The sequence below is a fragment of the Anastrepha obliqua genome, chromosome 5 (assembly GCF_027943255.1).
Source record: "Anastrepha obliqua isolate idAnaObli1 chromosome 5, idAnaObli1_1.0, whole genome shotgun sequence".
Taxonomy (NCBI): domain Eukaryota; kingdom Metazoa; phylum Arthropoda; class Insecta; order Diptera; family Tephritidae; genus Anastrepha; species Anastrepha obliqua.
This window is the reverse complement of record NC_072896.1, coordinates 119,408,799-119,985,514: the sequence shown is the minus strand read 5'-3', so window position 1 is coordinate 119,985,514 and position 576,716 is coordinate 119,408,799. Positions and strand designations below refer to the sequence as shown.

The 576,716-nt window shown below is 35.6% G+C and overlaps 4 protein-coding genes and 1 long non-coding RNA gene across 6 annotated transcripts; 1 reads left to right on the top strand and 4 right to left on the bottom strand.

The window, feature by feature from the left end:
- Positions 1 to 38,535: 38,535 nt before the first annotated feature.
- Positions 38,536 to 41,519, top strand: LOC129248952 (piggyBac transposable element-derived protein 4-like). Its single transcript, XM_054888560.1, has 2 exons — positions 38,536 to 39,414; positions 41,514 to 41,519. The coding sequence occupies exons 1-2, from the start codon at positions 38,536 to 38,538 to the stop codon at positions 41,517 to 41,519; spliced, it is 885 nt and encodes a 294-aa protein (XP_054744535.1).
- A 3,048-nt stretch (positions 41,520 to 44,567) lies between these two features.
- LOC129247981 (uncharacterized) lies at positions 44,568 to 170,280 on the bottom strand. Its single transcript, XR_008582589.1, has 4 exons — positions 169,839 to 170,280; positions 167,460 to 167,978; positions 112,313 to 112,349; positions 44,568 to 44,958 (listed from the first exon to the last, which is right to left on the bottom strand). It is a non-coding gene; the product is annotated as an uncharacterized LOC129247981 (long non-coding RNA).
- Positions 170,281 to 172,505: 2,225 nt separating this feature from the next.
- LOC129247813 (microsomal triacylglycerol transfer protein) lies at positions 172,506 to 176,981 on the bottom strand. The gene is made up of 7 exons (XM_054887129.1): positions 176,727 to 176,981; positions 175,380 to 175,913; positions 175,019 to 175,314; positions 173,852 to 174,946; positions 173,170 to 173,537; positions 172,931 to 173,098; positions 172,506 to 172,865 (listed from the first exon to the last, which is right to left on the bottom strand). Exons 1-7 carry the CDS (start codon positions 176,791 to 176,793, stop codon positions 172,724 to 172,726), a joined length of 2,670 nt encoding a protein of 889 aa, XP_054743104.1. The 5' UTR covers positions 176,794 to 176,981; the 3' UTR covers positions 172,506 to 172,723.
- Positions 176,982 to 295,257: 118,276 nt separating this feature from the next.
- On the bottom strand, positions 295,258 to 464,953 carry LOC129247153 (uncharacterized). The gene is made up of 5 exons (XM_054886113.1): positions 463,597 to 464,953; positions 391,491 to 391,517; positions 303,061 to 305,199; positions 302,109 to 302,925; positions 295,258 to 295,372 (listed from the first exon to the last, which is right to left on the bottom strand). The coding sequence occupies exons 4-5, from the start codon at positions 302,749 to 302,751 to the stop codon at positions 295,272 to 295,274; spliced, it is 744 nt and encodes a 247-aa protein (XP_054742088.1). The 5' UTR covers positions 302,752 to 302,925; positions 303,061 to 305,199; positions 391,491 to 391,517; positions 463,597 to 464,953; the 3' UTR covers positions 295,258 to 295,271.
- A 5,254-nt stretch (positions 464,954 to 470,207) lies between these two features.
- Positions 470,208 to 544,280, bottom strand: LOC129248034 (estradiol 17-beta-dehydrogenase 11). Of its 2 annotated transcripts, XM_054887443.1 has the most exons (9): positions 543,701 to 544,280; positions 543,312 to 543,606; positions 486,961 to 487,114; positions 485,131 to 485,255; positions 474,656 to 474,766; positions 474,394 to 474,519; positions 471,364 to 471,485; positions 471,172 to 471,288; positions 470,208 to 471,063 (listed from the first exon to the last, which is right to left on the bottom strand). In XM_054887443.1, the coding sequence occupies exons 2-9, from the start codon at positions 543,513 to 543,515 to the stop codon at positions 470,778 to 470,780; spliced, it is 1,245 nt and encodes a 414-aa protein (XP_054743418.1). In that variant the 5' UTR covers positions 543,516 to 543,606; positions 543,701 to 544,280; the 3' UTR covers positions 470,208 to 470,777. The 2 variants fall into 2 exon arrangements, with proteins under 2 accessions (XP_054743418.1, XP_054743417.1); XM_054887442.1 differs by having other exon boundaries at positions 543,312 to 544,280.
- Between the last annotated feature and the right edge of the window lie 32,436 nt (positions 544,281 to 576,716).

Here is a 576,716-nt window from a genome sequence, read left to right as displayed (position 1 = left end):
ACTGGGTCTGGATGAGGTACTGTGATGATTAGAGGGCACAAAGTGCAAACTTTATTTCATTTCTAGTTTAATATTTTCACTGATCGTTGGCAGTATCGCATATGAAACCGTACTGCTTAAACTAAAGTTTTTGTAAAGTCTAAATAAGGTTGCATCTGTAGCTGATAACCCAGCTGCGAATTAAATTGTTCCGAGTGCAACACTTTTACCAGAAGTGAGCCGACAACTTAAACATGGTTAGATTGCTAAACGTCATGTGGCTCACTTCTGGGTTAGTGGTTTAGTTTCTTAGTGGGCATGACTTCACAGTGATTTGTAGTCAATTACAAACGCAGCCTGAAAAATATTCTCAGGCTAGACTGGATTCAATGGAATACAGAAATGCATAGTACTTGAGTTCATCACAACAGGGATGTGAGTCCATCACTACCTGGAATCATACCACTAAGGCTATTAAATTTCAAAAGAAGTTCAGAATCGAGGAAACTGTGGTAAACAGATGGCTCGAAGACTCCTGAAGGCATTGGCGCTATTCTGTACCTATGGCAAGTTTTCCCTCATCTTCAAGCTGAATTACATATATGCCACCAGTCTAAAGGCACAGATCAACTTAGGTAGAATGAAACCTCGGGAATGAGCGAATTACCACAGTCAGGCGGCACTTCTTTGAGTTTAAGTCCGCATTAGTCCTTGAGTGCATTAAAAAATTTAATTTACTAGAAATGCACAATTGCAACCGGTTCATATGCATTCCAAGAGAGAGGGCTATTTATACCTGGAACGAAGTAGTGGACACATTGACTAGAGAGGCTAAAGCCTCGTTATAAATGCGACCAGATCCCTTCCTTGGCATAGGATAGGACATCAGACAAAGAGGAAACTAGAAGCGAAGAACTAAGGCTACGAGACATAAGCTGTCACCAAACTACAGTGCTACACAAGGCGAAATCCATACTGGGGACGAATAATCAAATGAGGTTCAAGCAACATAGCCCTCACTAAGAACAAACTGTGAATGCTCGGCACTCGCACAGGTCACTGCAGATTGTGTAGCTTTGCAGGATATGGTCCACTGATTCCCGTAGTTTCTATGATCAATCCACGGAAACTCCAATACAGCATGATGCAATATGCAATATTAGATATCTCGGTCGGATGCGGCCGAAAAAAAGGTGCATATGCTCAGCCCAACCCAATTCCAATGGATTATTGAGGGGTGTGGGGGTTGTGTGAGGTACTGCGATGATTAGAGGGCACGAAAGAACAAGGGGTCGAAGTGCAAACTTCATTGTTAGTACTTCTAAAAATTCTCGTATCCTGAAAGTATTGATCGAAGACCAACCCATAGGTGGGAAAAACCTTTAGCAGACGGAGAGCTCCTATTGCCGCGTTAGACGTGAATTATGCTATGGATATTCTGGCAGCTTAAACTTCTACGTATCTAGAATTTCAGGTTAAACTGGCGCAAAATTAATCACCCTATCGGAAAATTTATAATTTTTTTATGTAAAGTAGACAGCTGCAGTATACAACCAAACAAGCAATGGAGCGCTTAAAGGTCAGAATAAAGATTTTCATTACTCAAAATCATTTTTGTTTTTATTTAGCAAAAAATTTATTCAAAAACAAAATGAGATGAAATCTTTTGCGCCACCCGTTTAATGAAGAAAGAATTGTGGCCATTTTTCAATTAGCACAAAAACATTACGCCAAAAAATTCAAAATTTTTTTATTTATTTATTTTTTTTTTTTTTTTTTTTTCAAAAGTACATTGTTGTAATTTGTAACAGTTTTTTTACAAATTATAAAACAAATGTGCTCCTGTTTTAAAAGTTACAACAAAAACAATTCCCTGAAAAATTAAAAAAAAATTGAAAACAGTTAAAAAAAATTAAAACAATTAAAAAAAAATTTGTTTAATCAAAAAACAATTTTTAAAGTGTAACAAAAAAAATTATTATTTTTTGTTTTTTCTAAAAGTACATTACAACAAAAACAAGTCTTCAAAAAATTAGAAAAAATGTGGACCTGTTTCAAAAGTTACAACGAAAACCCTGAAAAATTAAAAAAAAAATTTAAAACAGTTAAAGAAAAATTAAAAACAAAAATTTTAGAAAATTAAAAAACAATTTTTAAAGTGTAACAAAAAAAATTATTATTATCTATTATTTTTTGTTTTTTCAAAAAGTACATTACAACAAAAACAAGTCTTCAAAAAATTAGAAAACGAATGTGGTCCTGTTTCATAAGCTACAACACAAACCATTCCCTGAAAAATTAAAAAAAAAAAATGAAACCAGTTAGAAAAAAAATTAAAAACAATTTTTAAAGTTTAAGAAGAAAAATGTTTTTTTTTTTTTAATTCAAAATGCAGATTTTTTGCTACAAAAAAATATAAAAATGTAAAACAATACCTAAAATGTTCAAAGTTGAATGAATTTCAAAGTTATGAAAATTTGTTTCAAAAATTTATGCAAAAGCAAAATAAGTTGATTGATTAGTCATCCGTTTAATGGTGAAAGGAGTGACCACGACTGTGGCAATTTTTCAAAAATTGTAACAAAACCAATTCGCAAAAAATTATAAAAATTTGTTTTTTTTTTTTTTCAAAAAGTACATTACAACGAAAACAATACCTTAAAAAATTAGAAGAAAAAAATTTTAACAAAAAACAACCTAATTTTTCCCGAACAATTTTTTTTTTCATCAAAAAGTTTATTTATGCTACAAAAAACAAAAAATACAAAATGTAAGAATGTAAAAAAGAAAAACTTTACCAAATGCTCAACTTGAATAAATCTCAGAATTATCAACATTTTTTCTCAAAATGTTTTCATTTCCCTTCTTATTATACTCAAATGTACAAATAAACCAATTTTTAGAAAAATAGATGGCAATGCCCAAAACCACTTGAATCACTTGACATGGAATCGCTCATACGTATATTTAAATTAAACTAAATTAGCCTCGAAAATAGAAAAAAAAATCTCAAAAATCTCTCTCTGTGATACAAAACACAGAAATAAATCCTTTGCATGCCATCAAATATACCAAATTCTAACCCATTTTGAACAACTGGCGCATTTCGCCTTAATTGCGGAAACAACGCAGCTGCATTTACAACAAAAGCTCAATAACACACACACACGGCGCGCTTGGTACTCGTATAATTTCTTTTCGCACATTGGCTGCCATTTCTCGATTTCGATTGCATGCGCGAGTATGCATGTGTGTATGTGGTAGATACACCTGGGAACTTTGGGAACTTTTATGCAGCACAGAATAAAAGGAAATAGAAAGAAAAGCGTAAATATTTGCTTAAGCGAATTAATGCGAACACTCTTGTTGCAAGCAAATTATTGGACCCATCAAAATTGAGAAGCGTAAAAACCGATTGCCGGTCGGGCGAAGGTTTGAGCTGCAAGCACACATACACACACACACACTTGCACGGATATGTATGTTTCTGCATGTGTGCAAATGCCTATTTAAATACGTGCATATATATGTATGTATGTATGTATGTGTATGTATGTATGCGTGTATTGCATAGGCAACCCATTTTCCTAGTAAGTCAATAACCTTTTTTACTCTGCATGTTTACGCTCTGAAAAGTGAGAAAAAAGAAACGGATTTCTATTGTGCTCGGTGGGCGAAAAAATGTGCATTTGTGTGTGTGGGAATGTGCAGAAGACGCATGCAGAGGAAAAGTTGCGCCACAGCGGCGACGGTCGGCGGCCGATTGCCAACTAATGTTTTCATTTATATATGTACTTAAGTGTGTGAGTGTCTGCATATTTGTATGTATGTATACAGTGTATATAATGAACATTTATTTAATGATAAAGCAGAGAAGTAGAAGCAAAAATAAATCTTCGGTAAAACGGGTAAGACAAAGATGAAATAAAAAAGGTATTAAAAACAAAAAAAAAAATCAAAAATATTTTAACACAAGTCAATAAATAATGTGAAGAAAGAAAAATGTAAACAAGCAAATTATATAAAAATATACTAAAATAAATAATTACACTGTGTGGTTAATCAAAAGTGGCGAAAGAGTGGAGAAAAAGACACGTTTAAGGGGTTATACGAGGTCAGGCTGATAAGTATTTTAAATGACAAAGAAAAGAATTCGTTTTGGAAAATTGGATGAATAACCTAATCATTTGGTAAAATTTTATTTTGTAACGCAGCACAAAACAATTACTTCAAATATGCTTCAATTTTTTTAATGCCACGCGAAAAATATTTTTCTTCTTCATCTTCATCTTCATTTTGCTCAAAATCTCTTACACCAAACCATTTTTCAGGCTTAGAAACATAGTAGGTGAAGCAAATAGGCAGATCTGCACATTTTCTGCTAGATATCTTTGGTCAGCTCGCATTTTAATTCCACTAACAAAAATAAAGTCAAAAGATGTTAAAGCGGACACTCACCGTTAGTAGGCTTTTCTTGTCCGTTCAAGAGAGGTATCCATTCAAAAGAGAGTAACTTTTTCCGATGCATAAAATTTAGTATAGAAAAAAAAATGTACGCTCAAATGCGAATTGTTCGGCTAATAGATGCAGCCGTTCGGAGAAGGTAGGTGGCGCAAAATTAATCATCCCTTTTGTTTTTTTTTTTGTGAATAACTTTTTTACTAAATAAAAAATTAAATAAATAGAACAAATTTTGAGTGATTAAAAAATGTTTTTGAGCTTTTCGCACTCCATTGCCTCTTTGTTTCTAAATCGTGGAATGAAAAAAATGTATCAATGTATTTAAAGTACAGACAATTTATTGTAGATTAATAGTTTTGTAAATAAATATCTATCTAATTTTCTCGGCACACGAGTTTTATAGTCATGATCATTTAAATGACATAAAATGATTGAAAATAGTTTTGTAAGATTTTTGTGAAAAATAAATGAATCTAATTTAATCTACAGCAGCTGTCCTGTTCACAAGTGTCAAATATGATTTGTTTGGAAAAATTACAAACCTTTCGATAGGGTTTTTATTTTTGCGCCACCTTGTATATACACAGCTGTCTGGTGAAATCTACAACTTTTAATTATCTCTTTAACGGCTATACTTAAATATTATTATAATTTTGTAATTATAAGTCCCGAAAAATGTGATTTCAATATTTCGAAAATTTTTTAATTTTTTTTAGTACTTTCTTTAGGTCTAAATTCTGATTTATAATGCTTTTATTAGAATTCTCAAAGCGGAAAGTTCGAAAATCTCAAAATTCTAACCTCAGAACACAGAACTCAGCTCAAATGACTTTAAACCTTAAGTATTGAAAATATTGCAAAAAAAAAAAAATAAAAATAGATGTGCGATTTGCAGTAGCACTCTTTCTTTCAAAATCAAATAAAACATCCAAAGAGAATTCGCATGTCTCCCTTCCCCATGTCTCTGTGTGTAAATCGGGGTTTACACGCTATTAACCTGCTCTGCATATTTCCCCTCAAACCAACTCATCTATCCAACACCCCTATCCCTTTCTCATTGGCTCTGATCAGCTGAAGCAACAAATTTGCTCTCTCTATCAATAGATGATCTCGTCGGCAACATTTGACAAACTCACACCACTCTTTCTACCCAAAGAGCAAACTTTCAATATCGATCTCCTTTTAATGCCGCACAGTGTTATTGAACAATACCTTGTTGTTTATAATAAATACGCACAAATTCACATACCTACATTTGTATACACGTATGAATGTGTTTTCATATATTTTATACATATTTAATGTGTTTAAATTACCTCACGGCTGCATGCCAAGCGCGAGCAGTGGGTAAACAAAGTGAAGAAAGCTTTTTAATTAAAATGAATTCAAGCAGAAAAATGTTCGTAAAAACTACTTCGCAGACTCATGCGAATATTAAAACATAACAACAAAAACAAAAGCTCAAGTACGCGCGCATGATATGGTGCCTGGTGTTATTGTCATCGCCATACTTAACGCGAGAAATGTGTTTACCAAATATATTAGAATTCATTAATACATTTAACAGTAACAAAAGCAGCAATCAATGAAAACGTACAAAAAGCTTAATTTTTTTCGCAAAACAACCCTTTTTAAAATAAACAATACTCAAAAAAGCAGCAGCACAAAGCAATACGTGTGTGTGTGTGTAGATATGTATGAATAATGGAAGATGAATAAACGGTATGAGCCAGCTCGCTTGAGTGGAAATCGAAAATAACCACTGACGTCGGCATCGGTGGCGATTACGAATACAGGCGACTAGGAATTGAAATGTGTTAATAAAAAATAAATAATGGCTCACTCAGAAAAGGCCACAGCATCCAACAAACAATCAGAGCGAGTGACGTGAGTTGTTGCAGCGCAAAGTATGTTGCTAACATTGTCAACATGTTTCGGACGTGTATATACAAATGTTTATAGGCAATGATTAGCAACAACTCAGCAAAGCCAAAGCTACAGCTTTTGTGGCATACTTTTAGGCAGCTAATGCTTGTTTTTCACTATCTGTTAGAAGGTGATTTACATTTTGGGACTTTTAGTTAAGAAACAAAAAAGTAAAGTACAATAAAAGTAAAAAAAAAGGAAAAATAAAGTAAAATAAAAGAAAAAATAAAGTAAAATAAAAGTGCAAAAAGACAGTAAAATAAAAGATAAAAAACTAAACATAAAGTAAAATAAAGGAAAAAAAATAAAAATAAAGTAAAATAGAAGTAGAAAAAAAATTATGTAAAATAAACGTAAAAAAATAAAAAAAAGTAAAATAGAAGCAAAAAAAAAAAATATGTAAAATAAAACTTAAAAAAATAAAAATAAAGTAAAATATAAGTAAAAACAAGTAAAAGAAATAAAAATAAAGTAAAATAGAAGTAAAAAATAAAAAAAAGTAAAATAGAAGTAAAAATCAAAATTAAATTAAATTAAAATGAAAAAGGTACATTGAATCGAATTAATTAAGCTAAATTAAATTAATGTCAACTAAATTAGATAAATAATACAAAATAAAATGAACCAAAATAAAATAAAACATAATTAAATATAGCAAAATAACATCAACTAAATAAAAAAATAAGATAAGCTCAAAAGAAATTTGAGGCCTTACGTTCCACCTAGGAACCACGGAAAAATATAACGGGTGGTTAAATTTCAAGGGCCGATGTTGAATGTTAGCCACACCTAAACGTCAAGTTTTTTTTTTGCATTTCATTTCACATTTTTCAATTTCAGACTAACTCAATTTGAACCATGGAAAGATGCACAACCGAGCAATGCGTTAAAGTTATTTAGGCTTATTATGAAAACGGGCGTTCAAATCAAAATGCATATCGCGCACTTCGTGAAGAAAATCATCTTCAGTGATGAGGCACATTTTCACCTCAGTGGATTCGTCAATAAGCAGAATTGCCGCATTTGGGCGAATAATAATCCAAAAGTGATTGCCGAAAAACCATGGCCGGCGGCATCATTGGGCCGTATTTTTTCCAAAATGAGGCCGGTCAGGCAGTTACTGTGAATAGTGTTCGCTATCGTGAGATGATAACGAACTTTTATGGCCCGAATAGAAAGATATGGATGTGGACGATATGTGGTTTCAACAGAAAATTCGTTACTCCATACTTACAGCTTTCGACGTCAACTCAAGCCCCTCAAGTTCCAAACTGCGTATAAAAAAGGCACTCCATCTCTGAAGACTATTTGTAACTGGTAACAAAGATTTCAGACTGAACAGTTTTCTGTGTAAAACGAAGGAAGAAGGACCTCCAAAATCGTCGAACAAAGAGATAAATGTGGCCCTGGTGAAGCGAAGGCGGAGACCTACGAATGGCACAGGAAATAAGATGGAGTGAATTGGGCTTAAATGCTATGAGAGTACCGCGAATATTGCATTGATTCGCAGTACACAAAGAAATCTGCTCGATGGGTTACGCGAACTTTAAATGAAAGTCAAAAAGAAGCAAGAGGAAATTTTGCTAAATAATTTTGAGAAAACTCGAAAACGAAGAGTCCAGCACATTTAATATGATCGCAACATGAGATGAAGTTTGGTTTTTTTAAGTATGGCCCGGAAATCAAACAGCAGTCCCATCGTATGGAGCCCGAAGCGAGCAAATCCACCTACTTGAATTGTTTATCGGTGTGCGGAAAATCGAAGAAATCAAAAATGTGGATTCTTACTAGATTTTTAGAACAAACCTAATGTTATTACAAAAGAATTATTTATAATAAAAAAAATTATTTTAAATAGCATATCGTTAAGGCGCAGTCACACTTATCGTACCGGTAATCAGCAATTGTTTGAGAATGACTTCACTTGTACTATCGCGACAGGCTGTCATAAATATGCTGCGACACCCAAAAACGAGAGAAAAAAACATATTGACATAACAAACATGCGACGAACTGTAAAACAAGAAAATATTAAAATCCACCGCCCCGCCGCAGGGCGTGAACAAGAACAAGTTGCTCAGCTCAACCCCCCGGATTTGTTAAACTTGGCCGTGCGCTACAGTTTGATTTTCTTTTGTTCTTTCGAATTCTGTGATAGGAAAAACAGGTCACACAGCGCCATGAGAATGACAGTTCAGTTAAAAATAAAGCAGATAAATGTAAACCGTGAATGTTGGGTGGAGGAAAGAGCTTGCGAACATTGAGCATAAAATATGACAAACACAAAAACAAGATTAAACAGATAAAATGTCAAAATGCTGATAGATGGCTTAGATTACTAAAATATAGGCACAGCTAAAAATAAAGTGTAAAAAATTATGAGACTTGCGACATTGAAGAAAGTTTTGAAATAAGTTTAGTGAAGATAGTGGAAAGAAAGAGAGCTAATAAACTCTTACAAATTGTGAATTATGTTAGAAGCCGCTATATAGCACACGAATGATGTATACATATATTGTATGTTATTATATACAAGGTGGCGCAAAATTAATCACCCTATCGGAAGATTTATATTATAAGATTTTGCATTAGACTCAACAGCTGCAGTATACAAACAGACACGCAACGGAGCGGGCAATGGTCAAAATAAATACTGCCATCAATCAAATTATTATTTTTAATTTTTTTTTTTAATTTTTTGTAGTTTTAAAATTTTTTTTATATTTGTTTTTATTTAAAAAAAGCCGCTATATAGTACACGAATTCAATTTTTTAATTTTTATTTTTAATTTTTATTTTTTTTTTAATTTAATATTTTTTTTAATTTAATTTTTTTTTTTTTAATTTTATTTTTTTTTTTTAATTTTATATTTTTTTAAAATTTTTTTTTTCAATTTCAAGGTAAAGGCTACCACAACTAGAGAGGAAATTTAGTCAAAATACGATGAAACGATTAAAAGAATAAAAAATAGACTATCTATCGTTTCACTTTTATGCATTAGTGAAGGCTCAGCGTTTCTCGTATATCTCATAGACAAAAAATTCGGTGGAGCCGATGCTGAAAAGCTGGGTCCATTGGGAGTAGAATATCTCACCAAGGTCTTCAACCTGTCTATGGCCACTCTCATTATTCCTGAGAAGTGGAAATTAGGGAGAGTGGTTCCACTACTGAAGCCTGGAAAACCCGCCAACCAAGGGAAGTCTTATCGTCCGATAACTCTCCTTTCCCCAGTTGTGAAGACTTTGAGGCCTTTCTACTCCCACTCGAAACACCTTTACGAAACACCTGACCCCAGCCTCACACCAGCATGGTTTCCGAAAAGTGCATAGCACCACCACGGCACTCACCGTCACCCAGGTAAACCGCGGACTCAACCAAAGTCGCCCCTGCGAGAGGACTGTCCTAGTAGCGTTGGATCTAAAAAAAGCTTTCGATACAGTCAGCCACGCCACGCTACTAGATGAGATTTTACAGTGGACACTCCCGCCAGGGCTGAAGAGGTGGACCGCGAACTACCTGAGTGGTCGTTATTCGTCGGTGATATTTCGATACCAAAGATGTAAACAGAGGAAAATAAAGCAAGGAGTACCGCAGGTTGGTGTCCTTTCACCCTTGCTTTTCAATTTCTATATTTCGAAACTCCCCCCGCCACCAGAAGGAGTCTCCCTGATCCCATACGCCGACGACTGCACGGTAATGGCGTCGGACAATGACATTGATGGCCTATGCACCAAGGTACACGACTACCTCGCCAGCCTTTCTCGCTTCTTCACTGCGAGGAATTTACAACTCTCCACCACTAAATCCACGGCGACCCTGGATTTCACCACCTGGACAAAGGAGGTCAAGCTACAACTCGAGGAGAAAGTCGACGATACACAAATTCCGACGGTTAACAAAACCAAAAATATTGGAAATTACCTTTGACAGCTTGCTCTAATTCTCAGCGCATACAACCGCTATTGCAACTAAAGTACAGAATCGCAACAAAGTTCTCAAGTCGCTTGCCGGCAGCACTTGGGGCAAAGACAAGGAAATGTTGCTGTCGACTTTTAAAGCAATAGGCCAACCGGTTCTAAACTATGCTGCGCCTGTCTGGTCGCCTGGAACCAGTGATTCGCAGTGGGCGAAGCTTCAGACCTGCCAAAACACTGCATTAAGGACCGCGACATGATGTCTTCTGATGTCACCGATACAACACCTACACAATGAGGTGCCTGTTAAGAAGGATAACAAATTGCTCAGTAAGCAGTTTCTGCTAGCGTGTTACCGCAGGCCTCACCCATGCAGACACCTGCTTGAGCCTGACAAACACCTTCCAGGCACATCAGGAGGCATTTCCTCAACTACGCGGACGAGATCCTATACAAAACAGACAGACAGCTACTAGATGGGACAGTGTACAGACAGGCCATAAACGACATTCATCGGGAGACTCTCACCACCTTCTTAAGCTCCCGACCCCCGAATGCCGTTATCGGAGTCAAACCACCACCAATTGCAGACGAAGAGCTCCAACTTCGCCGAGAGTCCCGCGTAACCTTGGCACAATTACGTTCTGGATACTGTAGCAGGCTAAACTTCTACTTATCCAGAATCAACCCCGACATACTAAACATATGTCCAGCATGTGAAGGCACCCCGCACGACACTAAACACCTTTCCACATGCCCCATTAAACCCACTCATCCAACACCCCTCTCCCTCTGGACCCAACCCGTCGAAACAGCTAGTTTCCTGGGCCTGCCGTTAGATGAGCTAGACGAAGACGACCGGTGATTACGCCACACTGACAGGCCAAAGGTACTGCTACAAAAACAACAACATCGGTGGAGCCAAGTTGCGCCATTCTGTCAAAAACCCTTTGGCGAATTAAGATAGCACAAAACGCCATTGGGTCTCACATATAACTTTAAACAGACACTGACCGACAATATATCAGGAATAGCGTAATCTTGACAGCGAATAGCCCAACCAATTTGTTAAATGGAATTTTTCCAGAGATTAGCTGGGAAACTATGCGCATAAATGTTTGTATCTAATCGCATGTTAGTGTAAGTATGTAAATGCATTCAATTGGCTGGGCATATGGCAGTCAGCAGCAGAAACTATAGCAGCCCAAGATACACTTGAGTTGTTTTTGAAAAAAGAGAAATTAAAAGAAATAAGAATTATAAAAAAAAATACTAAACAAAAAGAAATAAGAATTATAAAAAAATTCATTTAAATAGAAGATTATACAATTTAATAGCGCTCTTCAACTTTGAGCAAGTTTTTCCTTTCATTCCATTTTCCTGTTTGTTTCACAAAGCCAATGTGCTGCTTATCGCAGCAGCAACATGTTGTTATTGTGCGAAAGACATTAAAAAATCCAAAAAAGCAAACACTACAATAAAAGTATAAATAGAAATTAATGTATGTATACCATAAAAAAGATTTGTAAAAAATCAGCAATCTCTACTTGAGGCAATAGCAAATAACGCGAAAAAACAAACAAAACCAGCATTGCCACCAGCGGCAGAAATTATTGTTACGTTCGAGCGCATTTTAACGCGAGTGCGCGAATAGTAAGAAAAAAATTCCAATCACTTGTAAATGCAAGTAAAAAATTATTGTATATTGTAAATGCAACTACAAGCACCATTTAATGCACTGGCAGAGCAATTAATGCACAACTAATGACTGGTTATCGTGCAGTTGGTGCTGGTGTTTGAAAGTTGGCAATTCGAACGGTACATGTAAGTCAATAACAGATGTTTATAGTTACACACGTATCTACATACGAGTACATACATATTTAGTCTTCGGGGACTATCGGTGATGCGCTTTTGTGGGAGTGCATATTACCAGCTGCGCGCTTATGGACATTTAGCAAGTATTCCCGAAAAAATAGAAACATTTAAACAACCCAACAGTATTTACTCTAACAGGTAAGGGGTTACCATAAAATCTATAAAGTGCCAAAATTTTTGATCTAAAGTAGCAATTGTATGTAGAACTTTTAAAAGAGTTAGCTAAGCGGTACCTCACGATCGTTGGCTGGGTCTCTTCACACAGAGCTATTCCAAGATTTCGTATTGCGGTTTAGCTGGCAAGGGAGAGCACTGATCTTAAATCAATCAACTCAAACAAGCTTTCGATCAGGCCGGTCTACATCGCGCTCGCCAACAGTAGATGGGCCATGGAACCCTCTTGTGAAGTAACTAAATAGGACTGGCCTAGAAAAATGAACACAGAACTACGCCCTAGGCATATGTTCTATGCCAGTGGTCGATCGCGAGCTACCGGTAGCTCGCAAAGGCAATTCTGGTAGCTCGCGCTGCTCACGTTGCAAAAAATCCAAAAATCTGAAAATCATACCAGTATTAGCAAATTTCAGAAACTTTCATAATAAATAGATAAACAGCGGCAACACTGCGGTAAGCGATTTCGCGCCGACAAACTCGACGCGAAGTCGCGTCTCCGTTCTAGGATCGGCACGATTAGCGTGTTTGAGAATTTTTTGGCTTTATATATACGCAATGCACGTCGACATTGCGCTCAGTTTAATACTGAACGGCATTATCAACGTTCTGCGTGCAGCGGTTGGGTTAGAGTTCGAAACATTATGGCAAGCAGTAGTAAGAAGGCGAAGACATACCATTTCCATTCGGAATGGGAAGAACAATACTTCTTCACAGAAGTTAAAGGCAAAAGTATTTGTTTGTTATGTAATACATCTGTGTCAGTTCCTAAAAAAGAAATATTGAGAGGCATCATAAAACTGTACATTCGATTTTTGAGAAGGCATCTATGCAACTTTCTGCTGATACAGTGATGAGGCGAGTAGAAGTAATGAGCAATGATATTTTTTTACAGTTAAGAAGTGACTTAGATAACTGTATTTATTTTTCACTACAACTGGATGAATCAACAGATGTAGTTGACACCTCACAGATGGCCATATTTGTCAGGATGGCTTTTAGTGATTTTACAATTAAAGAAGATCTTTTGAAGTTTATTCCACTCAAAGGACATACTACTGGGCTAGAGCTGTTTTCTCATTTAAAATATCTCATCTCTTCTGAGAAAATTCCAATATCAAAAATGGTAGGCCTGACAACTGACGGTGCTCCAGCTATGGTGGGTTGTGATAAGGGGCTCGTGGCGCTATGTCATAAAGATGAAAGTTTTCCACAATTTCTTAGTTACCACTGTATTATACATCAGCAAGCATTATGTGGAAATTTTCTAAACTTGAACAACGTTAAGAAACTGGTGGTGAAAATTGTGAACAAGATTAGAGCTCAAGCGTTACAAAGAAGATTATTTAAAACCTTGGTTGATGAAATTGACTGTCAATACGGAGAGCTACTTCTTCACCCTGAAGTGCGATGGTTAAGGGGGGGGGTAAGGGATAAACGCTAAAAAAAAAACACTTTTTTCATGAATTTATTGTAGCGAAACGGTTCAAGTCAGTTTATTAAAAGTTGTTGCATATTATAAAGTAACACTTCAAGAATATTTGATAAAATTTTCATGTAAAAATATTGCAAAATGAGCGAATGAGAGCACATTTACGTAGACGTCTTTTCAAAAATACATTTTGCAGTAGTCAGCATATCTCAGCGTAGGATCATCTGAAATCAAAAAAATCGAATAATTTAGTTAAAGTATGAGTTAAACTTCCCCCCAACGTTTATTTTGACGATTTATTTTCATTTTCAGCCATTTGGTAGTCGTTTGAAGTAAAAAGTGATTTTTGACGAAAAAATGCCGCCATTTTGTAGGTGTAAAACCACCTTAATATAAAAAAAAATGGCGAAAAAAAACGTTGGGGGGAGGTTTTTTATATGTAAAATATGTGTGCAAAATTTCAAAAGGATCGGTTGAGTACTTTTCAAATGCCAATGACTACGCACTTAAAAAAAAAAGGTTCGAGAAAACCGCGTTTAAAGTTTGTAACGGACTACGCGCGCAACTGCTGCGTCTCGGCAGATGTTTGAGGCGGCTCGGCTTTATGCTCTATAACTTAAAAAGTTTTGCTCGGATTGACTTAAAATTTTAACACGGTATTTTTGAAATGTTTTACTACAATAACATGCAAGAAAAAAAATCGATTTTTATCCCTTCGAAATGGAACTGATTGCTTTTCAAAGTGACTTGACTTTAAAATCTTTAGGTTCAAATACAAAATGTATATGGACTTTAGTAAGTAAAGATAAGTATTCAGTTTTATGTCGTGTTGCGTTGAAAGTGAAAGCGTTATTCAGTTCAACTTATTTGTGTGAATCTTCTTTTTCCAATATGAAATTTATTAAAAATAAATACCGCAATCGGCTTACAGATATACATTTGGATAACTGTATTCGAATGACTGTATCAAATTATACTGCAAATATTAAAAAAAATATCGATGAGTCAGAATGTCAACCTTCTCATTAAATATGCTCTTTTTATCTGCCCATATTTTATTTATATAATAATGTACTATTACTGTTTTGTTGTTTTTTTAAGTCGCTTGTGATTTGCCATTAGGACTGCAAAAAATTTTGTTACGATTGATAGGTGTGAACATGGATGTTGTTATGCATAAGTATAAGCACTATAAGTCATAAGTTTATTATATATAGAACGTATATTAGTAAAATAAATACATGTATTGTATGTCGAATATAACTGTGTATTATTTAATTTACGTTGGCTTGTGCAAGTAGCTCGCTGTTTATTTCAAAATCTTGAAAGTAGCTCAACACATTGAAAAGGTTGGCGACCACTGTTCTATGCTATACATTTTCATTGACCTAGAGTTGAAAAATCTGTACGTCTTCTTAATACGAGTACTTGCATACTTGAAGTGTCTTCCAATCGGATGTATTCGCAATGGGGAAAGCCTGTAGGCTACTAATCGCAGACTTCTCTTTTAAGGGCAACATCGCTATTCTTTAGGGTACCCAAATTGCAATCCAGACTCGGCCACAACAACCACTAAACTACATAGTGGAACTAAGCAGGAATAGCCTTACCACTTTGAGCGAAAACCAATCTAGGTCCCGGGACAACGGAACATCGAAGGAAACAAATGAACAGACGAACTGGCAAAAGGGGAATCTGTCATGGGTAACATTTTTGCAGAATCAGTATTCACACCACTAGGTGTAATCTAGAAAGCAATCTCCTGAAATTACCTACAAATCGCGGATTGTAGATGGAGGGAGCATACAACATGCAAAGTCAGCAGAAAGTTATGACCCACCTACAACCACAAACAAACGTCAGTATGGATAAATATGAGACGAAGAGATGTCTGTAGACTCACGGCACTGCTAACTGGCTTCTGGCACATGGGTGAGGAAACAGCCAAAATGGGTATCCCTCACAACTTATACTGTCCTAGTTGTAATCAACCAAAGAAAATGGAAACTATCATCCACTTCATCTGTGAATGCCGTGCACTAAGGAATGCGGAGTTGTTAACCCTTGGCAAACCGCTTTTTGAGAACCTCGAGGAACTGTAAGAAGAGCTATTATAGACCTATAGGAAAGACCCGTATAACTTGGTAGCGGGGTTGTGGCAACAAAATGGTGCGGAACCGCTAATTGGATGATTTGGTGAATCGATACTCAAACTAACCAACATGCTAGACCTACGAACAGGCCGCACACTGCCTAATAGCAACACACGCGAAGCGTATCAAATGACTTCTGTTATAGCTGCAGGAACGAAAACGAGATGGAGAGCTTTGAGCATCTCTGCCATTGTCCTGCTCTTGTCAGAACACGACATGTCTTTGAATGTCTGGCTGGATCTGTAACTATCGACAATACTTCATCGTTTATCAGAAAGACGAAGAGGCTAGAGGGGGAGACTTCAGCCTAATCTGAACATTTTAGAAATTAAACAGATATCTAATGTCATTCTCGCAATGATCTTAAACCTTTGAAGCTCTTTTTCTTAGTTTTCAATCTACACCTAAATTTACAATACTTTTAAATTCCTAATTTTTCGGGTATACACATTTCAATGTTTGCAACTGTATTGCTCTTATGCAAATTTATGGCGCATCTATTTAATTGTTTTTTTTTTTTTTTGCTATATTTGGGCATCATATTTGCCTAGCGTTAACAAGCAGCTGGGAATATTCGTAACCGGGTGTAATAAATGCACTTTATTGGCACTAAATGAGATATGTATTATATGTGATTTTTTCCTATGCATTTCTTTGGTGCTACTGTTTGTATAGCTTATGGGATATAAAAGAGAAGTAAAAGTTTATTTTTGAATTGAATTTTTGGCTCTTCTATGCGACATGGGAAATTTTACAATTTAATGTGGAATTAATTTGATTATATGTCCATTTTTATGACACGTAACTGAAAGTGAAATAGATGCATGCTGGCTACATAAAATGGATGAATGGAAAAGTTCATACGTAGCGATGCAGCACTGCTGAAGTGCTTCTTTTAAAATTGGTCATATTTTTTTTAAATTCAGTTGTCCACTGCATTTATAGTAAATTAAACAAAAAAATGTCGGTGGAAATTCCGTTTAGCTTAGCACAAACTCGTACAATCTTTCTCTTTCGTATTATATTCATGTATGTGTATCTGAGATGCAGCATTCAAAATTTAAATGTACTCTTTGAAGATCACAATCTCTGATTACATTATGAACTTATGGACTAAGGTTTTTTTTTTTTTGGAGTTTTCAATTACCTGCATATGAAAGTCCATTGTATCTGTTCGCAGTTGGTCTTGGTCCTTATTTTCAACTGTTCCCAGTCAGTATTTTAACCGTTCTAAGATATTTTTTAATCTCTTCCCAGTTGTATTTTGCACTTTTGAATTATGTTTAACCTACATTCATCATTCACATAATTATGTCTATTTTTCAACTATACCCAGTCAGTATTTTGACTGTTCTCAGATATATTTTAATCTGTTCCCAGTTAGTTTTAGCACTTTTTATAGATGTTTACGCTATATTCAGCACTTAAATCGTTCTGGGATTTTTTTAAACTGTTCACAGCCACTATTTTTACTGTTTTCAAATATTTTTCATAGGTTCGCAGTTGGTGGAAACACTTTTTATAAACGTTTACCCTAAATTCATCATTTAAAAAATTGAGTTTATGTTTCAACTATTCCAAGTCAGTTTTTTTGCTGCTCTCTGATGTTTTTTAGCTATTCCCAACAAATTCGGCACTTTTCATAAATGTTCGCTTTATACTCATTACTTAAATAAATTAAATAAAGTAATTTTTCAGTGAGTAGTTTAACTGTTCTCAGATATTTTTTAATCTGTTCCCAGTTGATTTTGGCACATTTTATAAATATTTATCCTACATTCATTACTTAAATAGTTGTAGTTATTTTCAACTGTTCCCAGTCAATATGCTAACTATTTACTTTCAGATATTTCTTAATCGGCACCTTAAGATATTTTTTAGCTATTCCCAATAAATTTGTTACTTTTTATAAATTTTACCTTACATTCATGACTTAAATCGTTTTAGTGATTTTTTAGCTGTGCCCAGGTATTTTTTGAACTGTTCCCAGTTGGTTTTCGCAGTTTTTATAAATCTTTATGCTACATTAGTCAGTTAAATAATTATATTTATTTTTTAACTATTCCTAGTCAGTATCTTAACTGTTCTCAGATATATTTAATTAATTCCCAATAACGTAGGCACTTTTTATGAACGTGTGCCATACATCCCCCACTTAAAAATTGATAGGATTTTTTAACTATTTCCAGTCAGCATTTTTACTGTTCTCACATATTTTGTAGCTATGCTCAATAAATTTGACTCTTTTCATATGTGTATACACTACATTCATCACCTTAATAGCTCTAGGATTATTTTAAACTGTTCCCGGTCAGTATGTTTACTGTCTCTTTAACATGTTTCCAGCTGGTTCTGACACCTTTTACAAATGTTTACCCTACATTCGTCGTTTATATAGTTTTAGCTATTTTCTAACTGTTCCCAGCCAGTATGTCAACTGTTCTCTGATAATTTTTAATCTTTTCCCAGTTAGTTTTGACACGGTTCTATTTATTTTCCCACTGCTCTCAGTTTCAAGGCTGTTATTATTTTATATTTTCTGTTCCTAACAGTTTTTGAACCCAAGACTATCGCATGGTATCCTATGCACTTCCCATTTTTTCATTTGATGGCTGCCTGTTATAAGATATATTTTTACTCGTTTAACAAATTTTGGCTTTTTAGTACAAGAATTTATATGTAAAATCTCTGAAGGCGAGACGAATTTTAACTCATACTGTTCACTGTTCTACATTAGAAGAGATTCTGGTTTAGCAAAAATGTGACTCTTGCCAGTAACGCAAGCACTACAAGATTGCTCTGTAAACGGTTCTTCAAGGAAGCAAATATAGAGTTTCTTTTAAAAATTTTGGTTCAACATTTGAAACAGCCTTCTGCAAATTCGTAATTCCTTTTTCAAGAAGCAATAAAGCAGTAAAATTAAAGAACAACAAACTAACATAGAACTCGAGTGGGAACAGATAACAAAAATAATTAAGGTCACCCGCCAAGGCTGCAAGAACTATTTTTAAAATTACTGTAATTCAGCACTGCAGAGTGGAATAAGTCAAAAGCGATTTTTTTGAAGTTTACAGTAAATTTTATGTAACAAACAAGTTTCCCCAAATCGTTAAATGATAAAGTTGTTTACACAATCGTACTTACAAGTGCACATCTGTAAATAATTAATTTACGGCCCAGACCCTTCCAAATAAAAACAAAAAAATAAAATGTTTTAAATAAATAACCCGTAATCAATTACGATTAAATACACGCACGGCGAGTAAAAAACAACCAACAAAAAAGCAAAAACAAAAACAAATAAACCAAACAAAATCCAAATAATGGCTCTAAGGTGCTGAGAAAAGAGCAGCCGCAACTTGAAGGCAATAAACTGAAAATTCAATAAATTTATATAAATATTTTCGATTATCTCCGGTACTAACTGAGGGACTCCTATAAAGCGTTGTATACAGTTATTTACAGTGACGAGCAACAATCAACTAACTGTAAGGAATTAAAGTCGCGGGGAAATAGTGGAATATTCTGAAACAGGTTCTACTAAAATATTTCAAACTTTTTTGTGCACATTTAGGGTCGCTAAGGCTGATAATATACATCTGTGTTCACAATAATAGCAGTGCGACGTAGTTTATTGCAAAGTTTTAAATAATTATTTATTTTTTATATTTTTTTTTGCAAAAATATAGTTTATACTGCAATAAAAATGAAGAAAAAAAATTAAATTATTTGTAGTAGATATAAAGGGTGGTTGAATTTCAAGGGCCGATGTTGAATGTTAGCCACACCTAAACGTCAAGTTTTTTTTTTTGCATTTGATTTCACATTTTTCAATTTCAGACTAACTCAATTTGAACCATGGAAAGATGCACAACCGAGCAATGCGTTAAAGTTATTTAGGCTTATTATGAAAACGGGCGTTCAAATCAAAATGCATATCGCGCACTTCGTGAAGAAAATCATCTTCAGTGATGAGGCACATTTTCACCTCAGTGGATTCGTCAATAAGCAGAATTGCCGCATTTGGGCGAATAATAATCCAAAAGTGATTGCCGAAAAACCATGGCCGGCGGCATCATTGGGCCGTATTTTTTCCAAAATGAGGCCGGTCAGGCAGTTACTGTGAATAGTGTTCGCTATCGTGAGATGATAACGAACTTTTTATGGCCCGAATTGGAAGATATGGATGTGGACGATATGTGGTTTCAACAGGACGCTGCGACTTGTCACAAACCTAACGAAACAATGGCTCTTTTGCGTGAAAAATTTAATGGCCGAATAATCTCACGTCGCGGCGGTGTCAATTGGCCGCCAAGATCATGTGATTTGACACCGTTAGACTTCTTTCTTTGGGATCATTTGAAAGAAAAGGTGTACGTCGATAAGCCAGCATTAATTCAAGAGCTAAAGGATGAGACAATTCGGCACATTAACGGCATAGAACCTCAATTATGCCTCACCGTCATCGAAAATTTGGACCATCGGATGGAGGTGTGCCGCCGAGGCCGAGGCGGCCATTTGACCGATATTTTGTTCCATGCGTAATTGAGCCATACCAATATTATCATAATAAAGAGAAATGACAATAATTTCCTAAAAAAATTGTATTTTATTCAAAATCAACCCCGGCCCTTGAAACTTAACCACCCTTTATAAAAACAAATTTCGACAAAATTTTAATTTTAACTTCGATTTTTTAGAACAATACTGGCTATGCAGTTTTGTAGTCCCATCAATTATGGTAAAACATTTCGTCAGTTTAAAGTTAAATTCGCGTTGATTTTTGATTTTTTTTGTTGGCGGTATTGTATTTATTAGGTTTTTCTTCCATACAAAAAAATTGAAGCATAAATTTAGTATGGAAGAAGAAGAAGCGTGGCTGAGCGAAAAACTTTTTTCAAAACTCAACAGTATTTTGTAGTCAATCTAAATTTGCACTTTGCTAGACTAAAATTAATTTTGCTATAAAACCGCATACGCAGAAAAGAAATCTAGAAATTCTGGTAAAAAGTTGAAAGTTTTGATGAAATTTCGGAAAATGTTTAAAAATTGGAAAATTCGCGTTATATGATTTTTGTTGTAGTATCAACTATTTTTTTATTTATTATTATTTTTTTATTTTTTTTTTTTCATTCATTTATTTACTTATTTATATAAAACTTATGGTGTGTTTCTAATTTGTGAGTATGAGAAGAAATCGTAGACGTAGGAATTAATGGTAGTTAGGGTAAATAAATAGTATAAAATGGCTGACTGAAAGCCATCACATAGACCTATTGATCCTTAGTGTTACCAGATGGAGCTAGACCCTTACGTTTCTTTGTAGTAGACATCTTGTAATACGTCTGCGTCTTTTGCGAATCTAAGTAAACTTTGGAGCTCTATCCCCGAGAGGTTTTCTAACTTCGCATATTTTAAAGCTCCTAAGCATTTCAATCTGGTTCTAGCTAATGCAGGACAGGAACATAGAAGGTGTTCTAGCGTTTCCCTCTCTTCTAGTTCATTGCAAAATCTGCAGCTATCGTTGTTTGTAATTCCTATCCTGTATGCGTGCGCCGCTTGCAAATTGTGGCCTGTCAGCATGCCTACGATAGTCCTGCTTTCTTTTCTAGACAGAGCTAATCCGAATCGGACGTATTTATCTGCATTCTGTGTGCACATGATTTTCGCGGTTCTGCAAGTGACTAGATTATTTCACCTCCTGTCTGTCCGTATTTTCGTGTCCGCAGCGATGTCTTTGTATACCGTATTTAAAGGTTTCAGTATGTCGTTTTCTTGTTCGAATTGTCTGTAAACAGCACTTTTGGCAATCTCATCTACAATTTCGTTTCCTGCAATGCCCTTATGTCCGGGTACCCAATAGATATGCAACGCTCTGTCTGCGGCTAACCTGTATATGGCTTCCCTGCTTCTTAGAACATTTTTAGATGATTTGATTTTAATACAATAACTTTTTTGAAAAACATTCGATTGACAAAATATAACACACTTTATACAAGGCGGCACAAAATCATCCAATTTTGATTTTAAATAATTTTTTTACAAAATAAAAAAAAATGGTTTTGAGTGAAGGAAATCTCTATATTGACCCTAATACGCTCCATTGCTTGCCAGTTTGTATGCTGCAGCTGTCTAGTTGGCAGACATTAATAGAAATGTTCCATGCTTCAATATTGCCTTCCGTCACTGTACCTATGCACTCAAAGCGATTTGCTTTGGATAAATATTTTTCATATTTATTAGAAAAAGTGTGGAAAATTTCCAATAAAATCGCTAGCGCTACTCGCGTATGTACATATTTATTTATACTTGTATGTATGCACGAGTATATTTAACTATTTACGAGTAGAATATTCAGTTGCGGCAAAAGCACGTGCGCTCTCACTGGGGATATTCACTTAACTTACTTCAGAGGGCAACCGCATAGCGCAACATCTGCTGATCGCAGCGCATTTTATTTATTATGAAGGAGTGTATTTTTCGCTTCTATTATGAATAATAAATATGATGTGAAATTGCCTAGTACTAATAAGCATTTTTTTTGTTTTTTTTTTTTAAGAAATTAAAATTTTCTTAAAAATGCGATAAATGAACGCGCATAACTCACGGGAGTCGCTACGCTTTAGGAAAATTAAAATGTGCAGTTTACTGGCGCCTTTCAATGCACTCCTGATTAAAGCGCAAAAAACACAAATAAGAATATAAAAATTACAAAGAAATAATTGGTTCATACAAAAACCGGCGATCGTGCAGATAAATGCGGTCTATTTTGCATATGCAAGAAATATCTGGAAGAATTTGAAAACCCGCTGGGTGCAGGCACAGTTTTGCATATGTACACATTTTTTTTCTCTTTTTAGTTTGCTTTAATTTGTTTTTTTTTTTTTTTTGCTTTATCTGCAATTGAGATAATCGCAAAATTGCAAATATTTTTAAATGGATATCTACTGTGAAGAATTTAATAAAGCAAAATAAAGAAAAAATTACAAAAATTTATTAAATATAAAAGTGTGTGTATGTCTGCATGCATAAAAAGTAGAAAAAAATTAAATGTCAAAATACCAGAATAATTTAAATGAGCGCAAGAAAATCGACGTCTTTTTGGCAGTATGACAAAAATGTTCAACTTCGTGTGATATTAAGTTTTTTTTTAATTTATATCATTTAATGTAATAATTAATGTGAGTAATTCTTTTCCATGAGCATTTACAAGTATGTATGTATATTGTTTTAATAAATTCTTAACGTGAATTGTCGCTTGGGTGGGTTTTACGTTGTCGTAACATCAATTTGCTTTTGGTGGCTTGCCAAAGGTTACTCATTTCAAGATTTGTTTATCTCGATTTTAATTTCATGTTTTATATTCTTTTTTTTGATTCATGAAAATTCCTGTGCAGCAGTGAATGGGCGAATGACAAGCACTCATCTTGCTCGTGTGAAAACCGCATCGATTCACTGGAAATTCCTTTCTTAGTGAAAACAAATGTGAAAGAAATTGACAATTTTTAAGGCCACTTGCGAAAGAATTTTTTGTATACAAACAGTGGCGGTCGAAATAATAGAAGTGTGATGTGTTGCAAAGTTTTCAATACTTATTTGTATTAAAAAAAAAATATATGGGACATTCTTTCTCAACGGGAGACCCCTATCTGTCCAAAAATGTTTTTGACCTAGAGAGTTCTAATAGGGCTTAAAATTTAGCTTTTTTTATCTACTTTTCAATACAGAGTGGCCAAAAACGAAATTCAAGATGGCTCATTTAATAGGGCTAAAAATGTAATCAAAATTCATTAAATTCATTCTAATAACCTATACCAAAAAAATTCATTTCAACGGAAAGAGTTGTACGAGGTCTCAAAATTTAGCTAATAAAGTTTACTTTAAAATACAAAATGAAAAATTTTAAAATCCAAGATGGCGGCCACAACATGGCGGCTAATTTTTTAAAACTACTCAAATCCACTTAAACCCCTGAGTAACGAGTTTCATGCGAATTCATGAGTTTTTTCAAAAATCCGTCTGCCATATTGGATCCGCCATTTTGAAATTTGGAAACCTAACACTAGATTTGTAATCAGCGACCCAAAAAACCCCCGAGTAATATTATACATTTTAAGTGGATTTGAGTAGTTTTAAAAAATTAGCCGCCATGTTGTGGCCGCCATTTTGGATTTTAAAATTTTTCACTTTGTATTTTAAAGTAAACTTTATTAGCTAAATTTTGAGACCTCGTACAACTCTTTCCGTTGAAATGAATTTTTTTGGTATAGGTTATTAGAATGAATTTAATGAATTTTGATTACATTTTTAGCCATATTAAATGAGCCATCTTGAATTTCGTTTTTGGCCACTCTGTATTGAAAAGTAGATAAAAAGAGCTAAATTTTAAGCCCTATTAGAACTCTCTAGGTCAAAAACATTTTTGGACAGATAGGGGTCTCCCGTTGAGAAAGAATGCCCCATATATATATACATGGGGCATTCTTTCTGAACGTGAGACCCCCTGCCCCCAGAATAGATTTTGACGAAAAGAGGTCTATGAGGGCTTAAAATGTAGGTAATTATGTTTACTTTCGAAAGCAAAGTGGCACTTCTTGAAATTCAAAATGGCGGATCCAATATGGCGAATTCAATATGGCGCAATTTTGCAGTTCGTGCATCAGATTTATGCTATGAACTGATGATAAAAAATGTGATGAATAATCAGTGACCAATAAAAATAAATAATTAACTTGGAAATATGTAAAATTAAATCCAATGCAACAATTTTACTTAAAAATAAATAAAGAAAACACGAAATAGCATAAATCTGATGCACGAACTGCAAAATTGGGCCATATTGAATCCGCCATATTGGATCCGCCATTTTGAATTTCAAGAAGTGCCACTTTGTTTTCGAAAGTAAACATAATTACCTACATTTTAAGCCCTCATAGACCTCTTTTCGTCAAAATCTATTCTGGGGGCAGGGGGTCCCACGTTCAGAAAGAATGCCCCACATATATGTATGATATATACAATTGTATAATTAATTAATTTTTTTTTAATTATATTTTGTTTTTATTATGTTATTTTAAATAAAAAAAAATATTTTTCTTTTTATTCAAATACTCCAAAAATATATTTTTTTATTTTATTACATTTTTTTATATAATTTTTTTGTATTTTTTTATATTTTTTTATGTCTTTTAAATATATTTTTTTTATTAATACTTTTTTTATTTCTTTTTAATATTGTTTTTGTTTCATTAATATACTTTTATTTTTTTAATTTTTTTAATTCTGTTTTGTTCGCAAAACCATAGTTTATGCTAAGCAGAACCACATAACTCAAAGTTTCAAATTATTAGGTGCGTCGGTAAGCGACGGTATACGAGATCTACCAGATAGATGGAAAAAAGTAGTAGCCAGCGTAGGGGCAATACTTTCAATGATTCACTTGCAAACATTTTTTCAGAATAAAGTTGTATTTTCGTAAAAAAAAACCACGAGAACTTAGTTGCGCACCTAATAAAAAAAAAAAAACAATTTTAAATTAAAAAAATTTTAAAAATTTGAAATATTGTAAAAAAATTAAATGAAAAAAATTCTATGTATAGGTACAGTTTTATGCCCCCTTGAATTTAATTTTTTAATTTTATTTTTTTTTATTACATAACAAAGTATTTTGTTTTAAATAAAAAAAATTTTATTTTCAATTAACAAATTTATTTATTTTGCCTTTTTTTGTTTAATTTTTTTGTTCTTATTACTTTTTTCTTTTATTTTTATTGTTTCTTTCTCCTTTTCTATAGTTTTTTTTTTTTATATTTTTTTCTCCTTATTATTTTTTTCGCAAAAATATAGTTTATACCAAGCAGCACCATATAATTCAATGTTTCAAGTTATATAAAAGAAATATAAAAATTGAAAAAATTTTAAAAATTAAAAAATTTGAAAACTTAAAAAATTTAAAATTCAATTATTACAAATACTCAAAAAAATGTAAACTGTTTAGTAAGAATTTCATGAAAAATTCTATGTGTGCATTTTTATATGCCATTGAAATTTTTTACAATATTGTGCCACTTTAAAGAGGCTCAAAATTCGCGTTGATTTTTGTAAATTTGTTCCCCTAAAGATGTTGCGCATTTTTTCTATATAACGAATGCTCAAAATTTTTTTCTCTTGGAGAGTCCTGGACGAAATTCGTAACCCCATTGTGACCGTTGATGAATCCTGAATTAGTCAGTATGAACAGGGTCCAAGCAAGAGTTGATGTAGCGGATTAAACGGGTAGAAAGGCCACCGGCATGAAATGGCGAACACACATTTATTAGCTGATCACTAACCTAAAGGGAGTACAAAGCACGGCTACTACACTACTAGGGATCAGGAAGGAGGCGGTAATACTCTGCAAGAAGAGAGGCGGAGTAACTGTTTCTAGACGACAAAGCGTGCCCGTTTAGCCCGCTCGGGGTGCTTTTTGAAGCTATAGGACTCACAGTAATTTACCACCCAGCTTACCGTTGAGACTTGGCTAAGTCGGTTTCCTTTTCTTTGTTTTTTTTTTTTCTCAAACAGTGAGATGAAGGCCGTCGTAGAAAACCAGTCTGAAGATAAATCTAAGGAATAATTTTTATATGGCATTAAAGGACACTCATCAAAGTTTTCAGATTAAAATAACAACAATAAAATATTTGTAATACTTCCAAGGTGTGCAGCATCGAAGGCCACGTACATTTTCAGATTGTGAATTATAGCACGAAAATTGCGAAACGGTAGCAGTTACTTGTTATCCTTTTAGTGAAAATTTGAGATATTGCAATAAGAGTGACCTCGTACTTTTCACTGTTACAGTTAGGACCTTTTGCATTTTTTGCTATTCTACACCACCTATTTATTTAATAAATTTATATAAAAAGTTTGTTTCAATTGACGGACTTACATTTAAAAATTAAAAAAGTTAAATACCATAGACGCCGACCTTATCAGCCACACCTCGTATGTGCATTTTAGGGCGATTCTCGCAATATTGCAAAACCCTTGCACTTTACGCGGTCCGAAGTCTTGCATTCCTTGCAATTGGAATTATGTATGTACAACAATATAAAAGCTAGAAAATATTTGCAAGTGCCGCAAAGTATGCAATAGTGAAATCTATGTACATTCTCTCTACGTATGAGTTGTTTGTTGTTATTCTTTTATTGTGCAATGTGAGTGTTCCGGTACTATTTCATAATTTAGTGCAAGATTTTTGCAATTTGTGCTCAGTAAGCAAATCTCCACTAGTTGACTAATTTTTCGTGATGTAAAAATGCAACGAGAGCGAAGCTGAGACGAATTGAAGGAAAATAGAGAAGGGCAACACTTTGACCTTGCAGAAAGAGAAATTAAGTTTAGTGCAAAATATGGATTCCTCATTTTTTCTGAGCGAAAACATTTGACAGTTGTCTAAAACGCAGCTGGTTCTAAGTTACTCATTGCTGAATTGTTGGAAGAATATTGAAGGGACTCTTAGCTGATAGCTTAATTGCATTAAATTTCTGTATTTTTAATGAGGTTTACAATGGCTAAAAATAAAAATTAAAGTAAACAAAAGTAGAAGTTTTGGGGCATGTAGTAGAAACTCAAAAGCTATCGCCATCGCCAAGAAAAATAGCGGTTGTAACAAAATAGGTACAAAATACCAAAAATTTGAAACAGTTACAGGGTTTTTTGTGCTTTGCTGGATTTTTTCGAAAATTTGTTAGAAATGAGGGAAACAGGGAAACCGAATCGTTTAATATACTAAAAAAATTGTTAAGCGAAAAACCAGTACAGAGCACTTTTAATAAAAAATTTTAAACTGAGGTTCCTACTGACGCCCCCATCGACGATTATGGAGCTGTGTCTGAAGATGAGCATTTGCATCCTATGTACTACCGAGGCTGAAAGAAGCTATACGAGCTATGAATTGTAAGTTTTGGCGATTATAAAGGCTCTAAACAAAGTTTCGCGTTTAAGGTGGTATAAGCAATTCAAACACCTGGGTAAACATATTTTACCAGAGGAGGATAAAAAATGTCAATAAAAGAAAAAATTATTGAGGAAGTTGGGCTAAGAATCATACTCTGAAAGCGCGAAGAGGATACAATAGATCTTTCTGGCCGCAGTGCTAAATAATAAGTAATAACAATAATTCGTCTGAATCAGTATATTTTGAGACATTTCTGGAAACAGTCTTCATTATGTGGACCTTTCTTGCCATTTTTCGGTGCTTTATTTGTTATGTAGTAAATAATTTACGTTCAATTGCATTCATCGTACAATTCGCACCACTAATAGATAGAGAGCAAATGCAAGGTGGCGCAGAATTAATCATCCAATTTCGGTTTTGAATATTTTTTTTTTTTTTTTTTCTAAATAAAAAGTGTCTAATATGATTGACGTACAACGCCGTTTTCAAAAATTATAAATCTTCCGATGGGATGATTAATTTTGCGCCACCTTGTACATATCTACATATATATGTACATATCTCAAATTTAAACTTAATTTGTATTGACAGCCTAATAAAAGAACTAACACACTATGCTAATTAACCACTTTTTTATATCAAAACAGCCTACCTCCTCATCAACGGCACCTCACGTAGGCCTTAACACCCTCGCATTTTGGCCATTTTGCATGTTTGACGTAAATGCCGGCACATCACACCGATAAACGAAATGCCTTAATGCATAAAAATTATACTGCGGCATTTAGCCAAGCAATTACTACTTACGAATACTGAGCCAATTTTACAAGCGCCGAAAAATTCAGCTACTGCACCCAATTCGACGAAATGGGCTAGCCAGCCGCGGAGCACCGAAAAGGGCAGCAAATTTTATTGTTTATTTATATTATTTATTATCAATAGATTCATAAAAACAAGCTAAATATAAAATTCGAGTGGTAATAAAATTAACAAAATACTACCTAAAAAAATAGAACCCATGACAGGCAAAAAACATATGAACAAATTGGAGGTCACAAAATTCGAAGTGCAAAATTAAGCAGCAAAAAATGGTGTAATAAAATACAAATAAATAGTGTAATAAAAAATATCAAAAACAATTTATTTTACTACTAAACTGATACTGAAAATCAAATTAAGCGATTATATTTGTTGTTGATTTATGGGAAGAAGTGTAAACGACACAGTTATCATGAGCCAGTCGCCATAGCGCGGGTAGCGGAAAATCGCCAATCAAAAAATAGTTGAAGTTATTCTGTGCACTCACCGGCGTATTTCCATGGCAACACTGAAATGTAAATAGTTCAGCTAAATTGTAAAATTGTAATTCCAAATCCTCTACTTGTTAGGTGGCAACTCTCGCACTCTAAGCTACTAAGCTATCGGTAAGTAGCAACTTGAAATTTAGTCACATCAGTAAGTACGTACGTATCAGCTAAGTGCAGGCAAAAATATTTATCACAACCGCATTTTAAATGCCAAACAGCGTAAGTATTTAAGTAAATGTGAGATTAGAACTGTCAGCGTACTTTAGTTATGTATATTAGGGTTGTGGTTCAAGAAAATTGGAGCGACTGTAACATAGGTATCTCTACTCCGCTTTTTTTTTAACTTTTTTTTTCTTTACAATTTATTTTCCTTTAAATTTCTTATTATTATTTTTTAATTTCTTATTATTTAATTTCTTTATTTTTATTTATTTTAATTTTTTAATTTATCTTATATTTTCTTACTCTTGTTTTTATTTTTTCTTTTGCATATTTTTTTTTTAATTTCTTATTATTATTTTTTAATTTATTAATATATATTTTTTTTTTTATTCTTGTCTTTATTTTACTTTTTTCATTTCTTTCTGTTGCCTAGTTTTTTAACTTCTTATTATTATTTTTTAATTTCTTATTATTATTTTTTAAATTCTTATTATTTACTTTCTTTATTATTGTTTTTGTTTTTAATTTCTTTATTTTTTTCTTTTGCACATTTTTTTAAATTTCTTATTATTTTTTAACTTCTTATTATTATTTTTTAAATTCTTATTATTTTATTTCTTTATTATTGTTTTTTTAATTTCTTTTTTTTTTATTGTATTTATTTTTATTTTTTTTTTTTTTATTCTTGGTTGGTTGCTTGGTTTAAGTTTGACCCCGCATCGGAGTGCAACATAGACCGCAAGTTGGGTCCGTTGTGTTGCCTTAGAGCTCATTATATTGTATGATTTCCCCACCTAACCGAGATTTTTATTATAGATTTTGGTCCAAAATATTAATTCGTTTCGAGAATTTAATGAGAGATTCGATTTTCTGGTCCGAGAGTACTGAAAGATTGTCAATTGTTGGAGAGCCTAGAAGAGCGAGTCGACTTCTGGCTAGACCGGACAGCTGCACAGCAAATGTCTGCTCGATACTTCCTCATCTTCGTCCTCGCAGTATCTGCACAGGTCGTTTTGAGGAACCCCGAGCCGACGTGCGTGAGTGCCCAAAAGGCAGTGGCCGGTGATAAGAGATGTTATATGCCTTAGTTCGTGTTTCGAAAGACTTATAAGGGTTTTTGTCTGTTTCAGATTGTAGGATGGCCAGATTTGTCTGGTCGTAACGCAAGTAGTTTCCACTCGCCACCTCCGATCAGCAATGCTGTGAAATTCTCGATCAATGATCATTTTACATGTTGAGAGCGGAATGTGGATTGTGGGTAAGTTACTAACATTTGATTGCGCAGCTCCAGCTTTTCCTTGGTTTATTTTGCATTTTTTAATTTTTGGTTTAGTTGTTATCTTATTTTTTAATTTCTTACTTTTATTTTCTCCTTTTTTATTTTACAATTTCTCATTTTTTTTCATTTTTTTTTTATTTTATTTTATTTTGTTTGACATTTTATTTTACACTTCATCATTACTTTTTCATTTTATTTTTTTATATTACTATTATTTATTTTTATTATGTTTTTATTACTAAACAAGTTTTGTTGGTTAATACACAAATTTTTAGTTTTAAGGTAATTCTTTTAAATTGAATTAAATTCCATCGATTAAAATTAAACTCAAATAATGTTCAAACGTCCACTTTCCGCTAAATGTCCTTAGTGAAGTATATCTCGCACTGGATCAAACTAAAAGATGGCACAAAATTAATCACCCCATCGGAAGATTTCTCCATCCACCTTGCACATATACGGCCATTTAATGAAGAAATTAATGGTACAAAGCCATAGATTTTGTTACCAAAATATTTTATAATTTCTTATGACCCCACCTGACATCAGCTGTAAGATTAAATCTACTTATAGTTTCTATAAAATCTCTTTTTCGCAGAAGCGAACTCAGACCCCCTTTCAACTTCGAAGGCATGTCTGTTAGAACCCTTTAATCTCCGGATGGGGTTCAACAAATTTAACCGAACTTTTGCTGATAGGCAAATAAGTTATTCTGAAGCTATTACTCTCCGGGTAACGCTGGCGTCGAAATATAACTCAATATCATATAAGAGATCCAATTCAGCCGGATTTGAGATCGCCGAAAATCTAATACGCCTATGCAAAATGACGTTCTGGAAGACCTCTCCGAGCCATTTAATACCAAACGAAGTTTGACGCAGGGAGACTCGCTGTCTTGTGCCTTTTTTTAACCTAATGCTGGAAAAGATTGTTCGAGCCACAGAGCTAAATCGCTCAGGCACAATTTTTTATCAGAGCATACAATTGCTGGCATATGTGCTGTTAGCTCTGCCTTTTCTAAGCAGGGTAAAGACACAAAGTGAAAGGGTTTAATTTTTCGATTTTTTTTTTTATTTATAGAAGCCATGCAACACAGCGTTCAAACTTCGATAGAATGAAGAATTAGGAAAGCGTATGCAAGTCGTCATCAGGCCTGAATGCATCATTCCATGCATTCAAAGTTTCAAAGCAGATTGTCTATCATATCATCAGAAATCAAAAAGAATTAGCGATAATTATCCGCTTGATTGCAAATATTCTTATGCAGCAGCCATTGGCGATGGCAGAGGCGGCTGAAAAACGATTAAAAACCTGAATCACGCCAGTACTTGTAGCGCTACTAGTAAGAAAAAAAACAAAAAAATAGTTGAATAAATGTGACCACCTAATATAAACAAATATGAAATTTTCTCTGTCTTACCAATTTGGAATCGAGCCAATTTAAATTACAAAATGTAAATAAATACCAAAAATAACTTTAAAAGTTTTACCACCAAATTTCCAAAAATTAAATATTGGTTTATCTCAAATACATGTTTATGTATGTATGTATGTAGCTTTACACATATTTGCATATATTGAGCATACGAGTGTTATGTACATATATTCCATAAAAGTCTGTATGTAAGCAGTACACACTGGCAGTCACTTCATCATGTGATAGCAATGGAATGGAGAAAAAGTTATGCATAAAACTGGAAAATGAGAAAAACATATCCATATATACAGATACATATGTACATACATGCGTGTAGACATAAATTCATGATAAACAAACACACACAGCCGAAAGTGCGAGTTTTTGTTTTCTAGAGCAGCTTTTTCAGCAGGCGCCAACCTTGTATTTTCCCATTTTAATTTCGATTTTCTTTCCGTCCTAATTATCAACACAAATAAATATTTACATACAAAACGTCAATGCTTAGGATTGGCATGTACATATACAGGGTGGGCCAACTGAACTCGTAAGGCCCGACAGAATAAATTTCGAACAACTGGATGGCAATAAAGGTAAAGCAGAGAAAGCTCAGTTAGTTATGCACTCATCTTCTACAGCGTCTTTGCAGTTCGAGTTACGCTTTGACAGCTGTCAAATACGGTATGGAATACAACAGCGAAATGGCGATTCGTACGATTCCATTCTGTAATATGAGTGAGGCTTAAGCCAATTGTCGAAAATATTGATAAAGTCATGGAAATCCTCGATTCATGCACTCAGTTCATTGCGCAAGAATTAAAAATTAATCGAAAAACTATTTGAGATCATTCATATATACATATGTATATATAATTGGCGCGTACACCTTTTTTGGGTGTTTGGCCGAGTTCCTCCTCCTATTTGTGGTGTGCGTCTTGATGTTGTTCCATAAATGGAGGGACCTACAGTTTCAAACCGACATCATTTGCGCATGGATAATGATAACCGTTAAACTGTTTAATTTTATTTTGAAAAACTTTTTCTGCCTTATTTATTTTCCAGCGAAGACGAGCAAACTCGACATAAACAGAATAAAATGTTTTTGCCTGTAAAAGTAGGCAATTGTAACTAAAAATCAAAAGTTCCGTGTGTGTTTTTTACAAGGCGAATTAATTAAAAGTAATGACACTAGACCAACAACAATGTTTTGCACGTTTGATTGTCAAAGCAAAGTATTGGCAAAATAGAAAACAAAGAATGAATTCGCCTTGTTTCATTTTGGGCTGACAGGCACATGGAAACGACGAAAGAAATAGTACAAATCATGTGATTTACCCATGCAACCTTTAATAGATTCGCCTTGGCTTTTTAGAAAATACATATTTTTCTTCATCGCACAATCAACCGAGAACTACTTTTTTTTAATCGTTTTGTAACGGCTGTTGTTGTTGAAGTGGTTGAGTATTTCCCCCGAAATAATCTTAATTAGTGACCAGCACCGCTTTAATACCACCGTCCTCGTATAATGATGTTTTTATTTTTTTGTTCTAAGACAGATCCATTTAGTGAGGTCCAAGTATAGCAGCAAATTCTTTAGCGGAGTCGTGCCCTAGCTAGCCCTGGACATTCACATAAGTAGTGGAACAGACTTTCCTTCGCTTCTTCCGCTTGACAGCTTCTGCAGATAGGACTGAAGGGTAGGTTGAGTCTAGCTGCAAGAACCCCTACTTTCCAGTGGCCTGTAAGGGTTGCAGTGATGCGTGAGATATTTGGCCGAGAGCATACTAACAGATCATTTGTCCTTTGGATTTTGTATGACGGACATGTGTTTTTTGTTGTAATACATGTAGTTAGTTGCTTCCATCTTCTTTCGGCTAAAGCATGATAGTGTGAAGCGATGGATGCCTTTATTGTGTTCAATGGGGTGGGGACTGCCACCGCCTCTGTTAAGTCTAGTGTCGAACCTTTTCTTGCTAGTTCATCCGCTATCTCATTACCCTGTATGTTCCTGTGACCGGGAACCCATATCAGAGTGATTTCAAGCCAATGACTAAGCATTTCCAGCTCTTTTCTACACTGTAAGACTAGTTTGGATGAAATGGAGTTGGAGTCTAAGGCCTTTATAGCTGCTTGACTGTCTGAGAAGATAGCGACTCTTGCACCAACTTCCGTGTAGAGTTGTAGTGATTTACATGCTTCTCTGATCGCCAACACTTCAGCCTGGAACACGCTGGCATGGTCAGGGTAGCTCCCTAGAATTTGTTATTTCAGCTTAATGCAACTTATTGCTTAGTAAAATAAATGAAGCGGCCCCCTAAGAAATATTCTAAAATGTACATTTTTTAAAAGATCTTAATTTGCTCTTTTTCAGACGAAAAAATTACAGTTTAATCGCTGAAGTGCACAACTTTGTTAATTTTACCGTCAAAAGAAAGCGTAAAAATTTATAAATTTAAATATAAAAAACTTTTTTTGTTCGAATTTAAACAAAAAAGTTTAAAAAAATTTGGTAAATTTAAATTAAAAAAATGTTTAGCTTAAAAAGAATTGTTTTAAAATAAAATAAATAGTCAAGTTAAAAAAATTTATAAATTTTATCTCATCTAATTTTTTACGCATTTTGACTGCCATAGATGACATTTTGAAAACGGACCCTATTATTAACATCATCGTGGACATAAATCAAACTTTTTTTTTAAACTAATAAATAAAAAATAGAACTAAACTTAGACAACTTTTTGCATCACCAAATATTTATCGGATTTAACAAAAAATTGACCTCCGTCGAAATAAAGTGAAAAAAACTAGAAAAACTAATAAATAAAAAAATTTAACTATATTAAATTTTGAAAACTTTTGGCATCACCAAATATTTATGGCATTTTGAAAAACAAAAACAATGTGGACCACCCTATTTACTTAAATTCCATCCTTGCATAACCTATTCGCAGTTTCTGACTCGCAAAAGCAGTAAAACGGACTGCCTGGAGTCTCTGACCAACCTCAACACTACAGATATAAAATATATACATACATATATGTAAAGACATATGTACACACATACATATGTACATACATACGTAATTTAATTAAATGCCCAAGGAGAGCAGAAATATTAGAGTGAAGGCTATAGGCTAAACGAAGAAAGACATGATGAGATTACAAGTAGGCAAAACAAATTGTTTCTTAATTTTCTTTTATTTTTTCCAAGCTAATAAAAAACCTTTCGCATCAAGCAAATATGGCAGCCTTCATGAAATTTATCAAAACCATATGCCACTACAACCACTTTGGCTGCCATTTTGGATTTTGTATCATAAAAATTTTACTTTACTTTCAAGATCATGCGATAATACCAGAAAGGAGTCAAGAGTGCGAGGCGTATGTATGTAGTTTCGCATTATTTTTTATAAATGTATGTACAAGGTGGCGTCAAATTAGTCATATAATTTTGATTTTGAATAACTTTTATACTAATGAAAAAGTGATTTTGTGAGATGGAAAGTTTTATTTTGACCTTTGCGCGCTCCCCTGCTTGTCTGTTTGTATACTGCAGCTGTCGAGAGTATTGGCAAAAACTAACGGGTGACTTTTTAGCTACTATATTTTTAAACAGTTGGTTTAAACAGCTGACGCACGTTTCGTGTTTTGTTTCACTGTCAAACATCTTCAGTTTGGTCCATTATTTATCCATGAATCGTCTTACAAACGAAAAACGCTTGCAAATCATTGAATTTTATTATAAAAATGCGTGTTCTGTTAAGAAAGTTTAAAGTCGAAAAATTGTGTTCAGCGACGAATCTAATTTTTGGATCAATGGGTACGTAGGGTACGCAAATAAGCAGAATTGTCGATTTTGGAGTGAAGATCAGCCAGAAGAATTGCAAGAGCTACCAATGTATCCAGAGAAGGTCACAATTTGGTGCGGTTTATGGGCTGGAGGTATCATTGGACCGTACTTCTTCAAAGATGCTGCGAATCGTAACGTAACTGTGAATGGTGAGCGCTACCGTGAAATGATATCCAACTTTTTTTTTGCCCAAAATGCAAGAGCTTCACTTGCATGACATGTTGTTCCAGCAAGACGGTGCCACATGCCACACAGCACGCGTAAAAATGAACTTGTTGAGAGGCGAGTTCGTTGAACATTTTATTTCACGTTCGTAACCTGTCAATTGGTCACCCAGATCGTGCGATATAACGCCTTTAGATTATTTTTTGTGGAGCTATGTTAAAGCTCATGTCTATTCAGACAAGCCTTAATTGAAGCAGACAACATTGGAAGACAACATTAAAGCATTTATATGTGAGATACCAGCCGATACATTGGAGAGAGTATGCCAAAATTGGACTAAGCGGATGGACCACTTGAAGCGCAGTCGCGGTCAACATTTGCATGAAATAATCTTCAAACATTAAATTATATGGACTGTACTATCGATTTAAATAAACATCTCATGCATTTTTCTGAATCTTACGTGTGTTTTTTTGAAAAACTTTCCTATAGCTCTTAAAAAAATCACCCTTTAGTTGCAGTGTCAACAAACAGCGTTATGTATTTTATATACATTAACAAAAAACACTTATATTAGCAAAAAAAAATATTTAATAATTTGTGTTTTTAATTTGTATTTATTTTTTATTTTATTTTTATTATTTTTTTAAATTAATTTAATTTTTTTTTGTTAATAACTTTTTTATAGCTTATTTTTATGAACATTTTTTTCTAATTGCTTTTTCTTTACATTGATTTATTTCTTTTATTCATTTTTTTTTTTTATTTTAATTTTATTTGTTTGTTTCTATAATAAAGGAGTGTTAAAATTTTATGATTTTCAAATATTTTATAGAAATACAATTATTAGAATAATATGAATATAAACTGGACAATGATTTAAAATTGTTTTCAGCAAAAATATATAGGCTTACAATACACACAATCGCATGTGCTGAAACCATGTTCCCTGCAGGGAAGAGCCAAACTAGTATGGAAACATTCTAGTTCAGATACTGGTATTTATTAGAAGAATTCATACTAACTAGTTCCTCATTTACTATGTAGAATAATACGAGCAGTAAACTGATCAATTTGTCTGCAAAGTTGTTAATTTTTTTTTTTTTAGATAAAAAAGATTGAGACTCGTCTATGAACGCACCACTGCATCGCGATGAATAGATAATTATGTATAATACATATAAGTAGGTACTGATTAAAAATTTTTCTTTTTTAAAGCCTATATCCTAGTATATTAAATAAAGGCAACACTCAATTAATATTTGTATAAAATTTATTCACTTTCAATGTAGCCTCGCATCTCAAGTCAGTGAACGTTACAGGAACGGATTTATAATATTGTTGCACTAGTTCAGAGTAGGAGAGAAAAACTTGTTTCATACCATTCGCGTATGAATATTTTCCAGACCATTACAATTTATTTAATATTGACTAGTTTTGCCACAACTAAACTTTTCTTGGCAAGCACCAAAATGATTTTTTTTCTACAATATTCTAAAATATTCGCAGCAGCCTGACACATAAAAGACCAAAGTGACGCCTGGCGTAGTCAATAGTGAATAATTGCTAGCCGGTAACTTTTTTATGTCACCTTTGAATTGCTCAAGATGGACAAGTTTACACGACAGATGTGTTAACCCTTAGGAGCATGGTGGGAAGCCAGGTTCCCACCTTCTTTTTTCTCAACTTTTCTCTACAGATTTGATATTTATGAGAATGGGACCGGGAAAATTTATTTATATGATAATCCATATATCAAAGAATGTAACTGAAACTAATATAAGAAAATTGTTTTGCGTGAATTTATAAACAATTACAGATAAACAAATTGAAAAAATCGTCTATTTTCAGGAAAAAATTCATTTTTCAACAAAGTACATAATGTATAAAGATGGGACATGATACTATAAGGTTTTTGGGGTTGCTGATTACGAATCTGAGGTCAGATTTGAGAAATTCAATATGGCGGATACAAAATGGCGGACATATTTTTTGAAAAATTGTTGGATACTCACCAAGTTTGATATTAGGGAGTTTTTGGGGTCGCTGATTACGAATTTTGGGTCAGATTTGAAAAATTCAAAATGGCGGATACAAAATGGCGGACATATTTTTTGAAAACTTATTGGATACTCACCAAATTTGATATTAGGGGGTTTTTGGGGTCGCTGATTACGAATTTTGGGTCAGATTTGAAAAATTCAATATGGCGGATACAAAATGGCGGACATATTTTTTGAAAACTTGTTGGAGACTCACCAAGTTTGATATTAGGGAGTTTTTGGGGTCGCTGATTACGAATTTTGGGTCAGATACTGTTCATTGCGTGACGCGGTCGCTTTTAGGTGCTCTGCATTGTTATTACGTTCAAATTTTCTCTCCGTGAACATATTGCTATCATTTACACATTTCACACACATTTTTGATACACCACCAGTTGTTCACAAAACCAAATAGTTTTTGGATATACCTCTGCTTGCTACCAGTGTGTAGAGAGTGAAAATGGAAATCGAACCAGCAGATATTCCAAGTGACAATGAATCAGTTGATGGACTGTGCAGTTCCGACGATGAACGCGAGGACGCAGATATCATCAATGTCAAAAAAAGAGCGGAAAATTTTGATTTTGCTGACGATGGAGTCGAGGCGGATGATTTGCCCGATGTTCCTGATGAAATCTCACAAGTGAATGAAAAATGGGAAGAAAAGAGAAGATTGAGAGATGATCTTCAATTCACAAAAGATTTTGGGCCCAATATTGCGGACACAGTTACATCACCAATTGATGTATTCTTTTGTTTATTTCCTGAGTCTCTAATTGATATATTGGTTGAACAGACAAACCTTTATCGAGTGCAAAGAGAGAGTCAACAGAGAGAAGTAAGCAAAATTGAACTTCTCACATTTTTGGGAATAAACATTTTGATGGGAATCAAAAAGCCCACATCATATCGAGATTGTTGGTCAATGAACCCTCAACTACATGATTCTTATGTGAGTAAGTTGATGACAGTGAATCGTTTTGGTTTTTTCCTTAGTCATTTACATTTGAATGATAATACCAAGGAGCCTAAAAGAGGAAGTCCCGGATATGATAAGTTGTACAAAATAAGACCTATGGTAACAATATTGAATGAAACATTCAAGAGTTGTTATAAACCAAAACAAAATCAATCCGTGGACGAATCAATGATCAAATTCAAAGGAAGAAGCAGCATGAAACAGTACATGCCAGCCAAGCCTGTGAAACGTGGGTACAAATGTTGGGTTCGTGCCGATGAATCAAGTTTTGTCTGTGAATTTCAGGTGTACACTGGTAAAACAGAAAGTACAGAAAAACTTTTGGGTCCACGAGTTGTAAAAGATCTTACACGCGAACTTGTAGGTGGGAATCATCATGTATATTTTGATAATTTCTTCACTTCTGTTTGTCTCATGATATCTTTGAAAAAAGAAAATATATTTGCCTGTGGAACTATACGAAAAAATCGTTCAAGGCTACCAAAAAGTCAGATTCCAGACAAAATTGTGAAAAGGGGTGATAGTGAGTTCAGAACATCTAATACCGGCATCAGATGGATAAAATGGATGGACAATAAGCCTGTCCATTTCCTATCAAACTTTCATGATCCTCTGGATTCTTCGACTGTTACTCGCAGACAAAAAGATGGATCTCTGAAAGAAATAAAGTGTCCCTCAATGTGTTCGGATTATAATAAACACATGGGTTACGTGGATAACTCAAATCGTTTAGTTTCCACATATAAGATCGATAGAAAATCCAAGAGATGGTGGCTACGATTATTCTGGCACTTCTTAGATGTATCTGTGACTAACGCTTTCATCATGTATAGGGAGAAAAATCTCTTACCTTGCATGACATTGAAACAGTTTAGGTTGATTATCGTTGAGAAATTATATTAGTTTCACAAAATCTACCTGTTTCAAGAGGACGAAAACGAAAAGCAGAAATAGTAGGCCCCCATAAGCCTCAAGTTCCTCTGCCTTACTGCGATCCCGAAGGGAAGCCCAAACGATGTGCTTTATGCAGTACAAAAGCAGATGAGAGAAGAACTTTATGGAGTTGCACTATTTGCAAGGTAAGTCTTTGTTTGCAACCAAAACGAAATTGTTTCGCAGATTACCACAAGTGAACTTTTTCTTTGTGTGCAATCAAATATTTTCAATCATAGAAAAGACAATTACTATTATAAAAATGGTGGAACAAAAAATAAAAAATACAAAAAAAAAAATTACAAAAATACAAAAAAAAATTTTAAATTGCAAAAAAAACTTGAAAAAAAAAATGGAACTAGAAGCTCGCCACGTCCTCGTCGTTAGTTCTGGGTAAAGCTAAGAGCGAGTGAAATTACTTTCTTGCAAAACCATTTCTTATTTTCTGTTCCACCATATTGGACTTTCAAAAACTGGCTTGAGGTTTGCAATCAGCGATCGGAAAAACTTCAAAATACCAAGTTTCGTGGGTATCTTAATTTTTCGAGAAATGTGTCTGACATTTTGGATCCGTCTTTTCGAATTTTTCGAATATGACTTCAGATTCGTAGTCAATTACCCTAAAAACCCACAAACATCAAGTTTCGAAAGTATTCAACAATTTTTCAATAAATGTGTCCGCCATTATGTATCCACAATTTTGAATTTTCAAAGTTTTACCTCATATTCATAATCAGCGACCTCAAAAACCCCTAAATATCAAGTTTCGTGAGTATCCAACATTTTTAAAAAAAATATGTCCGCCATTTTGTATCCGCCATTTTGAATTTTTCAAATCTGACCCAAAATTCGTAATCAGCGACCCCAAAAACTCCCTAATATCAAACTTGATGAGTATCCAACAAGTTTTCAAAAAATATGTCCGCCATTTTGTATCCGCCATATTGAATTTCTCAAATCTGACTCAAGGTTCGTAATCAGCGACCCCAAAAACCCCCTAATGTCAAATTTGGTAAGTTTCCAAAAAATTTTTCAAAAAATAGGTCCGCCATTTTGTATCCGCCATATTGAATTTCTCAAATCTGACCTCAGATTCGTAATCAGCGGCCCCTGAAACCCTTAAAATTACATGCAATCATAAAAGCGGTTGGTAAGTAAAATGTGTGCTTCAAAGGGTTAAAATTATTGAAACTAATTATAAAAATTAGCGATCTTTGAGAACAACATATCGCAATATTCGTTATTTTGGTACAAATAATCTTCCGAGTGAGTCGACCATTCAAAGGTTGGTAAAAAATTTAAGGAAACTGGTTCTGTAGGGGATAGAAAAAGGACTGGTAGACCAAACACTCGTCGCTGTAGCGCAAAGTGTTCCTGAACAACTCTCAACATCGATATCTCGACGTTCTCAACAATTTCAGGAATCGATTGCTTTACGGATTTTACCTGTAAATCTGGTGCTCATGGTGGACATTTAAATGATGTAATTTTTCACATATTGTTAATTGTTATCATTGTTATTTTAGACATAAATATAATTGTTAAGATTCATATTTTGAAAAAAAAAGCTTAAATTAAAAAATAATGAGGCAATTTTTAAATGTTTTATTTTAGCCCTTAACAACCGAGAAAATTAGATGAAATTCTAAAACGTTTATAAGGCTGAAAACTTAAACTAAACATTTAAACTGATTTATTTAGATATGAATTCAATATATTTACTTGATTTATAATTTTATATGATCAACAAACCAGGGATGTACAAAGTTGTTATATTTGTTCAAGAAAACTACAGTAGAAGTTTTGTCACTCTCTTTCCATTTCGGAAATAATGAAATAAGGGATTCTCACTAAACAAGTTCGACACTACAGTCTATACAGATGGCAGTAAAATGGATTGTGGTGTTGGAGCTGGTATATATTCTCATAGACTTAAAATTGAAAGATCTATGCGTCTCCCTAATGCTTGCAGTGTCTTTCAGGCGGAAGTACTGGCAATTAGGGAAGCTTGTAGGCTACTATTCGCAGATCCCTCTTTTAAGAGCAATATCGCTATTCTTTCGGATAGCTAAGCTACAATCCAGGTACTGGACGCGGCTATAACAACCTCTAAAGTGGTGGAACAAAGCAGGAACAGCCTTACCACCTTGAGCGAAAACCATAGAGTTACCTTAATCTGGGTCCCGGGACATCGGAGCATCGAAGGTAATGTAAAAGCGGATGAACTGGCAGATTGTAGATGGAGAGACCAGACGAAATGCATAATTAGCAGAACGTTATGGCCCGCTTACATCATTAAGTAATCGTCAACATTGATAAACATGAAACGATGGGACATAGACTAACGGCAGTCATAACTGGCTTTTGGTTTGTGGGAGAACAAGCAGCCAAAATGGGTGTCCCTCACAACACATATTGTCACAGTTGTAAACAACCGGTGAAAAAGGAAACAATCTTCCATTTTTTCTGTGAATGCCCTGCCCTATGGAAGGACAGAATGTTAACCCTGGGTAAACCGCTGTTCGAGAGTCTGGAACAGCTGTCTGGCTTAGATGTCAACAACCTGATAAGGTTCCTGAACCGCACAGACTGGATATAGTCATGCTGTAAATAACTGGTAAAGAAGTTGGTAACGAGGATGTGGCAACAAAATGGTGCGGAAGCGCTAGTTGGACTCTGGAAGAATCACCCCTTAAACCAACCAACCAACCCCTTATTGGGGCATTTCGTTTTCTATCGCATAAGTACTATGTCCCGCTCGTTAAGGATTAAAACAACATCTAGGCGGGTCTTTTGAAAGACCTCTTCTCTTATTCATTTGAAATTTAACTAGCATTAATTTTATTTAGGTTCCTAAAGCGAATACCATAAATTTTTAATTTTTACTAGCTGTACCCGGCGCGCGTTGTTACAGATTTCGATGCGCAGCGAATCGTTTCCTCTAATAAAAAAAATAATAATAATAAAAATACAGACATGGTCATACTAATTTTTATGAGAATCGGTTGAACGGGGGAGAAGTTGCTACTGTGCAGCGCCACCTGGTGGCGAGTGGCAGCAATGAGCAGGTCTGTAGAACCTTCTCCGCGGAAAAATACATATATATACCAATTTTTACAATAATCGGTCCAGTAGTTTTTGAGTTCATCGATGACATACAGACAAACATTCATTTTTATATATAAGAAGAAGAAGAAGATTTAATTTTCTTTTTAAGAAGAAGAAGATTTATTTTTTTTCTTTGTTTCAGTTTTTTAGGATTTACTTATATGGTTTTTAAGTTCGCACCAATTTTTAAATGTTTAACCCACTTCTGTACCTGAGAGAAGTTTCATTTAATTTTAAGAAATAAACCTTCTGTATACTCTTTTAATATGAAATGTATATTAATATTTTAAGCCGTTGGAATAGAATGTATGCTTCATTATATATTTGAATTTTTCTATATTAGTTATTTTAGAAATATTTTGGGCTGGAATGAGCTGGTAGCTGACCAAACAACTGGCATTTCGTAGAACGAAGGACGTAAGGCGTCCCCTCGTTAAAAATACCATTTGCTAACGTGAAAAAAATTATAGAACGCGAACTGGTTAAGCTGAAAAGTGAGCTGGTAGTATTTTTTCCTGCAGGGTTGTAGTGCGACCAGTCGCTACACAACACACACACACATCAACAAAATTTTATGGACTGAATGCAATTTAATATTTATTTATTTATTAGTTGCGGCTTGTGTTTATTTTGATAGCAATTTAGATTGCCATTTTTCATAGTTAATCGACAGAAAGAAATTCAAATTTTTAAATGGAATAAAATCATATATTTTTGAATGGCAAAATGTTAGTTTACAAATATGGAATGCGGCAATGCGGCAAAAACGCTTGAGGCAGTTTTATTTTTAGCCTGAAAGGAATTTTGTAAACCATTTATTTCCTTTACTATTTGTAGTTGTTGTTGTTATTGCTGTTGGACACAGCACTCAATCAAATTAGAGAATATTCTCAATGGTTGCACAAAAACCAAACGTGGAAATATATACATTTACATGTACATAGGTATAAGTGTATGTATGTATGTATGTATCCGCATGCATTCATCAAAAAATCGTAATAAATAGATTTAGAAAATTTTATTTTGGCTAAGTGTAAAATTTCGATTTTTGAAATACTTATGAAATATTTGTATGTAGTAATAGAAAACTTGCCTTCACGCAAACCAAATTTCAGTATTTTTGGTAATTTGTTCGCAATTTTTTTCTGCAAATCACGCCGCTTGCGAATGACGCAGCCAAAATAAATAAATATCTGCACTTAGTTATTGTAGAAGCAGGGTAGATAGAATAGTCTCAAAGCACTTACCAGTTGACGGCTTTTGATTGTAGAAATCTAAGCTTTTTATTTCTGCGGTGTCGACGTGCGGTGCGAAGCCCTCATACAAATCGCTCTCCTCCTCGATGCCGCTCAATTTATCAGCCTGGGCTGCCGATGTGTCACGATTGTAAGGCATTTTCTTTTTTTTTTTTCTTAATACTTTTACTTCGAAAGAGTGGAGGAAGTTTTATGCTCTTCTTTTCCAAATCCTTCTTTGCTCTATGATTTGCCTCAAATACCTTTTCTCGCTGTCTCTCCTTTCTTCTTTGGTGTACGCTTTCCTACTGCACTCGCTGGTCTTTGTGACTGTTTTCTTTTTTATTTCTTTATATATAATATATATTTTTTTTTTTGAAATTTTCGATTTGACTAGAAATATGTTACGTAAAAGATGTTCCTTTTTAATACTTAATTACTTGCGTTTTTTTTTTCACAATTTCCAAATTGCTTATCGAAATGTTTATTCGTTACTTTAAATGCTTATGGAGATAGAAATACTCCACGGCGACGTGTAGAAAAATGCAACATTATGATATTTTCAAATTTATGTTAAGTCCTCAAAAAGCATAATCGAGTGATGCCACGGGAGATAAGTGGTGAGAACCTGAAAATTTAGAAAAAAAATTGTTTTCATTATTTTTGTGTTACAACCAAAATATCAATATAATAATAAAATAATTAGGTTAATATAGATTATCGCCCCCAGTTTAGGCTGGCGGTTCCAAGCACGGATAAAGAAAAAGAGTTTGAGGCAACGGGGAAACCTCATCCTTAGTAAAATCATATCCAGTGTCTGAAGGTATAGTCAGGCCACGCTGCTCTCAGGGGAACATAAAAACTGAGAGCTGGCCCTCCAAGTTGGGGGTTGTACTTAGGGCTGCTAACCTTATCACTAAAAAAAAAACAAACACATATCATCACAAAGGCCTCGGATACACGAAACACTAAGAAGACGCGCTCGGATACGAGAAGCACATGGGCTATACGCATCAGATTTAACAGCGAGCTAGAAGAGTCCCTACTAAGAACTTTCCCCCCAAGGGGAAAACGTGTGCAGTGTGCCAAATCGCAGCGCATCCGATGAATGAATGCCTCGCAAAGTTGTAGAGGCGCGCATGCTAGGTGAGAAGCGAATAGAATGACCGGGGAATGCGTTCCCACGAAAGTTACCGTTACCGGAATGACTCGGATTTATATCCGGCCAAGGACTGTCACTCCAGCAGCATTTCTCATTTCTGTATGGGAAATGTTTATGCTGCTACAATAACAACAACCGCGGAAGCGATGGCTAGACGACGTTGAGGACGATCTAAGAAACTTAGGAGTGACCAACTACCGTAGTCTGGCTATGGACGGAGATGCATGGAGAAGAATTGTAGAGAAAGCTAAGGCTCACAATGAGGTGTGAAGCTATGAATGATGATGAATTAGATTAGATTAGATGGGCGACTGTTAGAAGGAGATAGTTTACTAATTAAGTGACTATAGAATCCCGAGAAAGGTATCCAAGTCCTGCACATTTTTAAAAACTCGCGTTCTTTTAGCGAACCCAATCAGACACTTCAGCCAGATTGCGCTTAAACTGACTATTCTCGGTTCGAAGATGTTCTATCCCTCATTTTTACACTTGAATACTATAGAAACTTTTATGTGTGGCTTCGTACTAAGCGTCAATATGACCCATAATCCAGTACATCCAGTATTACTCCTCGAACTATTGCGACAATTTACTACATCCAATCAGTTCCTTCGGCAAGCTTCAGCCTAAACTAAATATGTATATCCTCGAAGAAGTTCTCAACCTATAATTTGAAATGGACTTTTCGCCATATATGGTTTCTGTTTCTTCCTTGTTTTTACAATCACTGAAGAAATAATTAGTCGGTGCTTAGAAATAAGTGACTATATGGCCAGTAGCACAGTACTCTCAGTTCTGTTCCTACATATTCCTAAATAATCACAAACTTTTAGCGAATGCAATTAGCTCCATCAGCGAGATTGTATCTAGCCTGACTGGGCTTCCAGAAATCTGAAAAGCATTTTTCGGCTTTCGGCGCGCGCGGTACTCTCACACAGGAAATTCTGAATGGATTAAGTCTCTTTCTCATTCCTAGAGCTCCTATAGAAATAGCTATGCGTGGCTTGCAGCGTATTAGCAGAATGCCTAACAGTTCAGCATCCTCGTGATATTTACGGTATTCTCATCAAAATTTCAGTCTTTACTGAGGATTTTCAGATAAATTTCGGGTACGTAGTTTTTTTAGTGAACTCTATCTTGCTCTATATACTTTGAAGAAGATTTCTTCTTCTTCTTAGTATCATAGTCCTTAGTGAACCATTGCTTCATTGACAACCTTTCGCCACTCGTCTCTATCTAAGGCTTCTTGTTTCCACCGACGCACGTTCAGCTTTGCAAGGTCATCTTCAACGTCTTTGAACCGTCTCTTTCTGGGGCGTCCTTCTGCCTCTTACAGGGCGTAATTCAACTGCCTTTCGAGTTGTTGTCTCCTTAGGCATTCTAAACACGTGCCCAGCCGTCTTATCCACTGAGATTTTATGAATCTTATCACAGTTTCGTGTAGTGCTAAAGGTTTCAGCTCATGATTATATTTTTTTCGATAAGTTCCGTCTTGCTGTCTGATTGGTCCATAAATTTTTCGTAACATTTTCCTTTCGAAGACCATTCGCTGATTAATGTGATGGTTTTTAGCGTCCATAGTTCAAAACCATTGCCTCTAACGGCCCCAAGCTGTGTTGAAATCTCTTCTCGTTACTGAACCTTTTTTGTTATATTATATTTCGCAGTAATCCACAACTTTATTTTATTTTTTTATTTAATTTTTGTTTTTAATTTTTTTTTTTTTTTTTATTTCTTTTTTAATTCTTAAAAATTTTTTTTTATATATTTTTTGTTTTTTATCTTTTATCCACAACGTTATTTTTTATATTTTTTTTTTATTTTTGTTTTTAATTTTTTTTAATACTTTTTATTTATTTTTTAATATTTTTTTGTTTATATTCCTCTTATTCTTTTACAATAACTCTCACAATTGCTCCTCGTTTACCCACTTATTGCCAGTCTGTCTATTTTCGTCCTAATCGCCAATTATCCGCATTTTGCCTATACAATTTTTCTTTTTATCAGTTTCGCCGAAATATTTATATTTATTGCTGGATTTGTTCCAAAATTATCATTGCACTTTGATTCGTAAATGCAAACTCAGGTTGTGTGCAAATATGAATGCGGATATGTGCGTTTTTTTGTACGCGTGACGTATGCCGAGCGTCATATTTCCGCTGCGTACACACAAGCATCTCCAATAATCAAATGCAAAATTAGCGCATAGTAGCAAGTCACTTGCGACTCGATGAAATTGCTTGAAACTGTGAATATTTGTTTTATTTTGTGTGAAAATTTAATTTTGTGTGCATATTTTGTTTATACGATTTTTTAATATTTTTATTTTTGGTTCCAAACGAATTCAATTAAAAATGTTTCGTTGTTGCCCTTTCGTTCCTTTTGTGTGATTTTGTCACTATTTCCACCCTCCTTCCCCATTTTCGCTTTACCAAATTTCCCACTTGTTTATTTTGCTTCCTTACCTTCTTTACCTCTGAATTACGCTTTCTCTCTTTTTCCAAAAATAAATTTTATTTATTTGGGTTTCTGGAAAACTGCGCATAAAAGTTTCTATTGTTTGTTGTTTTAGTTTATAGCAGAATTTCCTTTTATCTAAATTGGCAGTTTATTTGTTGTTGCAGTTTGAAAAGAGATTGTTTAGATAAAATCGCGAATGAACGCTGCTGAAGTGGGCTGCTGAAATAGGGCGGCAAAAATTGCCCAAAAGGCGAAGAGAGGAAATTTAGTGATTTATTTTGGTTTGTTTAAATTGTTCAAATTAAAAGGCAAAAGTTGTGTCTTTCGCTTCTCACAATGGCTGTAGTCCGTATGTATGGCGAATAAGCCTGGATGTTTACTATTGACTCCTTGCTCCTGGCTAGATATCTACTATTAAATCTTATAATCTGGCTAACAAGCCTTAATTTCTTCATGGCCTTGCCGGATAAGGCTAAAGAAATCCAATAAGTAGAGACGAACCAATTATGGACGCACGTCTGGAGACTTTGGGTGAACACCAAAGGGACTGCTAAACTGAATTAAATTTGGTTTGAATGCTGCTCGGGACTATCCCCAGTATTTGGTCTGTTTAGAAAAAATCTCAGAAAATACTCGCTGAAATAAAAATTCAACTCGGTGTGTGTTCCAAGGTTGTTGTGCCCAAAGTTAGATAACAAAAGAGCGTCTAATGTCTTAAGATTGAGCAAAGCTGAATACAAACGGGGCAAATAGAAGGGGTGAGTGAGAGGGTAAAACACAGCATAGTTTAAATCATGATGAAAATAATTTAGAAGCTGTGACCGAGATGAGACCGTTAATCGGCTCTTAGTGAATGGGAAAGAATCAACTGATTGGTTGACGTCACTCGGGCCATGACAACGGTTTGTTTGTGAAAAAACTGAGTTGTGTTGGTGAAATACGAAAAAAATCAACACAGTATCCATTAATATTGCTTCGTTGCCGTCTGAACAACGACTCATTGCACGAGTGTGTGAATACGTGTAAATTGAGCGGCCAGAATTCGGTTGCCGGTAAACTTTTCCCTTTTTCTATACCTTCACAATTTCAACATTCTTTATATTGTAACGATTATTTTCTATGCGCAACGATTACCCTCCTTCTACCAACAGTTCAAGTTCTAAAGCAGTTCAAGTAGAGGAAAAAGTCATCAGCAGAATACAAATTTAAAAATATTCTGTCATCATTCATTTATTGAAAGAGGATAGTATCACTTTCTTAACGGTAAAGAGCGAATCCAATATGTCCAAGGTGCCGGAATGAGAGTTGAAATATTGTATAAGGGTCGAACTGTGAAATGCCTTCATACACAATGGAGAACATTAAAATTAACAATAAGTTATTTTATTATAAAAAAAAAAAATAATAATAATAATTAGTAATGCCAAGAAATTTGTCCAAAAAGTAGAGTCTCGTGGACGAAAACCTATTATGTCGTCGCCATTACTCGTCAAGCGCTTAGTTAAACAGACCAAGAAGGAGCCATTCAAGCCAGCAGTGGAGCTTAAAAAGGACCTAAATATTGATGCTTCTGTTGAAATCATTCGCACTCGACTGAGAGAAAGGAACTTGAATGCTTGTAGTCCGAGAAAAGTTTCGCTTTTGACCATTAAACACGCAGCTAAACGCATGAAATTTGCTAAGTAACACTCCAATTGGCCAGTGAAAAAGTAAAGAAACATAGTTTTGACAGATGAGAGCAAAATCGTATTGTATGGAGGAACTGGTTCTCGTAGTTACGTTAGGAGGAAACCAAATGAAGAATATAGACCGATGTACACGAAAAACCCATTAAACACGGGGGTTTCAGCATTATGATATGGGCGTGCTTTTCCTATTATGGAGTAGGTCCGATTCATTGGATTAGGAGGATCATGGGCCAGCACGTCTACGTCGACATCCTGCAAAATGTAATGTTACCATAGGAAGAGGATGAAATGCCATTAAAATGGGTCTTCCAGCAGGACAATACCCCAGGATCACGAGCAAAATGGCTAAAAAATGGTTTGGGGACAACGCAATCAACGTCATGGAATGGCCCCTGATAACTTATTAAGTGAATATATTTTTAAATATGCAAGACAAATGGGGTGTCTTCTTACCTAAAATATGTTGATAGCTGAATTAATTAAGTAAAATTATTTTATGTTCAAAAAATTGAGTTCTTTTCAAACTTTTTAAATTTTGAATTTCGAAACACCCTATGGTGCTATTATTTCCACCGCAGCTGTATGTACATATATGAAAAAATGTCGTTTCATCATGACGAAACTTAAACAGTTAAAGGCTTAATGAATATGCACGTCATTTAAAAGCACAGCATTCCAAATTAGGTTTACTACAACTAAGAAAAAAAACAAAAAAAAAATTTAAAAATATAAATTAAGCAAAAATTAAAAAATAAATAAAAAATACAAAAAATATGTTAATTAAATTAGAAACAAAACAAAACAAAAAAAAAAAAAACACTTCAAACTATGTAACCCTACGGGTATTTAAATATAAGTCCAAATATTAGGTGAAGTAAAAATGTTTTTCGCCAGATGTCTGGGGTAAGCCACTTCTCATGAAGTACTATTATATAAGGTTGTCAAAAAAGTCTTGCGGTATTTTTATTGAATTTTCAATTGTTCATAAAATTGGTTATAATAATGCGATTTAAGTCAAATATGCACCGTTTTGTTCGATGGCGAGTTTCCAACGAGATGCCAACTTCATAATGCCACTCTTATAGAAGCTCGCTTCCCTATTGTCAAAAAACTTGGAGAGCCAATTTTCACAGGACTCTCTTGTGGACAACTTCCGACTACCAAGCTCGTTCGCCATGGACAGAAATAGGTGGTAATCACTTCGTGCGAGATCCGGACTATACGGTGGATGCAAAAGAACCTCCCATCCGAGCTCCCGGATCTTCTGGCGCGTCACCAAAGATGTGTGTGGCCTGGCGTTGTCCTGATGGAAGACAATTCGGCCTCTGTTGATCAAAGATGGCCTCTTCTGCATGAGTGCTGCATTCAAGCGGTCTAGTTGTTGGCAGTACAGGTCCGAATTGAGCGTTTGGCCATAGGGGAGCAGCTCATAGTGGATGATTCCCTGCCAATCCCACCAAACACACAGAAGAACCTTCCTGGCCGTCAATCCAGAATTGGCCACCGTCTGGGCAGCTTCACCGCTTTTCGACCACGACCGTTTACGCTTCACGTTGTCGTAAGTGACCCACTTTTCATCGCCAGTCACCATCCGCTTCAAAAACGGGTCGATTTTGTTGCGATTCAGCAGCGATTCGCATGCATCCATACGGGCAAAAATGTTTTTTTGCGTCAAGTCGTGTGGCACCCATACATCGAGCTTCTTTTTGAATCCAAACTTCTTCAAATGGTTTATAACGGTTTGATGACTCATGCCCAGCTCTTGGCCGATGCTACGGCTGCTACTATGCCGGTCTCTTTCGATCAATTCAGCGATTTTATCGCAATTTCCGACGACAGGCCTTCCTGACCGTGGCGCATCTTCGATCACCTCTGCACCAGAACGAAAACGTTGAAACCATCGTTGTGCGGTGGAAATGGAAACTGTATCGGGTCCATAAACTGCACAAATTTTATTGGCAGCAAGAGATGCATTTTTGCCTTTATCGTAGTAGTAGTGTTTGCGACGCTATAACTCACGAACGACTAAAAGCAAACAGCAATTAATCAAACACGTGTTAGCACGTGAAAAGAGCTTTCCAAAATGCTCTAGCGTGAACCGATGCGACGAATACAACCAGAACTACGCGCTTGCAAAGACAAGACTTCTTTGCCAACCTTATATATAAAACCATCGCTTCCTGAAAGGTGACAAGGCAACCAAAGTTCTTTCATAGCTGTGTGTGTGGTTTACTGTAGCCAGTTTTGTGTTACAGACTTCCAAAATGGAGACAAACAAAGAGAAAAGTCGATACATTCTTCAATACTGCTAAGCTCTAGATGAATAGTCGAAGCAGACGGTCAAGCGTTGCCCAAGTGTTTGCTGTTTCTGAATCCAATACAGTATCGAATGCAACAACAAAGTGTTGACCCCCACGATTCTATTTTAGTAATATGCACATCGATGCTGCGACACGCTCTAGCAGGGCCATAGTAGAGCATTTTGATAAAATCATGGAAAATGTCGAGCCGGACCAACTAATGAGCGTTTATGCGATTATTCAGAAAATAAAGGTTAGTCGATGACTCAGATAATAAAGAGTATTTTGCACAATTTACATAAGAATAATTAAATTTATTGTTTTTTGGCAGCGAAATCTGTGAGGAGGTTGGTGGCTGTTGGAGTATTCACCTACAGAACCTTCGGTCACAGCTCAATAGGAAAGTGGAGCTCAAGTTGCACAGACTACATGACTCCGTACTTTAGTTGGGAGAGAAGGTTTCGCACTACAATTGAAGAGGAGGGATGGCACACAGGCATGAAGCCTGGCCATAAAACTTTTCACATCTATACAGACGGCTCTAAAACTTCAGACGGAGTGGGAGCGGGTATTTACTGCTCACAACTAAGGGTAAGGCAGCTGCCAGATTGCAGCAGTATTTTCCAAGAAGTTTTTACTCTGCTGTGGGGAAAGCCGCGGAGCTAGCCTACACTGGAACTAGAAAGAACTCAACAATTAATATATATGTGGACAGTCAAGCATAAATAAAAGGAATAAGCTCATATTGTATTAAGTCCAAAACTGTTCGACGGAGCAGGGAGGTCATAGAAAGGCTAGCCGCAAACAGTAAGCTGCATATCTACTGGGTACCTTGTCAGAAAGGCATTCTGGGGAACGAAATAGTAGATCAGATAGCAAAAAGTGCTGTTAGACTACCTTTTGAACAAGAGAACGACATACCAAAACCGCTAAATAAAATATACAATGAAATGGACACCTACATGAAAAGGCGAGTGGAAGTTAGGTGAACTAATCTGTATAGCAAAAGTCATGTGAAGAACTAACGACAAAAGACTGACTCAATTCGTAATTACGCTCTCGCGAAAGGACTGTAGAACTATCATAGGTATGCTGAAAGGTCATAATCTACTGGCTGCACATGCATACAAGATAGGGATTTCTAACACGGACAAATGCAGGAAATGAAGAGAGGACGTTGAGGAAACTTTAGAACACCTTCTGTGCGGTTGTCCGGCATTATCAAAAACGCATTTAAAGTGCCTGGGAGCCTCATTGTTTGACGGTCGTCTGGAGAACGTCTCAAAAGCGGATCTCCCAGCGCTGCGTAGATTCGCCAAAATCGCTGTCATCCTACATGATGTCTACTTTAGGTATTCATAGATGTCGGTCTCCATCGGTATCGCTAGGGACCAAAAGGTCTATGCGTGGCTTGTTGCCAACCAGGCTAACCTAACCTATTGTTTAGCTTTTAGCTTTTTTAGCACTTTATGAATAAAAAAGTTATATGCAGTAAACTGCAATACAAATAAAAAAAAAAATAAGTAAAACCATACAAAATGCGCACATCCACAACTATTATTATTGTTCACACTCGCCAACAACCCCAACAACAACTGATTGCATCTCACACACTCAACACATCACTTTTTATCTGATTCATTAACGTGTTCCGCTGCTTTTGCGGCTAAAACAAAGCACGTGCATGTTTTACCGGTTTCCGTCACGGTTATGCCACTTTTTTGTATAGCATTGTAGTAAAACACACAAAAAAACATACAACAAAAAAAAACTACAACAAAAAATACTACAAAATAACCACAATAAAAAATAGTATTCTCCTCTCGTACGCTCTCTCAGCTCATCCACTCAGCACTCTTAAGCTGCCTTACAGCTCCATTCGAACTAGCGCACATCAGTGTGTGTGTGTGTGTGTATATGTGTAGGTCTGCTCTGAATTTCATTCCCGCTGCTCAAAAGTTTACATGTTCTGCATGCATTATTAATTGCCGTTGATAAACACTTATTTACACTTTTTTCATTCATTAATTTTGCGGCTAATCTTTTAGCTACACACACTCACACACACACAAGTATCTATGTATGTACACGTATGAACCTTTTTAATTTTATTTTGCACGACCGTTTGCTATCTCACGCTGCTCTTCCACATGCATCTTCTTTGTTACTTTTCTTTTCGTTTGTTTTAGTATTTTTTCCTTTGGGTGATTTTTTATTCACTTTCTTCTTTTTGTTTTTGTTTTTCAAAGATTTAATTTATACGTCATCATAGAATTTCAAGTTTTCAAAGGTCAGCGTTTATTAATTTATGATGATAAATGAGCGATGAAATGAGGCGTTTGGGGTTGTCGACTGACGTTGCGTTGCGCGTGGCATATCCGCTGATAGTCCGTAGACTGTGAATTCGATCTCCGCTTTGTGGAGCTGATAGATTTGGTTTGATTTTCATCAATGGTTTTTAATTGCCTTCGCCCGTTGGCATGACCGGTTTGAAAAATAAGTTCGTCCTTAGTCTGTAAAGCGTCTAGACGCCCTGCATTTCAGAAGTGAAGACTGAAGTGTTTGTTTTTTCTTCTTAAATTACGCTTTTGCTGCTTAATTGATTTCATTCGACTTCACAAATGTGGGTATTTCGCAGGGTATAATCCCTGCTGTATGTATGTATGTATGTACTCGCTCGTATGTATAAATAATTATGTGAATTCAAATCAGGAAAATTGTTGCTTGATAAAATATTGATAGCAATAAATTTCTTATTTCATGAGACACAGACACAAATACTGTTGGGTTGGATTATCTGAAGTCAATTACTGCAGTAAATTAATGTTTTGCAATTTATTGCGTGATTCATCAATTCAATTGCTACCGGGGGATTTCGTAGCTAGTTTTATGTTAAAGAAAAATTTAATTTTTGCTTCGGGCCCATTCAAAAAACCCCAAAAACAATCAAGTGAATAGTTAAATATTTATTGCAATGCTAGTTTTAAGGTAAGACGGGGGAAAATGTAGAAGAGAAAAAATTTTAACTCCTGTTTTGAAATCAAACACTCACAAAAAGCTTTAAAAACAATGTTTAATTGAATGTTAAATTTTCATTAAGGGGGAACGCCACTGTGAAACTTCAAAAAAAAAAACGATTTTTTTTTTGCATAAATTGTTAGTATAACAACTCAAGAAAATGTGGTAAACATTTTAAAGCGAAATTCACTTTAATTCCGATTCTATCTGCACTTAAGTGAGCGCCGGTCGGTTCGGGCCAGTAGCGCTTACAAACGCGTTTTTCTCGAAACGACTTTTTTTTGATACGGTGGTGGCAACGATTTTTCGAAGACTAATGAATTTCAAATTTTCGATTTGAAATTTCTTTTTTTTGCAAAATTTTTGTTATCGATGGGTTATTGTTGTACGTGGCCGATTTTCAAAATTTTGAAAATAACTATTTTTTTGGGCCTGTTGAAAATCAAAAAAATGGTGAAAAACACATATCGAAATTCAAATCACCACCATTTTGTCAAAAAACAAACGGCTACGTAAACGATAGCCACTATTGTGTAGATCATTAAAATTTTTGGTTTTTTGATTTCAGCTGATTATTCATTGCTGTATCGCTGCCACCAGATGACGTCATTTTTTTTAACTCGTCATTACGTTAATTTTATCATAAATTTGTCAATTTTCAATATTTTTTAATAAAAATTTACATTAACATAGTTTAATACATCTATATATATAAAAATGAATTGCTGTTCGTTAGTCTCGCTAAAACTCGAGAACGGCTGAACGGATTTATCTTATCTTGGTCTTGAATTATTCGTGGAGGTCTAGGGAAGGTTTAAAAGGTGAGAAAAATTCGAATAAAGATATAGGTCAAAACGTGGACCCGGGTAACCTTCGGACGTGTATGTACAATATGGGTATCAAATGGAAGCTGTTGGTGAATGCTTTAGTTCAGAGTATTTTTCATGCCGCTCCGGGACTAGGGTCTCGAGGTAGAGACCAAAACGTGGACCCTAGAATGTGTTTGTACAATATGGATATCAAATTGAAGCTGTTGGTGAATGCTTGAGTACAGAGTATTTTTCATGCCGCTCCGTGACTGGGGTCTCGAGTTATAGGTCAAAACGTGGACCCGGGTAACCTTTGGTTGTGTATGTACAATATAGGTATCAAATGAAAGCTGTTGATAAGTGCTTTAATACGGGGTAATTTTCATACCTATTGATGACTAGGGTCACGAAATATATGCCAAAACGTGGACCCGTCGTGTCTTTGCACCGAATAAAACCAAACTTACGCACATTGTTAAGTAAGTATTGAAAATGGGTTTCGTAAAGTTTGGTTGTAATTCGGAGCACTGGCAACGGGTACAGCGTTCTTTTGATCCAGCCATAATGTCGCTTACTTTTTTAACGCTTGGGGCGGAACTGAACTGTCAAATTGACAGTGTGAGTTACAATGTGTCAATATTTCTTTCTGATTTGGATGCCATAAGGAAAAAACGTAAGTGCAACATGTAAAAATTGTTTGTGAATTTTTTTGGAGTGGATTTTGGAACAGTGAATAACTTCTTACGAAATTTGAGAATTTAATGTGAAATCCGAATGTTCAAATGAAATTATGTGTGAATGAAATTTTTTTCGTTTCTTTTTTTTGAAAAATATAAATGGATAATGGTTAAAAAAGCTCCAATGCTTAATAAAACATATAAATTGAAACGAAAAATTCATGGATGATCAGGAAAAAAGACGATTGTTTCTTAGTTATTCATATGCGTTGATTTGAATTTTCAATTTATATTTTATATATTGTATATTTTATATTTACTCAAAAACAAAAAGAAAAACAAAAAATATTGTTTATGCCAAAGTGCTTGAATAAAGAATAAAGAAATAAATAATATGAAAACCATATATTTTCTGTTCTAAACCATATCTATTCTATTTTAGTATGCCCTGCGAAGGGGGCCGGGTTTGCTAGTATATAATAAATTGCCTTTTGTCCGATCCTCGAATAATCATTCCTACTTCCAAAAAAAAAAAATCCCAAAACTCGACTATTTTTTTACCCCCCTCAGTGGCGTTCCCCCCTAAATTGGTCTTACATATATTAGCGAGCATAACTGAGAGCATGACTGAGTGTCTTTTATTTTAATATTTAGAAAGTTTTTTTGTTATGTATTGTAGAAAAATTGAAAAAAATTTCATCAAAATTTTAAGCTTTTTAATATGAATTTTTAGAAAAATATAAGTAAGCAGCTTTTTAGCCCATTGAATTTTGGTATAATAAATTGCAAATTTTAAGTTTTAAGCTAAAATGTTTTTTTATTTATTTAAAATTTTTTGTTATTTTTTTTTTTGTTTTTTAAGTGAACGTTTTAAGTGGCTAAACATTCGATGGGATTTTTAATTGATTAATTTTATTATTTTGTTTAATTTTTTGTAAATTAGTTTTTTTCATTTTTTTATTCTTTGTTAGCTTTTATTTTTTTATATTAGGAGGTTGAATTAGTTTTAAAGGTGACACACAGATGGCGCTATTTATCACTTTATCGCGTTGGCAATACTGAATATATATTCATGACAAAGCCTCATCTCTAGGCTTTGTTTATCAGTATCTGTCATTTCGCTGAAGTATAAACAACGCAGTGTTTTCGTGCTCCGAGTATGTCAACTTTCGTGCCGTCGAAACGCAATTTGCGGGAAGCTTTGCTTTTCTGCTTCAATTTGAAAAAAAAATACAGCCCAATCCCGTGAATTGCTGCAGGAGGCCTACCCAGACCATACTCCGTCGATTTCAACATGTGAGTACTGGTTTCGACGATTCAAAAGTGGTGATTTTCACACCGAAGACAAGGAGCGTCTTGGCCAGCACAAAAAGTTCGAGGACGCGGAATTGGGGGAATTGGTAAACGAGGACTCGTGCCAAACCCAAGAAGAGCTTTCTGAATCATTGGGCGTTGATAAATCAACCGTTTGCAAGCGTCTAAAAGCGATGGGAATGATCCAAAAGCAAGAACATTGGGTCCCGTACGAGTTGAAGCTGCGCGACGTCGAACGGCGATTTTTTACGTGCGAATTGCTGATCGAGCGACAAAATCGGAAGGGTTTTTTGCATCGGGTGGTGACTGGCGACGAAAAATGGATCCACTACGATAACCCAAAACGCAAAAAATCATGGGGTTTGCCCGGCCACGCATCAACGTCGACGGCCAAGCAGAATATTCACGGCAAGAAAATCATGCTCTGCATTTGGTGTCATTTTGGATCAGGTCGGCGTCGTATATTTTGAGCTGCTCCAACCGGGCGAAACAATCACGGGGGATCGTTACCGACTGCAATTGATGCGTTTAAGCCGGGCATTGAAAGAAAAACGGCCGGAAACGGTAAAAAGGCACGACAAGGTTATTTTGCAACATGACAACGCTCGGCCGCATGTTGCTCAACCTGTCAAAAAATATATTGGAACGCTTGACTGGGAAGTGTTACCCCACCCGCCGTATAGTCCAGACATAGCTCCCTCCGATTATCATTTGTTCCGGCATATGAGTCTCGATTTGGCGGACCAGCGGTTCTCCTCGTACGAGGCTACCAAAATATGGGTTGAGTCATGGATAGCCAAGCAGCGGCCAGAATTTTGGAGAAACGGCATCGGGAAATTGCCCGAAAGATGGGCGAAAGTTGTAGCTAGCGATGGCCAATACTTCGAATAAAATATTTTGTACCGTTTTTTCACAATAAAGCCCCAAATCTTCGAAAAAAACCTTTAAAACTAATTCAACTTTGCCTTTTTCCATATTATATATAATATATATTTTTTTTAAACTCTTTATTTTTTTATAAAAATACAGTTCATACTACAACAAGAACCATATAACTCAAAGTTTTAAATTTGTACGAAATTTAAAAAAATTAAAAATCTTTCATTCAATTAAATTTTATGTTTAGAATGTTCAGCAAAAAAACAAAAACAGGGTATGCAGTGTTGTAGCTTGTTTAATTTTGGTATAATATTGTTGGTATAGTTTGGAAGGTTGAAAGTAGCTCAAAATTCGCGTCGATTTAAAAAATTTATTTTTTTGTTGATGGTTTCATCCATATAACGAATGCGGGAAATTGATATTATTCGGAAGAAAATACCTTACGGCTACCCTGAATTTCTGTGCATGCCACTGCCTGGAAATATGCAGATCGCGAGGGATATCGCGAAAGAGCAGAGCAGCAATATGTTCAAGCTTGTAAAACAGTGCGTCACAAGTAGGAAATGAAGCCTCTTGCCAGAACTTCAGAGAAGTGTTGCAAAGTAAACCTAACCTGCCTTTATATTTTCCTACTTTGAAGTGAAATTGTGGGGTGCTTTAGTCCAATCATAATTTGCATAGGATTCGTTGCTGTTCTATTTGAAGAACTGAGTTGACAATCCATCTGATCTTCGGACTTAATTTTTTTGAACAGCAGACTAGATTTTTTTATGCTTCCTGTATGTTGGGCAATGATAAGAGGTTGTTGTTGTTGTTGTTGAGGTGGTTGAACATTACTTAGCTGAGAATGCTCCTAATTAGTGACCAGCACCGTTTTAATACCACTATCTCGTGAAATGATGAGATGTTTTTTTTTTTTTTTTTTTTTTTTTTTTTTTCAAGTCAGATCCATTTAGTGAGGTCCAAGTATAGGAGCAAATCCTTTATCTCGATGACTGAGATCTCCTTAATTTGCTGTAGGAAAGGCTTACCGAAGGATCGGAGTCGTGCCCTGGCTAGTCCCGGACATTCACATAAATAGTGGAACAGACTTTCCTTCGCCCCTTCCGCTTGACAGCTTCTACAGATAGGATTGAAGGGTAGATTGAGTCTGGCTGCATGATCCCCTACTTTCCAGTGTCCTGTAAGGGTTGCAGTGATACGTGAAATTTTTGGCCGAGAACATCCTAACAGGTCATTCGTCCTTTGGATTTTATATGACGGCCATGTGTTTTTTGTTGTGATACATGTAGGTATTTGCTTCCATCTTCTTTCGGCTAAAGCATGATAGTGTGAAGCAATAGATAAGAGGAGTTTGTATCTATTATTTTGGTTCAGTTGCTTTTAATATTAAAAAGAGGTAAAAAGTAATCCCATTTTGTTTTAGTTTCAGATATTCTGATCGACAAGTAAAAGATCAACGTTTCTAATTTGTCAAGCTCTTTAAACCTTCAGCAAGTGGTTCAATAGCATAATACAATTTAGATTCTCAAGATTTTTGACCGTTTTTTTATTTACACACAAGCTTTGCCTTCTTTCTTATTTCACGGTCACGCAGCTATCGTTGTTAGTTCAGTCTGATGTTCCGCTCCAGTCACAGTTTCGTTGTAAGAAACTGGTAAGACGGCGCCGACGAACCCCGTGAAGATCAGCCCAAGTCAGTTGTAGTACTAGAAAATATCGATGCTATGGGCGAAATCGTCATGTCATATACCACGAGACTGAGACATCCTTAGCCATTAGTATGACGGGCATCAATAAGATTTAGCATGATGACTTTGTGGTAAAAAATGTGTGTTCGCGTTAGATCGCACACAATTTTAAAAACACACTGGAAACACGACTGGACAAAGTAAATCGAAAATTGGTTCAAATGAATGCAACAGTGTTTTGATAATCGTGGAGAATATTTTGGCAAACAATAAAAACTGTTTTCAGATCAGAAACATAAATAGCAACCCTCGTATAGTATAGGCACGAATATGCTCCAAATTATTATTTCTAAAGGTGAACTGCCATTCGGAGCACCTTAGGATATTTTTCCCCACTACAAAACGTCTTTAATGCCAGCTGGTGGATACCAGATAATGTGAACGCTCATCGAACCACTCGGTGCAGATGCTCGAATGTGGACGTAAGAACTGGAACTAAAAATGATGAATTAGCACTGATCTCAGCTTTTTCAAACACTTTCTCGCTTCTAGAATAAGTAAATGGCATAATAAAAAATCTTAATACTTCAAAAAAATATGAGCTGATAACATTTTCGATTTTTCCACACTTTATAAAATTTACTCTTAAATTATGCCATGCAAAACTAATTGCAAATACAAATACTTACATATGTACATGTATGTATTTCTGTTCACAATTCTGTTTGTCATCCAGCCAGCAATGTATTGTAGTTCGTAGTAAAACTTGGGTAATTAACACTCTTCATTTGCATAAAAGGGAGAACTGAGGTCAGTTTGTTTCGGCAAGGTTGCATTTACGCAAGTAGCAAATAACCAAACAATACCATTTCGATTTATACGTAAGTACATACATACATACATGTGCAAGTGCGTATGTTTGTATATTCATAGAGTAAATAAATTTTTGCATACATCTGAAAATATAAACATTTACCTCGAAACGCGAAAATTTTGCAGAATTGCATTTTATTAAATTACACAATTTTATGAATTATGTACATTTAAGTATGCATGTATGTGCGTATGTATATGTGTATGTGCATGTGGAAGTACAGCTACCGTCAACTAATTAGCAATGGGAACTAGGTTTACAGGCATTTTTGTTAGCCGAGGTCGAGTTTTATAAATGAAGAGAAGCATTTAGGGGGATTCCCATTAATTATGACATCAAAAATATAATAAAATAATTGGAAACAACTGTGAAATTTGGTTGGCGAGGTAATGAGCAAATCGCAGTGGATATTATTTAATATCGATTACCGTTAGTTTCAGCGAAATTCTATTATACACTTAAACAAAATAATAAAATCGCGCTATGATGAACAGTTTTGACTACTTTTCTGCTGTTTTTTTTATTTTTTATAAATTTTTTATAAAAATCTAGCTAAAACACATAACATATAAATCAAAGTTTTCAACTTTGTGCAAGATTTATAAAAATTCAAAAACTTTCAAATTCAACTAAAAATTTCTAACTTTTTAATCAGAATTTTTTAAAACTATTTGAATACGCAGTTTTATAGCCAATTAAATTTTAGCATAACAAAGTGGAAGTAAAGTTTAAAATTCTATTTGCTCTTTGATAATTTTTTTCTCCATACAACGAATGCACAAAAAAAAAATTTATATTACGAGAAATTTCTTCTTCTGATTCTTTAATTTGAAAGAAATGTAAACAAATACTTTAAACAAAAGAAAAAATTTAATTTCTCATATCAAAATATTAACACAGAAAGAATATGAAAAAAAAATTCGCTCTTAAAATTATTAAAAAAAAAAAATTTTTACAAAAAAAAAATCTAAGCAAAAAATGTAAAATTCTCATAAAAATTTTAACTCACGAAGAATAAAAACAAAAACTGTTTTGCTTAATATATTAAATAAAAAAATTAATATTATATAAATATAAATCAGCTTGTTTCATTTGAAATAATATGATTAAGTAATTTTTAATAAAGAAATTGTCAAATCTGTATTTTATTTTATTTACTCATCTCTGCGCATCGATATTCTTCAAAGGCACTTCTAAGCGCTTGAGAAAAGTTTAAAATTGCCAACTTGCCTTTTTTCGTATGCAAATTTTATTCTTACATTAAATCACAAATATTTCATAAAAAAGGGCGGGTAGCGCAGTCCACATAACTGAAGTGAAACTTTCAAGGCAGACAAAGAAAGAGGGAGAAACCCGAGAGAGAATGGAAAAGAGAGTGAGAGAGAGAGAGAGAGAGAGAGAATATATATCTAAATAAATTCACAACATTCGCAGAGAATACAAATAGACAAAATTTACAAAAAACGGGGAAGGGTCGACCGGTGTAGGTAAACACCGGACACAAACCGTAGCAACAACGCGCACTACTCCGAGCGTTTATCACCCGCACAAACGCAGCGATTCCAGGACCGCAGCAACGACACAAATTACCGCAAGGCAATACCAATAAATCCGACGCCGGAATGGATAGCACTTTATAGTACGCACAAGCACTAGCCAGAAAACGGAAATAAGCGCCAAAAACGAGGCACCAAAAAAACAAACGCCAAAAAAAATTGGGACCAAAAAACGCCCCAAACAGTAGGCACCAAGGAAATATAAAGACAAAAAGTAGGCACCAAAAATATATTTCCTACAAGTATGTACCAACAAACAAGCGCCAAAAAGTAGGCAGTGTTATTTCTCACTAGAAATTAGCAACCACAAGGAAAAATTCAGAAAAAATAACATAAAGTTTATCTAAGATATATATAAGGTATAGCTCTCTCTCTCCTTTTCCTCTACGTTACATCTTTTTTTCTCTCTCGCGGCACGAAAATGCCCAAAACGTTGCATGGCCTTGAAATGTTACTTTCCATTCTCGCTCGTCCATCGACGCCTAAGAAGTTTCACTTAAAAAAAGATACTTTAAATAAAAAAATTTAGACAAAACATATGTAAACAAAAACAAATTTTTTAATTTAAATTATATGCAACTAAAATATGTTTCGCAAACTGAATTAATTTTAATTATCAACCACCAATGCATACGAGTTGCTCATCAAAAGAACTGATTAATATTAGCAGTGAGAATTTTAGAGTTACAAAACATGTTCATACATCAGCGTTACTAATTAGTTGAGCAGAGCTGTAGGTATAGGTATGTGCATACCCTGCAGGGAAAATGTGAGCTTCACTCTGCTCCGGATTCAGTACCATTTCGCTAATCATCAAAATATGGCCGAGTTGAAGCCGAAAAGATCGATCAAAGCTTGGTTTTGTATCACACCTCTGATTCTGATGCAGCTAGTAAGTTTTTCGAGTGGTGATAAAGAGATGATGTGATGTTTTGAATTAGATATTTATAAGTTTTGTTACCTTTAAATAAAATTTGGAACCTAAAGTAAAATATAAAAAATTGATCATTTTATTCCTGTATAGAATATAAGGCCTTCAAAGTGAAACTATGAAGAATAAAGATACTAAAATAAAATGGCTTTGCTTTTCGACTGATTGACGCTTGGGTTAGTTTAGTTTAGGTGGTTATCCTCAATGATAAGAGCACTCTCTCCACTGCAGTAGAAAAAGGATAGAAAATAGTTTAACTTTTGGAATAATCGAAACTTACGTGAGGTTACATTCATCGAATCTTAAATTTCGTAATCTTACGCTAATACTCTACTCTATCAGCTACTGGAACGACAGCATCAGTTCGACCGTTTAAAAAAATGCCTTGTCGAGTTTATCAAACGACTTTTCTGAAAAACCTGTGTTACTTTTCAATTCATTTAAAGTGCATACTACGATATAGCGCCCAAATATGCGCTATAATTGCCCACAGGTGGCGCTGTTGGTCAATAAAGCGTTCCAGTTTACCAAACAGATCCGCTCATCAAACTGGGACCTACTAATGCAACAATCAACTAATTACTACAAAATGTTTATAATAATCGATTTCAATCATATTTAATATTTTAATAATTTTTTTGTAATTAAGGCGTGGAAAATCAATTCAAATTAAATTAATAAAAATAAATTTCAGAAAAAATAAAAAAAAGGGTATCACAAAGTGATATTTTTGCATGGGAACACTCTCCTAGAGTCGTTTTCATGAAAGATTTGTTAAAATGATTAAACATTTAAAATACTCAATTTCTTATTGGAGGCAAACATTTTAATATTTCGAATTTAATTTTTAGTATCCATTAAAAACTTTTTCTAATTAAAAGTAGCTGATATGAAAAATAATAGCATCTCTGTCTAGCCAACCAGTTCGGATTTCCCGGCAGGGTAGGTGTGCATTGTTTCTGTAAGCATTCTTTCTTGTTTGCGGTAACCTTGGTTGATTGTCATGTGATGTAAATGAGAAAAAATATTATGAAATTAAGGCATTATTTCTTGGAAACGTATGTCGAGAACGAAAATTAATTATTTAGTAGCATTGCAGGGAAGTTGCTGAATAATTACTCATGTTTTCCAACAAGAACAACTTCTTCCCTTACTTTAGTGCAACTTAAGCGATTTTTTTTTAGTCCATGCTAAAAAAGTCATAGGAAATCAATTGAAGTTCGAATTAGCTACCAACTGCAGCAGTAGTTCCGGTTGAAATTCCAGAAACTATCAACAGCTTTTTAAAAATCTTTTAAGCGAGTGCCACCTGTCGTAGAAACAAATGATTCATGGCATGAGTAAGAGGCAAAATTTATGTTTTCTTCTTTTCTAAAATATGTGCAATAAATTTTCACTTACTGCAAAACACCTAAAATTTATGGGGTTTATTGCCCCAACAACAGCTATTTCGCGCTAATTGAGTTTCGAGTATGAGCAAATTTATTGTCACACAAATCTAATCTAACAAAAAGTAGTAAGAGCGAAAAATTACCGAGAAAAAAACTTAAAAACAAAAATTAGACTTATCAAAAATTTTGGAGAGTGCATAAGATTTGCAGATATCTGAAGTAGATCTTTGAAAGGAATAGGAAGATGAAGCAAAAAGAAAAAAAATTAAGTAATTTTGATAAAAAGTTTTCAATAAATAAAACTTACTTAAACACGATGGGTGGCAACTCTTCCACTAATCAGATTCATTGTCTACACTTTTAAATGTGTTGCTGTTAAGACTGTTTCCAAGTGATTTTCAATTTTACCAAACTGGGAATTTGTTTTTTGGAGACCAATCACGTGAAGGCTTATCAAATTTTTTGTTCAAAATAATGGAGATGATGAATGAAGTTTATATTTGAGAAAAACCACCTATTGGCAAGAAGAATTTTAAGGGCAGAGATGTAATAGATTCCGCGGTATTGCGAAGTTATCTGCTGTATCCAAAGATTGATAAGATCAATTTCAAATTTTCGTCAAAAACAGGCACGAGTTGGTTTTGCCTAATATTTTTTTATATTTATAAATAATAAGTACAACAAAACATCAATCACTGGAACGCAGTTCAGAATGTATGAAACCACTTGATAATGTATGACAGGAAATGTTATGACACCTATTTAATTCAACAAAGTAGAAATTGTAAAAGCTGGAATACTTGAAAGACAGTAGCGACTGCATGTCGTCAATGCACTTCTGATACGAGTATACACCACTTCAAACTGCCAAAAGAAAACGTAGTTTTTTTGTGCTCTTAACGATCCGTGTAGGATCATGACATCCATATCTAATTGGTTTTTCCAATGGTAAAAGAGTTCGGAGTGGTTCCACAGTTTTGAAGCGGAGACAACTGTTTAAGCGAGTTAGAGTGTGTGTGCTCACTATTTCACTCACTCAGCTCACCGTTTTGAAATTCTCTACAGGCTTTTGAAATAATTTATTGAAATAGCATCAGTTTAGAAATTTATTCAACAAAACACAAAGAGCTCACCTTAAGGCTGGGCAAATTTAATAAACGTGGTGGCATTATTGACGGTCTAATGTTCGCCACACCTTCCGAATACGTTTCACCATGCGATTGATCCATGATTCAATAATAAAAGGTTTGCTCAGTTCGAAGCTTTCTCATTTCCTCTTGACAAATCGGCTCCCTTTGCAAGACACTGGGTTGCTAACTCTAGAAACGTTTAGAAAATTTGTAGGAACAACATTTCGTTTTCAAAAGAGTCTATAAGCACTTGCTCGCCATGTGAATAACCAAAATGATATGGAAAACATACTGACATACAGCTTAAATCAGGATATCATAGACCATATTTTTGTGGCAATCAACGTGAGAGATGAACGTTTTGACAATTTTAATCCGACGCCTTTCAAATACAGGTTGGGGGAGTACTTACTCATGGCAGATGGTTTTTTAGGAGGAGTTTCTTCATGGCAGAAATACACTCGGAGATGTGTCATTGGTTGTCGAGGAGCCTCCGCTATTACAAACAACATTTTCTATCATTTGGTGGACCCAGGGTAGTTTGTCAAATAGTTAAGAATGTAAGAATAATCGCGACTTGGGGGTCAAAACTCCAAACTTATGTGGGCATAGCATAGCAAAGAAAGGCGCGAGTATGTTCAGAGCTTGTTGCTAGTCAACTAAATTTATGATGAGTTCGCTTCTCCAATGAGAGCCTTTCATTAGGGCCGTAGTACTTAGGTATTATAAGACCGTCATATTGGCAAAACTTCCCATCTTGCGTGTTGTGTTTTTTGCATTAAATTTTTTTAGGGGGAGGGTACGATTAGTCGATCAAAAAACGGTATGTTTTTAGGAGTTTTCTTGTTTAGCATATTCAATCAATACTGCAATATTTTAAAACTATTTTCCAACATTTGCATTGCAAATTTATAAAAGTTGAAGGTGTGACAAAAAGTTGTTCTGCGATGTACACCATAACTCTTAACAGAATCAAATAACTCGAAATGCACTGTACAACTGTTCAAAATAATCAGATGGCGCAAGGCCAGCACTATATAGTGGATGTGGCAAAACACCACAACCAAGCGCCAATAATTTTTGCCGAGTGGCCAAAGATGTGTATGGCCTTGCATTGTCATGATGGAATACAACACTTTTTCGATTTGTCAATTCGGGCCGCTTTTCTTCAACTGCATTGTTTAATTTCGTTAGTTGTTCATTGTAGACATCAGAATTGATCGTTGGTTGGGTGGTAAGAGTTCAAAGTAGACAATTCCTTTGTAATCCCACCAAACTGATAACAAAACCTTCTTTTGATGAATATCAGCTTTTGATGTTGTTGAAGTTGGTTCACCTGGCCTGTTCCACGATCTTTTCCGCTTGATATTGTTGTAAACAACCCATTTTTGATGGCCAGTTATCATTCGTTTTAAAAATGGATCATTTTCATTACGTTTCTTTGTGAGAAACCCATGTATCGAGGTTTTGAACAAAGCCAAGTTGTTTTAAGTGATTTTCAAGACATGTAAGTGATGCATGAGGCTTCTCTGCAATCTCACGTGCTGTACTGTGACGATCCGAATCGATTATTGCTTTGCTTAGGGCGTCATCAACGACGACCAGGGCGTTTTTAATCTTTGAGTTAAAAATCACCAAACGAAATTTGGCAAACGCAAACCAATTTTGACACTGCCGTTCTTTAAGGCTGCGGTTTTCCCTTTGCGGGAATAAAAAACTATCAATTACCGCAATTACTTAGTTGCAAACCTAATAGATTACTGCTATACGAATTTTCAGTGCGAAACTTCCAGAAAAGATGAGCGAATGCAACAGTTGGAAAGAAAAAACCCCTGGAAAGACTTCTAAAAATTCTAGTTAAAAAGTTGAAAGATTTGATGAAGTTAAAAAACAAAACAACTTAACTCTTTACATAGTTTCAAACTTTGTTATAAAGGGTGGTTCAATTTCAAGGTCCGATGTTGAATGTGAGCCACATTTTCACCTCAGTGAATTCGTCAATAAGCAGAATTGCCGCATTTGGGCGAATGATAATCCAAGGGTGATTGCCGAAAAACCAATGCACCCACAAAGAGTGACTGTTTGGTGCGGTTTATGGGCTGGCGGAATCATTGGGCCGTATTTTTTTCAAAATGAGGCCGGTCAGGGAGTTACTGTGAATAGTGTTCGCTTTCGTGAGATGATAACGAACTTTTTATGGCCCGAATTGGAAGATATGGATGTGGACGATATGTGGTTTCAACAGGACGGTGCCACTTGTCACACAGCTAACGAAACAATGGCTCTTTTGCGCAAAAAATTTGATGGCCGAATAATCTCACGTTGCGGCGATGTCAATTGGCCGCCAATATCATGTGATTTGACACCGTTGGACTTCTTTCTTTGGGGTTATTTGAAAGAAAAGGTGTACGTCGATAAGCCAGCATTAATTCAAGAGCTAAAGGATGAGATAATTCGGCACATTAACGGCATAGAACCTCAATTATGCCTCAGCGTCATCGACAATTTGGACCTTCAGATGGAGGTGTGCCACCGAGGGCGCGGCGGCCATTTGGTCGATATTTTGTTCCATACGTAATTGAGCCATACCAATATTATCATAATAAAGAGAAATGACAATAATTTCCTAAAAAAAATTATATTTTATTCAAAATCAACACCGGCCCTTGAAACTTAACCACCCTTTACAATATACAATGAAATGGACACCTACATGAAAAGGCGAGTGGAAGCTAGGTGGACTAATCTGACCACATGCAAAACAGCAAAAGTCATGTGTAGAACTAAGGACAAAAAACTGACTCAATTTGTACTTGCGCTCTCGCGAAAGGACTGCAGAACTATCATAGGTATGCTAGAAGGTCATAATCTATTGGCTGCACATGCGTACAAGATATTGATTGCTAACACGGACAAATGCAGGAAATGCAGAAAGGATGTTGAGGAAACTTTAGAGCACCTTCTGTGCGTTTGTCCGGCATTATTAAAAACGAGTTTAAAATGCCTGGGAACCGGATTGTTTGAGGGTCTGGAGGACGTCTGAAAAGCGGAGCTCCCAGCGCTGCTTAGATTCACCAAAATCGCTGACACCCTACATGATGTCTACTTTCCGTATTCATAGAGGTCGGACTCCATTTGGTATCGCATCTAGGCGTGGCTTATGTATTGCCAACCAGGCTAACCTAACCTAACCTATGTTTTATAGCCTATAGAGCGTGTAATTAGTGGTTACAAACACCATTTAACTCTTAACCTTAAGATCTACTTTAAGACTGTAATTTATGCGCATAATTTGCTGAATATGTTAAATTGCCCCACATAAATTCAAATTTTTTTTCTTCCACCTTACGATTGAAATGCGAATTAGCACGTCAGTTTTCATAAAGCAACAAAGTAATAAAGCAACAAATTTTTGATTAATAAGTTTTGAATATCCAACTGTCTCACTGCCTTACAGACCCACTAAGCAAACAAACAATTTTTTTATTTTTTATTCTTTTTTTGTTAGAAAACGGGGAACATGTACGCCCTCGCACTCATTTGTTAAATGATTTTGATAAGCGTTGAGAACAGCCGTGCTAATGCCATTCGTATTTTTTAATGCCACACTTAGTAGTTACTACTTTCAACGAGCTTCAATTGACGTGAATTAGAAAATTACACTCAATTCTAAGTGGTGATGGTAGGTAGCTGCATTTCAATGCAGACTGCATTAGAAAATTGAAATGTATGAATATGTGCATGTGTGTGTGTGTGCAAATAAAAATATTTATACCAGAGCAGTCTAACATAAATTTGCGCTAGTGCTCGAAAGAATGCCACAAATCCTAATGCGAGCTGCTGAGACGTAGTTGACGGTACCTGCCTCCACAAGCGTACATATGTGTGTATGTATGTATGTATAAATGTGCATGCTTAGCGCATTTTTTTCGACATCGAAACCACCGGCTGTATATGAGCATGTGCAAGTACGTGCTTACCTGCAGCCTTGGCTCTAACTGTGATTGTTTAGTCAGCTGAAATCCATTTTTTGATCACATGATTAGCTGTCAAGTGAAGTTGAGCTGCACTGCATTTGTTTCGCATGCAAGATCAAGCCGAAAGCAGGTATAACATACGAGTCTATGCCATTAGACATTTAGCGCAGTTTTTCAATGCATTGGCAACGCTTATTTGTAATTAATTTCTTGTTGGTTTGTTTTTTGTATTTATTTTACTTTTCTATTTGCCTTTGTTAACCACGCCGCAAACTAGCAACTCCCGCCCGTTTGCTTTTTGGGTCTTTACGTCATCGTATCATATTTGCTATTAGCTTTTATGACACACGCATAGGTAGACACGTAAATGTATGTATGTACAAATTTTGTATACCCAGCGCACACAACGTTCGTTTTGTGAGTGTATGAGCTAGGTTCAGCAAAATGTGAATAATTTTGGAAAATTTATATGCACTGAGTACTAAAGTAAAGATCGGTTGACAATTAAGCCACCGTTCATCAGAAAGTAGTAATTGCAAGAAAAAAAGAAGCTAATGAGAATATGCTTAAGCGTTTAAGGCTAATCAAAGACATGCATTTTTTTCCTTGTCCACTCCTATCGGGAGTATAAGGCCTTGACAAGACTTGTCTTGCGTTGGTTTCGTTAATCTATTTGATTTCTGGCGGGGCAGCTGTCGTTGCTTAGGAGCAACGCTCTCTTACTGCTTGGAGCGCCATCTGTGTTTCACATTTTTCTGGCACAAGGATCACACAGATGGTTAAGGACTTTGCTAAATTGGGTGTGTCTGCGCTATTACCCAGTTGTCCGCTTCCTCTTGCTGACGCCACTGATGCAAAGTGTAACTATTTGTTTTTGCTTGTTTTAGCAGTCACAATGCAAATAATGCGCTGACTATTGTGCGGGAGTAAGAATGTAAAGGATACGTTTTTGGGGTTGAGGAACGACATTTTTGTTTTTTAGAAACAGGCAAAGTAGGTAAATTTGGAAAAGCGCGAGAACCGTGCTTTACGTATTATTCGAGCCCACAACCTCTGGGATGGCAGGCTAGTGCACTTACGCTAAACTACCGAGGCCAAGACATGAAAAAATTAGTTACTTTAATATTTCTCTTGAAAGTAACTTTGTTTATTTTATGAAGCCACGAGGGTCGCCTATTGTATTTTGCGCCTTGTAACACTACGTGTGTGATGAGCTGTAATCCGATACCTTTATCGAAAAATTTGTTATTTTTTAACATGAACTTATTTATGTATAATACATTAGCGTGGCAGTTATTTGACCTGTTTTTTTATATACAATATTTTTTCGCGGGCTACCCTCCTGTTTGGTTCCATTCTATATAAAAATGACCTCTGTGAAATTCGGTGCCAATCGGATAGGGGAAAGGTGTGCCCCCGAGCCTTTCAATATGCAAAATTTACCCCAAAATGACAAAAAAATTTAATTTCATTAAAAGTGTGTTTTTTATTTTACATGAGTATATATACAGCGTAAATAAGTAGTAAAAGAATTTAATTGGTAAAGCATATTAAATTATACATATATAAATTGAAGAAGGAACTTCTTATCCATACAGTATTTAGCATATATATGTAGTTCCATATGACGCTTACTTCATTGCAATTTAGTTTAATAACAACATATAAAAAAACTAAAAAAAAGAAATAACTCATTGAAGAAAATAAAATAAAAATGAATTAAAAATCTTTATTTTTGGCTATAGTTTGTTTATTGCTGTCTGGGAACTTCTGTCGATAGTCACTTACAACTTGGAGCACGTACTGCATTTGTCGCTCGTTTTTTGTATATAACTTATTAAAATCCTCTACTAGTTTAACACCTCTCTCCGCCGTATTATTTGTTACTTTAAGTTTGTTAACTACTTTTAAAGCTTGGACGAAATCTTCATGTTTGTGCCACCGGGCAGGATCTGTGCATAGGAATTCGTCATTTATGTTAAATCTTGCAAAGAATCGTTTTGTTTTGTTGGAGACAAATTGTTCAAGTCCTTGGTTTAATAATTCAGAAACTTGGCTTGTTTCCACGGTTATCCTTTTAATACTTTTTTCACATTCAGCATCAGTTTCACGATTCAACGCTTTTACCATTTTAATTTTTGATTCTGCCGTCACATTTGGGTCAAAGAAGGCCAAGGCGATGGATTCAGGTGATAAATACCACAAATGATTTTTGATTTTTTGTAAAGCCACTCGAGAGATGTCTTCGTCAACTGTCCGGTATTTATAAATTTTGGAAAGAACACTGAAATCCAAAAATGGTGCTTTGGCTGCAGAAGGTGCACAAAACCACGCTTCGATATATATACATATGTACTGATAAGGAAAATGCAAATATCACAAATTGCATTTTCCTCACGCGGTGATAATTTAAATTCATCGCGAAACATGAATATCTTAAAGCAATAAATAGCCTTAGCCATCCACCTTGCAGGATGGATAGCTCCTGGAGCACGGAAGGATACTCCACGAGATGGTATTTCGCCAAGAAAAATAGCAGCCAATTGTAAAAATTCTCGATAATCCTCTCTCAGTTGTTGTTCTTGCAACGTGCTTCGTATAAAATGAAGAACTCGGGAAACATCGACCGGAGACAAATGTTTTCTGATTTTCTTATTCGCGATTCCGGTTTTAAAATTATTTACATTTATTTTAGGCTAAGAAGTTTGGAACTTTTTTAAGATTGGTACGGTTGGGCTGGTAGTTTTATCCATCTTCTCCTCGAAAACGGCTTTTAAAATGATTTCGTATATGTGATGGCGGCAAGGGAAATATAACAAAACACACGCACCATTAAAAGCGCCCGTATTGGAGGCAATAGTGTCAAAAACCAATCCTTTTACGTAGTCCTGAAGGCCCCATTCCGCAAGGGTTTCGCAATCAGCTGTTGCCTGTTCTTTTCCACTCCCTGATTGCAATGCAGGTACACCAAGAAGTTGATCAGCACCGCAATTTGAAAGAATAACAGGAAGTCGGTCGCAGCGGCAGGCAATTCCTTATCCTTAAAGATATTTTTGATTTCGGTAGCTTTCTTTTCGCTGAGTTTCTCACGAGAATTGTTAATAGACCACTAAAAGTCTCCACATCTTGACCAAGGGCTTCAAGTGTATCTATAAGAATATGAACTGCATTCCTGTCACTGATCTTGCACTTATCCAAAGCAGCAGCAAGCTTAGGAGTTATTATTATTTGTCGTCCTCTTTTTTGTTTTGCTGGTACAGACAAACGTTTTGAGCATTGCGGAATTGCCTCTGAAGCACGCGCTTCTAAATCTTCTCCGCTGCTTGAACTCGACCTAATCAGTATATCAGATTGAGCTAGAAATAGTATTAACAATATAAGTACGATTTAGTTCGATATACATAAATATTCATGTTAAATAGGTAGCTAGAGAAGATGAAGATAAATACTTACTCAATTGAAGAACTTCATTGTTGCTTCGTTCTTTTCTCTTCTCCTCTCGTAATTTTCGCTCAGAAACTCGAGTCTCTTTCGCACTTAGCTGGTAATCAATTCCATACATAAGCCCCGGGCGTCCTTTCATCCGCTGATTGTTTAAAAACTGCTTATCTTCTTCAATGGATATGATATTCAATGCATTGGCGTGTGCAATATCGAAGAGATCCTCGAGTTTTTCAACGAGATCTTTTCTTATGATCCATTGACGTTCTTGCAGCATGCTTTTGAAGTTTCCGCCACTGTTGATAGAGACCTTCTAACTTTGGTATACAGTTCTTTAGTTGTTGCGTCGGAATTCGGGCTTTCTCCCAATATATCATCACTTCCCGCACAGCTAGTGAAGCACTGCCTCGTATTGTTAACTTACACACCCGTAAATTAAAAAAAAAACTTGTAACGTTTGTTTTACAGATGGAATTTTGTTTCCAAAATATCACATTTGAATAATACCCGAGCAGATAAACTTTTTCTCGTAATAGAGGTCGCGACATTGTACTACCGAATGTCTTCACTTCAAATGTTGTACGCAACTAATGATTTTTTTAAAAAACATTAATACAAAACTTTTTTTGCCATAAAAATTTGAATTACCGTTGTTATTTCAGAAACGAAATGCTCGCCCACTTTATTTGATACTAGTACTAGTTTTTGATATTAATATTATCCAAGACACGATGTGTACGTTAGTCAAAACGCGAACCCAATTTTGTATGCGGGGAAATCTGTTTGAAGAAATCTATTTTCATTTCGAATTTCAAAATGTTATCAGTTGATAAGTTATCTCACATATTTTAACTTCCGTTTTGTTTTTGTAATTCAGAAATTGAAGAAAAATGGAAAATTTTTGACAGAGTTTTCAAAAAGCAGGGGTCGAACGACTTGGTAGATTCTGCATTGAATATACTTTTTTTAAGCGTAATAATTTGAATTATCATTGTAATGTGAAAAACTAAGTGCTCGGCTACTTTACTTACTACTACGAATTTTCGGGTTTTTTGAAACTTTGAAGGCCCGGGGGCACACTTTCCACTTACCAGATTTACTTCAAACTTTTTTTCCACCATTTTTATATATAAAGGAACCAATCTGAGGGGTAGCACCAATAAAAAAATAATCTTGCAAAATAATTGCCACCCTAATGTACATACAATGTTTTCACTTACAAGAACAAATATAATCTTTTTAAGAGAGTTAAAAAATTCATCTCTCCGGAAAGTTGGAAATATGTAACTCGCGAAAATTTGTGTAGGATGATTTATAATGATTTGCAATTCACGTCGAAAATCGAGGCAGGGGTGCATTGATTAACTTACTTCGACTTTTGGCATTGAGACAGCACACTTAGCCACTCTGAAACGCTGGTACAACAATGAGTTCCAAGGTGGCCGTCGATCGCCACAGGATGAATTACATTTTCTTCGTAGATATATTTGTATTTATATAGGGTGATCAATCATGAGGTGCTTTTTTCAATAGTTAAAAAAAAACAAAAATGTAAATTATGTTCAAAACCTTTATTTATCATTTGAAAGGACATCCTTTGACATTTACTTTTTGAATATGACTTCATTCAAATGTTGGCCGCAACTACGCTTAAGGTGGTCCATTCTGAAGGTCACTCGTTCGAGCATTTCGACTGGTATGTCGTGAATAACACGCGTAATGTTGGCTTCCAGAGCTTCAATCGTAGCTGGTTTATCAGCCGTTGTTTTCTCTGGGTGTAAAGGTAGCTCTTGAACCTGTTCTGGTTGCTCTTCATCCCAAATACGGCAATTTTGCTTATTGACGTAACCATTGAGCCAGAAATGCGCCTCATCGCTGAACAAAATTTTGCTCGAAAACAGCGGATCTTCTTCAAACGCTGATTTTCATAATACAGTTGAACAATTTGTAGACGTTGTTGCGGTGTGAGTCTTTCCATGATGAAATGCCAAACGCTGTTCAACAAATCCACGATGACAGTTTGCCACAACTCGCGCGCGATCTGTAAAAAAAACGCAAATGAAAAAAACTCCTCTTAATTGATCACCCAATACTAACCTAACAATTCATATCCCAACGATTTCTTCTCATATACTTACACGAAGTTGCAGAACTATAAAAACACCACTGTTGTTTTTTTTTTAGTTTTTTTGTTTTTTGTTTTGTGTAAAAAATATAGTTAATACTACAAAGCAAGGCATCATATAACGCAGAGTATCAAACTATGTACACAATTTTTAAAAATTTCATCAAAGATTTCAACTTTTCTGGCATACAAAGTACATGCTCCAATTTCTTTATGTGGCCACGTTCACAAAAAAAAATTGCCAACACGCAAGGGTATTTTGTAGTAACTTGAAAGTTGCATTTTTTGTAATAGAATTCAATGGGCTTTAAAACAGCATTTCCAAAAAGTCCTACTGAGATGGCGAATCTAAAGTGACAACTCCGCTTTGCGCCTTCCACTCGCTACACGCTCGACTCCGATGTTTCGGATCGTTGGCCTCTTGAAGGATCCAGCTTTCATTTTTCTTGATATACCGTTGCTTAGTAGATGGTAACAAAGACTTTTGATATATTTTATTCATTTTTTCGGCATTTAAATTCTCGGTAAATAAGAACAAACCACCGAAACCTTTGTTTGAGAAGCATCCCCAAATATGAACCTTGACGGAGTGTTTAACAGTCCGTTAAAGCATCCTACTGGTGGAGGTTCTCCAGGCGTGTTTGATGCTTGGAAATGCCCAGAAGGAGAATTCATCAGAAAAAATTACGTTGCTCCAATCGCGGTCCAAGTTTTCCTTCGCCCATTCCACTCGTTTTTCAACGTGATTTGCACTGAACCTTTTTTTTTCAAAACTACTGCGATATTTCAGTTTATTGGCAAGCAAGAGCCTGCGAATCGTTGGTTAGATACATATGTCAACACCTTTTGCTTTCAATTTCACAGCAGCTCCACGTAAAGTCAAAGTTGGATCTTTCGAGAACAATGCGAGAATCTTTTTTTCGTCTTTTTTGAGACTTTGCTTGCACTTCCGCGATCAGGAAAATCATCAACGTTACCGACCTTTTTATAGCGATTTATCCACTTGCTAACGAACTGCTTCGACTTTCCCATATATTTCCCAGCAGCAGTTTGCGTTAATTTGGGTACTTTTTCATGCAACCATAGAAAAATTGCCTCAAAGCGAGAGGCGTAAACAGCACTCATTTCGAAAAACCACTCAATTGAAGACTAAATTTGACAGACAGCTGACTTTTTACAAAAAGCATGGAGGACTGAGGTGCCATCTATGTCATAGAAAAAGAAATAGGGCGCTCTGATTTTTTATCTACGTGTAACAGTGACCACGCTCTTATGTAACAGACTGTATAGCCATATTTGGTGGGCATCTTCTAGTTAATAGGGAATTGGGGTGACCAGCATAACTTTGTACAGCCCACCGAAAATCAATCTTACTTAATTTAATAGCAAATCTAGAACTTTATTAGGTTTTCTCATTTTTATTTTATTATTATTATTATTATTATTATTATTATATATATATATATATTTTTTTTGAAATTATGGTTTTCTTATACATATATATTTTTTTAATGCGATAAAGTACCTACTAGTTTTTTTAATACTCAATAAACAAGCTGTATAATTTTCATTAATTTTATTTTTTTTATTTACTTATTGTTTTTTTTTTTTGTCATTTGTTATATTTTTATTTTTTTTTTTTATTTTTTTTTTTAATTTTGTTTGGGTGTAAATACAATGACGGTTTCTACCTGTATACGCTTACGGCTGAATTTTCAAGCAGAAAAACTATAATTTACTGTTTAAAAAAATGTAGGTCTTCGACAAAAACAAAGGTCTTACGATCAAGTACGAAGTTTTTAATACTCAATAAATAAACCGTATTAACTTCATTCAATCAATCGCATCACAGCGCTCACCAACTTCGAAAATGGAGTTTGGAAAATATTTTTAAAAATTATTGAATATATGTTTTAGAACTATTAGGTACGACTCAGTCTCCGATTTCACTATAACGTGCAGTGGGTTTAAAAACTTCGTTCAACTTGAATTTAAGATACATACGAATTTTTACAGCTCCGATTTTGGCTTTTTAAGACAGTCACTTTGCATAAATGTGCTAAGTAATTTTGTACAGATTTTTTTCCATTCACGCATTGTCAAATTAAGTGTGGTAATTTGCAGCAACTTTGCCTAAGCATTCTACAATAAATCTCTTTAAATATGAATCGAAATTTGTGAATATTTTTTACCGACATGAAATTGTGTTAATCAACTTTGCAACAGTTAAAGTCAAAAGTTGTTTCGGTCGAAACACCCAAAAAGAGTTTATGGTCTAGACGAAATTTTTATTGACGCAATGTTTAAAGTGTTCGTATAAAAGAGATTTTATTATATCTTATAAAGCTATATTCACTATTTGATATTTAGTTTGCTTTGCATATAGTTGATTTAACTGTTTAGACGAGCTTGCGAATTTAAAAGCTTTCTGTTTAATCTAAAAATTATAAGATTTATTAAGTTCGCTGATTTGATAACTTTAAATTATGACTATTTTTATTGTAATGGCGTATACTGATTAATGTGAAAAGCTGTACTGGAGGCGCTTAATAGCAATAGATTAGGCACACATTTTTATGAATATTGTTTTTTGTTTTTGAATTTTTTTTTAAGTACTAAAAAATTCTCCTTCAAGTGCAAATCTGCAAAGTAAAACTCGAGTACCGCTAATAAAAAAATATATTAACAAAAATTTTACTACAACGAAGAAACCACTTTTCAGAAAAAACAACACACAACTCCTTTGGGAATTTGAGAAAATGTTTAATGATTCAAATTAAGTTACAAAATGAAATAAGCGTAGGCTTAAATGTAATTCGATTACTTGGCGACATTTGAGTGGCAATGCGCTGACTTGCTGACATATCCAATATGTAGTTGTCATGTCGTAAAATGATTTAGTAAGAAAAGAAAAAATACTAAAAAGGAGAACACGAATGAAAAATATGGACATTAAAGAAATATGACAATCCAAAAACAAAGAAATGAGATAAAATTTTAAGACAAAATAAAACATTTTTTGTTTTAATTTTTTTTATTATATAAAAAGCAAGGCCGGTTCAACAATTAAATTATTGCTTTAATTTTACATCAACTTGTCGACGAAAATTGGCAGCTAACTCAAGAAGTCTTGGCTGCGCCTTGTCGACTTCCAATGGTTCCCCAAAATAAGTTCTAATTCAAGTCGAAATATCGACAAACAAACCTTATATTTGGAGGTCACTAAAACAGCTTTAATGAATTATTTTTAGAAATAAGATTTTTTTAACCAAAAAAAAGTTTTTTTAAGTGTAAACAGCTTTAATAAATTATTATTTGAAATAAAAGATTTTGTTTAACAAAACAAAATTTGTTTTAGTAAAAGTAAAAAAGGTTAATAAAAGTAAAGCAAGTTAAAAAAAAATGTAAACAAAAAATTATGAAATAAGTTTTTTTTTGTTTTTTGTTTTTTTTTTTTGCAAGCATACAAATTTTTTTTATATGAGAGTTTATAAAAAAACTTAATAAAGGAATTTTTTTTAATAAACGATTTTTTTGTAAACAATATAAAGTTTTCATATAAATAAAAGATCTTTTTAAACAAGGAATTTGTTTTAAATAAAAGAGTTCGACATTGTTCTATAACCGGGTACCCACCTTATATAAAATGCGTTATTATTTGCGTTTTTATTGTTAATATATGTATAATTGAAGGATCTGTAGCTGTTTGAACAAGTACAGTATTTTTCAGATATTTTTTCTTTGCATTTTCCCAGGTCTATTCTTATAACGTACCGGCTTTTCAGGTAGTCGCACGCTCCCCTACAAATGGTAGGCAGATGTGCGAATACTCTAGCCCTATGACGTCATAAGGTAACTGGGTTCTAATGTGACCGCGTCTTTGGCGTCTATTTCATTAAGTATTCGCTGAGTAGTTGAGAAGTGAAGACGATTTCAGTGTGATTCAAAACAAAAATCTAATTGAGAAGAAAATGGCAGAACTATCTAAGCAAGAATTCGCAAGGTAAACTTATATAAAATTAGTATTTCGGTATAAATTTACGACCTTGATGAAAGTAAAGAAAATGATCTGTTATGTATTGCATTATTAGGTTTGACTGCTGTAGAGAGGTCAGCGTATTTGGCCGCGTTACTGGGAGATGAGTCAAGCCCTGTGAGTTCCACATCAGATAGTGAGGATGAAGAGTGGTTTCCGTTAGCGAGAGAACAGTCACAACGTCAGACTGAAATTTCTGACAGTGAAGAGATACCAGGTGACCGTGATAGCGAAGTCGAGCAAGAGGAAGATGACGACGAGCCTACTGAAGTGGACACATCACATGAATCTGAGCCTGATTTTCTTGTGGCCAAGGACGCTACAATATGGAATCAAACACCAATTTCCATTCAACGTCAAACTGCAGCTCGAAATATAATTCGCCAGAGATGCAGTGCTCATCGAAGCACGGAGACATTGTCAATCTTGGCCACTTTCATATTGATTGTCACGAATGAAATGGTTGATATCATTATACGACACACACTAACAGGAAAGCAAACATGGAGTACCAGAAGTATTATATAATGAAGCAAAAGAAAACAGTAAGTGTGGAAAGATTTGACGCCTACAGAGAAATGCAATTGAAAGTGTCATTGGACAACCTCTGGCACCTCCGACTGTTGCATCGGCCAGTCAACATCAACCACCAGCACTCGATAATTCCGGACGAAAAATTGTTGTAGGGTCGTGCTAAATATGTTATAAAGGTGAATTTAGAAAAAGGAGGAAAACACGAAAATCATGCTCAGAATGTAATAAGCCTGTTTGTGACGAGCATTCAAAGTCTATTTGTAAATGTCTTGAATGTTTTAATGTTCAATAAATATTTTTCAGAAATTTTTTTTATCAATATTAATGATTTGTATGTAGTAGTTCTAGTCTTTCTCCAATCTTACACTTTCAATATTGATTTTATTACAATTACAGCTCGAACAATCCACTGGAATCAAGTGGGTACCCGGGTACCCTGGTTATTGAACAAGCGCATTAATTAGTTTGACCCCCAGGAATCAAATGCTATTTTCATAAAAAAAATTTAAAAGCATAGATCGATATAGAATTGACCAAATAACGAGGATCCGGGCGGAAAAAAATGTTTATCAAGCAGTGTTTGAATTGTACTATCTCTAAGATGGAAAAGGGTTATTGACATAAGGATTAATAAAAGAATTTATCTAATAAAATATCTAATAAAACATTTTTTAATAAAATATTTTTTTAATAAACCATTTTCTGTTTAACAAAACTTTTTTTTAATAAAAAAAAAAATAAATAATGGTTGGTTGGTTGGTTTAAGGGTGACCCCGCATCGGAGTGCCACATAGACCGCAAGTTGGGTCCGTTGTGTTGCCCTAGAGCTCATTATATTTTATGATTTCCCCACCTATACTACTATAGATTTTGATCCAAGATATTAATTCGTTTCGAGAATTTAATGAGAGATTCGATTTTCAGGTCCGAGAGTACTGAAAGATTGTCAATTGTTGGAGAGCCTAGAAGAGCGAGTCGACTTCTGGCTAGGCCGGGACAACTGCACAGCAAATGTCTGCTCGATACTTCCTCATCTTCGCCCTCGCAGTATCTGCACAGATCGTTTTGAGGAACCCCGAGCCGACGTGCGTGAGTGCCCAAAAGGCAGTGGCCGGTGATAAGAGATGTTATATGCCTTAGTTCATGTTTCGAAAGACTTATAAGGGTTTTTGTCTGTTTCAGATTGTAGGATGGCCAGATTTGTCTGGTCGCAACGCAAGTAGTTTCCACTCGCCACCTCCGATCATAATAATACATTTTGTTTTATAAAAAATAAAAATATTTTTTTTTTATTAAACATTTTTTTTGTTTTTTCAATAAAACAGTTTTTTTAATAAAACAATTTTTTTAATACAATTTTTTTTTATTTATTCCACAAAAAGTTGAATACAGAGTAAACAAATAAAAGGTTTGTTTTTAATAAAACAATTTATTTTAAAAATATTTTATTAAAAAAAACTTATTTTTAATAAAAGATTTTTTATTCACAATTTTTTTTTATAAAACAATTATTATTTTATAAAAGTTTTTTTTAATAAAACTATTTTTTAATGAACGAAATTTCTTTAAGTAACATAAAAACTAGCTTCATTCAAAAAAACAAAGTGGAGTACAGATTACCATAATAAAATATTTTTTTAATAAAGCAATTGTTTTTAACAAAATTTGGTTTTTAAACAAAATTGATTTAAGCACATTTTTTTCACATAAAGAATTTTTTGTTTTATAATTTTTTTTTTAATAAAGCAGTTTTTGGAATTAAACTGATATCCAGTGACATTTTTTTTAATATACAAAATTTTTTTAATATAACAAAAAAATGTTAATATAACAAACATTTTTTTAAATAACATAAAATAACTAAATAAATAATAATAAAAATAAAAAATAATATAAAACTAGCTTCATTCCAAAATAAGATGAATACGGCGATTAGTTGAGATATTGAAAGAAAACTTACTATGCCGCCTCTCAGTTAATGTGACGGAACAAACTGCTGCTCAGTTCAGAAAATTCTTTATTTTTTATTTTTTGCTTACAAAAAGCTCTTTTCTTTCTATTCTCTTTTCTACAGCTTTCCATTTTATATTAGCCTAACCTCACTTTTATTTTGTGTTTACAAAGCTGTCTATTTTCATGCTCTCTTCTTATTTCTCGCACACAAATAGTGCACAATCACTCACATTACGACCAGGCTTATCTAATTTTTAAATTTCAAGATATTAAGGTGCAGACAGACACTGACAAGGATTGATTGGTTTTTAAAATTTTTTGATTTCTAAAATTTTCTTAACAATCCAACTTGTTAATGTTACATTGGAAAATATTTTTCTGCTTTTGAAAAGTCAACCAAAACAAGGGGTATTCACCTACTCGTCCAATCTGTATATCCCCAACACAATCTCAGTTTTTTCGTAAACAACTTTACGTACGATTACTGATCAGCTAATTATTTCAAATTCACCGAGAGCCATAGAGGCCAGGTCTAAAAATCTTTTCACCTCACAGAAGCCGGCGTGCTAAAAGTTTGCTTATTTTGGCGTAACAGGAATGCTGAATGATTCTGCAAGTGGGTTCATTACGGCATCTTTCATTCGCTCTTCCTATGTTTTCCTCTTCCATTTCCTATGTTCTCGCTAGGAAGTGTAGCGCCGAGTCTGGCCAGTTCATCGCATCTACAATTCCTGTTATCATATTTTTCTTCTTATTTCTTAGAAAAACAAAAAAAAATACGCACTTAAGGATTTGAAACCAGTCTGAGGACATGAAAATTAGATGGTTAAGAATATTTTTTATTTCTTTTTTCTTTTGACAAAACAATGACCACAGGAACCAATGTTATATTTGGGCGAAACGATTCAGCGATCTAGTTAAAAGAGATGCGGCATTGACTGCTTTTAGAGAGGTTTCATCGCAGCCTGGCTGTTGTGAAAATATAGATATCAATGATATCGGCAAAAAAGTTGTATACAACATAAATATTTTTTTTATGTTATGGCACTCTTGCAATAAATGACACGATATGCATACAATCTTGAGAGGAAGGCCCCTTCATATCGGCACTCACTTATTTTCTCGCTAAAGTACGAGGTGTTGCTCCTGACTTACCACTGGCATTTTGCATTAATTTTTTTATAATTTATTTATTTTTAATTTATTTATAATTTATTAATATTAATATTTTAATTAATATTCCCGATTCTTCAGTTTCACAGACTTGCTGAAAGCATTGTCTTTGCCACCTCTGACAGCCACTTTAAAGATAGCGAAAAAATAGAAATAAATTGCGTTTGACTAACATAATAATTTGCTTACTCAGCTGATCTGAAGGCATTACATTTGAAGAGAAAACACAAAAGAAGAAAACAAAAAACTCGATAATAAAAAGCACGAAAGAAAAAATAATCAATACAAAAAAACAAAAAATAGAACTTAAAAAATAAAGAGTAAAAAATATTTCATGTATTAACAAATAGCACTGAAAAAGTAGTGTCGTTGTATATGTGCAAAGAAACAACAATTGTTTACTTTTGCATCAAGTGTCACACTAATTCAATGTCGCGCACTGGCCAAACAAAACAGGCTGACTGGCGATCGATTCGGTACAATGTGCGCAAAGGGAAATTAAAGTCAACAAAATTCCACCTTAACAGAGCTGGTTTTTTGCTCATTCATGAGTAAGCTAATTTCTCGTATTTTTCGACTTCAGCGGACTACGGTAAACCGATAGATCTTTTGTGTACAATGTAAAGTACCTGAATGAACAAAATTATTTTATTACAAACAAAGAGTTGTAATTGTAGGTGTTAGACAGATAAAAATTCCATTCATTATTAAAAGTATTATTAATGAAGAAAATGTGAGCTTCAAATAAACTTATCGGTGACCTCATGTGCCTGTCGAGCATAATATTTATTATGAGGCCCATGGGAATATTAAGCAATAAATAAATATTTTTTAAGCCTTGCGAGGTTGGCAAAAATGTTCACTCAATAAGCCTTTCGACTCCACTGTTTCATTTCGCGACTTCATTTGCATGCGTTCTTATTTTGTGTTTTTGTTCTACAGGCGAATTAATTAAGTAATATTAAAATTAATATGTGCATATGTAACATTTTCATTAAGACCTCAAAAGTATGGAAGGCATGAAAAAAAAAATGAATAACAAAAATCAAGTCGAAAATAGTGAAGGCGGCGACGGCGCTCCAAAAGCCATACACAAATTAATATTAACATATTAATTAGATTATAGCGCGTATGGATATTTTGATTATTTTAGGAGCAACATAAAATATGAGAGCAAATTAATTTATAAAATAAATTTTTTTTTTCAAATACTTTTTTTCGGTTAAAAATATTGCAGGTACTGAAAGATCTGAGGGAAAGTAAAGAAATTTTTGCTTCAACTAACTGCATGTGGGGCAATATGTATTAATTATATGTAACCACTCGCAAACCAGATGGCTTCGTTTTTTTTAACATTTCGTTTGGGGATTAAAAGATGTAGAAAAATTATTTTTTTTTTTGTTTTATATTTGGAAAGGAAAATTTTTATTTCATTTCACAACAGTAACGAATTCATTTCGATTACAAAAATGAATTGTAATTTAGTTGATCTTTTCTAAGTAAAAAATGAAAGTGAATCCAAAGTAAATACTGAATCGAAGCGTTATACGTGTCCGCAAATCATCCGTTTCATTGAAGTGCTCTTTGGTAAACCACATTTTTTGTTCTTTGGTCTGACGTTAACTCAAACAAAGCGGATGGTTTCCGAACTCGTGAACCCGCAACGTATAGCTGCCCATGTGAAAAACCATGATTTTTTCTGATTGGCATTCGTTCCAATGCTGTTTTGAACATATTAACCACAGCGTTATTAGCGTGAAAAAATGCTTGCAACTGTTCAATAATTCGTCTCTTTAACTGTTGTGTTCCCTGTATATTGCACCGCACATTCAGCTGATCCACCATCGACGAAATGAAATATATTTGCAGAAATTGATGCGGTTCATCTGGTGCTGGTGCCATTGAACCATGCAAATGGTATATTTGTCCTTGTATCTGTGATGGCAAAAAATTAAGATAGAATAATTTATTTATTTATTTTTGAAGAATACGGTGTGACTTCTGATATGACGCGATCATGTGTGGTTGTTATGTGTTGCAATTGATTGTGTTGGTGTGATTGATTGGTTGTGTGTGTTGTTTCTCTTAACTTTCAAGCCGCCTTGAAGCCGCCTTCTCGAATGATATTAGCTCCAAAGGAAGTCTTGCGAAAGCAGTTATTGTATTCAAGGATGCGTTGAAGAAAATGGTTGGAATCGGGATCAGTCCCATCGAACAATGCTTTCAGTGGTTGTGGTGGTGTGAGTAATGGATCCAGTTGCGCAACACAATCCAGCCGTTTCTCCTTTGAACTTTAACGCATTGCAATATCGGCATACAGTCGTCATTGGTCCAATACCTAAATTGTCATCATCATTGTAGTTCGCAGTGGGATAATATTGGAATGCCAAGCGATTGTATGATGCCAATGATCTTCGTGTGCTGACGCGTTGTCTCAATCGGGAATTTTCTTTCATTATATTTTGTATTTCTTCGCTTAAGTTCTGTGAATACACTTGTTGCTGGCTTGCATGGCTTGTACGGCGGCCGATGTTCGCACGTCGTCCTCTCGGCATTTTGGACTATAGACAGACTGGTGAACTTAACCTCAAACGCACGATCCACATAATTCAACTTACCACCTTAAGGACAAATGCCTGCTGTTGAAGTTGAATAAGAATTTGCACAATACGCGTGATTAATTTGATGGTTTCCAATTGAACTCTTAAGAAATGAAAAACTTTAACCTCAATTTCACAATTTCACAGTGAACACAATAACGGTTTTAAGTTAGCGTTTGAAAGAACTTGCGCATAATAAATGTCACATGAAATTAACTGAGCAGAGTACATGCTATAAGCCTCACGGAGCCCGAGACCTTTGCAACGAATGCAAAACCGTGGAGCGTCAGGAAGGAAACCCCGTCTTATTACAAAAAAAAGTAAAAACAAAATTAAAAAACAAACAAAATTAAAAAAAAATAAGAAAAAAAATCAAAAAAACTTAAAAAAACTGTTATTATAATCACCTCTGTGTATTTCAATAAAAAACAACAAATGTTTATAAGTAAATGCGCAGATGCGAAATGCCGCAAAATTAATCACCCCATCGGAGGATGTATACATTTACAAATAACGTGGACGTCAATCATTAAAAGTGAAGCAATGGAGCGCGTACAGGTGTCACATAAAGATTTTCATTACTCAAATAATTTTTTTTATTAATAAAAAAGTTATTCAAAAACAAAATTGAATGATTAATTTTGCGACATCTACTTATAACTATTTTTTGTGTAATATACAGTAGCAGTCACAATAATAGTGCAGCGACTATTTTTAAAGTTTTCACTAGTTATTTATTTTTAATTTATTTTTGTTAATGCTTTTGTTTTTAAGTTTATTTTTAATTTTTTAAATTCTAAAACACTTTTAAAGTTTTTTTTTTGTTTTCAATGTTTTTTCAATGTTTTTGTTTTTTAATTTTTTTCTGTTTTGTTTTAATTTTTTATGATTTTTTTTAATATTTACTTTTTTCCAACTTTTCTAATGTTTTTTTTTATTGTTTTAATTTTTTTTCTAATGTTTTTTTATTTCACTATGCTAATTTTTATAATTTTTATTGTATTATTATTTTTTTGTTTTTTATTTTTTTTTTAATTTTTGATGTTTTTTTCTATTATTCTTTATTTTTTCTATTTATTTTCATTTTTCTTTTTTTCAATTTTTTTTATTTTTTTCTATTTTTTTATTTTTTTCTATTTTTTTATTTTTTTTCTATTTTTTTTATTTTTATTTTGGTTGGTTGGTTGGTTGGTTGGTTGGTTGGTTTAAGGGTGACCCCGCATCGGAGTACCACATAGACCGCAAGTTGGGTCCGTTGTGTTGCCCTAGAGCTCATTATGTTATATGATTTCCCCACCTAACCGAGATTTTTATTGTAGATTTTGGTCAAAGATATTAATTCGTTTCGAGAATTTGATGAGAGATTCGATTTTCAGGCTCGAGAGTACTGAAAGATTGTCAATTGTTGGAGAGCCTAGAAGAGCGAGTCGACTTCTAGCTAGGCTGGGACAACTGCACAGCAAATGCCTGCTCGATACTTCCTCATCTTCGTCCTCGCAGTATCTGCACAGGTCGTTTTGAGGAACCCCGAGCCGACGAGCGTGAGTGCCCAAAAGGCAGTGGCCGGTGATAAGAGATATTATATGCCTTAGTTCGTGTTTCGAAAGACTTATAAGGGTTTTTGTCTGTTTCAGATTGTAGGATGGCCAGATTTGTCTGGTCGTAACGCAAGTAGTTTCCACTCGCCACCTCCGATCAGCAATGCTGTGAAATTCTCGATCTATGAGCATTTTACATGTTGAGAGCGGAATGTGGATTGTGGGTAAGTTACTAATATTTGATTGCGCAGCTCCAGCTCTTGCGAGCTCATCAGCTTTGCAGTTACCTTCGAATCCACTGTGACCCGGTATCCAGATAATTTGGACAGAATTCTGAACACTTATCTCGTTAAGAGATAAGAGACAGGATCGAACCACATCTGAGTGGGTATAAGAGGAGCTGAGTGCTCGAACGGCCGCTTGACTGTCGGTGAAAAAGCGGATATCCTCTAGTGATATTCTGATATCCTCTAGTGATATTTTTATTTTAATGTTTGTTTTTTTTTATTTCTATTTTTTTAATATTTTTGTGTAATTTTCAATATTTTTTTAATGTTTTTTTTTTTGGTTTAAATTTGTTTTAATGTTTTTTTTTAATTCAATTTTGAATTTTTAATTTTTTTTGATATTAAACATTGTTTAATGTTTTTTATAATAATTAAAAATGTGTTTTAATGCTTTTGTTGTTTAGTTGCTAATTTTTTTTTTAATTTTTAATGTTTTTTCTATTTTTTTTTATTTTTCTTCCTATGTTTTTTTATTTTTCTTCCAATGTTTTTTTATTTTTATTTTAATGTTTGTTTTTTTTAATTTTTATTTTTTTAATGTTTCTGTGTAATGTTCAATATTTTTTAATGTTTTGTTTTTAATTTAAATTTGTTTTAATGTTTTCTTAATTAAAAATGTGTTTTAATGTTTTTGTTGTTTAATTGCTAATTTTTTTATTTTATTTTTTTTTTAATTTTTAAAGTTTTTTCTATTTTTTTTTTATTTTTCTTCCCATGTTTTTTTATTTTCTTCCAATGTTTTTTTATTTTTATTTGAATGTTTGGGTTTTTCTGAATGCTGGTTTTTTTGAGTTTAAATTGGTGTTAATGTTTTTTTAATTAAAAATGTGTTTTAATGTTTTTGTTGTTTAATTGCTAATTTTTTTGTAATGAAAGAAAAAACATTATGCTTTTATTTGTTGTTTTTTTTTTATAAAAATATAGGTTATACTACAAGAAAAACTATATAACTGAGCTAGGCAATTTTTTAAGGCACTCCTTAATGTGAATCTCAAAGACAGAGTCGTTACGCAAACCTGCAAAGCAGACCTCAAATAATCATAACTTCTCTAATTATTTAGATATTTTTATTGAAACATCTCAAGAGATTTACACAAAAATTACTTAAAGATTACAAAAAAAAAAATTTTTTTTTTTTTTAAATTAAATAGAGCTCTTCGAACTTAACTAGCCACTACACATCAAATAAACACCTCTTTTACCCAAATCCATTCCCTACCATATTTCACATTTTTTGCAGGCGCTGAACAGCACAATAGTGGCATTATTTAATTTACATATTTCATTTCACTTAAAATAAGCGACCTCTTGACATCCAACCGATTCTTCATGACAAATTCATTAATCTTTCACAATTTGTCTGTTGATAATTCACTAGCACAGGCTATCTCGACTATGATACGGAAATACACTTCATTTTACTTACTCCAATTAACATTTACCCCTTAGGGATCTTTATTTCAAACACGCAATACTCATACACGCCATACATAAAATGCTCAAACACTGATACTTACATACCACTCAGTTCATTTTCCGCACTTCCATTCAATCCACTCTGCCTCTTTCACACCCCACTAACATAATCCCATTTGTTTTTGTTGTTAGGCAGGATTTCGTATGCATTATTTGTAGGTATTATATAACTGTATGTTGCTGACACAAACTAAACCCACTTCTCACACCATCCCCAGCACACAATACCAGACAACCGTGTAAATATGTACATATGTATCTATGAATGTATACTCAACTCGTCACAATTTAAGCCAAGTTAAGGCAGCAAAGTTACGATGGCACAAGTAGCTTATGATACATACATAAAATTGGTATAGACTCGTATTTGCCGACGCAACACATCGCAGCGCTCAGCACATCTAGTCCTTTTCATTTTGTTTCACTCATGCACATGCACAATTCTCTATACGGCGACCTCATTTCATTGTGAATTCATTTTGGCCATTCATGAACATTTCTGCTTGGGCTTTACGTACTTTCCCACAAACTCTTGGGTAAATATAAAGCGAACTACATACGAACTATGGGTAAATACGCAATCGCATTTATGCACATTGATGTATGCACACATGTGTGCGTACGTATTGAATGAATGTATTTGAACTCGTTTTCCCCAATGTGGTTATGTTTGTTTTAATGGTGGGCTTTGTTGTTGACTCATTGCGAACGTCAAACGAACAACGTCAACGACTGCAAACAATATCCTTCGCCTCTTTCTTGAGCGTTCCACAAAGCCATTGTCCTGCTGAATAATGAATTCACACACACGCTTCGTATAGGGGTCGTGGCAGAGTAGGGAGGAGTTGGGCCCTATTGCGTGGTAGCTGTAAAATCGACGCACTCATTTGAAATTTGATACCCTTCAAAGAGAAATGGCAGATGGTTTTTATGAGGCGCTTTTCCATAGCACAAATACATGGGGAAGTTTGCCATCATTGACTGTCGAGATGTGACCGCTATAAGGAAAAAAACTATTTTTCAAGCAATTAATGCTTCATATACGTAGTGGAAATCGAACACTGGACTGAACGACACTATTACTTTAATCATTTACATACTTTGTCTTTTATTACTTTCACCCCGCATTTTTTTATTTTATTTTTTACACTGACGTCAATTTTCAGAATTACCACATTTCAGAGTTAGGGAATTATCGAATTTAGTATAAAATGATGTGAAATAGTGCCAGGTCAAAGGGTGAAGGACGAAATACGGGTTGTTTTTTTTTTTTGTTACTTTTTGTGAATTTTTAATATGCCTTTAAACGTTATAGGACACACAATTAAGCTGCTGCTACGTGACACTAATTTTAATTTTGCTACGGCGGCAGAGAATGAGTTTAAAAATTAGAATTCGTTATTAACTCAATGGCTGAGAAGGAGAAAGAAACGAAAGTGTGGATTATGGGGATTGAAAATTGAGAATAAGGTGAAAAACAGAACAAAGGAGTGGAGGGTTGTGAATGGCGAAAGCGGTGGAAAAGCGAATTCAGCGAAAGTGAAATTGGGTTAAGTGGTTGGCTGATGGGTGGTTGGGCTTGCTGAAGGCCGACGACACTTATGGAATACCGATGCTCTCGCTGTATGCTCAATGCTGTGGAATGAGCACAAATGAGTATTTTTGTGAAGATGTATGTACTATCTGATAAAAAAACTTACAACGACTGTAACTCAAATTCTATGATTATTTCTTGGCAATGTTTGCGATATTTGAAATGTCTTCTGTTTTTTGTTGATTTATTATAAAATTATAGTTCAACGTCTACACAAAAAAAAAACAAATATATAATATAATGTAATGGATTTTTTTTTTTATTTGACTAATAATTTTTTCTCTTTGCTTTTTAACTACTTCTTTTATATAATGGAAAATTGCGGTGTTATTTGTATTTTTTTGTTATTATTTCATTATTTTATTAATTTTTTATTAATATTTTTTTTAATTAGTGTTTTTATTTTTTCTTATTTCTTCTATTATATATGCATATATATATATTGTTTTTTATACAAATTTCTTTGCAACTGTAGGATTTGTAACTTTTATCAAAGCCTTCTACTGATACACTGACGAATGCAGCCTATATCACAAGAAAACGAGACGAGAGGTATGTTTTTCGGCGGGTCCCTCGGAAATGAAAAAGTTAAATATGCGGTTTTGACGGTGCCAAAATTCAAAAAAACAAATATTACAAAATAATGGGAACAAAATAAAAAATAATAAAAATATATAACAGTAATAATAATAAAATAATAATAATAAATATTAAAATAATAATAATAAATACTAAAACGTTAAAAACAAAATAATAAAAAATAAAAATAATAAAAGAAAACAACAAAGATACTTTGATAAAAAATAATAAAAAATTACAATAAAAAAAGATAACAAAAAAATAACAATAAAAAAATAAGAAAAAATTTTAAATTGCAACTAAATAAATAATAAATATTTAAAAAATAAAAATAAAAACAAAAATAGTATTGTAATAAAAAAATAAAATAAAATCTATATATAATATATAAAATTCAAATTATGTATGTATCTATAGATCGACTTGCGTCCTAAACGCATAAACCGATCGTAACCAAATTTGAAACACGAACTGGATACCTTACCGGGATGGACATGGGCTAAAAAATATTTTGATATATATAGGGGGCGTGGCACCTCCCATACAAATGGAACTTTTAACAGTCCGTATTTCTGGAAGTATTTACGTTAGACTACTGAAATATGGTAAGGGGTTATATGACATTAATCCTTACCACATCCAGAATAACTGCGTATAACGAAAAAGGGGGCGTGGCACCTCCCATACAACTGGAATTTTTTATAGTCCATATCTCTGGAAGTATTTAGGCTAGACCAATGAAATTTGGGAAGGGGTTATATGAGAAAACTGAGAAAAACGAAAAAGGGGGCGTGGCACCTCCCATATAAATGCAATTTTTCATTGTCCATATCTCCGGAAGTATTTTGGCTAGACAACTGAAATTTGGTAAGAGATTATATAAGGTTAATACCTAACACCTGCATGAAAACTGGTGATAGCTAGAAATGGGGCCTGACACCTCCTACACAAATGGGAGTTTTCATACTGCATATCACTGGACGCATTTGTGGTAGAATACCAAAAATTGGTAAAAAGTTTAATGAAGTTAGTATTTAGTACACCTAGAAAAAATATGAGCTTAGAGAAATATGGGGGTTAGACCATTTGATATAGAAACGAATTTATATTATCAACGATAGAGGTATTGCTGAATTGAATGCATTCTCTTATTGATAAAGCTTTATCGGTAAGTAAACAGTCCAGCAATCTAAGCGAAATATCAGGTTTTTGTCAACTTATGCTATCAGTCGATGCTTTGATAGAAAGGGTATTTCCAAATATGTCAGCCAATCACACAAACTATAGATGGCTTCGAGAAAGGCCCATTTTGGCACCTAAGAATGACGATATAAATGTCATTAATTCCAAAATTCAAGAAATACTACCAGGAACTCTCACAACTTATCATTCCATTGACACAGTCGTCGAAGAATCCCAGGCTGTTCATTATCCCGTTGAGTTTCTTAACTCCTTGGACCCATCAGGAATTTCTCCTCATCGACTGATGCTTAAAAAGGGGGCCATGATAATTATGCTGCGTAATTTGGATCCTCCACGTTTATGCAATGGCACAAGGCTAATCATCACGAAACTTTTACAGAATGTTATAGAAGCTATGGTTTTATCAGGAAATTTTGAAAACCACAAAGTTTTCGAACCAAGAATTCCAATAATACCGACGGATACACCTTTCAATTTTAAACGCCTGCAATATCCTATTAGACTGGCTTTTGCAATGTCCATAAATAAAGCTCAGGGACAATCATTAGCTGTAGCAGGAGTCAATCTAACCAACTCATGTTTTACCCATGGCCAATTATATGTAGCCTGCTCCAGAGTTGGCGCACCGAAAAACCTTTTCATTTATACTCAAAATAATATAACAGAAAATGTCGTACATCCGATCGTTTTAAATAATACCTAAACTGACTTAAAAAAGTTAAAGTTGTTTTATTTACATTGCATACTTTTTGATAGAAATGTGGGGTGAAACCCACGGGTATAAGCTACTATCAAATAAAACAAAAAATAATAATAATAAAAAAATGAGAAACCAAAATAACTAAAAATAAAATAAGATAATTTTTTTTTTTCTTTTTTTGCGGATGGGGGTTTAAAATGCCTAATGCAGCGTCAGAGCTGTCGTGGCTAAAAAAGATAAAAAAATAATAAAATTTGATGATATAAAATAAAATAAATAAAATATTATAAGATAATATACTAAAATAATATACAATGAATAAATAATATTGAAAAAATAAAATATGGAGTAAAATTAAATTATAAAAAAAAAACAAAATGTTAATAAAATATTATAAAATATAGTAAAATAATATAAAAAATAATTAAAAAAAATAAATAAAAAAAAATAAAATAAAATAGAAGAGTATAATAAAAAATTGTAAAACAAAACAACAAAAATGAAAAAAAAAGAATTATTTAGGGGTTATACTGACTTTTAGACAAATAAAAGTTGGTAAAAACATTTAGCTTAACCTCTAACTACAGTGAAACCTCGTTATAATCAAATTTGATAAACTAAAAACTCAATATAACAAAATTTTCTGTAAAACAAAAGCGCTTCATAGATATAACGAGGAAGTTTTGAGCATGAAAAAAAATATTATTACATTGAGGGGGGCCGGCCTTTTATCAGTCGGCTTCAAAAAAAATTTTGTTTTTTTTTTACTGCAATCGATAGATATAATATATTATAGGAGAATATGCCCTCAAAATAAATAGCGGAATTCAAAGTGACTTCGGAGTTACAGGCAGGGTACCGTCCCTCGTGTGAGTATGTGTACTGTCTACCTTCTGAAAACTTTGAAACACGTTTTCTCAAAACCATGTTTTTGAAAATGGCGTGTAAGATTAAAAAAAACGACGAAAGTTATCTATATAAAGATAATTAAAATTAACTAACTAATTAGAGAGATTTTGATCGAGATTTCACTGTATATATGTACTATATGCACTTGACTATGAATATTTCACCTGAAACATTTCATACAGACTTCCAATCAAATTTTGTGTATCCATTGAATAATTTTTTCCTCGAAATGCTTTGATTCCGTCAAGGGACAACGGGCTCTTAGATTAGTATAAAGATAAAAGCAGACTTGTTATGAATAAAAATGGCAAATATATTTATTTTCTGTGCGTAGTTCTCTTAAATTCACTCATTGATGAATGCACGCAGTTGGCCACCCTCTGTTTACATACACGTCAATTGCCATATCTAATTACATGGATACAAACAAATGTAAGTACAGAGTGAATTTTATCTATCAACCACAACCGCTTTCTGCATTAAATGGCCTAAAGACAACGTACTTTTAATATAATTGATTGATCACATTTTTGCGTTAAAGCGTTTTTAGCCCACTTACTACGCCCTTATTTGGCTGAATACATCTGTAAATATGTATTAAAATATAGCCCACTTAGCCGGCAGCTACGGGCAATGAGACTGTTTAGATATGCACGATGCAGCGCCATCAACAACGGTTGGCGTTGAGAGAGTGGCCGGAAGTAACACAGGAAAGGCTGCCAGCCAGCGAAAGCCTTTGCTGCCACTCGTACTCAGGTTGGGAGGCAGGCGCAGATTAGCCTGGTTTATGTGACTAGCGGGGCAGTTTCTGCACTAATTTCTTTTACTTTTTTTACTTTTGTATTCCGCCCACAACATTAAATGTTTTATCATGTTTATACTACATTACACTTTCATGTATATGCTTACATATATATATGTATATGTATATATATGTGTATATATGTAAGTATGTGTGCATAGTTATTTAGCTGTTAGCCGTTCGTCATATGTTGCAGCCAAAGTAACCTATTAACAATGGCTGCTGACGGCATGGCTATTGGCTTAATGAATAAACGCGCGCTTACGCATACTTATATAGATATGTGTATGTGTGTGTGTTGTTGTGGTAGTGACATTAATAAATTAAAAGTGACACTTGATTACGTAGTAGTTTAATTTGATTGCCATCCTGTTGCACGAGTCAACACTGCCATGCACGCGCACATATTTTCTGTTTTTTTTTTTTTTTTTTTTTTTTTTTTGCAAACACATACACACATACGCGTATAACTCTGTCAACTACTTTGCAAAATTTAATAAAAGTGTCATTATTAACACCTGGTTGATATCGGTTGCTGCTTAATAGCCCCACATCTATCAATAAACGCCACATAGTGGATGTCCACTCCCACAGCGACTCTTATTCTCGCCATTAAATGTGTTGAAAATTCAATTTATCTTTTGTTCATTTTAATTAACTGCGAGTTCGACCGCGTTGGAATTTTTCGGAACAATGGAAGGCATGAGAAGAGAAAATACGTATAATAAAATTAAAAATAAAATGCAGTTTAATTAAATAAAAAGAAGTAATACAAAATAAAAATAATACACAATAAATATATTATAAAATAAAAACAAAATATTATAAAATATAAAATAAAATAAAAAAATATAAAATGACAAAACATATTTTAAAATAAAGCAAATTTTATAGAAGAAAATAAAATATATAAAAAAAAATACTAAAATAAAATAAAATAATATAAAATTAACAAAACAAAATTATAAAATAAAATAGTATAAAAAAATAAAATATATAAAATATTATAAAATTAACAAAATTACATTAAAATAAAAAATACTTTCATAAAATACAAAAAATACTTTAAAATAAAGCAAATTTTATAGAATAAAATAAAATATATAAAAATATATATTTTTTAAACAATGCAATAAAAAAAATAAAAAAGTAAATAAAATAAAATAGAAAATATGCAATGGAATAAAAATAATACAAATGTTATATATTAATAAATATATAGTCGTGTTTTTTATTTATATGAAGAAAATGCGCAACATCGTCAGGGGGAAAAAGTATCGAAATTTAACGGCAATTTTTAATCATTTCAAAATTCCTTTTCATTATACTAAAATTTAATCGGCTATAAAACTGCTGGCCGCCTTAGCCGAACCCAATCGCGGGTACGTGACTGCCATTCGTGCGTAGGTTCGAATCTCTGTGTACAAACATGAAATAACCTACCCCCACCCGGTAGGGGATAAGAATACACCGGCGGTAAGGCATGTCTGTCGCGAGAGGTGGCTAAAATCCGGCAGGAGAGAAAATGGACCGGCTCAAAAGGCCTCCTATACCCTGACTACCTCCAGCGGGCAGGGATGTAAACCTAATCAAGATTGAGACCAGTAAGATCCTGATTATGGTATAATGGAAAAATTATTCGGATTGAACAGTCTAAGGACTGGTGAAAGTAAATAGTAAACTATCACTTCAGTACAGGAGGGTGACACCTTACCGAAATGGCTTATAGGTTAACACTACAATCGCCTCCGTCTCGTTAAAACCCTGGCAGGTCTAAATATATACATTCGACGCATGATGAAAAGAATAATTTGATGGCGCCTATCGTGGTACCGTTACTTTGCTCTCCGCAAATTTGACTTTGAATGACGTGGTATTTGCATAAGTATGGTCAGATTACCATTTTCGTAACTTGATTTAACTTTTGTTTTTGTTATTTAGTATCGGAGTTTTAGTTCTTTCTTCATGACATTTTTCTAGCCTGTTCGAATGAAAATATAATGTTTATAATTTTGTTAAATACTCATTTTTTACAAATTAGTTCAATAATTCTTAGCTTTACTTTTTTTAACATCTGGTCGCATTGCCCGCGATTGCGGTTGTTGTTGGTGTTCTTCTGCTTTAAGCAGTCAAATCTCTCTCTAGCCGCTGCAGTGTTGCCTACCTTTGGATATAAACACGCAGCCAAATGCCCATTTAAAGAACTTTGTATGCATGACAAAATGTCATGTTAAAAAGAGTTGAGAGCAGAACATTTAATATTCTTGAATAACCTTAAAAACAGCAAAAAATTAAATTTTCACTTTCAAAATATCAAATTTTATAAGAACCAACAAATTTTCGTTAACACTAAAATCTTCTCAGAGTTACGTTTTTTAACCTTCTTTTGTTTTAAATACAGTTTTTTTCTTAACTTACAGCTTTAAATTAGAAATAAGAAACAAACACCAAACTTAAAAATTTTCGCATTTCGATATAAAGGGGTTTTCAATTGGCGCGGGTCGATTTTGGTGCCCTGTGGCAGCCATTTTGTTTTGATGACATCTGTCAAATCTTTTGTTTATTATTCACTTGTTTATGCCAAATCATCATGGCAAGTTACATGAATGCATAGCGCGTTCACATGATAAAACTTTATTATCAAAATGAGTGTTCATTAACGGAAACGTTGCGCGCATTGCGCCCATTTTTCGGTAGACGTGGTGGCCCTTCCAATTTCTTATGGCCCATATTGAACCATATGGACCTAGACGACATGTGGTTCCAGCAGCAAAGGCCATTTTATTCCATTTCAACATCTACCCACCCTTATTGAAAAACCCGTTATAAAAAAGCACTAAATTTATTGTGAAGAGCAAATGGTTGGCACCACTGCACAACTCGGCCAATGCGACGTCGCGCACTCTCTGATGGGCGCAATCTTGTTTCTATCAGTCTTGCGTTCGATGTTACGACACCATTAAGTTAGTCGTACAGGTTCAGTTGAGACAACTCCTAGTGTCTGATTCTAGCTCTCGCGTCCTAGCGCCCATAAGGACTCGTGTCAACCCACGCGTGGCCTCCCTGCACGTGCATAAATAACCACGGGGATTACTTTTAAGACAACTGTACATTGTGCGGAGAAAGCCAAAGGTAATTGTGAACAAACTACAGTTAAGATATAAAGCCAATCGAACCAGATTTGTGCAGTTTTCAGTCTAGCCTACTTGAAAAATGTGGGTGTAAACGTTTCGGCGGCCGCCGTAGCCGAATGGGTTGGTGCGTGACTACCATTCGCACTTCACAGAGAGAACGTCGGTTCGAATCTCGGTGAAACACCAAAATTAAGAAAAACATTTTTCTAATAGCGGTCGCCCCTCGGCCTACAAAGACTGCCAGCAAAGCAATGACCACCAAAACTTCATTTAAGATGTTTCGGATTGTCCGATTTGGGTCAAATATGCATCGTTTTGTTGCATAATTTATTGCCATTTTAAAGGTACCTTCATAATGCCTCTCTCATAGAAGTCTTGGTCCTTGTTGGCGAAAAACTCTAGTAATCAATTTTTACAATCTTCTCCTGAAGCCAATTTCTTATCACTCAGGAAGTTTTGCAATGAGAGAAAAAGGTGGTAATCGCTTCGTGTCAGGTCCATACTATTTGGAGGATGCATTTAAACTGCCGAACCAAGCTCCCGGAGTTTTTGGCGAGTCACTACAGACGTGTATGGCCTTGAATTGTCGTGATGGAACACAACACCTCCTCTCGTTGACCACCTCTGGCCGTTTTTGGTCAATCGCTAGCTTCAAATGGTCCAATTGCTGAGATTAGAAATCATAGAAAAATAATTCCTTCAAGTCCCACCAAATACACAGTAGAACCTGCCTAGCCGTTAGCCCTGATTTGGCCACTGTTGGAGCTGCTTCATCACGCTTTGACCACGATCATTTTTGCCCAATATTGTCGTATGTGACCTATTTCTCATCACCAGTCACCACCCGTTCAAGGAACTATTCGAATTCATTCCGTTTGGCCAAAGCTTCGCAGTTGAAAATTCGTTTCATCAGGTTTTTTAGTGTTAATTGGTGAGGCACCCGAGCTTCTTTTTTAATCCAGTGTAAATGGTTTAAAACTGTTTTATGGTCGATCATAAGCTCCTGAGCGATAATACGACTACTAACATGTCGGCCAACTCGATTATTTCTGAGATTTTATCGATATTTTCGACATTTTCTTTAACATCAAAAATGTCTGAACGAAATCTACGAAACCAAAATTGCACGTAATTGGCTTTACAGTATCGACAGGCAATGACAAGCCTCCGAGTGTATTTCTGCCATGGAAAAGCTCCTCATAAAAATATCTGCCGTTTGGAGTCGGGTTGAAGCTGTAGGTCCCTCCATTTGTGGAACAACATCAAGACGCACACCACAAATAGGAGGAGGAGTATATATATATATATATAAACGTTTCGGTATTGTACGCAGCCGACTGAAAAAAGGTGCTACAAAATTCAGAGACTTCTAAAGAAGCTTTCAGAAACTTTCGAGACCTCAATCAGTTTTAAAGTATTAAGACATATTTTAAGGAACAAACAGTCGATTTTTTTTTAATTTCTCTAGTAGTCCAACCCCTTAAGAAACAGCTCTCGATAGTGCAAACTGAAAATTATTGGTAAATCGGCACACCTCAGCTACAGATATTATTATTTGTATTCAAAAAGCAAACTATTTTTACCCACTTATATACAGCTGAGGTCACAACAACCTGCCCAATATGCATCCCATACAAGAAGAAGAAGCATATACAAAACCACGGAAGTGAATGTAAAAATACGCGGCTGCACATAAACAATCTCGTCGCATGTGACCCAATTTGGCAACGAGCACTAGCAGTAAAAGCCACACAACAACCACCAGCAGCAGCAACTGCAACCGCAACCGCAACTTTGCAACATTTGCGGCAACACAAGAAAGCAGCGCCAATTTTAGCAAACAGCAAACAAGAAAGCGCAAAGCGACAGTAGACCTTGCGACGACGATGACAAAGATTGAAAAACTACAGTAAAAAGAGATAATGACAAAAAATGAGAAACAAGTCATACAAAGTCAGAAACAAAGACAAAAAAAAAAAACAATAAAAGCGCTAATAGCACGTGCAGCCAACGTCAACAGCGTAAACACGAATGTGAACAAGGCAAGCGAGTGTAAACAAAGGGAAAATTAAAACTCGCACAGCTGACGAACAAAGAAAACGAGAATGAATGGCAGGAACATGTTGTCAGCAACATGAACCCAAGAGCTTACAAAGCAACACATACCAACTAGCAAATGAGAAGTGTGCGAGAGGTGAGAGTATGGTGCATCGATGCGAGTAGTTGCTGTATCTCATCAAGACTAGACAATGTAAGCAATGCTATGCTACAACAAACACAAGAAACATATCTAAGAAGCAGAAAGCAAAAACACAATACAGCAAAAACATACAAAAATAACAAATGCATCAAAATTAAGCAGAATCGCTGCACGAATGCACTTGCAATTTGCCGAACTACGAAGGCAACTGTATGAAAAATTGGGCAGAAACAACAATACGAACCAAATTGTTGCAGTATTGTAGATCGCTGTATTAGTGGGTGAATGAACTCTAAAAAAAATTCAACGAAAATAAAAAAGCTTATTACAACAATACAAACAGCAGAGAGCACATACATATTTAGAAAAAGACGGCGGCATGCAGTGGGAAATAAATTAAATGTGAGTTTCGTAATGAAAATATACCAAACGAAGCGAAGCCCGAAAAATGAAAATTTAAAAGGCAAACACAAAACTCGGCAAGTGGTAACAACAAGAATAACAACAAAGAAAGTAGATATAATAGCCATTGTAACACAAAAAGCAAAGGCAAAAAATACAAATACGAAAAGGCATTGCAGTTGCAGGTTGTGTTGTAACAAATGGAAGCAGTAAAAAATTAAAATAGCAAAAGTAGCAATAAGAAAAAATAAACGAAATCATTACATAGACCGATTATGTTAATTCACATGTCGTGCATAGAAATATGCAATACATACAAACATACATAGGCATGCAACTTATTTGTGGCAGCGTAACCGCAAACCCGCACATTAATTACACGAATGTTGTTAGAGCCACAAACCTTGTGACCGCAAAGCATTGCGATGTGCTATTCAAAATTGCATGCCATTACACTATCCATTACACTGGTGAGAATGATCTACTGTAGGAGCGACTGTAGTTGAACTCAAGACGGCCGGTCATTACAAACTATAGCGCTAGCTAGCGACTAGCTTATCTCGATTTTATGCTACAAGTTTTTATAATAGTGCGAGTCTTAGATGGGCAAGATAAGGCTCAACATTATTAAAAATTCCTGCTGTGGTTCGCGCACGTTAAGAAGCAATCTTTTCACCTCCTCCTCCTCCTCAAAGCGCACATTTTCACATTTTCAGGTTAAGGTTCATTTCTTCATCAAAAAATTAAAGAGAGCTTTACTAACGGAGCTGAGAAAAGGTTTTTAACTCCAAAGTGGCCTTTCGCTTTTTTAATTCCCTTACAAAGATTGATTAGCCACGTCCAAAACTACAAAGTTGATGTAAAATCACATTGCTTTGTTCGGTTTATTGGTAAAACCTGAAAGTTAATCCTGTTGTTCTTTGTGTACAAGTAGGGGCAAAATTAGTCACCCTATCGGAGGATTCTGAACTATAGAGCTGCAACAGATTGGAGTTCTCAGTGACAGTCAGGCTGCACTGAAGGCCCTGGAGAACGCGAAACAAACCTCAAAGATTGTTCAAGAATGTAAGAAGAGGCTTAATTCTGTCGCAAGACAAAACAGGCTTGTATAATACTTATATGGGTTCCGGAACACTCCGGTGTTCAAGGAAACGAAATTGCCGATAATTTGGCCAACCGTTGATCAGCGGTGCCCCCACAGGGGCCCGAGCCAATAATCGGAATCAGTTTCGTAAAAATCATGAATTGGATCAGAGATTATGTCGGCAATCTGCACCAAAATGTTGGGCCACCAAGCTATTTTTTTTTTTTGGCAGCTATTAATTTTCAAATAAATTAAACACCTTTATTTTCACAAAACTTTATAATGTATTTTTTCACATTTAGAAATTTACGCGTTCATGTTTTTGTTATTGTCACAATCCACAGAAAAAGCGATGGTCCGGTTTAGAACGCTGCAGAAGTGCAAAGTGTTTTGTGACAAGTCCGAACAGAAAACGGTCAAACTTTCTACTAAAACTTAGAAGGAAAGACGTTCGGTTGATGCTCGGTATCATTACAGGACACAACCCATGGGGTCACCATATGACCACCATTGGAATCATTGAAGAGCCGATTTGTCTGTCTTGCTTGGAGGATGCGGATAGCACTGAGCACTTTCTCTGTGAGTGTCCTGCCTTTGCTAGAGCACGGCTAAGAGTTTTGGGTTCCGATGTCATGAGAATGAGTAATATTCGTTCTCTAAAACTGGGGGATATTTACAGATTTGGGGGTCTATTAATTTGTAGGCACAAAACGGTCAGTGAAAAAAGTTTAGCAAAAATCAAAGAGAATGTCGATTATCTCATTTTTTCAATTGAATTTTATTTTATTGAATTTCATTTAATTTTACGTTTTTATATTTAATATTTCAAATACAATTTGACTTAACTTTATTTATTAATTTAATTTACCTTATTTTATTTTTTATATTATTTCATTTAATTTTTTATTTAACGTAATTAAATTGCATTTCATATTTTTGAAATTTTAATTAATTTAATTTAATTTAATTATTTTATAATATAATTAACTTTTTTTAATTTTAGCCCAATTTCATATCCAGTTAGTTTATTTTTTATTATTTCATTTCATTTCTATTTATTTATTGTAATTTAATTTAATGTCTATTTTATTCATATTCTTTTTAATTCACTTCCTTTCATTATCATTTATTTTTTTTTTAATATTATTTCATTTTCATTTTTTTTTTTTTTTTATATTATTTCATTTCATTTTATTTCTGTTTATTTTAATTAATAGTTAAATTAAATTAATTTTATTTAATTTTACGCTTTATATTTAATGTTTTAAAGTCAATTTATTGGGAGGTAGAATTAGTTTTAAAGGTGACACACAGATGGCGCTATTTATCACTTTATCGCGTTGGCAATACTGAATATATATTCATGACAAAGCCTCATCCCTAGACTTTGTTTATCAGTATCTGTCATTTCGCTGAAGTATAAGCAACGCAGTGTTTTCGTGCTCCGAGTATGTCAACTTTCGTGCCGTCGAAACGCAATTTGCGGGAAGCTTTGCTTTTCTGCTTCAATTTGAAAAAAAATACAGCCCAAGCCCGTGAATTGCTGCAGGAGGCCTACCCAGACCATACTCCGTCGATTTCAACATGTGAGTACTAGTTTCGACGATTCAAAAGTGGTGATTTTCACACCGAAGACAAGGAGCGTCTTGGCCAGCCCAAAAAGTTCGAGGACGCGGAATTGGGGGAATTGGTAAACGAGGACTCGTGCCAAACCCAAGAAGAGCTTGCTGAATCATTGGGCGTTGATAAATCAACCGTTTGCAAGCGTCTAAAAGCGATGGGAATGATCCAAAAGCAAGAACATTGGGTCCCGTACGAGTTGAAGCTGCGCGACGTCGAACGGCGATTTTTTACGTGCGAATTGCTGATCGAGCGACAAAATCGGAAGGGTTTTTTGCATCGGGTGGTGACTGGCGACGAAAAATGGATCCACTACGATAACCCAAAACGCAAAAAATCATGGGGTTTGCCCGGCCACGCATCAACGTCGACGGCCAAGCAGAATATTCACGGCAAGAAAATCATGCTCTGCATTTGGTGGGATCAGGTCGGCGTCATATATTTTGAGCTGCTCCAACCGGGCGAAACAATCACGGGGGATCGTTACCGACTGCGATTGATGCGTTTAAGCCGGGCATTGAAAGAAAAACGGCCGGAAACGGTAAAAAGGCACGACAAGGTTACTTTGCAACATGACAACGCTCGGCCGCATGTTGCTCAACCTGTCAAAAAATATATTGGAACGCTTGGCTGGGAAGTGTTACCCCACCCGCCGTATAGTCCAGACATAGCTCCCTCCGATTATCATTTGTTCCGGCATATGAGTCTCGATTTGGCGGACCAGCGGTTCTCCTCGTACGAGGCTACCAAAATATGGGTTGAGTCATGGATAGCCAAGCAGCGGCCAGAATTTTGGAGAAACGGCATCCGGAAATTGCCCGAAAGATGGGCGAAAGTTGTAGCTAGCGATGGCCAATACTTCGAATAAAATATTTTGTACCGTTTTTTCACAATAAATCCCCAAATCTTCGAAAAAAACCTTTAAAACTAATTCAACCTCCCAATATTTCATTTAATTTAACATATTTTATTTTCCATTTTTCCGTTACTTTAATTATTTTATATTATTTAATTTAATGTTTCTTTTTTATTTCTGTCCATTTAATGTAATTTAATTTTTTTTCTTTTTATTTGATATAATTTAATTTTATTCATTTTTTTAACTTTAATTAAGGTAATTTAATTTTGTTTATATTTAATTTTTTAAATTCTATGTATTATATTTTACTTTTTTTAATTTAACTTAATTTAATGTCCCGTTAGTTTATTTTATTTTATTTATTTTTCATTATTTATTAATTTGTTTCACTTGATTTCCATTTACTTAATTTTATGTTATTTTATTTTACATTCTTTTTTTATTTTAATTAATTTAATTAATTTTATTTTATTTTTTTATATTTTATTATTTAAACTCAATTTGACTTAACTTTATTTCATTTAAGTTAATTTACTTTAAATTTAGTTTAGTTTTAATTTATTTTATTATAATTTATATTATTTCATTTTATTTTATTTATTTTTTTTTTCGTTTGTTTATTTTTTTTTTGTTTATTTATTTCTTATTTCTGTTTTTTTTTTATTTTTTTATTTCTGTTGATTTAATTTTTTTTCTGTTTATAATTTAATTTAATTTAATTTTTTTAACTTAATTTAATTTAATTTTCATTTATTTTATTTGATGTTATTTAATGTTATTTTATATCATATTCTTTTTTATTTTATAATTAATTTTTGTATATTTAATTTTTTAAATTCAATTTATCTAACTTAATCTGAATTAATTTTTTTATATTTAGTTTTCTAAATTCAATTTATTTATCTTAATTTGAATTAATTCTTTTTATATTTAGTTTTTTAAACTCAATTTATTTACCTTAATTTTCAGTTAGTTTATTTTATTTATTTCTTATTATTTCGTTTTAGTTCATTTCTATTTATTTGATTTAATTTGATGTATTTTTATTTCATATCCTTTTTTTAATTTTAATTAATTTTATTTTATTTTTCTATACAATATATAATTTTTTTACATTCAATTTATTTCATTTAAGTTAATTTAATTTAACTTAATTTAGTTTTAATTTATTTTCTTTTTTGTATTATTTCCTTTTTTTATTCATTTATTTATTTTTAATTTTTTATTTTTGTTTATTTTTTAATTTATTTTTTTTTAAACTTAATGTAATTTTTAAATTCACTTCATCTTGAACTTTACTTAATTTGATGTAATTTAATTACTTTTATTTACACTTACATTTATTTTATTTTGTTTATTTTTTATTGATTTGAATTGTTTCATTTTATCATTCTCTTCAGTTTATTTTATTTTATTTAAGTTAATTTAATTTAATGTTTTTTCTTTGATTTTTTTGTTAATTTTAATTCATTCCTTTTTTTTTAATTTTAATTCATTCCTTTTTTTAATTTTTACTTTTTTTAAATTCAATTTGATTTAACTTTATTTCATTTAAGTTAATTTTATTTAACTTATTTTAATTTTTATTTTTTTATTATTTTATTTTATTTATTATTTTTTTTATGTTTTATTTTTGTTAATTTCATTTAATTTTATTTCAATTTAAGTTTTAGTGATTTAATTTTCAGTTTTTTATTTAATCTTATTTTTATATATATATATATTTTTTTTTAATTCACTTCTTATTTAACTTTAGTTAATTTGATGTAATTTCATTTATTTTATTTTGTTTAGTTTTTATTAACTTGCGTTATTTCATTTTATCATTCGTTTGAATTTATTTTATTTCTGTTTATATTATTTTTATTTTATTTCTTATTAATTAATATTATTATTTTATTTTATTTAATTTAGTGTTGTTTTTTTATTTCTTTTTTTTTTAATTTTTTTTTAGATTCTATTTGGCTTAACTTTATTTAATTTAGGTTAACTTAACGTAATTTTATTTTATTCCATCTGCTCCTTCTATTTCATTGATATTTCTCTTTTATTTCTTATTTTTCGCAAATGAATTGATGAGAATGAGTGTATTTCAAATTTTCAGGTCAACCGGCGTCAGCGGTTGCGGTACACCCGGCTCTGGTCTGCTTTCCGCACCCACGGGATCTAGTGGCACCGGTCGGCCGCTTATGAACAATAAAAAAAAGGATTTGGTCAGACCGAAATCAGGTAATTTAACGTTGTGTGTGTGCTTAGAAGTCGGCAAAGTTTGTACATTCCTTAGTTCTTTACTCTACATACATATTTATTTATAACCAGAAATATGTAGTTAAGCATTTTAGGCTACAAACATGCACTTTACTATACTAAATTTAATGGACCATAAAACTGCGTACCCAATTTTTTTTTTTGGTTTTTTTTTTAAACTGCATAAAAGCTTTGAAATTTTCATGAAAGTTCGTCGTTTTTTTATAAATCTGGTTTAAAGTTTCAAACTTTGATTCATATCACATTTGCAGTAGTAATTAGAATGAATTATATTTTTATTAAAAATTGTTAATTATTAAAAACAAGTCAAAACTGGTCAAAATCTTGCCACTGTATGCATCTTTTTCCATATGCTTTAAAACCCTATTTTACACAGCAGACATTTCTTAAAGTCAGCCAGCGCGTAGCCTTCAACATAGAAATGAAACTTGAAGTGAGAAAACTTATGGATAGGCAGGCGCCTACAGGCATTCTGCAGACACATAGTCGCTACAAACACACACACACACACAAACACACTCACAAAACCATGAAAAGTTATAAACTTGTCGAGATTATGTAAACGTAAATCGTTTGTTGTTAGTGTTTTTATTTATTTTCTGCTTATACAAGCAAAGCAAACCAAACCACCGCCAGAATGCGGAGAAAAGAAACAAAGAAACCAAGGAGTAGGTGGTTGGAAGAAGTGCCAACAATTTCGTATTTGCGGCGAAGTGTAAAAGCTAAAGTAAATCGCACGCGCCTGCTTTGCTGGTGCACGGAGTAAAAAGGCAATCATGTGGCAACAAAAAGCGGTGCGCAGATGAAAAAACTGTTTTCTGACCACCCTTTTCATGTACGATTCTCAGCAATGCTGGTAAAGTCGATATGAGCGTAAGTATATTTCTGGCGCCTACTTTTTCCGCACGTACGAGTGTATACATACATACATATTTTAACGGTGTTCTATTTTCTGACTATCCTTTTGACCTTTCAGCTATGGCCATTAGTCATGTACAGTTTGCTATATTTTCTGATTTGCAAAAAATACTAAGTGCGCCGCACTTTCATAGCAGATCGCGCGCTTAAGAGACACTCTGCGCTGAATAACGAGCGCACTTGATGACAGAAAAGGAAATGGCAGGTGGAATGGATCACAAGTGAAGGCAAATACAAAAAAAAAAAAAAATGTTTACTTAAAATACACACAGCACAAATTGGCGGTTTATTTTTCGACACGTATTCTTTCATTTTTATTTATTTTCGCGACAATAATTTGCTGCACGCCATGTCAATTAAAATTTAATTACATATCCAAGTGCGCTTCCAATTAAATTAATCTATTATTGTAGGTGTGTGTGTGCGTATGCCTATTTGCGAGTGGTAATGTGCGAGCGTGCAATAAATTATGGGGAAATATAAAGAGAAATTATGCAAAAAACAAATACTTCAAAAAATACAAAAATATATTGTATTAAAAAAAATCATATATACAAAAATAGCGAAACACTCTGGGGCGCTTGACCTTTCTGATCCCCTTTGTTGACAAAGTGTGGCAGCGCAATTTTAATGTATTTTGTCAAATTAATAACAACTTATTACACTTTTATTATCCAATTTTTTGTTCATTCTAATTCTAGTGGAAATTTGCGTGCTTAAAAATAATAGTTGATGTACATATGTATGCATGTATGAATGTATGTATGTATGTACATATGTATGTACATACACACATGTGGATATGCGACACACTCAAATACCGAGCAGGGGCAGCAATAAAGCAATTCTGTGTTGACACGCTCATGACCCGCATGCGTCCATACTTTTGAATAAAATAATAAAAATAAAAAAAAATTAAAAATAAAAAAATATGTAATAGAAAAAAAATAAAAACAGTTAAAAAAAAAATTAAAAAGAAAATAAGACATGTAAAGGGGGAAAAAAATAAAAAATTGTTTATAAATAAAATATGTAAAAGAAAAAAATTTAAAAATAAAAAAAAATATGTAAAAGAAAAAAATTTAAAACCAATTATTAAAAACAACTTGAATAAAATGAAAATTTATTGAATAGTAATATGATTTAAATTTCGATTCGACTTTCTATCTATATATATAAAAATGAAATGATGTTCGTTTGTACGCATTTTTTTGGGCCGATACGAGGCCAATTTTATTCGTTCCTTTTTCATATTATAGGGATCCACTAGGGGAAGGTTTTTAGCAAAAAAAATTTCTTTTAAATATTTTCTTCATATAAAAAAAAGAAAAAATCAAAATATTGTACAAAACAAAACTTGCTCGATTCTTAGATTAAAGTAAGTTTCGAATCGACATTCATTTTATGTGTACAACTTTTTTTGAATTTTTCGTAATTGTATACAGAAATTTCAAATGATTCGATTGAAAATTTTTTTTTTTTTTTTATTTCTTCCATAAAATATTACACCTGTCGTTAGACAATAAGTAATTTGATTTACAAAAAGATGGAATGAGAGTGATATTGAAGGGCCAATGCCCCCAAGCTCATTTAGAAGAAATATATACATATTATTTAAAAACAAGTGGTTAACAAACAATGACATATACGATTAGTTGACAATTGATTACAAGGATTTTGCAAGATCTGTTGGTGTTTGATGGTTAAGCCGACTTTGGGTAGAGTTTTCTTTATTTGGTAGTCTTCTCATCATAGGATTTGTGTGCCTTACTAATCTATTTATGTGTCTTCTGCTAGCGCTTTGTATTGTTTCATCAATAGTATCGATGTCAAGGTCGCGATGAATATCTGCGTTAGGTATGTACCAAGGTGCATTAGTTAAGGTCCTAAGTATTTATGAAAATAATGTTTCAATTCAATTGAGCAATGCTTTCTTTGACCAATTCTATATGGAAATGAATGCGTTTGCAAACGATGTTTTCGGCTATGAACAAATGTTGGAATCGAATGAAAAAGGAAAGAAACGCGAAATGATAAAAAAAATTCTTGGAAAATTTAAAATGAATGGTGCTTCATTGGAAAAATTCAAAGGTAATAAGAACATACACAAGATAAAGTTAGAATTCGAATTTTTAGATTTATTTAGTTTATTTCTCATTTTTTCCAACTCTGATTTTGAAATCCTGTTGGAATTGGTGATCGATAATTTTATCACTATAATGGTCAATGGAAATTTGCGTGTATCAGACCCTGCTTATTATTTACCATATCAACTTTTTATGGAACATATGGACCAAATGAACACAAAAAAATAATTTAGTTTTGTTTTGATTTTTTGCAACATTTTGGTTTTCAGTTAATACAATAAAAACAATACTGTTTTTTCGTGAACACAAAATTCTAAATTTATTACGTTGTTTGTTTAGAATTTTTTTATTTTAATTTTGCTTATTGTTGCTATTTGTGAAAGCGTAGATATTTGTAAGTATTTGACTATAATCCTAAAAGTTAATGGAATACCACTATGACACATAGAAAACATTTTTTCAAAGGGGTGTTTTTCGAAAATTATAAAAAAAAATGAAATTTTTTCAAAACCAAATTTTCCTCAAAAAGATAAAAGAAATTTCTTCGAAGAGGTGTTTTTCTAAAATTACAAAAAAAAAATTTCAAAAATTTTAAACAAATAAAATAAAATAAAACTTTTTCAAGGGTATGAAATTTTTTCAAAACAAAATTTTCTGAAAACCAAACAAAATTTAAAAAAAAAATGGTGTTTTCAAAGCATTTCATATTCCACTATTAATAGAGAATACATTTTTTCGAGGGGGTGTTTTTTAAAGCGGAAAAAAATCTTTTTTAACAAATCAATTTAAACTTTTACAAAAGTATGAAATTTTTTCAAGAACAAAATTTTCTCAAAAACGTTAAATTAAAAAAAAAATAGTTTTTTCAAAATATTTAATTTTCAGCAATTAACTGAGAAGAAATTTGTTAGAGCGAAGTGTTTTTCAAAACTTCAAAAAACACTTTTTAACCAAAAAAAATAAACCTTTTTTCAAAAACAACAGGAATGATAACATTGCCTAACAATTTCTGCACTTTTGCACAGTCTAAAGAGGCATTGATACAGAGTGTATTTCCAAACATAGTTCAACATTACAAAAACCATGATTGACTCAGCGAAAGAGCAATTTTAGCTGGGAAAAATAAGGACGTCAATGATATAAATTCAGCTATTTTGGATCAAATACCTGGTGACATAGTTGCGTATAAGTCAATGGACTCTATTACTGATCAAGATGATGTCGTAAATTATCGTCATTATTCACGCGAAAGATGAAAAAACCAAAAACGTTGTCTACCAAAAAGTGTTACAATAAAGTTCGAATGAAATTGTATCAAAGAATTTGCTTTGTTTCGTATTAATTTTATTCTCTTTCAGCAAATCATTGAATTTATCGTCTAGCGAAGCGGGCGAGGGTACGCTAGTATATTATAAATAAATTAATTATTGGGAATTTATTTACATTTGTCGATTTTAAACAGTGCGCGAGGTAACCCACTTTTGTAAAATCCTCTCGTCGAGCAATCGGCGGCTCAGGCATCGGATGTGCAGGCGCAAACCCCACATACCCTTATGACCGGAACTGACATCCACCGCACTACTAGTGGTGAAAAATGGCACATTGGCTATGTCAATGGAGAGCCGAGTGGGTGAGAGCGATACACCGACATCGAAACGAACCGAAGCAACTGAACAAATTGTCGAGGATGTGGAGAGGACGGATAATCTCTCAGTAAACTCAAATGGATCTGTGGTATCGAGTAACTCTTTGACAACGGATAAACCTGGTGCGAATCCGGAAAGTACCGGTAGAAAGACTGAAGTTATTGGAGATTCGAACGCAGGTGCCAGTCTATCCGCAAGGCAGATCAAAGGAAGAAGATAGAAGGCGAAGTAAGTCGAAACATTAGCTAAGACAAGTACTCAAGCTCCGTCAACTTCAACACCTGTAATGGAAAGGGGGGAAGAGCGATAGAACAGAGGATTCCGTTGCACTTGTCCGGAGCCGAAGCGGTGGCTGTGCAACGACCGGTGAGAGGAGAAAGGTAAAGAAGAGAAAAGTCGAGAGACAGTAGACGGAAATGCCTGCATCGTCGACCCAATCCAAAACAGATAAACCTTTATCTGAAAAGGCAAAGGTTAAGGGACCTCAAATGTCGAGTGACACTCTTTCGTCAACGGGTCTGGCGAATCATTCGCGAGAGTGGCAGCAAAGGCAATGACACATACCGACAAACAAGACGGTGTATTGTCCAAAGGGCAACAAGACTATCTTGACAGCTAACTTTGGAAAGCTATCGGTCTGTCGAAAGACGCACCGACATTCGAGGGTAAAAGCGTGATAGATGGCATCGTAAAAGTGCACTGCACCAATGCTTTTTCCCAAGAATGCCTGGAAAAACGCTATGAAATGAAACAAAAAAATCGCTGAAAATTTAAATTTTGCATTTGATTTATTTATTTTAAAATAGCAAAGACTAATAATTATTAAAGGTAAAACTGAGTTGTTAGATTAATACATTCTTTTATCGTATTTCATATGCACCTCTCAAGTAGTGTAACAAATATAAAGTAAAATAAAGAAAAATATCTAATTAGAGTAAAATAAATCGTATTGGTTACCTTAAGCAAAATCCTAATTGAATTTTTCAATATTTACCTGGAAAGGGATGAAGAAAAATACCAAATTGTTAGTTGGAATTTATATTTATGGAATAAAATTAGAGATAACATAAAGCATCAAAATAATAAAAAAAATTTTTGTTAATAGCATTTTTCCGCGACAATAAATAGAGGACGAATAGAAGTAGCCAATAAATGTAAGCAGAATTTTATGGCGATTATATCTACTGTTTGGAGACAGGCAATGGCTGGGCGCACCTGCATTTCTTCAACTAATTAGTTACCGCCACTTGTTAATTACTTTAAAAACCACTTGAAAGCAGAAGAATAATCCAGAATTTTATGTTCGTTTAGGAGGTAAAGATGGTTCTATCGACTGTTTTGAGCTTCTCGAGGCTGATTAGTTTAAATATACCCAGCAAAGCTCTTCGCATACAAAATTCAATTCAACAGCCAATTATGCTTCTCTTTCACCTATAGCTAAAGCACTTTTGGAGTGCATATAGGTTAGGTTAGGTTATACTGGCTGACCGAGGCCACGCAGAGACCATTTTGGTCCATAGCGACACCAGATCAGAGTCCTATTTAGTGAAAATATCCATCACTCAAGATGTTCCCACGACAGTCGGTTCTAACCGGTAACCGGAACGACACGGATTTATATCAACAACAACAACACGACATGTGCGTACTGTTCGCTAGTTTTAGGAGTCGCTCAAATTCCATTTCAGGGTTACATTCTAGTCTTTCAAAACTAAGAGCACCCAGATAGTAGTAGTAGTAGAGCATAGAAGATGCTCCAGGTACATATAATAAAATCTCAAAACAAAAAACTATGTTGATTTTTCATCTCTAAGATCTGCCTGTAAATCTTCCAATGACGCTATGTACTGTTAATTTCTATTGCCCCTTTTAAGGGAGCTGATATTATATTTACATTGGCTGTAAGTAAAATTGTATACCTCAAATCAGTCAGATTCACCAGTCATGTCGTAAACTAAAGGAATGGAAATGAAATTGAAATAGATAACTACAATACTTTTAAGTCTTATCTCTATTTTGCAGACTAGAGGACGTAAGGTTTAATACAATGAAATGGAGTAAAATGTAATAAAAAAGCTTTGCATAAAAACTCTGTTATTAAGCCACGCACCAACGAAGAAAATGGCTGTCGACCATTAGTACAGGTCTGTAGTGTTCCCCATTTTCTCCTCCGGATAGCGATGATTGGAAATGAAAATATTGTGCAAACAAAAGTAGAAAAACATTTTTCCAGACTATCAAATTAAATTGACTGCAGTTTCCATTAGTTTAGTACATTTTAGACTTTTAAGAGATCGAATTAATAAAATGAGAAAAAAGTGCACATATATTGAGAAGAATATGCTCTTCAACACAAAAACAAAATATTAAAAAAAAAATATTAATAAAGAAAATATAAAAAAAAAATATTTAAAAAAAAGTATTAAAGACGAAAATATTATAATAAAAAAAAAATATTAAAAACGAAAATATTACAAAAAATATTAAAAAAAAAATATTGAAAAAAAAAATTTAAAAAAAATATTAAAAAAAAGTATTAAAAAACAATATTAAAAAAAAATATTAAAAACAAAAAACATTTGAAAAAAATATAAAAAAACATAAAAGCTGAAAATATTACGTTTAAATAACAAATTAATACTGAAATGTGTATACAATAATACCACATTTGTGAGACAAAGTTGCTGTAAGTGGAAAAATACTTTTAATGTGAGCTTATTTGCATTGCAATTTATAATAGCAGATTAATTGAAAGCAATTAATGGCATTTTTTATATATGGCACCAACTATTTTTACACTTATTGATTCAGATCTTGATGATGTTGATTTTAAAGTATGAAAAAACATTAAGTTGCATTTTTTTTTCTTCTAATGATTCATAGAATTTCTATGACACATTTTAGGTCAAGTAAAAAGTGTTGAGTATTTTTTCGTTGTATTTCGACCATGAAATGAATACAGTAATAATTATCCGATTTAAATCAACTTTGCACCGCTCTATTCGATACTTTTTGCCATTAAAGGCAATTTCATAATTCCGCGACTAAAGAAATCCTCGCCCCTATAAAGCAGCTGCGCTCCAAAGCACCATTTGCCATGGTAAAAAGGGTTAGCTTAGCTCAGTAGAAAAATTTTATGTAACTTGATTGTAAGCGTTTTTATGAAATCTTTGAAGGAAAATGCCGAAAAAATATTATTAAAAAATAAAAATGAATTAAATAAAAATATAAAAAAACTATTTGACATTCGAGATATTTTTTAAAATTGATTTCAAAATGCTAATATTCTTTAAAAATGTTTAAGTTTCTGATTAAGATAACGTTGTGTAGTAAGTATTTCAGAATATACCGTTATAAATTAACCAATATTTCACATTTTAACACTCACTCATCTCTGTGGATAAGACCGCACAAATTCCAAAGCAAAAAAAGTATTCGACAACCGTTGTTTTTCTTTTATAGTGAATATGTATTTTATATTATTTGTTGTTGTTGTTGGTAAAAATACCGTTAGAATTCGGGACGTAAAAGCAAAGAAACTTCTCTAGATGTAAGAAATTTAATAATAACATCATTACAAATTAGGAAAGACCGGAAGAAGCATAGCACAAATTGTTCAGAAACCAAGAACTACTGTTCATTATACTCGTATCTTAAAAAAATTCAAGACAGAAAACACTTTCCTCGCAAGCTTACGGAAATAGATGAACGGCGAATCGTGCGGGAAGTGAGAAAAGATCCGAAAAGTAATGCCACGGTTTTGGCAAAATTTAGTGAGGAGGACATAGGCGTATCTGTTACTTCCCAAACAATAATAAATGTGCTAAGAAAACATGACTTCCATATGCGATCAGCCAGAAAGAAACCTCACGTTTCGAAGAAAAATAGGAAGATAAGATTAGACTTTGCGAAGGAACACGTAAATAAGCCCATTGAATTTTGGATGGATGTAATTTTTGCCGACGAAAGTAAATACAGGGTGGCTGATGAATTTTGCTACATTAAGAAACTCAAATAACTTTTTTTTTAGTGTATGGAATTCATTTATTTTTTTTTTCAAGTTGAAGGTCATTAAATTTTATTAAATGTAGCTTAACTAGTTTTAAAAATAATTGAATTTAAATGCCCCCATGCTCGTTGACACAAGTGCGGCATCTTAGTAAAAAGTTGTTCATTGCTGCTTTGAGAGTTGCGACAGGAATAGCCGCAATTGTTGCCCGAATGGATTGTTTTAGTTCATCCAAATTTGTTGGCTTTGTTTTATAAACTTCTTGTTTACATAAACCCCACAAGAAAAAGTCAGGTGCACTAAGGTCAGGCGATCTGGGGGGCCAACGAAATTCGGAGTTTCTTGAAATCAGTTTATTGGGAAATTTTCGTCGCAACTCTGTCATAACAGTCTGGGCTATGTGAGACGTTGCCCCATCTTGTTGAAACTACACAGAGTTGAAAGGAATTCTCTTTCGGCGTAGTTCTGGATAGAAAAATTATTTCAGCATTTTCAAATAACGGTCTCCAGTAACCGTAACGGTGTGACCATTTTCTTCAAAAAAATAAGGCCCGCAATACAGCGTGAAGAAACCGCACACCACACTGTCACGCGAAGAGGATCCAATTCCGTCTCGTGGAGTATCTGTGGGTTAGAAGTACTCCATATTCGACAATTTTCTTTGTTCACATTGCCGTTTAAATCGAAATGGGCCTCATCAGACATGAAAAGGCAGTTTAACATGTTTTGGTCTTCTTCCACCATTTGCAGGATCTTCTGGCAAAATTCCAAGCGAATCGGCAAGTCTGCTGCATTCAGTTTGTTAACCATTTGAATTTTGTAGGGAAATAAGTCTAAATCTTTGTGCATTATTGTTTGCAAAGACTGTCGGCTGACACCAAGTTGAGCAGATAAGCTTCTTGTTGAAACCCTTGGATTGCTTTGTATAGCTGCAGCTACAGCAGCGATCGTTTCCTCCGTTCGAACTGGTGGGTTTCGATGATAAGGCCTTCTTGCGACTGTTCCTTGCTCAGCAAAATTATTCACCAGTCTCATTATGGTCCATCTGCTCGGGGGATCGCCGCCAAACATCCGCCTGTACTCTCTCTGTACCAAAACTACGGACTCCAGTGCGTGATAGCGGTGGACTATCCAAATTCTTGTTTGCGTATCCCAGTTATCCATTTTAATAAATTTTAAAGATCAATCTGCAAATTAAAACAAAAATGGAACAGATAACTTAAAAAGAAAAAAAGTTATTCAATTTTTTTTTGGTAGCGGCTTTCATCAGCCACCCTGTATAACCTTTTTGGATGTGATGGCAAAGTTCTGGTGTATCGTACGCCTAACACAGAATTGGAAGAAAAAAATATGGTACCAACGGTGAATCATGGTGGAGGTGGTGTTATGATATGGGTGTCATCAGGTGTTGGCAATTTAGCATTTATTGATGGGATCATGGACCACCGAAAATATATTGATCTCCTAAAGCAAAATTAACAGCCAAGCACAGAAAAATTAGGTCTGTCAAATAGATTTAAATTGTATCAGGACAATGACCCCAACCATAGCGCGATTAATACAAAGCTTTCACTGCTCTATAATTGTACAAAAATAATAAAAACGCTGCCACAGTCCCCAGATCTTAACCCAATTGAACAACTTTCCGAAATCCGAAACCGCAAGTTCTCAAACAAGAACCAGATTAAAGTCATCCTGCAGGAGGAAGGGATCCAAATTGACCCAGAATATATCCAAACATTGACCAAATCTATGCCACATCGTTTGAAAGACGTCATACGCCGACAAGGAAAAGCAACTCGCTACTAAAGTTGGAGTATCATTAATACATTTTAAAAATATTACCAACCTCGAATACTTTTTTTGCTTGCTTCTTGTTATTTATTTTTTAAGCCATGAATTTTTTTAGATTTTTGTTTTGAAATCTCATTTTTTGTATTGAATATTACATTTAGGTTCCTTAATAAAACTTTGTGTTCCTTCCTTTTGTTAAGTTGAACATGTAACAGTTTTTTATTGGCAAAATAATAAACTTTATTACTTATGTCGAATATTTTTTTTGACCGCTGTAAAAAAAGTAAAGTTTTAACTATAACTTTGCAATGTATTGCGCTACTATTATTGCGAACACAGGTATCTGCATGTAAATGACAGAAAAATTAAAACAACTATTTTGCCTGTACGAGAAATCAAGCCTAAAATCTCTGATCGCATTTTTCTAAAGCTCAAAATCTGAAATAAATTTGCAAAAATCTTAGATTGATAATTGAACGCGAACTCCGTGCATGTGACAAACGGCCGATCCAGTACTAGTCTACTCGTACTAGGCATTTTAGTGCAGAGAATACAAATGCATGAGCCCTGCTACTGTAGCGCGAAAATGCAGACAGACATGCAGACACTACTCATAGAACAAACACACATTCATATAAATGAACATACGAACAGACTTAGAAGCACGTGATGCAGACCAAAAACGAAGACGACTACGCCGACGTTCATTTACTCGGCAACCATCAACGATAATCGAACCGCCAGATCGGGTAGTAGACGCACGAAAAGCATTTGTGAATCAAGTAGGTATGGGTGGGTGTGTGTATGTATGCGGCGTCGCAGAGACAAGTGGGTCTACAATTTCATTGGAATTTCAAACAAGTGTCAATCGATGGCAATGAATGCACTGGATGTTTAGCGAATTGAACTTGTGGGTGGGTGGGGACCATGGAGTTTGTTTGGTGACATACACTGAATGGATGGAGAGACTGCCGACTGACTCATGAAGGATTGACAGCAAAAATAGAGCAATAAAAAGCCCCACTTTGTACATACAAGTATATGCGTGGTGATTTCTGAGCTGTTGGAAATTGAGCTAAATAACGAGCAATTAATAAAGAGATGCATAAGTGAGTGATGGAATTAATGTGAAAATATTAATGGGATGAGAATAAAAATAGCAACAAAGAAGTTGAAGGAAGGAAGAGAAATAGAATAAGCAAAATAAAAACAAATGAAATGAAGATATAATAATGTAAATAAAGCTAGAATAAGAGCAAATAAAAGAATTAAGTCAAAACTAAATTAAATTGAGTAAAAGTATATAGCCAGCCAAGTGTGCCATTGCAATCGTAACTTAGGTTGCGACAGAGATGTGAATTGTAGAAACACCGACAGCTGTCTATTAGAGCCGGTTTTGCAGTGCTTTCGGCCAGAAGGGCGATCCGCGTTCTTATTTTCGAGCTTTTTCATGTTAACATCGTTTGTTTTGAACGAATTTTGAAGTTATAAAAGGGATCAAATTGTAGGTATTTTCTTCATTCTGATTCAAAATTAGCTAGCATAAAAACAAAATCCTTTGGGGCCATTATTTATGTGCATGATCATTTTAGTATGGATTTGAAATAAATCATTCGTCAAAACGACAACGCATGACGTTCGTGTACACAAAATTAGGATGAAGTGCTCAAACTCCCGTTAAATAAATATCACATAATCGTAGTTTTAATTGAAATTAAGTTGGAAGTGCAGGGCTGTCTTTCAGATTCAGAAGATTTAAAGGTCGCGTTAAACTTTGACTGTTTTACGGCTCACGGTTTTTTTTTTTCTTTCTCAATGTTTTCTTCTCTCAACAGCTGATTTTTGCTTGAAAAACTTGCATGCAAAGTAAAAAAAATGTTTTTGCGCTCAATAATAAAAGTTACAAACAAAAATTATTAACTGTTAATAATCAAAATAATAGTTTTATGTACAAAAAAAGGTTATTAAAAAATTAAATTGGATGATTAGTTTTGTGCCACCTTGTATAAATAATGTTTAAATTGTATTGAATTTTTGTTCAATTAGCACTGAATTACCGGCACTTAGAGAGATTGAATTATTTCACCATTTCTCCAAGCCAACAGCAAAGTTTTTTTTTTAAATCCAAGCTCAAGTAAATTTTATTTGACTGCTAAAAAGAAAGATAAATTTAACATAAAGCAAGTTTGCAAATTGGCCATAATAACTAAAGATTTATTAAAAATGGTTTTACAATAACTGTTTTTGTTTAATTAAAAATGTTTTTTTTTTAATTTTCAATGCATTTTTTTTTTGTAATTTTCAATATACATATTTTTTAATTTTCAATAATTTGAAAAGAAATAATAAAGCGATAATAACTAGAATTTTATTAACAATGGGGTTGAAATAAATTGTTCTTTTTAATTTTCAATAATTTTTCTTTTTAATTTTCAAAAAAAAATTTTTTTTAATTTTCAATACAAGTGATAATAACTTAAGTTATATTAACAATGTAATTAAAATAATTGTTTTTTTTATTTTAATCAACTTCTTTTTTAATTTTTAATTTTTTTATTTCAATATGTAATTTTTTCCTTAATCTTCAATAATTTTTTTGTAATTTTCAATAACTTTTTTTTTAATTTTCAATATATTTTTTTTAATCTTCAATATTTTTTTTTAATTTTCAATATAAGTATATATATATTTTTTTGTAATTTTCAATAATTTTTGTTTAATTTTCAATATATATATATTTTTTTAATTTTCAATATATATATTTTTTTTAATTTTCAATATATATATATTTTTTTAATTTTCAATATATATATTTTTTTTTTAATTTTCAATATATTTTTTTTAATTTTCAATATTTTTTTTTAATTTTAAATTTTTTTTATTTCAATATGTAATTATTATAGTTTTTTAACTTTTCAATTAGCCTGTTAAAACAACAGTAGACTGGATCAGGGTGGTGAACAATCGAAAGAGGAAATCAAAACTATGTAGATGCGCAGTGAGGAACAGATGGATGCCACTACAAATACACATGGAGGCGCACCACGTGAAAACTGGATTACGTGACTTTGGTCACGTAGTCATTGACCGCAGCGAATCAGCACAGCAGTTAGCCCGCACCTGCGCATATTAGAAGTAATTGAGTGTAACTTTGTAGTTTCTTTACGCTGATAGTTTTTGATAGAAACCCGTCCGAAATTATAAAGGCACCATCAAGCTTGGGCTATTTACTTTTGTATTTCTTAACTCGAATAATTTTTTCTATATAAATATATTTTTTATTCTATAACAAAGACCATAATAATTTTGAGTTGCAAACTTTGTTCAAGATTTATAAAAATTCAACAAAATTCTCAAAAAAAAAACAAAACGAATTTATAAATTTTTAATGAGAATTTTCGAAAAAAATTGGGTAAGCGTTAAATTTTAATATAAAAAGCAAGTTTGCAGTAGTTCAAAATTCTCCTTGATTTGCGGTACGTTTTTCCCCTGAAGTTGTTACGCATTTTCTCCTTTAAAGGAATGCACGCCATGTTTTATAGCGTTTGTTCTCTCTCGTTTTGTTCTCTCTTTTATAGAATATTGCGTCTCTGGAGAGGATAATGAACCTGTTAAGTAGAACAGCTGTTGGGTGTATGAAAAGCGACGCATTCCACATGTCTACCTGAAATGACTGAATAAATGAAAATTCTAGCCCTCAACAACAAAAAACCAAGCCTAATACAGCTGTTCGGAACTTTGTTAAAAATTGAATAAAAAAATCCCAATCAGAAAACTTGTTTGACTTGACGCGTCTTATTAACACATTTCCGTTGTCTAAAGCGACATATGTATATTTACATTTAACGGTACATTAGATGTTATTGACATAATAATCGAGATGATTCGGAAATTTATCACCATTTGACATACGTGCGCATGTATGTTTACCTAATGAGTAGTCAAGTTGATCTCGCATTGTGCGCCTGTAGGTGTTGATGAGGAGAACACATAGTGCATGACACTCTGTAGGAGAATAAGTAGCGGTGTAAACACCTAGACAAGCCAAGTCGGCAATAAATGAGTCATTGTCCAGCGATTTGAAGTTGATTTATGTACATATGTATATACAAACATGCACATATATATAGAATGCGCTTTAAATATCTGCTATAATATAAAAAAAAATTGTTTCTGTGAATATTTGTTTATCATAGCCACGCAACATTACTTATAACTGTCATTGCTGACCGACAGTTTGATGACATAAATTATTATACGTTTCCTCTTCTCTTTGATTTCTTATCGCGCAAGTCAATCTTATAAATGTGGCAATCCTGAAGTATACGAGGGGCGTTCGATAAGTATCAAAGCTTGATTGCCCCGTACTAAATGAGCGCATACTGAAATTTTGTAGATTGACTCAAAAATTGGAACTTTATTGGTAGCCAATTGTAGCAAACGTATAGAGTATTTCCCAAGAAATAAATAAAAATAAGAAAAAAGGCAAAATTTACTATTATTTTTTTAAAAAATGAATGAAGAAATAAAATCGTACAACTAGGCCCGGCATTAGATGCTCTGATTGGTTTGCCACCACTTGATGCTTTCATCCAAGGAGAGGCCTTGAAGGCCATCTGCAGGCTGAAACACAATGGGAACTGGTACGGCCCCTGTCTGGCATTGGAGAACAGAGAAGGCATGGGCGTCGATCCAACGATTCTCTCCATGCCCCTTGACTCCATGCCATCAAGAATCGCACTTGAAAAGAGATACAGTGTAGTGCTGCCAGAGGCTCAGTCGTAGTCAAACTCTGAAAATGAGCCCCGCAAACACTGTTTTCGCATTTTCACGGATGGCTCCAGGACCGATCTTGGCTCCGGCTCTGGGGTCTACGTGGAATCCAGCGGGACAAAACTGCACTTTGCTCTTGGAATGCATGCATCTGTGTTTCAAGCGGAGGTGTATGCAGTTCAAGAAGCGATGAACTTTGTTGTGGAAAAGTGATGGAGAGGCAGATCTATATGTGTCTGCAGCGACAGCCAAACTGCGCTTATGGCCTTAGACAGCCCCCCAACCACATCAAGGGTAGTCGAATCCTGTAAATCCAGGCTGAACTATGTCGGTAGACATAACAGGCCACTAACAAATTATTGTTTTTCATTTTTTTCCGTTTATCTTTTTCGAAATGGTCATTGTTGGTTTTCTCCGTTTACTAAGGAACCTAATCAAGGGAAAAAACTCAATTCTCCCCACAGTTGATGTTTTCTTTCCGATTGACTCATTTCGCAAAGGCTAATTAATCGATTTCACTGAAACATAGCATTTCCTATCGCATCATACGGCGAACTTGACAAGAAACCCGCCATGATTCCCATGAGATGTGTTAGCTTTAAGTTATGTTAAGTCTAGACTAACTGCATCTTAAGTTCGTAAAAATTTTTACGCTACCACTTTTGTACTGCACTGCGAAAAGGTCGTGTTTCGAGGCCCCAATGAAGAGGTCACACCTTGGGGGAGCATAGGGCCTCGACAACAATCTTCCCGTTTCCACGACAGTCGGTTCTACGTTACCGAAACGACCGGGATTTATATCCGGCCAAGGTCTGTCACTCCGTATGTAAGTATGGGGATTGTTTATGCTGCTACAACAAAAACAATAATCTTCCATCGTACACTGTTCTAGGCTGTTGTTTTTGCGCCGTCCCATGTGATGTCTGCAGCAGCTAGCTCGCGCAACATCTCCAAGTAGTCTGTGGCCGATTTTACCGAGATCACACAGGTCAGCGGCGATACCGAGGCGAATTTTGAAGAATTTGAATACTTTTTTTTTTTGGAAAATGGGAAAAGATTCCCATTGAGAAGAGATTACATCAAAATCCCTGGAAGCGTGTATGGCCTACAAACTTTTTGTTTGGTGTTTATTTATTTGAGCTTTATCCCATTTCACAAATTTACTAAGAAGTGCGAAACTAAATTTTTCTTTACTAAATAGAGTACTTATTGAATGACCCTCGTAGATTGCTGCACCAATCTAAGTGGCCAGCATGAAGTTCAATAATCCGTCAACTTAATTGTGACACTTGCAAACACTGATATCAAATTTTATTGTCGGACATTTTAATAAATAAAATATGTTTTTAAGTCAAATAACAGGGATAAATAGATAAGTACAAACTTATATTATATATAGGGTGGGCCATGTAAAATTTGCTTTTTGAATCGGCTATAAAAAAAAACGAATCAATATTTTTTCAAACTTTTTTTTTTATTTTGAAGATTGAACATTGTCATTTATGAATGAAAAATAATATGGTTCGAATGACTGCCACGACTGGCTTTACAGTAGGCCATTCGATCAACCCAATTTTTAAGCACATTTTCGATTGTTTGGGCTCCAATTTCATGAATGGCAACTTCGATTTCGTGTTTTAAAGCATCAATCGTCTCTGGATGGTTCTCATAGTACAGGGTAGGCCATTTAAAGCGGGCCCATTTGTTTCTGAAAAAAAACATTGAAAAAAACATTTTTTTTTGTGTTGATATGAAAAATCATTTATTTTGATTCAAGGAGATTTGTTCCAGCTAGTTTTTGAAAATGATATCCTTCAAATGTTTGCCTCTGGCCTTGATGGCCAAATGTGTCCTTTTTTCGGCGTTTTCCATCGTTTTGGCCCATATTTCGGCCGGTATGGCGGCGATTTCGCGTCGGATATTGTTTTTAAGTTGAGTTAGAGTCCTTGGCTTGTTGATGTATACCTTGGATTTCAGATAACCCCACAAATAAAAGTCCGGTGGCGTCAAATCTGGTGATCTCGGTGGCCACGGAAAATCACCATTTTTCGAAATCAACCTTCCAGGGAACAATGGCTTCAAAAAATCGATTGTAGCGCGTGAAGTGTGGCATGTAGCCCCGTCCTGTTGGAACCAGTAGCCTTCCATGTCATTTTCTTCGATGATTGGCATAACAAAATCGCGTATCATGGCACGATAACGCTCTCCATTGATGGTGACAGAGGCTCCATTTTCATTTTCGAAAAAGAACGGTCCGATGACCATTCCCGCACAAACACCGCACCACACAGTCACTTTTTGATCGAAGAGAGGCTGTTCTTCAACTAATTGAGGATTTTCGGCAGCGTAGAAGCGACAATTTTGCTTGTTTACGCCTCCATTCAACTGAAAATGAGCCTCGTCTGACATGATGATTTTTTGCCAAAAGTCGGGTTCATTTCGAACGGTTTCGACGGCCCATTTGGCATAATCAAGCCGTTTCGGGTAATCAGCCGGGTTTAATTTTTGTGCCATTTGAATTTTGTACGGAAACATTTTCAAATCGATGCGAATTATGCGCCTGAGTGTTGTCCTGGCGATGCCTAATTCCTGAGAACGACGATAACTCGATGTTCGCGGAGCCTCCTCAACACTGGCTCGTACAGCCTCGATATTTTCAGCAGAACGTCGTGTACGTTGTCTGGATGCGTGGCTGGTATTGCTGAGACTACCGTGGTTAATAAATTTTGCGTATAAACGCTGTAAAGTGCTTTTGGATGGCGCACTTTTAACTTTATTTTTTTTTTTAAACGCACGTTGAGTTTTCACAATTGAGAAGTTATTTTGGATGTAAAGCTGAATTATTTCAGCGCGTTCTTTTGGAGTGTACTGCTCCATGGTAAAAATTGTCTTGGACTGACGCTTCCAACGCGCTATGTCATTAGTCGATCTGACGTTCCTGTCAAAAGTTATAGGGTTGCCAGATGGGCCCGCTTTAAATGGCCTACCCTGTATTTGTCCTAACGGCTCCCCACAAAAAATAGTCCAACGGGCTTAAATCACAGCTTCGAGGCGGCCAATTGATATCGGAATTTCAGCTGATTATTCGGTTTTCAAAAACGGTAGCCAAAAGTTCGAGTGTAACTTTGGCAGTGTGACACGTTGCAGCGTCCTGTTGAAACCAAATGTCGTCCATGTCATCCTCCTCAATTTTTGGAAACAACTCGTTGAGCATGTCATGGTAACGCTCGCCATTTACTGTAACCGCGGCTCCTCGGTCATTTTCGAAAAAAAAATGGCCCGATGATGCCGCCAGACCAAAAACCGTACCAAACAGTGGCACCTTGTGGATGCATTTGCTTCTCTACGGTAACGTGTGGATTTTCTGAGCCCCAAATCCGACAATTTTGCTTATTGACGTAGCCACCGATGTGAAAATCAGAAAAGAAGAAGAAGACTCACCACTTTGAAAATAGGTTTTCAATATTTCCCAATTTTGTTCAAGCGTATAGCGTCCCATTTCGTAAATGTCAAACCTTTAAGTAAATTATGAACACATTTGACATGTCATTTGTGTTACCATTCTCAAAAAATAGGTGGTTCAAAAAGCAAACGCTATATGACCCACCCTGTATGTGGTAAACAAAAAATATGAACTAAAAATTGCGAATATAAAAAAAATTTCATAGCTACTTTTGCAACGGAAAACGGTGTCGCTTGGCATTGAATTCACTATCTTTTTATTTTTCACTTTCGATGTTTTTTTTACTTTAAAATTTTTTTTTTGCTTTTTTGTTGATATATTTTTTACTTAATTTCTTAGTTTTTAATTTAACTTTTTTTTTTACTTTTAGTTTCTAATTTGTTTCACTTTTCTTTAAATTCTCTTTTTATTTTATTTATATTCTATTTTAAATTTTTGTTCTCATTAACTTTTTGGCATTTCAATTTTGTTTTTGATTTTTAGTTTATACTTTTTTCCATTTTTTAAACATTGTTTTTACTTTTTTTATTTTATTAAATTTGTTTTTTTACTTTATATTTTATTTAATTTTTTTTTTTACTTTTTATTTTATTCAACTTTTTTTTACTTTTTATTTTTGTGAATATTTTTTTATTTATTAATGGTTTTGTTTTTTTATTTAACTTTTTTTTACTTTTAGTGTTTAATTTTGTTTTCACTTTTCTTTAATTTTTTCTTTTTTTTTAATTTTTTTTTTTTATTATTTATATTTTATTTAATTTTTTTTTTTTGCTTTTTATTTCTGTGTATATTTTTTATGTATTGATTTTTATGTTTTTTGATTAAAACTGTTTTTTACTTTTAGTTTCTAATTTGTTTCACTTTTTAAATTCTCTTTTTATTTTATTTATATTCTATTTTTTTATTTTTTTCTCATTAACTTTTTGGCATTTCAATTTTGTTTTTAGTTTCTACTTTGTTCCATCTTTTAAACTTTGTGTTTATTTTTTTTAATTTTATTTTATTTTTAATTTTTTTTGTCTCTTTTTATTTGTTTTACTTTTTATTCTCGTGAATATTTTTTATTTATGAATGTTTTTATTTATTGATATAATTTTTTTTTCACTTTTAGTTTTTAATTTTTTTTGCACTTTTCTTTAACTTTCTTTTTACTTCATTTATATTCTTTTTTTTTTAATTTTTTCCCCCATTAATGTTTTGGTTGGTTGGTTGGTTTAAGGGTGACCCCGCATCGGAGTGCCACATAGACCGCAAGTTGGGTCCGTTGTGTTGCCCTAGAGCTCATTATTTTAAATGATTTCCCCACCTAACCGAGATTTTTATTGTAGATTTTGGTCAAAGATATTAATTCGTTTCGAAAATTTGATTAATGTTTTTACATTTAATTTTTTTTTTTTTTTTTTACTTTTTATTTTTAATGTTTTTTTTTACTTTTTAATTTTGTTTTCACTTTTTTTTTAATTTTGTGTTATCTTATTTATACTCTAGTTAAATTTTTTTTCTCATTAATTTTTTTTACATTCCAATTTTTTCACTTTAAAAAGTTTTTTTTTCAAGTTTCTTTTTACTGGTTTGTTTTATTTATATTTTATTTTATTTGCATTATATATTTTTTTGTATTTTTTTTACTCTTTTATTTTATATTATTTATATTATATTTTTTTTTTTATTTTTTTTTTTTACTCTTTTATATTATTTTTTATTTATTTTTCTTTATTTTTTTATTTGCTTGGCATTTTTACATTTCTTTGCCTGTTTTTGCAACTCTCCATCCTTTATTTCATGATTTTGTTGACTACGTGTACTCATTACACTAAGTGTTTTTTGTGTACAAAGAGATCCAGCCTACCAATCAGCCAACTGGTATTGATTGTATCGCGCTACCGTTCGTAAACAAATTTTTCATGTTTTTTTTAACAACCAACATGGCAACTAATGTACCACACATAACCGTATCTTATCATTTGATAAAAGCAGCAATGATAACCCCAGAAGGTAAAAGGAAGCAAAAATTGTTTCTCTAAATATTTGCTCACCGCAACAGTAAAACGCATTCCGATGTGTTTTGGAATACAGGCACTTCACTTCAAAAGAAATTTTTAACTCGCAATTACAACAAGCAAATCATTTATTGGAGGTACGAAAAGCACTTAAAAGCAGCATTTGGAGGCTCAATAGGGAAATCAGATACTTCATCTGCTACTGTTGATGGCCTGCACAAGACAAAGGTTGAAAAATGGCAGGCATAAAAAAAATTCGGTCCATAAGATGCAGGTGCAGTAAGACACTGCTAGACCCATTGACTTATTCCCCTTAACTGTTAAAGAAAGCGAATTCCGAAATCGAATTGTGATTGTAATACCCAGAAAAATCGTAATACACTTCGAGAACATTTACTTCTACGATATGTACATACTTTTGTTTAGGGTCTGGAGTGGCCTGGAGATCCACTAGTACGATCAAATATTTCACAGTAAGCTTGAACATATGTGAATATAATCAGAACACTAAATTAGTGAATTTTTCCTTCTTCATAAATTTGTGTTCGTTGGAAGAAGTAAATTTTTGTGCAAAATTCTCGTAATTGGCAGAGTTTCGCCAAAAGGAATAAATACTCACTTAAAAATACTGAAATGGGAGTGTCTACTTATACATCACCTATCTCTTACCTCTACAGATTCTACTTCGATTTATGGCACAAGCTTGGGCTAATTAGCATTTTGCCCTCTTAGGACGAAATCCAAATATGGTTCAATTCGTGGAACACCTAAAAAAGATGAAGAGGGCCTTGTGGGGTGCGTTAGCCAAGATTTAAGAAAAGTACTGGCGGACATAGAGAGAGAGAGTACTTCGAAAGAGGTGCTCCCAGAGTTCCTAGACTAGTGGAAAGTTACGCAAACTAAGAAGGATTTACACAAAGTTTGTTTAGTTCCAATCGGGCCTATACATCGATTAACTTTGCATAGCCAAGAAGCATATAAAAAGTCTTATCACGAACGTGCTTAACTCGTTCTTGTTCAGGCTGGCAGTAGTCGACCTTTGAATATCTGCAATATCTGCAAACCGTTTCACTTTCATTCCCAAATGTAGTTTTTCAAACAGAAAGAAGTCGCACGGTCCTAAGCCAGGCATGTACGGGGAGTCATTAATTCCCTTTGTCCCGAATGGAACATAGGGTCTAATATCGGAGAGTAGTTGATCGAAATTGAACGATCAGTCGGCTTCCTACCCTGCACAACAAGCGCCGATTTTCATTTTCACGGTAATTATTTTAATTAAACTATTTATATTCTTGTAAATACGACGAATTCGCCACAGCAAACAGTTCGGAATACCGAAACAGAACTTTGCATTAACATTTTGACTGATTTCTATGTAAAGGAACAAGTTTTTGACTTTTTTTTATAAATTCGCGCACAACTTCAACGATTTTTCTTTTTCATTCAAAGTAGATATTGGACGCTATTAACCAAAACTTCACAATCATCTTAAAAAAAAACTAAATAATTGGCGCGTAAATTTCTGTTAGGTATTTGGACGAGCTCCCCCTTCTATTTATGGCACGAGTTGTTCCATGAGCGGAGGGACCTACAGTTTTAAGCCGGCTCCGAACGGTAAATGGTTTTTATGGAGAACTTTTTCATGGCAGCACTACACTCAGGAGTTTGCAATTGCCTGCCGAGGGGCGACCGCTATTTTCACAACTTTTTCTCTATCATTTTGCTGTTTCATGTACGGCGATTTGAACCTACGTACTCCCGAATGGTAGTCACGCACTAACTATTCGGCTGCGGCAGCTGCTTCACAATCTTCTTTCAACCGTTTAAGTCACTCAAAAGTAGAGGTAAGAGATAAGATCCCATCACCACAAGCTTTTTGCATCTTTTGTAGCGTTTCGGTTGCCGTTTTATCGAAATGATAAATTTAAATGATAATTTTTGAGGAAACACTTTCAATTTTGGAAGAAAAAAGGCAGCAGTGATTTGCATTAAACGATTATCCACACAGTTGAGCTTTTCGCAGCTATGTGACCTTTCTCGAATAGTTAAAGTGAAATCTGTTAAAAATCTCTTCAAATCGCAGACGCAAATAATCAACTGGAAAGTTAAACGCTACATTTATGAATACGGCTAGAATTTCAATCTAAATTCATTAACACACATTAAACGGGTATGCCCATCATAACTAATGGATTACGTTAGCTAAATGGTCGTTTAGATTAATTTCAATGGGTCAGAAAAAAACACTGCAATGGCACAAATATTACGACAAATCCAATATGCACAAAATGTGCGTAATTGCTATAAATGGCACGAATCTACTCGAATGGTCGTACAGTAATCAGCGAGTGAAAGCGCTACAATAATGGAGCACCATATGTTGAAGGCAGCACGGTAAATAGTAGATGCATACATACATACATATGTGTGTACACTTGAGGACGCATATTTAAGACCGAAGAAGAATTGTGCCTTATATGGAGAAAAAAGTCAACATCGCATGTACAATAAAAAAAAATTCTAAAAAATCAACGCGATTTTTAAGGGCTTCAGACTTACACTTTATTTTACTAGAATTGAGTGGACTATAGAACTGCATACCGCGAAATTTTATAAAAATTCTGACTTAAAAGTTGAAATTTTTTTAAATAAAAAAAAAATTTTATTAAAAAAAACTTTAATGAAAAAAAAAATTTTATTAAAAATACTGCATACCGAGAAGTTTTATAAAAATTCTGACTCAAAAGTTGAAATTTTTTTAAATAAAAAAAAAAATTTTATTAAAAAAAACTTTAATGAAAAAAAAAATTTTATTAAAAATAAAAAAACAGTTTTGAATTAAATTTTAATGAAGTTTTATAAAAATTCTGATTCAAAAGTTGAAATTTTTTTAAATTAAAAAAAGTTAGATTAAAAACAAACTTTAATTAAAAAAAATTATTAAAAATAAAAAAAAAATTTAATTAAACTTTAATTTTACCAGAACTAAAAACAATTAAAAAATAATGACTCAAAAATTTTATTTTAATTATATTTTAATTTTTTTTAATGTTTCAAAAAAATTGTATAATGACATTTTAAATTTTATTAAAAATTAAAAAAAAATTTAATTAAATCTTAATTTTTCTAAAAATTCTGATTCAAAAGATGAATTTTTTTTTAATTAAAAAAAATTTAGATTAAAAACAAACTTTAATTAAAAAAAAAAATTTTATTAAAAATTAAAAAAAAAATTAATACAATTTTGATTTTAATTAAATTTTTGTTAACAGAAATAAAAAATATTAAAAAATGATGACTCAAGCATTTTTTTTTTTATTATATTTTAATTTTTTTAATATTTTAAAAAAAAATTTAATTACATTTTAAATTTAAATTTTAAATTTAAATTTTAATTAAAAAACTTTTTTGTTTTTATTTTTTTTTTTTTAATTTTTCTGAATTTTGTATAAAAGAACTTTGATTTAGAAGGTATTTTCTTCATATTAATTAACTACATTTTTATAAAAAAGTTACCAAACAAATTTTTCCAGCGCATATTGTAAAAATTTGAAGTGACTTAATTATGTCAGCACAAGTGTATGTAAGTATGTGTATATATAATATATGTAAAACAAAGTCGCAAATATAGATACCAGACTGCCGCATTGTCGAGCGGTCGATTAGTTAACGAGCGGCAAAGTAAGAAGACCACTGGCAATGGTGGTAAAACAATATGCAAATAAGTATGTATAAACGTCTACTTATGTACTTATGTGGAATGCCCAACCATATCAACTCGCATGTAGCAGAGTGTTCTTGCATCCTCATAAATCCTAATCAAATTAATAAAATCAAATACGAGAAGTGGAAGAGCTACGCCAGCAACAGCAGCGCACAGTCACAATGAGATACACCCACGCCCACGCGCTTACGTGCATAGCTGCATACTAGAAATTCAAATAAAGATAAATATGTAAAAAAGCATCTACATACACAAGCAGAACACAGGACTTTTTAAAAATACAGTCTGGCTCGTGAGACACTTGAGTTGTTTTATTGGTGCCAAAATCTTTGTACTATCTCTACTATCTCTGCATCTTATAAAACCAAGCTCCAATATATGTGCATATGTACGCTAATAACTATACACAGCAGGCACCGATTTGCGTACGTTTTCTTGTATTTTGAATCTAATTTCTACTGGAAGGACACAGATCATAGAAACTTGCAAAGAGGCGCGTCTATAAGCACAAATTTCTCAAAAAATCATAAAATTAATTTCCAAACAGCAACAAATTAAAAACGACTCAACTGTTTGGCATGCTGACAGTAGTGCGACACTCTCCGATGGGTATCCATGCGGTGAGGCTCAGTACAGCTTCATCTTCTCAGCATCAACTCCACAGTTGCAAAGCTTTCAGGAGATTGTAGTTCCAACAGCTTGGCTCTCGCTATTTAGCTACGTCTGTGGAGCTATCAGACTTGGATATAAGCCGCCTCGAGGATTTTGTCAATAGCACTCAGCTTTCTTCCTATCTGTAATCCAAGATCCAAGATGGGTGTAGTGGTAAACGAGTACAAAACGAAGCACCGCCTGTCATCAAACAAACAGTCCGCCAATGCGACGACGTCACTGACGACAGTTATGATTTTGAAGTTGTAACAAACTTCGTTTATTTAGGAAACAGCATTAACACCGATAAGAATGCCAGTCTTGAAATTCAACGTAGAATCTCTCTTGCCAACAAGTGCTTTTTTGGACTAAGTAGGCAATTGAGCAGTAAAGTCCTCTCTCGACGAACAAAGCTAACACTCTACAAGACTCTCATCATGCCCGTCCTAACGTATGGCGCAGAAGCGTGGACGATGACAACACCCGATAAAGCGACGCTTAGAGAGCTTGAGAGAAAAATTCTCCGTAAGATATATGGACCTTTATACGTTCGCAACGGCGAATATCGTAGACGATGGAACAATGAGCTGTATGAGCTCTACGACGGCTTAGACATAGTGCATAAAGATAAATAAATTGAATAAAGAGCCAGCAGCTACGTTGGCTGCGTCATGCCGTCCGAATAGATACAAATGCTCCGGCTCTGAAATTATTCGATGCGGTACCAGCTGGTGGTAGCAGAGGAAGAGGAAGGCTTCCACTACGTTAGGAAGATCGGATGGAGAAGGATTTGGCTTCACTTGTGTGTCTGATTGGCGCCGGTTAGCGCGAGAAAGAAACGACTGGCGCGCTTTGTTAAACTCGGCCAAAATCGCGTAAGCGATTATCGCGCCAATCAAGAGAATCCAAGATCGCAAGGATTTAAATACCTCATTTCGCGCATCCGCCTTTCCCTCTCTTCATTTTAGATACAAGGGCCGGATTCCTAGACGAAAACACAAAGACCCAGCTGAGAACGCGAGGCGTAGACAATACTCTCTTGCTGCCAGTAGAAGCAGTTCCGCTCTGTTATGTGACTGTTGAGACCGCAGTCTCCCATTTCTAGTGGGATCAGCTATTACGTGGGAGAAGTAGATCCTTAACAGATATACTGTCATTTCATGAGAATTGGGCGGAGCTTCTGAAGTCGCAAGGTGCTAAAAAACACGAATATTAAAAGTGAAGAAATTCTGACTTGGTGTGGCCAGACTGTTAGTTCACACGGTTGCTTTTGATATTTGCAGACATTTGGAGTTTCGTATTCATCACATTCGGCCGTTGCTCGTCTCTTGAGAACGATTTGATTGCAAATCGCTTTTCGCTGATTTGGCAGGGTGAGGCTTCGAATCTTTCGGAAAAATACATATGCCGATGCAAAGATAGCGTTTTCTGAGACTTAGAAGTCAATCCAAAAATTTTTTTGGAAGATAGATATCTCGTTCGATGAGCTCAAACTCCAACTCGTCATGATCCTGGATTGTTCAAAACATTGCATTGATTCTGGTTCTTAAAAATCCCCATTAACTTTGCAAGCACCTTGTATTTTTTATTCGCATATGGCAAGTTTAGCCCACAGCAAGACACAAAGGCACGCACGCAAGGCAGTTCATTGGTTTGGCGGCCCACAGTAGCAACAGCTGCGACTGCGACTGCGACATCCAACAAGTGACAATTGCCAGCTTCCTGTGGTGCGCGGATTCGCACTCCAATTCGCATACGCGGGCAGACAGACTCAAAGTAAGCGCATTTGTAAAGCACTAACGTGAGAAGAGCAACAACAACAACAAGCATTTAATAAAAATTAATATCGCATTTATGTGAACGGGCGAACGTTTACGCCGACAACAACAACAGTATAATTTCTTTATCATTTCATTTCACCGTTTGCTTTTATTTTCACAACGTTTTCGCTTTCGTGCATTTTTTTTTTTTTTTTGTTGAGTTTTTGTTTTTTTATTAATACTTTTGTTTGCGCGTTCATAATGAACTCGAATAAGTACACAATATGATTCGACGTAAACGATATGCAATATAAAAGCAAACAACTACAACAAAAATGTAATAATACAAAACATGAAGCGCATGTCTGTTGGTTGTGGTGCTGCATCCCCTCCCGCCCAAAAATGCTGCTGTGCTTCCACACGCTTGATTAACCTTGTTTACGTGACCGACCGAGCAGCTCCGGGATGAAACGAAAAAAAAAAAAAAAAAATCAGCACCGCCGCCACATCCAATGCAAAGCAATGAAAAGAGGCATGAGCGGGTGTGAGAACTCGTTGTATGAAGGTACGAAAGAAGATATTTTGCCGGTTGTTGACGTTGACGATGGAAGACGGTTGTCGTTGTCAAAATCAGTCAACGACAATGAAATCCACTCAGTTACCACTCAGCGCTAGCAGCTGCCTGCCTCCGGCTTACACCGGAATGTTGTTCATTGGTGATGGAGAAATCGAGATTTGAAGATTTAAGGGCGACGTAATCGACTGCTTTGTCGAAAAAATGGAAATAGCTGTTGAATACTTTCAATCTCAGCGGAATTCGAAGAATCACAACAATAAAAACAATAAAAATTGCATGTATGACAGCTTGCCGCTTTGTGGATATTTAACGATTTTCGAATAATTAACAAAAGGAGTTTTTTTTTGTTTGGAATACCATTGGTATTGTTGTAATAAAAACGTATATACGATGAATACTGCATAGAAATATGAGGATATGGGAAATATGCTAATGAAAGAATTATTGAAAGATTTTTTTTCCTTTATGTTCAATTTTGCAAATGCAGCATAACTAGCTGATGTTCCACAGAGCACAAAAGAAAAATACTTAATCAAAAAATTTCGATTTCCAAAATTTTGTTGAAATAGTTTGTTATCTGCATACAAATACGTTTTTCTCTCTGTGCCTAAAATACGTATATTGATTACACTTGTTAAGCTCTAATTTAATTTAATACACAAATAAACCTAATAATAATAGTAATTGATTACACTGATTTACAGCAAAAATGCGCATGGGGTGTCACTAGCACTTTACTTTGTAGAATCGCTCGCTGGCTCCGAAAAAATAAAACAAAATGTAAGCCAGTGTTATCAGGGTTTGTGATGCGAGAGCAAGTGATATACCGTGCAATAATAAACTCAGTTCCTAGACCAACACCACAACGACAGCAAGCAGTTCCTATTAGGGTGTTACCGCAGCTCCCAGCAATGCAGACACCTGCTTGAGCCTGAGCTACCTCCCAGGCATGTCAGGAGGCATCTCCTTAACTACGCGGACGAGATCCAGCACAAAACATACCGACAATTACTGGATCGGACAGTGTACAGACAGGCCATAAACGACATTCATCGGGATACTCTTTCCACCTTCTTAAGCACCCGACCCCTGAATGTCGTCATCAGAGTCCAACCAGCACCCATTGCAGACGAAGAGCTCCAACTTCCCCGAGAGTCCCGCTTAACCTTGGCACAATTAAGTTCTGGATACTGTAGTCGGTTAAACTCCTACCTATCCAGAACCGACCCCGACAAACTAAACATATGTCCGGCATGTGAAGGCACCCCACACGACACTAACCACCTTTTCAAATGTCCCTTCAAACCCACTCATCGAGCACCACTCTCCCTCTGCACCCAACCTGTCGAAACAGTAAGTTTCGTGGGCCTACCGTTAGCTGCGCTAGACGCAGACGACCGGTGATTACACTACACTGACAGGATAAAATTACTGCTGCAACAACAACAAAAATTAGCCGCACCGAATATGTCCCGAATGCAGTGCTTTTCATTGCCGTGCTAGCTGGCACCTGAGTCGCCATGGCACAACAATTTTTTTTATTTATTTATTTTTTGTAACTGTAACAACTACGTTTATTCTTAAGTAAATATGCCCCGAATGAGGCCATAAGGCGGATTTCTACGAGTATCTCGACTGCAGCGCCACCTATCGTATCATATTGTAGCCTATGTCCGCACCAGATGTCTAAGGAATAAACTAAAAAAAAAATTATCGAAACCTTTTCAGTACTTTCAGAGCTATTTAATAACAAAATATAATAAGTTTATTTACACAAATATTTACAGTGAAACTGAAGTTAGAAAGAACCAAAGTGAAAAACAGTACCTAATAAAAAAAAATTTAATACTTGGCGGCGCGTAAACTTCGGTTAGGTGTTTGGCCGAGCCACTCCCCCCATTTTTGGCACGCGTCTGGTTGTTGTTCCACAAATGGGGGGACCAACAGTTTCAAACCGACTCCGAACGGCAGATATTTTTTATGAGGACCTTTTTCATGGCGGAAATACACTCGGAGGTTCGCCATTGTCCGCCGGGAAGCGACCGCTATTAGAAAAAACTGTTCTATCATTGTACCTACTTATGAAATATAGAGATAAATCCCGTAAAATTGTTTTCAATCTTAGAAAAAAACCAAATCGCCTATGAATTCTCAAATTCATCACTGATTTTGCAAATCAAACGCCGCAAAAACACCAGGTCTTCGAGAAAATTCAACCTGCTCTGCCTGTCGTCGAGCTTAGAAATAGCGCTCGGGTACGTAGTTCTTTCGAGAGTGCCATGAGAGCTAGTGTCGGCAATGCTTCAAACCCACCAATGTGACCCAACAATCCAATCCAAGTTCTCAAAGAAGGCTCATAAAAAATTTTAAACACATTCTGAAAAGTGAATGGAATATACCTCTTCCTCATATTTACAGTTTATGCAGAAATTATTTTGTATATAAATACAAGATATCTGGATCCAATTCCTGCACAATGTTGCACGAGTGGTCAGTTTAAATTAGTGGGTTTTAAAAATTGCTTTTCTAAATTTGTAATAAAATCTACATTAAACCTTAGCATATTTGCCTATAAATATAAAAAATTATATTAAACTATTTTTATTCATGTGTCGTATTGGTCGTGTAAATCTTTGCAGAATCGGCTTCAACCCTTTTTTGAGGGAGCTGGTAATTTGCGATGAAAAATGGGTCACATAAGAGAACAGCAGTCACAAAAGATTGTGGCCAAATAGTGGTAAGCCGGCCTAAGCAATCGGCAAGAATGGATTAGCGGCCAAGAAGGTTTCGCTGTGTATTTCATGGAATTGAAAGGCAATCATCCGCTAAAAGCTGCTTTCATTCGGCTAAAGACACAACTCGCACCTTTACTCTCATCAAAAGAACAGATTAAAGCAGACAATATCCCATCCAAACAACATCAGACCACAGGCATCTCGCGCCAGAGTTCTGATAGTTTGGATGGCAAGTTCCAAGCAAAACTAGCCGCAAGAGATGGCCAAGTTTTTGATCAACAGGGATAAGGACTTCGTCAATCACAGAATTCTAAAATCAAAATTGCCTTGGAAATGGATAAAAGTTATCGAACAAAAAGGCGCATATGGAGCTGAGTCGGATAATTTCCAATGTAGTTATTTGTTCATTCCAATGTAGAAAAAATGTTCAGAATTTTTACTTTACTTAATATGAGTCTTGTCACAGGCAATAGAATAGAAAATATATTTTTTTAACAACCGAAAAGCTGCTGTAGCTAGCGCTGCGTTTCTTATAGTTTATGTAATATTATGTAAGCTCTTTTAAACAAAAAAAAATGTAAAAAAACAAAAAATATACATATATAAAAATTAAAAAAAAATTAAAATGTATAAAAAAAAAATTATAAAAAATTAAAAAGAAAACCAATACAAACAAAATAAAAATAAACAAACAAATTTTTTTCATATTCGCTGCATCTTCTTTCAAGGAAGAAAACACTCCGCACCAAAAATCAACGCAATCTTTGAGACACTTAAGGGGGGAAGCTGGTCTAGAGCGCAAAAAATGGGCATATTTTATGAATTTATTTTGACTCAACAAAGGAGTCAATCGAAAATCTGTGAAATAGGTTTAATAATATAGCTTTCATGGTACAAATACAAAATTTTTCGTCTGAATTAATTTCAAAATGGCCGCTGTCCAGCAGTTCTCCTAAGGCGCCTTTTTTTCTAGTGGGTCCATTGCCGAAGACGTAAACTCCTTAATTTTTGTCCTGGATCAAAAAATAAAATTTTTTTAGTTTCTATATAACAACAGAAAGAGACGTACGTAGGATTTTTTCGATATTTTGTTTTTTCGCGAAATGGTGCACGTTTGAACAAAAAGTTACAATTTTCACTATAAAGAACGACATAAAATTGTTGATTAAAAAAAAAACTATGTAATATAAATAAAAAATCCTACGTACGTCTCCGGAGAAAGGTATTTCGAATGTATTGTCAAAATTTCGTAAGAATCGGTAAAGATTTGTTCGAGTTATGTCTTCGGCCAGTTTAAAAAAAGTGATTTCGAGAAAAACGCGTTTAAAGTTGTAAGTAGCGTTCGGGGCATACCTGCGAGGCACTGCCGTCGAATGAAAAATTTGGGCATTTAGACATTTTTGCTGGCATCCCTCATTTGGTATATTATTTCTAAGACCCTAAAGCACCTTTTAAGACAAAAAAATTTTTTCGATTTTTTCAAAATTCTAGACCAGCTTCCCCCCTTAAAATTCAATGGCCTATCCAACTATAGGGTTTTTCAATAAGGACGGGTAGATGTTGAAATGGAATAAAATGGCGTTTGCTCTGTGGCACGTAGCGCCGTCCTGCTGGAACCACATGTCGTCTAGGTCCATATGGTTCAATATGGGCCATAAGAAATTGGAAGGGCCACCACGTCTGCCGAAAAATGGGCGCAATGCGTGCAACGTTTGCGTTAATGAACACTCATTTTGATAATGAAGTTTTATCATTTGAACGTGCTGTTCAATCGTGTAAATTGCCATGATGATTTGGCATAAACAACTGAATAATAAACAAAAGATTTGACAGATGTCACCAAAACAAAATGGCTGCCACAGGGCGCCAAAATCGACCCGCGCCAATTGAAAAACCCTTTACAATACATACTCTAAAATTTCAGAGTAATTCTAATTAAAAAAATTTAAATTTTCATGAGAATTTGTCGAATTTTTATAAATCATATATAAAGTCAAAAGCTTTGATTTTAAGGGTATTCGTTGTAAAATTAATAACATTTTTGTAAAAAATGTATGAAAATAAAAAAAAGCGAAAGAAAAAGTCAAAATTGATCAAAATATTCATATCTAACGGCGGTCGCCGTAGCCGAATGGGTTGGTGCGTGACTACCATTCGGAATTCAGGGAGAACTTAGATTCGAATCTCGGTGAAACACCAAAAACGTTTTTTCTAATAGCGGTCGTCCCTCGGCAGGCAATGGCAGGCCTCCGAGTGTATTTCTGCCATGAAAAAGCTCCTCAAGCATCCCACGCTTTTAACTCTAATTTGAATTACTCTATTTGTATCTTAATTTTTGTTATAATTCTGTTCTGAGGTAGTTGACTATGACTGATCCTTCGATTTGCTATTACTTCATTATAGATCCCTTTGTCATTAAAATTTATTTTCTACTTTTTAGTTCGATTAGCAATAAAGGCGTGTTTTTAGTTTTTTTAAGCTATATTTTATTTTCTACTTTTTAGTTCGATTAGCAATAAAAGCGTGTTTTTTAGTTTTTTTAACTATTTTTCATTTTTAGTATATTATAATATATGTAGGTGCTTACGAGTAATATACTATTACACAACCGCACACTAAATACTAACCTCAATGGTGGTGTGGAAACTAAAAATTCCCAATTTTTGTTTAAAAAAATACCCAATTCATGTTTCTACCGGTATGGCAATATTGGCAAATGTTATAAAAAATGCACATTTTTCAGCGCTCTTACGAGAAAAAGAGTTTCCCATCTAGTCATCTATGTTGTGTTTTCCGAGTCGATCAGATTTTTAGAAGCCAGTGAAAATTAAGCTCAAAGATTCCGTTACAGTCATTCATACATATAACCCGAGCTAATAAAAGTGTGTTAAAAAAATAAAATATTAATCCTGGCAATCCTAATAAGGATAATGGAAAATTTATCTCACATGTCTCACACTGCACTCGTTCTTCGTGACTATTTCGCCAAAAATTCCACGCATATCGTTCCGCAACCACCGTATTCGCCTGATTTGGCTCCGTGTGACTTCTGGCTATTCCCAAAACTCAAGAGACCACTACCGGAAATGGACTATTTGGCATGTTTCGGGGATTGGAAAACTCGTTGGCATAAGTGTATTTCATCGAGAGGGCATTATTTTGAAGGGGATGAAATTGATTTACAAGAATAAATGACGATTTTTCATTTTACAACCAAATTCACCTTACTTTTTGCCCACAGGTAAAAAAAGAAAATATTAATCCTGGTAATTCCAATAAGGATAATGGAAAATTTTTATCAAATTATTGCATTGTCATCGGTCCTTGATAGGTGTGCAAAATTTCAAGTCGATCAGATGTTTAGAAGCCAGTGAAAATTAAGCTCAAAGATTCCGTTACATACATACATACATACATACATGCATACATACATACATACAACCCGTCCTAATAAAAGTGTGTTAAAAAAGATTCAAAGATTCAAATTCACCTTACTTTTTGCCCACAGGTAAAAACAGAAAATATTAATCCTGGCAATCCCAATAAGGATAATGGAAAACTTTTATCAAATTATTGCATTGTCATCGGTCCTTGATAGGTGTGCAAAATTTCAAGTCGATCAGATGTTTAGAAGCCAGTGAAAATTAAGCTCAAAGATTCCGTTACATACATTCATACATACATACATATATTACATACATACATACATACAACCCGACCTAATAGAAGTGTGTTAAAAAGATTCAAAGATTCAAATTCACCTTACTTTTTGCCCTCAGGTAAAAACAGAAAATATTAATCCTGGCAATCCCAATAAGGATAATGGAAAACTTTTATCAAATTATTGCATTGTCATCGGTCCTTGATAGGTGTGCAAAATTTCAAGTCGATCAGATGTTTAGAAGCCAGTGAAAATTAAGCTCAAAGATTCCGTTACATACATACATACATGCATACATACATACATACAACCCGACCTAATAAAAGTGTGTTAAAAACATTTGCCGTTCGGAGTCGGCTTGAAACTGTAAGTCCCTCCATTTGTGGAACAACATCAAAACGCACACCACAAATAGGAGGAGGAGCTCGGCCAAACACCCAGAAAGGGTGTACGCGCCAATTAGATAAATATATATCTAATATTTTGAACATCCAATTTTGTTTCTGAAAAACTTTTTTACAAATGATTTTCAGTGAGGGGAATATTTATTCTGACCTCTGAATTCATTGCTTGTCTGTTTGTACACTGCAGCTGCCCAGTTCCAAAATGTCAAAAATGCTTGACGTACGACGCCATTTGCAAAAACTAAGAATCTTCCAATAGGGTGATTAATTTTGCGCCACCTTCTCGTTGTTTTTTTTTTTTTGTTTACACCCATAAGTGTAGAGTAGATAACATAGTTACCTAACCACTTGAAATTCAGCTACACAAAATGAGTAAATCTCTGATTTCATTTTTTACGCCCACTTCTCTTCAATTGGTAAAAATTTACCAAATTCTCTTATTGTTAATTAAATTAGTTCCAACAATGACGAGATTATATCAAAGCAATGCTTCTAAGTAAACAATTTTGTTGACAATGAAAATTTCATAAATTAACACACAACACACAAAAGCAAATTCAAAACAGGCTCGGCTGAAAGATCATGCGATCAGTGCTGAGGCTTTAATCCAAAAGAATTTCGCTAAATAAATAAAACGAGAATATAAAATACTTTGCAAATGCGTATGAAAATAATAAAGGCAGATAATAATTAAGATAAGTAGATATGCATAGGTACATAAATAGCCAAGTACCCAACAAAGAGGACAATTGTCTGCACTCCAAATAAAATATGCGAGCAACAGAAAAATAAAACTCAAGCCCACAATTGGTTATGCGACTGCTTAAGATATAAATAGCAACGGAGGCCGGTCGGTCGGCGTTACGTGTGCTACGCAAATAAGAGTTATGTACGGTATGTATGTATGTATGTATGTGGATATATATGTGTGAAGGCGACAATCCCCATACGTAGCTTGCATATTAATTTTAATTTTAATTTCAATTCTTAATTGACGATTAAGAAGCCTTTTAATAAATTCATATTTTTATAAGGAGTGAATAAATAGCATAATTAAAACGGTTGTTCAATTGCGCGCGCACATCCGCCTGACATACAGTTCAGTTTCAATTTACAGACAATCTCGCAGCGCATTGGACAGTTGCGTGCATTGAAATGTCGACACATTAAAAAGTTATGGTGTTTATCAAGACACAGGAAAGGCATTATTGAAATTTTTTGATTATAAAGCAGATGTTTGATATTTCTCCAGATGTAAATATTACGCATGTCTTTGCCACATTGGTATTTTTCGAGAAGACTTTTTGAAGTGAAGCTTCTTAGGCGTCGATGGAGAGTAAAATTTCAAGGCCATGCACCGTTTCGGGCATTTTCGTTCCGCGAGAGAGAAAAAAGATATAACGTAGAGGAAAGGGAGAGAGATATGCCTTATATAAAGGGTGGTTAAATTTCAAGGGCCGAACCACACCTAAACGTCAACGACACCGTTGGACTTCTTTCTTTGGGGTTATTTGAAAGAAAAGGTGTTCGTCGATAAGCCAGCAACAATTCAAGAGCTAAAGGATGAGATAATTTGGCACATTAACGGCATAAAACCTCAATTATTCCTCGTCATCGAAAATTTCGACCAACGGCTGGAGGTGTGCCGGTTGGCCGATATTTTGTTCCATACGTAATTAAGCCATACCAATATTATCATAGAAAAGAGAAATCACAATAATTTCCTAAAAAAATTGTATTTTATTCAAAATCAACACCGGCCCTTGAAACTTAACCACCCTTTAAATACTTTAGATACACTTTATGCTATTTTTCCTGAGTTTTTCCTTGTGGTTGCTAATTTCTAGTGGTTGCTAATTTTGGTGCCTACTTTTTGCCGTTATATTTCCTTGATGCCTACTGTTTGGGGACGTTTTTTGGTCCCAAATTTTTGTGTTTTTTTTTTGGTGCCTACTTTTTTGCGTTATATTTCCGTTTCCTGGCTAGTGCTTGTGCGTACTATAAAGTGCTATCCATTCCGGCGGCAGATTTATAGGTATTGCCTCGCGGTAATTTGTGCCGTTGCTGCGGTCCTGGAATCGCTGTGTTTGCGCGGGTGATAAACGCTCGGAGTAGTGCGCGTTGTTGCCACGGTTTGTGTTCGGCGTTTACCTACACCGGTCGACCCGGTTGTATTATCTGCAAATGTTGTGAATTTATTTAGATATATATTCTTTCCCTCTCTCTGTCTCTCTCTCTCTCTTTCTCTCTCTCATTCTCTCTCGGGTCTCTTCCTGTTTCTTTGTCTGCCTTGAAAGTTTCACTTCTGTGAAAAGTTGCACTTTTTTTATAAAATATTTGTGATTTAATTCTTACATTAAAATTTTCATGTGAAAAAAGGCAAGCTGGCAATTTTAAGCTTTTCTCAAGCGCTTAGAAGTGCCTTTGAAGAATATCGATGCGCAGAGATGAGTAAATAAAATAAAATCCAAATTTGATAAAATCTTTATAAAAAATGACTAAGTCATATTATTTCAAATGAAACAAACTGATTTATATGGCAAACAGTATGGGTTGTAAGCACATGTTCAGTAGTATTTTACATTGCAGAAAATAGTCAGCTTCTCAGCGAAATAAAATGGTCGAAAAACAACGAGAATTTTAAGCCACTTCAAACTTGCGCTTTATTGTATCAAAATTCAATGACCTATGAAAATGAACACTTTGAAAAGTGTGAAATTATAACAAATCTTTTTTAATTAGAAAAAAAAAACATTTAAATTTTACGAAATGTTTTTTAAAGTTTTAAATATATTTTCTATAATTTGCACAAAATTTGAAAATTTTGATTTATAAGGATTTTGTAGGAGTATGAACTGTATTTTCCAAAAAACAAAAATATTAGAATGAATTAAATTTTGAAAAATTGTCAATAAGTCCACTAAGCCTTGAGGGCCTGGGAAATTCGATAGCTTTATATATAGTGACGTAACAAGCAACACTTGGAGCTTGCAATTTACTAAAATTGAATTGGCCAAAATACTGCACGCCTAGGAATCCTGAAGATTCTGATAAAAAAGTTAAAGACTTTAATGAACATTTTTTGAAATTTATTAAATTTTTGTGATCACTGAAATTTGTTTACTTTATACGGTTTTTCATATAAAACATAAATGAAAACTATGTTTCATCGCAGTCTGAGGTTCAATTATGCTTTAAGTGCTTGCACACTTGCTCCTGTGCAGATTTCAATGTCCGCAACTGTATGCACTGTGGACATCTGGCCTGAGAGCCACATGTGTGTATGTGTATTAATCGTATGGAGGCGTTGAAATTAAATTAAGTTCAGTTATAACACAGGTTTCGAGTGCATGGAGCGCGATAAAGATTCAGTGGCTTTTGTTCAGTTCTTTATTTTGTTTTTTCTATTTTTATTTTTCCCAAAATTGTCTCCCCACTTGGTTTACAAAGGCACATTTGGATAGCCAACAGCAGGGAGTGAGTGACAGCTGATGAAACTTGTACACATTTTATAAATACTTTTGGAAGCAATCCTATTCGGAAACGCATCACGTAGGCCAACCACAATGCCTATTTTAATGCTTGCAAGATTGAAGCAGAATGAACGAGAATTTTAGGAAATCAAATAAAAGAAGGAATTAAGGGTAGGGATTTCCGCTAAAGCCGCGCATGTAGCTGGTGGCAAACGAGATTTTCGGTTATTTTTTTCTGCCTTGCTAGGCGCGCAGATGAGGCGGAAACGAAAAGAGAGACTTGAGAGGTAGGAATATTGGATTTTTTGCTGCAGCTACTTAAGCTTTAGCTCAAATAAACACCCACACGTGCCGAAACGAGGATGCTTATAGAAGTACTCACAAATGTTTTTTCCGCTTTGAGGCTTATTTATATTCAAATATGATAATGTGGGAATAAATGGAGTATCTGCGTATTGCCAAAGCAAAACTTGATAAGAAAGATTTATGGGGTTTTTAGTGTGTTTTGTAAAGCAGTTTTATGGGTAAATAATAATCGAAAACATTGCTTTATTTACTTGCAGTTTTTATTACATAAAATTGGTATATAAAAAAGTTTGTTTGTTTAGCATAAAATATAATTAATTTGTTCATATAAAAATTGGGTTTAAAAATCTTCAAAAAAACTCATATCAAACCAGTGTGTTTGTTGGAAAACGGCATTTTTTCTTTGTTTTAATTTTTTATATTACAATTTTTTTTTTTAGTTTTTATACAATACATTTTTCTTTAATTTTTTTTCTAATTTTTTCTTAACACTTTAACTTTTTTTATTAACTTTATTTTGAATTTTTTTATAAATTTTTTTTTTAATTTTTTTTTCTTTAACTTTTTTTTATACATTTTTTCATACTTCAATTTTTTTATTAACCTTGGTTGGTTGGTTGGTTTAAGGGGTGACCCCGCATCGGAGTGCCACATAGACCGCAAGGTGTGTTGCCCTAGAGCTCATTATATTATATGATTTCCCCACCTAACCGAGATTTTTATTGTAGATTTTGGTCAAAGATATAAATTCGTTTCGAGAATGTAATGAGAGATTCGATTTTCAGGTTCGAGAGTACTGAAAGATTGTCAATTGTTGGAGAGCCTAGAAGAGCGAATCGACTTCTGGCTAGGCCGGGACAACTGCACAGCAAATTCCTGCTCGATACTTCCTCATCTTCGTCCTCGCAGTATCTGCACAGGTCGTTTTGACGAACCCCGAGCCGACGTGCGTGAGTGCCCAAAAGGCAGTGGCCGGTGGTAAGAGATATTATATGCCTTAGTTCGTGTTTCGAAAGACTTATAAGGGTTTTTGTCTGTTTCAGATTGTAGGATGGTCAGATTTTAATCTTATTTTTAATTTTTTTATAAATTTTTTTTAATTTAAAGCAATTTTTTTTCTTTTTTTCCGCATTTTTTTCAGACTTTAATTTTTTTATTAACTTTATTTTGAATTTTTGTATACATTTTTTTTTATTTTTTTTATTTATTTATTTATTTTATTTTTTGTTTCTTTTGGCGCCCGCCGTAGCCGAATGGGTTGGTGCGGGACTACCATTCGGAATTCACAGAGAGAACGTAGGTTCGAATCTCGGTGAAACACCAAAGTTAAGAAAAACATTTTTCTAATAGCGGTCGCCCCTCGGCAGGCAATCGCCAACATTCGAATGTATTTCTGCCATAAAAAAGCTCCTCATAAAAATATCTACCGTTCGGAGTCGGCTTGAAACTGTAGGTCCCTCCATTTGTGGAACAAAGAACAACATCAAGACGCACACCACAAATAGGAGGGAGCTCCTCCGCCAAACACCCAGAAAGGGTGTACGCGCCAGTTATAAAGGGTGGTTAGTTTTAAGGGCCGGTGTTGTTTTGGAATAAAATACAATTTTTTTAGGAAATTATTGTAATTTCTCTTTATTATTATAATATTGGTATGGCTCAATTACGTATGGAACAAAATATCGGTTGCCCAAATTTTCGATGACGCTGTGGCATAATTGAGGTTCTATGCCGTTAATGTGCCGAATTATCTAATCCTTTAGCTCTTGAATTGTTGCTGGCTTATCGACGTACACCTTTTCTTTCAATAACCCCAAAGAAAGAAGTCCAACGGTGTCATTGACGTGTAGGTGTAGTTCATATTCAACATCGGCCTTTGAAATTTAACCACCCGTTATATGTATATATATATATATTTTTGTTTTTTATACATTTTTTCATACTTTAATTTTTTTTATTAACTTTATTTTTAATTTTTTTATTATTTTATAATTATTTTTTATTTTTTTATAAATTTTTTTATAAATTTTTTTTAATAGTTTCATTTTTTTATTAACTTTATTTTTAATTTTGTAATTTTTTTTTTATATAGTTATTTTTTTTTTATTTTTTTATTAAAATTTGATTGTTTTAATAATGTTTATACATTTTTTTCAGCATCTCATACAAAATTTTAAAATTGCTGCTGTGATTGGTTTTTGTTTTTTGTCCCAATGGGTTAACTTCTTATTCAGATAAGCAAAAAACCTTACAAATATCAAAACCATTTCGTTTTCGCACGTAAGCATTACGCGTAAAGCAAGATAAAATACTAAAAAATTAAGAAAAAAAGTGCAATAAAAATTTTGAGTCCGAAGTGTAGCATATAAAACTCTGTTAAAAGTTAGAATAATGAGCTTATAAAAAGGCCAGCAAAAAAAAACAAACGGTAAAACATTGTTGTAAACGTCGAAAACGGTAAGCAATGCTAAAGGGTAAGCACATAGCGAAGCTGTGTGAAGGTCAACAAAAGGCTGTTATTTAAATTTAGAAAACTACTAGGTATCTTAGTTTTCAAACAAAAATATTATAAGAAATATTTACAATGTTATTCGAAGAAAGAATATAGTGTTAAGTGAATACTCGGTACTTTGATTTCGATTTTTTTTGTTATCATAAGGCTAAGAGGATCGAGCCCGGTACTGATGCATAAGGGGGACAAAAACGTGGGCCAGGGAGAAAATAAAATTCAATAAAAATGGAAAAATACCAAAAGTTATTGAGCAAGTGGGGCTCAGAAAAATACTCTGGAGCCATGACACACAACAGATCTTTCAGGCCGCTGTGCTGAATCTCCTCACAATAATAAAAATAACAACGCGATAAAATTAGATTTAAATCTGTAAACCGTCGATGCTATACGATTTAAAGCTAGTGAACTCGCGCTCCAAGGCCTTAAATAAAGAAAAAAAAGTACGAAACTATTATTTTCATTTTCAAATTTAATCATCCTTCTAGGAAATATTACCATAGTTTTGGGGAAAATAAATCCATTATTTTCACGTAAAATTGAAAACTTTATTCAAGTTGTTTCGGATTGTCCGATTTGTGGTATAATTTGTGGTAATTTTAAAGGTAGCTTCATAATGCCTTCCTCGTAGAAGTATTGGTTTTTATTGGCGAAAAGCTCTAATAAATAATCACATATTTTCACAATTTTCTCTTGTTACCAATTTTTTTTTTGTACTCCAGAAGTTTCGCAGTAACAGAAAAACGTGGTAGTCCCTTGGTGCCAAGTCCGGATTATACGGTGGATGCATGAAAACTTTCCAATCAAGCTCTCGGAGTTTTTGGCGGGTCACTACAGACGTGTGTAGCCTTGCGTTATCCTTATGGAACACAACACCTCTGCTCTTTGCCAATTCTGACCGTTTCTGGGCAATCGCTAACTTCAAACAGCCCAGTTGTTAACAGTAAAGATATGAATTTAGTGAAATTTATTTGTCATACGAAAGCAACTCATAATCAATGTTTCATTTCAAGTCCCACCAAATACAGAGTTCAGCCTTCCTGGCCATTAGTCCTGATTTGGCCAACATTTGAGCTGCTTCATCACATGTCTTGTGTGATCTATTTCTCATCCCCAGTTACCATCCGTTTAAGATATGAGTCGATTTCATTCTGTTTGGCTAAGGCTTCGCGGATGAAATTTCGATCCATCCTGTTTTTTGGTGTTAATTGGTGTGGCACCCAAACATCGAGATTTTTTTGTTTTGAATCCAGTTTTGCGCAAATGGTTTAAAACTTACAACAGAATGGAACAAACAAAAAACAGCAAACGAATTTTTTTGAGTGAAATGTCACTTTGACAAAGAGCATAAACTTTAAATTGTTTGGTCAATACTTTACGAAACATCGATTATAATAATGTATTTCCGCCAAACTAATATAATAAGTTAATGTTGTGTAAACAATTCATGAAATTTTCTTAAATTTTATTCGAAATAAAAAAAAATCTTATTAGTTTTCTTTTCAAGTTGTGCTCAAATACCGTACGCACACTGTATATGAGTTACCTGCATAACTAACTTGACTGTAAAGTTAAGCGCTAAGAGTCACCACATTTAAATTTTTTCCCCTTGTTAGTTACTTAGCTACTTTACTGCATATTAGACCGCGCACCAAGTGCGACTCCATCTTTTGCGCTATTTGCCAGACCCATAATCGCATCAATAAAATATCGTTAAACAGCTTGGGGTATTGGCAAAAGATCGCAAAAAATTTTAAGCACCTCACCAAAGCACAGCAGGAAGTGCAAAGCGCGCAACAACAATAGTGAACAAAGAAAACCAGCTCTGGGTGACACCTCGTCGTATGAGTAACTTTGTTCACATTTCCGCCACACAGCAGCTAATTCGAGGAATTCGAAATGCTCCATTTCGAGTAAATTTAATTACACTCGTATGTGCAAATATTATGTATTCATACTCCTCGTACGTAGCGAACTCCAGTCGCACAATTGCAATAAAGTCTAGTCTCATCTGGTCTGGTGCGGTGGCGTGGCGTATCATTTGATTGCCTATAGACATGGCATGTTCATGGCGTTACATTTGCTCGAGCGCGCCATTATCTCGCTGGCCGGACGCGGGCAGAGCAGTGTTTTTGCACGCAATTACTATTATATTTACTGTTATTCACTGCGACAATAATCACACATTTTAGTTTATGGCCTGCGACTGCGGTGATTTTTATTTTTTGCGCGTTTTTATTTATTTATTATTTTCTTTTTTTGTTGCTATTTTATTGCTCTTTATTTTATTTTATCATAGCGCTCAATAATTTTTTTTACATTTTCTTTCATTGCATGACATTAAATTTCATAGTGTTGCATTACACTTAATAGTTATCGATTAGCTTTCTTTATTTACTCATTTGCACGTTTCGTTTTTGCTTTGCGACTTGGCATTTCTGCCTTTTACATGCATTCTGCATATCAACTTGCAAAAAAAAAATCCATTACATACTTCACTTTTATAAATATTAGCTTAATGTTAAAGTGTCTACAGTGTTGGCTGTGTAAATGTGTGCAGGTGAGTGCCGCAGTCGACCAAAGCTAATGCGATACATACGCTCCACTGTCGTCAAACTTACTAAGATAAAACAAAAATATTATATTAGTAATAGTAAATTTATAAATGTATACCCTTTGCGAGAATCTCCTTTTTGATTTCTTTTGTTTTTTTAGTTCCAAATGCAACAAAAGTGGTAACTCATGTCACCTCAGCATGGATCAGTCACGTGCTTGCTGTCATAGTAAGTGCTCATATACGTGTATGTGTGCATGTGTGTATGTGTGTACTCGAATACTATGAATCGATTATTGATGGATAGCTGGCATTGTAGACGCCGTCAATGGTCAGTAGCGTTATAGAGCGTCTAGCATATCCATAAGGGGTGTTTTATTAAGGGTATATAACTATTAAATGTAGCATGTAAATGTCATGAGAACGGAAATGGCTTCGACTTTTTTTAAAAGAAGGGCTGCAATACCATTATTGCTTAAAAATTGTATATACGCTACGGATAACTCGAGTGAAGCGAAAGTTTGAAGTTAAATTTCTTTGAGAGCCATAAGGCGTAAAACGGATTTTTTTCACCAAGATGCTCCAAGTAGTTGGATCATAAGCACATACTGTTAACTTGGCTTAACCTCTTAGAAGACAATTCACAAGTATGATATACCAGGTCAAACTAGAGCAAGACTTCGCTCTTCGGTAAGCCTTTCTTACAGCAAGTTAATGAAGTCTGAGACATAAAGATAAGAAGTTTTCTGCAATACTTGGATCTCACGAAATGGATTTGACTAAACAAAACAAAAAATAAGAAATAAAAAAAATAAATAAAAAATCAAAAAAAAAAAAAAACAAAAAAAAAAAGAACACAAAAAAGAACACAAAAAAAAATAAACAAGTAAACACGCAAAAAAAAACAAAAAAAAAACAAAAAAAACCCAAAAAAAAATTAAAAAGTAAGCACGCAAAACAAAAAAACACAAAAAAAAATTAACAAGTAAACACGAAAAAAAAAAAAAAAAATCAACAAGTAAACACGCAAAAAAAAAAACAAAAACAAGACATCACACGAGAACAGTGGTAGTAAAACGGCATAGTTGTTGTTGTTGTAGCAGCAGAATGCTGCTGGAGTGGCAGTCCTTGGCCGGATATACATCCGGGTCGTTCCGGTAACATAGAACCGACTGACGTGGGAATGCTAGTCGCTAATTTGGATTATGTCAAAACAGAAATACTTAAATAAAAAAAAATAAATAACTGGCGCGTACACTTCTGTTAGGTGTTTGGCCGAGCTCCTCCTCCTATTTGTGATGTACGTCTTGATGTTGTTCCACAAATGGAGGGACCTACAGTTTCAAGCCGACTCCGAACGGCAGATATTTTTATGAGGAGCTTTTTCATGGCAGAAATACACTCGGAGGTTTGCCATTGCCTGCCGAGGGGCGACCGCTATTAGAAAAATGTTTTTATTAATTTTGCTTTCACCGAGATTCGAACCAACGACCTCTTTGTGAATTCCGAATGGTAGTCACGCACCAACCCATTCGGCTACGGCGGCCGACACAGAAATACTTAACCACTTCAAATACAACAACATGATATGCCACACGACCTTAGAGGCTAACTGACTGGTCGTCCATTAGCCGAAATTATAAAACTGTATTACCCAATAAATGAATTCTCTAGCGCACAGTTTGCTATGCTGCTTGTTAAAACGAAAGAGCTTTCAGATTGATGCTACTCAACTGTTTTTGCCATTGAATGCATTTAAAAATTATGGGCCAATGATTCAATTAGTCCATTAAACAGACCAATCAGGGAGTGATTCTTCTCCACAGTAGAGGATGTGACGGCGCACAGTAGAACGCTTGCAGAGTTTGCTCTTTACATAGTTCCACAGCAGTCAATTTTTGCATTTTAAAATTAAAATTTTTTTAATACTTGAAATAAATTTTTTAAAAAGGGTGAAAGAATCGATTGTTAAGTTTTTTATTTTCCATTTTTATATACACTTAAGTTTAGTCACTTCATCTTTTAATAATATTCGGAATATTTTTGTTAATACATTTTTTTTAGTTAATTTTTTATAAAAAAAATAGTACATTTGACCAAAAAAAAAAATTATAAAATAAAAAAAGCCTCAAAATTTCAACTTTCTAATAAGAATCGTTCTGGCTATGCAGGGTATGGGCTTTACTTATTCAATTTTACTTAAATTAATTTTACTTTTTTAAAGTGTAACTTTGAAGTCGCTCAAAAATCCCGTTAATTTTTAACAGCTTTTTTTCGCAAATGAAAAATTTGCTGCTATTTTAGAAAGAAAATTTGCACTGCGGCAAGCCTCTTCATGGTGAAATACCAAAATATGCTGATACAAATCAGCTATCACCGTCAAATGTCAAATTTACTGTCGCAAGAACAAGTCGAAAAACAAATGATCTCTAAACAAAACACCCCATACATACATGTCAACTCTCGGGTAGACGTGACGCCAAAGCGGATAAGCGAATGCTAACAAAAGCGCTTCATAGCATTAAACAAAGCATAAAATACTCAGATACATGCTTATGGATGGATGTCTGTCCGGACGTTCATTAACCTGTCGTTCGATTGTCAAATGTAAAAGTTGTGCGATATGCAAGTTCATTCACACTGAATTACTGTTATTCGTCGTTTCGATGAAAGAATAATTTATTTCAATGCAACTTCTTAGTGGAAGAAACTTTCAAAGTATTGCTTTTAAGACAAAACTTAAAATATCAGGTAATGAAACGATATTCTTAGGCTGGCAGCGCAGTATGAATTACAACCGACAGGTATTTGCCTCTAGCAGCACTTGGGTGGAAAGCGTTTTACTCCTATTGTCATATTCAAGTAATAGATGTCAACTTAGCGGTAATAGACTCGGGACTCGAAATATGCTACGGCCGTAAAACACCAAAATTTTATAAATTCGTATTTGTTTGTAGCGATGGCTGCTTGGAACACAATGGTAAATTTCTGAGTGCATTTCTGCCGGGGAAAAAGCGCTCTCGCATTACTAAGGCGGCACGTTTCAAATTGGCGGAAAAATTCAGCCTAGATAGATAGATTCAATTTCAGGTTTGCACTTCGATCACTTGTGCAACTCAACACAGTACCCCATCCAGTTTCCTTACTAAACTTAAGATAGAGCTGGTATGTGCCTTTCTTCTAGCTGCAATTAGCCGGGATGTCTAAACCTTCCCCAAGCTGCATTTAAGGAGAGGGTGTAGAGGAGTCTCCGGGGATCGGTCACAGAAACGGCAAGAGTCAGTGGACCATATCCCAATCCTGTGCAGATGCCACGAAACATTTCTTAAACTCCGTCAGCGCTCATGCTGACTGTCTGCTATCTACTTGGCTTTGCCTCTAGCACCGTTTTGATCATTTAAGAAATAAACTTAAGAATTTACATAGCATTGTTGTTGTTGTAGCAGCAAAAAATTCCCCATACATTTCCGGGGAATGCTGCTGAAGTGACAGTCGATGGTCAGATATAAATCCGGGTCGTTCCGGTTACGTAGAACCGACTGCCGTGGGAACGCACTTTGTCGTCAGCCTTAGTATCTTCCAATATTTCTACCAGCTTTATAAGTATGTATATGTAGCTCCTATAATTTTATGATGCACAAAGAATTTTGTTGGCTGATCGAAAATTAACGGATCGAATTTGAAATGTTCACACTAAATTCGTAATGTCTAATAGAATCTAAGAGTTAAACTGGCGGATGTCGGGCGAAAAAGCCATACAATTCTTACCATTCGGGGTGTAAGTTCTTATCACTCTTACGAGCACAGGCATATTTCTTGAATTCACCCTCATATTGCGTTCTTCGAAAAAGTAAGTATATTTAGTACATTTTATGAATTTATTTTAAATTTAGTTTCGGCGAATTGTGCTTTTGAAAATCAGGAATAGTCAATCAAAATTCGTATTCGGGACGAATGCCGAAATTTATATGTAGAACAGAATAAGCGCCAGATTTTTATCTTGTAAAAACATTTTTGGTTCAAATTGCAAAGACATTTTCGAAGGACACGATTAAAAACTCCTCTATGACATTACTATAAAAGTAGTTCTTCGGCTAAAAAGTCTCTGATTTCGCAAAAGCGCTCCTTCCAGAAGACAGCTTTTAGAAAATTCGAAATAAAGCAGTACAATTAACATTTTTTTAATTCTTCTGATTTTTGTATTTTCAAGAAAGATTTAGTCGTCGTAACTGAAGGGGTTGGTGCATGACTACCATTCGGTAGAGCGTAGATTCGCATCTCCGTGCATAAACATGAAATCAGACAAGATTTTTTTCTAATAGAGACAGAAAATATCAGGTACACGAAATTTGACCTCCTCTTCAACAGAATCTATCTCAAAAATCTGAACGAAGTCATACGGCAAGTTTTTCTTTCTTCGCTTTCTTCAGCCATAAAACTCCTCTAAACATCAATCTTAGCAGTCTATATTTAGAAAATAGTTTTACAGCAATCCTAAACTCCAATTACTTAGTAGGTAATTGTACAGAGTGACGTAAGTACTGGAGTGCCCGCTATGAACTCAGGCAATCAAAACAGTCTGATTATCCCCGCGCTAGAAAGAATTTGAAGTTGTTGTTGTTGTAGCAGCATAAACATTCCCCATATTTACAAACGGAGAATGCGGCTGGAGTGACAGTCCTTGGCCGGATATAAATCCGAGTCGTTTCGATAACCTAGAACCGACTGGCGCACACTGGGGATTTTTGTACTGAGATGCGGAAAAAAGTATACATACCAAAAAATATTTACATTTTTACTACTAACGAAGTTGTATATATTTGTGTATGAAAAGGACATGTTTAAAAACATTATTTTTTAAAACTATTTTTAAAAAAAAATTAAAAAAAAAAAATTAAAAAAATAATGTTTTTTAAAATTCATAAATTTTATTTTTAAGAATATATGGAAAGAACATGATTTAAAACAATGTTTAAAAACTGTTTTAAAAAAATGTTGAAAATCAATGTTTTTTCCATATAGAAATATATACTACTGCGTTATTTGTAAAAATATGAAAATTTTTATATGGACTGCCGACAAGTGAATAAATAATGAACAAATATTTATTTTTAATGATGTCATACATACACAAATTATACACATTACATATTCATATAAAACATAATTTTTTGTAAATTTTATTCTTGTAAAAGCGCAATTACTTCCTTGCTTAAATCACTGTGCTTTTTCTTATTGAAAGAAGGTGTCAAATGTGATATCAACGGGTCTGATGTCACCATCATTCGGTGCATTATGTCTTGATTCGTGGCAATTCTGCTGCATTTTCTGGAGTGTCTGAGTCTATACTTTTTGTAGTCTTTGTTTCGACATTCCTGAGCCTCTTCAGACAATATACCCACAGGGAAAATACAATTTTCCATTATATCCTTACCGTGTATGAGAATTTTATGGAGAGTAGTTGGCATATTGTACCATTCATACAAAGTAACAAACTTTTTTGCTGTATCCATACAAAAATCTCCAAATTTTGTTGGGTTCACTGGCTCACGTATGGTTATGGCTTCAAGAATAACAGCAAATCTTTTAATTAAATCTTCGTCCAAACCTGTTATTTCAGAAACTAAGGTTGGATTGGCAAAGAATCTTCGTGACGTGTTTCCGGAATTTGTTGTGCCGGATCCTTGCTTGACAGTATCAACCTGTATCCCAATTTTATCTTTTAGCTCTCGTTTTATCAATTGTTTTCTGGCTTTTTTTATTGGGCGAGTATGTGAGTCGAGTCGTCCTCGTTTAAATTCCATATTATAGGCTACATGCAGAAGACACTCCATCAGCTTGATACGAGCATGGAGAGGTGACATGCCGAATTTCAGTGCTTCTTCATTTACGGGCCTGGATTGAACATCTTCAATTTTATTTATTTTTGAGGTTGTTGCTCCACAAATAAAACAAGAAGATGCTGCTAATGTTTCTGTCACAAACTGCGCTGCTTTACCGTCGATCATCGAAAAATATAATTGATGTTTTACTTTAAATTCACGATTATTTACTGTGACTTCGGTTTCTCTGAAAAAAAAATTATTGCCGCAGATTTTTTTTTTTTTTTGTTGCCCTGTGTTATCACTGCCAAAAAAAGGCAGTGGCGCCTGGTGGCACCTGCAATTGATTAAAACTGAAAGAGACGCTATTGAGGAACACGTTGATACTAGTTTCTGACCGTAGGTAAATGTAGCTCAACTTGCAGATCCAAGAATATGAAGGAATATGATTTTTTTTTTTTGTTTTTGTAAAATTAATTATAAATAGATAATCAAATGCTTCACAGCCTTTGTTCTTCCGGCTAAAATATATAAAAATGTCGTACCCTAAATGAAAAATAAAAAATTCGAAGTCGGCTCAAGCAAAAGGAAAAAAAACCACCTTGGGCTTTGAAGTTTTTTCTTAGTCAGTTCAATACTATAAAACAATTATACTTTTCACATATCTATAAAAAAAAAACTATAAGTCGGAATTTAGTAATTCTTTTTGATTTTATTGTTGGTTCTATTCTGGAATTTAGAAATACCATTAAACATTGCGTAGGTGGTATGTTGGAAATTTGACTTTTTTCCGCAAAATCCCCAGTGTGTGGCGTGGAAACGAAGAACATGAAGTCGTTGGGTGGGGTTCAATTTAAGCTCACTGCTTACCTAACCGAATACAATCGACTGGATTCGCACATGCACGCGTTGGATGAAATGCTCGATGCTGAGTGAATATCCAGCCTCAATACTGGTTAGAGAAAGACGGAAATATTTCGAGCTCTTAAGCGATAGTAAATCGTCGTGAAGCACGTCTAATCAGTCATTAGACAGGCTAAAGGTAAATATTTAGTAGATCAAAAATCACAAAGATTTTTGAGAATTTTTTTTCTTCATTTAACGCGTGGAGTAGTAGTATTTTTAAATGGAAGAAAATATCCAACACCGTCAGCAAAAAAATTGTTAAAAATCAACGCGATTTTTTAACGACTTGAAACCCCCACTTTATTATTCCAGAGTTCAATGATCTATAAAACTGCACATCGGAAACTTTTCCAAAAATTCTGAGCAAAAAGTTTGAAATTTTGATGAAAATTAGCCGAATTTTTACAAATTTTATACAAAGTTCGAAACTTTGCTTTATGCGTTTTTTGTTGCGGTATGAACTATATTTTTATAAAAAAAAATATTAATTGAAATTACAAAATAAATAAAAAATATTCAAAACTTATCAATATTGGGTGTGCACTTTCTTTTGGCGTTGACTGTATATCCTAAGATCGCAGAATGTAAAAGAACTCAAAATATATAGGTATATTACCAGGACCCTTGAAAATTCCCAGAGAGAATAAGCACGTCAGCGATTGCCTCCGATAAGTTGTTGTTGCTGTTATATTAGAAATATAGAATCTTCATGACTTTCGTTATTTTTCTTATTTTGCTCGGTGCCACTAATTACACACCATCAAATAAATTTATTCTATGAAAATTCCCACATTTGCGGCTTGATATTTAAACTACAGATAAACGATGCAAATACCGCTGCGAAAAATACCCTACAGTTAATTGACTAGCAATTAAGTATTCCGTATTAAAGAAATAAACAGGGACTTCTGTGAACTTTTAATTTTAACATTAATTTTTTAATAAAGCCGAAGTGCTAAAAAAATTGTATATATAATGGCTGGATCACAAGTTTCAAGGTACAAAAGCATATATTGTAAATGCATAATTTTTTTCTTTTACATTCCAAAAAGACATTCGGTTGTGAAATTTCATAAGCTAACGCGTAAATAACAAAAGCTTTTATGTTACTAAAGCAGCCACCGAAGCCTAGTATGATTGTGTGTGGCTTATCGAGTGCTTATATGAAGGATATATGTAGATTGGATCACAACTTCTCGGGTATGAAAAAACAAAAACAAACACCATATTACGTGGTTACTGGCAAGCACAAATACCATAGGGGGGGCGGCATAAAACTATTTCAGAGCTTCATTCGGAGCAAAACAAAGCAAGACTGAGAAGCTCGGCGATAACTACCTCGGCAGTCATGTCAGCATTATTATTAGTGCTAAGCGATAACATAAATATTTACACTTTCTAAGAAGACTTGAAATATGCTAAAATTGTTTTGCACTTTCTTGTGAACGTCGACTACTTGAAGTAGAAATTGGGAATTGATAGAATTACTTGGTAGGTTTTGCATATACGATTTGCATATGTAAAGAGTTTCGTATATACCTCACAGAAATAAGTATATTCAAATGAAAAACTATAAAGAAGCAGGAGAAATGTTCAACCAATGATTTTTATATATTTATTTAGGAAAAATAGGAACAAAAATAATTCTACAAAAAAAATTCAACTTGACTAAACTTATTAAATTAAAAAAGAAATTAAAATAACTTCATATGAAAAAAAGTATATGTGCATTAGCTTTCTTTACACCTTTTTTCAATGTTTCTAAAACTTTCGATTTTCTATTAATTAATATGTTTTTCAATTTGAGAAAGAATATCATTTATACGCTTAGGCTTAGAGTCTGCCAAGTTTTGAAGAGTGGAATCACCTATCTTATGCCACTCTTCTACTAAAGCACCTTTCAGGTCTTTGATTGTCTCAAACTACCCCCCATTTTTACAAATACGGGCCGGCAATATTCCCCAGAGGTTCTCAATTGGTTTAAAATCGGAACTTAGTGTTGGCCAATCTTGAACTGAAATTTTTCTTGACGATAGGAAGGCTTTATTTAAACGAGGCGTATGGATTGGGGCGTTGTCTTGCTGGAAAGCCCAGTCGTCTCCGTATATGTTTCCCGCAAACTCAATGAGAACATCCTCTTATATTTCAACATAGCATTCTGCGTTGGTTCTTGTCGGAATACAACAAATTGAAGACTTTTCACCATGTCCGAAAGCGGCGCAAATCATCAAAGACTAGCCATCGTAGTTCCGCTTATGGCGCGTTTGCCGTTGTTTGCCTAAGGTCTCGCCAATATTTCTGGCAACCATCTGGACCATCTAAGTTGAACTTTTTTTCGTCCGAAAATACAATGTTTCGGAATTCGTTACTACAAAATTTATATTTTTCGGCAATTGCTAAACGAGCCTTAATGTGGCGTGCCAATAGTTTTGGTACCGGCTCCCGCAAAAATATTTAAGTGTTCCGTCCTCAACCAAAATTTGATGTATTCATCTATCGGTGACCTTAAGACTTAAATGGTGTTTGATTTTCTTGCAAGACATTTTTTTTTGAGCAGCCAGACGACAAATTTCTCGTTTGCATGTGCTGTCGATGTTAGTTGATCTGCCGCTTCGGTTGAGTTGACCATATGTTTCTGGATTTTTAAGAAAGTTGGTGATGGTATTAAAAAAATAAATAAATAATTGGCGCGTACACTTCTGTTAGGTGTTTGGCCGAGCTCCTCCTCCTATTTGTGGTGTGCGTCTTGATGTTGTTCCACAAATGGAGGGGCCTACAGTTTCAAGCCGACTCCGAACGGCAGATATTTTTATGAGGAGCTTTTTCATGGCAGAAATACACTCGGAGGTTTGCCGTTGCCTGCCGAGGGGCGACCGCTATTAGAAAAATGTTTTTATTAATTTTGCTTTCACCGAGATTCGAACCAACGACCTCTCTGTGAATTCCGAATGGTAATCACGCACCAACCCATTCGGCTACGGCGGCGATGGTGATGGTATTCCTATGCCGATTTACTGTAGCAGCAATTTCATAAATACTTTTGCCATTTTCGCTCAGCCCTTTAATCAGACCACGCTCTTCAACGGATAAATGTCTTCCACGTGGCATTCTACAGATTAACCCATCAATAATTCAATTACAGGGTTGCCCATATTCGACGGACCCATCTGGCAACCCTGTATCTTTTGACAGAGACGACATATCGCTTAATGACATACCGCGATGGAAGCGTCAGTCCAAGCAGATTTTTACCATGGAACAGTACACGCCACGCGAGCACTCCTAAATTGTTGAAATTTACATTCAACAAAATAAGTCAATTGTGAAAACTCAACGTGCGTATCAAAAATTAAATAATGTGAAAAGTGCGCTTTCTAAGAACACCATTTTCGACTGCTGATTCTCTTTCTAATCCAAAGAGGCCAAATCAAAACCGACCAAGGCGATCGGATGAGAATATTGCTCTTGTACGGGCCAGTGTTGAGACGTCGCCAAGAACATCCCAAAATCGCCGTTCTCAGCAGTTGGGCATTGCTCGGACCACTTTACAACGAATTATCCGCATTGATTTGCATTTATTCCCGTATAAGATTCAATTGACGCAAAGATTGTTGCCTGCGGACAAGCCTCGTCGATTGGAATGGGCCCAAAGAGTCATCGAAATCCGTCGGGTCCATCGAATATGGGCAACCCAGTATTCTTTGTTCAAAAGAAGTACCTAATCTATTTTACTTACATTTTTCCATATGATACCAATGCAAATAATACAAAATTTTTTGATAACTTGGTTTCAGTGCTTGCTAAATGAATACTGATCTCTGATTGCAGATATACTTATTTCATATGAAAACCAAATCTCGCAACACAAATTTGTAATAACGGTACTAAGCATAATGACTAAAGAAGAATTTTGCAACCGAATAGTTAAGTTGGACTGCAAATGCAGACTTTGGCATACCAAACAAAAATGTACCGTTACTATCAGCAAAGATATCGGTATAAAAAAACTTTGCACATATACTTATTTCTGTGAGGTATGTAATATATGTACATATACAACTGTGTTCGAAATAGTAAACTGGAGTGCAGATCATTTAAATTTTATTCTTTATTTTGTTTAATTTGTCCATATTCCAGCTGATTAAGTTTGTTAAAAAAAGTGATGTTTTCTTTAAATTAATAGAAATGTGTGAAATTAAAAGTTTCGGCCGTGATAATTAATAGCAGTATTTAGTATGTACAACTATAGAAAATTAATTCATTACAATGTTACAATTAATGGCCTAAATTTTTAATACTTTGTCGAATGGCCATTGTTGGTTAATACAGCTGCGCATTTCCTTGGCATAGAATGGCACAATGGCTTTCTTCACAACACTCTACAACTGCTTCGTATTTGAGGGATTTTCTTTCCCTACAGCTTCCTTGACCTCTGCCCAGAGATTCTCAACGGCGTTAAGATCAGGGGACTGACTGAGCCGGCCAGTCCATGATCTCAACTCCATTTGAAATAAACTAATTTTTTGCCAACTTGCTGGTATGCTCAGAGTCATTGTCTTATTGGTAAACCCATTTCAGTGGCATCTTCTATTCTATGTGTGGTAGCATAGTCGACTCCATTATTTTCACGGACTATTTGGCATCCATGTTCTCTTTGATCCAATATAGCGGACCGGTGCCATAGTAAGAGAGGCAACCCCACACATTGATTTTGCCACCTTCATGTTTGATCGTGCGAGAAACATAGCTGCGATCAAAAGAAGCACTTTCTGGCCTTCGTACATACTCTCGGCGTTCTAATAAAACAATTTTTGTTTCATCTGACCATTAAATATTGCGCCGATTTTCGACTGGCCAGTGCAGGTGCTCTTCGCAAATTTAATTCTGGCTTGCACATGCGGGCTTGGAGTAAAGGCACCTTTCTTGGGCTTCTGTCGAAAAGTTTAGCAGCGATCAACTTCTTTCTTATTGTTGACGAGTTCACATTAAGGTTTAACTCATCCTTATTTTTTTTTTTTTTTTTGAGGTATAAAAAGGCTTCTCTCGAGCTACAGCCACAACTTTCCTTAACTCTGCCCGCGAAAGCGCTTCCTTTCGACCTCTTGTTGCGGGATTTGGTGCCCATTTTTTGGCATTCGAGCAAATCCTCGATAAACTTGTAAGGTTGGCCTTCTACCAATAACTTTTTAATGAGTTCTCGATTTTCTTTCGAACAGTATTTAGCACGTCCCATTTTTGCAAATTATTGTACCAAAATTATGAATTTATATAAAAACAGATAATGCCACTTGAAATTAATAAAAAAATTTCACGGACTACTTCGATTTCACCGGGACTTCATTAATGTGGCAACTGAATCATAAACTTATTTAAATACAGAGGGATAGTATTTGGGTCTATGTTCCGGGGTGAGTAAATTTAAATAACAAGCAATTTAAGAGTAAAAAAATATGACTAAAATTTCATATACAAGTATATTTTTACAAAAAAAACTATTATATTTAATCGCATTTTATTGATTTACATTAAATTTTAAACAACTTTTTTTACGATATTTACAATAGGGTCATTAGGGGCGAGCTGGTTGATACTTTGACTTTTCTTTTGCTTATGGGCGCTAAAAACCAAGATTTCAGTTTCTTAGTTAGTTACTTACGTCAATAACGAGTTGGGGCTGAATAACACTATTATTATAATATATTTTTTTTTAGAATGCTTCTGCCTTTTCACTTTGTCTAATTCTTTATATAACTTTTTATATTTATATTTAAATTATACCCGGTATTTTTTTGTGATTTATATATAATATTATATTGGGTTGGGGAAAAAGTAATGTCGTATTTTGTCAATTGAGCGCGACATTCAAACATATCTTGCGTTGTACTTATTGCATCGGGTCACACTAAACGGCGATTTGAAGACGACAATCTGTACTACAAGTGTCTCTTTGACGGTGTTGTGATCGTACGTTTCAATCTTAAGTTATAGCGCGTCAAAGATGGAGTCCACCAAGCAAGAAATTCATCATATTTTACGTTTTTACTACCTTAGAGGTAAAAACGCAACGAAGGCGGCGGCAAAAATTTGTGAAGTTTATGAGTCTGATACTGTAACGATTCGCACAGCACAGCGTTGGTTCGATCGATTTCGTTCTGGTGTAGTAGATGTCGAAGATGCACCCCGTACTGGTAGGCCAATCGTCGTAGACTGATTCACTCGATTAGTCAGGAAATAGGTGTAGACCACAAAACCGTTTGGAACCATTTGCAGAAAATTGGATTCCAAAAAAAGCTGGATGTTTGGGTTCCACACATGTTGACGCAAAAAAATCTCTTGGACCGAATTAACGCTTGCGATGCTCTACTAAAACGGAACGAACTTGACCCATTTTTGAAGCGGATGGTGACTGACGATGAAAAGTGGATCACGTACGACAACGTCAAACGAAAAAGATCGTGGTCGAGAAGCGGCGAGCCGGCCCAAACCATCGGATTGACCGCCAGGAAGGCTTTGCTGTGTGTTTGGTGGGATTGGAAGGGAATTATCCACTATGAGCTGCTCAACTATGGCCAGACCCTTAATTCGGTCCTCTACTGTGAGCAACTTCACCGTTTGAAGCAGGGGATTGACCAGAAGCGGCCAGAATAGGTCAATAGGAATGGTGTTGTGTTCCACCAGGACAACGCTCGTCCTCAAACATCTTTGATGAGCCGCCAGAAGCTATGGGAGCTCGGATGGGATGTCCTATCACACCCACCATATAGTCCGGACCTGACACCAAGTGACTATCATCTCTTCCGGTCCATGCAAAACGCCCTTGGTGATACCAAGTTGGCCTCAAAAGAGGCTTGCGAAAACTGGTTGTCTGAGTTTTTTGCAAATATTGATGATTTTCACAGAGCAATGGGCGATTTTTTTGCCTCCCCACAAATCGACCCGGCCTAATCTTATATATAAAATAAAGTCAACTTTTTGTGTGTGTTCGCTAACCGGCCGTGTCTTTGCACCGAATTAAACCAAACTTACACACATTATTAAGTAGGTATTGAAGATGGTTTACGTATAGTTTGGATACCTATTGGTGGATAGGGCTCGAGATATAGGTCAAAACGTGGACCCAGGTAACCTTCGGATGTGTATGTACAATATGGATAACAAATGGAAGCTGTTAGTGAATGCTTCAGTTCAGAGTATTTTTCATGCCGCTCCGTGACTAGGGTCTCGAGATAGAGACCAAAACGTGGAGCCTATAATGTGTTTGTACAATATGGATATCAGATGGAAGCTGTTGGTGAATGCTTTAGTTCAGAGTATTTTTCATGCCGCTCCGTGACTAGGGTCTCGAGATAGAGACCAACACGTGGACCCTAAAATGTATTTGTACAATATGGATATCAAATTGAAGCTGTTGGTGAATGCTTTAGTACAGAGTATTTTTCATGCCGCTCCGTGACTAGGGTCTCGAGATAGAGACCAAAACGTGGAGCCTAGAATGTGTTTGTACAATATGGATATCAAATTGAAGCTGTTGGTGAATGCTTTAGTACAGAGTATTTTTCATGCCGCTCCGTGACTGGGGTCTCGAGATATAGGTCAAAACGTGGACCCGGGTAACCTTTGGTTGTGTATGTACAATATGGGCATCAAATGAAAGCTGTCGATAAGTGCTTTAATACGGGGTAATTTTCATACCTATTGATGACTAGGGTCTCGAAATATATGCCAAAACGTGGACTCGCCGTGTCTTTGCGCCGAATTAAACCAAACTTACACACATTGTTAGCACTTGATGATCATGAAAAAAGAAGATTTTTTTTTAATTTCAAATCAACGCAAATGAATAACTAAGAAACAATCGTCAATAAGAAAAAAGAAATTTATTATTTTTTCAATTAACAATCGCTCACGTGCTTATATTTTTCTTATACATTTAGGAATTTTCACGTGGTAAATTGGAATTAATTACTGTAAGTTTTCATCAAATTTAGTGGATTTATTTTTTCGGTTCATATGCGATAAACTACGATGCACCATGAGTGAATCAAATGATAAAAAAAAATAAAAAAAACAAAAAATATAATCCACAAAATTTCAGAATACCATAATTACAATAATGTTTATTACAGTACAAATGCCAAGACAATCGCGTATTCATATTAGTCGCTCGACAAATAATAACAGGCGCATGAGAAATGCTCGGAATAACGCGACATCAGAAGAGCGTCAAGAAGAAAATGAAACAAATCGGCAACGAATGGCACGGTCCAAATCAAATCGACCAAGAGACATCAATTTGAACAAAGCTGCTATGTAACGGAACTAGACTTGTAGTCAAACGATTGATGAATAATGTTATCGAAGCAACTATTTTATTTGGCAAATTCAAGAATGAAGACGTTCTAATACCGAGAATTTCAATGATTCCACCTGAATTGCCATTTGAATTCAAGCGTTTGCAACTGCCCATTCGTTTAGCATTTGCAATAACTATCAATAAATCACAAGGGCAAACTTTAGAAATATGCGGGATGAATTTAGAAGAACCAGTATTCACCCATGGTCAACTATACGTTGGCTGTTCACGTGTTGGGAAGCCAACAATATTATATATTTACTCAAAAACAAATAGAAAAACAAAAAATATTGTTTATGCCAAAGCGCTTGAATAAAGAATAAAGAAATAAATAATATTAAAACCATATCTTTTCTGTTCTAAACCATATCTATTCTATTTTAGTGTGCCCAGCGAAGCGGGCGGGGTTTGCTAGTATATATATATATATTTGTGTTTTTTTTGCTATTCTTCATTTCGATTCATGATTTGAATATTTTTAATTTAATTAATTTTATTGCATTGTATTTTTCTTTATTGCGTCTTTTTTTGCTTTTGTATTTTATTTGATGCTACTTTTCACTTAATTTTTTTATATCAACTAGTTTTATTTCAATTTTTTTTTTTTTGTTTAATTGCGTTTTTCATCTCAGTTATTTTATCCTTTTTTTTAATTTTTTAAATAAAATTTATTATATTTTATGTATGATATGCTATTATATTTTATTTTTTTTCTATCTTCATTCTATATTTTTATATTATCTCTATTTTCTATATACTATATTTTATTCCATCTATTTTTCCCCAATTTTATTTGGCTTAACTTCATTTTCAACTTGATCTAATCGATTTTATTGTACTATATTTTACCTTTCATTGCTTTTCCACTTCCATTTCTCTTACTTTATTTTTATTTTTTCCTTCTTTATTAATTTTATTATTTGTATTTTACCTCATTAAGCTTAACATTTCGTTTAATTTTTATTTGAATTTACTTCATCTGAATTTTTTAAATTTATTTCCACTTCTTTTACTATTTTTTGTTTTAATTTATTTTTTTTTATGTCATTGTATTTTTTATTTTACTTTTTCGTTTTACTTATTTCAAATAATCATCAAAATTCGCCCAAATCAAAAAAAGGTTTGCTTGCTCCCACACAGATTTTTTTGTTGCTTATTAGCCCGCACACACTAATTAATGCATATCACTTAGCCACCAACAACTTGCTTCCTTTACTTTCAGAACATAGAAGAGCGCGAATCTCAAGTGTTTACTCAAATAAAGCAGAACGAAGTAAACAATAGTGATTAGAACAGAAACGAAAAAGCAATAATTACAAAATATTGGAAATTCGCCACTCAGCAGCAAACCAAGCAATCAATCAGCCAACAAACGAACAAAATAAACCAAAACTCTCAATGAGTGCAATCAAATACTTTGCGATACATTTACGAGTATATATGTGTGTAAGTTTTTGGACAAAATACCAGAGAACATATAATACTATACTCTACAGAGAATTGAAAGTGTTTGAAAGCTGAAGAGTGACAGTTTCAGTTGATTATCAAAGCTGTTGGGCTAACTAATTTCGAGCGAATGTGAAATAGCAAAGCGAAGCAGCAAATTAAACGGTCGGTGGAAAAAACGACATAAAAATACTGGTGCAAAAAAATTAACGCCGTACAATGCAGGTATTGTGTGTGTGTGTTCTTTTTCTTTATTTATGGGGTATGAAGCTGACACGAAAGCTAGACACTTAATATAATATAAATTAAATTTCTGTAGTTTTCTGGTTTAATAAGGTCTTAAATCTAACAAATCTGTTGATAAGATAAAAGAAATATGAGCTGCCTATATTTGACAGGGTTAGTTGCCCAAGTAGATTTGCAATGCGTTTGTAGATTTATGGAAAGTGGAGTTGTGTCGGTGACGTAACGCTATTTTTATAAGCATTCTGCTTCATCGTATTCTAGCTTTACCTTTGCATGTACATACATACTTACATAAGAGGAAATGCGAAATTTTTATCTCGGTAAGCACAGAGTACCAGCTTGCCAACTTGAGGAATGCAGTCTCTCACCTGAATGTTGTCCATTGCTAATTGTTATTGTTGTGAATCTACCTAAAATGCTAAGCCTCTCAGTTGTTACCGAGATAACCTATGATAAGGTGGATCCAAGGGAAGCACGTCTGATTTAAATGTCGCATAAGAAGAGGTGGTTAGTGTCATGAGTGCTTTTTCGTATGCAAATCACACAGGCTGCTTCATTTGAAGATTGCAGAAAAGATAAATTTTGTTTAACTTCGAAGAAGGTTTTAATTCACTGTATCGCTAAATATTGGTATTTCTAATTTAATGTCTGCTTACAGTGGAAGAATTAATAATTTTCATTTGTTTTTGAATATCAACAGACTTTAAAACACAGTGAAATGATTTACTTTATTAATGAATGTCGCCACGACTCGGTTTTACGTTACCGGAACGACACGGATTTAAGTATATCCGGCAATGATTGTCACTCCAGCAGCATTCCCCATAGATGCGTGGGAAATGTTCATGCTGCTACAACAACTAAAACAACTTCGTTAATTGATTTAGTAAAAGGAGACCTTATGAAGATGTTTTTGTCTTATTCGATTTTTTTTTACTCACCTTAGAAGACTTTTGTGTATAATCGATTCTACTAACTGGGCTTTATTAGTTGCTACGTTATTGAGCACAGTATTTGTGTATAATTTGTTTCACGTTGTATTTGTAATCTACCGGATTGCTTTTTATGCCTAATACAATTCGTTTTCTTATTTCTTTTTTCTCTTTAGATTTTTTTTCTAGGTATCTAATTAGCCGAGTTTCTCAAGCTTATGTCGTATGTTTTGCAATTTCTGCGTTTGATTTATATTTTATTTATTTATATATTTTCGTACGCTTCTTTTAACACACACAATTTCTGCTTTTAGATCATCTTTGTATATGACTTGGAAGATACTTTTTATTTTTTACTTTTACGCTTCGTTCATTTTTACACGCGTCCGTACTACTAAGCACACGCGACGTTTGCGTTGTATTTTTGTTTATTTCTATTTTTATAATTTTTTGTTTTTGTCGTATTTGTTGTTCGATTTTTATTTTGTTGGGAAGTCCGTTATGACCACAGCATTCTTTTGCTCTTGCCTTTTAAACAAAATAAATTGTTGGTATATGAAATTTCTGTTGTTGTTTTTGCATCGCAGTGATTCGCTGTTTCTTTTTACTTTGCAAGGCGGAAAGAAGGTGGCAAATCACGTTTTTATATATGTCACGTTCACTTAATTTCTAGTGCCGTTTCATCTTATTCTGTAGGCTGCTTATTTTCTTCTTCATATTTAGAATCATTGTTGGAGAAAATTTTCGTTTTTTTACTGAATTGAAGTACGGACAATGAAAAAGCTAGATTTTTCTTCTATTAAAGTCTACACATAAGTCTACAAAGTTTTTTATTGGAGGGGTTCACTTCTCGCAATTGTCTGAGTAGTGTTAAACGACTTACATACTTCCAATCGCAGAAAGTTTCAGAAGCGGCAAGAACTTTTTAAGAACAATCTTAGTGAATTTGCGCTCCAGTGAATTTAGTAGCTTGAAAATTGTGCTTAAACAGGAGGTGTTTGGAAAGAGTGTGCAGTGAGGTTGAAGTTGCGTGGAGTACATATATTTTACTCATCCAGCGAGAGCGTAATTTATATATTTATAATTTATTCAATAACTCTACTTTAAGTTGTTTCCCTTTATCTAGTATATGCCAAAAATAGAAACCAAATCCCTAGTATATTCCCGAAAAATGCTTAAAATTCACATAACTCATATCCTCAGCTGTTCAGAGGCGGCACATGACTATAGGTACTTCCATATTGCTTCATCTCATTCATAAAGCAACTCCATATGTAGGTCAATAATGTATGTTGCCCTTGGCAGTTTAGAAAATGCATACGTCATGTTTTTGCATTAAACTACCAGTAATTCAATGGCATGTACAGATTTTATGTAATCATAAAGTCACACGGAAAGGTAGTATGCAGTCCAAGCATAACTGTCGCATACATTTAAAAATGGTCACACCTGCCTGCAATGCGCGAAAAAGTTGAGCTACTCTATCTGCTACAAATGTAAAATCTGCAAAGAGCATATTTTTAATTCATAAATCGCTATACCTGCGCATATACACATAAACTTATTTGTCTACTTAAACTTCCGCGGTCGCTCTTTCACTTATCACGTGACCTCTCTTCATTAGCAATCTTGCAGTTAAATAATAATTCCCCATAAGTACCATTCAAATGGATACGTACGGAAGGTATACAGAAGGAAAGTACTCGCCTCAACAAAATGGTGCGACCACTGGTGGTAGCTACTTGCTTACAGCAGGTATTAGAAGTTATACGACACTTTACTTGGTTAGCATGTCGCTACTTCTTTCACCTTTCATTCATGAATGTGTGATGGAATGTAGACCTACTTCTTTGTCCTTTCATTCATGAATGTGTGATGGAATGTAGATCTGATTTAATTAATTCTGCTATATTTTGCACTAAATTATTAATTTTTAAAGGCATTACTTGACACTGTTATAAGGCGCTTATGGCACACAACTTCTACTTTGCGATCCAAATATGATTTCATAGGCATATCACACAAAGTTGTTGATACGCCGCCAGCCATAAAGCGCTTATTTGCCGAACACAGTTTTGCGCTGCAGTGTCGCGCCATCAGCTGAGCACATCATTTGTTCCAACTGCACCACCTTCAAGCCCATTACCAGACGTTTAATGCAAAAACAACATCAGCATAACCAATTTCGTATGTTAGTCTGCAATATTTTTTTTTTATTTCCAATGCCACTGCACCGCAGTATGCAGCGCTTTTAAGTAGCAGCTGCCAGACAACAACAACAATAAACAAAATGCAAATGCTCTTGCGCCTTTGGAGGTTAATCCAATTCACTTCATTAATTGTTGTTTTTGTGAACAGTTGAATTGCACTAATAACGGCACTGCTTACTTTATTCCCCTATGGGCAACTGCTGGTTGGTTGTAGCTCCGTGCGTTCGGTGCTGCTCCGTCACTCCCACTTTATGAATGCCAATGTAATATGAACTGAACTGAACCGTACTGAAAATTTAGGTGCCCCAAATTTATTTAATCTCACACGAAAAATCGATTTTCTTTACTTTTTTGTTTGTTTTAATACAATTAAAATGTGCTGTACGTGATTGTTCGTAACGTGATGGGCGATTAGACGTTGGCACGTTCAAGAATTTTGTTCACTGAACGTTTGCAATAAATTTTTGGTAACAATTTTTGCGTATTTACGCTTTTTTGTTGGAATTTTTATATTAGAATTTTTCTGTAAGCTGTTAATGTGGTTTAAATTTTTGTATGCCTACATCGATTGAATTTTACGTTCGACGGTAAACTTTTCACTCTAAAATTTTGTTGCACACTCAAACAGGGAAAATAAGAGACTGATGAGAAATTGTTGGAAACGAACCTGTGTCGATAACCGATAACCACTTCAAAGATCGGTTTTCGTATTCTCCGTTTTGTTTGCTTTTTCATGTTAGCGCAGGGTTGTATGTGCCAAAACTAAAATGCCAATTGGCAGCAATTCAAAGAAAATATAAAAAAATTGTATATGAAAACGAAGTAGAATATAAATTTTGTCTATTCGTCTAATAATACTGATGATTACATTGTTGTTTGTTTCTTTAACTTATCTAATCACGAGATTTAGCGGAATGTCCAGCGTTCATTTTTTCTAACCTTAGAAATTTAATTAAAGAAATTTTAAACATAATAACTTAGATCTCAAAAATATTAATTTATTATATTATTAAAATATTAATATTATATTAGTAATCACGGAGAAGTTAATAAAAGGTTACAACAACTTAAATAGGGTTTTATAATAAACATCATTTTAACTCTCTCAAAATCAACTTCATCAACTAAAACGGTTTTCTGGTATGGTTGTGAAACCTGGAATGTCACTAACGGAATATGCCAGAGCAGGCAAACCTTTGAAAACAAATGTCTTCGACGGATTTTTAGAATTTTCTGGCCCAGAGAGGTATAACGAATGGCAATCTACTAACACTAGCCCTCCGATGGACACCTTTTTAAAACCTTCGGCTGGACACCCAGGTCTAGACAGAGCCTTTCGACTTTGGACCTGAATTTAACATTTTTTTTATAGCTAACGACTTGAGCTTCCAGGTAGCTTCCTAAAATTAAATTTTTATCGATTTATGGATATAACCTTTTGAAAAGGAGAGGGCGACCCAGAAGTATGATATATGGATGAGAACGGTGCATGCTGAATGTCAAAAAATTGATTGCTGGCCGTATATTTGAGGAATTACACAAACACGTGATAGATAGAATGCGTTAGTCTCCGCCCTATGTTCCGACTAGGAACGACACTAAATTGTAGGGTGATTGTCGTAAGACACACTTAGACCTTCGGCGGCTCCATTGTGATAAAAAAAAAATTACATTAATTCTTTTTGTGATCAATTGTCAAGGAAATAAAAAAATCAACTTAAAATGCATTTTATTTTCAACAAAAGCAACATAAAACCGACTGTGAAACATGGTGGTGGCAGTGTATTAGTATGGGCATGTAGTCAGCAGCCGGAGTAGGAAATTTAGTGTTTTTCGAGGGTATTATGGACAAAACAATGTACCTCAAAATTCTAAAAGAGAATCTACTCCAAAGTGCAGCGAAACTTGGAATACCTCAAGATTTCCGTTTCTACCAGGACCCTAAACATAAGGCGGCAATCGTGCAGACATGGCTCATATGGAACTGTCCACATTTAATGCAACCACCTGACATGAACGTCATCGAGAATTTATGGCCATTACTGGAAACAAAAATCCGCACACATCACATAAGCAATATAGATCAGATAAAAACCGTAATTTTGAAGAAGTGGAACAAAATCGTACCGGAAGTAACGAAAAAGCTAGTGGAGTCAAGGCCAGAAAGGTTAAAAGCTGTAAATAAAGCCCAAGGATACAACACAAAGTACTGAACCATTTATAAATTATTAGTTTAACTTAAATTTAAGAAAAAATGAATACTGCATGAAATAAGCTGTGACATACAATTTTGAACTGTTCTGTGTTTTTGTATTTTATATTTTTTATTTAAAGCTTTAAAAAATATATGAAGTACCTTTTTTATACTTCAATTGCGTATACATTATTTGATATTTAAATTTTTTTCAAAAAAAGTTTTAGCTTTCAAAATACAGCATACGAAGTTTTAGTAGTTCGCCTGCATGAAATTGCTATGAGCCACTGTACGTACTTCCGCAAATTTATAGCTGACACAGGGTGAACTAATTAAATCACTCAGATTTCTTTATATCGTAGAGTAAATTTTTCCCTTTCATATGGATGGCTCTGTTCTCTCTCTTTTGTTAGCTAGAAATAGTTTTAACATATTTTGTATTGACAAAATTTTAAATACTAACTTTAAAATATGTTTTAACATTGGACTATGATTACGGGCCAATTATTTTTGTAACAAGTAAATAAACCGCGGTTTCATAACTACTGAAAAAACCCCTATAAAATATATTTCCAATACGCAATTTTCTAAAAAAAAAAACCAAAAAAAAAACAACAAAAAGCTAAATCAAATAAAAATAAAGACGACTCCTATGTTTATAAAAATACATTTATTGTCTTTACAAATGCGGTATTTCTTAGGCATTACATGATAACACTTTCTTACTTCTTAAAATAATTACATCTGAGAAATGAATATTAAGGCCATTTATAGTATAGTTTTTACATGAGATTCTCATTATTCACATAATGACAGAGAGCATTGAGTATTAAAAAATTTGAAGCTCTCAGTAGCTATATTAAATAGATTTATTCACTGATCAGATTGCACATTTCATTGTTCTTCTGATTTAAAGCCAAAGTGCGTCCAACAAGTTTATTTGTAGATTTCGAGCGTATATGTTTGTAGTATGAGTTTGGTGACAAATAAACTGATTTAATGTTTGATTGGCTGCAAGGTATTAATTATTGATTATTAAAGACACTGAAGATAGGGTAATCATTTAAAAAACTCACCTTAGCAACATATCCGGGCGTTGCAGCTTCATGCACAATTTTACGCCCGAATAAAAATCAATATCGGCCTGTAGACTTATACGAGGCTCACTGGTCACAGTGAATTTGTTTTCCACTCTTGCATAGGTAAAACCCGCAATCATGCTTCCCACAACTGCGGTGCCAGTGCTGAAATATGAATTTAACAGAAAGAATAAATAAGTAAATAAACTACTCAAAACTTATATTTTTCTACTTACTTCTGATTGATTTCCGTATTGGCATTACGATTCCACAAACTTAGCTCTACTTTGCCATTCAAATCGATTGAGCGTGTGCCCACCACACGCATATAAACTGTCGCACCCGACGAAAGAATGACGTAGTGCTCATGATCCTCCGCCAAAATAGTTGCCTGATAAGCCGGAGTTGGATCAGAGGCAGTGCCACTCCAAACGTGTCCCATCAACTCACCTTTGCCGGTGAAGAAAACGAGTGGTCGTAAAAGTACTCCCTGTACAGAGATTTCCATGCCAGCGGTAGCGGGGCTTTCATCTTCAATCTCATCTTCTGCTACGTCTTCATCATCAGCAACAAAGGATGCGAGACCGCTGGTATAGATGCCAATCTGGGGAAGAAAAAGTAAATATGAAGTGACTTTGTTAAATGTTTTGTTATACGCAGAGCCTATTTTATTTTAATGGTTGGTTGGTTTTAACTGTCTGAAAAAAATTAATTATATGGATTTTGATGGAATAAAATTTAGACGTTCCTACGGCAGTCAATTCTACGCCGTCACAATTACAACGATTTACAACCGGCTAAGACTGTCAGCAGAGAATTATGTATATGAAAATGAATTATATGGATTTTGATGGAATACAATTTTTACGTTCCTTCACTTCTATGCCTATTTTAATGTTATTTTATTTATCCACTTACCTTAAAGCTACTAAACTCTTCCTTTCCTGCACCTAGCAGCAGTTCAACGGTGCCACGTTTTAAAATACCCTGATAGATTTCTTGGACACTCAGCAGCGATTCGTTGAATGCCGGCGCCTTCGAGAGCTCTCTGGTCAGCACAGTCGTGAGTCCCTTTTGTGCTATTACATGATAATTATTTACTTCTGGCAGTTCCCTCAAGCAAGCATTTAACAACGCCTTAAAGCGTGGGCACTTATCGGCGATCATACGAAGCTTTTGAATAACGAAAGTCTTTATTTCAAAATGCCGATCATTCGAGTTCAGGTAGGTGAGTAACTCACTCAACTGTTCCTTGGTTGGTTTGAGCGCTAGCAAGATATCCAAAGCAATAACACGTGCCGAGGTGTCGTACTTGCGATTATTTTGATAGAAAATGTCAGCTAAGCTATGACGTTGCGCCTCATTGAAACTCGTAATGGGAAAACTTTTCAAAGCCTGTAAAGCCGCAACCGACTCAGCTACCTCACCTTTCAAAGCTTTGTTGAAGAGCGTTGGCAAAGTGCTAACATCTTGCAGATTTTGCAAGGCGCGTATATTGACTATTTTACAATCGATCTCCTCACACTTTTCATTGAGGTTTTCCAATATAAATTTGCGTACTTTTTGTAACAGCGAATCGTTGGGATCGAAACCTGATTGGCGCGTTAGCGCAGCCACTGTCTGAATCACGGTATCGCGTAGTTTTTCGCCTGCAATTTTCGCATTTTCATCTTTTGTTTGCAAGCGCTCGAACAGAGCTTCGATAATAGCGCGTTCAGGGTGTGTACCAACACAAAGTGATTGCAGATATTGCTCCAGAATATCAGTATCGTCTTCACTCTCGAATTTGTATAATTCGGTGACAGCATTGTGGGCGTCAATCGTTTGCACAGCCGCAAGTAAATCTATCAATGGGGTAACAGAGTCTTTACGCTCTTTCAAAATCTCAACAAATTCTTGTTGGTTGGTTATGCGCGCCAGTGGCAAGAGTTCAGCAGTAGTAAGTGCCAACGACTGCTTGCCAATGTGCTCACTGGTGAATTCCGAGTCAAAATGCGCAATTTGCTCCTTAAGCTGTGAGTGAATAAAGAAAAAATAAATATTATATAACATTTAATGGCTTCAGCATAACACCGGCAAACTTACTGTCTTGCTGTCTTTTATTTCGCTCAGCGCGCCATCCACGTCCGCCTCGATGTCGAAGACGCGATACCATTCGAGCAAACTTTTTACCGCTTCATCGAGCGTGCCAAATTCTAGTTGCTCTACCAAGTCTGAACTCTCCACGAGGTGTGTTAAGGTAAATTGTGAACTTACTTCGCTACCCACATCTGGTTTTGAAGTCAAAGCTATGCGATGCTTTTCCGATGATATGGCTTGCATCAGTTTACCATCGGCACTCAGTTCGTATTCCACAATTTCTTGAGATACTCGCGAAATACCTTAAAAAAAATCACTTTATGAAATGTTCGGTCATACATAAATTGAACGCGTTACTATTTCTTACCCAATGCCTGTTCCGCTCTATAATTCACTTTTAAGTCCCAATGTGAACAATCGGTTTTGATTTTCTCAATACGCGTCGATGACTTTACCGCATAAAAGGCATTGCACTTGCCCGAAACACCCACCTCTGTTACAGGACCATTTTGATATTCTAATTGCAAAAGCGATGCGAAGGCGCGTTCCAAATTCAAAAGCGACTGATCGCGTGATGTATGTGCTATCACTTTGCTCGGCTTGCCGGCGATGAGACTTACATAGAAGGGGCGATCGGGTATTTTTGTTATTTCGGCAGTGACGCTTGATTTGCGTGCCTTCGCAGGTGCGCTGACTTTCGAATATGTGATGAAAACTTGTAATAACTGTTCTTTTTCCGTATGCCAAACGGAGTTTACTTTTAACTGTGCACGAAAAATGTAGCTGGCTTCCTCGGCGCTGGAACGCTTCAGGTCGTGCATGGTCACGACATTGGTGAGCTCGAAGAAGTTCTGGCTTTTTGGTGGAATGAGGAATGCAGTGCTTGAGAAAACAGCGGGTACTGGAAAATTAGATGAAAATTATTTATTTAATTATCAAAATTAGTTCCAGAAGTTCTTCAACGGAACAAAGCTAAAGTACAAATTTTTCTATATTTATTCGCATACAAAAATTTATAGTTGAGATGCCATCAAATATGATAAGTGCTTGATGGACACGTCATTATGGCGCATGTACATACATACATCTAAGTAAATACATACATATATATATTCTATGGCACTGAGGGCGAGGAGGCATTTTCATATCTTCTATTCTGCGCTACTGTCTGTGTCTTGTTTGCACGCATATTCATAATCAGTCAAAGCAACAACAATAAAGCAGAAAACAAGCAACTTTCTCCAGTAGATTTTGACCCCACAACAGCGATTATAGACAAAGGTTATCAAGTAAGTGAAGAAAACTCTTGATTCCAGCGCACAGCGAAGAGTGTAAGTGCACCGAATAAGAGCTGAATTTGACTTTATTGACTGCACTGCAACTTTTTAATGTAAAAATTAATTTTTTCTACAATTAACAAACTGGCTACAACACATTTAGCAATATTTACATGTCTTCCTCTTTTTACACTAATAACTTATTCAAAATTTCGTATTTTATCAGTGCATAATTCACTAATTTTATATGCGGATTTATAAGCCGGCGAATGGAAAGAGGTCATTGTTGCTTTTTGTAACTTCCCCAATTTATTTTTATAGCTTTTCGACATTTTTTGTGTATTCTGCTTTTAGTTCTGTGTTTGGAATTATTAATTAAGAACATTGTAACACCGCCCCCTTACCCCACCCTTCAGTTTCTACCATTGACTACTCACCCAGTATGCAGCAGAGCAGCATAGAGAATACCGGCACTCGCCCACTTAACGATTGTTTACAATTCATCTTTGCTGCAGTTGTCACTAAATTTCCTTTGGTTCGAAATTAACTTAGTTTGCCAACAAAACAAAATTTAATGCTTCCCCATACGCTTTACAGCGAAAATTCTAACACATCTGTCCACTAAAGTCGTTCTTAGAGCTTTGCGGGTGATGGAACACAAATCAGTGCCGCTTGCCAAAGCAGTGCCAGCAGCGACGTCGGTACCAGCAGAGTCAGCGCAAGCAATAGAAAAGTGGTGCTGCCGGATGGTTGTTGGCTGATGGCGGAAATACATAAGTTACTGAGCTGATTTTAAACTATAAATTTACTAAAAAATGTTAGAGTCTTATCAAAGCGCACTTATTAAAGATGGTGGCCCAGATCAACAACAATGTTTTGTGCGTTTGTTTGTCACGGCAAGGTATTGTCGAAGTAGGAAGCAAAAAATGCATTGGCTTTTTTTTTATTCTGTGCTGACAGCTACATGGACACAACGAAAGAAAAAAAACAAATCAGCTGATTTACCAACAACTCCTTTAATAGATTCGCCTTGGGTCTTATGCTTTACATTCATTTGCATATGCATTTATTTAAATTTTAGTTTTTGTGTTCACTAAGGGTAAGGTAAGCGGTAAATTAGGGATATATGAGTAAAATTTTCACTGTTACAAGTGAAAGTGGCAACTCCTTAGACGGCATATGATTTTCGAACAATGACTTGTAGATGCCGCCATGAACTGTTTACGATGAACTATTTCCTGATAGGTGGCGCTGAGTAGTTGAAAAATTACTGTCATGTGCGAGCAACCATTTGACAGTTACGCTATTTTATTAAATTTCAACGCTAGCGGAAGTTGCTTATGTGCGATTCCTAAATACCTGGCTAACTATTATTATTATTATTATTTATTAAAATATAATTAAAATTATATTGTAGATTAATCCAGGATAAAAGCTCTAGCTACCAGGGCTATCGGCTTAGTCAAGTGATAGTAAATGTAAGTAAATAAAGATTATAAGACTAAATAAGTTGAAATATGTTGTAGCTTTAAGAAAATTTGATATTTTTATTATATTTGCTTCAGAAGAGATGGAGAGAATGTTGATTGGGTGGGCGTTATCCAGTGTTGTGGTGCGTAAGGCGGAGATAGATAGACAATGTAGGAGAATGTGGCGTACGGTTAAGCGGTTCGCGTTGCAAAAGTTACACATTGGCGGTGGACTCTTTGTTAAATGGTATTGGTGTGTTAAGGGGGTCTTCTACCGTCGCGCCTTAATCTCGGGCCTATTTTTCGGAATTAATTACAAAGCAACCACTTGAGATAATGAAATCAGATTTTTTTTATTTAATTTGCACAAGTTTGCACTATTTAAAAATATATTTTTCAAATCGAATTCTTTGGCCCTGTGTCCTTGAACCGTCCTCGAGGTTGCCCTTGTAAAAATGTCCTAGGCGACTTTGTGGCACGCGATCGACCATTTTACTTATCTGAAATCAAAAAAAAATTTTTTTTTATCATAAAGTGTAGCGTTGGCTATGTTTTCCCAGTGGCGATTTTAAATATTTTGAAATTTGTAAAAAATGCGTGATTTAAAAAAAAAAGTTTGAAAATTTCCTCTTTTTTTTACACTTTAGAGGCCCGCAAAATTAAACTAATCAAAAATTGAAAAAAGTGGTCTGGGAAAACATAGCGAGATGTTCACTGAATAACTGGAAAAAAGATGGAATGAATTCGACAAATATTTATAGTAGATGTGTGACCAGAAAGTTGAAAAAAGTCAACTTTCGGGAAAAGGCGTTTAAAGATAAAGAAACGCTCGAAAATGCCACGCGCATGCATGTATTCTCCCCGAAATGCTCATGAAGGAACATGTTTTTCATAAAACCCTCTTTATAGCATACTCTTAACATTAGTAGCTTTTAAAAAATCTAAAAAAAAAAAAATCGATTTTTTCAAACCGTGACGGTAGAAGACCCCCTTAAAAGAGTATGTCCTAGCCTTAAACGTACAAAGCATCGGTTCATCCAAGTAGTAGTCGAAGTTGGCAGTATGGTAGCGGAACCGTGTGGATTTACTTCTTTGTATTCATGCTGGTAGATATACCAATTGGCACCCAGCTGAGACTTTAAAGCTCTGGAGTATATGGTTTTAATTGATGTTGTACTAAATGGGTTATAGAAGTGCGAACACGATTTTGAGGCAAGATTTGCGGCATAGTCAGCATGATGATTGCCGAGTATGTCCGAATGTCCAGGTATCCACATTAGTTTTGTGTTTGACGCTTTCTTAATTAACAATTGTTGCATGTAATATATTGGGCCTACATCCATTCGAATGTTTTTTGCAGCATTGAACACTGATTGGCTATCAGTGCATATTAAAACCTTTTGTCTAATCTTTACAAGATTTAATGCTGAAATGATGCCCTGTAATTCAGCTTCAAAGATATTGGCGTCCTGCGATAGTAGTCCGTGAGAAAGGGTTTGCCCAGCTTCATTTGTAACCGCAAATACGATGCCATTGACTTGCTTGGTGCCATCAGTGAAAAGGAGATTCCAACCACTTCGTTTCAGAGGGTGCACTATGCTCCAGAAAATTTGCTGATATGTTGTGTTGTTCGTGCACTGTTTACGTAAATAGCATAAGTCTTCGATAAAGCTTTCAGAGTTTAGAGCCCAGCGTGGTAGCTTGGCTTGAGGTATTCATATTGGTGATATCTTCAAGTTTAAATTATCGGCGAGCTCTTTTACCTCGCATAATGTTGATTTATGTGAAAGTGGTCTTCTTCTTTTATTCAGTAAACGAATTTCATGGTGAAGAATATGAGTGGAATCGCCGAATAATTTGTATATTATGCGACTTCTGAGATATTTTGTGCGATCTTCAAGTGATTGAAAACCACCTTCCTTTAGCATATTTATAGTAGGTGTTGTCCCAAAAGCACGTAAACTTCTCCGAACCGCATCATGAAATGGTGCTTTGATTTTATTAATTGATTGGATTGTGTTTGTTGTTAATGGATTGTTTTTGTTGTTGTAGCAGCATAAACATTTCCCATACATGGAGACGGGGAATGCTGCTGGAGTGACAGTCCTTGGCCGGATATAACGTTCCGGCAACGTAGAACCGATTGTCATGGGAACGATTTCACATGGACTATTTGTAATTGCTTTACTGGCGAGAATCTAATTTTTCTTTGAGTGAGTTGGTCAACTTATTGACTGTTCTGGGGCTTAATTAAGATATTTAAAACCTGCGCCGCTACCAACTATTTCCGCTTCAGTTTATAACAAAAATTACTTGGCAGCTCTTCTTGGAAGCATCACCACTGTCCTATCTTCTTCAAGATGAAGTATGTGAGTGAAAAAATGCATCTGCGTTATTTATTTTATTTATATATTTAATGAACTATTTTATAAAATGCATATATTTTGAGGTTTCCTCAGCCACATAACCTGCATACTACCATCTCCGCTATAGAATAGAACATAACCTTTATGTGTTTTTGTTCGTCGATAACTTTCCTATTCAGGATATCTGAGTTATACTGGTAATGCAGACCTGCCGGTCATTGAAAGACAACCACAAAGTACTATGAATGTCTGGCGAATGCTGGGGAAGTCGCAGTATTTGTCCGGATATAAATCAGTGGGAATTTACGATTGTCACTTTTCAAATGAAAAACTTGGTAACATTTCTCAATTGTAATAAAATATATACTTTGAACGTAAGCAAACTATTAAGGAAAACGATTTCCAAATTCAAAAAAGAAAAAAAATCCAATTAATAAAAACCAACAGGCATTTTTTGTTGTTCTCATTGATTTCTGCGTAACCAGCGTCTTCACGTACGCAATAAATAGAGACATTTCGTAGGCTCTCCAATGTTAAGTCAATGAATGTTAGAATCACTTACGTAATGGCTTTCCTCCACCCAGGATGGCGAAAAATGTAGAGAAGCCAACGAGGGGTTTTTTTGAAATTTCGCTTTCATAGTATTCACATTTTAGTATTTTTATTCAAGTGCTCCACTATTCAAGTGAATGACCACAGAAAATTGTTCGGTTCAACGTCAAAGGACACAAGGAAAGCCGCAGAAAAAGTCATAATGTAAATACTCGAAGATTTTCGAAAACTTCCTTAAAAGCGAATGCGCGAAAAGCCCGCGGTGAAAAGTTATCATGTAAATTGGCGCTTACTGTTATATACAGTTAGAATTTTCAAAAAATCGATTTTTTTATATGTATTTTTTTTCTTAATGTACATATGTATATTTCAGAATACCCACAGAAAATTTAATATCGTTCCGGTGAATATTTTCGAAGTTACACGCAAATTTAAAAAGGCGTTTCAGAGTGCTTGAAAGTACACGGCAAACTTTAAATGCATTTTTTTCAAAATGGTGTTTTCAAAGTCGGTGACCAACATTATGCGAAAACGACTAATCCGATTAGTCTCAAACTCTAACACGAGCTTCTTAAATATATTTATTAGTAATTAATCGAGGATGCTTCTAACCGATAATAATTTTTTTATAAGCAATTTAAGTCCGAAATTTTGGTCAAAAATCAATTTTTTTTTGAGAAACCGCCATTTTGTTAAAAAATTTATTTTGCTTATTCCTTCGATTAATTACTAGATTTAACATTACTTTAACGAAATCTGTTTGTTTTTTTTATTTCAGAGGATCCAGTTGAGAGATATAGTGGTCACCGTAAAACGTCTTTTTTGAGAGGAGCTCACGGAGATCAGCTGTAGCTCCTTTCCAAATAAATATTTTTCATAATACTAAGTCTTTAAATACAGTTAAAAGATAACATAATACCATATGTGTAAAAATTTTTAGATCAATAAATTTAAAAGTTTTCTCAGAAAAAACTCTGAAAAATTCGCTTTTTTCAGCCTTCTAACTGTATATAACCCCTTAATAATACAAAATTTGATATTTTCCCCAAAACTTTGCATTAATGACTTTTTTCGCGTAGGATGAATAGTTTTCGATATAAAAATTAAAAAAAATTCAAATTTATAATTTTCTCTAGTGAGTATCTGGCAAAATAAAAAAGACTGGACAAAAATCTTAATACAGCTACTTAGTTTCTCAAGTACCACATAACTAGAAAGTCTAAGAAAAAGCTTTAATGCCCCATTTGTCTTCCTTATGGGACAGCCCTGCCGTAATGAGCACATCACCGTTCTGCGCTCAAAGCTGTATCAGATTTTAAAGTAAAATCGTCACTTCGTCTGGAGTGCATGGAGTGATTAAACTCCATGGAAGCTCACACTCACATTCAACTCACCTGGATCCCGAGCCACAAAGGCATTAATCGGAATGATGGAGCTCATACATTAGCTAGAGAGGCCACAATAACTACACATACCAATAAGATTCGAACTCTAGTTGAAGGTAGGACAACAAGGCTAAGAAATATACATAAGTATATTCTAGCTTAACACTATGGTACTAAGCCCCGCAAAGTTCTTGCGTGTTCATCTGCACAGACTCAGAATATGATCGAGCGACTCATGCCACTTTTGTTTTTATCGCCAGAGACATGAATGCACCTGCTTTTCGAATGCGATGCCACCTCGAGCTGAAAAGAGAGACGACCTCTTCGTTTAGTATGCTCAAATGCAGAGTCCATAGGCTCACTCTATCTAGGAGTTCATACGAGCATTGGGCCTTTATAAAGTATTAGGTAGAGAAGAGGATACTACAGGTCTTCAGGTCGAAGGTTATGCCTCATTATAATACTTGGTCTTACCATAAATTCTGTGACAAATTTTACAATGCCTACGGCGAGAACAAATCCACAGAAAAAAGTTCCATTATTTTTGCTTTTGCTCGCATGCATTGTCCACTCATAAATTATCCTCAGTTTCATGGCAAATTTCGCTTGTTAACAATGGAGTGGGGAGCTAAGGAAAATCGCATTGCACTGATTGCATTACAAAAGTGTGCTAAAGTGCAAGTGAGATTTACGAATTACTGAAAACACTTCTCGTATTTCGAAAATGTTTTTTTACCGCACGATCAATCGTTTTTCCCAAACGTCTGAAATGACCGACTGAAAAAGAAGTGGTCGTCCACTCGTGGTTCGAACCAGTGCAGCCATAAAAGCCGTTCGAGAAAGAATTTGCAGATATCCAGAACACAGAAAATCCTGTCCAGGGAAATGAATGTTTTGACCTGATCCATGTCAAGACTAATTACAGATGATCTCCACATGAAAGCCAGATGCAAGCAGCTTTTTTCGGTGGCACGCGGCTAACAACGGCCATGAAAATATTCTTTTCACAAATGAGAAAATTTTCGCTGCTGAAAAAAATGTTGTTCCAAGGGGCCAAATGTTGTTTAGCGTGGCTATCGTGAAGTCTCTGTAATGGTTTGGTTGGGAGTGCCTTGTAAAAGCGTTACATCTCTTAATTTCTGCGAAAAAGGGATTAAGACCGACCAAAAGTATACCAGAAGGATGTCTTAGAAGGCGTGGTGAAGCAGTTGAGCAGTACTCTCTCCAATGGAGAGCGTTGGATCTTCCTTCAAGATTCTGCTCCAGCCCATAAGGCAAAAACCATTCAGCAGTGGCTAAAAAACAGCATTGCCGGGTTCATAGTCGTGGTCAGAATTGGAGAACACATGGGTCGAGCAGCGATGCCAATATCCCTGGAAACCATGCGTAGTTGAATGGCCCAATCGTTTGAAGGCTTATGTAAAAGCAAATGCTGATCATTTCGAATGAAAATAAATTTTTTTTGTTGTAAATATTTTCATGATTAAATAAAACTAACTTCATTAAAAAAGGGTATTACAATTTTATATCTATAACGGATTTAACTTGTAACAGAACTTATGGCAGGACTAAGTATATGCATATCCACATGTATGTACCCTATGATCAAAATGTACCGGGAAGGTGTTGTTGACTCTTTTCTTCGATTGCCAAGACGTAGTGCACCATGAGTACCTTCCATCGGGCCAGACAGTCAATAAAGAATATTATTTATCCGTTTTGAAGCGTTTGAGAGAAGCTGTACGTCGCAAACGGCCACAAATGTGGGCAAACCATTCTTGGATTTTGCATGATGCTAACGCGCCATCGCACCGAGGCCAAATTGTGCTAGATTATTTGACCAAACACCAAGTAAATACCATCGTGCAAGCACCGTATTCACCTGATATGGCCCCGTGCGAATTCTTTTTGTTCCTCCGATTGAACCGGAACCACTTTGTGGAAGGAGATTTCAGTCGACAGAGGAGATCAAAGAGAATGCGACGAAGGAGTTGAAGGCCATCCCTTCGTCGGCCTACCAGGGGTACATGGAGGACTGGGTTAAACGTTGGCACATGTGTGTTGCTTCAGACGTGTCATATTTTAAAGGAGATAAAATAAATTTGCCTGAAATTTAATTCGGGTTTGTTTTACTCAAACATTCCCGGTACTTTCTGATCATAGGGTACATATATTTTTGTTGGCCGAATCTTCTCTATAAATGAGTCTGTCAATTGGCGGGCTAAATCTGGTGAAGTGATTCCTTTAGACTACTTCTTAACTCCATAAGAGTCAAGTTAGGGTCTTATCCTAATACTCGTACACCTGCTGCAACTGACAACTTGGAAGCGAACAAAAGACGCCTTCAAAGTATCGATTTACCCCAAATTATTTATAAACACTACATTACATAAAATTTGCTATCCAAATGAGATCACATTTTTTTGAACAACAAAAAAAATGGCAACTGTTATTTATATCAGTTATTATTATTATTAATGGACTATGAATAAGTTCGTGCGGTTTTACAACAGATGGCGTAACTTGATTATTATTCCATCGATCCACATTTCCAAACATTCATTGGAGAGCTACTGTCGTAAGGCACAAACGTCAGTATAAGTTTTTTATTTGAAGCGTAAACAACAATATTTTTACCACACTTGAAAATGTCGAATTTCGTGCCAAATAATGTGTTTTTGCGGGGAATTTTTTAATATGAAGAAAAAAGCAGCCGAAAGTCATCGTATCTTGGTGGAAGTTTATGGTGAGCATGCTCTAGCTGAGCGAACGTGCCAGAAGTGGTTTGCACGCTTTAAAAGTGGTGATTTTGGCTTGGAAGACGAAGAACGCGAGGGTGCGCCGCCAAAGTTCATGGATACCGAATTGGAGGAATTGCTCGATCAAGATCCGGCTCAAACGCAAGAAGAGGTTGCAAAAACTTTGGGAGTTGATCAATCAACCATTTCCAAACGTTTAAAAGCCATGGGAATGATCCGAAAGGTAGGCCATTGGGTGCCGTATGAATTGAAGCCAAGAGACGTTGAACGCCGTTTTATGGCATGCGAACAACTGCTTCAACGGCACAAAAGAAAGGGTTTTTTGCATCGAATTGTGACTGGCGATGAAAAGTGGGTCCATTACGACAATCCAAAACGTCGGGCAACGTATGGATACCCTGGCCATGCTTCAACATCGACGTCGGCGCAGAATATTCATGGCCTGAAGGTTATGCTGTGTATCTGGTGGGACCAGCTGGGTGTTGTGTATTATGAGCTACTGAAACCGAATGAAACGATTACGGGGGATGTCTACCGACGACAATTGATGCGTTTGAGCCGAGCACTGCGAGAAAAACGGCCGCAATACGCCGATAGACACGACAAAGTTATTTTGCAACATGACAATGCTCGGCCACATGTTGCACAAGTGGTCAAAACATACTTAGAAACGCTCAAATGGGATGTCCTACCCCACCCGCCGTATAGTCCAGACCTTGCGCCATCCGATTACTATCTCTTCCGATCGATGCAACATGGCCTGGCTGACCAGCACTTCCGTAATTACGATGAAGTCAAAAAATGGATCGATTCGTGGATTGCGGCAAAACCGACCGAATTTTTCACAAAGGGAATCCGTGAATTGCCAGAAAGATGGGAAAAAGTAGTAGTAAGCGATGGACAATACTTTGAATATTAAATTTGTAACCATTTTACGTCAATAAAGTTTCAAATTTCGAAAAAAAAACCGCACGAACTTATTCATAGTCCTATTATTATTAGAAGGCCATTACGCACTGCGGCCAGAGCTGATCTATTGTGAAAGGCCTATTTTTGTAACCCTAGAGTTTTAGGCTTTTTAAAAATTTTAGCACAATTTTGGGTTTGTTGTTCCAAAGATTGCAAGGTGATGAAGTCTCTGTCTGCCCAACGCAGGACATGCACAAATCACATGTTCTGAGCTTTCTATGTCCATTTGGCAAAAGCGGCAGATATTGGTCTCAGATAGACCAATATTATTTGATACCTCAGGCTGCAGTGACCTGTAAGATATCCTGTTATCCCTTTGTTGGGATTTAGGAATAGTTTGGCTTGACGCTGACCGGCACAGTTTAGCCAGTGTGCAGCAAATTTTCTTTCTTCCCATTTAGTAAGGAATTCATTAATGTAGCCTTTTGTGAGTCCAAAGAAAGGCTTAGGACCAGTAAGTTGCATATTTGCTCCTTGTCCTTCATGTCCCGGAATCCAGCCTAGTGTTACTATGTTGAGGTTTCCTAACGTGTTTAGAAGGTTTAGGCAATCATTTACTAATTTAGAGGTGATAGTTGTTGATAGAAGGGCTTTTAGAGCCGCTTGGCTATCTAAAAGTATGTAGATGTGAGTACCTCTCATTTTCCTGCTAAGGCATTCTCTCACACATATTTCAATGGCATGTTTTTCTGCCTGGAATATTGTTGGGTGAGTCCCATCGGAATCGATTTTTTGAATTTAGGCCCATTGATTCCTGCCCCTGTTCTACCATTTTCCAATTTGGACCCATCAGTAAACCATAGCTGGCAGCCAGGTTTGAAAGTGATAGAATTAGTTCTCCAGTCTGTGCGTTCATTAATTATAACTTGGAAGTTGCTGAAGAGTATTGATTTGGGTGATAGTATATCATCCCTATGAAGAATGGGGCTATGCAGGAAGTCTTCGGAGATCTTTAAATGTCCTTTCATATCCCCACTTTTAAGTTCAGATCTACCTTTTAATCTTAACACGTTCCCTGTCCCAAATAAAAAAATGCAAAATTGACCGACAAGTCCAATACTTCACAACGTAAACATGTTATATAATCGGTTCTCGTCAATATTACGTTGCTGGCACTTTGTTGATAATGAAGTTCCGAGGGATCAAAACGAACGTCAATACAAAATAAAACCACTTTTGGACCTTGTTATCAATAACTGGAAGAGCTTACTAACACCTAGTGAATGTATCGTCATTGACGAGTCGATGATGCCGTTTAGAGGCAGGATATCTTTCCGTCAATACAACCCATCAAAAGCTCATAAATACGGCTTGAAAATCTATAAACTGTGCACAGAAGAAGGTTTTGTCTGGAATTATGATATTAACATAGGGCGTGACCCCGAGATTGCTGATTTGGATAAGCCTGGGAGTGTCGTAATAAGAAATAATTAAAAATAATTTGTGATTTCTGCGTAAAATAAAAATATTTTTTCTTATGTCCCGGCGTTTTTCTCTACTTTATTATCGTACAAGCACGTCCAATGTAGAAACTGTACAGTTCCGTTACGTCCAGTCGAATAATTTGCTTTAGAAGTTTCATATACCCCCTGACGCACATATGGCTCAGGAGCGTATCAGTGCTTATCAGGCGCACGTTTCCTGAACCATATGTGGCTCAGCGGACAGGGAACGTGTTAAGGCACTCGAGCGAGCTTCCCTTTCAATTAGAATTGGAAGCGGTGGTATGTTCAGGAGCACACCCAATGCATCCGTAGGACATGTTTTCATAGCCCCTGTAATACCAACACCTATCAGGCGATGCAGTTTGCTTTATTCGTTTGTTGCCTTTCTTTGCTTGACCTTGGGCCACCATGCTAAGGATGCATAAGTGAATATGGGTTTCACAACTGTCGTGAATGTCCAGAAGGTCATTCTAGGCTTTAGTCCCCATGTCTTGCCAAAAAGCCTTGTGCAGGCAAAGAATGCCCTTGTGGCTTTTGAAGTAACTCTCTCAATATGGCAATTCCACGTAAGCGTTTTGTCAAGACTGACGCCAAGATAGTTCGCTTCTGTCGAGAGTGGAAGTGTTGTTCATTAAGGGTCGGACATTTGAGATTTATGTTCCTTCTCCTAGTAAACGGTACAAGTGCTGTTTTGGATGGGTTGATGGAGAGACCTATTTCCGTGCACCATTTGTTTATTATTGTAAGGGCTTGCTGCATGCGATCAGAAATGGTATCCTCATGCCAGCCTAATACATAAACTACTAGGTCATCAGCGTAGCCCTGAGTGGGAAAACCTAGGTCGTTCAGTTTGTGGAGAAGTTCATCTATGACTAGAGTCCACGAAAGAGGAGAGAGTACGCCTCCTTGAGGGCAACCTCTTGTGGCTTGGATAGATTTGATTGTTCCTCCTAGTTCGGTGCTGATCGTCCTAGACTTCAGCATGAATATTATCCATCTAGTGATGGGTTCAGGTACCTCCTTTAGATATAGGGCATTATAGATTGGCTCATAGGAAGTGTTATCAAAAGCCCCTGATATGTCAATAAATGCACATAGAGCTATCTGTTTGGACTCAATAGCCTTCTCAATAACCAGGCTGTGTATTGCAGTCTCAGTGGATTTTCCCTGTTGATAGGCAAATTGAAGTCGATGCAGTGGGTGGTTAGCTAGATTGTTTTCCCTAATATACTGATCAACTATCTTTTCCATTGTTTTAAGGAAAAATGAGCTGAGACTAATTGGTCTGTATGATTTAGGCAATTGTTCGGGTTTTTTCCCTACCTTTGGAATAAATACAACCTTAACCTCAGCCCATTTTGTAGGTAAATATTATAGCAGTAAGCTTGCTTATATCAGTTACAATATTTCTCGATTTTGTGGATGAAATATTAAATTTATTTTTGTGTGTATATGTGTGTATATTTGTGTCTATATGTCTAAATAATTTTCATCAAGGCGCACATAAACATACAGTCAATAGGCAGCCACATCTATAAAGCAGCAAATTTCAAATTAAATGACCATTTCATAAAAAGTTGTTAATTGACCACAAAATTTCGCATTTAGACAGAAATGCATCCAATATAGCCCAACATATCAAATAACTACAAATTTCAGCTTATTTCTCACATTTGTTGAATTCCCAAATAGCCGGTGACATAAACCTGTATTTCATTGGAAAATTTACACTTAATCTCTTTAATGGCCAACACGTAAAAATAACAAACATCCCAAGAAGCAGAAACATTAATGGAAAAATGAGAACAAGTAGAAATCACATGAAGACCGCAAAACTGAATCATCAAAAAATAAATAAATTTGAGCTCGAGTCACTGAAGTTAATGGACTATGAATGTGGGCTTGTACATACACACATATGCGCATATGTACAAATGTGTGTGCATCAAATACTGATAAGTGCACGAGTATTTGAGTTAGAGTCATATCGAAAAATAAAATGAACATACAAATAAAATCAAAAAAGAAATAACTAAAATTAAAAAAAAAAGTATTTATGAACAAATAATAGATAAAATATACATCACGTACTCGTACATATGGAAGCGTGATATTAAGACGAATAGAAAGAAAGTTTTTGATAGAATAGGAATGAGGATCAAAATATGATACAAAAGTGACTCATTGAATACTCTGTGAATACTAAAAACCTGAATTACAGCCTCTACTTGTGATTGAATAAGAATTGAATTGTGTTAATTAGCGACATGAGCAACAACGGCGCTAAGTGACCGTTAAGGACAAGGCATATCTGAGGTCAACATTTGGTTAAGCTTTCCAGAGCAGGAAACTTAAGTTATACTGTAATTTTTGTTTTTGTAAAGGGTGGTTAAATTTTAAGGGCCGATGTTAAATGTGAACCACACCTAAACGTCAAGCTTTTTTTTGCATTTAATTTGACATTTTTCAATTTCAGACTAACTCAATTGGAACCATGGAAAGATACATAATTGAACAACGCGTTAAAGTTATTCAGGCTTTTTATGAAAACGGGCGTTCAAATGAAAATGCATATCGCGCACTTCGTGATTTTTTCGGTAAATTTAATCGTCCAAATGTGCGTACAATCGGAAAAATTGTGCAAAAGTTTGAGCGAACCGGGTCTATAGGAGATGTGAAAACACCACTGCATGCTCGTACAGCTCGTACTGCAGAAAGTATTGCTGCTGTTCGCGATACTGTGGTTGAAGAGCCGCTCACCTCAACTCGTCGTCGTGCCCAACAATTGCACCTCTCACGCTCGTTGTTGATGAACATTATGCATAAAGACTTGCATTTACACGCTTACAAGGTGCAATTGACTCAAGAACTAAAGGCTCTTGACCATTTCAAGCGTCGTCAATGGTCAGAATGGTGGCAGGAAATGGCAACAGTGAATGACCAATTTTCGAAGAAAATCATCTTCAGTGATGAGGCACATTTTCACATCGGTGGATTCGTCAATAAGCCGAATTGCCGCATTTTGGCGAATGATAATCCAAGGGTGATTGCCGAAAAACAAATGCACCCACAAAGAGTGACTGTTTGGTGCGGTTTATGGGCCGGCGGCATCATTGGGCCGTATTTTTCCCAAAATGAGGCCGGTCAGGCAGTTACTGTCAATAGTGTTCGCTATGGTGAGATGATAACTTATGGCCCGAATTGGAAGATGTGGATGTGGACGATACGTGGTTTCAACAGGACGGTGCCACTTGTCACACAGCTAACGAAACAATGGCTCTTTTGCGCGAAACATTTGATGGCCAAATAATCTCACGTCGCGGCGATGTCAATTGGCCGCCAAGATCATGTGATTTGACACCGTTGGACTTCTTTCTTTGGGGTTATTTGAAGGAAAAGGTGTACGTCGAAAAGCCAGCAACAATTCAAGAGTTAAAGGATGAGATAATTCGACACATAAATGGCATAGAACCTCAATTAAGCCTCAGCGTCATCGAAAAATTGAACCATCGGATGGAGGTGTGCCGCCGAGGCAGTGGCGGCCATTTGGCCGATATTTTGTTCCATACGTAATTCAGCCATACCAATACGAGTATTATCATAATAAAGAGAAATGACAATAATTTCTTAAAAAAAAAATGTACTTAATTTAAAATCAACACCGGCCCTTGAAACTTAACCACCCTTTATTTACATTTTTTTTTTTAAATTTTTTTTGTTTTTAAACATTTGTACAATAATAATTTATTTACCAAATAACTGCTTAGCAGCGCTAGCATCAAAGGCCTTCGGCTGTCTCTAAATTAATAGTAGGTTTATAATGGATTAGTGATTAATATTATAAGGTTGGCCAAAAAGTCTTGCGGTATTTCCGTAAGCTTGTCTTTGCAAGCGCGTAGTTCTAGTTGTATTCGTCGCATCGGTTCACGCTAGAACTTTTTGGAAAGCTCTTTTCACGTGCTAACACGTGTTTGATTAATTGTTGTTTGCTTTTAGTCGGTCGTGAGTTATAGCGTCGCAAACATGGAGCAAAATAAAGAGAAAATACGGCATATTTTACAGTACTACTACGATAAAGGCAAAAATGCATCTCATGCTGCCAATAAAATTTGTGCAGTTTATGGACCCGATACAGTTTCCATTTCCACCGCACAACGATGGTTTCAACGTTTTCGTTCTGGTGCAGAGGTGATCGAAGATGCGTCACGATCCGGAAGGTCTGTCGTCAAAAATTGCGATAAAATCGCTGAATTGATCGAAAGAGACCGGCATAGTAGCAGCCGTAGCATCGGCCAAGAGCTGGGCATGAGTCAACCGTTATAAACCATTTGAAGAAGCTTGGATTCAAAAAGAAGCTCGATGTATGGGTGCCACACGACTTGACGCAAAAACACATTTTTGCCCGTATGGATGCATGCGAATCGCTTCTGAATCGCAACAAAATCGACCCGTTTTTGAAGCGGATGGTGACTGGCGATAAAAAGTGGGTCACTTACGAATACGTGAAGCGCAAACGGTCGTGGTCGAAAAGCGGTGAAGCTGCCCAGACGGTGGCCAAGCCTGGATTGACGGCCAGGAAGGTTCTTCTGTGTGTTTGGTGGGATTGGCAGGGAATCATCCACTATGAGCTGCTCCCCTATGGCCAAACGCTCAATTCGGACCTGTACTGCCAACAACTGGTCCGCTTGAATGCTGCACTCATGCAGAAGAGGCCATCTTTGATCAACAGAGGCCGAATTGTCTTCCATCAGGACAACGCCAGGCCACACACATCTTTGGTGACGCGCCAGAAGCTCGGATGGGAGGTTCTTTTGCATCCACCGTATAGTCCGGATCTCGCACCAAGTGATTACCACCTATTTCTGTCCATGGCGAACGAGCTTGGTAGTCGAAAGTTGTCCACAAGAGAGTCCTGTGAAAATTGGCTCTCCGAATTTTTGACAATAGGGAAGGGAGCTTCTATAAGAGGGGCATTATGAAGTTGGCATCTCGTTGGGAACTCGTCATCGAACAAAACGGCGCATATTTGACTTAAATCGCATTATTATAACTAATTTTATGAACAATTGAAAATTCAATAAAAATACCGCAAGACTTTTTTGACAACCTTATATATTCGTATTATTCGTCTCTTTCAGAAACTTATACAGCTTACTAATGTTTCCAGTGGTTGTCTCTCTCAGAAGATTGAGAGAGTCGATCGCGCCAAAGATTTCGTGTCGGAGTGTGTCGATGTTTTGACATTCTACCAATGGTATGTGTATTATCGATGCATACTCATCGCAAAATGGACATTTGCTAGGAGGGACACGTAGAAAAATATGCCCGTGTGTTAAAATGGTGTGTCCGAGACGTAGGCGAATGAAAGGCTTTATCTATATAATAGGAATGTCAGCGGGAAGATTGAGTTTTGTTTTGAATGGATTGATATCGAAATAGTGATGTTTGTAAATTTTCTTGTCGTCAATTAGCTGCCTGTAGTATCTCTGCCTTGCAATCGCAGCGTAGATATCTTTTTTTGTTGTGCATTTGAACATTACAGATGGAGTCATCGCATTCTCGTTGCCTTTGATTCCCACGTGTCCAGGAGTCCACATCAGTCTGATTGTTTTTGCTGGGAGAGGTTAATAGTGTATTGCGGATGATATTTATTTCATTTTGATCATTGAGTAAGGATTCAATAGCTTCCATGCATGAGCTACTGTCGACAAACTTCCACTTACAGCGCTTAGCATTCATCACTGCTTCAAGAATGGCTGCTAGTTCGGCAGTAAACACGGAACATATGGGATGTATGTAGTATACCTAGGCGGATGATATCTCCATTTCTTCTTGTTACTGCGAAAGAGGTGTTGTGGGGCGTTTTGCAGCCATCAGTGAATATAAAACTCCATTCATTGCTGCTGTAAAATTCTTTTTCCTTCGCAAATATTGTATTAAATTTTTCTTTTCGAGTGCTTGCCTTTGGCAGTTGCAGTGTTTTATCGTATGCGGATATGTTTTTATCATCCAAGGTGGGCGAGTAGCTGGCATTTTCGACCTTGAGGTTAACGAAATTTGCAGGTCTTGTAGAAAAAACCTTTGCGTTATACTTTCTAATGCAACTTTTGTTTTTGTATTTTTTTTATTTTATTACTTTTTTTCTTGTATTTTTTCATTTATTTTGAATTTTTTATTTTTATAAAAATTTTATTTTTGGTATGTTTTGTATCTCTATTTTACTTCATTTAATTTTTTCCTTGTATTTTTTGTATATTTTATTTTATTTTATTAATTTTTTTCTTGCATTTTTTACAAATTTAACTTTGTTCTTGTATATTTTATTTCTATAAACATTTTTTATATATTTTGTATCTCTTATTATATTTTATTTTATCCATTTTTTTCTTTTGTTTTGGAATTTTTTTGTTCTAATAAAAAAAATGTTTGTATTTTTTGTATCTCTTATTTTATTTTATTAATTTTTTCTTGTATTTTGTACAATATTTACTTTGTTTTTGTATTTTTTAATATTATACATTTTTTTGGGTATCTCTGTTTATTTTATTTTTTATTTTTTAATTTTGGTTTTGCATTTTTTATTTTTTTTTGTGTATATTTATTTTTTGTATTTTTTATTATTATTAAATTTTTTCGTATCTCTTTTTATGTAATTTTTTTTTAATTTTTTCTTTGTGTTTTTTATTTTTTTTTATACTTTTATTTACAAATATTTTTAAATATAAAAATAGTTTTTTTGTATTTTGTATTTTTATTGTTTTTTTACAATATTATTATTATTTTGTATTTGTTATTTTTGTTTTTACAGGATATTTATTATTTATTATTTTGTATTTTTATTTTTGTATTTTTATTATTTTTTGTATTTTTTTTTTGTCATTTACTAACATTTTATTTTTGGCTTTTTGTACCTCTTTTTCTTTAATTTGTTTTTATTATTCTTTTAATTTTTGTATTTTTGAGCTATTTTTGATGCGACTCTTCCGTCGGGGCGTGGGCGCAAATTACTCTCACGAGGACATCAACCAGCCGGGCAGAGGCACGTTACCCATTAAGGGACCGGACATTCCAGGTGCATGCCCTCAAATCATATTCCTTATTTCGTTTGCATGGGTCGTCATCAGTAAAGGTAGTTCCCATGCGGGGCTTGTAATTATTTTCATTAAGTGACGGGTCCCAATCCCCGCGCACAATCGCGCCATTATAAACGGCATTTTGATGCCGGATGCCGAAATTGAAGCCCGCGATCTCTACAATATTTAGTTCCAACAAGATGGCGGACGGCGCTACTTGCCATACAGCACGTGACACAGTGGAACAATGGATATACTGCGTCGTCGTTTTGCAATTCGGTGAGCAATTTCTCTCTCGTCTCGGACCAGTGGATGGGCCACCAAGATTGTGTGATATCACACGCTTAGACTTTTTGTGTGGGGGTATTTAAAATCTAAATGTTTTGTGGATAAACCAGCTTCGATTGAGGGATTGGAAGCCAACAGTACTAAAGTTATTCACGAGATACCGACTAAAGCCCTCCATGGAAACATTCAAAATTGGTGTTTACGGATAGCCGAATTACGGCGCAGTTGCGGCCAACATTTGAAAGGGATTATCTTTAAAAAATAATTGTCATGAATGGTTCTACACCAAAATAGTAAAGATTGTCTAATCAATTTGAGTTTTTGTTGTCTTATTTCAATTTAAAATCCGATACCTCTAAGTCGATTGGCCTTTATTTTTAATTATTTTTATTTTTAAACAAAATTTATTTAGTTTTGGTGATATTTTTTGTTTTTTAAGAAAACCCTAGCGCCAAATGGTTAACAGTTAGTATTGATGTGCCATCGTCAGAAATGAGTAACTCCAACTTGAATTCCTTGTTTTAGGTTGTGGACGGAATGTAAGCAGATGTTGTAGGCAATACTTCTGGCAGCGAAGAGGAGGACACGTTTAGAGAGCGGTAATCAGAAAATGCCAGTTATTTCATCTACTGAGCTGACTGTATTTTTTCTTGAATTTTGTTTCTTTATTATTTGACATCCTGTGCTACCTGTGGCCAGGAGCAAACTAATAAATGAGAGTAAGACTTTTCCCCCATAAGATATTGTAGAATTTGTATAGATGAGGAGCAGGTAGAAACAGTTGAGCACTTAAACCACGAAATGGGTCCATTGTGAGCAGTAGGCGCTGGGCTACATTTCTCTTTCCATATGGAACCATCCTGAGCTTTTGACAAGGCGTAATAGGTTTTTGATACCTAAAGTGTATAGTGTTTCTAGATTCATGAAGAAGTAGGATCTTAAATATCGGTTCCTGCTTCTGGCTAGAGCCGGGCATTTGAAAAAAAGGTGTTGAATTGTTTCCAACTCCTCCTCATTCCTGCACTTACGACAGAAATCATGCATGTAAACGCCTAATCTCTTTGCATGATTTCCTATGAGACAATGTCCTGTGAGGGCCCCTTTAAGGTCCTAATTTAAAGTCTACTCAATTTTATAATATTCTTGGATAGACGTAGATTTAGCCTTGGCTATGTTTGCCCAGCAATTTTACAGGTGTTAGCGCTAATCCATCTTTGATTTGCAGAACTGATTAGTGCGTCCTTAATGATAAGCTTACAAGTTGCGAGAGGTATCTCCATAAAATTACTTATCTCTTGCGAGTTGGTCAGCCCTACAATTCCCTGGTATATCTCTGTGGCCGGGAACCCAGCATAAGATTATACGATATTGTTTGGCCATCTCATTAAGAGATTGGCGACAATGTAAGACACTCCTTGATGTTATTTGGAACGCAGCTTGCCTGTCTGATATAATGCAGATGTCTGTTGATGATATTCTGTTTATCTCCAACCATTTTAAGGCTTTATGAATAGCGTTTATTTCCGCTTGAAAAACAATACAGTGATCCGGAAGTTTAAAGGATTCACTTATAGAAAGCGGTTCGCAATATAACCCTGATCCTAAACCAGTGTCCATTTTAGATCCGTCCGTGTAGATCTTAATGGGTGTGTTGGGTGATGGATCTTCTTCAAGCCATTCCAGTCTAGAAGGGATTTTCATTAAGAAATTTCTTTCGAAGCAGAGAATGAGAGGGTGATAATCACAATCACTGGGTATATCCGTCTAAGATGGTTAAATGTCGATATGTGACAGTTCTCCATTGTGAGCTCGCTTTGAGCCTTAAAGCGGAGCAGGCCGCTGAGTATTTGCAGAAGAGATCTAGGGGTGGCAGATGTAGCATGATGTCCAAAGCCATGGATGGCGTGGTTTTCATGGCGCCACATATTGCTAGTTCCGCTGATCTCTGCACCTTATTCAATAAATTAGAATAGGTTTTTTTCTGCATAGCACACCACCAGACAACATTTCCATATAGAAAAATGTGTCTGACGACAGCAGTATAAAGCCAATGAGCAACCTTAGGCTTAATTCCTCAGGTCTTACCTAAAGCTCTCTTACAAGCATAAAAATCTAGGTTCGCTTTCCTAACGCTTTATAAGATGTTTGACTTCCAAGTCAATTTCCTATCTATGTTTAGTCTCAAGTACTTGGTTTCTTCCGAAATCACAAGAGCTTCCCCCTTGAGCATAATTGGACTTAGTTGAGGGATTCTGTGTTTCTCAGTGAACAATATGTTTTGCCTGGGTTGACTCCTAGACCACACTTTTCTGCCCAGCAATAACAACATCATCGGCGTAAGCTATCACCTGCACTTCCTTTACAATTTTTCAACCTTTGCTAAAGTCAGAGCAGGTTTTCTGGGTAGATATTTTATCAATTCTTGTATGGAACTGTCCGGCGTGGGCATTAGACCAATCCTTCGCTTCATATGAGCCACAAAATGGTTTCACGAAGAAAAATAAATGCGATTCCTGTATGCCAAATTGGTATGACAAGGCGCATGCAAGGTCCAGCTTGGTCGTACAGACCGCCAACCACCATAACCTCACCTAACCTTACCTACATCCCATGCCACCCTTCAGATTCCAGTTATGTTTCGCATGACACCGTAAGCTTGCGCAAAAATTCTAATTCTTCAAAGGATAGCTTTTTTTAGTCAATACCTTCTTTTCCAAATCCCGCCTGCGCCATCGACTGCTGTCAATAATTAAGCCTTAAAGCGACTGCCAGCAGAGTTTTTAGCTTTTTTCGCACTGAAATTCTCTGCTGTTGCATCCAGTGACACACGCACACGAATGACGATGTAAGCAAATGGTATAAGATTCCAGGAATGCAATGCGAATACACCACATTTCACAGTCTCTGGTATGTCGCACTGGATGTGCACACAGGCACTTGCACAATATCGATTTCCTTATTAGCCCCTGCTACCTCGGTTATGGCGCTTCGTGGTCGTATTCGTAATTTAATTTTGATTAATTTTCAGAGACAATTGAACAGTTGCGAGTAGAAAATTAGCATTCGGTCAGCCCATCGTTGGTTAACTGAACTAGTTGCATAATGTGTGTGTGTGTAGGTGTGCATGTGTTTGTGTTTGTGCGTGTGTGTGTGTAATGAAGCCTATAATTGTATTTATGCAGACATTTCTCGTGTTCATTTCGTATGCAAACGTAAACTCACATACTCACACGCACACGCCCAAGCACATATACATACACACATACATACATACGCACAACAGTATGTATGTCCTATCAGCATTGCACCGAAATCCATTTGATGTGATGTAATTTGTAGTCGCTTAGTAATTAAGTGATAACGACGATGACTGAGCCACAGCTACGGCCACAGTCAGTAACATCAACAACAACAGCAACAACAACAACAGCCATAGATCTAGTTTCACATTTCCGTGAATAATTGTTGTATAAAAACTGCCAACCCCAACACCAACATCAAAAACAACAACAACAACAACAACAACAACGAAAACGAAAGCAATGCATAAAACGATAGACAAGAAAGCAAATGCAGCACGAACATGAAACGCACATGAAAATGGAATTGAAATGTTTCTGATTTATTTCGAGTTAATTGCCTGTTGCCTGCTGCCGTCAAATGCAGCGGAGCGCAGTGTAGAGCAGAATAACCGCAACAACTCAACTCGGCGTAACCAATCGAAATCGGTGCACCGAAATGCATTTGCAGCAATTCACCGCACCGCATTCTAGCATCGATGTGGTCGAAGAGTAGCTGCAACATTCGTCGACGTATCAAAAGCAGCGTGAGCCGCAGAACTTCGCCGCAACCACTTAGCTGGAGTAACTCGTCGTTTCCATTCCTTTTCTGCTTGTCTGCTTGTCTGCATTCTGGTCGATCCGGTTTTCAATGGTCGAACAGTTCGGTCCGTCTGTCCGTCTGTCCGTCTGTGATGTAGTTGATGGCGGTTTTGGTGGACGCTGGTGGTAGTGGTGGTGGTGGTGGTGGTGTTGTTGCTCGCCTGCGGCTGCTTATCACTGATAAGCGTCGTCAATTTGTTGCAATCGAGCGAGAGTGCATTTGTGGCTTTCATTGTTCGCTTCCTTCTAAGTGACTAAAAAGAGTGAATGCCTGAATGTTTTTATGTATGAATGTGTGAATGTGTGTGAGTGTGTGCATGTGCTTGGATGTGTAATTGCGTGTGGTATGTACATAAGTGCATCGCTTCGTCACCCGCCACCGGTCACCGGTTACCGGCGACAATGACGACCACGACGAAGACGTCAATAAGCGACAAAGGCGAGTGCATTTTGCTGATAATGAGAAATGAATTTTTGAGGAGGCGTTCAAGCGGTCAAAGCCCAACCAAATCAACGGTGACTGGCCGAATCGTTCATATGTGACTTTGTGCGTATGTATGTATGTGTGTGTGTGCACATGCATGGGTATGGTGTGTACTCCATTTGGCGTCCGTCTGCCTGCGTTGTTGACGCCTCAAATTTATATTTTTATTGCATTGTAATATTCTTTTGTTTCCCTGGAAATTCAATGACACCAACACAAATCTGTCGTGTGTCGCTGAACGTTTGATTTTACTGTTGATTAAATTACATTAAGTGCATTCTTCTTGATTTGTTTATTAGGAAATTATTATTATTTGCTACTATTCTCATTTCTGTTTTATGTCATTTAATTTTTGTTATATTTCATGGAATTCTCTTAAATTTATTAAAATTATTGTAGGTATTTTTTTTTCCTTGTTCTATTTGTTTAATTGTATTTAAATTTGTTTTTCTAATTTACTTGAATATTAATTTATCTGATTTTATTTGATTAAGTATACTTAAATGAATTGAAGTTATTATTTTATATATATTTTTAAATTCCATTTTATTACAATTTATTTAATTTTTTTTTTATTTTATTTAATTGAATTTTCATTTATCTGATTTTATTTGATTTTGTATATTTTACTTAATCGTATTCTTTAGCTTTTTATTATATGTAATTAAATTCTATCTTATTTTGCTGTATTTTATTTAACATGATTTTAATTTAGTTTAAATAATAGGACTATGAATAAGTTCGTGCGGTTTTACAACAGATGGCGTAACTTGATTATTATTCCATCGATCCACATTTCCAAACATTCATTGGAGAGCTACTGTCGTAAGGCACAAACGTCAGTATAAGTTTTTTATTTGAAGCGTAAACAACAATATTTTTACCACACTTGAAAATGTCGAATTTCGTGCCAAATAATGTGTTTTTGCGGGGAATTCTTTAATATGAAGAAAAAAGCAGCCGAAAGTCATCGTATCTTGGTGGAAGTTTATGGTGAGCATGCTCTAGCTGAGCGAACGTGCCAGAAGTGGTTTGCACGCTTTAAAAGTGGTGATTTTGGCCGCGCCGCCAAAGTTCATGGATACCGAATTGGAGGAATTGCTCGATCAAGATCCGGCTCAAACGCAAGAAGAGGTTGCAAAAACTTTGGGAGTTGATCAATCAACCATTTCCAAACGTTTAAAAGCCATGGGAATGATCCGAAAGGTAGGCCATTGGGTGCCGTATGAATTGAAGCCAAGAGACGTTGGACGCCGTTTTATGGCATGCGAACAACTGCTTCAACGGCACAAAAGAAAGGGTTTTTTGCATCGAATTGTGACTGGCGATGAAAAGTGGGTCCATTACGACAATCCAAAACGTCGGGCAACGTATGGATACCCTGGCCATGCTTCAACATCGACGTCGGCGCAGAATATTCATGGCCTGAAGGTTATGCTGTGTATCTGGTGGGACCAGCTGGGTGTTGTGTATTATGAGCTACTGAAACCGAATGAAACGATTACGGGGGATGTCTACCGACGACAATTGATGCGTTTGAGCCGAGCACTGCGAGAAAAACGGCCGCAATACGCCGATAGACACGACAAAGTTATTTTGCAACATGACAATGCTCGGCCACATGTTGCACAAGTGGTCAAAATATACTTAGAAACGCTCAAATGGGATGTCCTACCCCACCCGCCGTATAGTCCAGACCTTGCGCCATCCGATTACTATCTCTTCCGATCGGTGCAACATGGCCTGGCTGACCAGCACTTCCGTAATTACGATGAAGTCAAAAAATGGATCGATTCGTGGATTGCAGCAAAACCGACCGAATTTTTCACAAAGGGAATCCGTGAATTGGCAGAAAGATGGGAAAAAGTAGTAGTAAGCGATGGACAATACTTTGAATATTAAATTTGTAACCATTTTACGTCAATAAAGTTTCAAATTTCGAAAAAAAACCGCACGAACTTATTCATAGTCCTATTAATTTGTTTCAATTTAATTTTTATTATATTTTTCTTTTAGTTTACTTTATTACTTGAACATTTTTTATTTTTTATTTTATTAGGTTTGGGAATAAGTTCGTAGCGTTTTTACCGAAGACTTTTATTTAAACAAAAAGCAATAATTAGTATATCAAAAAGTTAATCAATTATATATTCGCCGTTTCTGCTTAAAACCTCTTCCCACCTCTCGACCAATTTGTTGATGCCGTTCCGCCAAAAATCCCAGGAGATTTGGTGTCAAAGAAGTTGTGAGCCAGTTTTTAAGAACCTCTTTGTTATCGATGGAAACGCCCTTACAGGGAGTAGAAGAGATGGTAATCGGTCGGTGCAAGGTCTGGAGAATACGGCGGATGCTGACGAGCCTCCCATTCGAGCTCTTGGAGTGCGGCTTTGACGACTTGTGCAACATGGGGCCCGGCGTTGTCGTGAAGAAGTAAGGTATGACCATATCGATGAGGTCTTTTCAGTCGAATAGCCTCATTAAATCGGTGTAGCTGGGCAATGTAGAGCTCCTTGTTGACAGTGGCATTCTTTTCGAGCATTTTCCAGTGCACCATGCCCTCCCAATCTCGCCAAACACATAATATGACCTTCTTTGGATGACGATCCGGATTGACTCTCGGCTTTCGCTTAGCTCCTGGAGCCACGCACTTCTTTCTTTGCGTCATATTGATGTATAGGCACCATTTCTCATCTCCCATTGAATGAAGGTGATTCAGTTCTACTTTAAAAGTGATTTAAGACGTTCTTTATCGAATTCAGATGGCCTTCCGCTGTGAGACGAGTCGTCGACACCAAAGTCGCTATTTTTGAACTTTGCAAACCACTTCTGTGATTTAGACTCGGCTTCATACACGTCACAAATGTCTCGGGCTGATTCGGCAGCTTGTTGACCTCGTTAAAAAGCAAAGAAAAGCAGCTGTCGAAAATATTGGTTTTTGCCTCCTGGGTATTCCATTTCTAAGCCTCCAAACTAATAGAAAATTAAATAACTCAAAAATACTTACAATTAACAAATATTTTATTAAATTTAATTTAATTTTGCTTTATGGATTTGATGATTGATTTTAATTTAGGTTAATTAATAAGTTTCAATTAAATGTTTTTAATTAAATTTAATTTTGGTTTAATTATTTTATTTAATTTGATATATTTTACCTTATTTAATTTTACTTTATTTTATTAGATTTTATTATATACAATTTTATTTTGTTTTATTGATTTGACATGATTTTATTTTAGGTTAATTGATTTGATTCATTTTAGTTTTTCACCACTTTTCTTTCTGTTCCAATATTTTAATGTTCGGCAGGGCACAGGTTTTTTGTTTGCGGGACTCCCAACTAATACAGTCATTCGCATATTTGAATGCAAATCCGGTGTAAGATTTTCGATCATCGATTTTGGAACCGCAATAGGCGTTCGCGTAGCTCTAAAGCAATAAAGGTTAAATTGCCATTATCTCTCGATATGTACACGCACGGATCTCATTTCAATGCAATCAGCAAGATTCTTGTACCATTGGCGTCTAGACTGTTTCAGCCCATAAATGGCTTTTCTTAGTAATCAAACTTTGTGGACTTATTTTCCTGCTTTGGTCGTGCTTAGTACATTTTTGATGTCAACTGGCATTTCCATGTAGATATCGGACTCGTTTCTACCGTTCAAGTACGCGCTCACAAAATCTTGTTGATGCACCTCCAAACCTAACTCACAGATATGGCCATGAGTATTCGACGAAAGTTTCGTCGTAGTCGATCCCTGCTCTTTGGGTGAACCATTTTGGCACCAATCGGGCTTTTCGACAGTCTATAGTGTCGTCAACTCGTAGTTTCGTTTTTAGTGCCCATTTGGATTAGACAATTTTCTTATCACCAGACCGCTCGATAATCTGCTATATTCCATTTTTCATTAGCGTGTTGTATTCTTTAAGTATAGCTTGTTTCTATTCGTTTGCATCTGGGCGCCTTAGGTTTAGGTTAGGTTTGGCAGCCGAATCGCACATAGAGACTGCCTTAACGCTTTTATGCTATTTTCTGAATCAGTGCCTTGAATTAAGTTTGCTGAATAAAATTATTCGTCACTTGACTGTACGCTAGTTGCCGCAACTGTGGAATGTCTTTTTGTGGTCTACCCTTCTTTCCAATTTTCTACTTTTTCAGACGTGCCCTGCATCTCTTCTGTAGGACTTCAGTATTGTCATCATTGTCGTTTCTGAAATTCGACAGGGAATTCAATTTCATCAGGTAAAAACTCTGTGCGCTCATTTCGATTCGATAATGGCAAAAATATAACATCTCTGCTTCGTTCAATCTTCTTGGCCTCTCGGACACGCCATTTTGTTGCGGTGTATATTTGACGATAAATTCGTGACGCATACCTTCGGGCTTCATAAAGTTTTTCATGTCATTGCAAGTGTATTTGGTGCCACTATGTGAGCGCAGGTATTTTATTTTCTTGCCAGTTTCGTTTTCGATCAATCTTTTGCATTCTTTAAATTTATCCTTCTTCTTCTGTATTGCTTATTCGTTTATGAATGTATAGCGATCGTACAATATTTTATATCTTTTTGTTTTTTAACTCCATTACTCAAAACTTATTAATTTATATTATTTACAATTTCTTTATAAGTATCTCTATTTTTAGCTGCATCCCATAATTCTGCAATATTGCATATGCCCGTCGAATGCCCTCTATTTCGTAACCATGATAACTGCCTCCGACCAACGCATCGTTTCTCTTCAATTTTTCCTCATCATATGTCCAAGAAAAGTTGTCTTGCGACGATTTATTGTTTGTAGAAGTTCACGTTCTCGATTAACTCGTCGTAGAACCTCTAAGTTGGAAACCAGATCGGTCCACGGAATTTTCAAAATTCCCCTAAAAGTCCACATTTCGAAGGCCACGAGTCGTCTGTTCATGTCAGAGACTTTGAGTGCCCAACACAGAGAGCACAGACCACACATAACATGTGATGAACAACTTCATTTAATATAACAGGTGGCGCTAAAGTAATCCTCCTATCAGAAAATGCTATAAATTTTGCGATTGGCCCCTAATGTCAGTTCTGTTTTGACATTTTGTAGTAAACACATGCGAAATACACGTTAATAAACAATGGTACGCTACATTTCTCCAGAACTCGGAATATTGCTGACTATTTGTTTGACCAATAATCGGTCGGTGACTTTGGCACAACGTGAATTTCGTCGCAGATTTCCTCGCCGTCCAACGCCTACTGGTGAAACACTGCAACGTTTAGCCGCTCGGCTCGAAGAGACTGGCGCAACACGAGATGCTGCCAAGCGTGGCAGACCCCGGAGTAGCCGTTCTGCAAAGAATATCGCTGCTGTATCCGAGGATGTCATGGAAGCGCCGTCGACATCGACCAGACGACGTGCCACGCAAATGGGTATTAGTTGACGGCCTTTACAGCGAATTTTGATACAAGATTTGAAGATGTTTCCGTACAAAGTCCAGACGGTGCATCAGCTGTTAACTGCTGACCGCCAATCGCGTCTAACATACGCTCAAGCCATCCTTAATCACCACCAAGAGGAAGATGATTTTTCATCAAAAATAATCATGAGTGATGAGGCCCATTTCCATCTTAGCGGGTACGTAAATAAGCAAAGTTTACGCTTCTGGGGCACGGAAAATCCACGTGTAACCCACGAAGAGCCATTACACCCGCTCAAGGTTACTGTATGGTATGCTGTTTTGGCTGGAGGAGTCATCGGACCTTTTTTTCGAAGACGTCGCGGGCCAAACGGTTACTGTGAATGGTGAGCGCTACAGAGCAATGATCAACGAGTTCTTTTTGCCGCAACTTGATGAAGTGGGATTGGAAAATATGTGGTTCCAACAGGACGGTGCAACGGCACACACTGCACGTACCACAACCGATATACTGAAGGATGCATTTCCCGGGCGCCTAATCTCCCGTTTTGGCGATTTGCACTGGCCAGCAAGATCGCCTGATTTGACCGCTCCAGACTTCTTTTTGTGGGACTTTTTGTAGTCGCGGGTTTATGTCAACAAGCCTCAGACTCTTGCAGCTCTTAAAGACAATATCCGTCAAGAATGTGAGGGAAGTTTTGGCCAAAGTGATGGAAAATGCCATAAAAAGGGCTCAAATGGCAATCAACTGTGGCGGCGGCCATTTACATGACATCATATTCTCGACTTGATGTAAAAAAAACTAAAAGACCAAATAAAAATAATCCAAAAGAAGAATCAATGTTTTTCATTTCTTTTTAAATTACAGCCAAAAAACATCGCAAGGTTACTTTGCGCCACCTTGTATATTGCTTATCCTTCAAGTTATCTGCTAAAAGTGTGGTGTCGTCTACGTATCTAATTATTTATAAGCACACCATTAATTTTAATGCCTTCATGTGAATCCCAAAGAGCTTCTTGGAAGATTTTCTCTGCATAGATGTTGAAAAGGATGGGTGATAATATACATCCTTGCCTAACGCCTTTAAAAATGGGGACTTCCTGTGATTTTTCATTGTCAACATTAATTACGGCAATCTGGTTCCAATAAAGGTTTCTTAAACATCGCAACTCTTTTGTGTCAATATCGAGTGATGGTAGGATGTTAAAGATGCCATGTTGCACTGTGTCGAATGCTTTTGTATAGTCTAGAAAACACATGAATACATCCTTTTTCACATCTTTGCAATTTTGGACAAGAACATGGTCACAAAAATGTGCTTCACTATAAACCTTCTTCGTCAATCAATTTTATCCTTTGTTATCCTTTGAGGAACGTACAGCCTTTTCTAGTATTTCGTTTAATGTAAAGCTATAACCAGTGACTTCTTTTGGTTGGTTAAAAGGTGGTCGGTTGCCATTAAATAGATTACGGACATATCGTTCCCAAAGAACTTTCTTTTCGTTTGTGTCTGCTATGACCGCATTCTTTTCATCAAGTAGCAAAGGTGTCTTCATTTAGGGTGAACTCCGCAAGTTCTTTCGAGCATTTTGTCAAGATTGAAATCATCATGTGCAGCTTGTAGCCTCTCTATCACATCGCATTGATTTTTCAGCCACTCAGTTTTCGCAACCCGCACTTTTTGAGGAATTTCCTTATTTAACTGATTGCTTGTAGGTTTCAATGTCTCTATTTTTATGAGTTCTCCTTTCATTTATTAATCTTATTATTTCATCCGACATCCATTCGGTTTTGTATTGGGTTCTTTTTGAGCTTAGAGCATAAGTTGTAAGTGAAAACTGTACTTTTTTCCACATTTCAAGTGGTTCTGTACTCTTTGACGGGATCTCTTTGATGGTGTTGTTGATTTGAAATGCCAGCGTCGATTTTACAGCTTCGTCATTTATCTTTACCTTTCAAAAAATATACCGTGCACCAGCGGGACTTATCGTCGATAAATGTGACGAAGTATTGAGATCTTCCAGGATTACGTACCTTCATCGGGCCACACACGTCACTGTACACTAATTCGAGTAGCTCTTTGCTTCTTCGTTCAGACATCGGAAAGTAATTTATTTTGTTGAGTTTTTCATTTATTATTTGCTCAATGATGCGGCTGCTTGTTTGATTTTATTTACTTATTTATTTTACTTATTTCATATTTATTTTTCTATAATTCAATTAAGTTGAATTAAATGAAATAAATATTTCATCTTTAATATTTCTTATTTAATTTAATTTTGTTTTATTTGATTTTATTTTTTTCTTTGTCTAATTCTACGGCTACTGAGCTCCTAAATCAAGTTAAATTTCTATATATAAAAGCTGTGTAAGCAATAAAGTCGTGATCGACCGCGATGTAATAAATAAATACTAGGTACTAGTACAATTTTTTTTGTACCTAAAGTCGAACAACAGATTTTTAGTTTATTTTAATTTATTGTTCAGATTTTGTTAAAAAAATTCTTGTTTGCGTGACTGTTGAAGATTTCATAATGACACACCCACGCACATGTCGAATTGCAATTAAAAATTCACTGAGTTCCGTTGTGTGCGCAGAAATGTCGCTCCACACGTTGATCTGTGCCGCTGGCTTCATCTCTTTTTGCTTCATTGCTAAATTCCAATGCATACAATTGAAGGCATATGGATGGATGCAAGCGGCTGCTGATGGTAGTATGTGTGCGAACACTCTTCCACTTGTGTGTATATGGGTGTATGCATAAATAAGTATGTATTAATGCAATCCAACAAGTCGGTTGGCAAATTCGAGCGCGTAGTCACATGCGTTACATATCCAATTCACCACATGCACACACATCCACATACACATACATGCGTTAGTGTGTGATACGCCCATCCACATAGGTACATATGTAGACATATTTGCATTAAGCATATGCACTTAAGCACTTATGCTCGTATACACATACATGCATACATATATACATATGCATACATATCAATGTGTGCTGCAGCGGACTTGTTGACTTGATTGTTGCCTCGTGACTCTCCACTCGCAGCGGCCAAGCGGCGCATAGCCAGCCAGCCATTGCAAGTTGGCAGCAGTTGGCTTCCTTCTTAGCGGCAGCGGTTTGCCTGCCTGCATCGCAGCTGTTGTTGTTTCAAGTTGACTGCCTTGCTTGAGTACATCGCCGCTGTGCCACCAAAACCACCATCACTGCCAGCACTTCACCATCTTAACCTCTCTTAACTCTCCCCTCTCCGCAACTGGTCTGCCATTCATGTGCACTCATTGGATTTCGCTGCTGCTCTCTTGATCTTTGACCCAATTTCTTTTATTGCAATGTTTGCGCAAATGAAGGAAGGAATGACTGAATGAATGAATGCATGAATGACTGTATGAGTGGTGAATGAGTGAGTGAGGGAGTGGTTGTATGTGTGTGCGTTGCTGGGAGGAAGGAAATGGTGAGCAAGTTAAATATGCAACAACAAAAGCAAACATCCACCATTGCCACTACAATAACAACAAATCTCCATCACTACAAGTGCTCTGCTTAATTTTTCACTCCCCTCCATTCACTTTGCTACACTTGTTTGGCGTAAATTTCGCCGCTTCCGGCAGCTTCATTTCACTTCATAACATTTTCCTCATTTTTCTTTTTTTTTGATTTTTTTTGGTTTTTTCTTTTTACATATTTCGTTTCCATCTTCTTAATCCCAAAATATTGCATCCAACACTTCTTACTGCTGTCGCTTCTGCTCCATCGGTATCATTTGCGCTTCAGCACTTTTCGCTCCTCCTTTCTACTCAAGGCTGCTGGCATACGCACTTTTGTGCTTTAACGCTTTTGCGCTTTTGCTCGACTGATTTTCGGATTTTGATTTATTTAGTTTTGTGGTAATTTGAGTGCTTTGCCAAGATACTCTGACTCGTGAAAGCATCACTACGGATGTGTACGTGCACTTTTTACTTATTCCCAAACTTAAAGGTAGGTGAACATATATACATGCATACATTCGTACAACTCTACTGCATTCCATATAATTTATATGGTAAAGTTTAAAGTGAGATGTTAAAGGGTCGATGCGGACGTAGATAATACAAGTATGTATGTATGTGAGTATACCGACCCAATTTGGTTTTCCTGAAAATTAAAGTGAAATTGAACTTCTGGGGTATACAACATTTTATTTTATTTCACTTTATATTTTATTTTTTTCTTTCGCTTTATTTAATTCAAATTATTTTAATATTTGTTTTATTTTATTTCACTTAATTTTTTATTTATTTTTTTATGTCGCTTTATTTAATTTATTTTATTTTATTTCGCTTCATTTAATTTATTTAATTTAATTTAATTTTATTTATTTTATTCTTTATTTTACTTAATTTAATTTAATTTTATTTTATTTCATTTCATTTCACTTCTTTTCATTTCATTTTATTTTATTTTATTTTATTTTATTTTATTTTATTTTATTTTATTTTATTTTATTTTATTTTATTTTATTTTATTTTATTTTATTTTATTTTATTTTATTTTATTTTATTTTATTTTATTTTATTTTATTTTATTTTATTTTATTTTATTTTATTTTATTTTATTTTATTTTATTTTATTTTATTTCCTTTCATTTCATTCTTTATTATTAGTATTTTAATTTAATGCACTTAAAATCGTTTACCCAAAATAGGCTTTCGCCGCTCTTACAATTCTGGCCGGCTTCTGTAATTTTTTTTTCACAGGCAAACTTATGCCATTCAAAAACTTTCAGGCGCCGTTAGGATTTTCTCCACTGCTCATTTCAACCTGAAATAGTGCTCTTCTCTCCTAAGCACTCTCAAAATAACAATGATTTGCATATTCCAATTCGCATTGCACTGTTTCGCTTATTCAATACTCTGAGAGCTTGTAGAAAACAAATATAGCGGGAACTCTCCACATCCACTTAAAATTTTAGTCATAGAATCACTGTGAACCTAAGTTTCACTACCTAAAACTACATGGAAGTCTGCCTAAAGCGTGAAAATGACAAAAATGTGACAGGCCCAGGTAATTTGGCAGCCCACTGTCAGCAATGACAGATTTACCAGATTTACAAAATTGTGAGGGGAACTTCGGCTGCCTCGCTACAGGGCGGTTTACCCAGGGTTAACATTCTGTCCTTCCATAGGGCAGGGCATTCGCAGAGGAAATGGAAGATTGTTTCCTTTTTCTCCGGTTGTTTACAACTGTGACAGTATGTGTTGTGAGGGATGCCCATTTTGGCTGCTTTTTCTCCTACAGACCAAAAGCCAGTTATGACTGCCGTTAGTCTCCAGGCGTCCCGTCGTTTCATGTTGATCAATGTTGACGTTTGCTTAAGGTTGTAGGTGGGCCATAACGTTCTGCTAATTTTGCATTTTGTCTGGTCTCTCCATCTACAATCTGCGATTCGAAGGTATTTTAGGGAAATTGCTCTCTTGACTGCACATAGTGGTGTGAATACCGATTCTGCAAGAGCGTTATTCATGACAGATCCCCTTCTTGCCAGTTCATCCGCTTTTTCATTACCTTCGATGCTCCGATGTCCCAGGACCCAGATTAAGGTAACTTTATGGTTTTTGCTCAAGGTGGTGAGGCTATTCCTGCTTTGCTCCACCACTTTAGAGGTTGTTGTACCTGAACCCAGTGCCTGGATTGCAGCTTGGCTATCCGAAAGAATAGCGATACTGCCCTTAAAAGAGGGATCTGCGATTAGTAGCCTACAAGCTTCCCCAATTGCCAGTACTTCCGCCTGAAAGACACTGCAAGCATTAGGGCGACGCACAGATCTTTCAATTTTAACTCTATGAGAATATATACCAGCTCCAGCACCACAATCCATTTTACTGCCATCTGTATAGACTGCAGTGTCGGACTTCTTTAGTGAGAATCCCTTATTCCATTCTCTCCGAGATGGAAAGAAATTGACAAAATTTTAGCTGAATGTCACCGTCGGGACGATGTAGTCAGTCCTCTTCGAGGTATACTGGGTTTGTCGCAGTAATAGACTAGCATGGCCATGAGCCTTTTCCTTCCAACGACCCGCTTCATTTAACCTAAATGCACTCATTGTTGCCATCTTCTTGATATGTAGTTCTACCGGAATAACGTGTGTTAGCGCGTTCAGGGCCTCCCTAGGACATGGTCTGATCGCACCGACTGTTATTGCACAGGCTGATCTTTGTATTCTGCTAAGTAATTTGATGTTGTATTCTCTCTCTAGAGCTTTCCACCAAACTACAGAGCCATACGTTAAAATTGGTCGTATAACCGCTTTATACAGCCCTAATGTATACTTGGGTTGAAGACCCCATCTTCTTCCCAGCATACGTTTACAGGCGTATAAAGCGATTTCTGCTTTCTTTACCCGTTCTTCAATGTTTAATTTCCAGCTAAGTTTGGAGTCCAGAATTACCCCTAAGTACTTTGCACTGGGTGAAAGTGAGAGGGTTTGTCCGTTAATGCTTGGTAGAGTAAAAATTGGTACTTTATATCTGGTCGTAAATAGCATGAGTTCTGTTTTACGCGCGTTTAAACTTAGGCCACAGCCTGTAGCCCAAGAGTTAAGCTCGCTTAGCGCCCTTTGAATGATTCCACTGATCGTATTGGGACACAGTCCTGATGCCATTAACACCACATCATCAGCGTAGTCTGTGAAATTCGCTGAGAGCCTGCTGAACGATCTGTTATTGTCCACACCTTCTCAATCCTTTCCACCATGGCCCACTGCGTATTATACAGTTTGTCTAATGGAAGCGCGACCGGCAAAATTCTAAAATTTAGAGTTCCGTTATAAAAAAAACTGAATGCTGCTAAATACCATAGGCGCATCCTTTTCGCGATATGCGTGCAATTTGTTAGATTTATGAGAAATTTAGAAAACATACCTTGTTTTTAAAAAATGAGCTCCGCTTTGAGCTGATTTTCCTTCACTGGCTTTTATACGCCATTTGTTCAGCCATGTGCTTGTAATTACGTATGAACTGCTTCAAGTTACGGATGAATTTCACCAGGTGTGTGATATTTAATCCCGCACTAGCCGCAGGTGTGGCAAAAAAGTGAGAGCCCAGATGTCAAAAACTTTACGCGACCAGAGCAGGGCAGCTGAGAAGAAGGTGCTGAGATGATTCCCACTCATCCTCCAGACAGCTGCTGCCTAAAGGGCTTGAAGGAACCCCTAGTTTCACCGCATGGACACCTAACATGGACACCGTATGGATGCATACCAATTTCAAGAGATGCGACTTTGTTAGCCTTAGGAGTTCTCTCGGCGCCCCCGATTTATCCGTGACCAGAAGGATCTCGCGCCTTTGCACGTTTGCGTACTAATCCAGTGCTCGTTGAGTTAACGCTAAGTCCATCTTTATAGGAGTAGACCACAGATTTTCAAGGGAACTCCAATTCTCTCGTTTTGTGATGAAACCATCTTCAAGGTCCTCTGTCGAGCCAGTTCATCAGCTCAGCTGTTTCCCTCTATGCCTCTGTGACCGGGACCCAAATGAGAATTTGGTAACTTCTGCACTTATTTTAACTCGAAAACGTCTGCGGAAATGAGGATAATTAATTTTTAGTTTGTATGGCAGGCCGTCAGGGCTTACCTTGTGAAAGGCTTGTGCAATTTCTAGGAAGAAAGGCAGCACAGTGTTCTCTATTTTCGAATGCTTCTCTGAAGAAATTCTATACAGAGTTGACCTGCTCGTTGATGGAATGATATTTCCGGAATCCAAACTCGAAGGCTTTTGATAAAATGGGACGCAGACTTATTGGTCTCTAAGAGGACGTCATATCTAAGGGTTTTCCTAGTTTTGGTATTAGGATTATGCTCGATACTTCCCATTGTTCTGGAAAATATTCTGTTCGAATCATCGCATTAAACATACGTGACGAACTTAAAGCCGCAAACAGGTAGCTCCTTCAGTACTTTGCTCGTTATGAGATCGTATCTGGTACTTCAACAATTTCAACCCCCATAGCGGGTAATCCGTGGCTTCTGTTGGTGTTCAATAAGTAGTGTATTTCCATAAGAGAGGGCCTTACTACTAGACTAAATTTTTGTTTGTTATGTTGAACGTATGTGAAGTTTAATTTCCGGAAAGGATGTTCCGCCATCAATCAGTACAGTAGAAAGCTGGTTTGCTGAATTTAAACGTGGGCGGTTGAAGAAGCCTTGAAAACGATCTACTGTTAGGTTTCACCCTTGTAGGTTTCACCCTTGTTTGAGCCAGAGCCGCCTCCCAGGTACGTCAGGAGACACCTACTACACTACGCCGACGAGATTCAGAACAAAACAAACAGACACCTACTGGACCAGACAGTGTTTAGACAGACATTAAACGACATTCACCGGGAGACTGTTACCACCTTCATAAGCTCCCGTCCAGAGAATGCCGTAATCGGAGTCCAACCACCACCCATTGCAGATGAAGAGCTCCAGCTCTCTCGTGAGATCTGCGTAACACTAGCACAATTACGTTCTGGATTTTGTAGCAGGTTACACTCCTACTTATCCAGAATTGACCCTGACATACCAAACCTATGTCCGGCATGTGAAGACACCCCGCACGACACTAACAACCTTTTCACATGCCCTTTAAAACTCACTCATCTAACACCCCTTCCCTCTGGACCCAACCTGTCGAAACAGCAAGTTTATTGCCCTTACTTTTAGATGAGCCTAACGAAGATGACCGGAGATACACTCTACACTGACGGGGCTTCTATTACTTCTACAACAACAACAACACAAACAACAACGATCTACGCCAAGGACCTCCAAAAAACACCACAAATCGTAGAAAAAGTACAGGATAGCATATCGGAAAACATCGAGTAACTAAGGGGATATCATTGGGCAGTGTAATCAATATTTTAACTGAGGTATTGCGTTTCAATGGAACTCATTCGAAGGCGACTTTTTCAGCAATATTTACAGCCTTTTCGAAAGGATTAAGTGGACTTTATGCGCCGATTCATCACTATGCTTGAGACTTGGGTCTATCACCATGCTCCTAAATCAAAATAAGAGGCTACAGAGTAAGGTGAACCTGGTTCTTCGGCTCCGAAAAAAGTTCGTGTCTAGAAATCGGCCAAGAATGTGTTAGCATCAGTTTTTTGGGATGCGAAAGGAATTTCGTGCGTGGATCACTTGCAAACTGGTAAAACAAAAAATTCTGAATATTATTTGTTAACTTCTAGATCAGCTGAAAGAAAAAATTCATGAAAAAATACCCAGTGTGTAAAAGGACAAAATTATTTTCCGTCAGGACAATGCACCGCGTCACAAGAGTATTTTGACAATGGCTAAACTCCATGAATTCAAGTTCGAATTGTTGCAGAATCCACCGAATTCACCAGATTTCCTAGCGACTTCCAACTGTTTCCAGACCTAAAAAATTCTCACGTGTCAAGCGTTTTTTTCATGAAATGATGAGGTAGGTCATAATAGCTGTGGCAGCGTATTTTGCAGCCCTTCCAGATGCTCACTTCAGAGACGGAATTCATAAATTGGAAACTCGCTGGAACAAACGTATTGATGCTCAGGAAGACTATATTGAATAATAAAGAGTATTTCAAACTATAAAATTGTGTTTTTCTTATCGAATCGCAAAACTTACTGAACAACTTACTATGTATACTATTTGAATAGCATAAATTTCTAGTCGCTACTCTCTATACAATATAATTACAGGGTTACATATGTAAATAATTTTCATAAATATGAATGTAAGTAGCTTTCAATTCATGTAAAACACTGCTTTCCTTTGCTTTGCTATTCTCTGCTTTGGCATAATTTGACACAATCTGCAAATACCACACCCCCACGCATACTTCTAGTTCCACGCCACTCACACTCTCTATGCCTATCCATGCCAATGCTCTCAGTCGCCTCCGGCAGTCATCCTGTTTGGAAGTGCATTGATTGACAGCTGCTTGCATAAATCCTTTGTTGATTCTATGGATGTACATATATATATACTTGTATTTGTTATTGTATTGTATTTTGTTATTGTTGTTGCTATTATCGTAGTTGCTGTTATTTATATGTATTGCTGGCTTTTTTGTTGCTTTTGCATATATTTATTTTGCATTTTAAGTACGTTGTTATGCTTATTGGACACATGTCGCTCGTGGGCAGCTGTGTCCGGTGGTTTTTTCATGGCGCGGGTCAATCATTGGCGGGATCCATTGGCTCTGGGAAAAGGAAGTATTTGTCAATGTTGACAAACACCGATGAATTGTGATAAATTTTGTATGACACTTATTTGCGTGCATTTATAGAAATTCTCGGATGTTAAAAGAGGCGGGATTTTAATATTTTATTTTTTGTTTTGTTTTTATTTTGCTTTTGCAGGCATTCTAAACATAAAAAGTGTAACTTTCTGTAAATTTTATAGTATTGAATTGGAAAGTTGGCATTTCTTGAGTGTAGAGACCAACTGGTAAAGCAGATAACAGCTGCCAAAACTGAGTGGATATTTTTTATTGAACATCGCATAACCTCAGAGATCGTCAATGTGGATGTGTGTACTCGTGCTTTTGATGGGCAAGACTCTCTATATTACATTTATTTGCTATTTTTGGCTATTTATGATGTTTCTAGAGCGCATTGGATACTTTTAAAGTCGATACCGAGCATTGATCAAACCTTAAAAGTATCGACTCAGCCCATATATATATATATATAATTGGCGCGTACACCCTTTTTGGGTGTTTGGCCGAGCTCCTCCTCGTATTGGTGGTGTGCGACTTGGTGTTGTTCCACAAATGGAGGAACCTACAGTTTCAAGCCGACTCCGAACGGCAGATATTTTTATGAGGAGCTTTTTCATGGCAGAAATACACTCGGAGGCTTGCCATTGCCTGCCGAGGGGCGACCGCTATTAGTAAAATGTTTTTCTTAATATGGTGTTTTCACCGAGATTCGAGCCGACGTTCTCTCTGTGAATTCCGAATGGTAGTCGCGCACCAACCCATTCGGCTACGGCGGCCGCCCAAACTCAGCCCATTTCTATTCACAAATATCAGTTAAATACCCTCTGGGTAGAAAACCAGTCCTTTGGGTTGAGGCCTGGTTATGACTATGACCAGATTATGTGTAGTTTTCTTTTCGTACTCTATATCTTTTTCTCCTACTTCTAGAATCTTGGATAAATTTATTGTTCTCCGAAATTATTTAGTCATAGAGCCACGGAGAGAAATTTTTAGCAGCTCCGAATGGCAAAAGGTGTTTAATGGGAAACTTTCACTGTGTCCATAAATTTGTTATTACAAACCACGAATTTAGATGGGTTAGGTCGAAATTCGATAGAAATCACGCAACAAACGCCAACAGAGGAAATTTAGCAGTTAGCGTTTGTTAAATTATTTCGGTTAAATTTTCTGGCTGAATAGCTCTGGTGAGAGGTGTAATCTTGCTACCTTCTTCTTCTTGATTGGCGTGATAACCGCTACGCGATTTTGGCCAAGATTAACAAAGCGCGCCAGTCATTTCTTGCTCGTACTAACCAGCGCCAGTGGGTAACCCCAGTGGAGTCCTTCTCCACCTGATCTTTCCAACGCAGAGGAGGCCTTCCTCTTCCTCTGCTACCACCAGCTGGTACCGCATCGAATACTTTCAGATCCAAAGCGTTTGTATCCATTCGGACGAATGGGTCGTCCAAGAAATCCGCTGGGTCTTTATCCCCTGCGCTATGTCTATGTCGTCGTAAAGCTCATACAGCTCATTGTCCCATCGCCTACAATATTCGCCGTCGCCAACGTGCAAAGGTCCACGCAGAATTTTTCTCTCAAACACTCCAAGCGACGCCCGATCGGATATTGTCATCGTTCAAGCTTCTGCGCCATACGTTAGGACGGGCATGATGAGAGTCTTGTAGAGTGTTAGTTTTGTTCGTCGAGAGAGGAAGTAGCACTTGTTGGCAAGAAATATTCTACGTTGAATTTCAAGGCAGACATTCTTATCGGAGTTAATACTGGTTCCTAGATAAACAGTCTTTTACAACCTCAAAATCATAACTCTCAACCTCAAATCAAAACTCGCACGATTTTTTCTAGCATCAGGTTAAAGGAATCCCACGACACCCAATTTACCCTGCCTGAAACCTCGTGCTACCGGGGTTTGGTTAATTTACTGCTTGAGAGGCTAACGAACCCAGTTTCGCTCCTCGTATGAGCGACAGGGTTCGAAAATATGGTATTTGCTGGTAAGATGAATGATGATGATGACGGTTAAGAATGCCTACATTCAACCTGACTCAGAAATCTGATACTCTAAGGAGACAAAACGTGCGGATGGTAGATTTGGGATGAATTTTAAAATATTGAAACAAAGGGGCGGTTTGCAAAATTGGCAGAACGTTATGGCCCACCTACAACCTCAAGCAATCGTCGACATTAATAAGAATGAAACGACGGGACGCCTGGAGACTAACGGCAGTCATAACTGGCTTTTGGTCTGTGGGAGAACAAGTAGCCAAAATGGGCATCCCTCACAACACATACTGTCACAGTTGCAAATGTGAAACCGGAGAAAAAAGAGACAATCCTCCATTTCCTCTGTGAATGCCCTGCCCTATGGAAGGACAGAATGTTAACCCTGGGCCAACCGCTGTTCGAGAATCTCGAACAACTATCTGGCTTAGACGTTAACAACCTAATAAGGTTCCTTAACCGCACAGACTGGCTGTAGTTATGCTGTAAATAAATGTTAAACAAGTTGGTAACGAGGATGTGGCAACAAAATGGCGCGGAAGCGCTAGTTGGATTCTGGAAGAATCACCACTTTAACCAAACAAGGGGCGGTTATGCTATACTCGTAGTCTTTGGAGTGTAAATCTATGGTACAGAAATTTGCGGCAGAGAATGCCTATGAATACAGCCAGACACAATAACACTTAAACTCGTTCAGGAATATTTTGCTATTACTCAATTCCTGCGAGCAAGAAACATCGTCTAGCTGCTGAGCGCAATTAAGCGCCACATACGAGTACAAATTCTATGTACCAAATCCCTTCTGCGGGCGCTGATCAAAGGTCGCTAACTTGAATAATTTGGCACTCGGTGTTCATATACGCTCCTATATACGTGAACCAAAAAGAAACTGGTACACTAAGTCCAAAAAATTCAAGTTTATATAAATAAAGAAATTGTTCACAGACTTTTAAGAAATATTTTGCGTTGAATATATATATTTCATTTTTAACTATTTAATATGCGTAATTGTTGTTTTAAAATTAACGGTAACTAGGTTTATTTAATAACGGCAATTACGTAATTTTTCAAAGTCAAAAATGGGACAGCCTAACTTTTTAGCATACTATATTTTAGTAAATTATGAGTATTTCGTTATTTTTTACATAACTGAACTGCAAAAGTTTGCTTAATTTCTTACATTTTGCCTTCGAAGTTCCAAGTTTTTAAGGGTGAAGATGAATGAGCAAACATCGAGTAATTTAAAAGACCTGATGGTAGAATACTATCCCGGAGGGAAAAGTATCCGTCAAATCGCGGAAATTTTGAAAAAACCCATTCGTTTCTTAAAAAAGTGGTACTGCAAGAGTTCCCAAAATTAGCTCAAATGTGACCAAGAGAACCCGAAAATTTCAGCAGTTAATATTGCCAAATCACTTAAAAATTCGTCAATTGTGGACGTACATCCACAAAGTATCAGAAAGTAGGTTCCTAGAAAAAAACCGAAGCTCGAAGAGTAACCAACTTCAAACTGCTTGTGCAGCTGATGCACGGGCATCAGCTGTCTGCTAGGCTTAATGATAGTCCAGAGTATTGTTTACAAACGCGCGGAAGCAATTTGCCGAGAATAAACGGGGTAAAGAAAATCCGTAATGGATTTTAAACATAAGAGAGTGATTGCATTATATTTGGATGGAACATTTTTCGAGCAGCGATTGTTCGTGAGCTTGAGCACCTTAGAGTAAATACATTTCTGTTTATCGCAAAATGGAAAATTGAAATTAGAATTGGTCGAGCCAAGGCACACGAAGATATTTGATGGCTCCTAAAACACTCAGGCTATTTAGAGCTCTGGGAAGAGGGTAGATAGTCAAGGAGGGAAGGAGAAATGTATCAGAGAAAGAGATGGGAAAGAATAGAGACAGAGATAGAGGTAATTATTCTTGTGAGAACTTTCCAGATTCTTTGGTAAATCCGTCAATATCGTCCAGTTTTAGTGAGCGAAAGCTCGTAGCCTTGCTCTAGCAAAGGCAGGACACTCACAGAGGAAATGCTCAGTGCTACCCCGGGTCCTCAATTACTCCTATGGTGGTCCTATGCTGACCCCGTGGGTTGCGTCCTGTAATAATACCGGCCATCAACTCAACGTCTCTCTTTCCACCTTTCGCCCCATTACTCGTTATAATGATACTGGTAGCATCGCGAAACGTTATGGAGGTGGTCATCAAAAGACTGCAACGTCATGCGAAATGGTTCAAAAAGTGAAGAAGCGACTTTAGCGAAATCCCCGCGAAGTGCCAATTAAATGGCGAAAAAACTGAAAATATCTGACCGTAGCATACTGAAAAATGATCTCAATGTCTTACAAGATCCAAAAGGCGCATGATTTCACACCAAAGCAGCAACAAGTCAGACTTGAGAGAGCGAAGGAGTGGCTTCGCTTGACCGAAAGCGGTTAATTTCCGAACATTGCGTTTTCTGACGAGAAAATTTTTCAAATTGAGCAATTCATAAACGTCCAAAACGGTAGGGTTTATTTTACCCACCGTTCATACGTGAATTTGAGTCATCGATTGGCCATCAGAAGGCAGCACTCACCACATGTGATGGTTTGGGGCGCTGTTACCGCCTATGGGCGCTCTCCAATCGTTTTCATCGATCCTGCCGTCAAGATAAATGCGAAATATTATCGGGAAGATATTCTGGAGGTTGCTTTGAAGCCGTGGGCAGACAAACATTTCGGTGGCAGACCATGGACGTTTCAACAGAACTCGGCAATATCAGACAAAGCTCGAGTGAACCAAAAATGGCTAAAAAACAAAGTTCCGAACTTCATAACGTCCATAAAACGGCTCTCAAATTCACCAGACGCAAATCCGGTAGACTATTCCCTTTGGGCCTTTTTTGAGAGTAAAGAGAAGAACGAAAAGATTCACCAGTCTTGAGACGCTGAAAAAAACCGTTGTCCGCAAGTGGGCTAAAATAGCTGAAAGTCACATTCGGACAGCTTGCGATTCATTTCTGGACCGCCTCAAGGCCATAGTCAAGACAAAAAAGGTTGCCATATCGAGCAAAAGTAAATTGATTCTTAGTTTTGCATTATTTTCACAAATTTTTTATTTTGAATTGAATAAAAGTAATTTTCCAAACTAAATTTATGGTTTTTTTAATTGGTTACACTTCGAGTGCCGAACCCTGTATGACTTCCAAATAATTTGAATATTTTATTATTTTCGTTTTTTATATAAAATATGGAATTGAATACTTTCTATTGGCTTTTGCTCTTGGAAAATTGATTGCCACGTTATCAATTTATAAAGGATTGAAGTTAGAACACAAATGTCCCACTTTGTTTTTGGTTCACTGTACTTGCTGCCCAGCTATAAACATTTTAAGGCGTTTTCGCTTTCGATTAAATGTCTACGCTTTAACGCAGGGAGTGGCCCAATGTCACTGACTTTAATATTTTCGTTTAATCTTGATTGTCTATTGATTCGGTACTTGGTAATTACTTCAACAAGTAAAATGACTCCCACTAATCAAGTATTGTTAAAGCAAACGGAATATTTTGGACAAGCCTGCAACATGAAAAGTAAAGTAAACAATACAAAGCCAATGAACAAAGAAAGTATTTATTTATTTCGGTTCGGTATTTAATTGAAATTTAATGTTTCCACGAACGCCCACATGAACATTTGCCGCTTCATGCTCAATTGTGGCGAACAGCTGCTTAGCTCATTTCTTTAAACGATCTTGTAAACAAGTGTTGCTACTTAAAGCTGGCTTATGAGTACACTGGCAGACTGGTGTGAGATGCATACATACATATGTATGTATATATACATACATATATGCAGTACTTTTATGTATGTATGTACATAGATGTTTGAAGCGTTGAACGAATGAAGTTGAAGGTACTGGGTAGGCTACTACAAAAATCGATTCATCAGGCGAAAAAATCTGGCGGTCCAATTGAATTTTTTTTTAGCCAAGTCTAACTTAATTTGTTTCTCTTTTCTAAAGAAACAAATTTTCATTACATTTATTTATTTGTAATTCATCCATTCAAGCCAGTTACTATAAAGCGACGCTTAATGTAATAACATTTTTTGGGTTTGTTTTGCTGCCATTTCTGGGACTTAGAGGTTGCTTTTAGTAATAATTTTTTCATTCTAAAAATTTGTTGTTTTTCTAGGGCGATCAAATAAATTTTTGTTTTCAAATGTAGCAACTTTATTTTCGACGATATTTTGCAAAATCTTCTTTCTTTAAAGTTTCGTATACGGCAACCGTATCCGAATGGGTTTGCGTTGTTTTTTCTCCAGAGGTGGCAAAAATCATTTAAAGCCGAAAAGTGTGGGATTTGTCTTTCGACTCACCCACTAAAAACTCACCCCAGCCCCGTTTCCCTTCCGCGGGACAACCGTTAAGTAGTACTTCACGGGAGGGGCAGCGGTCTATTACCTCTTCGTGAAAATCTGCGCTGTGTTTCAGCGTGACGCAGTTTGGTAATTACCATTCTTGCCATATTACTGACAGCGGACCAATGTTCTTCTGAGTCAAGCATGATATCACTACTATCATTAATATCACTCAAATATTCTAGCTCAAACCGGGGCCAGACAAAGAAGACATGCTTAGCATCTCCAACTAGATCGTCACAAAAGCTGCAGTACGGGTTGCCTTCATGCTTAAATCTATGCAGATAAGATTTAAAGCATTCATGTCCACTAAGTATTTGGGTCAGGTAGAAATCTATCTGAGTTATCCATTTGGTGATATTCGGAATCAATCGATACGTCCATCGTCCGCTCATGGAGTTCCTTCATTCCTCCTGCCACGTACGGATGCTTCGCTCCCGTTAAGGCTTTCGGTTAGTTAGCCGCGCCGGATCCGCTCGATGTTTTTTTTATTTCGGCGAATTCGAGTGCAGTCAGCATACCCACGAGGACCGACACAACATCCTCCGATACTGTGCGCAATGCGCAGCACACCCTGAGGGCATGTATGAGCTGCAGTTTTTTGTTTCGACCCAGGCTGGTACAGCATATAGCAAGATAGACTAAGTAGCTTCCTAGAAGCCTGCTGAGGGCCGCCTGCTTTATCGCTGGCGTGCGTGAGGTGTTGCTTAATGCTCAATCTATGGTCAATAGTTACTCCAAGATACTTGATGTACAGCTTAGACTGGTCATCTACTGGGAGATTAGCTGTCTCTACTGTTTTCCTGCTACTGATAAGCACTCCTGCTGTTTTATGGTTTGGAAGGCTTAAACCACTATTGCGCAGTCAATCTTTTCTGACTGCGGTTTTGTTAAAACAAAGGGTTTGTGGGTTGTGTGTGATTACCAATCCGTAGTGTTAAGGCTCGAAACCATGGGCATGAAATACCAAATGGTAGAAACAGAAACATTCGTCTATCTGCAGGCAATGGCAAACCTTCCGCAAACATTTCTGCCTTGAAAAAGCTGCTCATAAAAATCCTCGGAGGCCGCATAAAACTGTAGCTCCTTCCATTTGTGGAATAACATCAAAAACACACCACAAATTGGACTAGGAGCTCAGCCAAACACCCAAGAAAGGGTGTGATCTCAAACTATTATTAAAAATATGCTTGTCCTTAAAAAATTAAATTTCACTATGTAATGTTTTTTTTTTGTCTATCAAATATTCATTTCAAATTTCAAGAATCTGAGCTGACTTGAAGATTCATTTTGTTTTTTATATATCCAACAACTTTAGTGCTAAGTTGTACTTGTCCGCAGATGTATAGAATGAGCTCTAGAATACCTTTGCCCTTCATAAATGTCATCGACCTAATTCAGGTATTCACAATTTCTGTATAAGGATTGCAAAATCCAAGTACTCAACATTTAATTTCCTTTGAAATATCAATTTCTCTATAAAGTTATATTCTCACATATTTACTCGTACATACATATATAATTATGTATGTATGTATGTATTTACATGTGCACTTTAATCCGTTGCCTTTATGCCCTCTTTGTTTAGATTGCCGATACCGTTGTCATGGGCACATACACATACATATAAAAGCTATTAATGTAGTATTACTGTGAACGCATTTAAATTACTTTTGTGTGGACATTTAACAACAAATTTGTTTTATCAAATACATTGACCATAACTTAAACAACTGTCAAAAACAATTTTCCACCACTTCCTGTGGCAGCCAAACGCAGCTGGATGAATTTCAATGATTTTTGGTCTGATAACATCTTAATGCAGTTACTATGTATGCATGCATGTACATATGTACATATGTATGTATATTTATATTGACATGTGCACATGCCTCTATTTATACCTACGTCCGTGTGTGTATGTGTGCATTTAGGTGAATGACATTTGCTGGAACAAGTGCAAGTATTAGCATCTACTGGCATAGGCTTTTAGACATTTTCAAGTTGCTTTATAACTTTGATTACATCAATTATGGGTGTATTAAACCACTTATTTATATTCATAAGTCTTTTTAAGATAAATTTCATGTTCAAACATATTCATGTTGAACATGATGTACTATAGTCAAAGAGTAGCCGAATTTTGAAAGGGGAACAGTTATGGGTTCTCCACCAAGACGATAAGATGGCTCATTCAAGTAAATTGCTACAACGGCAATAACAACATGGCTCATTCAACATTGTCTGAAAAGAGGATTATAGTCCCACCGTTAAACCACCAACTAATTCGTCACAACTTCAGGCTGGCGGCTTGCGGGGAGGTACTTACATATGTGTGCTGAAAGAGCTGACGGTATGCTAATGTTAATATTAATGTTAATGGTGAGCTGCGCTGTTTGTGTTAAACTGAGCTGTTTATGTTAAGCTAATGTTAATGCTAATATTACTGTTAATGTTTATATAATATTTATGTTAATGCTAATTTTAACCTTAATGCTGATGTTGATGTTAATGTTAATGATAGTGCTGATGTTAATTTTGATGTTAAGGTTAATATTAATGTTAATTTTAATGCTAATATTAATGTTAATATAAATATTAGTGTAAATTGTAGCATAAATCTTAATGTTAATGATAATTTGAATGCTAATATTAATTTTTTGTTAAAGTTAATATTAAAATTGATATCAACGCTATTTTTAGTATATAGTTAATGTCAATCATGTTAATAGATAAATAATAATAGATAAATAATAATCTTTAGTATAAAAATGAATCGCAAAATGTGTTTGTAAGCGCACAACTCAACAAGGCATGGACCAATCTTAACAATTCTTTTTTTTTAATGTTTCTTGAAGCCCAAGGATGGTTTGTGCGGCGGGAAAAATTCGAATAATTTCCGGGAAAACCCTAAAACAGCAATTTTCTTTTTCCCATACAAATATTGTGCGTTCGTGTGTTTGCGTGTTCATACAAAAATATTCATACAAAAGTGATAATATCGTGAACCCGATCAAACTGAAAAGTAAAAAAATGTAAGAGATACAGCTATGGTCAGACATTTAGCGCACTTTATATTATACTGATAAATAATGCAGTTACTTCTAAGAGAGTGCAAATTTTCCTAATTTTGTTTTCAGCACGATAAGAGTTGTTTATGGGCATCTTCAAATGCCCAAAAAATAACCGTTATAATTCTTTCGTATTTGTTATTGCTTATTTTTTCTTGAGTTCTGTTTCAATTACGGTGGACAACTATTTAGCGCACTTACACGTGTTTTTCTCTTACATGCGATCGTTTCGGCAAATAATTATTTTTTGTGGTGAATATTTAATTAATAACGTCTATTATTTAAATCGATCGGATCCTTTTATGTCTTCACGAACAATAGCGGCTGAAGTAAGGGCAGAATTAGGCTTAGTTGTGTCCAGTAAGCTCGTGCGAAGGCGTCTGAATGAAAATAAAATATTAGGTCGCATAAGCAGAAAAAACCCGCTCCTATCAAAAAAGAATATTAAAGCGCGTTTATCATTCGCGCGTAGGCACCTCTTCGAAAAGACAGAGTTTTGGAAAATAGTACTTTTTACGGATGAAACTAAAATAAACCGCATCGGTCCTGATGGGAAAACGTATGTACATCGTGAAAAAAATCAGGAAACCAATCCACGGTACACAAAAAACGGTGAAGCATGGCGGTGGGAATTTAAAAGATTGGGGGTCTTTTTCGTGGCGCGGGGTTGGGCCGCTGGTCAAGATAGAAGGAAATATGGATAAGCATATGTATCTGAATATACTTAGAAATAATATGGAGCCATATTCTTTCGAGTTTATGCCAGTAAATTGGATATTTATGCACTACAACGATCTCAAACATACTGCGGGAGTGGTCAAAAACTGGCTTTCGCAGGAAAATATTACCCAGCTCGATTGGCCAGCACAAAGTCCGGATTAAAATCCAATCGAAAACTTGTGGAATGATGTGAAGAAGATGGTTGGACAAAAAAAAATTTAAAAATATCGATGAACTTTGGGAAGGTGTACAGGAAGCATGGAACTCCATTCCTTTGGACAGGTACCAAAAGTTAATAGAGAATTTACCACGCAGGTGTGAAGAAGTTATACAGAATAATCGTTGTTCTACCAAATATTGATATGGTAAATAATAATAGTCAACAATCTTTTCTCAATTCTTACAAATATTTCATATTTTTTACAGAAATCAAAACTGCCCTAAGTCTTTGTCCAAATCCCACTATGACCAAATAAGAATTACTTCCATTTTACCATATTTTTACTAGGGAAAACTGTCTACTTTAAGTTATTTTGTTTTATAATAAAGTGTGAAATATATTTAGTTAAAAAAACTGGATTTAATTTGGTTTCATATCATTTAATCGAGCATTATATTGAACTATTTTTAAGTGCGCTAAACGTTTGACCATAGTTGTATGTACTTTGATTGGCCTCGCAATATTCTTTCTTTTGTTTTAGTTTCAGAACGCGTTAAGGAATGATTTCATTCACAAATAGTTAAGTAAATTCTAATAATAATAATGCAGGGCTCAACAAATCCAAATATATTTTAAGAATAACAAAAGACAAACATATTTTACAAGATCTACGGAGCAATCGTAACCCATTTGGGGGTGCAGTGATTTTATTAGCAGGAGATTTTCGTCAAACATTGCTAGTGATTCCACGATCAACGCCAGCTGATGAACTCAATGCATGTTTAAAGTCCTCCAATTTTTGGAAACATGTCAAGGTATTACGCTTAAGCAAGAATATGCGTGTCGAGTTGCAAAATGACCAATATGGACATTGGTAATGGCGAATTTTTTATAGACACCTTGACTGGTTGGATTTTGTCTGTTAACTCGATGAACTTATTTAAAAGGTGTTTCCAGATGTTGCTCAAAATTACAGAAACCATGTTTGGTTGAGCGAACGGGCTATATTGGCTGCAAAAAACATAGACTTAAATGAAATAAATTTCAAAATTCAAGGACAAATTACAGTCGAATTGAGGATATATAAATCAGTTCATTCGGCTACAAACCAAGATGATGTCGTCAACTATCCGCCTGAATTTTTAAAGCCGCTGGATTTACCAGGATTGCCACCTCACAATCTTCAACTAAAGGTTGGATAGGTAGTTATAATGTTGAGAAATATCAACCAACCGCGTCTTTGCAACCGCACACGATTGGCGATAAAAAAAATTAATGAACAACTTGATAGAAGTAACTATACTGAAAGGAAAGTATAAAGGAGAAGACGTTTTGCTACCACGCATCCCAATGATTCCGACTGACGTGCCATTTGAATTTAAACGACTACAGTTTCCAGTGCGGCTTGCTTTTGCTATGACCATAAATAAGTCCCAGGGGCAATCATTAGGAATTTGTGGTATTAATCTTGAAAACCCATGTTTCTCACATGGCCAATTGTATGTTGCCTGTTCCCGTGTTGGAAAACCATCAGATTTGTTTGCATATTCACCAGGTAATCAAACAAAAAACATTGTATATCATAAAGCACTACAATAAAAATAAAAAAGATTTTTGTTAATAATTATGATTCACTTGATTTACAATAAAGCGATTACTGAAAATACTTACGTACCTATATACGTTTTATTTCATTATTCTTTATTATATCGGTTATTAACCCTATGTTAATAAAAATAATAATAAATAATTAATTTTCTCTATGTTTTGCCATTGAAGCACCCACTTTATAAATATTTGTCACCTTTAGGTTCCAACTATCCCTTTAGATTACACAGGCCTGCGAAATTTTACTTTTTTCAGTTTCTAGAATGGCTGTACTTGTTTCTTGTAGTTTTTTATGCGCTGAAAACGAATCTGACCTTCAAAATGCTCCATCACGTCAGGATTTTTGGTAAATGAAGCCTAAAAGGTCAAAAAATGGCCATTTTAGCCATTTTTGATAATTTTTTTTGGGATAGAACATTTTTTTTCAATTTTCGACGAAAAGGTCGCATAGTACAACTCTTTAGCTTTAAAACCCATTTTTTAAAATTATTGTACGATTTTTTAAAAAAAAGTTATGACATTTTGAAATTAACAGTTTCAGTTACGCCAATAGACGTTATACCCAACGTATACGTAACTGAAACTGTTAATTTCAAAATGTCATAACTTTTTTTTAAAAAATCGTACAATAATTTAAAAAAATGGGTTTTAAAGCTAAAGAGTTGTACTATGCGACCTTTTCGTCGAAAATTGAAAAAAAAATTTCTATCCCAAAAAAAATTATCAAAAATGGCTAAAATGGCCATTTTTTGACCTTTTAGGCTTCATTTACCAAAAATCCTGACGTGATGGAGCATTTTGAAGGTCAGATTCGTTTTCAGGGCATAAAAAACTACAAGAAACAAGTACAGCCATTCTAGACATCCCAGTCGGGGTTTTTAGTGGGTCCCAAAAGGGTGGCCAAATTTTGAGGAAGCGAAGATACTTAGGTCACCCAAGCTGACCTTTTTCTTTAATTCTCCTGAACAGAACCGTCACCGGTGTGTGAGGGTCAGCAGAGTGAAAAAGTCTTAAGGTCGAAATATAAACTGCCACATTCAAAATCTATTTGACAGAACGAAGTCTGTCGGGTCCGCTAGTAGATAAATAATAATATTATAGATAAATAATAGTAAATAATATTAATAGAAAAAAATAGTAAATCCATTTTTATGCACATGAATGCTTCATTTTTATATTAATTTTCATTTAATTTAAAACACTTAAGCCTAGTATGTAAAAATTACACTATCTACCTATGTTTGTACATACCACCATACATACATACATACATTCTGACTCGAAATAATTGCCATTACATGTACATATATATATTTTAGTGCTCAAGCTAATTTAAATTTTTTCTATCGATATTTTGTTGAATTATACTCAAATTAAACATTGTATGAACACTGCATTACACTACTATCCTTAATAATTTGTAGCTTTCAAGCTTTCATCTATGCCTCGTTTTGTTCATGCGCGGTCACACGGGCAAAATTGTATTCGGCAACAATCGTTGCTTTTGCCGTTTACTTCCTTAAGTTTGACAAGACGAATAAGAAGCCCAAGGCGTGTCGCCAACACAGGGAACCCCCTTCTTCTTCCCTGACCGTCCTTCTCCCACGAACAAAATGTTTCACTTCCAAATGCTTCCCTGTGTAAATCGGGACTTACTAAACTTATCTTATGGTTTAATATTAGATATTTACAGAAGAATTCGGGATCAGCCGCATCCAGTGTGCACATTTATAATTGGATTAAAGTGTTCGGTGCTGCATTCTCAAAATATCCGGTGTAACTTCCCCTATTTTCACCCAAAAAAAAAGTATGTGATGCTAAAGGGTACTCATAGCCAAGCATGCATCACCTATACGACCTTTATTTTAGTGGCAGCCATGTGAAGTATATAGGAAAGAGAAGGTGCCGATTGAATTGTATTGTTGTAAAAGTTATTGGTATTCTCTGAAACAATCTAATTACGTAAGTGTACTTAAACCGTTGATTCCTTTGAGTTGCTCCAAAGTAGTAAAATTAGCCTAACTATGGAGTTATCTTGTACGGAATACCAGTAGTAGTAAAGCGTATTTCAGTAAGAGCGCTTCAACTTTTTTTTTTGAATAAAACACAAACGGTTTGACTTTTTTAATTAATTTTACTATCGAGTTTGAACATATACATTTAAGTATGAAATTCGATTTCTTTTGCATGACCACTGCGTGCACGTTTTACGAAGTCCAATCGTTGAACCCAATTTTCGACCACTCTTTTGCATAAATCGGCAGAAATTCCAGCAATTTCGCGTTCAATATTGGCTCTGAGCTCACAAATCGTCGCCGGCTTGTTACTGTAGACCAATGACTTCACATAACCCCAAAGAAAATAATCTAGAGGCGTCAAATCACACGAGCGCGGAGGCCATTCGACCGGTCCATTTCTGGAAATAATGCGCTCATCGAACTTACTCTTCAACAAATCAATTGTAGCGTGTGCTGTGTGGCTTGTGGCGCCGTCCTGTTGAAACCACATGTCGTCTAAGTCCATACCATTCAATTGCGGCCAAAAATAATCGTTTATCATGTCGCGGTATCGATTTCCATTCACAGTAACGTGGCGATCGTTCTCGAACGAAAAAATATGGGCCAATTACGCCGCACACTGGGGATTTTGCGGAAAAAAGTCAAATTTGCAACATACCACCTACGCAATGTTTAATGGTATTTGTAAATTCCAGAATAGAACCAACAATAAAATCAAAAAGAATTACTAAACTCCGACTTACAGTTTCTTTTTTATAGATATGTCAAAAGTATAATTTTTTTATCGTATTGAACTGACCAAGAAAAAACTTCAAAGCCCAAGGTGGTTTTTTTTCTTTTTGCTTGAGCCGACTTCCAATTTTTTATTTTTCATTTAGGGTACGATATTTTTATATATTTTAGCCGGAAGAACAAAGGCTGTAAAGCATTTGATTATCTATTTATAATTAATTTTACGAAAAAAAAAATCATATTCCTTCATATTCTTGGATCTGCAAGTTGAACTACATTTACCTACGGTCAGAAACTAGTATCAACGTGTTGCTTAATAACGTCTCTTTCGGTTTTAATCAATTGCCGGTGCCACCAGGCGCCACTGATTATTTTTTGGCAATGATAATAACTAAACGCTTTCTAGTGTGTGCACAATGATAACGAAACACTTTTAATTTTGTTTTGACATTTTGAGGGTAATTCAGAATTATGAACTTACATGTACCATGTGCGTAAATATTTGCTGGCTTATATTAATAAAAAAAAAAAAAATAAAATTTATGAATTTAAAAAAAACATTTTTTTTTTTAATTTTTTAAAAAAATAGTTTTTAGACATGTTCTTTTCATATACAAATATATACAACTTCGTTAGTACTAAAAATGTAAATATTTTTTGGGATGTATACTTTTTTCCGCATCTCTGTACAAAAATCCCCAGTGTGCGCCGCCGGCATGTAAACCGCACCAAACAGTGATTTTTTCGGGATGCAACGGTGCCTCATGAATCACGTGTGGATTGCTTTCTGCCCAGTAACGCATATTTTGCTTGTTGACAAAGCCATTGAGCCAAAAGTGAGCTTCATCACTGAAGATGATTTTTTGGAAAATTTATAAGTTTTCATAAAAAATTTGCACGATTTGCAATCGTTGCTCAAGTGTGTAGCGTCCCATGATGAAATGTATACTAATGAAGTTTACAAATGACAAGCGAAAAATAAAAAATATTGCGTCGTTCGCCCTCCCTATCGGAAAACAGTTGAAAAACGCACCTATTGAAAAACGCCTTAGTAGTACTTTCTCATTGGGAAGGGAGGAGATGCCTAAACGATTTATGAGCATAAAATACCAACCTGTGAACGCATGTATGTAGTACCAGATTGTGGGATGTTGCAGATTGTCTCACTGCATTTCGCAGACTCCTACCGATTCCATAGGCTCTGTGAATGTTGATAGGAATCGAATACAAGATTGCGCCCTCAGAAAGGTATGACGTCCCATTGCTCAGTTACGTGAGTGAAATGTGAAAACACGGAAAATAGGTAAGAAGAAAAATAAATTCATTATTAAAAAAAATGTTTTTGCGCAGATCGGCCTTAAACTGTTTTATGGCCGATCTTTAGCTCCTGGGCCATGCAACGATTACTAATATGCCGGTCAACTTCGATTATTTCTGTGATTTTATCGATATTTTCATTAAATCAAAAATGCCCGAATGAAATATTTTCGTTCCCATGAAACGGTAAGTACGAGGGTCATTTCAAAAGTCAGAGAGAAGGCACTACTGGCGCGCATCACGGTTATTGTTTGGTTAGTAGCATTTTTTGGAAGAACCCACCATCCGCCAGATCGGTATATTTCTTTGTGTTTGGCATTCGTTTCAATCGAGGAAGTCAAAAAAAGGACAAACAATAATTTCCTATGTATGTGGAATTTCACCCCTCAGTGGTGGTGATGGCAAAGTTAATGGAAATGTTTTTCTAACTCATTTTACATTCCCCATATTATCCAGACTTGACACACTCGGATCTCTCGGACTGCTAGTTGTTCCGCAATTTGAAGAAATGGTTCGCGAGAAAGAGGAGATGATTGCAGAAATGCATGGCTATTTTTTAAACTTAAATAAATCCTATTATTCGGAAGGGATCAACAAACTAGAAGAGCGTTGGACGAAGTGTATAAGCCTTAAAGCCTATGTTGAAAAATAAAAAAAGTTTTAACTCAAGAAATTACCTAGAATTAACCCAGATTTTTCTGGTCAGACTTTTTCGGCTTTGGAAGTGAATTTAACATATTTTTATTATAGCTATCGACTTGAGCTTCCAGGCGGATTCTTAAAATTTAAATTTCTATCGAATAGAACGAAGAAAGAGGCCAGATCCGCGTGCCCAACCGAAGGTTATAAAAAAGGTGTTCCAATAGGCGCTTGCCGAATTATTTCACAAATTTGTAGTTGTATTTTGATTACCAAGGCGATTGCTACTATTCTTTCATTTCTGTAATATCTCATAAATTGTTTTATGTTATATAATGGGTGGTTAAGTTTCAAGGGCCGTTGTTGATTTTGAATAAAATACAATTTTTTTAGGAAATTATTGTCATTTCTCTTTATTATGATAATATTGGTACGGCTCAGTTAGGTATAGAACAACGGCGGCACACCTCCATCCGATGGTCCAAATTTTCGATGACGATGAGACATAATTGAGGTTCTATGCCGTTAATGTGCCGAATTATCTCATTCTTTAGCTCTTAAATTGTTGCTGGCTTTTCGATGTATACCTTTTCTTTCAAATAACCCCAAAGAAAGAAGTCCAACGGTGTCAAATCACATGATCTTGGTGGCCAATTGACATCGCCGCGACGAGAGGGATTATTCGACCATCAATTTTTTTCGCAAAATAGCCATTGTTTCGTTAGCTGTGTGACAAGTGGCGCCGTCCTGTTGAAACCGCATATCATCCACATCCATATCTTCCAATTCGGGCGATAAAAAGTTCGTTATCATCTCACGGTAGCGAATACTATTGACAGTAGCTGCCTGACAAGCCTCATTTTGGAAAAAATACGGCCCAATGATGCCACCGCCCCATAAACCGCACCAAACAGTCACTCTTTGTGGGTGCATTGGTTTTTCGGTAATCACTCTTGGATTATCATTCGCTCAAATGCGGAAATTCTGCTTATTGACGAATCCACTGAGGGGAAAATGTGCCTCATCAATGAAAAAGATATATCTTTATAATATATTAAACGCACGTTTTCATAATAAGCCTGAATAACTTTAAGGCGTTGCTCGATTGTGTATCTTTCCATGGCTCAAATTGAATTAGTCTGAAATTGAAAAATGTCAAATGAAATGCAGAAAAAACTTGACGTTTAGGTGTGGTTCATATTCAACATCGGCCCTTGAAGTTTAACCACCCTTTACATATTAGTCGAAGTGTGTCAGTACCAGAAACAGGCTATTCAGTCCACACGTACTTACATGTGTATTTAAGTGTATTCAAAGCGGTAAGCCAAAAAAATCCCGAAACGCATGGACTTACATTATACGCATACCTAAAACCACTAAAATCACATTGTGATCACTCATCTGTCATCTTCGGGGCAACATTTTGTACACCCTTCAATTTATCAGTTTAGTCATTGACATTTATTTGGTTGTCCCTGCTGGTGGTAGTGTTGGTTAGTGTAGGTCACGAGTAGCAAAAAAAAACAAAAACAACCCATCACTTGAAGTTTATACTATTGCATTTGTTTTTGTTCTGATTGTGGCTGCTGCTGCTACTGCTGTTGATTTACGTTTTAAATTTTATTGATATTTTGTCGCTCATCTGCCATGAATTGTTGCAGTTGTTGTTGCTAGTTATTGTTTTGCTTGTTTGCTTGCGGTATTTTAGAGTGCAATACATTATTGTTACTGTTGCTGTTGCTGTTGCTGCTATTGCTTTTACTTCTATCATGCGAATAGTTTTCTCTCTCTCCTTATGAGAATTGCTGTACGATGTTCTGGCGCCTGTTGACCGCTCAATGTTGTCAATACTCTTGTCCGGCTCCAATTCGATGTGCTCTATACATACATTCTAGTCTTCAAATACGTATGTAAGGTATGTCTGTATATATGTTTATATATTACATATTACACATATTATATTTCATTTTATTTGAGTGATTTTTATCATTGACACTCGAATTACAGGCGTTTGATATGTTTGACAATCTACTTGTGCATTGTCTATGCATTTGTATGTATGTATGTGTGTATATGCAAATTATAAAAATATGTATGTAAAGTATATTTTGTAATGGTATTTCATTAGCATTTTGCATAAATAGTTTTTCATTCACACACTTGTAATTTATCTGGTTGTTTATCATTACGTTTGCCCCCTTTTTGTTTTCACATTGTAAACACATTTGCGAATAATTTATTGTTTGTTTGTTTAGGCTATAATTTTTTATTTTTTTGTGGATATATAGCGAAAGCAAGTCATGCATATGGAGATACATATGTATTGTGAGTGCATAATTGTCGCTAGTTTTATTTAAAATATTTTAATGAAAATATTTTAAAAATAAATATTGCCAAATTTATTACGAATCGAAAGCAAAAAAAAAAAAGGTTGGGTAAGGTTGCATTGGCTGTAGCCGAGAACAGCAACCTCCTTACACACACGCGATTCTATGTCAAGTGATCCAAGTATTTTGGAGATGGTCTTTCATTTTTTTTAAATTTCGTTATTTTTTGTGGCATTGAGTATATCTAATAAGAAGATAACTGGGGAAATTTTGAAAAAATGTAACAATTTTGATATATATTCAATGTTGAAAAGTTTCGTATGGAGTTTTTAAAGTCAATATTTTCGACTGTTTTTGACATTTTTATATTTTTGAGGATAAAATACACTTTTCAAATTTGAATAAAATGTTTGTTTTGGAAAAAATTAATTTAAAAAAGTTTGTTTCTATACAAAATTAATAAAAAAAAAAATTCAGAAAAAATTAATGAACAGAAAATGTTTTTTTGGAAAAAAATTATTTAAAATGAATCTCAAAAAATTGTTTTGGAAAAAATTTATTTTCTTTTTGAAAAAAAGAATTTCTTTTTTGGAAAGTTTTTTTTGGAATTTTTCCTTTTTGGAAAAAATTAATTAAAAAAAATCTCAAAAAATTGTTTTGGAACACCTTTATTTTGTTTTTGGAAAACTCTTTTTAAAAAATAATTATTTTCTTAATTAAAAAAAAATCCCAAAAAATTGTTTTGGAACAAATTTATTTTATTTTTGGAAAATTCTAGTTTCTCTTTTGGAAAAAAATTTTGTGGTTGGAAAAAACTAATAATTTAAAAAAGTTTGTTTCTGTAAAAAAATATTTAAAAAAAAGTTTCAGAAAAAATTAATCAAAAGAAAATGTGTTTTCGGAAAACATTAATTAAAAGAAAAATCTCAAAAAATTGTTTTTGAAAAACTTTATTTTATTTTGGGAAAAAATTAGTTTCTTTTCTGGAACAAAGTTTAGATTTTGGAAAAAGTTAATTTATTTTTTGGAAAAAATTAATTTCTTTTAGAAAAAATTTTGGTTTTGGACAAAATTAATAAAAAAAAAATGTTTAATTAATAAAATTCAAAAAAACTGTTTTGGAACAAATTTATTTACAATAATTTTTGGAAAATTCTTTGGAAAATTTTGTTTTTGGAAAAAATTAATTTAAAAAAAATTTTAATTTATAAAAAAATGTCAAAAAATTGATTTGGAATAAGTTTATTTGTTTTTTTCAGAAAAAAATGATCAAAAGAAAATGTGTTTTTGGAAAACATTAATTAAAAAAAAATCTAAAATAATTGTTTTGGAAAAAATTTATTCTATTTTTTGAAAAAGTTAATTTCTGTTTTGGAAAAAATTTATTTTATTTTTTGAATAAATTAGTTTCTGTTTTGGAAAAAAGTTTTGTTTAGGGAAAAATTAAATTTCTTCTTTGATGCTTTCCATTTAAATTCAACCGGGCTATTCGGGTCATGTTCTTCGATTTCGATGTAACTTAAATATGTTGCTCTCTGGTCAAAATAATGAGACACGTATTTTTTTGTTCGCCCGAAAAAATTTTTTTTCAAGAGTTATCGGCAATTTTGTTTTTCGCCTCAAACTCGATTTTTTTTAATTATATAAGAAAAATTTTTTTTTAAATGCCCATAACTTAGTCAAAAATGAACCGATTTTAATAATTTTGGGTTCAAAATGATCGTCATTACTTACACGAGCGATTTCATATAGAAATAGTTGCAAAAAAGTAGTTGAAAATTTTTTATTTTGCGAAAAACAAAAAGTGCGAAACAGGGTGTTTACTCAAAAATTCATTACTCAAAAACAACTCATTTTAGCTACTAGGCATGCAGCTCAATTAAAGTTTGAGATGTCTTTTTGATTTGGAAAAAGTTATAAAAAAAAAAAAAATACACTTTTTGAAATATTGAATTTCGAAAAAATTTCAATTTTTTTTCTTTTTTGCTAAATAAAAAAATTTCAACTACTTTTTTGCAATTGTTTCTACATGAAGTCGCTTGTGTATGTAATTACGATCATTTTGAACCCAAAATTATTAAAATCGGTTCATTTTTGACTAAGTTATGGGCATTTAAAAAAAAAATTTTCTTATATAATTAAAAAAAATCGAGTTTGAGGCGAAAAACAAAATTGCCGATAACTCTTGAAAAAAAATTTTTTCGGGCGAACAAAAAAATACGTGTCTCATTATTTTGACCAGAGAGCAACATATTTAAGTTACATCGAAATCGAAGAACATGACCCGAATAGCCCGGTTGAATTTAAATGGAAAGCATCCTTTGGAATTTTTTGTTTTTTGGTAAAATTAGTTTCGTTTGTGAAAAAATTTTGTTTTTGGAAAAAAATAATAAAAAAAAAAATTTTAATTAAATAAAAAATCTCAAAAAATTGTTTTCAAACAAATTTATTTTGCTTTTGGAAAAAATTAATTAATTAAAAAAAAAATTTTTTTAATATACTTAAAACCAAAAGTTCAAAAAATGGTTTTGCAACAAATTTATTTTATTTTGGAAAAAAAAACTTCTTTGTTAAAATTTTTGTGACCAAATTAGTAATTACTATGCCTAGGCATCTCTGAAAGTTTCATATCAGGATTCCCTTAATTTTTAGAAATATATTCAAATACGTAGCAAGAGCTGCCGACTGACATCCTGCAATGTTCAAGGACAGGGGACTCATAATGACACGCATGTCTTTATGTGGTGTGGCTCTGGGTGCCGCGCTAAATACTAGATTATTACTGTTGCCTGTCGTTAACCAAAGCTGACCACATGCAACTGCCCCTTCTAGCCCAATACAGTTTTATGGCCACAGAAGGCAGCCCTGTCAAATGAGCTTCCTATCTTCGGGCCTACAGTTTTAAGCCGACTCCGAACGGCAAATGGTTTTTTATGAGGAGCTTTTTCTTGGTAGAAATACAGTCGGAGGCTTGCCATTGCCTGACGACCATACCGGCTTGAAATATTGAGTTAAAAAGCTCCACAGAAACAGACGCCATTAAATTTTATTATAAGACCTCAAAGACAATATTCATGGTAAATGCAGTTTTAAAGGCGTTTTTTTTTCAAATAATTCAACTTGACTTGAAACCAAAATTAAGACGACTTCAATGCGCTGTAAAAAAATGTGACGAAATTTAATCAAAAACGGACGGAGCTCCGATATTTTTCGGCTATTCCCAATTGCTATTCTGCAGGAACTTTCATTTTTCGACTGGTGCACAGTGCACTAAGGAGCTATCAAAATACAATTGGCCCAATTTAATTATCAAAGAAGCTGCAATAATGCGGCTTCAGAACGACTAAGTACCTGGAGTCACTGATATACTGTCATATTTACTTGTTGAGCTGCTGAAGTCGGCGGCATTTTTATATAGGTTTTTTTTTTGTTTTTTTTTTTTTTTGCTCAGCCTTCTCAGTGTGCTCTTATCCTTTAAATTTGATTTTTAATATCCATGTTTTAATATTTTAATTTTTATACGTCTTTTGTTGCAATCCCTTATCGCAAAGCAAGTCGAAAAGAGCAATTCGTCCTTCAGAAAAGTAACGGCACTCACCAGATTCCTTTCAAAGGCTTTTTGAGCTATTGAAACAGCATATCATTAAATCACAGAATTGATGGGTGAGTGATGGATTGACTTTGTGTATGATAAATAATATATATGTGTGTATGTAAATGTGTGTGAATATTCATGCAGACGTATGCATTTTTATACAAACGAGCACTTGCAGCGCCGCTAGCAGCCGATAGTTGAAATTTCAATAAAAAAAAAGTAAAGCGCACACATGCGATATTTATGTACATACACACATATTCATACATACAAGGTGGCGCAAAATTAATCACTATATCGGCAGATTTAATATTTCTGAGAATTTTAAAATAAAGATTTCATTTAGTATGAGTTGCTTAAGTAAAAAGTAAGTTATTAAAAGAGTTCAAAGTTTTAACAAAAAAGAGGTTGTCTGCAAAGTCGGTTTACTCACGATAGTTTAACGTGATAACGTCATAAGAAAATACTGATTGAATGGTTGCATTTTTCAAAAGAAAATTTTAATTTTATTTGTTTGATAGATATTTTGTATGGATATAGAGAATGAGTTAACATTAACATAACATATACTTTAACATAACATAACATAACATAACATAACATAACATAACATAACATAACGTAACATAACATGACATAACACAACACAACACAACACAACACAACACAACACAACACAACACAACACAACACAACACAACACAACACAACACAACACAACACAACATAACATAACATAACATAACATAACATAACATAACATAACATAACATAACATAACATAACATAACATAACATAACATAACATAACATAACATAACATAACATAACATAACATAACATAACATAACATAACATAACATAACATAACATAACATAACATAACATAACATAACATAACATAACATAACATAACATAACATAACATAACATAACATAACAAATTACCCCGTATTAAAGCACTTATCAACAGCTTTCATTTGATACCCATATTGTACATACACAACCAAAGGTTACCCGGGTCCACGTTTTGACCTATATCTCGAGACCCCAGTCACGGAGCGGCATGAAAAATACTCTGTACTAAAGCATTCACCAACAGCTTCCATTTGATACCCATATTGTACATACACATCCGAAGGTTACCCGGGTCAACGTTTTGACCTATATCTCGAGACCCTATCTACCAATAGGTATTCAAACTATACGGAAATCATCTTCAATACCTACTTAACAATGTGCGTAAGTTTGGTTTAATTCGGTTCAAAGACACGGCGGGTCCACGTTTTGGCATATATTTCGAGACCCTAGTCATCAATAGGTATGAAAATTACCCCGCATTAAAGCACTTATCAACAGCTTTCATTTGATATCCATATTGTACAAACACATTCTAGGGTCCACGTTTTGGTCTCTATCTCGAGACCCTAGTCACGGAGCGGATGGAAATACTCTGAACTAAAGCATTCACCAACAGCTTCCATTTGATACCCATATTGTACATACACATCCGAAGGTTACCCGGGTCAACGTTTTGACCTATATCTCGAGACCCTATCTACCAATAGGTATTCAAACTATACGGAAATCATCTTCAATACCTACTTAACAATGTGTGTAAGTTTGGTTTAATTCGGTGCAAAGACACGGCGGGTCCACGTTTTGGCATATATTTCCAGACCCTAGTCATCAATAGGTATGAAAATTACCCCGTATTAAAGCACTTATCAACAGCTTTCATTTGATACCCATATTGTACATACACATCCGAAGGTTACCCGGGTCCACGTTTTGACCTATATCTCGAGCCCTATTTCCAAAATAAAATATAATCCATGTTACTCGTGATGTAGCTTTCGAATGGTGAAAGAATTTTTAAAATCGGTCCAGTAGTTTTTGAGCCTATTCATTACAACCAAACAAACAAAGTTTTCCTCTTTATAATATTAGTATAGATATGGTAAATATTACCATACATTTTTTCCTTCAGATATAATAAAAAAATAATAATAATAACATTAAAACAACAGGTATTATTAACAAACTTGGTTTTATTTTAAATTCTTCAAGTAAATCAAATTAATAATAATCAATAAGAAGGCATATGCCAATAGAAATACGTGAATTTATATATGTACATATGCGCATATACATACATATATACGTTCACTTAAGTAGGGGAGAGCAAGATGTCGAACGTTGCCGTTCGTTTGCTTTGTTTGCTTCGTCGTTCCTTCCGCGCTTTCGCTTGCAGTTCATTCAATGCAATGAGCAAGGTAACTACATATGAGCAAGGTAACACTAATATGAGCAAGGTAACTACATATGAGCAAGGTAACACTAATGAGCAAGGTAACACTAATGAGCAAGGTAACTACATATGAGCAAGGTAACGACACACTTTTTCGTGCGTGCAGCCTGTTAAATCGAATTATAAGACGTTATCACGTCAAAAAATCAAATGATGTAGAACTCGAGATCTTATTTAAGCTTTTTTAATTCAACTCCAATTAAATTTCCAATTCCAATTAGCAACATAAAAAGGGAGTAATAAAGGTAGGCTTTTTTGGGGAATATCCAAATTGATACTATCTAATAAAGAAGTACAATCTAAAGAGCCATTGCAAGCATTAAACATAAAGGGCAGTGAAAGTTCTCCCAGCTTCTAAGGTCTTAAGGCTTATTAGAAGCAAGCGAGGGTTATAAAAAGGCTTACGCTCAGAAAATTCAAAAATCACAAAGCAAATGTAAGAAAGACCTTCTGAAAACGCGCGATATCATAAATTGAATCATTGTGATATGGTCCCCAAACTAACGTAGCATATTCCAAATTGGAACGTACGAAAGACTTGTAAAGCAGTTTAAGTGTATATGGATCAGAGAACTGTGCACGCCTAACAAAGCCTAGTGTTGAACAAGATTTCCTAACAAATTGGTCAATATTGAAGGTGGGTTCCAAAGCGCCCGCACAACCAAATATCCTGTGACGCTTTGCCTCCTCACATTAGATCTCTCTCAAACGGGTGTTCGAGAGCTACCCAGAGGATACTTGGGCGAAGCCCGGAAGTTGGATCGTAGATAGTAAGCAGAAGAATCGTCCTGTCCACTCCCAAGTGAATGGCAAACAGGGACTTTCCCCACTTGCGTAGGCTTCTACACACGGAACCATCCTCCAAGAAAACCAAAAATATATTCTCTTGTCAACAAGTGCTACTTTGGACGAAGTATCATGCCCGTCCTATCGTATGGCGCAGAAGCCTGGACGATGGCAAAATCCGAAGAGACGCAACTTGGAGTCTGCGGAAGACTTTTGGACCTTTGCTCGAAGGTGACGACTAGTATGGTAGGCTATGGAACAATGAGCTTTAAGACTCTATTGGCTCCGCTGACGTCCGAATGGATGAAAACAGTCCGGCTCTTAAAGTATTCGATGCGGTACCAGCTGGTGGTAATCAAAGAAGTCCTGCTCTGCATTGAAAATATCAGGTGGGGAAGGAATTGGTTTCACTTAGTGTGCCCAACTGGCGTCGGTTAGCACGAGGAAGAAACGACTGGCACGCTTTGTTGAACTCGGCCAGAATTGGGAAAGCCAATTAAGAAGATGAAGAAAAATGACGTCGTACGTTGAACTAGACAGCTGCAGCATACAAACAGACAAGCAGACGAACGCGTAAAGGTCAGAATAAAGATGTCCATCACTCAAAATCATTTGGTTTATTCAGTAAAAAAAACTTCTAAAAAAATGGATGATTAATTTTGCGCCACCTTGTATATAATAAATGCATATGTATGTATGTATGTGTGAGGAAAAAAGTGTAAAATGGCACAAACAATCAAACAAACACCCAGAAAGTCAATTGCACAAAAAGTGCTTTATTAAACTGCTTTCCTTTCTTCCTTTCTGCCCGCTCTGGCAATCATCGACACGAAATCAACAAAGAACGAACGAGTAAATGTCAAAAAATTGCCGGGCATATCATCGAAAAGCGAAAGCCATTGAAAAAGTCAATTGCCACTATTGTTAACGTATTACTATTTCTGGTGGCGTCGCATTGACACTTGATTGCCGGCGACAGCAGTGAACTGGAGTGCATCCTTTTGCGAATGCCTGTCGAACGCCTCGAACTCAACTCAAATTCACTCGAATTCCCAACTGTTAACTGCAAAATCCAATGCTCCTCGTTATTCTCATGCAAAGTGTCGTACTCGTGTCTTTGTTCAGACTTTTTTGTTCCGTTCTTTTTTTTATGTTTTTTGCAGCCCCCGTTTCCATTTGTTCTTACATCTGCGTCATCAGTGGTCCCTGCATGCTTCCCCACACATGCTCCCATAATGGCGGCGTATGTGCGTATGTATGTATGTATGTATATTGTTATAGTTTAAAAACTTGATACGGTATGTAATGACATACATACATACATATACACATACATATACACTTCTGCATAAATATTTGTATGTCTGCTGTTGACGTCCCGCTTCTCGCTTTCGATTGCATTGGATTGATAAAAAATTCATTTTCGATTTGCAAACAAAAAAAAAAAAAACTTGTCGAGTGTCAAGTTGGGTGCCACCGCTGTGGGCACATTGCGTCTTCCCTTCGTTTGGCATTATTCGCTTTGATCCTTTTCCATATTCTCCGCCTCTTGGTATTCGCACTTGTCTTTTGGTTGCTCAAGTCAAACTATGAATATGTATGCGTTGGCAAATATGTGCTTAAACATAAATGAATACAGACACACACACATAGGCACTTATACATATGAAACATGTAAGAGTAAGTCTACTTAGTAGTGCAGTGTTGTCTACGCATGGGGGGAGGCGTAGCGCAGCCCGATGAAAGTTGGTGAGTTCGCATTTGTTTTATTGACCACATCAGAGTATTCCTACATTTCATCGAATGGAAGGGAGGGGAATAGTTGATGACTGGAATTTTCCTCGGCACTCAGCCAATATTACCCAGTACTCTTAAGGCCTAGAGAGGTAGTACTTAAGGGATAAGGAATGACAGATCAGAAGGAAATTTATTACTTCTCTGCAAACTTCTCAGACTCGTTTAGGACTCTAAGAAGTTTGTCGAGGGAAAACGAATGTAGCTCGTCCAATCTCAATGTAATCGGCCCAAAAAAGGTTGCCTCTCAGTTTGACTGCCGATCGTTGATGATGTCTGGTGGGCCTCGAACCTAATCAGGCCTCTTAGCTGACTGCTTGCCCTCTTTGAGAAGGAATTTCGCTACCCTGCAATCTTTTTCACGAAACACTTGGTTGTTTTGCCGGTGTCAGTACTGCAGCAACGGCTCCCATGAGCTTTATTAATGGAATCCTTATTATACCCGACTATAATTGGCCCTGAAATTCCAAAGAATCGCAGCTCGCGAATTCATAAGCCAGCACGTTGCCTTGAACACCACAGTATTTCGACACCCACAAAAATTTATTATTAGGTGCGCAGCTAAGTTCCCGCTGTTTGTCAATAGATGCCGCCAGCAGTGTGTGCTAGTCGATTCTAATATAACCTAAACGTCATGAATCAAGCTAAGACATATGGTAAACAAGCTGCTTCGACACATAAGTGATTTTGTTTTGGTATCATATACTTTTGGTTTTGTGAAAATGTTTGATTTTGTGCCGAATAATCGTCAATTGCGGGAAGTGGTGATTTTCCTCTTTTATTCGAAAAAACGGTGGCTGAAGCGCATCGAGAGTTTTATAGTTATAGTTTATGGAGATGCTGCTTTAAGTGAAACAACGTGCCGAGATTGTTTCCGTCGCTTCAAAGCCGGTGATTTTACTGTTGATGACCGTCCGCGTGAAGGAAGGCCAAAAACCTTCGAAGACGCTGAATTGGAGGCATTGCTCAATGAGGATCCGTGTCAAACGCAAGAAGAGCTTGCTTCAGTATTAGGAGTTATCCTCCAATCCATTTTCAAGCGATTGCATGCTTTGGGAATGATTCAGAAACAGACTTGTGTTCCTTATGAGTTAAAACCAAGCGATGTTGAACGTCGTTTTTTCGCCTGAGAACAACTGCTCCAGCGGCGAAAAAGGAAGGGTTTTGTTCATCGCATCGTGACGGGTGATGAAAAATGGATTAATTGCAGCAATAAAGGGTTTGATTGAAAAGTAATGAGCCTTATTTTTTTTAAGCAGTTTTATTAAACCTTTTGGCTTATACTAATAACTAATATATACTAATATTCTTCTAAATAGGACCCTTGAGCGTCAATACACCGCTGGTAGCGGTCCTTCCACTGCAGGAAACATTTTTTAAACTCATCCGCCGGAATCGCGTTCAATTCGGCTGTCACAGTTTTTTGGATCGCCTTGATGGAGTCGAAACGCCTCCCCTTCAGCTTTCTTTTCAGGCGCCGGAACAAGAAGAAGTCCGGAGGGGACAGGTCTGGGCTGTAGGGAGGGTGGGGAAGCACTGGAACCTCCATCTTGGCCAATGCAGAGATGTAGAGGAAGGCGGTGTGCGCCGGCGCATTGTCGTGATGAAGGGTCCAATTGTTGACGAGGTCGGGCCGAACCCGGGCCACGCGGTTTTTCAGCCGAAGGAGCACTTCTTTGTAATATACCGCTTTTACAGTGCTTCCTGGAGGTACAAACTGTTTAGCTTTACGCAAAAATTGATCGAGTAACGTTGCTCCAACGATCGCTACATTTTCGCCACTACAAAATCCTAACACACTTTTAAAACAGCTTTCACGCGCGGACCGATGTTGACTACATCGCTGTTGCCAGCGAACTGGGACCGGTTTCTAGTGGAAGGGGAAGGTCCAACGATCATTTTCCCCCACCAGCCGATTCGGTTGATCGCTTGGCAGACGCTCCGCGCGGGAAGGCTCATTACTTTTCAATCAAACCTTGTACAAAGAAAAGAGAGTCAGGGAGGCTGCCCGGTCATGCTTCTACGTCGTCCCCTCCACCGAATATTCACGCTGCGTAGGTTATGATATGTATTTGGTGGGACCAAGTTGGTGTTATTTATTATGAACTGTTAAAACCAAGCGAAACCATCACTGGGGTCAGTATCGACTTCAATTGATGCGATTGAGCCGAGCACTGCGCGAGAAGCGGCCGCAATACGCGGGGAGGCATGATTCTACAGCATGACAACGCTCGGCCTCTCGTTGCCAATCCCGTTAAAACCTATCCATTCTTTCAGATTAAGTTGTATTTTCATAAAAAAAGCGAGAACTTAGTTGCGCACCTAATATTATTTCAATGTCCACTTAAAACTCATACATCTCATTGTTCTACCGCCGTCGCCAACGTTGAAAAGTACAAATAGCATTCGCAGAATATTTCTCTTATACACTCCAAGAGACGTCTCATCGTTGTCCTCGTCTAAGCTTCTGCACCATACGATAGGACGGGCATGATGAGAAACTTATATAGTGTTAGTTTTGTGCGTCAAGAGAGGAGGTTTTGTTTTTTTGGGACTGTTAAAAGCATTTGATCAAGGTGGTCCCGTGGTAGCTTTGTTCAGGTTGCTCTCCTAATTGTGCATGGGAGTTATACAGTTCAAGTTATACAGTATCAATAACCTCCATTACTTTGTTACCAATGGGGTATCTGAAAGTTGCAGTATTGTTGCTCGATATCGACTTGTCGTCTGCTTGGGTTCGTCTTGAGGCTTACCTCAGACGGTCGTGTTTGTCATTTGTTCGTAAATACAGTCACTCCCATAGGAGGTTTGCTTCGAAATGGCCTCTTTGGATGTTCTAGCTTGGGCGCAGTCGCTTTGCTTCCACTTTGCGCATTGACATTTAGCATTTTTAGTAGTTCCCATTTTTCTTTCGAGTTCAGCATTTGCGTTACCAGGCTATCTGGTATGGGGACGATGCCGAGGACATTTGCGAGCTACCATTTGGCATATGGTCAGCACTCTAACTTACTTCAAAACTGGTTCGGAAACACAAGTTTCGTATGTATATAATAATAACAAACTGTTTTTTTTAACCGTAAAGCTATAGTGCTTCTTTTTTCGTTCATCGTAACCATCGTCAGAATTTCTTTGGTTGTAGTGTTGATATGCACTCATCGAGAGGCTACAACAGCGTTTAGCTCAAAGTGTCTTCAATTGCAGTAGGTCTAATAATTTATCAACTTCCACTGAGCAGGTGGAATTGTAAACAACTTGTCGGGTTGCTGACTAATCATTTTCTATGGATCAAACACATGAAAGAGATCGGTACACATCCGACTTCAATTGCGCCTACTGTCTTGGGAAACATAAAACGGTGGGACACATTCTCTGCATTTGCCCGAAGGTGCTTACTGAATTCTCGACTGATAGACATTTATCAATAGCTTCGTGAATATTTTTATCTCTCTATCGTAGCCAACAGAAAAGAATACGTCCTGCACATTTGCATCAGTTTGAGACACAGAGCTCGCAATGACCAGCTTTCTCGTGTCTGTAAAACCAGTGCCTAAAAACTCATCACCGTTTAGCAATTGAATGGTATTGATGTGGACCCCTTTCTTTTATTATGCCATAGTTCCATTGAGATGATAAACCTGCACAGGGTGATTCAACAAGACCCCAGATTTTCTTTTATAAATAAAGCACATGCATTTCAAATTGACGGGGAAAGATGAAATAATATCTGACCTATCACAGCGGATATTTAGTTTTCAAACTAAATTACAACTTTTTCAAAAGGACATTAAAAATAAAACATTTTGCCATTTTCCTCGAATTAAAAAAAGTTTCTCCAACATTAATCAAGAAAACTTTGAAATTAATACTATATGTATATGAATATTCAAAGCGAGTTTTCCATTTCCCATATAATTATGGCTCAAAAAGCATCTGGAGGATTAGAATTCATAGAGGTGGAAGAAGCTCAAGCTCTACAATTAAAACATAAGTCGACGTCGATTACTGAATTTTGGAAATTTGTATCAGAATCAAAGTAACCTGAAATAAAAAAGGCTGCTTGTCGAATTATTTCAATCTTCGGAACAACGTACGTATGTTATGTGAATAATTTTATTCCACTATAATTCGTGAAATCCAAACACTGATCTATACTAAGAAGCACGTTAATCAAAGAATTACTGGGAAGTTCTGTTACCAATTATTCACAAAATTTTAAAGAATTATTTAGAAAAGTAAAATAAATGTAAAAAGCATGTGGCCTTTTATTTATATGTTTTCTAGAAATACAATTGCTGTAAAAAAATGTTCAATACCTTTTTAATACGTATTTAATTGCGGCTCACGATAAATTTCAAATTTTGAAACATTTCTCGGAATATGAAGGAGCATGGCTACCCCATACCATGCCTCTCACGTAGCCCCAGGGAAAGAGATAGAGTATTGTTAAATCGCAAGGCGCAAAATTCATACAATTTCGGATAATTCGCATCAAAATTCCAAACTTTTCAGTTAAAATTAAAAAAAATAAAATCTGAGTATATAAAGTGTGATTTTTTAAGAGATATAGGAAAGTTTTTCAAAAAAACACACGTAAAATTCAAAAAAATGCTTGAAATTTTTATTTAAATCGATAGTACAGTCCTTATAATTTAATGTTTGAGATTATTTCATGCAAATGTGGACCGCGACTGCGCTTCAAATGGTCCATCCGCTTAGTCCAATTTTGGCATACTCTTTCCAATGTTTCGCCCGGTATCTCACATATAAATGCTTTAATGTTGTCTTCCAATGTGTTAATTGAAGCAGGCTTGTCTGAATAGACATGAGCTTTAACATAGCCCCACAAAAAATAATCTAAAGGCGTTATATCGCACGGTCTGGGTGGCCAATTGACAGGTCCCGAACGTGAAATAAAATGTTCACCGAACTCGCCTCTCAACAAGTCCATTGTAACGCGTGCTGCGTGGCATGTGGCACCGTCTTGCTGAAACCACATGTCATGCAAGTCAAGCTCTTGCATTTTGGGCTAAAAGAAGTTGGATATCATTTCACGGTAGCGATCACCATTCACAGTTACGTCACGATTCGTAGCATCTTTGAAGAAGTACGGTCCAATGATACCTCCAGCCCATAAACCGCACCAAACTGTGACCTTTTCTGGATACATTGGTACATTGGTAACTCTTGCAATTCTTCTGGCTGATCTTCACTCCAAATTCGGCAATTCTGCTTATTTACGTACCCATTGATCCAAAAATGAGCTTCGTCGCTGAACACAATTTTTCGATAAAAAAGTGGATATTCGGCCAACTTTCCAAGAGCCCATTCACCAAAAATTCTGCGTTGCGGTAGGTCGTTCGGCTTCAATTCTTGCACCAGCTGTATTTTGAAAGGCTTCACACCTAAATCCTTTCGCAAAATTTTCCACGTTGTTGAGTAACAGAGGCCCAATTGCTGCGAACGGCGACGAATCGATAATTGGTGGTCATCATTAACACTGGCCGAAACAGCTGCGATATTTTCTTCAGTTCGCACTCTACGTAAGCGTGTTGGTGGTTTGATGTCCAGTAATGTAAATTTGGTTCTAAATTTAGTCACAACAGCTCGAATAGCCGCTTCAGTGGGTCGATTAAACTGACCATAAAATGGGAGAAGCGCGCGATAAACTTTCTTAACAGAACACGCATGGATAAATTATGGACCAAACTGAAGATGTTTGACAGTGAAACAAAACACGAAACGTGCGTCAGCTGTTTAAACCAAAGATAAAAAGATAATAGCTACAAAATCACAGGTTAGTTTTGCATCCCCTATAAACTTTGGTGTAAGATGGGGCAAGTTTTCTCTGCCTGAAACTTCGCGTTGGTTTTTGGCTAATTTTTTTGGCTGAGGGGTTGCTTACTTTCTGAAGTAAAAATGAAACATATCCCAAATAATTGTTGTCAAAGATCTGCTTCACAAGACCTGCCCTGAATCACTGCATTATTACAACGGCTATTTGTAGCTACATAGCTAGACGGATACATACATATGTACATGCATATGAGCCCACTATGAGAAAGAAGTTAGAACACCATAATGGAATAGTTTTTTGATGCAAAAATAAGCAGATGAAGGTAAAATTCGGCGAATTCGGATTAGTCTCTTGCATGAAAGGGCTTATGTAAACTATGTGTGTATTTATACGTATAAATTACATCCATACATACATACATACATATATGATATACATATATGAGTAATATCGAGTGTAAGTGCACGTATGGCATTGGCGCCTACAACCTTTGCGACTTACATGGTCCAGTTTCTCCTCTAACTTAAGGCAAACGTCTTGATTTCATTCGAAAATTGGTAGGATCAACAGTTTTTATGCTGTCCTTGAATGTCTCGTTTCTTGAGACGCTGCTATGAAGGCACACATTCACTCGGAGTTTTGCCTTTGCCTGTTAAAAGGCGACCACTACTAGAAAACACTTTTTCCAGCTTTTCGGTTTTTCATCTTCACAGTGGCTTTCGAATCCGGTTCCATTGAATGGTAGGCACGCACCTGCTCATTCGGCTACTACGGCCACCAGTATGCGTCATTTGGCCTGTGTTTATTTCTGTTGCTGTGCGTCGTCTGTCACTTGCAGTTGTTAACATTTTTATTACCAACACCAGTGTAAAGTTTTTCCTTTCATTTTATTTTATCGTTACACACACAAGCAGTCGCACATACAAAAGCTTCGTTTTCGCTACTTCTTTGGCTGTCACCAAAAACTACTACGCATATATAATATTATTGTATCCCTTTGCAGTGCCTGTGGCTACGCTCCAATTTACGCCAGCACCAGCTAGAGACCAGCTTCCACTTCGTTGCCACTTCATCGCCCTTTGCGTGTGTGCGTGTGCGGGTGTATTTGCATATGTATGGTATACAGGCTTACTGACATGCGAATGTCCTTTGACGATGGCAACACAAACACAAACAACAACGGCAACAACAACAAATACAATTATGCGACAGCGTACGACGTGAACAAAAGTTCTGCCAGAAGGAAGTTTTACAGTTATACAAAATGCGTGGAGCAACAGCAGAAAATAATAGCAGCAACAACAACAGTAATACACTTTCACACACATACATATGCACATAAATTCTACGCCAGCTATGAAACCGTCCAAAAACCAACCCAAACAAAACAAAAAGAAAACCAGCTAAAGCGACAGCGAAGGTATGCAATATCAGCACCATCAACGACTGCTACTACATACATACCATACATACATATGTACGTGCATACTATCATATTATCCTCGCCTTTGCCTCAATTCTGGCCACATTGTTGCTGCAACCTCAGCTCCTATCGCAGCCATAGCATCCTTCATTCATTCATATCTATGTTTGTATGTATATTTTAGTGAGGCTGTGGTTGACTGGCTGCCGGTTAGCGACACCGGCAACTGCTGAGCTTACCATTGCCGCACTTCCCCTTGCTCGGTTTCTGCCCTTGTTTTTGGCTGCTTAGCTGGTTGGCTGGCGGCGCGGATGACCTCATTCTGTCTGTAAATTAAATTTCGCAACAAATTCTGCGCGCTTCACTTCCTGCAACGCCACACCTAGCGCCACACGCACACTCACGCGCTTCTCCTTCCGCCACCACAGTGCTGTACAACAGGCGCAAACAAACTCCACCACGAATCCCCTCCTAGGCCTCGCCACTTAAACGCATACTCTCACTCTTACTCACACTCACACTCTCACTTCCACTTGAACTCCTTCCCCTACTCTATTCTCTTTCTTGTTCACTTGACAACGCGTTGCTCTGAATATCAGTACTTTTTATTTTTTTTTTTGTTATGAGTTTTTGGACTATTTTCAGACTTTTCGCCACAAGTGAATTTTGGACGCAGCAAACTATGAGATGAGAATTGCGTTAGCTGCTGCTGCTGCTGGAGGTGTTCATGCGCACGTTTGTGGCCCAAGGAGGCGGCGGGCTTGGCGGCCGTTTTAAGTAGGGCGCCGTCAGCGAAGCAAATGTACGGCTGTATGGTTGGTTGATTGCTTGGTTTGTTGGTTGACTGCCCGCCAGTCTGGCTGAGTGGGTGAGTGGGTTGATGTGTGAGTGGGCGGTTGGTTGTTTGGCTGGCTGGTAGGGTTATTCGGCAATAGGCTCTTCGCTGACTCAGCTCGTCTGCTGCTGGGTGGGAGTGTTGGAGGGTTTTGGCTCATGAAATTGTTAATAAAACAATTATGCGAAAATGTATCTCTGACTTTGAAGTGTCTCCTTATGACTGAGAGCGTTTTTGAAAACACACGCGCGGTGCGGGTGCATATGTTCACTTACATATCTGTACATATGTATGTGTGTATGCCATATAGGAAAGCAATTGTGTTGCTGTGTGTACGGGTGATTTTTGGAGTGTGGGCAAGTAGATATGTGGTTGCCATGGCAAACACAAGTGGTGTATTTTTTTTTTGATAAAACATATTGTAATTTTGAAGTATTTCCGGCAAAATGATTTATGCGCATACATACATACATATGCGTGTACACATATACACGCATGCATGTATGTATGTGTGTTACGATGGATCAATTTGTATGAAGCGAGTTTTTCGACAGTCGGATTCTGCATAAAATTATGAGAGAAAAGGACATTAGAGCATAGCCCTGAAGTAAATTTTAAATATTAAAAAAAATTGTCTTTAATTAATGCGACGTTAATATGAAGTTTAATATTTACTAAATTATTACGAATTATAGTTTTTTAAAGAAACGTTTACTTGGGGAGTTTTCGGTATAAATAATTTTTTTTGATATTTATTATTTATTTAAAGCATCGCAAGGCGATAAATGCTCAAAATAAATTTTGTTTTGTTATATTTTGCAAGTTTTAGCTTTATCTATATATAAAAAAATGATATGCAGTAAGTCTCTTACGAAAAAAATTAAATCAAATTAAAAGTTTGCATATGCCTTCTTTGTATTCTTGAAATCTTGTATTTGCTCATGATTCTTTAAATTAAAAATAGATAAAAAAAATAAAAAATTCGTCTTATCAAAATATTTCCAAGCACAAGTTTCTATTAAAAAAATTGACATTCATAGTACAGGGTGAACGATATGAAGTGTTACCTATTCAAAACACCATAACTTTTTTGTGTGAAATTAGTTTTTATTGACTTCAAAAACAAACTTGTTTAAAAATGATTACAATTTTAACAAATATTCACTTTAGCTCGAGATGACCACCTTTTGCCTTGACTATAGCCTTCAAACGGTCAAAATATGAGTTGCATGCTACACGAATGTGATCTTGAGGTATTTTGGCCCATTCTCTTATAATCGCTTTTTTTAGCGCATCCATACGGCATATTTTTTAGTCTTCCCCTTGCTCTCCAAAATGGACCAAATGGAATAGTCCATCGGATTTGCGTCTGGCGAATTCGAAAGCCATTGTGTGGACGAAATGAAGTGTGGAACACGATTTTTTAACCATTCTTGGTTCACACGAGCTTTATGAAACGGTACCGAGTCCTGTTGGAACGTCCATGGTCTACGACCGAAATGTTTGCGTGTCCACGACTCTAAAGCAGCTTCTAAAACATTTTCCCGATAAAAAGTCGCATTCACTTTGACACCAGGCTCGATAAAAACGATTGGAGAGCGTCCATCAGCGGTGTCTGCGGCCCAAACCATTACTTGCGATGGGAACTTGCTTCGAGTGGCCATACGAGGGCTCAAATTCTCGTATGAGCGTTCGGTCAAGTAAACACGATCGTTTTGAGTGTTTATGAACTGCTCAACTGGGAAATTTTTTTCATCAGAAAACACAATGCAACAACTCCTTTGCTCTTTCGCACCAAACTTTTGTTTGCTGGGGTGAAAGATCGTGTGCTTTTTAGAACTTGTAAGCCTTGACCTTGAGTTCATCTTTCAATATGCGTCGAATGCTGTCTTGCGATATTTTCAGTTCTTTCGCCATTTTTCTTCCACTTCGACATGGATTTCGTTCAAGTCGCGCCCTCACTTTCCGAACCATTTCTGGCGTTGTTGCGGTTTTTTTTTGGTCCACCTCCATAGCGTTTTGCAAAGCAATTTTCCAGTCAAATATAACGCAATCACACTATTACGTTTGAATTCCATCGCAGAAAAAAAATTCAACGAAACTGAGACGCAAATGCTTTTGATGGCTTATAAACAATATATTGAACTGTCATTAGAACATTTTTGACGTTGATGTCATTAGCTGTTTTACAGATAAAAGCAGTGTGAAGTTGGTAACACTTCATATCGTTCAGCCTGTACTTAAGTAAATATTAACCTCCATACAAACTTCATATTAATTTAAGATAATTTAGGTTTAAATTTGGTAACTCGAAAATAATGGACTTTTTGAACTGTTTGAGTAGGCTACATGGTTGCACAATAGATCTCTTCAGGTCTCAGTGCACAAACAGCCAATCAATAATAATAATAAATGGACTTTTTTTCTCATAAATTTATTTAGTATCCGAATTTGCTAGGAATGATGTCGAAAAAAATTGATCCACCCTAACATGTATGCATGTAAATATGAGCCATGTTCTAATGGGCTTTTTTCTCATAACTTTGTGTACAAGCCGAATTTGCTGGGAATGATGTCGAAAAGAAATTGTCCCACCCTAATGTGTATGTATGTAAAGGACTTTTTTCTCATACCTAATGGAATTTTTTCTCACACCGTTATTTAGAATTCAAATTGGCTATGAATGATGTCGCAAAAAAAATTGTCCCACCCTAATGTATATGCACGTAAAAAACCATGCTTTAATGGACTCTTTTCTCATAATTTAATTTGAAATTCGAATTTGCTAGGAATGTCGAAAAAATTGACTTACCCTAATGTATAATATATGCATGTAGGTATGAGCCATGCGCTAATGTACTTTTTCCTCATAATTTTATGTAGAATTTGCAGAAATGATGTCCCACCCTAATGTAAGCATTTGAATAATTGTGAAATTTGTGTGATCCATTTTTATATAGTATTTATGAAATAATTATTTAAGAGTGAGTTTTTAGGCAACAGCAAATCGAAGTTCAAATTGCAAATCTATCTGAAAAGTCTAACACCCTAATCCCCTCCTACATTTATTACTTTTTACTTACCTCCCGGTTTTGGTTTTTGTTTTGTGTAGGAAATAGCACTCATATAAACACTCGTCTATTGTTCATTTTAATCCGTTACAATCGGAGTAGATTGTCGGATGTTATTGAGTTGAGTTGTCGCATTTGAATTCACGCATTTCCTCATGAACAATTGGCTCACTCTGGAAAATGTCCTATCTATACAATTTTTTTTAGAAGGAAATAGATCCGGCAGGTGGCGCTGTATCGATATACTCTGAAAAATCTTCTTATAGTCAGATTTGGTTCATACTCGGGAAATATTTTTTCTACTTAAAAGTAAATATTTTTACGCTAAAGGGGGAAAAATGTTTTTCAAAAATATAGGGATTTTCAATTGGCGCGGGTCGATTTTGGCGCTCTGTGGTAGCCATTTTGTGTCGGTGACATCTGTCAAACCTTTTGTTTATTATTACGTTGTTTATGCCAAATCATCATGGCAAGTTACACGATTGAACAGCACGTTCAAATGATAAAACTTTATTATCAAAATGAGTGTTCATTAACGCAAACATTGCGCCCATTTTTCGGTAGACGTGGTAGCCCTTCCAATTTCTTATCGCCCATATTGAACCATATGGACCTAGACGACATGTGGTTCCAGCAGGACGGCGCTACGTGCCACACAGCAAACGCCATTTTATTCCATCTCAACATCTACCCGCCCTTATTGAAAAACCCTTTACATGGAAATGCCTAGGTGGTGCTGATATTGATTACATGAAAAGGAAAGTGTGTAAAAAAATTTATGAAAGTTTGGTTGGACCCGCTATTTTGCCCTTGAGTAGAGTTAAGGGATCTTTTAAAACACGCAGATAGATGTTGCTTTAAAATAAAACTTGTAAAAATTTAGATTCTTTCAGGTTTCACTATTTTTATTCAAAATACGGTTCTTAAAAATTCTATGTCTTATCATCATCTATTAGCGTTACAGTCTGGGATGAGCTTTAGCTGCCTCAGCAATCTTCCTCCATTCATCAAGATCCAGCGCTACAGATTTCCGGGCTTGGACGTCTCATCTTTTCAGGTCCTCGGTGCCATTATGCAGCCAAGTGGTATTAAGTCTGCCATGAGGTCTTGAGCATAAAGGATTGTAGACCAGCAGCAGTTTTTCTGACCTACCGTCAACTATGCGGATGATGTGACCTGCCCAACTGATGAGTCGCGTCTTGATAAATCTTAAATATCTTCGCCATTGTAGAGACTTAGCAGCTCCTTATTGTGTCTGATTCTGCATTCGGCATCTACTTTGGGTATTGGGCCAAATACTTTACGCAATACTTTGCGCTCAAATATTCTTAGGCGCTCCTCTGCCCACAAGTTTCTTGCTCCAAATTTCTGCGTAGGTCGTGACAGAGATTTTGATTTCAGGAGACTTATATGTTAGCGTGCACGATTCGCCGCCATTATCCTGCCAGATATACAGCTCTGTATGTTGTCGTTACTTATTAGTACGCCGAGATAGTATGTAAATTTGGATACGCTCTCAAAATTAAAGTCCTCCATGTCCATAACGCCAGACGCTTTCCTTTTCACGTTTGAGATCCCCATATAGTCAAATCGAACTTGGAAAGTATACGCCCCGATCTCGTGAAGTCTTCAGTAGCATAATGCAAAACTAGATTGAAAATGGTTGTTGGAAGGGCGTGACCATGTTTTACATCGCTGTTGATATTAAATGAGCTAGTCATATTTTGTTGTATAGAAATTTTTGAAAACATCGTCAACGCACCTTTCAACGTAAGCATCGTCAGACGATAATTCATGCATTGCGTCGGCGATGGATTCTCTATCAATGCTGTCGAATGCTTCTTTGAAGTCAATGCAAAGAGGTGAACGTCAAAATCCGATTCAAGGTATTTGTCGATATTTTGCTTAAGTAGAGAAGCTTTGTCTATTAGGATCTGTTTGGTCTGAAACCTCAATGAAAACAATTATATCTAGATATATATGTGAAAAATGGCATAATTTAAATGTCCATGAGCACGTCTACAGGCTTTCGTACGAGCATTAAAATTTCCAAGTTCGGTAATCTCGATCCGAATGTTGTGTTTCAACTGTGCAATTGTTTTGAAGGGTTTCTTGAAAAGTAAAATCCATGTGGATAAGCCCAAAAAACAATAGAAACCCAAATAAGTAGTCAGAGAGAGGCAACGCATAATTCATATTCGGAAAAATATTAAGATTTATGAACCATCAGCTACAAGTTTTTGTCAATCGCTTTCTAAGGACTCTATTCCGAACTTTCTGGCCAAAAAATAAAGCCAAACAGGGAATTGCTCGAAAAATCGAAAAAGCAAACATGGAGCCATTAGACATTTGGATTAGAAGACAGCAATGGAAGTGGATTGGTCACGGTAACATACCGAAGAAGGCAATGGAATGGAACCCGCTCATAGCGAGAGGAAGAGCGCCTGGCAGGCCAAGGGAAACCTGGAAAAGAAATGCGGGTCGCGAGACCGCTAACTTGGGTTAAACTGGAAGCAGGTGAAGGCGTTATCCAGTAATCGGAGAAGATGGTGCGTAGGTGTTGTTGGCGCCCTATGTCCCGCTAGGGGTTCAATGAAACAATAATGATGATAAACATACGTTAGCTGGATCGGTTAGAAAGTACTTCAAAAAATCTCGATCTCGTTTATGAAGTTGTTATATATCTTTTTCATGTGAGGTGATTTTTTCTAACAAAATTTTTAAATTATTTATAAAACACTCGATTTTTGGAAGTACATTCAAATCGGCACATCTAACGTGAATCCTAATGAAGTATTTTAACGGAAGTATTGGAATATAATAAATTTTGAAATTTCAGTCGAAAATTGCAACTTTTGAGGCACCTTCAAATAAGTGCTGCTTATGTAGAGATTTCATAATTATGATCAACTGCACATATTTCCTAAATATTTCATTAACAAAACACAGTTTTCTTTTCAATAGCCAGATTTAACGTGGCTTACTCGTACATTCCACTCAGTTCCACTATCACTAAGCACCTACGAGTACATACACACACACCCACACACCCATACATACATACATACATACATACATACATACATACATACATAAATATTTATGAATCAGCGAACCGGCAACCAGTTACATCCTTCGACAATCATAAATGTTGTTGGCATAACAAGTCGCCGTCGATATTGTCAACGATATGTTTTGAAGTGCCAATGTGGAGAAGATAAAATACGGCACAAAGGGGCCACCAGACGACCCCTACAAAGTAGTCAACCACTTTATTGGCTGTCATTGCTGCCCACTTTGAATCACTTCCAAAGAGCTCATCTTACACCCATTGCCGCTGGAGCTTTCCAAACTTCCGCCGCCCCGCGCACTTATCGCAAATGCGTATACGGCTACGGCTAATGGTTCAAAATGCTATAGTTCTTGTTGTTGTTTATGTTGTTGTTGTTTCTGTTGTTGCAACTGTCGCCGCTGCCATTGTTGTGATATTGTGCCTTGACAAAGATTTTTTATTGTTTCATTTTATCATATTTTTTGCGTTGCTTCCCTCTGTTTGTTTTTATTATTTCTTTTTTGTGTTTTTTTTTTCTTTTTTGTTTTATTATTTGGCCTCCGCTCCTTTTGTGCGTTTATGCGTATTTGGAGCATTCTCTTAAACGAGTATTTATTGTTATTGTTTTGTGCTATTCTCCCTCCAATAAATAAATACAAAGGCGCTGCGGAAGCTTTTTGTTGTTTGGGTTGTTGTTGATGGCGGGGATTTGTGTTGTTGGCAACAATATTGCTACTGACATGCAACCGATTCAGTGCATAAAATAGCGTTCGTATGCATGTGTGTGTCTATGTGCATGCATATGACTGCGCTATGTTGTTGTTTTGTTGCCACGATACAGAAATATTGCCGAAGAGCGCGGCAAAGAGTAATGCAGTTGACAGGTGTACTTTATTATATATTTTCAATTTAATTGAATAAATACACGTATTGATGTGTGTATATGTGTGTACATAAATGTATACGTACATATTTTCAAACTGAAAATAATTACATTTTATTTAAATTAATTCATTTAATTAGCATTCTATGGTCGCAATTAAAATTCGGGTAGATCAGATTGAACCACGAAACCATTTGATAAAACTGCTCTTTACAGGTTCCCTAATATATACACATACAATATTTATACCTATACCGTTACAGTCAAAATAATAAATACCCTATTTTACCAGTTTTCACTACTACTTTCCATTTTTTACCGCCATTTCATAATTTCTTACAAAAACCTACATAGTTATTTCTGCAAAAAATAACATTTAAATGAAAGATTAAAGATTAGAAATTTTCTACAAAAATTAAAAAAAAATTGGTTAGGTAGTTTTACGGCCATTAAATTAATTTGTTAAAAACCTGGCTATAAAAGGTAATAGAATGAAATCTATTCAAATTATTTTCACGCTTCGCTACAGCTCCTGCCCTTCTTCTTCTTCTTAATTGGCGCGATAACCGCTTACGCGATTTTGGCCGAGTTTAACAAAGGGCGCCAGTCGTTTCTTTCTCGTGCTAACCGGCGCCAATTGGACACACCAAGTGAAGCCAAGTCCTTCTTCACCTGATCTTTCCAACGCAGAGAAGGCCTTTCTCTTCCTCTACTACCACTAGCTGGTACCGCATCGAATACTTTCAGAGCCGGAGCGTTTGTATCCATTCGAACGACATGGCCCAGCCAACGTAGCCGCTGGATCTTTATTCGCTGCGCGTAGCTTTAAACAGCGCTCTAATACCTCAAACAGATAATGCCAAATATTTACATAGACGTTCTGTTAGGCAGACGTCTCAAGCAGCGATTGCATGTATAAATACATATTTTTAAAGCGCGCATTTTGGGCCGTTCACTTTACTTGTTAATTGGCCAGACACCACCATTACCCCTAGAATTGGGTATCCACCCATCTGCGGAACGGCGGAATTGGTGGCCACCCAAGTACTATGCGGAGATTACCGCACCGACAAACACCGAGGTATAAAATGCAATTCTTTTTCCTAATGTGGCGGCTAACAAAGGATATTTCTGCACGAGGTAACTCACTTTTGGAAAATCCTCCCATCGAGCAATCGGCGGTTTGGGCATCGGATGTGCAGGCACGAACCCCAAATCCCCTTATGACCGGAACTGACACCCAGGGTTCCGGAGGAAGCGCACTACTAGTGGTGAAAAATGGCACACCGGCTATGTCAATAGAGAACCGTGTGGGTGTGAGCGATACACCGTCGTGTCGAAACGATCCGAAGCAACTGAACAAGTTGTGGAGGATGTGGAGATGGCGGGCAATCTCTCAGTAAACTCAAATGGATTTCTGGTACCGAGTAAGTCTTTGACAACGGGAAAATCTGGTGCGAATCAGGTAAGTACCGGTAAAAACACCGAAGTTATTGGAGATTCGAACGCAGGTGCTGGTCTATCCGCAAGGCAGATCAAACGAAGAAAACAGAAGGCGAAGAAAGCCGAAGCATTAGCTAAGGCAAGTACTCAAGCTCCGCCAACTTCGACACCTGTAACGAAAACGGGAAAGTGCCGCAAAACAGAGGATTCCTCTGTAACGTTGCACTCTTCCGGAAACGAAACGGGGTCTGTGCTAACGGCTGGGAAGAGGAAAAAGGCAAAGAAGAGGAAAGTTGAGATACGGAAGTCGAAAATGCCTGCATCTTCGATTTAATCCAAGGCAGATAAACCTTTACCTGACAAGGCAAAGACTAAGGGGCCTCAAATGTCGAACGACACTCTTCCGTCAACGTCTGGCAAATCATTTGCGAGAGTGGCAGCAAAGGCAATGACGGTAGAGATACATACCGACAAATAAGACGGTCTATTGTGCAAAGGGCAATAAGACTATCTTGACAGCTATCTTTGTAAAGCTATCGGTCGCCGGCTTTCGAGGGTAAAAGCGTAGTGGACGGCATCGTAAAGGTGCACTGTTCCAATGCTTTTTCCCGAGAATGGCTGGAAAAGGAGATGGCAAGAATTCCACCCTTCGAAAACAGCAAGTTCATTTTTGTTGAGAGTAGCAAAGAAAGACTGGTACGAGCAAAGACCTTGACACACTATGCAGGCTGAAAGCGAAGAAGCATATGTTTATGTATTACTAGTGTCATGAGTACAACCTCCGGCGATGCCATAAGTGCTATGCTTGAGCCGGATGGTGTGCACTGGAGCCGGATGGTACTTAAGCGATAGTAATAAGTATCAATTTGCTCTGGGGGAAACGGCAACAGTTTTCCAAACGGAAATTTTTGCCATCGTGAGGAGATGGAGCTGGAAATAGTTGGGAGTTTTCAGTGACAGTCAGGCTGCACTGAAGGCCCTGGAGAACGCAAAGCAAACCTCAAAGATTGTTCAAGAATGTAAAAAGAAGCCTAATTCGGTCGCGAGCCAGAACAGGATGGACTTGTATGGGTTGCAGGACACTCCGGTGTTCAAGAAAACGAAATTGCCGATGAATTGGCCAACCGTGGATGAGCGGTTACCGCACAAGGGTCAGAGCCAAGAATCGAAATCAGTTCCGCAAGAATCATGTATTAGATCAGCGATTATGTATGCAATTTAGAACGCTGTAGAACTGCAAAGTGTTTTGTCACAAGTCCAAACAGAAAACTGTCAAACTTTCTACTAAAACTTGGAAGGAAAGACGTTCGGCTGATGGTCGGTATCATTACAGAACACAACCCATGGGGTCGCAATATGACCACCATTGGAATCATTCGGGTTCTCAACTGTCAGTCTTGCTGAGAGAAACAGGATAGCACTGAGCATTCTCTCTGTGAATGTCCCGCATTTGCTGGAGCAAGGGTATGAATTTTGGGTTCCGATGTCATTAGAATGAGTAATATTCGTTCTCTAAAACTGGAGGATATTTACAGATTTACACAAGAATTTAGAAAATTCTCACAGGACTAACTACCTCTGTATCTGTCTCTATTCTTTCCTCTCTCTTTCTCTGATACTTTTCTCCTTTGCCCCCTTGACTATCTATACTCTTTCCAGTGCTCGAAATACAATGGGTTTTTAGCCTGAATGTTTTAGGAGCCACTAAATCTCTTGGACGCGCGCAGTCGAAATATGGGGCTCGACCTCAAAATCTAACCTTTAAATGCTGCAGAGGTGTTATGCATATGTGCCAATGCACCATGATTTGTACGAAATGTTACGGCAATTTACAAAGAAATTAGCAGAATCAGTCAGCGATCGTTGTATGTCATTTGAGTTCTGTCTGTATTCCGTCATGTCCAGTGACTGTCCAGTGTCTGTATCTCGTCGGTGATTTGGAAGTGATTACTGCTAATGTTCCTAGGTGGCGGCTCCGCTTCTTCCGCCTAGGAGGTGAACGCATGACTTTACTGTTGACTAGACAATAACAACCTGTTTTGTTAGGTAGCGATTGCAACCACAACACCAACAATAAAAGCAAAAATGAAAATCGATCAACTCTTACATTCAACCACACTCATACATATATGCACGTATGCATGTATAAATGTATGTACAAATGTATGTATAAATAATTATATGCAACTATGTGCACAAGTTCACCACTTAGCAAATGAATAATGAATTGAAAGCGCGCGAAACCGCTTTGATCTATCAGGTGTCAAAGTCGCTGGAGTGCATTGGCACTGCTTCATTCCATTCGGTTCTTAGCTGTACTGTTGTACTGTTGTTTGTCATGGGTATTTCCGTTTGCACAACTGTGGTGCCGCGACAAATTATCCTTCGAACCGGTTGAATAGCTTTGGGCACTTTTGCATAATTGACGAAGTTAATAAACAACAAAATGGGAGTAACCGAGGTGGGCTAGGCTGGGCCGAACTCAACTGAGATGGGTAGCGCAAATTCTGAGCTGTAATGTATTCCATAATATGTAGATAGATAAAAACAAATGCATGCTACACATACACAACCACGCACACACATGCATGCACACAGGTGGAGTGCATTTAGCAGCCAAACAGGTTGTTGAGCGTAGCCTATGAATAGCTGCTCCATTCCGCTGTGCTGCTCAGTGGTGTGCTACTTAGTTAGAAATGTGCTGAATAATGATTGCATGCAATTTTTAATGGCATCTTGGGGTTTGAAAAATGGTATCGATTAAAATGAAATAAAATAGACTATGCGGTGTTGTTGGCCTCGTGAGTGACTCAAGTATTAGACTCTTTTGGTGTTAAAGCGCATACAATAAAGTAGGTAATAGTAAAATCAGTAATGAGTGAAATAAATTAGATGAGACTTGAAAATTCTTCAAGAGCCAGCTAATCACTACTAGGCTAGAAATAATCTCCGAGCAAATTTCCTAATCTAATACTTAGTGCAGATATTTGTTTGCATGTGACCTCCGTCATCGATTACTTAAGCTCTTCAGAACCCAGCAATAAGCAAACTTAAAACGAATAGTTTCATGATAGTTACGTGAATTTGCGGCATTGAGGTTGAACACTTGAGGTTGAACACTTTAAGATCAACGTGTGCGGTCAAACACGGGATACGTCCGCGATTAAATCCCAGCTGGCATCTTGGAACTTTCCTGACTGGTGAAGCATGCATTCCAGCCTGCAATCGCCATTACAACGTTCACGCCCCTCTTACCCGCAAGGGAATAGTAGGGACGGGACAGTGTGAGTCCATCCATGTATACGCAGATGGTTCAAAGCACGAAGGCAGGGTGGATGGAGTTGAATATTCCGCACACCTGAGGATCTTCATTGGCTTTCGGCTTCCCGACTAATGCAGTGCCTCTTGAGGCTGAACTAAAAAATTAGTAAATAACTCCCGCGTACACTTCTGTTAGATGTTTGGCCGAGCTGCTGCTCTTATTTACGGTATGCGTCTTGATGTAGTTCCATAAATGGAGGGGCATACAGTTTTAAGCCGACTCTGAGCGGCAAATGGTTTTCACAACGATATTTTTTATGGCAGAAATACATTCGGAGGTTTGCCATTGCCTGCCGAGGGGCGAGCGCTATTAGAAAAAAGTTGTTCTATTATTTGATGAGCATGCACGGAGATTCAAGCCTATGAACTCCCAAATGGTAGTCACGCACCAACCCATTCGGCTACGGCTGCCGCCCAATGGACTTCCTAGCGATGTTCTTTATAGAATTTTTGCTTAAGTCGAAGCACTGCTTCATTACATACGAAGAGCTCGAGAAATATACCCAGAGATATTCTACATGACTTGCCTCTAATCACTTATACACATAACAACCCCTGACAAAATTCGGTATACAGTAATCCGTTCCATGTTAGCTAGATCGATTATATTTATCATCCTGGACTCGTCCGAATGAGCCCTCTTATCCTTGGGAGTTTTCACCTAATTTAGCCTATCATCTTGGAGATCACTTTCACTTTTTTCCGTGTGTTGCAAACTCTATATCAGGATTTACACTCAAAAACTCTTGAGCTGCGTAACAGGAATTGCTTTGAAACAATTTTACGGTGGGTGCCATTCTCCAAATGGATATAGAGGGGGATACATTTAAGCATGGAGGGCCACAGAGATTTAACGTGATGGCTAGAGCGGAAAAGTAGCAGAGAAAGTGTTCAACATCCTTCACTTCCTCCCCATGTGTGCAGATAGTTATTTGAGGGAGACTCCATACACTTTCGGGGCGTTCGTATTTGACGGGGCCGGTGATGATACCGACAACCGTACTAATGTTAGACCGATCTAGATAGATGAGGAGCTCTAGGTTCATTTCTTCTTATAGGCTTCGTGATCCATCTACTATCGACCTGTGAGATGAGGGTCAATCTGAACCAGAGGATGCTTGAGGATTAAGGAATGTCCGCATACTGCACAGAGTTGATTGATTCAATATCAGTTCTTCTCCTTGGCAGCTTTTTCCCGATGGAATTTCCAGGAATGTCTCAGCCAGCTCATTTAGAATAGCTCTACATTCAATAGCTACTTTTGAAGAAATATTATGGCCCTATACAGATTGAATGGCCGTAGATAATGATCTATTGAACTTTCTCAGATAATTTGAAGGGAGATTTTTTAAACTAAAATGTCTATTATATTATAAAATGTATCTCCAATGACCGCATAAAAGATTAGGATACCTAAAAAGTTCGGTCACAAATTATTGTTGGCTTCAAACTTTAAAAATGGTATTGACAGAAGCAGTGGCTAGGACACGAAATCAAGATATTGAGAAGGGGTGAAACTGATATTTTTGGATTCATCCTCCATATAGTTTTTATCTTTTGCCCTCTGGTTATTATCATAAATGAATTAAAGCTGGCTTCAATACAATGCAGTAAAATGTACTTGAAGATGGATTCCCTTCAGAAAACTCAGAAGCTCGACACTTATGGGGTGGGATGGGAAAATGGCTAATATTTGGTTGGAAAAATGTCTTAAACTAAAAGCCAATCTCTAAAGGGATATGATTAAGGCGGTTAACACCGGGGAAAATCTATAGCAAAGGTGGTATCACTGTCTTCACTGACGGTTCCAAGATGGAATAGGGAGTCGAAGCAGGGGTTTTCTCTAAATCCGTGATTAAAATTGCCAAATACTGCTAGTGTCTTTCAGGCAGAAGACTTTGCGATGCTGCAGGCCTGCAAAATGCTTAAGGAAGGTGGGAGCGAGAGAGATATTAACATTTCTTCCGATAGTCAAGCCGTGATTAAAGCTCTGAGCAGGAGATCAAATCTCTTGGGTGTGCGGTAGCATTTCTCTGATCTGGTTACCAGGACATAGGCACGTAGAGGGAAATGAAATTGCTGATGAGCTTGTTAGTAAGTGCACTTAATTGGTCTCAGAGAGCTCGTAACCGATCATCGACATTCCCCTGACTGTTGTTAAAGGGAAATTGCACAAATTATTTCTCAGGAAAGCGCAGAAAAGATGGAGCTCCATTTCTTCATGTGCTATTTCGAAAACTCTGTGGCTGCAGTACAATAGATGGAGGGCTCAGAAAGTCCTGGAGACTCCAAGCCATTCAATTTCCAAACTCGAAGATGTGCCGATGTGGACGGTCGGCACAAATGCAGAAAAGCTGTGGCGACCTTTCAGAAAAGGAGACTGTTGAGCACTTTCTCTGTAAATATAGGAGGTTGGCGGATAGACGATTAAGGTCTTTTGGTGCTCCTTTTTTCGATAGCTACGGGCAGTGCGCCAACCTAAATGTCATCAATCTTCTCCGTTACATCAAGAGCTCTGGCTGGCTGTAGATATCTGCCTGTTGGAGGGCTCATAATGGTATCGAAACAGTGCTTCAATGCTACTTGGGGAGCGCCAGAGAGGTTGGTTGATTGTTTAAAATGATTCCCCTAGATCCAACTAATGCTTCCGCACCATTTTGTTGTCACATCCTTGCTGCCAACTTGTTTACCAGTTAATTACGGCCTGACTATATCCAGTCTGTGCGGTTTAAGAACCTCATTAGGTTGTTGACGTCTAGGCCAGACAGTTGTTCGCGGACATCGAACAGTAGTTTGCCCAGGGTTGACATACTCTCCTTCCAAAGGGCAGGGTATTTACAGAGGAATTGGAGAATCGTTTCTTTTTTCTCCGGTTGTGTACAGCTGTGACAGTGTGTGTTGTGAGAGATGCCCATTTTGGCTGCTTGTTTCCCTATAAACCAAAAGCCAGTTATGATTAGCGTTAGTCTCCAGGCGTTCCGGCGTTTCTTGATTATCGATATCGACGTTTGTTTGAGGTTGTAGCTGGGCCTTAATGTTTTGATAATTTTGCGTGTCGTCTGGCCTCTCCATCTACAATCCACGATTTGTAGGTATTTTCAAGAGATTGCATTCTTGATTGCACCCAGTGGTGTGAATACCAATTCTGCAAGAATGTTATTCATGGCAGATCCCCTTCTTGCCAGTTCAGCTGCTTCTTCCTTATCTTCGATGTTCCGATATCCTGGGGCCCAGATTAAAGTAACGTTATGGTTTTCACTCAAGGTGGCAAAGTTATTCCTACTTTGCTCCGCCAGAGAGCTACTTCAACGATTTCACCTACCCACCTCTTAAACTAGCCAAAATTCCATAGTTTCCATTTGGACTTGTTATTGGAATTTAATACATTTAAATAGCTCGAAAATTTTGGAACCATTGAATCTCGACCCAAAAGTATTCGACATAGATTTAAAAAAATAATTCAAGAAGGTATATCTACCAAGCTGGTTTTCGCCCTCACCGAAGCTGTGTTGACCAAGCCAACACACTTCGGATTATAGTAGAACAATCAGTTGAGTGGCGTTTCCCGCTCTACTTGCTGCTCGTAGACTTTAAGAAGGCGTTCGACACTATCAAACGAGACGCAATATGGCTGGCACTGAGTAGAAAGGGAGTTCCCGTCAAGATAATTCGCCTCATCAAAGCTCTCTACGAGAACTCCGAACTGGCAGTGCTTCACAAAGGCGATATCAGCGATCCATTCACTACCAACGCCGGCATAAGGCAAGGATGAAAGGCCATGAGTGTTAATCACATAACGCAAGGCAGATATTGGTTGAAAGAATTCGTCGAAAGCGTCTGCTCCATCACGGCAGATGGTGGAGCAGATGAAGATGTCAACTGCAGGCTAATCAAAGCAAGGGCGGCATTCGGGCGAATGCATACAGTAAGGGGGAGTTCGCAAATCTCCAGGCGCACTAAACTACGAATATTCGGCTCATGCGCAAAGGCAGTATTGCTCTACGGAAGCGAAACATGGCTGGTCTCTAACACCATCACGCAGAGGCTACAATACTTCGTCAACAAATGCCTCCGCATCATCTGCAGAATATTTTAGCCAAACACCATCAGGCACCACGCACTGTGGAGATTAACGAGGAACCCATTCTTAGGCAAATCAAACGCAGAAAGTGGCGATGGATAGGTCACATACTGAGAAAAGCACCAGATAGCATCACGAGAATGGCACTGGACTGGAACCCGCAAGGGAGCAGAGGTCACGATTGACCAAAAAAAAAATTTGGAGAAGGTCAATGCTGCGCGAACTAGCAGATGCCGACATCTCATGGAACGGTGCAAAAACAACAGCACAGAACCGCGTACGATGGAAGAGTCTTGTCTAGACCCTATGCTCGCCAAAGAGGTGAACAAAGAAAAAAATATCTACCTATGATACTCAGTTTTTTAACTCCATAGTTGGATTGTTCTTGGACAACCTGTATTTGTACCGCTCATCAGTTCTAGCATTCAACGTGAACGCGTCAATATCATTTTCAATAATCTCTGAAAGTTAAGAGTTGCAACAGTCAGGTTGGTAATATTAACCATAGCAACGCATATAGGAAAAAGAAAAAGTGGGCGCACGATCAAGAATGGGCAGAATGATGGACCGCCTCCGCAGGTCGGAAGTTGGACATAGCAACAAGTTATTCCTGTTAGTTACATGCATTGTTTAAGAAGTTGAAAATTGAAAACAATCACCACACTGACAGCAGCAACAACACAAATCAAAACAAACAACAACAATAAGCACAACACTACTGATGTGCTGCCCTCCATAGCGAATCCCAACTGCTGCTGTCGATGATGAACAGCGCGCGGAATATTATCTTGTTGTTTTCTTATTTGCTGATGATGTTGTTTTTGTTGTTGTTGGCACTTATTGTCGAGTTTTTTGTTTTTTTGCTTTTTTGCTTGCCCTAAGCACAACTAACAACAAAATTGACAAAGTTTTACTGCAACCTTTGCGCGAAATTCAATTTTTCCATCCATTTTCCGTCAACTTTATTTGAACTCTTTCTTCTTCTTCTTCGTTTGTTTTTTAATTTGTGGAGCCCCCGTTTTACTTTATTCTATTTTTGCAAACAATAGTTTTGTTCCATGGTTTTTTTGCTTTTCCTTTTGCTTTTGTCTTTGTTTTTCGTTTTTCGTTTTTCAGTTTGCAGCAAATAATGAATGCCATACAAGTGTTGGTTTTGTTGTTGGCTGTGCGCGCGCATAACTTTTCTACATTTTAATTGCTTTGGAATATCAAGTTGAAGTTCCAGCAGAGCGACGAGTGCTCCAACGTTTGTGAAGCGCTAGCATAGGGAAATACGTGGAGGGGAAGTTGAAGGGGAGGGGTGACTACGGAAAGTGCATTGAGTGCCATCTCGACTGAATGGCCAACTGACCGACCCACGGACCGCTGAACTGTTGTTTGCGTTAATTGAACTATTGGAACGTGGGGAAGGGTCCAATGCGACACTTGTGTGCTGGCGAACGAATAACTGTACGAGTTTATTAATGGAATTAAGCATTTCCTTAAAAACTGCAATTGTCCTGCGATTGAAACAATTTAAGATACTCCACTACTTTAAAATTCGTAAAAGCGTGCGTTGAACACACAAAGCATAAAAAAGGAAAGGTAATTCATTTTACAAAAATAAATTCAAGAGAGCTCACGTGAGTAGAGATTTTTTATGGTGAAGAGTTCAAAGAGTACAAAATTTCTGTTGACATGGATGAGGAATTACCCATGCTAAAGTCATTAGCTCCAGACAGAGCTAGGCTAGAGAAGGCTGTTATGCACTTTGTACGTACTTTGTAATTTTTTATATAGAGGAAAGTGCGTAAAAGCCGACAGTTAAAAACAATATATAAAAAATCAATTAGATCAACGGGAGATTTAGCAGCTTTAACCCTCCGTTGGGCATTCCGGTCTGGCCAGACTTTGGACATGATTTTCTATTATGGCTAACGACTTGAGCTTCCAGGTAGCTTGAAATGCCCTAGTGGATTCCATTTCCACTTGACGAAGTAATGCTGTCATCTTGCGTCTTCAAAGATCTTCAGATTCAAAGAAATATTTCGTCAATTATGCCTCAGCGTCATCGAAAATTTGGACCATCGGATGGAGGTATGCCGCTGAGGCCCCGGCAGCCATTTGGCCGATATTTTATTCCACACGTAATTGAGCCATACCAATACGAGTATTATCATAAAAAGAGAAATGACAATAATTTCCTAAAAAAATTGTATTTTATTCAAAATTAACACCGGCCCTTGAAACTTAACCACCCTTTACATAAAGGTTGTCAAAAAAGTCTTGCGGTATTTTTATTGAATTTTCAATTGTTCATAAAATTGGTTATAATAATGCGATTTAAGTCAAATATGCGCCGTTTTCTTCGATGGCGAGTTCCCAACGAGATGCCAACTTCATAATGCCCCTCTTATAGAAGCTCGCTTCCCTATTATCAAAAAACTCGGAGAGCCAATTTTCACAGGACTCTCTTGAGGACAACTTCCGACTACCAAGCTCGTTCGCCATGGTCAGAAATAGGTGGTAATCACTTGGGGCGAGATCCGGACTATACGGTGGATGCAAAAGAACCTCCCATCCGAGCTCCCGGAGCTTCTGGCGCGTCACCAAAGATGTGTGTGGCCTGGCGTTGTCCTGATGGAAGACAATTCGGCCTCTGTTGATCAAAGATGGCCTCTTCTGCATGAGTGCTGCATTCAAGCGGTCCAGTTGTTGGCAGTACAGGTCCGAATTGAGCGTTTGGCCATAGGGGAGCAGCTCATAGTGGATGATTCCCTGCCAATCCCACCAAACACACAGAAGAACCTTCCTGGCCGTCAATCCAGGCTTGGCCACCGTCTGGGCAGCTTCACCGCTTTTCGACCACGACCGTTTGCGCTTCACGTTGTCGTAAGTGACCCACTTTTCATCGCCAGTCACCATCCGCTTCAAAAACGGGTCGACTTTGTTGCGATTCGGAAGCGATTCGCATGCATCCTTACGGGCAAAAATGTTTTTTTGCGTCAAGTCGTGTGGCACCCATACATCGAGCTTCTTTTTGAATCCAAGCTTCTTCAAATGGTTTATAACGGTTTGATGACTCATGCCCAGCTCTTGGCCGATGCTACGGCTGCTACTATGCCGGTCTCTTTCGATCAATTCAGCGATTTTATCGCAATTTTTGACGACAGGCCTTCCGGACCGTGGCGCATCTTCGATCACCTCTGCACCAGAACGAAAACGTTGAAACCATCGTTGTGCGGTGGAAATGGAAACTGTATCGGGTCCATAAACTGCACAAATTTTATTGGCAGCATGAGATGCATTTTTGCCTTCATCGTAGTAGTACTGTAAAATATGGCGTATTTTCTCTTTACTTTGAACTACGCGCTTGCAAAGACAAGCTTGCGGAAATACCGCAAGACTTTTTTGACAACCTTAATATACGTTTTTAATTGACCGATTGAGTAGCTTCTGACGTTCCATTCTGGCCAATTTTTTCAATGAATAAAGTTCTGATTAAATCCCATAACACAGATGATGGGCATTCACTTAAGGGGGGACCCTCATTTATCGGGTCAAAAAAATCGATTTTTTGGAAATAATTTTAATCTATTCTACAACTATTTAAGAATATACTTTCAAAATTTTAAGTCGATATCTGTATTTTTGAAGGAGTGACAAAATTTTTAACAGGACGCGACGGGTGGCCTGATCGCCTGTATCCAAAACTTTAAACGCGTTTGTCTCGAAACATCATTTTTCGATTTTGTGTACACAATTGAGAACGCTGTATTGAACCAATCAGGCTTTACAATAGCTCATTTTAAAGATAATTAAATTGTTTTCAATGTGACATTAAGTGTTTTTAAAAAAAAAAAGATTTTCATATTTTTTTGTAATTTTAAAGTCAATTTTTATGCATGAAAAATCACTTTTAACATAAAACTGGGTAAAAAATATCAATTTCGACATTTTTTTTTTAAATCAAAATGTCACATCGAAGGTATTATCCTAAAGTTTTAAAAAAAATTTGGTTTTTTTATTTCAGAAAAAAATTCAGAGCGCTAGAATGTACACAGATAGAATGAGGTGCCATGGACGAGGTGTATATTTCCATACTTAAAATGTTTTTTTTCTTCTCCGAAAATTTTTGTAGACAGTCAAGACATTTATTAAAGTACTTTATGAATTACAAAACGTTTGAAGTTATTTTACCTGAGAAAAAAATTCCCAAAAATGATGCATTTTTCGACCGTCTAAATGAGGGTCCCCCCTTAAGAAGATAAAAGCATATACCGTCTATGGTAGTATCATTAAAACGTAAACAGCGAGAGAAAAATGAAAGATACTCGAGAAAAGACTTTGGCAGAAAAAATTCAGAAGGTGTAGTCAACCGCAGACCGTTAACCAGAATTAAGGATTCAGCTGATTTGCTGACGCACCCTGGTTGCGATGTGATGGAAGTTCGTTAACGAAAAAACTAAGATTGCGTTGGTTATATAAAAAAAGACCTAATGCGTGAAGTGAAAATCAAAATGGTTGAATGTGAATAGAGAGATATGGAGCTGCAATTTAATCTAGCCCTCAGGCCATGGGTAAATTTTATGAGAAGCTTTGAAAATAAATGTTACCCAAATTTTTATATATTCTCTCCAAACTGCGAATCGAGCATCCGACCTTCAAATTACCTGCTGATATGTGATGCATAGCTGCACAGGACTGTAGACCGCATATACACGGCACCCGTCCCGAAAGGGTTAAGAGAGTCCCGCACTGAATCGAGCTTCCAAATATTTACTATATCTCATCCAATACTCACTTAAAGACGTAAGAATGAAAAAGAGTTCGGTTGGACCCAATGACCCTAATAGGTATGAAAATCATACTCGTAGAAGTATTATTTTTTTACATGCATGTGTGATGTCTATGTCTATTATCCAGGTTGTAAATTTAAACATTCCATATTTTTCAAAACCATAAACCGTAAACCGTTCAGAAAACGAAGTTTCGACTGCTTCTAGAGTCGCATAGGAGCGCAGTAATGATGAGAGTCCGGTATTAAGGTGCAAAATTTGTTCGTAATACCGAGGAAACACAAGCAAAAGAAGCGCGTAGAGATAGTGGGCGACCGAAGACAAAAGATCAAAGCAAGGACGAAAGACAGACGATGACAAGCTGTTGAACTCTAGAGTTTAGAAAGTAAGGAATATTAAGTAAGGTTAGGTTAGGTTGAAGCGGTTGCCCTGTGGGACACACTCAGGCTCATAGCCCATTGGGATGCCGCGTGGAGAGCTTATCCCTATCACTCCTAAAACCAGTGAGTGCTTTTCAAAAATTTTATCTCTGATTTCTGTAGAACTGAGATCTTTCAACTCATTAAAAAATTGTCTACCCAGAATAGTAAACCTGCGTCTGGATAGAGCAGGACAGTGGAACAGTAGGTGCGAGATTGTCTCTTCCTCGTCCTCGTCCTCATCTTCATCAACTTCTACAGAAGTCATGTGTTTGCACACCCATCCTTTGGGCGTGTCTACCTATTAGGCAGTGCCCCGTTATGACTGAGATCAATGTGCTAAGACTGTATTTATTTTGGCTTAGCAGAGATTCTGTGCGTTTAGCATTTATAGTCGGCCACAGTTGACGGGCGATTTTGCAGGTGGCTTCATTACGCCATCTTTCGTTTGCTTTCTTTACAATTTCTTCAAGGATGAGTAGCTTACATGTTTGTAAGGGTATCCCTATGTCATTATCTATATACTCATCAGTCAATTTAGTGCCGAGTCTCGCTAGTTCATGGGCTCTACAGTTACCCTCAATGTCGCGATGGCCAGGAACCCATGTTACCTTTAGGTGAAATGACTCAGCCATCTCGTTAAGAGATGTGCGGCATTTCATGGCTGGAATATTCCTAATATCGAGGAAATGCGAGCAAAAGAGATGCGTGGAGCTAGTGGGTGCCAGAGGACAAAAAACCTCTGAAGACCAAAATTCAGAGATCCTCAGATGATAGTAAGCTGTTTAGCTCTAGAGCTTATGTATGATATTAAGAAATGGCATACCAGTTTCTGCCAGAGCTTCTAAGGCTGGTAAAAAACCATTGATTGACGAAGAGGACGGACAATCAGGTCAATTAAAATGAGTAATGATGGGAGGCAGATCCTTGACCGTGGCGCTGTTCGATAGCATTCTGTCGGCAAACCAATACCGGATAGTGGAAGCCTGTAGGAAGAGTAGTGTTCAGCAAGGATAAGATAGTCATTTCCAATCGTTTATGATTTTTGTGCGGTAATACCGGAAAAGCTATTGTCTTCTGCGTCTTTGTCAGGCGTTATCAGAAACGCGTTCGAAATGCCCGAGAGCCCCACGGTGTGAGGGTCTGGAGGATCTTTCAGCGCTGCCTGAATTTCCTAAAAGCGTCAACATCTTCTACGTGATGTCTACTTTAAATCTTAATAGAGGCCAGTCTACATTTGGTATAGCTAGGGACCAAAAGGTCTATGCGTGGCTGAATGCCAGCGGGTTAACCTAACCTAACCCACCCTAAAAGGAAAAAGCTTTGAAGTGATTTAAAATAATCGCTCAAAATCATTTTTCAAAAATTAATAAGAAAAAAAATTAAAGGAATTTTTTTTAAGTTTTAGTTGTGCGAAAAAATACTTAATTTTTTTCTTGATTCTTGAATTAGATAAACCATTGAAATACAGACTCAAATTGTCGTGAAAAAGTCTTCACACAAAGCACACAATTTCAAACATTTTGCTTTGTTTTAAATTTTTTTCAAGTATCATATTTGTGTGAAAAAAATACAGAAATTTTATCAACCCAGATGTAGGAATTTGAAGAAAATTTTAGGCCGATTAGGTACCTTTTAATCTTTTAAAATCAAATTTGAAACGAATGAGAGTTTTAAAACAGCCCTGAAACAAAAAAAAGGAAATCCAAAATTCTTGTTTTGTTGCAAATTAAATTTTTTTCAAAAACGCAAAATATTTGACAGTGAGTAGGTGCCTTTAGACCTTCTAAAATCAAATTGAAAAATAACTTAAGTGCAAATTTGGAGCCTTTTTAAGATTAAATTCAGCTCATCCATTGATACGAAGTGGCACAAATTTGTAAGAGTTTTAGGCGATTTCACCCATACGCTTCCAGGAACATATTCGATTATTTCAGTCGTTAAACAAATAAAATCGTTAACATTATAAATTGGTGGACACCTTACCTTTTTTAAGGGGGGAGTCTGCTTTAGAGGCTTCAAAAAATCGATTTTTTTTTTTGCATAAATGTCTTCCCAAACTATCCAAGAATGTGTCCTCAAAATTTCAGAAGCAAATTCAAAATATTTTTGGAGTTACAGAAGAAATTGTGAGCAAGCGTCAAACAGGTATACGAGCGGCCGGATCGCTCGAAGTGCTATTTCTCTGTTTTTTATTTTTGCGATTTTTCCTAATTGGTGGGAAAGATAGGGAAAAAGTTAAACGTCCTATCGAAACGAGATGACATTGATTGTGTTCGGAATTAAATTCTCTTCTAGTTGAACCTAAAAAACCTTAAGAAAGTTATGATTAACCCACTTTTTTAACAATCTGAAGTGAATTTGTTTTTCCAAAAAAATGAATTTTTTTTAATTAGCGAAAAATTGTTGAATTTCTTACTTTTTGTTTAATTTTCTTAGTTTAACTAGAAGCTATACTATACCAAAATAAAGAATTTTTTGGATATTTGGTTACAGATGAAAATTGCGACCTGCATCTTTCCCGCCGCACGACACATGCACACTCGAGGAGCCTCGGCATAATATGACATATATTTTAGAAAAAAAATTTGAGAAGACTGTTGAAATATATAACTATAAAACCAGAAAGTTTCGTTTCAATCGAACATTTCTTTCCTTCCCAAAAAAATCCTCGAAAAAATCGATTTTTTGAAACCTCTAAAGCAGGCTCCCTCCTTAAAACCTTTGGTAGGGCACCCAGGTCTGGCCTTTTTCTTTTTCTGTTCCAGAATACTTTTTAAAAGGTTATATCCATAAATCGATATAAAATTAAATTTTAGGAAGTTACCCGGACGCTCAAGTCGTTACCTACATATAACAGAAATCTGTTAAATTCACAACCAAAGTCGAAAAGGTCTTACCAACTTTTATGACCAGACCGAGGAACCCATTGAAGGGTTAAAACCGGACCTTTGAAGCAATTAAGTGAACCCGCTTGCACCTTTTCACCATTTTCAGGTTAAAAATAAAATATTTTTTCCAACATCTCAACCATTTAAATGTTGAAAACTTTAATCATTCAACTCCAGAAATACTTTTTCCTTTCTTCAAGCCAACTATTGCTATTGGCAGTATTGTTAATGTTTTGGTTTTTAACTGTTTTTAACTGTTTTTAATTAATTGAAATTGTCAGCTAAATTCGCGTAAAGAACTAACACTTGAAGAAGACAAGTCCACAAACTTCAAACAAAAAAAAAATAAATAAAAGTTGTGAAACACTTTCCGTTACGTTGTCTTCCAGATTCAACCATTTATTTCTCAAGAATCTACCATCCACGCCCCTATGCACCTCACCTCACCTCTGTTCACCTCTTCTCTCACTGACGGAGTCATGGCGTCGCAGAAGTTTTTTCGCATAAAGTTACAGCAATTAAGGTAAGAGTTTTCGCAGCGCGTATTACAACAAAAATAATGCGAAAAAACAACATCAACAGTATCTCACATTCGCTTGGATGGATTGCACACATACAGACATACATTTCTGCGCACATACATAGTTGAACTGAGGGGAAGAAAAGAGCGGATAAGACAAGACGTGAATACATACATATGTATATGCATGTGTAGGTATACGGAGTACGGAGTACCCATTGCAGATGAATAACTGCAGTGTACCGCTGCTCGGGTATACTTAGTAATAAAATATGAGTAAACACGTCGGAGCCATTAAAAATTTTCTGTATTGACGAGAAATGCGATTATGAACGCGGCTATGCTGGAAGATTTAAAGCGGCAGTAAGAGCATACCTACATACACACACACAGCCATACATACACACTTACACAAGATGAATGGCTAAAAGTCTAGAGGTGTGCCAATGATGGTTACTGGCTAAGGATGTGGTGCGGAGCAGCTGGAAATTGGTTATTATCTGGTTGCGAAGAAAAGTGTCGATAAAAAGTTACGGTAATAAAATACTTCACTTAAAATTTTGTACAAACTTTTGCTGGCAAAACAGAATTTATGTTGTGCCTCGCAAAAGTGCTTTAAAAGTTTATTAAATAGAATAGGAATAAAAAAAGAAGAAGAAGAAGCGATAAAATGTAATTAAATGCAAATTCCTGCAGCTAAGCTAGCTGTGAATAATTACTTAATTTTGAATTGTGTGAGAAACTAAATATTAGAAAAATAAAAACAAAAACTATTAAAAAAAAAAATAAAAAAGAAAGAACACTTACACACAATCAATTTTTTCGACAGATGAAAGTACAAAAATAATAATAATAATATACCCAAGTTGCCGTTGCATTTTCTGTTTTGATTTATTTATGGAATTAAAGTTGATTTTTGTGCTGTGGTGTATTAAGAGACTTATAGTAAAATTTTAAGGGAAATATTTTTTGTGATGCATTGTAACCCATTATATTCCTCTAACATGAGTACTCTTTGCACTTTCTTCCAAAAAAGGCCAGAAAGGTCTATCTATTGAGGAGTTAGAGGGTTAAAATGTTCCACACATTTTTTTTTTCTTGTTCACTCTTCTCGGGAGCATAGGGCCTCGACAAGACCTGCCTTGTGTTGGTTTCGTTAATCTATTTCATTTCTGGCAGGGTAGGTGATTAGCCTGCCTCCACAAAAATATATTCCGTTAGTCGCCACCTATCTGCTCGACTAACTTAACGAAAAATTTGCATGCGAAAGCAACAAGAAAAGGCCTCTTCTATTCACCACTTCTCTGCTCGCTACCTCTCCTGTTCGACTAACTTAAAAATTTGCACGCGAAAGCTACAACAAAATTATCGACCAAGGCTCGCCACTAGCGAATGTGGATATAACTCATAAAACTGCTAAAACTCACTATTTTACAAACATAATAATTTTAGGCAGCTCGGCAATAAATGTTCATTTATAGCAGTCGCTAACTCTCGGAGAAAAGAAGAGGCCTAATGTAAGAATTAAATAATTTCCTAAGCTTACTTACCTTAAGAAATGTGCAGAAGGGTGAAACATTTTAATCCGCCCTAAAAAAATTCAAACGTATACTTTCAAATCGCTGATACAACATACAGTTAGTAACAGAAGTAAGTATATTCCGGATACGTTTTCAATTTTCCCCCAATCGATTCCTTCCAACAACCTAAGTTATAACAAAATTGTGTTTTATTTACATGAATGAAATACAAAAATCATATTTAATCCAAATAGGGACAAAATTTTAAAAAGGAACAAAATTATGGCTTTTTATATTAAGCTTTATAAAAATGTATGTCTCAAAAGTAAGTATACAGTTCATCACATTATTAATTTGTGAAATAAAAAACATATTTTAAAATCAAATCCTAGTATTTGGTAGGATAACCATTAGACTTTACAATCGCTTTAAGTCGTGATGGCATTGATTTCACCAAGTTTTCAGTTACAGCTGGTGGTATTTTATTCTATCTAAGACGTTTTTCAGTTGTTCCTTATTTCTAATTGTCCCTTTAAATGTTCCCATAAATGTTCGATTGGGTTGGTATCCGTGGACTGTGGCGGTGTTTTCAGCTGTTTTCGCACATTGTTTAACAGCCACTCTCGTAGATTGTTGGATGTGTGCTTGGGGTCATTGGAAGATAAGACCCCAAGATAAACGTTCCTCCAAGGCCCAATTTCGTAGCGCTTTATTTTAAAATATTTTTCAAAATATTTAAATAACCAAGTTTCCAACCCCGTTCGCAGAAATACATCCCCAAACCATCACAGAGCCCCCTATGCGTCACAGTGCCGGGCATATTGTTTTGATTCAATTCCGCGTTAACTTTTCTCCAAACTTTTTCACGGTCATCAGACCCATAGATACTGCCCTTACACTCATCAGAAAATATGACTTGGTTCCAAAACGTTTGGTCATATTTTTCATGATATTTTGCGAATGAAATCCGTTTATTCCGATTGACACTACTCAAGAAGGGCTTTTTCCTAACATTGCGCCCATGATAACCAGCACTATGCAAAACCCGGCGAATAGTTTGGGTGCTAAATTGTTTTCCAGTCTCATTTTCAACTTCAGATTTCAATTTGGGGGCACTTATTTTGGGGTTTGTCCTGATTTTCCTTACGACTAAGCTTTTTTCTCTGGGACTTAAGAGCGGCGGATGCCCACAACGCTCTTTATTAGTGATGCTTCCCGCACTTTTATATTTATTCACAATCTTTTGAACTGTAGTAAAACTCCTATCTATCAAACGACCGATTTCTCGCAATGATTTATTGTGATATATTATAATCAATTTTTTTAAATCATCAGAAAGCTCTTGGTGCCATTACTAAAAAGTCGCAAAAATTAATACAAAACGTACTTCCCTAAATTTTTATACTCACTTTGATTATTTCCTTTTAATAGTTTTAACTTTTTTAATCAATGCGAGTCGGCTATTTCTTAATATTGAAAAATGTCAGAAAATCACTTTTCTAAGCTTCAAAGCCCCCTTAATACCTCGTATTATATCAATTATACATATATTGCTTCGTCCGGTGTGATAACAAATTTAGGGGTTTTCTTTGATACAAAGCTTAATTTTATCACACATTTAAATTATGCCGTTTCCAATTCCCTTGCTATGCTCGCTTTTGCTAGATGTCACTCACCGCACTTCACTGACCTATATACTCTTAAGGGGTGGGCCATGTAAAATTTGCTTTTTTAATCGGCTATAAAAAAAAAACTAATCAATATTTTTTCAAAGTTTTTTTTTTATTTTGGAGATTGAACATTGCCATTTATGAATGAAAAATAATATCGGTCAAATGACTGCCACGACTGGCTTTACAGTAGGCCATTCGATCAACCCAATTTTTAAGCACATTTTCGATTGTTTGGGCTCCAATTTCATGAATGGCAACTTCGATTTCGTGTTGTAAAGCATCAATCGTCTCTGGATGGTTCGTATAGCATTTGTCCTTATCGGCTCCCCACAACAAATAGTCCAACGGGCTTAAATCACAGCTCCGAGGCGGCCAATTGATATCGGAAACCAAAAACGGTAGCCAAAAGTTCGAGTGTAACTTTGGCAGTGTGACAAATTGCACCGTCCTGTTGAAACCAAATGTCGTCCATGTCATCCTCTTCAATTTTTGGAAACAAAAACTCGTTGAGCATGTCACGGTAACGCTCGCCATTTACTGTAACCGCCGCTCCTCGCTCATTTTCGACAAAAAAGTGGCCCGATGATGCCGCCACACAAAAAACCGCATCAAACAGTGACTCGTTGTGAATGCATTTGCTTCTCTACAGTAACGCAGTAACGCAGAGCTTCATCTGAAAAGATGATTTTTCGGTAAAATGCTCATCTTCGGTCAAACGATTTTCTGCCCATTGAGCGAACCGAAAACGCATTGGATGGTCATTAGGCTTCAGTTCTTGCACCAATTGAACTTTGTAAGCCTTCATACCGAGGTCTTTATGCAAATTTCTCCTCAAAGAAGTGCGTGAAATGTTAAATTCTTGAGAACAATGACGAGTTGAGGTTGTTGGATGTTCACGCACATTTTCGGCTATAGCAGCAATGTTTTCGGGTGTACGCACTGTAGGAGCACGTTCACGTATTATTTTATCCATTAAGGATCCACCTTCACGAACACGATTAAAAAATTGATCTACAAACTGTCTTGTTGGCAAATCTTTTTTTTTGAATTTTTTTTTCAAATTTCTCACAGATTGAGTAGAAGACTCACCACTTTGGAAATAGGTTTTCAATATTTCCCAATTTTGTTCAAGCGTATAGCGTCCCATTTCGTGAATGTCAAACTTTTAAGTAAATTATGAACACATTTGACATGCCATTGGTGTTACCATTCTCAAAAAAATAGGTGGTTCAAAAAGCAAACGCTATATGGCCCAATCTACGAATCCCGCTATCGTTTGATTAGTCTCTTTCCATTAAGTGACAGAGGTATCACACTTTTGAGGCAGTATCATTTATCTTTGATCTCATTAATGGCAAAATTGACTGCCCTGTCCTTCTAGAAAGAATACAGTTTAATGTTCCTTGCAGACATTTCCGCCGTAGGACATTATATAGTGCCAATACGCCACTCGTTAGCCGTTGTCTGACCTTAATTATCTCTCAACCTTTCTGGATTTGAACCTTTCTGGGGCCAAACCCGAATTTCAAATGCAATTAAAAATTACTTTCTATGTAAGAAATCAAAATAATACCTTGTATGTATTTGTTATTTTAGTTTTATAATTATTAATTTCGCTGAAATTCAATTTTATATACCATATATATATATATATATATATATATAATATATATAATTGGCACGTACACCCTTTTTTGGATGTTTCGCCGAGCTCCTCCTCCTTTTTGTGGCGTGCGTTTTGATGTTGTTCCACAAATGGAGGGACCTACAGTTTCAAGCCGACTCCGAACGGCAGATATTTTTTATGAGGAGCTTTTTCATGGCAGAATTACACTCGGAGGTTTGCCATTGCCTGCCGAGAGGCGACCGCTATTAGAAAAATGTTTTTCTTAATTCTGGTGTTTCACCGAGATTCGAACCAAAGTTCTCTTTGTGAACTCCGAATGGTAGTCACGCACCAACCCATTCGGTTACGGCGGTCGTAACATGGATATATGTTTAGCAATTTAATGGTTTCTTATGTTGATAATCAAATTTTACTACACTCTGTAATATTAAATAAATTTGTATTTGTTCTGAATTTATATCTTAAATGTCTGTTCTGAGTTTTGTTAGGCATTAATGAATAAATAAATAAAATTCTGATTTTATTTAAAATGCTTATGTATTGTATATAATTATATACGCTATATATAAGTACAAACACCGAACCTACAGTCCCCGTTGAACTGATGGGAAAGACCAAAATTTCAAGGATGGCCTGGGATATGCTGATTGAGTTCATCTGAGACTACAAAAAAGTCAAAAAAAGACATTGACAGATAAACTCAAATGGAGGCCAATTCACGTCACCCTCGGGATAGCTAACTGTACCCTCAAACCGGAATTAATAAAAATGGAAGAGTGGGGGCGGACGAAGTTTATTTTTTCTTGTTTGCTTTTTTTTAATATCGTCTGCTTTAATCCGAACTAAACTACTTACCGTGTACCAATCCGGCCGACATGGGTTTGCACATAACTGCCCGAATTCAAAGCCCCTTGGCAGTATGAAGTATCAAATTTTAGAAAAACATTTCTTTTTTCTAATGACAGTAACGCCTCGGCAACCGATAATAAGCCAATGAAAAGGCTTCTCATGAATATCATCAGATATTTCTAAGGAAACATTAAGATGCATAGAGTGAAAAGGAAGGGGAATCTCGGCCAAACACCGGGGTGTACAAGCAACTTGACCGTTACAGCGCGTCAACATCAACCTGCCTATATTAGAAAACCTTTTTTGTGTGGAAAAGTTACTTATTTTTCCTATTAGGTTTTTATACTAATTTCATATTATTCACGAACTTTGCTGTCTATATTTTTGGCCTTCGGCACTTCTAGTGTCATCAGGCGCCATCTGACGGAAAGTTTGAATTATAGTATTTTACCAAAAACGCACTCAGATTGCGTTGATGTGTGAGCCATATTAGAATTGCTTACTTACCTACTTACTTACTGCTGTTCTGATCTCCTCGTGGAGCATAGAACCTGTTCGTGGGATGGAATTAAGCAGTGAAGATTTGTTTGCTATTTTTTGCCTCATTAAACGATAAGCCAGCCCATACTTTGGCACTGCAGCAAAAAGTTTGTACAATGAATTTTCTGGTAGTGGCCGTACGCTCACCGACGAATTCCGAGAAGGTCAACCAAAATCAGCTGTTGTGCCATAAAATATCGATGCTGTGCGCAAACTGATTGAGCAATATTTTCATGTCATATACCGTGAGATTGAAGCTTTCTCGGGCAGGAGTATGACGAGCATCAATAAGATTTTGCATGATCACCTTGTGCTGAAAAAGGAGTGTACGCGTTGGCTTCAAAAATTAGTTAAAACGTATGTGAAAGTGTCTTTATTGATCATCATTGGAAAATATTTGGAGAAAAAAACGTAAAACGATTTTCAACCATCAAACATCATTGCTTCATTGTTTTTCGTGGAGCTAAAGTGTTCGTTTTTTAGGGGTGTGTAAGGATTTTTGGGCCAATTAGATGTTTCCACATTTCAATAACTTCCTTTTAAGCGATTTTGGCAGAGTTTAACAAAGCGTGCCATTCGTTTTTTTTCTCGCACTAACCGGCGCCAATTGGAAATTGAAGCCAATTCCTGCTTCACCTGATCTTTCCAACACAAAGCAGGTTTTCCCTCAGTGCCATACGATAGGACGAACATGATCGGAGCCTTATAAAATGAGAGATTGCAGTAACTACAATGTCTTATTTGGCATCCAAGTATCAATGAAACGGCGAGTGGCACAAAAATAAATAAAAAGTGGAAAGGAATGTGTGATCAAGTCAAACCGAATCTATTAAAGGTGGTGGTGTTGGTAAATTAGCTGAGTTGTTTTTTTCTTTCGCCGTGTCCATGTGGCGGTCAGCTCAGAATGAAACAAAGCCAATTCATGATTTGTTTTCTAGTTTCTCAATACTTTGCTTTGCCAATCAAACGTAAAGAACAGTGTTGTGGGTCTAGTGCCACCACCTTTAATGAATGCGCCTTGGATCAAGTGATACAGTGATTAGTGTTACCAGATCTAAGCAACTTGCTAGTAATTTATTCGATGCTAGTCTTTGCAAAACCAATACCTATAAATTCCTGCAGGGTGCTATGACGACAGTTTTACTGAAAATTCTATACGCACGCTCTCCGGCGTTCATTATTCCCAATTGAAAAATATATTTATTTTTTTATTTTTTTGTTTTCAATATTATTTTTATTTTAGTTTTATTTCTATTTGTTTCTTTCTTTTTTAATTTCTATTTTGTTTTTACATTTTTTTTCTTGCATAAATTTTAACTTTACCTGGTATATTTATTAATAAAAAAGGTAATTAACAAAAGTTAGTAAAAATATTTAAATATTCGTAGTTTATTTCAATAAATAAATAAAAATATAAATTTTTTTCAATATTTTCTTAAATTCTATTACCATAGCAATTTTCTTTATTTATTCAATTATAAGTATTGTACAAGGTGGCGCAAAGTTAATGACCAATTTTCTTTTTGAATAACTTTTTTGGTAAATAGAAAAAAATGATTTTCAGTGATGAACATTTTTTTTTTGACCTTTCATTTTGCCCGGGAAATCGATCACCAATTTCGTCTTTAAATAAATTTTTACTAAAAACAAAAAAAAAAAAAAAGATTTTAAGTGATGGACATTTTTATTTTGACCTTTACGCACTCCACTCCATTGCTTGTCTGTTTGTATGCTGCAGCTGTCTAGTTCACATGCACATACGTAATGGGCAATTACACCCTTTTTGGGTGTTTGGCCGAGCTCCTCCTCCTATTTGTGGCGTGCGTCTTGATGTTGTTCCACAAATGGAGGGACCTACAGATATTTTATGAGGAGCTTTTTCATGGCGGAAAAACACTCGGAGGTTGGCCATTGCCTGCCGAGGGGCGATCGCTATTAAAAAAACTTTTTCTTCTTTTTCGAATGGTAGTCAAGCGTCAACCCATTCGGCTACGGCGGCCGCCACATCTAGTTCACATGTCAAATTTGATTGAAGTACGATGCCATTTGCAAAAATGATAAATCCTCCGATGGGGTGATTAATTCTGCGCCACGTTGAATTGTTTTTGTATTTGTGGAAATATTTATTTAAACCTCTACGTGCTGGCTGCATTGCTGATTTGGTGCACAAGTGTCAAATATGAGTGATGGCTGGGTGATTAATTTTGCGCCACCTTGTAATAAATTTTGTTTATGGTTTTGTTAAAGTATAGTTGGGTGATTAATTTTGCGCCACATTGTAATAAATTTTGTATGTTTTTGTTAAAGTATAGTCGGGTGATTAATTTTGCGCCACCTTGTAATACATTTTTTATATGTTTTTGTTAAAGTATAGTTGGGTGATTAATTTTGTGCCACCTTGTAATAAATTTTGTTTATGGTTTTGCTAAAGTATAGTCGGATGATTAATTTTGCGCCACCTTGTAATAAATTTTGTATATGTTTTTGGTAAAGTATAGTTGGGTGATTAATTTTGCGCCACCGTGTAATAAATTTTGTTTATAGTTTTGTTTAAGTATAGTCGGGTGATTAATTTTGTGCCACCTTGTAATATATTTTGTTTGTTTTCCTTAAGGTATAGTAGAGCGATTAATTTTTCGCTACCTTGTAATAAATTTTGTATATGTTTTTGTTAAAGTATAGTAGGGTGATTAATTTTGCGCCACATTGTAATAAATTTTGTGTGTTTTTGTTAAAGTATAGTCGGGTGATTAATTTTGCGCCACCTTGTAATACATTTTGTATATGTTTTTGTCAAAGTATAGTAGGGCGATTAATTTTGCGCCACCTTGTTTAAAACCCTATTTCAAACGCTCGCTTACTTTTTACAAATGAAACGTAAATACCACAAAATTGAATAAATAACAAATTATGAATTTTTTTAATTTAGCTTAGAGTTAATTTCTTTAGCATTTTTTTCATTTCATTTTATGATAATAACATCACATTTTAGTTGATTAAATGTAATTATTTCGCCAGTTGCATGCCGCATTTGCACAGATAACTGGAAATCTGTGCTCATACCTGCATACATACCTACAAATATTCGTATGTATGACATCATAGCTGCATTAAAATATAATTTAATTAAATAATAACGCAGAATTGAAAATTAAAAACCACAAAATAGATTCATTTAATTAAATATGCATAATTAGCCAGTAAAAATTATTAAATGTCGCTGATGTGCGATAGTGGCATGCGGGTCAGGTAAATACTTATGCCAAATCTGTTTGCATGTATGTATGTGTGTATGTATGTATGTATGTTAAATGAAACTCAACTGAGAAGTGAATTATTATGAATGTGTTTTTTGTCGGTTTTCGCTTTTTTTGGCCGCAAAAATTTTTAAAATATTTAATTTAACGGTAATTGAAATTTAATATTGTGACAGGTTAAAGTGGGTATTAAAATTTTTCATTTATTAAATATGTGTGAATTCACTTTCATATTGAAAAATCCAAATTGTCATCTAAAATAACGATAATTGGGTTGGGCTACATCAAATTGCAAAGTGTGAGAAAAAAAGAGTCTTAAATACAGACACCAAGTTGCCATACGACAAACTTGCTTCGTATATTTTTTAAAATTCGTTAACCAAGCAAAAGTTTTTCACTGAGGCGTGAAGCAACAGTCAACAGTCTCCCCAGAGGAGGGATCGGTTTAGTGGCCACACCACACGACGCCGTAGACGACGGTCGCTGTAAGTGTGTAAGCATTTTGAACCCTATTTCACCAACCAAAAAAAACAAAAAAAAAAAAGATTCAAAAATATAATTAGAAGCTTCCGTAATAACGAAACACGAGTACAGTTTAATGTTAAAAATAAAAAAAAATAAATATATATAAAGTGGCATACCCTTTCAATTTGTGGATTTTTATCCCGGCATTTAAATAATAGTGCAAAAAAATCGTTAAACCTTACATAGATATGTACAGCCCCCCGAAAGTATTGTATTATTGACAAGTTTTGACTACAAAGTGGCGCAAAATTAATTACCCTATCAGAAGATTTATGACGGTGGCCAGCTGGAGCAGAAGCCCTACAAATAGACCGTTCATGGAGACAAATAGAATTTATCTTTAACTTGCTTGCAGAGGCTCTTTGTTCCTCATAGGAAGCACGGAAACATTTATAATTTCATGTGAACTACACAGCTTCCGCATACAAACAGACAAGCAACGGAGCGCGTAGAAGTCAAAATAAAGATTTCCATTACTCAAAATCATGTTTTTTTATTTAGTAAATTTTTTTTTATTTAGTAATAATTTTTTTTTATTCAGTAAAAAAGTAATTCAGAAACAAAATGAGATAATCAATTTTGCGTCTTCTTGTATGTACAGTGTACTCGCTCCTAACGTACACTTGCCCCTTAAGCAGACACTTTTTTCAGTACATACCACAAATCCTTAAGAATTTTTTAACATATTTTCACTTGAGTGGGCAACCCTCCTACAATATATAATATTATTAATTTTTTTTTACACTTTTCTCATAATAGACACATTTTTCTGCCCCTTAGACGTCCGCTTAAAAGAGAGTACACTGTACTTATTTATTTCTTAGCTGAAATTATTTTTTATAAAAATTTAATTCATTCCCACAATAATACAAGTTTCCAACTTTGATTTATTGAAATTCGACAAATTTTCATTAAGAACTCAAAATTTTTAATCAGAATTTACAAAACATAAGAAATTGGGTACGCAGTTTTATAGCTCATTAAATTTTAGTATAACAAAGTGCAAGTTTAAAGTCCCTCACACTTTTCCTTCATTTTTGATAATTTTTCTCCCTGAAGTTGTTACAACGTGGAGCATTCGTTATATGGAAGAAATTGCATAGCAATGTCGACACAAAAAAAAAGAGGAAAAATCAACGGAAATTTCAAGCTGCTGAGTGTGCTCACACAATATTATTCCAAAAGCGAGTGGACTGCAAAACTACAGGGCGGGCCAAATAAGACCTACTAATGTTAAGTACAAATAACTTTTTTATTTTTGACATATTTATTTTTCTCTTTTTGTATGTTATAATTGAAATCTTGGAAATTTATTATGGAACACTACAGTACAACACAACGCATTAAAATTATCCAGTTCACACAATTAGCCACACAAATTGATTTTTTAAATAATGTTTTGATGTCGGATGAAGCACATTTCCATTTAAATGGTTATGTCAACAAACAAAACTGTAGATTGTGGGGCTCTGAAAATCCAAGGGCAACACACCAACATCAGTTGCACCCATCAAAATGTACCTGGGTGCACCTCTCTTCGACAGTCTGGGACAGTGCGCCAACCTAAATCCCATCAATCTTCTCCATTATATCAACAGTTGGCAGGCTGTAGATATCTGCTTGTTGGTGGAGGTCTCATAATGGTAACAAAAAGGCGCTTTAGTGCTACTTGGGGAGTGCCAGAGAGGTACTTCAACTATTTCACCTTCAGGTAGAGGTGGCTGATTAAAAAGACGAAATTTTTATGAAAATTTGTTGAGCTTTTATAAAATTTATATAAAGTTTGAAACTTAAAATTATACGCTTTTTGTTGTGGTATGCACTGGATATATTTTTATAAAAAAATATTAAAAATTTTTTTTAAATAATTAATTTAATAAAAAATTAAAAAAATAATTAATTTAATAAAAAATTAAAAAATAATTAATTTAATAAAAAATAATTAATTTAATAAAAAATTAAAAACTAATGAATTTAATGAAAAACTAAAATATAATGAATTTAATAAAAAACTAATAAATAGTCAGAACCTTGTTGCAATATATCACACTGATATTATTTTGAACACACATACATACATACACATAAATAAATGAAATATAAGTGCTTTGCCTTGAACTCTATAAATATTTCCTTAGATTTAAGCTCAGAATTGTGGTAAATGTTATAGTCCAATTTTTTTTATTCAATTTTCCAATTTTTCCTCCAATTGTTAATATAAATATGTACTATGTGATCCCAAGATTGTGGTAACAACGGAATTTTTCAAAGCTTCTGAACTGAACATGAACAATTTCATGTTAGTGCGCTGGACATACATATGTATGTGTGTAGGTATATGTCGGCATATACTCAGGAGGCTTTTGACACTTGGCTGCTTCATCCCCCAAGGCAATCCATCAAATAAGTTGTTAGTCGTTCATTTCAAGCGTTATTTGTTAAAGTTGCTCCCGTACTCCAAATTCGGCATGAATGCATATAGATCAAATGCTGCGGACTCTAAGGATTTCGCTAGCCTTGTACTGCTTTTTTCGATGTAAAATTTGCTATCTACGTGGATCTCTCAGGTGTAAATTTTCTCTTCAGAATTCATTTTGAATTCTGAAGTTGCTGAAGACAGTAACTGCTCGGTTTGATTGTTCCTCCATTTCATTGCAGTTGGTATGCGGCCCCTCTGCGATGATGCTGTTATAGAAGTTTTCTGCTGACTTCCCGTGCACCGGTTAAAAAATATCTGATGGGCGCCGCTCACTTTTTCTACAAAAAAAAAAACAACAATAGATGTTTGATAGTTTCATTTAGAAGTTTTATAACTTTGTTGAATAGTATTTTCACAGGAAATTTATGAAATGTATGTTTTTTTATTAGTTTCGTTTTTTTTTGTTTCTTTATACTTCTGAAAGGGACCTCGTGACGGCCACTTCTAGTGAACAAAGTTGTATAAAATTCAGTGCGTCATTGTGGGTAGTCTTATATACAGTTAATATAAAATCTTGACCCTTCTGTGTAATATGTGAAGGAACTTCTTCTTACTGTCTTTTCCTATCTTTTCTTAAATATTTATTCCTCATCGAAACTTTTGCAGAGCTACAAAGAAATTTTCGCTAGAACAAGCAACTAGCGGAAAATGTACTTTGAACACAAACTATTTTTTGAAACTTATAGTTGTTTTAATATAATTTGTAAGTTATAAAATTTCTGATTATTTTTTCAACTTTAAGAATTAAGTGAAGCGTTTAAGGCCCCTTTTAGGTCTAGAGACGTGAAAATTCAAGGCGTTGAAAATTGAAGAAAAACTATCGGTATTAATTGAAAATCATGTTTATGCATTAGATCAATTCTTTATTTACAAAAAAAAAAGTTTTTTTTTCAATGACAATAATAAAAAAAAAAATGGTTCCCCTGACGTAACACATGCCACTGGCATAACTGATTGGGCTGCTCAGATACGTCTGAAACAAAAAAAAAAATTCTGGCGATTATTCATCAGGGAATATGTCACTATAGTGGATAGCAGATTTACAAAAAAAAAAAATGTCCTACATTTTTATCTGTTTATTGGAAAAAAAAGGTTTTTTTTACGTTCTCGCAATTAAATTTAATAGAAAAATTGATTATAAAATTATAATTCTGCTACCCGCGAGAGCCATAAGCCTACTCAATAAGATATTAAAAATTCAAATCAATCGGTTCAGTACTTTTTGAGAAATTACCAACGCCAACTCGGAGAAAATAGTTTCGAGAAAAACACGGTTAAAATTGCAAATGCCTGGGCGCCAAACCGGTCTCGTTTTAAAGGACTGTAACGTCTAAGCTACAACGAATTTCAATATAAATATTTGCAAGTATACATATTTTTGAAAGTATAAACCCACATAACCTAAAAAAAAACAATTTTTTCGAAATTCTAGACCAGCACCTTAACTTTTCTTCAGAAACAACTTTTTGATGAAGAGTAGCATTTGAGTGCAAGCTCTACGGCTCTAGTTTTATTCACTAAAAACTATCAGAGCGATATTTGTTCGCATGCGGAAATATGCCATAATGACCTTGTTATAAGAGTGTTACAATATTTTAGATTTATTTCGATAAATAAATAGTGAAAACTTTTGTCACTATCAGTATTAAAAAAATAATCTTTTTAATTTTTCGCGTACATATGTATAAGGTGAAGTCCATAATAAACAATACTGGTGTCATACATTTATTTTTGATGGCGCCATTTTTTAAGTGAGTTAACGCATGGGAAGTTACATTCCTAGCAGACATCCGATTCACTGAAAGCGAAGTTATTGCGTCTAAAGTATTCGTATGTTTGTGCCATCGGTACTAAAATAAGTTTCGAATAAAAAGATTATATCAAATTTTGTTTTAAAATCGATAAAACGTTTACCGAAACATTTGAATTGATGAAAAAAGTTTATGGCGATGATTGTCTATCCCGTGCCAGAGTTCAGAGATCGTTGTGAGAACATAAATAGCAGTGAACATACGGGCCGCCCAAAATTAGTAAACACCGAAAACTCCAACGAAATTTTTCGTAAATTTATCAAAAATGAACCGAAATCATAATTGAAATTCGTGGAATCGTAGTTGAATATCTTCAAAACATCGATTTATCGCATTCTAATTTCATTTCACTTTTTCATTTGGGTTTACGAAAGGTCTATGCAAATTTCACTCCGCACAAGTCAACTCAGGGCCAAACATTTTTCAGAACTCAACATTCGAAAGACCTCATTAAAGAGGCGAGAAATGACGAGAACTTCCTTTGCCACATTGTAGCTGGTGGCGAAACGTGGTGGTCTTCGACATGAACCTGAAACTAAGCTTCAAAGTGTTGAATAGGAGGCGCCAGACGAACCACCACCCAAAAAATCGCGTTCGGAAAAGTCAAAAATCAAGTGGCGGCCACCGTAGCCGAATGGGTTGGTGCGTGATCACCATTCGGAATTCACTGAGAGGTCGTTGGTTCGAATCTTGGTGAAAGCAAAATTAATAAAAACATTTTTCTAATAGCGGTCGCCCCTCGGCAGGCAATGACAAACCTCCGAGTGTATTTCTGCCATGAAAAAGCTCCTCATAAAAATATCTGCCGTTCGGAGTCGGCTTGAAACTGTAGGTCCCTCCATTTGTGGAACAACATCAAGACGCATACCAAAAATAGGAGGAGGAGCTCGGCCAAACACCTAACAGAAGTGTACGCGCCAATTATTTATTTTAAGTCAATGCTCATTTGTTTTACGATTCCAAGGGAATTATCCACAAAGAATTCGTGCCAGCGGGCCAAACCGTCAATGCAATTTTCTGTGTTGGTGTTTTGAAGAGTTTGTTCCATCGCATTCGTCGGATTCGCCCTGAATACCGCGAAGGAGGAAGCTGTCGCTTATTGCATGAGAATGCACCATCTCATCGATCCATTCTTATGACTAATTTTTTGAATAGAAATCGCATTTAACCATCAATCACTCACCGTATTCACCTGATATGGCTCCTTGTGACTTCTACCTATGCGGTCATTGCATTTGGCCATGAAAGGAAGACGTTTTGCGTCGGTAGAGGCCATCCAAAAGGCGTGCATCGACATACTGAAGGACATTCCGGTCAATGACCTTAAACACTCTTTCGAAAAGCTTTTAGATCGCGCAAAACAGTGAGAGGACTATTTTGAATAAATAAACTCGAAGTTATCAAAACAAAACTCCTGTCGTTTCTATTTTAGATCAGTCTTGTTTATTTTGGACTTCATCTTGTGTTCTAGCCTTCAGAAAATGACTTCATTTAAACATTCGACTTCTCTTCAAGCGTTCGCTTGATTTAATAAATATTAATGAAAATAGCAAAACTTCTTTTGGTTACATTTTTTAACTTTTATCTCCTGTCAATTGACATTTAACCGAAAACAATCAAAACGGCTTACTTTACCTGGTGTTTATACCATGCAATTTGGTGCAGCTTTCCTCCGGAAAATTTTTTACTGCATTGTAGTTATACTGGAAATTCAAGTTCTTAAGGTGTCGCTGTTTGTGACTGATTAGCGATTGGACCCGCGATGTTTTAGCTACATTGGTTTGCATCTCTAAAGCCTTCCTAAAGGGTAAGTTTGGAAAGATGTATATAGGCATGTTTGTGTGCTATTGATTTATACAGTAGATTCTGTGTTTATGCGTTTTTTTATGCTGTTTCTTGCGGAACGTATGTACCGCATAAAAACAGAATCTACTGTATATGTATATGTGTATTTTACACACACACATTAAATGACCAAAATAAGATTTTTTTCTGGATGCTACCCTCTAAATTCGTGCCATGGTCACATATGCAGACACCCTTTTTTATTTGTTTGTTTAATATTTACACGTCCACCAACGCTTTGAAGCACCATATAATTTGCATAGGAAAAAGTGCACTTTTGCAAAAGTTGTTTATTAAATCTTAATGCACCGATATAATTCAATTTCCTTCTCTGATTTGTGTTTAGAAATGTAAAAACAAAAACAAAAATTAAAAAAAAAAACACGACTCTAATATTTTTGTTTATTTTAATTTTTAGTTTTAATATTTTCTATTTTTAATATTTTTCAACTTTAATTTACAACATTATTTTTTAATTTCGGTGGGTTTTCACACTTTTTATAGAAACGTAAAATTTTTTTACTTGAAAATTTGTTTTAATAAACTATAGGTTGGGTATAAGTTTTTTGAAGGGCAATAAAAGAGGATATTAAACATGTTAATATGCATTTGTAAACATTTTATCACAAGTTTGTAAATTCAATGGAAATTTCTATAGCGCTGGCGACACACGTAAATATTAAAAAAAAAACAAGTAAAATACAGGATGCGCCATCTTTTATGTCAGTATGTAAACGCTGAATAACTTTGTCATTTACCAATCGATCGACTTCAACATACATGTTTTCGATACGTCAATTCAGTACAATTTCAACCATGGATCGCTTTACACCGATATAGCGCGCCGAAATAGTGACGCTATACATCGAAAATAGTCGTTCTATTGTTCTAACTCAACGCGCATATCGCAAAAAGTATCGCGGCAAACAAGCACCGTCTGACAATACTATTCGTCGTTTGGTGTTGAAAATTTTTTTGAGCACGGAACAGTAGGAGATCGTCAACATGCCGTTCATCAACAACCAAGACGTTCCAATGGACTTGTTGAAGTAGTGAGGGAGAGCGTTGCCCAGGAGCCAACAGTGTCGTATCGTCGTCGCGCTCAGCATTTTGGCGTGAGTGAAACCACAATGCGGCGCATTTTAAAGGATGATTTAAGGGGTTATATACCTTGTACTGGACTAAAAAATTGAATATTTTTTATGGCATATTCTAAAAGTACATCATCTTAAAAATATGAATTCAAAAAATCATAAAGATCGGAGCACTAGAACGAAAGTTACAGACCATGGAAGCGGAATCACCAGATCACCTGACTTCTTTTTGTGGGGTTATCTGAAAAGTAAGGTTTACACCAACAAGCCGCAGACTATTGACCAGCTTAAGGCAAACATTCGTGCCGAAATCGATGCTATAAAACCCGAAATGCTTCACAAGGTGATGAGAAATGCAGAAAAAAGATCGATCGCAGCTTGTGATTGCTAATAAAAGTGGCCACTTGATTGATATTGTATTCAAAAAATAGTTTTAATAAATTGTAAATCACCAAACCAAATAAAAATACCTCACTGACACAATTCAGTTGTTTTTTTTTCTCAAAGCTATTCAATGTTTTCATACCGACATAAAAGATGGGGCACCCTGTATAAATATTTTCATATTTTTTGGCCATAGAATAAATTAGGAGGCAGCGTACAAAAAAAATTTTTTTTGGGTCATCCTAATATACATACATTTGTGGCCACGCAAACCTTACCAGTAAGTTTTTTCATATAAATATGCATTTCTAGCTATAGTTGAGTCGATATGATTTAAGCTTTTATTTTCATCTGCCCAAGTGCATTTATTTTCCAACGACTTAAAAAATGTGCGCTAATTTAAGCAATTAACTCGTGATGAAAAGTTGATTATTTTTACTTAAGGGGGTAGTATGGTATTTTTTTTTCATTTTTTTTTTTTTTTTTAAATTATTCTATAACATCTTAAGATTATTGTGTGAAAGTTTGAAGTGCATTGGAGTAAAATTGACAAAGACACAAAGGATTAAGTATCTACCTCTCCAACCGGATTTCACGCTGCCGAAATCTTTAAACGCGTTTTTCTCACACTTGCCTTTTTTACGGTCGGTGTCCACTGTAGATTCATATCTACTGCACCGATTCTTTTCAAATTTGTTTTTTTTGTTTCTTTACTTTATTCACGAGGTAATGACGTCGAGTTTTTTTTTTTTAAATTTTGTCATATTTTAAAACAACAAAGTTTTCAAGTTTTTTTATGAAAAATCGGTGTTTTGACTTCAAAGCGCTTTAAAAAATTAAAAAAAAAAAAAAAAAAAAAAAAATTCGACGTTGTTACCTGCGAAACTTTATTAGCTGATGAAATCAATTTGGTTTTTTGATTTTAGTTGATCCAGTAATGAGTTCTGAGGGACACCGCAATAAAACTTTTTTATGAGACGTCCGCGAAGATTCGCTGCCACCAACTCATTTCTTCATAAAAATCAATGAAAATTTCACACAATATTCTTTAAATATGACTTTATAATGAAGTAATTTTAAAATTTTGAATAAATCAACTGTGTCGACAAAAAAATTTCGAAAAATATGCTTGTTTTACACCGAATTAACCATACTACCCCCTTAAGCAAAAAAGAACAGCGAAGTTGGATGTATCCAGCATAGTCCGGGAACCAGGGGTCGATTTTGGGCTGCATTTTCATACCGTTAAATTATTGACTATACTTGTGATTTAGCTTTCACGAATAACGAAAGTGAACGTCAGCTGGCGCACCCGCTTTACAAGTTCGCCTGTTCAGCTGACGTTTTTTCCCCCCTCTACGGCGCAGCTGACTATTTTTTTTATTCTACTAAATGTCAACAATACACAAAAAAAATTCAGCCGGTATTAAATGAGTTGTTAAAATTTTTTTTTCGCATCCGCAGCATCCCACGTACGTACCCACCGCTACTGGACCAGCTGACGGTTGGTTTCATCATCCATTGGATGGCGTCTGCCTTCAGTATTAAATTCAGTCGGCATGAAATGATGACGTCAAAATAACCCCTGGCTCCCGGACTAACAGTAATAAATTTAATCTGAGGCCATCTTTCGGGACGACTCCGCAGCATTTCATTGTGCTAAATCGGTAAGTTTTTATACGATATTTAATCAATTATATATATTCCCATGTTTATGGTTAAGAAAAGTGTCTCCTGATTTCAGAATATCGCACATGGCGTGGGCGGTTGAGCATCTACATATGGCACACGATGAAAAAGAAAGTGACTCAACACAGACCAAACTCTAAGGCAGAACTGATCAAAGTGTTTAACAAAGTATACAAACAGGAGATTTGGAACGAATTTCTTAAAAACCTCGTTGCTTCAATGCCTGCCCGGGTACAAACAGTTCTTCCCGTCAACGGCATATTAGAGCATTTACTAAAATATTCATCAATTTTTTATATCGAAAACAAACAGAAAAGTTTCTCAGATGTTGTAAAAATTTGAATCCATTGAATGAAGAAAAATTATCATCATTGTTAAAAAATAATAATTTTTTGCTCAAAAAATGTTCATTTATGTAGCTTTATTTTCTATTTTGTAGATTGGGGTGCAGTAATTGGGGTGCACTCCTTCCCCATAAAAGTGAGTTGGTAAGGTTTGCGTGACCACAAGTTTCTGTTTATATGCACATACAAGGTGGCGCAAGATTAGTCATCCTCTTGGAAGATTTAATATATTTATTATCTATTTACCTCCTATCTATGCATAGGAATTTTCTTTGTTGACTTTCACTGTTTTGCACGTATTCACGATGGATGATGACCTAAATATCGATAAATATACTGACAGAATGCCTTCAGCTGCATCTTCCTTTTTTGTTCTTGACTATTGACTTTGTTTACGGCTCCCGGGATCAAACTCAAAATTTGCACGTCTCATATCCAGACTCATCTTCACTCTTACCCAGCTCGACATGTGCCAGATGCCACAAAAATTGGGTCCCAGTACGTTCCTTATACAAGGTGGCGCAAAATTAATCACACCATCGGAAGATTTATAATTTTTGCACAAACAGACAAGCAATGGAGCGCGTTAAGGTCAAAATAGAGACTTTCAGCACTCAAAATCATTTTTCTTATGTTGTAAAACATTATTGGATGATTAATTTTGCGCCACCTTGTCTAAGTATGGGCATATTAGTTTGTTTTCATTATAGCAGTGTTTAATTTTCGTTTAAAATTATTTCCGGCCTTTTGCTATGTGTGAATCCGAAAAGAAATTAAATATTTTTTTTTAATCTTTGTGATATATTTGAATAAGTTTATGATCTGAAAAAGTCAATTTTAATATACTGATTATTTTGCTTACAAAAATTTTCAACAAAAAAAGACAGTACTGAATCCTTCGCTTGCATTCTGCAAAGAAATTAGAAATTTAACCTGAAAATTCAAAACTGATTGATTTATATTTTTTAATGTGTAAATATGTATGTATGCAGCCAAAGAAATTTCTCTCCGAGAGATGTGAAAATTCTGCAAAGAAATTAAAAATTTATTTATTTGTAACCTGAAAATAGAAAAATATAGAATAGTAACTTTGCCTCTCCCACAGATGTGAAAATTCTGCAAATAAATATAGAATTCATATTGTAATTGGCTGCAAAGAGAAAAAAAGTTATTCATTAACGCTGGCTGAAATGGAAACGGGTTAAAATGCTGCGCTGAAAATCGAATTAGATTTTAATTAAGAAAAAAATAAAGGCGATTAGTCGATCAGCTATTTGTAGGTCGTTCCAAATTCGACCGACTTAAGTGTTGATTTTATTCTCATAACGCTGCAAATCCAATACAATCCAATCTAAACCGATCCAATTCCAACCAAACCAAATCAACTACGGCGATGATGACGACGATGACAACAACTCTGCAAATAGACTTAAATACTCCGCCGGGAGCAGAAATTGGTTGAGAACCAACACATTCACAAAATTACAATAAAACACATACAACACACACAAAAAACAAAAAAAACAGAGCAAAACTAGTAATAGTAGAAGTATAACTATGATGAAGAAAAAGTACTAAAATACAGATATACAGAGAATTGGCTGAAAATGGCCAACAATTGCCAAAGCTCCTGCTGCTGCTGCTGCTACTGCTACTGCTACTACTGGCGCTGTTACCACCATTGATAAACGTGTCGTTGGACGACACCAACTTGCAGCGATATTAAGTCAATACACACACACACACACTTACCTGCCTATATACATACATACATACGTAGCTGGAATTGAGTGGATGGGTGGTGTTGGCGCGTTTGAGCCTACAATGCCATTGGGGATTGAGGATTCTGGTACTCGAACACTACATAGACACAAAGCACTTACATACATATATGCATACACACATGCATACATTCAGTCACTATAAATGGTTATGACGACGACGCTGCAGATGGGGTAAAAAGGGAGTGAGGCGAAAATAAAATGAAATACTAAAGTGGCAGCACATTCGTTGTTGAACAAACTACACAGAGCAAAGGACTAAGCAGGTAGCCGAGTTGGCAGGGGATCACAGTTCATTTTAGCAAGCTGGCAAAGTAAGCAAGCAAGCCAACCAGCCAGCCAGCAAGCAGCTCCTCACCGCTCTGGCCAACTGCAATTTTGTGGCGTAGCGGTGCAAATGGATTTGAAAATTGGGTTAATTGATGCTTAGAGGCACTATATGGCTGAGTGAGACCAGGTTGTTGGTGTAGTGCAATAGCTTTGAGGTATCGTTGAGAGAAGTTGCTTGTGGGTGCTTGATGTTAGAAAGGAAATGGAATAAAATACGAGAGTGTGACAGGCGTTGTAAAAACAAAAAAAAAACCAAACAGGTGTAAAATAACAAAAGTATCAAAAAAAAAAAATCAATGCGAAATGAAGAAACTAAAAGAAATGAAAAAGAACAAAAATCAAATGGAAATGAAAATGAAAATGCCAAGTGTCAGCGTCGCAACAACTATTTTTATATACGAAGTACGTAAAGGACATGACAAACAAACAGGGCGACAACCAACGATTGCCAGCAGCGCATGAACGAATTGCCTACTGAACTTTAACGAAGGTTGTAGGTGGCTGGAGTGGAGTGATGCGGTGCGGTGCGGTGTGGTGCGCTGCATAGTAAGTAAGTAGCTAGCCTACATTCTTGGCAGCTGACTGAGCAAATGAATGAGAGCTCAACAGGAAATTGTGGTACACTGAACTAAAATGTTTAATCGGAGGGAATACGCAGTGCTCGGGCAACAATTGCAGTAAATTAAAGAAAAAGCTGGATGGGGAGAAATTTTTTCTAGAAGGAAGTAAGAAAAAGCTGAAGAGTGTGAGTGTCAATATTTGCTATATCTATGCAGTAGTGGAATTAAATGCATTTTAGCAAATGTTCATATTGCTTGTATCTGTATGAAAGAAGCCTGAAAACTAAACAAAATTTTGGCTTAATTCCGCACCTACGCCAGCAAAGTGATGTGACCCTGTAAATTGCTTCCTCTTATATATATAAAGGTTGGTTAAGTTTCAAGGGCCGTGATATGGCTCAATTACGTGTGGAACAAAATTGCGGCCTCGGCGGCACACCTCCGTCCGGTGGTCCAAATTTTGGATGACGCTGAGGCATAGTTGAGGTTCTATGCCGTTAATGTGCCGAATTATCTCATCCTTTAGCTCTTGAATAGTTGCTGGCTTATCGACGTACATCTTTTCTGAAAAAATAACCCCAAAGAAAGAAGTCCAACGGTATCGTTGACGTTTAGGTGTGGTCCACACTCAACATCGGCCCTTGAAATTTAAACACTCTTTATATATAATTGGCGCGTATACCCTTTTTGGGTGCGTGCCTTGATGTTGTTCCACAAATGGAAGGAGCTACAGTTTCAAGCCGACTCCGAACGGCAGATATTTTTATGAGGAGCTTTTTCATGGCAGAAACACACTCGGAGCTTTGTAATTGCCTGTCGAGAGGCGACCGCTATTAGGAAATTGTTTTTCTTAATTCTGGTGTTTCACCGATATTCGAACCTATATTCTCTCTGTGAATTCCGAATGGTAGTCACACACCAACCCTTTCCGCTACAGCGGCCGCCTTCCTCTTAGATTTCTTAATTAATCGCATGCTGAATTTACAAATCATTAGCAACTTCAGTAGTACTTCGTTAGTAGCTTCAGCAATGTTGATGGATTTATATTTATATGGAATAACTGCAAAGGTTTATGGAACACTAATACTATCGCACTCGCTTTGTGTTGCATATTCTGTAATGCCAGGGATCCAAGTATTTTGGACATTGCCGTTGATTCTTCTAAAATTTGGCTTGAGTGTAGGCTGAAAATTCTTAATAGTATTCAGAGTTATTTAATGATGAAAAATTTGGTGAAATATCTTCGGTTCATTTTACGATTTACAAACAAAAAAAAACAAATTTTTAAATTTTGTATACTTTTTAAAAAGATTTTGTTTAATGAAAAAATTTGGATTAGGATGTTTTAAAGTAAACTTTAAGATTAAAAAAAAACAAAAGATTTTTTTTGGCAAAAAAATTTGGAATCGAAATTTTTAAAGTAAAATTAAAAAAAAAATTATAGTTCTTTATGTTAATTTATCTTTTTTAAAAAACTTTTTCTTGGCGAAAAAATTGGATTATGATTTTTAAAGTGAAATATCCTGCCTTCATTTTAAGAAAAAAAAAAACTTTTTTAGGATAATTTATGCTTTTTAAAAAGAGTTTTAGGGCGAAAAAATTTGGTATAGAATTTTTTAAGGTAAAATATAGTCGGGTTCATTTTAAAATTAAAAAAAAAGTATTGGCGAAAAAATATTTCTTGTTCAAAATTTGTAGGGAATTTTTTTTGTCATTTTCCAATTTTGTCATTTATTAATAGTTAGGCCCATGCGTAGTAATTCCTTCAAGTTTCATAATGGGATCACAAAAACTTTTCGAATTTTATTCAAGTACGTAGAGTCAATTAGTGAAAAATACCAAGAATCTGCTTACTACTCGTACTGCCCGAAGGGACGCTTCCATCAATTTGCAAACGGACATAATATCCGAAAATGCGAGTATGCACGAAGGCCCTTCGTTGAAGCAGTATTTTGCACTCATTTGCTGTACGTATTTGAATATGTTACTCGAAAAGTTATAGGGTATATGAAACTTGCAAGGAGTACTGAGCACACAGCCCGCGAAAAAATGTGTTAAGAAAGTTTAAAGTCGAAAAATTGTGTGCAGCGACGAAGCTCATTTTTGGATCAATAGGTACGTAAATAAGCAGATTTGTCGGTTTTGGAGTGAAGATCAGCCAGGAGAATTGCAAGAGCTACCAATGTATCAATGTATCCAGAAAAGGTCACAGTTTGGTGCGGTTTATGGGCTGGAGGTATCATTGGACCGTACTTCTTCAAAGATGCTGCGAATCGTAACGTAACTGTGAATGGTGAGCGCTACCGTGAAATGATATCCAACTTTTTTTGACCAAACTGCAAGAGCTTGACTTGCATGACATGTGGTTTCAGTCAGACATTGCCACATGCCACACAGCACGCGTAACAATGGACTTGTTGAGAGGCGAATTCGGTGACCATTTTATTTCACGTTCGGGACCTGTCAATTGGCCACCCAGATTGTGCGATATAACGCCTTTAGATTATTTTTTGTGGAGCTATGTTAAAGTTCATGTCTATTCAGATAAGCCTGCTTCAATTAACACATTGAAAGACAACATTAAAGCATTTATATGTGAGATACCGGCCGAAACATTGGAAAGAGTATGCCAATATTGGACTAAGCGGATGGACCATTTGAAGCGCAGTCGCGGTCAATATTTGCATGAAATAATTTTCAAACATTAAATTATATGGACTGTACTATCGATTTAAATAAAAATTTCATGCGTTTTTCTGAATTTTACGTGTGTTTTTTTGAACAACTTTTCTATAGCTCTTAAAAAACTGTCCTTTATATCTAAAAAACAAATAAAAAAAATTAATATACATTAATATGGAGACGACATTTTACATCAAAAAAGTCTATATCAGATTTTTCGACAATTCTTATTATATTAAAACTTTTTTTTAGAAGAATTGACGAATAATGTCAAAAATACTTGGATAACTTGACATGGAATCGCTCTATATTTATCGCGGTCCTGCCTAGCGCTCCATTATCACTGCCTGAGACTTTATCTCTCACTGATCTGCGGTACCTCACAGGTAGAGTGCAGGAATTAAGTCGATTTAAGTGTTTTTGTTGTTAGTTCTCAGATAAGTAGGTAAGTTTAGTCATACTGCGGAACAATTTCTGCTCTTTTTTCAGGCGAATAGATGAAACCGAATTTTTCTGAAAGTCTAAGTTGTATGTAGAAAACTAATTTCTCACTTCTCCCAGATATGCGGTTTTAAACGTTTTTTTTTTTCTTTCTGAACTTGAAGTTGCTAGCCGCGGAGGAATACTTATTAACTGATTTTATGACTTAGCTGAAAAAAATTGTAAAAATGTAGAATTTCCTAACCCTCCCTTGGGCACGCCGATCTGCCAGACTTCGACTTTGGACGTGAATTTACCGTAATTCTATTACAGATAACAACTGAAGCTTCCTTACCTTTTTAAAATTTAATTTTCTATCGTTTGGTATAAATAATCTTTTAAAAAGGATCTTCAAACAGAATGAAAAAATGCCAGACCCGGATCCCAACCGAAGTTTTAAAAAAGGTGTCAACGGAGGCCCTATGGTTTTTGCATCAAAGCGCATCCTAGCTGCCATATTTTGTGAACAAAAATTGCAGATTCAGATTTCTCGTACCTGAAGTTTCAGCAGACCTTTTCATGGTAAAAATACAAGGTGGCGCAAAGTTAATCACCCTATTGGGGGTGAGCTAGACAACTGCAATACACAAAGAGACAAGCGCGTAAAAGTTAAAAATAAAGATTTCCAACACTCAATATGAATTTTTTTATTTAGTAGGTAGGTAGGTAGGTGGGGGGTGGCTGTCGCAATGACACATTTAGACCTTTCATAGGTCCATTGTGATACCACTGGAGCTTATTCTTACCCTATGGGTTCCCTTTCAAACCATCCGGTAGCTTTAATAAACGAGCAAAGCTTCGTTAGTTTTAGATGCGCTATGTCCCCTACATCAATTGAAAATGCCATATCAAGAAGCTAATGCCATATCCTTGAAGCTAAGCTTTCATACTCACATAAAATGTGTCTGACTGTTTCCTCTTCTTCTGTATTAAGACAGCTTCTACAGAAATCGAAGTACGGGAGTCTTAACCTTCTAACGTGGCTGCCTATTAGACAATAACCAGTTAATAGCCCTATCATTTTTCTTATAGCTTCCCTGTTAAATCTTAACAAGCTTTTTGATCGACCGCTGTTCCATTTCGCCCATGTCTGTCTGCTTAATTCGCATGTTGAGAGGTTTTGCCAACTTGTATTTGCCTTATTGATGGTTTCCCTGTCTATAAGTAGTTTACAATTGGCTATAGGCATAGGTATCAGCGTCTCATCCACTTGGAGGTCGAGCGTTGCACCGGTTCATCTGCCTTGCAGTTCCCTGCTATATTCCTGTGGCCTGGCACCCAAATAGGATGAACTTTGTAGTATTTTGATACGGCATATAGAAGTTTAAAGCATTCTATGACTGTTTTGACGAGTGTGTTTTAGATTCTAGCTCTTTTATGGCAGTGACTTCCGCCTGAAACTCACTGCAATGATCAGGCAATGAGTTGCTAACTCCGAGTTTATCGGAGTAAACCCCTTCACCTACTCTGTTTTTTTATTTAGTGAAAAAGTTATTCAAAGGAAAAAAAATTGCATAATTAAGTTTTGCACAAGATTGTAGTAGTTTTAGTAGTTAAATTGGTTTTAGTGTTTTTTCTCTATATATCCGCGACCAGAAAATTTACATTGATTTTTTTTTCTGTCAGATTGGGAAAACTGAAAAAAAGACTTTTTATATACAACCCAAACTTTCAGAATACTTTGATTTCCCACAGCCGACTGGCGAAAAGTTTTCGAATTATTGAATTAATAAAAGTACACGCATTTTTAATATTCAGCTCCAAACTTTGCCGGCAGTCATGGAGCAAAATTTTCAAAACGTCCAGCACTTAAAAAATTGTAAGCAAACCTAAGCCGCTAATGTCTATTTCTATTACTCAGAAATGCTGTTAAATTTTTTTTTTCAATGGACGTTAACACAATTACTAATCTGTAGAAATTCAATTCATTCTTACAAGCAGGTAACAGCAGCAGAAGTTTTGGCAAAAATCTTGAATTAAAGAAAGCATCATTTTACTGAAAATTTCATATAACAAATACTTTTAAATAATAAATGCCCTCTCGAATACCCACCAGGACTACCCAAATCCGTGATGTTCGCATTTGTGGTATCCACGCCCACCGCAAGGCCGCTGACAGCGGGAGCTAGTCGCAATAGCAATAGAACGCATAGCGACAAGCTGAGCGCGCCACAAGCTCTAAAAAGGGTGGCCAATGCCGCAGAGACGAGTGCCCATCGTAATGTTGGCGTGGACGACGATGACGACGGCGACGATAAAACAGACCACCAAGTGATAGGCGACGCAGAGCCACGGCGCCTTTGACTATGCAATTGCGCGCTTTCGCCGCGTGCTGGAGTGGGCGCACTTACACTGGGCGGTCCTGCTACCAATGCTGTGCTTGCGGTTGTGGGCAAAAATGTGGTAATAGAACTTTCACTCCCGCTGTTGTTGCAGTTGTTGGTGTTGTTGCCCAAGTTGTGTGTGCTTGCGCAGCTGCTATCGTCTAGCGGTTTCGCGCGCCGATATTTCTTATAACTGCTGCTGCGTTGCTTTGGCGTCAACACGGAGGTTGCCGATACATGCGCCGCGGCAATGGTGGTGGCCACTGCGCTCAGCAAACTCTGGTCGACGCCGCTGAGTACATTACCGTTGTGTTTGCTTCTGCAATAGTTTTTGCTTTTGTAGCTGCTGCTGCTGCTAGTGTGGAACATCATTTTCCATTGGATTTGTGTTCCTCAAGTGGTGAAACAACAACAAGAACGCTGATGTTGTTGTTGTACTACTGCTGTTGTTGTTGTTGTTGGTGAACTGCGCGTATTGCTTTCTATGCTCAAAGTTTCTGTAGTTTGTGTTAGATAGCTCCGGCTGTGGTTGCTGTTGTTGTTGTGCTGTTGAGTAAAATGTTGATAGCATGTCATCGTTCAGTACGCGAGAGCACAATTAAAATTAATTTAATTTTTGTGTTTTTTTTTTGTTTTTTTTTTGTTTACAAACTAACTTGCATATTTTCACTTTTTTATTACATTTATTTACGCTTGTTGTTGTAGTGTTGGCAGCAAAGTTTCCAAACACCGAACCGTGCGCGCGCCACTGTGGTGCGCTGCTGTAACAGCGGGTGGTATGACCGAGGCTAACGTTCAACAATACTTGTATTGTTAAGTCTGCGGGTGGGCGTATGGGCGTGGCAGTTTTGGCTTTTTTTTGTGGATTTGTTTTTTGTGTTTTTTTGTTAGGTTTGTACGTTCACTCGTTAGCTTCGGCTTGTTAGGCTCTTCAAGTGCGTCGGCGGCTTTATTTATTTACACTCACAATTATTGTAGGCCGCTTCCCATACTTTGCTTGCCACAATACAGCTGCGCCTCATCAATACAATACCACACACTTTTAACCGTTGCAATGTGCACTCCTCTGGAGTCGAATGCACCCCTCGTAAAACTGTCAATTCACCACTGCGCTGATGTTGATGTGCGCGATTTGTATCTTTCATTCACTTTTCAGTTGTCAGTAGACAGTTTATATAGAAATTTATTGTACGTTTACAAATTCACTCAGTTCGCCTTGGGTTCAGTCTGTGCACCGGGTTGTGAGCGTTGCAAATATACACATGTATGTATGTATGTATGTGTGCATATATGAATGTCTTCAATACGTGACAAACTCACTGCTTGACTGCCTGTCTGCCTGTGCGATGCACTGCGCAAGCGTTTGTGTTGCACTAAAAGCCCGATTGATTGTCTGCCGCGCACGGCTCCCACTTGCATTGATTGACTGCTTTACTGACAAACTGACTGACTGTCTCGTCGCACAACACTACAGCGCTGTCTTCTTGCGCTGTCCCGTCTGCGTCAATGTGACACTGTCGCCGCGTGACTGTCGATCGTGACAGGCGTACCGCCGCGCCGCGCCGCGTCTTCGTTACAGTTGTCAATAATGGCGAGCGAGCGTAGCAAATATTGCTCCGCGCTACAAATGTTAAACAAATCGTCGTTTATTAACGTATTTGCAGGGGGGAGGAATTTATCACTCAGCACATTTCGTTTTTCGTTTTTCTTTTTACTTTTTTTATTATTTTATTGTTTATTTCTACTATTTTTATGTTTTAGTTTACTTTCAATTTCTCAAGCGTATTGCGACTACTTCATACCTTACTTTATGCACTTTTGACTTCTTCATTTATATTTTTGCTTATTTTTCTTTTTGTATCAGTTTACTTTCAATTTCTATTTCTTCTATTTTGTTTACGCAAGCCCTTATTTCTGGTTGCATTTATTTTCACTCTACATTTGCCCGCTGCCTCTTTTCCATTTTTATGATATTTTTTATGACTCAATATTTCTCAACTCCTTCTTGCCGCACTCAGCTCAATTGCACTGCTCTCATAAGCGTATTTACAGTTGTAGACATTTGTCTGTTTGCATTTGGCCATACATATAAACAAATATGTACGTATGCATGCATGTGTAGGTGAGTTTGGCTTTTCTATGGCTGTTACACACACAAGCGCATACAAAGAAAGATGCCAACAATCACAGAAAAAAAAAACAAAAATTCAACAAATTTGCCTACTCGTATCGATTCGATTTGTTTGCCTCGTTTCGTTCTTCATCTCCAGCTCCAGCTACTTGCTGCACACTTTTTATTTCACTTTTATTTTCAACTTCATTTTTATTTTCATTTTTATTTGTATTTGTTTTTGTTGTTACTTGTAGCACGTTGATAAAAATTTCTTTCGAAATTTATTCACGCTGATAAAACGACACTCTCTGCTTGTGCGCTGCCTTCCGGCTCACTTCTACTTCACGTTTGTTTGCATGCAGCAATGCACACACACACACACACAAACAAAACTACTGCACAAGTATGCTGTATGCTGTTGGCCAACCAAAGTCACTTCAGTCGAGTCAGTTGCATGTCGGCTTGTCACTGCCAGCAACAAAATACGGGGCAAATATGTACTCGTACAACATTCCAAAGCGCGGCCGGCGTAGCAAAACTGCCGTGTGCGTAAGCGTCGTCGGAGTGCAGTGTGCAAGCAAGCAGTAGACTGAATGTATACTTTCCTACTGTAGTTGATTTTTCTTTCGTTATTTACCTTCTCGTTATGGTTGTTGTTGTTGCTGGTAATGGTGGTCGTGGTGCTCTTATTGCTTGCTCTGCCGTAACTGTAACATACACAGAAAAAGAGGAGAAGAGAACAAATTTTATTAATGATTTATTTGCGCTGGCATTGATATATGCTAATGCTATTTGCCCCACAAAAATAAAAATACAAATAAAAACAACAACACTACACATACACACACCCTTTTCCCAAGACGCAAAGACCCACAAAGGTGCGCAGCTGCAAACAGGAAAAACCTTCAAACATGCAGCTCCTCATACACAATCAGCCGCACTCATGCGACCACAAATAAGCAAACAAACGTACAGCGGCGGCCATAGAAATGTGGTGCGTTAATTAATTTTTTATTTATTTAAAAAATATTCTCTATTGTAATTAATAAACTTATAAAAAAACGCATCAAAATATATTAAAAACTGTATGAGTTATCATGCAGACCGCGTCGGAAAAAGTAGTTTCGAAAACTACGAGTTTAAACTTTCAAGTGCATTTCGCTCAAGACGGTCGGGCAGTTATATTTTCTACCATAACTTTGTACCTATGGGGAATTTTTACAATCGACTTCCACAGAAACACACCTAAAACTATAAAGAATAAAAAAAATAGATTTTTTGAAAATTCTGGACGTATGTCACCCCTTAACAAACTTATATACTTTGTAATATAAAGTAAATAAATAATTGGTCGTACACTTCTGTTAGGTGTTTGGCCGAGCTTCATGCTTGTCGAATGTGGCTTGATGTATGACAGGGAAAGGTATGTCTCTCATAAAAGGCGACTAAACTCCAAACAAGGGTTGCCAGTGCCGAGGTTTAAGGTAGTAATCTGCGTGTATGAGATCTGATCGAAGACTTAATCTCGGTACTACGGGGAGCAGGACTCCGAGTGCTCCTTGCTCCAACCTGTTCTTGATTTTTGATGTTGTTTTTGTTTTTTTAATTCTGTCTAAATTATTTAAAATTTGATGAAACTTTGTTGATTTTTTTTTTTTAATTCTGATTAAAAAGTTTGAAATTTGATGAAATTTGTTAATTTTTTTTTTAATTCTGACTAAAAAGTTTGAAATTTGATGAAATTTGTTGATTTTTTTTAGTTCTGATTTAAAAGTTTGAAATTTTATGAAAATTTTTTTGTTTTTTTTCTTTTATTCTGACTAAAAAGTTTTAAATTTGCTGAAAGTTGTGGATTTTTTTTTGAATTCTTACTAAAAAGTTTGAAATTTGATGAAAGTTTGTTGAATTTATTTTTTAATTTTGACTAAAAAGTTGGAAATTTGATGAAAATTTGTTGATTTTTTTTCAATTCTGAAATGAAATCTGATGAAACTTTGAAATTTGTTTTAGAATTCTGACTAAAAAGTTTGAAATTTGATGAAAATTTGTTGATTTTTTTAAATTCCAACTAAAAAGTTTGAAATTTTATGAAAATTTTTTGTTTTTTTTTTGAATTCTGACTAAAAAGTTTGAAATTTGATGAAAATTTTTTGAATTTATTTTTTAATTTTGACTAAAAAGTTGGAAATTTGATGAAAATGTGTTGATTTTTTTTTTAATTCTGTCTACAAAAGTTGAAATTTGATGAAAATTTGTTGAATTTTTTTTTCAATTCTGAAATGAAATCTAATGAAACTTTCTAATTTTTTTTTGAATTCTGACTAAAAAGTTTGAAATTTTATGAAAATTTGTTGTTTTTTTTTCTTCTTTATTTCTGACTAAAAAAATTTAAATTTGCTGAAAGTTGTGGATTTTTTTTTCAATTCTGACTACAAAGTTTGGAATTTGATGAAAATTTGTTGATTTTTTTTATTTCCTACTAAAAAGTTTGAAATTTGATGAAAATTTGTTGATTTTTTTTAATTCCGACTAAAAAATTTAAAATTTGATGAAAATTGTGCTTTTTTTTTTTGAGTTCTGACTAAAAAGTTTGAAATTTTGATGCACTTTTTTTTTTGTTTTTTAATTCTGATTAAGAAGTTTGAAATTTGATGAAAATTTGTTGAATTTTTTTAAATTCTGATTTAAAAGTTTGAAATATCATAAAAATTGTTTGGGGGTTTTTTTCTAATTCAGACAAAAGAGTTTGAAATTTATTGATTAAAAGTTTGCAATTTGATAAAAAATTTGGATTTTTTTTAATTCTGAAATATGCTGAAAATTTGTTAATTTTTGTTTTTGAATTCCGACTAAAAAGTTTGAAATTTGATGAAAATTTGTTGATTGTTTTTTAATTCTAACTAAAAAGTTTGAAATTTGGAAGCACTTTTATAGTGTTTTTTTAATTCTTTAAAAAGTTCGAAGTTTAATCAAAATTTGTTGATTTTTTGAACTTTGAGTTATATGGTTTTCATTGTAGTATGAACTATATTTTTTATAAAAACTAAAAAAAAAATATTTACAAAAACAAAAAAATGTATTCAAAATAAATAAACAGTCGAAACTTTGCAATATGTCGCGCTGCTATAATTGTGAACTCAGACGTATGTATGTGTGCTTTTGTACTCGCATAACCATGGGAATGCGCCAACGCAACAGTGCGGCGGTAGGTAAGATATAAATTTATCCATTTACGTCAATACAGCACAAATGTACTTATCCACATACACTCGTTTGACAGTAAATTATTGAATTATGTTATCAAGAGCTCATGCATCCGCACAAACATTCATATTTACATATTTCAAGTACATTTATAAGGATCTACACATACACGCATGCATATCCATCATATTATAAAAATTCTTAACGCACGTTCATTAACTAAATACGGCGCTGCTATTTGTTTAAGTGTCTGTATGTGTGTGAAATAATAAATATTCTCCATCGATAAGCCGTGGAAATACATAAATAAACGTCTTTTCCCTTTAACTTTAAAGCAAAGAAAGTGGTAATGCCTGCAATGATATCTGCCTACAAATACACCTAAACATATAAAAATAAATGAAAAACGAAAAAGAAGACCTACCCCTTCTTGCTGGGAAAGTACAACAAATGACAAATAAACTCAAATATTTTTTTAAGCGTATGAGTAATGCATCGAAACGTGTGACAGTTCCTTAACAGTTTTCAAATATTTATTTGTGGAGATAAACGTTCAACCGTTTTTCAAGCTAAGTGTTAAAGACTTCAAGATGCGCGATGACATCAACAAAGGTGAGTAAACGTTTTGTGTAGTTTGGTGAAGCAAATGAAGGCAGCTAACTCAAGAGCAGCTTGTTTTAAAAAACTAATGATTCTAAATATTTACTTTCTCTTAAACTTAAAACTGGTTTCATTGCAATATTTTGAAAACTAAATTTACGATCTTACAAAGTTTGGCGGCATATGTTAGGGGGGAAATATAGTCACAAAATACGTTTAGCTTATCGTGCTCGTCATCATTTTTCATTTTGTGTCTAGCTTAGGGCTACCTGTAATGAATCAGATCACACCCTTTCTGGGTGTTTGGCCGAGCTCCTCCTCCTATTTGTGGTGTGCGTCTTGATGTTGTTCCACAAATGGAGGGACGTACAGTTTCAAGCCGACTCCAAACGGCAGATATTTTTATGGGGAGCTTTTTTCATGGCAGAAATACACTCGAGGTCTTGCCATTGCCTGCCGAGCGGTGACCGCTATTAGAAAAATGTTTTTCTAAATTTTGGTGTTTCACCGAGATTCGAACCAACGTTCTCTCTGTGAATTCCGAATGGGAGTCACGCACCAACCCATTCGGCTACGGCGGTCGCCATGTTGAGTAGTTAATGGAATGTTTTAAGCGCTTGAAATAAGTTTTGAAGAGCATAATTTGCGTTGCTTTGATTATAAGGTATTTTAAATGAAAAAAGTGCTTTGCACCTTTCAGTTAAAGTTAAACGGACACATAATTTGTAAAGCTCAATTAAATATTTTCGCTCTAAAATTTTTTTTTCAAAATTGTAATCGTTATAAATCTTACTGCCGCCCCCAGCGCGTTTTTGCATGCTGGTATTTTTGTTTCACGCATTTTACCGTTATATCGAGGGCGATTCTACCTGCTATTACCCCTCCTGCTTCGTCAGATATGGTCCTGCAGCCTCTAAAAAATTCTAACATTGCATAATCTGTACACAACTCCGGTTCTGGCCTCACTTGCAGTGCTTTTATCAGCACGGCGTTAGGGTGAACGCTTTAAAAAGTGTTTCGAAAATAAGATGAATTACTAGTTTAAATGCATTGCATCAGCAGTGGATTAATTTCAGGGTCATGAAATAGATTTAGAAATAGGCTCTCTACACCTTTGAGTTTTATTTTTTGTTTTTGAAAAATGCGCGTTTTTGAACTGAATCAAAATCATTTTTCTTTTCGTGTGTTGTTTCTTGGAAGGTGAAATGTAAATCTAGACTAGCCACAAATACCACAGATGTCATGGAAATCTTGAAGAGCTTCACATGTATAGAATATTGTATTGCAAATGGTTGAAGCATTTCTTTTTACTAAAATTTTATTGAATTTCGGATTTTGCCACAAACTGGTGTGCCAATGAGCATGAAAATCGCATTTCCACATTCATTTACGACAATTGTAATTATTTTATTTTTTACCCATCTCTCACCTTTTTTTTAGAACATAAAACCACTGCCTTCAAGCACCACAGCACTACTACTTACATGTACTTATACGCACTCGTACTACTCGATTACTAATTTGCCTGCCGTTTCGTATTTCTTTGAACATTTTTATTCAGCTCATTTTCACACACTTATTAGCCATTAAATGTGCATTAAATGCATGGAGTGCGTGGGCCAGCAATACTACGACCTCCACAATGCCAGACTAACAGCCATACACACAATTTTATACAAATATATGTGCATACATTTACTCGCTCCCATGCATGAGTGTGGACAGGCAGAGAGGATGGCCTAGAAGAAGGACCAGCCGCAGCAGCACCAGCGGTAGAAGCAACAAAAGCATCCATTGCGAATGCTGACACAGCGACTGCGAATGTGACTGCAGCTGCTTTCAACACTAATACATATATACATACATACATACATACATGCGTAGAAGCACTTTGGTTAATGCTCTACTGTTGATGGATGGGTGTGGATGGCTCGTATGTGAGTTTCTCTGTGCATGCGCTTGAATGTCTCTTTCATCAGCATATGAGTTACTTCACTGGTGGTTAGCTTTTATGTGTGGTTTATATAGTAAGTAGTTCCTTTTATTTAATACTCTCTATCAACTCAATCTACTTAAACCACAACGACAATACATCTGTTCGTTCTTTCAAGAATCCATCCAGAGTTTTTATGCTTTTTACGTTACACCCCCTCGCCAAATGGGCGCACACAAAAACACACACACGCACACACGCATGCACACATGTATGTATGTATATTGGCTCATTGCTATTGATATCGCCCTCATTTAGCGTTCTTAGCGTTGAAAGCATTTTACTTCACTTTTATGCTCGTTTGTATGCTGAATTAATGAGGTTTGATTCTTGTCGAAAAGTGTTTGACTTGCTCGAGATGTGAGAAGCTTAAGCGATTGTGTCTAATTGGTGCCGATAGCAAGAAATAGGTTAACGTGCAAACCGTTAAACGTATCTCATATCGCTCATATATTTCTTTTATAGAGGTAGTGTGTGTGTAGCAGTGTAGCGGTTGCCTATACCCTGCAGGAAGAGCCAGTGAAGCAAACATTCTGGGTCAAATCGAGAGGAATCGATCCAAGTTATGTCTGCCGGTCCGCCTGTTTACATAAATGGTATATCGGGTTCAAAGTGAAATAAATGGACTCGACCTAGTACTTAAATGTAGGATGTTGCTCTTGACCGAAAACAGGTTGGTGTTGAAAATGCCATAAGCGCGAAACTTATTGTACATTTAATGGTGATTTACAAAAATGCAAAAAAATATAATTTTTCAGTAATTACAACAATAAGTCACAGCATAATTTTAGAGACAGAAAACTTTTATTTTCGAAATTGGTCGTGGCATCACCTACCATCGAGTAAATATCTAAACAAATCTATTAAACTTTTTTTTTTCAACGCTACGAAGCTTGATCTCAGAAGCCGACAGAAAACCTGTGAAAGATTTTTTTAAGCATAATGCCACTTTTACACCGCCACTTAGTATGAACCAACGCAATGCACATATACACCTGTGTTCACAAAACTAGCAGCGCTTTTTAATTTGCTTTTCATTTAATTTGTATTATTTTATTTACTACAACAAAAATGATGCAACTCAAATTTTAAAATTTATAAGAATAAAAAAAAATAAAAAATTTTAGGTAAATTTAAAATTTTTTAATTATAATAACTTGACTAAAATTTCTAGTATGCAGTTGTATAGACCAATGATTTCTGGTATAAGAAAATAAAAGTGTGAAGTGGCTCAAAAATCGCATTGATTTTCGATAATTTTGTTGGCCGGCTGTCTTGTGCAATAAAAAATTTCGAGCATTCGTTATATGGAGGAAAATTAACTACATCGTCAGCAAAAAAAATTATCAAAATTGAAAGGGGCTATAAAACTGCATAAAATGTAATAGGCTGTACAACTGCATACTCAGAGTTTTTCCATTTTTTTTGTTTTTAATTTTGAAATTTTTCCAAAAATTGTTTCTTTACATTGTGACTAAAAAATTTTATTTTAATGAAGTTTGGCCGATTTGTTTATAATTCTTTTATAAGTTTGAAACTTTGAATTAAATGGGTTTATTTGTAGTATGAATTATAATTAACATTATTCGATTCAGAGGTAAAAGGTTTTTAGCCCAGAATTCCTATCCACGTGGAACGATCGCCACCTTTGGTATAGCTGGTAGGAACAGAGTGATTAATTTTGCGCCACCTGATAATTTTTTATTTTTTTATTCATTTTTTATTTTTATTTATATATTTTTCTTTAATGTTTTTCACTTCATTCTTTTTTTATTATTATTGCCTATTTTTATTTAATTATTTTTTAGTTTTTTTATTATTATACAATGTATATACCCAGTATGAACTATAATTAAAGAAATAAAAATATTTATAAAAAAATAAAAATATAATAAAAAAATAATAATAAAAAAAACAAAAAATAATTAAATAAAAATAGGCAATAATAATAAAAAAAGAATTAAGTAAAAACAAATATTATACCAGTATAACAAAAACCACTTAATTCAAAGTTTCAAATTTTGTACGGAATTATAAAAAAAGAAATCCAAGGCAGAACAAATAGAAATAATATTTTGACTACATTTCCCTTTTTTTAATTTTCCATAATTTATGCAAAACAGTAGTTCATTTTGCAACAAATATCAGACAAATTAAAATTTTTGGTATAAGGTGTATGAAAATTCGAAAAATTTTCATAAAAATCTCAATTTTTTTAATCAGAATTAAAAGCAAAAACATAAAAAAATGGTTACGCAATTTTATAGTGAAGTGCACGTTTAAAGTGACTTAAAATGCTCGCTGATTTCTGATAATTTTGTTTTGACGGTTTCGCGCATTTGCTGCATTTAAAAAAAAGTGTCGTGCATGCATTGCAGAAGCTGACATTGGCGAAAAACCGAATAAAAGGATGAAAAAAAGGAAAATGAATGAGATGGAACATTTCCATTGATATCTTAGAAGTCTAAATCGGTAAGAATTGGCTGAGTTGCACGTTGATAAGATTTCAAATATTTTTATGCAGACCTTTTCATCTCAAACTTTTCTACAGTGTACGGCAAAACAAAATTTTTTTGGAAAATAATTTTAAATGTTTTTATTTATATATAGTTTTTTTTTTATCATATTTTTATTTTGTTTTTTATTTGTTTTATGAGAATTAGTACAATTATACATTATTTAACAAATATTTGCTGAGCAGCTTTGCTACTCGACTGGAAGCCATATTTTGTATATAAAACATCGGCCTGTAAATGCCGAAGATAAAAATGTTAAACCGCGGGCCCTACTTTCGAAAACAAAAACAAAAAAAGAAAACCATTCCTTTTTCGGTAAGGCCTAAAGTACATATCTACATCGGCAAATGGCTGCCTAAGGACATTTAGCATAAAACGCTCCGAACTTTTTACTTCACCTAATACCTATAATGACACCGACAAGCCATTGAAAAGGTTATGTACAGCGTCAAGGACACCAAGTTGTATACTAACGCATTTTCCTACAGGGTTCGTCGAATGAATGCCTTCAATTAAGCAGCTCCTCCTGGTGGAATATTCTTTTGTTTGTACACTCGTCTCCACATTGTTCAGACAATCATTCAGCCACTCAGTTTCGAGTCAAGAGACTAGCCCATTATTATTATTAATATTAATACGAGTTATTTTGCTGCTTAGCTGTCGCTTCTGTGTTGTTCTTGATGCTGATGTAAATGCTGATGCCTCATCCTCCACTGCGCTGCATCTACTGCCAGTTCCACTTCCACCTCCATTGGCTCCACAACCTCGCTATTGATGCAGTTGCTTGTTCTTGGTGGCAGTGCTTATTCCTCTTGTCGCTTTAACTTTTAATTTTGCCGCTGCTGCTTCTTTTATGCCTCTTACTCAACTCAGCTATGATTATTATTATTTAGCTTATACATACATAGGTACGTATATATTAATACTACTTATTATTTTATTTTATTTTGTTTGCATTTTCTTTGAAAAACGCTTCAGCCTCTGCTTCAACTTGAGTGAGGCTCAGCTTAATCTCCACCCATCTCATTCTCCTGATCTATCCGGAGGATTGTCTGCTTTGATTGTTTTCACTTCGTTCATTTGCATTTTTTTTGTGTGTTGTGCTGTTTGCTTGTAAATAGAGAGTACGTTGTAGCGTACGTTGCCGTGTAGCAGTCAGATACTGTTTGGCTTTGTTTATATTTGGCTTTTAGTACTTCAGTGGCTTTAGTGCGGTATCTGTTTAGTATGTATACACACATACCAACACACACGTATTTTTATATTGGTTTAGTTCATATGCACTTCTCATAGCTCTTGAAAGAGCTCCAGTTCTACTTTATACAGCATATTTTCGCACATACACACTTGGATGGTTGATGGAGCATAGCCCAGTAGAAAATCTACAACACTTGGGGAGGCTGTGTGTTTTCAGAGCAGTAAAGAATACTGACTTCGAGAGTTTTGCCTACAGTTGAAAATATTTTTATTTTTCATTAAAGATGTTCCAGAGTTGCTTATATTCATTAAAATTTTCTGATTATTTCGGGTTAAAACGTGTCAGATCATATGTAGAAAAAACAAAAACACAAAAAAAAACAAAAAATGAAACAAGGAAAAAAAGAGAAAAAACACAAAAAAAAAGATTAAAAGAAAAAGAAAAAAACATAAAAAGAAATAAAAAAGCAAAGAAGGGGGCAAAAAAACACAAAAAAAGAGAAACAGAAATGAAAAAAGAAAAAAAAACAAGCATAAATTAGAGAAATAGGAAAATAAAAGAAAAAACACACAAAAAAGAATCAAAACCAGAAATAAAAAAAAAATAAAAAAGCGGGAAAGAGAAAAAACACAAAAAAAAGAAGGGGGCAAAAAAACACAAAAAAAGAGAAACAGAAATGAAAAAAGAAAAAAAAACAAGCATAAAATAGAGAAATAGAAAAAGAAAAGAAAAAACACACAAAAAAGAAACAAAACCAGAAATTAAAAAAAATAAAAAAGGGAAAAACACAAAAAAAAGATATAAAAAAAAGAAAAACAGGAAAAAAGAAAAAGAAACCTACGGGAAGTCTTGCCTGCTTTTATAACAAGAATGAGAAACGGCTTGGCCAAGCGAAGAAGTTCGATAATGAAAATTTGGAGCATTACCCAGTTTAGACTCACACCAACCGCATGAAAAGGATCCTTGGAAGGGACATACAAACCAATTTCCAAGCGTCAGAAAGCAATAGGATACATAAAAAGAGGTATTAATAAAATGGGTGCCCACCAATAGGTTCACCGGGATTCAAACCTACATTCCCTCCGAATTCCGAATGGTAGTCACACACCAACCTATTCGGCTACGGCGACCACCGGTTTTCTATTAGCGGTCGCCCCTCGGAAGGCAATGGCAAACCCCCGGGTGTATTTCTGCCATGAAAAAGCTCCTCATAAAAAAATATCTGCCGTTCGGAGTCGGCTTGAAAATGTAGGTACCTCCATTTGTGGAACAACATCAAGATGCACGCCTCAAATAGGAGGAGGAGCTCGGTTAAACACGCAAAAAGGGTATACGCGCCAAACACAATAATCATATTAAATAAAATTTAAAAACAATTTTTTTTTCTGGACACTTCACTAATAACCCCATTGGCGTTCAAAGTGTTCAAATGCTCAACACTGTCAATTGTGGTTTATAAATTTCGACATTTTAGGGACCAAGAGCAAAAACAAAATGCATCTCTCTCTCTTGTCATTTTTGCACTACCTTTTCAGTGTAACTTGATTATGACTATGTATATCGAACGGCTTCCGACGATTTTCTATTTCGGCCAATGCAGAATTTCTTTGAAATTTCTTTAAAAAAATTCGAATTTCTTTAAAAAATTACGTTCGGTTAAACTGAAGGCATCAAAAATTAGCGCATAGCCCTGACAGCTCGTGATTTCATTCATTACAATTTTAAAATTGTAATTAATTAAGAGGGTAATAAATAAATAAATAAAAATTGACTTATTTCTTTCTTTGATTCATAAGTCGAGTGGTGGTTTTTGGCAAAGTTTTCATCAGTTACCAGAAAGATGGCACAAAAATTATAGATTCTGTGGGCCTTTGAGTACTAACTGAGAGCTAATGAAGCAAAGTCATATTTTTGGAACGAAAAACATTACCAACAATTAAAAAAAAAACTTCCCAAAAAAAAATTTTTTTTTTTTCAAGTTATAGACCGTAACAATAAACGGCCGCATATATCCCTCGTGGGGGCTTAGATTAAACAAAAGATGCTCTGAACTTTGATAATATTTTACGCTCCGTTCGAACGATTATACCTTAAAATCATTTCTATGAATTAAGAACCAGACTACTACGCGAGGGGAATTCGTATTCTAATTCAGAATAGCTCAAGCACGTTCTCGACTTTCGATGTGGAATTTTCCTGTAGCGTCTAATTTCGCCAAGCAGCGCGCTTTTCGTTGTCCACATGACCTTCAAGTACTGGTATCCAGCCTAGCAAAACATTGTTCCTTGCTCCCAGGGTATCGGAGACAGTAAAGCATTCCGCATTAAATTTAGATGTTATTATGTCAGACTGCAATGCACATAAGACTGCCTGGCTAACAAAATACACATGCGCTTCGAAGCTGCGTCTCTTCAAGCGCATTCTCAGCCACAAATTTCGATGTCATCTACTCTTGAAATACTATGGCATAATCTCCCATCGGTAGCGGTCTTTCGAGGTACGGCTCAATACAATCCGTCCCAGTCCTATGCAAGCTGCCACGCATCTGCCTATCAGATTTCCAAGCCATATCTAATATACACATAGTAGAAAAAGTCTGCGTTCACCTAAGCAAATATTCCTTGCATTAGAAAAAGTTCAAAACAATAAATATTTCAGAAGTTTTTTTTAATGAGTTTTATTTAGTTCACTTAAACGTAACTATCACACATATTTCGCTACCAATAACAAAATCAAATTAAAAATGAGATCACATAAAGTTAAAAAGGCCATTCAAACTAAACGGAAAAAGTTTGCGTTCACTTCAGTAATAATAAAATAATAGGCTTAAGATCATATAAATGTTTTAAAATTAATAGCTAGTTGGATATCCACGCCTTTTTATGACTTCTAGAAGGCGTCTTTTCATTGATCCAACTAGTTTGGTTGTTATTTCTGGACTTATGGCTTCCCATTCCTCTTTAAGCGCGTTCTTAAGCATTTCCTTGCTAGTTTTTGTACGCTCTCGTATTTTTTTTCTAGAACGTCCCATAAGTGCTCAATGGGGTTAAGGTGAGGTGATTGTGGGTGTGTGCGAAGTTGTTTTGGAACATTATACAACAACCACAACCTAACAATCTCTGCTGTGTGTTTCGGGTCGTTGTCCTGTTGGAAAACAAATCTTTCACCGAGTCCCAGTTTGATTGCACTTTATCTCAAATTCTTTTTTAAAATATCGAGATAATCAAGTCTGTTCATTATCGACTCAATAAACTGTATATTTCCAACGCCCGAACTAGCCATACACCCCCATATCATGGCACCTCCTCCCCCATGCTTTACCGTAGGTACCAGATTTTGCTTTCCAATTGCCGTTCTGTTTTTCCTCCAAATAATTTTACGACCTTTTATCCCGAAAATGCAAAACTTGCTCTCATCTGAAAAAATCACACTATTCTAAAACTCAGGTGGCTTGTTTACGTATTCCTTGGCGAAAGCCATCCGCTTAAGTCGATTTACTCGCGATATGAAGGGTTTTTTTCGGGCCACTCTGCCGTGAAATCCGATTATTTTTAGAATTTCTCTTACTGTATCTGGATGTACTTTCTTTTGGTATTTTACTTCTATGTCTTTTGAAATTTGGCTTGCTGTTAGTCGTGGATTAGACTTCACAAGAATAGTTATGTTGCGTTCTTCTCTTTCCGTCAGTTTTTTTGGACGCCCAGAACGAGGCTTAGACTCCAAACAATTCGTTTGCTTGAAGTTGTTTATCACTCTTTGGACCGAGGAGTATTGCCTCCCAACAATTTTCGCGATTTCCCGATAGCTCTTACTATTTTGCCACAAACTTGCAATGATTTTCCTTTCACCAATATCTATTTCTTTTCGCCTTTGGTCCATAGTAACAAAAAATGTATCTCTAATATCAATTTTTCCCTCTATAGATTTGTTCTTAACAGCGTCAACTACTCGAATGATTTAAAATTAAATTTAACGTAACTGCCATGCAAATAATCGTCACTATTCGAAATGAACGCACACTTTTTCTGCTCAGCCTATTTAAGTATTGGGAGGTTGAATTAGTTTTAAAGGTTTTTTTCGAAGATTTGGGGCTTTATTGTGAAAAAACGGTACAAAATATTTTATTCGAAGTATTGGCCATCGCTAGCTACAACTTTCGCCCATCTTTCGGGCAATTTCCGGATGCCGTTTCTCCAAAATTCTGGCCGCTGCTTGGCTATCCATGACTCAACCCATATTTTGGTAGCCTCGTACGAGGAGAACCGCTGGTCCGCCAAATCGAGACTCATATTCCGGAACAAATGATAATCGGAGGGAGCTATGTCTGGACTATACGGCGGGTGGGGTAACACTTCCCAGCCAAGAGTTCCAAGGTATTTTGTGACAGGTTGAGCAACATGCGGCCGAGCGTTGTCATGTTGCAAAATAACCTTGTCGTGCCTTTTTACCGTTTCCGGCCGTTTTTCTTTCAATGCCCGGCTTAAACGCATCAATTGCAGTCGGTAACGATCCCCCGTGATTGTTTCGCCCGGTTGGAGCAGCTCAAAATATACGACGCCGACCTGATCCCACCAAATGCAGAGCATGATTTTCTTGCCGTGAATATTCTGCTTGGCCGTCGACGTTGATGCGTGGCCGGGCAAACCCCATGATTTTTTGCGTTTTGGGTTATCGTAGTGGATCCATTTTTCATCGCCAGTCACCACCCGATGCAAAAAACCCTTCCGATTTTGTCGCTCGATCAGCAATTCGCACGTAAAAAATCGCCGTTCGACGTCGCGCAGCTTCAACTCGTACGGGACCCAATGTCCTTGCTTTTGGATCATTCCCATCGCTTTTAAACGCTTGCAAACGGTTGATTTATCAAGGCCCAATGATTCAGTAAACTCTTCTTGGGTTTGGCACGAGTCCTCGTTTACCAATTCCCCCAATTCCGCGTCCTCGAACTTTTTGTGCTGGCCAAGACGCTCCTTGTCTTCGGTGCGAAAATCACCACTTTTGAATCGTCGAAACCAGTACTCACATGTTGAAATCGACGGAGTATGGTCTGGGTAGGCCTCCTGCAGCAATTCACGGGATTGGGCTGTATTTTTTTTTCAAATTGAAGCAGAAAAGCAAAGCTTCCCGCAAATTGCGTTTCGACGACACGAAAGTTGACATACTCGGAGCACGAAAACACTGCGTTGTTTATACTTCAGCGAAATGACAGATACTGATAAACAAAGCCTAGGGATGAGGCTTTGTCATGAATATATATTAAGTATTGCCAACGCGATAAAGTGATAAATAGCGCCATCTGTGTGCCACCTTTAAAACTAATTCAACCTCCCAATAACTGTACTACAATCCCGTTATCTCAACACGACGCAGCTCAAACTCCAAAAAATTTTGTTCATACCCTCTACGAATAATTTTCTTTGAAATAAGTGAAAAGAAATAACTGAGAGTTTTAAGATAAACACGTTAAATTATTTTAATACTTTATAACAGTAGGTGAACGCAGACTTTTTCTACCATGTGTAGTTAGCTTGAAGCTTCTAGAGACCTGTAATGCTGAGGTTATTGCATCATGCAACTGCAGCTAAGTAATTTTTATGAGTTTCATTGCGTTTTGCAGATGCCCTGTGAAATTGCTCATCCTTTCAACAACAAATTGTCAACTTAGTACTTCTAACATAGCTTCCTTCTCTATCATAATTGGGAACAGAAATTGCGGCTTACTTAATTTGCTTCTTGCAGGTCTTTGCCTTGTTCTAGGTCACCATGCTAAGGAAGCAAATGTGACTCTAGATTTGCTATACGCCATCATAAGACATTTTTTTAAAGGTCGTACCAGTAGTTCAACGCTTCCTCTTCTAAACAAATTCTGATATGCAAGAAAAGCTTCATTCGAATCTGAGGCCTCGCCTATTGAATTTAGGGTATTTGGCAAATTCATCGTTATGTGGAAACTGAGTAGCATCATATAAGGAGAAGAACATAGCATACCTTAAGGTACTTGACCACCTTGGAAAGCTAAAAAGTACAACATATTCAATAATTTTTTTTTCATGTTCTGTATAATATATTAAAATAAATTTTTTTTTTAATTTTTATTTAGAGCTTAAATAATACAAAAAAAAAATTGATTTATTAAAATTTCTTTTTTTAACATATATCCAGGAGGCGCCAAAGTGGAGGCCTGAAGAAAATCATGTCTTGCGGCGGACAGTTAATCTTAGAAATGGTAATTCTAAAACAAAAGAGAGAAACAAAGTTTTCAAAAGGAAGGTTCCTTGCGTGAGAATTTACCACAAACTGACAAAAAAAAAAATAATAAAAAAATGGCGGATGTTTGAAAAAAAGTTAAGAAAACACCCCTGTTTTTCACAATGTTATGCTTAAAAAGCAATACTTTATTAACTTTTTTTTGCAAAATGTGGTAAATTGGCATACAAAACATCTTAACAAATAAAACAAGACCAAAATCATTAAAATCGGCTAAGCAGTTTCGGAGATAAAGTGTCCGCCATTCGAAAAAAAGTAATTTCTGGAAAAACGCGTTTAAAGTTAAAACTTGCTATTTTCTTTCCGCTGAGTCAGCAAGTAATGAGTGCAGGATGCGCCTGCACATTTTCACTGATTTCACTTTGTTAGAATTCGAATTAAAAAAAACAGTTTCAGGTGATGATTTTTAAAAGTATAAGGATTGAAAAAATGTAAAAAAAAAAATTTAATTTTTTGAAACTTATAAGGTGGTCAAGTACCTTAAAAGAACCAATCTTTATCATTTGATCTAAAATAAAATTTATCTAAATTTTAGAATGGAAATGTGCATGAAATTAGAATTAGCTTGAGGCCTAGCTTCGGAAAAGCGTAGTCTGGTTCTTGGTTCTGAAGATCAATATTTTGATCATATATTAGCGCATGAAAAGTACATGCACGAATTTTTTTATCTGGAAGAAAAAGACTAGCACCGTCAACAAAAAAAAATTACCAAAAATCCATGGAAATCCGTGCTCACGTCAAGCTTGCACTTTGTTATATTTAAATTTATGGTCCGTAAAACTGCATACACAGAAAAATTCTAAAAATTCTGGTTAAAAAGTTGTAAAGAAATTTAAAACATTGGACTAAATTGAGTTTTAAAAATATAATGGGCCATAAAACTGTATGCACAGACAAATTCTACTGCTAGGCATGAACGGTTTAAAGCTAGCTACGCATAAAACATCAGCAGCCGAAAGAGAGTTGAAAAGGTCAAGATCAGAGTTGGGGACAGCATTATCGAGTCAAAGCCATACGCAAAATACTTTGGCGTCTTGGTAGACCAGCGAATTAGCTTCCGAGACCAATTGGAATACGCTAGCAACAAAGCTGCAACTGCGACAGCAGCCCTGGCTAGAATAATGGCGAACATTGGAAGACAGCAGGCAAGACACGTTCTGGCTGGAGTAGTGAGGTCTATCCTTTTATATGGCGCGACAGGTTGGCGCGATGCATTCTAACACGCTTCATACGTACGAAGTAGTAACTCCACGTACCCCTTGTGTGCTCTTAGAGTCTGCTCTGCCTTCAAGACAGTCTGAGAAGATGCGGCCCTCATCATAGTTGGCCTATGCCACTCGACTTGATAGCGCAGGAGATGTACGAAATAAAACGTATGAGGAACAACCAAGCCCAATGCGACCAGCTGGCACTGAAAAAATCCGTAAACCACCGCTGCGTGGACTAGTGGCAGACGCGATGGGGCAGTGCAAATAAAGGCAGGTGGACCCACCGCCTCATCCCCAACGTTGAAGCTTGGCTCCAGAGAAAGACGGAGAAGTAGACTTCTATCTCTGCCAAATCAAAAGGGGTCATGGCTGCTTTAAAGCGTACCTTTACCGCTTTGGACACGAAGAAAGTCCATAATGCGAGCAGTGCACACCAGCAGTTGAGGAGGATGCAGAACATGTGCTTCTCACGTGTCCACGCTTCAGAAGAGTAAGGGCTAAACTGGAAGACAGCCTTGGCAGCCAGAGAATTTCGTGCCACTGATGTTGAAGAGCCAGGACAATTGGAGCAAAGCCCAACACATGTCTGCTGAAATAAAGCAGCAACTCCGACATAGCGAGCAGGCAAGGAGGATGCGCGAACGCCAAATAAGAACGTGAAGCAGCACCCTATCCAGAGATGGAAACGCAGGTAAACTGACGATACCACTATCAGAAACTAATTTCTTCTAATGGTAACGAACAGGGGCATGGGGGGCGTATAGATCCGACAAGGGTGGTTCTCTTCAGATAGGACTTAATAGTGGGGGTAATAAGCAGATGCAGCTTGTGACATTTTGCATCAGAACAGTAACTGACTTTGAGTGCAACGCTCAAACCGCCTCCCGACGAAATACTTGACGGAAGTACTGGGGCGATCGGTACTTTGACGGTAGGAGGTTTAGTTCGGGTTCGAGTGCCAGCCTGGAGGGGTAAGGCTTTCGATGCTGCTCCTCATAAAAAAAACAGACAAATTCAAAAATTTTCTAGTTGAAAAGTTGAAAGTTGGGGTGAAATTTATAAAATTAGTACAGAATTAAATTTGAAAAATTTTATTAGCCCTAATACTGCATACACAGAAGAATTCTGGTTAAAAAGTTGAAAAATGTTGTACAGAATTTACTAAAAAAAATTTAGTGGTCTATAAAAATGCATGCACAGAAAAAATCTAAAAATCCTTGTTAAAAAGTTGAAAATTTTGGCGAAATTTTGAAAAATATTGTACGAAATTTGAAGCTTTGCGTTTTATGGTTTATGTTATAATAAGAACTAGAAGTATATAAAAACAAAAATTGCGATGTGTTTATTATTTAGCAATGAGTTGTATATGAGAAGAAGTTGTAGGGGTACGAACCAGTAGCGGTTAGGACAAGTATAAGAAACTCTTCTACTTCCACTTAGAGCACGAGTGCGACTGTTAATACTCTTCCTACTCGCCTCCTGTTTTATTCTGCAAAATATTATTTGATGCGTATTTAATATTGTAGTTAGGCAGTGCGTATACGTAATTGGGCGTACACATGCACGTAAATAATACATACACAGGAGGAGGAGGGGCATACATATATAATTAAATAATTTAAGCCTATAAAGTAGTGATACCTACGTGGCTCTAATGTTATTTGCGACGAAAATTGGAATTAAAATATTCTATATTCTAATTATATGTAAACGAAATTTATGTTTGCACTCTGCGTGTGTGCGTGTATGTGTGTAGGTGTGTATGTATGCATGCGAGTATATGAGACGACGCACTGTTGATTATTGACTGCCACTCACGCAACTAACACAAGCAGCACTAAAACTCCTACATACAATTACCATTGTTCCCGATAACACACACACACACACGCACACATTCACACATTTGCAGGTTATTTTATCGTCGTATCGAAAACAATTGAAACGACTACAAAACATTTCTAAAACAAGCTGCCTACTACTTACTTACGCATACATACACAAATACTCGTACAATAAAAACGAATTGCCGGTGTACGTGGCTGCTGCTGCTGCTGCTTTTGCTGTTGCTATATTCGTATGCGTAATTATTGTACATACTGTATGAACGACATGTGCACGTAATTAAGCATAATTGTATTGTATTAAAACGCACTCGGGCGGAAAATGTTTTGCTTGTATGCTTCAAATGTATTTTCATGCCTAAATGCTTGTAATACGCATACACATACATATATATGTACATTAGGGTGGGTGACCGGGCGTATGAAAAATTCGCTTGAATTGGAGTGCTCTTCAGCGGCATCTGGCAGAAGTGTTACAGCACAGAATCGGCTATATGGGCTTAGGCTTGGTGATGCCGCGTTGACTATTTTCTTTTCCAATGCTAAATGCAGATACAATTTTTATTTGATGCAATTTATGTTTGGTACCAAAACTACAACTATAGCTGCACCACGCCCCACAGCCACACAGCCTAACATATGTATGTATCTATGAAGGATGTAATTGTTTTCGTTTCAGACGATCCCGAGTTTTCGAGAATAGGTTATGAATTATTTTGCACAAACTTAAGCCGAGAAAAATTACATCTATATTATCTGAGAAGTTCTTCCACAATATAACAAATAACAAATAAATGATCTGAAATATTAGTCTGGGCAAAAATAAATTCATTATTTTGCGTAAAATTTTTGAGAAAATGGTTTAAAACTGTTTTATGGTTGATCTTTAGCTCCTGGGCGAAGCTAAGACTGCTAGCATGCCGGTCAACTTTGATTATTTCTAAGATCTTGTCGACATTTTCCACACTATTCACATTTTCTTGAACATCGAAAATGCCTGGGCAGAAACGATGAAACCAAAACTGCTACAGTATCGGCACCATAAACAGCTTTCACGCCACATTTCAGAGGCCTGGCTTGCATTTTCGCCTTTGTCAAAGAAAAACTGTAAAACGTACAGAATTTTCTCTTTGTTGACTTCCATTATTAACCCGCTGTAACTCACAACTGAATGGAACAAACAAAAAGCAGCAAACGAATTCTTTTAGTGTGAAATTTCACTTTGACAACAAGCATAAACCTCAAATTTTTTGATCGCTGCTTTACGAGCTACCGATGCCTATAGCCATTTACCCAGAAAATAATATTATTATTATTATTATTTATTAGAGCAATATAAAATATAACACTAATTGATAGAGCACAGTAGCTACTTAGGCTTACGGGCAATGGAAATAACCTTAAAAACGAAGGATCAGTCAGCGGGAACGGCTTTATGCGGGGAAAACCTATGTAATATCATAAAATCAGAGTGCCGAAATGATAAAATCGCAACTTAGTTTTCTTATTTACAACTCGGCGCCGTAGCCGAAAGGGTTGGTGCGTTACTACCATTCGGAATACAGAGAGAACGTGGGTTCGAGTCTCGGTGAAGTACCAAAATGGAGAAATAGTTTATTATAATAGCGGTCGCCCCTCGGCAGACAATGGCCAACTTCCGAGTGTATTTCTGCCATAAAAAAGCTCCTCATAAAAATATCTGCCGTTTGGAGTCGGCTTGAAACTATAGGTCCCTCCATTTGTGGAACAACATCAAGACGCACGCCACAAATAGGAGGACGAACACCCAGAAAGGGTGTACGCGCCAATTATATATACATTATATATATATAAGGTGGCGCAAAATTAATCACCCTATCGGAAGATTTATAAATTTTACAAATGACGTCGTACGTCACAATCATAATTCAAACTTGTGAACTCAAAATAGAGATTTTCATTTTTCAAAATCGTTTTTTTTTTTGTACTAAGTAAAAAAGTTACTCGAAAACCAAATTGGATGATTAATTTTGCGCCACCATATATATACCTACCTGAAGCTGGCACAAACCGTAGTACTTTAATATTATTTAAAACCACACCAATATAAATTTCTGAGTTATGCGCAGAGCTGAACGTTGAACACAAAACCCCAGCTGATTTCTACCACAAAAAGCTTTTCAATAATGCTGGGGTTTTGCTCTGAATAGTGATTTTTCTGTCTACATTTGAAAATCCTCATAAAAAATTTTAAAACCCAAAAATTTCGAAATGTTCCCCGGGATGTAACCCCGGGATTTTTGGGGCTTAAGACCGAGATTGCCCCACAGATAATTCGAACATATGCATTTCAAATTTTGACTCACTAAAAATGTCACGAATGAGCGGTTTTGGAATTTGAAAAAGGCGGTAGCTCTTAAAACACTCAGCCTAAAAGGCCCATAGTATTCGAAACTTTGCAAAGTGAAAGGGTAGATAGTCAAGGAGGAAAGGAGAGAAAAGTGACAGAGAGAAAGAATAGGATGGATTAGAGGCAGAGTCCTATGGGAATTTCTAGATTCTTAGGCAAATCTGAAAGTATTCTCCAGTTTAAGAGAACGAATTGGGACTAATTCTCATGAAATCGGAACCCAAAATTCATAGCCTTGCTCTATCAAATGCGGGATACTAACAGAGAAAATGCTCGGTGGTCCTCGGCTCCTCTAAGCGAGACAGGCATATCGGGTACTCAATGATTCCAATGGTGGTCATATGCTGGCCCCATGGATTGTGTCCTGTAATAGTACCGACCATCAACCGAACGTCTTTTTTGCCAAGTTTTAGAAACAAGCTCGACAGTTTGCTATTCTTGCAGATCTGTAGCGTTTTAGACTGAAACGCCGCTCTTTATATGAATTGCATACATAATCGCTGAGCACGCTCCCTTGCTTAAACCCATTTTTTTTTACCCTACCATAGAACCGGACGCCTTAACCGTACTGTGCATTATTTTCCGAGTGAAACCCGGAGTAAGTAAATGGAATTACAAACTTTAATACTCAGTGACTAAGTTTCCTTTATAACCCTTCTTTTTGTTTTAATAGCCAATGTGGAGCCTCTTGTAAAAGGTGTACTCGTTTTTCACCCGGTCACCCTAGTGTTAATAAATATATAAATTTGTTTATTTGTATGCAGATTTGTGTATGTATACGCTGTGTTTTGCCCTCTGTTTATTTAGTCAATTCAGCGGCAATGTTGTTTGTTTGTTAATTTGTTATCTTTAACTTTAATTGAATTTTGAAATTCAATTTCAAGTTTTGCACTAGAAAATGCAAAGAGCATTTCGGCTGCGGGCAACAACGAACAACTACAAAATCTAGTTTCCGCTTTTCATGCATTCACGCATTTGTAGATGTGTAAAATCTGCTTTTGCAAATCCTATTTAATACAAACAAAGCAGAATAAACAATGTATGCACACACACACACATACATATGCGCATATTTTGGAAGCGTTGGCGGAGGTGGCTAGGAGGTGGTGTAAGATATGTGTATAAGTATGTGTATAGTAAATATTCAGCTGGGTTACAAAGGGGGTCGCAGTGGCCCTACAGATAGGCGATACAACTTGATTTCAAAAATTACTGCGGGAATGTGTGAACAGCTAAAATATAGTTTCAGAAACCCTTTTTAGAAAAAGTATTCGGAAAAGTATTTTGTATACAGTGGCCGGTTCCCTAGCTTGTACTCTGATATCTGATGACGCTGAGGCATAATTGAGGTTCTATGCCGTGAATGTGCCGAATTATCTCATCCTTTAGCTCTTGAATTGTTGCTGGCTTATCGACGTATACCCTTTTTTTCAAATAACCTCAAAGAAAGAATTCTAACGGTATCAAATCACATGAACTTGGCGGCCAATTGACATCGCCGCGACGTGAGATTATTCGCCATCAAATTTTTCGCGCAAAAGAGCCATTGTTTCGTTAGCTGTGTGAAAAGTGGCACCGTCCTGTTGAAACCACATATCGTCCACATCCATATCTTCGAATTCGGGCGATAAAAAGTTCGTTATCATCTCACGATAGCGAACACTATTCACAGTAACTGCCTGACCGGCCTCATTCTGGAAAAAATACGGCCCAATTATGTCGTCGGCCCATAAACCGCACCAAACAGTCACTTTTTGGGGGTGCATTGGCTTTTCGGTAATCACTCTTGGATTATCATTCGCCCAAATGCGGCAATTCTGCTTATTGACGAATCCACTGAGGTGAAAATGTGCCTCATCACTGAAGATGATTTTCTTCGAAAATTGGTCATTCACTGTTGCCATTTCCTGCCACCATTCTGACCATTGCTCGATTGTGTATCTTTCCATGGTTCAAATTGAATTAGTCTGAGATTGAAAAATGTCAAATAAAATGCGGAAAGAAGCTTGACGTTTAGGTGTGATTCACATTCAACATCGGCCCTTGAAAATTAAACCACCCTTTACAACGGCTCCTCGAGTTTGATTCTGAAAGAAGTGGACAAAATTTCAAAAGCTTCTACTCCGAAATTGGCCGAGGATATAGCAAGCTCATCCAACAAGTGTGTACATCCAAGAACAATTCAAAGAGCTCTGAACAAAAACGGCTTTCATAGTAGAACAGCACGAAAAAGCCTCTTATTTCTGAACAAACCCGTAAACTTCGCCTGGAGTTCGCCAAAGCACACAGGGAAAAGGGGATGGACTTTTGGCAAAAAGTTTTGTTTACAGATGAGTCGAAGTTCAATATATTCGGTAGCGATGAAAGAGCAAAAGTGTGGAGCAAAAAAAATTTACTGAGTCCGAAGAATTTTGTATCAACAGTGAAGCATGGTGGCGAAAATGTAATGGTTTGGGGAGCTGTTGCTGCATCTGGAGTTGGAAGATTAGTATTTATTAAAGGTAATAGGATCGTTATAAATACAAATCACTATTGGAAGTTAATCTGAAATCTTTGGTGGATGATTTGGAGCTTGGTCCAGGGTGGGTCTTTCAACAGGATAACGATGCAAAGCACACAGCACACATTGTGAAGGATTGACAGCTTTACTATGCACCAAGGCAATTAAATACACCACCGCAAAGTCCAGATTTGAATAGTATTGAACATGTCTGGGAAATTTTAGATCGAAAAATTAGAAAACATCCGATTTCAAGCGCTTCAGTACTCAAAGAACGACTAATAGAAGCTTGGAACAATATAACTTCTGCAGAGTTAACAAACGTGGCCCTCGATGTCACGACGGCTTCAAGCTGTAATTGATGCTAATGGTGGACCAACTAAATACTAAAAAGCAATATTACTTAGAGTTAAGTGAAGTTTTTCACACTGGAGTAAGATATTTGTGTACTGTATGTAGACTTTTTCCAACGTTGGTTTTAGGTTTTTTGCCATAGTTTTGCTACAACACAAGCAACACATAAATAAATTGCACAAGTGCGACGTCACACACACAATGTTCAGCAGTACCTTATTATTCTCTCCATAGTGATTTCCTGCCCGGAACACAATGTGAAAGCTATTTCTTATTCTTTAGTTTTAATATCTCCTCTTTGTTTTGTTTTAGAATTGAGTGCTCAATTTTACAGTTTTTCAAACTCTCCAAGGCAACTTTGGGTTAGTCAAAAGCACGAATTACTCTCTCATAGTACCTCTTAACAGCCCGCAAACCGAAAAAAGAAGCACAAAATGGGTAAATAGTTTATTCTCTCTATTTTCTGTCATCATTTTATGCACATTTATTGATACCTGAGATGCCTACAAAAAGTGTCCCAAAAAAGGCCCGCAATAAATTGGAAAATAATTAAAACTATGCATAAGAAACTAACTATAATTTGGTTCAAGGTATTTATTTAGCGAAAATTTACTATAAGACATGTGCGTTGATTTCTGGAATGAGGAAAATCGATGAGTAGATGAGCAAAAAAGCACTTCAAAAAGTAATAAAAAAGGTGGACGAAAAACCAATTCGTACCTCTACTTACTATGAACGGGTAATATTTTGATTAGTTTTGACTATGTTTTTTGTTTTGTTTTAGTTTTCATAAATTTTTAATAAAAATATACAAGGTGAAGTCCAAAATAAACAAGACTGGCGTCGTAAAAATGCTTTTGGAAGTTACATCCCTAGCTGACTTCCAGTAAAAGCTGGGTGACATTCGGTTCAGTGGAAGCGAAGTTATTGCGTCTAAAGTGGTCGTATGTTTGTGTAAGAAATGAGTTTCGCACAAAGAGCTAATATCAAATTTTGTTTTAAAATCGATAAAACGTTCACCGAAACATTTGAATTGATGAAAAAAGTTTATGGCGATGATTGTCTATCCCGTGCCAGAGTTCAGAGATGGTTGTGAGAACATAAATGGCAGTGAACATACGGGCCGCCCAAAATTAGCAAACACCGAAAACTCCATAGAAATTTTTCATAAATTTATCAAAAATGAACCGAAATCATAGTTGAAATTCATGAAATCGGAGTTGAATATCTTCAAAACCTCGATTTATCGCATTCTTATTTCATTTCACTTTTCTATTTGGGTTTACGAAAGGTCCACGCACATTTCACTCCGCACAAGTCCACTCAGGACCAAAAATTTTTCAGAACTCAACATTCGAAAGACCTCATTAAAGAGGCGAGAAATGACGAGAACTTGCTTTACAACATTGTAACGGGTGATGAAACGTGGTGTTTCCAAAATGAACTTGAAACTAAGCGTCAAATTGCCGTATGCAAGGCCCTAGACGAACCACCACCCAAAAATTCGCGTTTGGAGTAGTCAAATATCAAGTCGATGCTTATTTGTTTTTTTCGATTCCAAGGGAATTGTCCACAAGGAGTTCGTGCCAAACCGTCAATGCAATTGACCACGAAAGGAAAACGTTTTGCGTTCGTAGAGGCCATCCAAAACGGTTGTACCGACATCCTGAAGGACATTTCGATCAATGACCTGAAACACTCTTCCGAAAAGCTTTTAGATCGCGCAAAATAGTGTATGGAGGCCAGAAGTCGAAGCGCGAAGTTATCAGAACAAAGGTCCTTTGTTTCCATTTCAGCTCAGTCTCGTTTATTTTGGACTTCACCTGAACTATACAACAAATATCCATAAGTCAGAGTTTGAAACTTTGCATCAAATTTATAACAATGCGCGAAATTTTCATCAAAATTTCAAAATTTTTAAGCAACACCAAAAAAGTTGGGTACACTATAAAGCAGCCCATAGAACTTTAGTACTAGAAAGTGCAAGCTTGAAGTGCCTTAAAATTCTCGTTGATTTTTGATAATTTTTTGCTCTAAAGATATTGCGCATTCTCTCTAATCTGCAAAACCTCTAGACTTCGCTAGTATTTATTGGCAAGTGCGTTTTTTCTGCCATTGGGTGACTCTCCTCGAAAGCTAAAATAGATATCAGTGTGGCACCGAAATCCTCTTCACTTTTTAACATTGTAATAAACTCTGATGTGCAGGTGGCATATACCACATGTTGGGTAAGTTAAACAGTTGAGCTAAATTTAAGTATTAAAATTTAGCCGGCAACAGTGCGTTATTTTAGCTCTACAGCGTTTTTTCCATCAATTGCCTGCCATTAATATTAGCATTTCGCGGATGAATAGCTCGGCGCACACCCCAAATTGTTAACCAGTTGAGCGAGATAGTTAACTATGCGTAAATATTTATATGTATATACAATATTTATAGAAATTAATCATCGTTTATTGGAAAAATATATACAGTATTGTAGAAAATATAAGCAACTTCCGCTGCTGAGTTGGTTTTGTTTTTTATAGAATATGTGAGGGAGTCATAGCAAATAAGGAACCTTCACGCAGTTTTTCTCAAAATTTTTCATGGGTTTTGGGACTATTGAAGCAAATGAGGGATATGAATGTATATTAGGGTGTCTCACCAGAAATAAATTGCCGCTCTTTCCCCACAATTTATGAAATTTATTGCGATTTGAAAATACCTCTAAAACTCATTTTTAATATATTATTAAATAATATTAGATTTTAAAAACATTTTTTCCAAAATATCCCCTCAAATGATAGAAGAATTTAAGCTTAGAAGGTAAGCATAAAAATTAAAAAAAAAAAAATATCAACGGAATAAGAAATATGTAGGTTTACAGAAAGCTTGAATAAATCTCGGTTAAGATTTTACTATATCAATGATATTTTTAACCCTTTTTTATTTCTAGTTCGCTGCAAGTATTTGAATATAATTAAAACAATTATGGAAATCCTATTATGAAACCTTTATACATAACTAAGCACAGTCTCAGCTATTAATAAAAAAAATGGAAAATAGCACAAACAAATTCCCTCAAAATTTGAACAACTTTCGCCCAAAAAATTATGTTTAAAAAAGATAAATTAACCTAAGAAAATAAAAATAAAAATCTGAGGAGGTGTGGTTTTTAAAATTGGCAAAAAAAATTCCTAACAATTTTGAGCAAAAAATAATTTTTTTTCTAAAACAAATTTTTTTATTTCTATAAAAGGATTACTTTTGTTTGTAAGATGTTTTTAGTAAAAAATTTTTTGATGAGCATATTTTTCGTTAAAAAAAAGTGCGTGTAGCGTAGTACACATAACAGAAGTGAAACTTTCAAGGCAGACAAAGAAAGAGGGAGAGACCCGAGAGAGAATGAGAGAGAGAGAGAGAATATTTAAATAAATAAAGTCACAACATTTGCAGAGAATACAAATAGACAAAATTTACATCAAACGGAGAAGGGTCGACCGGTGTAGGTAAACGCCGGACACAAACCATGGCAACCACGCGCACTACTCCGAGCGTTTATCACCCGCACAAACGCAGCGATTCCAAGACCGCAGCAACGGCACAAATTACCGCAAGGCAATACCAATAAATCCGACGCCGGAATGGATAGCACTTTATGGTACGCACAAGAGCACTAATCAGGAAACGAAAATAAGCGCCAAAAAGAAGGCACCAAAAAAAAAAAGCCAAAAAAATTGGGACCAAAAAAACACTCCAAACAGTAGGCACTAAGAAAATATAATTCCAAAAAGTAGGCCCCAAAAATATATTTCCTACAAGTTTACACCAACAAACAAGCGCCAAAAAATAGGCAGTGTTATTTCTCACTAGAAATTAGCAACCACAAGGAAGAACTCAGGAAAAATAGCCTAAAGTATATCTATATATGCTATAGCTCTCTCTCCTTTTCCTCTACGTCATATCCTATTTCTCTCTCGCTGCACGAAAACGCCCAAAACGTTGCATGACCTCGAAATTTTACTCTCCATTCTCGCTTGTCCATCGACGCCTAAGAAGTTTCTCTTCAAAAAATTTCGCCAAACATTTGTTTTTGACCCTCCTTTGGGCGCTCGGATCATTTGGACGTGAATTTAACGTATATCTATTATAGCTAACGACTCGAGCTTCCAGCTGGATTCCTACAATTAAGTTTACTATCGATTTATGGATATAACCTTTTGAAAAATGATCCTTTAACAGGGCGAAAAGAGGCGGACCCGGGTGTTTTTCAAAAAAGTTAAAAACAGAAAATAGGTTGTTTTTCTAAAAAAACAAATTTTAATGGACATATTTTCTGCTAAAAAGTTTAAAAACAAATATTCTTCCCAAAAAAAAAAACAAATAACGTAACAAAAAATACCTTTTTTCCAAAAAAATTTTTTTAAGTATATTTTAGGCGTGTTATTTAAATATGGCAAAAACAAAAAATTTCATTTGGTTCTCAAAACAAAAAAAAAATTTAAAGACCATATTTGAGGTCAAAAAGTTAAGCAAAATTTTTTGCTCGCAAATTATTAAAAAAAAAAATTAAATTTAGAAAAAAATTTAAAATTAGAAATATTAAATTTCATTTAAAAAAAATTAAATTTCATAAAAAAAAAATATTTAAATATTTAAAATAAATTTAATTAAAAAAAAGAAAACAAAAATTAACTACAAAAAATAAGTTTTTCCCAAACTACTTTTTTAGGTATATTTTATCTTAAAAAGTGTTAAAAAGCACCGGAGATATTTTAAACAATTCAATACCAAAATTTTGAACTTTCAATAAATCTCAAAATTATAAATTTTTTTTTAAATTTCTTCAGTTTATTTCTTGTTATATTTAATAAGGAACATATTTTGTGCTAAAATCGTTAAAAAAATACTAGCCCCAAAATTTTTTTAATAAAAAATAATAGGACTATGAATAAGTTCGTGCGGTTTTACAACAGATGTCGTAACTTGATTATTATTCCATCGATCTACATTTCCAAACATTCATTGGAGAGCTACTATCGTAAGGCACAAACGTCAGTATAAGTTTTTTATTTGAAGCGTAAACAACAATATTTTTACCACACTTGAAAATGTCGAATTTCGTGCCAAATAATGTGTTTTTGCGGGGAATTCTTCTTCATTATTTTAATATGAAGAAAAAAGCAGCCGAAAGTCATCGTATCTTGGTGGAAGTTTATGGTGAGCATGCTCTAGCTGAGCGAACGTGCCAGAAGTGGTTTGCACGCTTTAAAAGTGGTGATTTTGGCTTGGAAGACGAAGAACGCGAGGGTGCGTCGCCAAAGTTCATGGATACCGAATTGGAGGAATTGCTCGATCAAGATCCGGCTCAAACGCAAGAAGAGGTTGCAAAAACTTTGGGAGTTGATCAATCAACCATTTCCAAACGTTTAAAAGCCATGGGAATGATCCGAAAGGTAGGCCATTGGGTGCCGTATGAATTGAAGCCAAGAGACGTTGAACGCCGTTTTATGGCATGCGAACAACTGTTTCAACGGCACAAAAGAAAGGGTTTTTTGCATCGAATTGTGATTGGCGATGAAAAGTGGGTCCATTACGACAATCCAAAACGTCGGGCAACGTATGGATACCCTGGCCATGCTTCAACATCGACGTCGGCGCAGAATATTCATGGCCTGAAGGTTATGCTGTGTATCTGGTGGGACCAGCTGGGTGTTGTGTATTATGAGCTACTGAAACCGAATGAAACGATTACGGGGGATGTCTACCGACGACAATTGATGCGTTTAAGCCGAGCACTGCGAGAAAAACGGCCGCAATACGCCGATAGACACGACAAAGTTATTTTGCAACATGACAATGCTCGGCCACATGTTGCACAAGTGGTCAAAACATACTTAGAAACGCTCAAATGGGATGTCCTACCCCACCCGCCGTATAGTCCAGACCTTGCGCCATCCGATTACTATCTCTTCCGATCGATGCAACATGGCCTGGCTGACCAGCACTTCCGTAATTACGATGAAGTCAAAAAATGGATCGATTTGTGGATTGCGGCAAAACCGACCGAATTTTTCACAAAGGGAATCCGTGAATTGCCAGAAAGATGGGAAAAAGTAGTAGCAAGCGATGGACAATACTTTGAATATTAAATTTGTAACCATTTTACGTCAATAAAGTTTCAAATTTCGAAAAAAACCGCACGAACTTATTCATAGTCCATTAACTTTTTTTCCTATCTGTTTTTCTTAAAGTATACATATTTTAGGCGCGTTTTCCAAAAATTGCAAAAACAAACAATTTTCCCAAAAATTCTGAACAAAAAAATTTTTTTTCTTGAAAGTAGCAAAAAAATGTTTCTAAAAAAAAACCTTTAGTGAACACTTTTTGTACTAAAATGAAGCCTGCATATATACCAATTTTCAGAAAAATTTACAAAAATGTCCAAACTACTTGAATCGCTATAATACAAAATATTTCGCACAAAATACAGGTTGTTAAAGGCCTAATGTTCCTTAGCTAATGCACGTCACTGTACATACAGGTATGAGCATCAAGGCATGAAACCTATTCAAGTAGCGATGAATTAATTAATTAATATGTACTTATATACCATACACACATACATGCATATCTATAAAATGAGCTGAGTTTTGGTTTACTGAGGAAAATATTAAATTTAGCGGGACTTAGATTTTTAATTTATTTTTCGCGGTTTTCTAGAGAAAAACACTTTTAAAGAGAGCAGCCTATATATCCTTATTACCGAGTGCTCAAAGCTTTGAGCTCAAAATAATAAAAGGACTTTTCGAAAGACGAGCCTGGAATACCAAAATTTAAATAAACATGTAAAAATTTAGATTATTTCAGGTTTCACAATTTTTCTTCAACAATTAAACGAGAAAAATGACATCATTCAACTGTTCACCATGAGCAGCAGATCTCCAGGTAAAATCCCGCAAGCAGTCGATTCATGAATGCCTAATTTTTGAGAACGTCTATCAACCTATTCATGTTGAAGGTTGTTCAGCTTCACTTTGCGCTACAGTAACAATATTTCATTCCATTTCCATTTTATTTAAGTCTATGATTACAAGAACTTTACAGCCCAGATACATTCCTGTCAGTCCTTTTTCTATACTCAGTTCTAAGAAAGAACCAGTTTCTTGAAATTTGTGCACCAACCTTTGAATTGTGGACTCATTCTAACGTATACTTTTTTGTCTACTTGCCAAACGTCAAAGATGATATACAGGGTGACAAAAATAAACTTTTCTGTGCGATTAGATGAATGTAAATTTTTTTAGCGAAGGCTCTTATTTTGTTATTGTTGTGTGTGTTCTGAAGTACAAAAAAAAGTGTTCGTGTCTGTTCCAGCTCTTTTTAAATACTTTGTGTAACGATGCCAAGTAGTCGCTCAGCTATTATAGCCCTACATCAGCTAGGAGCACGCAACTGCGAGATAGCACAGAAACTTGGAATTGCACGTTCATTGGTTTTTCGCGCAATCAAACGATTTACGGAGTTTGGTAATGAAAGTTACCGTCCTGGAGGAGGAAGAAAACGAACTGTTAACACTTCTACCAACCGAAAAATCATCAAAAAAGAATTCAACGAAATTCTATGGTCTCGATGAGGAAAATTGCTCGTGAGACAGGTATCAATCGTGAATCAGTTCGCCTTATAGCAAGAAAAGAACTTGGACTTAAGCCTTATAAACTACAAAAATGCCAGCTGCTCCCCGATGAAAACAAGAAAGTAAGGCTCGAAAGATGTCGCTCGCTCCAACGTCGGGCCGCAGGTACGGGCTGGAAAAAAAATCGTTTTTACGGATGAGAAGCTGTTTACCGTTGAACAAGTTCACAATCATTAAAACGACAGAAATTGGTCTACAGAAGCCTCTGGACGTTTCAACAGGACTCGGCGCCAGTCCACAGAGCAAAAACAACCCAAGAATGGTGCAAAGCCAATTTCCCCTCTTTCATTACTTCCCAAGAATGGCCACCCTACTCACCGGATCTGAATCCACTAGATTACAGCGTATGGTCGATTTTGGAAGCAATGGCCTGTGCAAAACGCCACAGAACTTTGGAGTTGCTCAAGCAAGCGTTGCGTCGAGAGTGGGATCGCATAACGGTAGACGAACTACGGTCTATAGCCCGACATTTTTTGAAACGTTTGAGCTTGTGTATTCGTGCTAAAGGTGGCCACTTCGAAACCGGCTGAATATAATGTCTATTAAAATTTCACAATTTGTTTTGAGCTACCATCAATGATACATTTTTTTCACTAAATAATGTTGTATACACTTATTTTTTGTCCCCCTGTAAAAAGGGTAACGTCTCAGCATTATTCACTGCTGACATCTAGGCGTAGCTTTTGAAAGACCAATATTACAGCATTATACGTAGGGCCTCCATAGTCAACAACTACAAAATGGTTTTCGTGCCGGATCAAGCGATCACACCTCGCCCCTTTCCAACTCATACCTACGCATTGCCAAAACAATTTACTTGATAGGCTTTTAAAGCAATTTACGAAGTGAATTATAATTTAATTAATTAACCTTACCATTTCGAATTGCTAATAGCTTTCTTGTAACAATATTAATCTAATCGGGAAACTTGGCGCGCTTAGCGCATTTAATTAATTTTTTCTAACTTCATTTGTACAATAAATAATTCAAATACTCATTCAGCAAGCAAATAAATAGCAGGGAGCGCGCAACAGCGATAATCGTCCATTTGCTTATTCGCCTGAATCCACTTGATTTTAATATTTTTTGGGGGTTTTTTTTAATTAAATCCTAAACTATTAATTTTAAAAGCCAGACTATGAATATATCATTCATTGAACACCGCAGGTAGCAGAGCGGAAAAAAAATTAAATTAAAAAAATGATAATTTATGCCACTTGAGTAATTCGTTGTCGCTTGCTTTCTGTCTTTCTGTATTTCTGTATTTCCGTTTTTTTTCTTCTTTTTGTTTTGTGTTATTTGCAGCTAATCAATAATTAGCATTAAATTATGGAGTGGCGCAGAACATGCAAGACATTGTTAATAAGTACCTATTATTATGTTTTTGTAGCTAATAGTAGTTTATTATTATTTCGTGCTTCTTTAAACCTTTTGAACTCACTCTTTCATCTTCGCTGTGCCGATCGAGCGTTAAGCTTAACTTTGGCTCAGCCGATGGGAAGGAAATGCACGAGATTACCAACCGCCAGTTGTGTAACTTGTCTGATTTCTTTTTGCTTTGACTGAATTAAGCTTTAAACTCTTGTACGACTATCTGTCTTATCTTGTACGGAGCGCATTAAATCGATGGTAGGCATCAATCATTGGCTTGACGATGAGAGCATTGCTACAACATTTTTTTCTTTGCTTTAAACGATGGATGCATTATTCATGACATTTGCAATATATATATTATGCAAGTATGTATGTGTGAGCGGGTGCGAGTAAGGTGTACACATTTTATTTGACATACATAAATATTTTTTTAAATTCATTTTTTAATCATTTATGGAAGGTGGCGCATAATTAATCATTCAATGTGGTTTTAGACTATTTTTTTTTTACTAAATGCAAAAAGAATATTGTTTTGAGTGCTGAAAATCTTTACTTGACCTTTACGCGCTTCAGATGATTTATGCATGCAAAAAGTGAAATCGCGTTCGGTACCAAAAACACTGAATGCGGCGGTTAACACTGTTCAGCATTTCGTTTAAAATTCAACAATTCCTTAGAAAAAGGTGTCGGATGTTTTTTCCATATATTATGTGCGCAACTAAGTTCTCGCTGTTTTTTTTGATGAAAATACAACTTTATTCTGAAAGAATGGATAGGTTTTAATTGGGTTGGGCAACGTGAAGCCGAGCGTTGACATGGTGTAGAATCACTTTTTCATGCCTTCTCGCGCAGTGCTCGGCTCAATCGCATCAATCGAAGTCGATACCGATCTCTAGTGATGGTTTCGCTTGGTTTTAATAGTTCATAATAAATAACACCAACTTGGTCCCACCAAATACATAGCATAACCTTCGCATCGTGAATATTCGGGCGAGGCGATGACGTAGAAGCATGACCGGGCAGTCCCCATGACTTTCTTTTCTTTGGATTGCTGCAATGAATCCATTTTTCATCACCCTTAACGAACATCCCTTGGTTTTAACTCATAAGGAACCCAAATCCCCTGTTTCTGAATCAATCCTAAAGCTTGCAATCGCTTGGAAATGGATTGGCGGGTAACTCCTAATACTGAAGCAAGCTGTTCTTGCGTTTGACACGGATCCTCATTGAGCAATCCCTCCAATTCAGCGTCTTCGAAGGTTTTTGGCCTTCCTTCACCTGGACGGTCGTGAACATTAAAATCACCGTCTTTGAAGCGACGGAATCAATCTCGGCACGTTGTTTTACTTAAAGCAGCATCTTCATAAACTTTTTATAGCTCTCGATGTGCTTCAGACGCCGTTTTTTTCGAATGAAAGAGGAAAATCAACACTTCCCGCAAATGACGATTATTCGGCACAAAATCAGACATTTTCACAAAACCATATGTCTAAACTGGGTTTATGGCGTTTAGGTTATGTTAGAATCGACTAACACACACTGCTGGTGGCATCTATTGACAAACAGCGGGAACTTAGATGCGCACCTAATAGAAAAAATGTCAACATGTCATCATATGGACAAAACCGCCAGCAAACAAAACAAAAAAAAAAGGGTTCAAGCATCATCAGGCCGCCAAAGGATGCATTTTTTTTCCCAAAATATAATAAAACTGTCTACTTGAAATTTAGATAAAAATTTGTTATTAAGGGGTTAGGGTAGTTAGAATTTTAAAAAAATTCGTGTTTTTTGCATTTTTTAAATGTATAATATCTGAAAATTATTGTGTAAAAATTTGAAGTGAATCCGACAAATACTTTTCGAGTTATTCGAACAATTAACAAAGGGCGGTCGGGAGCTCCGGAGCGTTCGTATACTGAAAAATTGGATGTTCCACGTATGAAAGAGGCAGATAAGCGCGCTAACGATAAGACTCGGGAAGGTAGAATGCTATGCAGGCAACAGCAAATCGATATTTTGGAAGCTGGTTAGACGTCTGAAGAACAATTATATGGCCCAGGAATAGATGACACAGTGTAAGTAATTACATAACTCGTATAACTCTACATAAATCGATGGAAAATTTTAAATGCGTTTTTCTCAAAACTATGTTTTTTGAACTGGTGATCACTGTAACTGAAAAACCGGTTGGTAGATTTCAGTAAAATTTATACTGCTTTTGAAAAATTTAAAAAATCGAGTCTGATCAAAGGATTTTTTTTTTTTAATTCGATTTTTTTTAAACAATTAATTGTCGGGTTTTTTCTCAAAAATCTGAAAAAAAATTTCCTGAGGCCGCCATATTGTTAATTTTGAAAAAAAATTGGGAACAAGATTGTGCATTAATAAAACTAATTTCTCTTGTCTGATTGATTTTAGATGAATCAGCAAGGACTTGTGATGATCACCGCAAGGGCCTTCTGGAGAAACGGGCTCCACACAAACAGCGATAACTTTTACTATTATTAATTTTCTTTTTTGAAAATTTGCTGAAGTCAAGTCGAGACATGATGTACTAATGCTTTGTTTTTATTTTTGTAAAATAAAGCAACTGACTAGCAACAAAAATTATTAGAAATCATAATTTTTTCGGGCCTCTGACTACTCCTAACGTCTTAAACAATTTCCAGTATTCGTTATGTGAACAAAAATACGTAACACCGCAAAAAAATATATTATATAAATATTAAAATATGAAAATATGAAAAAAACTTAAAAAAATATTAAAAAATATAAAAAAATACAAAAGAAATTGAAAAAATATTTGAAATAAATATAAAAACTATATAAAAAAATATATATGTATACTACACATCAGAAAATATGATATTAAAGAAATATAAAATAATATAAAAGATTTCGAGAAAATTTGAAAAAAATATGCGACAAAATATAAAAAGAATATCAAAAAAATATTTAAAATTAAAAAAACAGTATAAAAAGAATGTGAAAAGAATACAAAACAAATATAAAAAATACATAAAATATATTAAAAAATATAATACTCGTATCAGGTCAGTCCATAAGTTCGTGCGTATTTTACCCATGATTTCACTTTTGTACGATTTTTGCATAGAAAAAATTATTCGCGGAATATAACGAAACTATTTATATTTACTTTGATATATTGTGTATTCAACAAATGATTTTAATCGCAGATAGAAGCACGTGCTGTTAAAAAATAAAATGGCATCTTCGAACATATATAAGAGGCATATTTTGTATTTTTGTTATAAAAGTGGTAAAATGCAACAACTGTTGGTGCAGAAATAAACACTGTTTACAGAGAGGATACCGTGAGTGTAAAGACTGCGCAAAAGTGGTTTTCAAAATTCCGAAGTGGTAACTGCGACGTGGAGGATCCCCCGCGCGCTGTTCGTCCTGAAGCCTTTAACTCCGACGCCTTGCTCGAACTCGTGGAAGCTGAGCCAAATTTGACAGTCCATATGATACCTCAGAGGTTAAATTCATCGCATGGAACAGTTCACAGGCACCTGGTTCAGTTGGGAAAGGTTTCAAAGCTGGGAAAATGGGTTCCGCATAGACTTTCCGTCGCCAACCTTCAGCATAGAGTGAATGTGTGTTCTCAGCTGCTGCAACGGCTTGAAAATGAAAGTTTTTTTAACCGTGTCGTTACTGGTGATGAAAAATGGGTCCTTTACAATAATCCTGTTCGCAAACGCCAATGGTTAGATAAAGAAGAAACACCAGAACCGACCCCCTTCTGAAACCAAACCAGACGATAACTGCTGATTATTATTCCCATCAGCTATCAAACCTGAATGAGGCACTTAACAAAAACCGACCGTCTTTAGTGAATAGACGCAACGTTTTGTTTCACCACAACAACGCAAGACCTCATACCGCAAGACAAACATTAGGCAAGCTGAACGAGCTCGGATGGGAGCCAATGCCGCATCCATCATACTCTCCGGATATTGCACCTTGTGATTATCACCTTTTTCGTGGACTTCAATCCCATATGAGCAACAAGAACTACTCCGCAAAAGAAGCTATAAAAAGGGATATCGAAGCGTATTTTGTATTTTGGCTCCAAGGACAATAATTTTTTTTGAGCAGGTAATTAAAAATTTGGAAATACATTGTAAATAATGAAGGAAAATGTATTATTGATTAATAAATACTTTAAACATCTTTTTTTTTTGAAGTGAAAACTTCTTTAGAATCGTTGGGAGTGATTTGGGAAAAAGTGAAACGAAAAAAGCGACCAACTTGGCTACGAAGAAGCGTTATATTATATGTTGATATAAACGTAGCGACGAACTAAATAAAAATAACTTTTATTTTTTCTTGTGATTCGAACCAAGGATTTTGGATCGGAAGCTCACATTGCTAGTCGCTCGGCTACCGCGTCATGATGTAGGTGCTGGCTTAAAAGTTATTTAGTTACGAAGCGTTATATTATATGTTGATATAAACATAGCGACGAACTAAATAACTTTTAGGCCAGCGCCGACAGCATGGCGCGGTAGCCGAGCGACTAGCAATGTGAGCTTCCGATCCAAAATCCTTGGTTCGAATCACAAGAAAAAAATTTTTTTAAACAGATATTTTATTTTATTTTATGATATGTTTATGAGGAGCTTTTTTTTATGGCAGAAATACACTCGGTGTTTTGCCATTGCCTGCTGAGGGGTGAGCGCTATTAGAAAAATAGTTTTCCTTAATTTTGGTGTTTTCACCGAGATTCGAACTGACGTTCTCTCTGTGAATTCTGAATAGTATTTTGTTTGTTTAATTTTACTGATGCAAAAATGAGGGAAAATATTTGAATAAAGTTTGCTTACTGTTTACACATTTTCCAAAGGTGACGGAGAACCAAAAAAAAAGTCGATTTTCAAACAAATACGAGTGCATATGTGTAATTGTGTTAGAGTTTCGGTCACGCCCCAGCAAAACCTGCGTGCATATGTGTTTGTAACATTCAAAAAAATGTAATTGTTTTGGAGTTTCGGTCACGCAGGTTTTGCTGGGGACGCTCATAATAGCAACCGCGTGTGTATTTTTATATTCGTAAATATTTTAATTTTTAAATATTTACCGCAATTATGCCGAAAAACAATGCAGAAAAGTGTCGTGAATATCGACAGAAAAAAAATCAATAAATAGCATCACGGAATTCATTCACGAAAATTTAATAAAGTATACACCAGAAGTATCGCGGATACTTAGAAAAGATTACGATAAAGTTCCAATGATTTTAAGTGGCGATTTTAACGTAAATTTTGCATTAGACACAGCGGTTCCTTCAATTGACTTTCTCAATACAACATTCAATTTAAAAATGTGTAACAATCGCACTGAACCGACAACACGATCAAGAACAACAATTGACGCGGTATTTCAAAGACATGTTGACAACATCGAAACCAAAGCATTTGTATCATATTTTAGCTATCATAAGGCACTCGTATCATTTGTTGAAATTGAAAACATTGAGGATGAATAATAATAAAATGAAGAAAATAAAATATGAACTTTATAGCAATATTATAATGAACCTATAATTATCCCGCCCCTAATGCTGCTTTCGTCTCATTCTCTCTCAGTTTGTCTTACGGAAGGTTTCACTTCTATCCCGTCTAACCGTTAGACTGGTATTTTTTTTTAATTTAAGAACCCCCTTTAAAAAATGCACGAACTTATGGACTGACCTGATATTTATTTGACGAATTGCTGAGAAAACGAATGGTCAAGGGGCACTCTAAAGTGAGAAACAATTTATTGTCTTGTTTAGTAGAACGAACTTCATTGGTAAAATGAGAAAAGATCCCTTGTGCCCAGTTTCCGCAATCAATTGTAAATTTATCAGGCTGTAGAAATTTAAAATAGCAAAGTCTCGTTTTGCAATTTTACAACTTCAATTTAACAGTCCGATTTCTAAAATTGATTCGTGAGACCGGGCATTAGAAGAATAAATAAAGGTTTTAAAAATATATATAATAATATAATTTTTTTTTAATTTTTTGACTGCAGTAGCTGCTTACCCCAAATATTATTTCTCTATCAACTTCCCTGCAGCCCAAAATTATAAAAAAGACCGCTGTTTTTTGTTGCCGTTATACCTTAATGTTTCCATTTAATCTTATTATGCTAGCAAAACTGATATGCATCGGAAATCTGAAAGCTTTGTTTGAATACTTTTTTGCCAAAAATTTTGCATGACCGAGTTTTGTAAATAATTTTTCGCCCTTTTTTTTGGTTGGTCGATTTGCGAAAAAGTTCAGCCCGGAAAGCAACAATAAATTTACTTTTCATTTCATTTTTTATAGCATCTCTATTCTGCTTCATCCTATTAAATGGGCTCATGCGTATGTCGGTATTTGTGCTCTCTTATGAGTTCATATTTATTTTTCCAAGCGCATCTACAATATTTACACAGCTTTTCTGTATTTACATATGTATTTATGTATGTATGCATGTATGTATGTGTATGTGTGTGTTTCTAAGTACGTTTAAAGCAAATATTTTCATGAATATATGATGAATTACCATTTGCATTATTTATTCGCTAGCTTTCCATTTCATAGCGAAGTTTGCGAGGCTGTATGTGAGCGGCCGCCATTTACTATTACCTATGAATCTACAAATACAATCACAACTACGTTTATTAACTTTTTTGATTTATGGCATTGTTTTTCCCTTTATAAAATATCTTTTTTATTTTATCACCTTTTTTATTATTAAACAATTCATTTCGTTTTTTATGAGACATTTTTGTCTGTTTTGCTTCCTTTGTAGCCATATTTTTTTCCCAACACAAAACACTCTCGAAATTTAATATTCAATCAATTCAATATGCAGACGGGCAGTCAGTCGCGCGCGCATTTGTATTACTGAATTGATTGAGTGACTATTTGTTTGAATGATATTTTTTCTGATTGCACATTTATTTTATTCGACGTTTTTCCATTTGAATTATTCTGATTCACAGGTGGTTTGAATCTTAATTATTATGCTGAGAATGCGCCAAAATATGAGTTTTATTTAAAGTGAGGTGCTTAAATCTGATTTTTAAGGTTTCATAAAAGTATTCGAGGAATTTTTTCAATTATATTTATTGGTAAAATATTATACATACAAGCATTTGTGCACACAAAAATACAATAAACCAAAAACCATAAACTTTTAAGGGGGTATTCTAGTGGAGAGGCATGAATTTCGCCCGGTTTTTGAAGCGCTGTGCAAAGGAAACACAAAAAATTGTAACATCCTGTTTTATAATTTGTTTATTGATTATTAATTATTACATTAAAAACTAACCCAAAAAAAACAAAAACTAAAATTGAGAAAATTATGCGCAGTCAAAGTAGGGTGTCAAAAAAACGAGGGTGTCCTGGCGTGATTCCAACCCTCCTGGTAATTTGAAAAATAAAAACCAAACAGATTCTTTATTATTATAGATGCCGCTATCAAATGAGCTTTGGACGAGCTAAATCAAAAAAAAAATATGGCGGCTGTTAAAAAAAAAAAAATTTGCTTTGCATATTTTTTCAACAACTCCGATTTTTTAATTAAATACTAAGTGAAAAGTTATAGTTTCGAGCTAGGGTCAGCCGATGCAGGAATGTATAAGGAACATCCTCCCCAAATTTGAAGTAAATCGGTCCATTAGAACTCGAGATATCCTTACAGCCAGCTCGAAAACGGGAGAAAACGGGTTCAAAGATTTCAGAAAAGACGCATCTGTGCCATGTCACCAAAAAGGCTATAACTCATGAAATAGTAGGAATTTTAAAAAAATCTTCAAAACTCTACACTAGAATACCCCTTTAAAGCCCCATGACGAAGGCCAAGGATCAATAGTCGGACCTGAACTTTGGAATATAAGCTACGACGAAATCCTTCGAATAGAGATACCTGAGGATGTGCATTTAGTGGGATACGCAGATGACATTGCAGCTGTAATAATCGCTCGAAACACCGACGAAGCCAAAAGGAAGGTAAATCAGGTGATGGTCCGAGTTCAGACATGGACCAGAATGCCATGGATTAAAGCTGACCACAAAGAAAACAGAGCTAATCCTTCTAACCTACAGAGGTAACCCATTAGAAGTAGACATGCAAGTACTCGATGCCACTTTATCGGCAAAAAGAGTGGTCAAATACCTAGGAGTGCAATTAGACACAAGGCAAACTTACTGGGCGCACATAAACCATGTTGCCACAAGAGCTGCCAACAACAAAGTAAGCAGCATGTTAAGTAAGCTCATGGCAAACTTTGGAGGTCCAATGCAGAACAAGCGAAACCTTTTAATGGACACGACGAACTCGATTCTCTTATACGGATGCGAAATATGGGCAGATTCGCTAAGGGTGCAATGCCGGCGGAAAACTCTGCAATCTGTGCAACGCACCTGCGCTCTCAGAGTGACTTCGTCATACAGAACAGCATCTGAAGCAGCGGTTTTAGTTATTAGCGGAACCAACCCTATAGATATGCTAGCACAAGAGCGCAAACGGAGATGGGAAGCAAAGCTCTCAGGAATCCTAGTACCACGATTCTCCGGTATTCGAGTTCAAACGCTTACACTTTGGTAGGCAAGATGTAACGGTACGTGGACGAGGTCTTGGCCCTCTACCTCGAAGCAATGCGGAAGCAGTTCCGGGGTGGAGGGAAAAATCCAAGAGAAGAGGAGGTATATTTTTAGTGAAGAGGAGAGATTTTTTTAGCGACGGTTACTACAAAAAATTTCTCAATTGAGCAGTTCATAAACACTCAAAACGATCGTGTTTACTTGACCAAACGCTCATACGAGAATTTGAGCCTACGTATGGCCACTCGAAGCAATTTCCCATCGGAAGTAATGGTTTGGGCCGCAGTGACCGCTGATGGACGCTCTCCAATCGTTTTTATCGAGCCTGGTGTCAAAGTGAATGCGACTTATTATCGTGAAAATGTTTTAGAAGACTTTAGAGCCGTGAACACGCAAACATTTCGGTCGTAGACCATGGACGTTCCAACAGGACTCGGTACCGTCTCATAAAGCTCGTGTGAACCAAGAATGGTTAAAAAATCATGCTCCACACTTCATTTCGTCCACACAATGGCTTTCGAATTCGCCAGACGCAAATCCGATAGACTTTCCATCTGGTCCGTTTGGAGAGCAAGGTGAGGACTAAAAAATATGAGAGTATGGACGCGCTGAAAAAAGCGATTATACGAGAATGGGCCAAAATACCTCAAGATCACATTCTATATGGGCGCACAGCTCAAAACCTTCTACACTACAGCTGCCTTTGCTGCAATATTTCAGGCACTTCAGCCGATGAGTTGCCTAACTAAAAGAATTGCATTCGATATTGGGTATGCTGGCTCTGAATTTATCCCTTATAACACGCAGTGGGATGGTGGGCTGATTATTACGGCCAATTTAAACGATTTAAAGTTGCGACCATCGATTCAGAATTTCGGTAGATATTTTTGGTAATTTCTAAACATTGCTTGTTTGTGAATTTCACCATGAAAAGGAAGCCACCGTGAATGCAGTTTATCAATGCTAGATTACAAAAAAATATAAGGCTACGTACATATGTATATATTTGAATAAAAATCCTCTATTGAATTTTTCCCTATCGAAAAACTCTTTATCAGCACACGCTAATACAAATATCATATGTGAAGGGTGGTTAAATTTCAAGGGCCTATTCTGAATGTGAACCCACCTAAACGTCAAAGACACCGTTGGACTTCTTTCTTTGGGGTTATTTGAAAGAAAAGGTGTACGTCGATAAGCCAGCAATATTTCAAGAGCTAAAGGATGAGATAATTCGGCACATTAACGGCATAGAACCTCAATTATGCCTCAGCGTCATCGAAAATTTGGACCATCGGATGGAGGTGTGCCGCTGAGGCCGCGGCGGCCATTTGGCCGATATTTTGTTTGATACGCAATTGAGCCATACCAATATTATCATAATAAAGAGAATTGACAATAATTTCCTAAAAAAAAATTTATTTTATTCAAAATCAATATCGGCCCTTGAAACTTAACCACGCTTTACATATACATAATAGGACTATGAATAAGTTCGTGCGGTTTTTTTTTTCGAAATTTGAAACTTTATTGACGTAAAATGGTTACAAATTTAATATTCAAAGTATTGTCCATCGCTTACTACTACTTTTTCCCATCTTTCTGGCAATTCACGGATTCCCTTTGTGAAAAATTCGGTCGGTTTTGCCGCAATCCACGAATCGATCCATTTTTTGACTTCATCGTAATTACGGATGGTCAGCCAGGCCATGTTGCATCGATCGGAAGAGATAGTAATCGGATGGCGCAAGGTCTGGACTATACGGCGGGTGGGGTAGGACATCCCATTTGAGCGTTTCTAAGTATGTTTTGACCACTTGTGCAACATGTGGCCGAGCATTGTCATGTTGCAAAATAACTTTGTCGTGTCTATCGGCGTATTGCGGCCGTTTTTCTCGCAGTGCTCGGCTCAAACGCATCAATTGTCGTCGGTAGACATCCCCCGTAATCGTTTCATTCGGTTTCAGTAGCTCATAATACACAACACCCAGCTGGTCCCACCAGATACACAGCATAACCTTCAGGCCATGAATATTCTGCGCCGACGTCGATGTTGAAGCATGGCCAGGGTATCCATACGTTGCCCGACGTTTTGGATTGTCGTAATGGACCCACTTTTCATCGCCAGTCACAATTCGATGCAAAAAACCCTTTCTTTTGTGCCGTTGAAGCAGTTGTTCGCATGCCATAAAACGACGTTCAACGTCTCTTGGCTTCAATTCATACGGCACCCAATGGCCTACCTTTCGGATCATTCCCATGGCTTTTAAACGTTTGGAAATGGTTGATTGATCAACTCCCAAAGTTTTTGCAACCTCTTCTTGCGTTTGAGCCGGATCTTGATCGAGCAATTCCTCCAATTCGGTATCCATGAACTTTCTGGCACGTTCGCTCAGCTAGAGCATGCTCACCATAAACTTCCACCAAGATACGATGACTTTCGGCTGCTTTTTTCTTCATATTAAAATAATGAAGAAGAATTCCCCGCAAAAACACATTATTTGGCACGAAATTCGACATTTTCAAGTGTGGTAAAAATATTGTTGTTTACGCTTCAAATAAAAAACTTATACTGACGTTTGTGCCTTACGACAGTAGCTCTCCAATGAATTTTGGAAATGTGGATCGATGGAATAATAATCAAGTTACGCCATCTGTTGTAAAACCGCACGAAATTATTCATAGTCCTATTATATGGATGGAATTATATGTGTGTGTGTACGTATGCACGAACATAAGCCCTTCCATGAAACATTGTTAACACTTTATATTTTTCATTATTTATATTTTAAATTTGATAGCTTTCGGTGTTAGCCATTTCAAGTTAATGCTGACCAACTGAGTAAATGTGTCCTGAAAGCCGTAAATTACAAAAAAAACAAATGAGAAAAAAAGTATTATTAAATATCAAGAAAAGTGAAACTGAGATCGACGACCATACAAAAGTACTCACATTTGAATATTTTCACATACAAACACTTATAAGTGAGTGTGTGCACACATGAATTTAGATTTTACATGCATTTTAGTCCACTAAGTTGTTAATACAACTGGTTTTACGTAGATTTTTCTCACGAATTCGAACCTTTTCATGCAGCGTAAATTAATAAATAAACATAAAAACTCAAATGCATGTACGTGAAACCTTTATTGAGCGGTCACTCACCGTCAGTTAACTTTTGTCCGTCTAAGAGGGGTCTCCACTCAAGGGACGGCAACTTTTTCCAACACATAAGACTTGGTTTAGGACTAATGTCCGCCCAAGGGAAGCTGTATTTTAAAAGAGGTTACACTGTACTTAGATAAAAATATGTATGCATAGCATGAAAAGTTCCGGGCCTAACACATAGATCGCACTAGTTTTATTCCATTCGCATCTATTTCTGTTAGTACTAACCTTTAAAAAAACAGCTTTTCAAATTTGATGATATTCTAATCCATTAGTTCGTGAGTTATTGTGCCAAGAGGGACGCTAGTTTTGACATTTTCAAAACAATGGATCAAAAAGAATTTCGGAAAAAATGCCGTTCAAGCGAAGAAACAGCAATAAAACGATGGTTTGCTAATTCCAAACGGCGTAGTAGGCACCGATGATCCACAACCAAAAATGACGGTAACACCAGAAATCATACAAAAATCCACAACATCGTTTTGAATGATCGAAAAGTGAAGTTGCGTCAGTTAGCTGGTATCGTAAAGCTAACTACAGATTGTTCGCAGACCTAAAAAACAATGCTCGCCGGTAAGAAATTTCGCCCGAATAAAGGGGTTATGGCTGAAACTGCGGCTTATTTTGAAGCAAAAGATAAATCGTCCTACAAAAGTGGTGTTGAAATGTTAGAGCGGCGCTGGAATGATTGTATTGTTGTTGATGGAAATTACGTTGATGAATAAAGCTAATTTTAGGCAAAAAAAAAAACGAGTTTTCTTTGTTATGCCCGCGACTTTTCAGCGCATGTATTATGTTAGAAAAGGTGCTCACAGCTGGGTGAAATTTCAACAATCTCTTGTGAGTCCTTCTTAGTTTTTATTCATGAAACCTACTACCGTCGATGTTACATGAAAAAATCTCGCTTATTCAAATAAACCTTTCAATTCAGCCGTTCATTTAATGACTTTTAGAACCGTATGGCGTATATATGTACGTATGTACAGCGCACGCCATCTATCGGATTTGAACTAGGTATTATTTGAAGAATGGTAACACTTAGCTGTTATCTGATTTGACAGAAAATTAGTTTTATTCTTCCGCTGAACGAAAATGGTTGCGTATACGCTCAAAGAACGCTGGGAAATATTACGACATTACTTTGAAAATCATGGTAATGTTGCAGAATGTGTACGAAAATTACGTACGGCAATGGGAAGAAGAAAAGCACCGAATGAAGCGTATGTGCGTTACTTTGCGAAAAAAGTAAGAGAAACTGGGTTGCTTATTGGCAAACCAACGCGTGACCGACCAAAAACCGTGCGTACACCCGTGCCAACAAACCAGCAACAATTGATGCACTGAAGACCAACATACGCGATGTCATAGCTGAAATACAGCCGCATACAATCGAAAACGTGTTGAAAAATTGGACCGATCGTATGGGATGGTGCATGGCTAGCCAAGGCTGCCATATGAATGAAGTTGTGTTCCATCATTAACCGGAAGGATTGTACTTCAAAATAAAAAAAAACAGTTTCGAAAAATATTGAGTAGTTTCTTTTTTATAGCATTTTTAATTCCGTAAAGTTATATGGCGGACCCTGTATGTACCCATATACCCAGGTCTTTATGTTGTCCGTCTCAAATGAGTTTTATGAGCAGCTTTTCCATTGCAGAGATATGAGCTTGGTAGTTTCTCATTGCCTGTAGGCAGTAGCCAATACTTTCTTTACTATCCGATTTCGATGAATCCTTTGATTAAACCGACAAATACTAACAGCCACTACAATTCATTGCATTAAAAAAGCCATAAAATTTTCGCAATCTCAAGCAACATTTACAACTACAGCCGACAAAGTGTCTACCACTTAGACTGCGAACGAGTACAGAGGCTCAGTTCTTTAAGTATAATGGAAGGCTTTGATTGAGCACAAATAAGCTGACCGACTTGAATGGTGTGGCATTAAGAAGATCAAACAACAATAACAAATACAAAAAAGAATATAACAGCTTCAACAACAGTATTAACACCAACAATCGCCAGATTAAATACACACACATACAAATAGCAAATAAGAAATTTAGCATACTAGAACGATGTATGCATGTACATATGTATATGCAAGTATGCAGCTATACGATAAGTGAGTGGGTACACATACATTTGCACATACATACATATGCGATTTGCTATGTGATTACTTTTGTGCTTTAAGTACTTGTGCATATTTGGCGAGAAGAGAGCGAATAAAATCACAATCGGATTCCTGGTTGCAATAAACAAAATATGTAAGGGAGAGGAGAAGGTTTGGTTTATAGCCTGAGGTGGAGAAACACTATTTCTCTAAAGTGTGAGTAAATGTGAGAGCAGTGGAGGTGAGATGCTGAGTAGGGTATTTGGGTAACTGTAGTATGTACATAGACATGTAGGTAGGTATGTTTGGAAAGAAATGCAAAAATCAAACAATTTTTTGCAACAATTGCTTAGCAAGAAAAACAAGACAGGTAAAACAATACGAGGTATAGTAACAACAACAACATGAATAATGGAATAGCGCATGACTTATGTATAGTTGCAGTGGTAGCAGCAGCAGCAATAGATGTAATATCAGCAACAACAACAACCACTAACATGTATGTATAATAAACAAATCCATTGTGTGTTGGCAACAACAAAAATTACTTGTCCATACATGTGCGGCTGCATAAAACCAACCTAAAGAAAGGAAATGTGAAAATTATATACAAGAAGGCTGTAGTTTTACGCTTTGTTTGCGCTGCCACTTGCATTCCGTTGGTTTACAATTGTTTAAGCCTGAGCACACACATGCATACATACGTATGTATGTAGCTACATGCATTCTTACATGTTACATATTCATATTGTGTACCAAAGTTCTTAGAAAATTTTCACCATTCCACATTCATATATACAAATGTGTAAGTACATATTTATGCACATATGGTTTTATTTAGTTATTGTCGGCTCAGCTCATGCTGAGCGTACGACAGGCCTTCTGGTCTTTGAAGTGCTCTCACTTTGCCCACTTTGAGTAGCTGAAGTTCATTGCTGCTGACGAATTTATTCAATGTACTCCAAAGCATGTCTTGTCGTAAGAGTACAGATGCTTGTAAACGCAAAACCATATACATATGTATGTACGTACATACATACATATGGTTTTGAACTGATAGCACAGGTCGACAAAAATTAATCAATTTTAACTAATACAAATACGAGTATGAGCTTCCAAAGGACTTTAGTCTGGAGATTCAAGCAGTCCCTCAGATCTGCTAGAAATTCACATGTTTTTGTCTAGTTTATATGGGGTTCTCTTATCAATGGGTCTCTTGAAAACACAAACTCAATATAAAAGTAATTTTTTTCATACTCTCACATATTTGTTACGCTGATCTATAGTATAAGTAGATATACATACATATTTTGTTATTGATCAGGGTCAGATTTATGTGACAGGCAACTTGTGGGCTTTTTTATAACTCAGTTTTATTCAAAGATACAAAACTTAAAAATATTAATGCTAAATGAAAATACAGTTGCCTTAAGGCTTATTTTGGTTGTGATAAACTCTAAAACAGGGATTTATACATAGACCAAATGCTTGGCCTTTATTTTGGCAACCGTCGCACGTAAAACACTTGCCGATCTTTCCTTATTTTGAGAACGTAAACGGCATCTTATGGGATCGGGTAATGGAGCTGAAATTGGACCTAGACGGTGTTGTCCATTTTGGCTCTTCTATGTATCTGAAACACAAAAACTAAAAAAATGATTAATCAGTATGACTGTAGCTATGCCGCGCTACTAGAATAAAAAAATTGACAAAATGGCGCGGTTTGAATTTGACACCCGAAAAATCGGTTTTTTTTTTAGTTTTCTAATCTAAGAAATACGAAATAATTGAAATAATAATATGATTCTAGTGCGAACGATAGCCATTGATGTTGTGAATAACATATTAAAATTTCAGACGATTCGGTTGAATGGTTTTTTTTATTTTTTGTTTTTTGACAACACCAAGCCGAAAAAAATCGTTTCGAGATAAATGAGTTTAAAGTTTGAGGTACAGGAGTGCGCGGACCGCTCTCTACCTAGTCAATGGGCTGTAGAAGCTGTAATATTATGAATTTTCGCATGGAAATTTTACAGTATATTTTTAAGATACTATATTTTCGAAATATCGGAAAAACAAAAAATCGATTTTTTGAAATTTCTAAACCACCGCGTCCACTTAACCATTTAGCTAATTTCTTTGGGAAAAGAGTATTCGCTTTATTTGCACGCGGGCTCGTTGACGGCTGAGCATCGATATGTAGAAGATCTAGAGCAATATTTTCACGGAATCGCAAATAGGTTTTTTTTCGTGTTGTTTAGTAATTCGTCTAGATATTTTTTTGTAATCCATTTATTTAATGCAATCTGTTGCATATTAGCTGCTTGTTAGCATAATAAATACATTGCTGACTTCCTTTTCAGTCTGTCTAGGATATGGAAAAATATGTTTAAGCACCATCGAACATAGTTTTGTGGAGTTGAGTGGTAAGAAATTATTTGGTCACAACCTGTCAAGATCTGACATATTCAAATTGTTATCAAAGATGGTAGCTGGTTTTAACTTTTATTTCCTCTTTTATCTCTTGTTTTACCCATAGTGACCTTGTGTTTTGTAGAAATGACAAAACGTCTCTTTTCTCTACGTCCTAACCGACGTGAAAACTCAGCTGGCATTATATGTGACTTTTGGAAGCGAACGTGTTAAAACGAATTCTTCGACCAAATGTTTATATTAGATCAGGATTTTGTGATACCTCAACTGGAAATAGTCAAAATAGTCTTTTCTTAGGATTGCCCTACATTTACTTCTTTGGTCGCCACCTTTTTCAATAATACACCAGAATAGTTACATAATTCGTTTGCACAAAATCGGCCCTCCTAGAGTCAACGTGAAAACCGAGAAGCTTTAGTAAGATTTGGAGAGGGATACAAAATTATCTGACAGCCTATGTAATACTCCACTTAATTTTGGATGCAGACTAGCTCGAGTTTCTTCTATCTTCCCATTCACTATGCATGATTTAGAGGTGGGCCAAACTGTCCAGCTCATAAGAACAGCGGAATTAATTGACAAAGACTTGGTAATAAGAGAAAAAACAACAACATTTAACAATAGCCAATTCTAAAACATTGCGAATATGAGATCAAACTCTAATTTGAGGATCGAGATCCCTACGCTTCCGTGCCTAAGCAATGCATAAACAACACACTTTGTGCTTTAATCGGCTTCAGATCCTTATAACGTCGCTTTCTAAAAATTAATGGTAGATGCGCTACATACTCCATAGAACCGCAGGCGAATTTTAGAAAAAAAATCGTGAACGAGAAAAATCTTCGTTCTGTAGATCTTCATGAGTTGGCGGGATGACTTAACCAAACAGTAACGAGCTGTTTTCACCAAAGAATACTTTAATAAGCCACCAGATTACTAGCAAAGGCGGTGTTGGACATTTTTTCTAAATAAAAAAGAATTTTAAGCCACTTCAAATTTACATTATTTTTACATTAAATTATTACAAAATTACATTTCATTTTGATTTTTTATATTATTTTGAGCCACTTCAAAATTTAATGCGCTATAAATTTGCGTAGACTATTTTGTTGTTTTAAATTTCGATACACATGTTTCGAATTTTTGTAAAACTGCTGCAAAATTTGGAACTGTAATTGTCGATTGTTGATAATTGTTGTAGGATGAACTATATTTTTATACAAAAATAATGAAAATACAAAAAAAAACACACAAAAAAAAAAGAACAGGTTGTCTGTAAAGTCGGTTTACTGACGATAGTTTAACGTGACAACGTCATAAGAAAATACTGATTAATGGTTGCAATTTTCAAAACAAAATTTTAATTTTATTTGCTTGCTAGATATTTTGTCTGGATATAGAGGAGGGGGTAAATGGAATTGCAATGGAATAGGTCAAGTTACATTTACACAAACGTGAAAAATGACGAAACATTTATCAAATTCATGAAAGATATGTTCAATTTCGATTGTGCATCAGACGTTAATAAGTCAACAACACTAAGAGGCACCATCATCGATTTGCCTTTTTCAAGACACATTACACTCGAAACACCCCCTTTCATTTCCTACTTTTCCTATCATCGCCATATTCTCAACAGAGAAATGGTTCATTACCATTCACACAGGAAGAAGGCGTATGCAAAAATACAAACATGTGAATTTATATACATATGCTAACTCAAATAGGAGAGAGCCAGATGTCGAACGTTGCCGAACGCGGGGGCCAATTGTGCCTCTTTGTCGTTCGTTCCGCGCTCTCGCTTGCAGTTCAAACAAGGTAACGACGCATGAGCAAGATAACGACGCAGTTTTCGAATTATAAGACGTTATCACGTCAAAAATTAAACAAAAACAAATATAGTCAGCTGCTTTGCTTTTTTTTTACCTATTCAAAAAGATGGATCAAAGAACCTGTAACAAATTTTGTGTGAAAAACGAAATTAAGGGCGCAGATGTATTCCGAATGTTGACTGTGTCATACGCAGAAGCTACTTTGGACCAAAGCAACGTTTATCGATGATACAAAATGTTCTCAGAAGGCCGAGAAGATGTGAACAACGAAAAGCGTGTCGGACGCCCGAGCACTTCAACAACAGGCGATAAAATTGACGAAGTGAAGAAATCGCTATTGGCCAATCGTCGAGTCACCGTTAGAAAAGTTGCTGAGGACCTATCGATTGCCTCGTTTCGTTCGAATTTTTTCAATAATTTGGGCATGAGACGGGGCGCCGCAAAACCAAAACGGTCGTACCAAAACTGCTCAATTTCGACCAAAAGCAGCATCGCATAAACATTCCTAATGAGATATTGAACTCTATCTGCGACGACCCAAATTCGCTCCAGAGGGTCATAACTGGTGACAAATCGTGGGTTTATGGTTATGACGTGGAAACCAAAGCTCAATTATCTCAATGGAAGCTGACCAAAAAAAGCGCGCCAAGTTCGGTCGAATGTAAAAGTTTTGCTTACCGTTTTCTTCGATTGCAGGAGTGTTGTTATTCATGAGTTCTTGCCACAGGGTAAAACAGTCAATAAGGAATATTACCTGCAAGTTATGCACAATTTGCGCGAAGCAATCCGCCAGAAACGCCCGGATTTGTGGAAGAACAAAAATTGGCTCTTGCATTACGATAACGCCCCTGCTCACACATCGTTTCTTGTGCGCGACTTTTTGGCCAAAAACAACACACTAATGATGCCACTGCCACCGTATTCCCCTGTGACTTTTTCTTGTTCCTGAAACTGAAAAGGTTCATGAAAGGACGACGCTACGCTACGATAGACGAGATAAAGACGGCATCGAAGGAAGAGCTGAACAAGATACAAAAAAAAAAAAGATTATTTCAAGTGCTTCGAAGATTGGAAAAAACGTTGGCACAAGTGCATAACATCTCATGGGGATTACTTTGAAGGGGGCAAAATAGATATTAATGAATAAATAAATAATTTTTGAAGAAAAAAACACAAAATTCGCGATACTCTTTGAACACACCTTGTACGCTAACTTCTTCTGACTAGTGTTTGTATGTATGTACATATGTTCGTGTGTCCAAATACTTCTTGCAGCATGCGTTCGAACCAAAAGCTCATCATTCTACCACGCAAAGTGCAATCAGCGCGAATTCGAAAAATGATATTAACTATTAATTTTATTTAAAAAAAGGCACAAACTGCACCATCAACTAAACAAAATAATCACCTACATGCATACATACACATATTCACCGTCAATAGTTAAGCATTTGCCATCGTTTAGCGCAATTAAAAATACATAGGAAAAATTAAAAGCAATGGCAACAACAAGCATAGATTATTAACAAAAGCATCATTTGTGCATTAAGAGCAGCAGCAACAACAACAACAATTCTCAATTATTACCAATCAAATATTGCATTCATTAAAAAAATAAATACAGTTTAAATGCCCCCGCACACGCCACACAAAGCAACAATAGAAGCAATAACAGCGGGCATCTCTATTCAACATTTACTGCACCACGCAATTGAGGAAGAAATGGAACGCACAACGCACGCCAACACAGCGCAGCCAGTTAGCCGCTAGGCAGCAAGTGGCAAACCATGCACCCACCCATCCATCCATCCATCTATCCGTTCAACAGCATTCAATCCAATCACGTTCACAACTCTTATTGCCTTCGACACTTATAATGCGTTAAATTAAGCCTTTTCGGCCGACAGCCGACAGCCAACAGCCGCTGCATATTTCTATTTCGATTTCTATAAATAATACAGGGGATTTGCTAAAGTATTGCATGCGCTCTTTGTGTATTTGTATGCATGCGCATGGTGAGTAGGCGCTAGAATGTTAGCGTTGGTGTTGCTGTTGTCGGCAGAGTGGAGGGGGAGTGCTGGCTTAGCGAATTAGTGCGCGTCGTACATGAGCATCGTTATTACGGTTGTGAGATTCATTCATGAAATGGATTACTTGTGGAAATTTGAAATCTTTATTTGTGTGTATGTGCGCGTGTGTGTGTGTGAGTAGACGTGGATATTGTGGAAAGTTACGAATTTTTAAAAATCTCTTGCAAATATTTATTTGTGTTATTTCCCCTTTATCTTTGTACTGCGTTAAAACTAAATAAAATAAAATATTTCAGTTGCCTAATGGACAACTCGGCTGAGGAGATTAAACCAGAAATGTGTAAAAAAAAAAAATTAAAAAAAAAAATATTGAAATAAGTAAATAAAAAAGGTAATAATTAAAAGAAACATTTTATGAAAAAATACATGCAAGTGCAATGGGTGTGTATTCTAGATTTTAAACAAGCAAGCAAAAACACAAAACAAAACAAAAACAACTACAAAATTTTTTATTGAACTTAAATGTAATCTAATACAATAAAAGCCATTGAAAAAAATATGAGAGCTCCAATCAAATTTTATATGCCCAGCGCATATTTTAACTTCAAATACAGGGTTGCCAATATTCGACGGACCCATCTGGCAACCCTGTATCTTTTGACAGAGACGTTAGATCGCTTAATGACATACCGCGTTGGAAGCGTCAGTCCAAGCAGATTTTTACCATGGAACAGTACCCGCCACGCGAGCACTCCCAAATTGTTGAAATTTACATTCAACAAAAGAAGTCAATTGTGAAAATTCAACGTGCGTATAAAAAATTAAATAATGTGAAAATTGCGCCTTCTAAGAACTCTATTAAACGTTTGTACGAAAGGTTTTCGACTGGTGATGCCAACCAAGGCGGTCGGATGAGAATATTGCTCTTGTACGGGCCAGTGTTGAGACGTCGCCAAAGACATCCCAAAATCGCCGTTCTCAGCAGTTGGGCATTGCTCGGACCACTTTACAACGAATTATCCGCATTGATTTGCATTTATTCCCGTATAAGATTCAATTGACGCAAAGATTGTTGCCTGCGGACAAGCCTCGTCGATTGGAATGGGCCCAAAGAGTCATCGAAATCCGTCGGGTCCGTCGAATGTGGGCCGCCCTGTAAATCTTTTTTTGTTTTTAATTTACTAGCAAATAGCCCTTTCATTTTCGAAAAAGTTTTAAAAACCGAATTTTTTCGGTGTCATCATTGCTTGTACTAAATTTCAGCACATTTGCTGCGTTGTTAACAGAAAAATTAAAAATTCTTATTAACATCTTTCTGTTGAGGCTGCGCATGGTTGTGGGCCGACTTCGTCCATTTCAAATGGCAACTTACTCCATTGCTGTTAAGAGCAACATGTGGTTACAATTTCGTTAGGAAAAGTTCCGCTCAAGTGAAGCTTGTTTGTAAATCGACTGTGCCTTACCTTATGTTTTTTTTGGCAAGGAGGATGAGGGTTATCATTAGACAGGTTACAATAATGGTGTTATCTTCAAACTGTTATCGAACAAAAATCGAAAAGTTACGGAATTCCAGTACTTCGAAGCGTTCGAAACATGTTTTTCGATCTGAATAAAGAAAACTTGAGACCGACCACAACGCGCGACAGTGCAGCGACATGGCCTGTGCCTGTAAGTTGACTACTGGTGCCGGGAAAATGACGCAATAGACCACAATAGACCGTCGCTGATAACGCTTGCTTCACACTCATCCGTCCTTATGTTTTTCTGGCAGTCGGTTTAGAATAGCCAACTTACTTAGACCATCCGTTGTGGCACAACTGGGTAACACGGGAACCCCAGTGTTTATTCATCATCGAATCATTTAGACACTGAAGCGTAGGATAGCTAGAAGAGTGTCTACCTAACAGCCAATGACCGGCAACACAAGCCACGACCGTCGAAATATTCTCCCTTGAGAGATTAAACAATTCTCCTGATCTTTTCTTATCTATTTGCGACCAAATTAGGCTGGTTGTAACACAAGTATTTTCTTCTCTCCATGACTTATTGGCCCCTTGGAAAATATTATTGTATTTTTTTATATTTAATTTGCAAGTTGCTATAAGAATTCCAATATTACCTCTGTTTTCAAGCAGTGGAAGATTAGTACCCTTTTTGGCTAGCTCGACGGCCTCGCAATTTCCCTTAATATTTCTATGTCCCGGAAGCCATTACAGGCTGTCCTTGAAGACGATGCTAATATCACATAGAACTGCCCGGCATTTCTGAGCAACCTTCGATCTTAGTATAACTCCCTCATTTGATGCCTGCCTGGCTATCCCACAAGATTTTTGTCGTAGTTTTTGTTACGGCATGTGTATGAAGGTACACAGTTACCTTCTTTATACCTATGGCTTCTGTTTGGTAGATCGTACAGTAGTCCGAAAATCGGACACGTAGTTCTAATCCTAATTCTTTTGAAAAAAAAACTCCAAAGCCTACTTTATTTTCTAGCTTGAATCCAGCCATGTAAAAATGTATTTCTTCTCTTCTCAATGGCCTTTGAGTTTGCCACTCTCTTCTAGACGGGATGTTAGTCTTGAAGAGGCTGTCGAAGATGGGTATCCCCAGACCTTAATGTTATTGAAAATTTGTGGTCTAGGTAGGTAGGTTAGCTGGCAAGAGTATCCCAGGTACACTACAAGTAGCACTTACGTGCCGTTTTAAACCATAATGTGGACCACTCACTACCTGCGAAAAAATTTAGGGAAGAGAAAACCGTCTACAGCCATCCAGTGCTGCTGATGTAGTGGAGGAGAGAGAAGGGATCTAGGCTGGAGAATTTCGTCAATTTTCAGCTCAAGCACCTAGCCGCCAGAGCCGGACATTTGCAGAGAAAGTGTTCAACAGTCCCTTTCTCTGCAGGATCCCCACAGCCTATTGTACGGAATTCCAAGCTTCTCCGCATGAGTACCGATCACCCAGTGCCCAGTGAACACCGCAATGAGTTTGGAAATTGAATGGCGGGGGATTCCCATCACCTTAAGCGTACTGTTTATATCGTATTGAGGCCACAGTGCTTTCGAAGTTGTACACGATGAGACAAACCTTCATTTGTCTTGCACTTTTTGTTTTAGAAAGGAATTGTGTAGTGTCCATTTAACGACGGTCAAGGGGACACCGATGCTTGAGAAGGGGACAACTAAAGCCGGTTGTGTTGACCCCTTCCCGGCAAGCTCATCGGTAATTTCATTCCTTCTATACCCAAAGAACCCAGAACCCAAGAACCCAGATAAGGAAAATGTTTTCTGCACGTTCGAGACGTTTGAGTTCCTCCTTACAGGAGTTTACCAGAAGAGAACTGCAATATGGCAACAGGGCCTTTGTGGTCCACTCTGGAAAATACTATTTGAAAATTCAAGAATTCTTGTAATTGATGTTTCATCATGTAATAGTTGTCGTCAGCATATCAAACTTCCCCCTCTTGATAATCTTAAAAAAATGCTAAGAATACTAATATTTAGTCAAATTGCTCACAGGGACAATTTCCAACGCATTCTTCTGTCAGAAGTTAATCTTAGTGTTCTTACTTGAGTGGGGCCTATGTCGCTTTCTTAAACTCTCGTAAAACGAATTAGTACTTTAATAAACCATTTCGAGCCTTACGTCGAAATTTCAACGAACTCTCATACCAGCACTTCAGCTATACCGGACCCCATTTTTACCATTAAAAAATCCACCTCTCAATAAGTGATTGACGTTGGTATGCCTTTAAATTTTGATGGCTTTTTTGAGCTGTAGATTTCTAAATTACCTGGTCATTTATTAAATATGCGCTTCTAATCTACCCCCCTCACCGTAAAACTTACCTAAGGCGGCTAGGGTGGCTGGCATTCTTTAGAGCAGTTCGAGTTTCCAGCATAATTTAATTATAAGAAACGTCTAGCTCGAATAGTATTGAGAATTTGTTTGTATAATTTGAAAACTGACATTGTGATAAACATAAAAGTCAGGAAGTTCATCAAAACTTATTTGTCGGAATTGCTTTTCCAAACATATAAAACATCCAACTTCCTCATCCTCGTAGTATTTGTCCGCTTATTTAATAACGCATTCTCACACTTTTAGCTTCAGTCACGTGACCCTTTAGCTATTAAAAAATAATAAATGTGCACTTCCTGATGGCTTCTGAAAAATTTTTCAGCATTTTATGTGCCGGCAATTGAGATAAGCGGCAAATTTAATGACGCCAACACGCGTCTAAAAGCTACTTCAGTCTGCAGCAGCTATCAACGCAACGCTCAGTAAAGCAAAAAAAATTGAAATTTTGAAATCTACTTAAGACTTTTGGCTACAATACCGAGTCAAAAAGATATCGAAGAAGGGAAGGGAGATATAACTACACATTGCAATTAAGTAAGTGACTCATTAAAATGACAGAAAATGAGCTACAGCGCGGCAATAAGACAGACGCCGGCAGCGCTAAACGACGACGTTCGGGACAGTTGGTAGTCAAAAAAGAGGCAGCAATACCAAAAAAATTTGGTGTTGAGGAACGTGCACAAGTATCTTAAAAACTCATTTAAATCCACACTTTCACCCGGCAAATGTGCCGTTGAGTGAAGGAATGCCGACAGCACTTCTAATATAAGTAGAATTGAAATGCAGAGAATACAAAAAAACAAAAACGAAAAAAAGAAAACGAGAAGCAGCCTTACACCAAAACTACGACTAGAATAATAAAATACCAAAATATCATATCTGACCGAGAATAACCAAACTCACATACATACATATGTTTTGTTGATGGTGTTATATGAGTGCGCAGTGGCATAGCCAGTCATTGAGGCATTCATCTATCCATCCATCCAGCCATCCATCCATTTAGCCATTCAGCTATCTATCGTCATCTATTCAAAAGCAAGCTGCCAAGCATACATTGAAGCAGACAAGCAGGCCGCCATCCGCCGCCAGCCGCCAATCCGATTTCAACCACTCAGCTACTCTACACTCGGGCAAGTCGACAGTCCATCATCATTGTTGCGCACAGCTATTCCCAGCCAGCTCGACCGTCAGACAGTCAATCGACGTCGCATACACAAACTCGCATTATGAATTGTATCTATGAAATACTCGCACTGCCAGTGAAATAGATTGTGCGAACGATGACATTTGATGCCAAATTTTCAAGTGGAACAGACACTTGAAATGCGCTCACAGTTAGATACATTCATAAATATTTATAAAGGGCAATTCAAAGACCAGTTAGTATTTGATTGAAAATTTTTCTTTATCAATCGAATTCTTGATTGTCAGTTAAGTTCTAGGAACGAAATGAAACGCTTTATGCTGAAAAAACATGGAGAGTTATTTGAGACTTTATTCCAAAGTGAGTGTTGTGCATCCCACCCTAGGAACATCGACTCAATGCGATATTGGCAACTTAACTTTTGAAGCATTAGACTGAGAAAATTTTTTGTGTCAAAACTTGCCTGGACGATGCAATTAATGCAGTTGAATGACTTCCAGTCGAATGATTAAAAAGTTTAGATGAAAATTACAATTAAAAAAACAAACATTAATTGATTTAAAACAAAAAAAAAGTATTTTGTAAATAAAAAAGTTTATAAAATATTGTATATATAATAATAATGACAAAAAAAATATAATTATTTTTGAATATATGTTTTTGTTTTTATTTAATCTTTTTATTATTTATTATTTTATATAAATTTTTATTTTCTTTTTGAATTTTATTATATTTTTGTTTTTTTAAATCTTGAAATCCTTTATTTTCTTTTTGAATTTTTTAGGAAAAAATTTAAGTAAACTGAAAAAATTTTGACAAACAGGTTTTAATTTTGAAAAACCAAAAAAATTTAATTGAAAAGTAAACAACAAACATGTTTTGATTTTGAACGAAATTTTTTAATTTTGAAAAAAAAAAAAACTTAAAAAAATTAGAATTAAAAAAAACATGTTTTGATTTATGTAAATAATTATAATTTTTAAGCATGCAAAAAAATCTATAAAATAATATTGACAAAAAATATTATTTTGAGTTTTATTGAATTTTGAAAATTTTGGTATCGAGTTTTTTGAATAAAATAACTTCGGATTGTTTTTAATTATACATACAATTCTATTTCGTTTTTAATTTTATTGGAAAAAATATAAGTAAACTAAACAAATTTTGAAAAGGTTTTTTTTTTTGTTTTTGAAAAAACAAAAAATTTTAATTAGAAAAAAATTTCTTTTATTTTGACAAAAAATATTTAATTTTGAAAAACTCATTATTTCATATAATGGGTGGTTAAATTTCAAGGGCCGATGTTGAATGTGAACCACAACTAAACGTCAAAGACACCGTTGGACTTCTTTCATTGGGGTTATTGAAAGAAAAGGTATACGTCGATAAGCCAGCAACAAATCAAGAGCTAAAGGATGAGATAATTCGGCACATTAACGGCATAGGAACTCAATTATGCCTAAGCGTCATCGAAAATTTGGACCATCGGATGGAGGTGTGCCGCCGAGGCCATTTGGTCGATATTTTGTTTGATACGTAATTAAGCCATACTAGTATTATCATAATAAAGAGAAATGACAATAATTTCCTAAAAAAATTGTATTTATTCAAAATCAACACCGGCCCTTCAAATTTAACCACCCTTTATAAATATAATCAAAAAAATTTATAATTAAAAAAAATAAATTTTGAGTTTTATTCCATTTTGAAAATTCTGATATGAATTTTTCTTAAATGAAATATATTAGGGTTTTTCTACTAACATTTGAAAAACAAAAACAAAACAAAACTTTGAACAAAAAAATTCTTATTGAATTCTATAGAACATTTTAAAATATGTTTTTGTTTTTTGAATTTTTGAGAATAAAATATATGAAAACTGAAAGTTTGTGTAAAAATAAGTTTTGAATTGTAAAAAAAATATGTTAATATATAATATATATTCTACATTAACTATATTTTTTGATTTTGGAATAAAATAATTCTAATTAAAAAAGAATTATTTTTCAAATTTATTCAATTTTGAAAATTTTGGTATGGAGTTTTTTAAATGAAATTTCTTCGGCTTTTTTTCTAAAAATATTTTAAAAGCCTTAAAAAAAATTTATTGAATTCTTTAGAATAAAATATAAGTAAACTGAAAAATTCTGAAAAAGTTTTTTATTTTGAAAAACCAACAAATTTTATTTCAAAAAAAAGTTTATAACAACTATAAGTAAAAAAAAGACAAGCTATAATTTAAAAAAAAAATTACAATTTATCTTGAGTTTTACTCAATTTTGAAAATTGTGTTGTGGAGTTTTTTTGAATCAAATATCTTGGTTTTGTTTTTTTAACATTTTAAAATCTGTTTTGATTTTGAATTTTTTGGGATAAAATGTTTTTATTAAAATGTTTTGTCAAAGTTTTTTTTTATTAAAAAAATCATATTTCATAAATAAAAAGAAGAATAAGCATTCAAAAGGATTTTTAATTTTGAAAAACCAAAAAAAGTTTATATTTTTTCTATTTATTTTCAGTTTTGCTCAATTTTGAATTTTTGTTATGGAGTTGATCTTTATCTTTTTTTGTAAAATATTCTTAAAAAAATGTATTAAAATTTTTTGTCAAAGTTTGTTTAATTTAAAAAAAATCGTTTTTCATAAATACAAGAAAGAATAAGCATTCCATAGGATTGAATTTATTCTTTTCAATTCGTTTTGTTGCAAAACAAAAAAAAAAACTTATCTTTGGCACACCCTTTACATAGACGAAAACACACAAGTGAAAATACAAAGGCAGTACAGGCACGCATAGGAATATTTCTTATACACACAACACACACACTTATACATATAATATATACCTACTCATCTACTTGTAAAAGCAATAACTGTCGCTCCCAGCCAACCAAATAGGCAAACAGACAGCCATCTACAATCAAAGCATTGCACAGATCAAGCAAACATAAATGTAAAATGTGAAAATTCAACGTTCATATTTGGACACACAGCCTGTCAAGGACCTAAAAGTGCTCGGCCCAAGTATTTGCAGTTTTGCTGTTGCAGGGATAGAAGCTGCAGCGAGGTGAAATGCGCGAAAATAGCCGAAAGTTAGACAGACAATCCTGCAGTTATGAAGATATATTAGAACAAATATGTATGTGTGTATGTGTGTAGTAGTCAAAGGGAGAAAAAGGAAGAAGTTGTGGCATCAGTGGAATGCAGACATGCCGAAATGTCAGTGAAAAAGCATTATTCTTGCGGTTTGGCAGGCGTTTGGCTGCGCACAGTGTGGCGAATTCGATAGATTTTGAAGAACAATGCAATGAAACTTTGCTGAGAACAAAAATGCGTTAATAATCGATATACTCGTATAGTTTATAGAACACCTCAGCCGCATGCTTTGAGAGGAAGAAATAGTAAAGAGTGAATGAAGTAAGGTGGATTTTGAGGCACTGCAGTGCTATTATTAGCAGCAGAAAAACGTTTCATCACTAAGGACACCTCTACAAACCACCCAAATCATCATAGGGTAAGCTTTCTTATGGCCTTCGTTCATAAAGGAGATGCATATTAAATAAACCTTCGAGTAGTCAGTATCAGAGCAGCCAAGTCAACAACTTCGCTATTCGATAAATTCTGGAATGTATTTCCTTCAAAACTCAAGTCTTTTACAATACGAAGGAAATCAGATAAACATACATCTTAAAAAGGAATCTAATGAAATCATTGATCTTGAAAGGAACGAGAACAAGGAGTAAGAGAAAGCAAGCGCATATTCGTACGTTTTTACAAGAAACCAAACACGTAAAATTTCATAAACCGCTTCTGGATAGTGAAAACATAGAAAGTACGGTAAAGAATGCGTTTATTTGCGGTGAGACTTTACTTTGCATTGGATTTCCCCAGCCAAATCATGAAACAAAATACCTGCGGTAGCGAAAGAAGATAGGCTGATGACCATGCAAGAATGACTGCTTCTGTTCCATGCTGCGTTAGCATGTAAGGTGATTTTGGATCCCCATGACTATCTGCGGTCTTGGCAAATCTTTGTTTAACCTATTTGGGATACATATTATATCAAATAGGTCCTGACCCAGCTCATAACCTTCAGCTAAATATGCGTGTATGAGTATCATCCGAAATTGTCAGCCATGCAAATGGGAGCTCTATACTTAACACCATCGACTCATTTCTTTATTTGATTAGTAGGTAGTGAAAATTTCAAGGTTGTAGATACAAAATGGATTTTCAAAACGCTCAGACGATAAAGAAAGTTTTCAGGCACAAGCTTCTTTACAATCGTCTTAAGAAGCCTCCTTATTCTTCTTCTTAAGTGGCGGGGTTTAACAAAGCGCGAAAGTCATTTTGTCTCGTGCTAACCGATGGCAATAGGACACATCAAGTGAAGCCAAGTTCTTCTCCACCTGATCTTTCTAACGCAAAGGAGGCGGCCTTGCTTTTCCTTTGCTACCACAAACTGGTACCGCATCGAGTACTTTCAGAGCCGAGGCGTTTTTTTCCATTAGGACAATATGAACCATCCAACGAAGTCTATCTGAAAGTAAAAGAAAAGAGCAAAAAATCGTCGACATAATCTTTTCCTCAAACACTCCAAGGGACGTTTCATCGGATGAAGAGTTACCCTATACTTTGTAAAAATCGCGTGGTACCATAAGTGATACTAGAACTGATTTCTAGAGTTGGGTTAGAATAGAAGAGCGAAATCGCTGATCTCTCAACTGCTGCTAACCTTTTTTAAAAGAAGTAATTCTACAAAGGCGGCCGCCGTAGCCGAATGTTTTGGTGCGTGACTACCATTCGGAAATTACAGAGAGAACATGACCTCTAGTCACATCCGAAAGATTTGGTGTACCGCACAATTGCCTTTGTAGAATTATATATATATATGTATATATAATTGGCGCATACACCATTTTTGGGTGTTTGACCGAGCTCCTCCTCCTATTTGTGGCATGCGTCTTGATGTTGTTCCACAAATCGAGGGACCTACAGTTTTAAGCCGACTCCGAAGGCCAAATATTTTTATGAGGAGCTTTTTCTTGGCAGAAATACACTCGGAGGTTTTCCATTGCCTGCCTAGGGGCGACCGCTATTAGAAAAATGTTTTTCTTAATTTTGGTGTTTCACCAAGATTCGAACCTACGTTCCCTCTGTGAATTCCGAATGGTACTCACGCACCAACCCATTAGGCTACGGCGGCCGCCGCAAAATATACTTTGATAAAAAATTATCAAAATGATTCAACTCGAAAAAACTTGATAAACTATTTCAAAGAAGTATGCGAATAAAATCATGGCCTATACAAGAATGTGACTGATGAATACATACATACATACGAGTACATCCATAATTGCAATGGAGTGCCGCACATGGATATTTTATTTGCATACCACCACTGTGGCACGGCGACAAGCCGAGACGGATGACTGTCGCCTGACGACCCAAGACTGCGTGTTGCATTGTGACGCACAGCCATCAACCAGATACTTACACGTACATCTTAATAGAGACAAGAATGCGACCGAGTGGCGATGGTAGCGGAATTAGAATTTAAGTTGGCTGGAGTCAGTGTCGACGGTGACGACCCCATGACGATTCTGTCGGCAGCAATGACGCAAACAAACAAACGGAAAATGGGAAATTAAAAAGTATAAACGCTGCGAGGCGAACACAAAAGAAAAATGCCACCACGTTATGAAAAACATACACACACACACACATGCATACACTCACCCATAGAAATGCAAATAAAAATATTGAAATATTGAAAGTAGATATGCTGCGCTCAAAAGAAAGTAAAAACACAAAAAAAAACAAGAAATGTTAAAAAGCAAATACAAATAACAGCAGTAGAAATATCAGGAGCGACAGCAAATACGATGGCTAATGGAAAAAGGTATGGAAAATTGAAAATAAGGGAAACGATTGATAATGAAAAGAAGAAAAAAAGAATTTTAAAATTAAAAAAAAAAAATATTACAAATGGAAATGGGAAAAAGATATGTATTTAGGTATAAGCAATTTTACGGATTTCGTAAAAGATTTTGAATATAAATTAAACAAACACAAACACAGTCAGACACACAGATGCATTTACAGGCAAGCACAAAACTGATAGGAGTAGCCTGCGGCCTTTATGAGAAGCGTTGTAAATATTGTATATGAATATGAAAACAAAGAAGCCTACAAATATAATCCCAAAAAAATTGATTTCTTTTTGTTACCCAAATATGTGTTGTTTATTCATTTTGTTTTCCTTTTAAAATTTTTTTGTTTTGTAATGTAAATTAGCCGCACAGGGAGAGTGTGTATGTGTGCGTGTAAAGTCTGATTTATGTCTGAAAAAATAATACTTTGAGAGCCGCACGCAACGCTGTGAGGACGGCCTTAGGTGCTGACTAAATTACAAATTTACAAATTTTATACTTCATAGTGCGTTTTTTTTTTTTTTGACAAACCTGAAAATTTATGGTAGTATTTAAAGCATCCTGAGTGTTATAAAGCTTTGTGTTAACCTTTGGTTCAACTACGCCCACACGCGTAATAGTCAAGAGGATTGCAATCCGGGCTTGCAGGTGGCTACAAATCGGGCAACCAGTGGCAGGAAGAAGTTGCTGTGGAATGAAATCTAATTCCTCTATGCTTTCTATGAAGAGAATATTCTTCTTTGTGTACTAGTACTGTTGAGACATGTAGGTAGGTAGTATGTGAAATGGTTGAAGTATCACTCTAGCATTAAAGAGTTCATTTGTTACCATTAGAAGACCTCCAACAGGCAGATATCTACAGCCAACCAGAGCTGTTGATGGAGTGAACAATATTGATGCGATTTAGGTTGGCGCACTGCCCCAAGCTGTCGAAGAAAGGAGCACCAAGTGATCATAATCGTCTAGCTACCAAACGCGGACATTTACAGAGAAAGTGCTCAACAGTCTCCTTTTCTGAAAGGTCCCTCCAGCTTCTACAATGCAGATTAAATGGTAAATCTAGCTTTTCCGCGTGTGTGCCGATCGTGCAAACGCAGCTACGAGTTTGGAAATTGAATGGCGTGGACTCCTTAAGACTTTCTGAGTCGTCCGTGTTTTGCACTTAGGCCAGAAAGTTTTCGAAATGGCACATGAAGAAATAGAGCTCCATCTTTTCTGCGCTTTCTTCAGAAATAAGTTGTGCAATTCTGCTTTAACAGTGATGCTCATGACCGGATAGGCCCTTCCTGGCAAGCTCATCAACAATTTCATTTCCCTCTATGCTGCTATGTTCGGGAACTCGGATCAGAACCCAGATGCTGAGACATGTATTCGCTCGAACAACTTTGGCAATGTTGAAAACTTTAGCTCTTTTTGTGCCAAATCAATCAATTATTCTTTCAAGGCCTTTTCCCAAAGCGAACTGATTTCAATATCCAGCTCTGAACTCATCGCTGTGCTAGCCCCTACTATCTCCATTCACTGTCCAAGAGGAAGCTATGTACCACAAATCTGTACCTTTGTCGATAGTTTTAGTACACTGCGCCAATGTTAAAGGCATCCCCAAATATGTATTTTCGATATTTCCCACGACAGCCCTGTCTGTATATTTATTAAAATTTTTCGAGGACTGCTTTTTACATTTTGCGCCCAATAATGTAATAACAGAAACACCGTAAACCCATTAATACGGTTTGTTTTTATTCAACATATTCTGCTTAGAAGTAGGTACAGATCTGCATTCTCTTGGACCAACTTTCAAAGCACTTTTGCCACTGAGAAGTGGATGCCATTGAAATCAGCTCTTTGATGGTTTCAACAGCTTCTTCAGGCGTTGAAAAACGTTGACTTCGCATTTTGTTTTTAATGTTCAAATAATCAGTTGCCAAATCAGAGCTGTATAACAATCATAAGCCATTAGTTCGATCTTTTGAGTGCTCAAAAGGTGTATTGTAAGATCCGATACGTGACAACTCGCATTGGCTTGGTGAAGTATGATTCGTTTTCGATGGTTGGTTTGCCTTGATTCTTCGAAAAATTTTGGTTGTGTAGCACTCAGAAATTACTACTTTATGTTTCTCTAGAGGTACAACAGTTGGTCATCACTGGAATCCGAGATTTTATGTGGTGGGTCTCAAACCCTGCGCCTTCTCACATTAGCTCGCTTTCAAATGGATGTTTTTAGCCTTTCAGATGATACTTGGGTGAATCCGTGAAGTTGTGAGCTGCTTGGTCCGAATAATCGTCCTGACCACTCCCAACTGAATGGCAATCAGGGACTTACGTGGATTTCTACATGTGGCACCATCCCTGATCAGGCTATAATTAAGTAAGTAAGGGGTAGTTGCAATATTATCAGATAGTCATTAGTCGATACAAGCGCCCATTATGCTTTGAAGTGCTTCTTTCGCGAACAACGTTTGCTCTATTAAACTCATCTTGGAACACCCATACTATCGATTGGCTAATTTGTTTCCTACTCATACGCATATATCCAAGAATCGTCACGCGTTACGATGTCATAGTCGTGCTTTGTACCAACCACCGCGCGTGAATTTCTTTACCCCTAATCGGCAATCGAAAGATTCTGCGGAAGATTTTTGGACCTCTGCATGTTGGCGATAGTCAGTATCGTAGGTGATAAAACAATATGAACTTTATGAGCTTTACAATGCTATAGACATAGTGCAGCGAATAAAGGCCCAGTGGCTTCGTTGGCTAGGTCATGTCGCCCGAAAGGATACAAACTCTTCGGCTCTGAAAGTATTTGATGCGGTACCGGCTAGTGGTAGCAAATGAAGGTCTCCTTTGCGTTGGAAAGATCAGGTGGAAAAGGACTTGGTTTCATTTGATGCGTGCAACTGGCGACACTTAACACATGAAAGAAACGACTGTCGCGCTTTGTTAAACTCGATTAAACCGCTTAAGGGGTTATCGCGCCATTCAAGAAGAAGAATCGACAATTATTAAAGTATTTGGTATCCAACGAGAACAAATTTTCTTGACGACCAAATGTTCATGCAATATTGAATGTATGCTGATTCCACTATTGCACAAGGCCTTCACGAAACTCATCTCGCAAGGATCGACGGCTACGTTGGAACTTGTTGTACCAGCGTTTCAGAGTCGCCGTGGGTTTACCAATGCATTCTTGTTTCGATAATTTACGTCGAAAATCGTAATAAATCATCGCACGAAAATGGCACGAGTTAATTCCATCTTTTGGGCCATATGTATTTTTCAACTCACTGAAAAAAGAAGAAATAAAATTCGTAAGTGAAAACGTTATATGCAAGTTTATGTTAAAAAAACCAAACTTTTTGATAAAAATATTGAATTACAACACAAAAAGGTTCAAAGCAAAGGCGGTCCTCTTAAGGCAACCCACATAGATTTGTTTAATAATAAGTCAGTTCTCCAGCTCATTATCGCGTGATCAACACTTGGGTAAGATGATTTTGCGGGACTCACCTGTTAAAGGCCAGCCACCAAGTAACCAGAGAAGCTCAAGCTACGCGTTTCGCGCGTGTGCTGCCTACGTATTTTATGAGTGTTGTAATATTTTGTTATAACGTCTTATTTTGGTTCCTTTGTGTGTACATACATACCTATGTATATCCGTTTAATAAGAAGAAACTCGTCTCGAACGCACCCAACAACTGAACTCCCTCCCCTACACGGAGAGTAGTTAATTGCTTTCCCGCTGCAATCACCTTTAGGTCACAAATTACAGCAATGAAAATTGAATGCAAACAACAATCGTAATGAATGGATATGTGACAGGGAAAGGTATATTTACTTTTCTTTATTTTGAAAAATAACACAACTGCAATAAAATTTGGAAAGGCGAAAAGAAAAACGTAAACGTGCGTGAGACGAACAAAGGGCGCGAGCATTGGAAATGAAGCAAAAAGGCAGTGGAATGAACATTTACGAATTTATTGCCATTTACAATGAAAAAAAAAACAAAATAAAAAAAAATCAAGAGAAAAAGGCAATACTAACAACCAAATAATAAATACATACAAATACAATAAAATCCAGCCAAAAGACTTTGATAATAAGCGAACGCATTGAAAACTGAATGAACTATAGACTATAGCATTGAAAGAAATAAAAAAAGAGCAAAACAACTCAACAATACAAAAACCTACAAAGTAAAATGCGGAAAAAAATGGAATGAACAAATTCCAGGCGCTAAACTACAAAATTGTTGCTATTATTATTACCCATGTCTTGTATGTGGTTGTTGCCATTATCATCATCATTTTACCAGTTGTTGTTGTTGCCAGTAGTGCCGGCTGAATTATGTGTGCGTGCTAAAAGATACTTTTCCCTGCAGACATTAAACACAAAAAAAACTACAACAAAAAGCACAACTATCAAAGGAACATAGCAAAGTGCCTGCCTAGCGAGTGGTACAACAACAGTGTCAGTACAACAAAGTGTCAGTGAAGCGTACGGACAGACAAATAGACGTGAAAAAACGAGAAAAAAATATGTACATAAGCACACACATTCCGAAAAACAGACAGCCACTCAGTTCGCCACCAGAGCCAGCCAGTTTCATGGAGCGCTTGAGCGAGCGAATGCATTTTATCGCCAACACCAAAGTCCCTGTTGATTTTAGGAAAAACGCGCTGGCATTGCGTTTATTTGTGCTGTTGGCTGCAGTTGTTTTTGGTTCAGGTGTTGTTGTTGCTGCCGCTGTTACTGTTGCTACAGGCATTTTTATTCCTAGGGCAAGTGATCCGCAAGCGTGTCAGGTAGTTAATGGCATTGGTAAAAGGTGGCAGTCTCACGGAGAACTGTCGTTTTGCAAAATTTTCCATTTTTCATTCTTCATTCCTCATTCTATTCCATACACGCAGATGTACGTTGAACGGGCCGACCAGACGACCAGAGAGTACTTTCGGTGTTAAGCACTTCCTCGACTGGTGGCAAAGTGCAAATTTGTATGCAGATCAGAGAAGGGGCAAACTGCTGGTGCCTGATGAAGTTGCTATGATGATTGTGGTTGTGTCGAAATCGGGCATGAAACCTCAAAAAACATATAAAAATGTCTTCCACAATGGCTCACACTTTGGCAAATCATTACGAAACTTGAGTGATTTTGTTATGAAACAGGAAACAATGTTTAAAGATATCAAAGACCCAAGAAGCAGTGAAGCTCGGGGTAGGTAATACCTTGGTATGAGGATGCTTCTCATAGTGATATGTTGCACACGTGCAAGAACTCGATGGAGTTATGAGACACCCTATAATATCCCCATTTAATATCTTTTATTCTACCGCACAAGAAAGATGGGTTGCTCCGATTTGGCAAATTTAGACAAAGAAACCTATGGGAAATGCAGCTTGACCTTATAAATTTTTTTGGAATAGCTTCCCATATTGTTGTTGTTATTGTTGGAGTAACTATATTTCTTGGACCGAGAGACACTTAATTAGCGTCTAGCGCCGTTCTGATATTACAATCCTCTGTTGCTTTGGTAGTGGAGTTTTCAAGAGTGTTATTTCCTATAGCCTCTTTGCCGTGTCTAGGAAGAGAAGAAGAGATAAATATAAATCCCAAGATTGAAATTTAGTCAATTTTAATGAGAAATGGTTTGCCAAAAGCTCGTAATATTGTTCTGGATGAGGCCAGACAATTGCAAAGATAATAACCAGGACTTTCCTTCTACCCCACTTCTCTAAACTTGCAGCTGATATTGTTGTGTGGCAAGTTTAACCTCGCCGCTCCCATACCTATTCCAGTGTCCTGTGAGAGCCTCGGTTAGTCCGCACCTCAGCAGTTATTTAGTCTATGCAACATTATGAGACTCTCGTTCAGCTTTAATTTGGCTGACGAAAACTTCTACTGGTTACGTTTTGGTTGATCTTAAGGAGAATCCTAGCTTAACAAGCTGAGGCCCCTTCTCTTTACCACAATGTTGTTTTTCAGCCCTCCTACCAGAGTGATATTGAGCCACTGACAGATCGAGTTGAGTTTATCTACATACTGCATTGCAAGTTTGAGTTTACCACCTTTATAGCAGTCACCCTATCCATGATGAAAGCTATTTGGGAACCAGCTAGCATGATGTGGGATACGGCTTTTGCGGTCGCCCCTGATTGTTAGCCATTCTGCATGGAAAATGCTAGCTTTGTCTGGAAGGCGCATTGGTTTAGATATTTCGAAATCTGCCCCGGCACCGCAGTCCATCTTGAGTCCGTAGGTTTCTGCATTAAAACCTCTAAAGATTCGCCCTCACACGTTTCTTAAAAACTATCTGTCGTTCTGAAGCTCTCCATTTGAGCGTAATGCAAAAATTTGAAAAAGATATACGCTTTAAAACTGGAATTTTCAGTCGTAATAAATTTAAAATTAACACAACTCATGAAGAGCTTCGAAGATATTTTGTGACAGTTTATTCCAAAGATGTTTTATATTTCTGTTGCAAAACTTATACTTGTCCAGTGAACATAATTATTATATTTTAATATCTTTGTGAGTAATATGGTATTTAGGAATATAAAATCTTCAGTTTCCATTTGGTCACCAATTTCTCAGCTAGTTTTTCAAAGTCTTCCAGAAGTTCTGCTGTTAAGTAAAGCTACTAGGCAAGTGAGGTCAGCATGTCAAACGCAGAGAGTGCAGAAGTCGATTCCAAGTTAGTTCATGGAATATATTGCAAAGGAGAGTATTCATTATCCAAGCAACACTTAGTCGGAATTTACTTGAGAATAAAACCAAGTGTAGGTAAAGTCCGCTATTGCAAAGATACTTTCTCTATATAAGCTATTCTCTGTACTGTCTGTCCAATTGTTCTCGGCATAAGGCTTCTACGAGGACAGCATCTCTCGAGCTTTTGTACACATTTTCGTATCTAAAGACTAGGCGGCTCCACTGGCTAAAGACAATCGCTCCAGAACTCATAGTATCTGTTGCAACAATTGGTAATAATAGAATATAATGAAAGCTGACACTCCCACACTATAGATGTCAAGTGATTAGAGACTTGGTGCTTCTAATTTGCCGTTCGGAGTCGGTTTAAAACTTAAAACAACAACAAGACGCACGCCACAAAAGGAGGAGGAGCTCGGCCAAACACCTAACAGAAGTGTAATTCTGTTTTTTTATTGAATTTTTTTCTGGGCTTCTAAAAAGTGGGCTCACTTTCGAGAGTGCAAGAAAGTTCGGATTTGGGCTTGCAATTTTTCGAGATATTTTGCTCTGCAACTTTTAATTTCCTCATCTTCATCGTTATTGGAAGATCTCTATGTATGCTCGCGTTTTTGACGTACCAGAAAATGCGACCTAGGAACTCCAGATCTCCCCAACGCTTCTAAAATGAACGCGAGCCCCACCTGCTCCTCTACATCCAGTAGAAAGCATTTATTATTGGCAAATTCGTAAGACTTATCCACTGGGCCGCACACGGCCTTCTCGCCTATAGCGCTGGAAATCCCACCACACACTCTGGTGCATAATGAAATAACGCATATTTATGCCGAACACGCAAGGTAGGCAACAACAACAATAAGAAGAACAACCTGTAAGAAAAATATGGCAAGCAGGGGAAAAGATGCTACTCACCAACAACAACCTCAACAACAAACATCCAATCCCATCGTCATCAGCGGCAACACTAATGATTCCACAACCCATCAGGGATCAACGTAGAGACACATTCCAACAACGACAGGGGCAATAAGTAAGACAACAACAGCAGCAACCAAGAAAAAAAACATGAAGCAACAACATACAACACAAAAAGAAAAGAGAAACGAACACCAAGCAAACAGACGGCCAACCCTCAAGCAGAGAGCAACTAGAAGTGGGAGAGGGGGAAATTAGTGACAGTGGTTGGAGAAGGGAAGATCGAAGCGTGCGACAGACGGATGAATGTATAGCCGTTAGAAAGGGAAAACTTGAGAAGTGAAAATTTCAACAGTAACAAGAAAAAATAAAAATAAGCCCAGTCAAAGACAACCGTGCACACTTCCCCTGTAGGGAAATCCTTGCGCTGGTGCGCGGTTTTTGCGATTTCCCCATTTGTGCAGCCGTTAACTTTTGTACTTTTATATACTGGTAAGTGGCAATCGCTTTCCATTATTGTACCCTTGCAATGGTGCATATTAAATGGACAGATTAGACCTGGGACGAGTTGCATTCTTTTGTCGATAGTTCCAAAGCAGTGTAAAATTCAAAAAATTGCGTGAATGGTTAAATAAAAGCGTACGACATCTAAGGCCGGTCGCCCAATAGAGGTCACAAGATCAAAAATGATCGTTAAAATCCAAATGTTTTTTGTATTGGACGATAGTTGAATTAAAGTGCTTGAGCTTGAAGAGGCCTTAGGTTTTTTACATAGATTGGTTATTTCTGTGCTGCATAAATTCTGAAAATAATAAAACTAACCGCAAGATGGGTTTCGCCTTTGGGCACAATTGACAATTTACCATACTTAATCGCTTGGCAACTTCAAAGGAATATTTGGCGATACTGCATAGCGATCAGAAGGAGTTTCTGAATCGCGGATTAAACGCAGTAAACTACAGGTCAATACAATCGAGATAGTGAACCGTTGGGTTGCGAATCGAAGACGCAGAAGGTAAGATGGGCCTGTCCGTCAGTCTTGGCAATCGATTTTTACGAAGTGCGCGTTACTAATGTTGTTATTGTTCTTGTAGCAGTTCACTAGGCCATGCTAGTACGGTGTACTCAGCGATAGCCATCACTTAACTCATCTCACCACGTCCAGGTACGCCCAGGAAGGGTGCTATTTCGATAGGTTGGGTCTACAACGAGGAGGTTGTTAGTTGAGTGGGCTTGAAAGGGCATGTGAATAAGTGATTAGTATCGTGCGGGGGGGGGGGGGGGGGTACTTTTACTTGTTGGACATATACATATGTGCAGCGGGCCTCTCGAGGTTACTGAACTTCTTCGTTCGCAATGAGTGGTGGTTACACTCCGATAGCGGCATGGCGGTTCAAGAGTTTAGGAAGGTGGTGAGAGTCTCCTGATGAATGTTGTTTAATATCTGTCAAAATACGGACCGATCCAGTAGCTGCAGTAGTGTTTGGTGCTGGATCTCGTCGGTGTAGTCGAAGAAATGCCTCCTGACTCTCATTGCACGTGGCTCAGGATCTCAAATCTTCGCAGCGGTGATTCCTCCGGCAACACCCAAGTAAAAATTTGCTTGCTGACCATTTTACTGTGCTCCTTGACCACGAGCATGGAAGCCTCATTGTGAAGGTGTTGTAGGGGAGACATCAGGAGGCTTCCTGTGACTGTCCTGATAGCAGTAGTTAGAGAGGTCTGGAGCTTTGTCTACTGCGATCGACCAATTGCTTTAAATACCACCCGCAACTGGAATATTCCGTGTCACTTTGTAGCAAAATTGGAGACATTTGGCTAGATAAAAGTTATGTATATGCCACCACGACATCGTACGGCGAGCAAAAGTTCCCAGTCGCAATGGCAAAATTACATGCATCAGATTACGATCGATTGTTGCCTCTCTGTGGCATATTCTACGGAATTCGCTCACTGGTACTATTATTACTGGCTCTTCCACCTTTTATTGAATATTTGGCCGAGCGCCTCCTCCTATTCTAGATGAGCGTTTTGATGGTGTTCCACAAAGGGAGGGACTTACAGTTTTAAGCCGACTTCGATCGGCAAATGTTTTTTATGAGAAGCTTTTCTCATGCAACTATTTGCTATTACCAAATATGAAGCGATCTGAGTCAACTGAAGAGGTCATTGACTAAAGAAACTGCTCGTTTGGGGGCCGTTGGAAAAGTTAAAATATAAAGAGCGTTTTTCTATTGAATAGACTGGTTTTGAATTTAATTTTCAGGGTACATAGATTCTTTCCCCGAAATTTTTATAAAGACACCACTTATTGAAAAGTTCTTGACTATTTACTTATTTATTTTTTAATTTGAATTATTATTTTTTATATAAACATAGTTCAGTCTATAATAAGATTCATAAAAATTCCACAAATTATACCCAACATTTCTAAAGTTTAAAATTTTTTATCTGATTTTATAGCCCATCAATTTGGCTTATTGGGGCTGAAGCGTAAACCGAAGCCATTCAAGAACAGCCATTGCATCCATTACAAATAACCGTTTCGTGTGGCCTACGGGTTGGAGGAATCAACGGGCGATATTTTTTCAAAGGCTGGCACCAATGTGACAGTGAATGGCGAACGCTTTCTACTCATGATAAACGTTGTTTTGATACCGGAAATTGAAGCCCGTGATCGCCCCAACATTTGGTTTCAATATGGCGCTACTTGCCATGCAGCTCGTTAAATAATGAATTTACTGCGTCGTCGTTTCGGTGCGCCATTTGTCTCTCGGCTCAGACCAGTGGAATGACCACCAAGATCGTGTGATATCACACCTTTGGACTGTTATTCGTGGGGGTATTCAAAATCGAAATGTTTGGTGGATTAACCAGCTTCGACTAAGGCATTGGAAGCAAACATTACTAAAGTTATTCACGAAATACCCACCGAAGTCCCCCAGCGAGTAATTCAAAATTGGTGTTTACGGATGGCCGGAATACGCCGCAGTTGCGGCCAACATTTGAAAGGGATTTTCTTTAAAAAATATATGACATGAATGGTTATCCACAAAAATAATAAAGAATGCTCAATCAATTTGAATTTTCGTCGTTTTATTTCAATTTAAAATTAATACCTCTAAACTGATCAGCCTTTATAACGGATGCACGAAATTTTTTTATATGAGCAAATGCAAAACGTCGTCAAATGAAAAAAAATTATATGTACTTTATTTTACTAAAATTTGATGGGTGTTAAAACTGTGTGACCAAATTTTTGTAAAAATTATGATAAAAAACTGTGATATTTGACAAAAATTTTAAATACTTAATATATCTCATATTTTAAGTTTTTAACATTGTTTCGTATTTTTTGTTTAATTTTTTTTTATTTGATAAAATGAAGAATATTTTTATAAAAAAAATATATATTGTAAGTAAATAGTCAAAACTTCATTGAATCTGTGAAGCCTGTATAATTATTTCGTGTACCTATGAGAAAGAACTGCAACTGCAACTTGCAACTGCAGTTTTTCCCTACCGGGTCGCCGTCCCACCTCACCGACACCTATGCACACATATTCATAGAGCAAACAAATTGTCGTACTTTTTTCTTCTCCTCAATACCTTTTAACTGTTTCATTGTTGTAACTCATGTTGATTTAAGCCGTATGCTGTTGTTGCTTTTTTATTGCTGCTGCATATTTTTAAAATACACACAACACTTTTGTCACAGCCAGCATGTTTCGTTTGAGTTCTCGCCCCTCTCCAGCTTTTATCGCCTGTTCGTGCATTTGTTTGCTAGTTTGTTTGTGCGTCGGTAGCTGTTTCGTGCCGACTTGTGCGTGCCAAGTGTGAATGTTATTAATTCTTTTTTAAGTCTTAACAATTTCTTCTCCTTCTGCTGCTTCTTCTTTCATGCCACATATTTAGATATATGCATAACCGTGTACTAAGGCGCATGTGTGTGTGTTTGTGTGTGTATGAAAGCACTGCAACTTGCAACAGATGCAACAAAATGTGTGACAAAACGAAAATGAGGCGTTGCAAGTGCAACACCAGCAGCATGTAGTAGCAGTGGCAGCAACAACAAAAACCAAAACAACAACAATACAACGAACACCAACACCCAACCCTTGACGGCATGGCATAGCTCATTTAAAATTCAGAATGGGTGATTTAAATTCAAAAGGAGGAAAAAAGTAAACGAATATCGGAGAGATCTCAATTTGAAGTGAGTTTTTGAATTGAGCAAAAAACAAATTGAAAGGGATTTTTTTTAAGTAGAATGCAAATTCTTCGAAATCCTAACACAATTTCTATTTCTATTTTTAATTTGAATTTTATTTTTCTGAACGGAATTCTGTTTGAAAAATATAAAAGTCGAGTGCATAGGTTCAGAGTGCGGTGGGGGAAGAATTGCATCAGGGGTAAACTAAGATATTTATTCTGCACCGCTCATTAAGCTTCTAAATGCGTTTCCAACCATGAACTGCAGCAAGAGCTTAGCATCCTATATTTATCGTCATGCAACTTGTAAAGGTAAAGCTATTAAGGCGTCATTGCCATGAAATCAAACTACACCGCTTAGGGACTTAATTGCTAATTTGTGACAACTTAGATGTTTCTCATTTAATTTGAATCATTTTTTTATGAAAATATAATTCATTCGCCTACAAAAGCCATATTAATCCAAGTTACAAGCTTTCAGAAAATTAAAAAAAAAATCAAAATTTCTAAGTTTTTAATCAGAATTTCCAGAAAAATTTTTAGCTATATAGTTTTACAGCACTTTGAACATTGGTACAGGGTGCAAGGGTTGTTGAGGATATGCATATTTGTGGCTATAACTTCCCGAAACTATTATTTTGCTTTTTCAGTTAAGACATGGAGGACTGCAATTTAACTCAAGAAATTAAGAGACATGCAGTTGTCATCGCTTTATGTGCAAGCACACCGATTTACAAATCTCCAATTTCTTTAACTCTCCATTGGACTCCTTTTTAAAACCTGCCGTTGGGCACTCGGGTTTACTCATTTTTCGTACTATTCGACGATCCTTTTCAAGAGGTTATATCCATAAATCAATAGAAAATTAAGTTCTAGGAAGCTACCTGGAAGCTCAACAAGTCGTTAGCTATAATACAAATGCGTTAAATTCACGTTCAAAGTCGAAAAAGTCTGGCCAGACCCGGGTGCCCAACGGAGGGCTTAGTGCGTCCGTTCATTAGTTCATAAGATTTGCCGTGAATCGGAAGCATTCGGCGGCGATGCTGAATCTGTTGCAAAACGTAAAGAACACGAGGAACATTCCGACACTGTCCAATCTGCAGAATTTATTCAACAAATGCAAAGGATCATTGGCGAGGACCCTTCAAAATCAATGAAGGCTCTTATTTTTTCTTGTTGTCCATGCAGATCTCCGGTATAAATCCTACCGAGCAAACACAAGAAGAGCGAGTCATCCGATTAAAATGCTTTCTAAGCAAAATCAAACACCCTGAAACGTCTGAGATGTTATATTTTTTTTTTCTTTTGACGAAAAAAAATTTTGACCAAGATCAAAAGACCAGCCGCAAAAATGACCAGCATAACAGATGGCTATGTTCCAATCCTACAGAGGTTCCTGTTGCCCAGCGCATGAAGTTTCCAGCTACTGTTATAGTTTTAGGTGTTGTGAGCAATAAAGGACATGACAAGCCACCACACTTTTTTATTCAAGGATTTCGAGTGAGCTCTTCTGCATGTATCGAGGTTCTAGAGGCTGTAGTGAAACCTTTGATTGATAGTGTACGGTACGGAGTGTGCGATGATAGCCCCTAAGTCTTTTAGCAAGACTCTACTCCTGCACACAAAGCGACGACGACACAAGATTGGAAGGCTGGGAATTTCCATGATTACATAACACCGAATTTATGGCCAGCTAATTCCCCAGACCTAAATTCGCTGGTTTGCTACATATGGGGCGTAGTTGGGCATGAAATCAATAAGCATCCTCATAATACCATTTCTTCTCGGAAGGCTGCAATTCATACCGTTATGGCGAATATGAATGAGGAGGACTTGATTCCGGACCTCAATTGATATGAATTTTGAGGAGCGAGGAGCTTATTGCAGCTAATGGAAATTTTATTAAATGAATTTATAGATATTTAATAAGTCATAGACATATAGTAAGTTCTGTCAATCGTCATATGTCGAATCTCGTTTTAGGTGGCGATGGAAGAGCTCTCATTTAGGATTGTACGCATCCAAGTTTCCCGTCGGTGTCCTCTGCGCCGGACTCCTTGTGGGTTTCATTGTAAAGCCATATTGGCAACATTGTCGTCTTCTCTACCGAGAGTATGACCACACCAATTCCAATTTCGTCTTTTCATTTCAAGATTGATTAGGCAGCTATCAGCGAGCGAAAGAAGGTCAGCACTGGAAACTGTTCTAGGCTGATTAATGTGGCATACTCTCGTATAATTCTAAGGAATTTCTTGATAAACGTTGCAAGAAGTCTGCTTATGTGCTCAGAGATAAGCCATGTCTGTGAGCCATATAGGAGGACCGATTTTACCTTGGTATTGAAAATTCTAAGATTAGTACTCTGGATTAACATACCTTTTAAATTTTACTTAAAAATTGGTGTGTTATACTAAATAAATAATAAAAATAAAAATAAAAAAACAAAAAAAAACATTTTTTAATTCTTCTAGAATAAACATTTCTTTTGCTTCACATGTACGCATTTAGTTTTTCTCTTACATTCCTTCAAATCACCACTACTAATTGGCGCTTACACCTTTTAATGAGTGTTTGGCCGAGATCCTTCTCCTATTTTGAGGTGTGCGTCTGGATGGCTTTCCACAAATGGAGGAACCTACGGTTTTAAGCCGACTCCGAACGGAAAATGGCTTTTATGAGGAGATTTTTCATAGCAGAAATACATCCCCGAAACTTTGCCATTGTCTACCATTGACTTGCGAAATTTCCAGCTTTTCGCCGCGAATCTTATTAAAGCATCCCAATGGGCTTCAGATCAACCCGCGTAGTTATATGAAGGCCAGTATAGCAGTGTTACCATATTTTTGTAACATAATATTATTATTTTTTATATTGTTTTTTTATTTCTTTATTTTTTATTTTATCTTTTTTATTTACTTAGTTTTTTATTTTTTTTTTAATTTGTTTTAATTTTTTTTTTTAATTTCTGATTTTTTTATCTTTTTTTTTATTAATAATTTTTTATTTTTGTATTTTTTTTTATTTATTTACTTTTTCCAATTTTTTTAATTTTTTTTTTCAATTTTTTTTTTATTTATTTTTTTAATTTTTTTATTTATTTCTTTTTTAAATTGTTTTTTTAATTTTTTTTTTATCTTTTTTTATTTATTTATATATTTTTTTATATTTATTTTTATTTATTTATTTTTTTTTTGCAAGTAAAAAATTAAAATTTTCGCGATCCCAAAATGTATGTTCAAGTGCCATAGACCGCATTTATTCATTTAATTATTTATTTTTAAATATTTAAAAAAATTTTTTTTTAATTATTTAAAATTTTATTTATTTATTTATTTTTATCTTTTTTTATTTATTTATTAATTTTTTTTTTGTTTATCTATATTTCCAATTTTTTTTTAATTAATTATTTATTTTTGTAATTTAATTTTTTTATTTTTTTTTATTTATTTTTATTTTATGTTTTTATTTTTCTTTCATTTTATTATTTTTACCTTTTTTCTTTTATTTATTTTTTAATGTATTTATTTTTATTTATTTTGTTTTACTATTTTTATCTTTTTTTTAATTTTTTATTTATTTATTTATTGTATTTATTAAATTATTATTTTTTATTTATTTATTTATTTTTTCTTTTTTTTATTTTCATCGTTTTTCATTCTTCTCTTTTTCTTATTTATTTATTTTATTATTTGTTTTTTTTTTTTTGCTTTATTTGTGTTTTTTTTTTGTTTTATTTATGTATTTATTTATTTTATATTTTTTGTTTTTGCAAATAAAAAATTAAAATCTTCGCGATTCAAAAATTTGTGTTCAAGTTCCATAGACCTCAACTGAAAGTGACCAAAAATATGAATATGACCACCTAATCATTCAATTTAAAGTAACCTCTGAACTGTCCCCATTTTCACGTCAAGTTACGTTACGTAAGGCAACCGCACAACTCTATTGTTCTGTCTTTGATTTCTGATCGCTGGCTAAGTGAAAGGTATTAGTGACGGCCATTTAATCGATACTGTTTCTGTTTGTTGGCGCTCCCGGTACATACGACTGCCCGTACGTTAGATTAAGCGCTTCTTTACTTTTTATCACCTCGATTTAGAATGTCCGTGTTTTACTAGATTTCCTTCTTCCCACTTTGCGGTACTTGATATTTATCACCCAGCTGTACAGCCCGGAGGGCATACAGGTAAACTCAGTGAATTAGTAAAAGCTTAAGAGTTAATTTTGCCAGAAAAGTACAATAACTTAAGAAAAAGCTATTTCTTTTACAATCAACATTCTCTTCTATTCATTTTTTGCAAATTTTTAAAACTCATTGCGCTCAAAGCTACAACGATTGCTGATGATGCAACAAAAGTGCCTGATATTTTACTGCAAATTACCACAACAGAGCATTGCTCGTACAGGTGCAATCATTTTTTTTGCAGTTAAACATTTTTTTTTCAACAAAATTCATTACAAACCATTGGCGGTGACTTCAATTATATATTCGTATTTTTCCATTATATTTCCTTACGAGGGTAAAGCGCGCTTGCGGCGATTCTCTTGCGCGGCTAAGTTCGTTTCATTTGTCGAATGTTGTATGAATATGTATATATGTTGATATGTACTCGTCCATATGAAAGTGTGTGTTCATGTGTTGTGCAGGAATCGCAACGAACGAACTATGTATTGTAGTAAGTGCTCAACTCAATCATTGTGGCCTTTCATTTGTCGTAAAAGACGCCCCTGAGGTGAGTTAAGAGGTATTGGCGTTGTCGGCGGCAATTAAGGAAGTTATTAATTTCGTCACATTTCATGGCATTAGTACTGTTAAGACAGTCGGTAATACCGCATAGCTCTATGCATACTTGCATATACAGTTATTTTTATAACTCACGAAATCAAGCACAACCGACTGAGAGTGTGAAAGTTGAAATGGCCTATGGAAGGTGGAGTGCCTTTGGAGTGACAGTTTTCGTATGAATTGGATAATTTATGTCGAATGCTGGTAGATTTCTAAAAGGCGAATGTATATATATATGTATATAAAAATATATATGAATATGTATGCTTGTGGATATGTACAAACACCGTTTTTCTTGCCCTTTTATTAATTGTATTTCTCTTATCCGTCATTTGAGCTAGCCGACTCACCATCATTTCTTTTTCATTACCTGCAATGCAATTTAAAAAATGAAACGCGAACGTTGTAAAACAATAAAAAAAATTACAACAACGAATCACAAATTTGGCTTGCAAATTGCTCGCTCGAAAATGTGCGTGTGAGTAAAAGCCGACGAGAAATGATTGTACAAAATGAATAAAATGTAAATAATAGACAAACAAAACGCAACAGCACTGTAACAAAAATTAAATAGAATTACAAAAAAAACAAAATAAACTAAAAAAAATTAAAAAAAAAACAAAAACAATGAAAACAATAAGGAAAAAGGAACACAAAAACAAAATTCAAATAAATTAAGAAAACAGGACAGAAAAACAAAACTAAAAAAACACAAATTTCAAAACCAAAAAAAAAAAAAAAACACAAAACAAAAAACAAAAAAATGTAAAAGGTGTGGTAAAAAAAGGAGAAAATAGTACCCAGTGTGTTTTGTGGAAATCTTAAAGAGCCCTTCCGTTAACTAATTTCAAATTTAATTTTATAGGAAGTTTCAAAAGCTACGCCTAGAAGTCAGTAGTGAATAATTCTTCGACGGTACCTTTTTTTATGTCATCTTTGACATTTGTCAAGTAGTCAGATTTAAAATTTTATACACTAAAACAACGCGTTAAACTTACTGGAATTTATTATGAAAATTCGTGATTTTCTTGGTGGAAATAATCGTCCGACTGAGTCGACAATTCAAAGGTTGGTGAAAAAATTTCAAGAAACTGGTTCTGTCAAGGATGGAAAATGGACTGGCAAACCAAAACCGCTGGACGCTCTGTTGAGAATATTGTTGCTGTAGCGCAAAGTGTTTTCAACTTCGAAATCTAGACGCTCGCAACAATTAGGCGTTCATGAATCGAGTAAATTATGTAATTTTTCACATATAATTGTTAAGGGGGGAAACCGGTTTAGGAGGCCAAAATTTTGGTCTTTTTCGAGAATTTTTTGAACAAAGCAGGAATAATTAGAAATTGTTTAAGTTTAGAGGATATTTTATTTATATATTTAGGTATACTTTTGAATTTTTTTGAACCTATTTCCGCGGGAGATAGTGGCGTTAGAGCGTGCTGTCTATGGACGATCGCCATCCGAGTGTCTTGCTGGTGGGAATTCCTGAAGTTGCAATTTTTCTCTGAAATCAACAGCAATTTTTTTTTATTAACAACATATTTTCTAAGAATGTGAACTTATCTGTGGTAAAAAAATATTGAAAATTGTTGCATGCTTTTGAGGCGCTTGAACACACAGTAGTTTTTTTATACCACATATTTTCATCTATTTTGCTTAAAAACACATATTTTAAATAATAATATAATCCAAGAATTAGGTTCATATAGATTAGAATTGAATAAAGAAAAAATCCTGAAAAATTTTAGAACGATTGGTCGATAACTTTTTAAGCTAGAATGCCCACCAGTTGAAAAAAAGTAGTTTCGAGAAAAACGTCATTCTAACTAACGCGCGCTACGGAACCGACGGGCAGTCACTTAAGAGCTCATAGAATCAGGAATAATGCGAATTTCGCTTAAAAATTTTTACCACATATTCTTGAGTAGTTAAACTAACGATTTATGCAATAAAAAAATCGATTTTTTGATCGATCTAAACCGGTTTTTACCCTTAAGTGCGGTACTTTAAAGACCTGAAAGAATCTAAATTTTTACCCAACATCTTTGTTACAGAAAAAGTGCGAGTATTCGTTATGTGGAAGAAAAAACAACAAAAAAAGCAAACAAAAAATCATAAAAAAATAATGCGAATTTTGAGCTACTGTAAACTTCCACTTTGTTATACCAAAATTTAGTGGGCTATAAAACTGCATTCCCCGAATTTTTCTAAAAATACTACGTACAAAATTTCACATTTGGTAAGCATTTTTTGCATTTAACCCTCCGTTGGACACCGTTTTTAAAACCTTCGGTTAGGCACCAGGGTATGGCCTTTTTTCGTCCTGTTCGAGGATTATTTTTAAAAGGTTATACCATAAATCGTTAGCTATCGGAAGTACCTATGCATTTTTGTCAGGTAGTCAGTAGCCATCTTAGCTATAAAGCCACCGAAAACCAATTCAAAAATCGTCAGACAAAGCAAAGAAGAATTAAATGCCTTACGTCGCACGACAGGCAACATTCTCATTTAGGTACCTGGCCATAGGAACATAGAAGGAAATGAGAAAGCTGATGAGCTGGCAAGACAGGGGGTGTTTACTCTAGAGTTTCCGAAGTGGTAGCAGTGGGCTGTCCCCAAAGCGTCTACAAAAGGGAGATTATTTTGCAATTCCAGAAGCAGGCTGTTGCCAGATGGACCAACACCGGTACCTGCAATATAGCGAAGGAAACTTGACCCAATTTCAACAAATCCAGACCTGACGAGTTGTTAAGAAAGCCACGAGCAGACACATTCAGAATTACGTCAACAATAACCGGCCATTGGCCTTTGAGATGCCCTGCCAGAAAGATGGGGTAGCCGTGCAACGATAGATGTAAAAGCTGCAATCAAGAAAATTCTAGGCAGACAGTCTTCCACTAACTGTTTGAGTGGCCAAGTCTGGGTGCTATACGACATAGAATGCTGGAGAAATTCTCAATGAAATTGCAGGAAAGAAACTGGATGATTTATAGTCAAATCAAGATGGTGTGAGTAAATAACGGCAGTGGTTCTACTAGTGGTGTACCAAAATGGCACCTTTTGTGCTAATTGAGTCTGGGGTGAGTCACTCAGACAGCACCTCTACCACCAACATTGTGGTTGGTGAAGGTAGCCTTAGAGGAGTGCCATTGGGTTTATTGGCTTCTAATGGGATTTTCTGATAATCAGCTTTTTAGAGTTAGTAGCAAATTTTGTAAAAGTGGTACAGGTGTACGGATTTGGCTGCTCGATGGGCGTCCTAATTTCCTTGAATATTATAGGGTGTCCAGGCATTCACATAAGCTTGGTTTTGGAACTCCTTGCAATCTAATTAATATTTTATAGATTTTTCAAAACGAAATGAGCCGATTCAAATCTGGATTAGAAACTACAGAACAGTGAAAAAAGATGGTTACAGCCTTAAAACGACTCGGCATGTACGACCAAGGAATGCCATTTTAACAGCATTTCCTTATTATTTGTAGCAAAATGTTGGTGCTTTTACAACAACAAAGTTAAGAATCTCAAGATTCCACCTCTATAAAATTTTACTCCGTGCAATAACAAACAATTTACTTCAAAAATAAATTCTGCACTTCGTCAGCAAATGCTTTTTCGAACCACCTCCAAACCTCCAAACCACTAAACCGACTCAACTTATGGTAAATACTTTTTTGTAATGGCGCTGTGGCATGCAGAATAACTACGTATTTTGTCAGCTTCATCAAGAAAACATAAATACGAATAACAACAACAATAGTACGGCAGCAGCAACAAAAATAATGAAAGCAATAAGCGGCAGCAACAACAACAACAATCACTTGCAGCAAAACAAGCAAAGAGTAGGCAAAAAATGACAAATGCCGGTAAGTAAACGGCAATAGCCGTGCGATGGGAATTACACACCTCAGAGGCGATGGCGGCGAGCTTAGTGCAGCCCAAAGCACTGTGGTGTGGAGTTAGGTAAGCCAGCCAAGTCGCGGCGATTCCAAGTGGACTACATGTGCTGAAGAGCACGCGTGTATCTAAGTAGGGTTTAAAAATACCAACCTAAAATGCAAGAGTTGCGGCGAGGCAAGTGCGAGGCGAACGGAACGTAACGGCGGCGGCCGGAGTGAACATTGCATTTACATGCATATGTATGTAATGGGTGTTTTTTAAGAGCTTGAGAACATAAGATGGTAATATAAGGGAGGGGAGGAATGGAAACTGTTTTCTGAAAGTATCAGAATGGATAACTGAGAGTAGCTGGAGCGGGAAACGGATTGGAGTCTTCAGTGACAATCAGGCTGCACTAAAGGCCGGTTGATCGTCAGTATTATTGCAGGACACAATCCATGGGGTCAACACTGGAGGTTTACAGATTTGCCAAAGAATCTGGAAAATTCTCACAGGACTAACTATCTCTATATCTGTGTCTATTCTTTCATATCTCTTTCTCTGATACTTTTCTACTTCCCTCCTTGACAATCAACCCTCTTTCCAGAGCTTTAAATGCAATGCAGGCTATTTATCCTGAGTGTTTTAGGAGATAGCAAATCTCTCGGTGCTTCTTGACTCGGCCTTTCAAATTTCAATTTTTTTAACATAAAACAAAAATATTCTTGGAATGAATTTTTTATATTATAACCTGGTAGACAATTTCATGGCATTTATTTTTTTAATATGAGCTACCGGATATGTCCGCCGCGGCTGCGAGTTAGGTTACATGGTCCACACGATCAATCCAATTTTTGACTAATTTGTCTAATCTGGCCGTATGGCGTCAATGGTGGTTTGAATATTGCAATAAATGAATTGGTCGCCCTAGCCGAATGGGCTGGTGCGTGACTACTATTCGGAGAACGTAGATTCGAATCCTCGTGCATGAAATTGGAAAATGATGGAAAAGATTTTTTTCTAATAGCCATCGCCCCTCGGCAGGCAATGGGTGTATTTCTGCCATGCAGAATCTCCTGAATTGCCATTCGGAGTCCGCTTAAAACTGTAGGTCCTGCCATTTGTGGATCAACATCAAGACGCACACCACAAATAGGAGGAGGAACTCGGCCAAATACCTAACAGAAGTGTGCGATGTTTAGCTGATTAATTTTTGTAAACAAAAATTCAGTTAGCATGGCGCTATTCGCCGTAACGGCAGCTATTTCCTCATTTCATGCCGCCAGTGTTCTTTGAGCCGCGAACAGATTTTTTTTATTTTTATAATATTTTTTTTTTTTTTTTTTTTTAAATAAATTTCCACAATGTGGAGGCGTTGTTCTGTCATTAAACGATGCATGCTGACTTGCCAAATCTAACTGAACTGAAATGTCAACACAGTTCCAGCCATTCTCAACAGTGAAACCATAGTTATTGATATCGCTAGTTCACAGGCAGCTCAAAAAAACACCCGCTACATACAGACCACTTCTACTTGGTGAGTGAGTCAACTGCAGAAGCAACTGCATTGGCAAGGAATGGGGAAAAAGGTCGAAAAGAAAACTTGCAACGCTACTTTGACAAAACAGAGGCGTCGTTCTCGCATTCTGTTGCTTCTTCGCTAGAGCTGCATATCCGCCGCGTGCCGTAGTGCTGAGCTGAGATGTGCAGCACTGCAGTTCAAGTGATTTGTATGAGTATTTGCGTTGCTCTGGCTAAAGCCTTGCCTGTGTAGTTATTTTTTCTTCAGTTTTTTTCGCTTCATTGTTTTCTTTGCAATATACTGTGCATAGTTGTTGTTGTTGCTGCTACTGCCACTTTAGTTGCTCGCATAAATAGCGCATTTATTCGCCAACGTTGCGTTGTAATGTTGTCATAAACTAGTTTGCCCACATTTCACACATACACACACACAGACAAACTTATCTACATGCATTGGCTCTCGCTCCCTTTCGCTCTTTCGACCTCATGCACATACCTTTTAGCTGCTTAGCTGCTGCTTTGGCGCTTCTTCCTTAAATTCATGCGGCCAACGTACCAAACACACAGCCACACACACACACACAAACTCATTTAAATTTATAAGCCCGCAGCCGGTCTTTCGCAGTCTTAGCTGCTGCTCCACTTTAAGACCACTTTTAACTGCTCGTTACCCCCAAAAACAGTAATATTCTCGCACATTTTTTAGGATATAAAACATAAATAAATTTCAGATACATACCGTTAAAAATTAATGCCAAGAAATTGCCTGTAAAGAGAGCAAAAACAAAAAAGAGTATGCGTTAAAAAGATTGAAGAGTACAAAAGGAAAAATGCAGAAAAAATTAAAGAGTTTGGCAATTTAAAGTTGCCGCAAAAACACCACTGAAAATTACTTAAAATGGCAGCTTTAAAAAGAGTAACGAATTTTTTTCCCTCCCATTAATGGCCACCACTTCTGTTTAAATAATATCCAACAGAAATGGTTAATTTTGTGCAAAGCGAAATACAAAAAAATTTGGCCAACAAAAAGCACAAAAGCGAGTAAAGTCTGCAAATGAAGTCTGTAAGCGGTTTCGATGTCGATGTTTTGACTGACCGCCAACCGCAAACCGCAGTCAGTTAGCCAATATTGCGTCGGTTAAGTCTTTCGTGGAAGGGTAGGTGCCTTTTTGTGAAGGTATGTGTTTGCGTGTGTGTATCTATACGTGCGTGTGTGGGTGTGTACAAAGGACCCCACACAGCGGAAATATTTTGCGGGATAAAATCAAAAGTGAATGTATGCAAAATGCGGCTGATTAATTTTAAGAAAAAGTAAAAAAAAAATCAAAAACAATTTGAGCAGCTCAGCTCCATGAATGAAAGAATTTTAAATGTTGGCACACCATACCATAAGAATGAGAAATATATTTTGCGTACTCCAGTAATTCTAAGAAAGCTTAACAAAATTGCGGCCTTTGGTGTGGGAATCAATTAAAAAGGCGTAATAATTATATCTTAGGCTGATGTGCGCACCAAAGATCAAAGTGATTTTGCGGAAAATCGAATGGCAAGGCGGTGCACCCTCGAGGTGATTTCGGGGCTTAAAAAGGAAGTAGAAGCTGCGCTGTTTCTCATCAAGTGGAAAATAGCTAAGCCCATCAAACGCTAGAGAATACCACGTCTCTCGCGCTCCCACGATAGTCGGTTCTACGCAACCAGACTGACCCGGGCTTATGTCCGGCCAAGCACTGAAACTTCAGCAGCATTCCTCATATATGTATGTATGGGGAATGTTTATGCTGCTACAACAATAAAAACCACGAGACAACTACAATCACGTCTCTCGAGCCGAGGTTGGATTCATCAGGAGGCAGCTGCGTTAGTCAAATGAAATGGCAAATCTTGACATTATTGGGGCTCTGCACCAAACACTATTCGCAATAGGAATTCGAGCAGTTCGACGAAATGCCATATCACCGTCGAATTTGGAAAGAAATAGAAAATTCGACATTCGTAGTGACATTATTAAATCCACTCACATTGCAAAGCGTATACTTTAAAATTTTTGGACAGACTTTCTTTTTGCTGGCGAAGAAATACTTTAGTTTGAAATTAAAAAGTCCCAATCATGAAAACCATTCATAAAAATGAAGTGAAAGTTCCTTCATTACTATTACCCTAAACTTGAGTCACTGCGGTATATTTTTCCAAATTGGTCCAAATTCGGAAATCCTCACTTCTTGTAGGCAGCAGGCAATTGTCGGGCAGATATGACTCTTTGGTAGGTGTGACTTGGACCTCAGCCGACGTGCTGTCATACAGCGAGCTGTTGCCTTCAGGTTGAGAAGGAGGCTTAGTATCCCGCTGCTGCAGGATCTATGGTAATCAAAGGTGATGTGAAAATTGGGTATTTGGAGTGCAAGAGGCTCCTGAATGTATGTGTAGCCGTGTGTACATATATGAGTACATTAGGGAGTCTTAATTTGTTGGGGAAAATCCGGACTTTGGATTTTGCTTTAGTCTGGGTTCCCTCCTGTCTGTAAGTGAGGAAAGTGTTTGTGGGTCGCCAAGAGAAGATTGGGTGCATGCCCTCTGCAGTTGCCCAATGTACTCGGACCTTAGGAACCTTATGGGTGTGGGGATTAGTTGCACCGATGGACGGTATGATGTGAGTGGTGAGTATCCACCCGTCATAATGTCGAAATGTTAGGTCATTATGCGCGTGAAGTATTCAGATGGCCAAGGACTTTTTAGGCTGAAGCTTGTGTGTGCTGTTGTGGTTTTTGGGGTATGGTCACCAGTGCATAGCTGTATGGAACCTCTACTGGCGGTAGTCTTGGTTACGAAGTTTGACCGAAAACTTACGTTTGGTATCACGGGTAACAGGATCCCTCGGAGCTTGCTCTTCCCTGTTCTTGAGGACAGGAGTATCGTGGTGGTTGTGATTTAACAACCAAATGCGGTTAGAGCCTTTTCGGCTCGATGTGGAGTGACATTACAACCAGGTGCCGGACCCATAGCACGTCAGATGTTTAGATAGGCTTCGAACGCCACCACGATAGTTAGTGCGTCTATTCCACACTGCCAATTGATACCGTAAATGCTTTTAGCTTTTAGGGGCCCTGATCAACGCATTGATTTGATCCGTGGCGCTTTTGAGCAGCGGGGAGACACACCGACGTCGGAAGGCACCCACGTAAAACCGCCTGGTGGGTGTATTCTAAACTTCAGTCACTGCTGTATATTTTTCTGAATTGGCCTCCAAATTGTCTACCAAAACTTCCGCAGCAGAACACAGAAATGGCGATGGTGTAATGATAACATGGAAGGAGGAGGAATGGAGAAATGCTCAACATTTTTTTATATAGAGCAAATGCGCAAGACTATCTGGCCTTTTTTGAGTCACTTCAAACTTGTACTTTATTACACCAAAATTTAATGGGTTAATGCAGCTGATGCTGATTGAAAAGTTTGAAATTTTGAGATACATATTTCTTAAGATCTTTTACAAAATTTGAGAGGTTTTGTTGCAGTACTAACTCTATTTTTATGAAAAAAAAATAAAAAAATTAAATTAAAAAGAAATAAATAGTAAAATTGTTGCTATTATTATGAAAGACGGGTAACTCATGGGTCGGAAAGTCCTGCATAGCACTAGTTTTATTGCATTCACCTCTTTTTCAGTCAGTAATAACCTTAAAAAGACAGCTGTTAAAATTTCATGATATTCTATTAATTAGTTCGGGAGTTATTGTGCTAAGAGGGACGCTAGTTTTATTACTTTCAAAACAATGGATCAAAAAGAATTGGTGCGCAAAAATATCGTTCAAGCAAATCAATGGTCTGAAATGTGCTATGGGTCCATCAGAAACGACAACAAAAAAAACGTTGGTTTGCTCACTTCAAACGTGGTCGTGGTGACACCGAGGCACCGATGATGTACAACGCAGTGGACGTCCAAATGAGGCGGTAGGACCAGAGGTCATCCGAATAACTGCTTTACATGGAAAAAAATAGTCAACATCGCATGCAATAAAAATTTAAAAACTATAAAAAATCAACCCGATTTGTGAGCGACTTTAAACTTGGATTTCATTGGACTAAAATTTAATGGACTATAAAATGGCAAGACCTGAAGTTTTGTAAAAATTCTGATTAAAAGGTTTAAAATTTTTATAACAATTTTTTTTTTTAATTTGTTAAATTTTTGTGAATTTTATAGAAAGTTTGGAGCTTTGAGTTACATTGTTTTTGTAGTAGAATGCACTCTAATTTTACAAAAACACTAAAATAAAATGAAATTTAAGGTGGCACAAAATTAATCATACTATTGAAAAATTTATAACTTTGTACAAAGTTTGGAGCTTTGGTTGTATGGTTGTTATAGTAGAATGCACTATACATTTCCAAAAACATACAAAAAAATGAAATTCAATGTGGCGCAAAATTAATCACCATATCGAATATGTATAATTTTTGCAAATGGCGTCGTACGTGAATCCGTTTTGACACTTGTGAACTAGGCAACTGCGATATACAAAGAGACAAGCAATAGAGCGTATCAAGATCAAAATAAAAATTTTCTTCACTCAAAATCATTTTCCTTTTTTATATATATTAGCAAAAAAGTTATTCAAAAGCAAGCTTGGGTGATTAATTTTGCCCCATCTTCTACAAAGCAGGAATATTACTTCAAATTGGGTAGTTGGTCGCGTTGTTTTGATCGTTTGTAGATTCTTTTCGCTTGATTTCCATTCCCAGATCTTTTCGCTTGCTAAAACTGTTGAATAAAGTTTCTATGGCCACTCTACACTCCATTTACTGAAATATTCGAGTGCAACAGCAGAAGATAACGTAAACGATAATAATACAATGTTAAAGTAAAATAAAATCAAATCAAGAAACAGATGAAAAGCAATGTTTAAGACTAAATCGCTAGCCGCTAACTCTTTGCGAAGTGGCCGGCAAAGTGCTGAACAACAACAACAACATACGCTCATGTTCCTGCTTTACGTATTACATACAGATGTGGGTCCATACATACACACACACACACATGTAGACATGTATGTTTATAAATAAAAGATTAAGAAACGTCCAACTAGCGGTTGATGATACAAATACAACAACGAGTATGATTCGATATGCGATTACGAGACGATGAAGTAGAAACAACGGCAAAATGAAAAGCTCAGCAAATAGAATAAAGTAAGACGATAAGAAAGGTAAGATAAAACAACAGCAACAACAACAACAAATGAAAAGTTAACTGGCTACAGCAACAAGAGAAGAGAGCAAAAAATATTAAACGACCTTTTTGTATAAATGCATGCATGTTTGAATGTATGTCTGCATGTATGTTCACATGAGTCCAAGAAGTCAACCAGGGAATGAATGCAGCGTTCATTGGTTGGCGTACAACAACCGCAGCACAACTGGAGTCAGCCGTGGTCCATTGGGAGTAGCAGCAGCACCAACACCACCATCAACATCCCCATCACCATTAGGAGCAACAAAGCAATATAGCAATAGTGACAGTCAAAGCCAAAGCGCCGGTCACAATTTACCTTCACGAATTTGTGCCGCTATGGCTGCCGCCGCACGACTCTCTCCTTCTACCTTGCTCTCCAACGCGCAACTTCTTCTCCTTCTGTTGCTGTCGTTGCCATTGCTGTTGCTCTATACTCTATGCAATCGCCGATCAGATCGTTCGATCGTAGCAGGCAAACTCGATTGACGGGGCTATTAACGTCCATCGTACATATGAAACAAGATATTTTTTCGACCGCAGCATTACTGAAACCACCTCACTGCCATCTCTTAACATCACCACCGCCTCCTTTAACCTCACTTTCACGATGGCGCTGTCCACACACACACACACACCCAGCAACTCCTCCAACACACGGCGAACACTTTAAAACACAATCAAATGAGAAGACGTCGCATATGGAGGGGGAGGGAGCGCGTGAGAGGGTTTGGTAGCGGTAATAATGAGAGGGAGATGGGTAAAAGCGAAGGAACGTAAACTGCCCTGAGGCAGTGACGAAGAACGACACACGCTTTAGCTGGTCGCAGCATTTCGGCATTCTTTCGTGTGAGTAATGTGTGGTTAATGCCAGTTCACGGCTCCAGGTGATCACAAAGCGGACATACACATACATACATATACATACGAGTACATATAGAAGCGCACATGTACATATACTGCAAGCACAGTGCTTGCAAAAAAGGGTGGCCAGGTGCGAAGAAAATTGGTTGAGGCACACGTTGATTTGTAAGAAATATTTTTATAACTACCTATGTACATACGCAGCATATATTTATATATACATATATAAATATACGCGCATTGTAGTGCTTGTAGTTCACTTAAATGACTGGTATTTACGTGGGTACAACGTTTTACTTAAAGTGTTTCCATTAAGTGCATATACCGACATTCGCATGCATAGGTACACAAACATAAGCATAAGCAGACATAATGCATTTAATGCTGCTGCATATGAGTATGGTGAATGTATGGTAGGTATATACATACACACACACATACACATATAATTAAGTGGCGGTGAGTGGTCGTGGAACACTAAGCTGCAGAAGAAGTTATCAGAATGTGGAGTATGGCGTATGTTCAGTGTGCGGTGTTTGTCAAGAGAAATAATTAACGTTTTAATTACATTTTATAGTTGAACGTCTGTCAGGCGTAATTATTATTTGTATCACACTTTAGAAAATACGCGCGCTACCAGAGGCAGCAATGCGGCAAAACTTCAAAGTCATCATAAAATATTTTTAGTAGGATGCAGTATATAGTGTGTGTATTAAATAAATGGAGGGCAACTAGTGTGGAAGTTATGTAAGCAAGTGAGGCAGAAATTGAGTGCTCATTTGCATGTGGAGTAGCTATGTACGAAAAAACAAAACAACAAAACCAAAAGCACAAACAAAAAAATGCGCTCAGAAGTGAGCTTAGCAACAAAGTTCACGAAGAGTAGCAATTTTGTGTCAGAAAGCCAGCTATTCACTTATTATATTTAATTAAGGGGTTAGGGTTAAGAGTAATCAGCAGCAGCATGAAAAAAATAGTATTTTCATAATTTTTCTCGACAGTAGGTTATAATTTATTTCACAAAGGTAATAATACTGAATTATTATATAATATTTCAAGTTGAGTACAGGAAATTAAAAAAAATAATTTTTTTTTTTTGTCATTTTTGACTCTTACAATTTATTGAAAGCAAAAAGTACTTGCCACAAAAGGTTTCCTGAACAGCCGCCAGGTGACGCCCTAAGTCAACTGATTTGAGTTCTGTTTTTTTTTGTTTTTTGTTTTTAGGTTGCCACATTTGTGATTGACATACCTACCAAAATTGTATTGCCATCGCTTGATATTTGCAACAGTTACGCCGTTTTTGAGTAAATCTAACTCTGCACGTGTTTTCGAGTTTTTACAGTTTTCCACATAGATTTAAATTTGCCACAATGAGTTTCTATTAAATGTTGCATTAAAAATGGATTCAACGGTGTGAAATCCTTAGAAATGTTGAGAAACTATTTCAGTAATGATACCCTAAAGAATACAGTCGTTTAAGAGTGAAATAAACGCTTCAGAAAAGATCGTGAGTCCACAGAGGAAGCCGAAGGTAAGAGCAGGGGCAGACTGTCGACATTGGAAGACTTCAAGAAAGTGAAAGAAAAGTTGATCAATAACTGCAAATTTACCATCAAAGAGCTAGCAGAGGACTCGAACATTGCTTATGGATTCGTTCGGAATATTGCAGTTAATGACTTGGGTTTGCGCCGTGTGTGTTGCTGCAAAGTCGGTCACAATGGACCTGAATTTTAGGCTATATATACCAACGTGGTCCGTGTTGATATCGCCAAAGACATGATTTTCAAGGCTGAATCCGATATAACATTCAGGAAACGCATCATTACTGAAGACGAGACGTGAATTTATGAGTATTATAAAACGTGAATTTTTGCGTCCTTGCTGGTTTGTGATCATTATCCTGCTGATATACCCGCTTCAGTGGCATATTCCATGAGAAATATAGTAACATTACCTCGTGCAACATTTTTATATTTGCCCTTTGATTCCTGATGCCCTTAATCAAATAAACTGGGCCAACTCCACTTCATAAAAAGCTCCGCCATACCATGACTTTAACGGCGCCATGTTTGACCGTTTTTGTGGTGAATCGGGGATTATACTGCGTGTTGGGAGGGCGCGGACACACTTTCAGGAGTCTGTACTACCAAACAACTCGATTTTGCTGCTGGACATGATCTTCTGCCTACTCTATACGGACTTTCACGTGCTTCTTTGTAATTAGTGGACTTCGTGGGTATAATTTATGTTGCACCACGCGCTACGCACAGTTTCAGAACTAACTGTCAAACTGAGGTCTTCTCGTAAGGCCTGACTGATGCAAATGGATTACTTTTCCAGTTACGTATTATGATGCGATTGTATTTAGGGGATATTTTGTTCCTTCGTCCGCCAGTTTCATGCTTATCTTTATAATTCCAGGCTTCCAAGTGGGCAAAGTCCTTGAACGCAATTCACTTGGGAGTGGCTCGGACGATTCTTCTGCATATGGTTCGAGCACCTAACAACTTCCGGGCTGCATGCAAATATCCTCTGGGGAAGATTCCCAATAGCCGTTTGAGAGCGAGCTAAATGAGAAGGCGAAGCAACGCAGGGTACCTGGTTGCGCGCTTATTTTGGGATCCGCCACGTAAAAATTGATATTGATATCATCGGCCTTAACAACTGCGCTGTTAGTTCTGCCTTTTTCAAAGTGGAGAAAGAAGCAAAGTAATTCCTGTCGGCGTACAGTTGGTGCAGTCGCGTATCGGCATCCACGTCACTGTTGACAGTCTAAAGGGCTCTCATCATATCCGTCTTGCGTATGGCGCAGAACCCTGGACAATGACAACATCCGATGAGGCGTTCTTCGGGCTGCTTGAGAGAAAGATTCTGCGGTGTAGATTGGACTTTTGCACTTTGGCGATGGCGAGTATCGTAGGTGATGGAATAACGAGCTGAACGAGACAATAGCGCAGTGAATAATGATCCAGCGGTTTCGTTGGCTGGGTTATGTCGTCCGAATGGACACAAAAGCTCTGAAAGTATTCCATGTGCGACCAGCTGGTGGTAGCAGAGGAAGAGGAAGGCCTCCTCTGCGTTAGAAAGATTAGCTGGAAAAGGTCTTGGCTTCACTTGGCGTTTCCAACTAGCGCCGGTTAGCACGAGAAAGAAACGACTGACGCGCTTTGTTGATCTCGGCAGAAAAAGATTTATGTATTAAAAGTTATTTTAATCAAAAAACGACATCCCCACTATTAGCATAAGAAAACAAGAAATCCTGCTTCAAAATAACTACCACAGCAATATGATTTTACCTCATATTTTACTATTATTTTATGGACCACTTGATGTGGTTTGGCACTATGAAAATTGTTCGAACAAAATTGTTTGAACACATTAGACTTTCTTTGTTGGTTGACCAGGAAAGCTTGATGACAAAGAGATAATCCAAAAATGGCAGAGGTTCCTGAGGTGTATATCTTCTGAGCTATACGTGCGACGAAGTCAAAAACCATTAACAAAGTGTTGGAGAATTTGGTAAACAGGAGGAGTCACTCAGAAATTATATACAGGGTGAACGATATGAAGTGTTACCTATTCAAAACACCATAACTTTTTTGTGTGAAATTAGTTTTTATTGATTTCAAAGACAAAATTGTTCAAAAATGATAACAATTTTAACATATATTCACTTTAGCTCGATATGACCACCTTTTGCCTTGACTATAGCCTTCAAACGGTCAAAAAATGAGTTGCATGCTGCACGAATGTGATCTTGAGTTATTTTGGCCCATTCTCGTATAATCGCTTTTTTTAGCGCATCCATACTGGCATATTTTTTAGTCCTCACCTTCCTCTCCAAAATAGACCAGATGGAATAGTCCATCGGATTTGCGTCTAGCGAATTCGAAAGCCATTGTGTGGACGAAATGAAGAGTGGACCGAAATGTTTGCGTGTCCACGGCTCTAAACCAGCTTCTAAAACATTTTCTCGATAATAAGCCGCATTCACTTTGCCACCAGGCTCGATATAAACGATTGGAGAGCGTCCATCAGCGGTCATTGCTCAATTGGGATTTTTTTTTTTCATCAGAAAACACAATGTTAGGAAATTCGACACGTTCGTGCAAGCGCAACAACTCTTTTGCTCTTGCGCGCCGAACTTTATTTTGCTGGGGTGAAAGATCGTGTGCTTTTTGGAACTTGTAAGCCTTGACCTTGAGCTCATTTTTCAATATGCGTCGAAAGCCGGCTTGCGATATTTTCAGTTCTTTGGCCATTTTTCTTCCACTTCGACGTGGATTTCGTTCAAGTCGAGCCCTCACTTTCCGAACCATTTCTGGCGTTGTTGCGGTTTTTTGCAATGCTACCAGTGTCATTGTAACGTTTTGGAGTGCGATACACAAACATTTTATTCACTTTGAGGTGACTGAGCTCACGAACAATGGCTGGGTGTGAATTTCCAGCCAAATATAACGCAATCACCCCATTAAGTTTGAATTTCATCACAGAATAAAAATAATTCAGCTAAACTGAGACGCAAATGCTTTTGATGGCTTATAAACAATATATTGAACTGTCATTAGAACAATTTTGACGTTGATGTCATGAGCTGTTTTACAGATCCAAGCAGTGTGAAATTGGTAACACTTCATATCGTTCACCCTGTACTTTTCCTAATAGAGCTATGAAATACCACAAAAAATATTTATTTGAATTTTATTTTCCTATTAGAAAGAAAATGGCATTTCAACCACTTCTTAAATATGCACATACAAGCATGTCTTTCTATATTGCCAATCTATGTTGTCAAAAAATAAAGTAAATTTTTGAGACTGCAAATGACTTAAGTTTTGAAGTACACTTTTAAAAATAAACGAAAAAAATAAATAAATTTCCAGCAATATATTTAAGCACTTATAACTTTTGAATATTTTAACCAATACACATACACACACACACATTCTAACGTATTCTTGGAAATGTTAAAAAGTCTCTAAAGTTTTCTCCTCCTCTTAAGCAGGAGGGGCGGGCAGGGGAGGAATTTCCACATATTTTACTTTACTTTCAAAACAGGCTTCAGAACATATCTAAATTTATGGACAAAGTGCAGCAGAGTAAAATGCAAAAGTCAATTGATTTCCTATTGCAATAAAATTTTTTATTGAATTCAAATGAATTGAGACCGCAGAGATGTGTGGTATAGTAGTACAGAGTTGTGTGTTGTATGTTGCGTGCGAAAACTGTGTTGGTACACACACACACATACATATATACTTCCACATATTATACAGTTATTGAACACTTAACAGCACTCGACATTTTAATTGAGCTGACAGCGCCACTTTTGGGGCAACAACAAAATACTACGGTCATACATGCATACACACATACATATATATGTACATATATGTGTTTATATGTAGAAGCACGTATGTTGGTAAGCATTTACTTGTGTGAGTATCTGAGCATAAGTGCCAAAGCTATAGTTAAAGCCTGGATAAACTTTTTCCGTTGTTTCTTTTTTTGTTGTTGAATGTATGTCAGCACCCTCGAGGCAACATCAGCCGAGGAGGCGTGCCATAGTGGGGTAATGGAGACGTAGGAAGAAACTTTCAAACACCGAAACCTTAAAAATTCAGTTGAAAACTTTCAAGTGGCGGGATAAAAGTGCCGAAGAATGAAAATAAAATAACACACAAAAGCCAGAAAAACAATACAAGTGACAATTCAGGCAGCTGAACAATTGGAACAGACTGTTTTGCTACGAAGTTTTTGTGTGGCGCTGATGGTGTGACACGTTGTTGGGTTACATTTATGTAAGTGCACACACATCCCCACATACATACATAAGCATAGTAGGTATGTGTAAATTGATGTAGGTGAGTGCATGTGTGCGCGCCTCACTTGCATGTAGGTGTGCACTCAATTCTCCAAATTCCACGATTTACGACCAAAAGAACTGGTAACTCTAATGGTAATCTTTTTAAGCAGAAATTACAGCAACTGAAAAGCTAAAATGTAAAATCAAAAAGCAAGAAAAGAATGAGAAAATTCAAGAAAAAAACAACACACACAAACAACAAACAAACTACTAATGCTCATGAGCCTATGTTATTAGGTACAAGCGAAGCGCGCCCAAACTACGAGTACATACAAGGCAGCGCAGTACAAAAACAAAGACAACACTCATAGGCAGCGTTGATGTGCCAGGCAAATGGTGTAGACAAAATGAAAGTAACAACAGCAAAAAGTTAAGGCACACAGATAACAACAATAACTGAAAAATGTACAACAAGCGCACCGCGGAAACAACAGAACGCGTACCACGAGGGTGGCGTGAAAAGTTTTCGCCCTGCTGCGGAAGTGGCGCCAGGAAGTCTGATCTATTTTTATGCGATAAAGCCAGGAATGATAGATTTAACAGGTTTGCGCTTAAACTATGGGGAAAATGAAAATTGTGAGGGGAACTTCGGCTGCCACGGCACTTGGGGATTCGGCAGCCGAACTCTGCACGATCATTTCACATGCATTCACACACTTGTCCAATGAGTCGCTGTTCGGAGGGCAACGAAGTTTCATTGGTTGATTTTTTTTCGTATATAAAAAACACAATCTCAGATTTTTGCAAACATACGTCAAGAGCTCACGAAAGAGCTCACCTTTGAAATTTTTTCACCATGCGTCAAAACTACATGCGCCTGACTAGCTTGAATACCAACTCTTTTAGGTTGATTGCTCTCTTATTATACGATACCGAAGATGTAGAGGCTTCTTGCTCGTGTGAAAGTGGGAGAAATACATTTTTAATTTGAAAGTCCTAACACTGATAGTCAAAGAAAGAGTTTCCGATATTAAAAAGGCTCGCAAAAGCATTGAAGAAGGCACACCCAAGTCCTGAAATGCTACGAAAACTTTATAAAATTGCGCTAGAAGTCAGACGCTTGAAAGTTTTGTGAGTTAGCTAAGATTAGTGGGGCACCAACTGCAGGTGTTCGCAATATCTTACCACAAAATTTGTGCATGGAGAGGGTTACTTTTGTTAACGCTGAATCAAAAGTTGCGCCAAAACATCCGCATTTGTGCTAGTCGCTGCGCTTCCTAAAATCAGCCAATTGAAGTTCTAATTGCTTGCCATCCAGTCTACGAGTACTCACCAGATTTAGGCTCAAGTGACTATCATTTGTGGTCGAGCTTCAAAATATGGCACGAAGGTAAAAAAACAAAAATCGTGAGAACAACGAACGAGGAAATCATCAGTCATGCTATAAATGAGCATATGGAGGCGCATTTCACATTGCCCTATATGAAAATATTTGTACTGCTTTAACGCATTGGTATGAAAAATGCATTGGAATTAGTCTTAGAAACTAACTGGTGCCCGCGGCATTGTTTGCACATAAAAAGGAACACAAAAAACAAAAACAAAATAATAATTGGCGCGCACACTTTTGCTAGGTATTTGACGTTGTTGCGTCTTGATGTTGTTCCAGAAATAGAGGAACCTACAGTTTTAAGCCGACTCCGAACGGCAGATGGTTTTTATGCGGAGTTTTTTAATGGCAGGCACACACTCCGAGATTTGCCATTGCCTGCCGAGAGGCAACCGCTATTAGACAAAACTTTTTTTTATTATTTTGCTATTTCAATCAAATAAATTCTGTTTTCTAATTTAAATATTTTATTTCATAAGGTATTTCGAATACTTTTGAATTTCAAAATAAATGGCAACACCACTAAAAAATATTTTTTTTAATATCTAATTTACCTGTTACTCACATCCTAATACTTAATTCGTGTGAACCATTATTTAGCATATGCGCTTTGCGAGTTAGGTGGCAACGCCATATAAAAATAAGTTTAGTTAAGTTTTGTTTGTTCGCTGTTCATTCGTTTAATTACATTGTGTTTCCTACCATATACTTGACTTTAATTAAATTTTTTTAATACATTTTTTTTTTAATCATATGGCAACGCTTTTTAAAAGTATTATTATATTAAATCTTAATTTTTTTTAACAATTAATATATTCTCGTGTACAATTTCTTAATTTAAAAAAAGGTGGCAACTCTAGCCAAAAATATTTTTTATTAAAGCTTGTTAAAAAGAAATATCGTTTGACGCCTCTGTGCATACTTTTATATCTTAACATCCAATTGAAATGTGTCCTCAATTGTTATTATATTTTTGAAATAAAATTCAGCAACGGCAGAATAAATTGTTTTTGAAATTTTCTTAAAAATATTGCCATATACCCTTGCTGTAATAGTTATGTATGTCTATATTTGAATAAATTACTTTTTTTTAATATAAAGCATTTTTCCTACGGTGTAAAATTTTTTAAATTTTTGTGAGATTCGTTTCTGTGTGATGCTTTCTCAACGTTATAATGTATATGGATATGCGTAGAGATGAAAAGAAAAAGTTACACAAATTTCTTGTTTCTTTATCAGTCTGAAAACTTTTTACCTCGCCCTTGTATAGAAAAAAAAGCAATGAAACATGTTTATGTTCGAAATGCATTTTGGGCTATCAAAAGATTTAGTGCATTTTCATACACTAAAGAATGGTGTGAAGCACAACAAAAGCGAACAAGAAGAAACGTGTAAAGAAATCTATGTTCAGCCATTTACATACACCCGATGTCTGGCTACCGGAAATATTATATAAGTAATCGCACAGAATTCACCAAACTTTAGGAGAGGATGCGCTGGGGGGACATTCGGATGTGAAAGTAGTAATGCCAGAACTAGGATAGGACAAGAGAAGACCCCCCTATACCCACACTAGTGCAATTTACATATTAAACCTGAAGAACCTAGGAAAAGACGAGTTTATAAAACATAGTAAAACACCTCAAAAATAAACATAGGTTTAATTTCGACCTCTACAGTCTATCTTTTGTCAGGTGGTCCCATATATGTATTGGTAAAACTTAATTACCTTGTAGAACAAAAAGAAAGTGTTAAGGGTCTGTAGCGTTTCGGGCTTATACGCAAAGCGTTGATCCTTAATGGACACCTACAAAACGGAGTCTGTTTGGATCAAATGACACTCCAAGACGGCCAATGAGATCAAGCGGGCTGGTAACACTCCAATGGGAGCCAACACCATCCTTCTTAAAGCAAGGTCTGTATTCGCTTCAAGTTTGCTTATGATGAATAAATACCAATTTCGTGCAAGTTATGTTAGATTGGGTTCTCTATAACGCATCCTAAAAAATATGGATAGTTTATTTGACATAACCAGTCACATTTTCAATGAAATAGTGCCTGGCTCACAAACAAGGGTCCCAAACATTCGGACGAGAATGCATGAATGAGCTCCAACCTCATCTGTACAGCTTTCAAATAAAGAAGGGAATAGATCTCAGAACCTGACCTCGGGTGTTTCTATAGCTTGTTGAACAGGGCGGCGCAAAAATAATCATTCAATTTTGTTTATAAATAACTCTTTTATTAAATAATATCTTCCGATAGGATAAAATTAGTCAAAAACTAAGTAAGTTCCTTGTTCGCAGAGTTCAGGCCGATCATCAAGCTGCTACTTTCACTTTTACTTTTAAGTCTATGTTTACAAATCTTACAGAGTCGAGAAACAATCATGAATTATAAATTCAAACTAAAAATTCAATAACTAAAATTAAGAAAGAAAACGAATGTGCAGACGACTGGTAAGGTAATAAAGGCTTCTAGAGATACTGTGTAGCTCAATAAGAGCTCTTGTAGTGGGACCAAAATTCGAATAAGTTCATTTAGGAATTTTTACATAAAACGGAGCATGAAAACGCGCAAATCAGTAACAATAGAAATCATAACCTTACAAATTTAGTATTGTAGAAAATGGCATATGAAAGAGTTGAAATTGATATTAGAAGATAATTTATTTTTAATACTTCAGCCATTTAAATCAGTTTATAGAAATGAATCATGCGACAAGCTAGAGATTCAACTACAAACTTGTTCGCCAATTTTTGAACCAGTCAAGAGCTAGGCTAAGGGAAGTTAGCTGGCGTCAAATCATGGCGCTACGCCGGGTGAAATCCTTACTGAGGGGATAAAATCAAAATAGGCTTAGGAGACTCCTAACTCTCTCTATGGATAAACTGAGAATGCAGTTTGGGAATTGGGTTTGGATGAGGTACTGTGATAAGAGAGGGCACAACAGATCATGAGATCGAAGATCAAATCGGAAATCTATCTATACAAAGAGACAAGCAATGGTGCGCGTAAAGGTTAAAATTAAGATTTTCATCAGTCAGTATTACTATTTAAAAGATTACCGTTATAATAAACGGTCCCGCTCAAGTCCCGCTTCTCAACCATTTAAGGGTTTAAGAGATTTTCCAGCGTAGAATGTTGTAATATTCTAAATTATTTATGCTTTGGATAGAAATGGGTCCTCAGCTGACAACAACGAGCTCAAAGTGGGTACAGTTTCTCAAGAAAGTGTTTTATAAGGTGGAAAAATTATTTTTGTAAAAAATGTCTGGTTTATAAATTATTTGATTTGTTTCGTTTTAAATCATGGTTTTATTGAAATATTTTTTTTTAAATTTCAATTTAAAAAAATGTTTGTGTGTTTTTTTCTCAATTCAAAATAATGTTTTTTTTTTCAATTCGAAATATATAGTTTTTTTAATTTCAAAATATTTTTTTTTAATTCGAAATATTTTTTTTTTTTTTAATTCGAAATATACAGCTGCGATCAAAATCTTAGTAGTGCACATACATACGTGGGTTAAAAAAGTGCGTATTATCGCTTTTATAAAAAATTTGATTTTTTCCCTCTTATAGCCCAAATGTCAAACAAAACAAATCAAAAAAAAAAAAAAAAAAAATTCAACGTTTATCTTATTTCAGTAAGGTAAAATTATATTTAGAAAAACTGCAGCGAATTTTGAGCGGTCAAAAACTTACTAGTGTAACAAATTGTAAGAAAAATTTTGACAAAACTTTTATATGATAGTGATTTTATTTTTATTTTTACATGGGGTTTTGTTCAGTATTTAAAGTAGTATTTTGTTGCATGACCCTTATTCTTTAGAATTGCAGCACAAGAGCGTTGCATTGAGTCAACAAGTTTTTGGCATTTTTCAATCGAAATCGACTCCCATGTGCTCTTTACAGCTTCCAATAGTTGCGTATTAGATGTTGGCTTGCGTTAGGCCACTGCTCCTTGACATCAACGCACAAATTTTCAATGGGGTGACTGTGGCGGCCATGCCATTCATTGGTTTGACTCTCCTCAAACCATCTTTTAGCAACTTTACACGTGTGTTTGAGGTCGTTGTCTTGCTGGAACGTCCAAACAAGCGGCATTTCGTCTCTGGCATATGGCAGCATGATGACCTTGAGTATATCAACATATGAAGCACCCGTCATCATTTCCTTAACCCAATGAATGGGCCCCACGCCTAGCCAAGAAAAGCATGCCCAGATCATAATGCTAGAATTATCATGCTTTATTGTTTTTATTGTATACTTTGGCTGCTATTCGGTGTTAGGTGGTCGTCTTACATATTGGCGCGATCCCTTTCCACCATACAAGACAATCTTCGACTCGTTGGACCATAAAATGTTGCACCATTTGCTCAAAGGCCAATTTATATGTTCTTTGGCGAATCGAAGTCTCTTTTCTACATGCGTTTTTGTCAACAACGGTACTTTTCTTGGACTGTGGGCACCCAGGTCGTGCTCATGCAAAAGCCGACGAACGGTCTGAACGCTCGAAGACACGTTTAAGGCATCTTTTATCTCAGTAGCAGCCGCAAATGGCATTGCTTTGAGTATCTGACGATAGACTTAACTTCTCTTGCCGACATTGCTAGCTTTCTTCCACGCTTTTTGCTACTTGGTTTGTACTTGATGGCATCACGTACCATTGTTGGTGAGCAACCAATGATATTTTGCACTAAGTTTTTCCATCAGCAATCAAAATAATTTTTTTTGTTTTGTTTTTTTTTTAATTTGATAAACAAAATGATAAATACTTTTCAGTATTCATGCATTAGAAACAAAAAAGCACTTAACCAGCAACAATGAGCAGATAATAGGAACATATGCGAGTGGCATAAATGAGCTAAGGGTGAGTAAATGTCTAAGGGCAACCACATATGAACCAGCCCCCCCGCCGCCCGTGACCCCTTCAAACAAAAAAGTTTCGCTAAAATTTTGACTTAACATGTTTTCCTTGTTCTTGCCACTCAGTTTGTTGCTCGATAGGTATGTCGGCTTTATTGAGAGCGGCTAGTGGGCGTTGGGTGGCAATGTTTGGTTTTCGTTGTAGATTTTTTCTTGGTGCTGCTGCTATTAGTGAGTGTGCTGGTGGCTATAATGTTCGCTCAAATTTCACTTTGTTGTTGTTAAATCTGCTTCATTCTTGTACCTTATACAGTTTTGGTATACTTTTAGAGTAATCCTTAATGCAGGTTGGCTTTAACTTTGTTTTACTGTTTTTTTTTTTTAATATTGGTTTTAGTAAATTGGGGTTTTGTTATTTTTATTTTTAGTACTTGAATACGTGTTAGCGATCCTTGAATATCTATATGTACTTGTAGCAAAATATAATAATATTGAAAATTCATAAAAAGATGTGGAGCAGAATTAAGATTTGTTTTTTGTGAAATATCAGTTTGCTTATACTAAAAGTTTTTTCTTAAGCCTGGCTATCGTATTCTGCATACAACAACACTTTGTTGTAGCCAACTGAGTTCGGCCAAATCTTACGATATGGTTTGCAGGCCTGGAGCCAAGAACAGAAAGTATGATCCAAGTAAATCAAAATATTCCCACATGCGCTATGGACCAGCACATCAAAGACGCTTGAGCATGAAAGTTATACATAACGGTATCGTTAGAAATAAACTCAAAACTAGTGTAGCTTGGTTTTCCAACCTTTGGATAACAAAACGCAATGACTCCAGGCCCTCTGGTCAAGCAAAAAGACAAGATGATGCAGTCTGGACATATTTCTTGTATACCTTTATTTTCTTTTACTCTCATCAAAGCGTTGACCAAACTGTCAATGTTACTTCTATCTCGTAATAATACCTAAACTATGATAGTTCATAGGAACCATAATAGTAAAAAAAGAAGCTAATAGTGAAATACTGACGTTAAGAAGGGATCAAGCAAAGACAAGAAAGCTCACCGAATCTTTCGGAGCAAATAATTGATCGAAGTAACAGAACCTCTTTTTTATCGACAGAGGAGAAGTTTCAGGAGGAGAATGAAAATATGGCAACATTAGGTTAGGTTAAGTCAGGTAAGGTTTAGGTTTGATAATAGTTCCTTGTGATACCATAAGAGAGAACTAGAATTAGAATGAAAATAAGTGCAACAATGTCAGCAGATAGCCCATGCTAAGGTAAGCTGTGGTTTAGCTGCCCATAAAGAAGGAAACAATAGTTCTTTGTGGTAGCACTGGAATGGAAATAAGCGAAATATAGTCCAAAGTTCAGGTAGGGAGATTTTGAATGGTAACTATTTGAGTTAAAAAGAGAAAAATTGCTCATCAACATACCAGATAGATTCCCAGAAGTCTTGATGAAATAATCAAATAGTCTTCATGAAAGAAGAAATAAAATTCGGACAGTCGACAGTAAAATTTGAAGTATTACAGAGTTTCACCATATGGATTTCTAGCGGGCAGAGCTCGATAAAGACTTCCATCAATATCGAAGCCCCAAGCCTGGAAAGTTCCCGCTGAAAGCCCTTACCAAAATCACTTTCAACTTTGCATGACATGGTAATCGGCTAGACTTTGTTGAGCTACCTGGACTCTCAACATTCCAAAGGTGGCCCGCAGCTAATAAATGGAATCCCATAAACTTTCTATTTGTCTTGCCCAGCTAATTGATCAGACATGTATTTGTTTGCAACGCCACTCATCGCCATATCAGTTGGACAAAGAGTTATTCAGAAGCGAAGGAGAGAGGATTCTGGCGTGCACCGACTAATGTCGAACGCACCATCAGTGAACCTGAGGTGGAGATTGTTGCTTAGCTATCAGAAAAAATACTGATTTTTTTCTCTAATAAGCAAGCAAACTCTAATTACTTTTGCCTTAAATGCATCACCGCAAACTAGAAGCCAAAATTTCATACTAATGGGGAATTTCTACCCAAATACAACTCTGCGTCCTCGCAAAAGGCTTAGGATTGATGAGAATTGGATGCGGCTGCTGTATGCCATATGGCAGATTATTCAACATTTCGCAGACATTTGACTCAAGATATTTTTCATCTTGTTTTAAATCTTGGAAATGAAAATTGTTTCAAACTTCGAAAACTAGTTTGTCTATTTTGAAAAGAGATCTGGAAAAAAATTTCGCTTGCACTGCTCCCTCGTTGGAGGTCTGCTGCATTATTTACAAAAGTATAAAAATCAATTAAAAAATGTTCAATATCTACAATCCAGTATTAAAGGTGAGTAAATTGTTTTTATTTGCATATTTGGGAAGTATGACAAATAATTTTTTTTTTGTTTAAATGTACATACACCCTTTATGTTCGCTTTAACATTTCAAATTTTAAAGCCACCTGTCAGTTTACATGAAATCTCTTATGGCAGCGATCAATACACCAGCTTAATGTGTGGAAAACTATGATAAACGAATGATTCATCAACAGACGGTGTAGCAAAAGCTGAAAAAAACAAAAGATATTACGAGCGGCCGGTGTAAATTCCATGCACACAGCTGGATATTAACAGATTGTATGTCTTTAGAAAAGAGGACAAAGCGATAAAAAAATAAGCCATATGCACATATGGGACACAAAGAATGTGGTATGAATTGCATGATAGTGGTAAAGCATAAAGCAAGAGACATACACAAATTAATTGCCACACACATATTTTTTGATTGAATAGCTGAAGGCTGAGTGGATATTTTATTTGCCTAGATATGGTAGGCAGGTAAGTAGGGAGGTGGAAGTGGCAGTCGGCCTTTAAACCAACTCACTTAGACCATTACCGATCCATTGTGATACCACTGGAGGAGTTTATCTGCTATTCCTCGTTAAACTATTTTGCCTCAAGGGCAGGCCCATTAATCTGGCTTCTATATCCCTAAGATAATGAGAATCATTCAAGCACAATGAGCCTAAGTATCGTAACGCAGTGGCTTGCCAAGCGGGACAGCAGATTCTGATCCACTTGTACAGAGACTCCTGTGTCATGAACTGGGCTCCAGCCAAGTTGAGTCTAAGGACGGGTCATTGACACGGGGTTTTGACACCTTACACCAGCCCACGGGGAAAAAGAGAGAGAAGAGGAAGACAAAGGATAGGGAAAGGAAAATGAGAATGGGGTGAGTACGTCTTACCTGCGGGGCTCATGTGGATGGGAACCACGTGTGTAGTTTCGCATGGTTGCCTACAGATACTTTGTGTAATATTAACTGCGTTTGTCTCGATAAATTGCTTTGAAGATGATTCAGAGTACTATTAGAGAAATTTTAAGCTGATAACTTCAGTATTGCATTAAAACTGCGGGTGCTTAAAAAAAATTACATGCCCGCTGAAGGAATTAATATGAAAAATTTCAAAAATAATTTTCTAAACAAAAAACTATCTGGAGCAAAGGTAGCATTATTGTAGGAAATTTGCATAATTTTAACATTTCATGATACAGCGCGTGACAGAAGAAATCACATCACTATTATGATGATTTTGGACTTAACTTTTTTTTTTGTGAATATTTATTCTTCTTTTATAAAAGTACTAGCAAACCCGGCCCGCTTCGCTGAGCACACTAAAATAGAATAGATATGGTTTAGAACAGAAAAGATATGGTTTTCATATTATTTATTTCTTTATTCTCATATTATTTATTTCTTTATTCAATACCACGTTTTGGTCTCTATCTCGAGACCCTAGTCACGGAGAACCATGAAAAATACTCTGAACTAAAGCATTCACCAACACCTTCCATTTGATACCCATATTGTATATACACATCCGAAGGTTACCTGGGTCCACGTTTTGACCTATATCTCGAGACCCTAGTCATGGAGCGGCATGAAAAATACTCTGTACTAAAGCATTCACCAACAGCTTCCAATTGATATCCATATTGTACAAACACATTCTAGGGTCCACGTGTTGGTCTCTATATCGAGGCCCTAGTCACGGAGCGGCATGAAAAATACTCTGTACTAAAGCATTCACCAACAGCTTCCATTTGATACCCATATTGTACATACACATCCGAAGGTTACCCGGGTCCACGTTTTGACCTATATCTCGAGCCCTATCCACCAATAGGCATCCAAACTATACGTAAACCATCTTCAATACCTACTTAACAATGTGTGTAATTATTATGGAATTTTTATAATTTTTGTATAAAATCTGATAATTGGATTTATATGGTTTTTATTAGGCAATAAAAAAATTAAAAAAAAATGAACAAACAGAAACACAAAAAAAAAAAATTTTGAAATATAAAAAAAAAACAAAATATAAAAAAAGCAAAAACCAAAAAAGGCTAAACTGGTCAACATTTTTATGTACTATCGTTTTGTCGCGGGTACTGTATACATGAATAATTGGATTGTTTGTCACAATATTTTCTTCTCATAACACTACGCAACAAAATAAACAAACAAAAAAAATGATATTGATCAGCCACTACTTTTCTTACGCAACTACTTACGGTAACATCCCAAACTACGAAAATCAATAAAAAAATGTACAGTAACTTGTTTGCTCTATAATTACTGTAATGCATATATGAATAAGTACAAGTAACATCTAGCCACGCCTTGTGATGACTAAAATGTCAATCGATACAAGTAATAATTTCCTTGAATTGATGCCTAGCAAGCAACTGAACTAATAATTTTGTTGCATGGCGTCTTACATATAATTTGTTTGAAAATCGCCCCATTCCTGAGTGTCGACTAAAAATAAATACTTACTTTATATGAGGAAACAGAAAAAACTCGCATTCTTGGCGAGCAACAAAAAAAACCCCAAACTTTCGTGCTTTTACCTTTTGCACTTAAAATATTGATAAGGGGAAAAAGTGTTTAAGGCTTTTAGAGTAATTGTGAAAATTTTACAGTTTTAATCAGAAAAGTTAAGAGAATCCCAATATAAAACTTTCGGAGATTACTGAGAGAAGTATCAGCTACTGAAGAGAAAAAAAGAAAGAGTAAGGCGATTTTCACAAATGACAAGTAAGAATTTTTTTCCCAAAACTTTAAAAATATATTTTATTGTTTCGAAACCATTTTTTTAAGTATTATCTAGTCTAATTTTTTTTTAAATAAAAGCAAAAAATTATTTTTAAACAACAAAAAAATAAAAAAATAAAATAAAATAAAATAATTTATTGTAAAAAAAATAAAATAAAATAAAATAATTTATAGTAATAAATAAATAAATAAACTATTTTACTTTTTTTATTTTTTATTTAAAAATAATTTTTTGCTTTATAATAATAAATAAATCATTTTATTTTATTTTTTTAAATAAAAGATTAAATAAACATTAAAAAAAATGTGTTTTAAATAAAATTAAGAATTAAAATTTTTTTCCAATAATAAAAAACCGACGATATTTGACTTAAAAAAATCCATACCACATTGAAAAGTGAAAATTCTGAAAATTTTGTAACAAAGAAATAAATTTTTGCTGTGAGTATACTCGAACCTTAAAAAAAAAATACTTTAAAAACGGAGATATTTGACTTTAAGCAAATCCATATCAAAATTTTCCACATTGAGAATATCGAACTTAATTTTTTGATTTTCCCAAAAATTTATATATTTTGTATTACTTTTTAATATTTTTTATTTAAGTGAAAAGTGAAATAATTATTTTTTTAAATAGAAGGTTAAATAAAAATTAAAAAATAAAGTTTAAATAAAATTAACAATTGAAAATTTTTTCCAATAATAAAAAAACCGACAATATTTCAAAAACCTTACACCAAAATTTTCCACACTTAATAAATCTTAAATTTGATTTTTTCACTTCCCCGACAATTTGTAAGAAACAAATATTTTTTCCAAAAAAATATTTTTTTTATATATAAAATCACACCGAATTTAAACAGCTCCATCCCGAAATTTTCCATATTTGAATTAATTTTAAATTAATTATTTTATTTTCCCAATAATTTCTATCGAAAAACTAAGATCTTATTTCCGAAAAAAAAACAAACAGAACAATTAAAAATATACTCTGTCCTAAAAAAACAATTTTAAATCATAAAAAAAAAACCTTACCAACATTTTTCGCATGAATAAATCTCAAATTAATTTTTGTTTTCTCAACCGACACAGAAAATATTTGACTTTAAAATAGTCCTGACCAAAATTTTCCACATTGAAAAAATCTCGAAATTTTTTTTTTATTTTCCAAAACATTCTATCAAAAACCGGAAATTTTATTCCAAAAAAATTTAAAAGTACTCTATCCTTTAAATCATAAAAAACAAGATATTTCACTTAAAAAAATCCTTACTAAAATTTTCTACATTGAATGTGAAAATCGAAGATATTTGACTTCAAAACTAAATCCCTACCAAAATTTTGACACTGAATAAATCTTAATTTAATTTTACCAAAAATTTTGAACAATCAACTAAATTGTTTTTATATTATATAATACTAGTTTGGGCAAAAAGTAAGGTGAATTTATTTGTCAAACTTCGCGGGATTAAAATTTCGCTCTAGTTATTTTTTTCATGAGTTGGCAGCACTGTTAATAACATCTGGGCCAACTTTCATGTGAATGTCATTATCAGTAATATATTTACGCTTGTGTTTACCAAACGACCAAGAGTGCATTTTTCGATTTTTACAATGTCTGATTTGACTGAGCAGAGAAGTGCCATCAAATTTTGTTTGCGGAATTAAATTTCGGCTACGGAAACGTTTAGCATGTTGCAGAAGGCATTTGATGATTCGACCAGGTCGCAGAAAAATGTTTATAAGTGGTACAAAGACTTCAAAGAGGGTCGAGAACGTGTTGATGACTTGGAGCGCTCCGGACGACCATCGACGTCAACAGATGACCAACACGTCAATAAAGTGAAGGCGTTAGTGCTCAAAAATCGTCGGTTGACTGTTAAAGACCTTACTGATATGATCGGAATATCAGAAGGATCTGTGAAAACCATTTTGAAAGACCATTTGGGCCTACGAAAAGTCAAATCTCGTTTGGTACCGAAAACTCTCAATTTCTTGGAAAAAAGTCGTCGTGTTAATGTGTGTGAAACAATGCTTTCAGACTATCGGGACAAGCTCAAATGCATTATTACGGGAGATGAGACTTGGATTTATGCTTACGACCCTGAAACAACCGAGCAATCAAGCGAATATCGTGCTAACGGCGAGGCCAGACCGAAAAGAGCACGTCAAAGTCGTTCAAAAATAAAGGTCATGATGACAGTTTTTTTCGATTTTCGTGGTGTGGTGCACTATGAATTCCTTCCACCTGGCCAAACTGTTAATAAGGAATATTATTTGAGCGTTATGCGTCGTTTACGTGAAGCAATTCGTCTAAAAAGACCAGAATTATGGGCCAACAACTCTTGGTTTTTGCATCACGATAATGCACCGTCTCACACTGCACTCGTTCTTCGTGACCATTTCGCCAAAAATTCCACGCATATCGTTCCGCAACCACCGTATTCGCCTGATTTGGCTCCGTGTGACTTTTGGCTATTCCCAAAACGCAAGAGACCACTACGGGGAACGCGTTTCGAGTCGATTGAGGGGATAAAAGCTGAATCGAAGGAGGTGCTGATGGCATGTTTCGGGGACTGGAAAAATCGTTGGCATAAGTGTATTTCATCGAGAGGGGATTATTTTGAAGGGGATGAAATTGATTTACAAGAATAAATAAATAATTCACCTTACTTTTTGCCCACAGTATAAAAAAAACAATACTGAAGATATTTGACTTTAAACAAATAAATACCAAAATTTTCCGACCGACTTAAAAAAATCCATACCAAACTTTATCACAATCGAATAAATCATAAATTTAATTTTTTCTTTTCCCAAAAAATTGTAACAAATAAATAAATTTGTTTTCCAAACCAACATTTTTTTTTCAAACTTTTTTCCTAAATAAATTTTTTCCTAAAATAATTTAATGATACAAAACACCGAAGATATTTCACTTTCAAAAAATCCATACCAAAATTTTGCACAGTGAATAAATCTCAAATTTATAAAAGTTTCTACAAAACTTAATTATACTCAAGCCTACAAATAAACTAAATTTCAGAAAACTTGAAGACGATGTCATAAATCAGTTGGATCACTTGAAATGAAATTGCTCTGTTGTTCCAAAAATAGGGAGACCTACAGTGCTATGCCGCCTCCAGACGGTAGACGGTTGTTTTTACAAGGAGATTTTTGATGACAGAAATACACACGGAGGCTTGTCATTGCCTGCCGAGGGTGGATCGATGTTGCAATTATTTGGTGATTAATGCTCACAGTGGATTTCGAACCCGGGTTCTGCCGAATGATAGTGCCACATAAAGCCATCCGGCTACAGCTAAGTTATGCTTTTCTAAATCATTACAGGAGTTTCAGATTACTACAAATTTGAAGTTAAAAGCCCAATAGCATTGATTTTTCATAATAGCAAAATGTCTAAAATTTTCGTTTGAAAGATTGTTTAAATTTAAATTTAAGGCTTTCATTATACTACATTTTGCAATGCCTTCCTAGAAGGCCACAATGGGCCACTGTACAGAGTTACCAAAGATCCAGTTGGTTGTTTGGTGTTGTTTCGTTTAATTAGTAGCAGCCTGGCGTTGCTTTGCAGTGAGCAAATAAATGTTGTTTGTCGCAGGCAAACATATGTGGTACCGGGCAACATAATCAGCAGAACAGCAAAGGCACATGCAGCTCTCCTACCACACCCTTTCTCAATCGAATGCTAGGACAATCTCGCTTTCGTCCTCCACAAAGTCATTGAGTTCCCACTTAACACGCATTCTATTTGCGACGACCAAAGCAGTTTCTTTACTGTTTGCATTTTTACGCTTTTTATTTGTTTTTCTTTTATTTTCCATGCTTAATTTTCTTTTTTATCTTAAATTTTCACAGCAAAACTGAGGAAAGTGCAGAAAATGCGAGAGCAGCAGGCAACAGACTGGCAAGCAATCGGTTAAAAGTGAGCGTAGAAGAGCGAAGGTAGCAGCAGATGAAACAGAAGCAGCAGTAAAAAAAAAGTTTAGAGTGCAAAGAAAAATGATTGCGCAACATGAAGAAGAAGCAGCAAATCAACAAAGCTGCAGCGGACAGCGGATGAGGAAGAAAAAGTGGAAAATAGTATAAAAAATAATTAAAACGAAAATAAGTGGATGCAACGAAAAGCGGCTTAAATGATTGCATACTGCAATTTTGGTTTTATTGCAAGTGCAAGTGCAAGCGTCAATTCACATAATGTACAAATACAACGTGTGGCATAAACACTGAGCGCACTTGGTGTGGCAAGTTACAATTTACGCTGCATTGCAACACACAGCAACTGCCGTAAGTTGTTGCTGCTGTTAGCCCATCTTGAAAGGCGCACCTCACCGCTTTTCTTCCGCTGCACCCGGGTTATGTGGAATTTATTTGCGTTTGAGTTTGGCTCCGCCGTCAAACCTCTTGTGCTACAACAAAGTAACGGAGGCAGGGGTAGAGCGCTAATATAGGGTTTTCTAATAGGTATTGGTGCACTTTTTGACAGGCTGTGGAGAATTCTTTCAAGTCGCAAACACAACCATTACTGTTGTTATTTAGTCACTGGCGCCAAATAACCAAAGCACCGGACTTTTTCTTGCGAGGTTTTCTGAAGTCGCAGGTCAATACCAATAACCTGCGATCGATTGTTGCCCTCAAAGTTAACCTAATATAGACCTTTGCTGATTTTCCGCCGCTCTTTCAAGGGAGATATTGAAAAATAGTCAGCTGGGAAAACATTAAAATTTCTTTACTACGTCATAAACTTTTTTTTCTTCTTGATTGGCGCGATAACCGCTTAAGCGATTATGGCCTAGTTCAACAAAGCGCATCAGTCGTTTCTTTCTCATGCACCCATTGGAAACAGCAACTGAAGCCAGTGCTTCTCAACTGATCTTTCCAACGCAGAAGAGGTCCTCCTCTTCCTCTGTTACCACCAGCTGGTAGCGCATCGAATATTTTCAGAGCCGGGGCGTTTGTATCCATTCGGGCGACATGACCTAGCCAACGAAGTTGTTGGATCTTTATTCGCTGCGTTATGTTTATGTCGTCGTAAAGCTCACACAGCTCATCTGCAACATCGCCTGCGATACCTACCATTGCTAACGTGCAAAGGTCCCAAAAACTTCCGCAGAATCTTTCTCTCAAACACTCCAAGGGACGCCTCATCGGATGTTGTCATCATCCAAGCTTCTTCGTCATGCGATAGGACGGCCATTATGAGAGTCTTATAAAGTGTTGGTTTTGTTTGTCGACAGAGAAACATACCTCATAAACAGCTTATTTTAATCCAGTTTGACGCGCTCTTATTGGAAAGCCCTCTACTCTGTAGTCGGCACATGGCGGAGAGGTCGAGGCAGCACTATTATTTTTTACTGTGTTTGTTTGTGTTGTTGAAAATTCTTTTTGCTCTTCTCCTCATCGCTTCGCTAAGCTGTTTGCTGCCGAGTGCATCAACTTTGCAACCATTTTTCATTTAACTTGTCTGTCCGTCGGCTCGTCTGCCTGCCTGCCTGCTGGCCTGCAAGCTTGCATGCATGCTTCCATTTTATTGATGTTGTTTTGCTTTTCCGTTGATTTAGTTTTTCTTTTGATTTTCCTGCTACTACTAACTACTAAGTTCAGTTAAGAATTTAAAAGCTTACAAAGTGATTCGAAAATTAATTTCAGCGCATTCTCACACAAGACATAAGACATAAGGAAAGTACATAAGTACTAAAGTTATTGCAGTCAGTGGAATAAAATAAATTCCAAGGAGTAAAGAAAGCTAATAAAATATACAATAGCAGAGTATTGGGGAAGTGGAAGAGCCTGCAGAGTTGTAAATATGTTTAAAAGCTGCCGACAAATGCAAGTGAATCTATCAGGTAGTTGACCTTTCAAGATGCATTTATTGTATGAGCAGTAGTTTTCTTACAATCTATTATCAGCTACTGCCTCTTAAAGCTTGTGTGTGTGGGTGTGTAGTTCTTAGATTTATGAAGAATTCGAATAAAATATAATAGCAAAAGCGATCACTAAAAATGCATTCCTACCAGCTAAGATACCTGAAAAACAAAACACGAACTTTGACTAAAATTTAATAGTTGCATATCTACGGGATGGTACATAAGCCAAAATGATCCTTTTACAATGAATCCGTATTAAAAAACAATTTAAAAACTTAAAAGATAAAAAATTTTTTGTAAAAAACAAATTTGAAAAAAAAAAAAATTTGAAAAAAAAAATTCAAAATAAAAAAATTAAAATAAAAAAAATTAATAAAAAATTAAAAAAAAAAAACAAATTAAAAACAAAAATTGTATTAATTTTTAATATAAAAAAAATTAACAAATTTTTAAACAAAAACAAAAAACCAATTAATAAAAAATTGCAAAAAAAAAACAAATTAAAAACAAAAACTTCAAAAAAATTTTGAATATTAAAAAAAATTAACAAACAAATTTTTATTAAAAAAAATTAACAAACAATTTTTTATTAAAAAGTATTTAAAAAATCAAACAAAAAAACAGAATTAATAAAAAATTAAAAAAAAACAAATTTAAAAAAAAGTTAAAATCAAAAACTTTAAAAAAATTTTGAATATTAAAAAAAATTAACAAAAAAATTTGTTTGTATATTAAGAGCAAATACTCCCACTATATACGTTTCAACTGGCCTCATAGTAGCACATTCCGGTAACCCAGTTTTCGAAGACCTTGTTGAGGATCTCTATCTCACGAATGACTTGCTCGATGTGCGCCTTAAGGGCCTGTATCTGTAATGGATAGTTCACATGAGATCGATCTTTCCCGGTACCCCACAAAAAAAAAATTTACGGTATTAAATCGTAGCTCCGATCTCCAATAGAGATCGCCGAGACGGTTAATAACAGGATTACCGGGCTTGGTGTACAAAAGATCGATCGTGGCACGGGTTGTGTGGTGTGGCGCAACATTCTGCTGAAACCAAAGATCATACAAGTCCATGCCTTCAATTTGGGAACACAAAAAATAGTTTGTCGTGCCTCTGAAGCGGCCACTGTTGACCGAAATGGTGTTTCCAAAAGCATTTTGAAAAAAAAAACAAAAGCGGACAAATGATGCCACCGCTCCAAAATCATCACCAGTCATTCTTTAAGAATGCACTGGCTTCTCGACAATCACGTTGGTTTTCTGATCCCCATATGCGGCATGTTAACATAACCGCCGAGATGAAAATGCGTTTCGTTAGAAGAGACATTGACTTTGGCAATAAGTTTGCTATATTTCCCAACGTTGCTCAAGTATAAGGTGACTCAGTTCGTTCCGCCACTTTCTGTAAAGATTTCCAGCGGGAAAATACTGACGCTATCAAATTTACACCATTTTTGTTTGCTTAGCCAGGTTTCTTTTTCAATTTGCGATGTACGTTTTGGTGTTACCCACAAATGAAGAGTCCTACGGTTTTATACCGCCTTCGAATGGCAGATGATGTTTTTATGAGGAGCTTTTTTATGGCAGAAATACACTCGATGGTTAGTATTGTTCATCGAGGAGCGCCCGCCATCAGACATTTCTTTCCACCAATTTCGAATAATAGTCACGCGCCAAGCCAGCCAAATATATACAGCGAATAAGTGAAAAATATCGCCGTTAGCAAATCGGCCAACGCTGAAGCCTTGCAGGCATTATTGAGCATATTTTCAGCTTTTGTCAAACAAAAGAATAAAAAAATCTGAGGTCAGAGAATTTTTAAAAAATTACGAAAAAATATTTCACATAAAGATTTTGAACAAAAATATCTTCTTTAAAAATTTTTTTAAGTAGGTATATTTTATCCAAAAATATTTTAATTCCTTTTTTCATAGAAATGCTAAGAAGAATCGAACACAGTACAGGACTTCACTTCAAAAAACTCTACACTAATTTTCAATATTGAATAAATGTCTCAAAAGAGTTATTTCGTGCAAGTGAGTCACGGTACAAGATATTTAGGAACCCTTGGATTAGAAATTTATTTCAAAAAGTTTGAAACGTCAATGTCTATAGCGTAGATTTTATATAGTTTTTTAGAGCCTGAAGGAATATAAGATATGCCGGAAAATGTATTGATTAATATAGTACATATATGTACATATACAAGGTTAATCATCCAATTTTGTTACGGAATAACTTTTTTACTAAATAGGATAAAAAAACTATTTTAAGTGATGTAAATCTTTATTGATGTACGACGCCAAAAACACAAAAAAGTTTAAATAAAAAATTAAAAGTTCCGATAGAGTGATTAATTTTGCGCCACCTTGTATTTGAAATATACAAAGTGAAAAAGCTTTAAATTCTTAGCACTAAAACTGAAAAAACAACAACATAAAAATTAAAACCAAATTAAAAAAAAATTAAAAAAAAATTTAAAACAAAATTAAAAACAAAAATTAAAAAAAATTAACAAAGAACTGAAAAATTTGATGGGATGCTTAATTTTGCGCCATCTTGTGTATTCAAAAATTAAAAAATTCCGATAAAGTGATTAATTTTGCGCCACGTTGTATATTGAAAAACACAAAGTGAAAAAGCTTTAAGGGGGGACCCTCATTTATCGGGTCAAAAAAATCGATTTTTTGGAAATAATTTTAATCTATTCTACAACTATTTAAGAATATACTTTCAAAATTTCAAGTCGATATCTGTATTTTTGAAGGAGTGACAAAATTTTTAACAGGACGCGACGGGTGGCCTGATCGCCTGTATCCAAAACTTTAAACGCGTTTTTCTCGAAACATCATTTTTCGATTTTGTGTACACAATTGAGAACGCTGTATTGAACCAATCAGGCTTTACAATAGCTCATTTTAAAGATAATTAAATTGTTTTCAATGTGACATTAAGTGTTTTTTTTTTAAAAAAGATTTTCATATTTTTTTGTAATTTTAAAGTCAATTTTTATGCATGAAAAATCACTTTTAACATAAAACTGGGTAAAAAATATCAATTTCGACATTTTTTTTTTAAATCAAAATGTCACATCGAAGGTATTATCCTAAAGTTTTAAAAAAAATTTGGTTTTTTTATTTCAGAAAAAAATTCAGAGCGCTAGAATGTACACAGATAGAATGAGGTGCCATGGACGAGGTGTATATTTCCATACTTAAAATGTTTTTTTTCTTCTCCGAAAATTTTTGTAGACAGTCAAGACATTTATTAAAGTACTTTATGAATTACAAAACGTTTGAAGTTATTTTACCTGAGAAAAAAATTCCCAAAAATGATGCATTTTTCGACCGTCTAAATGAGGGTCCCCCTTAAATTCTTAGCATTAAAACTGAAAAAACAACAACATAAAAATTAAAACCAAATTAAAAAAAGTTAAAAACAAAAATTTTAAAAAAATTTTAACAAAGAACTAACATTAATTTTGCGTCATCTTGAGTATTGAAAAATTCCAATAGAGTGATTAATTTTGCGCCACCCTGTATATAGAAAATGTAGCTGAAACTTTTTTACTACGCTGAATAGAGGGGACATCATGGGATATTTGGGATAGGTGCCGAAATTTGATCTGAAATGCAAGCAGCCAACTCCATGAATGTGATAGTCAAATCATGAAGAAAAATTCATTAGTTAATATTTTTATTTTAATTTCATTAATTTATATTTTTAATTTAATTTATTTTTTTTTTTTTTTGAGAAATGAATAAGCTTATAAAAGCTTTATGAATGAGAAAGTTTGCGAATTTCGTTGCAACACTTAAAACTCAATAAGAGGCAACTTTAAATTTGAAAATTATTCAACCGAAATCTTTTGCTCTACTTATCTGTAACTCCAGCGGAGAAGTCATTACCCTCCGCAAATTTTGATGTCCGATTTTGGTGAGCAAAAAAACAAAACGAAAACTTAATCTCGTGTTGTGTATGAATTTTGATTACTTTTCAGGCATACTTCGATGTATTATGAATGAATGTAGATGTGCATGTGTTTTATTATTGCGGTATAGGCTCCAAACTTGTTTTACGCTTGCCTCGCGGCAGCAACAGCAGCAGCAGTCTCAATTAAGTTTTTAATTAACTCAAGCAATTTGCCAGCAATTTCATGATAATTCAACTGTCCAATTGGCCGCCAAAAAATAAACAGCGAAAAATGTGAAAAATCAAAAAAAGACATACAAAACAACACACAAAAAATCACCAGAAACCAACTAAAATAAAATAAAAGAAATAAAATTAAAAAAATAAGAGAAATAAAAAAAACATTAAATAAAAAAATAAGAAAGGTACAGAACAACGGTAAATAAAATTTTAAAGTTGTAAAAAAAATAAAACTAAGTTTTCTCCATGATTCCATTTTTTATTTAATTTTTGTGTTTTTTTTTTATTTTACTTTCCAGATATTTTTGCTGGCAGCAGTGACATATTGCAGACAAATTCTCAAACATCCATACATACACAAATACAATTTCGTTCAAGCACACACACGCACGCGCGCGCACATAACAAATCTCACCGAAATTACTCAAATGCCACAAATCTCATAAATTCTTCAATCATGGCAGACAGTGGAGTGAGCGACCGACGGCGCACAGTATGCCAAAAAGCGCGCAACAAAAACAACACATGAGTCAAATAACAACAGCTTGTACATGAACAACAATAATAAAAATTGAGCATAATGGAAAAAATTGGTTAAAAATGTGTGGAACGAAAAAGGAGCGGTGAGTGTTAAGCGAAAAAGGTGGACACGCTGGGTAAACAAGAAAAATAAAACACACAAAATATGACGGAAAAAATCAAAAAATTAATGGCACTAAAATAAAAAAAAAATACTTAAATATTTAATATACAAAAAATTAATGTAAAAGAATTAAAAGGGAAGAATTACAACAAAAATGCGCAAAGGCAAAAAAATCGTTAAATTGGAGTTAAAGAAACAAAATAAATGAAGGCGGCATGTCAACGGATGGACACCGTCGAGCGGGCAGGATCGTAAGCGCAGCTGTTGTTTTTGCTTGTTTTCCTCCCTATTTCTTTGCACTTATTGTTGTAGCAGCTGGTGGCAGCAATTCTGTTGGCAACACTACTGTCACAGCAACAGCAACAGCAGCAGCAGTGAACAAGAAGAAAAGCTCCCACAAGCAAACATGCGCGGCGTTTAATTTCAACAACTGATGGCGTTCGTACGCTGCGTATCGAATTTGCGGACAACGACAGCATACGGCCCCAACAATAGCAACAATAATGGCTAATCACCAGGCAACATAGGCAGAGTCAACAAGACGCTGAGGCAAAAATCCAATTGGCAAGCGACAGCAGCAGCACCAACAGCAGGGGTTCAAAGCCGACTGTTGGAGCAAAGGGCGAAAAAAGAAATAAAAAAATAACAACAACAAAGCAAGTGCAAACGAAGCACAAGAGCGTTGGTAATATATTGGCCATGGCGCATGTGGAGACAGCAAAGCAAAAAAATAAAATAAAATCGCAAAAACAAAAAGGACAGCAAAGCAACTGCTGTCCGGCCAATAAATGCGTTCGCCACACGCTGCAAAGGTGAGCTCTAAAGTCAAGCACCGCATAACCAAATAAGAAAGCACAAGAGCAATAAAAAGAGATGAAAAACAAGCACGGAAAGTAGCACAAACAACAAGAAAAAAGCAGAGAAAATAAATATATACACACACACACTTGGGTAAGTGAAAAAACTCTACGTCAACAACAGCAACGGAAAAAGAGTTTAACAAATTGCCAACTTAACGCCAAAGAAAACATAAATACCGAAAACGAACGCGAACGCGAACGCAAACGCCAGCGCGAAACGAAACTCCACAGTGAGAAAAGCGCCAAGAAAAACAATACTTAAAAAGCAAGCCTTCGTAAGCAGGTACCGCTGCAGTTGAAGAACAAACAAATTAAGACTACAAAACTCTTTCAACAAGCAAAAAAAAACAATAATAAATAAAAAAGTATACAAAGAAAAATACCAGTATGTGTAAGTCAGCCGTAAGCCGGCAATTAGAAGGTAAAACAAATTTCGACAAGAAAACAAGGTAATGGTGAAATAAAACTAAACAAAAAAAATCGAAAAATTAGTAGCAGCAAATATTCAGCCAGGCGAGTTCTCATATAAATATTTCACCCGTACACACACTCGACGACGGCGACACAACGCACTGAAGCACAACACAACATAATAAAATACCAACAAAGAAGAAATTGAAGTTGTGACAGAGAGACAGCAGTTAGGGAAAGATATGTGGCACAAAGCGCACGCAAAAATACTCGCACGCAGAGTATTGGTAATTTGAGAACTACGGGAAAATGATGCAGCATAAATTGTTGTGAAATATTAAAAATTAAAAAAAAATTAAAAAATCGTGCATCAGTTTAGGAACTTTAGAATGCTTGGTGTATCGAATTTGCGGCAGATAGAAGGCATTTCAGAACGGACTACCCACATGAATTTCTTGCTATAAACAAAGTAGAAGTGCGACATTCGCATGCATCGGTACAAAAATGCTCCAATGCTTGCAAAAAGACATTCGGGTACAGCAGCGAGCTGGATTTATATTCAACCAACGGCTGTCACTTCTACAATAACACCCGAAAATGAATGCGTTAGAAAGGGGAAAGCGAGATCCGAGCTTGTGGGAAGAAGACTGCCCATGTAGCCATAATATTTAACGATAAAAGAAGGAGCAATCGTGCCGTTGACCTTTTAATTCAGGCACCTGATTTTAATACTGAATTCAGAACTGTTAGCAAGCGGTGACTTCTCCAGCGAATTACAGATTTCTGTCAACCATCAGAAGACCAAAATAGAAGTGGCTAAGGAAATATTGCCACATGTTTTTCTTCGCCAACTTTCAAAAATGCATCGCCGAATCGGTAAGTGGCAAAATTTCTATTTTTTAGATTTAATTTTATTAGCCTGTGCCTTTATTTCCGAGTCGGTACTTAACCATCCATTGCGAACCTGGGCCAGGTCAGACTTTTTCAACTTTGGACGCGAATTATAGGATCCTCGTCCTCAAGGATCCTCGAACAGGACGAAAAAAGTCCAGACCCGGGTGCCCAACCGAAGGTTTTAAAAAAGGTGCCCAACGGAGGGTTAAATAAAATTTGTTATTATTCACTTTTACCTCTTTTGTTAATATTCTCATGTTGTAATCTATTTAAATTTTTCATTTAAAACACGAGGTGGCAACGCTGTTACACAGAAGTTTGTTTGATTAATTCTTTGATTTTCTTTCATAACACTTTGAACGCCAAGGTGGTTTTTAGTAAAATGTGGAAAAAATAATTTGTTTTTAGGTCTAATTTAATAGGATATTTAAGAATATAAATATTCTTATTTATTTCGATGCATTTTTGCGCAAAATAAGAATATAAAAGTAGTCAATTAGTGTCAGTCACCGATGACTGGCACGGCTACATTGGAACAGTAGTCGCCGGTAACTGACAAAGCGGTCCAAGTGTTAAGCGTCTCTCTTTTGATACCCATATTTTAATATCGATTCATATAACCGTTCGCGGTTATATCTAATATTTCATTCAGTTTCGGAATTCATTCAAATTTTATAAATAAAAATTAGGTGGCAACGCCAATCAAAAAAAAAAATTCGTCTGATAACGATAATTTGGTACTTAAATTAACTGCCCCATAACTTCCTATTTTGGTTAGCAAAATTAGGTGGCAATGCTATCAGAAAATATGTTTGGGGATTAAAGCTTTCTTTTCCCTTGTTCACTACGCTCGGGAGCATGGAGAATTGACAAGACTGTTGCTGTTGTTTGTGCGCCGTCGCATGTGATGTTGTTAAAGTTTCCTTAATATAATTTTTTTTATCGTTAACACCCTAGACCTTCTTAAATGCGCTGCTATGTAATAGTTCATTCAGTTTTGTAAGTAGTTTAAATTTTTCGATTAAAATAAGGTGGCAACGCCACTCAAAAAATGTGTTTGTTGACTGATAGCGGAAGCTTAAATTTTATTGTACAATACTTACATGAACTGTGTCATAACTTTATAATTTTGTGGGCAAAATCAGGTGGCAACGCTATTAAAAAAATGTAACATTCAGGTTTTCTTAAATACCTTTTTTTAACCTTTTGCGACCCGCTCAGAAGGGCGCTGATATCTAATATGTCTTTCAGTTTTTCGATTACAAATTAGGTGGCAGCGCTAAAAAAAATTGTTTATTCATCTGATGTTTAACCTTCTACTTAATTGAATTGTACCATAACTTCCCATTTTTGTGACCAAAATTGGTGGCAACGCTTACAAAAAAAAACCTTTGGGATTGAAGTCTCCTCAAAGGCTTCTAATTTGATATTCGTGCTGTAAAATTTATTTCTGCTGTTTAATAAATTATACTTCCTAGTAGGTGGCGTCATATATAGCGTGGCGGGTATAGCGCCAATCAAGAAGAAGTAGGTGGCAACACTCTGCTAAAAAGAAAGTGTTACACCTATAGTAATAAGTTGTCAAGTCAGATAAGTTGAAAAATATTAATACCGGCCGAGTAGTTTCGAAATGATGCATTTTCAAAGAAATTTACTACATGCTTGCATGTACACATACATACATACATACATGCACATGTACATGTGTCTGTTGCACCTTAAAATATTTAATATTTCGTTTATTACCACATTTATTGCCTTTGCTAGGCTACTTTGAAGCAAACAAAGTAATAAAATAAAATAAGAAGTTAAATTGAGTAAAGTCCGACTCAAGCGCGCAACATTGCGTTCGTGTTGCAGCTCGGACGTAGCACACAGAGCAAACCATCGGGCACATTTGTATGCACAGGGACAAACATAAATGCGCGCATAGCGCATATGTTCTTACGCATTGCGACATACATTCACATAAAATCCCAATGCATACATACATACGCGCACACATACAAAGCCACGTGTGTGCAGATGCGAAAGCAGCTAAGAAGAGGTGCTCACCAGCAGCGACAACGAGGCAGGGCAGCCAGGCGGACAGGGAGCGCGCTCGAATACAAAAAGCAATTAATAATAATTAATGTTTTATCTACGTTTTTTTTTTTGTTTTATGCTTAATTTCATTCTTTTTCCATTGGGTTGTGTTGTTGGTGTTGTGGTTCTTGTACGATGTTTTATGCGTTTGTGCGCCTGATTGTGGTTGTCGTCATCATCATCGCTGCAGGTTTGCGAACACACACATAAACATACATATGTACGTATGCATACACACACACACACATGTAAAAGCGTATAAAACATATGGCAGCACTACTGTTGGTTACTGCTTGTTCTTGGTCTACACCCTGCTGCCTTTTTTAATTTTTCGTTTTTCGTATGTTGTCGTTGTGCTGTCATTTTTATTACAGTCCAAAATACAAAAGTTAAAACAAACCAACCAAAATAAAATGAAAAAAGGAAAAAAAAAACTACGCTGACTTAATTGATAATTGGAATTTCAGAATTTAAATATTTCTTTTATTTGCCATGTCGTATTTGGGTTGTACGCTCATTATTGTTGTTGCGTAGCTGTTGATGGCAAACATTGCCGCCTGTCTGTCCGTTGCTTCTGCTGCTGCGGCTGCTGCTGCGAGTGCTGTGGTCACCACCAACATAAATGTATTCACCGCCACTGCCTTTTTATTGTTGTTTTATTTGCTGTTATTGTTGCTGTTGTTGACTTAATGTAGCGCGAAATGTTAATGTGCGCGCGCAGGCACAGACGACATTCAGGCAGCCAACCAAACAGCAGCAAGCAATAACAAAAAAAAAGACATGGATTACAGCGAACGTCATTTGTGAGACAGTGGCAAAAGTGTTGCGAAGAGGCGTTCTAGCATTTCAAATTATACCGCGCCGCTGGAAAGCGATGTATTCTGTATGCCGATGCATACAAATGTACAAACTCACAAGCCAACAGACGCGTTACAAATGATCAGGGAGAAAAAAATAAGCAATAAAATTAGGTATAAATATATATTAAAAGTCGTTTAAGCCTCTTCGGCTACTCTACTCTGATTGCCTTAACAACGCCATTACTCTGCCCTTTCATTGCCTCAACACCCAGCGCTTTGCACAAGGTGCACTCAGAAGTAGACATAATGCTGTACTTGGGAGTCAAGAAAAAGGGTGAACCATTCACATGACAATTGGTTCTACGCTACCGGGACGACACGCCTTTAATTCCGGTCAAGAACTGTTATTCCAGCAGCATTGCCCAAACATTTATCCGGAATATTTTGGCTGTTACCATCGGTGGGTTTCTTATAAAAATGATGTAAAAAATACGGTTCAATAGTTTTAATCGACCTTTACTGCGTTGGAAAGAGTAAGCTTTCCGAATAATTACGGAATGTAACCTCACTCAAAATGGCTACCTCGGCTGGCCCGGTTCCTGACTCTAACTCACAATAGCAACTTTATCCCTTGGAGTGATTGAGAGAAAAATCAAATCGATCTGATGGTGAGCGAGGATAAAGCGAAGCACCTGCTGCCATTAAACAAACAATCGGCACACCGAAGTCACTGTTGACAGTACTGATTTTGAGGTTGTAAGAGACTTCATTTACCTAGGAACCAGCATTAACACTGATAACAATTCAACATTGAAATCCAACAGAGAATTTCTCTTGCCAACAAGTTTTACTTCGGACTAAGAGGCAATTCAGTAATAAAATTCTTATCCTCTCTCGATTAACAAAACTAATATAATACTTTATGAGTTTCTGATCTTGCCCGTCCTAACATATGACGCAGAACTTGGGCGAAGACAATATCCGACGAGGAGTGTTTGAGGGAAAGATTCTGCGGTTTTTTTTTTGGACCTTCGCCCATTGATGACGACGAGTATCGTAGGCGATGGATCGATGAGCTGTATGAGCGTGAATATATGGCGACATAGACGTAGCGCAGCGAATAAAGATCCAGCGGCTTCGTTGACTGGGTCATGTCGTTTGAATGAACACAAACGCCCCGGCTCTGAAAGTATTCGATGCGATACCAGTTGATGGTAGCAGGAAGAGAAAGATCTTCTCCGCGTTTGAAAGATCAAGTGGAGGACTTGTCTTCACTTGGTGTGTGCAACTGACGCCGGTTAGAATGAGAAAGAAACGACTGACGCGCTTTATTAAAGTCGGCCGCATGCCGCCTTGACTTGGAACCCGCAAGGAACGAGAAGAAGAGGCAGACCATTAATGATTTGGCAAAGGACTATCCACACTGAAAATGGAACATCGTTTAATGAACTCAGATTTACATATGTCTAGAAATAAAAATGTGTGGAAAACTTTTGTTGAATCCTTAAGCCCCTAAAGGAGTATGGAGTATTAATAATAATCGCGTAAGCGGTAACTTAACGCGGCTAGATCGTTTCCGCATAACATTAACCCTTTAAAGAGACCTCACGAAAAAAGTCTAAAGGGATCTAATCGCAGCATCGAGGTGGTCAATCGACATCGAAATAACGGTTGGCTATTACCATTATCCAAAAGAACGTTTGTTTGATGAACGGTGCGCCAGTTACATAAAATATTTCTCATACTCTGCTGAAGGGCCGGTTCTTGATTCCAGTAAGGTAGAATTGATTGTCGTGGGAACGTGCCATTGTACGCCAATCTGTTCAAACTAAAGAACATCGAAGTTTACATTGGCAATTTCAGGCTACTCAATGAAGCTTATTATGGCTCCATAATTGAAATGGCTTCCCTAGAAGCATTTTGGGAAAAAGAGACACGCCAAAATCTTTTTTTTTTTTTAGCATATCTTTGCAGAGCTTAAAATGCGCCTCGTCCGAAACTGCTTTTCAATAAATGCCCAGGGTCGCATTCCCTCTTGGGAAGCATGTATTCAAATGGAGTACTCGATCATGCAAAGCGTTCTTCAGGCTTTTCATCCATTTCGTACTACGGAGATATGATATTGACTTTCTGATACTTCTTTGACCGGGAAATAATTTTCCATGTCCGTCAGTTGCAGGCTCCCTTTTTGGTTTTGGTTTTACTGTTGTCATCCTCAATATTCTTCCAAAATTGATAATGCGTTATTTGCAATTTTTGGACTCCTAATAAGAATGGAACGTTTTTTCAGCCAGATCATGTGAATTGAACTGAAGTTTTGCCTCTATTTGTGATCTAACTCAATTTTTGGCCTTTTGTAAGAACGAAAGGAGTTTCCTGCTAGCCCAAGTGGATATATTTCTTGCATCTATCTCATTCAAATTATGTGCGATCTTTCTATTTGAATTTTTTCGCTCTTTGTAAGTACGGAAGAGTTTCTCAACCAGACCATTTGCGATCCACCTAAATTTTTGGCCTTTTTGTATAAACGGAAGGGGTTTTCAGACACTTCATATGGATCTATCTAAATTTTTTTCCTGTTGGAAGTATGGAAGAATGAAATTACCATATCCCATTCAGATCATATGCGATCTCCCATCTAATTTTTTCACTCTTTGTGCGTCTGAAAAGTTTTTGAACCAGACTACTCGAGGTAGTTGATTTTTGGTCTTTTTGTAAGAACGGAAGGGGCTTTCAGATATCCCATGTGGATCTAATTCAATTTTTTCCTATTGGGAAGTACGAAAGAGCTTCACATCCAGATCTTGTGTTATCTTTCTTTCTCAATTTTTTTCATTCTTTGTGAGAATGCAGAGTTTCTTTATTAGACCATGTACAATCTGCCAGAATTTTTGGTCGTTTTGTAAGAACGGCTCAACCAGCTCATGTAGATATTTTCCATTTTGGGTATAGTTTCTGCTCTTCGTAAGTATGAAAGAGATTTTCGGTCATACTTTTAAGAAGATTCTTTCGTTCGAAAGGAGTAAAGTCTGGGATATGCGGCTTCTTCGGTGTTGTGGCTTTAACAATCTGAACCACATGCCTCTGAGTTTTTCGTGTTTAAAAATCAGTTTGTCGTTTGCATTTATTTCATATCGTGCTGTTTTCCATCAATGAATGGCTCAAAGGCATTATTATCGTGCTGGGTATCGAACTCCTATGAGAGATGTACCGCATACCGCGTTGGTTGCATTAAATGCACCGCATGATTTTCGAGCCATTAAAGTTTGTTTTATGCTTCGTTTTGTTTATGTAAGTCCACCGATTTCTTTTTTTGCAAAGGATTATCATATCAGATCCTTTTCAAGGCGAGAATCATAATGCTTTTTTGCAAAACCGCCTACCTGCTTTGCCTTTGGAACAATCAATCTGAAAAATTCTCGTTAGTAAGCTCTCGATCTCAATTTGTGAGACACCCAAAGCTTTCAAATGATTTAATGCAGAAAAGTAGTGTCTTTAAAAAGTCCTGTTAACTTCGATAGGCACCTTGTATATTTTGCGCTTCTTTAGTAATTCCAATCGGCCTTTGGTTTATTTTCATATTTATAAATCCGCCTTTTTTTATTTTTTTATAAAATATATGTATGTATGCATGCACATAACTTATAAATGGCAATTTATGCAGCAAAGTGGCGAGTAGGTAGCCTGCTGTCTGTCTGTCTATCTGCCTTTGTGCGCCAACTAAGTAGCAGAAGCAGAAGAGTCAACGGAGTGGGTTAGTATGAGTAGAGGTGAGTTGGAGCAAAATTCTTGCTGCGCCTCTGCAGCGCATAACAAATGTACTTGCCAGTCGCATTAGCTTCGGCCTGGAATTGAAGATTATTTTTACTCTACGCTTTGGGTTCATTTATTTTTAAGTTTTTCTTGCTAACAATTGCTGTCTCTATAGTTTTGTTGCTGCGCTTAGTTCGCTCCTACCGCCGTGGCTGCTTGCGCTGTCTCTATACGTAGGCGCAATTTGTTAGGTTCTTTCGCTTTGTTTTTTATTTTTATTTTTTTGTTAGCTTTTTCTTTTCTCAGCCATCGGACGACTTGGTTTAATGCGAATTAAGTTAATTTAAAAGCGATTTCAAATTAACTCAAATGCTTATTTGTGTCGCGCGCGCGCTGATGCACATATACACACACATATTGCATACATACATAAGTACGTGAGGAGGCATTAACATGTTTGTATGTTTGACATTCTTCAATGTCTGGTTTCTTCGTTTGGGAGTTGCTGCCGATGAATTGCAGGTTTTCCCGCAGCACTTTGTATATATCGGGTGCTTTCCTAAGAGTTTGAGAACTTAAAATGATAATACAAAACATAAATATTGCATGTGACATTTGGCTTGTGCGACAAGGAGTTACATGGGACATTCGATCAGTCCAATATTTGACTGTATTTCCCAGTAAATCTGGCCGTATGACGTCATGATGGCTTGAATATTGCAACAAATCGATTGTTAAACGCGCAGTATGGCAAGTTGAAACAAAAATTCTGTCAATATGGCTCGATACCTTTCGTCATTCACCGTAACGGCAGCTTCTTACTCATTTCGAAAGAAATAAGCACCGATGCTGCCAGTGACCTATGAATTTCGCGAACAGATTTATTTTTATTTTTGCCATTCTCATCTATGACACAATGGTTAGCGATACCGATAGTCCTCATGCAGCTAACAAAAACACCCCATACATGCATATGTACATACATATGCACATAAATTAGCACAAACCAACTCACTCAGGCGTGGGCGATTAGTGTAAAGCACGTAAATCTAATCGATTTTGCTTCTCTCTTACCTCTGATTTGTTTGGCCTATTTGACGGCACTATAAATACTTTTGGGTCTGTTAAGTACATAAAACAATGACAAAATAATTGCAAAATACTTAGGCACAAGCGGTCGTAGATAATGTCGGATTACAAGCGTTGCAGTTGGGTGCGTAAAAATAGTAACATTACCGAGCAAATATTCGAAAACTAGCAGCCATTTTCGTGCCACCATGGGGTATGTATGTATGTATATGTACCTATTAAGGCGAAACTTTCGAGAGGTAAGGTCGCTGTAGAAATTTCACAAAAAATCATGACAACAACAACAACAGCAACAACAACAACAACAACAAAATAATAAAAAACAACAAAAACTAAGAACAAATTTATTAAGCGTAGGTCACTGTAGAAATTTCACAAAAAATAGCAAACAAAATTTTTTTTTACTTTATTTCAAGAGTTAGGCCACTGTACAAATTTCATAAAATGTTACAGCAAAAAACCAACAACAAAATATTTGTTTTATTTTATTTCAAGAATTTTGTCAATGTGAAATTTCACAAAAATTAACAAGAACAAAAAAGACAAAAACAACAACTCTATAAATTTATATATTTTTTAAGTGTTAGGTCATTGTAGAAATTTCACCAAAAAATATTTTTTTTACTTTATTTCAAAAGTTTGCCCACTGTAGAAATTTCAAAAAATATTACAACCAAAAAACAACAAAACATTTGTTTTATTTTATTTCAAGAGTTGAGCCAATGAAGAGATTAAAATAAGCAACAACAAAAGAACAAAAATAACAACAAAAAATTAACAAAAATTTTTATTTATTTTTTTAAGCGTTAGGTCACTGTAGAAATTTCACAAAAACATGCAAACAATTTTTTTTACTTTATTTCAAGAGTTTGGCCACTGTAGAAATTTCCAAAAATATTACAACAAAAAAAAAACAACAAAAACAAAAAATAACAGCAACAAACATACAATAAAAACAACAATATATATTTTTTTTAGTTTTAGCTTAAGAGTTACGCCACTGTAAAAATTAAAAAAAAAATATGTTTTTGTATAAAAGATGCCCAATAACTTAAGCTTAGAAAAGTAAAACCCTTAGAAATTACGTTATAAATAAACCTCGATTACGACTACAAACCCTAATTTATCACTTTTATCTGGTTAGTATAGAAAAAATAATCTCTTTTAAAATTCTAAGTAACAATTTCTATTTCACATTTTTTTTTTATTATTTAATTTGAAATATTACAGAAAATTTAGGAATTTTTATTACCGTTATTGCAAGTCCAGGACGATGTTGAAAGCAATAACATTGCTTTGGTTGAACTGAACCCGTAAAATTGACCAGATTTAACTTTTTAGGGTTGAAAATTATATTTTCAGAGGATTAAGGGGTAAAAAATATCTAATAATTTTTTTGGGCACAGTCTCTTTTTGACCGATGCCGTATCGTACCGAAAATTTTAAGCGATTTTTTCTCGAAACCATATTTTTGTGGACGGCCGCTCTAGTCGAATGGGTTGGTGCGTGATTACTATTCGGAATTGTACAGGGCACGAAACACAAATTGATAGAAAAGTTTTTTTTTGTTTAATAGCTGTCGCCCTTCGGCAGACAATGGCAAACCTCCGAGTGTATTTCTCATGAAAAACCATCTACCGTTCGTAGCCGGCGTAAAACTGTAGGTCCCTCCATTTGTGAAACAACATCAAGACGCACGCCACAAATGAGAGAAAGAGCTCGGCTAAATACCCAGGAAAGAGTGTAATATAAGTGTTATATAAATATATTTTATTTTTCTGAAGTCAGCCAGATTCATAACTTGAAGCAAATTGATCCACCGACTTGAAATTGTATTTGCACAATTGCACTCTGCGTGGAAATGCGGATGAATTTTACCACAAATCAGTTTCTTATATCTAATCATTTATACAGAAAATTTTCGACGATTTTTTTTTCTTTTGGGGAAAATTTTTAACTTTTTTCACGCCCCGGTTTCGCAAAAATCAAAATATCCAAAAAATCCTTCTACTATAGCTAATCACTCGAATAATCGAGTATAAAAATGCTTGCTCAATGTAAATTAAAAATTGCAAGCGGAGTGTTGTTCGACTGCAAGCCCTTGAAAAACATGTTTGGCCACGAAAAGCTGTGTAGCCTGTGTATTACTATGAAAGAAAAATTTTCCTTTGAAAAAAGTTTACTTTAAAAAAAAAACAAGCAAAAATATTACTTAGAAATAAAATTTTTTTTTTTTAATTTGAAAAAAAAAAAACAAAAAATCATTGCTTTGACAGAAACAAAAAAAAAAAACAGTATTATATTACTTTGAAAAAACAAAAAAAAAAGTATTTGAAAAAAAAAATTATTTTTTTGAAGAAAAAAAATTTTAATTTGAAAAACAAAAAATCATTGCGTTGACAAAAACACAAAAAAAAACAGTATTACTTTGAAAAACAAAAAAAAAGTATTACTTTGAAAAAAAAAAAAAAATATTTCTTTGAAGAAAAAAAATTTTAATTTGAAAAACAAAAATCAAAAAACAAAAAAAAAACAGTATTACTTAAAAAAAAAAATAAATAATAATAATAATTTATGCAGCTTAGGGTCCTTTTCAGAAGATTTTTCAGTATTTTGAATAATTCCATCCGGCTGAAGACAATCCAAAATATGCAAATTTTTCGAACGCTTTAATGGCCTAACGCCTTAAGACTACCCGTTTATTTATTTGAAAATTTCCGAAAATATGCCACTCCAAGTTACGTTTATGGCTACAATACGAGGTGGAACTATTAACTAGCGAGCCTGACGCTCTAAAAAGGATTGATTTGATTTCAAATATACGCTCGATTTTTGTTTTAGAACTACGTGTTCTTATTTTTATTGACAGCTATCCCAGTTCGATGCCATCTTTCTCGGCAGAGGTCCAGCAAAAGGTTTCCAATTTCCTAATAAAAGTTCAATACTACTAAGTAAGTTAAAAATTAAAAGCAACAATGAAAGTGGTGAACTTATGAAAATTTGTGAATATTTTCGGAAGACTTAATCGTCTGAAAAAATAAATTGCGAACTGAAAAAATAAAAGGATAAATTTGAATCGACTCACACAGACGAGTAATAAAAACATCAGTGCACCGTCTTCCCAGGAGTGCGATTGAAAATATCACTGCTATAAGAAAAGGTGTTCAAAAAAATCAAAATGATCAAATTTTGTCGGGAGATAAGTCTCACTCAGCTAAAAAGGCTTAGATCGCTGAGAGGTGACAGCCTTTGGTCGAAAAAAACCGCAGCCATTTCATTTCGGCTTTAATGCTTAACATATGACCGACATTTGACTAACTAACCACATTTTCACATGCCCGCTTAAGCCTACTCATCTAAGACATCTCGAACTCCGGCCCCATGCCATCGAAATAGCTCTTTTTATGAGCCCACTTTTAGGTGATTGCAACAAATCGACAACGAGTGATGATATAAGCGGTCTAAGTAGAATTTAGTTAAGCTGCTACAAAAACAAGAACATAATTTGTAAATTGAATGGTGTCCACAGCTTATCAATGTATTTTTTTGGGGGCTATTTTTTGTTTTTGAAAATTACACCAAAATTTAAAAAACAATTAATAAAAAAAAGATTTAAACATTTTTAGAAGCACATGCGGTGATATTTGGAAAACACAATTAATTAATTCATAAATTGTAGACCCGAAAAAAATATAAAAAAGACAAAAAGGAAACTTTAATTAAATTGCATTTAATTTTAATTTTAATAAAAAATTACAAGGCACCTGTTTTATTTATACAAAGTGATAAATACTGAGTATTAAATCACTCCCAAAGCTCTTCTAGCTGAATGAAAAAAAAATCAACAGATTTTACTTTTGAACTAATCAACTCTGACCTCTTATGGAAAAACTTTATATTCTAATTCAACTTTTACTGAGTTGGTTTATTAAGTTAAAAGTTCAAATGTTGCGCTCAACCCAGCGTCCAGCAGTTTAATGCTTTCCAAGTACAAAATGATAGGTTGACGTAAGTCATTTTGCCAAAAACCCACAGACGTTTATTAGTTTTTTTAACAAAATTATTTTGGCTATACAACTTTTGCGCTTTGGAAAATTATTGTTCAATTTATCTACCAAAGTTATTTAAATATTCAGCTTTCAATTCGTATCGCCCCGTCAGCACAAGCAATAATTTTAAATCACGAGAAAACCAGCAATAAAACTTTTGTGCTGATTAACCACAATCAGGATAATCAATCGAAAGACGAAAAAAAAGCCGCTAACTTCGCACATCGTGAGCCACAATCCCTCATTTCCCACTACATGCAGCGCACCGATTTAAATTTTACTTTCATTGCCAAAAACCGCAAAACTTTACCGTGAAATTTACAATGCAAAATACATTTTAACCCAATTCACACGTAATCCACATTATGACATCGCCAACATAGCTGCTTTTCAACACAATTTAAATTATTAATTTACCACAGTAAAAAATGCTACCAATTCACCAAGCAACTGGACGGAAAATGCAAAAATGTAAAAAAAAAACATGAATGAATAGGTAGAAACAAGAATGCTTTGTAGGCTACCATATCAGTGAGGGGCAGGAGCAGAGACTTGTAGGTGGTGCAGCGAAGAGTGGTAAGCGAAAACCAGCAGCATTCCAGTAATGAGGTACGGGAGACAAGCAAAACTTTAGTAAATGGAGGTGAATATAGTGCAGCAGACTCGATTTCGAGTTAGTTAAGATTTTTTGGGTTTTGTGTTTTTTTTTGTTTTTTTTTTTGTGCCATCATTGGCAGCGTGCCATCGTCTCTGTGGTCTTTGGCTGCAGCAAATACAAATGCCACTCGTAACTGACTTTTACTACCCACTCACACAACCATACGTACATACACTATATAATGTATATACATACACAGCGAGCCAGTGCAATCACAGTCACTTCCTACAGGAATGATGCCAAAAGAATTGAGGCGAGCGAAAAAAGAGGGAAAACCCCAACAGCAATGCAATTTAATGCATTTAAATGCAGACTGTTGGACTGTGCAAGGCAAAGCGATCGGGCGGCAACAACGCTGACGATGATGAGGACGACGACGATGAGCCCAACAACAGCAACAGTAACATCAACCGTTGTTACAGCAAAAACAAAACAGCGGAAAAGAGAAATGCTAGAAGCTCCAATGAATTAGGTGTATATGTGGGTGGTGGTGTGGTTGGTTCAGTGTAGCTGTGTATTGCGAAAATTAACAGTGACAGTGAGAAGGAGAGCTGTGGTGAGAATGAGCACTGTATGTTGGGAGTGTATGCGCTGCTGAAGCGAAGTCCAGAGGCGATTTTCAAGTTAAATGACAAAGCGGTACTGCATTGGAATCGTAGGATACAACAACAAGGAGTGCTCGTCAAGAAAAACAAGAAAAGCTGCAATAGGATAGCAACAACAAATGCACAATGTACGACAATGCACATTAATGGCAAAGCGAAAACAGAAATAATAAAAAAAATAAAAAACAAGACACAAGAAAGAATATAATAAAATAAAAAAAAGATACAAGAAATAAAAAATAAAAAACGAAAAAAGCAGAAAACAATAACGACCTCAAAGTCAGCACTAACAACAATGCAACGACTTTCCGACTTCCTTCCGACATTACGCAATTGCAACCCAATGCCAACAAAAACAAAAGCAACAATAGAGACAAACAAAGAGATAAAGTAAGAAAAAACAGTAAAATAAGAAGGAAGCAAAGCAATCAGCCAGAAGCAACGACTACGAGTAAGTAGCAAAACTACACAGAGAAGTTGTAGCAGGAATACGTATGTGTGTGTATGTGTGTGTGTATGTGGAAATAAAAGCAGCTCACCAGCGCAGACCAGAGTATAGTCCCTCCAAACGGAAGGTGTCACAATAATTTTGCACACTTGAGAGAAACACCTCCTACTGAATACTCACCTTTATTCTAACCATCTACTGCACCCAATGTTATATCAATTAAGAAGAGAGGAGGAGCCAAGGGAGAAGAGAGAGTAGCTAAGTAAAGGAATTGGGAACGCATAGAACAAATAGGAATGTAATTTCTGCATACGCAGGGAAAATATGAGCTAGTGAAAAAGTGTTTGCTACGATTTCGCACCACTTCACTGCTCTTGTCGCAAAACTGAGTCTGAAGGTCAAAATAGGTTAAAGGAATCAGTCCACATTGTCTCCTAAGAGGTAAGATTTCGCTAATTTCGAACCATTTTGGTGCTGTTGTCGCAAAACTGGGCCTGAAGATAAAAATATTAGACATTCTTGCTGGGCTCCGTGAAAGAATATAGAAAAACCTTTGGAATAATGGGGTTTCTTAAACTGTTGGTGACTGGGGATAAGAAATGGGTCCCCTACAACAATATTGTGCAAAAACAATCGTGGTCAAATCGTGATGAAGCAGCTCAAACGTTGGCCAAACCAGTAGTAACGGTCAGGAAGGTTCTACTGTGTAGTTGGTGAGAGTTGAGAGGAGTCATTTATTATGAGTTCCATTTGGCGAAACCTTAAATTGAGATCTCTAGTGTCAACAACTGGACCGTTTGAAGCTAGCGTTTGATCAGAAATGCCCAGAATTTGCCAGCAGAAGCGGTGTTGTGTTCCATCAGGACGACGCAAGGTCCCAAATGTCTGTAGTGACTAGTCAAAAACTTCAGGAGCTTGGTTGGAACGTGCTTATGCAACCACCATATAATCCGGACCGAGCGATTCGCACCTTTTTCTCCATTGTAAAACTTCCTGAGTGATAAGAATTGGTGGCAATAGAAGATTGTTAAACTCGATTAGTAGATTTTTACGCCAATAAGCACCAAGACTTCTATGAGAGAGGCATTATGAAGCTACTTTTAAAACGGCAATAAATGATACAACAAACCGGTGCATATTTGACCCAAATTGGATAATCCGAAACATCTTAAAAAAAGCTTTGAATTTTACGCAAAAATAATGCATTTCGTATTCCCCCGACCTGGTAATATACTTTACTAAAGTAGATTGAGTTTTGAATTTTATTTAATTAAAGAAAAAAGAACCTAGTTTGTTTTTTTTTTTTGTAAGTTTTAGTTTAGGTTCTTCTATGAAGAAAGAAAAAACTAAGAACTCCCTGAACGGCGTGCAGGTGTTCCAACTATCAGCTAGCACGAGGTAACCCACATTTTGTTGCTCACTCATACATACACACATATACTAGTATGTATGTATGTAAAATTTAACAATGCTTGAGCGCTACCGGAAAAACGTTGCTGTAAGAGACAATTGACACTTCCTAGGGCACATCCGTGTAAAATACTCCATTTGCTTAAATGGTACTACTCATCCTTCTCTCTTTACTAGAAACGCAGTAGTTGGGTACTCCATGATTTCGCTTATGGTATTTATTAGTAAAAAAGAAAGAAGAACTCGGTAGTAGCGCAGCAGACACCAAACAAAGGCAGGTACGATAAGCGTATTGACTCGACTACCTACCACTTTGTGCCTGGGCAGCAGTTATGAGTGCTGCTCACCTACGTAGTTTGCAATTAGCACTTCTCGTGCAAAGAGGAAAGAAACTCAAAAAACAGCTGAAGTGGGATTTTATTAAAGAAAAGTGCAGTTATTTGAACGTACATATATACTATGTGTAGATGTACATGGATGCAGCGTTCTCCTTTGCCGCATGATTATAGTTGTTGCACATTAAACAAAATAGCCAATTGAAACGAGTTGATGTGAATTGAAAATTTTGGTGCTTTGTGTATTTTTCTTGCGAAAAGTTGAACGTTGTTGTGTGGTCTCACATGTCTGACACACTGAAAAGATCAATGCAGTCAGATCAAAATCAGAAATCAGCCTAGTTCTGTGGTACATGAGCCCGCCCCTGGGTGACGGCAGGGCCTTTAAATTAGAGCCTTCCTTTTTCGCATTAAGGCTCTTCCAAATGTGATGCTGCTCTCCTCCCAATAAGAGGTACAGAGTGCTGATATTCTAATTTTTAGTATCTGCATTTACAGTTTCTAAAAATAAAGGGTACGATTACAAAAAAAAGATGATAGTTGGAAATTTATTAAAAGTGAGGTATTGCACCGAATGTTAAGGGACATATTTGTTTAAAAATACTACAGTAAATTTTTCGATAGGATGATTAATTTTGCACCACCTTGTACAAAGCGTTCATTAAATTTATTCTCCCATTTATATGATGGCCAGCTTTGGCATTAATTTTAGTATACATAATTAAATCACAAAATACCATTAGTTTTCTGAGTCAAACCACGTCAAGTGGGCCCCGAATTTTCCATCAAATTCCCGATTTTAAAATCAAATGCATTTTTGGATAGAGAATTTGTCACATAATAATTGCTGTGAATAGTTTTTTTTTTATTTCGCTTTTTGTTTAAGTTATTAACAATTGAATTTTTTTGCATGATATTCTTGTAAAATCAATATCTCAGAAACTACAAGTGATAATTTGATGAAATTTGTTTCTGTTACCAAAAAATGTTTACTCTACCGATTTAACGTTCAAAGACTGTGTATTTGTTGAAACAATAATTTTTAACAATAATTTTTATGAAAAATCGCAATTATTTTTGCGTTCTTCACGCTCTAAATGGACAATATTACAGTCAGATTAAGCGCACAATGCTCACCTTTAATAATCTGTAAAAAAAACTTTGTTCATCCAATCCGTTCTGAAGATATCGAATTTTTTGTCAGTCGAGGCACTACGCACGAAAACGAACTTGCATGAACATGGCTGTACAGAGTCGTACAGTCGCCGCAACTTCTAGTGTCAGTGTGCTGTGATTCCTAGTATGTTGTCTGTGCTTTGAGGTTAGAAAAAAATTATTATATATTGTTATGAAAATGGTTCGACCTGATGAGTGTTGCAATCCGTTGGGGAAAGGTCATAATTGCGTACGACATAATTTATTCCAAATAACCGCTCACTGGGATGTAAAATTCAAACAATATATCGGTAAATACATTTGCAAATCATGTCGTATGAAGATATATAGAGATGGAAGTGTTACTGAAAGTGCAGCGTATATACGTCCAAGTCCACAGTGGGTATAATCTTGATATTTATATACATATATTGTGTATTGAATAGTTATTATTTAGACAAATAAAGTCAATTAGTTCTTAAAATTTGTGACAGAAAATTTTGATTAATTTTTTCTAGTGCTGGCCAAGGAGCAGCAAACGATGAGTCTGAAGATTCCTGTGATGCAGAAGAATGTTCGGATAGTGAAGCTAATTTTGAAAACCAGGAAATTCAGAATAACCTAAAATTAGAAAAGGTGAACAATATTTTACAGGAACTTGGTGAACCGCCAATAAAAAAACGACGTTTTTCAAAATTAAGTGATATGAATGTCACAGAGATAATAGTAGAAATCATCAACGAAAAAAAAATACCGCGAGAGTTAATATTCAACAAGGAAAAAAAAAAATTGAATTCAGCATTTGTGGAGAATATAAAGTCTGCTTTACGTCAGAAAAAAAAATACAAATGATAAAATTCAAATTTTAACAACGGTACCAGATGAGGTAACATCGAAACAAATGCGTGAAACATTTAGTATTTCGAAAAGGATGGCATCAAAAGCCAAACAATTGAAAAAGAAAAGTGGGTTTGGATCTGTGCCTGATAAGAAGCGCGGAAAACGTATTCCGAACTCAACTATTGAAAAAGTTAAAGCTTTCTATTTATCAGACTATTGCAGCAGGTTGTTACCTGGAATGAAATATTGTGTAACTGTTTATGAAAATGGAAAGAAATTGAAACCGCAGAAGAGACTGTTACTTTACAATTTGGTGGATTTATATGAACACTTTAAAATAGAGTATCCTGACATTCAGATTGGTTTATCAAAATTTCGATATCTCAGACCCCATCAATGTATTCTTGCAGACCAAAACGGTACGCACAATGTATGTGTTTGCAAAATACATCAAAATGTGGCTCTAAAAATATATGGAATCAAGCAAGAACTTTGCAAACGTAAGATCGCCTTTAAAGAATCTATGGGCGATTACATAAAGCGTGCTGTGTGCAAAATATCAACGTCAGTTTGTTATTTTGGGGAATGTAAAAAATGTCCTGGAGTGGCCCCGATCATTGATGAACTGCAAGAAATATTGACTAAAAATAACGTTGAAGAAGTCACGTTTACTCAATGGATCAACACTGATTGGTAACTAAAAAATTTTAAATGAATTAGCAGTGCAATTTCTTGTACACTTTTTTTTGCAGTTGTGATATAGTACAAACGACGGATAAGATAGCTGAGTTTTTGAAAAAGTTAAGCAAAGATCTAGCATCCGTGTTAAAGCATGACTTTTTATCAAAAGCCCAAGCAGCTTACTTTGTTGAAAAAAAAAATACTGCAAGTGATGGGGAATTCGTTGTCACGTTAGATTTTGCAGAAAACTACACAATTCAAGTGCAAGATGCGATCCAAGCTCATCACTGGTCAAATACCCAAGTGACCATTCATCCGTATGTAATTTACTATTGTATCGATATCTTCAGAACGGATACGACTCTGTACAGCCATATTCATGCAAGTTCGTTTTCGTGCGTAGTGCCTCGACTGACAAAAAATTCGATATCTTCAGAACGGATTGGATGAACAAAGTTTTTTTTACAGATTATTAAAGGTGAGCATTGTGCGCTTAATCTGACTGTAATATTGTCCATTTAGAGCGTGAAGAACGCAAAAATAATTGCGATTTTTCATAAAAATTATTGTTAAAAATTATTGTTTCAACAAATACACAGTCTTTGAACGTTAAATCGGTAGAGTAAACATTTTTTGGTAACAGAAACAAATTTCATCAAATTATCACTTGTAGTTTCTGAGATATTGATTTTACAAGAATATCATGCAAAAAAATTCAATTGTTAATAACTTAAACAAAAAGCGAAATAAAAAAAACTATTCACAGCAATTATTATGTGACAAATTCTCTATCCAAAAATGCATTTGATTTTAAAATCGGGAATTTGATGGAAAATTCGGGGCCCACTTGACGTGGTTTGACTCTTCTTTAATTTTTTTCCATGAAAATAAAAATTCGAATAATTTCGTATAAGGAAGTTTTTCTTCTGTGACACTGTGGGCAAAAAAAACTGTCAAAAATCAACGGTGTTTTGTTCCCATTTGCAACTTGCAACTTGCACTTTATTATACTAAAATTTAATGTAGTTTAAAAGTGCAATGCCAAAATTTAAATAACAAAAAGTTAAATATTACAAAATTAAATATGAAAAATTTAAATAATGCGAAGTTATATATGAAAACATCAAATATTAAAAAACTATGTATTGAAAATTTAAATAATAAAAAATTAAATATTAAAAAATTAAATATTAAAAACTTAATTATATTATTAAAAAATTAAAATTGAAAAAATTAATTAATTAAAACTAATTGTGTTTTTTTTAACGTAAATATTAAAAAATTCAACATTAAACACTTTTGTATTAAAAATTTCAATAATAAAAAATCAGATATTAAAAAATTAAATATTAAAAAATTTTGTATTAGAAATTAAATATTAAAAAATTAGATATTAAAAAATTAAATATTAAAAATTTAAATAATACAAAACTAAATTTAAAAAAATTATGTATTAAGAAATGTAAATTATAAAAAAATAAATATGAAAAAATTAAATATAATATTAAAAAATTAAATATAAAAATATCAAATATTAAAACATTATGTATTAAAAATTTTAATTATAAAAAATTAAATATTAAATGTGAACAAATTAAATATAAAAAAATTAAGATTTTAAGATTTTGATAGAATAAGATGACTTTCCAAAATATTCTTGTACACAATTCCGTTTGCAGGCAAATCTATCGGTGCCAATTCACCGGTACCATAGAGACAAAATTTCAGTGCGTTATTCTGTAACTGAGGCTAAACTAGAAGGGCAGCATATCTCAGTGACCAAAAAACATCCCGGGTACTCTTGAACGCTAAAATTGTTCAAAATTACGCCAAGCATAGCGCAGATGATTGCGCTCTGATATGGGCGGGCTCTCCAAAGCAATTTTAAAAGAAAAAATCTAAGCAACGAAAAATGGAGATGTCTCACCTCTGCCACCTTGTGGTGTGAACATTTACACTCATGACTCTTAAGCTTGATAGCCGAGCACTACTTTTCAGCTCCTTCCAGGTTAAAGTTTTGGCGTCCATGGAGGCTGTTTACTAGATCAGAAGAAGAATCTTCATAAAATATTTAGCTACAGCCAGGCTGCAATTAAAACTCTAGGCTTTTTCGGGTTCAAAACCGACATCACACTGGAGTGTCAATGAACTATGCATGAGCTATCGAAACACCACTGAGTTCTCACATACACCACTTCACTTCTTGTATCATAAGTCATAATGACATAGAAGGCAACTGCATTTTGTAATGCCTTTTGGCATGACTAAGATTTTTATTAGAAAATAATGCACTGAATCGCCGTAAATATTTTCAAACTGCTATGCATTTAGGGCATTTACTAATAACCCAGCGGCGGAAGTATGACATTAAATCATAGTTTTTCGGATAACCAAAACAAACAAAAAATAATAATTAAAAAAAATTAAAAAACAAAAACTCGGTCGATATGATGTAGAAGCTTTTTATATTGCTGTTGTTCTTGTTGCCAAGTGAATATTAGTGAGCCTCTAAAGCTGATATTGGAGCAGCACTCGGAGAATGAGCAGAGGCTTCAAATAAAAATTAAAAAAAAGAGAAATTCAAAATATAGAAATTAAAGAAATAAAAATTATAAAAATTAAACTAAAAAAAAATAAAAAAAAAATATAAAATAAATTTAAACAAATAAGAATTAAAAAAATAATAAATTTAAAAAACAATTTAAACAAAATTAAAAATTAAACTTAAAAAACTTAAAGATTGAAAACAAATTAAAAAAAATAAAAAAAATGTAATAAATTTAAATAATAAATTAAAAAAACAATTAAAAAAATACGAAAAATTAAACTTAAAAAAATTAAAGATTAAAAACAAATTTCAAAATTTTAAAAATAATAAATTTAAAAAACAATTAAAAATTAAACTTAAAAAAATTAAAGATTAAAAACAAATTAAAAAAAATAAGAATTTTAAAAATAATAAATTTAACAACCCATTAAGAAAAATTTAAAATTAAAATATGCAATTTAAAAATCCGCAAAAAAAATTGTTTTGTTGGAAAGTCACAGGAAATATACAATAGTAAAAACAAATACACACATACATACATACACGCACTATACATAAACTTCCAGAAATGACAGCGCATCATAACCGCGCGTATGCGAAGTTCAACAATGCAAACGTGCACAACAACAATGTCACATAAGTAGTGGAACACCCACCATCACTTCGCACACACAACGCGATGCCAAGCAACAATGCAAGCGTTGATGATATGTTGACGGGTTGATGGTGAGTCGATGACATATGCACGCATGCACACAAATGCATAAAACAACAAAAAAAGGCAAGCAAAAAGAAAAATATTCGTAGATAAATTTATTAATGCAAGCAGGCAGGCAAGGCACAACAGGCAAAAGTGCAAAGTACTTCGTTGTATATGCATGTACGCGTGTTTGTGTGCGCATATCCTTGTCACTTGTCGGCATGCAGTTATTAAACTCTGTCGCTGGGCGCTGACACTGACGCCGGTGTTGTTGTTATTGTTGTTGTGTTAGCCCTCTGCTCTGCTCCTGCTCCTTGGCTTCTGCTGCCACTGTTCCACTACAGACTTTCGGCGGATGGATGCGACGTTGCGGCACACATTGTGCAACGGATGACATTTGTTGCTGTTTTTGTAGCTGCTTACCAATATTGTTATTGCTGTAACTGTTTGCATGATTGTTGGTGTTGTAACATTAAGTGTTTCAAGGAAGGCGACAACTTCCTTTCGCTAAGGATATGTCTGTGCAAATGCCCGCAAGTGTGCGACGGCAACAAAAGCAAAAGCAACAACTGCGGAGACATATCATGTCTGTATGTGTGTATGTACACATTTCGGCAGCTTAAGAAAGGATGAGTGCAAAGAAAAATATACATATATACACACACATGTATAAGTTTATGTGTGTGGAGAATGCGAAAGTATACATTTATGCAAGGATGGATTAAAAAACAATCAAAAGGGGCAAAAACTGGCAGAAATGACAATAACTTGCAAATGATAAATGCAGACTTAAGGCACACGCACGCACGCAAGCAGGCATGCATGAGCGTGAAAGTATTTAAGGCATTAATTTTTTTATCACTTTTTCAACTTTTACAAATGCGCACACACACACAAACACACGCATGTGTGCATTTAGGACATTTTCTGCATTTTCGCATGGCAAAACCCTTTCACGAGCATTAATTCATTCATCCAAGCCTTAATGCAACGAAACATAGTATATGCGAGCACACAAATGCGCTTAGGCCTGCAAAGCTATTATATTTTTGCTAGGCTCACAGCGCTAGCAGCGCGCATAGATGCCGCACTTTCGGTTATTTTCCTCCCTCTGCTGCTCCACTGTCCGCAATCACATTATGGCCGCAGAGGCTTGGCTTGCCTTTGATGCGCTGCTGCTGCTTGCCAACTCTCCCGCCCAGCAAATTTGACACATTATCGATTTTTTTCTTCTCGTTTTTGCTGCTCGTACTTTTTGCGAATTCGCAGCGTAGGCATTTTTGGTCGCCAAAAGTCCAAATATACAGGTGACGTGCCATAAAGTGAGAACACAACGAAGGGGAAGTTAAGTTCAAAGTTCTAAGTAGTAAGAGTGATGCAAAATGCCGTGAAAACGAGCCGACATTTTCATGCACTCTGGAGGCATCCAGAGTTACAGAAACGGTTTTTGAATTGTGAAAAAATTAAATTTATTGCGCCAAAAAAAAAAAAAAGAAAAAAAAAAAAAAAAAAAAAAATGCTACAAACGATATATGACGCTAAAAATAATTTTTTTTAATAATTTCTGGAATTACAGCAATGGAATATCCGATTATACTAATATACATTTTGCGCCTTTTGCATGAGAGAAATTCTTTCGTTTTAAACAATCAAAACTTGCCTAAGGGAGTAGGGGAGATCGGGGGGTTATGAGACGGGTTTTGTTTTTTGACCATAAACATAATATAACCTATCCATTTTTCTGCACATTAAAATTTTTTAATTGTGATTAAGTATAACAACACTTTGACAAAAGATTAATTTCTTAAAATTATAGAAAAATCTCTAAGTTTTGCCTGCCTGCTCAAAAATCATTTTTTTCGGATTTTCGCATGTTCGGGGGGTTGTGAGACACAAATTTCATCAGAAAGAAAACGGCCTGATTTTATAAAAATTTTTTATTTCAATCGTTAAAAAGGCATATATTGGCTTCTACAATATAATTGATATGAACAATATGAATAATATACCTAATCAATCAAGTCAATGAATATCCGAAAAAGAAAATATTAGATTAATCAGATTCACAATGGATGCAGGTGTAATAGCCGGCTGTTAAATTTGCACATTTCAAGTGAACAGGTCTATCGCAAGTATTACAGTGAATCGAATTGTTTCGGTTTAATTTTTTGGGCATTACACCTTTGCAGATAATACAGAAATGCGAGATACGGCTGTAGAATACTATTAAATGTTCCTAGATTACGGAAATAGCATGTCTCATGACCCCCCGAATACGCTGTCTCACGACCCCCCAATTGCTTTATTTTCAATGTGGCCACTGTTTTATGGATGCATTTAATATTTACGCAAAACTCTTGTTGTGGGTCAAAAGGCTACTCACCAAGGAAGGTTTTGATGCATGCACTTTTATAATTAGCTTGTTCAACAAAGTGTAAGAAACAACAAAAACGATTATCAGCAAAACTTTCAATCACACAAGTGGAGTCGCGGTATGAGGACACACAAATAACCTGCATGAACAAAATATTTGTCATGTAAATATTATGATTGAAAGCTAGCAAGAAGTTACGCAGATACCAGACAGATGCCGCGCTCTTCAGTTCAGGGCTGTGAGCGTGTCTCATGACCCCCCGTGTCTCACGACCCCCCGATCTCCCCTACAAAAAGATTATTAAAAATTAAATTATCAAAAACAAAAAATATAAATAAAAATTAAAAAAACACACAAAACAAAGAAAAAAAATTTCAAAAAAATAAAAATATATATAAACAACAACACAAAAATAAAAATTAAACAATAAATAAAATTAAAAAAAAAACATAACACAAAACAAAGAACAGAAAAAAAATTATATATATAAACAAAAAAAAAACAAAATATAAATAAAACTAAAAAACACAAATAAAGTAAAAAAACAAATAAACATTAATTAAACAAAACATAAAAACAATTTAAATTACATAAAATTAAACAAAAAAACAAAATCCCAAAAAACGAAGAGAAAAAAACAAAATAAAAATATATACAAACAAAAAAAATTTAGAAATAAATATAATTAAAAGAACACGAAGCAACGGCAGATAAAACAACACAAAACAAAAAAAAAAGTAAAAATATATATAAATAAAAAAAGAATAACATAAATAAGTAAAATTAAAAAATACTAAGCAAAAAAAGAACAGAAAACCCCAAAAAAAATTTAAAATAAATAAAATTAAAAAACACAAACTAAAAAAAAGAAAAAGAAAAAAAAATATAAATAAATAAAAATAAATAAATAAGTAAAATTAAAAAATACAAAGCAAAAATCGAACAGAAAAGACCAAAAAAAATTAAAATAAATAAAATTCAAAAACACAAACCAAAAAGCAAAAAAAGAGCAAAAATATAAATAAAATAAATAAATAAATAAGTAAAATTAAAAAATACAAAGCAAAAATCGAACAGAAAAAACAAAAAAAAAAAATTTTAAATAAATAAAATTAAAAAACATAAAACACAAAAAAAATTTGATTGAAAAAAAAAGATAAAAAAATAATAATAAAAAAAAAAATAATAATAAAAAATATAACATACAAATATATAAACAATAAAAGAACCGAAAAAACAATAAAAATTATAATTAAACATATATAAATAAAAAAACAAAATAAAATTAAGACACACAAAACAAAAGAGAAGAGAAAAAACAGGAAGAAAAATAAAAATATATACAACCGAGAAAAAAATTTAAATAAATAAAACTAAAAACACAAAAAAAGAACAGAAAAAAATAAAACGAAATCAAAATAAAAAAATTAAATATATATTATCAAAACAAAAAACCAAAAAGAAAAAATATATTTAAAAAAATAAATAAATAAAGTTAAAAAACAGAAAACAAAACAAGAAGAGAAATGAAAATAAAAATATATACAAACGAAAAAAAAAATTAAATAAGTAAAATTAAAAAACACAATTAAAAATAAAGAACATAAAAAACAGGAAACCAATAAACAAAAAAAAAAAAGCAAACACATAAAAACTAAAAATACAAGAAATATATATAGTATACAAACAAAAAAAAAAGAAAATTAAAAAAAATGTTATTGTAATAGGCATACTCTCGAACCCGAAAATCGAATCTCTCATCAAATTCTCGAAACGAATTAATATCTTTGACCAAAATCTACAATAAAAATCTCGGTTAGGTGGGGAAATCATATAACATAATGAGCTCTAGGGCAACACAACGGACCCAACTTGCGGTCTATGTGACACTCCGCTGCGGGGTCACCCTTAAACCAACCAACCAAATAGGCATAAGCAAAATAAATTAAATTACAAATATATACAAGCAAAAAATCTTTTTTAAACATATATTTATTATTAATAATAATTAAATAAATAAACAAAAATAAACTAGAAACAAAAAAAAAAACAAAAAATTTGATGGCATAAATTTGGCAACATAGCCTTATTTTTTTCAAATATAAATTGGCAATCAAAATATAATGAGCGAAGATACGCTGTATATGGCTATGTTACCAAATTTATGCCATCAAATTGGTTTCTGTTTTTTTATACATAATATATATTATATATACATACAAAACAACAGAAAAAAACATAACTATATAAATAAAAAGAAAAAAACAAAATTTTACATAGGCATAAACAAAAAAATAATAATAATAATATATATATATACAAATAATAATAATTAAATAAATAAGCAAAACCAAACTAAAAAACTCAAAAATAAGCAAAAAAGAAAAAAAATTGATGGCATAAATTTGGCAACATGGCCATATACAGCGTATCTTTGCTCATTATATTTTGATTGCCAATTTATATTTGAAAAAAATAAGGCTATGTTGCCAAATTTATGCCATCAAATTTTTGTTTTTTTTTTTGTTTCTAGTTTATTTTTGTTTATTTATTTAATTATTATTAATAATAAATATATATTTAAAAAAGATTTTTTGCTTGCTTATATTTTTAATTTAATTTATTTTGCTTATGCCTATTTACAATAACATTTTTTTAAATTTTCTTCTTTTTTTTTTGTTTGTATACTATATATATTTCTTGTATTTTTAGTTATTTGTGTGTTTTTGTTTTTTGTTTATTGGTTTTCTGTTTTTTATATCCTTACTCTACACACCATATTTTTATTCATTTAATTTAAGAGTATATACACACATTTTTTTCGCCACAGCTAGAAATTTTATTCATACTCAATCCTAAGTACTTCTACAATAATATTTAGTACTTCAATTTCAAATACCACACGAAGATGGATAAATGTAAATAGTTTTATATGTACGGGGATTGGAGTGCTTGAAGTTGCTCTACATACTTTATCTTCTTTGAACAAATGAAACTAATTCTTAAAATATGCTTCTGTTTACATTACATTTTTTTGAACGATATATTTATTTATATATTTTTATTATATGAACATACATATGTAGCTATGATACTACATTCTAAAAGTACGACAATGAGTAAGTGAAAGAAGTTCTTTACTTGACTTCATTTTAATAGCTGATACACATAAAACCATTTATAGCTTGAATTCAGAATGACTTGCTTCTTTAACGATTTGCCACTTTTTGGGGCATTTGTGATTTTCCGCCCTTTCAATGTGCATCCATACAAAGTCAAATCATTACAAATTCAAATTACATTGTGCAACAAAATCCACTTTTCACAAAAAAAAAAAAAATTATAATAATAATACTAATCTTGTTTCTTCAATGGGGTCTCCGAATAATATCTGCTTCATAAACCGTTTTTAAATTTGCGTATACTTTTTGTTTAACCAACCGCTGCTCAATTTATTCCCAACTCTAAGTATGCAACAAGTCAGGTTTTTGTTGTATTTATCGAGCAGATCGCTGCATTTCTCAAAGGGCTTATGAAACGATAAACTTAAAGCATACAGTGCGCAGTCGGCAGCAAACTCTTCTATATTTTCTAGCGGATTCAAACTTCATCTTTTCTTAGACGTGAAATTGCAAAAACCTTAAAAATTTTCACAAATTTTATTTAGAGCGGTGATGAAGCAATTCTTTTACAATAAATTTACACGCTATCTCCTTCACTTAAGTTTCTTTCTTGTCCGCATCAGCAAAACAGAAAAATAAAGCAAGGCATAACGATTTTGAATGACGTAAAAAACTATTTGTAATAGAATACAGGATGTAACGGGAAAATGTTAAGGATATCCGGGTGTACATTCAGCGTCACTGCCCAGCATTCTGCAGATCGAAATATATGTAACTGATTTTATTGAAACAGCATTGAATATCCTCATACATTTGGAGGAATGCTGCTGGAATGACAGCCCCTGGCCGATTATAAATTCATGTTGCTCGGTTAATCTAGTTGAGACGGTATTGGCAACGTATGTCACGTCCTACAAACTGGATCGCTGCATTTCCAGCGTTATTAGGCTTCGTAGATATTTGAGAATGTTACACTCCAGGGCTTTTTAAACACTTTTAACATATTTTCGTACAAACCTGATCTGACGTCCATCAAGTAGGCACGGGTACGAAAAACATGAAAAAAAAACTATTTTGATGTTTGCCATATTTACCAAAAAACAACACCAAAAATAAGAAAAAAAACTACAACAAAAAGGAAAAAACAACAGCAAAAATAAAGAAAAAACAACAAACAAAAAGAAAAACAACAAAAAAAATTTAATAAAATAATAAACAACAACAAAAAAATTATAAAAATTAAGAAATAAACGAAAGAAGGAAGAAAAAAACAAGAAGCCACAAAACACATGAAAAGAAAAAAAATGCACACAAAAACAAAACGAAACTATACACAAATTTTGACTTTTTACAAAAAAAAAAGCAATTATGTTTTATATTTTCGATATTTCAAAAAGCAAAACACAAAATATTAATTACGTATTCATTTTAATAAATTTAATTTAATTGCAGTTTTCCAGTAGTGAATTTATTGGAAATAGAGGAAAATTTGAGTTTTTAAGCCATAAAAGAAATCATTTTTCATATTTTCCTCTATTTTTCACGGAAAAGAGAAAAATCTCAGGAAAAACTGACAGGATTAAATTTGTTGAGGATAGAAAATAATTGCAATTTTTTACCCAAAACACAAATTCACATGTCTCACATTTCAAAACAACAAAAAAATAAGTAAAACTATGGAAATCTTAAACGGCATTAATTGCAGCTGACAAAATCGATTTGTTGTGAAAAGAGAAAAATTTGAACTTTACACAGGAAAATTTATTCTTTTTCATATTAAAAAAAAAAAAATAATAATAATTAAAAAACAACAAAAAAACAACGGGGAAAATTCAGAGAAGTAAATTAGTTGGGGATAAAAAGTAATTTAACTTTTTCACATTAACAAAAACTTCATATTTTTCATATTTAAAAAAAAAATAATAAAAAAAAATAAATAAAAAAAAAAACAAATAAAAAAAAACAAATAAAAAAAACAAATAAAAAAAACAACGGGGAAAATTGCGAGGAGTAAATTAATTCGGGATACTAAATAATTTAGCTTTTTCACATTAACAAAAAAATTCATATTTTTCATATTTCACAAAAAAATAAAAAATAAAAAAAAAACAGCGGGGAAGATTGCGAGGAGTAAATTAGTTCGGGATAAAAAAAAATTTAACTTTTTCTCATAAACAAAAAATTGATATTTTTCATATTTTAAAACAAAAGTCCAAAATACCGGTTTTGAGTAGCAAAATTTGTTCTGTAAAATTTATTTTTTTAAGCTTTTATTTTGGAAAAATAAATTATACATATTTTGCGAAAATAACTAGTTTTCATATTTGTAAAAAAATGGCACTAAAATGAGCCGACAACCCTACTAAAGGGTTTCCGAATAATAGGTGTTACAGGTGAATGGATTGCGCTATCGAGAGATGATTAACGATTTTTTATGGCCGGAATTGGATGACATTGATCTGGACAACGTTTATTTTCAACAAGGCTCTATGTGCCACACAAGCAACGAAACCATTGATATTTTATGGGAAAAGATTCCAGACCGTGTGAAGAGGTGACCACAATTGGCCACCGAGATCTTGTGATTTAACACCTTGTGACTTTTTTCTTTGGAGCCACGTGAAAGAGAAGGTCAAGACCTCAGAGATGGAATTCGTGAGGCTATCGAGGACATAGAGCAGCCACTTTGCAATTCGGTTATGGAAAATTTCATGAAAAGGATATTGCCCTGTAAGCGTGGACGTGGGGGTCATTTACCTGATGTTATTTTCCACTATTAACGGCATACCTTCCTCTTTGGAAAACCTTTTACTACTAAATGTAAAATCCAAAAATGTTAATGTTAATTGCCAATATTGCCGCATTTTAATTGTAAATTTGCTGTAGAAAGAAAATATTTTTACCATTGAAATTAAGAAAATAATAATAATGTTTAATTTTTTAAATATTCCAAAAAATAAATTTAATTTTTGATATTCCAAAAAAAAAATTATTTTAATTTTGAAAAGAAAAAATTATTTTTAATTAAAAAAAAAGTTTTGTTAATTTTGAATTTTTCTTACATTACTTTTCCGTACAATTACTTTTCATTACTTTTCCAACAATAAAAAAAGAAATACAGAAAAAAAAAAATTGTAGCTTTCATATATTGTACAAAAACAAAGTTTTAAAGCAAGTAATGACAGATTTTAAGGTATAAATTATCTGTGGATAGAAAAAAATTCTGCTTTTATGTTAAAAAAAAAACATATATTTTGAGGAAAAAACCGCTTTGGCGTCACGTACATCCATATAAAACGTATGTATGGGGTGTTTTGTTTAGAGAGCATTTGTTTTTCGACTTGTTCTTGCGACAGTAAATTTGACATTTGACGGTGATAGCTGATTTGTATCAGCATATTTTGGCATTTCAGCATGAAGGCCACAGTGAAAATTTTCTTTCAAAAATAGCAGCGAATTTTTCATTTGTGAAAAAAAGCTGTTAAAAATTAAGAAAAAATTTGAGCGACGTCAAAGTTACACTTTAAAAAAGTAAAATTAATTTATGTAAAATTGAATAAGTAAAGCCCATATCCTGCATACTCAGAAGGTTTTTTTAACGATTCTTATTAGAAAGTTGAAATTTTGAGGCTTTTTTATTTGATTTTTTTTTTTTTTAATTTTGTACAAAGTTTGGAACTTTTATTTATATACAACATGGCGCAAAATTAATCATCCATTTTGTTTTTGAATAACTTTTTTTTACTTAATCAAAAAATAAATGATTTTGAGTGGGGGGAAATCCTTATTTTGATCTTTCAAAGCTTTAGCACTGGAGTTGGTTGTGTAGTTCACAGGTGTCAAATATGATTGACGTACGACGCTATTTGTAAAAATTTATAAATCTGCCGATAGGGTGATTAATTTTGCGCCACCTTGTCAAATGTACTATTATTTTATAAAAAATTAACTAAAAAAATAAGAGAATGAATGTTAAAATATAGACAAAAAAAAATTAAATAAAAAAGAAATAAATTGCCAAACCTTGCCAATAAGTCTCTGCGCTCTACTTAATAAATTCACTTTACTTAGTTAACATTTACTTGATTTAACTCAAAAAGCGTAGCGCTCACTTGCTAGTCATCCCGATCTGTGATTTTTTATCTGTAGTTTAACTGCAGTTCGGCAGTTCGTCCGCTTTAGGTCATTCAACCGTTTTCAGGCACACTCAATGGTGTAGCTTTGGCTTTTGGGCGGTTGAAAGGTACCTCAAACTTTCTGAGGTGTGTGACTCTATAAAACCGCATGCCACTGTATCCACGTGCGTATGCATCTGTTGGTTCCAGTACGCGCACTTTCGCATGATTCTAAGCTTTTGCACAAATGAGTGCTTCTTGTATATGTAAGTATGCAAACATGTATGTAAGTATATGTGCATGTACGTGCATGGGTATGCATGTCTTTTTTGATTTGATTTTGTTTGTTTTTTCCTTTAGCCGTGCGGCAGGTGGTGGTGGTATTTCCTCACGTGCACTCGCCATATTATGGATGCATTAAGGCAACAATATCATTGACAATAATACAAAAGCGTTGAACAATAAAAACACATACACACACATACACATTCGCACAAGAACAATAAAAATAGCCAAATAAACAGTTGCAACATGCAAAGTGAAGCAAAGCAAAAGCGTAACGTTAAGGCGCTTTGCTCACCATTCGCGGCTACCTTGACCCCATTGCAAATGAGCTGAGCACCGCCAACTGGAAGTAATGGTAATGGCAGGCGGTAATGTCGGCAAAGTATTTATGTACTTGCTTTTGGTGTGCTTACTCGTAAGTACGTGTACGCTGCATGCAACGCCAACAATTTGTGCATTCAATTATGTTTTTATATTTTTCATATTTGATTTTTTGTTTTTTTTTTTGTTTTGGTTTTGTTGTTTTTGGCAAGTCTATTATTATTATTGCTGCTTGTCAAATAATGTTGCTAATGACGCAGAGAACGAAGTTTTCACATACCGTAAATACAAAAAAATACGATGAAATCACGCGAAACTCGTTAGAAATTCTGTGAAGGAACGTCAATCATATCCTGAGCGCTGGCACAGTGGAGAAAGAAAAGGAAGACATTGAGAATGAATTGCATCGAACTGAAATTCAAACCAAGCAGAATTGGATAAAAAGTGAAGATGCATTGTTAACAATAATAATTTTAAAATGCCAAAAAAGTGCGCTTGCTGTTGAGATTTTAGACCCTGCGAGTCAAGAGTAAGCGGGCGGTGCATTAAGAAATTAAAAACCAAATTTTTGCATCTTTTATAGAAGTTTAGAGTAAACAAGAAATTATTAAAAGAAAAAATTCATTAACCAAACCTAAAGTGGGGTCCTTTTTCGAAAGAATGTCAGCGCTGAGTAAAGTCTGTAAAGAGAAAATGGGCCACAAATTTTCCTGCTTGAAAGAAGACCGCTAATTGGAGCGCATGAGCTTACAAAATGCGTCCAGGTAGGTAGGTAGGTAGGTAAAATGGCAAGAGTGCCACAGGCACACTTCAAGTAGCACTTTCCATCGATACCATAACGTGGACCATTACCAGTGCAAAGAAAAATTTTTGGGAAGAGAAAACCTTATACAGCCATCCAGTTCTGTTGATGTAGTGGAGGAGAGAAAAGGGATCTAGGCTGGAGAATTTCTTCAAGTCATCCCGAAAGGGCACGCTAAGGAATCTCAAGCGCCTAGCCGCCAGAGCCGGACATTTGCAGAGAAAACGTTCAACTGTCTCTTTCTCTGCAGGATCCCCACAGCTTCTGCAATAGGGGTTGTACGGAATTCCAAGCCTCTCCGCATGAGTACCGATCACCCAGCGATCAGTGAACACCGTAATGAGTTTGGAATTTGAATGGCGGGGGATTCCCAACACCTTAAGCGTTCTGTTTCTATCATATTGAGGCCATAGTGAGAGACGGACATGAGACAGATCTCTATCTTTCTTGCGCTTTTTTGAGAAAGAAATTGTGTAGTTTCCCTTTAACAACGGACAAAGGGACACCGATGTCTGAGAGGGCGACAGCTGAAACCGGTTCTGTCGACCCCTTCTGGGCAAGCTCGTCCGCAATTTCATTTCCCTCTATATTCCTGTGCCCAGGAACCCAGATAAGGGAGATGTTTCCTGCTCGATCGAGATGTTTGAGTTCCTCCTTACAGGAGTTAACGAGAAGAGAGCTGCAATAGCGACGACATGATTGCAGCTTGACTATCGGAAAAAATATTAATGTTTCCCTCCCAACAGCGATCCCGAAGCATTTTGCATGCCTGCAGGATCGCGAACACCTCTGCTTGAAAAACGCTGCTCGTTTCCGGCAGTTTAATGCTGGCTGATTTAGAGTAAACACCCGCTCCCACTCCAGATTCCATCTTGGATCTGTCAGTGAAAACAGAGGTACCTATATCTGTGCCAGTCCAGTTCCAGTCTTGCCTGCTCGGAAAGATAGCCCTAGCACAACCCTCAAATCGCAGTTTGCGGATGGAGAGATCAGTGCGAAGAACAGAGAAGGAAGGGGAGATGTGCTTCAAGATGCTACTATGTCCTACAGGAAATTGTCTCCAGAGACCAAGCTCCTTCAACCTGATAGCGCTCTGAGCAGCAATGGATTTAACCTGCAGATTCACAGGAAGTAGGTGCAGAATAACGTTGAGCGCAGCAGTGGGTCATGTTCCACAAGCACCAGTGATGCCCACACATGCAGTTCTCTGCGCTCTCTCTAATTTAGTGGTGTTGTAGCCCTTCTGAAGAGCTACCCATCAAACTAGGCAACCGTATACCAAAATTGGCAGAACCACTAAGTTGTACATCCAAAGTATGACACGTGGCTTGAGATCCCAGAATATCTATAGAAATTTATAGAGGTTTTTTTAGCAGATATCGATTTTTTTTTTGGCAAATCTTTTATCAGGAGAAAAAATTTTGGCGAAATGCCTGTTTGAACAACCGACATTCAATGTTCCATACCGCATTCAGTATTTGGTTTTCCAGATTTAAGGCCTGACGTAAAACCTTGAGGTTCAAGTTAGAATTAAATTCTCTAAAAGTTTCTCTAGACTACAGAAACTCTTTAGTCTCGCGTTAGCGATAAATGGCGGCATTTTCTTGCAGGAAATGTTATATATTCTGGCGTGACTATTTCCCACCCAAAGCTGACCAAAATCTCAAGTAGCAGTTGTGTATAGTAAAGAAAGTCAAATTTGGTGTTAATGAAACAAATACAGGGTGGCTGATGAATTTTGCTACATTAAGAAACTCAAATAACTTTTTTTTAGGGTATGGAATTCATTTATTTTTTTTTAAGTTGAAGTTCATTAAATTTTATTAAATGTAGCTTAACTAGTTTTAAAAATAATTGAATTTAAATGCCCCCCATGCTCGTTGACACAAGTGCGGCATCTTAGTAAAAAGTTGTTCATTGCTGCTTTGAGAGTTGCGACAGGAATAGCCGCAATTGTTGCCCGAATGGATTGTTTTAGTTCATCCAAATTTGTTGGCTTTGTTTTATAAACTTCTTGTTTACATAAACCCCACAAGAAAAAGTCAGGTGCAGTAAGGTCAGGCGACCTGGGGGGCCAACGAAATTCGGAGTTTCTTGAAATCAGTTTATTGGGAAATTTTCGTCGCAACTCTGTCATAACAGTCTGGGCTATGTGAGACGTTGCCCCATCTTCTTGAAACCACACAGAGTTGAGGGGAATTCTCTTTCGGCGTAGTTCTGGATAGAAAAATTCTTTCAGCATTTTCAAATAACGGTCTCCAGTAACCGTAACGGTGTGACCATTTTCTTCAAAAAAATAAGGCCCGACAATACAGCGTGAAGAAACCGCACACCACACTGTCACGCGAAGAGGATGCAATTCCGTCTCGTGGAGTATCTGTGGGTTAGAAGTACTCCATATTCGACAATTTTGTTTGTTCACATTGCCGTTTAAATCGAAATGGGCCTCATCAGACATGAAAAGGCAGTTTAACATGTTTTGGTCTTCTTCCACCATTTGCAGGATCTTCCGGCAAAATTCCAAGCGAATCGGCAAGTCTGCTGCATTCAGTTTGTTAACCATTTGAATTTTGTAGGGAAATAAGTCTAAATCTTTGTGCATTATTGTTTGCAAAGACTGTCGGCTGACACCAAGTTGAGCAGATAAGCTTCTTGTTGAAACCCTTGGATTGCTTTGTATAGCTGCAGCTACAGCAGCGATCGTTTCCTCCGTCCGAACAGGTGGGTTTCGATGATAAGGCCTTCTTGCGACTGTTCCTTGCTCAGCAAAATTATTCACCAGTCTCATTATGGTCCATCTGCTCGGCGGATCGCCGCCAAACATCCGCCTGTACTCTCTCTGTACCAAAACTACGGACTCCAGTGCGTGATAGCGGCGGACTATCCAAATTCTTGTTTGCGTGTCCCAGTTATCCAATAAAAGAAAAGAAGTTATTCAATTTTTTTTTGGTAGCGGCTTTCATCAGCCACCCTGTATGAGTAGTTTCATTCTGCCCGATGCCTCCTAGTCCACTCAGTTTACTATTTGGGTAGAATTTCTGGAGCGTAAATATTTATGCCCACCATCCGAACCATTCAAATTAAACATCTTTTCATCCATAAACAAAACCGTTTTACATTCCTGATCACAAAATTTGTGCTTTTCTACAAATCGGAGCCGAACTAGTTAGTGTCTCGATAAGAGCATAGATTTGCCACGTTCATTTTAATAGGCAAGATTGAAATTTTTATTCATTATTTGCTGCACTCGTCGTACCCCTATTCCCAATCGCATTTCCTCAACTACTTCCTCTAACGCATGTCTACAATAACAGCGACTTTTTGATCTCCCTTTTTGCTCAATCATTACCCAGCAGCGTCATTCCCGATCGTTTCATGGAACCACTCTGGTCACCTTTGTTTATGAAATTGTCGATATTACACCTTTCGAATCACCCTGCATGCATATCCTGGTAAGTTCCACTTTACCCTTTCTCTTCCTTCGTCAAAGACTTTCCACGGGTCACTTTGAAACATTAAAAACATTTTATTTTTGAAAAAAAAAAAATTGTATTTATTAAATTTGTTGAATTTAATTATTTGTCTAGCCAAGAGTAAGAAATTAAAAAAAGTGGTCTTTAAATCTAAAGTTTGGCTCTTTAAGGTAACCGAGAAATTAGTTAAAAAGGTAGATTTGCCCGACTGAAATATAAATCAAGTTTAGTACCCAAGCCGAAAGATGTCGGCAATGTTTCTATCATAACTAACTTTTCATTTATTAAGTTGATTTAGGGAGCGAGGCAAGGGGCTAACCTAACCTAACATAGAGCTCAGCTCATAGTATTTTCTAAAATGCATTAAAATTTTCACAATATACAACCCAATATTTTTTTCTGAACACATTTTAGTGCTCTGCTATGTGGTAAATAAAAATTCTAATATACAAGAATATTTTTTAAATCAAATCTTGCGATTCACTCTGACTGCTAATTAATGTATTCACTGCTGGCTGAAGTCTAGAAAGAATAGTAATGAGTTGTGGTTGATTGCCGAAACAGCAGCTACAACTGCTGCCGCTTTGACTACAGTTGCTTCATCAATTTTCAAAAAAAAAAAAAAAAAAAAAAAAAAAATCGGCCAGCCTTGAGCTCGTTTAATTTATTAATGTGTAAAATATTAGGCGAACAAAAACAAAAAATTAATTTATTCAACTGCTTCATTGCTTGCTTGTAGTATTTCGAGCTCACTTGCAAATCCAAACCAATATTTGATCGACTTTCTTGCAAATTTGCTCAAATTTTAAGGCAGCCATTTAGTACTCGTATTTCGTTGCAATAAGCCTGGAACCGAATTTTCTTGTGAATTTTTTACATACTCGAAAACACACCAAGTCTGCCTATGCGACAGTCAATGAAATATGTTGGTAACTCATTAGGGCATAAAAAACATAAAAATGGCATGTAATTGGACAGGTTAGTTGAGTACCAACCAACCAACCAACATACATATCTATGCACCTAAACACTTGTAAAAATGTGAAGACAAAAAATAATATTTACATTTAATGTGGCGATGCGGTCGTTAGCTGTCTCTGCCATACCATTAATGCTTTAATGTTGATGAAGCTGGCGATGCTGGTGCTTCTGCTGCATATTTTGTGGGCAAATCGGTGGTATGAACCAACTATGGTTGCGGCAAGCGGCGACGAATAATCCGTAAAGCAAAGCCGAAAAAATGTCAGGTCGCTGTGCTGGCCAAATGTCGGTGTTCGGCGGCGTTGCCGTTGACGTTGACGTCGACGTCGACGAGTTTCGCTGTCGCTGCAAACAGCACTGACAGAAGAAGCGAAACAGGTAATAATCCAATAATCCGTTCACGCACACAAACACTTACACATTCACAAACGGATACACTTATATGAGTGTAGCTGAACTGAAGCAGCGCAGACAAAACCCCAAACGCTATTTCTTCTTTTCTATTTTTTTTTTTGTATTCCTTTTATCTCTCTCTCAATTTTGTGAATATTTTATTTAATATTAAAATTTTTCATGCCATGAGCTTTACTTTAGCGCTTGTTTGTATGCTTACCACTTCAACGGCTACTTTTTTTGCCCAACACTTAAAGCACCACTCTTTACACAACTGCACAAATTTTTGGTTGGTTGGTCGGTTGTTGTTGTTGTACTTAGCTGGCACATTGGAATGCAATGCAATGCATGCACTTTTCACTTTTCGAAATTTTCACATAAATACATGCATATACACCTACAACATACACACACACATTGACACTGGCGAAAACGTAAATTTTACACTATTGTGTTTTTTTCGCTCAAAATACAAATTTTCCTGATTTTTGTTTAAGGATTTTCCTTCCTACTTCACTATTTTTCGCTCGTTTTCCTTTTTCACTTTGATTTTCTGTGACGGCGCGATGGCAGGCTTCTTCGCCGCTGCTTCGTACGCTCGCGCTCGCTTGTGGAGTACACAAAAAATTCTTGTTTTGCGTACACTTTTCTTTCACTCCTTCGCCTTTCTCACCGATTTGTGATTTTTTCTTGTACAACCACAAACTCAATTGGCAATTGCACACTTTCTACTGCACTTTGCACTGCGAATTTCCCACTTTTCATTTGCTTAATATGTTTGCTAATTTCATTTATATTCAATTTTTTTTCAATAGAAGTGGGAGAGACTAATTTTCATCAATTTACTACCACCACTTTTCACGACTTCACTCAAATGTTACCGTCGCGTATTTGTTGCACTTTATTATTGCGTCCGTGTCGCTCGTCGGACGAATATAAACTGTTTCTTTCAGGTATCATTTTGAAAGCGGATCTAAGCTGAGCAATGCACAATATTTTTTTTAACTGAATGTTTCTATGAAAGGATGTTATGGACAAATGCTATAAATTTTTTTAAGTGTATATTAGAGATCCAAGCGTTTGAATTGCATAATTAATTGCATTTTATTTAATAAACTTCTATTTATTGGCCTAATATTTTTTACTATGAATAGCGACAGGATGCAACGCTGAGCGGAAAGCGATTATTGTGAATAGGCGCATTTTGGCACAGCTGTCAAATGGCAGAGTTGCAATCTGTGGCTAAGGCTGCCGGATGTGACTTGAATTTGGGGTGCATTTATATATGAGGTAAAATTAAGTTACATAGAGTAATGTAAAATATATAATTAAATAAAATTAAATAGTATAAACCTTAAAGTTATAAAATAATAAAAAAGTTATAAAAGAAAGAATTATTTAAGGGAACAGATGCCTGTAAAATTTCGAAAAAAAAATTTTTCTTTCATAAAATGTTACTATTATCCTTTAAGGGGGGAGCCTGCTTTAGAGGCTTCAAAAAATCGATATTTTTGTTTTGCATAAATGCCTTCCCAAACTATCCAACAATGTGTCCTCAAAATTTCAGAAGCAAATTCAAAATATTTTCGCAGTTACAGAAGAAATTGTGAGCAAGCGTCGAGAAGGTATACGAGCGGATTTGACGTGCGATTTCTCGGTTTTTTATTTTTACGATTTTTCCTAATTGGTGGGAAAGATAGAAAGAAAGAACATTGATTGCATTCGGAATTAAATTCTCTTCTAGTTGAACCTAAAAAACCTTAGGAAAGTTATGATTAACCCAGTTTTTAAACCATCTGAAGTGAATTTGTTTTTCCAAAAAAATGAATTTTTGTTTAATTAACAAAAAATTCTTCAATTTCTCACTTTTTCTTTAATTTTCGTGGTTTAACTAGAAGCTATACTATACTAAAATAAAAAGTTTTTTGGGTTTTTGGTTTCAGATGAAAATTGGGACCTGCATCTTTCCCGCCGCGCGACACATGCACACTCGAGGCGCCTCGGCAAAATGCTTGTACCAGGAATAATATGGCACATATTTTAATGAAAAAATGGGAGAAGACTGCTGAAATATATAACAACAACACCTGAAAGTTTCGTTTCAATTGAATATTTCTTTCCTTCCCAAACAAATCCACGAAAAAATCGATTTTTGAAGCCTCCAAAGCAGGCCCCCCCTTAAGAATATGTGAAAAAAATGTTAGAACGTAAATTTAAGTCTTTCTAGATTATAGATCGTCAACCGTGACGACTCTATGCTTTGCGTTCGAGCGCTGGGAGAGGCATAGTTACGTTGTATTCAAACTTCAGACGCGTTTTTCTCAAAACCAAATTTTTCGAATTGGCGTACACGATAACTAGAAAAGTTAATGAGCGATCTCCCTGAAATTTTGCACTTTCTATGTGAATTGAAAAATTTTCGAAAAAATAATTTTTTCGAAGCAAAAATAGTAGGAAAATTCGTCCTAAAATTCATTTTTTTGTTTTTGAAGCAATTTATTCCGCGATTTGTTTCCCCATTGTTTTTAATTCATATAGAAATTGTGACATGAAGAACAAAAAAAATCTTGGTTTTTTGTATTCAGGTCTCTGACGCCGATGCTACAATGCCCGCCGATTGAGAAGCCCCGCTGCGACCTCCTGGGAAGAATTGGGAGTACATTCGCCATTTTAAATGATTTAAATAAAAAAAAATTATATTATTTTTATGTATAAATAAACTGTATGCCAGTTTAAAAAAAAAAAATATTGACTTCTTCATTTTAAATAATTTTAATGAAAATCAGGGAAAATATGGCCATTTACAGGTAACTGTCCCCTTAAGTGAACTCCAACAATAAGTTTTGGATAGCGTTTTCATCTCATTCTCTTTTTACGCGAATTTTTTGAGAGCATATCTATCCTGTAAAAAGTTGAATTCCAAAAAAACTCGTGTAAAAGAAGAATTAGGTGCAATTAATTTTTAGTTAAAATGCTCCATGCAAGAAGTAAAATAAATACTATTATAGAGCCTGTATAAATCCTTCTATTTGCTTCTTCATTACAATTTTTCGATATTTCAACTTTTAATGCAGTCGCTTTTCTTGCTACAAAATTTATGATACAATTCGAAGTCTTTCATATTGAAAAAAAAAAATGGATTATGTACCTACATGTGGTTAACTCCATATTTTATTTTATTTTACCTTCGTTTACAAAATTTGCGAACTCAAATTTATGGCTATCCTCTTACTATATTGTTGCCACTTTTTGTATATTAGGTTTTTTTATTCCAAATACTGACGAATTTAATGTCGAAGATACACCCTGTGCTTAGCATGTGAATTCATATGAATTTACGTTCTCTGGCATCGCCTTTGTGTAGATACTTAAAATATGCACACACCCATTGCTTTTGGTTTGGAACTTAGCTGAGTTGCAAAGTAAATTTAACGGTTGACGAGAAAATTCATATCGCTATCTCATTTTTAAGCAAAATAGTTGTGTTTTAGTTTTTTATTTCAAATAAATGTGAAGCCGCAGAAAATTATTTCTATCAAAAATTTAATGAAGAGTTTGTCCACGATTATCATTAACAATTATTATCTGCTTGCCATAGGATTTCCTGTCAAAGCAACTATAAGAAAAAAGTTACCGATTGAACCAAATTACAGCAGTACAGCAATACAACCTTATCCATACGCAGCAAACAGCGTAGGTCTGCTTCAGCCACAGAAAAAATGCTCTGCAGTGTCCTCATTCTCACGGCAGGATAGGCACATTTGGTTGCCAATGATTCCCATAGTAGCCATATGCTGCCCGGCATTGTGCCCTGTGATTACACTCATCTGGGGTACTGATCCTTCCTATTAAGTTTTACGCGAAAAATCGCTAATTTCCTATTTGGTTCTTTCAGAAAGCATTTGGCTACTCTGCAGGAGTCCAACTCTGAGCAACGTCTTCCCATTAAGTCGTTCCCTGCATAACCACAATGTCCAGACACCCAAATAAGACAAACTTTGTTGTGTTTTGCAACATTGGTCAGTTTTGTCTTACATTCACTGACTAATTTCGAAGCGCACCGTGGGTTGGCAGGGGCTCTCAGTGCAGTTTGACTGTAACTACAAATTCCAATACTGCAGTTTAACAACACTTCACGTCTATACCCGTAGTGGTTAATTTTTACTCAATTGTTCCTCTATTTGTCGTTTGATCGGGAGTTAAAATGGCTGGGTCCCCTCGCGCCGGATGTGAATCTTCATTACACATTAACGGTATTTGCTTCGTAGAGGCTATGGAGTTGGGTATAAATATAAATGCATTGCGCTTATCTAAGCCCTGTATTTGAGCTCATAAGTAGTCAAAGTCAATCCTAAGGACAATTCATGCAATGGAAATAAACGACTTAACCCCATATGGGACTACATACACACATATACGTATATTTGTGTTTGTAGATAGGTATACACCAAGGGCCTTTCATTAAAGTTGGTGGTACTAGACCAACAACAATGTTTTGTACGTTTGATTGTCAAAGCAACGTGTTGGGAAAGGCGAAAACAAAGATTGAATTCGCGTTTTTTCATTCTGGGCTAACAGCCAAGGCGAATTGAGTATCTAAGGTGGCACCATTAAAAAACAGTTACTTTATTCGTTTCGCGATTTTGACAAGTCTGACGTCAGCTCCCTTCGCAATACAAAACAATCAAATGTAGGAGAATTTTCATGTTTGTGAAAATTCAGTGAATGGCTTGATAGTATTTTGATTTGTGAAATTTAAACAAATCAAAGTAATGAAAACGAAGTGCCGTGTGCTAAATTGTGAGAGCACAAATGAATATAAAGCCTCAAAATGCAGTTTGTTTGCGTTTTTATGCGGAAGACGCCGTGTTTGGTTGTTTCCATTGCTTACGCCTACTCTACTCTTCACAAACAACTAATTCCCGGTTCTTTTGCTTGCTTATTCATGAGTTCTTACGACACGGCGAATTCGAAAGGCGCAATCGTGTTTTCTAAAGGGTGGTTAAGTTTCAAGGGCCGGTATTGATTTTGAATAAAATACAATTTTTTTAGGAAATTATTGTCATTTCTCTTTATTGTGATAATACTGGTATGGCTCAATTACGTGTGGATCAAAATATCGGCCAAATGGCCGCCGCGGTTTCGGCGGCACACCTCCATCCGATGGTGAAAATGCTTGATGACGCTGAGTCATAATTGAGGTTCTATGCCGTTAATGTGCCGAATTATCTTTTAGCTCTTGAATTGTTGCTGGCTTATCGACATACACCTTTTCTTTCAAATAACCCCAAAGAAAGAAGTCCAACGTTGTCAAATCACATGATCTTGGCGACCAATTGACATCGCCGCGACGTGAGATTATTCGGCCATCAAATTTTTTGCGCAAAAGTGCCATTGTTTCGTTAGCTGTGTGACAAGTGGCACCGTCCTGTTCAAACCACATATCGTCCACATTCATATCTTCCAATGCCGACCATAAAAAGTTCGTTATCATCTTACGATAGCGAACACTATTCACAGTAACTGCCTGCCCGGCCTCATTGTGGAAAAAATACGGCCCAATGATACGGTCCATGAAACGCACCAAACAGTTACTCTTTGTGGGTGCATTGGTTTTTCGGCAATCACTCTTGGATTATCATTCGCCCAAATGCGGCAATTCTGCTTATTGACGAATCCACTGAGGTGAAAATGTGCCTCATCACTGATGATGATTTTCTTCACGAAGGGCGCGATATGCATTTTGATTTGAACGCCCGTTTTCATAATAAGCCTTAGTAACTTTAACGCATTGCTCGATTGTGTATCTTTCCCTGGTTCAAATTGTGTTAATCTGATGTTGAAAAATATCAAATGAAATGCGGAAAAAAACTTGACGTTTAGGTGTGGTTCACATTCAACATCGGCCCTTAAAATTTAATCACCCTTTACTTAAAAGCTATTTGAAAGAAAAAAATCTAACTTCGATACATTCCGCTTTATTAAAATATTCATGCATAGTAAATACATTAAAGCTTTTAAGCTTTTACCGAAAGCGCGTTTTTTTTATAAAGAACGATTCGTTTTTGCATTCGTTTTCCTGCGCCTTTCTTCATATTTTCTGGTTGTTGTGTGTGGAGGTGTGAGCTTAAAGCTTAAAAAATATTTTTAAAAGCTTTTCTCCTTAAGACTGCTCCATTTGTATAGCTTCATGAAAGCGTTTTTTTAAATAAACACAAATTAAAGTATTTCGAGAAGTTAAGTATTGGAATTTTTTATAATCGAAGTCCCTTTTAACTAAAATTTCAAAAAGCTTTTACACATTGCAGGTATTTGAATATATTTATTTCACTTTTAAGACAAAATATTACGTTTAAATTTTAATTGCTGAAATTGCGAAAATTTCTGCGCTTTTCAGAGCTTTAAAGAGGCTTATAAAGTTTTAGACCTAATTCGAAAAAAGGCTAGAAAGCCACATTGCAAGTATTTAGATTACACTCAAATGAGCTTTCAATCAAAAGCTCAGTTTTACAAGCTTCAATCAACCACGAGCAATTAAATTAATTCTATTTTATATTATTTTACCGATTAAAATACATAAGTTTGAGGTTATTGAGCTAGACTTACACCCATTACTGTTTAAAAAACAAAAAATATTTTTCTTAAAAACAAAATACTTATAAATATTTAAACGAATTACTAGCTACAAAAAAAAACTCGTTTACTCGCTTAGGTGACTAAAAAAATGTTTTCCTTCTCGTTACATATTCTCATTACCACACGAATCTTAGCCAACGGAAACTAAACTAATTAAAATTATTTATAATACTAAGTAAACGTAATATCACTAGACGGATGCGCCTTCCGCCGTGGCTGAAATGCAGTAGCGAGTTTCAGAGCACACGCTCGCCTAGCGACGGTGTACGTTGCACTAGCAACGAGGCGGTCTTCGGCAGCGTTTCACGGAAATCGGCACACAGATCGGTGGAGTGCTTCGGTGAGATGCTGGAAAGGGCGACTTTGCTTGCTGGATTGCTTGTCATCTGTTGTTCATGTTGTTGTTGTTGTTTTGTAGAAGCTGCACCGCTGACAGCCAAAGGTTTTTGAGCAACGCCATGCGGTGCCGCATCTGGTACAAGACGGCGCAATAGACCGCCCACGCAACCCCAAGGGAAGGTCCTGCGACAATGAAAAGAAGATAGAATTTAGGGTTTTTGATGCTCAGAAATCAATATTTTAATTAATTTTAATTTATTTCTTCAATTGATTTCAATTATCACTACTTACCATTTAAGCGAAAGTAAGAATCGTATGTAGCCTGGTATGATTGTGATCTTCTCGTTCTTCTTGATCGCCAGTATAATGCGATCGGCAACGTCATTGGGATCTAATGTGGGTACCCACCTAGAGCGAGACAAACGCAACAGTATTTTTTAGTTCAAAATTATTTGGGTTGCATTGTGTGATCTCTGGTTTTACCTGGCATTGACATCGTCAAACATGCCGGTTGCTTGTATGAAGAACGGGCAGATGCAGGTAGTTTGAATATTACTATGACCGAGAACATCCAATTCCAGACGCAGTGCCTCATCAAAGCCAACCTGTGAGGGAAGTAAATGCGAATATTTTGAATTAAAATGCACTGTACATAGATGGGAATAATTGCTTATATACTGAGGGCGCATAGAATGGCAACAACTCAGACGCCAGGTAGTGTGAACATGGCAAGTCGCTTGATTTTAGCTCCACTAACTGTCGTCTTAGGACCTATTTAGTCGGATTTTTCTAACACAATTATACCCTCAAGTAAACTAGCAACGAGTGGATAAATCAATCTTTTCTAAGTAAAAACCATAGAGACATTCTAAAACCCATTTTCATCTGTGGCTGATGGCAGACTTCCAATACTAAATCCCATCTGCGTAATTTTCTCAAAGCGCAACGATTGATAGGTCTATATGTAACGGACGCAGGTCGTTCAATGCCTCGGGCAGCGTCAGAGATAATCCTTCTTATTCCACAGTGCGCATATAAACGGTGATCAAATTGCAGGTAATTTTTCCAATAGGGTTTCTTTGACAGATCAGGCGTGACTACTGTCAAACTAAAGACATACTATTTTTCAGTATTCATTGAAATTTCATTATGGAAAGACTTACGCCTCAGCAACGTTTACAAATCATACAATTGAATTACGCAAATCGACGCTCTGTGAAAAGTGTCCATCGCGCCAACTTATGGTCATATGAGACCCATTTTCGGTTGAATGGCTACGTCAATAAGTAAAATTGCCGCATTTGTGCTGAAGAGAAACCCGAAGCCATTCAAGAACAGCCATTACATCCATTGAAAACAATCGTTTGGTGCGGTCTATGAGCTAAAGGAATCATGGCCCATATTTGTTCAAATACGAGGTTGGCGCCAATGTAACAGTGACTAGCGAACGCTATCGCGCCATGATAAACGTTTTTTTGATACGGGAAATTGAAGCCAGTGATTTTCACATCAATTGGTTCCAACAAGTCGGCGGATACATCCATGAAACAATGGATTTACTGCGTCGTCGTTTCGGTGAGCAATTCATCTCTCGTCTCGTACCAGTGGATTGCTCACTAAGAACGTATCACACCTTTCGACTTTTATTTGTGAGGGTATATAAAGTGGAAATGCTTTGTGGATAAACCAGCTTCGATTGAGGTATTGGAAGCCAACATTACTAAAGCTATTGGCGAGATATCGCTTGAAGTTTTCAACGAGTCATGAAAAATTGGTATTTACGGATTACGCCGCAGTTGCGATCAACATTTCAAATAAATTGCCTTGAATGGTTCTACACAGAAATAATAAACATTGCCCAATCAATTAAAATTTTCACTATTGTATTTCAATTTAAAATCCGTTGAAAATTGATGAACCTTTATCTGAGATGCTGTGGAGTTAAGAGTACTCTTAGGCTTCAGACCCCTAACGGGCAGTAAATAACGTCCAAAGACCATACACACAAATCCGGACGAAGCATAGAACTGGTAGTCAGTTCACGGAGGTTATTTTAGTCTCACCTTTGACATGCACTTTTCCTGATTGGGAATACATATATTACCGTGTTAAGTGATGACAAGGTCGAAATCTTAATAGAGAGTGGAAAAGTGGACAGTGGAATAGAATATGTCACTTTCTCCTAGCCCTTCTCATTGAGAGAAGTTTAAGGCGTAAGTTCTTCAGTCTGCTGTAGCGTTTCTGAAGTCCTTATTTGCAGACCGTCAATTTGCGCAAAAATTTTGTATCAGCTACGACTATCATGGAATGATTTCTAGAAAGGTGTGAAACATGACTTGAAAACGAGGCCTAGCAAACAAAACTTCGATAAATTATTTTTTCCGCTAAGTTGAGGGAAGGCTTTAGCTGCTGCTAACAGCTGATAAACTAGTCTGCACACATGTAGAGTATCGCATTCATTTTAATCAACACTTTATGAATGGAAAACAGACGTCTTACTGAATAACTTATTTTGAGGAAGGAGTTACTTTTCACTGCCTTATGAGCGCCAGGTTCGGAGACACGTGTAACGAGATCTCTTGAAGCTGTAGAGATGAAGAAGAGAAGCACTTGCTATGAGAATACCCCTTCATCATCATCATCGTCATCATCATCATCAATACTTAAAAAGGTCTAAGTCGGTCCATAGGGCTAGAATGCCTTTTCTTCTTCTTCTTAATTGGCGCGATAACCGCTTACGCGATTTTGGCCGAGTTTTACAAAGCGCGCCAGTCGTTTCTTTCTCGTGCTAACCGGCGCAAGTTGGACACACCAAGTGAAGCCAAGTCCTTCTCCACCTGATCTTTCCAACGCAGAGGAGGCCTTCCTCTTCCTCTGCTACTACCAGCTGGTACCGCATCGAATACTTTCAAAGCTGGAGCATTTGTATCCATTCGGACGACATGACCCAGCCAACGTAGCCGCTGGATCTTTATTCACTGTGATATGTCTATTACGCAGAATCTTTCTCTTAAACACTCCAAGCGTCGCTTCATCGGATGTTGTCATCGTCCAAGCTTCTGCACCCTAAGTTAGGACCGGCAAATGTCTAGAATGCCTTTTACTTCAAAAACATTTTATTCAGATTTCTGAAGAACCGCTTCTGCGAGGATCTGTATAGCTTAAACACAGCCTCGCTCATGATGTTGATTGGATTCTTACAAAGCCTTTGCCTGGTAAAAGACTGTACAAAATATGCTCTAGAACTATCTCACACACTTCAGAGAACGGCCGAAGGTTCGAAAATCTGGATTGTGAACCAAACTAAATATCTTAAGACTTAAGTAATTCTCCAGATAAGGACCCAGGTACTTATCAATTTTATGGCACAAGGAGAGTCAGTGCAAAAGATCGTTTTAGCTCACGGTTTATTCCCACCATTCTTATTATAATTTCTTTTATAACATTTATTGTTTTGTTTTTTTCTTATAAAACTAAAATTTAAATCCTTTCAGAACAAGTCATTCTACTTACAGCAGCGAATTTGCTAGCGCAATAGTCGACCAGCTTCGTAATGCCCACATGCCCGGCCAAAGAGGCGATAGTTGCAATATGTCCACGTTGTTGCTCGATCATCTGTGGTAGGAATGCTTTGGTGGTCTGGAGAGCAAAAGTATAGAAGACATAAAATAAAATTTAAGTCATTAACAAAAAATTGTGCGTTTTATAAAAATATACAAAATCATTATTATTTTTTTGTTTGTTTTTCCACGACCAATTAAATTCCCATACTCACCCAAAAATGAGCCATCACATTAACATTGAAAGAGCGCTCAATGAGATGATCTGGGGTGTCCAAGAGGTAGCGCCCAGATACTACACCAGCGTTGTTGATTAACAAAGTCACCTGGAAGGAGAAGGAAATGAGAGAATTTTTATTAGAGAGGAAAAAGTCATTTATTTTCAATGCGTTATGTTAATAGGGTGCGTCCAAAAGTGTCTTAGAACCACTTCCAATTCAAAATTTTGCCTTTCTTTGCCAAAAAATTTATTTCTATGAGCATTTGAAGCAGAAGTGTAAGAGCATTTTGGTAGAGAGAAGAAGAATATAAAATGAAAAAAAAGAATATAATGAAAATGAAACAAACGGTTTTAGAGAACGTCTCATCATTCACCACTAGATTTTATTCAATATCGGTGCTGAGTGCATCGCAAAGCACAAACAACTCCGATGATATTAGACAATCTCCAAGTAAATGTTTTCGAACTCATGGAGAGTACAGGCTGAACACAGGACGTGGGACTTTAAATTTTCTGTAATAGATATTTTGGACGTGACAACGTCTTATAATTCGATGGAGCCAGCTGCACGCACCAAAAAATGCGGCGTTACCTTGCTCTGAGGTGTTCCATTTAAGGCTTGAACTGCAAGCGAGAGCGCGGAACGAACGACAAAGAGGTGCAATCGGCCTCCGCGTTCGGCAACGTTCGACATCTGGCTCTCTCCTACTTGAGTAAGCGATGCGACCGGACAGCTGCTATACAATAATACAAGACTAATTCAAAACCTATGGGAAATTACATGCACACATACACATGCCTGTATGCACATACGAGGGTGGATTGATTAGTCTTTAGAATTGCGACATCTATCGGTCATTAATTTACTTTATTATTGTGATCGTTAAAAGTAAACTGTCAAAAGCGAGCTGTCAAAATTTCATAACATATGGTCAAACGGTACTTTTTTGAGAATTATTTTTGCAAAACACTATTGTATTTTTATTAAAAATGGAAAAAAGTGAACTTCGTGCTGTTATAAAGTATTTTTATTTGAAAGATTTAAAGCAGAAACAAATTATTGAGGAGTTGCAGACAGTATTAGGGGAACATACACCCTCAAATGTAACAGTTTACAATTGGGTAAACGAGTTTATCCGTGGTCGGATAATCACCAAAGATGAGCCACGCTCTGGGAGGCCAAAAGAGGTAACGACTCCAGAAACGGTGGAAAAAGTGTACAAAATTGTCACACAAGATCGAACAATTAAATTGAGAGACATTGCTGACATTGTGAACATTAGTTATGAACGTGTGCATAACATAATACATGATGAATTGGGTATAAAAAAGCTTTCAGTAAGATGGGTGCCGCGTTTGCTAACTCCTCTGCAAAAAATGAATCGAATGTCGACTTCAAATGTTGGTTTAGACATGTTTAACAGAAATCCATCGGAATTTTTGCGTCGTTTCATAACGATGGATGAAACGTGGATCCACCACTATACACCAGAGTCTAAAGAACAGTCCAAACAATGGGTAGAACGTGGCTCAAGTGCTCCAAAGAAAGCAAAGGTCGTTGCATCAGATGGTAAGGTTATGGCATCTATTTTTTGGGATGCACAAGGTATAATTTTCATACATTATCTTGAAAAGGGTAAAACCATCAGAGCTGAATATTATTCATCTTTGTTGGATACATTTAACTAAAATATTAAGCAAAAACGGCCACATTTGAAGAAGAAAAAAATCCTCTTTCATCATGATAACGCTCCTTCACATTCATCTTGGAAAACGCAGGAAAAATAAATGAGTTAGGCTATGAGTTGCTCCCTCATCCGCCAAATTTAGCTCCCAGTGACTTTTTCCTTTTTCCAAATATGAAAAAATGGCTCGGCGGAAAAAGATTTGTGTCAAATAGTTATAGCTGAAATAAATGCTTATTTTGAAGGTTTTGAAAAAACTTATTTTAGAGAAGGAATAAAAATGTTAGAAAAGCGTTGGAAAAAATGTATTGACTTAAAAGGAGATTATGTTGAAAAATAAATCAATTTTTTGTTAAAAAACCAATGTCTAGTTTTTCATTCTAAAGACTTATCAATCCACCCTCGTATGTACGTATGTGTATAACGAACTTTGTTCCATGAGTGTGCGCTTTTACTCACTTAAAAATGTGTAAGCAAATTAACAACAAACATGCGAACTATCGATTTTATATGCAATGAATGAGCAGCAAAGAGATTAAGAGAGCATTCATTGATTGGCACATTTCAAATTTTATATTATTCAGTAGTTGAACGCGAATCAGCAACAGGTTAGGAAGTGAGCAAAGTTTTATTAAAAGAAACAGAGAGCATAACTGAATTTAATATATACAACTCCTTTTGCAACAAATTACAATTAAATTTGTAAAAATAATTAAGTAACTAATTGAACATCAACTTTTATTCAGTTTACTTGCTGAAAGAAATAATGTCAATACAAAATGTTTTATTATAAAATAATAAAATCAAAAATTTAATTTTAATAGTCGAGTAGAAATTGAAACAATAAATTTTATTCAAGTATTTTGTAAATTTAAAATGATTTTCTTAATGAATAACTTTATGAACAATTTTTCTTCCATTTCGAACGACGACTCGTTTGCAGATAGCGGTTCTGCATTGTAAAAAAAAAAATAACATAATTGTATTTATGCCTACAAATAAATGTAACTTGATCAATTCCATTGCGATTCCATTTACCTTCTTCTCTATATCCCTACAGAATATCTATCAAACAAATAAAATTAAAAATTTTTTTTAAAAAATGCAACCATTCCAGCAGTATTTTCTTATGACGTTGTCACGTTCAACTATCGTCAGTAAACCGCATGAAGCAATAATTAAAGGTGATGTAAGTAGCCAATTTTCACCCTGTGTTAGCCATCTTGAAGCTACTTAATAAATCCGTGTTGTCCTCTTGGAAAAGCTACTTTTTATTTCAGAGCAAATTCTAAAGAAAAAGTACTCAAAAGCGTAGAAGTTAAAATTTTTGCTGAAAAAGTTAGCAGGCAATACTGTTTTGCCTATTCCATTTTGCTTAGACTTTCGCATCTTTCAATTCTATTGAAAGTTCTGTGAAAATTACATTACAATTGTGCTTTTCATTGTGATAAATAGCTACCATATAGCCACATTTAGGTAAGTCTTTTGTTGCAGATTATCAATCTGATTTTTATTTTAATAACTGCTTAAAATTTATATACACAGGTGTGATTAGAGCCCGTTGCTGCGTTTAATACAACAAAAAAGACCCAGTTAGTCAATTATGTAAACAGCTCATGTTCGTATTATAACATACATAAGAATAGTCCACGACTGCGCTTCCGAGTAATATTTGTTTTGTAGGAAGATGAATAACCAGGATGATTGGGAATTAATTTTGTGTTTTGATTTTGCTGCTGCTAATATTTTATTTTTGTGCGTACGTCCTTATATATGAAATTGTAAGTATTGTATTATTGATTACATGAAATCCAAATATGTATACGAGGATATTTTAAATAAAAAAAAAAAAATTCAACTATTCAACTAATTGTTTGCATGCCGCCGTAGCCGAATGGGTTGGTGCGCGTTTACCATTCGGAATTCACAGAGAGAACGTTGGTTCGAATCTCGGTGAAAGCAAAATTAATAAAAACATTTTTCTAATAGCGGTCGCCCCTCGGCAGGCAATGGCAACCTCCGAGTGTATTTCTGCCATGAAAAAGTTCCTCATAAAAATATCTGCCGTTCGGAGCCGGCTTGAAACTGTAGGTCCCTCAAGACGCACACCACAAATAGGAGGAGGAGCTCGGCCAAACACCCAAAAAGGGTGTACGCGCCAATTATATATATATATATATATAATTGTTTGCTATCTTACAGCTGTTGTCAGCTAATTAGAAACGCTCCCTTTTGATAAACGCTTGATGAGCATAATATTAAACTGTTTAAATTTACCGTTATTTTTTCTCTTAAAATCATTTGCATTGCTTTTGTTACTCTATTTACTACCCAATGCGCCTAGTTTTGTAGTTGTGAAATTGAAGTACCGTTAATATTATCCAACGCAGTGCATGGGTTCTTAGTTCAAGGTAAATAAACTGAGACAAGTAATTAGAAACAGTTGTTCAATGGAAGCATATTCGGCAAGTTGTGTTATATAGCAATATAATCGACTTTTTGGTGTGTATATATTTTAAATTGGTTGTTTAAAAGCAACTAAAATATTCGTCTTCAAGATGTGTAATGGGAAAAAGCAGCAGCTGTACACCTGCCCTGCGCAGCTCCATTTTTGACCTTCGTAAAGCTGGAAAGTCGTACAGTGAAATTTCTAAACAAGTCAAATGCCCAAAAAAATGGTTTTTAACGCCTTAAAGCATATCCAACTTTTTAAGACTGTTGACAATGTTCAACGTAAGAAAAGGCCCCGGAAAACTTCAGCAGAAATTGACCGCAAGATAGCAATCATCTCCAAAAGAGACCCAAAAAAAACTTTCACTGACATCCAGCGGGAAATTCAGGATCAATATAATTTCGAAATATCCAAGAGGACAATTGCTCGGCGTCTGGTCGAATCTGGACTGCATGGCAGGCAGCACGCAAGAAGCCCCTTCCCATTGGTCATGGACTCCAAATCAATGGAAATATATCGTTTGGAGCGATGAAACCAAGATAAATCGCATAGGCCCAGATGGTAAAAGGTATGTTCGACGGCCAAGCAACCAAGAATTCAATCCTCGCTACGTTTCACAAGGGTAGTGAAGCATTGTGGAGGATCAATCATGGTGTGGGGATGTTTCTGGTGGAATGGTGTTGGCCCAATCCATAGGATTGATGGAATTTTAAATAAGGAGAAATACGTCGATATACTAAAAAATGTAATGTTGCCGTGGGTTGAGGAACATTTGCCTGTTATATGGAAATTTCAAAGGATAATGATCCAAAGCACACGGCAAAGTTGACGAAACAGTTTTTCGACGAAAATTCCTTCAATGTTTTGGAATGGCCATCATCCAGTCCGGACTTAAACCCAATAGAGCATCTCTGGGGTGACATTAAAAAAGCCGTGAGTGCAAAAAATATCCCCAATAAGGATGTCCTTTTTGCCGAAGTAAAAACGGCATGGCAAGCAATACCTGTGGCGCGCTGTCAGAATCTCATTCCATCAATGCGCAATCGATGTGAGGCAGTGTTGAAGCAAAAGGGTTATGGAACCAAATACTAACATAATCTTTATGTTGATCTGATAATACATTACTGTCTCTAATTAGTTGCCCTATCCAAATCGGGCATTTCACATGCTTTAATATAAAAAAATATATATATATTTAATAAAGAATTGCGATTAAATTGTTTTCCACTAGTTTTTAAGTTTATCATATGTTTAAATAAAATTGGCAAAAAGTTATGAAAATACGTGTTTAAAAGGAAAATGGAAAATTTATTCTGAAATAAGTGTCGTTTCTAATTAGCTGTCAACAGCTGTATATATATGACACAAATCCATGGGAATAGTTAAGTTAAAAATATAAATAATTAAGTACCACTTATAAAATAACATAAAATTATTCTATGGCTTACAACGACCTTTTTCAATTTTTTACTACATTTTCAGAAAGGGGATAAACTTATGCCCTTTTTTCCATTGCTTCCAAATTGCATCAATGGATTAAGTAGCATCCGAAATCAGTTGTCAAACTTTACTTAACCTTGTATAATTGAATCATGAGTAAACCGACTTTACAGACAACCTCTTGTTTTTTGAATATTTTTTGGATATGGAAAAGAGCCTTATTTTTTTCAATTAACAACTTTAAGAGAACACTTGGTGATATTCACGCATAACCCGGTTCCTTTTTTTTACCCGTTTGTATCAGTCGACAAAATCCTTAGTCATACACCAAAATCATAAACCAAGCAACATTTGAGATGAGAACAGCTGGCTTTTCTTGCTGAATCGCAGCCGAAGAGGCCCTGAGTTTTGTTTATCAGCCAACAAAAGCATACTGAGGGGTTATTGGGATGCGGTGTCATTCATATCGCTTACTTCGGAAGAGTAAAATGTTCATCGATGCATTATGCCTAGCAGTTTTAACGATTGTACGCTAATTTGAAACAAAAACGAGACAGTTTTCTAAGAAAAAAATCTCTTTCAGGAGGAAATACATAGGAACCAGCGCACAAGAGAGCAGCCTTATTGGCAAAATTGCATGAATTTGGTTACGAATTTGTGGCTCATTATTTTTATCGCAAACAATCGCAATAGGCTTGTTCAATTTCTTTCGACTACTTTTTGTTACCGCTTCCCACTGGTATATCTGTCGCATCACAGGCACAGATGCAGTAGCAGCATTAGAAACAGCAGTCGCAGAGACCTGTGATGAAGCAGCAATGGAAGCGAAGGTTACTTTTGCAAGTGCAGTTGTAGTAGCAGCAGCCGACTCTGATGTTGACTTAGCGCTTTATTCTTTAGCGACGGCAGGACCATGCATATGCAAGCTTGCAGCAGCAGAGTTCAACGCATTGTTCTCATTGTCAACAGGCGGACATCGAACAGAAAGAGGAGAGCGCGAAGTGCTCGCATGATTTACCGTTTTTTTTTTTAATTTGCACTGCTGAGAATATTAGCAGAGTTAGCAACAATGCTTTTGAGATCTTTTTCCTCAAGAGTTAGCGTACACAGAGAGAGAGAGAGAGAGCGGCATCTTTGGCTGAAAGCTTAGAGTGCAAAAAGCGAATTTCTGCAATAAGATAATCTGATTTTTGTATTAGTTGTTTTTTTTTCTTAGCGGATAGTATGCATTTATGTTCTCTGGTCCAAGCGCAGCTATTTCTTTGACAACAACAAACAATGTAATTTGTTATTTATTATTGTGTACATTTCTAATTTTATTTTCTTTATTTTTGACTTCGTACGGAGGAACTGATGAAGTTTGATACCTAAACGGAGAGCGTCTATCGGCAGCGCAGGCCTTGCAAAAATGGGGTTAATCAACATTTTTGAAATCAAATGAACATAAACAATTTCTGTAATCTGCCTAAAACTCACCAAAATAGAACATTGATCTTTTGTAACTTCGCCGTACTTCAAGCGCTTCAGGCAAAGCGGCCATTTGGTATTTTTTTATATATTTTAGTATTGTTCTATTCTTTTTTGACAGCTTTAGAAAGTAAGCAAGCCTGCATTGGGTCAGTGCCTTGAGTTCGTAATCTTAAGCATGAACGGCATTTCATGCGATCCTGAGTACTGTGACGACACTTTTTTTTATTTGACTTTTTTCTCGTGTTTTAATTTGGTTTTGAGCTTTGGTATATTAAGAGACCTGCATTAGAATTTTATGGTCAATATTTTTGTTGTACAATTTAATATGCTATAACCCTTTATTATGCGTATTTTTGGCGCTTTCCTGAAAAATCGAAAAAAGGACCGATTTATTGAGGAGTTTGAGTTTCCACAAAAATGTTCCCCGTTGTTTTTTTTTTTTTTTGGAAGTGCTGAACTCATCGTATGTCTAAAATGTAAGAGCAACATAGTTTCTTATGCTGATTTATCATAAGATTGAGCAGAAGAGTGAAAAAAATGCTCGGTACTTTTTACTTCACCAAATAAAGGGTGGTTGAATTTCAAGGGCTGATGTTGAAGGTGAACCACACCTAAACGTCAACGACCCCGTTGGACTTCTTTCTTTGGGGTTATTTGAAAGAAAAGGTGTACGTCGATAAGCTAGCAACAATTCAAGAGCTAAAGGATGAGATAATTCGACACATTAACGGCATAGAACCTCTATTATGACTCAGCGTCATCGAAAATTTGGACCATCGGATGGAGGTGTGCCGCCGAGGCCGCGACGGCCATTTGGCCAATATTTTGCTCTATACATAATTGAGCCATACCAATATTATCATATTAAAGAGAAATGACAATAATTAAAAAAAAAATTGTAGTTTATTCAAAATCAACACCGGCCTTTGAAGCTTAACCACCCTTTATAAAAAAAATGTGGGAGGAAGTTAAGCCACCCGTATGAAAATTAAATAACAAAAATATTGAAAATCTCTGCTTTTGTGTGCATTTGTTCTCCACTTGTCCACTGCCATTTTGTTTTTTTTTTTTTGTTTTTTTTTTTTTTTTTTCTTTCGCAATAAATATTAGACTTCCATGTAATTGCACAGCTGAAGTTTATTGATTTTGCACCAAGTTCTACAATTTATTTGCAACTGCATTAAAAGTACAATAATATTTGTTGTACAACAATATTTGCATCTAGCCATTCTAGGCGTGAGTTCATAGCGCATGCGCGTCGGTCAACATTTAATATCGATGCCAAGGCAAGCGATTTTTATGCTACTACTTTTTGGCAACTATTTATAATAGTTTTTGTTTTTGTTTAAAGAAGTTTTGTAATGGTGTATAGTGTTTTGAATATCGGGTGTTTTTTTAAGAGCCTGTGAAACTTAAAATGAGAACGCAACAGAAATGATGGATGGATTGAATTGCTTTTTTATAATCTGGTGGATAATTTGTGGGCATTTATTTATTGAATATGAAGTTCGGCATATGTCCGTCATGCCTGGTGAGTTACAGAGCGCATTCGATCAGTCTAATTTTGCACAACTTTTTCCAATAAATCTGAATAATAAATCTAATCAGCGAAAATGCGACGCAAACGATGATTAGTTGGCTTCCATTCTTGCACGAGCTATATTTTATGCGTGCTGACGACTTTATGAGGTCTACCCATAGAAGACGTTGGTCTGAGTTGGGTTCCTATAGAGTAGGGAAATGCTTTGTAAAAAAACCGAACCGGGAACCTTTCTCCTAAAACTTATTGCGAAGTACCTGGTGGTGGTAGTCACAACGCCTGTGGTCAGCATATGGCTGCTATGGGAATCATTGGTGCCTATCCGGCCGAAAAAAACGAGGACACTGCAGAGCATTTTTCCTGAAGCGGTCCAGTGTTTTCTAGAATCAGTACAGTCAATAGTACAGTGGTCTCCTTGACTGACTGCTTGGATTTGTTCAACCCCCCACTAATCTAATCTAAGCTAAGATCCTTCGTAGAATTTTTTATGTAGTCGAAGGACAAAGGCCAACAAGTTGAGAACGAATCGACATTTCCCCGTCTTCTTCAACACTTTTTCCACAATTCGAAAGCGCCTTTCTGACATTTAACGATTCATGACGACTTGCCAAATCTTACAGAACAGAAATGTCAACACAGTTACAGCCTTCTCAGCCATGAAACTTTAGTTATCGATATCGATAGTTCTCATGCAGCAAAAAAAAACACCCGATAGAAGAAGTTAGGTGTACAAAATTCATGTATGGAGCTTTAGAAACGCGCAACTAATTAAAATAAGCAACACTCTTAGTTCTCTGATCTTAGAATCTTTTCTGTGTCGAACACTCCGCTGAGGAGTCTTATGAGACAGTTGAAGAGAAGGAAAATGGCAATGTCTTCATAAAATGGCACCATCCCCCGCTCCCCCTCAAATTCGCTGCTATCTAAGTTACGGCGATATGGCTTCACTACTACTACTAAGCGCTTGGCTACCGCTATACTCTTTCTTATTTGCGATATTTAGGTCAGAATTTATCTTAGGAATGGAGTTCAGCTCACAGTAGTTTATTGTTAAGTTTACTTTCATGCAATTTTCATACGAAAATGTGCTCTCTGCAGCCTTGTGCTGGGTTTAGTATGCCTTCAAAGCTAAGCTCCCACTTAGTGAGTTTTGGTTACCCCAGCGCTTAACATAAATTCAAGTGCGGTGAACTGCATACACAAAGACCTTAAGTAATTAAATTTGATGGGTGCCAACGTCTGTCACTGTTTAAGGAAAATAAGCCTCACTGTCATGACAGTAAACAGCCAAAAGGCATGGCAATAACTCAGGCAAAAGATTTAAAAAATAAAAAAAGGTGAGCGTTACTTTGAAGAAAAGAGCATCAAGTTCAAGTTGCATATCAAAAAACAAAAAAAAAAAAAAAACAAAATATTAAAAAAATAAAAAATGTAAAATATAAAAAGTATGAAAAACAACTTTATATTTGCATATCTGGCATAGCATCACAAGTCAAGTTGAAGTACAAGTGAATGGTTTTATGTTTGGGCACAGCTATCGCAATGAATGCCCTTAACCGACACTCTGCATATGTGTGTGTAAGCCATCAAGGTCAATTGGATTTTACATGAAACTGGTAATTGGTCTTATTTAGCCCAAAGTAATTTAATTGAATTTAGTAGCAACTAAAAGAAGCTAAAAAAATGCTTGATGGCCTTTGAAGTGCCTGATTACACGCCATGGACTAGAAGTAAAAACTCGAGGAAGAAATGCCAGTCAAATTTCTTTTGGTTGCGCTCATTATTGTCATTTACCTCGTATAGAATTGCCTTCACTTTCATCTCAGATTATTTAGAGTCATTTTCGAATGAATCAAAGATTCCCCGGCATTTGCTTTACTTACATCTCCAATTTCATTCCGTATCACTTCAGCTGCTTTGTAGACCTCCTCCTTTTTGGAAATGTCAACAACGTAGCCTTTGCAGTAGCCGCCATCAGCTTCGACGATTTCGATGGTTTCTTTGATGCCTGAAATTCAAATTTTGGTTTGTGATTATTCAGTAAAAAATTAAGTGTTTTAGTATAAATTTGTAGAAGCAAATAAAGGTAATGAATACCTTCGATTAAAATAATTATTTTATTTTATTTTTTATTTTCATTTTCATTTTTATCGACATTTATATTTTTGTTTTTATATTTACTTTTAAGTAAATTTTCATTTTAATTTTTGCTTTTACTTTTATTTTATTTTAATTTTTATCATTATTTTTACTTTCACATTTATTTCTATTTTTATTTTTACTTTTACTTTATGATTAATTTTACTTTTACTTTTACTTTTATTTCTATTTTTATTTTTATTTTTATTTTCGGTTTCGGTTTCATTTTTATTTTAATTTTTATTTTTGTTCTTGTTTTTATTTTATTTTATTTTTTATTATTATTTTTATTTGTACTTTTATTTCTATTTTTATGTCTATTTTTATTTTCATTTTTATTTTATTTTATTTTTTGATATTTTAATTTTTATTGTTGACTTTTCTTTTTATTATTATTATTTTTTTTTATATTTTAAGTTCAATTTTTGTTTTTGTTTTATATTTAATTTTATGTTTGATATTTGGTTTTTATTTTTATTTATAGTTTCCTTTTTATTTTCATTTTCATTTTTGCTTTTACTTTTATTTTATTTTAATTTTTATTATTATTTTTACTTTTACTTTTACTTTTATTTCTATTTTTATTTTCATTTTTATTATTATTTTTTTTTGATATTTTAATTTTTATTGTTCATTTTTTTATTTTTATTTTTGTTTTATATTTAATTTTATGTTTGATTTTTGATTTTTGGTTTTTATTTTTATTTTCAGTTTCATTTTTATTTTAATTTTCATTTTTGTTTTTGTTTTTATTTTATTTTAATTTTTGTTATTATTTTTATTTGTACTTTCTATTTTTATTTTCTTTTTTATTTTATTTTTTTTGATATTTTAATTTTTATTGTTGATTTTTGTTTTTATTATTATTGTTTTTTTAATTTTTATTTTTATTTTTGTTTTATATTTAATTTTATATTTATTGTAATTTGATTTTTGGTTTTTATTTTTATTTTTATTTTCAGTTTCATTTTTATTTTTATTTTATTTTAATTTTTATGATTATTTTTACTTTAACTTTTATTTCTATTTTTATTTTAATTTTTATTTTTTTAATTTTTATTGTTGAGTTTTGTTTTATATTTAATTTTATGTTTATTTTAATTAGATTTTTGGTTTTTATTTTTATTTCCAGTTTCATTATGATTTTAATTTTCATTTTGATTTTATTTTTTGTTCTTATTTTTATTTTTATTTTAGTTTTAATTTTTATATTTACTTCTATTTTTATTTTAATTTTAATTTTAATATAATTTTTCTTTTTTGTTTTATTTTTATGTTCATTTTAATGTTTGTTCTTATTTTTATTTTAGTTGCAATTTTTATGTTAATTTATGTTTTAATTTTAACTTTATTTTTATTTTTTTTTCTTTTTATTTTCAGTTTAATTTTTATATTAATTTTTCTTTTAATTTTAACTTTATTTATTTTTGTATTTTATTTTAATTTTAATTTTTATTTTCTTGATATTTTTATTTTTAATTTGTACTCCTATTTTTATTTTTAATTTAATTTACCTTTTTCGTTTTATTGTCTGCTTCATTTTTTTTGATATTTTTATTTTATTTAACACTCACCTTCCTTATTTATGTCCCATATAATCACTTTGGTGCCCATTTTGCCCAAGCGTTGAGCCAGCAATCGGCCAAGTCCATTACCTCCGCCAGTTATTAGTGCGATATCTGTGTTCAATTCTTTCTCGGGATAACCAAAGGCAATATAGTACAAATCCTAGAAAATTAAAGGAAAATACTTTTATTAATTTAAAATATCGAAAAACTAATAAAATTCAAGTAAGTAATTTTCATAGGTCCATCAAAATCCTAATTATTAAAAAAACATTTGCATGAGTTACAATTTGTGATTGAGGTGGTGAGACGTTCAAACACATTTGATTTGAATATTTCGCTTTGACTACGTCTATGACAAATAAGAATCAAGAACTTTTTAGCCTTCAATAGGGATTTTTTTGTCGGGACAGACTTGCAAGCACAGCACTCAGACAGAATTAAGTCCATTGCACTACACTCGGATTCCCTTTGTACTTTTCTTTAAATCTACTCGACCTCCGAAGACATCTGCGTAGATCTTGTGATGCCAAGGAGCCAAGATGGTCGCTTCTTAACACATCACTGCCAAAGACCTCAAGCCTGATTCGAGCGCAGGCCGGGCAGACGCACAAAAAGTGGTCCGCCGCCTCATCTTCCTCTTCACATGCTGGGCAGAGTACACTGTCCGAGATGCCCACCTTTTCCATGTGCTTTGGCCATAGAAAGTGGCCTGTCATCAGTCCAACCAGCCTCCTACAGTCCCCTCTGCTTAGTGACAGGAGGAACTGCGACAGTCGGTCGGACATGATATGTGGGTTAGAGTAACCCGTTTGCTAACCGTGGCTTTGATGGCTGCAGAAGGGAGTCTCAGAACGGGCTCCGAGCCAAGAAAGTTGACCCATTCTGGCTAAAGAGTCAAAGATCTCGTTACCCGCGATACCCACGTGTCCCGGGACCCATGTTGGCATCAGGCTATTATGTCTACCGACATAGTTCAGCCTGGATTTACAGGACTCGACTACCCTTGAAGTGGTTAGGGAGGGGCTGTCTAAGGCCATGAGCGCAGCTTGGCTGTAGCTGTAGCACATTACATCTGCCTCTCCATCTGTTTCTGGAGAACAGATCTCCGCTCAAAACATAGAAGCGTACATTCCGAGCCGGAACCGTACTCCGTCTTGGAGCCATCCGTGAAAATGCGAAAACAATGATTGCCGGGCTCATTTTCTGAGCTTGACCACAGTTGAGCTTCTGGCAGCACCACACTGTATCTCTTGTCAAGCACGATTCTAGATGGCATGGAGACAAGGGGCATGGCGAGGATCGTTGGACCGAGGTCCATTCCTACTCTCTTGTCCAGTGCCGTACAGGGGCCGTATCAATTACCATTGTGGCCTGCAGATGGTCTCTCCTTGGATGAAAACATCAAGTGGTGTTAGACTAATCAGAGCATCTAATGCAAGGCCTGAAGTAGTCGGAAAAGCTCCTGATGGCCACAGTGCGTTGTAGTCTCGATAAGGTCCTCATGACTCCCACGAGAGGGAGTCTACCCATTCAGGCCACTGATGCATAGGTGATAATAATACGTCTTATCATGGCCGTTATTTTATCTCGATTTTATCTTAGTTTTATATTATCTTATCTTGTCTTACCTTGTCCCATTTTAGATTATCTCATTTTGTATCTGTATTTGAATGTATTTTATCTGATATTATCTTGCCATGTTTTGTATCAATTTTAGCTTAGTTTTATCTTATCTCATCTCACTTTATCTTACCATATCTTCTTTTAACCGATCTTGTTTTATGGTAGTAGCCCGGTGTGATGGATTAAAAAAATCGAATTTTTTTTTACATTTTTCGGAAGAAAAGCATCTTAAAAATATACTATAAAAATTTCATACAGAAATTTTAATTATTTTTAAAGTTATAGCTAAAATAGGAGAGCGCGCTGTAGTGCGTATGAAAGCATGTGACACGCCAGCAGCAGCTGTTGTTGAAACTTTAAACGCATTTTTCTCAAAACCATGTTTTCGAAATTTCGGGGAATCACTGACTCAAAACTATTCAACCGATTTGGCTAAAAATTTAACCCGTTATTCTGGACACACATATCTAGATCCCGGACCTTTAAAACATTTAATTTTTTAATAATAAACTATTTAATTTAAACAATTTATGAAGAAAAAAAATTAGATTTTGAGAACTTTTTTCACAAGTCCGCCATTTCGTTTTTGTTTCTCTATTTTTATGTATATTTCAGGTTCGAGACCTAAAATAAAGTCTACAGAATAATAATCTTTTTAAATTTTTTATTTCAGATGACTTTGGAAGGCTGTGTGTTTCTCCGAACCAACTCATCTTTTTTTTAAGGACTCCACTTTGACGTCAAAAATTTTAAACAAATGAATATAAAATTAACTTTAAAATATTTTCTTTATATACTTCAAAACACCAATAAAAACATGTAAAAACTTTAAGACGATTGCATTTTATTTTCTTTTTAAAAAAGATTCATGAAAAAACGTCGAAATTTCGGTCGTTACACCGGACTACTACCTCAGCTCATCGTAAGTTGTTTTATCTTGCCCAATTCTGTATTTTATTATCTTTCCTATCTTATCTTATATTAATTTATTTGCTCTTACCTGGTCCCATATTTTCTTATTTTATTTTATCTCTAACTTATTTTATTTTATATTCTGTTTTCTTATCTTTTTTTATGTTATTTTCTCTTATCTTATCTTATCAAATTTTATATTATTTTATCCCGAACTTATCTTTTGAAATCTCATTTATCTTAAATTATTTTATTTTTCCCCATATTTTTTACCTCATCTTATCATATCTGGTTTTTTCTATTATTTTATTACCCCGAAAGGACGCGAGGCGCATCTTTAAGCTTAAGTCTATTGAGCAAAACTTTTTAGACAACCCAATATGTAGGTATAGCACGCAACGTCAGGCACGCGCTGTTTAGCATTTGAATTACAGGAAATACACTAAATAATGAACGATTACAAGCCTTTACAACATACAAGGAAAATAATACAAATAAATGCATTGCTTTGTATTATCTAACTATTCTCTAGTTGGCTAAAACTTAGTTGTGTACGACTAAAACCTACATTTATCGATTTGCTTCATGGCATATTGAGCGCAAATCACATAGATTGTGTCACGAATCATTTGCATGGCTCATATCAGAGTACATTCATACATATGCACCCACACACACACACACACATACATATGCATTTGAAAATAAATAGAAAAATATGGCATTTCATCAAGCATAACAACGCATTTACATAAGCCGAAGGCTGTGCTTGGAAAGAGAGAGCGGCGTAGAGACAAAAACGAAATGCCACTGGAACATCTTTGATGAGCCAATAAACTATCGCGCTGCGCAAAGCGTCGTGACCTTGAGCCGTGGCAAATACACGCAAGCAGCGGCAACGAGTTGAACTACTTTTTGGATGGGTAATATTTACGAAGTTTTTACACAATGAAACTCAAATTATGATATGTGTAATTTTGTTGTAACTAAGTTTGGTTGTTTCTTTATTTTTTTTTTGTATTTTTTTGCTCTCATCACCGAGTTAACCATTCATGACAAATGCGTGTCAACGTTCACTTTGTGTCAGCAGTAAGCCAGTTAACTGTATATTTGTGTATGTATTTATTAGTGCTTATGTTTGCTCCATACATATGTATGTGCGCATACTTATGCATTCGTGCAGCCGATTTGTCCTCTTCATGTCGCAGCTGTCAGCCTTAGCCGGCAAGGCATTTCTTTTGATGAAAACCATTTGACATTTATTTTACTGTCTTTCGCTGGCCACCGGCGGCGTTCAACAAGCACGCTTCAACTTAAGCTTCCGCTGCTGTTTACCAAAGCGTGAACGGTTTTTTGTAGGTGCAGGAAAAGTAAAATACGAAACAATGAAATACCAAATAAACGCTAGCCTGTGCTTTGCTTTAGTTTTGATGGTAACTTATTGTGCATATGTATGTGTGTGTATGTATGTATGTATGCATGTAAACTATGTTCGTAAAAAGAGTAATTTAAAGCTGATGCGGTAATACAAAGTAATTTAAAGAGTGCAAACAAGTAGAAAAATATTCAAACCAAGTAATATTTTCACTCATACACCACTTACATGTATGTGCATTTACATACGTACATACATATATGTACATATGTAAGCCAGACTATGTCACGTTTCATGCGTTGTGGCCGCCTTATGTATTATTCATTATTAATCTGAAAATAATTGTTTTTGCTATTTTGACAGTAGCGCGATGTACTTTGCATCGTAGCAGCAGCCGTATCATTAAAACTGATGAATGTTGTAGCACATGTGTAACGGGTGTTTTCTTTCTACGACACTTCAATATACTTCAATAAGGATATCTAACAAACCAGTGACGTTGCTAACGATACAAGTTTTTTAAATACTTTTTATTTGAAACCAATTAAGTTATAAAAATGAATTAAAAAATCTGGCAACCTCGCTGAAAAATGTGTGTGCCTTAAAATACTTCCAACACCTTTCATTTGTTGCCCATAAAAATATTTTTCCTATTTAAGTATTCTTTTTTTTTATGTGGCAATCATATCAAGAAATATGTTCGTATTAATACTTTCTAAACAAACAGTATTTTGATACAAATATTGCTCGTCTATCGTATATGTGTGTTATATAGCCACAATATGTGATTTATTAGAGTTTTTCAAAAAGGGGGCAGCCCCATTTTAAATCTCTGGTTTAAAGTTCGTTAAAAATATTCTGAAATTGCGTTTGATACACAGTTTGAAATATTGTAGCTAACTTAAAATATTTAGTTCACTCAAGCTTTCCCAAAGATGGTAACCCTATGTGTGAATCAAATTTTCCAAATTATTTTGCGCTTAAGTGACTATCATATGTTTTCCGTTTTGTAATTTTTCGATAACTTACATAATTCAACCACTTAAATTTTCACACAGGTGGCAACCCTACGTATAAATATCTCTGGATTAAATTGTGCTGAAAAACTTTCATTTAAATATCCATGCCGTAATACTTTATCTAACTTACATATTTCATTCACTTCAATTTTGTATGTAGATAGGTGGCACCCCTATGTATGCACATATAATTGTATTTAGCTGTATACCATTTTTTTAAAAAACATTCACTTGGTACCCATATTTTAATATTTTAACTAACTTACAAACTTAATTTTCTTAACATTTCGCAAATATGGCAACCCTGCGGTTAAAAAAATTTTGCCAAATTCTTTTGCATTTAAAAAGCTTTCATTGGTAACTAGTTTGGCCATTTTTGGCTAACTTACATATTTATATCACTTAAATTTTCTGACAGGTGGCAACTCTACGTATAAATAAATATCTTTGGATTAAATTGCGCTGAAAAACTTTTATTTAAATACCCCTACTTATATATTTTAGCTTACTTATACATTTTATTCACTTAATTTGTTTATGTAGATAGGTGGCACCACGCGTATAACTATATTTAGCTGTCATAGTTGCTTTAAAAATCGTCCACTTGTCGCCCATATTATAATATTTTAGCTAACTGAAATATTTGATTCACTACAGTTTTCGCAAATATGGTAACCCTACGTGTAAATCAACTTCTCCTGATTATTTTACGTTAAAAAAAACTTTCATCTATTACCCGTGTGGTAATTTCTGGCTAACTTACATAATGAGTTCACTTCAGTTTTCATTTAGGTGGCAATACTACTTACCTATAAATAAATATCTTTGAACGAAATTGCGCTTAAATGACTTTCGTCTCATAACCATTTTGTAATATTTGAGCTAACTTACGTATTTATTTCATTCAAATACAGTTGTTAAACAGGTGGTAGCTTCATTAAAAAATATGTCTATATTAAAGCTTTTTCAAACTCCTTTCATTTGATACCAGTATTGTAATATAAATCATTTTCGAAATTCACGTACTGAGTGTGAAAGCTACAGAGTACTTCACCCACATTTAAACAGGTAATGCGCAATAATATAAATGGAGTGTTTCGCTCTTATGAGTAATAATTCATGCAATACGAGCTCTTCTGTGCGTACTGAAGAAACCAATACTGCTTGCTTTACTGCCGAAGTGAATGTGATGAAGGATCAAAATTTGCCAAAGGCGCCGGCATCTCTCAATAACTCTATCTCTACTCTACCAGTATGTGGAAGTATTTTGAAGAAATATCGGGGCCAATATCCAGCAGAAACTAAAGCTTTTGTATTATCGTTTACATTGAATGCTCAGCGAATGGATTGCAAATCGACTTGAAGTTACATCTGACTGTTACTAGGAAATATCTAGCGATGAGGTTGATTTTTGGCCTCACATGTATGTGAATTAAAAAATTTCCTGATTTGGCTGATAAAGTTAAACTATTAGGCTTTTCGTAAATTTTTTCATGTTATACCTCAAAAATGAAAGTTGGATATTTCCAACAACACCCATTACATTATATATTATATATAACTGAACGATCGTACTGTGAAACCGAGTAAACAGATAAAATATTATTCCAAAATTAAATCGCGTGTCGCTTTTGTCACTAATCACAGGAAGTTGCTGTCGTCTTTATATTTAAATCATACATTTATGTCATTAGCTATGTATGTATGTAACAAATTTCTGCACATAAATGACAGGGTTCGCAACATCTAAATGAGAAAAATGATGAAACGAAAAGTGTATGTACATAAATTCAATCACAGAAGTGGCCTCATTATAATAAATTTCGCCATGCAACATAAATTGCGTGAGTGTAATTGGAGTACATATAATATATATCTATACAAGTACGAGTGTTATGCAAAATTATTGTAAGATCAGTCACGCACTCGTTTCCCAAAATTTTAGTGTATGAAGCAATAAATTAGTGGTGTGCTAATTGAAGGGACTCTGTGTGTCATTTCCGCCATTTCGAATGTATTAAAATTTTGCATACAAGTAGTTGCTTTGTGGTATTAGTGTCACAAATACACAGTGTTGTTTTTATGGTATTCGTCAAAATGGAGTACTTAAAACAAACAGAGTAAGGGTTTTTAATTTCACTTTATTTGGTAGGCAGCATCAAAATGTAATTATGCGATACCAATCGGGAATAATTATTGAAGACTGTCCTTAAATTTTGAGAAATTGCGGCCCACGGAACAGTGTTTTTCATAGAAAAGCAATAGTAAAGTGGAGTAGGGGCACTGTGTGGAGGTGAATATTTAATATGGTGAGCTGAAAGTGAGTTGCACACTTTTCTGCTTTCAATGCTTTGTTCCACCTCTATAAAGAAGAAACAAAAAAAAAAAACAAACACTCTTATATAACCTGCGAACTGCAGATGGTTTTTGCAAGTAACTTTGCGTAACACCTTGCGTATCTTCCCAACTAAGGGGTTTTTCAATAAGAGCGGGTAGATGTTGAAATGGAATAAAATGGCGTTTGCTGTGTGGCACGTAGCGCCGTCCTGCTGGAACCACATGTCGTCTAGGTCCATATGGTTCAATATGGGCCATAAGAAATTGGAAGAGCCACCACGTCTACCGAAAAATGGGCGCAATGCGCGCAACGTTTGCGTTAATGAACACTCATTTTGATAATAAAGTTTTATCATTTGAACGTGCTGTTCAATCGTGTAACTTGCCATGATGATTTGGCATAAACAACTGAATAATAAACAAAAGATTTGACAGATATCACCAAAACAAAATGGCTGCCACAGGGCGCCAAAATCGACCCGCGCCAATTGAAAACCCCTTTATAAACTGCCAATGTGTAATGAAATAGCAAAACAAGTAGACAAAGAACATGCAAGAGGAATGCTGAAACTCATTTCTAATCGCTACAATGGGTATAATGTCTGTCAGTTGAATGCGCGAAGTTTGAATGCTGAAAAAATTGACTATCTAAATTTTGTTTTTGATAATTTGAACATTGACTTAATATGTATTACAGAGACATGGTTTAAAGAGTATATTAATAATAATGTATATTCTCTGTACGACTGCACTATTTTTAGATGTGATAGGACTACGAAGACGCGAGGAAGTGGCATTGCTTTATATTTTACAAATAATTTTAAATGGAAAGAGATCTGCAGATCAGATCATTTTCAAGAAGGCGAATACATTTTTGTTGAATTTTATGATAATAATACCAAATGTCTTGTTGCATGCATTTACAACCCTAGCAATAGAAATGACCTCTCAGTGATATTTGATAAATTAGCGGAATTCCACATCTGCTATATATATATTTGTGTGTATACATATTATTGTGTGTGGTGATTTAAATGTAGACCTTATTTGTGATAATTTTTCTTCCAGGAGTTTGATAGATAGTTTCCAATCATTAGGAATTTACTTAATCAATGAATATGCTACTCGCTTTCCCACTGCAAACCAAGTCTTTTGGATGTATTTTGCGTCAGTGACAGAGATTACGTCAGTCATATTGATCAGCTTCCTATGGCTGGAGTTTCTAACCACGAGTTGATATTCTTATCTTACAACATCCAGTTCAACAGACACCACCAAGTAAAGGAGTTATTTTTTAGAGACTTTAAGCTTATTCACCATGATCTCTTAAATAAGGAGGCTGCCGAGCTTAATTGGAATATGTGTCGGTTATTCACAACAGTGGATGAAAAACTGCAACATTTCAATGCTTTAGTCAGCCATTTATTTGATAGGTTTGTTCCGTTGCGTAAAGTTAAAGTCCATGGAAACAGGAAACTATGGTTTACAAGTGAGATATTGTTTTTAATTAGAGAGCGTAATAAAGCCTAAAATAAATGGAAAAATAATAGAAACACTCACTTGTGGCAAAAATATCGTGTAGCAAGAAATAAAATAACTGCAATCACTAGAGATGCCAAAAGGGTATATCTACAATGGAAGCTCAATGATAGTTTACCTCCGAAAGTCCTATGGAAAAATCTTAAAACCTTAGGTGTCTCAGAAGAGGATAACCCCAGTGCAGTTTGGACCCAGAAATCTTAAATACTCACTTTCTAGCATCTTACAGGGCTCCACTCGACATACCTGTAAAAGTTCATCTACGAGAGCGTACTTAAGACGGTGAGTTTGAATATGCGTCTGCAACAGAGATGGATTTGATACAGTGTGTACATACTGTCAAATCTTATGCTATAGGAACCGACGGCATTTGTCTTAGTTGCTCCACAGCTATGCTTAAAATTTTTGAAGATGTTCGCTCTGCTTATGATAAAAACTACCTAACAGTGCTAGTACTACTCGATTTTTCAAAAGCATTTGACACTATTGATCACAACATTTTACTGCAAAAATTGTGCTATCACTATAAGTTTGAAGCGTTTTCTCTGCAACTAATAAAAAGTTACCTTTCGAATCGGCTCCAACAAGTTAAGTGTGGTGATAACTACTCAAGCCTAAAACCAATTACGTCAGGTGTGCTACAGGGCTCTATTTCAGGTCCAATTTTATTTTGCATTTTTATTAATGACATTGTTGAGTGTTGCCAAAATTTGTCAGTTCATCTCTATGCTGATGACACCCAGATCTACCTATCAAGGCCAATAGGTTTTATTGAGGATTTGATAGCAAGGCTTTATGAAGACCTCACTCGTATTTCTAACTGGTCCAAATCTAACAACTTGAAATTAAATGAGTCAAAGACGAAGGCGATTGCTATTTCTCATTCAAAGTATGACCTTAGCTCTTTGCCGCCAATATTACTTAATGAAGTATATATTAACTTTGATGGCATAGTAACAAACCTGGGTTTCAGAATAAATTCAAGATTATCATGGGTTGACCATGTAAACTTTTGTTGTAAACAAGGTATATAATATTCTTAGAAAGCTATATTGTACTGCCTACATACTGCCACGGCAAACTAAATTAAAACTTGTTAGATCACTCATTGTTCCTCATGTATCATAGGCTGAATTAGTATATTGAAGGCTTGATAATAATTCGAAACGTAAATTGCAAATCGCTTTAAATAATGCAGCGCGTTTCGTTTTTGAAAAAAGGAAATATGACCATATATCTATCTACTCAAAACAGATTCTCGATCATAACCTCGACTCGTATCTCAAAATACGCTCTCTTTTGTTCCTGCATAAATTAATATACACACACAAACCATTTTACCTGTATAAAAACATTAAACAATGCCAGTGCACCCGAACGTTGAATCTGATTGTTCCTACCTACACTTACTTATCAGAACGCATGTTCTTTGTTAATGCCATAAAACAATGGAATTCTATACCAACTACAATAAAGCTTATAAAACAAGCAAGGTGTTTAAAACTGCAGTTTCTAACTACTTCTAACCTCCCATTCCCACCATCTTTCTCTTTTTCTCACTTAGTATTCTAAGCTTTAGTCTATAAGTTTAATAGTTAAAATAGTTTTAAAATTTAAGTAGCATTTTTATGTATACCATCCTCGTATTCTAGAATTATAAGAAGATGTATTACCACAAGACTTTGTCTTACTATGTACTAAACAAATCAAATAAATTGAATTGAATTGAAATGTATTTGGATGTTTTTCAATATCTGTAGGCGACTACACCATTTTTTGCCCACAGTGAGCAACGCACGCCACATCAAACGAGTGGTAGTCACGCGCGAACTTATGCGACTGCGGGTTTTGGAATTTTCCATGGTTAAATTTTGCCTATGTCATGCGGAAATATCATATATCAAATAGTCAAAAAAAAAAAGAAAATATAATACAATATTAATAGAATATTTTTATAAACATTTTTTATTATATACACCATGTAATCAGATTACCATAAGTCTGCTTCAAATACTGCAATGTCATAATTTTTAACAATAATTAGCGCTCGATGTCAAACTCGAAAGAAAAGCGGCAATCATTACGAGTGTTACTTTATCTTAAATATCATACATACACACAAGTATACTATACCGTATGTTTGTTTATTAATGTGGTGTTATTGAGTCACGCTTCAAAATCGCTTGAGTGCGCTCAATTGAAAATGCACGGGCACGCGCCGCAGCCACTGGTTTAATAGCAGGTATGACAGCTACATTTAAATTTCTATTTATATAAATCAATCGGTGGTGCTATGTTTGAGGGTGGCATAACGTCTGGTGTTACGAGGGATGTTGGTTCGACCCCTATCTTCAGCCTTGTCACTTCAAATAGGGTGAGGTAGGCGAAGGCAAATTTACGAGTGCATTTCTATCATGAGAAAGTTTTTCATACAAATAAATCTGCCATTCAGAGATGGCGTAAAACTGTTCAGTTTAGTATTTGCAGGCAAAAATAAGAAGAAATTATTAGGGTGGTTCACAAAAGTACAGTACGAAGTACTGATTAAGAGGGGCCTCTTATCAGTCGGCTTCAAAAAAGGTATTTTTTCTCAATTTTTTCGAGGCAAAAAAAGCGACAAAACATGCAGTAAAGACATTTTTATTATCACATACATACGGTGGTTTGAGAAAAGGCGAAGTACTGAAAATAAATTAAAAAAAACCTGGCATACCTGGCAATTTTCAAATTTGTCGGGACCGCACTCTTAACGAATATATATTACTTATATACTAGGGAGGCTCACAAAAAATCGAAGTGGTGAAAATAAATAAGACGAAATAACTTGGCCTATAACTGCTGAAAGTGTAGGCGTCAAACTTTTATTATTATAACATGTATACTAGGGTGGTCAAAAACAAAACCAAAGTACAAAAAATAGAAAAGAAAAAAAAATTGGTTATACAAGGTGCCACACTCTTATGATTATGACTGTACACCAGATTGATTAAATAAAAATAAATTCGAAGCACAAAAAATAAAAACAAAAAAAAATATATTTATACAAATACATATACATACATACGTATTTTTAGAAGATAATATCCACACTTTGTTACTTTTAGGCTTATTTTGCGTTTTCTTTCAATAATACCTTATTAAGATTTCACAACCGGATAGTTAGAAAAAAATGGAATTTTGGAATGAATGGAATTAAAAAAAAAATTGGCGCGTACACTTCTGTTGGCCGAACTTTTCCTCCCTCTTCGTCCATAAATCGACGATAAAATAAGCAAGCCTAGGAGAAAACATGAAGGGTCTTATAGAGGGTTTTCCAATAACAGATGGTACAGGTGGATGGATTGCGCTATCGAGAGATGATTAACGATTTTTTATGGCCGGCATTGGATGGTATTGATCTGGATAACGTTTATTTTCAACAAGACGGCGCTACGTGCCACACAAGCAACGAAACCATTGATCTTTTACGGGAAAAGTTGCGGACCTCTCGAAGAGGTGATCACAATTGGCCACCGAGATCTTGTGGTTTAACACCTAGTGACTTTTTTCTTTGGGGCCACGCAAAAGAGAAGGTCTACGCCAACAGCCCAGGGTCGATTCAAGACCTCAAAGATGGAGTTGTGCGGCTATCGAGGACATAGGGCAGCCACTTTGCAATTCGGTTATGGAAAATTTCATGAAACGATTATTCCCCCGTAAGGGTGGTTGTGCTGGTCATTTTCCTGATGTTATTTTCCTCTATCAACGGCATACCTTCCTCTTTATAATGAAATAAACATCCGATCATATATATAATTGGCGCGTATACCCTTTTTAGGTGCTTAGCCGAGCTCCTCCTCATATTTGTGGCGTACGTCCTGCTGTTATTTCTCAAATGGAGGGACCTACAGTTTCAAGCCGACTCCGAACGGCAAATATTTTTATGAGGAGCTTTTTCATGGTGGAAATACACTCGGAGGTTCGCCATTGCCTGCCGAAGGGCGACCGCTTTTAGAAAAATGTTTATTAGACAAATGTTTAATTTTGGTGTTTCACCAAGATTCGAACCCACGTTCCCTCTGTGAATTCCGAATGGTAGTCACGCACCAACCCATTCGGCTACGGCAGTCCCCGATTATTAACCGATTATTTATATTAAAAAATAGCATTTTTCTTGAAAATCAAAATAACACCTCTTATTGGAAAACCTTTTAGTTATAATTGTCCTCATGCTAAATGGCTTGAAGTACTTTTCTGACTGATCTTCAACTCCTGAGCACTGGAATAAGAGCTCACATACCCATCCGACTCGAGGACTTTTAAGATTTTATCGACATCTTTGACTATTGATCTACCGAAGCACGTCTCATCACCAACGTCCATATTATCGTCAAGCGATCGTTGGAATCGCCACTTTACTATTGTAGAGCCAATCAGTCCTCAAAGCCTTAAATAGCTTGACGTTTAATTCAAAAATCCTTACGGAGTGTAACAATTCCCTCAACAAACTTGCGACTCATAATCAGGTCTCCCTGATTCGGTTACCAGGACATGAGGCATACGAGAAGGCAGACTTTTGCGCCAAAAAACGGGTGGAAGGGCCATTTACGGAATCAACCCCATTTTTCAGTTTAAACAAAAACAATCTAAAACAGGTACTAATGGAAAAAAATGGATCCAAATAAAAACCAAGGAGTACTGGAACGACACAAATGACCTTAATCATGTTAAAAATCTGCTCTAACCATGGATAAAAAGTGCCCTGGAGTACTCTGTGTTGCTTTCAAGTTGTTTTTGCATTGATCTTTTTTCAAAATGTTTTAAGTTATTTTATAAGTTATGATCACGCTAGAGAATTATTATTGCTTGAATCATTTTAAATAAAAAACTATATTTAAAACAAATTTTTTTCAATATTTATTATCTGGTAGGAGAGCTTCGGAAATAATATTAGGGCAATTTCATTTTTAAGTTAAGTTGTTGAAAAATAAAGTATATCTAAATCTCGGGCCTGGTATTCACGGTATTCGAGATAACAATGACGCGATTCCGAAAATTACGGGATTGTAAAAACCGAATAAAATACGTTTCTAAAACTGAGCTATTTAAAAAAATGAGTTTTCCTCGACTTGTATGCACTTCGACACTTTGTGGATGACCCTAATACAGGCACTTATAACATACATACCTATACACCGTTTGTTGTTATGACTAGCAAATAACACAAAATCATTAACAGGTGGCACAAAGGCTGTTTCATTGGATTTTGTGGAATGACAAATACGTCTATGGGCACAACAAAAAAAAAAAACAAACAACTAAAACCTCAACGGAAAGGCGCAAATCGCTGAGTGTATTTTGAGCACAAAAAGGTGCTACGTAGTAGTTAAGTAAACAAACAAAGAACTCGTACAATGACTTTTGAAAATATTGAAAGTATTCAGTAGCCATATCGAGTTGGTAAACGTTCACGATCAACTGTGAAGTAAGCAACAATGGCGAGAAGGTGACAGATTTGACAGAATTGAATTTTAACATGCGCACTTATGAGTGGTCAAATGTAATGCAGCATTCTAGCTGTGAGTGTGTGTGTGTGTGTGTAGATGTGTATGCTTATGAATGCTAATTTATTTATTTACCAAATGGGTAATTATGTGGTTACGTGTGCCTGTCTCGAATTAGGCATGTTTTTGCGAATATTTCATAATGAATGCAAATGGGCATACAATTCTTTTATGCAATGGAATTCAATTCAACGCCATTTAGAAAATTCTGTGTATGAAAAGGCTGAATTGAATAATGTGTGGACTACTGAATTGATAAATGCAAATATGTGGGTGGGCATAACTTTCTTAAGGTAGTAGCCCGGTGTGACGGGTTCAAAAGATCGAATTTTGGTTTTTACATTTTTCGGAAAAAAACATCTTAAAAATATACTATAAAAATTTCAGACTGAAATTTTAATTATTTTTAAAGTTATAGCTAAAATAAGAGAGCACGCCGTAGTGTGTATGAAAGCGAATTCGACTTACTTATTGTACATAAAATATAAGAAACTTTAAACGCGTTTTTCTCAAAACCATGCTTTCGAAATTTCGGGGAATCACTGACTCAAAACTATTCAACCGATTTAGCTAAAAATTTAACCCGTTATTCTAGACACACATATCTAGATCCCAGAACTTTACAACATTTAATTTTTTAATAATAAACTATTTAATTTAAACAATTTATGAAGAAAAAAATTAGATTTTGAGAACTTTTTTCACAAGTCCGCCATTTTGTTTTTGTTGTTTTATGTTTATGTATATTTTAGGTTCCGGACCGAAAATAAAATCTACAGAATATTAATCTCTTTGAATTTTTTATTTCAGATGACTTTGGAAGGCTGTGTGTTTTCCCGAACCAACTCATCTTGTTTTTAAGGACTCCACTTTGACGTCAAAAATTTTAAACAAATTAATATAAAATTAACTTTAAAAAATTTTTTTTATACTTCAAAACACCAATAAAAACATGTAAAAACTTTAAAACGATCGCATTTTATTTTCTTTTTAAAAAGATTCATAAAAAACGTCGAAATTTCGGTCGTTACACCGGACTAGTTTCTTAATAGACTTTAAACATTTTGTAAAGATTGAAATTCCTTTTACTGCAAATAATAGTAAATTAATATCAGGCTACTCCAAAGTTTCATTTTTCATTTAGATTAGCAGGTTGCCCAGTGAGAGAAGAGCTTATTTGCAGGTGAATTTGTTCGGTGCCATTGATGGAAAGAATAATGAGATGGCGACTATCGTGGTTCCGTTACTTTGCGCTCAACGAATTTGACAATGAGTTACGTCGTTTTAGCACCAGTATGTGCAGATTACCATTTTCCTAACTTGATTTAGCATTTTTTTTTGTGACATTTTTCTAGCTTGTTCTAATTAAAATGTCTTCTTCTTCTTTATTTGCCAATTCGGCTCCGAATATAGGCAATCATTCAATTTATACAATGTATATTACAATTAAATATCGAATTACAAAAATATTTTACGTTTAATATAAATTTGTTATAATTTCATGATAAAGGTCTCGATTTCTCGCTGTCTCCAATAAAGTTCCTACATTGCCGATTCCCTCCAATGTCTTATACTTCTCAGCCAGGATAGTTGTTTTCTGCCTATGTCTCGTTTGCCTTCTATTTTTCCTTGCAGGATTAGTTGAAGTACATGATATTTGTCGTTTCTCATAATATGACCCAAATACGGAGCTTTTCTTCTTTTTATGGTGGTTAGTAATTGTCGATCATGCTGAATTCTACGCAATACTTCAGCATTTGTTACTCTATCTGTCCAGGCTATTCTTAGAATTCTTCTATATATCCACAATTCAAATGCTTCTATTTTATTCATTTAAGTGGTTTTAATGGTCCATATCTCCATAGCATACAGAAGTACAGACAGGACGAGGAAATTTCAATTCGAGCTTTTATTTCTTTTGAAGAATTCCAATTTTCGTTAATCCAGCAACCTAAGTAGTTGAAATTTTTTACTCCTTCTATGAGCATGTCATTAATTTTTAAGCTTGTGTCAACATAGGTGTTTTTTCTGCTGACAATCATATATTTAGTTTTATTAATATTGATTTTTAAGCCGAAGTTTTTACTGTAACGCGTAACAACATTGACTAGCTCCTGTAGTCCACTTAGACTGTCTGATAAGAGAGTTGTGTCGTCAGCGTATCTGATGTTGTTAATGTTTGTCCCATTTACTTTAATGACAGTTTCTAAGCCTTGGAGTGCTTCTTGAAAGATTCTTTAGGAGTAGATGTTAAATAGTAATGGTGAGAGAATACATCCTTATCTAACCCCTCTTAGCATAGCTATAGCGTCAGTAGTTTCGTTGTTTATGTTAACTTCTGCAGTTTGCTGTCAATAAAGATTGCGTATACATTGAATTTCTTTTGTATCGATATCCATGTTTTGTAGAATCTCAATGAGCTTATCGTGCTGAACAGTGTCAAACGCTTTTTCATAATCTATGAAACACATAAACACATCTTTTTGGACGTCTCTGCAATTTTCAACTAATACTTGAATACAAAAATGCCTTCCTTATGTCCGAATTGTGTTTCTCCCATTGCTGATTTGCACTTCTTGTAAATTCTTTTATAAATAATTTTCAAAAAAAATTTTAAAGCATTTCTTCTTTGGTAGCGCAATAAAAGTAGATCTAACCCAGTCTTGTGGGTATTTTCCCGTGTCGTAAATATATTTCAAAATTATTTTGAGTATTTCTATATTTTCGTCATTTATTAATTTCAGGATTTCAGAAGGAAGCTCATATGTTGCCTTATTATCCTTCGATCTTTTTATGACATTTTTTATTTCGTCTTTTGTTATAACAGGTCCTGATAAATTTTCAATAGGTGCTGACTGATACGCAGATCTATTAGTGTCCAAGAAAATGGAATAAATGTATTCTTGCCAGACTTTTTTCTTCTCACAAAGATCTAACACAACTTCATTATTGTCATCCAATAAAAAATTAGACATAGTTTTGCGATAAATTCCGGCAGTTTCTTTAAGTTTCTTGTGAAGATTGAAATCGTCATGTTTATAATTTTGTAAAATATACATTTTGTTTAATTAGTTAAATAATTCACTCAGTTTTATTTAGCTTTACTTTTAGCATCTGGTTGCATTGCCCGCGATTGCAGTTGTTGTTGGTGTTCTTCTCCTTTCAGCACTCAAATTTCTCTCTCGCTACTGCAGTGTTGCGTAGCTTTGGACATAAAAACGCACTAAAATGCCCATTTAAAAAAAATAAAACACCAAATTTTTATTGAATTGCTTTAAGAATTTTGTATGCGTCACAAATTGTCTTTAAAATGTGCGTTTTTTTAAATAAATGTGTTATGGTTATGTACAATTTAATTTACGAGTTTTTTTTTTGTTAAGAGAAACTCTTTTATTAAGGCAACGAGTTTTTTGCTATATTTGAGGTTATGGAACAAAATAAGGTACTCTGTTTGTAAAAATGTCAGTATGGTTTCTTTAGTATTTTCTGGTATTTTTTTTTTTTGCTTATTTTTACTATGAATACACCTCTTGATGCCCTATACCCATTAAGGATTGATGACCGGAAGAAACGAGTACACCTCTATAGTTGTTATTCGCATTCAGTAAATTCAAACGCTTTTCAAAATGTGTAAAAATGCTTTCAATCTTGAGAAGAGTTGAGAGAACAAGAGTTAATTTGCGTACCGTCGAGGGACCCAACGTCGAAATTACGAACCTTTATAGGCAGGTGATAAATGAAAATAAAAATATTTTCAAAAATATTATATGAAAATAATCAATTAAATTAATCAATAAATAAGAAAAAAACGCCTTATGCTCCAATAGAAGCTAAAGAAAAAAAATAAAAAATAAAAAAGTAAAATAAATAAGAAAATTTCTATGGCATCTAATCAAAATTAGCTCTTTGCTAGCTACACAAGTTGCACTCATTGCAATTCATTACAAATGCACGTAAGGAGTTTTCCTTGGAATTCAAAATAATAACGCACTTAATAAGCGTTTAGCATTGAAATAATGCATTGCAGTTAAGGCAACATTTTGATTCTAAATATTTGTATTGATTTCAAGTTTGCCACAAACTTGTTTAGCACTCCACCGATATTCATAGTACTTGAACACACTCTTAATTGTACCCCACATTGAATTCGACTGTTAAAAGTTAAGCGCAAAAATAATCTTTGGGTGCCTTTACTAATTCTTGGTTAGTTGACGACAAAAGATTCTAACTCCTTCTTCCTATTAGATGCTTTTCCTGTGCGTACTTCCATCTATGCATCAATTGTGCATTAGTTTTGCGCTAATATATAAAATAATTAAAAATTCTACGCATACCAAAAACTTGCACTTTACTCACTTTGGATCCCTTTGTAACCAGTTTGTAGCCAGTCACGAATGTATAGTTTTATGAATTTTGTTCATTCCTTCTGCATAGTAGCTATACAAGTTTGTGCGTATGTCATTAGGTATGTCGACAAATATATACGCCGACATAGTATCTGTGACATGGCATTGCGCAAAATATTATGAGAGCGCATGCGCGCGCGCGCGTCGGCACAACAAATACGCGCAGTACAAAGCGAGCCACTTGCAAACATTCTAAGCCATAAATCGGTGCATTGTGTGCAATAAAATTCAGCTTTAAAACAACTATAAAAGCTGGTAGGCCGACTGTTGTGCGAAACTGGGCGCTTTAATAGCAGAAAACACACACAAAAAAATATTTGTTGATTGGCATTTTTGAATCGACTCGTACCATACGTTTTGATATTTAGGTATGTGTATGTATGTATGTATGTATGTATGTATAAGTATGCATGCATATATTTGTGAATGCATATAGAGTTGTTTGTAGTTTTTGTTTTTGTACGGGCTTATCTGCCTGTTGCCGCTTGCCGGTTTGTTTGCTGTGAAAATGTGATCAAAATCCAAAGCTGTTGGCTGTGTTGCAAAGTCATTTAAAGTCTTCATAGAATTAAAAAACATACAGAGTATAAGACGATAACTGTTGATAAATGGCTATTAGTGTCGATAATTAATTGCATAAGTGCATTGAAAACATCTGTGGGGCTAGGACGGCGCGTAAAATATTGGCTGCATGCAACAGTTGAAGACCCCATTTCCACCTATGTGGCATTCGTTTGGTGATAAACGGCTGACATCAGGCCTCATCTGCTTAACTTACAACCTGTGCAACATGTGGTAGATCCATATTCAGAGGGGGCAGTTCATTAGACCCATAAAAAATAGATCAAGACCGTACTTCTATCTCGAATGGAATGGCGGCTTAACATAGGCGATGTTGCTAAGAGACAGCCGATATCTGGGAAGGGAGCTTCCTCTGAGCAGGAAGGATTGTTTTAATGCCCACACCATAGAATGCAATTGACAACGGTCGCTGTAAGTGCGAAGGCATTTTGAACCTTACCTCACCCACCAAAAAAACTTTACTGGGTATCCGCTGGAATTTCAGGCTCCACAGACCTATCAAAAAAGGAAATTGGACCAGTAGACGTAATTTTCTATCAGCCACTCACACCGAGAGGAGTTTACAAACTTTCAGGTAACTTTAAATTTTTTCAAGTCGAAAGCCTTGCAATTCCCTCGGCAGTAAGGCCAGTGAGCATAAGCACCTCTTTGCCTTTACTTTAAAATGCCATATGAACCCGTCACTGAGCTACAGCTTACCGAATAATGTCTCTCCAGGTTTTTTCGTTTTCCGCACATCTTTTCAAGTTTCTTGAACCAAGCAAAGCCAAGTCATTGTCAATTTGGTCTATCAGACACGAGGACGTCTTCTTCGCCGTTAATCGCCAATTGCCATCTCAAACACCTTCTTCGCCGGCCCAGTTCCTTCCATACATACGACATCACTCAGCCACTTTAGTCGCCACAGGGTGGCTCGTTTGTCTATGTTAACATATCCGTGAAACTCATACAGCTCGTGGTTCATTGGAATGCGGTAACCGTCATTTACGTAAACAGGACCAAAAATCTTGCAAAGTACTTTCCTCTGGAAAATTACAAGAGCGTTTGCATCTGATTGTTTGACTTTCCAGGCTTCAGCGCCGTAGAGAAGCACCGGGAAGTTGAGCGTCTTGTAGAGGGTTGTTTTCGCATAAGCGCCTCGTTACTCCAAAACTCGTCTTTCTTGTGCCTCGCCTGCAGCTACATGCAGCAGATGAACTAATCTAGGACCAGCAGGCAGCACTAGATGAACGAATAACGTGGGATTTATTGAAGCGTCCCAATATGACTACTCGCTGGAGTTATGGAAACTCCTTGCTGATCGTATGACCGCCAGCTTCGAAGCTCAGCGTAATGCTGTATCCAAGAGTTGTAGAGGAATAGAGAAGATAGGTGATTTCTGCGTTGTAAGATAGTAGAACAGCTAGATTGTAAGAGAGTAGAACAGCTAGATTGACAATTTCTGTGCGAAAATTCTGTACTTCGAAGTAGGTGCTTTATTTGTTTAAGGACCATTCGTTCTAAATGAAATGAATATGAAAAAGACACATTCCCACTTGAAGGGCTAACTAGTTTTCTCAAAAGTTCGGTGTATTTTAAGGAAATATAGGAATATAATTAGGAAAATTGCTTTTCTATGTCTCTGTGGCAACCGAGTGATGGAGGAAACTTACACTTCATTGAGAAAACCTTAAAGTATTAATAAAATAACAGTTAAACTGGCCTAACTACTTTTAGATAGGAATGCGAAGAAAGTGAAGGACGCAATACCAGTTTAGACCGCGTCTAGTGAGAGTTACAAAGGAAACAAAGGCAAGAAAATACAAGACGAAAATATGTGAAATGCTAGAGTACAATTCCTCGTACTAAAAGCCAACACAAACAAAAACCTGCTCTCAAGTGAGCTCAAAGTGAAATACATCTGAAAATCTATGTAACCATTCACCCTTTAATGAATGACTAAGCTCTGACACGCTCTGGTGCGTGATTACCATTCGGAATTCACAGAGAGGTCGTTGGTTCGAATCTCAGTGAAAGCAAAATTAATAAAAAAAAAAAAAAAATTTTTTTCTAATAGCGGTCGCCCCTCGGCAGGCAATGGCAAACCTCCGAGTGTATTTCTGCCATGAAAAAGCTCCTCATAAAAATATCTGCCGTTCGGAGTCGGCTTGAAACTGTAGGTCCCTCCATTTGTGGATCAACATCAAGACGCACACCACAAATAGGAGGAGGAGCTCGGCCAAACACCTAACAGAAGTGTACCCGCCAATTATTTATTTTTTTTATTTTTAAGCTCTGACTAAGAGATGCATGCAATGAAATCAAAAGCAATCGAAATCTAGCTCCAAAACCTAGTATTTCAGAAAAAGTCTTTGCTAATAGATGAATCAGAGGCATGACCCAATCAAAGTGCTACGAAACCATTCCATGCAAAATTAAGCTAATGGAGATACCTTTATTGAACCACTGGACTCTAGATGCCGAATACTTAAAAAAAAAACAAAAAATAAAAAATAATTTTTGGCCTAGTTGGAGTTTGTTCTGACAGGGACAGGGTACTCTAATCAGTAATGAACTCTAAATCAGTTATCTTTAATCAGGTGGGGTGTTAGTTCCTCCTAGATTAGGCAGTTGTCTGAAATTCCTGAGTACCTCTTCCGTCAGTGCTTCCAACAACTGACTTCAGTTAGTTTTATATATATAAACACCCTTTCTTGGGTGTTTGGTCGAGCTCCTTCTACTATTTATGGTGAGCGTCTTGTGGTTTTCTTCAAATGGAGTGATCTACAGTTTAATACCTTCAGCGAAAGGCAAATGTTTTTCATGAGGCAAAACATACTACGGCCGCCGTAGCCGAGTGCATTGGTGCGTGACTACCATTCGACATTCACAGAGAGAACGTCGGTTCGAATCTCGGTGAAACACTAAAAATTAAGAAAATGTTTTTTTTTTCGGTCGCCCCTCGGCAGGCAATGGCAAACCTTCGAGTGTATTTGTGCCATGAAAAAGTTCCTCATAAAAATATCTGCCGTTCGGAGTCGGCTTGAAACTGTAGGTCCCTCCATTTGTGGAACAACATCAAGACGCACACCACAAATAGGAGGAGGAGCTCGGTCAAACACCCAAAAAGGATACACGCGCCAAACATACTTCAAAGTTTACCCCGTCGAGAGGTGACCGCTATTAGAAAGAACTTTTTCTATCATTTGGTGTTTCATTGCCGAAGGTTTGAGCCCGTCCCGCACCAACCCATTCGGAAACGGTGCGTCGCAGTAATCCTACCCGATAGAAGTTAGTTTTTTTCGCACGACTGCCAACAGGAGGAAAGGTGATTTCCTCCAGATTTTCATCTAGTCTATAGAAGTGGGCAAACCGCACGCTGGTCCATAAATCGCACGCTTCTTTTAAGTGGATCAAAAAAGTGGCGCAAAGTAGAAAGAGACGACAACCCTCCTGAGTAGTTCTCGCTCCAGAACTTATCTCAATAATTTTTAGTTGCGATTCAGCTTTTCCGCATTTTGAACTAATCGAACTTATATTCTGATAAAATATAATATTTAATAACCTATCCAAAAAATTTTTGCAAAAAATTGAGCATTCGTGTTGAATGAAATGATTTTCATCAAATATTTGTGGAAGTTGTGAGGAACATGCCATAAAAAAGAATAAACGTAGATTTGTCAGCTTAGGCTTATTGCTTGTTTTTTTTTTTTTTCAAAACAGCGTAAGAACTTTTTTACAATAAATAAATAAAATTAGAGATATTTTTATAAAATATTTAATTATTTTTAATGTGAAATTTAATTTTAATATTTCTTAAAAATATTTCTGATCTTAATTCTACAAAATCCAACATCAAAGTTTCAAAATAAGAAGACTGCATCACATAAATATACGCAATCGGCCTTTAATACCCCAAATGTTCCCAAAACCCTTCCCACTGTAAGCCTAATTAGCAAACAAAAGACTTAAGCGACAAACTTGCCAACTCCCCGTGGATTTTTGAAATGTAACACGTGTATACATGAACATGCCACTGCAGTTACTCTTTTGCTCACCTCCCAAGCCAAAGCATGCCAACGAATAGTGAACATACATTCTCACACCAGCAATGGGGAGCACAAACACGAATATAACAACAACTTCGCTGCAGTCGCAATCGCTCGTCGTGGCGTTGGTTTGACCTTCTGCATAAAGTTACCACGCGAGAGTGTTGGTATTGCAAAAACGAAATATGTAAAAAACAGAAATAAAAACGACAACACCAACAAGACAGAAATTAAAAATAAAAAGCGTTATTAAAACAAGAGCAATAAAAGGCAACAATAAAATAAAGACTGAATGCATTTACTGAGTGCGCAAGCCAAGCGCAACGGCTAAGGCTTCCATGGATCAGCCACGGGCAGCCGCAACTGCAGCAATAATTGTGGCCAAACAATGTAGCCGGTGGTGATTGCAGTCAGACTATCGGACTGAGCCGGCAGGCGATACGAAATGCTCAATAATGCCAATTATAACAATAACAACAAGTGGTAATAAGTTGAAGTTGAGCTGTAATAAAAAGTGAAGTATAGTAAATGGCCAAGAGCTGATTGTTGTGCAGCTGTAGTGGTATGCGATTCTCTGTTTTTGGCTCTTTTGCTCTTCGTTCACTCTATTTAGACAACTTGCTAAGTGAATCTTTCAGCTCTGGCTTCTTGTAAAAGCTTTCTGTGCTCGGTTGAGCACAAAACATGGGATATGATCGAAAACCATAATAATAAAAATAAATTTTAATTAAGGTTTTTGTGGTTGGCTAGTTCCTTCCGTTAATTTTCATTTTCGTTTTATATTTTTTGGAGCGTGCTTTGTAGCAGAAGTGGCAAATGCTTTGGGAATAAAATATTTGCAAAAAGTCAGAATATATTATTTTTTATTTTTTTATTAAGAATAAAACCACGTAAACAGTTAAAATCATAGTCCTTGTTTTTTTTTGAATACTTTTCTTTGCCTTTGTGTTTGTTCTTAATTTTTTGCCTCGATTTTTTGCTTCTTAGTTTTAGATTTTTAGGCGTAAAAAATCTTAGAGTTCCAAATTTAATTCCCACTGTGAGAGTGTTTGTGAAATGATTGACTGTTATGGCAGCAGATAAAATTCCAGAACAGCCAACAAAAGGTGCAGTATTCACCCCAGGGGCGGCTCTGGCGCTAATAATAGACTCTTCAATATTAACACACCAATACGAGGATCTCAGAAAATCTAAATAAAAAGAGCTTAAGGTAGGATATTTCTTCAGATTTATCAATGAATACAAAACATTCGCGGAAAAGTGAGGTCAAACCAATTTTTCAGTCATACCACCCATATACATAATATCTATCCTGTCTCTCTATTCCTTCCACTGTAATTTACACGGGTGTAGTACAGTGGCCGTCCTGATTGAGTGCGGACCTGTCCAACCCCATAAATTTAAGATATTTTCATAAATTATAAATAAGTTCGAAGCAAAGATATTATCCTGCTGAATTTTAGGAACAAATTCGGCAAAGGAGTTTTTTTTCCTTGTTCACCCCTCTCGGCTGTCACCCCTCTGGGGCCTAGACAATACTTGTCTTGCGTTGGTTTCGTTAATCTATTTGATTTCTGGCAGGGTAGGCGATTAGCCTGTCGCTATCATCGATATTAGTTTGTTCTATTTCGTAAAATCTTTTAAATTTTGTTTTGTCTTATAATTAATTTTTTTATTTTATTCTTTATAATTTTTTTTTGTTTTCTGACTTATGGTATTTTGTTCCATTTGTATTTTATTTTCTATTTTTCTTTCAGTTTAATTTAATGCGATTTAATTTTACTTAATAAAAAAAATTGGTTGGTTGTATTTCGTTTTATTTCATTGATCTTATTTTGCCCTATATCTCCCATTTTGCATATTTATTTTTTTTATATTTATAATTAATCTTTAATTTTATTTTTTATATGATAATTTTTTTAATTTTTTTCAAATTAGAATTAAAAATTGTATAATTAAATTGAATTTTTTTTATTTGTATTTTTTATTTCATTTTATTTTATTTTATTTTTTTTTTATTGCATCCCAAAAAAGGAGTGTTTTACATTAATTGGCGACAGCTTAGCTGCAAGCCAATAATTTATAACAGGTACAAAATATTACAATTAAATATATATATAAATATTATACAAAATAGTTAACAAATTTACTAACAAGAAAAACGTTTACTGTAAAAAGTTTCGGACTATATGACAAGAATTGAGTAAAGCTGTTTTCTGCATGTCGAAAATTAAATATTCTGGGAGTTGAAGAGTTTTGACGTTGTCTGCTAAGTTTTTATGCACTAGTCCGTGGGCTGAGATGATAATTGGTAGTATGTGCACCTTCCTTAGCTTCCACTGGTGTTTGACATCAATGCCTAAGTCAGAATATTTGAATATTTTTTCTGCATATGTTTTTTGCATGTTTCTGTTTAGAGGAACAGCAATATCAACTATATAACCAGTCGCTTGAGATTTATCAATAAGGAAAATATCTGGTCTATTGTGGTCTCTTGTGGCATTTGTTAAAATTGTTCGGTCGTAATATAGAAGGTAGTTGGAGTCTTCTTGAACAGGTTCTGGGGTGTATCTGAAGTACGGTATTTTGCTTGGATTGAAGTTGTACATCTGCGTCAGTTTTAGATGGATTAATTTCGCGATGTCATTATGTCGCTTCAGGTACATAGAGTTTGCCAATGTGGTGCATCCCGCTAGCACGTGGTCTAATGTCCCACTTCGACTATTGCATCTTCGACATCTGTCTGCAGCGGCATTTGCATCTCGCATTACGTATTTAATGTAATTTCTCGATGGAATCACACCATCTTGTATGGCGAACATGGTACCCTCCGTTTCGGCAAATATCGACCTGTTGGTAAGCCATAAGTGCGACAATTTTTGGTCGACATGTGGGCTCAGCAAGTCTTTTCGATATACGCCGTGGACAGCCATTTCAGACCATCTTTGGATTTTTTCATCTATTGTGGTTGCGTTCCTGATTTCGTAGGGTTGATTCATCCGAAGTGGGGTGTAATTATCATCCGCAGCACTTGCAGCCTTGTGCAGATCGGATTGGGAGCACTTATGTTGGAAGTATGATCTTATGTTCAAGATAAGTTTGTCATGCAGTGCTCCAACATCAATCTGTCCTCTGCCTCTTATTTTATTTTATTTTTTTTTCATTGCATCCCAATAAAGGAGTGATTTACATTAATTGGCGACAGCTTTGCTGCAAGCCAATAATTTATTTTATTTAATTTAATTTTGTTTTATTTTATTTCATTTTATTTTATTTTATTTTATTTTATTTTATTTTATTTTATTTCATTTTATTTTATTTTATTTTATTTTATTTTATTTTATTTTATTTTATTTTATTTTATTTTATTTTATTTTATTTTATTTTATTTTATTTTATTTTATTTTATTTTATTTTATTTTATTTTATTTTATTTTATTTTATTTCATTTTATTTTATTTTATTATTATTTTTTTTTTTATTTTATTTTATTTTATTTTATTTTATTTTATTTTATTTTATTTTATTTTATTTTATTTTATTTTATTTTATTTTATTTTATTTTATTTTATTTTATTTTATTTTATTTTATTTTATTTTATTTTATTTTATTTTATTTTATTTTATTTTATTTTATTTTATTTTATTTTATTTTATTTTATTATTTTTTTTATATTTTTTTTTTTATTCTATTTTATTTTATTTTATTTTATTTTTTTCTTTTATTTCATTTATTTTCTTTTCTTTCTAACAACCCACATTCCTCCATCAAGTAGTTCTACTGCTTTTCCTGAGCTCTACAAACTCAAAAATCCCAAAATATCACAATTTTAAGAGCTCAATTGCTGCTAAGCTAGCCAGTTTACAGATCTACCGGCTGCCGTCCCTCCCTTCGCTAGATAACCGCCTGGGCGTGTGGCTGCTTGACTCGCCGTTTAGTAGCCGGCAAAATGCAAAAGTTGAACTGGGTCAGCGAGCCATTCGTAGCAAATGTTTTGAGTATTTCGCAGTGTTACAGCAGTAAAAACAACAACAAATGCAACAACTCTTAGCAGCATCACTATCAACTTACATAGTATTGGTTATGGCAGTAAAATTGTTGTTATTGCAATACCCACTGTTCACTATTACCCATTTCCAACGACACCTTTATAGCTGTGTTTGTTTTTATTACCAATGTGCGTGTGTGAGTGTGTGTGTGTGTGTAAGACTATGTCGTCACGTTGCCGTGTATAGGGGGTTCACGACTTGACACTTTGGCATTACTCAAGCCATAGACAATCGCCAACAACAACAACTCCTTTTAAAGACACAATAAAATGAATCAAAACATTTTTTATGCAAAATATGTTGTAAAAAATAGTAAAAAAACATATAGTAAAAAATGCGAAAAGGCGGCTGTTGTTTGCTAGAGCTGAATATTCATACACGAAAAATGTTTCTCAATAATTAAATGCTTTACATGCAATTCGCTTCGCTCACACTCTGAATCGCAAATTGTATTTCGTTTAGATTTTTGATTACATTTCGGTTTCTCATTGAAATTTATTATGTTGCTGGTAAACAGGTTTACATTTGGGTTGCTAATTTTACTTTTTCTGCCTTAGATTTCACAATCATTTGCATACTCGTGGCAGAGGTGGCCGAAGCGTTTGCGAAGGAGTCTTTTCAATCTTTCTTTGTGGCACAGAATAAAATGAAACTGTTTGGCATGCAAAGCCATAAGATGAAAAAGAAACACCAAGCAGCATTCAGATTCAAGAAGATATAATGCTGATTAATGAAGTTCGTTTCTTAAGTCTTTTATGTTTTCCTTAATGGCTTAGTGTGACTGTGAAAGGAATTTAGCAGCAATCGAAAATTTACGTAATTACTTTGCATTCTACAACTGGCCATATGCCACCAAACAAATTTTGTATAAACAGCTGTGTTCAGTATGTGAACATACAATGAAGTTTCTGCATATTTTTATGTATCTTCAAATAATAGTCTTGTTATTGGAAACAAAAAAGAGCAAAAAAAAAAAAAAAACAAAATGCAATTATATGCTGTTAATGTTGGTTTTTACATTTAACGCCATTTACTGCTACTTGCTTCGTTACTTCGTTTAATAAATTTACAGTCATTGACGTGAAAAATAGCCAAGCAGAACAGGCTTGCCCACCTTTTGGTTGGTCAGACTTTTCGAAAATAAAAGTGTTTTAGCTGTAATTATTTGTTAGGTGAGAATTAGATAGTCAGATAGGTCAGCGATTAATAACAATCATCTACGATCGAAGCTCGTTAAATTTTTAATAAACTTTAGTGATCAAAGATTATTAGGTATATTATATTAAATAAAGTTGCATATATTTGGAAAATTTAATGGAACATAAAAAATGTGCGCAGAACTGCACCGGCCTTCGTGAAGTTAAAGTTTTAAAATGAGCTAATCTCGATAAAGTAATCAATGCATAAGGTTTGCACCACTTTTACGTTTTCCCTTTGTTTTTCAATCAAGCATACAGGTGATTTAATCTACACTTAGTGCCATAAGTCTAGGCTCCTTTGTGGGTAGTTGAAAAAGTAGTAAAAAAAGAGTGATTTGAAAGTAATTTTTTTTTAACTATAAAATAAATAATATTAATAAAATGCATGATTTATTTTAAATCACACCATTTAACAAATAAATTTTATTTTTTTTTTGAAACGCTACCAGGTATATTAGGGCGGGTCGATTTAAAAATCGCTCATTGCTCTATGAAAATCGTATTCTAGGGATCAAAATAAGAAACTTTGCCGAAGGAACCACACCTCTAAAACGAATTATGATGTCCCCTAATTTGGGTCGAACGAAAAATCCCACTTTGACCCATTTAGAGTGCTCCAATCGAGTCCAAATGTATGAACAACCCCCACTAACTTTGGACGGCCGATCCACCCATGCCAGTGGCACACCTCCTGGAACTCCCCTGGGGGGTTCCTCATACAATCATTTCAAAATATCACCATTTTTGGCCTTTATATGAAAAAAGAAACTACAATAAAAAGTTCGACCCAAATTGGGGGACATCAGAATTCGTTTTAGAGGTATGGTTCCTTCGGCGAAGTTTCTTATTTTGATCCCTAGAATATGATTTTCACAGAGCAATGGACGATTTTTTTGCCTCCCCACAAATCGGCCCGGCCTAGTATATACCTATGAAATGAGACTTTCAGCTATTAGTCCATAGATGTCCCAAATGTCTTTTTTTTTTCGACTGTCATCTGCCAACAATATTCAATTCATTGTTTGTTACGTTTCATACAGCCATGCATTTTTGTCGCTCTTAAAAATGTCGTGCCTTCAAACTACGACTTGAGGACATCGTTGATTTTCTGTTATCAATTGAAGAAAACCGCCACTCAAGCTCATCAAATGCTTATAGAAGCTTATGGTGTACATGCACTAAGTAGATCACAGTGCTTCAGGTGGTTTGAAAAATACCGAAGTGGTGTTGTGAGCGTGGAGAACGAGGACCGTGGCCGGCTACCGAAAAAGTTTGAGGACGCCGAATTGGTCGAACGCAAGAAATGATGGCAGAGCAGTTGGGAGTTACCCAAAAAACCATTTCCAAACGTTTGAAAGACATGGGCATGATTTTAAAGGTCGGAAGATAGGTGCCGCATGAATTGACTGAAAGGCAGCAAGATAATCGAAAAATCATTTTTGAAATGCTGCTATCCCGGTTCAAAAGGAAGTCTCTTTTGCATCGAATCGTTATGGGTGTTGAAAAATGGGTGTATTTCTCCAATCCCGAGCATAAACGATCGTATGGCCTACCCGGCCACAAGCCAAAAACAACGGCCAAACCAAATCGCTTCGGCCGCAAGGCAATGCTGTGTGTTTTCTGGGATCAACGTGGTATGATTTGGTACGAGCTATTAAAACCAGGTGAAACAGTTGACGGTGCACGCTACCAACGACAATTGGCCGACTTGAACAGCGCTATACACCGAAAACGCCCAGAATATGCCGATCGGCGTGACAAAGTAATTTTTCTTGATGAAAATGCATCGCCACATCGAACAAGAGCGACTCGGGAATTGGTGGCTTACTCACCAGACTTGGCGCCTTCCTTTTATCATTTGTTTGCGTCGATGGGCCACGCACTTTCCGAGCAGCGCTTCAATTCTTACGAAGAAGCCAAAAAATGGCTCGATGATTGGTTTGCGACCAAAGACAGCCAATTTTTTTGGCGCGGCATCCACAAATTTCCTGAGAGATGGGAAAAATGTGTCGCTAACGATGGCTATTATTTTGAAGATTAAATTTGTAATCATTTTTTGTTAATAAACGTTTGGTAAACTGGGAAGCTTCAACTCATTTATATAAAATTTAAAATATTCAAAATGAAAAATATGCACTTTTTAGTAGCTGGTAGGGTATCCACTATCTTTTACCGTTACTTAAAGTTTTGTGGGTCTAGATTTCAACAATTTTGTCGTCTCTTCGACAGTAAGCTTCTCCCACTCTTCTCACATAATATCTTTTAATACCTCTTTGCTTATAATTCATTGCTTCCTTACATTTCTTTCCAGCAGCGCCCATAAGTGCTCAATTTTTCTTCCTTTGATTTAACACCAAAAATACAAAACTTACTTTAACCCAGAAAAAAAACAACATTTTTTTTCGAAATTCTGGCGAGCTCATTTTCGAAAGCGTTGCGATTTGCCTATTTATTAGGAAAATAACTGGTTTTTTCCTAGCGACTCTTCCATGAACGCCGGATTTTCTTAAGCCACTTCTGGAAGTATGAAATGCTAATATATTTTTGAAACTTATTCCTTATTTCAGTGTTCACTTTGGGAGCAGCAGTTTTCTTTGCATATTTTTTCACAAGCCCTATAATACTACGCTTTTCCAATTTAAATTGATGCCCTGCACTTAGCCTTATAATTCCATTTACAAGTCAAAAGTCCGGCCTTTTCGTACTTTTCAATTACTATTCGAACTGATATCCATACGCTGCCTGTTGTTCCTCTTCTTTTTCGATAGTTTTGGTTTTCTTTCCAATGCCAATTTCTTTTCTCTTTGCCTCCAATGTTAAAGTCTTCACACAGAGTTTTATTGAAAATCGGTAAACTAGAAATTTACTAATTAAAAAAAGGCGATCAAATATCTTGGGTCCTGGATCGACACAAGATTTTGTTTCAAGCCGCATTTAATAAGTGTAAGTTCCAAGGCGGTTTCTGTCAATAGTGCCCTGAGGCGACTCCTCCGTAATAGAGGAGGGCCCCAGGGAAATCGCAGACGACTACTGTCATTGATTGCTGACTCTATAATTCTTTATGCAGCACCACTTATCTGGGCTGGGACCAAAAAGTCTAATCTACGGAAAGTCACCCAGACATACAGGCAAGGCGCGCAGCGTGTAGCTTGCGCGTATAGAAGGGTGTCTGATGATGCAATCTGATACCTCTGAACCTCTTGGCAGCTGAAATGTTTCGGCTTTCTAACGTGCAAGGAGCGCGGCCCACACCAGTAGAAAAAGCAGCTCGACGACTGCTGACAATAGGCTGGTGAAAGCAGCGGTGGGATAAGTCACAAAGCGGACGTTGGACGTACAAACTTATACCACGTGTTGATGAGTGGTTAATAAGAAAACATAGAGGCACCGACTATCACCTTTCGCAGTTGCTCAGCGGAAATGGCTGTTTTCAGGAATACCTGCATCGTTTTAAGCTGGCAGACAAACCTTTCTGTCCAAACTGCCCGAATACTGACGAAAACGTAGAACACGTCATATGTTATTGCGACCGCTTTAGGAGGAACGAGCTATCCTGGAACAAGCGCTGGGCCATCACCCATCCCCCAACACCCTCATATGAGATATGTGCGCAACCAGCGGTAAGTGGGAGGCACCGCAAAAGTTCGCAGGCAAGATCATAACGCTACTTTGCCTTATTGATTGGGAACGCAAAGCGATTCAGCAACAGTTGCAGCCGCAGAGGAGGCAGGCAGTTTCTGACGAACCGACAACAAGCACAGACGTTTGAATGAAGCACTCAATACAGAATCATACAGACGGTATCATACATACACGGTAGTGAGTTAAGATATCACTACTGCAACTTTTCCGACGTCTCCTTTACTTTCTAACCGCCTATAAACACAGTGGGAGTTATTGGGACTATCGACGGTGTATAGCCTTCATATGCCTGCAGGAAAGAAACCTGAAACCCCATATACCACATTCACACATATAAAAAAATGCATTGTTACTTTTTTCACGGAATATACATCAATACTTTACGAGTATAATATTTGTTAAAACTATCAGCGCATAACTCTACCTTCAACCCATTGTTTATTGGCCTTCGTGCAATGCAATTGGCTGAGCTTTGCTGGTTTTGATTGAACGGCTACACAGCTTATTCTATATTTTCTGTTTTTTATTTATGTATTTATGTATAATACATAGTTGTTTTTAATTTCTTTTATTTTTTTAAATTTTATTTATTAATGTGCAACATTTGTGCAAGTATGCGGTGGAAAATTTAAACCTTAATTTAAACCATTTACAAGTAGCCGCAACAGGTTTTTCAATTTGAAAAATTACTGCGTACCAAAGAGTTATGGATTTTATGCCAATATGGTCTAGATAATATTTTAATTGAGAAATCTGTATGCTTAAGCTACTAAAGCAGCTGTTTCATCAGATAACTAATACTCCATTTTATTTAGAGAAAATATAAAATATTCTAGTAGTTGCCAGTATTTGCAATGCTGGGCTAGGAATGCATGAGCTGATTAATCGATGCAAGAGCAGAGCATTTCAAGCGTTTGGTTTTTTTAAAGTTTATCCTATTATTACTTACAGATACCAGCTGCTAGGGCTAATGACTATCCTAAAATACCCACGAGGCCGGCCGTGTTCTTAATGTTCTTAATGGCAGAGTTCTTAATGTATTAATAAAGAATGAACATTTTTTGAAAATTTCACTTCTTTAATGGCATTTCAAATAAACTTTTTCCAATCATTTGAAATTGTCTCTTGAAGTCCTGCAATGACCTATGACTCATTGCCACTTATTTTGTTTTTCCAAACTCAAAGACGTCCGCAGCGGCTAATTTGAAGAATCCCAGCGGCAATTATGTGAGATAAGACGGTCATGCAATTTCGTCTTTTGCTTGATTATTTGGCAGATATATATATATACATATATAATTGGCGCGTACACCCTTTTTTTGGGTGTTTGGCCGAGCTCCTCCTCCTATTTGCGGCGGGCGTGTCTTGATGTTGTTCCACAAATGGAGGGACCTACAGTTTTAAGCCGACTCCGAACGGCAGATATTTCATGGCAGAAATACACTCAGAGGTTTGCCATTGCCTGCCGAGGGCGACCGCTATTAGAAAAATGTTTTTCTTCATTTTGGTGTTTCACCGAGATTCGAACGTACGTTCTCTCTGTGAATTCCGAATGGTAGTTACGCACCAAGCCATTCGGCTACGGCGGCCGCTGCAAAAATGCTAATATAAATAATTATTGTATGTAAACTATATTTTGAAAAGACACTAGTAACTTGGCATGTGACAGATGAGTACGACGTTACACTGGTTTACAGTTAACTCACGTTTTATTTTACCCAAGATTCAAAATCTAATCGAAGAATATTTGTTTGGCGATTTTTTTTTTCGTTCTTATTGTAATTTTTTCTACATATCTTTGTTTTGAAACGTGAGTAAAAAAATTTTGAAAATTATTAATATAATTCTTACAATATAAATAGAATAATTTCATACATTTTTGCAAGAAAAAAACAATTTTCTTTAACTGTAATAAATACATTGAAAACGTTTAATTTGAATGAAAACCCAAAAACATAGCTAATTTAGTTATCTTTAATTTGTATATATCACTTGTTTTGATGGATGAACGAATTTCCAAAATATTATAGATTATTGTATCGACGATTCTCTGTGCATCGATTACGCCAGAGAGACTGGTATCACTTCCGCTTCACTTCGCCAAAATATACTGTTTCCCCTATGGTTTGATGAATGAAGCTAATTTATATAATATTAAACCTAGCGAAATATGGTAAAAATCACACCAATGCTACTGTTTACCAACGTCTTTTTACAGAAGTCACTTTCTTCAACTTCTCTACTTCCCGAATGGAGCTTAATTTTCACTGATACTAACACCTCGTTTGCAGTTGCCAACTCGAAAGAAGAAACAATCACGGCTGGCCTCCTCCCTAGCTATGCCTCCGTTTATACAGCCGAACCTGCAGCGATCCTTCAAGGTATTACCTTCGCTGAAAACTCGTTACCGAAAGCAGTAATTTGCTCGGATAGGAAATCAGTAATTTACTCGATAATAAACACAATGAACAAGACGCGCATCATGTCCTGTATCCGGAGTAAATTATTAAGAAATAGCGACCGCATGGGGTTCCAGGCCATGCAGGCATAAGAGGGAACAATCAAGCGGACGAACGGGCTAAACTCGCTGGGAAAGAACCACTAATAACTCTCGACTATATTTCGAAAAAAGACGTAAGCAAAATTTTGTATCACAGACACTATAATGCACAAATTAATTGGGGATCCTCTTCCCATCATTATATTGTACATAATGCAAATAGGATAAAACATCAACAACAAATTGAAGGAGATAGTTTCAGAAATATTGGAAATCTCCTAACTCTTTAAGGGTATTATTAAAAGCTACTGGATGTAATCCAGCACTTCTCCAGAGTTTAGTAAAGAGCGACCGAACTCAAGTAATTGTTTGCCTAGCAAATATTTTTCTTTAAAAAAATAAGATCATCCCTAATCTACACCAACGCATTTCCGAATTTCATTTTGATATCTCTGGTCTTAGAGGCCTCTGGAATTATTCTCTGCTACATCCACATTGTCATTAATTAGCACACAAAAGACATGTTTTTCATGAGTCCAAATAAAAATAATATCGATGATTCGAGTCCCAAATATTAGATTGGCCACTCAAAAAGCTGGTTTTCTTTAATTATTCTCGTAAATACTCATCGTTTCGTTTTATAGATTCTTGAGAGCTTTGGCCTACAGTCCATTATTTTCTCCTTCCAGTTCTTCAGTTTTAGTTGCTCCAGATCTTCTTTGACTTCATCTATCCATCTCGATCTTGGTCTTCCTCTTGCTTTATGGGTGCATGCCTTCGCCTCCAGTCCTTTTCTTTGCCCTCTTGAAATGTCCATTCTCATCTTATCCGTGGTTTAGTCATCATATTCGTTGCGCTATTATGTCTATGTCGTATTATGTCCTACGGTTTCGCCCTTGATTAGTTCCTCCAGTTCGCCATTCCATTCCATGCACCATTCGTTTTGCGCTATTTTGATCGCACCAGAGAATTTTGCTTCCAAAAGTTGATCTTGTCTTTTTCACTCAATGCTTATGCTTCGGCTCCATAGCACAAAACAGGCCGAAGTACTATTTTATGCAGTTCTTGCTTGCAAGTTCTGTTATGGAGTTTTGAGTCTTAAATTGATGTGTATGGCCTATATTAGCTGCTTGAATTCGTTCGTCTATTGCGAGACCCGTCGTGTTAGAATACTATAAAATGCAGGGCTGCCAGCTCTTTTCTACTCTTTTTGGTGCACTTTTGAAAAAAGAGAGTGTAAACGGAAGGTTTGATTAGCAGAAGTTTTGCGTTTTCTTTAACCTTTTGTATTTTGTAGATAATAAAAACTTCATTTTAACTAAATGTAGCTTATAAAGGGTGGTTAAATTTCAAGGGCCGATATTGAATGTGAACCACACCTAAACGTTAACGACACCGTTGGACTTCTTTCTTTGGGGTTATGTGAAAGAAAAGGTGTACGTCGATAAGCCAACAACAATTCATGAGCTAAAGGATGAGATAATTCGGCACATTAACGGCATAGAACCTCAATTATGCCTCAGCGTCATCGAAAATTTGGACCATCGTATGGAGGTGTGCCGCCGAGGCCGCGGCGGCCAATATTTTGTTCTATACGTAATTGAGCTATATCAGTATTATCTATACTAATATTATAAAGAGGAAAACTTTGTTTGTTTGTAATGAATAGGCTCAAAAACTACTGGACCGATTTTAAAAATTCTTTGACCATTCGAAAGCTACATCATCCACGAGTAACATGGATTATATTTTATTTTGGAAATAGGGCTCAAGATATATGTCAAAACGTGGACCCGGGTAACCTTCGGATGTGTATGTACAGTATGGGTATCAAATGGAAGCTGTTGGTGAATGCTTTAGTCCAGAGTATTTTTCATGCCGCTCCGTGACTAGGGTCTCGAGATAGAGACCAAAACGTGGACCCTAGAATGTGTTTGTACAATATGGATATCAAATTGAAGCTGTTGGTGAATGCTTTAGTACAGAGTATTTTTCAGACCTATTGATGACTAGGGTCTCGAAATATATGCCAAAACGTGGACCCGCCGTGTCTTTGCACCGAATTAAACCAGACTTACACACATTGTTAAGTAGGTATTGAAGATGATTTCCGTATAGTTTGAATACCTATTGGTAGATAGGGTCTCGAGATATAGGTCAAAACGTTGACCCGGGTAACCTTCGGACGTGTATGTACAATATGGGTATCAAATGAAAGCTGTTGGTGAATGCTTTAGTACAGAGTATTTTTCATGCCGCTCCGTGACTGGGGTCTCGAGATATAGGTCAAAACGTGGACCCGGGTAACCTTTGGTTGTGTATGTACAATATGGGTATCAAATGAAAGCTGTTGATAAGTGCTTTAATACGGGGTAATTTTCATACCTATTGATGACTAGGGTCTCGAAATATATGCCAAAACGTGGACCCGCCGTGTCTTTGCACCGAATTAAACCAAACTTACGCACATTGTTAAGTAAGTATTGAAAATGGGTTTCGTAAAGTTTGGTTGTAATTCGGAGCACTGGCAACGGGTACAGGGTCTTTTGAACCAGCCATAATGTCGCTTACTTTTTTAACGCTTGGGGCGGAACTGAACTGTCAAATTGACAGTGTGAGTTACAATGTGTCAATATTTCTTTCTGATTTGGATGCCATAAGGAAAAAACGTAAGTGCAACATGTAAAAATTGTTTGTGAATTTTTTTGGAGTGGATTTTGGAACAGTGAATAATTTCTTACGAAATTTGAGAATTTAATGTGAAATCCGAATGAAATTATGTGTTAGTGGAAAGAAAATTTTTTTTCGTTTTTTTTTTTTGAAAAATATAAATGGATAATGGTTAAAAAAGCTCCAATGCTTAATAAAACATATAAATTGAAACGAAAAATTCATGGATGATCAGGAAAAAAAACGATTGTTTATTCATATGCGTTGATTTGAAATTTAAAAACAATCTTCTTTTTTCCTGATTTTCAATTTATATTTTATATTTACTCAAAAACAAATAGAAAAACAAAAAATATTGTTTATGCCAAAGCGCTTGAATAAAGAATAAAGAAATAAATAATATGAAAATCATATATTTTCTGTTCTAAACCATATCTATTCTATTTTAGTGTGCCCAGCGAAGGGGGCCGGGTTTGCTAGTATCATAATAAAGAGATATGATAATAATTAAAAAAAAAAAATGTATTTTAATCAAAATCAACACCGGCCCTTGAAACTTAACCACCCTTTACTACAAAAAGTACAATAATATCAGTGTCAAACTTCCGTTTTGGATGGGTAGAGTAGTTCAAAAATTATACTGACTGCAAAATTTATTTTTTCCATTAATAATAAAAAAATAAAAATTAAAAACTCAAATGTGTGCCAAATGTTTTGACGGTAAAGTTAAAAGTATTTAAAACAAACAAATCACCAGAAATGTTTTCTATGTTGTTTTTTTTTTTTGTTTTCAAAACATTCGGCAATAAATAGCAAACAATTTGCACTACCTTTTCAAATTTAAAAATTTGTATAGATTTTGTGTCTATTTTCCTACATTCGCATATATTTTCGCAACATTGCTACGAACTTCTCAACCTTTTGACTGCCTGCCTCTTGATTTGCAGATTTTCCGCCGATTTGTTTACATGAAATATCTACACTTTTTCTTTTCGCTCACTCACCGCACACACAATGCAGGCAATAAATATGACAACAACAACAATAATGACATAAACGAAAATAAAATGCACATTTAGCATCTGCACGCATTGCTCTTGAGCACATTTGTTTGGCCCACTATTGCCCGCACGCCACTCACTCTCCACTTCACTGCCATCAACAGCCAACACTTCGAGTCTACTTGACTGACTCTTTGGCAGTGGCAATTATTTGCGGCATTATTTGCAGTCATTGTTTGTTATGTGCATCAGCTGCAGTGTTCGTACACACATGCATACATATATAAACACATACATACGTATCGGTATATGCATATGAATGTGCACGTAGCCAGCGCAAAACTCTGCGGCAAGTAAGCAATTTAGTGCTGCATATAATGGAGCGTATTAAGTATTTGAGCTGCTCAAATCATTAATGAAATGCTTGCAAGAAAAAGTGGGGAAAAAAAAATTGTAAAAAATTATTAAAAAATTAGTAAAAAATTAGTAAAAAAATGAGTAAAAAAATTAGTAAAAAAATGAGTAAAAAAATTAGTAAAAAATGCTTTTTTTTAAATAAAAGTAAAATAAAAACGCACAAGTGGCATGACTTGCATAAAAGACATTGAGCCTTGCGTACTTAGCAGATTTGCTTGCTTACACATTTGCATATTAGGCCTTTTTTAGTAGCTTTTTATGTCTATCTAGTGGTTCAAATGCACGCCAGTGAGCCCGAAATGACTGATGTCTTATTCTACTTTGTGGCAGTAGGTCAAATTAGTTTACTTTGTAATCTAATGTCATAAAAAAACTTTTTGTTCTTTTTGTTGCTTTATGGTTTTATAGAAGTAGCAATAAATAATTAGCTCTGTAATTTAGTGGTTTGAAATGACTTGCGAAGGCAACCGAAAAAGAGTGGATTAAACTATACCCCAATAAAAATTATAAAAGCACCACAAATTGACAAGCTTTGATTATTTGTTTATTTTTTTAATAAAATTGGTATACTATACCAAAAACAATGTAATTCAAAGTTTAACATTTGAAAAACAATTAAAAAATTATGAAATTGATAAGTTCTTAATTTTTTATACTTTTAATTTCTTTTATAAAAAAAAAGGTTATTTTACATCAAAAACTATGTAGCTCAAACTTTCATATTAGAAAACAAAATTATGAAATTGACAAGTTTTGCCTATTTTTTATATTTTAAATTTTTTACAATTTTTAATAAAGATTTAAGTCAATTACATTAAAAACCAGGTAACTCAAAGTTTCACACTTTATAAAAATTTAAAAAATTTACAAATTTTCATACTAGGTGGCGCAAAAGTAATCACCCTATCAGAAGATTTATCATACTACACTTTTACAACAAAAAAAAAGAAAAAATTAAATACGAGGAGGCCCAAAATTAATCACCCTATCATCAGTCATATTTGACACCTGTAAACAAGACAGCTACGAACCAATAACATACGTAAAGTTCAACATTAAATATATTTTTTTTATTTAGTAAAACAGTGAATCAGAACCGAAATTGGACGAATAATATTGCGCGTCCTATGTATAAATTTCAAACTTTGCGACTCAAAATTTAACTACCAGGAAAATATTAAAAAAACAGGAAAAGATGCTAAAAATTTAATTTTAACCAATTCAACTGGCTAAGCGGACCTCAATCCGAATTATCATTACAAAATATGTAAAATATTTATTAATCGACCGACAATTGCACCGATTTGGAAATATGGAATTGCTGTTTGGGGCACTGCTGCAAAAAGTAATCTAAGTCCAGTCTGAAATCAGTCTTAGGCCCAGGACTGATGCACCTAATACAGTTATTCATCGCAGCCTTGATATCGACACTATTGACTAAGCAGTGCAAAGCGCAAGCAGAAGGCAGATAAGCCGACTATTAACGCTCACAAATTCTATAATGAGAAGGTTCCCAGATGAAGAAAAATCTACCCATAGTTGGCTTAACCATCAAACACCAACAAAACTTGCCAAAACTATGTACATAGTTAATAGTCAACTATTCTTATTTGACGTTGTTTGTCAGTCGCTGGATTTAAATGATAAGTATAGCTCTTCTAAATGAGCTTGAGAGCATTGAGCCTTCAATATCACTCGCATTTCAACATATTTCTGTTAAATTAAACTATATACTTATTGTCTAAAGACAGATGGAATATTTTATGGGGAGCAAATGAAAAAAATTATTTAGAATTTTTAGAAAATTTTTGATATGCAGTTTTACAGCCCTTTTAATTTTACTAAGCAATTGACTCAAAATTTTTGTTGATTTTTGACAATTTTTTTTTTGCTCTACTACATTTTCTTCTATTATACATAAAAAATTTCAAGAAAATTGTCAACATCGCATGCAAAAAAAAAAATTGTCAAAAACTAGCGTGGTTTTTGAGCGCCTTTAAACTTACACTTCATGAGCCTAAAATTTTATGGGCTGCAAAAGTGCATACTGTAAAGTTTTCTAAAGATTCTGATTAAAAAGTGGAAAATTTTGATGATAATTTTTTGAAATTGGTAAAATTTTAAAATTTTTTACAAATTATGGAGCTTTGAGTTAAACGGTTTTTTTGTAGAATATATTATATATATATATATATATATATGATATGTGATATATATATAATTGGGTTTTATTCAGTTTTTGGGAGTTTGGCCGAGTTCCTCCTTCTACTTGTGGTGTGCGTCTTCAAGTTGTTCTACAAATGAAGGGACCTACTGTTTCAAGCCGGCTCCGTATGGTAAATGGTTGTTTTTATGAGGAGCTGTTCCTTGGCAGAAATACACTCGTGGGTTTGCCATTACCTGCCGAAGGACGACAGCTTTAGAAAAGAGCTTGTTTTGGTCTTTCATGCACGGAAATTCGCATCTACTTACGCTCAAAAGGTAGTCACCAACCCATTCAGCTTCTGCGCTGGCCATTTTATGGTATCTTCAATTTTAATATAATACTATGCAAGCTTCAATTGACTCAAAATTCTCGTCGATTTTTGACAATTATCGCTGAGGTGTCGAGTATTTTCCTCCATATAAAAGACTTCCGAATATGTGCTTTATATGGAAGAAAATTGTCAACATCGCATGCGCAAAAAAAAAACAAATTGACAAAAATCAGCGCAACCTTTGAGGGACTTTAAACTTACGCTTTAGGAGACTAAAATGGATTGGGCTATAAAACAGAATTTTCGGACACATTTTGACTAAATTATTTAAAGTTTGAATGTATTAAAATTTTCTCAAATATTGATGATAATATTTTGAATTTTGTGAAAATTTTGCCAATTTCAACAAAGTTTGGAGCTTTGGGTTATATGGCTTTTTTTTAGAATTTCGTATATGTTTTTTGTTGTAGAATGCACTGTACTAAAAACATAAAAAGATTCAGTACTAAAAAAACGGTTTTAAAACGTGGTAATGTGTTGCGCTAGTATTAGTTTGAAAGCGGGTTCTATACTCTGAGTAAACCACCCTTTACACTTTGTACTTGCGAAAGAAATGCGCTGTTGCAATTCTCCGAGGTTCAAGGCAGAAGGAAATTATTAGGAACCATTGCGTTGGTTTAACAGCCAAACAATAAAAAATGTGAGATTTTTCAAATGGCAGCCTTTAAAAATATGCTTCAAAAGAAATTTAAAAAAATATGGCTGTTAAGTATTACCTCGCCTCGGCTCTTGCAGCTGTCAATTTAAGAAGCACAAATGAGATTCGCTCTGGTCTCAATAATATATAATAATTTTAAGCCCATATCATTTCATACAAGCGATTCTTACATGCTGATGGTAAACACCTATTAGGTAAATTTAATGCCAACGAATGTATGAAAGCTGGCTAATTACCAACTCCGGCAGCCGAAAAATGGAAATTGACAAAATTGTTTTTCTCACGTTACTACTCGTAATACCTACTTATACTGAATATGGACAAAAATGGTTTACAATTTCGCTGTTTTTCAATATATCGAACTCAGGCCCAAACAAACTCACAAACACTCCCTGGCAAGCTCAGAACAACTCACCCATCAGAATGGGAGGAATGTTAAGAGGTTTATAAGTTACGGATAAACAAACAAACTTTTACATTTACATACCGATGCCTAAGATATGCGCATAATTTAAAATCGATTTAAGTTCAAAAAACTAATATTTTAAAAATGTGCCATTGGAGGGTCAATAAAGCCCTTTTAATAAGAAAAAAGTGGTTTATGATCACATCTCATTTTCAAAATAAATGAGTAACTAAACATGTGAATGTGTAAATAAATAAACTTCATAATAAACTTTTCTAAAAATAAACAAAACTCAAATGTATTCAGAGTTCCCGGTACTCGTCACTAATTCAACTCAAATGATTATTTCCGCGTTCCTAACGAATGAGCTAAGAAAGTGTTTACTTTTAAAGTATACAGGAAGTATATCAATATAATCGATTAGCGCTAAATCGTACTATTTGAATTGTTTTTTGAAGATCATAATACAAAGTTGCTGATTTCACGAATTTATTTTTATTTGTTTGTTTGCTAATAATTCTGGTGATTGTTTCATTACCCAATACTTATTTATGTGAGAAAAAAACCACCGTAATTAAGGAAATTTAAGTTGATATCTACAATTGAGCGGTATAACAATAAAATAGATAGCAGCATGATTTTTCAAAACTATAACATAATAGCAAAAGCCCCAGGCGATCGCAAACAAAAGACTTAAGCAACGAACTTGTTGAGCAGCTTTGTATATCTTCCGGGCATATGGTACACATATTTGTTTGTGTGCTTATAATATGAGTATACAATTTCATTTGGGATAGTGTTATGGAAATCTGGTAGGGCCCTTTGAATGATTTAAGTAATGAGGCTGATTGACTATTTTTTGAATATATTTGAAAAAGGGAGCTGGTTTTTGCACAAATTATAAATTTTTAGAATTTTTGTATGTCGTTTTGTTTATATAGCGTGATTCAAGGGCAATGCAGGTTGTTGACAGCAATTATTTGTGGTATGCTACGCAGTTCAACAAGGCGTAAAAGTGATCTAAACGCATTTTCGCCATATAACGAATGCCTGACATTTTTTATATGGAAGAAATGACGCAACACCTCAGCGAAAAAACATTCTAAAATGAGCAGGAGTTGTTAGGCTCTTCAAACTTGTATTTGATTATTTCAAAATTGAATGGACTATAAAACTTTATACCCAGATATTTTTTTTTTTGCAAACTTCTTATTAAATGTGAAAATTTATTGAATTCTTGTAAATTTGTGTCATGCGATTTTACTCCATTGCACTTCCTTCTCTGGAGCTATGTGAAAAGTATGAGCTACACCATTAAGCCCCAGGCGATGCCAGCAGGATGTAGGTTAGGTTAGCTTATGGTGGTAGTCGGTCTGCACGACCAACTCACTTAGACCTTACAGGTCCGTTGTGATACCACTGTGCTACACGGGAACCTCATTTATCTTTCTTCGTGGAACCATTTTGTGGCTTTTATGAAACGTAGCATTGATGCCAACCCCACGCCAGATAGTTTTGTAAGAGAATTAAAAAAGTATTTACCTAGACAACCTGCTCTGATTTTAGCTAGGGCTGGACAATTGCAAAGGAAGTGCTCGACTGTTTCTTCCTCTTCCTCATCTCTGCAACTTCTGCAATATTCATGGGAGAAATCTCCTAGCCTCGAGGAATGCCTGCCAAATAGCCAGTGACCGGTTAAACAATCCACGACCTTCGAAATATTGCCTCTTGAGAGACTAAGCAATTCCTTTGATCTTTTCTTGTTTATTTGCGGCCATAGTAGCCTAGCTGTTAGACACGTATCTTCATTTCTCCATGACCTATTGGCCTCTTGGATAATGTGGTTTTTATTATTAGTTTACTGGTGGCCACGGGTATTCCAATGGTACTTTTGGACCTTTTGAACAGTTGAAGAGCAGTACCTTTTCAGGCTAGCTCATAAGCTTTACAGTTTCCCTCAATATATCTATGTCCCGGAACCCAAATAAAGCTGACCTTGAATACGTCACTAATATCATCTAGAGCTGCCCGCATTCCTGTGCAATCTTCGATCTTAGTAAAGCCGCATTCATTGATTTAATGGCCGCCTGGCTATCCGAGAATATATTTATAGACGTTTTTGTTACGGCGTGCGTATTTCGATATGTAGCCGCTTATTTTATAGCTAGAACTTCTGCCTGATAGACGCTGCAGTAGTCTGGTAGTCGAACGGATACTTCCAGTCCTAATTCCTTTGAGAAAACTCTATAGCCAACCTTATCGTCTAGCTTGGAACCATCTGTATAAAAGTTTAATTCCGCGTGAAGTAGCGAAGTCATAAACGTTATAAATAATTAATGTAAAACTAAACTATGCTAAAAAGTCATGGAACATTTTGATATGCGCATTAGGGTGGAGCGATATTAAATGAATATTAAAAACAAAATTTTTTTTAATGGCTTTGCAATCAAAAGTATTCTTTATAAATGTGAGTAGAACATTTTTTTTATTCCGTTGTGAGCGAGATTCAGCTCGAAAGCTGCGAAAAAATAATGTAAAATTTTGTTTTGCGCATTAAGGTGGAGCGATGTTAGATGCATTTTTTTAAACTGGTCCGAGACAATTTTAGTGCGATCATAAGTGTTATAAATGATGTACAAACCGAACTCTGCCAAAAATTTATGAAAAAAATTTTTTTGCGCATTAAGGAGGAGCGATGTTAGAATGAATTTTTTTTGTAACTGGCCCGAAACGATGCCACTGCTGAATAACGAGATGTAAAAAGCGAACTATCTCAAAAGTTATGTAAAATTTTGCTTTATGCATTAAGGTGGAGCAATGTTAAATAGAATTAAAAAATTTGTTTTTAACTGAATAACGAGATCATTCACATTATGAGCAATGTACAGCACGGAAATAAGCCAAAGAGTCACGGAAAATTTTAATATGCGCATTAAGGTGGAGCGATATCAAGTGGGGATTTCTTCTAATGTTCTTTGTAACTGTCTTGAGCCGACGCCAACATTGAATAACAAGTGATAAGCGTTATAAATAATGTCAAAAAGTCACTGAAAATTTTAATATGCGCATTAAGGTGGAGCGATATCAAATGGGAATTTTTTTATATTTTTTTTTTTTTTGTAATGGCATAGCTATCAAAAGTATCCTGTATAAGTATTAGGAAAAACCATATAATTTTATCTTCTAAGAATGATTTTTGAACTGCCTCTAGTCTAATCAAATTTGGAAGAAATAAGCAAAATTAAATAAGCAAAAAAAAAAAATAACAAATTTCATATATCAAATAATTTAAGTTTTATGTTTTCAGCTGTCATTTAGCTGCAGTACTAAAATAAATAAATACAATTTTTAATAATAATAAATAAGTAATAAAAAAAACGTTCCAACTTATCATCAATAAGACTAAACAGTATTAAAATTCATAACTTAGAAGGCCGTGAAAACGCGCTGAAATCTATCTGCGTCCTAAAAACAACGAAAAGTGACCACAAGTCTATCGATAAATGTTCAAAAAATAATTTTCCAGAATTCGTTGGAATTAATTATTAAATTTGTCTATTTTCCATGACGAAGTATACAAACAATTTTTTTCTACATTTTTAGTTTATTATTATGAACATTTTTAAGGTACAAACTCGACCTGATTGTATTTAATAAAGCATTGAAGGCGACAGTTGAAATTAGCGCAGAATTTACGCATTCACGGATTTTTCTCCAAAACGCTGCCGCCAAGATTAACACCGATCACACGCAAAAACCACACACCTATATACAGAAGGCAAAAAATAAACATCTAATATATTTTTAATTTGCGCATATTTTCTATTTGAAAGCGCAGTTTTTTTTTGGCGAAATTGTGAAAAAAAATTCAGTCATTCGGTGTCGTTTGGTTTGAGCCGTTGCCTCACTGAAATGGATGGTGGATCAAATATTTGCATTTTTTCACTCTCCACTAAACACATAATTTTTGTTATTGTACTTTTGTTAATTTCGTATTATTTGTTTTTTTTTTTTTTTTAACTTTTCACTTTTTACCTTTTGAAGTTAACATTTTTGGTATTCCATTGCATTCATCTGCTTGTATTCCTTCGGCATTCCCCTGCCAGTTGCTCATTTTTGTCTAATTTGCTATTGTTTCACATCCGTTAGTCAGTTATTTTTTTGTTGATTTTTGAGTTATTCGTAGATAAATGTGAAATGTGTTGGTGTTACATTGCGGTAGACGCGAGATATGACCACTGCAATAAAAATAATAACCCAAGAGCTAACCTCCGCGATGTAGTTGTTTCAGCATAATTTTATAGCCGCTTACACTCGCAAGTGCATTTGTATGTGTGTGTGTGTATGTTTGCCTTGTGTCCATTACAACATTTTTTTGCGATTCGTTAACGAAAGTGACTTTTGATTATTTATCACCGAAACAATTTTTTTTGTAGGGAATGTGGATTAATGGCGTTTGAAATGCGAGTAACGCATTTTTTATTATTTGACCTATAGGGCTTTGTGGGTTGCTGGCTTTGTTGTGTTTTTTTTCGGTTTCATCTGTTTTTGCTTCACTTACCATTGTGCCTCTAATTATTGGATTACACTGGTTTTATTGTTGTTGGCTTCAGACGAAACGCACAAATTTATGCTGGCATATGCATGTAAGTATTTGTTGTATTTGAGATTAACAGGCAGTGCGTTGGTTGGTTCGAAAAAGGTTGTACTTATTAAGTACATTGAACAAAATTAATGACTTAGAAACTCACTTCCAAAGTGAGTAAATGTTGAGGGTCATAGCCGCGCTTAAGTCTTAGTTGTACTATTTAATCTGCTAGTAAGCATTTCTTGCCCATTGTAATGACCTTCAGCAAGAGATATCTGTCAGCTGGAAGCTTGTAAGCGGCTCGGAAAATGTTTCATAATGAATACATAACTTTATTTTCAACGCTGCCCAGCTCGATATAGAAGCATTGCAATAAAGGTCGCCAACAGAAAATTTAGGCGGGGCATTCAAAAGGTTTGGAACGAAATATTTCTAATCTTTGATTTTGCTAACTAAAGTGGCTGCGGTGATCGGTTGCGCTGAGCCGAGTCGGAGGAGTGCATTCAAGATCAAATTCAATTCAAAGATTCAATCTTGACATTTTTTCACTCTACATAAAATGAAGAATAATTTTAAAACAAAAACCCAATGCTTTCATTTGAGAAAAATTACAAAACCACCAAAAGTTGGAACTTTTTTTTTGTTATTATTTTGTTTTATTTTAGACCCACAATTATTTAACTTAACGAAAAAATACTGACTTTGATAAATAAATTATTTATCAAAAAATTTTAAAATTATGGTTTTACATTTTTTTTTTAAGACAGCACGAAAAAAATCTTATAAAAACTATTTATTTTAATTTCTCTTGCGCCAAAAGGTCGATGCGTGGCTTACTGCCAACCAGGCTAACCTAACCTAACCTAGCCTTTCTTGGACCGACAATTATTTAACTTAAATATAAAAAACAAAGAAAAATATTTACTTAAAAAAACAATTACCAAAAAATTATTTTTACCATTACTTTGTGCCAAAGTTTTGTAAAGTTTGTGGAAAGTGCCAAAGAATCTTGAGGGAAGTATTTATTTTAATTTCCCTTAGGCCAGCCATTATTTAATTTACAATTGAAAGCAAAAATACTAACTGGGAGAAAAAAATTGTTGACCAAAAAAATTTTTGGAATTAATTTTTATATCGGAAAGTAGGAAAAAAATTTTACAAAAAGAAATAATTTTTTTGAATTTTCTAAGGCCGATAATTATTTTATTAATAACTAAAAAAAACATATTTTACTGAAAAAAATTCCTTGATTTTTTAATGGAAAATGCGGAAGTAAACATTGTAAAGGATTTTTATTTTGTTTTGCCCTAAATCAAAAATTATTTACAATTCAAAGAAAACTTCGAAACCAAAAGTATTAAAAATTGCTCGATTTTTGTTTTTTTTTTTTTAATTTTTCATCTAGAAACAAGCGTAAAAAACAGTATAGAAAATATTTATTATGTTTCACCTTAGACCGAAAATTATTTAACTTCCAATTCAAAGAAAAAAAATATTTATTTGGAAAACAAAAAATTGCTGTACTTTACCTATAATTTCGCTTTTGCACGGTTTTTGCATACAAAAAGTTATTCGCAGAATATAACGGAACTATTTATATTTTCCTTGATATATTGTGTATTCAACAAGTGATTTTAATCGCGGATAGAAGCACGTTTTGTTAAACAATAAAATGGAATCTTCGAGGCATATTTTGTATTTTTTTTATAAAAGTGATAAAAATGCAACAACTGCTGCCCCGTGCGCTGGTCGTCCTGAAGTCTTTAACTCCGACACCTTGCTCGAACTCGTGGAAGCTGAGCCAAATTTGACAGTCGATATGATAGCTTGAATAGTTCACAGGCACCTGGTTCAGTTGGGAAAAGTTTCAAAACTGGGAAAATGGGTTCTGCATAGACTTTCCGTCGCCAACCTTCAGCAGAGATCCCCTAGAGATGGCCTTCACCCCAAGAAGATTCTCCTGTCTATTTGGTGGGATATTGCCGGCATTATTTATTATGAACTCCTGAAACCAAACCGGACGATAATTGCTGATTATTATTCCCATCAGCTATCAAACCTGAATGAGGCACTTAACAAAAATCGACCGTCTTTAGTGAATAGACGCAAAGTTTTGTTTCACCACGACAACGCAAAACCTCATACCGCAAGGCAAACATTAGGCAAGCTGAACGAGCTCGGATGGGAGCTAATGCCGCATCCACCATACTCTCCGGATATTGCATCTTGTCATTATTACCTTTTCCGTGGACTTCAATCCCATATCAGCAACAAGAACTACTCCTCGAAAGAAGCTATAAAAAGGGGTATCGAAGCGTATTTTGGATCCAAGGACAAACAATTTTTTGAGCAGGGAATTAAAAATTTGCCTAAACGTTGGGATGACATTTTAAATAATGAAGGAAAATATATTATTGATTAATAAATACTTTAAACATCTTTTTTATTAATTTTAAAACCACCTTAAAAATCGCACGAACTGATGGACCAAAAATTTTTTTGAATTATTTTTTAACATTTCATTATCGAAAATTACGGAAAATTCTTACAAAAAATACGTAGTTTGACTTCTTTTCAAACAAACGTATACAAATTGATCATGTCTTTTTGTATTCAAAAATTATCAAAGCAAAAGTGAAGAAACAAGGGAGGCAACGTACGAAATTTTCCCGCTAAATTTGGTAGAATGATTCCAAAAAGAATGTACCAAAATATCTCTAACAAATATTTTTAGAGAAACTGCCATCAAATTCCGAAATATTACAATATAACCCACTTGCTTGTCATGAAATTTTACTACAATAACAATTACTAAGCTAAACGCATCCAAAGCAGAATAATCAAAATTTAAAATCCAAACATTTTTTATTTGCCCTTAAAGGCCTTTTACGTAAAACTTATTGTTATGAAATATGCATAAATAGACCACCCATAACCGACGGTCTTTTACATTTTTTTTAATTACCTAGTTAAGTTTAGTACGTCAAATTACTCGTAAAGCGGCGTACTTACGTCCAGCTTCAAGTGTATGCATTTAGAAGAGTTTGAGTTCATTTTGAAAGTTTTATTAGCTATTTTGAAAGTTTTATTATATTGTGGCACAATTTTTCCAGTTCAGAAAATACCAAAACTAAAAGTGTAGTCGACAATTGCATACAGTACTCGTATTTTATAGCCTTTGCCTGGTGTAATCTATGTTACTAAGTATGGCTGAAACTTTGCTCAGAATACGTCACTTTTGCTCTGCATCAAAGCAAAGTTAAATGTTTCACGTGCTTATATGTAGGTACAGTAATGAGCATAACTGAGTACATTATAATTTTTTCTAGTTAATTTTTTGTGGAGGGTTATGTAAAATAAATAAATTAGCAACTTTAGATTTTTATAAACTGCACGCGGGTGTATGAATAAAACTGCAAGAGCAGTTCCTAAAAATTTTTTTTAAATCAACGCGGTTTTTCAGCCGCTTATAATTTGCGCGTAGAACAATCGACATATTTCAAGAAATATAATTAAAAAGTTTAAAATGCAATTAAATTTTTTTGAAATTTGGTTAGGTTTTTCAAAAACTTTATAAATTTGTGTAATTTGATTTATATGGCTTAGGTTAAAGAAATAATAAATATTAAAAAGGAAAAAATAAATTGAAAGAGTATTGAAAATATGTAGAGAAGCGCAGAGTCTTGCTAGAACGTGTTCCCGTATATTGGATTAAGCAGGAAGTGAAAAAATTTACGATTCAATGAATTGACATTTAGTCTGTATAATAGAGGAGATGCTAGATTTGTGATATATTATCTATTTCAACAAAAAGATTCTAAATACTAAGTTCTAAATTTTAAATACTAAAAGGTCATGTACGATCGATCGACTGTCGCAAATCCTTCTGTAATTAAGCAGAAGGGACTGTAGGAGGCTGGTTGGACTGATGATGGGCCACTTTCTGTGGGCGAAGCACATGGAAAGGTTGGGCATCTCAGACAGTGTACTCTGCCCAGCTTGTGAAGAGGAGGATGAGATGGCGGACCACTTTCTGTGCATCTGCCCGGCCTTCGCTCGAATCAGGCTTGAGGTCTTTGGCAGTGATGTGTTCAGAAGCGACCATCTTGGCTCCTTGGCACACCACTCAGATTTCTTCGGAGATCGGGTAGATTTAAAGAATATTAAAAGGGAATCCAAGTGTAGTACAATGGACCTAATTAATGTCTTAGTGCAGCACATGCTACTTGTCCCGTAAAAAAAATATTAAAAGATAAAAATAAAATCAGTATAAAAAGTTTAAAATTTTGTTGATTTTTGTTTGTAAAAATTTTTTGAGTTTTTCATAAATTTTTAAAGATTGATTTATATGGTTTTTGTTAAAGAAACAACAATATTAAAAAAGGGCATATCTATCGAAAAAAATTTTATATAAAAAAAAAATAAAAAAATTCAGTTCAAAGAGTTTTAAAATAATTACTTTTTGAAAATTTGCTAAATTTTTAAAAAAATTTATAGATTTTTTAAGTTTGACTTGTGTGATATTAAAAAGAAAAGTCTATAAATCGAAAAAGGTTCTAAATACTAAAAAAAAAAATTCAAAAATTCGGTTTAAAAAGTTTATAATTTTGTTGAATTGTTCTTGTAAAAAATTTTTGAATTTTTCATAAATTTTTTAAGTTTGATTTATATGGTTTGTGTTAATGAGAAAACAATATTAAAAAGATAGAAATAAATTGGAAAAAGTTCTAAATATTAAAAAAACATAAGAATCTTCAGTTTAAAAAGTTTAAAATTTTGTTCAATTTTTTTTCGAAAATTTGTTAAATTTTTTAAGATTTTTATATATTTTTTAAGTTTGATTTGTGTGATATTAAAAAGAAAAGTCTATAAATCGAATAAGATTCTAAATATTAAAAAAAATTCTAAAATTCAGTTGAAAAAGTTTAAAATTTAGTTGAATTTTCTTTGCATTATTGCATTTTTTAAAATGTTCCATAACTTTTTAAAGTTTGTTTTGTATGGTTTTTGATGAAGTCAAAATAGTATTAAAAAGTAAAACAAAATAGTTTTAAAAAGTCTAAAAGTTGTTGATTTCTTCTTACGTTAGTTGAATTTTTCTTTTAATTTTGAATAAATTTTTAAAGTTAGATTTATCGTATATGGTTTTTGTTGAAGAAATAAACAATAGCAAAACAAAAAGATAAATCGTAAAATTCTAAATATTAAAAAAAAAAATCAAAAAAATCATTTTAAAAGGTTTAAAAGTTAGTTCATCTTTTTTTATGTTTTTGTTTTAATTTTGTATACATTTTTAAAGTTTGGTTTATATGGTTTTTGTTAAAAGGTAAGTCGAAAAATCAGTTTAAAAATGAATTTTTCAAAAGTTGGTTAACATTTTGAAAGTTTCATTTTTATGGTTTTTGTTTGAGAAATAACAATATGAATAAGAAAAAGTATATAAGCCGAAAAAGTTCTAAATATTAAAAAAAAATTTTTTTTAAAATTAGTTGAATTTTTAAAGTTTGAATTAAATGGAGAATTTGTCAAAGAAAGAACAATATTAAAAGGAAATTCTAAATATTAAAAAACATTAAAAAATTCAGTTTAAACAGTTTAAAATTTAGTTGAATTTTTGTTTTGAAAATGAGTTAATTTTTTTTTTTTTAATTTTGTATATATTTTTAAAGTTTGATTTATATGGTATAAATCGAAAAAAATTTTAAATATCAAAATATAAAAAAATTAGTACGTACTGAGTGAGGTTCGCACTTCGGCCTCATGGCCTTTTTTGGCCCCTACTCATCCAAACCAAATTGCCTTAGCAAACCTAAGATAGAGCTGGGTTGCGCTGACTATATGCAACCTTTCCTTGATGGGGTGTTATGCCATAGCAAAGGAAGGGCTTGTATCCTATTAATAACGAGTCCACAACCTCTCTCGCCAATGCATCTGCCACTTCGTTCCCAGTTGCACACCTATGACTTGTGACCCATGTAAGTGGTTATGCTCGCTAGCGTATCAATGCACGTGAGATGGCTACCACTGATACTAGTAGCCTTCACACTTCATTAGTTGTCTGTTTTTATGGCCAGCAAAATGTCTTCTTGAAGTAAATTTTTTACTACTTAGTTTGTTTTTATCACCTTTTTTAATCAATTTTTGTTTGCTTAACTGCATTTGACTTAGGTGGCATTGGCTCAACGTCTAAGTTATGGATTTGTTTATTTGTCTGTCGTCTGTCTAACTCAATTTCAGTGTGTCGAATGCATTTAAACTTCTGTGTTGGCCCGAATGCATAGCTGAACGGTCCTCGTTTGTTTGTATTGACACGAAAATACATTGTAAAATAATTTGTTGCTAATTGTGAGTATTGCGAAATGTTGTTGGGTTGCTGCTAATTAATAAATGTAACTAAAATATTAAAAACTGTTTGCAAGCTTTGTGCACACTCAGGTGGTAGTAAAAAATTTGCACATTTACATGAGTTACAGCTATTTTTCTATTATAATTTCTAGACGATTTATGGTTATGAGTACACGCTGTTTAATGAGAAATAGTTATTCATTTTTATTGATGCTGTTTATGAGAGATAAATAATTTTCAGTAAGTTGTTTCGTAGGAGAAATGCACATATTGGTTCAACCTTGACTCCCAAAGAGCTACCGATGTTATTAGAACAAAAAAAAAAAAAATGACACCAAATGTCCTGCCTTGCATGCGGATAAAAGCCACATTGCATCAAACATCAACCCGCATGCTTTTCCAAGAGGGCGACTCTGACACAGAGGAATATAATGAAATTTTCGTGTGATGTGGAACAACTGCTGCTAAGCTTTGTAGGCCCTCATACGCACGGTTTTTTTTATCCTACCCCTTAAATTTATTTTATGAATAACAAAATTGGACAACTAATTTAATTTTTTATTTTTTTCTTCAATTTACGAAAACAAACCACGAATAAGAATTTTCTTTATTCCATTTAGTTCTGGTATTACGATTATCATTCAGGTTATATGGAAAGGTCTTAAAAAGATTCAAAATAGCTAAGATAATGCAAAAAAGTGCTTAGGTTCGAGTCTCCGTGCATGCAACAGCAAAATTATGGAACACTTTGTTTTCTAATTTTGGCTGCCCTTCGGCAGGTAATGGCAAACTCCGAGTGTATTTCTGTCATGAAAAAGTTCCTCATAAAAATATCTGTCATACGGAGTATGCTTAAAACTGTAGATCCATCTATTTGTGGAATAACATCAAACGGCCAAACACCTAACGGAAGTGTACGCGTCAATTATTAATTTTTTCATCTTCTGCTAGATTTTTATCTTCTGTAGATTTTCTGTCTAAGCAGTACTGAGAGGGGTCGTTTCAAAAGTTTGTACAAAATTAAAAAGGGAAAACTCTTGTGTTATTTTTCGGCATAGTCTCGTTTTAGGCTTTTACACTTCGTCCAATGCTGTTCTAGTTTGTTGATTCCTTCCGAATAATGGGTTTTGCCCAAGTCTGAAAAATAGTCTTACGTTTTTCTAATCACCTTCTCGTTTGAAAAATCCTTTATTCTGCCAGTGATTTCTTTAAATTGGTAACAAATAGAAAAAAGAAATTTTAAATTTGAAAAAGGCGTCCCAAGATGGCACGAGCGAATGGTAACTCCAAAAACACAGGCTAAAAATCTCATTGTATTCGAAGCGCTGGAAAGTAAAATGGTTGATAGTCAAGGAGGCAAGGACAAAAGTTACAGAAAGAAAGAGGTAGAATAGAGACAGAGATAGTTAGTCCTGTGAGAATTTTCCAGATTATTTGGCCTATCTGAAAATATACTCCAATTTGAGAGCTCGAATTTTACTCATTCTCATGACATCGGCACCCAAAATTCATACCCTTGCTCTAGCAAATGCAGGACACTCACAGTGAAAATGCTCAGTGCTATCCTCCGCTAAGAAAGACAAGCAAATCGGCTTCTCAATGATTCCAATGGTGGTCATATGCTGACCCCATGGATTGTGCCCTGTAATAATATCGACAAGCAACCGAACGTATTTTCTGTCAAGTTTTAGAAGAAAGTTCGTCAGCTTTCTGTTCTTGTAATTCCACAGATCGCTGTTCTTTCTGTAAATTACACACATAATCGCTGATCCAATTCATGATTCCTGCAGAATTGTTTCCAATTATTGGCTCTGGCCCCGTGTGGTGACCGTTGATCCGCAATTAACCAGTTCCGCGGTGTCTTGGATCTCATATAAGTACAAGCAAATAGTAGTTCGAAGGATCTGAGGAAGCCATGTCAGAAGAATAGAGGGGATGTGAATCGAGTTGGATGACTTTTTTCATTAATTTTGCGTCCACAACTTTTGCGAAGTGAACTGGTACGTAGTCGTGATGGAAAGGGTTTTATTTGAAAATAACTCGACTTCCTCGATACAAAAGAATGTCAAGCACAAATAAATAAACCGATCTGGCTGAAACTTGGAGTGTGTTCTTGCAAGAGATGCTTCTAACTGAACATAACCTCGATATGCGCCGCTAGCGCCATCTCTCGGACTTTGCGGGGATTTTTCAAATGACCCTCGTATTTTATATTATAGCTGAGCTTCATTTTTATTCTTTATAAATTCAATATATTGTTTTTTTACAGGAAAATCGCAGAATTCACCAGTCATATGTAAAAAACAACATTCTTTCAAAAAAATAAAAAAAAAAATTCTAATTAAAATCTACTTGAAATTTGTTCTAGTGGACCATCCGCATTCGACAACACAAATGTGCCTCAGATTTTTTGAAGTAATAGAAAATTAATTGGTGCCTCATAAACCAAAACTAATGAAATCAAACACAGCAGTTTTGAAAGAGTAAGAAGTGTAGAATAGTAAGAGGTCTACCATTTTGGTTCACTAAACATTTCATTGAAGTTTTCTCTTGGACTCAAGTTGCTTCAAATTATTTGAAAAAACTTTTATAAAACTACATTTACCATAAATATTGTCTTCAAAGGTTTATAATAAAATTTAATGGCGCATATTTTTGTAGTACATTTCAACCCAATATTTGACACGCGTGGGGGTCATATTGACCCATATTTTCAAAAACCTGAAAAACATTAAGTTTGTGAGGTCTTTGGAGGGTTAAAATGTTCCACAAAAATATCACGCATAAAATTTCAGTAGGAGTCTTCTCAGACGAGAAGGGTGTGCGATAAAGGGCAAAAGTGCAGCATTCATTTCTTTCTAACGTTAACAGAATTTGATTTTATGTATGGCTAACATTTTTTTCTTGTCCTAGGATACATGCATATCTTGTACTATGTTTACTTGTGAAACAGAAAAATATATTTTTACACGCCACTCACCTGCACAATATAGCCAATGGAACAGATAATGAACCACATGAAATCTCGTATGGCGTCCGCCCAACTCCAGGCGCTGGTAAGGAAGGACTGCAATGTTGACGTTGCTGCTGGTGCTGGCGCTGCTGCAGCCACCAAATGTCCATTCGGTAAATGGCCATTGGATATGCCGCCATTAGCTTGAGCGTTGTTGTTGTTATTCACCATTTTCACAATTACTTCGTTTTTGATTTAATAATAGAACACAAAAAAATTTAGTTATTTCAATTTTCAGTTTCACATAAACGAAAATGTTTGGCTGCGTAGCACAGGGCAAAAAATTTGAGTTGTTCAAATTGCTTTAGTTTTTTCATAGATCATAACAAAAACCAGAAAAAACGTCGTTAACTTACACTCTTTGCTGCGTTGTTTTAAGCTAAAGGCAGATTTTCGTAAATTTTTTCGATTATTTTCAAACACTGTTCAAAAAAATTTGTTCATCAAAAAATGTTCTGATTTCCACGGAAAACTTCACAAAACTAATTTGCACAAAACACAGAAAGTCATATAACAAAACAACAAAAAAACACAAAATCTTGTATATTTTTTCTTGTTCGCACCAACTACGTGAAAATTTCGCAAGGAGTTTCGAAAATGCGAATGGCTCAAATGCAAAAGAAAATCACAACAAAATCAATTCGAAATCAATACCGCAAAAGAACTGTGCGTGAATTTCTATGTATGCGTGCGCGTGTGTGTGCGAGTGTAAGTGAGTTTGTGTCCAGGTGGGGATTTGTATGGATATTTATTTATTTTAATTTCGCTACTGCCCGAGGAGCCTGCCGCTTTGTTAAATATTTTGACTTTTGCCGCACTACACGTCCGCTCTGCTGAGCATAAGAAACTTTTGTGAACACTAAATCGCGTCGAGTGTCGCTTGACTTCTCCGTTCGACTCACGGCGTGCAGCTCACTTTTGTGAGGCTTTCAATTTTTCTCGACGGCAACAACAAAAACGCGCTACACGAGGAGCAGCAAAGGCAGACAAAACAAAAAACAAAAAAACAAGCGAAAAAAAAAACACAAATCAAAAACAAATAACTAAAAAAATTTTGGAAAAAAAAAAAAATAATAAAATACAGGCAAGCTATGAGCGAGCGAAGCTTAGCTTGGCCAAACGTTTGTTAGCTGCCAGCCGCCGGGCAAGCGCCACGCGCAGCCGTTGTATGATCAGCTCCGCTAAGGTGCAGCCGCATGCAAACAGAAATTGAAGTCTAAGCTGGCCGTATAGCCAGCGTTGCGCAGCGTCGCCGCTCCAATTAAAGCCGGATTGTAACGTCACACAGCTGTGGTGTTTCGCTTTCATTGTGCTTCTGTCTCGCATGTCTCGCTCTACGCCTTGTCTAGGCTTTGCTGTGCACGCTTCACTTTAGTTTACATTACAGTTTCAATTTCCATCTCAGCCGTGCCTGCGGCTTTCAGCTTATTTTTATTGCTGTTTTGCTGTTTTTGCCTGTTTTGCGTTTTTTGTTGCTACTCATCGCCTTCTGTTGCTTTGTGTTTTTCTCGGTTTCCTCTGTCACTGTTCAGCACAGCTGATTTTTATTATTGCATAGCTTGGCTTTGCGCGCCAAAACCAAAATGCACACGAGTGGTGGCCCCTCTGGTGGCTCCCTAACACTAGACCTTCAAGGTTATTTGTATAATTTTTCAAATTTTCTTTCATTTCTTCGGCATATTTTCCTTCATCGCATACAAACATACATACTAGTACATGTACGTATGTAACTGTGCATTATTTTTGCTTTTGTGAATTCATTTAATTGTCTGGCTGGCGTTTCATTTGGTCTGGCCTTTTGTTTTGATGCATGAATCGGTAGTTTCACATTTACTATTGTTTTACTTTTGGCATAATTTGTTTCGTCCGACAAGTGGTTTGCAGTGTTTTTCGTTGTTTTTCGATTGTGGGAAGCCCGATCGCTCTCGACCCACTGTTTTTAATTTGTGTTTCTTCTATTGCCATTTTGTCTGATTTGTTAATTGCAACCTGTTTATTAGTTAATTACATATAATTTTTAATATTTTTCTAATCGCTATGGAGAAGGAAGTGCGCGCTTAGAAATTTCCTCATTATTGGCTTGTTTTGCTACAGAACAAGTGTAGGTTTGTGGCAATAAATCAAATAAAACTGAATAGAACAGAAAAATAAAATTGAAAAAATAACAAGGTTCCGCAAATGGATTCTGGTAGAGAGGACACAAAACAAGATATACTTTTTTCGGCGATTTGACAGTTTACGTCAGAATTTTATTTTAGAGGCATCAAAGTTTTCATCCTCTTGCACAATTTTGGGTAAATTACACAAGAAACTATGTGATCCGTCCGTCTTAGATATTCCGCAGTTCTACCTAAAAAAAACGGGAAACAGTTTTGTACATCCTATACATTTGGTGGCCAGCCAATTGGATATCAAACGTCGACATACACCGCCGATGCCACTAAAAACCGATGGCGCAAGATATAAGAGAGCTCAAGTGGAGGTGGCTCGGCCATACACTACGCAAGGGAGGCGTACGGAGATCAGCAGACAAGCACTAGACTAGAATTCCCATGGTCAGTGAAACGGAAGCAGACCTAGGGGCTCATGGCGCCGTTGCATCGAAAATGAAATAAAAGCTGTGAACAAAAACCTGACATGGCAGCAAGTACAAGCCAAAACAGGGAACTGAAAGGAGTAAAAATATTTTGCTTTGGCTCTATGCTCTGCAACGGAGCTCGAGGAACTATGATAATGAAACATTTTTTAAAACATTTTAACCCTCTAACTCCTCAATAGATGCGTATTTTGCGAATAAGGACAAAAAATATTTATAACACCCCTGGGTAGCGGGTCAAATGTACCACATAAATGCTTGCCATAAAATTCTGCTATAAGACATCAAAGCTCAAAATCTAAATTTAGCGCCAGATATAAGTAAAAACCTTGTTATTTTTGGAAGAATTTACTTTTCCGGTACAGTGTAATGAATCTATTACTTCATGCAGCGAATGTGCAAATGATGAAAATCAGCAGACGTTTAGTATTTAAGACTGATATCTCCACAGAAGTACTTAAACAGAGAGAGGATGCCTAAATTTTAGCTTTGCGAAATCAGGACAACTGAAGAGTAGACGATCAGATGATTCCACCTCATACCTCAGAGCTTGCCTTATTAAATCGCACCGCACGTATATCTAGCACACAGTTTTCAATTAGTACACCCAACACTACCGCTGGTTGTGGTTCTGTTCGTCTAAGAAGCTATCTCGAGATCCTCCGCTTCACGCGTGGCAAGAATAATCTCGCAACTTTGCATGCTAATTTTTGTAGCAGCATAAACATTTCCCGTTCATGCAGGCGGAAAGCTGCTTGAGTGGCAGTCCTTGACCGGATATAAATCCGGGTTGTTCCGGTAACATAGAGTTGACTGTAGTGGGATATGCTTGCCTTCTTGTCCAGCGCTCACTGAGCTGACATATCGCCCATCTTTCCAAGAGCAGATCACAGGCAGTCCAAGTAATCAGTACCCTTCTTTTGTAGGGGGAATTCACCTCGCGATTACCTTGCCTAGCCAATTTATCAGCCGTAAAATTTCCTGCAATACCTCTGTGATCGGGTTATACATAATATAAAAGTATTCAGATGCGACAGAAAAGGAAGTCAAACATTCATCGACTAATTTGGGGCGTACTTTCAGTCAGTCTAGTCATAGGATAGATATTTATCACTTAAAATATTGTGCGCACCTTATTCTTCTTCTTGATAGACGCGACAACTGCTTACACGATTTTGGCCGAGTTTAACACAGCGCGTCAGTCATTTCTTTGACGCCAAGTGAAGCTAAGTCCTTCTCTACCTGATCTTTCCAACGCATAGGAGGCCTTTTCCCTCCTCTGCTACCTCCAGCTGATACCACATCGCATACTTCGAGTTTGTATCCAATGGGATGATATGACCCTTCCAACAAAGCTGCTGGATCTTTATTCGCTGCACGACGTCTATGGCGTCATTAAGCTGATACAGCTCACTGAGCCATCGTCTCCCGTACTCGCGTTCGCCAACGTGCAAAGGTACAAAAATTTTCCGCAGAATCTTTCTCTCAAATACTAAAAGGGCCGCCTTATCGGATATTGTCATCGTCCAAGCTTCTGCGCCATTTGCAGAGAGTTAATTTTGTTCATCGACAGAAGACTTTACTACTCAATTGCCTAAAATAGCACTTCAACAACATTAAGACTAACACCACAAATAAGAGAAGGAAATCGGCCAAACAGCTAACAAAAGTTTATGCGCCAATTATTTGTTTTATTGTGCATACCTTAGTGAGTAGCTAATCGTCTTTTTTTTTTGACACCAATTGCTACCGCTTGGAGTACTAAAGAGTTATTTGCATTTACTTAATAGATATCTTTTTGCCGAAGTCTCTTTCACCAAGCTTTTCGTCCAACTTCGAGCAATTTGTAAACGTGTTCGCTGAGCTCTATCTACAGATGCTGAACCTTTACTACTTTTGAGGAAACGGAAGTAGAAGATTCCGCTTGAACCTAGCGTAGGTGTGCACAGGTCAGTTATATGGGGAATGAACTCGAAATTTCAGATATTCTTGGTGCGGTCGTTGTTTATGTCAAACTTATAGCTCTTGGCTCTCAACCTCATCGTGAAAAAGGCAGTGATGATTTTTACATTGTCTATGCATTTAGTACTACGTAGTAGCGCTAGAGTAGTTTTACTCAACTCATGTGATTTCAATGAGGGCAGCCCTTTGGCATCTCCCAAGCTACTTAACCAGCAGCGACTTCTTCATGTGTGAAAAGGGGGTTTTACAGCCACTTTTCGCAAACCCGGAGGTGATGGGCACTGAAAGCGACTTAAAAAAATGCGGTTTTTCAAGATCTTAGCTGAAATTTTGAGAACATTTGCCCACCACCTACGATCTGACATTTTGAGTTTTGAAAAACTTACAGCGGAGTTGAAATCAGCTATACAAAAAAAAACCCCGAGTGGTAATTTTTATGAGCTTAGGTCAATGTAATTTAATAATATGAAATGCGATCGTAGTCACTGGGTGCTAAAGGATTTTTTTGTTCCTTGTTCACTCCTCTCGGGAGCTTAGGGCTTTGACAAGGCATTTGCCTGGCGTTGGTTGCGTTAATCGATTTGATTTCTGACAGGATAGGTGATTAGCCTGCCGCTAATCTCATTTTATTCAAAATTACTTAGTTTTTCTGAAAGTTTCTTATACCATATGTTTGTTGTAGTGTAAGACTCAAGCTTAAATAAAAAATAAAAAAATTGGTAGACCTGCGCTTTTCATTATATATATATAATTGGCGCGTACACCCTTTTTGGGTGTTTGGGCGAGCTCCTCCTCCTATTTGTGGTGTGCGTCTTGATGTTATTCCACAAATGGAGGGACCTACAGTTTCAAGCCGACTCCGAACGGCAGATATTTTTATAAGGAGCTCTTTCATGACACAAATACACTCGGAGGTTTGACATTGCCTGTCAAGGGGCGAGCGCTATTAGAAAAATGTTTTTCTTAATTTGGTGTTTCACCGATATTCGAACCTACGTTCTCTCTGTGAATTCCGAATAGTAGTCACGGACCAACCCATTCGGCTACGGCGGCCGCTTTTCATTAGGAATCAGTAAATTTAAAAATTTCTGTGATTTGGATTAATCTGTTTCCTTTTTTTCTCATATCTTTCTCGATTTTGACCGATATTTATGGCGCTTAGGTTCGAGTTAGAAATGAAAGCTATACCCAAATAGAAAACAGACGACTAACACGAAGACAGCAAAGTGCTCCAGCATTACCGCAGAGTACTGAAGGAAGAAAATCGAAAATAAGGCAAACCTTTACTAAGCCTCAGGGTCAGAATCACACCTTCTATTCGAGTTTAATAGAAGAGTGAAAGTACACAGCTGCCTGGTATGCTTTATTGTTGTTGTTTTTCTTGAAATATATACAAAATTTATGTGTTTACCGCAAATTCTTAATGAGAATAACTGTAGTCACTTAAAATATTAACCTTGAATTTCAAACAAGCTTTGCGTCACGTATTGAATAATACGAATAATTAAAAAATCCAAAGTAGCAAATGGTTCATTTGACTTCATCGAATATAAGCCAGTGATTTAGCATAACTAAGGCAGAAGGTCATGAGGAGAACAAATAATTGATATGGTAAGCATTTAGAATTTATGGGTAGATAAATTGAATGCCCATAGAAAAATCGTATGCTAAATACCTGGTTGTGGTAAGAAGACAACAACAACAAACTAATAAATCTCAGCAATGATAATTTTTTGCGGATTCTTTGCACATTTGCATGCATACACAAACATAAAAACAGGATTTGTTTGCTATTATTATTTGTTTTTTCTACTTCTGCTTAGGTGGGTAATTTCTTAGATTGCCATTTTTCGTGATGTCGCAGCTTGAATCTCAAAACTACGGCGCCGTTGAATAAACTCAGTTTGGCTCATTTTAACTAGTTATTGGTTTGCTTCTGATTTTATTTTATTGGCACTTGACTTCGAAAGAAATTCCTTTTAACAAAATTTTCCATTTTGCAAAATTTAGCTTTCATTAAAATTCAGCCACTAAGAAATATTGGAATTCCACGCCATGCAATTTTTAAAAATAGAAATAAGTAAATAACAAAAATAAGTAAATTATAGAAATGGGTAAAAAAATATGGTACCAGTTTTGGTATCCGCCTTAGCAGCTTCAAAGCGCAGTTATAGAGTGAATATTCTTTGATAGGTTGAAGATTTTCTTATTGAATAGAATTTTTCGTGATTAACTGTACCTATTTTTAACTGGTGCTTTAATTTTTGTGCACTCGGCTTGAGATAACCTAATGATCTAAGCGAGACTTTATACTCTGGAGGCATCAAGCATAGTGCCAGCTGGCGCAAAATTAATAATCCAATTTTATTTTTGAATCAATTCTTGGCAAAATGAAAACAATGAAAAAAATTATTTGGAAGTAATGGAAATATTTATTTAAACCTCTACGGGTTACATTGCTTGTTTGGTTCACAAGTGTCAAATCTGATTAATGATAGGGTGATTAATTTTGCGCCTCCTTGTATTTAAGTGTTTTTTTAATTATCGAATTATTTATTTAAATTCCACTGCCTGCAGTGCTTATTTGGTTCACCAGTGTCAAATCCGATTGATGATAGAGTGATTAATTTTGCGCCACCTTGTATTTAATTTTTTTATTAATGGAAATATTTATTTAAATCTCTACGGGTTGCATTGCTTGTTTGGTTCACAAGTGTCAAATCTGATTAATGATAGGGTAATTAATTTTGCGCCTCCTTGTATTTAAGTGTTTTTTTAATTATCGAAATATTTATTTAAACTCTACCGGCTGCAGTGCTTATTTGGTTCACAAGTGTCAAATGCGATTGATGATAGGGTGATTAATTTTGCGCCACCTTGTATTTAATTTTTTTATTTATGGAAATATTTATTTAAATCTCTACGGGTTGCATTGCTTGTTTGGTTCACAATTGTCAAATAAGATTGATGATAGGGTGATTAATTTTGCGCCATCTTGTATTTAATTTTTTTATTTAAATATTTACTTAAATCTCTACGGACTGCATTGCTGTTTTGTTTTTATGTTTTCGTAAAGTATAGTAAGACAATATTTGCAAAAATTATAAATCGTCCGATAGGGTGGTTATATTTGCACCACCTTATATAAGAGCAATTTAGTCGACGATTACTTTGTAAGGCAATATTTCAATAAGAGGGTATAAAAACTTTGCAAAATAGGATACAAGACTTTACTTATAAGGAATCAAGGCTACTATGATGGAAATGGAAGCAAAAGAGTTACAGTTAGAAAATATTTCGAGAGATTGGCCGAGCGCTCTAGAAAATTTCGCTTTAAGCGCTAGTTGATACTGTTTGCTCTGTCATTTGTCATGTATTCGTTATATGAAGAAAATGTGCAACACCGTCAGGCGGAAAAATAATTAAAAATCTACAAGAAATTTGAGCCACTTAGAACTTTCACTTTGTTATACTAAAATTGAGCGGGCTATGAAACTACGTACCCAATTTTTTTTTTTTTAATTCTGATTAGAAATTTAAACTTTTTTTGAAAATTTGTCGAATTTATTTTGGTCTTTGTTATAGAATGAACTATCATCATCATCAGGCAGTCTTACAGCCTCGGGGAGGGCTTTAGCTTCATTCACAATATTCTTCCAGTCGTCACGACTTTTGGCTGTTTCCCTCCAATGGTTTATGTGCATTGTCTCCAGGTCAATGATACTTGAACTTGCTTTTGGGCGCCCTCGTAAAATGCGGATTATAAGTTCTTCCTTTTCCTTGACTGGCGCGATAACCGCTTAAGCGACTTTGGCCAAGTTGATCTCGTGTTAATCGGCCCCAAGTCCTTTCCACCTGGTCTTTAACCGCAAAGGAGACCTCCGTCTTCTTCTGTTACCACCAGCTGCTACCACCTCGAATACTTTCAGAGCGAGATATGTATTTTGTATCCTTTCGGACTACATGATTTAGTCGGCGCAACCGCTGGACCTTTATTTGCTGCATTATGTCCACGTCTGCGCATAGCTCATTTAACTCATTGTTCCGTCATCTGCGATATTCGCCGATGCCAACGTGCAAAGGTAGGTGCAAAAATCTTCCCCAGAATTTTTCTCTCGAATGCTCTAAGGACGCCTAATCGCATGTTGTCATCGTCCAAGTTGCTGCACTATACAATACAATGGGCATAATGAGAGGCTTATAAAGTACAAGTTTCTTTTCGTCAAGAGAGAACTTAACTACTCAATTGTTTGCTTAGTCGAAATTTTGTTTTTATGTTTATATATTATATATATCTACATAGCTCTGCTTTTAGTCGGCATCTTCCAGCTTGAAAACTGTTTTTATATACATACATACATTTTTCGTGGTTCCACTGATCAGATTTGCCTTTTATGATTTGCTTTGTCTTTAGTGTAATTAATAAGGTCGAACTCAATTCGGGGTGCCAACCACTTACCGAACTCAACTCACTATTGGACGTGTAAAGACTTTCTGTACTTGAACTTTTCAACGAAAAGTAGTAGTTTATCCTCCATAAAAAGGTAGTTCATCTTCCACGCCCACTATTAGCAGGCATGGCCTAAAGCTACTCAGTGTTGGAGCATTTGCATACATCAAGAAGAGTTGGAATGGAATTTCCTCTTATAAATACGAGTATGTCATACATTTGTCAACTGTCAAAACTTAAGTGCCTATTGAAACGTCGGCTGTATTTCAATATTTTGCGCTTCGTCTGCGAAAATCTACAATTTTATTTAGAAAATTAGTTTACAATTTGTTTAAATTTACAATTCATTTTACATATAGATATATGCATATATATATATATATATATATAGGTACTTACATTTGTGCTTCAGCGCACTCGTCTGCACGCGGCGATGGCTCCAAAGTAAAAGAACGAGCTTTCTTCATTCGCTTTACTTTGAACCGAGCTCGTGAAGTGCAGCGCAAGTATGCATTTTTAAGCACCAAACAAAGGTATTTATTAATTACAATGCAATTACACCGCGTTGTAACAGTGCCAATACAGGTTGGTTGAAAATTGAAAAATCAAAAACAAAGGAATGTTGATTTTTAAATAAAATTAGTGAGCGCCGGAAAAGTAGAATTACTTGGACAAAGTTTACTCCGAAATCAGAAATTTCATTAAGAGGTCTTTACAAAATTTGATCAGCCGGCTTAATTCGGGAAAAGAAGGCACTTAGAGAAATGATTCTTTCACCAATCCAGCACCTAAAAATTGTTTCTATTACATCCAACATAAGTGCTAAAGATTTGAACAGAAATATTGTGCGGTAACTTTCATTCCCAGAACAATTTTTTAGAGTTTCTCAAAGACACAAAAAAAAAACAATGTGTCAAACTCAAAAAAATGTGAATGAAGAAGTGATAAATTATTACTTATATTAGCTTGTTTAAAATTCAATTTTTCTTAAGATTCTGTTATTTCGAAAGCATTCGCCTGCAATCTCTGCATAAATATGCACAGGCATGCATATAAACATAGGTACATATAAACTATATAGCTTTGTCACTTTGCAATCAAGTTATGCAAATCCAATCAGCAACACGCAACCGCCGTCAGCACAACAAAAGCGCAGCTCTTCAATAGTTGAAACAGAAACAAAAACACTTCAATTAGCTAAGACCGAAGCGTAGTTAGTTTTCAGTTCGGCCTGCGATGCTGCAGAATGATGCGCGTGCCTTTGCGAGTTCAAGAAACTCTTTAGCTAAAATAAAGGTCATCAGCTATTAGAATATCGTGGGCAATTGTTGTTGTTCTTATTAGTTGGTTTGTTAAATGATTCTTTGCTAATCTGTTTTTGTGTTTTGCGTTTTGTTGTGCCTTTTGTGCTTTTTGTAATTGGGACTTGTTTGTTTGTGTACAAAAAATAAGTTTTTTTTTCTGTTTTTGGTTTTTTAATGAAAGTGTTTAACTTCACTTGCCTTTCAATTTTTGGCTTTTCTGGTTGGTTGATGAATCCGGCTAGCAAAAAAGTTTAAATCTTTTTCTGAGTAAACAATCTCAAAACAAAGAGGTGGAAAAAGGAAGAAGCGGATTTGGATTAGATGATGACGACCAACTGTGGCTAATTACCTACGTTTGTATTAAATTCATGAAATTCACCAGGTGCGATATAATTAAGTACGTAATATTGGCCGCCGCCGTAGCCGAATAGGTTGGTGCGTGACTACCATTCGCAATTCACAGAGAGAACGTTGGTTCGAATCTCGGGGAAACACCAAAATTAAGAAAAACATTTTTCTAATAGCGGTCGGCCCTCGGCAGGCAATGGCAAACCTCCGAGTGTATTTCTGCCATGAAAAAGCTCCTCATAAAAATATCTGCCGTTCGGAGTCGGCTTAAAATTGTAGGTCCCTCCATTTGGGGAACAACCTCAAGACGCATACCACAAATAAAAGGAGGAGCTCGGCCAAACTTCCAAAAAAGGGTGTACGCGCCAATTATATATATATATACAGGGTTGTTAATATTTGACGGGCCCATCTGGCAACCCGGTATCTTTTGACAGAGACGTCAGATCGCTCAATGATATACCGCGTTGGAAGCGTCAGTCCAAGCAGATTTTTACCATGGAACAATACACGTCACGCGAGCGCTTCCAAATTGTTGAAATTTACATTCAACAAAAGAAGTAAATTGTGAAAACTCAACGTGCGCATAAAAAATTAAATAATGTGAAAAGTGAGCCTTCTAAGAACACCATTAATCGTTTGTACAAAATGTTTTCGACTGGTGATGCCAACCAAGGCGATCGGTTGAGAATATTGCTCTTGTACGGGCCAGTGTTGAGACGTCGCCAAGGACATCCCAAAATCGCCGTTCTCAGCAGTTGGGCATTGCTCGGACCCCTTTAGAACGAATTATCCGCATTGATTTGCATTTATTCTCGTATAAGATTCAATTGACGCAAAGAATGTTGCCTGCGGACAAGCCTCGTCGATTGGAATGGGCCCAAAGAGCCATCGAAATGGCTGAAGATTCGTCGAATATGGGCAACCCTATATATGCAGCAAGAAAATGAGAGTCCAGATATCCAAATATTTATCTGACTAGGGCAGGGCAGCTGAGAATGGCGCAGAGATGTTTCCACTTCATCCTCCAGACAGCTTCTGCAGAAAGGACTTGAAGCAATCCCAAGTCTCACTGCATGGAAAACCTAACGGACAGCGTCCGGTAAGGATACCTACCAAATTCAAGAGCTGCGGCTTTGTTAGCCTTAGAAGTTTTCTCTAGCGCCCGCAATCTACCCCTGCCCAGAGGGATCTCACGACTTTGCACGTTTGCGCATTAGCCTAGCGCTCGCTGAGTTGATGCGAGGCCCATCTTTCCAGGGTTGATCACAGGTTCTCAAGGGAACTCCATCTTCCGATGAAACCATCTCCAGGGTTCCCTGTCTAGCCATGAACCGGAACCCAGATGAACCTAATATCTAAGTACTCGGATGCAGTCAAGAGAGAAGGCATTTCGATAAGGAATCTATCTGCTGAAAACGGTATCAATTGCTAATCACTGCAGGCATTCGCTCAAACACGTGATTTTTTTTCTTTGAAGGCTCAAATTGCAAGTAAACTAAACTTCGTAGGGAAATTTTTACTCTGTCAAAATTCAAATTTTTCGAAATTTTCGAAAGGCGGAAGGGAATACAAAATGCTAAATTATATTTTTAAACCAAATACGAGTATTATATTATATTAATATATTAAATAGTTTTAAGCGTCGAATATTGAATAACTTCAACCTGAAACTTCTTTATGAGATGAAACCTCACCACTTGAGTCGAGTCACAGTGTGGTATGCCGCTTCATTAAGCTGAATTTTCGGGCCATGATTTTTTCAAAATTTTAACAATATGGGACGAGTGCATATGTATGGCACTCAAATCCTGCTTTTTCTGCTTGATGGCTTACGCAATTGTGAGCGAGTTTCACAAAGCGCGCCAGTCGTTTCTTTCTCGCACTAACCGGCGCCAGTTGGACACAACAAGTGAAGCCAAGCCATTCTCCACCTGATATTTCTAACACAAAGAAGACCTTCCTCTTCCTCTGCTATCACCAGCTGATACCGCATGGAATACTTTTAGAGCTCGTTTCAATTCCTGCTAGAGCGTCAAAATTCAAAAAACCAAGATGTTGGGATACTAATAATTGATGTCGTCATGAAAAAAATAACTGGTGGTCATTTCTGCTTAATTATCCAAAAATATTTTTTGTTTTTAATTAAGAAACTGACGCAAATGGACGATATATCCAGACCCATTATGGCTGAGTTGTAGTGAAAACCTCACGATAAAATCATTTCAGCAAACTTGAGATTTCGTTGGTTTCCCCAGCCTCTAGACCCAACTTAACCTGATTTTTGCCAATGAGTTTTGCAAGCAAAAAGTTTAGAAAATGTAGTAATCAAATGTGAGTAATTAAAAACAACCGGTTCAACCAATAGTTGAGACAAATTCCACTTCAGCACTATGGGCAGTGACGGCCAATTTTGTGATTTGGTGATAATTTGCAGCACATACATCAGTCAGCGTGAAGGCCATTAAAACTGTATAATTTGGCACATCTAAATAAATAAAAAAGCTTTTAAATACTAAATAAAATTTGATTATTTTTTATAGCCTATTTCCAGCAAAAATTTAACCAAAATTAAGAGCTCTGCTAAGTTTCAGATATGAGCCGCTCAATGCGCACATCGATTAACTCCAATTTTTGAAAAATCTTAAATTTAACTATCAAAGCCCTTGGTATAGTCATACCTTTTTATATTTATAATAACTTTCCTTATGAAATGCCTATGTAAAATCACCGTCTGATTCCGAAAATTAAGGTTATTTTTTATTCTATGATAATGTTTTTGAGATATTTACGAATTACCGTTATTTCAAAATTTTTCCCGCAAAATCTTGGCGACGAAAGGGACGAGCATGGCGAAAGGTTTCACCAGCAAATGAAAATGATTGAAAGTCGGTATCAAGGATTCTGGGATGTCGCTATGATGGGTGACTGCTGTTGGTTTCTCATAAGAGAAACCGATCCTTATATAAATAAGCGTCAAAACAAGACACATAACTTTTTCAATTATAAAATAAGATCATAGAGCTAAGACAGAATCATATGTACATATGCTATTATTTGTAGGGTACTTAAGTTTTACTATATGGATATATTTACTTGAATGCTTGTAACTTTTGTATTAGTTCATCGATTTTGTTTAATCAAAGTTTATTTTTTTTGCAATAAAACAGAGCTTAGAGTGAAAACAAAAAATATACGAAAAAATAAAAAGTTTTAAAGATCCTTTCTCTCAAAGTACAATACAAATTTTTTTATATTTTTACAAAAAAAATAAAAAAATCCGTTATGATAGTTCGTTATCTTTGAATCTGCAGGGCCTAGCAAAAGTGGGCCTAGCAAAAGGGCCTAGCACACAGTTTATAGCAAATTTTATTACATTTTAAAAGCTTTAAGCGGTTTTGGAATCGCTCAATTCGTTTTCGAGATATATATTATATGATTAAGTGGGTCGAATTTTTTTTTTTGGTTTCGAAATAACGGTAATTCGTAAATATCTCAAAAACGTTATCATAGAATAAAAAATAACTTTGATTTTCGGAATCAGACGGTGATTTTACATAGGAATTTCATAACGGCGTCTCTGGTGCAGAAAAAAAGTTGAAATTTGTGATCCAGTGATATTACTGTGTACTTACTTCTTAGTCTTTTCAACATTACTCCCAGATTTTTTTGAAGAAATAAATATTATACTGTTATAATCAAGATGAGTAAGACTAATAATGCGAGTGGGGAAAGCAGTGATGATTTTTCAATACGATTTATCAACAGAAATTCTGGGTTAAGAAGACACTTATTGTTTTCCTCGGATTCATCGGGTTGCAATAGTACAAACCCAACAAACACATTGATTAGGGGAAAAAGAAGTCGTAATCCTGTTTAATGGATACGAAATGTACGAAAGCATAACAGGATAAAAGGTTGGCATACAGGAATAGGGGAGGAAAATTAATACCTGCAAAAACATTTGTCGATATACAATGCAGATACCGTCAAAATTGCAATCAAAAAGTTATTTCGGATGAGGGGGAGGCTGCCATGAAAGAATTTTTTACTTTACATAGTCAACTTGACCAAAATATTTTCTTAAGAGGTTGTATCAAAGTTAACGAAATAAAAAGAAGGCGCCCTACGAATGAAACTAAAGAACGAAGATCACATTCGTTTACATATTATTTTCGAAAAGAAGGACTTGATATTACCTTTTGTAAGACAAATTTTAGAGATACTTATCAGGTGAGCAACGGGAGGATATATAATTGTTGTTCAAAGAATAAGTTACATCTTTGGTTGATAAGCGCAAAGGTCACGTTGCAAGCAATAAAATAGATGATACAAATGTTATAAAGCAGTAGTCACTACAGCCGAGCTCATAATCCAAGACGACAATATTTAAATCCTGCCTTAAATATTAAGAAGATGTATGAACTATACGTCACAGAATGTGAAAAGGAAAACGTAGCACCAGAAAAAAAAAATACTATAATATATTCTCTACAAAATTTAATTTACATTTTAAACAACCATCAAAGGATACGGGTCAAACTTGTGACGCTTTTTTTCAGACGATGAGGGAATTAAGATGGCAAAAATTGAAAGGGAAAAGTCACTTAGAAGAGGCTGAACGGGCTCGCAGTCAAATGGCTGCCGATCGAATGGCAACATGGGAAAAATTGTTCGTATTTTCTTTTGACTTGGAAAAAGCTTTAGCCTTTTCCAAGTTGACCACATCTGTAGCTTATTATAAGCGAAATTCAAATGTTTATAATTTTGGATGTCATGAATTCAATAAAAATATAAGCCTCATGTTTGTTTGGGCAGAAATTGAAGGATCTCGAGGGTCTCAAGAAATTTCATCTTGTCTAAAAAAGTACATAAAGACTTACTATCATTAACAGAAAAGTAACCGTCACAGGGCTTTCAGTAAGTTGGCTTAAAATACGCTGGATCAAGTTAGAAAAGTCCAAACCCTATCTCATCTGAATAAATGTATAATAACTAACTTTTTCTGTAATAAGTACTTAAAAATGAAAAGACTAAATTTAACTTTATTACTTTTTTCACGACGATTGTTTATTGGCTATTCTTTCTTATTAATTTTATATACCGTTAAATGAAAGCTATATCTGCAATTATGCATTCCACATTATATATTTGAATTCATATTATCAGAGGAATTTTTAAAAACTATATACATTACATCATCGCGTTTCTCAACTTTTCGTTTTCTGGAGTTAATCGATGTGTGCACTGAGCGGCTCATATCTCAATCATGTACGGATAATATATATAATTAATCTGAACAGCTGACTTTGGTTATATTACGAGTTTGCTGAGAACAGAGTTGCCTCTCATTTTATGCAAGGAGAGTCTTCTTCAGCAAGTTTCATGGTTTGGATTTACTTTCTAAGCAGTTTTTATTTACAAATAATAGGAAAAATGTATATTTATATAAAAATATTCATACAAAAATAAATGAAGATTTAGTTTTCTAAAAACTTAAAACCCAGTTAATGATCCCTTTTTAAATTTACTTATGCTTTTTTTATAATTTTTGTACTTGTGAACTGACACGTATTTTTTTGACACTTGTCAACTGAACAGCTGAAGTTTACAACCAGACAAGCAATGGAACGCGTAACGGTGAAAATAAATAAATAAAATAATTTTATAAAAAATAAATAAATAAAATAATTTTATAAAAATAATTTAATTTTTTTATTTAGTAAAAAAGTTATTCGAAAACAAAATTGGACTACTTTCTGTTCTAGATGCGCCTGAAAGCTCATTGAAAAAATGTTAAGAGCTATGACTGTTAACTTAACATTTGCTGTTAGAACATCAAAGTTGAGCTAACTCCGTTCAGTAATTGAGTTACAATAAATGCAAAAGGGTATTTAAGACAAAGTTCGTTGGAATGGAGCTATTAAGTAAATTTAACTCTACAAAGATAACCTATGTACGTCGCCCACTAGATCAATCTATTGCTGTTTCATAAGAGTTATAGGGATTTATGTTTAAAAGTTTTTTAAATACAAAATTTATAATAAAATTGTACTTTATTTTTAAAACTATTGTAGTTATCTTTTACGCATATTATAGTTATCTTGCTCGGGTTAAAGAAATTTTATGTATCACAAAAAGATATATTGAAGTTTTTGAGTGTAGCAAAACTTTTCAGTCCGAGTGATTTTAGAATAAGTGAAGAAGGGGTTAAAATTTGTATAGGAGCGAAATACGTAGTTTGGGTGCGTGTAGTAGAAGTTTACGCTGAATAATTTTGTAGAACATTTCAATCCATTAACTCTCTCATGAAAGGGTCATTTAGACCCGTTTTGCGGAAAGTTTAAGCAAAATGGTATCTAGGAGGTCGTTAGAGAGCTAAAATGTTCTAGAAATCTCTCCACCTTAGGAAAGGATGGGTGGGGGGCTTGAAAAAAGAGGGGACCCACTTGGACAAATAATAAAAATTCGTCCTCTGTGATACCATACAGGGGAGGGGAACAGAAGGAAAAGAACCAAACAGTTGGGAAAAGAAAGAACGGGCTCTGGATTAGAGGGTGTAAAGACCAACACTGGCTAAATACTTCAAGCTAATGATGAAATTCACCAGGTGTGTGATATTGTGTGATACCTGCAATATCCGCAGGTATAGCAAAAAGTGAGGGCTCAGATGCCTAAATATTTGCCTGACTAGGGCAGGGCAGCTGAGAAAACGATGCTAAGTTGATTCCATCTCATCCTCCAGGCAACTTCTGTAGATAGGGGATTAAAACAATCCCAAGTTTCACCGCAAGGACACCTAACGGACAATGTCCGGAAAGGATACCTACCAAAATCGAGAGCTGCGGCTTTCTTAGCATTAGAAGTTCTCTTGAGTGCCCCCGATTTACCCTTGGTTAGAAGAGTCTGACAATTTTGCGTGTTTGCGCAATAGCGCTCGCTGACTCGACACGAGCCCCATCTTTCCAGGAGTAAACCACAGGCTCTCAAGGGAACTCCAATTCTTTTGTTTTGCGATGGAACTGTTTGCAGAGTTGTTTTGTTGTAGCAGAATAAAGATTTCTCATACATATATGGGGAATGCTGCTGAAGTGGCAGTCCTTGGCCGGAAATACGACCCGGATGTTCCGGTTACAAAGAACCGACTGTCGTGGAAACACCGTCTCCAGGTTCCCCTGTCTAGCCAGCTCATCAGCTTATCAGCCCATCTATTCACCTTAAATCTTTATAATTCCTTTTTTAAATTTACTTATGCTTGCATATGCAAGGTGGCATAAAATTAATCACCCCTTTGGAAGATTTATAAATTTTGCAAATGACCTCTCAATAATTCTATCCCTTCGCTAAGGGCATTTTCGCACAAAACTTTTATACAAAGGTCGTAAAAGTCCACAACTAATAAAAAATAAATATGTCTCCTTGAAATATGCAGTAACTTTTTATGCTATCTTTTATATTTTGCTCATAAATATAACTCTTAACCTTAATCTGGCGATAGAAAAAAATTTGAGCTGAGAATTTCCAAAGAATTAGAGGTTTTACTATGTGAGACTAGAAATATCCTCAATGACTAGTACAGGGTGGGCCAAATAAGACCTACTAATGTTAAGCACAAATAACTTTTTTATTTTTTTACATATTTAATTTTCTCTTTTTGTAGGTTTTAATTGAATTGTTGGAAATTTATTATGGAACCCTACAGTACAACACAACGCGTTAAAATGATCGAGTTTTTCTATTCTTGTCAACGATCAATTGTTATGGCCACTAGAGTTATCGGAACATATTTCTTCGCAAATGAGGGTGAAACGCCAGAATCGATGTCAGGAGCTTCTTACAGAACATTGATTGAAAACTTTTTGCGGCCAATGGCGGAGCAGTATCCTAATTTGTGGTTTCAACAAGATGGAGCAACTGCGCATACTGATAGGCAAACTATGGACCAGCTGCGTAGTAGTAGTAGTTCTTATTTGGCCCACCCTGTACAAATAGAGATCTTTGGTTTATGCTGCCTTTGAACGATTGAAGAGTTTTTATGAAAAAATTTTAATAGAAAATGTACTCATAGATTTACCAGTAGCTGCCGATAAGCGTAAACTACCAAGCAAGTGCGGGTATTCACATAAAATCCCACTCCTCTACGATAGCCAATTTGAGTTCAAACTTGCTATTATAAAAATATTAATTTCAACAAACGAACTGGAACGCCTAGTTAAGTTATATGTTGGGCGTGCTGATTTTTAATCAAAAGTGCAATTGCCTAAGCACGAGTATTCTCAAATCAGGGTCATCGATTGGGCAGCTCCTGCCAGAAATTTCCTTTCCCCATACATCGATTTATGTTGTTTGTTGTTCTTTAGTCACAGTCATTTTTTGTTTTGTTTCGCCGTTCTTGCCGGTCACACATCGCCACACCACCACCGCCTACTGTTTTTTACACATTCGCCCACTGTGCATCTATTTTGGCCTTACAATAATAAAATAGATGTTAAAAATATGCCGAATTTCCTCCTCATATTTTATATTCCATTGAATTGTTAAATTGTTTAAATTAAATTGTCCTTATTTTTATTGCTAAGAAGTTTATTCCACTATTTTTAGAGGTGTTTTAATTTTTGTATTTATAATTTTCTTTACTTGTAAAATTTTCCTACACCTTCGTAGTTGTTTTCGCTAATCCTTTTCACAATAAACTGAATCGGAACGAGGAGTTTGGCCAAATTTATGACATTTGACGAGTCTGCGCATTCGCTGTGCCGTATTGTCAAGGCTTTTATTATTGTTGTTTCCTGCAGTGGTGTGGTATAAGGGGAGGTGGTATTTCTGTGTAATTTTTTATTACTGAGTTGTGAGGAGTTTACTTGTTGCAGTGACTCATTGCAGGGTGTGCATAAAATGAAGAAAATGTGTAGATGTATGTGTACATATATACATACAGAAAATAAATGCATACAGCAGAGACCGTAAATTCATAGAGCAGGCTAAATGTCAAATGCTAACAAAACGCGGGTAAGAAATGTGTATTATTTCACCACGGCCGTGGAAAAGTTAACAGAAGAGAGTCAACATAGCGGAGCGTAGTCAACAGAATTAAATATATATTAGCATTTGCATTGGAATGTAAAATGCCATGATTTTGTGTTAGGCAAAAGAAAAAAGCAGCAGACTTGTACATTTTTCTTTTATGCTTATTTGCCGTCGGCATTTTGCATGCACAAATGGATTATTTCTTGTGAGATGAATAAATTAGTTCTAATTACCATACTTTCATGCATGATAGAGAAATTTTAAGGATTCAATTAAATAAATTGTATTGATATTAAGTGTATTATCAAAATTATTTCAAATATTTACGTCCTCTGCTCAAGTGACATAAATTGTATACATGGTGAATTCAAGGCCTTTATGACAGGTTAGGTGTTTCGTAAAGTGTCATAACAGTCGTACGTCCCCATTTCATTTGGTTAAATAAATGTTTAGAGAAACGGAAACTACAACCAACCATTTCTTAACTGTGGGAGAATTCATAATTCGACTTCTGCGGCACCTTGCGAACGCCTTAAATATATTTTTAGTCCTTTTATATAAAAAGTTAATTACATACAGCAATACGCTACTACGCTCTTGCGAATATCCCAACTGAAAAAATGGTTTTAGATTTCTCTTCAAAATGGTTTTCTACGACCGGCTTCATTTCACTGTCGCCCGAAAATCTTTACCCTTTTGACTCTGTTCTTAAATTTAAAAATAAGGAAAATAAGGAATTTTCTAGCTTTTGAGGCATCCGCATGGTGTATATGGGCGCTTTGTCTTGTAGAATTAGCATTTCGCGCGCCGAATTGCCATGCCTCCTCTGAGCGATTCCATGCCAAGTGAAGTAAACTCAAAAGTTTGGAAAACATTTTTAAAATATCTTCGGTTCAGTTTCAGTTTCAGTTTCAATTTTCTTTTTTTTTTAATTTTTCAAGGTAAAATATACTTCTGAAAATTTTTTTTTTTTGAAGATTAAATTTTTTTTTTCAATTTATATTACATTTTTTTAATTTTTTTTGGATAAAATATACTTAAAAATAAAATTTTTATTAGAAAAAAAAATTACTTTGTTGAAAAGTAAACAATAAAATTAGTTAGAAAAACATTAAATTTTTTTGTTAAAAATTAAAAAATTTATAGAAAATAAAAAAGTTTGTTTCTTAAAAAATTGTTTAAAACGCTTCATTATTTCATCATATCCTCATATAATTATAAACATTATAAAACAAAAAAAAGTTAAATTTATAGAAATAGTTTTCAAAAAAATTTGTTTGAAAGCATATTTATCTTTTCATATTAAAAATTAGTTTAAAAAGTTTGTTTATTTTATCATATTTACATAATTATATACTTTAAAAATTAAAAAAACATTAAATTTATAGAAATATTTTTCCAAAAAAGTTATTTAAAAAGCATATTTATCTTATTATATTTATATTACCATATATCTTAAAAGCCAATAATTTTTCAAGGTAAGATATACTTCTAAAATATTTTTATGGGAGAAAAAAATATTTTTGTTTTAATTTAAATTAGATTTTTTTTTAATTTTTTGTTTTTGACAAAATATTTTTTTTTAATTATTAGAAAACAAAAAATTATTTTGCTAAAAATTTAAAAAATAAAATTTGCTAGAAAAAAATTAAATTTTTTTGTTAAAAATTAAAAAAATGTTAGAAAATAAATAAATTCTTTTCTTAAAAAATTTGTTTTAAAAGCTTATTTAATTTTCAGGTACTTTAAATAATTAAAAAATATATATATTTATCTTATCATATTTTTATTATCATACATCTTAAAACCCAAAAAAAAAATACAAAAATTTTCTAAAATTTTTTTTTTAAGTTTATGATATATCTTAAAAAAATTAAAAACAAAATTAAATTTATAAGAATTTTTCTCAAACAAATTATATTTATATTACCATCTTACCACATTTATATTACAATCTTTCGTAAAAGCTTGAAAAAAGTGTAAAATAGTTTAAAAAAATTTGCTTAAAAAGCCTATTCAACTTATCATATTATATTATCTTGTATCTTAAATTATTAAAAAACACATTTTTTCTCACTTTTTGCAAAAAAACAGTTTGTTTAATATCATATATTTTAAAAATTAAAGAAAAATTATATAAACGTTAAAAAAAATTTCAACAATGCATAAATCTAAAAATTATACATTCCGATTACTTCTTATTTTACTCAAGCTTGCAAATATACCGATTTTCAGAAAAATGTACAAAAATACCTAAAATGCGCTTCTTATGGAATCTCTCGTCTATGCAACTACCTAATTCCTTGTAGTCTCTTTAGTCAAGTATTCAATGAATAAAATGCCCCTCTGGCAGCCATAATCATCGACGCCGTGTTTCCCACTTTAAATTTCTGTGCTGACCTTTCTCCCCATCTGATTCATTGCATCGAATCTTGTTTGAGCTTCACCGCACACTGGTGAATCAATGGTTAAAATGCCGTTGCACAGTTCATCCAAATCACGCTGGCTCTACGCCAAAATACCTCCACAACTTGCCAATAGTCGCTGCTTGTCGAGCGGTATGAGCATTCGAGGTACCCAACAACCAATCATTTTTTTTCACGTGCAAAACTCTTTTAAAATATCACCAGTTCTCTCCAGTTTCTATCCATTTTCTATCAATTATTATGATATTTCTTCTGCTATGTGCGAAAACTTAATCGGTAAGCAATAATTTTTCATCTTGTAAGACATTTTTTCCGGTCACTATCGTCACGCGGGGCTACCTGGACAGTCTTCGTTAGTCTTTGTAGGTATCTCTTCTTGGATGAAATAGCCGAGCCCATTTTTGTATCATTGCATGTGAAAATGCAGAATCTTCAAACTCCGGTGATGTTTCTTCCAACAATTTTTTTATGGATTAATTCATTTTTCAACAAGGAATTTATTCACAGCGTAGTGCACCAAACACAATTAATGAACCACACTACCTTTTTTTCGATAAGGTTTCGATAAGTAGTCTTCTACTTACATACATCGAGTCCACTCGAATTACCCAGGTTCCATCAACCACAATCAGTCGAGTATCTGAAATTTCCTGTTTTTCAGTTGATTATTTTTGATTGAGCAAACTTGTAAATTGTAAAGGGTGGTTAAGTTTTAAGGGCCGGTGTTGATTTTGAATAAAATACAATTTTTTTAGAAAATTATTGTTATTTCTCTTTATTATGATAATATTGGTATGGCTCAATTATGCATAAAACAAAATATCAGCCCAATAGACGCCGCGGCCTCGGCGGCACACCTCCATCCGATGGTCCAAATTTTCGATGACGGTGAGGCATAATTGAGATTCTATGCTGGTAATGTGCCGAATTATCTCATCCTTTAGCTCTTGAATTGTTGCTGGCTTATCGACGTACACCTTTTCTTTCAAGTAACCCCAAAGAAAGAAGTCCATTGGTGTCAAATCACATGATCTTGGCGTCCAATTGACATCGCCGCGTCGTGAGATTATTCGGCCATCAAATTTTTCGCGCAAAAGAGCCATTGTTTCGTTAACTGTGTGACAAGTGGCACCGTCCCGTTGAAACCACATATCATCCACATCCATATCTTCCAATTCAGGCCATAAAAAGTTCGTTATCATCTTACGATAGCGAACACTATTCACAGTAACTGCCTGATCGGCCTCATTTTGGAAAAAATACGTCCCAATGATGCCGCCGGCGCATAAACCGCACCAAACAGTCACTCTTTATGGGTGCATTGGTTTTTCGGCAATCATTCTTGGATTATCATTCACCCAAATGTGGCAATTCTGCTTATTTACGAATCCACTGAGGTGAAAATGTGCCTCATCACTGAAGATGATTTTCTGCACGAAGTGCGCGATATGCATTTTGATTTGAACGCCCGTTTTCATAATAAGCCTGAATAACTTTAACACGTTGCTCGATTGTATATCTTTCCATAGTTCAAATTTAAATAGTCTGTAATTGAAAAATGTCAAATGAAATGCAGAAAAAACTTGTCGTTAAGGTGTGGTTCGCATTCAGCATCGGCCCTTGAAATTTAACCACTTTTTACATTGTTCAAATTGTATTCATTCTACAAATTATACATCACTGAGGAACGGGAAAAGTATTTTCGATCGTTTGTTTGCTACAACCGAAGGCTTAGCAGCTGCCATGCCTGCCCTTGCGGACTTTGGCTGAATTCGATGGCTTCCTCAGATTCATTGGCACTATTATAATTTAAATATCAATACCGCAGCTTCTCTTAAACATATTTTTGTTTTAGGTCTGAATCCAGTTATTTGAAGTCATACTAATTATGACCCTGAAATGTGAAAAAACAATTAACCTCGCGTTGACCATAAAAATTATTCAATTTTTTCACGGCTATGCATACAAAATTTTAGCACTGTTATGAATGCGAACAACAACAAAATATATTTTTCTATGACACATGTCAATAATAAATTTTGATTTTCTTATATTACTAATTATTATATTACCTATGTCCAGACGACTTTTGGAGTGTTTTTCAAAGCATTTGATAGATGGCCATTGAGTGCTTTTCATAACACAAGCAAACGTGGTTTTGTACACGAACACTGATAGTTGCCTGATAGTTTTCTTTACTTTTTAGAATTATATCAATTTTGTTTTGCTATTTTTTGCATTGCCTGACCATTTTATACAATGGGAAGTGATATATTAGAAATAGACTACCCATCATTTTTAATCAATCCTTGGTATCATGCCACGATTTTTGCCAACATTTTGCTATAGCGACTGTCACTGTGACTAACCAGAGGTGATCTACGACGAGTACGTTGTGCTAAAACAGGTGCTTTTGCAGCTACATCCCACAAGGGAGGAAGGTATGTTGCGTAGCAATAGGAAGGAAGGCCCATGCGCTTATTTATGGAGACGGTTCGAAATTGGATGAGAAAGTATATGCAGGACATCTTTGCAAAGAACTCGTAGTCAAAGTTATATTTAGCAAATTTCTGCAAATGAAGAAACCTTCAGTTTTACGCCGACCCTGAATGCAGATAGTTCATGGCAAATTTTTCATGGCAGAAATACACTCGGAGAGTTGCCATTGCCAGCCGAGAGGCGGCCACTATTAGAGGCATTTTTTTTCTATTGTTTGGTGTTCGTGGCCGGGGTTTCGAATTCGAGCACTACCGAATGGCAGTTATGAGCCAACCCATTCGGCTACGATGGAACAGACAATTATAACTACGCATTGTTAAATAATTATAGCACTTAAAACGATTGGACAATTTATTTGTTTCTGATTTACTTCCGTGATTCATTTAATTTTTTATGAAAATATAGTTTTCGACCAACATCATCAAACGCAGACGATTTGACTGGATAGGCCACACTTTGCGCAAAGATGCCGCCGAGGTTTGCAGGACTGCTCTGTGGTGGAATACGCAAGGTGCAAGGAACCGTGGAAGACCAAAGACCTCTCAGCGACGCATGGTGGATACGGATCTATCAAGCTCAAACTCTACTTAGAATTCATTAAATCCTAGTTTTAAACTGTGCGAATTAAAAAAAAAATACAAAAAATCAACAAATTTTTATTAAGCATTTAAATTTTTATTACGAATTTCCAGAAAAATTTTGGTTCCACAGTTTTATAGCCCATTGAGTTTTGGTAGAATAAAGTGCCAGTTTCACGTATCTCAAAAATTGTGTTGATTTTTGACACTTTTTTTGCAGACTATTTTCTTCATTTTTTCCATATAACGAATACTCCATCGTCAGCAAAAACAAAAAACAAACAAAAAATTGCCAAAAATCAATGCGAGTTTTAAGCCGCTTGAAACTTTTACTTTATTATACTAGAATTCAGTCTATATATATAAAAGTTCAGCCGTTTTTCGGGTTGTGATGAACTTTACGGAGAATGGCTCAACCGATTTTAACTAAACTTTGCCACATTGAAGAGACACATGTGGAGAAGGTTTGTGTTTTAAAATTTTATGAATCGGATACCAGGGTCTCGATAAATAGGCCAAAACGTGGACCCGGGTAACCCTAGAATGTGTTTGTACAATATGGGTAGCAAATGGAAGCTGTTGATGATTTCCATAGTATAGAGTATTTTTCATACCGTTCCGTGACTAGGGTCTCGAGATATAGGCCAAAACGTGGACCCGGGTAACCCTAGGATGTGTTTGTACAATATGGATATCAAATGGAAGCTGTAGGTGAATGCTTCAGTACAGAGTATTTTTCATGCCGCTCCGTGACTGGGGTCTCGAGATATAGGTAAAAACGTGGACCCGGGTAACCTTTGGTTGTGTATGTACAATATGGGTATCAAATGAAAGCTGTTGATAAGTGCTTTAATACGGAGTAATTTTCATACCTATTGATGACTAGGGTCTCGAAATATATACCAAAACGTGGACCCGCCGTGTCTTTGCACCGAATTAAACCAAACTTACACACATTGTTAAGTAAGTATTGAAAATGGGTTTCATAAAGTTTGATTGTAATTCGGAACACCGGCAACGCGTAAAGCGTTCTTTTGAACCAGCCATAATGTCGTTTACTTTTTTAACGCTTGGGGCGGAACTGAACTGTCAAATTGACAATGTGAGTTACAATGTGTCAATATTTCTTTCTGATTTGGACGCCATAAGGAGAAGACGTAAGTGCAAAGTGTAAACATTTTTTGTGACTTTTTTTGGAGTGGATTTTGGTACAGTGAATAATTTCTTACGAAATTTGAAAATTTAATGTGAAATCCGAATGTTCAAATGAAATTATTTTTTGGGTTCATATGTGATAAGCTACGATACACCATGAGTGAAAAAAATGGTAAAAAAATGAAAAAACAAAAGAAATTTTTAAAGGATGCAAAAGAAGAGCACGAAAAATGCGTAACTTTGATGAAAAAATTAATAGTCTTATTATGTAAATTGTCAACAATTTTCAGAAGAAAAGAGATGATTTAAGAAAATCACAACAAAATAAAATAATCCTGACCGTGTGGACTTGGGCTTTTAAACACATACATATGCATCGAAAATATAACCCACAAAATTAAAAAAAAAAAATGTTTTAAAATCTCAGAATACCATAATTACAATCATGTTTATTACAGTACAAATGCCAAGACAATCACGTAATCATATTGGTCGTTCGACAAATAATAATAGGCGCATGAGAAATGCCCGAAATAACGCGACATCAGAAGAACGTCAAGAACAAAATGAAGTAGGCAAACGATTGATGAATAATGTTATCCAAGCAACTATTTTAATAGGCAAATTCAAGAATGAAGACGTTCTAATACCAAGAATTCCAATGATTCCACCTGAATTGCCATTTGAATTCAAGCGTTTGCAACTGCCCATTCGTTTAGCATTTGCAATAACTATCAATAAATCACAAGGGCAAACTTTAGAAATATGCGGGATGAATTTAGAAGAACCAGTATTCACCCATGGTCAACTATACGTTGGCTGTTCACGTGTTGGGAAGTTTGGCTCATTTTAACTAGTTATTGGTTTGCTTCTGATTTTATTTTATTGGCACTTGACTTCGAAAGAAATTCCTTTTAACAAAATTTTCCATTTTGCAAAATTTAGCTTTCATTAAAATTCAGCCACTAAGAAATATTGGAATTCCACGCCATGCAATTTTTAAAAATAGAAATAAGTAAATAACAAAAATAAGTAAATTATAGAAATGGGTAAAAAAATATGGTACCAGTTTTGGTATCCGCCTTAGCAGCTTCAAAGCGCAGTTATAGAGTGAATATTCTTTGATAGGTTGAAGATTTTCTTATTGAATAGAATTTTTCGTGATTAACTGTACCTATTTTTAACTGGTGCTTTAATTTTTGTGCACTCGGCTTGAGATAACCTAATGATCTAAGCGAGACTTTATACTCTGGAGGCATCAAGCATAGTGCCAGCTGGCGCAAAATTAATAATCCAATTTTATTTTTGAATCAATTCTTGGCAAAATGAAAACAATGAAAAAAATTATTTGGAAGTAATGGAAATATTTATTTAAACCTCTACGGGTTACATTGCTTGTTTGGTTCACAAGTGTCAAATCTGATTAATGATAGGGTGATTAATTTTGCGCCTCCTTGTATTTAAGTGTTTTTTTAATTATCGAATTATTTATTTAAATTCCACTGCCTGCAGTGCTTATTTGGTTCACCAGTGTCAAATCCGATTGATGATAGAGTGATTAATTTTGCGCCACCTTGTATTTAATTTTTTTATTAATGGAAATATTTATTTAAATCTCTACGGGTTGCATTGCTTGTTTGGTTCACAAGTGTCAAATCTGATTAATGATAGGGTAATTAATTTTGCGCCTCCTTGTATTTAAGTGTTTTTTTAATTATCGAAATATTTATTTAAACTCTACCGGCTGCAGTGCTTATTTGGTTCACAAGTGTCAAATGCGATTGATGATAGGGTGATTAATTTTGCGCCACCTTGTATTTAATTTTTTTATTTATGGAAATATTTATTTAAATCTCTACGGGTTGCATTGCTTGTTTGGTTCACAATTGTCAAATAAGATTGATGATAGGGTGATTAATTTTGCGCCATCTTGTATTTAATTTTTTTATTTAAATATTTACTTAAATCTCTACGGACTGCATTGCTGTTTTGTTTTTATGTTTTCGTAAAGTATAGTAAGACAATATTTGCAAAAATTATAAATCGTCCGATAGGGTGGTTATATTTGCACCACCTTATATAAGAGCAATTTAGTCGACGATTACTTTGTAAGGCAATATTTCAATAAGAGGGTATAAAAACTTTGCAAAATAGGATACAAGACTTTACTTATAAGGAATCAAGGCTACTATGATGGAAATGGAAGCAAAAGAGTTACAGTTAGAAAATATTTCGAGAGATTGGCCGAGCGCTCTAGAAAATTTCGCTTTAAGCGCTAGTTGATACTGTTTGCTCTGTCATTTGTCATGTATTCGTTATATGAAGAAAATGTGCAACACCGTCAGGCGGAAAAATAATTAAAAATCTACAAGAAATTTGAGCCACTTAGAACTTTCACTTTGTTATACTAAAATTGAGCGGGCTATGAAACTACGTACCCAATTTTTTTTTTTTTAATTCTGATTAGAAATTTAAACTTTTTTTGAAAATTTGTCGAATTTATTTTGGTCTTTGTTATAGAATGAACTATCATCATCATCAGGCAGTCTTACAGCCTCGGGGAGGGCTTTAGCTTCATTCACAATATTCTTCCAGTCGTCACGACTTTTGGCTGTTTCCCTCCAATGGTTTATGTGCATTGTCTCCAGGTCAATGATACTTGAACTTGCTTTTGGGCGCCCTCGTAAAATGCGGATTATAAGTTCTTCCTTTTCCTTGACTGGCGCGATAACCGCTTAAGCGACTTTGGCCAAGTTGATCTCGTGTTAATCGGCCCCAAGTCCTTTCCACCTGGTCTTTAACCGCAAAGGAGACCTCCGTCTTCTTCTGTTACCACCAGCTGCTACCACCTCGAATACTTTCAGAGCGAGATATGTATTTTGTATCCTTTCGGACTACATGATTTAGTCGGCGCAACCGCTGGACCTTTATTTGCTGCATTATGTCCACGTCTGCGCATAGCTCATTTAACTCATTGTTCCGTCATCTGCGATATTCGCCGATGCCAACGTGCAAAGGTAGGTGCAAAAATCTTCCCCAGAATTTTTCTCTCGAATGCTCTAAGGACGCCTAATCGCATGTTGTCATCGTCCAAGTTGCTGCACTATACAATACAATGGGCATAATGAGAGGCTTATAAAGTACAAGTTTCTTTTCGTCAAGAGAGAACTTAACTACTCAATTGTTTGCTTAGTCGAAATTTTGTTTTTATGTTTATATATTATATATATCTACATAGCTCTGCTTTTAGTCGGCATCTTCCAGCTTGAAAACTGTTTTTATATACATACATACATTTTTCGTGGTTCCACTGATCAGATTTGCCTTTTATGATTTGCTTTGTCTTTAGTGTAATTAATAAGGTCGAACTCAATTCGGGGTGCCAACCACTTACCGAACTCAACTCACTATTGGACGTGTAAAGACTTTCTGTACTTGAACTTTTCAACGAAAAGTAGTAGTTTATCCTCCATAAAAAGGTAGTTCATCTTCCACGCCCACTATTAGCAGGCATGGCCTAAAGCTACTCAGTGTTGGAGCATTTGCATACATCAAGAAGAGTTGGAATGGAATTTCCTCTTATAAATACGAGTATGTCATACATTTGTCAACTGTCAAAACTTAAGTGCCTATTGAAACGTCGGCTGTATTTCAATATTTTGCGCTTCGTCTGCGAAAATCTACAATTTTATTTAGAAAATTAGTTTACAATTTGTTTAAATTTACAATTCATTTTACATATAGATATATGCATATATATATATATATATATATAGGTACTTACATTTGTGCTTCAGCGCACTCGTCTGCACGCGGCGATGGCTCCAAAGTAAAAGAACGAGCTTTCTTCATTCGCTTTACTTTGAACCGAGCTCGTGAAGTGCAGCGCAAGTATGCATTTTTAAGCACCAAACAAAGGTATTTATTAATTACAATGCAATTACACCGCGTTGTAACAGTGCCAATACAGGTTGGTTGAAAATTGAAAAATCAAAAACAAAGGAATGTTGATTTTTAAATAAAATTAGTGAGCGCCGGAAAAGTAGAATTACTTGGACAAAGTTTACTCCGAAATCAGAAATTTCATTAAGAGGTCTTTACAAAATTTGATCAGCCGGCTTAATTCGGGAAAAGAAGGCACTTAGAGAAATGATTCTTTCACCAATCCAGCACCTAAAAATTGTTTCTATTACATCCAACATAAGTGCTAAAGATTTGAACAGAAATATTGTGCGGTAACTTTCATTCCCAGAACAATTTTTTAGAGTTTCTCAAAGACACAAAAAAAAAACAATGTGTCAAACTCAAAAAAATGTGAATGAAGAAGTGATAAATTATTACTTATATTAGCTTGTTTAAAATTCAATTTTTCTTAAGATTCTGTTATTTCGAAAGCATTCGCCTGCAATCTCTGCATAAATATGCACAGGCATGCATATAAACATAGGTACATATAAACTATATAGCTTTGTCACTTTGCAATCAAGTTATGCAAATCCAATCAGCAACACGCAACCGCCGTCAGCACAACAAAAGCGCAGCTCTTCAATAGTTGAAACAGAAACAAAAACACTTCAATTAGCTAAGACCGAAGCGTAGTTAGTTTTCAGTTCGGCCTGCGATGCTGCAGAATGATGCGCGTGCCTTTGCGAGTTCAAGAAACTCTTTAGCTAAAATAAAGGTCATCAGCTATTAGAATATCGTGGGCAATTGTTGTTGTTCTTATTAGTTGGTTTGTTAAATGATTCTTTGCTAATCTGTTTTTGTGTTTTGCGTTTTGTTGTGCCTTTTGTGCTTTTTGTAATTGGGACTTGTTTGTTTGTGTACAAAAAATAAGTTTTTTTTTCTGTTTTTGGTTTTTTAATGAAAGTGTTTAACTTCACTTGCCTTTCAATTTTTGGCTTTTCTGGTTGGTTGATGAATCCGGCTAGCAAAAAAGTTTAAATCTTTTTCTGAGTAAACAATCTCAAAACAAAGAGGTGGAAAAAGGAAGAAGCGGATTTGGATTAGATGATGACGACCAACTGTGGCTAATTACCTACGTTTGTATTAAATTCATGAAATTCACCAGGTGCGATATAATTAAGTACGTAATATTGGCCGCCGCCGTAGCCGAATAGGTTGGTGCGTGACTACCATTCGCAATTCACAGAGAGAACGTTGGTTCGAATCTCGGGGAAACACCAAAATTAAGAAAAACATTTTTCTAATAGCGGTCGGCCCTCGGCAGGCAATGGCAAACCTCCGAGTGTATTTCTGCCATGAAAAAGCTCCTCATAAAAATATCTGCCGTTCGGAGTCGGCTTAAAATTGTAGGTCCCTCCATTTGGGGAACAACCTCAAGACGCATACCACAAATAAAAGGAGGAGCTCGGCCAAACTTCCAAAAAAGGGTGTACGCGCCAATTATATATATATATACAGGGTTGTTAATATTTGACGGGCCCATCTGGCAACCCGGTATCTTTTGACAGAGACGTCAGATCGCTCAATGATATACCGCGTTGGAAGCGTCAGTCCAAGCAGATTTTTACCATGGAACAATACACGTCACGCGAGCGCTTCCAAATTGTTGAAATTTACATTCAACAAAAGAAGTAAATTGTGAAAACTCAACGTGCGCATAAAAAATTAAATAATGTGAAAAGTGAGCCTTCTAAGAACACCATTAATCGTTTGTACAAAATGTTTTCGACTGGTGATGCCAACCAAGGCGATCGGTTGAGAATATTGCTCTTGTACGGGCCAGTGTTGAGACGTCGCCAAGGACATCCCAAAATCGCCGTTCTCAGCAGTTGGGCATTGCTCGGACCCCTTTAGAACGAATTATCCGCATTGATTTGCATTTATTCTCGTATAAGATTCAATTGACGCAAAGAATGTTGCCTGCGGACAAGCCTCGTCGATTGGAATGGGCCCAAAGAGCCATCGAAATGGCTGAAGATTCGTCGAATATGGGCAACCCTATATATGCAGCAAGAAAATGAGAGTCCAGATATCCAAATATTTATCTGACTAGGGCAGGGCAGCTGAGAATGGCGCAGAGATGTTTCCACTTCATCCTCCAGACAGCTTCTGCAGAAAGGACTTGAAGCAATCCCAAGTCTCACTGCATGGAAAACCTAACGGACAGCGTCCGGTAAGGATACCTACCAAATTCAAGAGCTGCGGCTTTGTTAGCCTTAGAAGTTTTCTCTAGCGCCCGCAATCTACCCCTGCCCAGAGGGATCTCACGACTTTGCACGTTTGCGCATTAGCCTAGCGCTCGCTGAGTTGATGCGAGGCCCATCTTTCCAGGGTTGATCACAGGTTCTCAAGGGAACTCCATCTTCCGATGAAACCATCTCCAGGGTTCCCTGTCTAGCCATGAACCGGAACCCAGATGAACCTAATATCTAAGTACTCGGATGCAGTCAAGAGAGAAGGCATTTCGATAAGGAATCTATCTGCTGAAAACGGTATCAATTGCTAATCACTGCAGGCATTCGCTCAAACACGTGATTTTTTTTCTTTGAAGGCTCAAATTGCAAGTAAACTAAACTTCGTAGGGAAATTTTTACTCTGTCAAAATTCAAATTTTTCGAAATTTTCGAAAGGCGGAAGGGAATACAAAATGCTAAATTATATTTTTAAACCAAATACGAGTATTATATTATATTAATATATTAAATAGTTTTAAGCGTCGAATATTGAATAACTTCAACCTGAAACTTCTTTATGAGATGAAACCTCACCACTTGAGTCGAGTCACAGTGTGGTATGCCGCTTCATTAAGCTGAATTTTCGGGCCATGATTTTTTCAAAATTTTAACAATATGGGACGAGTGCATATGTATGGCACTCAAATCCTGCTTTTTCTGCTTGATGGCTTACGCAATTGTGAGCGAGTTTCACAAAGCGCGCCAGTCGTTTCTTTCTCGCACTAACCGGCGCCAGTTGGACACAACAAGTGAAGCCAAGCCATTCTCCACCTGATATTTCTAACACAAAGAAGACCTTCCTCTTCCTCTGCTATCACCAGCTGATA

Excerpts from the sequence above, each read along its gene's own strand:
- LOC129247153 (XM_054886113.1), bottom strand. The coding sequence starts at position 302,751 with ATGATGTTCCACACTAGCAGCAGCAGCAGCTACAAAAGCAAAAACTAT. Across the intron at positions 295,373-302,108 it reads CACGGATTTGGGTAGTCCTG|CCAATTACAATATGAATTCT; the intron begins GTGGGTATTCGA and ends TTCTCTTTGCAG.
- LOC129248952 (XM_054888560.1), top strand. The coding sequence starts at position 38,536 with ATGGAAATCGAACCAGCAGATATTCCAAGTGACAATGAATCAGTTGAT.
- LOC129247813 (XM_054887129.1), bottom strand. The coding sequence starts at position 176,793 with ATGAATTGTAAACAATCGTTAAGTGGGCGAGTGCCGGTATTCTCTATG. Across the intron at positions 173,099-173,169 it reads AATACGGAAATCAATCAGAA|CACTGGCACCGCAGTTGTGG; the intron begins GTAAGTAGAAAA and ends TTCATATTTCAG. Across the intron at positions 172,866-172,930 it reads CGCCCGGATATGTTGCTAAG|CCAATCAAACATTAAATCAG; the intron begins GTGAGTTTTTTA and ends AATACCTTGCAG.
- LOC129248034 (XM_054887442.1), bottom strand. The coding sequence starts at position 543,515 with ATGGTGAATAACAACAACAACGCTCAAGCTAATGGCGGCATATCCAAT. Across the intron at positions 471,486-474,393 it reads GCGCTAGCAAATTCGCTGCT|GTTGGCTTTGATGAGGCACT; the intron begins GTAAGTAGAATG and ends CTTCCCTCACAG. Across the intron at positions 471,064-471,171 it reads TTCTTACTTTCGCTTAAATG|GACCTTCCCTTGGGGTTGCG; the intron begins GTAAGTAGTGAT and ends TCATTGTCGCAG.